Source organism: Scomber japonicus, chromosome 21, assembly GCF_027409825.1.
Source record: "Scomber japonicus isolate fScoJap1 chromosome 21, fScoJap1.pri, whole genome shotgun sequence".
NCBI classification, from domain to species: domain Eukaryota; kingdom Metazoa; phylum Chordata; class Actinopteri; order Scombriformes; family Scombridae; genus Scomber; species Scomber japonicus.
In genome coordinates, this window is record NC_070598.1 from 12,948,266 (window position 1) to 13,392,959 (window position 444,694).

At 40.3% G+C, this 444,694-nt stretch overlaps 17 protein-coding genes, 1 long non-coding RNA gene and 3 other non-coding genes across 30 annotated transcripts; 9 read left to right on the plus strand and 12 right to left on the minus strand.

Annotated features, from left to right (window-relative positions):
• Nucleotides 1–10,491: 10,491 nt before the first annotated feature.
• armc1 (armadillo repeat containing 1) lies at nt 10,492–18,831 on the minus strand. Its single transcript, XM_053342554.1, has 7 exons — nt 18,608–18,831; nt 17,636–17,847; nt 16,835–16,926; nt 15,094–15,286; nt 14,452–14,568; nt 13,550–13,624; nt 10,492–12,955 (listed from the first exon to the last, which is right to left on the minus strand). The coding sequence occupies exons 2-7, from the start codon at nt 17,795–17,797 to the stop codon at nt 12,764–12,766; spliced, it is 831 nt and encodes a 276-aa protein (XP_053198529.1). The 5' UTR covers nt 17,798–17,847; nt 18,608–18,831; the 3' UTR covers nt 10,492–12,763.
• Nucleotides 18,832–19,155: 324 nt separating this feature from the next.
• mtfr1 (mitochondrial fission regulator 1) lies at nt 19,156–24,892 on the plus strand. Of its 2 annotated transcripts, none has more exons than XM_053342313.1 (8): nt 19,156–19,202; nt 20,293–20,401; nt 20,821–20,919; nt 21,664–21,800; nt 22,092–22,327; nt 22,490–22,736; nt 22,966–23,149; nt 23,476–24,892. In XM_053342313.1, exons 2-8 carry the CDS (start codon nt 20,366–20,368, stop codon nt 23,521–23,523), a joined length of 987 nt encoding a protein of 328 aa, XP_053198288.1. In that variant the 5' UTR covers nt 19,156–19,202; nt 20,293–20,365; the 3' UTR covers nt 23,524–24,892. The 2 variants fall into 2 exon arrangements, with proteins under 2 accessions (XP_053198288.1, XP_053198289.1); XM_053342314.1 differs by lacking the exon at nt 19,156–19,202 and adding an exon at nt 19,311–19,520.
• A 211-nt stretch (nt 24,893–25,103) lies between these two features.
• Nucleotides 25,104–43,905, minus strand: pde7a (phosphodiesterase 7A). 7 transcript variants are annotated; one of them, XM_053342505.1, is made up of 12 exons: nt 43,534–43,905; nt 33,125–33,185; nt 30,264–30,350; nt 29,377–29,534; nt 29,206–29,269; nt 28,417–28,613; nt 28,148–28,279; nt 27,939–28,030; nt 27,627–27,771; nt 27,422–27,518; nt 27,164–27,244; nt 25,104–27,059 (listed from the first exon to the last, which is right to left on the minus strand). In XM_053342505.1, exons 2-12 carry the CDS (start codon nt 33,129–33,131, stop codon nt 26,788–26,790), a joined length of 1,332 nt encoding a protein of 443 aa, XP_053198480.1. In that variant the 5' UTR covers nt 33,132–33,185; nt 43,534–43,905; the 3' UTR covers nt 25,104–26,787. The 7 variants fall into 7 exon arrangements, with proteins under 7 accessions (XP_053198480.1, XP_053198478.1, XP_053198476.1 ...); XM_053342503.1 differs by having other exon boundaries at nt 30,264–30,353; XM_053342501.1 differs by having other exon boundaries at nt 42,845–43,905.
• Nucleotides 43,906–52,770: 8,865 nt separating this feature from the next.
• On the minus strand, nt 52,771–52,856 carry trnay-gua (transfer RNA tyrosine (anticodon GUA)). Its single transcript is given in 2 exon segments — nt 52,771–52,806; nt 52,820–52,856. It is a non-coding gene; the product is annotated as a tRNA-Tyr (tRNA).
• Nucleotides 52,857–54,483: 1,627 nt separating this feature from the next.
• Nucleotides 54,484–54,569, minus strand: trnay-gua (transfer RNA tyrosine (anticodon GUA)). The gene is given in 2 exon segments: nt 54,484–54,519; nt 54,533–54,569. It is a non-coding gene; the product is annotated as a tRNA-Tyr (tRNA).
• Nucleotides 54,570–55,673: 1,104 nt separating this feature from the next.
• On the plus strand, nt 55,674–59,627 carry trim55b (tripartite motif containing 55b). The gene is made up of 8 exons (XM_053342873.1): nt 55,674–55,888; nt 56,485–56,654; nt 57,425–57,602; nt 57,824–57,919; nt 58,601–58,834; nt 58,954–58,976; nt 59,273–59,397; nt 59,485–59,627. The coding sequence occupies exons 1-8, from the start codon at nt 55,760–55,762 to the stop codon at nt 59,625–59,627; spliced, it is 1,098 nt and encodes a 365-aa protein (XP_053198848.1). The 5' UTR covers nt 55,674–55,759.
• A 2,235-nt stretch (nt 59,628–61,862) lies between these two features.
• Nucleotides 61,863–62,966, minus strand: crhb (corticotropin releasing hormone b). The gene is made up of 2 exons (XM_053342459.1): nt 62,935–62,966; nt 61,863–62,392 (listed from the first exon to the last, which is right to left on the minus strand). The coding sequence occupies exon 2, from the start codon at nt 62,370–62,372 to the stop codon at nt 61,863–61,865; it is 510 nt and encodes a 169-aa protein (XP_053198434.1). The 5' UTR covers nt 62,373–62,392; nt 62,935–62,966.
• Nucleotides 62,967–81,896: 18,930 nt separating this feature from the next.
• rrs1 (ribosome biogenesis regulator 1 homolog) lies at nt 81,897–83,273 on the plus strand. Its single transcript, XM_053342426.1, has one exon. It carries the CDS (start codon nt 81,912–81,914, stop codon nt 83,052–83,054), a length of 1,143 nt encoding a protein of 380 aa, XP_053198401.1. The 5' UTR covers nt 81,897–81,911; the 3' UTR covers nt 83,055–83,273.
• Nucleotides 83,274–94,523: 11,250 nt separating this feature from the next.
• Nucleotides 94,524–103,450, minus strand: mybl1 (v-myb avian myeloblastosis viral oncogene homolog-like 1). The gene is made up of 16 exons (XM_053342466.1): nt 103,428–103,450; nt 100,662–100,761; nt 100,329–100,400; nt 99,960–100,052; nt 99,007–99,227; nt 98,697–98,898; nt 98,526–98,600; nt 98,120–98,230; nt 97,032–97,271; nt 96,549–96,923; nt 96,280–96,419; nt 96,008–96,122; nt 95,775–95,891; nt 95,508–95,612; nt 95,078–95,269; nt 94,524–94,834 (listed from the first exon to the last, which is right to left on the minus strand). Exons 1-16 carry the CDS (start codon nt 103,448–103,450, stop codon nt 94,709–94,711), a joined length of 2,307 nt encoding a protein of 768 aa, XP_053198441.1. The 3' UTR covers nt 94,524–94,708.
• Nucleotides 103,451–106,787: 3,337 nt separating this feature from the next.
• sgk3 (serum/glucocorticoid regulated kinase family member 3) lies at nt 106,788–118,359 on the plus strand. Of its 2 annotated transcripts, none has more exons than XM_053342636.1 (17): nt 106,788–106,976; nt 111,380–111,559; nt 111,759–111,842; nt 111,949–112,021; nt 112,208–112,283; nt 112,534–112,609; nt 112,928–112,977; nt 113,065–113,122; nt 113,474–113,557; nt 113,643–113,774; nt 114,496–114,608; nt 115,099–115,135; nt 115,745–115,831; nt 116,106–116,201; nt 116,323–116,478; nt 116,696–116,785; nt 117,489–118,359. In XM_053342636.1, the coding sequence occupies exons 2-17, from the start codon at nt 111,464–111,466 to the stop codon at nt 117,657–117,659; spliced, it is 1,479 nt and encodes a 492-aa protein (XP_053198611.1). In that variant the 5' UTR covers nt 106,788–106,976; nt 111,380–111,463; the 3' UTR covers nt 117,660–118,359. The 2 variants fall into 2 exon arrangements, with proteins under 2 accessions (XP_053198611.1, XP_053198612.1); XM_053342637.1 differs by having other exon boundaries at nt 106,788–106,967; nt 111,377–111,559.
• A 1,108-nt stretch (nt 118,360–119,467) lies between these two features.
• Nucleotides 119,468–125,238, plus strand: mcmdc2 (minichromosome maintenance domain containing 2). Its single transcript, XM_053342634.1, has 14 exons — nt 119,468–119,564; nt 119,687–119,817; nt 119,893–119,952; nt 120,114–120,309; nt 120,438–120,560; nt 120,701–120,802; nt 122,141–122,269; nt 122,466–122,703; nt 122,824–123,029; nt 123,146–123,312; nt 123,764–123,943; nt 124,081–124,220; nt 124,633–124,742; nt 125,072–125,238. Exons 1-14 carry the CDS (start codon nt 119,468–119,470, stop codon nt 125,236–125,238), a joined length of 2,046 nt encoding a protein of 681 aa, XP_053198609.1.
• A 347-nt stretch (nt 125,239–125,585) lies between these two features.
• LOC128382645 (uncharacterized) lies at nt 125,586–128,830 on the minus strand. Of its 2 annotated transcripts, XR_008323783.1 has the most exons (7): nt 128,737–128,830; nt 127,400–127,450; nt 126,911–126,973; nt 126,327–126,382; nt 126,036–126,094; nt 125,768–125,819; nt 125,586–125,672 (listed from the first exon to the last, which is right to left on the minus strand). It is a non-coding gene; the product is annotated as an uncharacterized LOC128382645 (long non-coding RNA). The 2 variants fall into 2 exon arrangements; XR_008323782.1 differs by having other exon boundaries at nt 126,036–126,382.
• A 1,545-nt stretch (nt 128,831–130,375) lies between these two features.
• On the minus strand, nt 130,376–131,278 carry LOC128382876 (transcription factor 24-like). The gene is made up of 2 exons (XM_053342874.1): nt 130,782–131,278; nt 130,376–130,495 (listed from the first exon to the last, which is right to left on the minus strand). The coding sequence occupies exons 1-2, from the start codon at nt 131,205–131,207 to the stop codon at nt 130,376–130,378; spliced, it is 546 nt and encodes a 181-aa protein (XP_053198849.1). The 5' UTR covers nt 131,208–131,278.
• A 2,129-nt stretch (nt 131,279–133,407) lies between these two features.
• On the minus strand, nt 133,408–137,961 carry ppp1r42 (protein phosphatase 1, regulatory subunit 42). The gene is made up of 7 exons (XM_053342326.1): nt 137,830–137,961; nt 137,586–137,752; nt 137,349–137,487; nt 136,633–136,749; nt 134,845–134,962; nt 134,479–134,632; nt 133,408–133,492 (listed from the first exon to the last, which is right to left on the minus strand). Exons 1-7 carry the CDS (start codon nt 137,959–137,961, stop codon nt 133,408–133,410), a joined length of 912 nt encoding a protein of 303 aa, XP_053198301.1.
• Nucleotides 137,962–140,994: 3,033 nt separating this feature from the next.
• On the minus strand, nt 140,995–146,346 carry cops5 (COP9 signalosome subunit 5). Its single transcript, XM_053342639.1, has 8 exons — nt 146,072–146,346; nt 145,607–145,841; nt 143,995–144,123; nt 143,529–143,594; nt 143,241–143,326; nt 142,955–143,066; nt 142,046–142,194; nt 140,995–141,328 (listed from the first exon to the last, which is right to left on the minus strand). Exons 1-8 carry the CDS (start codon nt 146,206–146,208, stop codon nt 141,238–141,240), a joined length of 1,005 nt encoding a protein of 334 aa, XP_053198614.1. The 5' UTR covers nt 146,209–146,346; the 3' UTR covers nt 140,995–141,237.
• Nucleotides 146,347–147,423: 1,077 nt separating this feature from the next.
• On the plus strand, nt 147,424–159,110 carry LOC128382326 (centrosome and spindle pole-associated protein 1). Its single transcript, XM_053342327.1, has 26 exons — nt 147,424–147,472; nt 147,555–147,652; nt 147,752–147,829; nt 148,517–148,618; nt 148,702–149,072; nt 149,848–149,939; nt 150,053–150,149; nt 150,256–150,313; nt 150,481–150,797; nt 150,884–151,008; nt 151,746–151,833; nt 152,082–152,193; nt 152,667–152,814; nt 152,922–153,062; nt 153,205–153,275; nt 153,469–153,612; nt 153,740–153,892; nt 153,976–154,074; nt 154,168–154,222; nt 154,326–154,452; nt 155,342–155,481; nt 156,772–157,016; nt 157,131–157,194; nt 157,771–157,880; nt 158,078–158,195; nt 158,917–159,110. The coding sequence occupies exons 1-26, from the start codon at nt 147,424–147,426 to the stop codon at nt 159,108–159,110; spliced, it is 3,396 nt and encodes a 1,131-aa protein (XP_053198302.1).
• trnar-ccg (transfer RNA arginine (anticodon CCG)) lies at nt 148,062–148,134 on the plus strand. The gene has a single exon. It is a non-coding gene; the product is annotated as a tRNA-Arg (tRNA).
• A 531-nt stretch (nt 159,111–159,641) lies between the features above and the next one.
• On the minus strand, nt 159,642–210,069 carry arfgef1 (ADP-ribosylation factor guanine nucleotide-exchange factor 1 (brefeldin A-inhibited)). The gene is made up of 40 exons (XM_053342640.1): nt 209,769–210,069; nt 191,983–192,013; nt 188,891–189,047; nt 188,511–188,657; nt 187,206–187,385; nt 186,692–186,745; nt 184,112–184,475; nt 183,320–183,448; nt 181,873–182,120; nt 181,186–181,319; nt 178,256–178,490; nt 177,355–177,454; nt 176,818–176,957; nt 176,591–176,699; nt 174,134–174,335; nt 173,937–174,048; nt 172,938–173,143; nt 172,711–172,795; nt 172,405–172,570; nt 171,853–172,004; nt 171,633–171,761; nt 171,390–171,548; nt 170,676–170,820; nt 170,467–170,557; nt 170,046–170,086; nt 169,733–169,902; nt 169,021–169,172; nt 167,706–167,878; nt 167,300–167,460; nt 166,778–166,908; nt 166,469–166,598; nt 166,155–166,290; nt 165,513–165,651; nt 165,216–165,288; nt 164,894–165,053; nt 164,659–164,798; nt 163,737–163,908; nt 163,412–163,550; nt 161,185–161,302; nt 159,642–161,058 (listed from the first exon to the last, which is right to left on the minus strand). Exons 1-40 carry the CDS (start codon nt 209,890–209,892, stop codon nt 160,837–160,839), a joined length of 5,856 nt encoding a protein of 1,951 aa, XP_053198615.1. The 5' UTR covers nt 209,893–210,069; the 3' UTR covers nt 159,642–160,836.
• Nucleotides 210,070–212,099: 2,030 nt separating this feature from the next.
• On the minus strand, nt 212,100–228,933 carry cpa6 (carboxypeptidase A6). Its single transcript, XM_053342638.1, has 11 exons — nt 228,600–228,933; nt 226,067–226,142; nt 219,680–219,804; nt 217,502–217,616; nt 216,839–216,940; nt 216,580–216,684; nt 215,139–215,249; nt 214,636–214,726; nt 212,919–213,121; nt 212,664–212,748; nt 212,100–212,384 (listed from the first exon to the last, which is right to left on the minus strand). The coding sequence occupies exons 1-11, from the start codon at nt 228,713–228,715 to the stop codon at nt 212,170–212,172; spliced, it is 1,344 nt and encodes a 447-aa protein (XP_053198613.1). The 5' UTR covers nt 228,716–228,933; the 3' UTR covers nt 212,100–212,169.
• A 7,863-nt stretch (nt 228,934–236,796) lies between these two features.
• prex2 (phosphatidylinositol-3,4,5-trisphosphate-dependent Rac exchange factor 2) lies at nt 236,797–326,804 on the plus strand. The gene is made up of 41 exons (XM_053342633.1): nt 236,797–237,049; nt 253,342–253,413; nt 254,485–254,607; nt 256,097–256,201; nt 258,438–258,539; nt 259,434–259,595; nt 262,598–262,731; nt 263,654–263,757; nt 265,319–265,468; nt 266,028–266,169; nt 270,930–271,030; nt 272,023–272,126; nt 272,218–272,267; nt 275,145–275,220; nt 276,317–276,389; nt 278,098–278,240; nt 278,532–278,624; nt 279,999–280,147; nt 280,259–280,344; nt 282,469–282,605; nt 284,200–284,317; nt 284,945–285,129; nt 287,861–288,022; nt 291,402–291,624; nt 291,707–291,914; nt 295,202–295,381; nt 295,608–295,702; nt 296,303–296,385; nt 297,320–297,410; nt 299,632–299,760; nt 300,712–300,753; nt 301,950–302,047; nt 302,200–302,352; nt 305,398–305,500; nt 305,611–305,754; nt 305,912–306,026; nt 316,205–316,271; nt 316,796–316,986; nt 320,580–320,682; nt 323,912–323,979; nt 326,217–326,804. The coding sequence occupies exons 1-41, from the start codon at nt 236,912–236,914 to the stop codon at nt 326,260–326,262; spliced, it is 4,848 nt and encodes a 1,615-aa protein (XP_053198608.1). The 5' UTR covers nt 236,797–236,911; the 3' UTR covers nt 326,263–326,804.
• A 673-nt stretch (nt 326,805–327,477) lies between these two features.
• c21h8orf34 (chromosome 21 C8orf34 homolog) lies at nt 327,478–379,354 on the plus strand. Its single transcript, XM_053342635.1, has 13 exons — nt 327,478–327,622; nt 338,348–338,492; nt 338,678–338,809; nt 340,831–340,950; nt 341,182–341,210; nt 342,158–342,321; nt 347,154–347,320; nt 361,107–361,242; nt 364,799–364,884; nt 365,013–365,086; nt 372,854–372,980; nt 376,576–377,066; nt 379,207–379,354. The coding sequence occupies exons 1-13, from the start codon at nt 327,554–327,556 to the stop codon at nt 379,309–379,311; spliced, it is 1,845 nt and encodes a 614-aa protein (XP_053198610.1). The 5' UTR covers nt 327,478–327,553; the 3' UTR covers nt 379,312–379,354.
• The last annotated feature ends 65,340 nt before the right edge of the window (nt 379,355–444,694 follow it).

The window sequence follows — 444,694 nt, forward strand, 5'->3', positions numbered from 1 at the left end:
GATGAAGAGTAAAAAAAAGAGAGAATAGGAAGAAATGTAGAAAGAGACAATAAAGACACAGAATAGACTGTAAAGATGAAAAAGACAAAGAAAGAGTGGGTTGTTTGCTAAGGCAGAACTGGAAAAAAACAGAGGGAAAAGAGAGGAAGAAATATGACAGAACTCATCTGGCTCATGAGTTTGTGTATGACAAAAATATGCAAATGTGAGATGACTTTCAGCAAATAGCTCACTTTTTATTCAGAAAACTGTTTTGTTTGTTGTGAATACGGGATGATATTTTAACAGAGCAATCACACTGACTGAAGTCGCACAGGATTGTTTCATCACTGTAAAGATTCACCATTATCAAAAAGGTTTTTTTAAATACAGTTTCTTTTGTATTTGAAGATGTTTTCCTATAATATAACTCTTTTTTTAATGCATAATATACCATGAGTGCATAGTTACATTCAGGTACATCACCATTAGCTAACCTATGGAAACAGACAGGTTTAATGGTCTCCCTAAAGACAAAAGAGTGATATTGAAATCCATTTAAATTTTTTATTAAGATGATTTATTATCAACATGTCCTTCATTTCTGACAAGATCTGTAAGATTTATTTTTTTCTGTGACAGATGTTAGTTGTTGAGCTTTGGACAGAAGATTAAGTTGGTTTATTGTCATTTTATGTCATATGTAATACATTATGTTCATGTTTGTCAACTGTAATGTAACAAAATAAATAATTCCCTCTGTTCACCTGGATCTAACTTCTGTTTTGCACCGTTTCTGTTGGTAAAATCTACAGTGCAAATACACAGGATGTGAAATGACATTAAAGAGGCCTCAGGGTGCATTCAATGCATGAACAAGTGCATATTTCCTTGTCTAATAGGAATCAGTGACACTAGTGTCTCTTCACAGCTACCTGTAGTGTGTTTGTGTCAGGGAGGAGGCATTGCAGCTCCTGCATCCTCATCAAGCCATACAGGATCACCTTGTGACCCAGCGAGTGATTAACCTTTAAGGAGGGAATTCCTCCCCTTTTCCTCCATGTCCTCCATCATGTAAACACTTGTCAGAAGGATATTTTAGCTTCCCAGAGTCCCTCACTTCACCTCTATCATCAGTTGCTATTTGCTATTGTCTAAGCTGCCAGCCCAACCCCACCCCAGGAACCCATGACATGCAAATCGGTCCCCTTGATTTCACTTTGGCAAAATGGTGAGTGGAGTGGTGAAGTGTCCTGCCCTCTGCCATCTATCCCCCCTGCCCGCTCCCCTCCACATCCCCCTCCTCTCTCTGTCCTCCCCACCTCAGTCTCATGCTCTTACCCTCTGGATGAGGCGCTCCTCAGAGTGGATAGACTGGGTTTGAGTTTAATTAATGAAATGTATGATAATGTGATTTCTTTAATAGAATGACATAGTCTAATGGTGTTGTGTGATTATGATTAATATAGTACTTTGGTGGGAGAGAACATCAGCCAAGGGCTAAATGAGGACCTTCTCTCTTCAGTTCCAGTCCTGGACACATCTCAGCTCTGCATTGAACCTCTGTACAGAGCCTGTGTCTGTCTCTTAGCTTAGATAGTAACTGCTGAATTTACTGAACATGTGCATTACTATGCCTTTATGTCTATGCTTATACCTAAGGAAGGTTGTAAATGTGAAGCTACAGCCAGCAGCCAGTTAGCTTAGCTAAGCAAAGACTGGAAACATAGGGGGAAAAATAGCTTGACTCTGTCCAAAGGTAACTAAACAGACAACCAGACGACAGGAACTCACTGCACCCAGCCATGAATTATCCCAGCACCCTCATTCCAGCGAGATTCTACTTCGCTCAGAAAGTTAGCATGGCCGCCAAGACAAAATTTCCTGAGATAGGGAACCAATCACAGAACGGGGAGGTGGACTCAAGACAATGACTACCGTAGAGCGACTCTGTTTACACCCAGCATGGAGGCCATGGAGGTGCATCAACCGTTCGAAGCAGCAGTAGATTATGTGCTAAATAAATTGGAAGGCAAGTTCACTTTGAAAATAGAACATGATTGCGCTACATGATTTTTCCTTCATAAAAAGGATGTGTTCGCTGCTTCCTACAGGCTCTGAATATGTCATCGTGTATCATTAATATCATTGGCTTCAAGTTTGGTTCATCAATCAGTTTCATCATCAGTTTCATCAACAATGAATTAATCCTAATTACAAGTCTTGTTAGTGTATCCAAATCCTGATATATCTTATTTCTCTGCGCTGTAGATCTCCACTGTTATCCAAAAACTTGACACCTTTATTCTGCACAAAGAGTTTGGACTTGTTAGTCTGTTTAGCAGTGGCTCCAAAGACAAATAACAATGATCATGTTTTCAACCTCCAGAGAGTATTCCTATGTAAGGCAGACGCCACTGCACATGTGGATTTATATTTACATTTACAGAGCTACGTATCACAACCTCTTGACTCTGTACTATATTGTACATTGTACAACTAAGAACTTGTCTATCATCAGTTCATTGTTGGTTTGGCTCTGCATGTGAGATTTGGTGATGATAAGGAAAATATAGGAAATTGCTAACCTTGTCTATCAAATTCTAAAAGTTGTATCTCCACCTTGTTAATACATTTTGCCAATATTTACTCTCTTTATGAAATTACAATGACTAGATCCACCTCCAAAAGCGAAATGGTCTTGTTTCATTTATTGCTTTGTGAACTATAATGTGGATCTCATATAAACATGCAGAAGATTGATGTCTTAAAGTAATCACTCATGCATCTATATATCTTCCAGTTGTAATGATCCCATGGGTCAAAGGTTGCTATTTTCTCTTTCAGATGTAGACTGTAGTGAAGTGGCAGTCAAGCATGAATCATATTATCCTTGAAGAGATTAATGTAGCTGACTGAATGAAGAGGGTAATGATGTGAACAAAGGCCACTTATTTTCCCTTTGTAATGGGAGTAACCACTTTGATTTTCTGTGAGGTGTTTTCTTCATTTCCCAAATATTTGGCCTGATTTTTACCATATGGCCGCAAAACTTCTCATCACAGCCAGTTCTGTGTTGAAGCGTGAAATGTCAAAACCCATTAAAAATTAAGGTTTTGCGCTCCAGAAACGACATCTCTGGTAGTCATCTGAAGGTGATGAATCAAGGTAGATTCTTCTCCTTCAGATGCTTTAAAGAAACAAAGCCTTCCATCATATTCAACTGTCTGAAGGTTGCTTGAAGGACACAAGCGAGGCCATCGTCTGGAGAAACAGGAGGTTTGAGGGAAGTGCTTCTCCACAACCGTTTGTCACTCTGATATCTGGTAAATGTGATAATTAATACTGTAATTTAACTAAACCCACTCTGCGAGGTCTGTAATTAAAACTGATGTACCTACTTAGCACACCAAGCATCACAGGTGGGCACAAATTAATCTGCAAATAGAGCTAAATTGCCTGTGCTTAGCGTTTTCGTCAACGTCACTCACTTTGGGGGGAAATATCTGTAATTAATTCTGATATAACAAAGTCATAAATTTGAGGTTAAACTCAGCCTTGACAACAGACGCGATGACAGCAAGAGACCTCATCTAGCTGTCCCAGATGGGATCCAAGACTCTGCTTTTTCCCAAGAACTTGGCTGAGACTTCCTCTGACAACTGTTTGCTGTGAAGACAAGAGGAAATATTCAAAGATAGACTCTTCTTTCTCTTGCATTCCCCCTCTCTCTCATTCCTTTTTCAATTTTGAGTTAATCGAAATGAACTGGAGTGAAATCCGACTTCCAGGCTACAGAACGGAAAATGAAATGATTAGTTCTGGATGGGAGCCAAATGAATTAATGCATTTTGATTTTTGACTTGCAATGAAATGAAGCTGCAGCCGCATAACGGTTTACAAGCTTGACTAGTCTGAGGTTGTTGTTTTTTTTTCTCTCTTCTCTCTATCATTTCTGTGGTACTTCACATTCAAAAATAACTATTTACTATAAGTTTTGTGTATTCAGCTTGCTCTTTCAGTAACTCCAGCTTACAAAGTCTGATGTAGCTCATGCAGTGTGATAAACATCAGCTTTTTCTTCTGTTAGTGGGGAATTGTTTCCAAAATGCATTGAAATCATAAAAAAACTATAGTATATTAAATCATCAACAGAATTTATTTACAACCTTTTTTTGCAACATAACCTGTGACATTAGACTGTTCCCTGTATACAAAATTGACTCAAATCATCAATAATTACAAAATTGCCACAAAACATTAAATAGAGATGTATTGAAAGTAAGCAGTCCAAAAATTAAAGGTGCCTGCTATGAATGTATAATACTGTTCATTGTTATCCCCTGAGTTTTTGTTACACGCATCACAAGCTGGCATGCTTTTGTTGAGTAAAAATAGTAGATTAAACCAAACGACAGTCAAATCACAGAAATAATCACATATTTATGAATATTTAATATGGTCATGGCAAATAAGGCAAGTAATTAGGAGTTTCCATAAATTAGCAAATTGTTATTTTATGTTAATGAGAGATCTTCAGCTTCTTTTCCTCATGAATAATTTATGAATCAACAACAAAAAACAGAAAAAAAAGTTTTAGCAGGGAAGGAATGAGGAAGTTGTGTTGATCAGACATGTGCACAATACACAAACACAACACACAGCTTTTCTCCAGTTCCTGTTGTTTTGCTCAATTTGTTGCGTGATATTTAATGGGCCGAAGACTGCGGTTGAATTTGCAATGCAGCCAGGTGTGCCGTTGTTTTGGAAGGAGTGATGATGTGACACTAACATCACAAGGAGACGCTGCTAATGCCTGTTCATGTCCACTCCTAAAGCTGGACAACAAATAGATCCTGAAAGGTAGACAGATGAAATAATGTGGACTCAGCTGTCAAATGTTAGAAAAATGTCATGAGTTTGGAATTATAGTGGAAGGAAAATATGAGAATGAGCGTACAGTGAGGACCCCGGCTCATTGGAGACCTGGGAGGGGGTCTCACTAAAGGGGTTAATATGAAGGGGAGGAGTGGGTGGTGCAGGAAGGGCAGTGAGTCAGAAAACAAGAGCAAAACAAATCTGTGATCTGGAACTCGGAGAGCAGCCACTCAGGAGGGATTAATGAGAAGTAGGAGGCTGTGAAATTATGTGGCCTTTGAGTGGGGAGAATGGCCCTAGCAGAGCATGGCCCTGAAATGAGGTGAGACAAACTTCACCTGATCCACAATTAACAGCGTCATGCGGATGGGTGACATGGGGTCACAGCAGGGAAGGAGGGGGGTGGGAGAAAAAAAATCACAATTCACTTTGTGGCAAATTATCACCCCCTCCAAAAAGGGCAGCCATCAGAAACTGGAGCTCAATGAAGGGAGGAGAGGATTTTACACACCTGTCTTTTTAAAAAGACAGCGACAGGGATGAGAGCAAAAGCTTGTTAGAAAGATTTACGCTTAATAAGGACAGACAGTAGCTGGAGATGAAGACAATTAACGGTATGGAAAAGCATAAATAAAGAGTGAAAGAGTGAGAGACAGAGGAAGAAAATGGGGTAGAGCTGATTGCACACGGGGGTGAGGAGCAATAACAGGAGCACAAATGATTAAGTGGTGTTAGGGACTAGGAACACTTGTTTGCAAGGACAATCTTTGTGTGCTTTTGTTGTCTGCCGGCCGCCTTTATCTTTGTGTAATTCTCCGTCTGATGAAATGTGTTTAAAGAGATGAATTGGGATCGGAGGAGCCGTCCTGACATGATTATGAGGGATTCATCTGCAGCCATCTGCCACCGTTATGAAAAGGGGGGTGAGGGGGAGATAGAGAGAGAAAGGGAGAGAGATGGAGGGAGGAAGGGAGGGAGGGAAATACAGACCTTCTGTTCAGCAGCCCTGCCACAAACCCACCATTACACAGGCCTCTGGCCTACAGTTTAACATAAAGTCTTGCTTTGCCCCAGTATGTGAAAGTGAGCTTCGGGTCCAGTTAAAGAAGCAGAAGTGGGTCGTAAAACTTTTGCACTTATTATTGTTTAACAGGCTTTAAAGACTAATAAAAAAGAATCTTAACAGCAGAAAAGATTTCTTTAATGCAATATGCTGAGACACAATAGCTCAGATGCAATTCAGCTACTATAAAATCAAAACTTTTTTTTTTTTTTTGGAATAATTACCAGGTATCACTGGTGGTATTATATTCCGGCTTGGAAAAGGCACCTATACAGACTACATCATATTCACACACCAGTTGGAGAAGAGGGCACAGCAGATGGGTCCATTGCTCATCACAACGTCCACTTGTTCTAACGGGGAAAGCGGGGGACTCAGACAGCATGTCTTAAGTTGTGTAATAGGCTTTTAGTGTCACAAATGAAAGTCACACATTCATTTTTCACATTTATTTCTCTCCTTTTTTTTTTTGGAATGAAAGATTATTTTTCACACTACTCAGCATCACTCTGGTTAAAAATGTAAGGAAATTGTATAACATAAACCAACATGGTCTCACCAAGCATAATTCAGAGAGAAACTTTGGCATTAAAATGTTGACACCTGTCATTTTTTTATGATAACTTTGCCCCATGTGTGGAAAAATCAACCAAGTATCTTCTGCGTTTTTTAACAAAGCACCTACTTCATTCTTGCCCACTATAAGACTGAGCCATCACTTCATATCACAGGTCAACGTTACGGTGCTTAATTATGTGTCGGCTGCTTGGGGCTCCTAATAACCTGTCACAGAGGGGAATTTGAATGTCACACCATATTGTTGGGCCCTAATGGCGGCAGGCAGATCCACTGATGAGCCGTTTTGGGACAATTACAGTGGATATTCAAATCACAGGTCCGGATGTGTGCTGAACTGTACCGCACATAACCCGACAGAGGTTGACCAACGTGCACGCACGCACACACGCACACACCTGTTGTCTCCTGACCCTGCAATGCACCTCTCTCTTGACACATAAAGAAGATGCCTCCCCCGCAGCTGCTGAAACAGTTTAACTGTAGCCTGATCGCTTTTATTATCCGCCTAATCCAGATATCAGCGATTTCATCAAGCCGGGAAGATATGCATATCATGAATTATTTTGACACTGGGACCTTTTAATTTTCGCCGGCAATATTTCATCCCACCAATCAGTGCCTGGAGTGGTTGTCGCCGGGCGGACTTGGCGGTGTCAGAGGACAAGACTCCCCCCAGCGGATCCAAATCATCCGGGGGACAATAATGAGCTATGGCCACAATTATGAGCTGACTGTGTGTGCATGCATCTCATCAAGGCCCCCATGCAAGCTGCTGCAGGAGGAGGAGCACGCACAGAGATATGCAAGGACTATATACATCTGAAATATACATTTGTACAAGAAATTAAATCACTTCATAATGGAAACCAAAGTTGTTGTTTTTTTCTCAAGCTAGTGATGCTGATGGATTTAATTCATGAATACCAGTTGTGGAAACTCTGTTACTGCACTTTACTTGAACAGGTGTACTTCCCTTTAATGCAGAACTATTTTCAGAGGCAAATATTCTGTTTTCTTAGTATTTAACAGCTTTATGAGTTACTTTACAAACAACTGGTTCACAAAAGTTATGACTAAAACATATCATCTTATAAAATGCAGGACATTATTATAGATGATTATAGATACACTGCACAGTACTACTCAGTAGCATGGAGAAATAGTTAAAATTAGGGCCAACGTGACCAGATATATTTTTACACTTAATGATAATAATAATAATAATAATAATAATGATAATAATGATAATAATAATGATGCAATAATAATTAAAATATTGTCATATATATTTAAACTGATAAGTGCCTTTCTGCATAATTACATCATTAAGAGGTCATTAAGATACTGCAAGTATTCAGAGCTGTACTTGAAATTGATTATATTTTTGTTATGGGTCTGTGACATTTATTTAAGGATCTATCTGTATCTGTAAAGAGGTTATAATAACTTTATTCATGGTAAGCAGAACTAATTATTGGCTTTTAGGACTTAGCAAAGCATTTAAACCATGTGATCAGTATACAGTAATCTCCTGTTGTATAGCTCCAATTAAGACACACTTTTTAAGTTACCAGGTTGTTATAAATCAATTTGACTGGTTTGATTTTTTTTTGATCTACCAACTTATTGCAGATCTGATTATGGAAACCCTTCATTAATAACATAAGTAATTGCAGACTTGATGGTTTATTTGAAACACTTGCCACCAAATAAAAAAGATTTTAAAAAATAGCCATTGGGATTTTTACATTGTAAATCACAATGGGTTTTATAACTGATCTATAAAGAAGTAGTCGAAGATTCATTAACAGTAAAGCCTTTAGTTTCATATTTATAAAGATGACCTCATTAGAAAGAAAACCACATTGTTTAACAACAAGCTGCATATGAAATCACACTTCTGTATTGTATTTCTGCAGCAGGACTTCATGTCTGCCTGTGATATGTGGACTGTGTAACTTAATACTTTGTGTCTTTCATGGCAGGCCAAGCAGTTCAAAAATACGTGATTTTTAACACGTCTTCGCCCATCCCTGTAGAGCAGGTATTACGTGAGCAAATTGGATGCTCAAACAGTCAGTCTGTGACCTTCCTTCATCCTGGATGTTGACCCCCGTATAAAGAGAGACATTACATCTCGTTACACAACAACACGGCCCCGGCGCTTCGCTCCAGATAAAGAAAAATGTCTCAATTAAATCTTCACCGGGGGCCCCCCGCAGAAGAGTTATCGCTGCCCCGGTAGCGCTGATCGCTACACTCACACATCCTCAAAAGTTATTTGACATAAATTGCCAGAGTCACATCATTTCCTGCCACACTCTGAACGGGATTTACGGCTGATCCCATTGACTGGGAGCTGAACCTCCAATAAAATTCCTCAAGAGCCCATGGGGCGCATGAGACGCACCTATCTCCCCTCCATCACCCCCCCCCCCCCCCTGCACGTAGATTAACCATGCAAATACGCACAGGTAGGAGGATGATATCGACAACACATTTATAAGCACATTTAGGCAACAGGGCTGATATGGCCATGGGGGACCAGACCTGTGCACAAGGCAGTCTGATTGTGTTTTATCTGATGGGGGGGATGAGAAAGGAAGAAAGAGGATGTGGTTTATCCAAAGAACTCAAGGTGGAATGAGTGAAATTATGTGTTTCTCTAATTTGAAAATGAGGGGTGAGTGCCACTTTATGTTCTCTGGAGGATATCCCCTTACATGCAGAAACCTCTGAGAGGAGCAATATCCCTATATAGTAGCATATGAACCCCTGAAGAAAATCATTTAAAACAGAGAATTGCTTTTTACATTAGTGCTCAGGCATTGTGCGCTAAATTCATTTCTAAAAACAACCTTATGGCTGCACGAGTTCCCTTAGGTCTGCATGGCAAATGTCTGCACATACAGATATTAGAGGCTGAGGTGAACAAAGCATGTTAATGGCCGCACTGTGTTAATGGCGATGATGATGATGATTCTTACTCAGGCTCAAACCAACCACAAGGAAATGCAGTTTCAGCAAGGTTCTCCATTGCATTAACAATCTGAGGTCATCTGATTACAAACAAGTGTTTTCATCACATTTTTCTGGAATATACTCTGCACCTCACAGCTTCTCATTTTTCCTCTTTTTTTCAGGCTTGCTGTCTCTCTCTAGTGGTCATATGTGAGAAATCTGATTTGAAACTTAACTTTCAAGCCACCATAGATGAGAACTCCTTAAAATGATAATATCTGTACTACAATTCCATGATGACAAAAACATTCATAACAGCTAATAATAAATGACCCATGAGGTGAGTTATTCCCTCTGAAGAGATTGCTCTTGCATGCTTGTTATTTATGAAATTCTACTGAACAAATGATCTGTTTACTTCTATCTGTGCAAAGAATGTATAGTATACATTATATACTGTGGTATTGAGTACACTTAAAATAGCATATTTGACCTTTTGTTGCAATTTATTTTTAGTCCGATGTATGCACTGTAAAATATTTAAGCTGTCTTTTCTGTTTTCCTTTGCAAAACTTCAGTGTAAAATAGTGGTTTATAACATTGATTTAAAAATGTCCTGAAGAGATTAAAAATTGTGAATAAACATGCTCTCTAGTTGCCTTCTATCCAGATGATGCAACAGCAGAGTGAAGGCCTCCTCTCCAGCTTGGCACAGTGTCTCATTGGAGGCTCAGCAGCAGCATCAGCAGTGGCTCCAGGCCCTCCAGCTGGGGCTGGCTGCCGCCTCTGCCTGCCTACCAGCACCAAGACTGGGGGAGGTGGTGGGCCGACCACAGGATTGCCCTGGGGCTCCTCACTTATGCACCAGTACAGAAAACTGAATTTCCCCATCTCTCTCTGTGTAAGAATGGTTGCTGCCTTGAGCAGTTTGATTTGACAAAGTGATGATCATGAAGATATGACACCATTTTATCATTTTCAGTTAAACCAACCGCAACATATTCTGCTGAAAATAAAAAACACAAGACAAATTTAGATTTTAGGTTTATCATCATCATTTGCATTAACAGTATGGGAATCTACAGTTTTTAGATCTGCATTACATTATTATACATTTGATGATAGATGACGTCTATACACATGAAGTTACATTGTAGAGGACTTGCTTTTTCTCTGTCAGCCTTACAGATGTAGTAAATCTAACAGGAAGGAATTTACACTTTGATCATTACATGACAGTTCTAATAAACATGTTCAAGTATTCTTGCTTTGCAGTATGAACTGAGATATCGCTATTGTTAAAATGAAATTACATGAAGCAACCTGGAGATTAACTGTGTGCAAATTAAGATGCTTAAATTTAATACTGATAATGACTTAACTAATACCTTTTATTCAAAATTATGATATTGAAGGCTGCTGCTGCTGCTGCTGAACTATAATCACTAATGCAAAAAATATTATTGCTTTTCCAAGAGAGTAGCCACCATAAACACAGGTTATTCAGGTCATTCTTTGCCAGTTTGACCTCAACCAACTGTGACATTTCTGCACCATCAAAACAATAAAAGCCGCCTAGTCAGCACTGGATATAATAATTGTTAATGACACACACAATTCAGAGGAGATAATGATTAAACCTGGTGTGAGTCACAGAGTAGTAGGAGCTTTCGAATTTAAAAAAAAAAAAAAAAAGACTCACTAGAAGTGTTAGCATTAGCAGCTACAACCTCTTCTCCCATTTTGTGACATCAAATGCAAATCAGTATTACAAAAAAAACAAGTTTCCTTCACATGTGCGATTGTTGGGATTCAGGCACCATTTACAAAATGTACATAACCATACCATTGTTATAGTATACCGCTACTGCTCATATGACAGCATTAGTGAGTCCTCTGTGTGCATGTGTGAGCGTGCACCAACATGATCTTTACATTAAGGACACTGCCGGCTAAATGGAAATATTGAACTTAACAGGTGGGTCTACAAAACTGCAAGAATGTCAGTGGAATTCCAGGTAACATGTTAAAGTAAATACAAGCAGGGATCTACCAGGTTTGTCTTCACCATGCTGAACTAAACCTACAGAAGACCATACTGTGGATGTGAGATAGAGGGCTGAAAACAGAGGTAGCCTAAAGTCTGTGCAATTAACACAAAAGAGCCATCAGCCGATTCGTCGCCGCTACAGAACTCACTTATGATTTTTTTCCCCCCTGCATTATAGCATCATCATCACAGGAGTCCTGCTTTGTGACAGAAAACACTAAACGCAGTAAGGGGTGGTGTATTAATCAGCCAACTAGCTAATCAGTACACAACAAAAAACAGTCCTATGATCCTGCATGTAAGCCAGTGGCTGAATGTGGCTGCAGCCTCTTGCTGGTGTCTAGTTCACTAATTCTACTGAAGAGACGTCCCTCAGCGAGCTAAAAGCTAGAGAAGGCCGCCTGCTTCTAAGGGCCACCTGGGAAGCACAAATGTTACATCTGACGTGCTCTGAGTTCTCAAATTATTTGAATGAAGTTACAATGATGAATAAATAATAATTACAGTGAAATGTCAAAAAGGCACACACAATAACTGAAGATCTAGGCATCAGGCAAGATTGGCACAAAAGACTCAAAGCATGCTAAAAAAAACAACAAAAACAGTGAAGGGAAGAAAAAAAAAAAAAAAGCTTAATTGGGAAATTGAAGAATGAAAGATATGAAAAACATGCAGTAGTATGTACTGCATGTGTAGTTAAAGGATGGTTGGGAATAGACACCAAGAGAAAAGCAACCAAAAAGCATGCACACAAAAAAACAAGAAAAAAAACCCTCCCAATTTTCAACATGTAAAAATCAGCCTCAACTATTAAATATGCCTGCCACGTGTAAACTCTGTCAACGCAGCCACACACATTACCAGAATGCTATTTGGTTTCATCTGATTTAAAGTCCTCTAGTGATGTTTTGTGAGACACATATGCAGCTAGTATATAGTTGTGCACATACAGCCTGCAGTGGAATTTTTTAATTATATATATACACATATAGATATATATATCTATATATATAGTTAAAGTATATAAAGTTATTGCAGGTTCCACTTGGCAGTCCAGCAGTCCAGCACTTGTCGCACACACTTGCGTGACCGGGCTCTGTGTGCTTTGCAGAGGGGACTCTAGACTAGTGTAGGGCCATGAGACAGGGCTTAGTTCCGGGACTAGGCTGAGAGATGCTGAAACGCTGCAGCTTGGATGGTTACTTTAGGGGGAAAAAAATAAACAGGGGGCAGAAAATGAGCACAGGAAGTGGTCACCAGTAAAAAGAGCGTGTCAGGAAGTTGGCGGCTGTGTTGAGCCAGCCCATGCCATCTGTGATGGAGCCCACGCGCGTGACGGCCTTATCCTGCTCCTCGGACGGACTCTCCTCCTCAGGCAGATAGTCTGGGATGTCTGTGTTCTCCTCCACCAGCATTTCAGAGCCCTCCTGGAATGGCAGAATCAACTGCACAAAAGACAGAAAATAAATATAAGTACAATTTAAACAAAATAGAATATAAATTGTTTTGCATGGCCATGAAGCATAAAAATGTACCCAAAGAAACTAATTTGAAAGATGAACATAAAGCACAGCCCTCAACAGAGCTAAATATATTGAGTATGACCAAGTGTGATCTTAAGCGTGAGTCAGGTCTGCCCCCTGTTGGCCATGTAATATATCACTACTATTTGCAGTGATTAGAAACAAAACATTAGCAGTGTTACATTTTGTTAAAAGGCAAAATGTTACACATTTCAGTCAATTATAGGGTTTAGGTACATGCTTAAAAAAATAAATCTGGGATCAGTCACGTGTTTGTCAAAAAGTAACTTGCCTATAGGCTGAGGCAGAGATGTGACTAGCTAATCATGTCAGTGTGAATAAGTATCAGCCACAGGCAGAGGTGGGGGGGGGGGGGGGGGGGGTACACTCCCAGAGATACACACAACATACAGCAAGCACACTTACTTATCAACTGACTCACTCAAGGTAAAACAAAAAAAAATAGTCTACTGTACAGCAGTTACAGGTAAACAATATCTATTACTACTCCATTACCTCTCCTCCATCCTCTGTCTTCACCACCTGCTGGGCTTTCATTACTTTGGTGGAGTTGATTGCTGTACCCAACGCCTGTAAGAGAGAGAGAGAACCATTTTTGTTCGTATTTGTGATAACATATCTATATCTATATTCATCTACTTTTGGGATATTGCATGTTAAAGTCAAACACAGTTGTTATTGATATAGAGTGTAGCAGCAGCATGACAAAGATGTTCCATATAAAGATTGACAATATATAGGTCAGGTTTTCTGTATCTGACAATTTTGCTATGAAATTATGCACTACGTATTGTGATCAGTATCAAAATTATGCCCTGCATATCAAACTAAGGCTGCAACTAACAATCATATTGTCACTGTTGATTAATCTGTCAGTTATCAATCAAGTAGCTGTTTGGTCTATAAAATGTCTGAAAATTATCTTGACTTCCTGGAATGACTTCCTGAAGTGTCTCTTTTGTCCTCCACAAACCAAAGATATTGAATTTACTATCATAGAAGACTGAAAAATTAGGATATATTTTTTTAAAATGTTCTCAAAAACATCATGAAAATATGTGGCAATTAATTTTCTAATGATTGACTCATCAATTAATCGACTAATTGCAGCTCTACTTCAAACCACATTGATCACTTTACTTGGCAAGTGTACATTGTAATTCATTTTGACAAACAAGGGTATTTCTGTAATCACGACTATTTCTAGCCAGTTTTAATACTACTGGATTCATGACCAGTCAGCAGGTAACAATCAAGCGGCTTTAAAAGATGCAGTCGCTGTGGAACAAGTGCAGGTTCAAAGATGTTTGAAAGTTAAGCTATAATACATTAAGTCTGTTATATTTTTTTCCTCAAGTTCCTGGATGGTTTTCTGTGTTGGGACGCAGAGCACTTACTTCAGCTTTGAGGTCAGAGCGGATCCTGACAACACATCTCTTGACGGCCATCTGGAAGGTGAAGCTGATGACCCCTCGGATCTTTAACAAGGCCTCCTCACAGAGGCTCCTCCGAGTCTTACAAAAGAAAAGATGAAAGGTACAATTACACGGGCTAAACAGCAGCTCAAAGCTACACAATCAACCACAAACAAATTAGGCAGAATATGGACAAAGAAATATATACTATTTTGCATGTAATAGCTACAAACAACATTACGCTGAGAAATACAGTTTACATATCTATGACTCCAGCTGCCAAAGTCTTGTGTTCCTGCTGAAGTGATAGGGATGCAGCCCACCAGAGGCCGTCTGTCTGCTGTAATGTAATCTGGCTAGGTGCAAGCTTCCTGCAGAGCAGCATTCAGGTTCAATCTCAATGTCCTGCTGTTCAATGGCTGACATTTACAACCCGACCCCTCCACCCTCCTATCCTACACCAGATAGACACCGCTAAGATGCACTGACAACACTGTGATGATGACAGCAGCAAACATGATGTGCCAAAAAGAGATTTTTGTAAATCATCAGATGTGAACATGACAGATGTGCTCTAACCACATATACTGTCTTTATTACTGTATGCACGTTGTCAACACTTACAGAGTCGTCTAGTCCATCGATGTGCAGCACAACAGTTTTGGCCCTTTTGTTGTTGGAGCCCAGGAAGAACTGGGCTTTACGTCGGCAGGAGGCAGCATCTGCCTCAGCCTGTGCGGCCTCGTCTTTACCGGCTGCCTGCAAAATTTCGTAGATCTCAGAGGCCAAGAGTTTGGTTTCTCCGGGGGATGTACTCCTTTGGTAAGAGAGTAAAAATCAGTCAGAAAGAGAAAATCGTGAAAGAAAAGAATTGAGATATTACATTATATATTATACACATATATTAATGCTGAAATGAATTGTTGTTTTGATGTGATGTATGTATTAATTCAACTATACAGTTAAAGCACAGTGTAGGTGAATGTACTTAAGTTTAAGAATAACTCAATTTAATTGTGTACAAAACAAAAAGGCTGCCATCTTCCCACATGCATACCAAAAAAATGTTAATTAAACTTTTTCTGTGCATTAGTCTGTTTTTTCTGCTCTCGTAGCTAAAAAAAAAAGCAGAGGCAGAGCAAAATACTTTGGTGGGCAGGAGCAGCTTTCATTGAAGAAGCCACATGAGGTCAGTTGCAGTTGTATTGCCATAACTGATATTTTGTGAGGGATCCTGGGATATCCCTGCAGGCTATACTGCTTTATATGTCACCAAGTCATCACTCCTTCTATAGTAACCACATATGACATCAGCTCTCTGGCACTGCTGCCCTCTGAGAGCCTGGTGTGCCCTCCCTTCAGCACTGTGCAACACATTCCTACCTCAGCTTTAGGGAGGCCTGTCTGTGAACCACACATGATCTTTTCTTTATTGATCAAGTCATATCATCTCGAGCTTCATATTTTAAAATCGGAATAAGAATTGCACCTTTATAGTGCAACTATGCTAGACGCCCCCCCTCAGCCATGTGTTGCCACTCTGTCCAGCTATGATCGACCTCCACCCAAAGTCAGACTGACTGGACTGTGAGCAGGGAGAGCTGCTGCTGTTACTGCAGGGCTCCTCTTGATGCCACCCCTGACTAGCTGAAGTGACTGGCCTACTCCAGGGTGAGCGAGAGCTTGGCCGCAGGTTGATGAGGGAGGGGGGATAAAATCATGCAACCTACAGTCAGCCACTTGAACATAGGTCTATTCCTGTCTGGGTGCTAATGATAAACATCAGTCATTTAGCAAAACTGACACAGACCCTCTGGTGGCTCTAGCTAGCACCTCCTCAAACCAGACCTGCCTCTGACACTAAATGAGTGACCAGATGATCGATGTTCATCCTGTTCTTTTAGGAGGCCGGAAATAAAGTTGAGTCCAATGCTTCCACAAAAGTGTACAAGGACTAATATACTTAAAACCAGCAATAAACAGAGAGCCACAAAGACATGTGCAAAATGAGCAACCTCTGCAAAATAACCCGCTAACTTTGCATCATAACGAGCAAATGCAAGCCTACATCAGTTAAAACGTGCAAGTGGAATCATCAAAAAATTGCAGAGGGGTGGCAGGATGCATTAAAATCTATGATATGCAGAAACAGCAATTTAACTGTTTACGATTCTAATTCAACTTTAATCACATTCATCCTGACAAAAGGACATCATCCTGCCTGGAAAATTTGCAGACTGGCACATATATCCATGCAAAACAAAAGAAATCCTTGCTTAAGGTTTTAGGTAGAGAAGTGCACAGTGAGCAAGTGTGTGCGTGTGTGTGGCTGTATGTGTGTGATGTTGTGGTGACAGTGACTTGCTTCTGCACGACATTCTGCAAACTCAGCATCATGCCCAGCTCGCCCTTCATCTTCTCCCTGTTGGCTCGACATTCTGCCAGGTAGCGCACGGCCTGCAAAGACAAGGGCAACCGTTATCTATACACCAGCTAAAAGGCTGACAGACCCTTGTGATATTATCAGAGAGAGAGCGAGAGTGAGTGAGAGTGAGAGAGAGAGAGAGAGAGAGCTGTTCAAATGGGTGCGTGTGTTCACTGGTAAAATATTACATAACCTTTATAAATACAATGCACTGCCCCTGTGTTTACACTTCACGGGTTACCGTCAAGGAGCCACTATTATGTAAAGGCATTTAGATGTGTACTCACAAATACAAGTCATGCACAGCACAAAAAGGGTGATGGTGGTGGAGGAAGAGGGGAGAGGTTGCTATAACAAGACTTAGTATTGTGTTTACACCACAAAACAGACAGCAGATGTCACCATCGTACAGTGTTTTTAATGTGTTGCTGTTTTATTGCCACCACATGCTTGCTTGTGGCCTTTAGACGGTCACTGAGACCTGCTCTGACACTGCAGGACAGCAGGGGGGGACAAATATACAGCATGAACAGAAAACAACTATTTACAGAACCAGTAGAGATCTCTCCTGATATTAAGCCATGAAAATTAATCTAAGCTGTTGTAGATATTTCCGTTTGAAGGTTCTGTATAATCCAATCAAATCTTGCATTTTAATTCTATAACTGTCTACTTGTAATATTATCTGTGGTGTTTTATGCCAACATATTAGGAAAATATAAATAGATGGATGCTGCTCACCAAAAGTGCAGAGTAGACGACCTGTGGGTTGGGGTGGTCCAGAAAAAGGATGAGACCTGGCAAGCAGCCTTGATCTTCTACTATGGCTCTTCGGTTCAGGGGGTCCGCAGCAAGATCTCGCAGCTGGTTCACCACAGTCAGTGCATCCACCTCTGCACTCATGGTGCCTCTTGTCTTGAAGCCACGCACATCAAACCAACCTCTTCACTCTACTGAAAAATAAATGAGGTATATGAAGGAGTTAACATTGTGCAAGTCAGGGATGCAATGTGTGTTTTTTTTATATCTGTAGTTTTGTTTGTGTAATATTAATATTTGAAAATAGTGAGTACCCAACACAATTTCTCAAAACTCATGGTAAGTCTCTTTTTTTTGTCAATTCTGCAACACAATTAATCAAAAAGCATCAAATCTTCACACTTGAGAGTCTGAAACCAGCAAATATTTGTTTTTTCTTAAATGATCTGACCAATTATTCATTTTCTGTGGATCAGCTAATTGCTTAAATCAACTTATCTTTGCAGCACTACTACAAATACATTTATGTATGTAAAGATTTAAGTTTTAAAAGCTATTTTTACTAACTTGATGCAGCTGGATTTACATTTACAACATAACCCATGTTTAACAGATTTTGACGGCGTGTCTGAAATATTAAATAAAATGTGGAGCTGTGTTATTGATTAGACTGATAAGTGGCTACTGTTAAGTGACTGAGTACACTGGCATGCTCTGATAAGACTAGTTATCACGTGAAAGCAGCTTAGCATGCACCGGTAGGTACATGTTAAGTCATCCGATGTAATATCATGATTTACTGTGAACAAATCCTTAGACTGCTTTCATTACACTCGCTCGTTTTTGCCAAAGACACTTTCTACGACCCCCAACCTCACCTCAAATCACGCCCTGCGCTACATAGGCGAATCAGCAGCTAGGCTAGGCTAATGTTACTCCACAATTACAGCTTACCTTTTCGTCAGTATTCAAGTTAAATCATGAGACAACCTCGGATAACTTCAGCTACAACAGATGCAAAAAACGACGAAGTGACAAACGGCTTCGTCCCGGTGCCACTTATTAAAAACAACCTTTACAAAATAATGTCACTAACGCTAGGCCTGCGCCTCTTTCTTTTACTATGCTCCGTTTAGCTAGCAGCTGTGCACACTGACTGTTTGGGTTTTTGTGGCACATCAACGGGGTGCAGCTGTTTTGTGACTGAGGACGTGCCAGCTTTCCCATTTAATGGATCCTATCGTTTTTTAAACGGGACACAGCCCCGCCGGGAAACACAGGGATATGTAACGAACACTCACATGGCTGCTAGCATATGATTGGATAATGTCATTTGATCGACTGATATACTATCCAATCATGATACAGTACAATTTTGTGTCTTGATTTTGATTGGTATAACTGTCTGCCACTCACTATACTCAGCCTATGGTGATGCACGATAGTCACAACCTATATATCGTAATCCCCATATTCCATGACTCTTCCCACCTCCCACAGCTTGACAAGGTGGAAAAATTTAGGAAGTTGTGAGCCACCGCTAGCCTCGGTAAGTCGGTTTCAAAGTCACTTTCACATCTGAACGGCTGTGTGTAACGTTAATATAAATTGTGAGCATTTCTGTCGCACGGCAGGGGAAACTAACATTGTGCGCGTCTTCGCCAAAGTCCATATAAATGTCTCAGTGTTTGTGAAAAGTTTGCGGGGTTGAGTTTAGCCTGCTGTTAGTTAGCACTGGTTAGCCCAAACAGCCCGCTAAGTTACGAGTCACCCGATTTGTAGCGCTAATTTAATTTTATTTAGAGAAAGGCGACTTTTCTCACGTTTCTTGGCGTCCTAAGTTACTTAAAATCACAAAACACAGTTGGTAAGTTTATGGCAACTTTATTGTTACTGAAAATTATTTCATTTCATTTTTGACTGTCTTCATATTTGTTTTTGTATTTTAGAGCTAACTTTAACCTTACATACTACTCAAAATGAAACTGGACTCTAATGTGTGTTTTTTTCTTGCTGTGTATTCAGTGATACCCCTCACACACAATGCTTTATTTTTGTCAAAATGTAAGATCATAATAATGTTTATTTATCTGTTTGACAGTTGTCTCAGGAAAAATAGATGATGGAAAAAACCTTGACTACTTTAAGCCAGGCAAACAATTAGGTTCAACCATGGGATAGTTGTTTTATTTGTTTTATTTATTTTATTCTATTATTCTTTTATTTCTCTGTAGTAGATTTGCGAGGCCTCATATCAGCACCATGCAAGGTGCCACCATGGTTTTAATGCCTCTCCTTGTTTGTTTTTATTTAAATATCTACAGTCATTTGTGAAATATTATGTAAAAATGTGAATGTGAACCATGTAAGTGGAGAGTTCAGCTTTCATCACAGGGCCAAATATTTTTGCTGGACAGCTGGATTTGGCCCACAGGCCGATATTTACCTTCCATTGCCATAAGCTATTAAATACTGACAGCAGTAATAGCTTTGGATGGCACGCCACTTTACTGAAGGGGCAAAAAGCTCTATGTACTTGTTATAATTATATAATATATTAGCCACCATATGGTTTCATGTTGTTTGTTTAAAGGTGACACAAACGGAATTTCTCAGTCTTGTGTTGTGTTTCCTTTTAGATTGCTGTTTGGTGATGATGCCCTCAGTGTTTGGACGTGTATCCATTAGTCCTCGTGAAGGACCTCAACAGAAATGAGTAAAGACGATGAACGAATTGAAATGGACCTGGTATGTGGCAGTCTGTGCTGATTTCTGATCTGATTAGAGTTTGAATAACTACACATTTCATACACACTGTGCTCTGGACAAAATATAAATATAGGGCTGCAACTAAAAATTATTTTCACTATCGATAAATTGGTCGATCATTTCCTTAATCAGTCGATTAATAGTTTAGATTTAGTAATAGTTTAAAATGTTAAGAAATTCAGTTCTCTGTCATATATGAAAACAGCAAATCTTAACTTTTAAGAAGCTGGACTATCAAATATTTAGCTTTTTTTTTCTTGATAAATGACATAATCTATTATCCCAATAGTTGCTAATCGATAAATCAACTATTTGTTGCAGCTCTATACGGAAATTATTTTTACTAATGTATGATGTGATTTTTATGAATCATACTTGACATGAGTTTTGTTTTGCAGGCTTTTGGATCGGCTAAGCCCTACGGGTCCTCCAGAAGTATTGTGAGGAGAATAGCTACTAGTCTTCCTCTTAAGCCCTGCCCCAGGGTTCATTTTCAGGTGAGAAATGACCTGCAGGATCATCTTTTAATCGTGTTGGTGTCATTTGACAATGTTTTTTAAGATAATCCCATGCTGTGTTTCTTCTAGTGCATATTTCTTTGAATTTGTTATGTATGATTTAACTTGGTATCCTCCTCTCTTTCTGCCTGTTTGCCTTTACTGTTAAAGTCACAGATATGTGACAACAACTCACGTACCCTCTTCAACTTTTGTTTACCTCTGCTTATCTGACTGTTTTCACTTATGAACCATAAACAGAGTAGATGAAGTCATTAGGGCAGTGATAGTTCCTTATTATCAGAGTACTGACATTGTGTTTAGATTCAGAACAAATCAGTGTGAAATATTTCAGCTCTGTACATGTCTTTTCAGAAACTGTATTGCTTTTCTTTACCTTTCTGTCTCTTTCAACACTGCTTTCTCTTTTCTTCTTTTCTTCTGTCTCCAGCCACCCTCCCTCGCTATAAGGAATGCAGTATACCTGCTTTAGGTCAGTCTGTTGAGCAACCTGCGACAACACCGTGCTGATAAAAGACCTACTGAGCTACCTGAACCTTTCATTAACAACCTGCCCCCTCTCCCTACACCCTCCTTCTCAACCACCTTCATTTTTACTTCATTACTTCTCTTTATTAGTCTTTGAAGTGCACTGTTGTAATCTGTGCTTGTGTGTGTCGGTGTGTTTCTTTTTAAGGTGTTTTAATCTTAATATTGTGCATGACTGGTCTCCTTCTCTGACAGCTCTATCCATACTCTGAGGATGCTGGTGTCCTGATTAGTTCCAGGAGGCAGAATGGTTTTGTAGCCTCTCTCGCTGATGTTTCCTGGATCAACCAGGACGACGAGGAGGATGATGAAGACCGCTTTGGTAGATCGAGGTGAGTGTGGCATAGAGATCTTTTGTCTTCTAGAAGAGAATTAAAGTTGCATGTTTAAAATTGGACATCTTGTGTATAACACATTTCCTTTAAATTCAATGAATAGATAGTTTGTAGCTGAAATTCTGAACACTGAGCTGATAGAAAGAAGTCTATCATTTCATATTATGCTGTATCATCAGTAATGTATACATTGTAATATTACACAGCCCTTCACACGTGTGTGCCTGTGATTCTGTCACTTATCCTTAATAATGATGATAAAAAATAATAATTGCCCTTTTTAAACAGGTCAGGGCTCCAAGCAGGACTTGTGTTTCGAGCCCACCAGCCTGACCCTCAGAGAAAACCCTTAACTCGCCAGAGGTCCTTACCAAGCCTGCATCAGGGGACTCCTGATCCCCAGGGACCGACGACTGCCAATGATGAGGCCATTCAGAAGATCAGCGCACTGGAGACTGAACTTGCCAAACTCAGAGCTCAGATAGCACAAATCGTACTGGCACAGGAACAGAGCGCACAGCCAGGTATTTCCTAACAAACACTTCTTAAACAGGCTTCTCTTGCTCAATCTTGTGGGAATGCTTTTTGTTATTATGGTAATAATAATAGAGTACGTCCACTAGATGGCAGCAGAATGTCACATGTTAAACAGTTGTAAGACTCTTATCTCCTTTGTTTCACCTCAGCTGCTACCACAGGGGCACCTCCTCCTCCTGCTGCCCCACCTCCTCCTCCCCCACCCCCTCCACCACCACCACCACTCCCACCACCCCCAGGTCTCCAGCGGACATTTTCAGCCATAGACTTGATAAAGGAGCGAAGAGGGAAGAAGACAGATGGCCAGACTATTTTGGAATCAAAGGCGGCAGAAATCCCCAACATGCTTGATGTTCTGAAAGACATAGGCAAAGTCAAGTTGCGATCTGTCAAAAGGTGGGCCTCTCCTTTTTAGTAGTGATTGGATTAAAGGACATTCATATACATTTTGAAGTGATCAAATGTGACCACTGACATGTTTTTTGTAGTCAAAAGATGTTTTCCTCAGCTAATGGTGGATCTTTTTACCTGTAACTGTTTTACCTCCTTTTGATGTCTCTCCACTGACTGTAAAGCTGCCTCAAATTTAAACATTAGTAAAAGCCTTGTCTGTGTGTTTTCATAGTCGTCCAGTTGATGGTGAGGCCAAACTAAAGGCCAGCGATCCTACAGATGCTGCAATGCTCATCGCTGAGGCCCTGAAACGCAAGTTTGCTCATCGTTATCGACACGACAGTGGACAAGAAGACGCAGAGGATTTCAAACTCCCAGAAGTCCCAGAAGTGAAACCTCGAACCGAAACCCCTTTGGTGAGAGATGTTGCTTTATTCATCATGCTGAATGTGGACGCAGGTTCTGATGTACAGCTAGAAGATTTATTTATAAATCCACAATTGAAAAAAAAACCCCAAATAATTTAGACTTAGTGGACCAACTGTAAAAACTGTATTTAAAAAAAAAAAAAATGTTGATGCGTTAATTTTCATCTTAGGTAGACTGTATTTTTAGATATTTATCTGAAAAATATGATTTTAAAGAAAGAATTTAATCTTTGGAAACATGTGTATGTAATGTTAGTAATCTCAGTGGTCTATAGGGTCTCATGTATTTGATTCTGTCTTTTGTGTCTTCACAGTTTGGGCAGCACATGTTGAAATCAGCTGGAAGGAGGAAGTTACCCTAAACAGCTGACTGCCTCACTGGCGATGCAGAGTTCAGAACTTGAGGTTCCTTGGACACTTTAAAGTGCCTTATCCACTTTTTCCATATGAGCTGTTCATATGTGGGAGAAGGGATTCTGTCTGAACCAGAGAACAGGCCGCTCCCAGCATCAGTCATCTCAGTGTTGCATCCGATGGTCATCCCGACCATCTATTTTTGCACTTTTATAACTAATATTAGCTTTCTGTTTTGCAAACATGATTTATATTTGTTTAACTGTTCCTTCTCATCATGGTCCAGAATGAAAGCATCAGAGGCACACATGTGCATGTTTAAGCAACAATGAGAAATATTAGTTTTATTGTTCAGTCTTTGTTTAGGTTTCTTGCTCAGCTTTTTATTCCCACATCTGAGGGGTCTGTGAAAGCTGAAGTTGTTCTACCATTGAAGAAAGCTAGCACTTTCTTTGTGGAATATTGTGCTGTATTGTTAATATATATGTGGGCTAATTTAAGATGACCATTTATTTATGTTGTGGTTAAGTAATCTTGATTTTAACACTAATTATGTCCTAGATTAATTGGTTATTAATTCAAGGTGTTCCCTTTCTCAAGTCATGTCCTAGTTACCAGTTTTGCCAGGGTTTGTTTTTTATTGGTTCGGATACGTGAATTTAGATTTTATTTGACATTATTTATCGCTTCACTGCGGTCCACGTTTAAAAGCCAAAGACATTCCAGTGGTGTTCTGCGAGATTCAGCCCTTCGCTGCCAATTTTTACCTGTTGTGTCCTTTTTCCTTTTTTTTTTAATTCAAAGTTTGGAAGATGCTCAGATGGTGAGGAAAACAGATCCTGTAGCTGTAATGGAGAGTTCGTATTTCTAGGTCAAAGAGTGTATGGGTACACATGCAATCTATTGTTGTATCAGTACCTCCATATGATAAGATAAGCCTTTTATCACAGAACACTTCAACCTTTTGACGCAGTAAAGCATCATGACGACAAAAGAATGACTGCAGTAATGTTTATAACAACAGATCTTGTGTCCTACAACCCTCACTGTTATCAGTCTCCTTAAGGTGCAATGCTTTCTTGTCAGTAATATCACGTTTTTATACCTCAGTTTAAAAATGTGACACTAACTCCGTCATTTGGAGTTTTAAGTAGTTTTTGGTTCAAAGTGACTGACACATCTGTCAATTGTCTGATCACTGTTCATGCCAGTGTAGTTGCTGCTTCAAGTCAACTCTGTTATTTTATAAGGGACAGTGGACTGTGTGTGTCAGTTATCAAGTGATTTAAATTTACTATTCAAAACTTTGTAGAATAATTCATAAAAATGACTTAACTTGAATTGTCAAATCTCTAAATAAAAGTTTGTGTCCTGACATGCTCTGGTGTATATTTTCAGCAGTTGAGTTTCTAAGTTATAAAAGTCACCTACAGTCATTAAATGGTTATTGAATCACTGGGATGGATCGAAGGTGAAGTAAAAATGACCCCCACAGAGGTTAATTTCACTTGTAGTTCAGAGTGAAGTTAAACTATCATGTATAAATAATTAGACTAATTGCACTGTGTGAAAGTCAAACAAACATTTGTCAACAACAGGTTTTTATTATTCAAATTGTGACTGCAACAGGCATGTATCAAAAAGGTCAATACAGCAAAGCCTTTACAAAATCTGGCTCGACACTTATGTCTTCCCAAAAATGGCTGTCGCAACAAATTGTAAACAGTTTTATCAACAGTCTTACAGCACTTACAGCAAAATACAAATCAGCTAAAGTAAGAAAAGCACCTGTTATTTTTCAAAATGTCTTAAACACAAACACAATTTGTGCCACTATACAGAGTCAAAGTAGACAAACCAAACACAAAGAAATGGAATGTTCAAAGTCATACTTGACCATTTTGTTTCCGTACAAAAGAGGGAAAAAAAAAAAAAAAAAAGACAGCTGGAGTTGTTCCTCACAACAAAAAGGCAAAGGGATTGGACAGTGCATTCAAAGACAAGCACACCATGCACTTGATGGGGACAGGAGTTGGTTTGGTCACTTAGCATAGTTTGTGCATAGTTATAAGGCATCAATCGAGCAGTCCTTTTTAGGTTGCATGTGGCTCTGAGAGACATTCTGCGGAGAGGGAGAGTCTCCTTCAGTAGATCCTCGCCAGGGAAAAAAAAAAAACAACCTTGCATCGCCCGTGGTCACCCTCCCTAATTCCCTCCGTCTCCCTCTTGATAAGAGACTGGCAAATCCCTGAGCGAGTCAAGTTGCGTGGAGTTTCAGGTGAGATGCATGTGCAGTGAGTAACTGCAGGGGGGAAAAGCTCTCCCATGAGTTCAACCAGCACTGGAAACATCATCCAAAAAAAAAAGAGGACTAATTTCTGTAATACCTTTACAAGGTGTCATTTCATGGAGACGTAGCTGCACATCCAACACCATCTTTATTTTGGGAGTGCAAAAACACATCGTAGCACAGGTGGAGTTACTTATGGCATCTGGTGTGTTTGAGTAAGGTTCTGCTCATGGCTTAAACAGTGGGCATGACAATTCAGACAAAAGTGGTTCGTCACATCTGTGCTTCGAAGGCAAACCGTGAAGCTGACATGGTTCACTTCAGTTCGAAGGAAAAGAAACTACAAACGAAAAAAGGTGAGTAAACAGTCTTCGTAGAGGCAGCAAAAGGACTGGGCTTGTCACATTTTTTTTTTTTTTTTTTTTTTTATCATTTTGTTTTTACATGAGGAAGAATCTTCAATACAAATGCAACATGGCATTACTGTAAAGTCTCAGGAGGGTCTCATGTCTGAATACTCCAGTTGTCTCAGACAGTTCAGTTCAGATCATTCTTCAAAATCTTTGTTTTCAAATGGCACTTCAAAATACCAGAAAAATGTCTTCAGTTTTTATACTGCTTTCCCCTTAAGGTTCACCAACACAAAAAAAGTGGTGTGTTCAGTCAGTAATGCCAAAACTACAGTGGACAAATAAATAAAATAAAGCAAATAAAAAGAAAATACAGCAGTAGCCAAATGAGGTATCTATGTATTGCTCTATGTCAAAAAAGAGGAATTAAAAATTAAATAAATTAAATAAAATCAGTGGTTTATCAAGATGGGAGGCAAAAGCAACAAAACATAAACAAAGTGTTAGGATCAGGTGAGGCAGCGGCAGGGCTGCAGGCTGTGGATGCCCCACCCGGTCCCCAGTGTGTGGTGAGGCCCTGAGGCCGGGGGCCAGGGGTGAAGAGGTCGAGGTGAAAGGGCACACGAGGAGTGTCAGGATTCTCTGCTTCCCTGAGGTATTTCTTTGGAGCTGGTCCCTCCTGTGGCGGTAGCTGTGTTGTCATTTCTTCGGGCGGCGCCATCCTCGGCGTCGGTTCCGGCGGTGCTGGGCTCTGCCTCCTCGGAGACAGTGGTTTGTTCCTGCTGCAGGCCGCCCCAGCTGGCTTTGTTCAGCCCCATGTGACCCAGCATGGTCTGAGACAGACGCGTGTCGGAGAAACGGGCCCATTCTGCAAACAGCGGCTCCGCCACGTAAGTCATGAAGCCTGGAGTGGGAGAAAAAAAGCAGTGATGGCAGATTTGAGCTAAATATTAGACACAAGCCACAAATAAAAGAGTAACACAACAAATGATTGTAACAGTTACTTACCTATTTGAATGTTGCCAACTGTGTTGTTCTCTCTATTACAAACTGGGCTGACTTCAAGTTTGTGCTTCTTCTCAATGTCTCCTACAATATACAGTTAATATATTATTATTTGCTATTATGCTGAATATGATCTTTTAGAATTGAGTGGTTAGAAATAAGTTAACAGTGAACATAGAAGAAAAACCTCATGATTGAAGAAAAGGAATTGTGATGGGACAAAAAAAAAAAAGAAAAAACAAAGACAGACAAAAAGATAACCTTGTTTGAAGAATTCCTCGGTCACTTTCTCACTCCACTGTTTGCTCAGCTCCCAGGGTCTGCAGGGGTTACAGATGTCCGCACACTTCAGAGCCATCTGTACAGAGTGGGAACAAAAACACAAGATGAACTCAGAGTTAGGCTGAGATGCAGAAGAGATGTGTCTGTGTGTGTTTGTGTGTGTATCACAGAGGAGGTGACCAACCTGCAGGATGAAGTGGCGGTGGCTGGCGTTGCTCAAGCACAGGTTCTCCTGGTTCAGGTGCAGACGAAACCTGGACAGGTAATCATTCTGTCTGCTGATGTCCGTGGCCAGGATTAAAGAGCCCAACTCCCTCTCCATGCTCAGCCTGAGGTGTGAGAAAATATGTTTATTTAGGGCATTTAGTACAATCTCTGGCGGTTTTCTGTATAAAACTATGGAAAGTAGAAAGTATTTTGAAATATGTTCCAATTCCTGAAGGAATGTGTGCAGCAGAATTTGTTGCTCTCAGCGACATGTTGGTGTCAGACTGACCTGTCCTCAGCTGGCAGGTGGGAGAACAGCCCAGTCTCTCTGAGCAGCCCCACTGCCGACTTCCAGTGGTGGTTTTCCAGAACTGAGGTATTCTGTGTTGAAAAGTGTGCACAGACACATGATTTTAATAAAATCAGATAATGTCTTCTGCTGCAGTTAATTTCTAAGTAAATTCTACCATGCTAAAGACCGGCTGTGTTTGTTCCTACCCTGTAGAGTGTAGCTAGATAGTGGTCAGTCTTGATGAGGAAAGGCTGGTTGACCCCAGGATGGTCCAGGTCATGAGTGGCAGCTGCTAGCAGTCCCAGTAGGATGTCATAGGAGGTCAGAGACCTAGCGAGCTACACTCGCAACAAGACAAAAATACAGCCAGTTAGAAATGATACATCTTCACTATGATGTCTGACGCAAATGACAAAATTAAACCAAAATGAGTTCAATCAGACCCAAAATAAAAACTCCTATGTGAATGTCTCACCATGGGTTCCTGCATGTAGCAGTACATGGCCTGTGTGACATCTGCAGCATGGACTGCATTGTGGTAGGGGTTGTTGCTGTGGTAGTCCTCCTGGACCATGACCAGGAACCTCCAGAGTTTGACCATGTCCAGCTGGAAGAGCTCCACCAGGCCATACTGGTTCAGCAGGTGGAAGGTCAGAGTGATCAGGCTGTTTCCTGAACAGGAAGACAATCAGAGTGAGCATTCTGCTTTCATTCGGTTTGTGTGTCTCTTTTTGCTCATATTAAAAGATAAACTTCACCATCAGACATACTTACACTGTAAAATATCAGTTATGCTGGGGGGGGGTTAGGTAATAATCTGGTCAGAGCCATGCCCCTTATACAAAACACAACATATCTTGTGGTTCGATCACATTGTGATTCATTATATCTCTCATTTTACTCCATATACTGTTGAATGGTGATTTAGAAGAAGCTGTTGCTCTCTGAGGTTTGATGCTGAAACATCATGTTTACCATCATTGTTTTGTGTTCTATAACATGAGCATGACAAAGAACTTACAGCTACAATTGAATTAATTTAAGGTAGGTTAGTCCCTGATTAGGTCAAATGTGATTCAATTTTAGAGTCAATCTTTATAGTAAATCCTTTGTGTCGGCCATCCAATAGATGGCACCATTGTTAACAAATTGTATTGTATTGTACAGATTGTTGTATGTGGATCCTCCAGTCAACACAGCATTACTCCAAGTTATTATAACATTTGAAACTAATTCTGACTAGGATTGAACATATTTCACCTACCATTTGTCAACCTGTCGAAGAGGAAAATGTCAAAATTCCAGTTCCCGACTTTCTCCAGCATGCACTACAAGATAAGAAAAACAAGCACAGAATTATGATTATTTCCCATCATAAAAACAGATCCCTTGTAGTGTGATTATTTTATGATTGCATAAAAGGTTGGTGTCATACTCTGGCCTGTCCAGTGTAGTCTTCATCCAGGATGTGAAGGGGGATCTGCTGGGGGACTCCCCGCAGCAGGCGGGACGAGTGCAGGTACCTCTGGAAGCTGAGCAGTCTGTGGACCCTCCTTTCAGGGTCAGAGCTGGGTGACCCACAGCCCAGCCGTGCTGCACACACAGAGACATGCACGAATAAATAACTGACCAAAAGGTGTCACCAGTGAAAATGAGCAACTATTTTTTTCGGAAATGTTTATTTCAGAAGATCATTAGGCTCGGAGAGTCGTGCGGGTCACACAAACTCTGTGGGGATCTGACACCAACACAGCGATATACAAACACTCGCTGCTGACACAGCCGCCCACTCATAAGCCTTTCGTCTGGGATCACACAGCAGACATGCTTTGTCAGTGCTCTCACACACACACAAAATGGCACTGTGTTTGAATAAACCGTGGCTGCAATCCGGAAACACGTCAGCATGAGGTAGGATTACTTTCGGGTTAAAACACACACACACACACACACACACACACACACACACACACACACACACACACACACACACACACACACACACACACACACACACACACACACACACACACACACACACACAGGTGTTTGAGGATTTATAAAAAGGTTTCAGTGAGAACGAGAGGTGCTATTTTATCACACAACCATTTACAGCTTTGATAAAGAGCCTCGCACAGGGTTTACACTAAGACACACCTTGGTCTTTATCGGCATGTGAAATACTGTACGAAAGCAAGCGCACAAATATCTGTCAATCTCGTGGAGAGGAACAAACTGTGAGCAGAGTCTGATAATGCCTCTCGTTGTCAAAGACACAGTGGAGAGTCAAGGAAAACCGGCCGGGATTCGTACTGTACTCACCGTGAAGAGTTCGGAAGTCGATGCACAGGTATGGGTGGGAGCTTCTTCGTTCCGGTTCAAATCCAACCTGACTTCTCACTCTCACATCTCCTAGAAGAAATCAGCACTTATTTCCTCAAGACTCATGCTGATTGAAAAGAGTCTGGATGTGCTAGGCCAAGTAGTATTTACATATATTTTTTGATTATATACACTGGGATTGATCTAGCTTAAGTGCCACAAGTACGGATGTTACCCCCAGGACAATGAACAGAGCACACAAATGATACGGTCACAAACATACGTGAAATCCAGTTTCATTTGATTAACTCACCCACACAGCCAAAATCCTTACTTTTGATCAGACCTTTGATCAGTCTCTGTGAAAAGCTGATACTGATACTAGTTTTCTGGCAATAGTCTAAGACAGATTGGTATGTGTGTTATGTTTGCTATGTAAACTCTATTGTGTTGCTCATGTGTTGTTACAGTCTTGCCTGATTGATCATTTGTGCTCATTTGTAACTTTTGCTTTGAAAAAAGTGCAAATCCATAAATATATCTACTTGCTATCAAAGCCTCATGGGAGTTGTATCTGTCCAATGCTAACACAATAATCCATTTTTGTTTTTTGTATAGGTATATTTGTCTTCACTGTAGCTTAGAGTATGCACAGAAGAGGCCACCATCATGTTTCAACTTTTCACAAAGAACTACAGAATAAGTAAAAGTGGAGCAGGACTTTGGCTCCATATCAACTTAAAACCCATCAATTTGGTACTCTAAACAAGGGAAAGATGTACCTTTGTAAATACTATTTGACCCAGACCTGATGTATCTTATGTTATCCATGTGCGGGCACAGTCACACTCACAAACACACACTCCCACATCCTCAAACAGAAGATTCAATAGACAAACAATGAGACAAGTCAGTCAAACAGCTGAGCATGCAATGCCATGTCAGGGACAGTCTGCTCTACTATTAGTACTCAGAGCCACTCAGAGTGGTCTATAGTCTGTCAATGACCGTTTTTATTAGTCAGGCAGAGGAACAGGGATAGGCTCCAGACGTGGGCCAGACAGACGGCGGCCGGCCTGCTTGTAGACTGTAGTCAGGAGCAGTGAGAGCGTAGTGAGGTGACAGGATGGTGCTATGACACTGATGCAGTAAATGCTAGTGTGTCGTTCCAGGCAACACTCTATATACAGCAAGACTCAATGTGGCGTTATACTGATCAAGGTGCTAAACAGTGCAATGGTATGTTTCCAGCATGGCACTCCTGATTGTGTCGTATGTGCAGGAGAATTAAAAATCGAAGCAGTCACACAGGTGTGTTTCCCCCAACCAGCATGTTACTTACTTGCAAACAGCTGTTTGAATACTACACAAGTTCCTATCAAAATACCAAAAACTAAGAATTACAATTCAAGGCATAATAATGCTCAACAGTATTTTGAAAAGCTGTTTGTAAAGTTGTTGTTATGAATGTGGAGAGTGAAACCATATCACGTGCAAAACGTAAATTATGACCAGAAGAAAAAACACACTACAATTCATGCACTCCTAAGCAGTGAGCGTGAGTGAGTTTGTGTGTATACTTGTGCCCACAATTACTGTATATACATCTGTCACATCTGCAGATGCTCGGGCTCTGCACGTGTGTGTGCACTAGTGTGATTAGTGTGTTTTGAGAGTCACGGGGTCCATGTTTCCCCTGTGGTGCATTAGTGCTGGTGCTCTGGGGTGGATGTAGGTCATGTCATTATAACTGATGTGGCGAAAGCTCTGAGTCCTGCTATTTGAAAGCACATCAGCATTAACTTGGCAGACTGAACCCCGGCCCAGGCAAACACCAGTCTGCATTAGCGTGCCTCTCCTCACACTCAATTTAATATAAAATCTACAGAGACAGATGCTTTATGCCAATGACGTATGAGACTGCCATCATACTTAGCCAAGTAAAATGATTAAAAAGCTAAAGCTCCTTCAGTCAGCTCAATAAATTGCTGTTAGTGTGACTAGACAGACGTGGCAGCAGTCGACTGAAGCTGGAAAGAAACAAAGTATAGAAATATCACATGAAAGCTGCACTAAACAGGATTTCAGCAAACTCACTGAGTAAGCCCTGAACCAAAAGTACAAAATGGGCTCTAGTTTCTGTCTATCCTGCTGCTCACTATCTGAAAATTAGGGTGGCAAGAGTTGCATGCAAAAGCAAATCTGTCTGTGCTAGACTGATATCAGGGCTTCACCCAGGCTCTTATCTAACCATTATCCCCAATAACCTTATTGATTAGTAAACCAAGGTTGATCTGGCTGCTTCCCAGGGTGCCTTTGACTTGATCTGCCTGCCAGAGCTATGAGCCCTCTGCCCTCTATCCATTTTCTAAACTGCTTATCTGTCCAGGGTCACTTGGGGCAGTGCTGGACAAATGGACACACACATGCAGTATGTGCACACAGACACGTGTACATAAAGACAAAAAAAATCCCTTTAGTCTTCTGTTTGGCGATTTACATGAAATCCTGCACTCTAACAAATCTGATCAAACTTCAAAGAAACTGAATGCTACAGATACACACAACCTAAGCCTATTGTGATTGAGAGATTACAAAAGGCCAGGGATTGAGTGGTCGTGCACTCTAGTGCTTCCCGTTCTCTTCATAATCTCTACAACCCTCTCTCCCATTTCTGTTCCATCCATTTCTCATCTCACTGCTTTTTAAGCCATTGTGTATTAAGAAATGGACATGATCATGGAGCAGATAAACCTACTGATGTCTGAAAAGTGTGTGTATGTAAATGTACGTGTGTGTGTGTGTGAGTGTGCATGTAAGCTGATAATGTGTGTGTGCACGGACAGCAGGAAAACACTTACCTAGCATGCGAATGTACAGTGCTGTCTGGTCTGAGCTGTCGTAGGAGATGGCCCCACGTCTCTGAGAAAAACAGAAGGAAACATCATCAATAAGTGTCTGAAGTGAGCCAACATAATGTTGCAAAGTCACAGGTTGGTGGTTCTTATGCCCGAAATAGTGTACACACACAGCTTGATAACTGTAGGGTGGTGTAATGTCGCTACTGTTGGTTGTAATCTGCTGTGTGTGTGAGAGTGTGCACACTAAGTGTTACAGTGATAAACATGTTCCAGCTCCATATCATCAGCCTGATATGGCACTTACACTGCTATCAGTCAAAGAAACCGACATGTTATATGGACACTCACACCCCACACACACAGACACACACACACATACTTTTGGGTCCCATCCAAGAAGATTTTGGTTGAATTTTTTTTCTTCCCCCTAATAAAAGTGTTGGTTGATTAAACATTCACGTGCAATTGTATATAATAAAACAAACTTCCCTAATCAGACACCAATAAGCAAATGCCATTTGAATAAATTTGGATAAGAATTTGAATGGACTTCAATGGAACTGACAGATATGACTCACCAACCCATAGCAAGTCAACAGTAAAGTACTGATAAGTTATGATAATTATTTATCCATTTTTCAACATTCTGGGTGGCAATGTGAAGTTTAACATTTTATTAATGACCTCCTTTGTTGCAAAATCAATCTGATGATGTAGACAACATTTCAGACAGCTGCGTCACAGGAAGACTTGTTCAAAGAAATAGCAACAGGAAGTGTTGACTCGTCCGACCAAGTTTAGTGACCAGCAGATACCGAGAAAAGTTTCTGTAAATCTAGATTTAGACTTGTGAACATAGTGTGCTGAGAAAACACAAAAAGACAAAGGACTGGTTTCAATGAGTGGCTGCAGCACAGACTGAGCACGCCTTGTTAATATTACACAAGAGTAAAAAGGAACGGTGAGAAACATTGTTACGTGCCTTACAGCTGTTTTATCTGTGTGACCAATATACAAAAAACACAAGTAATTTACTGCATTTATCATCTCTACTAACATTATAAACCAATTAAACAATGCCAACTCAAACAACTGGTCTCCAACAGGCTGCAACCGGTTGTTTCTTATCGGGAAATGTTTTTTCCATGTATCAGGAGAGTATTAAACAGCTGCTATTCTCTACCTATTTTACAAGCCATTATTGAGCTATATACAGCGGCCTCTGCATCTACATCACGGGTTATGGTCACGGTTGATTAAGGCATAGAAAGGAAAAGATGTCGCTGCACAAATTTCTTATGGCTTACCATTTTTACTGCTCATTCCATCTACCAGTACGCATTTAATACAGTGAAAACTAAAGATGGCAACTATTGTAGGCTGAGGCCTTCGTATCTGATAACACTAGAACTGCTTTTTAACAACGGTCTAGATTTACATACAAATACATTGAATCAAATCATATTAAGTGAAATTGGTTCACTGGTTCCTAAAATATTCACTGACCACATCAAACGTGTACAATTGAATAAGTCAAATGATTTTACTGGCTCAAGATGCACTAAATGCTTCCCGGTGGTGCATCAAAGCCCCTTGACGCATGCACTCCAAACCTGGTTTTGGGTTTGAAGCACCAACAATAAACCCAAAAAATATTTTCTTAAGGTTTCTGGAGCCACAGTTTCCACTCATTTCTTTCTTTTCTTTTAACTAGGGAGCTCTCAATGAGGGTACAGAATGCCGAAATATGTACAAGGATTCCAGCAAACAAACCAGCCACTAGCGCAATGGTAGTTGTAGCAGGTATGACTGTGGTAACTGCATATTTGCTCTGTTGACAGACAGCTGCTCGGGGCTACAGTGAGCTATTGGCTCACCTCTCTATGCACTCCTCACATCCTGGCCCCCCTCCAGGCCGACTGCGCACTCTCCCTCCTGGGGCTACCCTCGTGTAGGATTACCCATCCCACAGGGAGCCTGCATGACTGGCCAGTTGGCTCACTGACTCGCTGCTGCACTGATGGACTGGCTGATTGTCTAGTAGGATGAACTGTGTAAGAAATGATGGGCTGACTAAATGATTAACCGAGGGGGTGAACAGATGTTAACCTTGACTGCTCTTCACTCGACCTGCAAAGCTCACCATATACCTCTGTCCTGCAAAGATAACCGAGATGTTTTCAAACTATGCTTCCATGCTTTCTTAAAATACTGGGAAGCTATTTCTGTAAAGCTAAAAATGTAAACAAACTGGTGAAAATGTAGCCTGGGTTTAATCATAGTCTGATACTATGGAGGCTGAGCCAGAGGACAATGATGGAGCTGATCTACATCTATATTTTGGGACCATTTAATGACAACCATCAGTTGGTCACACCACAAACAAAAACACACGCAAACATAAATGTACATGCTTGTATACTCATTACTTCATATCCAAAGGATTAGTGCAAGTCTCCTTCAAACACACACACACACACACACACACATACACATATACACACCTGACACCATAACACCAACCAATACAAAGCTAATATTTTACCGGCTAGCAAACAGCTTGACTCAGGGTGGGTAATCTGCAAAGCTGTATTTTAGTGTCAACAGGCCTCTCTGTTTACACACAGCACCGGTGGTTAGTGTGAGCATTATAGATTGTGTGTATGTATGCATGGGTTGTGTGTGTTTGTGTGTGTATGCTAGTGTGTATAATGGCGTTGGTATCGGTTGTAACATGCGTGGGAACTGTATAATGCTGGCTCTAGGGCTGGGAATGGAAGAGTGACCAGCCCTGCCAACACTTGCCCAAACAAACCTTTTGGCCAGAGCTACACACACACACACTCACACACACACACACACACACACACACATGCTCCCTTGTGAGCTGGTAAGAAGGAGGCTGCAGTGCAAACACTTTGTCAATGTCACATTCCCAATGTGAACGGAGGGGAAAGTCACGTTTTACCCTTGAAATGGCCGACCCCACAACACACACACACACACACACACACCCCTGCCACGCCTTGCAATGCCAACATACACAAAACCATACACCCATGGTCCTGTCACGGTCCAACATTCATGAGCTTGAGCTCCTTTGTAAGCTCTGTGCTTTTGGCATTTATGCTTCACAGCTGAGGGTGATGAGAAATAAGGGAGAGAGAGAGATGCAGGATGTCAAAGGCAGGACTTGAACTCCAAGCCTCAGACGCATGCTTCTTTTATTAACTAATACATTTGATAGATTCGAGTTGCTTTTCCAGCAGTGATCCATCTCCTCCTTGAAACGCATGTTGATTTCAGCTGCCTGCCTGATCTTACGATGTCTGTGTCTCTTAATGCGTCTTTAGAGGAGGGAGCGTCACTACATTTTTATCATGGCTTAACATGAGTCCCTTATCTGCACTGTGCTGATGTCATAGCGAACCGACTAGCTCAACGTGTGTGTTTTATGCGGGATACAAGGGAGAACTCAACAAAACCTTCCATCGGCCAGCTACTGGAAGGGGTTTTATAATGAAGTATCAGCAGTAGGTTTGACTTGGTCACTACTAAACACCTTGTCACGTTCTGAATATGGATCAGGGCATTTTTTCAATCTGTGGATTAAGGGTACATTCTGTGAGATAGAACTGAAAGAAGCAAAGCGGTGAACTTATCAGACAAAGAAGTGCGGGCATTGCACCCAGCTGAGTCAAGTCTCCACCATCCAACTTAAAAACATGGGTGGTTCTGTGCCGATATCACAGGTACTGATCACGGCTGCACCAAGGTGTGGCGCAGCTAAGGTATCTGACTTAATGGAAATCTGCCAGTTGACTGAAGAAAGACACAGATAGTATCGGATCGTCAACGGCTTAATTAGGATTTTGTATGTATTGTATAGATCATTCCCACGTTGTCAGTTTCCAAGAGTCAGAATTTAAAACAATGGCGCAAACTTTAGGATGGCGGTTTGGAGCTGAGCCGGGATGAGCAAGGGTCAATATTGACTATAGCTGATTGTGGCTAAGACACATGTTAATCAAGCAAACACACTCCATCAATCCTTAGAAACTGTTATTTTATTATTATGATTATTCCACTAGATCTATTTTGTCGGTCTCCATGGTGCCATTAGACATTAGAGATATTAGGGCTGACGGGACTTTTGCTTTGGCTTCACTGCTGAGCCATGCTGGTTGCCATTTGACCCCTAGCCGCTGGCATCAAACATAGCGGGATTAAAATTTCTTCCAATCTGTCGGCCCATGACGTTTAATCACTCTCGACTATTTTTAGTGAAAATAAGTCACATGGCACAATCAAGTACCTACACATACCGCCCAATATTTAACTTACTCAAACCAACTCTAAATCAACATACTTCAAACTAAATTATCCTGGGCATATTTTACAGGAAAAATATTGGATTCAACCAAACTTAAAGAAATGCCTTGAACAGCCATTTCAAATCATATTAAACTAGTTAGCAATGTCACAGATTGGTTTTCTTACCAAACATATGGAAACGTGTCATCTACTCTGGTTGCCAACTGTACACCTGGATTTGCAGTCAGTTGGTGTTTGCCTGTAACAGCCTGAGAACAAGCTGAATTCAGTTTTGTTTGGACTTTACTGCTAGCATAACAGTCTGCTCATTGTGCTGCCTGCAATTGCATGTCAGCTCGTTTACATACGGCTCTGTTTCTTATCTCAGCTTAGTTGCTCTGCCTGGGGATACGGCACTCAGGTTTCTGAGGTCAGGGGGGTCACGTGATGTCAAAACCTCTGGCTCTATGAGTAACCCCAGGCTTTCGATGTTAGCATCTATTTAACTGTAGAAGTCAGAAAATGCCTAACAGCATCCGAAAGGTTCAGAAATGTGAACTCAAGAGACTTTTACTGGAATCCAGTCAAATTCTGCCAGTAAAGGTGTGCTGGAGATTTGGCTTTTTGTCCCAATTTACAACTACCTTATTGTTATGGAGATGTTTGCCCAAAGCAAACTGACTATGGTATTTTGTGTGTGTGTGTGTGTGTGTGTGTGTGTGTGTGTGTGTGTGTGTGTGTGTGTGTGTGTGTGTGTGTGTGTGTGTGTGTGCATGTTTAAAATTAAAAAAAAGGTGCTGGCTGAGTTGAAGGAACTCACATTTACAACAGCTCAGTAGCTATTTCAAACATGCTCACTTTTCATCACAGCATTGTTGATTGAGCTGATATCGTAGTATGACGCTCTTTTAAAAAAGGTATTCAACGGTCCAGTGCACAGTGCAGAATACACACACTTCCTTGTTTCAGACACAGATATAAAAACCTGCCCTTATCACGTCAGTTAGTTTTAAAATAGGGTTTTAGCTATGGACGGGCCTATTGCACAGTAAGTCAGTCGGGGCCAAGCAAATGAGGAAGCCAGCGGTATTCCTATAAACTGACATATCAGAAACAAAGCACACACGCACCACACACACACACACACCACACACACACACGTAAATTCCCGAGATAAAAGTGGCTGGACTCCGCACAGTTTCATAAACTGAAAGCTTCCTTCTGAGTTATGACCTCTCGCAGCGCTCTGATGTGTGGGACGACACATTCCAGTTACTGAGTGCTGGGCCGTAAACGCGGGCAGATTTTGAAGTGAGCGAGTGAGTGTGTGCGTGTGTGTTTGTGCTCAGGCCGCATACACAAAAGCCCTAGATGGAGTCTACCTGTTGTGAGGGTGTTTTAGGAGAACGCTGCTCACTCTGACACACTCCAGCTGCAGTGAGTTTCTGAGAGAGGGCTGCTTGGTTTGAGGAGGAGAGGCCCTGGCTGAAGTGATGAGGCCTCTGGCGGTGAATGACAGAGCAGTGTTGTCACCAGAGAACAAAACAGCAGGCATGCTGAGCAGTAACATATATACACACAACTGATGTCTCGCTGTCTTTTTTTTTTTTTTTTTAACTGGCAGGTAGAGTGTCATAAAATGATTTAAGTACTTTAAGGGGCCTTGTATAAACGTGCTTTTTGTAGTGTTTTATGAAACAAGTACAGTAAAGGGGTGGGGGAAGGGGGAGAGTTGGTTCATATTCTCACAGGCTGTCTACCCTGCACAGGAATTTCATTCATTTCAAACATCATCCCCAGGCTCTAATTGCTTCTCTGGGCCAGCTTAATGCCTCACCCCTCCTCCCCTGGAAGTCTTAACCTTCTAAAGAAGGCAAACAAACCCCAGGTCTCCAACCAGAGCACCTATCAACTATTTGGGGATTCAAACTGAGACAAAATGATAAATAAATCCTTCCTCCCCTGTATAGGCTCATCTCGTGAGTCTATAGGGCAACAGTTAATATGATTAATATTCAGTCCAAGCAGCTGGCCCCTGACATAGCGTCCGTTAGCGTGTTGATGTGCAGAACCACATTCTCACGGCCGATTGCACTCGACACTGCAGCACAAAAACAAAATCCGATGGCACAGTGCAGAAAAAAAAAAACCCTTATCGGTTCAGTTAAAATCAACAAAGTTACTCCCTCTGAAAGGAGCACTGTAGTGAAACATCCACAGTGTGGATGAAACAAGCAGTGCTATCTGCTGCTCTTACGCACAGGCCTCAGCCACAGGCATCCTCTCCTGTGCCTAAACACCACAAATGAAAAAGGAGTCAATCCAGAGCCAGCAGCCAACATACTCTTGATGATATCTCTGACCATGATATGATGGACTTAACTCCCAGCAGATCAGCGTTTCCTGTCTAAGGCTGCCTTCTTCGCATTATCACCAAATCCACGTGACCGCCTCATCATCAATACCATGCATCTGTTTATTGATTCTTGTATCTCTACTAGATTTTTTTCCCCCCTGTTTTGAAAAAGCTATCAATTACACACCTCGTCAGAGCCATGTGACTGTGCCTGAGTGTGTTGCTGCTACCAAAATCATGAAAGGCAGCCACATGGCATGAAAACTTTGACTCCGTTCCTGACATGTGCAACATCTCCGTCATTGGTGTAGTAATACAAATCTACCTTTATCTCCAAATTCATGCATGTTTTGTGGTTTAGATGGGAACCACATGACTCTTCTGCTGTGTCCTACTCCCGGTCCTTTCATTCTGCACCAATCTAATCTGTCACCGTCCTGTGTTTACCCTTCACTCCACAGAAGCCCGAGGTGATCGAAATGCATCACAATACATGCAAACTCTAAAATCATCTTCCCCTCACTTTTAGGATTTAATCAACAAGCAGCCAACATGCATTGTCACAAAGACAATAGAAGCATTGTAATAGATAAATGAGCCCATTTATTTCATGTCGGTGCCGTTTTCAACGCCTCTTCAACAGCATATTTACACCCAATCACAAGCATTCCACGACCACAGAGTGACATATTCTTCTAGGACTCGGTAGTCTCTTCGACCCTACTTCGTCCTCTGTTTACAAGAGGAAATGTCTTCATCTGCGAGGGGAGGTGGCGGGGGGTGGGAGGGGGTGGGTAGAAAGAAAGAGGGAGCTTGTGAGTGAGCGGAACAAGATAGCCAGAGAAAGAAAAGAGACTGAGACTCTGGCCATCTGTGAGTCTGGCTGTGAGCCAAACCACTGCCCACAGAGCCCAGGCACATGCCTAACTGCCTCTCTCTGCAATGGTAGTCCAGCCCTGCTTCCACAAACAACAGGCCTGTGGAACCACACACAAAAACACAGCCGCCACCAAGGACAAATGCACCCTTATGGTCATAAATAGGGCCCGAAACACAATATTTGTAGATGTGTAATTGCTCTGCGACAAAGGCTGAGTGACACTGCTGTGTATGCCATACATGCATGTTCGCCCAATTCTGCCAATGTTCAACAAGAAAAGAAAAAAGACAAAAGACTATGTCAGCAGGTCTTTATGTTGAATTGCCGGATCCCCCTTCTGTCACCGTTTTGTTTTTGCACGAAGCATTAAAGTGTTTCTAAACCATAAATGCATGATAAAAAAAAAAAAAAATCACATGTAGATCATTATTGTTTCACTGGAAATGCACTCAACACTAGAAAAGTGCAGTGCTTGTTGCAAATTACCCCTTTTTTTCACAACAGAAGAGGACAATAACAGCACACCTCACACCTGCTGATTGAAAATGAACTCCGGCCCACTTGAAAAATTAACTGGTGGACCTGATCAAGGGACAGAGTAGCTTTACACTTGTGTTCGAATGGTAAGGACAGGCATTCTGGCATTATGCTTAAGTTTGGTTTTTGGGATGTCTACAGAGATCTTTGGGTTTCAGGCCTGAGAAAGACAGATCAGTCACATTGGACTGCTTTAGAACAGAGGACTCAAGGCTTAGGACTACTCCAGGTCCTTGGGTAAGTTTTATAATTCTTCCCAACTAAAGCAAAGCCAGTGGTAGGATAATAGCTACAACTCCGGCATAAGATGGACGTATGGTCAGTAGAGTCTTGTCCAGCCAGCTTATACTGCTACATTTCATGCAACACTAATAACCAAGCAAAGAAAGACTGGCAGATAGGCAACACTGAGGGGCCTTTGATAGCTTAAGCTATGCATTAGTCCAGTCTGTGATGGTGTTGTTAGGTTCAAAGCTGACACACATGGGTGGTTATGTGGAGCAGGGTCCTGCACAAAGCCCTAATGGTCAGCCATTGAAGAGGGCCGCTCACCATGTCAAAGACAGTGACTTAATGCTCATGTAATATGTTGGGAAGTGTCAACGCAATGCTGTGGGAATTTCTGTTCATGAGCAACTAGAGGGACGTGACCCACAGAGAGCAGAATACACCCTGCTGCTTTTGTGCAAAACTACTGAAGCAATATGATTTTTGGGAAGTGAATTTTTTAAAAGTATAACACTGTGGGGAATATGTTTATTGAATCATGCAAGTCATGAGTCAATAAACTAATTCCCCACACTTTTTTCTGAACTTTTTTTCCTGAGGTTGCAGACACACGTGTTACAGTTAGTAAAACAAACGTTCAGAATAAAGGGCCTGGTGGATAGTACACTAGTACACTACACACACATAACACTCAATGCTTTGCTAATGCATTGGAGATGCAATGTACTGACGTGACAGTGTTTTTCTGTTTTACACAAGAGTCAAACTGAACGTGACCCCACAACATGAAGATTGTTGTTGTGGCCTACCTTTCTTCTTTTCTTTTACCGCAGAGCACAAATATTGAGGCAGGCGTTATCAGAGCTGCATTTCCAAGAGTTCAAGACTCTGAGAAGGCAGGAAGTTCAAGTATGACTCAATAATTTATGTTTCTTCTGTCAATGTGTTAAAGGTTTATGTTAACACAAATAACAGTTTGGCACGTTCCTTCTGGCAAATGCAGCAAGTCCCAGGAGTAAACTGCTATACTTTAAACATCACACTGTCAGCGCTGGCTAAACTGTAAGCCAACCAGGCCTTTATCTGTGGGCAACATTCACAAATGCAAAGTGGCTTCAGGGAGATGGCTTGTCTGTGGTGTGTGTGTGTGTGTGTGTGTGTGTGTGTTTTAGGTCTATGGAGATAAGAAAATGTGTGTGCCTGTGTATGTGTGTGTGTGTTGGGGCCTAGATATCCAACAACCACCTGCAAGATTCCTGTGGATTATTTGTTAAAAGGGTGCTGCTTTTAAAGGCCTGTGTGATTCTATAAGCCAAACCCACCACTGTGACTGAATGTGAAGATTATTATTAGTGGAGTATTTATTATCTGTGTTGTTGTTGTTGTTGTTGTAGTAATGATTTACCTGTGACAGCTGTCTCGGATCAGGAGCCCCGAAGAGAGAAGAGCTGGAGCTGAAACTAATGGCTCCCCTCCGGCTGAGGACATGCTTGGGAACCGGCCTGTCTAGAGGCAAAACCGGCAGCTGATAACATACTTCCATTGAATAGTCAGGGCTGGATCCGGATCAAAAATATAAAATGATAATAATAATAATCAATGAAAAAAAAAGACAAATGCAATGCGAAAAAAATATATAACTGGTGAGTTAGGAAATCTCTCAAAGCCGGAAAAAATCTTTCAATATTGTGGAAACGAACTGCAATCGAGCTGTAAAGTATTTCTGTTCATTATGAGCGACTTAAAACTTGTCAAGATCGCCTTCATTGATGCTGCGTCTTCTCTACCTCCACCGTTTTACCTCCTTTGGTGTCATTCTCTGTGTGTGTGTGTGTGTATGTGAGAGAGGGGGGTAAATGTTCATGCTGCTGTTGCATTTGCTCCTTTCCTTCTCATTTTACTCAAATCCGGGCCCACGGACGACGAGATCTCCTTCTTGCCATTTTCTGGGTCTCTATGAAAGCGCTTCCTCATTTTCACGGCAGAGAAAAAGGTCCTCTCGTTTGCGTTTCGTGGCGCTCGCCGATCCGCATATCCCCAAATGAAAACAAAAGGCACGACCACTTCAAAAAAAATGTCATCAACATATCATACCGTATGCAACACCCGGCGGATGAAGAAAGAGAGGGAGAAAAGAGGAGAAGAAGTGAGGCAGCTCCAGGATGTGAGACCGTTTTGTCAGCCGCTTGCAGGGAGGGGGGAGGAAGGTTTTCTCTCATTCAGACTCGCACCGGTGTCGAAATATAATCAACATGTAGGGCTTTTCCGTCTTTTTTCTACGAGCTGCATGATGATGGAGCTGTTGTCTAATTCACCGCTGAAGCACAAAGTGTCTGGCTCAGAGAGGGAAACCCCGACGTTCATCTCAACCCGGACTGGCTTCACAGGCGACACAATGTCATGTCACGTCACACGACCGAAAAAACGACAAAATAACACCTTCAAGCGCGTCTTTTCCCCTGTTACTGCCTACCTATCGCCCTAAACATTAGCCTACTGTAAGGTTTTAAAGCACACACCACCTGCCAGAGATGGTGCTGTTGGAGAGAGCTAAAAAAACGCCCTTGTCTAGGTTTAACCAATAGTAGCGAGGCAGTTATTGCTACCTCTACGCTGATTGGACGGGGTTTCTTCTGTGGTATGAAACGACGGTTGTGATTGGCTACGCGGTCAGGGCGATCCCAAGACCTATATGAGCAGTCGTTTGCAGACGGCGTGGACTTTCTCAAGGGTATTCCTCCACAACGGGGCTTGCCCTGCAGCGGTCCACATCATTGCCTGTGATTACCTTCATCTCATGACTCATACTACTTGGGAACTGAGACTCACCGGGAGTTTGAAATGCAGCCGGGGAAATACAGTTAAATGTTGCAGCTCTTTCAGGCACTGGCAATTTCCTCCATGTGACTACTTGTGGTGACTCAAGACACACACGCAGATTGCATTGTAAAGCAGACTGAGTTACTCATTTCATTGTCAGCAGGCTTTGTTTGGGTTCTATGAGTCTGCATTATATCCATTTAAGATAATGCACCATTGACTTTTTGTTTGATAAGGTGTAGCTGACCTCTTACTATAGCTGAGTGATCAAATAAGAAAGAAAAAAAAAACCCTACAGCATTAATGGACCAGAACATGAGCAATTTAACTGGAGGTTTTCAGTGCCATGCTCATGTGCTGGGGGACAATGAATGTGCCATGGCAACAGTCAGGCTCAGTGCCAATGGAGGCATAATCCCCTCCCTCCCTATTTCCATGGGTCTGAATGTAGTCCCCCCATGGTCATACCCCCCACAAAGACGGCCTGCATCTTTTCCAGGCAGCTACGGCAACACTGCAAAACACAACCATCATAGATACTGGCAGGGGTGGAAAGAGTGGTAAAATAGCCAATTCCAGTTGAGGTATACTGTGTTTCTATTTTTAATGATGTCCAGGCAAAGTGAAATTGCTTGTGTGTTAATGATTAGTGGAAAAGAGAAGTTCAAAATTAGCATTCAGTGACACATTAAAGTTGATACAAATGTTTTAGTAACACGTCTTTGGTCTCCTAAAAGGAAAATGTGGTATTGTGATTGAAACCTGATTTTTAAAATATATTTAGAGGTAAACAAAGGATCATTCAAATATTCACTTGATTTAGTCATAACTGTAGTTGTCTCTGCAACTTTTGTCCTTTCAAAACCAACTAGGAGGCTTAATCGAAAAACTCCTTGCATGTAAATTGAATTATTGATTTTTAAACACAAGTGGAAGAAAAGCTACTCAACTGACTTCACCTCTAATACATTACTTTGTACCCCTGAATGGTGGATGGTCTCATTGCAGAGAATACACTTTAAAACTATACAATTATAATGTTAATTGCTATTTCTGCTTAACATATCTTACTTCTGAGGCATTTGCTGCAAACATGTGCCAGCAGAGCAGAGAAGGTCAGCCACACAACAGTGTACTGTTTTTGCATTTGCACTTAACAAACCTGTTGTTGCCAGACAACTCTGAAACTGCTTGATCTTGCATATGACTACGTCAATGACACGTCATGTGTGTGTGTGCACAAGACAACACACACACACACATACAAACACACACTACACTCACTCCTCTAAGTGTACACTTGGGTAAAGATTTGGGAAATAGTTTTGTTAATTAATTTCTTCCCCTCCTTTTTTTTTTTTTTTTTTTTTTACACATGCACACACAAACCATACACAGAAACACACTTTTGAAGCATGGCAGATGTGTTTAACTATTCCACCATCAGCCTCAGGAGCTTAGGGATGACAAGGAACCAGTGAGCTGCGTACCTGCTGATTCCTCTTGGGGTCACAGGTACAGTATCTGCTTATGAGGCCCCCAGTGTCTCTGGAGCTCTCTGAAGAGAGACTGCAATCTCTGGTGTCCCTAATTGATTTACCTGTTAGCTTCGTACAATGTTTCGAGCATCACAAGAGTCATTACCTATTGCTGCATTGCCCATGCAGCAATTTTACCTCTAAGCAATGCTCTTTGATGTACATTTTCAATATTTGCATCAGTGTGCTTATGTCTGTAAACAAACACACCTATACATAGTGACACCGCAGTATTTATTTCATGTTTGAAAATGTTATGATACATACACTTATGCACTTTATCGAATATTTTTAAGACATTTAAGTATGCATTCCTCCATCTTTGTTAGTTGGATTTGTACAATGCTGAAAGACAAGGGAACTACATTTTCGTCCTGATGTTTAGTACATTTGCACTCTTTAGTCTACTACGTAATAATAAGACATTATTTCTATTATCATCTATTTGAATTTTTAAAAACTGCATTTTCAGGCTGCTGCACCTTTTTGTATTGAATGCCAATGCAAATCCCTGGAAATGTTTTGCTCTATGTATGCAGCACCACCTTGTGGTAGAAAAGGACCCTTACAAGGACACTGCGGTTGTCTGATGAAGAATTAATTAAAGCGATATTGAGGTACACTATAATATATCTACAATATATCCCAAGCATATTTTAATGAGTAGGATACTCTTGGTTTCTAATCAGAAGAAATGTGCAGTTGCATTTATATAGTATAATAGCATATTAAAAGCTGGCAAATCCTCTTTGTGCTTTTACAGTTTGATAAAAGCTTGTATTTCTGTATTCAGATATGAACAATGGGAATAAGAATTTTGTTTTAGTGTAGAATTTTAAGTCCAGAAATGTGAAACTGAATGACTGAATGTGTCCCAGATAACACCAATACTATATGTGACAGACTGACATTATAATTCTATGAGAAGTCTGTTGTTAACATCCATATTATTTTACCCACTGAGGCAACAGCATAACCACAAGTACTATGTCAGCCCAATTTAGTGACGACTGCAGTGATGTCAATATGCAGTAATGCAGTGACTGGACATTGCCTGCCCTCTTTCTACCACTAGATAGCAGCCTTTTACTGTGTTAAAGGCAAGAGCTTCACAAACACAGATGCTACACTAAACTGCTTCACCTGGGTACAGAAAGAGCAGCGTGAGAGCTGACAGCAGACTGATATGATATGATACTGATGCTAATGAGTTGACACTAGTCTTTGTATGCATGGCTCTGGTATGAATGGAATAACAAATGTTGTCACATAACCAGGAATGCCTATCACTTGCCAAGGCATCTGACAGCTCATATAGCAATTAAGAATCTACTTAAATGTCTGTGTGGACTATCTGATTCTTTGTAAATCAGTTCAATATTTTTCTAAAAATAAGTAACAGGTAATAAAAGATATCAAAAATACTATTAATAGAAATTAAAAGAAAGTCCTAAATATGCTACTTTACAGCAGTAGAGGTAGTATATCTGAAAATAGAAAGGACATTTAGGGGCGACAGTCTGAAGCTTATTGCTGACTGGGGTAAAACCAAGGATAAAACCTTTTGAGGGGATTGACAGGCTAGCAACCAAGTTCTTTGTCAGATGTGATGTTCATGACTTTCCCACTGAGCAAGTGAGCATGCTCAGATTCTCTGGGCATTGTCACAAAGGTATCCCAATAACACTGTCCGTCTTTGCACTCTTAAAACGTGCTCACCTGCTATGTGATGTTTTGCACCAAATTTCTTGAAATCCAGATTTCATTACACTCTAACTTTAAGTGTTAAAGCTGAGACCATGTGAACTGCACTTATTTCTTATGGAGCAGAGGGTGTGATGTTCAGACTTGGCTAAAAGAAGCACTTGAATGCTGAACGTATTTCAGTTTCCCATAACCATCAGCTGCAGTGACGACTGTTAAAACACACTGACGTCTCCTTTACGTCATTGTATGGGAGCGGATGTTACATAAAAGTCTGCGTGGAAATCTGGCGTTTGCTTCATTGTCCTTATCATTACTTGACTATATGTCCACTATGATGTAAGACATTTGCAAAACTGTGAGGCTCCACATTACGTTTATCATGCAAATCAACTATGTCACGCTACTTATAATTACACTGGTATTATCCCGGAAGCAGTCGTGAATTATTGTTATGGAAAATGGTTATCAGTAGGGTTTTTTCACTGCAATTCTGTTTTGTTGTTGTGCTATGTTTGTACTATGATTATGTGGATCAATGATTTTAATTATGTGTTTGATTATCTTTTCAAAACCTTTGCATTTCCTATGGTCATATTAATTATAACTACGACATGAGATGTCATGTGCAGCAGATGTTTACTGTCAGTGTGACCTGAATAAAATGACATCAGTCCTTTTTGCTGTCTGGTTAAATATGACTGAACTATGACTTGTATTCAACCCAGAATAGAGTTTGGACTGTTGTACTTTAAGTTACAGAGGATGTTAATGTGCATTCATTTTTTAAAATATCATTATGTGTTCTTCTACTATGTGTAGTTTGTTTTTTATACTTGCTGAACATGACTAAAGGTGAGGTTGGAAGGTTGCATCTATCTTTCTGCATTTTGTTCTAAATGTTAATACTCAACAACAACCAAAAGTCCAACTAAATGCTGGTTCATTTAATCAAATTCGCCCAGATTATGATGTTCATGCACTGATTCAAATGTAATTATATGACCAGTTCCTGCTTATAATCAAAGTGATGTCCCAAAATGACGCTATTAGAATAAAAGATTGACTCATTTTTCTCGTACTGATTTCATCACGGATGTCAGTCATAGTGACACTGTCAGAAGTTTGAAAACTTGTACATTGAAAACCTGTAAGTAGAGAAAAAATCATTGCAACCTTGACAACCACTTGTGTTAGAAGACAGACAAAGAAAAGAAAAAGAAATACTGATTCAGCTTACATATGTGGCCTTTTAGTGTACCTGGACTCAGGAGAAGTTCTGTACACTAGTCTGGATGAATCTGGAGAAGTCTTGCACTCACAAAGCCACAGAGAAGTCCTGCAGCTACACGTGGACTTGGAACCACATGAAGACATGTCCTGATCTTCAAGCAAAAACTAGAAAAGAAAAAGGTAAATTAACTCTTTTAGCTACAATAGAGGAAAAAGTCTGCACATTTCTCTGCTTGCAACAGTAACCAAGTGTTTACACTAGACCATGACTTTTACTGATGTTGTTTGTGCATTAAAAATGAGTGCAATGGAAATGACCAAACTGATTCACTAATTATGTTTACTACAGCTGCTGTAATTGAAAAGCTTGAAGTGCAGTTACATGTTTACTCAAGTGTGTTTTTGTACTGTGCTAAATGAATCACCATTATTGGACACAATTATGAATTGGACAAAATCTGACTATACTGTGTAGTTAATTTTCAAGCTTGAAGTCCGTAGCGGGGATCGTCTCTTTTGCAAAGGTAAATCTAAATTTCTACTCTCATTGAGCTTTAAATAAGTGACTTTACCTTTACTTCTCATGTGTACCATAACTTAATACTACTACTGTCTGCCTGTAGTGAGTCTACAATGAGTTACTGCTGTTATCACCATCACTTGCAGATTTGTCATTTTTCTTCTAAGTTAAATTTGCAGCAGGGTGGTTAAAAAGTGTTGAAGTGAAGTGTTTCCGATACCTATCAGTAACTATTAGTCTTTTAAGGACACACACAGAAATATAGAAATAGACAATTATGCTTACCAAGACCTTTTTAAATGACAGGTGGTGACTGCTCACCATTTGTATGAATACAATATGACTTCCACCTAACTGAAATATTCATACAAGAGAACAGATGGCACCCTATTCTGGTCCCAAATACACTTTTATCTTGTTTATGAGCTCATAGACCTTTATGTGTGTGACTGTGTTTGTGTGTAACCACCTACTGTTGTGTATTTTGTGGCCTTGGCAGAGCCTGCAGACTCTCCTACTATATACTCAAAGCACTATGTATGAGGAGGGTCATAGTGAGTGCATTACACAGGGCACTGCTGCTTTTAACACTCACAGCAGCACTTTCTGACATCCATATTGGTTTTTTGTCATCAAGCAATCTTCATACTGCTCTTCATTTATCTTTATTGCATTTTTACTGACAGGCACGGCATTATAATGAGCCAGACTGTAATGGCTTAAAATTATTTTAAATGCCCTGCAATGACAAAGACATAACCCAGAACATCTTCTTAATTGGTCTCATTTGAATTCACTTTTGGCGCTGCCTAAATGGTTCACATTTGAGTAGTCCTTGCTTGTGGTTAATGAATTTGTAAATATACTGGTTCCAAATTTTTAAAGACTATTGATTAAAGCTAAATTAAGTGGTGTGCCCACAGCATGAAGTGATGAGAAAACATCTTTGTACAGTAGTAAATCACAGGAAAAAGATATAAACAGAAATGAGACATCAGGTGAAACACACATGCTTATACTTAACATTTATCAACAAGAAGCATTAGGCATCTATTTTGATCAATTTGCAAATCACAAGTCAAAGAAACGGTGCAGTTAAGGGTGAGATTGGAAGGTGTTGTCTCATAAAATCTATTTTTATGTCAGTTTCTCTCTAAAATTTCAAGACATGATTCTCACCATTGAGGTGTTAACATGTACATACTTATAGTGTCTTTAAAGCTGTGATTCCCAATCTACAGGATGAAACAGAGAAACAGAGAAAGAGAAACACATTAGACAGTACAGCTGTCATTTTCAGTGATAACATCTGTTTAAATATGACTCACTGACTTTGACTTGTCTTTGTGGAAAAACCCTGTGTGCACAGCCATGTGACCTTATTGCATAAAGGGAATAAAGTTGCCAGGAATGCAGTTGTCATATTGTATGAGAGAAAAAAAAGATTACAAATGCTTAGAGAACTAACAAACCACCAGAACTGAGGATGAGGGTACTTTGCCATCCACATCCAACAACCCTGGGAACCCAAACAAGGATCTTAACTATGCCCAACCATTGCTGTCAGATGTCACCAAGAGGAGACATTTACAACCAGTTCCTTGGGCCTCCGTGTAGCTGAACAGTACAGGCAGCAAAATGTTAAATCCTGTGACGCCAGCTGAGAAATAGTGAACAAAATGTCTATAAATAATTTCTGTTGTACATTTAATTGCAAGCCTTGTTAAAATACACCATGAGACTATACATATCTCTCATTAACGCACTGACAGCCTGCAAATATACACTTGGGGACATTTAGACTTCATACAAAAACACGATGCACACATGTACATAAACATGCATAAAATCAAGCCCTGCATTACAGGAGCACAGACATTTCAGTCCTGAATTTTAATTACATCACTCCTGATGAGAATTACAGAAAGGAGGATGGCATTTGTGCAACAACACAGAAAATTGAGTCATTATACACAAAGACACTTTATTAGTGTTTGATGCTTGCTGCTGTCGTTCACACAACTGATAATTACCATCTCTGAGTCATCCATCTAAATGTGTTTGCAGCACAAGCCATTTCACAGTCAAACCAAATGATCATTTTTGTTGTAATCGCTGGTTGTAACCAAATCAGACACTACAACAATCACCTTTACATAGATTTTGAACATTTGAGTGCTTGCAGGTGTGATCATTTATCATTTATAATGCGGATCAATAAGGCAGAGTGTATATAGTATGCTCACTTAGGAGACCTCCAAGGCCAGTAAATCACTGTTGAACATTTCGTAGTCTTTTCTGTCTGGCAAGGAAAAATGAAATCTTTTCACAAGTCTCCTCTCATCATGTCATCAATTGTTTCAAGTTGAGTTGAGGTGTGTAAGTGATGTTTCCTCCTCTTAACTGCTTCTTCGTCTTACAGATATTAGACTTTTTTAAAAAATCATTCTCAAATTCAAACTTCTCCCAAGAGGTGCAGCAACATGGAATTTCTTCTTTGCTTTAGTGTGTAAATATTTCAATTTGGAGAAAATTTAAACACCTGCATGTCAACCACACTCTCACTATAAAGACACAGAGATTGCTTTTGAAATCTTTTCAGATATAGGTTATTGAGTGACAACCCTTTCAATCAGCACCATTTAAATGTTATACACTGTTTGTTTATTCATGTTCATTTATAAAAGTAAGGTAAGTAAAAGAGTGATTGACCAAAACTGAAACTTGATGCCATTTCCAATTACACTGACTTAGATATATATATCTATATATATATAAGCATAGCACAAAAAGTAAGGACATTTGTGTTTGGTAGAGTATTTCTTTGTTGTAACAATGCTTATTGGCAATAAATCTTGCATTTGTGGGATGAGCAGCAGAGCTGAGCATGTGGGTTGCGCCCATGAAACATTTGGCAACACACACACCATTAAACTGTTAATGTTTATGTGTGAAAATGACACAGGCTGCTCCTCATTATGGTTCTACAGCCACAGTTCACAGTTCTCTTTGATAGAGGGACTGTTGATTAGTGTTAAACTACTTTTCCCTGACTTTTTTTTCTTCAAATCATATTGCACTCTTGCCTTGATGTCGACAAAACATGCAATTTTTTGTCTCTGTATCAGAGGAGGTTCTAGGGAGGGGCCAGCAGGAGCCAGTGCCCCCTTATTCTGAGTCTGGACCCCTGTCAGAAAATGAACAGAAAATCAAACCATTTAAAATTTCTGGTCATGCCTTTTTGACCAGGAAAAAGAAAAACAACTCGTAAATTCAAATTAATATTTTGTATTTTAAATCAATATCAAGGAACCACTCGTTTCGTTCCTGAAGAGACAACTGAATGACTAAAGCATACACGGACCGGTCATTTGGCTTATTAAAGTTGGGTAGCGCCTTTAGGAGAACTGGTTAATGTCACAGATAACTGAACATTGCAAATTTAGCGATTGCATGAAGTGGTGACCTTTACGTAAATGACAGCGAGAAAGTTTTTTAAAAAGACAAAAGAGTCTCTCCTTCGAGCCGGATTCGAACCAGCGACCTAAGGATTCCCATGTAACCACTACAGTCCTCCGCTCTACCAACTGAGCTATCGAAGGGAGTTGTCCACCACCATTCGATTCGATGACTCTTTATCATCGGACACAGATTATGTCAATTACAGGTGTTTGATCTATATTCTGTGAATAACATTGACACATGGACAACAGTTTCGATGTAGCGGAGGAAATGAATACTAGCATTCATATTGGAAATTGCCGGCCCACCTTAAAAGTGGCATAACGCCTGTAGATGGTGTTGTTTAGTCATTTTTCAAGATAATTCATGAACTGAAAAACGTAACGAATAGGCTAGATGAAATGATGGAATTGTCTTTAATTAATTTACAGCCCTACATGTTGATACTGTGGTATATTTTCTTACTCAACTCATTGCAAACAGCCTTTCAGTCCTACTGCTGTTTTTGCAAGTCTGTGGTGGTGGTCCTACCTGCTCAGTATTAACGTATCATCATTATGCTGATTTTTAATCATTGTTACTGGAGCATTTTTTCTTATTGACTCTAAAACATTTATTCTGTTTGTGGAAATGCAGAAATGTCAAAGCTTTTCAAAAACCATTAGGCCTATATTTACTGGTCAAATCTGGACTAGATTGCCCAAAAAGACCTCAGAGATTCATTAAAACACACAAACCATAATTTGAATAACTACATGCAGCACCCACTACACACGCATTTATACAAAAGCTACAAGTGTTACCAGTAATACCAGTGTGTCATACATGTAGAAAACCCACATACACACAGGTATCCTGGGATGTAAAGTACGGCTGTGTATTCTAAACATAATCTATCAGTGCAAATACAGAGGGAAAATTAGCCTATGTATTTTTTCACACAATGTTCTAACGCTTCTCAAACAACAAAAGCACAGTATAGGAAAAAAAAAACCTTAATGTAAAAAAAAGATTAGGCTAAATCTCACCTTCTTTGTGGGTCTAGTCTAGACCGTCTAGACATAAGACTTCATCCATATAACATGTGATGTCTTGAGCAAGGTAGCATGGAAAGTATGGCCTGGCATAACTGTCTGTCTAATACTGACCCCCACTGTTATCAAAACCAAATGTTAACCTTTGACCTATAGTGCTCCAGCCCTGCTTTGTAAGTGAACACATTATCTTAAAGTGTTTTCATGTAGCCTATCAATGAGGAAAGGTAATTGGAAAATTGGTGTAGCAATGTAGGGACCAATGATTATAGATCTGCAAGCTGTGTATTAATAAATTGCAAACTGAGTGTAAAGCAATGAGCTGTTGTGCAAAAAGTGTGTGAATTCAGTTTGGCACACTTAGTAAATGCACTGGCCACACGAAAGGATGTAAATATAGGCCGGAGGGAGGTGACGTGCAGCAAAGGGCCTTCTGAAAACGCAAGATGTATTTTTTTTTAAAGTTTAAGCGCTTAGAGTGATTGGTTAGTTCCAAAATGGTATTCGTGATTAAAATGGCTTCTCCTCAAAGGTGGATATATCGCCATTTGATTGGCGCTAAGAAAGAAAAACAAACTGCAGCGTGATTGTGAAATGATGGACTTCATTTGATTGACCACGCTACAATATTGGTTTTCAAGTAACGCAATTTGTATTGTGATTTGCTGAATCTTTGAGTGACAGAAAGAAAGCACGTGTTGAGTATTATTATGAACAAATAGAAAAAGGTCCCTCCTTCGAGCCGGATTTGAACCAGCGACCTAAGGATTCCCATGTAACCACTACAGTCCTCCGCTCTACCAACTGAGCTATCGAAGGGAGATGTATTACACACAGTAGCTATTACAATTTCACAAGAGAATACACATCATGAGTAACTCAGATGTTTATTGTTAATGTGAGACGTGGATTAATTTTAACCAACAGCAGTTTTGCTGTAATCGACGTGAAGTCATACACACATTAATATTGAAATGTGCCAGTCCACCTTAAAATGACGTCATTCGTGAACTGAAAGACAAATACATGGAATGAAAATGAATCATCAAATAATGTATTTATTTTAACTGTAGCATTTTTGCCTACCAGTTCAGTATGAAAAAGTCTTAAGAAACAAAGGACATAACAGAGTATCATAATCTAACAATGCTACTTCTATTTGTGAATATGCAAAAAAAAAAAAGTAATCTGGTCCAGAAATTATTCATTTTAGTGTTTTGGTCTGGACCTGGTCAAATGCAGTCTAGACTGTGAACTGTGAAATCTCCCATTTTACATTTAAAAATTAGAATAAAGGTCTTGAGTCTATCTTGAATTAAATATTTTTTTAAATGTTCCTGAGAAAATGAATAAAACTCAGGATTACGATACTCTGTGACATCCCCTGTCATATTAGAGTACTGAATTCTTGACACTTTTTTATAATGAGAAGATTGGACCAAAGAAAATAGGGAGAAATAGCAATAACAGCACTATAATTTAACTGCTAACTAATCATTAAGGCTATATTAAAATGATGTTAATGGGCTTAGTGACTGCAGGCAAATATTAATTAAATTATATGGAACTTTCTGTAAGTATGATGACATTAAATTTTATTTTAGTGCAAATTTTCCCAGTAGCTTCTACATCCTTTTATCATCATTATGCAGTGATTGACTACTTACACTTAAGTCTCCCTTCCTCTCCATAAACACACATTGCACAATCACCCTTGCAGTCAGTGTAGAGGAAGATGTAGAGGCTGTGGGCAGCTGTTCACTATTGCCCCACTCAGTTTCAAATATGGGCAAGGTAAAAATGGCACCCTTTGACGTGACAGCAATAGCTTCTAAAAACAGAACTGACACCAGCAAGATAGGAGCCCACACCCGCTGGGACAAGAGCAGCAGGCCTGTTGTACATTGCTCTCAGAAACGGACACTTTACGCCACTTCACCAGCTTTATAAGTCTTGTTTAATGAGATTTTGTTTGTGTTTTTGTATTGCTAAAAGCTTTTCCATACAAAATGAATAGCATGGAGAACTTGGAGAAGCAGCTGACTTGTCCTATATGCCTGGAAATGTTTACTAAGCCTGTGGTTATCCTGCCCTGCCAGCACAACCTCTGTAGAAAATGTGCCAATGATGTTTTCCAGGTAAGAAACCCAACAAAATGCCATAGATTTATTTGTAGTGTGAAGGGAAATTTATTTGTTAACTTGAGGAACACTGTTGTTTAGCATTAGCGCCTTAAGCTAACAGTTTATGTCATGGGAGCCATAGATGTTGTTATGCACTTGTCCTCCATTTTTGATCCATTAAAGGCCTCACCAGTAACTGTCTGGATAGCATACATTACAGGTATATAATATTTTTGTGAGCAATAGAAGCATTGTAGACAGAAAGTCACTTATTTGTGTGCCACAAATGATTGTGAATGAAAATTAAAGGCTGTGTTTACAAACATTATTAATATAATAAACCATTACATTAGTCAGATAACACTTATAACTTAAGAATTTAAGATGAAGTCGTTGTTTAGTGTTTGTTCCTGTGTTAAAACACAAATTTGGAGTCACAGTGGGGCAATTCAGTGTTTTGAATGTTTCTGATGGGGTAACACTTTTATATTATGGACTGTTAATCCACTGGATTAACATTTCATAACTGAATGAAACAGCTTCATTCATTTTGTTTATAAAACAATGTGCCATCACGGTAAATCCAAGGTTTAAATGATGACTGTTTACAGGCTTCGAATCCATACCTCCCAACAAGGGCTGGCTCTTTGACATCTGGTGGCCGATTCAGATGCCCGTCTTGCAGACATGAGGTGGTTCTGGACAGGCACGGGGTTTACGGGCTGCAAAGGAACCTGCTGGTTGAGAATATTATTGACATGTTCAAGCAGGAGTCCAGCAGGTGAGACAGATAAGACACTTAGATGTGCTCCATTTAGTCCCTATTGATTTTTTGACCAAATCTAAATAAATGGTCACCACTTATACATTATATCATGACATTTCAGAGACAGGCTTTGTTAATCAAATCTGCCTTCAACCTCATGTTAGCTGGAAATATACCAGTTGCTGGTATGGCCTGCGTGCCAGTGGCTTCTGAGTCAGAGAGCTAGAGTGGATGACAGGACGTTCCTGATTGTAGTCATGTATCTACACAGATGATTTACTTAGTTGACTGTGAAGCTTAAAGACTTGTATGACATAAGATCCAAAACACTTCAACTCCTACTCTCAGGATGCTAACTTCATATAGGGTCATGGTTCAAAGATAAATTGGCTTTTAAACAATACAGAATACAATATACTCCCCTTCACAATGGAGTGATATTTTGTGGCTTTAAATTAAATATTTTATTATTTATTATGTGAACTAGTAACTGAAGTAACTGGTATGAGTTAATCATGAAGGATAGAATTAATGAATACGAATCAAATCAAAGATAATGCTAATCACCTACACCTGTGTACTGTGTACTGTGTACCGTGTGATAGTGACACATTGATTTCAGTGTTTACAGTCCCTGTGCCTGACAGTATTAGACTGATGGATCACCAATAATCTACTGAGATGTGTACCGGTGACATTATCAAAATGACATCACGTCACATCAGTATGCACTGAAATGTATGGCCTAACATGAAGGTGCCACTGCTCTCTCTATTATTCTACAGCAGCAAGCCAACGCCAGAGAGCATAGAAGAAACGCCCATGTGTGATGTTCATAAGGATGAAAAGATCAACATTTACTGCGTGACCCACAGCGTGCCCACATGCTCCATGTGTAAGGTATTTGGAGCCCACAAAGAGTGTGAGGTGGCACCTATCACCAGCATCTACCAGACAAAGAAGGTGAGATAATGCAGGAAAAAAACAATCATAAATAAATAGATGGGTAGGTGTGTTTACATCTAACGTGTGAAATGCGTCATGCTTTTTTAAGTAAGCATTCAAAATCATGATCTAATAAGAACATTTACATAAAGTACATTTAAAGTACATGCATCAAAATCACAGATTTGAATCATGCTTGATCTTAAGTATTTACTCTGCTATGTCCTTGCCCCCCTCAGACGGAGCTGAGTGACGGGATTGCCATGATGGTTGGTAACAACGACAGGATGCAAGGCATCATTAGTCAGCTAGAGGAAGCCTGTCGTGCCATAGAGGTCAGTGTCCGACTGCTGCAGTGCCTGGTCGCTCACTCACACAGCAAGCCTCGCTCTGTGCACAAATTAATGCACCTGCACTCACCTGCACCGCCGTACAAACAGATGTAACGTGTCCTTGTCATGCCGTTTGCTCTGCTTTTATCTGTCTGTGAGATTTAAACAGAGAGACAGAGAGGAGGAAAATAAATGTTTTCGTGCTTCAGTCTTTTTGTTCTTCTATTTTCTTCTGTGTTGATCTGACATGCACTTAGCAGTGCACTTTATCTGCCTCTGGCCCACTGACATTAAAAACAAGCAGTGTAATTAATGGGTGGAGAACAGACAGCTTTCCTATGGTTCACGTGCCACAGTTGGATGTAGTAGAGAGGAAGCTGGAGTGGTTCCAGTCCCCCATGTGTCGTCACTCAGGATGGACATGCAGAATGAGCTTCACTGTCCTCCCTGCACATATGGCACTACCGCATGAGCGGAAGACAGGCTAACCCACCAGAATATTTGTAGCTGATAGTATTTACATGACTACACAGGAAGTAATGATTACCTCAATATTCTAATCTCTGTTGAACCCTAATGTTGCATATACATGTCTCATCCAAAACACAGTGATGGATGATTAATGTAAATGTATTTTTTATATGTGTGTGTATGTCTCTCCTGTCGCTCATTTATGTATTATAGGAGAATGGTCGGAGGCAGAAGACTCTGGTGTGTGAGAAGTTTGACCACCTGTACTCCATCTTGGAAGAGAAAAAAAGGGAGATGAGTCAGAAGGTCACAGTCGAGCAAGAGGAGAAGGTGAATTATATCCGGGGGCTGACCAAGAAGTACGGAGACCATCTAGAGGAGAGCTGTAAGATTGTGGAGATGGGAATACAAACCATGGAGGAGCAAGAGATGGCTGTATTTCTGCAGGTAAGGATCAGTAGGGTTTAAGATTTTGGCATGAATTTAATGTTAATTGGTTACCCATATCAGTGTTTTATGCATTAGCTGATTGTATTCAATGTCTTTCTTTGTCTCGTCTATTTAAGAGCACAAAGGATATCCTCAAAAAGTGAGTACATATGCTCATATCCTAGATATATATCAATAAAAACCTGAACTGTGGAAAAAGGATAACATATTGTCAATTTAATGCCAAAATTCTTCACACTTTCAAGCAAAGTCACACCTACTCTCTTTGAACTGTCAAATGTAATTCTGTGAAATATGGCAAATTACTATCTTTAGTCATGGCATCCCAAAATAACTCCTGGCATGTGTTAAACATCACAGGTCATTTTAAACAGTGTAGACTACCTGAGGCTTGATTTATTCCTAAAAATGTATAACTGCACCTTTTCGACCCAGGATTTCAGAAGCCTCCAGTACAGCACATTTGGATAAAATTGAGCGTGGGTATGAGAACATGGATCATTACACCGTCAACTTCAAGGAAGAGGGCAAGGCCCTGCGCACCATCGACTTCATCCAAGGTGAAAGGGCAGAGATTGACGAGGGCAGAAATGTACTGTTTACAGATCAGTTAACTGAGTTTATTCCCCTTCTACTTCTTTCTACAGATGATGAAGATGAGGATGATGAGGATGAGGATGGAGAGGCAGGCACTGAGGAAGGAGAGGGGGCTCAGACTACTTCAGGTGGAGATGCTGTTACAGCCGCCTCCTCATCTCCCAGTGCGGCCATAAGTGCTGCTTCAACCTAGCTGCTAGCCAAGACAACACCTAATGATAAGTGTCGCTCCTAAATATTGATTTTAGGTCAGTGTGATACTTTTCCTCTCAGATTGGGGCACCGTGAGACAGAATCAGATCTGTGCCAATAGGGAAAGTCTAAGTTGCTGAGTTAGATCTAAAAGAAGATGCAGAAGTTTCATTTCACTTCTCACTCTTTTATTGTGATTTTGTTAGGACGCATCACTGCACACTAACCCATTACGTGTTGTTTTTTGTTTGTTTTTTTGACTAAATACATGTTTCGCTTCTTCTTTGAATAATTTTTTAGACATACTGAATGAGAGACAGGCTGTGTCTATTGTTCTCTCCTGAATTTTTATACAGCTGACCTTTCACTGTTTAAACTACATCATTAGAGATCAAGACAAGAGGGCCTCAGGTTTTCCTCCATGTCATATACTTTTTATGGCTGATATAACTTTATGAGTAGTAGCAGAGGAAAACACTGTGACATTTAAGTGTTTCATACAACACCCTGTATTATGTGTCATATTCTTTGTTGTGTAACACAGTTATATTTTCCTATAATGAGCAAAACATCACATTTTGCCATATTTTATGTGCCATTAAAACTGAATTGTACAAGCAAAACTACAGCCTTTAGTTTCATCTTACTACCACATGCGTCGCTGTACGTCTGGTTTCTGCCTGGCCTGAATTACCAATGAAACAGATTCTGTGTAAAACCCTTCTCTGTTTGTGTGTGTGTGTGTGTGTGTGTGTGTGTGTGTGTGTGTGTGTGTGTGTGAGTGCATGTGCGTGCGTGCATGAGAAAGGAAAAAATACTTATTTTTCTCTTTTTCCCTTTATCTTCTTCTCACACTCTTTCTCTCATCGTTTTCTGTCAAAGGAAATCCAGCTAGAAAAGGCATTAGTGCCCTTTTTTAAAGCCGGTGCAGACCATTATAAGATCCTCCTGTACTATTCTATTCCTGCCTACAATCTACTGTACGTATCAGACTGCAGTGAACCTCAGGTCGTCAGTCATCTATCTGTTGCCCTGCAATGATCTCACCTTCTTGTGTATTGAAGTAGTCCACCATTGAGTTCCATGTAATTATTACACCATCTTTCAGTGAGTTGAATCCTTTACAAATGGGCTCAATGCAGCGCTAAGCCCCAAGTTGCTAAGTGGGTCAAAGAGAATAGGATGACTCACATCCACAGCCCCTGTTTAGTTTACCCTGACACTGTGGGTCAAGGATCAGCGCAGCATGCAAGTACACACAGGTGCACACACACACGGTGTCTTTCACACTCATTAGCTATTAGTGGTGCATCTTTGAGCTGTCTGTGGTTGTTGCTTGCTAGTATAATGAGAATTGCTTCTTGAAGATTAAAGGTTTAGAGGAAAGGATGCTGTATAAATGTTTCTCACCTGCAGGCGCTCTTAGAGCATCTTTAAAGGGATTTTTGGTCATTTTTGTTGATAAAACTGATTTTTGTTTTTTGGCAGTCATAGAGAGGAGGCATGGAGTTTACACAAGACTTTACTCCAGAGCAAAAAAAACATTTTTGTATTCAGTAAGAACATATTTTCTCTGTAAATCAATATCTGCAAGACTCTGAAGATGCAGTGACCATTTATGCTTTCTTCAGCCAACTGTTTACTTTGTTTTTATCCACTAATCAGTAACCCTATTCAGTTTCTCAAAATACAGATACAATTTATGTTAGTTAAAAGTAGTAATTAAAGTAACTGGGAGGAGTTAGTAACTGGAATTAGTTTTTAGGGGATTTATTATTAACCCACGTGTAAGGATTTCCACAGAGAAATGTAAGCAGTGCTTTTAAGTTTTTATTAAAAAATATAGATATAAGACGTTCTCTTGCACAACAGAAAATGACTGGTTGCACATAAGTTTATTAACAAACATAAATATCATAAATACAGTGATTCATAATCTAAAACAAAATGCCAATTTCTCGATGCAGTATTTCCTGGATCATCCAAAATAATTTAATTTCAAATATGAAGAACAGTGTAATTCTACAGATTTGACACCAACATTAAAATGGCAAGGTACAATCGGATCATTTTAAGTCAAGCCCGTTTACGCTCCATAGTTTGAGGTTAAAGCTATAAATAATAGAGTGATAAAGCAGCACTATATTGTACAGAGCATGTTTTGTGCTGATGGTAAAAATGCAAAAATAAAGAAAAGAGAGGAAAGGGAGATCTTTGGCAGACAGGAAAGAGGTCTTCATTTCCCGAAGAGCTCCATCATTCTTCTGTTATTTTGCGCTTGCTGGGCCAGCTGTTCCGCCCTGGACATCTCCATCATCTCCCGGAGCAGGTGGAAGGTCAGATCCAGGGATATCGGCGGGTCCTCGGACCTCCTTCCCCTCTCCATTGAGTCGTCCCCGCGGTCTCCGAAGCCGCTTATGAGCGCCCTGATGTTCCCAACTTTCCCTTGTAAAAGACGCCGCGTCAGCTGGAGTTGCAGCGCTCTGTTGTAGATGGCAGGTGATACACCGGGATACATTGACGATGATGGGAAAGATTTAGAGTCCCCGTTGCCTAGTCGGATGAAATACTCCTCTCCAACCCGCTCCAGGATGGGACCAGACTGCTGCTGCTGCTGCTGGGAGTTTTGGGTTTGGGGAGCTGGGACGCGCAGGGCACCGCCAGGGCTCTCAATAGCCCGACATTCGTAGCGCGGTAAGAAGGCAACTAGCAGAATCACGGTGGTGCCAAGTAAATTGAGCTTCATGTCAGGATATCAACAGGAATCTGAAGGGGAAAAAACAAATGCCATGTGTTTATTGTATACCCTAACTGTAGTGTAAAATGAGCTGCGTAATGAGGAATTTACGCACATAAATCAGGCATGACATCAATGTAAGAGGCTGGTAACTATGAACAAAACTGCTACAGTTAATCAATTGTGGCAAGAGATGTTGTGATCCACACTTATCAGCAGTAATTATACAAATATGGTTTTGTGTAATTGGTCCGTATTGTTGAATATATGCGCGTAAAGACTGATTTCTGGATTGGTGATGGATAAGCTGGAAGTTTAAGCATACTTCTTTCCTCACAATCAAACGAGATAAAACCTGAAAATAAAAGTGGAATCACTAATAGCAAAAATACATTCATTCCTCTGTAAATAGCAAAATTTGTTAAAACGTTTGTGAAGCCAAGTTGCAAGACCGGTTTCATCTGAATGAAGTCGTGCCGAGAAAATGAGAAAATGCAACATGCCAAAGAAAGCATGTAGACAAAGTCACAATGTGTATAAAATAAATGAAGCTTTGAAAGCGTCTTCATACCTTCAATCTTTAGAGGAGGTCCAGTACAGCCGTGTAGGTTGCCAGGTAGTTGGCGAGATGCCGCCCTCCTTCACTTCTTTGAAGTATATAGTTACTTAAGGAGTAGATGCTGAATGGACTTATATAGCCAAGCTCACTATAAGTGTCGCGCTCTAAAATGAGATTTGAGTCTGCGCGTTCTTGCATGGGTGTAACGTGAATGGACGCCTCTGACAAAGTGCTTTAGTTTAGATGAGATGAGTCATATGTGAGCGTGCGCGCGCGTGCATGAGCCTCTACCTCGGTGCTTTCAGAATAGGCCTATAAGGTGCCACACCTGCTTGCATTTTCCCTTAAATGAGTTTGTTCAAAACGTTTGGAGAGGTTCTTGAATTGTAAAAGGAAAATGCCCAAAAGTGAACTGTTGAAAAATTAAGTAGTGAGTCCAGATAAGATTGAAATTCTGATTTCCCCCCACACACCTCTTAGTCACCACTTATTTTCAGAATTTGTATCGAGAATTGGATTTGAGTGTGCTTGAGTCTGCAGGGCACAAAAATTCCTTATTAAAAAACACACTTCAGTAACTGCACTTTTTCATCTTGGCAGCAGTTACTGTGTCAGAATGCAATAATGATTAATAATAGAGACTACTGCAAATGCATCACATATTTGCAGGTACAACAGGTACATTTTGGTGCAATGTGCAGAACTGACGTTGCACCATATTCATGATTCCACAGCGGTTTCCCAGCTGACCTGTGTAGTATTCAGCAAATGTGCATCTGCAAACAGCTCAGGCTGAGATTGTCTCCCAGTGATTCATTACTGCTGCACATACGTACGTCACTACCTCTGACACTGGGCGCCTCAACTACTTCGCTCCAGAGGGGCCCAACACCAAACCATGCTTTCAAGATGGATAGAATAAATATCAAACCTTTGGAATCTTAAACAGTTTAATGATAGAAAGGAGAACTCTGACATGTCTGTTTCTCTGCTTGTTTCTCACTTACTTCAATTTAAATGCAATACAATTACATCAGCAATTACTAATAGTCTGTGTGGAATCCAACCCTATTAAATATTAATGGTGATACTTTTCTACATGAACACAAACTCCACATATTTGTTAAGTCACCTCTACCTTTCACAGTGTTCTGAAACCCTTTCTATTAATCCCTAACAGCAAATCCATTTTCCCGAGACATACAGCCTGGGGAAAGACTAAGTTTCAGACATACAGTATATGCAGAGGTCAAAGTGACTGAGCACACACTGCACACTCAGGTAAAACATCAGCCAATTTGAGGGAGAAATGAGAGGAGAAAATTTGATTTAGTGTAATGTAGTTATGGAGTACAAATTTGCTTCAGAATACCATCTTCCAAAATTCACATATTATTCGCTTTAAACAATTTAGTGGACCAGAGTGTATTTTGCAGTCCGTGTGAAACTGTTTCTCCTGCAGTCTCTCCACTTTGTGGCTTTCTGCACTCCATGCTGCTCCGGGCGAGGTGTCAGGTCCCATCATAAGAAACACATGTTGGCTGACACAAATAGCAAACACCGCCAGATGAGAGAGTGACTGCTCGTGGTCAACTCATGTCACCTCATTTTCAAATCACTGTCCCTGAACAGATCACTGGGAGAGAAATCCTCTCTTGTGACGCCACACCGGAAAAGGCTCAGCCTTAGATTATTATCCCTTTGTTTCCTCAATTACAGTCTCTCAGACGATTAGATTAGATAAAACTTTAATGATTCCTGCAGGGAAATTGGGATGTTGCCACTTAATATGACCTTTGACTTAGGCCTCTCTCTGCAGGTGGGAAATACAAAAATACTCAAGGTGAAAATCATGTGTTGAAATGGACTGAGTAAAGTTGAATCTAGACAGCAGACTCCTCCTCACCTCCGAAAGGATTTCACAAAACCACTGTCACATGAACAAATTCTCCATGGCAACGCATTCTTTTAATTGATCATTTGCCTTTCTAATAAAGTTCTGCTACAAGGAGGGACAAATGCTTCTCATTAAAATGTCCTCTCTAAATAATTGGACAGCTTTCCCCAGTGTTTAGAGCTGTGTTATTCTGCCATTGATACCCATTTCTTAATACTTATGTTGTTCTGCTTGACTTTGACAATCTCATTTGAATAAACAAGGTCACTCTGGCTGTTTAAAAGTGTATTAGTGGGTATCCTGGTGCAGATTGCCGGGACTCCACAGACTAGGGTTCCCCACTTAAACCACCACCTGAACCCTGTACTGTAGCTCAGGTGTCCTTTTGGTTTATAGCATAGTGATATAACATTTTATAAAAACACCTCTCTAACACAAGTGAGAGCTTGGCCTTTCATCTCAAGGAAAAACAGACATGGAAAAAGTTTATAGAAATGGCATTTCTTGTTTTACTATTGACAACAAAAAATGTTCATGCAACCAGCCCAAATTATATAAATGTACTGTAATTTTATGTCATGGCAGACTGAACGACTAAACAGACTCATTAATTATGCGAGATGAAAGCTGCTGGCCGGTATACCCTCTGGTTTACTTGATGTTTCTTCAGTGCATTGCTGCTACTTTTTTATTTTTAAAGGCGATATTTTTAATGTGTCTAGATGTAAGTTTAAGGATTTCATAAGCAAGGCATTTGAACATGATAGACTACAACAATCTTAAGTATAAAAAGCTCTTTGAATTAAGACCTGTTAAAAATTAAACATGAGACAGCTGGCTTTCCTGGGCTTCTTCTATAGGTTTGCATGCAAATGAAGAGTGTGTATGGAGCCTGCATGAGAACGTGTTAGCAAATCTGTCCATAATGCAGCTGAACCCCCAAGGGTCGTTCTGTCCATATAAATCTAGCATGTGTAGCTCTGAAGGGGGTTAAATCAGAGACTTCCTTAATGCTTGTACACATAGTGGAGGCCAATCTCCTCACAGACAAAGTAACATGACGTATGTGAGAAGCCAATACTTAATCTCCTCTATTTGTCTAAAAACCATTTACGGTTTGTTTACAATCATGGCCTAATTTTCCACCTCAGAATTAACAATTAGGAGATTAAACATAATGTTAAGCTTATCTTTACATTGAATTGTGGAGAATAAACAAAAGTATCTGTCATGTCAGAAAAAAAGAATATGTGACTGCTCTGTGACTTCTCCCATTGGTTTGTGGACTGCTGTTGTGAAGCCTCAAGTTTAGCAATTTAACCATCACCATCTTTGATTTGATCATTTCCATCTTTGATTTTTGGAGCTAGAAAATGACCATATTTGGATGAAAGGGTGGGGTGGACCCTAGCATTAGCTGCTAGCTTGGTTAGCACGGTTCATATACAGTGTATGGTTATATATGATAACGCTAATGCTAATGCTTATTTTTGCTAGCAAAAATCAGGTCTAAAACCATTAAAACAAAATGTACTAACTGGAAAAACACTTTTTTTAGGCACCCAAAATGTTACAATTTTCTTTCATGAACTAATAACACTATGAAATAGCAGCAGCTAAGCCTATACTCTGTGGACCTGGGGTTACACCATTGTTACATTATGTAATCAGCATTGTCATTGTGGCAGTGATTTGTCAATCAAAAGATAGCTGTGCCCTACAGGATAACCTGATATATTGACTATTTCACTCTAAATGGGACCATAATTTACAAAATGATCATCAAACTGTATTGAAGAAAATTTAAAACTTGCAATTGAGACCATAAACTCTTTAGGAAATGTTTTACAGAGGTCATAAATCCAGTGAGAAGTAGGCCTAAGGTCATTTTGCCATAGACTTCTATACAATCAGACTTCTTCTTTTTGCCTCTAGCTACTGGAGTCACCCCCTTCTGGCCATTAGAAAGAACACAGCTTTAAGTCATTTCCATATTGGCTTCACTTTTCAGACAGAACTACCTGCTTGCATATATTGAATAAATTAAAGTAGTAATCTCTACTGCATAACCAAGGGCTTTCATCGGTGGGCCTTAGGCTCGATCACCTTTGTGTTACCTCAATCAGCAATAGACAGTGACTTAACAGGCTTTTATTTAAATGAACATCTTTGCGATAATTACTTTAATGGGTAATACTAGTGTTTTTCTTATTTTTTCTTATTGACAACAAGTGCAATAAAAACACCAGAACGAACAATGTGTTTTTCCGTCTATCACTACTGTCTGACATCTCAACCTTGTCTGTGGCACGCAGCCCCAAGCCCATTGGTTCCTGTGAAGAAGTAAACCTTTTAAAACAGGTCACAACTTTAGTTTAATTTCTATAAAAGACTCAATAATTTCATAGACCAGCTGGGCACTGCAGTTTCTAGCAAAGGTTAGTTAAAAAAATAGTGTTTTTGTTCAGGACTATATACTTTTGGTCCCATAGTTATTGTTTATAGCACCACAATGGTATGAAATAAACTACAGTTACCATGTTCATTGTAAAAAAGGAATATGACACTCATAGCAGAATTGTGGCTCATTTATGTGTTTTTACTTGTCTTTAGACAACAATGGAGCTCTATGACACAGAGGAAAAATACATTTATCAGGTTTTTGCTCCACAGGTAGTACTTGTTAGTGGGATCAATTCATGGTCAATTTTGGTGTCTGCTCGAACAAAAGTATGTAATATTACCAGTATCATCTTTTAACTTGAATACTAGATATTGCTGTATCACTTATTATGCAAATGAAATAAATAAATTGAGGATCTTGGGCCTGTCTGCAACTGTGAAAGCAAGTCAATGTTCAGTATTATATGTTTTAAAAGAGGCATATATAAAGGTTAACTCAGCAACTGTGCCAGATGCTAAATGTTCTGCCTCTGTGCATGATTTGACACTATTAAGTAATATTTCATTTCAGTGATACGTGCCATACATGAATCATGTTTTACTCAAATAATTGAGGCAGCAGACACAAGAGTGGAAACTCTAGTAAAGATGTTTCTGGTTGTGATAATGTGACAAAAATTGCCATTTTAAGAGAAATCTAGGCCAAAGCCATCTCATCGAAATTGTAACCCAGTTTTCTTTGCTCTTTGATAACTCACTTTGGCCATAATTGGCTCTGAGGAGCCCCTTTGTCTGAACATATGAAGCTTCTTTGTGTAGTATCATAGTTAAGTTGTTAAGTTAATCATTTATAACTCAGTATTTTTATTAAATCTTCATGTAGCTGTAAGATTAGCAGCATGAGAAACAAAATAACTTCAGGCCTCAGTGAGAAATGATTGACAAACATCATATACACCATCACTGACAGTATTAGACGGGTCAACGTGACAGAAAACTGCCAGAGAAAAGAAACACTTCAAATGTTTTTTTTCTTCATTTTATATTTGTCTCTGAGCATAACTGACCTAAAAAATATCTCTTTTCAATTGAGCACAGACACCCCCATTCCATGTAACCATCAGAGATGTAAAGGCTGAGATGGTTGTCTCTCTGGATGTCTGTCACTTCGGTCTGTCTTACAGCAGTCAGCGGTTAACTCTTATAACTGTTATAAACGAGGGCTCCTTGTTTGGGTTAAGATCCAAAACAAGTTCATCAGACCAAGCAAGCTGTCAATATGCAGAGAATAAATGAATAAAAAATGTCTTTTCCCGCTATTTATAGCATTCTTTATGTAATAGTTTAACATGAACTCCACATTTTTTCCAGTCGTATGCTTTGTCTTGAAGGACACATTTAGTTTTGCAGAATGTAAGATGTATTTGTTTGTTGGAGGACTAATGAGAGAAAACTGTCAGTGTACTGGAGGCAGTGTGGTCTTTTCTTCAATCAAGCATGTCTGCTATAACTTTTTTTTTTCTTTTTTTAGAGAAAACAAGTCACAGTAAGTTATGTTTTGGCACAAGGATAACCAAGATTGTGTGATAAAAGAAATGCTCATCCATTACCACACAGCAGTGACCGGTTTGGTCATTTGACATCAATTATTTCAAAATTCACTTCTTGACCTTTTTCCATAAGATATTGGAGATGTGATATTCTCATTTCGAGTTGTGATGATTTAATTGAATTGTCTAAAAGTCACCGGTTTCCAAGAAAGCCTTCGTTCTGCATCTATTTGTACACATAGGGAGCTTCCTGCCCCCCTCGTAAAGCAATGTGCACAAAAGCTGAGTCCTCTCAGATGATCGCGCTGGGCATTTGCCCCATAGCAAACATAATGGATGTCCTCAACCACATTAGACAGGATGCAAGTCAGTGAAGATGCAATGAAATCAGCTGTGTTTGTGCAGGATGACATGGACTTTTGTTTTTCAGAAAGTACATTGAGGAAAACAATAAATTTAAGGCAGGGGTATGTTGTCATGCTCTTGTCAAAAATATACCCTTGTGCATAAAAAGTCCTGATTTGGGTGCTTATCACAAGAAGATAATTACTGTCTATCCACTAAAAACATGCTGTGCCTAACTGACCCCCTTACTTTTCATGTTTTACCCTTGACTAAATCAAATGACTCACTTTTTTTCTTTTTTCTGGTTTCTGGTTAACATCAGAGGATGACTGAGGGTTTTTTAAGTAGGAAGATATTTGTCTGCTCTAATTTTTTACGTAGGTGTCGGAGGTCTCTACTTGGTTTCTCTTTGATCATCAGCAAGGCACTAACAGGCATTGATCACACAGCAGCACCAGGCCAAATCAAAAATGAGACAATTACACCAGACAGCAACACTCGGGAAAAAATTTAAGAACAGTGGAGGATGATGAGACACGACCGTCTGCAAAGATATTCATCTTTTCATCAGACAAGGCTGAACAAAGCTCACTGTTCTACAGAAGCGGAACAGAAACATCATTTCTCAGGGATAAATTGAAGTCACTATGTAATGATTTACTGTACTATTTGTTACTGTACAATGAATAATATGTTTTTAATTAATACATTGTGGTGTTGAAAGCATTAACTGTTTAAGAAAGTCATTGCTGTGCTCAACTTTGTTCTTTGTGATTAATTCGATTGAGTGGCTGTAATTTAAAAGCTTCCAGAGCTCGGCATCAATCAACCGAACTAGTCAAATAAAACTAATGTAATGAATCAATCAACAGAGATACACACATTAATCTGGAGCACTCCTCTGTCAGAAGCCTTTCAACATCAGGCTTAACCTCTCAGAGAGAGTGAATATACAGTGGGGGAGCCTATGTTTAGAGATCCAGAAAAAGAAAGACTGAGAGGAGGAAGATGCAGGTACGGTGAGGACGGATGGCAGGAAGTTGAACTCTCGGGCTGATCTTGTCTAGAAAATTCATCAGTGGGAGTGATTGCACATTTCGAGCATGACACCGTGTCTTAGTATGAGCATCATGGCGACACAGCTGTCAAACAGAGAAGAGGTGCCAGGAACTGCACCGTCCTTCTCTGCCTTATCAAGCATTGATGGAAAGGTTGCCCAAACATTTAGCAAAACAGAGTATCCAATGTAACCATCCTTGGTACTTGGATGTTTGAGCAGAAGCGCAGGTGTGTCAATTGGGTTGTCAAGTTACCCCCAGAAATGTGTTTTCCCAGTATAAGTGAGTGGTCTGGCACATCATTCTCCATATTTCGCTCCCCTCAGTTCCTGTCGTCTCTCTAATAAAGGCAAAGCACACCCTAAAAAATACTTACAAAACAGACTGAAATCCTGGAAAAAGATCTCCTACGTCTGAAACAAAATAAAAATATATATACTGTGGGATTCCTGAGACCTCCTCTCTCCTAGATGCCTTAACTTTATCTCAATGAACAACAACTTGTTCCTTCCTTGGTACGCAAAGTTATTTTTATTTATTGGGTGCTCACCGCTAAAGGGTAAAAAATTAGTTTCTGTTTACGTGCTCTCGGTTGCAGCTGCCAGGCTCTTGTTATGCTGCCAGCATATTGACCTTGTGAAAGACTTCGCATCCTGATATGTTTAAGCACCGCTGTGTCTGAGCCCTGAGGATATAAGCATGGTCTTCACACAGCCTCTGCCTGCAGCTTCTGAGGTGATGGCAACACATCAGAGGTTGCACAATATCATCATCTTCTTCCTTAACACGCTCCTCAGTTTATTCATTGTCTCTGCTTAAGCTGCTTTTGGCAGACTTTACTATATCCTGCTGGTGATGCATTGATACCACTACCACTGGCCTGTTTTGTTTGGTTCCATACAGAGTTATCTGTGACAGGACCTCTGCAGCCCTGTTGTGTTTGCTCCTCAGTACCTTTTTGTCCAAGTGCTGCGTCTCACAGCTCAACTGCTTCTCTCAGGGTCAGTTTCCACTACCACGTACTTTACTTTTGGCCTCTCTTCGCCTCAAGTTTTGCACTTTTGAATCCACAATTGAATTACCCCTATCTGCAGATTTGTCGACTTCCTACGAACACTGACCTCTGAATGTAGTCTAAGCTGCTTACCACATCATGCCTCGGGGTCTTAAATCTTGTCTTTGTTGTTAGGTTCCTCATCTTGAGAAAGGCCTCTCCAATATCCACAAAATTGTATCTTTGCCACACATTGCATATGCATATTTTTTTTACCTTACAGTTCATCTAAACAATCATTTCCATAAATCTTTGTAATCATGACAGCTCTTAGTCATTAGCCAGAGCTCAGAGCAGCAAAATCTCATCATAATAATTGATAATGATGTAACCTTTAGATGAGTTTCACTGTGTGCAATGGAGGTTTTGGATTTTTACCTGTGTGTCAAGGTGTTGTGATGCAGCACATATAATGAGATGTGTATCTAGTTTTAAGGCAATCAAATGTGTTGCTCTCACATATCAGTTATTCTTGCTATGTGACAGCCTGCCTTACTTTATACACACTTGCTTTGCAGTAAGGTGAATGCTTTCTTTGCTGACGGTGTTTCTTTCATTATGTGCCTTGAAAATCAAAATAATAAACTCACAAGCAGTAAATGTGAGCTTCGCCTTTGTCGCCCTTGCCTGTCGAGACAGAGCAATTTAGATTAGCTTTCACGATTCCTTGCAATTAAATTACAGGGCCTTTTAAAAACTCACTAAGTGCTCCCTGATGGCTGCAGTTTGTGATTGCTTCAGTGTTTGTTCTGCTGCATGATACTGTAAATAGAAGAAATTAATTTAATCCAGCACCATTATATTGGAGTACCTGCACTTACATAGCTAATTGTTGTTTTCCCTTTTACATACTAATCAAAAATGCTTCTTCAATTACTTTGCTTTACTGGTAAAACAACTTTTTAACATATTAATCCCAGTGAAGAAATATTTTATCGCCACTAAAAGGTGACAAACTTGGATTTATTTTAAAGCAAACATTCATTCTACATAGTCAGAAGGTTGAACTCAACAAGTATTCAAGAACTTTCAATTTGATTACTGAACTGCTCTGTGACCAATGTGTGCAAGTTGTGTTTTGTAATTAGTGTTTTCTCTCTCTCTCTCTCTCTCTCTCTCTCTCTCTCTCTCTCTCTCTCTCTCTCTCTCTCTCTCTCTCTCTCTCTCTCTCTCTCTCTCTCTCTCTCTCCCTTCCTCTCAATCCCTTCTAATGTGTCCAGCTCACTGGGCTGTGCATACAACTCCCACGCATGCAATTGTCAGCTCAGGTGGGCTTCCCCCAAGCTCCTTGACCCCTCTCAACATGGGTGAGCATGAATTACATTAGCCACAGTTATGTAAACATTAATTAGAAGAGGGACTTGGATATTGGCACAACACCAATCTCTCACTCTGCATTGAGCTGGAAGCCATCACTCTCTTCTGTGCACAAGTTTGCTTTATGTCCCAGTGCACATGTATGTAAGCATGTGTCTCCGTCATGCTCACAACAATGCATACTTGACACTAATAAATCTCCAGCAGCATATCCAGCCATCTGCCTGATTGAGTTGTATGATATAACGTTGAGCCTCGGGGGTGAACATAGTTTAGTTTAACTCGGGTTGGCAATGACTTTCAAACAGGGCAGAAGGAACAGGAGCCTAAATAACCACAAGTAGGTTGTATAAAGCCGGAGGTGATTCGCACAATTGCAATCAACGTGCTGCTTTGTTGCACCCCTCCTCCTCTTCCTCCTCCCTGCCTGCATGTAAAGAATCAAAAATGGATCCAACATCCGCTATCTGTTCTAAATCATCTGTGACACTGAATCATTGTGTTTTTATTCAGGAGTACATACGGAGTTGAGGCCCTGCGGCTGTCAATCTGCATTACTCTCCATTGACACCATGCACGTAGGCAACAGGCAAATGAAACACAAGTGTAAATTATCTGTAAATCTCTGCTTGGGAGAAAAGTCTAGATAAACCCTCAAAATAAACCTGAGAATTAGCGCAGGGCTGGTGATGTTTGGTTTCACTTTGAGGTGCTTGTTTGAAGAAAAGAGGGAAACTGAGAGTAGAAAAAAGTGAACGTGTGAGCGTGTGAGTGTGCGTGTATGTGTATGGTTTCCTCATGACAGACCTCATGATGCTTTTAGATATTAGTATAACAGAATACAAATTATATAATTCAAAAACCTCCCATCTAACCTCAGAACCTGAACAATTGTGGACAAAATAACAGAAACACCTCAGAGGGAGCTGCATCACACATAACTTTCAAAATAGATTCAAGCCGTCTTTTAGATGTTGTCACAGTCTAAAACTGTGTTTACCGTATTGAAAAAAAAAATCTTCTTTGAAGGATGAAGGAGGTGGAAATCTGCTTTGCACGCTGAGATCCAAAACTCAGAATAAGAGTTCATTGATGTTCAGATCCTTTCATTTCTCAGGGGTGCAGGTTTTGTGCTCCTTAGACCAGGTTTTTATTCTTTGTGTGGAGGCATTAGATAAAAGTATATCCTGAAAGGCTGCCCAGCTGTTTGTTTTGCTTTCTATACTGAAGGTCATAACCTACAGTTTTCTTGAGAATAACCGACAGCCTCAATCAATTTAGTGGTCATATTTCAAGGCCGTACATCTGAGGCTCTTTCTGTTCTTTCAAATGTCCATTTATGACTGCGTCTCTTCTTTGCTGATGCACTTTGTCACCATAAGGTATCCGCTGTTATGATCTATGGACAAACATACATCACAAAGCGTTGATTTTGAAGGCCGACACTGCTAATTGGAAAGCAACATATGAATGACTCGTCTTTGCATTTGTAATTACGATTTCGTTACTTCGAAAATTCAAATTTCAATGTAGCATTTCAACTTTCGTCCACTTACTAATGGATAAGCTTTTAAATGCAAATCAGTAGCTGGCTCATAGTCAAAGTAGCGATAAAATCATAATAATTACTCACTAAACTGAGCAAACAAGCTGACAACTTTCAGATTGATTGCACCTGATCAGTTAATGCAATTTAGTGCTTTTTCAGACAAAGTATGCTTTATACTTTACAATCAAATCTTATTTTAGAAGCCATGGCTGTTTGAGTATTCCAAACCTTAGATGCTTTCCTCTAAATTGTTTCACTTACTCAAACTGTAAGTCATAGAAAGGGGAAAAAAGCAGGGATTACATTTACATATCAAAGGGCGCAAAGTGATGCTTGAGGGTCCCTGCATAGATGTATGTGATCCATAGTATTTATAGCTCAGGATTGTCCCTTGGGATCCTGATGTTGCTCAGCGCCTGTCATGCTACTCGAGAGAACAGTTAGGTGAGTGTAGCTTGCAATTAGTGACTGTTGCATCATGTCAGGCTAAAGGGTTGCATGATGCGTGACCAACATTTAATCGCAGCATTGATCCGATAGCTGGAGACAACTTTTAGGAGAACAAAGCAAACTGGCTGACAGGAGGCACTTTGAGGGACACAGTCATGAGATCAGGGGAAGGACTGTGTATCACATCACCATCTCTCATTCTATGCTCCAACATGAATCTGATCATACGGGGATGTTTAGCATGCCAGTGACACCCTGACACTCTGTTAGCGATAAGTGACAGTGGCCCTGAGGATGAGTAGAGCAAGGTGACTTCTGCCCTTTTGCTAATGAGCACTCCTGCTCTGACTCATTCAACAACATTGACCGATCCAAGAGGAGTTGCTCCTGCTGAATGGCACAGGAGCAGTCATTATACCCTGGTGTGTGTCTAGGAATCTCAGCCTATTCAGGGTGCAATACTCTGCATTACAGAGGAGCACATGCAAATACCTCAACATCATCTGCAGAAGATGCAGATGTATGTCAAGTGCTGAGCAAGACCATATCTTTGCCAGAAACGGACTAATAGATTGTAAAGGAATTGGAGAAATAGAAACAAGGAAATTTAAGATTTTCATAGCCACTGCTTGCTGTAGTAAACTAAACATGTTTAAATTATTAAAGAAGTCAAATACAAGATCATCTCTAAACTGTGCCACTGACTAGGAATCATCATTTACATCCTGACTGCATCTCCCACTCAACAATTTCGAATTGTGTTCACCGATGAGTTTTTGAAAAGAGTTTCTGAAGTTCAACAGACAGATAAAATGTCTGAATGACTCTACAAATCCCTCTTGAAACATTGGTGCTGCATGACACGCAGCCCAAGAGGGAGATAACAGCACTTCCACCATATCTTCAGCGCATCTCTGAAAAGGCCAATTTGTCACTTGTCAGAACGAATATTTTGTTTGAAACAATTTATTTCAGTGTGATTTTTCTTCTTACATTCTTCATGGTTCATTGCCATCAAATCAGTTTGTGTCAGGTTGAGTAGCACTTAGTGGTTAAAAGCCCTCTTGTCTTTGATAAAGCATGTGAAGAGTACGTCATCAGGGTGGCTGGCTGGCTTTCTTTTTATTAACCACATTCTCACACAGGGGCTCATCAGATACTAAAGATGTCTCTCACTTAATTGCACTAAAAATAGAATTATAATCATTACATGTACAGTATAATAAGTATGCTTTACCCCAAAAATAATGTCTGATTGACCAAACTCTATATCCTCCCTGCAGTGAACAATTCTCCAGAGGAATTTGTGGCTGTCTGCATTCATTACGCTCAGTATCAGTCTAATTATGCGCCAATGTGCACCTACGGACTAATTAACTGGAGATCAATAAGGTCCCTGGATGCCCCTTATGTAGGGGTCCACGCTTAGCCCCCTCATTATTGGAGCTGCACCAAGGCTTCAAAGAGGATTTCTCGGGCTCCACCTGAGGGGCTGGATGACAAATTAGGCTGTGCAGGTTTGGCAAAAGTTGGTGTTTCCGCTGCTCTCCCTCCATGTTGTTGGATCTGATTATAAGTATGAAAAAGACCACAGGCAGTAGAAGAAGATGTTAAGCGATTTAAACACATTTTTATGCAGCCCAGTGGAGGTTTAACATGAGTATGAGGTGAAAGACTCAAAAACTGGTTACTGTGTGCAATGCTGCTCAATTTAAAGGAATACTTTTACATTTTGGGAAAATAAAATATTCCCTTTCTTGCAGAGAGTTAACTGAGAACAGAAATACCACTTTTTATGTTTTTCAGTACATCTGGCTTGGCATCCAGTAAGTGCCTGAAAGCCAAGCAAGCCAAGCCAAGCCAAGTCCCTGTTAAATGTAATTAAACCTAAAGTTAATTGGTATCATGTGATTTTGTATCCTTCGTGGGTTACCAATTAACAAGTCCTTAACATTGGAATCTTTCCCGCCCTTATCGTCCATCTGACATAGAGTGAACACAGCATTGGCTTAGCATAAAGATGGCAAGCAGGGGAAACTGTTAGGCTGGCTCTGTCCAATATCCACCTACCTGTAACTCTGAAACTCATTAATTAACACATTTTGTTCACATCTTGTTTTCTTCATTCCAAACAAAAACCAAAGTGTTCAAATGACATGGGCTTTGCAGGTGTTCATGTGCTTCATTATTTTTTGGCCAGTTGCAGTAACTTCCTGGAGTCTCCACTAATTGACTGGAAGTTAACTTACATGCACCTGGCCCAAAAACAAACCAACTGCTGCATGTAGCTTCAAGAGTGGCATCGATCATCTTAGCTAACACTTGGCAAAAAAAGAAATTTGCATACTGTTTGTCCCAAAATGTGTAAATGTTCCTTTAAGTTCAAACATTTGCTATGATTGCTGTATGCACTTTTGGATTTGAATAAATATAATTTTGATTAATTAGAAATAACTTGCAGGGAAGATGCTGTAGGTACTTCCTAAATCCTGACCAAAAAAATATAGCTACAGAAAAAGAACCAGCTCTTAATAAAGAAGAAAAGATGTGTCAACCAACTACTTATCATTTCATCATGTTTTCTCACAAAGTTGTAAGCCAACTTTGTGGACGCTCTGGTTCAACAGAGTACAGGGTGTATCCGATGATGTCACTGCGATAAGCCCCCACCGTGCTGCTGAATACCAAACTGAGGGATGACCTCTGTAAGTTGCCATGACACCAGGCACTAACCAGCTCTGTCTGCTTCCAACATCCAGCATGGAGCCACTGCAGCACATACACATACGTCATACATTTGCTTGCATGATTTTTTACCACACACACACTCACACATAGACACACACACAAACAGTGGAATGATATCTCAAGGACTCTCCCCTACATGCAGTGCTGATTCTAGGAAGCAGGCCAGGTTTTGGGGAGCAGCTGAACTGTTTCACTCACGTCAGCTGGACGTAGAGGGTGCGTGTACTTCCGGGAGGCTGCATCTGTGTTTCCTGCTCAACTGCAAACAGCACACCCAGTGTGACCTGGCTCCAGAGAGACAGGTAATACCTATTGCAGCAACAGGATTACCTTTTGCTTCCCTTTGTCATGTATTAAGACATTTTAAATGAGCACAGGAGATGCAGCAAAGTGGCTGGTGATTCTGTGTAAGCCCTTGTTGATTTCACTTTCCCCTGTGTGAAAACAGATGATGCAGTTTATCTTCTGGCTTGTCCTACTCAGAGCGTGAGATCCCACGCAGAGCAGGCGGTAGTTTGGAAGCAGCATGCACCTGTGAGGCATTGTGCTGGGCCAAATGGTGTTTCTGTCCCTACCAAAGCAGATCAATAAAGCCTCTGACCTCAACTGTCAGCCAACTAAACTCTGTTCACCAGGGGACGCTCATTTCCCTCTCAAAGTGGAATCAGGAAGTGGTGAATGTAATCTACAGAAGTGCCTAAGCCTATCAGCTAACAGCTCCGTCATGTGGGTTTTTTGTTTTGCATGAGCAGCTCAGAGTTAACTTGGATGGACCATCCCTTTTATTGATTCCTTTCTGAGAAATCAGGTCACGTGAAGCTGTTACCCATGATATTTATCACAGTGATGAATCTGTGGGTTCACTGTATGTTCAGAGAATATTTTGAGGCCTCCTATATGCCTCTGGGAAACGTGGGAAGCCTGAAATTCAGTCTTTTTTTCCTCTGTAGTAAAGTAGACTTTCCCTTACAGTTTGTTGTAAAGCAGAAAAATACAGTGTGATATTATTTGAGGATCTGAATGATGTTCCACCCAAACTTTTAAAAATATCTTCCAGTAGGTACGTCAAAGAATTTTATGTAATAATACAACCTCTATAAATACACAAGTAAAGTGTCAGCAGCTAATCATGTCTGATTTATGCCAGGATGGTGCTGATGAGATTTTTTCACTCTTCTCTTATGTATCTGGCCCTTAGGCGTTCTCACCTCTTCTTTGACGCTAACAGGTCGACTTTTGGATGGAGAAAGAAGTTTAAAGCCTGTGGCAATTTTTTTTTGCATGAATGAATGTGTTTCCTCTCTCCTATGATTCATGAATCGTGGTGGCCACTAGTCAGTAGGTATTTAAAGATGAGACGGAAACAGTGTAGCACGCGCATTCCTCACGTGACCAACCTCTGTGAACAGACGCAGAATACAGATACAGTTGTAGCACATGAAGGAAAAAAAGCAGTGTTCAAATAAATTGGATAAATGCAATATGTTTTGTGTACATGTGCATGCACTCTATAAATAGGGCTACGACATGTGGCATGAATGGTGCTTGTAGTGCTTTAAATTATGCAAAGCGCTGATCCTGTTAGAGTTATGGGCTTTACCTGCTTAGTCAACCATTCACAGATTGCATTCATTCATAAAAATATACAAATGTGAATATGTTTTTCATACATTGTCAGCATCTCTTTACACTGTAGATAGATGAAGATTGGATTAATTTTGTATTTCTGAGGTCTTCATTTCTTGTGTAGAGAAAGAAACATTCATAGAATTGTTTCTTTTGCATGTTCCCATTGTGTTGAGTACATGCAAGTACTGAGAGGGCATTGCCTGTTGCAGATGCAGGTGAATTATCAGCATCATGACAAAGGCAAGTGAGGATAGAAACTGAATAATACATTTTCCAGTCAGTCCAGAATAAAAGAAATAAGACTGGAATCGGAGGTGCAAATTGCAGAGAGATAAAGAGATATGTACATTGGCTTAACTGTACACATCACATAGGAGTCAGTCAGGTTACAACCACCCTGCAAGTCCAAAATATCAATTTTTCAGAAACCCAGGGTTATATTTAGCATTTCTGAGACTATCTGCTATGTTGCACGATAGTTTAATTATCACCAAGAGTTAGAGAATCCATTTAATAAGCCCTTTTGGCTAAAAGTGACACATTCTAAAACTGAGACCTGCAATGGTTTCACATGAAAGCAGCCATATGTTATGGAGAAACCTATTTCTAAAGCTCATCCTTTAAGCACATTTAAGCACTGCAGAGACACTGAAAGTGGGGATGACTTTGCTTCATGGCCAGCAGCTCATAAAGACCTGTGCTGTCTATAAAAGAAGTAATCCTGGAAAAGTAATCCTGTTTGGCTGAATTCACCCCGGATCAGAAGTCAGCAAAAAAAAGAAAGAAGAAGAAGCCTGGTGACGGTGGATGACACAGGCAGGCGATATAGTAGCTAACTACTGGACTATGTTTAAATTGGGTGGCTTTAGATACTATACATCCACACGTCACAGAGGACCTTATAGCCTTCTCTAAATCACAAATGGGACTCTGGATCACTAATTACGCATTTCCTCCTCACATCTCCAAACACAGCATCACTTGTGACCTTATCTCTGCGCAAGCCAGAGTGTTAGTATTCACATGGCAAGTCTGGCGATGAATGTAATTACTGGAGCCCAAAATAATAACACCACCATCTTTGAGGAACCAGCAGCCAGTCAATTGTAATAGGACCCCCTCTCCTCCTCCTCCTCCTCCTTCACCGCCTCATCCTTCTTCTCCTCTAAATTAGTGGAGACATGGACAAAAATAGAGTTATTATGGTGCTGAATCTATGGCGGAAACACATACAGAATAGATGATAGCGACGGGGGGATATTAATACTTCAGTGAATTTAATCTCTCATGAAAACATTTAAAGTAATCCTATTATAAAGTTTATCACAACTCCAGAAGTTTAAAATGATGTGCAGCCAGAGTAAGAGTCACAGCACAGAAACTCAGACTCAAACTGGATCAAAACATGGAAGTTTTTCCAATTTCCATAAATAATGTAAATTTAAATAGAGTAAAATCCAAAATATCTATGATTTAGAACTTTAAAAATGTGCATTTTAATTTTAATTTTGAACTCCTACATCTAACATGACATATTCACCTATTTGTTTCCATTTATCTGAATTGACTAAACTTTTATTTCATTTCCCATTATGTCCTCGTACTTTAATGTTTTGTCACTGATGTAAGTTTTGTATTTTCATAGAATTATCTTTGAGTTTAATATCTTTTAGTTTCTATGTTCAGTTGTCTAAAGAAGGATGATCAACACAAAAACACCAACTACTGAGCATTAAAAACATACAGTCTGTGTTACTTTCACTGATTTTATAGTTTTTTATGTGTAAATTAAAAAAGAAATACATATTGATGCAGTAATACTACATTTGTTTTTCAATTTGAAGAAGGATAAGAATATATTTATAATAATATAGTGACATTAAATCAATTATATTTATATAAATGTATTGTTTTGCCACAAAGCAATGCAATACAAGAAAGGAGGGCTTCTGTTCAGCTTTACTTCTTCTACCCATGTGTGTACATAAGATGATAAACAATACAATATGTTAAAATAAAAAGGTTTCTTTTCTTTAAATCTAATAATAAAAGTAATAATAATAGCAAAGAGTAAAAAATACCATGTGTTTATGTAAACAGTATATTACTTTCCTCCAATATATCCATAGGACTTGTATATTTGCAGTTTATTTCAGAGTGTATTATTATAGGATGTATTTTTTTACAACCAGGCAACCCAAAACTTATTTTGCTCTTTAATGGCCGATTTAAAAATGTGTAAAGCACAAGTGAATTATTTATTAACTTTTTAAAGATGTTTATTATTTTTTAACTTTTTAAAGATTATTTATTATATTACATAAATACTATACTACTAAATTACATTCTTAGTAATAGGGGAACCCAGTACTATTTGGAGACTAAGTTTCTCTACTAACTTTGTACTTTCTGATGAACTGATTAAGAAATGTTTATGTATGACAGCATGCTGAACTAATTAACTGTATACATTATATATAAATAAATATCATTTATATATATTTTTTCTTGTTTGTCTTGTTCTTTGTATGTATTTACTGTATGTGTAATAATATGAAAGCTAAAAAAAATGAATGAAAACTAATATAAGGACAGAGAAGATTGAAGCTTTATTCCTGTATTAATTTATATTGTATTGTGTTACTTTAACTTGGTAATTCATTGTATGATTTTATCTGCAATATCTAGAATTGAAAAAAAACTATTATAAATTAAAAAAGAAAGAAATGAAACAATGTCGCCCTCTTGTGACTTTAAATAGACATTTCCTGCGTTAACAGCGTGATAGGATGGCGACATCACGACCCGCCCCTGTCTTCCTCTGATTGGCTGATCCTGACATTCTAACCCTGACAGGCAGCGAGTACTAGTCAATCACAAGCATCTTAGGATGGGTCGTGCTTCGCCATCCTAGGAAAAAAAATCTTGACCCGGATATGATTACTTGTGTTTTCCCGTGTGAGCACACGTGGGGCAGCAGACTTTTAACATGGCAGCGTACAGCGTTGAGTCGCTGTTGGCCAAAGTTGAGCAAGATGAGGCAGAAAAGCTGAAAAGCATCACCGTCCAGAAGGAGCTGGACCTAGAGTTTGACATCGGGAACCTGCTGGCTTGTGACAAAAATCGCATCGAGTCGAGGGACTTCAAGGAGCAGAAAGAGGACTTCCTCAGCTCGTTAGCACGCGACAACACGCAGCTCCTGGTTAATGAAATATGGAAACTGCCCACAGAGAGGGTCGAGGAGGCGATCGTGGCCAAACTCCCTGATCCGGCGACCCCACTGCCCAGAGAGAAACCTCCACCGAAGGCCAAACCTCCGACAAAATGGGAAGAGTTCGCCAAGCTGAAGGGCATCCAGAAGAAGAAGAAGACCAACCTGGTTTGGGATGAGACTGCGAAGGAGTGGAGGCGCCGCTGGGGCTACAAGAGAGCCAAAGATGACACCAAGGAGTGGATGATCGAGGTGCCGGAGACTGCAGATCCCAATGAGGACCAGTTCGCTAAACGCGTCAAAGCCAAGAAGGAGAGAGTTGCCAAGAATGAGTTCAATCGGTTGAAGAACATCGCCAGGGCGCAGAAGATCCGGTTGCCAGGTGTGGGGCTCACCCCCGTGGCGCAGCAGTCCAAAGAAGACCTGTCCAGAGCCGCGAGTGTGGCCCGGACCTCCACAGCCTCCGTGGGGAAGTTCCAGGACCGCCTGCCCAAAGAGAAACCTCCAAAGAACATGGGCAAGAAAAGAAAGTTTGAGCCGCTCATCGGTAACTTTTCCACCGAGAAGCAGAAGCAGCTGGAGCTTCTGAAAATCCTGGACAGTAAGAAGCCCAAGCTGGACATCACCAAGGCTGTCAACAAGCAGATGAGAGAGGAGGACAGGGAGGAGGCAGCGGCCAAGTACAAGAAGATGGGAGCAGGGAAGAAGGGACGCAAAGGAAACATGTCAGGAAAAGGAAAAGGTGCTAGAGGCAAAGCAGGTGGAGGTGGAGGAGGAAAAGGAGGCAAATCATTTGGAGGTGGAGGTGGGAAAGGAGGCAAAGCATTTGGAGGTGGAGGTGGAGGAGGGAAAGGAGGCAGAGCATTTGGAGGTGGAGGAGGGAGAGGAGGCAAGAAGGGAGGCAGACCTGGGAAGCACTGATGACTGGAGCTTCCTGTATCCTGCTGCCTCTTGTTTGTGCCTTGGCTTCAATGCACTGAACTGCGCATACATGATGCAATATGAAATGACTGTAAAGGCTGAGAAGCTGTGTGTCCTCTCCAAATGCATACTTTTAAGTGTCACAAACTGTGTAAATACTGTTTGATACGTGTTATATTAATGGAAAACACTTGGATATGCCTCAATTAAAGTCGTTTAATTGTTTCCTTTCTGTTTTTATTTGAATGCACTTTTATATAGTCATGGCAACTGTGAGATATCTCTTTCACTGTTGATATTTTGGCTTGTCACCACAGGATAAGCACATATGTAACTAATAGCATCAATTAACACTGAATCCAATCCACTTAGAGTATTTTACTAATGCTCCGCTCTAGTTTTCTAAACCTTTTCAATGCAAACAACTCCCCACAAAATCCTTTACTTCTAGTTTTAATGCATCACACATCTACTGTATGCATTATGTTTATAAGGGTGTCACAGCATTGTGTTCAATACAGGATTTTAACCATTTTTTGCAAATAGCAGTCATGAGATCAAAGGGTTACATGAGTAGAAAAAAGTGCACTTGGATACACAATGAGTATTTAAAATAATCTTTATGGTAAATAGGATTATTATTTATGAGTTTACTGCAATCGTCCAAAAATACAATGGATAAAACATAAGATATGTGACATCTTGACAGTAAAAAGGATGTAGAGATGTGGTGCAGTTGTGGTAAAATGGTCAAAATACAGATATGTGCCTGAAAACTTTCTAGTGATAAATATAAACTGCTAATATTAGTTGACTGTATTGTCAGGATTGAATTTGCAGTTTTATATTTGCTCTGTTTGTCAGCACAGAAGTCAATATTGGCTCTTTGCATTAAGAGTTCTGCATATTGAAACTAAAAATGAACTCAAAGCAAAAATACTGTAAATGTCCCTGTTAACCTTTCTGGAGCTCCTAAATGTTTTTGCAGTATACCTGTTCTGATATGACAAAGTATCTGCTGTAAAAAAAAAAAAGAAACAAGTTCGCTTAAATCAACAACAGTAACTAAGATTGCATGTAATTCCAAATGTTCCTACATCAGTATACATTATATTATTGAAATAGCAGTTCAGCAAATGTTGATGGAAAACATAAACTGAGACTAGCAGTCTGTTACAGACGCCAAAATAACAACAATTACATATTGACTTACTGACTGACTTACTACTTGTCAACTCCACTATCGATGGCGATGGTTAATGTAGCTCTTTTCCAAACTAAACTATCCATGCACAATATATTTTCTCTATAGTTTTTTAATAACTGCCCTAATTTGTCTGAAGAGATAAAAGCTGGAACATGGAGCTTCCCAGTGCTTGCATATTTTCTTCGAACTAGTAAGTAAACATCTCAACAGCTCACTTTTTCTAAGCAGCTTAGCTTTTCTGTTATGTAAAGGCTTTGCTTCGGCCTTGGTGTCTCGACTGGAGGCATCACACTGAACTAGGAGCAGTGAGAGGAGTTGTAGATGGATCAGAAAGCCCATTTTTTTAACCTTTGGTACATTTGTGCACATTGAAAAGCTGCTAATGGCAAAACAAAACAAAAACAGCTTTGACTGATGGTGTTTGGGTCTATCCACAAATGTAATTTTGTGTGCTGCTGGTCTTTTTCCAGATCCAGAGGGGATGCAGCACAGCTCTGTTTTGAAGGACTTCTGAGGCCAAAGATAATGAGGTTAATGAATAGTCTCATCCATTTACAGCAGTTTCCTCTTTCAGACAAACCCATTTCTCGCTCAAGCTAATCCAAAGCCCTCCTGACACGATTTCTAACCTATATCCTGTTGACATTGATTGTAATTAATGGAGAAAATACCATACACTCATTTCCTATGCAGACTTGTCATTGGTAATAGTTAATAAATGCATTCATCAACCAACACTGTATTGTGTAAACATTGGCAGTTAACAACAAACTTCCAATGCTCTGATCTGATTGTGTTATTAATGTTATTGATGGATGCTTTTTAATCACTGACACAAGCTCACAGCCAAGCTCCATCACACCGGAGCGGGAGAGTGGAGGGGAGGTGGGGAAGTGTGAGGAGGAGGGGGGGGGGTTCAATCACCATCTGTTGAGCTGTCCGCCACCCTGTCCCAAGCTCATTCTTCTTTGTCCCTGCTTACCCAGGCCACTGGAAAATGGGACAGTCAATAACCCTAAATCAATCAAGCAGCTCTTGGTGAGGTAAAATTATGAATTCTCATCCATGTCAGGCAAGCAGTGGCCTCTAAACTCCTCTGTCATATGGGACCAGATGGTCAAAGAACAATAGGTGCTGGCATGAAAATTAGTTGGTCAAGCATCATCTCTGAGATGGACGCTGGCTTTTATTTCACAGCTGAGCTGAAAAATATTGATAACAGATCCATGCCTGGTAATATTTAACTTTGAAAATGAAGAAAATCCAAAACGATAAGTCTCAATAACTAAAAATGTATTTGTTGTCAGTCATGACCTGAATTCTTGTGTGTGTGTGTGTGTGTGTGTTGTACCCCGGGATGACTGTGTCGTTGCTTGTGTTCAGCTCAAGTCAGTGCTGCAGTGGATTAGTCAGCTGCATTTATTTAAAGGTAGTGCAGACAGAGAGAGACAGAGAGAGTGCAGGAGCCTCCGTCAGTGTGCAATTGTCAGATCTTCAAGATGCAGCGCATCTACATGCACAGCAATGAGCACTTTGAAGTCTTCACAACTGTCCTTGCCCCACAAGGTGAGTGGAATAATATCTGCAGTGAAGTGTGGCAGAGCATGACATTATTATTGTTAGAGAGAGCGAGATGGCATATGAACGTACAGATGATGAATAAATGATGGGGTAGATCTCTCCCTGTAAGGACTCTTCATTTACTGAAGCATGTTGTTTCAATTTATTTATGTAGACATGTTTTCATGCATGTTTACAGCTGTGAATAAAAATCATGAAACTAACCTTTTTGCTGATTCATCTCCACTCTCAATGGTTAACAGGGAGGTATCGATACAGAGCAGAAGCTGACAAGGCAAGTTAAACATTCTCCATTTAATATAATCAAATATGCAATGATGGAAAAACTGATCTTTGGCTGCAGGTTTAGCTTCATGTATGTTTAAACAGTATAGAAAACAAAACTCCTTTATTTCATATGATCACAGTCTTATGTATACTGGACATTCATTGTTATGACTTTGACATTGGTGTTATATAAAGTCAATCAATTTCCTCTGTCTCCATTATGTGTTTAATTTCTCTAATTCCTCTGACCAACATAGACCATATTTAGGAGGAACAGATAATGAAGAGTGGACCCAGATTTAGGGTTTCTATTTCACTGCGCAGCAGATAATCTCTGAGTCTTGACACATAATCCTCTCCATTCACACTGACTGACCTGTAGACTGAAAAGAGTTCTTTAGTTACAACTTGAATCAATGCAACAAAAGGAAACGTCTCAAAATGCACTTCATTTAGATTTAGCATCACAACGTCCTGTGTACAAATTGCTACCAAGCTCAGGCTGTGACTCTCACTCTATCCATTAGATGGTAGTGGTGCACAACTACAGGCCCCACTGGCCAGATGAGCTGGAGCTGTTTCCAGGCAACGTCATCCTGGTGCTGTCCAAACACGAGGAGGAGAGGTGGTTTGGGCGGCTGCAGGACGGCCAGCAGGGCTACTTCCCCGCCTCCTGTGTGATGGAGCTGAGCCAGGTTGGTTGGCTGGCATTATGCGTGCAGCAATGCAGCATTACAGGATTGTACTGTTGCTGCCGCTGCTTACTGTCTGAGGGCAGATTGTACTTTCTATTCTACTTTGTTTACATTGAAAGGCCCTGAACAAATGTTGATCAATCTGCTCCTTACTATGAGCAACAGGATCCTACATGAAAACTCAATGTTCTGACTACGGTTAACAATTTTGGTTGTTTCTACAGTTTTGGTAGTTTTTTTTGTAAATAATACCAGAGGGTGCTTTTTTTCCACAAACCTCAACTTTGTTTCTTGTTCAATTCATTCAATTCAAGGACTCCAATTTAATCTGTGAAATCAGCTTGTTAGGACAGTTTTATGTCCTCTTTGGCTCTGGAGGAGTTTTCCAAAGTATGAAGGATGGAAAAACAACAAAGAAATGATTATTTCGGTTTGGGCTTGAGATTTAAAATACAGGAGGCCTGCAATACTATAAGTAGTCATGTAGTTTGAAATACATGGGCATGTATTGTAGGATTAATGAAATGAAAGATGTTATTGTTGCATTATGGGAAATGTAGGTTCCAGAGTTTTTGGAGCACAACCCATATGTAATAACTAAAAATCTGGACATCTTGGCCTTTACAGTGGTTTTAAATTATCTGTAATTTTTTTATTTTTTTTTTAATTTGATCCAGCACTTTACCTTTTTACTGTTATCATGTTGTGTCTGACCTTCGGGTACAAATACCTACTTACCTTACCTTACTTTGCAACTCCAATTTGAACCCTTCTTTATATAATTTGCCACATGTGAGTTTCCTATCATTCTTGAAGTGTAATACTAAAGAGAATTCTTCAGAGAATCTACTGCAGGCAGTATAGAGGTTATTTGAGGATACCATTAGGACATTTTTACCTTAAACACACACAGCTCTTTTCATTCTCAGGCAAATCTGCCCCCAAAAGGCCTTCGAAGGAGTGTGTCTCTGAGAATCTCCAACTGGGACAACAATGTTAATCGCAGTAAATGTGGAAGGTAAGTGTAAACCTCATATGGCAACCACAACAACAAAACACCCCCCTCCTCCCCTCAACAAGTGCATGCATACACATCATGCACACACACACCCAGCAGCTGTTCCACCATCACACATCCCCCATTCCCAAATCCCATCCCACTGCTCTCCGCCCAGTGCCCCTAAACAGGTGGCCCCTCTCGTCCCTCATCAGTTGACAAAGCACACTGATTACTCACCCCCCACACAAACACACACACACATGCAGGCTTGCACACACACTAGTCAATCCCCTCTCACTGCACTGCATCTCATTACAGCCAAAGAGGAGCGGGAGGATGCCAGAAAGACTTTGTAGTTTTTCATCTAAAAGGTTATGATGGCACAAGCAACATTTTACTCTTTTTATGAAGAATTATCAGATATAAAATAACTACTTTTTCCAAATCAAAGCATTTAATTCAATTTTGCACCAAATATTGTCTGATATGATACTGTATCTCTCTTGCAGTTTATTTGACAGTAGGAGCCATTTATATTTGACAGCCTGCCACTGAACTTCGCTGACACACACACACACACACACACACACACACACACACACACACCACACAGAGCCCTCTGTACAGCTCCGTGCCTGTCTTGTCTGCTAGCAGTGGAATTTGGGTCATGAGGAATAAACAGGGCCTTTGTGTTTGTTATTTCCTCTTTGTCCCCCAGTGGACACATTCTGCAGGCGCTGAAGAGGGGGAGCAGGGGAGGAGGTGGAGGTGGAGGTGGAGGAGGAGAGGTGGGGCTGGATGGGTGCCAGGGTGATAGCGAGGGCCCCATCCCAGTGCGGAGGCCCCAGAACCCTCTGCCTCAGCCTGTGGCCTCCCAACCCCAGACACACAGATCCCCGAGCCTGCTCCACAGGATCTTGTCCAAGTGCCGGAAAAAGAGTGAATGCCAGGGAGCCAGCAACGGAGCCTTCGAGGGCGACTAAGAGGCCCTCCTTTTTGTCCTGGGTGGCTGAGTTGAGTTCACTTCTGTGGGGGAGCTGTGGGGTGAGAGGAGGACCTTCTGAAATATGCAAAAACAGGTCTTGAATATCCTGATTTGGGTAGGAGCTTGATGCCACATCAGGTATTCTTGACTTGGTTACATTTCCAGAAGGAAGAGGTTAACAGGGGTGAATATACACACCCCAATCAGTGATGTCACAAAAGGTGTATTGCCCATTGCATACCACGGACAATGCTTGCTGTGACATCACAGAAAGGGGCGTGGCCAGAAATGCAACGTGCCCTCAAAGTTTGAATGTCCAGATGCACTTTTTTTCTCTCTGTCGCAGCATGTTAAAACCTAATGCCAGGCCTATGCTTTGTAAAATATATAATTACATTCACTGCAATTATACAGTATGTGTAACTATAAAAGAAGTAACATTGAAATTAGTGGCACTCAAGAAAGCAATAAGAGATGCTTCACTGATCAAATGTAACCTTTTTCTTCAACTTTGATGCAGTAAGAGAAGTGTTATTTCCATTCTCTGTGTGCATTTTGTCTCATGTGTGTCACCGTCAGTCTGTTGATATGTACAGTATGTATATATTTAGCTACATAATGTGCAAGCTATTATTATTTTTATGATTATAAAACCAACAAACTCTCACTGGCTAACGTCTTTTTATTTCAGTGGAAACATGCCTCAGTGTATTACCTCATACTTCAGCTCCTGTTCATTTTCCTTTGAACACACTGGGCCTCCCTCCTATTTAACAGTGCCGGAGGAGGAAAAAAAAACTCTCTCAAGCGAAAGGAAGTGTGATTGAGGCCTGCTGAAAGCCTCGCCAAAAGAACCAGGGATTGTGCCGGTTGCCCCGGAAACGCCAAAGAAGCTCTCAGAAGTTGCATGTCGTCTTCGTCCTCCGCAGTGCCTCCCAGCATGTCCCAGTAGTGGGATCTCTATAGGGTGGGATGTAGATTACCTCTTTCCAGAGGACGCAAACACCAAACCTAATCCTAACCTTGGCCTTGACCTCCGTGGGGAAACGCACCCCTCTCCTCCCCTCCCTCTGGTTTGATTTGGTCTGTGGTATAATCCTTTGTAATAAAGGATGTAGGAGGCAGTCACTCTGGGGCCAGTGTTTGGGAGGCATGTCGCGTGTAGGAAAAAGGGTGTAAATGTTACAAAGAGAGACAGAGCCACTGCTCCTCTGATTCATGAGGAGAATATTTGAGTGGGCCTTTCCGCTGCTACTGTTGCAGCTTATCTCAAGCTCGTGACTCTCACTTTCACATAGAGCGAAGGAATTAATGTGCACAAAAATTTGACCTTTGAACAAGATTACAATGACAGCATATAGCCTAATTAAATATAAAAGATGTGTACTTTCCTTAATGTGATGAACAGCATGTTAATGCATGAATAGGAAATGTTTGAAAGGAGAAATGTCACTGACAGCTATGTAGATGCTTCCTCTTAGCTGCAAGTAGTGATTTGGCACTTGCTTATAAGTTCTTGGCAGTGATACATGTAAATTCAGCTAAGGTCACAGACTGTGGAGATGCTGTTTTCATTCATACTTAACACCAAGTCCTGCACTGGAGGTGTTGTTTCAAAACATTGCAAATCCTCAGTCAAATGACAGCTGGCTTTACCTCACACAGCGCTGACACCCACAAGTGGAAACAGTGACCTATATAGGGTGGAAAGGCCAGGGTCCAAATTTGACACACACACACACACACACAAACACACACGCACGCACATACAGCTCAGGGTTGTGGACTCTCCCGCCTAAAGTGTGCTATCCCTGCTGTGTTGTGCTGGATGTCTTTGGGGGGATGGGGGAGGAGGGGTAACAGGGTGCCTGCCAGATGACTGCTCTGTCAGCCCTATAATGGGCTGCCATCTGCTGTCTAGCATACACAAAGGCAAACAGTGTGTGTGTGAGAGTTTGTGTGCTCGCTCATGGGTGTGTGCTCAAGAGGAAGAAGGCAGGGGAGATCTGGTCGGGCGCCCACAGGCTCTGTTTCATGTCATCGGTGTTCAAGGAAAAACACACACTTATGGGCTCACTCAATGAGCAGAAATAGAGAGGGGACATTACAGGATGGAGAAATTGAAGTGGTGCACATTATGGTGTCAAGGTTTAATAAGTATTCAAATAGAAAGGTGGAAAATACAATAAACATTAAGAGCTGTGTAACAAGTCTAGCCTGTATTAAACAGAGTTGCTTGTATGGGTCAATAAGTCACTTTAATCTAAAGACTGCTTCCCTTAAATACATACAGTAAGCATAAGGTGGAAAGGCTGCTGCCAATAACCAATTAAGAGGGAAAAGGTCTCTGACATCTTTCAACTCTTAGGTTGGGTCACCCAAGAACAAAAGACCCTCTTGTACAAGAATGAGAGCGAAGGGAGACAGATTGATTAAGTGGACATGGCGTGCATGCAGCGCCTGTGTTTATGCGTGCATTGTTTGTATGCATGCGCGCTGCTGCTCCTTAAGCATAAGGCAAGTCGTCACGTCCTTTGCCTCCCTCATTTGGTGGGCAATTGAGTGAATGGGTCTGTAAAACCAACAGCCCCGAGGACAAAGGAGCCCGGGGGCATTAAGTCATGGGTGAGTGGGCCCCTTTAGGGCCAGCAGCTGACCCTGTGGAGAGGCCTCTTGTTCTGGTGAAGGGGACTCGTGTCCCTTGGACCCCAGGCCAAGTTGACGGCATCCCGACATATACATACACACATGACAGGAGACTCCACTTAAAACCTCTCAATCAGTCTCAGTCTCGAACCCCGGGCCTCACCAATTCACCTGTCGCATCCACCTGAGGACATGTGACACAATTACGGGTATACTGTATGAAGAGGATCTGACCTTGTTTCTGCCCCCAAAGAAAAAAAAGCTCTCAAGGAATCACTTGTTGGCAAGAGCTCAAGATGTTGCTATGCCTGCTGTGAGCATGTCAGAAAAACTAAAGGATCACCAGAAATCTTTATTACGTGGGAAACGCCATGTAACATATACTAATTTGTACAGGGGCAGCTGGCAGAGAAAGAAAGCACCCCTCAGTCTCAAAAACACAGAAAAAAACATAGACACAGGAAATTCATGTCATGCAACAAAGGCATTTATTTTTACAAATTAAGTACATGGTTACAAGACAGTCGGCAGGATTTCTATGGTACCTCGGTTATGATTTCAAATGCTACAAAATACTGAGTGAGTGTTACATCTGTGATTTCACCATATAAATTAAAGCAGAGTCCAGCATTATGTGTGTTGCTCATGCATATAACTACAGTAGTATGACAGCTGCTACTATCATGTATATGTACTTAATTCCCTCAAAACCTATGATGTTACATGGCCAAGTGTTGTTAACATACAAATATATTAACTTGGACTCACAAATGGAATGTACAAACACAAATCAAACCCACAAACAGGACATATAACACAAATATATACAGATTTAAGACACATCTCAGCCACCAGATTTTAAATACAAATACCTTATGTTGATGACATCTACTTTCTGTTTTAGAGTTGTGTGCTGTTCTCCTGATCTTTCCACTTGATCTCCCTGACAAGATTCCCTTCTTATTCTCACTCAAATGCTTAATGCTGGATAATCCAGATTATTACTAATACTGGATCCACTAATGCCAATAATACGAAGACCATTTATAGCTGTAGTGTTACCTAACCAGTCCGAGATATAGTAGATTATAGTTTGTATCAGGATGGTTATTAAAAAAGAAGTGTCATGAATCAGCCCGTTAACATGGAAGCACAGTGGGGTACATTTCGTTAGCATCACACCTCAATTTGTGCATATTTACATGATATTTTAAGCATTTTGTTCTTATGTAGGGTGTCATATAATGAGTAAGCAGGTGGTAGATTGTGCTGAAGGGTATTTGAGGATGGTATAAGCTTATTGAGTCACAGCGATCAAATTTAGTCTTGATTGTAAAGGATTAGTTGTGTTTTTGCTCAGAGTTGTCTCTTGTTCTAAAAACGTTAGCTGCAAGACTTTGATGCAGTGTGTTAAATTACACATTTCTGCAGCAAAGCAGGATAAAGAACATATTAAAAATCAAGCAGCATGATCTTAATGTCAGCATTCAAATTTTTTTAAAAGGGGGGGGGGGGACATCCATCTAACACACAAACACACACAAAAAAAGAAAATCAAAACAAAAATAAAAATAAAAATAAGGACAAGAGCTACATCATCAGAATGAACAAACACACATGTAAAATTAAATGAGTAAAAAAGTGCAATTTGTCTATGATTAGAGGTCGGAGATGGCGTCCTGCTACCTAATTAGAGAACATTTGAATAAAAGAAATAAAATGTCCTAAAAAAACTACATGTTACAAGATCACAGATACAACTACACAATGATTTGCTAGATCTTGTCTGGTCAGGAGGAGAAAAAAAAGGAGAGATTAACATGTTAAATTAGTGGCAGTGCATGTTCTTTTAACTTGGAGTAATAAAACTGAATGAATGATAGCCCAATCCTGATTTTGAAAGAGAAAAGACAATAAAATTCTTCAATAATTCCTCTTAAAATGATTTTTTTTAAAGAAATAAATAAATTAGTAGACATTAAATAAATAAAAACCTACAGCCTTCATATAAAAAGTAAATCCTTCTCAACCATATGCTTGTTGTTGAACACTGTTGATATGAAAACTCTGGTCGGTGCCAACCGTGAAACATCAGACCAAAGTAATGGTGACCATTCATTTCTAATACACAGAGAACTGCTTTAGAGGAAGTGAGGGTTTTTAGGCTGTTTTGTCAGCAAAGTTAAACTTCTTTAAGAAAAAAAAACTCATGGTGTCCGATTTATATTAATATCTAGGCTTTAGAGCGGTCAGATAATAAATAAAACAAACAGAAATAAACATTAAAAGGTACCCTTCTATTTTTTTGAGGTTCTTACACATGTACATTGCAATGAAATACATTCAACCGATGTCTCGACAGACACTATGGCCTTGGAAAGGAAACGTGTTGTTAAAAAAAAAAAAGATACCATCGCAAGTGCTATCCAGTTTGCCCTTTAAAAAAACACTGCTCCTTTCTCAGCAGCAAAATCAACTCAGTAGTGCAATACTGACAGCTTCCTACTGTATTTCCATCCTTAAAAACTTCACATCAACATGGATTCTCAGCAATGTAACGCCGCTGTCTCAAAATAAAAAAAACAAAAAAAAATAAAACACGCAGCTGCATTTTTGTCTAATTTGAAAGCAGTGATTAACGCATCGTATACTGTGTGTCTGTTTGTGTGATGTGTTTCATGGACCTTTAGTCCATTAAAATCTGGTTAAAAACCCATTTTAAAAAACCCAAAAATTCTTGTGTGCATGTAAGTGTGTTTTTTCTGTCTGATAACAGCAATGGGGTAGTTTAGCAAAACAAGCTAGAGGAGATAAACAACGTATGTACACAATGCATTACATCATAAAATGTTTTTCATTTAAAACAATATATTAACTCAGAAGCAGCCACTGCTAATAATAAACACTCTATTTCTACAGCCTATACTGTATGTGCAGGTCGTTTCAACGTTACTGACTAGTGCAGGGAAAAAAAATCAAGCCTTTTCATGTCTGTACAAAACTGCACATGTAGCCAGGTTTTGTGTGTGTTTGTAAGAAAATATAGGCCAAAAATAGAACACCTTTAAACAACAAACTACTTGGGCAGTGACCTAGAAACGTGTTGAAAACAATACGAGCAGCCATGCCTTTTCTGTGTACGTCCTTGGCAGTGCATTTCTGCTTTGAAAGAAAAAAACGCTTGTCTTCACTGGATTGTCTCTTACAAGATTCAGTGGAGGTGTTTAGTTGTCGGGCAGGTGTAGTGTTGCCTGTGCAGGTCAGGGGACGGCTTTAAAGCACAAGGGCCCTTGAGGTAGAGCCAGATGATGGGTAAGGGTTCAGGTACTGACGGGCCTGCTCTGTCATGATCAGCTGGTCCTCTGTCTTCCCATAAACCACTGCTTCCCACTCACTCACCTGCAGAGGAGTGACCAACAGTTACCAACAGTTACCAACGGTTACCAATGGTAGTGTAATCTTTCTTCTGCAAAACAACACTGGTCACAACTACACTTATGAACTCTTTCCTTTATCCACTCTACATTTTCTTACCCTTCTTTATTGTATAAAAGGAGAATGCAAACCATGAGTGGACTCCCTAAGGAAACATAAACATCTTATAAAAACGTCTTATGCAGGTTTGTTTTGATTGCAACATACCTGTACAATGGCGTGTTTTGGTGCTTTGTGGTGGGTAGGGGGCTTCTTTACCCTGGGACTAGTGAAGCGCTGGGGGTGTACAGGGACCAAAGAGGGCTCCTCTCTCCCAGAAGTCAAAGGGCGGGTACAGTCCTCTTGCTCAGGGGTTGGGGTGATTAGAGAAGAGCTCGTCAGTAGACTATCATCTGGCACCTGTAGTATAATGTTCAGTGAAAGGAGTAGATTAAGATGATGAAGTAGATTGACAATTTAGGTAATGATGTTGCATGAGCATGCATATTTTTTTGCATTGTCAAGCACCTCACTATTGACAGACCCTGAGCAGCTGTTTTAGTTTTTTATGCCTATACTCAAGTGCATATAAGAGGTAGTTTCTTCTAGTTTAAGATAAGACTAAGTTTTCTTATCCATTGTCTTCAGAGTGACTTACTTGTATGTTGTTGAGTTGCTCTTGGAAGAGTTGGACACTGAGGCAGTCTTTCCCCCAGGGGTCCAGGACAAGGGATTTGCGCACTTTTCTAGCAGGACCATCCATCTGAAATAGAATAACAGTAATTGCTCTAGTTCCACCAGTGTTGTGATTTAACTCCATAAAATTCTAAAATGTGTGTGTGTGCGTGTGTGTGTGTATTAGTATGTATTTGTTTCTTCAGATAACAGAGCAGGTTGGGGTGATGGAAGATTTGCAGACACATACGTTATGTTTCCATGCTCTGTAGTCTGGCTGGAAGTCTGTTCTGTTGAAGATGTCTGATCCAGTCTCCTGCTTCAGAACTTCTCGAATGTCCTCTTCTAGAAATGCCAAAGGCTGCGGCTGAAAAACACAGAGACTAGTATAACCTCGAGAACAGGCTACTGTATGTAAGAGATGTTAAGAGATTATGAATACAGATGGGGAAAAAAGCATATAAGCACAGTGCAAACACGTACCTCCATCTTTAGTGGCCCATGCATTTTCTCCTGGGCAGCCAAAGCATTTTTGAAGGGAGTCGGCGTCCTCGGAGTTGGAATCATGACAGTTTTATGAAATTTAGGAGTCCTAGAGCTGGAAAATTGACAATAAATATATTTTTACAAATTAATCTTGTCCAAAGAATCAGATGGAAAATTTCATCAATGTGCATCATGATTCTGGCTTTTCATCCAGTTCTTTTGAGATCTGAATGCATCCTTATTGCCCTTTTTCCTGTTTATTTATTTACCCATCATTCTCTTTCTGGTGCTTGGGTGTGGTTTCCTTGTGAATCGGTGTATTGACGAGACATCTTTGGCCACATACAGGAGTAGAGGTGAGGGCGGGGTTATCCAAATTCAGATGCTCCGCCCCTGATATGTTGCAGAACTGGGGAAAACAGACAAGTCATGTCAGCCACATAACCAATGCAACTTTAGTATATCTACTCAGTAATAATCCAATCTGATGAGGAGGGGGACTGTGGGGAATGAGGAAAATATAAGAGATTTCATTTACTCGTGATGGGGTGAATGGCAGTGACTTTGTGGGCGTTTTCTTGGGTGAATTTGAGACATTTTCCAAAAAGGAGGAGCAAGTCCTGTCGCACAAAGGAGACGGTTCCCCCCTCTCTCTTCTCCTCCTCCTCCCAGTAGAAGCCTGTGTGGGTTTGGATGAGTTGATGGGAGTCAGGGATGTGACAGGGCCCAGACCAAGAGGAGCACAGTTCTTGTCACAGCCTGAGACGTCAGTCGGAGTGTTGACTATGAAGCCCATCGAATCATCAATGGTCCTGTCTTGCAGCAGAGAGGTGTAGCCGGCCTGGTTGTGTCTGGGTGGTGTCGTTGCCTCTGACAAGTCAAAGCTGGCCACATCGCTCCATGCCACAGGGTCCTGCAGAGCAAAACACATCTGCAGTAGATCTTTAATACATTCAGGACCAATTCAACAAATTCATACTGAGATATTTTAGCTCTCTGTTGTGTTCCTTGTGTTACTTACTGAGTCAATGAGCTCCATGGTCTCTGCGAACTCTGGTATAGTCTGCAGGGTGGAGAGCACAGTGCTCGCCTCTACAGCCAGGAACTTGCTGGGGGAGACAGGAAGTTGGGTTGGAGGTCCCCGGGGGATCTCAGGGCCCCTCCATGGCCTCCTTTCCGCCTGTTCCTCCAGGCTGCTGCTACTTGTGGTCATCGTGTCGTCTGACACACTGTCCGACCAGGCTGAGTACTGCTCCAAGCTCTGAGGGGCAGGAGTAAGAGAATACTGGTATTAGATCTTTGGCTTCATCAGCAGGTCTGTCTCTGATCAGATGGTGTAGGAATATCATTCTAAACTTGTCTGTTTTGAACTGATATGTGATACCGCAACAAATCAGATCAATCTTCACCACTCAGTCATTCAATAGTACGTCACTGACTGTGAAGAATGAGGTATTACATGAATGGAGTGATGGAAATATGAAAACAGTGCAAGGGAGGGACAGACCAGGAACAGGAGGGACAGAGGAGAGTGCTTGTTTCAAAAACAAACTGTTGGCTGAGCATGGGAGTGTGAGGATTGGAGGGGATGAGAGAGCGGGTTCATGTTTGGAGTTATGGTAATGGGAGGGGGGGCAGGGCAGCTACCAAGCACAGCTTCAGGCCAGTTTGAATGAGTAGCAATGGGAAGCTAGTTACTATAGCAACACTACAGCAAATCAGGCTACAGGCACGCATACATGTGCGCCATTCTTGTTTTCACGTGAATACACTGCAAAAAGTTCATTGTGCCTTGTCTTGAAATCATCTTTTCCTTAAAATAAGGAAAAAATAGACCAAGCAGTTGAGATTTGGGAATTTTCTAGAAACAAGTGTCTGAGTTGTTTTTTTGTTTTTTGTTTTAAATGAAGTGGTATTAAAGCCTAAAGAATAACACCCGGTTCAGGAAAATTCATAAGATTCTGACTTTGACTCGATTTCAGGACTCAAAGGCCAGTTAAGTAAGGTGTTTAATATTAGAATGACCCTTTTTACAGTGTATGCAAGCTACAAACACACACAGGCTATGCTGCCTAAAATTGCTAACACACATTCGGAGTGTGTTCTTACACATGGACCTCTGCACTGCACTTGTCGGTGGACTTCATTTTCTGCTGACATAAGCAGCAGCTCAAGCTCCTTAATTCTTTGCTCTCTGTCGGGATCATCCAGGCAGGATGGCTGAAATAAACAAATGTCAGGGAGGAGAGGTTGAGAGGACAGGAGGAAAGGAAGAAGTTAAGAAAAACAGGAGAAAAAGACACAAAAAACAGATTTACACATAAAATACTATGGGAGCTCTTGAGATTTACCCCCATTATATCTGTTATTAATTGTTAGGTGAAAACAACAGGACATTCAAGTATTTGATTTGAAGTCCAGAGTTAGCAATCACAAAGAAAATCACAGAAAGTCTAGAAAATAAGGTGCGGCAAGTGGTTTCAAGTAGCATGCACAGAAACACATGACGACTCACCGGTATGAATCCTGAACTATCAGAGAGATTGTCCATCATGTGTCTACTGTGAGGATCATAATTAAATCTCCCCATCTAAATCACAGAGAAGCACACTTCAGTTAAAAAAAATCAACAAAGACAACAAATACAATACATCAAAACAACATTTAGACTAGAAAGAAAGTAGACCTGGTTGGGTCCCGTCATGGGCAGGGGGCTGTGGCCACAGTGCTGGGGCTCTGTTGGCGTTGGAGGACACTGTCTGGAATGGCGCCTCTTTCCTCCAGTTTGAGAGGAAGAGAAAGTCTTGCAGCCATCTTGTAGGTAGCCCTCGTGCTCCACCTTCCTCCTCATGGTGGAGTTCCAGTGGTTCTTGATGGAGTTGTCTGTCCTGTTGAGAGGAGGATCAGTCACTTTAAGCAAATTGCCTCACACTGGAAGTAATAGAGTATGTGTGTGTGTGTGTGTGTGTGTTTGCATGTGCGTGAGATTATATTACCGTCCAGGTAGGAGCTTGGAGATCTCTGCCCAGCGGTTGCCCAGTCGTTTGTGGGCCTCATAGATGATTCGATCCTCTTCCTGAGTCCATGAAGATTTCTTTACCTCTGGGTTAAGGTGGTTGTGCCACCGTTCACGGCACTGCTTCCCGATTCTCCCCTGGAGGTGCTTTGCGATCACCGACCAACGCTTGGGGCCATACTTGTGAACCAAGTCAATAACCTGCACAAACATCATCAGAAGAAAGATATATCCTCCTTCATCTTCCTATAATGTTCTGTCATCTTTGATTTTATTTGTGATGAGGCCAAAATTGCTTTCAGCATACAAGATAGGATAAAGATACAAACTGCCAAAATGTCTTCCTTCTTTTCTCGTTTATAGCAAACAGCAGCCCTGGTGTTTGGAAAGCTTTCACTGCAGCAGCAGCAGAGCTTGTTTGGCTGTTTCTGTCACAGTTTAAAAATGTTGTGACGTCATTGTTGGCAACCCAGGCTACTATTGATACTGTAGGTTTGTGTTTCTGATTTGATGCCAAGATTTCGGAGGAATGAGAAACCATTCTTGACATACTTGAAAAATCCTGATCCTTGTAAGGGTTGCATTGTTCATCTTAGAGATTAGGCTGATATTACAGCTCTACTGTGTACAAAGAAGGGCTCAGCTGTAAACCAATGACGTATAAAGTCTGTGTTTTATTAGAGATGATGTAGTGGAGCATTTATTTAAAAAAAAGCTAGGGCAAAGAAAGTTGTGGCGGGAACTAAGCTTGCGCATGTGCACAGCTCTGTTAATCTGGTTGGTGAAAGATACATTGCATATTGTGGCATTTGTGTTCCTTCACTTAGACTAAACTACTTTCCACGCTCCTCACAGCCTCCTCCTGTCCCTATCATTTAACTACTTTGTCATCTCTCTTTCTCTCCAGAACAGGACACTCCCGGATCATCTTACCTTTTGATCTTCTTCTTTTGTCCAAGGTCCTTTCACCAGCTCTGGGTTGAGCACCTTCTGCCAGCGGTGCTGACACTGGCCATCTGTCCTCCCCTGTGACAGAGCAACACAAAGCACAACACCTCATTACACCACACCACTACCTCACAGTTACACCTTCTCCTGACAACTGTAAATTAATCTGTATGACTATCACTGTTCAAAACATGCTGATTTGGAACAATGTTAATTATGAGACTACTGAAAGGTGTGTATAGTTATTAACTGTTAAAATGAAAAGAGATGGACAGATATGCCATAAAGAACTAACAAAATTGTTTTTTGCTAGACAGCCTTTCACAATGCAGGCACATCACATTATACACTTACCAGAAAATAGTTTGCTATTAATTTCCAGGAGTCAGTTCCATGCTGCTCCACAAGCTTTTTCAGCTTTTCATCCTTAAAATGGGACAAATAGAAGTTAAAGTTAGTAAAATCGCTATTCCTCCTGAGTAAATTACTCCATCTACATTACCACACTGTCCTCTTTGATTGTGCTATTGAATAAAATAACATCAGTGACTACCCTAAAAGACTTCCTCTTATTTGGAAAGGAAAAAAAATAGCCTCATGCAGCAGAAAGTCCCCATCTCACTCTCCTAAATAACCTACAAAACCCCCCTTCAGTCCAGACCTCCCTTGTACTTCTGATAAACTTACCTCGTCACGGGACCACTTCACTTTGCACAGGGCCTTTTTGTCTTTGCTCTTCTCTTTACTCTCTGGGTCTGTAGAGTGCAGCTCTTCATCTTCATCATTGCTAAAGGTACACAGGACAAATGTGGAGAAGGAAAAAAGAAAAGAAAAGCAGATTTTATCAATGGAGCCAAAATTTCTTTATAAGGTCAATGTCTGTAAGCAGGAATAGTGATACGAGTGTGGTATCACATGGAAGTTACTACTACTGACTCCTGTAATAATATCTTAGTTACTACTAGTACCCAATATATTTCAGATACTCAGTAAAACCTATGCAAATGTGTACATGTAAATATCTCTACTTGTAAAGGATATCCTGTTATTGCACACGCTCTCAAGGGAGAGGAGCAAGAAATTTAGCTATTACATGAGCTCAGTTTTTAGTAGATTTTTTTTAACCAGGTTGGTTTGTTCCTTGCTGTATTGCAGACTCAAAGAAAGGGGGATAAAGATGTGGCCACTGAAGACTAATCACTGTGACCAGTAATCGATGGATTTAATGGAAACACGAGTACATAATAACACTATATAGTTCAACTAGACTGTCACCGGCCTTATTTAGTGCCAGATTTTTGGACAAACCTTGTCGGAATAAAAAAGTAAGAGAGAAACAACTCGCATACATGCCAGCATACAACAACACAAAATTCCTCTGCTCTGACACAAGATGTTGGCAGGTAGCTCTGTACTTCTGTGTTCCCATAATACTTGCTGCTGCTGCCGGGCAACACTGTCTTTGTGGTAGAGGAGCAGACTTTAATAAAAGGAAGAGAAATTAAGTTAGCCCGAGACCCATTACCATACGGAAGACCTTTACAGTCTCTCACTCACACTCACACTCACACACACAGAGAAGGGGAAAACAGTGCTTTCCTCTGGTCGTGTATCAGAATGTGGAGTGAACGTGAAAAGTCTATTTCAGTGTGGAAACTTGAACATGGCACTTGAATTTTGGTGTGGCCTGATTCTCTCACTGGAGCAAAGAGAAGTGTGGATGTGAGTCTGGACCTATGGCTGAACAGGAAGGAGGGGCATAAGGGGGCCGAAGGAAAGGGGCAATACCACATCAACAGGCTCTTTCACCTCCAGAGGTGTATGAGCGTGTGTGTGTGTGTCATTTTTGATGGAGGAGGCGGTGCGCTGGGGTGTGGTCAAGGGAATGGCAGAGCCCTAACGGTCAAAAAGTTTCAAAAAACAGGCAGGCTTATGTAACACCTTCACATGTTGTTCAACACATTATTTACCTTAATATGACAAAAATATGATGTTAAAATGTGTTTCAAAAGTTGCAAAATGCACAACTGGAGTATCAATAGCATCAACCATTCATCGTCAGTTTCCTCGATTATCATAAACAGTTTACAGGATATTGCAAGATACAGGATGTGCGTGCAGATCAAATCCTGAGATGGTCTAATTGCAAAAGAAGAGACACACCCATGTTTCTCCAGATGTTAGCACATGGAGGCGGTTCATGGTGGTGATAATACATAAACACTTTTTTTCACTCAAGTTGAAATGACAGAACAGCCATGTTTATGAGTTTTATATGATCAGAATAATCAACAAAGCTACAACCAAAACTCATTTTAATTGCTGATTGTTTTTTTTCTTCAAAAAAAGTTTACTGAAGTCTATAAAATGTCAGAAAATAGCGAAAATGCCTATTACAATTTCTCAAAGACTAAGGTTGCATCTTCAAAATGCTTGTTTTGTTTGACCAACAGTCTTAAAACCTATAGGTGTTAAATTTATATTGATAAAAATCAGAGAAAAACATAACATCATCATATAGGAGCAGCTTGGGTGGCATTTTTTTCTTGATAAATGACTGAGATGATCAATCAACTGTGAAAATTAGCTATTCAAATTATGTTAATCAACCAATCAATTAATCAGCTTATCATTTCAGCAATAATTGTCTGTTTTTAACATGAATAATTATAACACTTGATTGCAAATACTCAAACTATTATGCAACCAGCTGTTTTTGACTACCAATTCTCCGCCTAATTTGGTCACTCTCATTAAACTAATCACAAAGGCACACAACTGTTTGCTTTCAGTCTCATAGGTACTTTTTGAAGGCGTTAAAAACAAGGAATGACTTTGGGCTATGTAACATACAAATATGAGCAAAACATTTTATTAAAAACACAGTAAACCTTTCATCTATTGTAGCTTTTTATCTTTTACGTTTTATGACCTGATCCAGACAGACAGACTCTAAGTTGTAAAAAGGTTTTATCAGCTGCAATTAAACTGACTGATCTGTCACTTTCCAAGATGCTGCAGCTGCATAACTGCTCTTTGACAATAAGCTGTGCGCCTCCTATGCATATTATTATTATTCCAACAAAACATGGTAAAGCACACCTTCAAAGTGAAACTAGATATCATTCTCATCTTAAAATATACTACTTTTCAGGCTACTGTGAGATATTTATGTATGGGCACTCGCTCCATTAACTACCAGTCACTAACAATGCAGGTGGCGCTCCTTACAGTGTGTCTGTGCAGGTGCAGGTGTAATGCAAGTTACGTTATGCTGTCAAAAATGAAACTTAAAGCAGTGTGGCTTCTTACGTTTCATTTTCAGGACACTAGAGCAACACCTAGCTTACAACAAGGGTGCACAGAGTGAAGGTGACAAACAAACAGATAGCGACCTGCATAAAGAAGCAACACTGTATTACTATTATTACTATTGTTGTTGTTGGCACCCACCTGCGTGATTTCACGTTGTCCATGACAGCCGGTGGGATGAATGAACCTTTTCAACGACGAACCTGTGTTTGGCAGCTCTTTAAAATCCCACATTAATAGAAGTTTATCCATAGAAATCGTTGTCACTCGGCTAACGTTAGCCAGCGAGCTAACTTAATGTACAGTTCATAATATTACGCTCTCTACGGAAAAGCCGCTCTCATAGTCGATAACATCTTTCCAGAGAAAAGCGTCGCTCCGTCCTCCTATGAGACGTTTTTACACGATAAAATTACACCATAAAAGGCCGTTATGACGCTTAACAGAGGAGCATATTACTTTCATTACTCGCAGTCCGGGTGTTACTATCTTACTCGACTTATTTCCATTTGGCGTTATGAATTTTGTCCATCCCGCCGATTCTCGCGCCCAGCCCTCTGCGCAGGCGGCCTAGCTTCTGATTGGTCAGAAACGAGGCTGTTAAAAAAAAAGAGTCGATACTCTAAAGTGATTGGTCAAAACCTTGGAGGAGAGGCTTGTGTGTGATTGGCTATAAGAGGGATGTGGTCTCGTTGATTGGTCGAGGGTCTGAGGAGGCGGGAATTTAGTGAGACGCCTGTACTGTCACCTTGCAGCAGGCAGAAAGGGTCCTTTCATGAAAGCGGTCGGTGGTGGCTCAAAGTGGGGTGCGGGGACTTATAGGGGCCCTTGACGGGGTTTCAGGGGGCTTCCCAGCCACACAATTAATTTAAGCGGTTACAAATATTGCTACTAGGCTTCACTAGCTGCAGTTTTATGGGTGTTATGTGAAACAAATCATTTTCCTAAAGACTGACAGCTCCACGTGAATGAATGTAGCCCATTTTATGCAATGGTGTATGTCTGTATTGGAGTGCAAGACAGAAGTGACTATGCCATCTATTGCCTTTGTTTTGTAATTCAAGGTCACTTATTTGCCAACTCAGAATTGTGGTGTCCTGCAAGCAATTACTCGAGACTCGAGATTCATACCACAGTGATACAGAGTATTAAAAGAACATTGGCATAGACAAACATTGCCTTTTGGTTTGACAGACATAACTTGTATAGCTACAGCAGACTTTACAGCTGAGTTTTGCTGACACCTTGTGGACAAAACTTTTGCATGCCCGCTATGCATATAAAGCCATAGATAAGGTCTTAAACTCTGTTGTGAAAATGAGGTCTCTTATTTTTGCAGATTGCACTATGCATTTTAAGTGGTTATATTACAAAAATTGTGATTTGAAACAAATTTCCTGCAGTTCTATACCACCTAACCCCTTGAGTCAAGACAAGAAAAAGAAACAGTATAATTGGGTGGATCAGGTGGATTATCAGAAGAACGGCAATTTCATATTTGAAATTGTATTTATAAAAATCTAAATGTAGTCTAAATGGTAGCAGGTTGCAGGTTACAAGGCCACCTTCCAAGTCAGACTAGGACAAACAGCATAAGACCATAAGGTCCTGACCCAGTACAGGCTCAGTGACCATGAACTAACAATCAACAAAGAATGAAACAAAGAATCATGGCAACTGAATAAAAACCGAATATGTGGTCAATGCACAATAGGTTTGGCAAGTTTACTTTTAAAAAGACCAAAAACTGGGTAGACAAAATTTTGCTCCACCTAAATGAATAATGGGGATGCATTTGTTTCTCTATTGCTCAGGTGCCTATTAATGTGTCTATATGGATTTGACAGCTATTTGTCAGATGTGTTGTTAACTGTCTCATAATTCTGAGATATTATGATTTACAGTTACAAATTTATGTTGCATGGAGTATCAGAAGTTTTGTGTAGTCATATTTATGATATATTGGGTATTTTTCTATTGCCCCTTGACATTTTTCCATATCTATTTTTCTGGCAATTATGGGCCGAAATACTCCCTTGGATTTGTAGCATTTTATAGATAACAGGCACATCCCACCTGTCACCTGTAGGTGACACTGTTTAACTGTTTGACTTCTAACACTGTTGGCATTTTTGAGTGCAATAAGGAGTACATTGTGTGAAGTGAGCGAGAAAACCACATCATGACAGGAAATTAACTATGAAAATAAATATTAGTATGACACAAATAAATAAATAGTTACATAGGTCATAATCACAATCTTGAGGACTTGTTTTGTTAAATGACCTGTGTATTTTAATGTTTTCAGTAAGTTTGTATGGAGCTCATGTGATGTATCTTTCTATTTAATCAGCTTAAATTATAAATTGTTTTAGTCTTAAAACAAAACCTTCAGAAGAGATGTCATTAACATTCATCTCTGTATCATCTTGAAGGACAGGTGCACAATTCTTTGGACAGGCAGGTGTACCATACGAAAACTGAAAGAGATTTTCCTTGCTGTTATCATTCGTCCTCTTCACACAGGCTATTAACAGATCCACATAGTAATTTTGTGCAAAAATGCTTTTAAAAGTGGATCTGAAACTTATAAGCAGTCTGGGTTAGTCATATCAAGTCTATATTTGCCACATTAACAGACTTTTAAGTATCAGATTCCCTCTTTGTGTTTCCTCAGACAGTGTTTCCCAGCTGCAGTGGATGTAAAGTTACCCAAAGAGGGACTTTGGCATCAAAAAGGCAGTAATGTTGAACAATGTCTAAATAAACCCAATGTTAACTCTTAAAACAGATCAGGGCAAATTTAGTAAATCAATGTAGAGTTTAATAGGGGAACATATGTAGAAAAGTTGTAGGAACTGAAAATAGGCCTATAGCAAACTTTGTACATTTAAAACATGCTTTAAAATGTCAGCTAGGGGTTATTCTTTAAAATTGCTTGCAGAAATTGCCATTTTTTTGGTTGTTTGCTTCTTTATTTCATTAATCCAAATTGTTTGTTATGATTATTTACTGAACAGAATAAATATAAACATGTCAACAGGATCCCAACGTCACTTTTTCTGGCCCAGGGCATTTAAACAGGTTAATCCAGCCATGATAATCTAATTTCTCTACAATATTTTGGCGTTACCCTAGCGGTATTTCGAAATGTGGTACCGGAACCTCAATGTGTACTCTGTGTCAATTGATCATGTTGTAGAAGTGAGTTATATGCCGAATTGTTTCCTAGGACGGTAAAGTTATAACCCGCCCTACTCTGCCACTGATTGGCTACTACTCAGTGCCTTCCTTGGTTCAGTTGGTTAGGTTGAGGCACGATAAACGGGATTGGTTAGAATTAAGATGACCGTATCAGGATAAGCAAATCAGAAGCAGGGTAGGGCGGGACATGACTTTGCCATACTAGGAAAAAAATATCGCGGTCCCGTGACAAATTTCATTGGAACTTTTTACGGCCAGGAAACACTGATGTTTCCTCATTCTCGGACCTGACAGACGCCTTAAGGTAGCCACAAAATACACGTTCAGTTTGAGGGGTATTTCTTAGGGGGGGGGGCTTGTCCTAACTAGAAACAAGATAAAATGTTGGTTTAAGTGACAGTTTTAAGTGGCTTTAGAGTGAAGTATCCCGAACTGGAGCTGAGAAAACAGATGAACACCGCATGAAAGCGTTGTAAGGTACGTGATGTTCATGTCACTTAAACGTTACCTTGTTTTCATTTTGCTAATGTAGCATTGCCTCGCTGATGGGTATTATCCACTCAACATAGCACTAGTGTCATTTCATTAACATTACGTGGTAAGTTGTGTGAGTAATAGTAGAGTGACCGCTATTGCATAACAACAACTTTTTCGACTTTTAAAAAAAAAGACCAAACAGAGGCTCAACTGAGGCTAAATAGCATAAACACCTACTTTGGCTGTTGAGCACACATGGGAAGCTGAGAAATGTGTAATTATGAGCCTTTGCTGTGCTGTTTATAGTTTGTATTACACATGGGAGCCTGTCGAAGCATGTAAAACCTTTCATTTCGTGTGTGTCTGTGTATTATTTGCGTATATTCAGCTCCTCCCTCCTCCTGCTCCTTTTTTGTCTCCCCTCCTCTCCTCTCTTCTCTTTTCTACTGGAGAAGGTTTGCCTTTTCCTGTAATACACGTGATCTATGCTGAGATTTTGAAAAGTCGTACCTGTGTTAGTACACATCGCCTCAGGTGTAAACCATTTAAAAGCTTACCAAATTTCTGAGAGAAATAGGTGAGGCCTTTACAGTGCTGTCTTGTGGAGAAATGTCCATGAACCCCTAACTTGCATGTTAATCCAGCTGTGTGGTGTTGCCAGTGATACACAACTCCTTTCCAAATTGGTGGATGTGTTTTTGTTTATTTTTCCTCCTGTAATGTGTGATTGGATACTAACAAAATTCACAATTACAAGAAGGATCCTTTTTTGATGATCCTCCTCATGATCCTTTCTACTGAGAATAATTCATCTCTGTTATGTGGAAATCTGCTCTACTTTATGTTTGTTTGAGTTGAAGAAGTTCACAGCTGGTTTCCTGATGTAACAGGTGGCTTTGAAGAACATATTTTGTATAACAAGTTTTGAAGTTATGAAAAATGTCAAGATGGATTTAATTGGTTTACAGTACGAGAGCTCAACATCTGTGATAACTGTGGTGTGAGAGGAATTAAAAACACCTCTGAATATTAGTTCAAATCTTGCTTTTAGGCTTTCAGAGCGAGGGCACCTAATGTTCTGTTCTGCAATTTTCTATACATGTCATTTTTTTTTTCAGCACACTTGCTGATTCAGATCTGTTTCTAAAAGGAAGTTGGTGCCACAGTTTGCAGACTATCAGCTGTCTGGACGGTCAGGTTAAGTAAGGAATTTGTCCAGATGCTGAGGTCGGTTGCACGTAGTTGGGGGTGACTGAGTTCAAGCCCCTCACACTTCACCAGCTGCACTTCCTCAATCAGAATGAAATCGCCTCTGGTGCATTTTAATGAGATAATTTATCTAAACTGGATTAAAGTTTCAGTTGTTTCCCACTCTTACAGACATGATTTACTTTTGTCCAATCTTTACACAGGTGTATTGTCAAAGTGTAAACATTTCAAAATAAACCTTTAACAGATTTTTAAATGAATTTGTAAACACACCATAATTAACAAATTGGAATTCTGGAATAGATAGTCTTCTCGTTGGCACACTGAGTAAGCTCAAAACATTTCTTTGCATGTTTTGTTTTTTCCTCTAACCATTTCAGCTTGTGTGTGTGTGTCTGTGTTGTTGTGTTTATCAGTGGATTCATGCCTGATTGAGCTTTCACATCGGATTTACCATTTCTAGGGTGACTTCTGCTTTGTTTTCTCGCAACATGACACAGCCAGACACACGCACACATACATACACACACACATACACACACAGAAAAAAAATATGGACAACATCCTCATAGGATATCCACAGGCAAGGATGTGTGTTTGAGCTAAGCAGGAAGAATTCTATTTTTGATCCTCTGTAGTAGCCCAGCGTATTTGTGCCTGTCAGCACAAGTTAATTCATGTTGTGGCGTGAATGCAGGGCATGTTGAGCTCCAACCGAGACGAGGAGGGGATGTGCTTATTTAACACGAATCTTGTTCCTTTTCGTACTCATTGGGCCTTCCCGAGCCTTTGTTTTCAATCCTTACAATAAACTTGACCAGGTCTATTAGTGGGTGTGGTGAGCTGCAGCATTCCATATGAAGGAGTAGCAGTGTCAGCTGAAAATCCAAGTTGTAACACACGGTTATAGGTTATTTCCCCCCGTGCACAAAAATCTCTCTGGAATGTTAAAAAGCGAGTCCTACCCAGCGCCGTACAGAGTCAGTTAAGCATGAAAACAGGCACAGATGTGAGGCAGCTCAGGGAGGTTGCCTGCCCTTTTTTTTTTGTTTTAGTGGCCACAAACTTCAAAACACAAAAGAATGTCTGAGTGTTTCCCACCAGAGGAGCTGCTAGGTGAGGTTAGGTGGGTTGTTACAGCATAAATATATGACCAACATGTATTTGGTGTGTGATTTCTCCCAGCGATAGTGTCTTTCAAATCTGGTTTTAACTAAAGCTGATATTATAAATAGAAGGAAATCAGTTTGTAACTATTTAGATTGAATCATTTATGTATTTTCATGTTTTCTGTGCTCCAAGCTTCTCAAATCTGATCATTTAAAAGAAAAATCAGTTTTATGTCATTATAAACTGAATATCTTTTGGGTTTTAGACAGTTGATCAGATAAAACTAAACATTTTAAGATGTCACCCAAGTTTTTTACACTTAATATAGATTAATGGGATCATAGAGAACGGAATAATGAAAACATTAAAGATAAAAAGGTCATAATAGTTTAAGCACAGGAATAAGAACAATTGTGTAAGAGGAAAATGACTCATGCCGTCGGTCTCTTTGTAGTTTTAAATAAAAGTGAATGAAAGTGAAATTAAAAAGAAAGTTCAACACAGGAACAAAAGTGAAAGAAGGGTTAGTGATGAAGAGGGCATGAAGGTCCCTCTGACTGCACACATGCATTTTAAAGAGGGCTCGCTCTTTTGCTCTTCCTTCACACACCCCACCTCCCCACCCTCCCACCCCAACGTGAGCAGAATGAGATATCCTGTTAGGATGCGTTCAGGATCAATACGCAGAAGGAGAAAGTTGACCAAAAACAGGTTTTCTGCACGTGGTGAGCAAACGAGGGTGAGAGGAACAACGATTGTGGATAGAAAGACAAAAACCACTGAACAAACTAGGCTGACCTCACCGCCATCAGACAATGGACAAAGTCAGATCAGCAAACAAAGAGCTTTGTTGTAAAAGAAACAGACGTGACATAACTCACAGTGAAGGAAAACATACATGCCTTGCTGTGTGTGATATAGTTACACTATACAGATTTCCATATTAACTCTGCACAAAATCAAGCAATCAAGTCCTCATTTTATTATCAATTGAATACAAGTTGAACTTTTTACAGTTCATTATAATCCACAAATCCCCTTCCCTCAGTGAACTGTGGTCTTGAACTTATGTTACTACAGTTGTCACGGGAAGGAGTCTATTACACCTCAGCAACAAGATTAATTCCCTTGTATAAAATCGTAGGGGGTCTTACTCTTAACCTATTGTGTAACTCCAGCTTCAAAGACCCCTGGAAGGTTATTTAAAAATACTTTTCTACTGACTGGAACAAGCCAGAATGTCACAGACCCAGCAGGGTGTCAGAGAGCTAGTGTGTGTGTGTGTGTGTGTATGCGGGGGCTTGTGTGCACTGAGGGATAAAAATCACATAATTAGTAATAAAACAAAAATAAGATATAGAGAGTTATTAACTTGTATGTGCTGTGGTGAGTAGTCCTTTTTCCTAATCACTATAGTGAGATGAGAGGGAGGATGGGATGTTCACGCTCAGAGGAAGGAGTGAGTTAACTGGTGTCTGAGGGGGAGGGAGCCCGCCTGCTGTCATGTTGCAGCTCACTGGCCCTCCTGTTGTCGCTTGTTCACGCTCTCTTCACAAGAATAAACACAAGATCTAGAGGATTGTAGTCGAGGTTAAAACACAGAAACAGAAAGCTTTTACCAGAGAAACACTTCTCTTATTTTGCTTAAGGGTTGAAAGACTAATATGTGACACTAAAATATGTACTGTACCTTTGAGTATACATTTTTGAAATATATACAAAACTCTCAATAATCCTTATAGTTCAGACAGACCTAATAATAAATGATCCTGGATATTTTGAGAGAAAAATGATGGACGTATGAGTTAATATTGTTTTGGTTATTGTCTCTTTTAAGGCGGCATCGTTTAATCAGAAATCAACAATGCAATGTTACTATACCAGAAAATACCTTTCAGAAGATTATGGAACAATTAAAGGATTAGTCAGTTATAAAATATTATTGTAGCTGTTGGCAGGGGCAAAAATCTTGTTCATCTTGTAAGGTGTAGGCAACAGAGCCACTGTGGACAGATATATTTTGAGAGCATGACAACGGTTTCACTTCCTGGATAACAAAGTGGCCTGTTCTCTTTTCTCCTCGGCAGCAGCAGCAGCCCAGGCTGAGGATGGGCCTGTTGTATACTTGAAGTCACATCCCTGGAGCAGCCATTAATTTATGACCTTGCACCTTTTGAATGCCGACGGCCCCCAAGATGGAGGAGCAATCCAGTCAACCCAATGTCAGCATACCCTGCCACAACGAGCAGAGGGACAAAAAAAAGCGTTACACTGTATGTACAAAAAGACTCTGCTTATTGTTGAATTAGCATTTCTGAGTAGGATTAGTTCTTAAAACTGTCATTTCAGGGTTAAGTTGTCACAAAGTTAGCGCTTAAAATGTTACTGCTGTGAAATGAACTCAAAGGTCTATTATGGCAACACATATACTACTTGTTGTGTTTACATGGGCTCTTCCTGTCTCTTTCTTAGGTTTACAAAGTGATAGTCAATGTTGGACAACAGGAGTGGTTTGTCTTCAGGCGATACGCAGAGTTTGATAAACTTTACAACACAGTGAGTAATGGAATTTTGATTTTATAACATATTACCAGAATTCTTCTCTTTTCATTAGTCTTTGATTACATGCTTTTCTGTGTTGCTTTTATATCTTTTAATGCAGTTAAGGAAACAGTTTCCATCAATGAATTTGAAAATTCCGGCCAAAAGGATATTTGGGGATAATTTTGAACCCGGTAAGTGCTCCCACTTGACTCATCTTTTGTCATGAGATGTAAATATGATTAATTGTTTTTTACACCACAATCCAACTCATGTATTCAGTTAAAAGCCCAGTTCCAGATGTTGAAAGAATGCTTGATACATGTTTTTTACATTTCTTTTATTTGATTAAATCAAGTCCGTGTGCATTCGTCCCCTAGAGTTCATCAAGCAAAGAAGAGCAGGGCTGCATGAGTTCATCAAACGACTGGTGTCTCATCCTCAGCTTTGCAACCAGTAAGTGTTGGGCTTCTCACTGTCATTACATTACATTACATTACATTACATTACATTACTGCCTGCATTAAGACAGATGGCTTTAATTACCTAAATCCAACATTCTAATAAGGTCAAATTTGATTTGCCATGCTTTACAGTTGACATGAATGAGATTAAAAAGACGAAGAGTTTCTTCTTTATTATGTGTTACTGCTGATGCTACTGTACTTTTCTCATGAAACTGCTTGATTCCTCTTAAACCTTACAGTCCAGATGTAAGGGCTTTCCTGCTGATGGACAAAATGCAAAACTTTTCAGATGCATCTGAGGATGAAGATGAAAAAGTAAGTAACTGACCAACCTATTCCAATTTTGATTGGTTTACTTTTTGTTGTTTTATATGTTGCTAACCCCAAAATAAGACTATGTCTTGTCAGTTGATGCATGGGATTGTCAAGAGACAGTGAATGTTAACCACTGAAAGTTTTCGGGTACTGTAAATACATTTCCCTTACGTGGCTCTTTGAGCACAGATAGAGGACTGAATTTTCAGATCCAAGAACTGTCCTTGGCAGTAAATCAGTATTGAGTGTGTCTCCGTTTTAGCCTTTGGTTACATCTTAGCGGCTAATCTAGATAATATTTTTTCTTCTGTTTAACAGAGCAACTCTACCTCGAGAAACATTAACCTGGGACCCTCTGGAAATCCACAGTACGCTCAGCACTTGTAATGTAATGTGATGACATGCAGTGTATTTTTATATAAGTGAAATTAATGTGTTGTAATTTTTTATTTCAGTGCCAAACCCACAGACTTTGACTTTTTGAAAGTCATAGGAAAAGGGAGTTTTGGGAAGGTATGTCTATAATGCAATACTGAAAGATAAATTAGTTTTTTGTTTATTTCATAGTGGGAATTTACACGCTAACAAACCCAATTTATGGATGTATTAATATAAAATATAGTCATTAATGCAGCAGTTTCATCACATGGAAAGCAGTTTCATAAATAAACTTTTTATTTTAACTGACTAACATTACTGCTGCTACTTTTGAAGTCTTTGTGTGTTGTTTTTCTTTTGGGTTAGCACAGAGTTTTAGTTCTGCATATGTTGGTCTTTCCATATAGGAAGTGAGAATCGGATTGGGAATTACACTGGTTTACACTGTTGATGCAATGTTCCACATGTCTCTTCCTTGTGATGCAGGTTTTCCTTGCCAAAAGGAAACATGACGCCAAGTATTACGCAGTCAAAGTTCTACAGAAAAAGGTCATTCTGAACAGAAAAGAGGTAACTTTAAAAAATTTGATCCATATGTCAAGCATGTTTACATGATTTATGGTTCTCCTACTAAATCACTCCTCCTTCAAATCAGCAAAAACACATCATGGCAGAGCGCAACGTGCTGCTGAAGAATGTGAAACACCCTTTTCTGGTCGGGCTTCATTACTCCTTTCAGACCACAGACAAGTTATACTTCGTCTTGGATTTCATCAATGGAGGAGAAGTGAGTTGTTTCAGTTTTGTGAATAATGTGCTCACACAGAAATGAGTCACAAGGTCAAGAAAAGCCGAGGATAGCAATAATACAGGAAAATAGTTTAAAACTACTTTAAAGGAATTCCTCAGTGCTGTACTGTTGCCGGTTAACACACTTCCACGTGTTAAAATTCTTATCAGAGATCACAGCATTACTCAGAGTAAAGAACAGCTCGGAGAGCAACTTCCTCTATGGACCTCCTTCAAGTGTGATCAGCCTTTTTAAAGCTGCCATGTGTGACTGACTGTGTGAGAGTGACTAAGTACAATCTGTGCCCAAGTAATTCTGCCTCTTGGCCTTCTGGACACGATGACTACAAAAACCTGTTGGATATAAATGAAATCAGAGCAGCATTTTAATTTTCCAGTCAATATACTCTCTATAAACATTTTCTGACAAAGGCATGTTGTACTTCATGGCGTCTGTGCTTTTAAAAATGTCTTGAAACTTCGGTTCCTTATTTAACTATTGAAGACATTAAGGTATAATGAAAACATTAACAGCTATGTAAAGGTGTCCAATCATTATGACTCAGTTTTTTTGTTCAGCAATATCTTTGTCATATAATGGCCATGACTATGAATGACTGTACATTTTTTTGCAAAGTGATACAGTGTGCTCCTATAATATCTTTTCCAAAGTAATATTAATACATCCCAATAATCCAGTGGAACCTTTTTCATTTCAGCTTTTCTTCCATCTTCAAAAAGAGCGGACATTCCCAGAACCTAGGGCAAAATTCTACATTGCTGAAATGGCAAGCGCACTGGGCTATCTTCACTCTCTCAATATTGTTTACAGGTACATTGGGTGGGTAGGGGGCTTTAAGGTGTCAGCATGCTTCAGTCAAAGTGCTTGTCAGATGGTCAAACAGTGTTTTAAATCTCCTACACATACAGAGTGCAACGTTATCCATATTTGAACAATTATCATGTCTCGCCCCTCTATGATGACAGAGTGTTTGGAACAGCTATAAAATTTCTTTCAGATGTGGTCAGGCGACACTTTGTACCAAATAGTTTGTTTTGAGCTTACTGACACCCTCAATTTTAACACATGCTGTAAAGTTAAGTGTGTCCTTGTCAGTTAACAAGATCTCTTAAATATAGCTTAAATCTTAAAAACTTAACTGGTTGCTATAAACTTGTATATCTAAACATGAAGATGAATGTTATTTATTTATTTTTTCATCATATTTTGTGACGCTTGCTGGCCTCACTCACATCATGATAACGCATTTCACTAATTGATCAAATAATTTATGAACTGACTTCATGTTCATTTCTTACAGAGACTTAAAGCCAGAAAATATCCTTCTTGACCATGAAGTAAGTATTCTTAAATTTCTTTTTAAAGATTTTTTCTGGCATAGACACCTTTTTATTAGCAGTAGAGACACAGGAAATCATGGGAGAGAGGGGGGGTGTGACATGCAACAAAGGTCCTCGGGCCGGGATTCAACCCGGAGTCCGCTGCATATGTGGTATGAGCTCTTAACCACTCGACCACCTGTGTGCAGTATTCTTAATTTTTGATCAAACACACTGCTGTGTAATTAACATCAGCATACCACTATTTACAGTAAATACTGTATTTGGATGGGACTGGAACCTATTATCTCAGCACAGCTTACAGATTCCCTACAGAGGCCAATGTGGCACAAATGTCATCTTTTTCCAACCATCATTTCTACCACCAGTGAACCACAGTGTCATTCCCAGTCTCAGCTGGACAGAATGCATGTGATTGGATTAGATCTTACTAATGATTTTCCTGCCTAGCCTTATAGAGAAAGTGAGGGAGCGATGAATGGGACTGGCTGAGCTACACTGCAGCCAACATTCCTGGGCAACAATAGAAACCTCAGTCCCCGTGGATAATGAGCTGCTTGTGTGGCACATGTCGTCTAAAAACGTCCCTGTGTCCTTTCTTTAAAGGGCCATATCGTTTTGACTGACTTTGGATTGTGCAAGGAAGGCATTTCACAGACAGATACCACCACCACATTCTGTGGAACACCTGAGGTATGGCAGCATTGAGATGGAAACTTACATCTGCTTATTGCTAATTGTGTGCCAGGGTTTACCAATGAAGTATCACCTTCAGTGTCAAAAATCAACAATTATTAACAGACTTTTTGGAATTTTGTGTAGTTAATAATTTTGCAAAGTGTGAGTCTATCCTTTTTGAGGTCATAGTGCTATATATCTATTTTAGGTTTATGAGTCACAGGCCTTTTTGAGCAAAAATAATAGTTGTTGTTTATTTGGTTGGTTAATGTTTGCTTCTTTCTACTAGTACTTAGCTCCAGAGGTCCTGAGGAAGCAGCCATATGATAACACAGTAGACTGGTGGTGTCTGGGTTCAGTGCTGTATGAAATGCTCTTCGGCTTGGTGAGTTTTTACTTTGAGCCCTATAACTCACTCATACAAATCTGTTTTAGTGGTAAATATAAAGTCCTCATTTTACTGTAACACTCACCATGTCTTTTTTTTTTTTTTTTGCCTGTCCTAGCCGCCGTTCTACAGCAGGGACACACATGAAATGTATGACAACATCCTCCATAAACCGCTGGCAATGCGTCCCGGTGCCTCCAGCACAGCCTGGTCTCTCCTCCAAGGCCTGCTGGAGAAAGACGGCACACACAGACTGGGATCCAGAGATGACTTTGTGAGTGGACTTGAATGATACAGATACTATACAGCAGAATTTTCTATTTGTGGGCTCCCTCTAGTGGACATGGTGTGGTGGTCTTACACAAACTATAAAAATTATAATAAACTGTATTTACAAAGCACCTTTTACACTCAAAATACAGTTCAAAGTAGTTTCTATGAAGCCAGAATTATATTTTGGTAGATATTTATTCTCCATTTTTTATTTTTAGAATGAAATCAAAGCACACAACTTCTTCTCCTCCATTAACTGGGATGACCTCGAACAGAAGAAGATCCTACCCCCATTTACTCCCCATGTGGTAAGTATTTTGTTTTGCCCAGTTATCAGAACTTAAGAGGTGTTTTTGTAGTGACTTTCCTTTTAATGAATGTTTCCAACACTTGCAAGATGTATCACCGCTCACATTACTTTTGAAGACTACAGACTTAGAGAAGGTTATTTAGCATATTTCTCTTTTAATAAAAGCAACTTGCACACAGTTCATCCAGAATGAAGCATACACTATTACGCTAATGTTATTAGTAACACCTGTGCTTCTTCTGCTCTGCTGAGTCAAAATGTATGCTGTGAAAGAGGTCCATTAGTGGCTTCCTAAAGGGGGGATTTATTGCTGGGCTATTGTAATGGATTACACAGATGTTTCTAATTAACAGTAGAGGTTGCCTAATTAGATACCCTTTTTAAAACCACCTCGTAAAATGCATTTTTATAGGCTTCACTTCATGTAATGTTTTGGAGTTTTCTATTTGAAGTCTTGTGTTTGTTGATTTTTGGCTAAGAAGTTTTGTTTTTTAATGTTTCCTCATTTTTATGAGCTTTGTTTTACATGTATTTGTTGTTTAATTGTTGCATCAATTTTTGAAGCAGTTTGTAAAACTGAGTGATATAACTTTTAGGATTGTCATCAAATTAAGTTCTTTGTATGGAAAAACATGCATTTTGTCTAGTATTTGCTAACACATGAATAACAGTAATAACACACATGTTAATGTTTTTTACAGAGCTCTTTCTCTGATATCTCAAACTTCGATCCTGAGTTCACAGATGAGATGGTCCCCAACTCCATCTGTTGGTCTCAAGAACACTCCATAGTCAATGCCAGTGTAATGGAGGCAGACGATGCTTTTGTGGGCTTCTCTTACGCCCCTCCATCTGATGACTCATTCCTATGAAACATTCCCAATGAGGTCTTGAATTGCCTTAACCATCGTAACTTCTTTTGACTAAAGGGAAGAAATGTATACCATGGATGAACTTGTTCTACAAAGCCAAAGCAAGCAGCTGACAAGAGACAGCACTTAAAACAGATTCTGTGCCGGAAAAGTCTTTATTTTTTACCAATTTGTATTTATATAAATATATATACATAACAGATGATATTTTAAGAATTATGGACATCCATTCTCTATTAATGTAATTCCTGGTGGTTTTCTAAAATGAGCCTTCATTTTCTCCCTTAATTGAAATCAAGAAGCAGTTTTCTGACAAACTTGAAAAGTCTACTGGACTTAATAGAACACCATTTATCAGATGGATGCATGTTTGTCCATGTAATTACTGTACTGTAAATACCCCTTATGTTTCATTTTCATGGTAACTAAGCTGGAAATAGGGATTACTTGAGAGACTGCTGGATTAAGGACTTTGGTTTATAGGTCACATTTGTAAAAAAAGAAAAAAAAGAAGACGCTTTCAGTTACTTTCCAGTTTGACTTTGCAGATACTGAGTGAATTGTTTTTTTATTGAATTGTTTGTGGTAATTTTTTCTATTCTTTGCCTTAACAAATGTATTATTAATTTCAGATAATAGAAATCCACAATGCTTTGCTTCGCCTGGCAATTAAGTAGGCTTATACTCCTGCACAATAATAAAAAAGAAAAAGAAAAATAGTTTATGAGTGTCTGTGTGTTTTGTAGCGAGAAAAATCAATTGCATGATATTGCTTAGCTAATAATCAGTAGTGGAGCAAGTATTCACACCTGAAGTCCAGCTCCACTAAAAATTGTGCTTTTCTTCTCATTCCCTCAGTTTGATATTTAAGCTTTATGTGAGTTTGAAAGTGGGAAGTTTCTCTTTCTTTGAAATTTTTGAGTTTAATGGGTATATGAGCTTTATTTGTGACATCAGAGCTAGTTGGGAGCCAGTCATATGCATTTTACACAAGTGCAATGTGAAAACTTGAAGCTGTTTTGTGTTCAATGAAATGAAATGAAAAGATTTGAGGAATTTTAACAAGGTCATTTTTGTGGGAAAAAAGACAATTTATCATTTCTAGCTGACTATTTTTCATACACTATCTTAAACATTTCTGGGGCAATTAAAAGTAGCAATACTACTGTGCAAAAATACTAACAGGTAGAATGGCATATGTCAGTGTTATAGTTAATAGTTATAAACTGGCCAAATTGGGAGAAATTGTAGTTATATCTACTCAAGTTACTGGTAGCTGTCAGATGTCGTAGAGTAAAAGAACAGTATTGTACTGGGGTAGATGTATATAATAACGCAATTGGTAAAACACCAGTACAAGTTTCTGAAAATTGCACTAAAGTACAGCTTGTTTCTCTCTCTCTTTTTTAAAGCATTTTTCAGACTTTCTGTATGCTTTATTGAGCAATACATTAAAAAAATACAAGGCAACTTAACCAAGGTATGAGGTGTCTGAGTGAGCAATAACAAACAAACACAAAAATCATACAATACATAAACCATACAATAAAGCTATTAACAATTAGAAAATAAATGTTTAAAATATTGTAAATAATACGACTCAGGCCTAAATAAAACCAGAAATGATGTTTAAGAAAGACAACATCACCATGCCATCAAGTAACTAGTGACTTGTTCAGACCAGGTTCAGACTAGAGTGGTCTCTATGGCAACAACACGGTTGACTAGCGCCAAATCAGTTTGTAGGTTAGCTAAAAATTGTATCGGTTTGTGCGGTTTGAGCGAACTACATACGCTATTAAATGAAAATGGCTGATATTTTGTCATTAAGAGAATCGGTTTTGGTCTATTTAGACAGAAGCTTTGGCCTTCAGAAACTTGCCGAAGACTGCATACCATTTAACGGTGGGCTTACTGTTAGGAAAATATAAAACTAGCTAACCTCATATGAGCAGTGTAGTTAAACTGGAAAGTCACGTTAAATACATCCTGTGCTTTAACTATTAAATGTGCCCCTTCATTTCCAGATCCACAACAAATGGAGGCAGTGTACAGGTTTTGTGTCAGCGTGAATCCCTCTGATGTGATAGAGGTGGATCCTGTATTGGGTGACTGTGTATTACATGACCCCGTGAGAGCAACAGCTTTGTTTCAGTCTGTAAGTGAGGTGAGCTGCAAGTTTAAATTGAACATCTACTGTAACATACCAACATTTGCCCTATTCCTCTTTCAGGTGTGCTTCCTGGCCATAAAGACTCTTTCACTTGTTGACAAAATACACACAGAGAGTCAGGTATGAATACACTGTCTTAGTCACTGACAATATTATTTTTTACCATAAACCCTTAGGGACAAGTCCCTTTTCATAAATTCTGAATACACCTAAATGGAATTCGGTAACTGAATGCTCAAATCAGTCCAGAAACAATATGTTTATCTGTTTTTATTTTTTAGGTGAATATAATTTTGAAGTTGACACACCTGCCTTCGTTCCCTGAATACACCTTGGACCTTTGTAGTTTTTCACGTGGACATGGTCCTAAGAGGCCTGTGGTCATGGAGGGCCTAGTCATTGCTATAACAAGGGTCACAAAATATACTCAGGGGGCCAGGTTCCTCTGCATCAATGACGACTGCCCTTGTTCTACAGGTACTACAGAGAGGACTGATAATCAGTATATACCATTGTATGTTTCTACTACCATACAAGTAATCTTCATGGACCACAGAAATATTTCACATTCATAGCTGGTTACATCTCTGTAATGCTGGCTCTAGGATTCCACCACATCCGCGTCCATGCACCCGGAGCCACAGAGGCAGCTACTGTGAGAAATGACTTCATCTGCATGATGTGTAGCTCCCCACTGAAAGAGGATGTGAAGTTCAGAGTGCTGGGAGGTGAGAATGAAGCTTTCTGAATGTCAGACACTTTGGACATTATCTAATATGCTTTGGTTACAAGAATTTTACAGAAAATGTGCTTTTTGCATTGTTAAATTCTGTATGTGTACATACTTTATGTGTTTTTGTTTAAACAGACAAACAGCTTGTGGAGCTGATCAGTGTCAAAGCACTGAATGTTCTCCGTACCCATCAGCAAAGTGCACTCAGATACCAATCTGTCACCCTGTTTCTCAGAGGTAGGATATACATACATACAAATTGAGTTTATATTACTCAAACACAGGACTAATCTATTATGTGTCCCATATAACAGTGTCAACAAGCACATTTACTATATATTTGTATTTGATCATTGCATTTGAAACAACATAAATGCAAGAGAAAACAAAGCTAATAGCTTATTTGTATTTGAAAGAGGTGAGGATAATATGGCAACAGGTGAAGAAAAATTTGTTACATCATAACCAAAAATAATAACAGCGTCACCTCTTACCTGCTTTATCAAACTGAACTCAAATCTATTTGTGTTTCATGGCATCTTTGAGTATTTATTCCATCTGCATAACAAAAGAGTGACTTTCCTATTCAACTTGTAAACTATACAAAACAAAATAGTAGATCCCCCTCTGCTGGAGTATAAATTTGTACACCTGTCTGGTTTCAAAAAGAGTCCCTGCAACATTTTTTAACTTTACCGTTGACATTACCACTTTCCAACCTTTATGCATGCTTCACCTATATTTAAGTAAGTATATGACTGGGAGAAGATGCAGCAGATTGGCATGGGAATATAGAGAATGGGACTGAGACCAGGTCTGACCAGCTTTAGTGACTTTGTTGTGTAGCCAATCCCGCCCAATGAAGTGCTTAGCTCTTTTAGTTTGCATAGTGTAAAACAAGTCATTTCTTTGATTTTTTAAGTTAAATGGCTCATTTGCCATTTGTAAGTCAAAATCTTAAAGGTAAAGGTAAAAATGCTGTAAGTTAATACCCTCAACATTTAAAAAGGCATTATTTGTTTGTAAAATCTTATTCTCATCAATTATGTTCACTCCCAGTCCTGAATAATGTGGTTGTAATAGCTTATATTTACACTCAGTCAGATGTGATGAGGTTTGTCATTAATTTTCTCTGGCTTTCTAAATGAGCCTCTCACTTTGCAACACAAACTTAGTGGGGGAGAGTTCAAATAAATAAAATTTTGTGCAGCTAGCCGCGCACTGTGCCTCATGGTGGGATATTAAGTGTTTCTGTCCCCTCTAATAACATTGTTGTACTAGTACCCCTGAGATCTTAGCAAATCTTAGCACCAGGATTAACATATTCTGTTGACCCAGTCATGAGTAGGAATTCAATACACCAAGCTCCCGTTACCAAATATATATGTTAATAAGTGCAAGGAACACTCATTAACTGGCTGTATGATTTGCGCACAGAGAAATCTTTGTTCCAAAGGCCTCATGTGTTTCTTTTGGCAGTGGTTTGTAGGTGGCATGCATGTTTCTTCAATAATCACCAGGCAGCATAGAACAACCCCTTTGAGTGTTATTGCTTTGTTTCCCCTATTCACACAGATGAGCTGTGTAACTCGATGAGAATTGGTCGACTCTACAGGGTGTTGGGCATTCCCGCGCATGTGCACCAGTGGCCAAATATCACCTACAGTGTAGAAGCAAACAGCATTCAACCGTGGGAGCCAGAGCGTAAGGCAGCAATTTGTTGTATCAAACATTGTTTCAAATCCCAACGACAGGCAAACTGATAATACTTGAGGATCTTAATAATTTACCCTTGATATAGCCCACTCTCAATGATCAGAACGGTTTTACTTTTCATATGCAGCATTGTGTATCATCACTGTGGTGAAACACTTAACATTTTCCAAAACTCTTCCTACAGATCCACATAAAATCAACTCCAACTTTCAGGACCTGTTGAAGGCCACAGCTAGTTCTCCTTGGAGGTTCTCTGCTATTGTAGCTCACTGCTTTGGGTTGAACATAGCTCCTCCAGGCCTCTACAGCACTTTAAAGCTGTGCTTGTTGCTCAGCTTGGTGCAAACCAGAGCAGATGCAAAAGACACTTTTCATGGCTTGGATCTCCTCGTTGTTACCACTGACACACTAATATTAGACAGGTAGAGTGATCTGAATCACCCAGCTTTGCATTTCCTAAGTTGACACACTGAATATCAAGGGGGGTTTCATCCTTATTACTCTGAATTAACCAACTTTTAAAAATTGTGTTTGTGTGCCAGACTAATAATGTACAGCTTGAACTTGGCGTGTCGTGGAGTCAGGCATCAGGCCTCAGGGGAGATGTTTGCATCTCTGTCCCGGGACGAGCATGGAGCAGGCACTGCTAACATCCATGCTGGCTCTGCTCTGCTAGCCACCGGTGGCATTTGCATGTTGGGAGATCTCAGCTGCTACAAAAAGGACAGACTGGACGCCATTCAGTCAGGTACACCATAGTTATTAACACAATAAGTTATGGCATTGTGTTGTGTGCTGTCAGCTATAAAAATTATTGTATTAGATAAAATGTTGATGTACTTTCCTCATCTGAATTTTTGTCAGTTCTGGAAAGCCACACGGCATCTGTGTTCATCCCAGGGAAGAAGTATGGTGAGGATGCTGATCAGCAGCTTTCCTTCCCAGTCCAGTGCAGCTTCTGGGCCCTCACAGACTCCACAGATAGCTCTCGACGGTCTGGGAGGGCAGAGTGTGCTGTACTAGGAACAGCAGTGAGTTCAGTCACAACATGGTGTTACATTACCGTTGTTTAGCTCACTTAAAATGTGGTCTGGATGTGCACTAGCAGGTCAGAATTGAGATATTTGTGAGAATGAATTATGTTGGAGGAACTTAAGCCAGTGTGGTACATTACTCTGACTCTAAGAAATGTCATTTCATGTAACTCAAGATGTTGTTTGCAGATAAATCTGGCAAAACAGGAAATTGAGACAATTTACTTTTCTTGAGGGAAGTGCCCTGCCCAGGCAAACATTAATGTGCAGTGGGACCCTTGAGAATAATCAATGCTTTGTTTTTTGCTTTTGGAAGGTGGACAATGAACTGTGTGAGCAGTAACCAGCACTTTAGATCACAGGCTAAAATTAAGATGCACTCGGTTATTTTAGAGTGATGCCAAATGCAGAACAGCAGACAGCTTTTCAGACTCTTCTTTGTGAGCAGGAAATGGGTGCCGTAACAACTCAGCTTGCAGATGCCTTTGGCCTGCTCATTCAGTGTCGGGATAATGTGGGAGAGCAGACCCTGCTTGCCCAGACTGTCCACACCCTCCAGCAAGCAGTACAGCCTGGAAAACCCCTCTACCCATTCTGTGTGGAGTTTTCTACAGAAGACTACCAGGAGGTTAGCAAACATCCTGAGTTTCACTGTATTGCATTGCTTAAAAAAGAAAGAGAATAATTTAAACATACACTGCTTTGATTTTAATATCAAAACATTAACCTAATATTGTACTTGCTGCTCTAAATTCTGTCGTCCAGCTGCTAGCCCACGCACAAAGCTTGCAAGTGGAGCTAAGTCCTGGAGCAGAGAAGATAATCCATGGCTACTACATGGCCAACCGTCGAGTCCGATCACAGAGTCAGGGTGTCAAGATGTCTGTGGCTTCTGTCAAACTACTGTAAGCAAAGTAATACCGCAAAACCTGGATGAATCAAACCAGTTTTAGTGTAACTTCCTATGTCATGACCCTGGACTGTGTATAACATGATCAGGACTGTCTGTGTCCAGTGTTATGTCAAGATCATCCACTAGGTGGAGAACATTCATTCATGTTGAGCTGAACCCTCAAATGACAATTTTTCATCTACTTATGACAAATGTTTACAAATCTTTTTCAGTGTGGTGACATATTTAATGTTGAAGTAAAACTATGAAAATAAATCTGTTTTCATTAACAGTTTAGGGCAAAACTCACATTATGCACTCACTCTCAATTTTACAGATTACTTGTTTTTCAGCAAATTACAAAAAAAGAACCTACTCTGGCAGCCACTTACAAATGATTCTTTTCATGTTTATTTTTGTCATAGGATTTCTTTGGCTGAGGCCCACTGTAAGTTGTGTCTGAGAACACGAGTACTGGAGGAAGACGCTGTGATCGCTGTGCTCCTTTGTGAAAACTCAGTCACTCTAAAGCACGGTACAGATTTTTTATATCACCCACCCCACTGACACCACCACGTACAAAAACAGTACTTCCATTCATAGAAATAGGAAATGATATCCTAGTACAAATGTGCTAATACACATCTTAATGAATCCAATATACGGCTAATCACAGGATTATGACCACATTTATTGGTTGATACAAAACAGCCGAGTCAAATACTGTACATACACATTACAGCTACATGTCTATATTGTTTGTTTGATCCTTACTCTGGGTTTTTAGTTACTTTGAGCACTTTAACGGTTTGATGTAGGCCAACAGCAGTTCCCTTTTTAAGGGTTGCATGCCTCTTTCTACAGGGGCATCTGCTCTTGTTATCCCACCTGACGCAGTCTTTCCCTGTGACATTGGAGATGTGGATGGTTTGCACAGGAGGGACACGACCCTGGATGTTCTCCACCAGAATATCCTACGCTTCATCTACACCTACGCACCAGGAGCAGACACATACATCACAGAGGAGTAGAAACCTGTTTCAAAAACACAGGTAAGCAGCCCAAGATCGTACTACTCGTATACCCTGCTTTGATGAGACAAGCAAAACCCTTTAATTTATTACAAAGCGATACAGATGGTGCTAGCATTCTGTAATTAATATCCAGTTATATTTGAGGAGAAAATAAAATAAAAGACAGGGATTAAAACAAGATGTCAGCCTGAAAAGTTGTCCAGGAGGAAATGTGTACTATGAATTATGCATTATATTAATTTAAAATTGCTATATGCCTGAGAAATGTAAGCACTGTAAAATATATTTAATCAACAGACAAAGGTATGCAAGGAGAAAAATTTATTCAAAAGACAAAGTTGAGGTATTTTCACAGCAAACAAATTGTATTAATAATGAATCAGACTTTGATCACGCAGATCTGGCAAAGAACTCCAAATGTTCCTCCAACACTGTAAAAGAAACACATTGGGATCAGTTACACACTTTTAAATAGACTAACAGGACTAATATAATTCACGTTGACTGGAGTAGGACTAGTACTTACCCTTCCAACGAGGCTTCCCCACAACCAGGCAGATCAATCAACTGGCCAAATCCTTTCCAATAAATAAGCAATAAAGATGATCAGTTTGCATGACAACTCATTGATTAGAGATTTTACAACTGGCTTTTTAGTTCAGTTAGTCACTTTATCAGCAGCCCATTTTTGGTCTGATGGGTAAACGGCGATAATGTGAATTCATCATTACTACTTAGAAAATATGAGATGAACGAGGCCAGAAAGAATGTGAAACTTAACAGTCTGTACTCACCAGAGATAAGAGGAAGCAGACACTCATGTTTCTCCATTACTGCTGCTAGTGCTTCTTATCTGTAAAATATGGAAACTGTCACTTGATGATGACAATTGTGGCCTATGTGTTAAACCTTTATGTGTAGTAGTTGGCAAAACTAAAGCTGTAGCTCGCAATTCAGTAGTCACATTCTCACCACTTTATTGTCTGATGGGTAAACGGCGATAAGGTGAACTCATCATTACTACTTAAAATAGGATACCATGCAGAAAACAGTGAATACAGTAGTTTAGTGCTGGTTTAACTTACCAGAAATGAGATGAAGCCGATACTCATGTTTTCTCTCCATTATTGCCCCCTCTTTTCTGTAAAACATGGAAAATTGATTTCACTTTTCTATAATACAGTTCCTTCTGTACCATTACATGGCAGCATGTCAAGATGACACTTCAACACAAGAACTTTATAATGGTAAATACAAAGTCTAGTAGGTGGCAAAACTAAAGCTGCAGCTTGTAATTCAGTAGTCACATTCTCACCACTCTATTGTCTGATGGGTAAACGGCGATAAGATGAACTCATCATTATTCCAGCTGCAAGTTGCTAGTGCTCAAAATTTAGAAAACCAAAGACTTTGCACTGTAGACAAGTTGTTTGACTTCCCAGCCACAGACATTTGATGAAACTTTGAGAATTATATTTTAAAAGTGTGTCAGGGAATATCAATCAATGCCTTCTAAAGTCATTTGACCAAAAATCACATCAACATTTTTTTTGGGACGCACCGAATTATTTTTGACAGTCTGACCACCCAGTGTACCTGGTGCGTTAACTGATAATAAGACCAGTGTACAGCAGCACAAAGAGTAAAAAAAAAATAATGAGAAACTGACCTTGTTCAGCACAGGAGACATTAGATTACACCTGGTGCATCTCCAGTGACTGCATCAGGAGATCTGAGGGGGGCGAAGAGGAAAGAACAGGAATGAGTAAATATTAAAGAAAATAAAATACAAATGTCTATGTATATCAAATACTCTACTAGCAAACTATTATTGCTTGATGTTATGCTGGTAATTCAGTTAGTAACAGTTTCACCATCTTATTGTCTGATGGGTAAACGGCAAATTGTTAATTCATCACTATTCCAGCAACAGGACTCCCTGTACACTTAAAGCACTGCACGACCAAACTCCAACACTCACCTGAAAGCCTCTGCAGCGAAAAGGCTGACACTTGGCAATGTGTAGTTTACAGTGTAGACCTGACATCTAGGGAAAAAACAAAAACAAAACACTGAGTGACATATTTCAGCATGTTTAGTCCTTCCAAGGCTCATTTATTATCAATGTTTGATTACTGATATAAAACGTTAATCTTACCTTATTAAGTGTACCAGTCATAGTTAGAATTAGCCATATTCATCTGCACTTCTACAAAAGAAAAAAAAGTGGTTAAATGGGTTATTACCTGTTCAATTCTACACTTCAGTTTTAGTTCATAATCAGTAGTTGGGCAATGCTTTGTAAAGTCATTTGACCACAAATCATGTGTCCGCTTTATATCCAGACAACATTGATGTTTAGCTTGATGTTATGCTGGTAATTCAGTTAGTAACAGTTTCACCATCTTATTGTCTGATGGGTAAACGGCAAATTGTTAATTCATCACTATTCCAGCAACTCCCTAGGCTCATTTATTATTAATGTTTGATTACTGATATAAACCTTTAAGCTTACCTTATTAAGTGTACCGGTCAGAATTAGCCATCATCATCTGCGTTTCTAAAAAAGAAAAAGAAAAAATTAGTTAAATGGGTTATTACCTGTACAATTTTACTTCATAATCACCACTTCAGACAGCAATGATTCTTTTTTTCTTTTTTTTTACCCCCACAAGATTGGTTCAAGTCTGTCAGTGCAACTTAATTAGCCTCAAGTGTGATCTATTGATTTGTAGCCTGCATGAATGAGATGTACTGAAGGAATAGCCAATATGGAGGGGACATATGACTGATCACCCAAAGGTCAGAGGGTACCACTGTAACACAGCTTGGGAGCACGACTAACATCGCAGGTCTGAGGACGGGTTCAACAGCATGTCACGACCTTTGCCATGACCTAACGTCCTCAGAGAAGGCCATGAAGCCTTTCCCCAGTGAAATAAGGTGGGGGGTGCAGCTGACCCCTGGACAAAACCAGATATGATCAGTTTTTTTTACACTTTGAGCTGTCTAAAACAATGATTAATCACTTCAGGGATGAGACCTGTCTGCAGAGACACATCAAGGCAGATATGTTTGTTACATTAAGTTGTATTCACGCTTCATTTTTCTATGTTTTGTTGCTTCAGTCATTTGTTGTTTTGGAGGACGTGTTTCAAACTGAGGCACAGATATGAGAACAACTAAATAGACAGTAAAATACTGCACTGAAGTCAGATTCAGATTCAAATTCACAATAAATTACACCCCTTGGCTTCATTCTTTAAAACAAGATTTGAACAAAAATGGAAAACTAAGAAACAAATGCCCATTATTTAAACCGATTACTACTTAAAACAACATACTTTTAAAGAAATCAAGCGGCACGCGGTGCTCATTTCTCCCACGTGGCCGAGATGCTAACGTTAGCTTAGAGCTAACTAGCCATTACTGTGTTTCATGTGCTGACTCCAGCCTACAAAACAAGACGACGACATGCACATAAAATGATCTCACCATTGCCCATAAAGGCTGTGAAGATAAATCTGGAAGAAGTGATCATTCTGTTGAGATGTGATGAGGAGCTCTGAGGCTCACTGTGCTCACGCTGCAGTCTTCAAGAGTAAAGGAAGTATTTCCGGCAGTCACTGCGCCACAGAGCTGCGCAATGCAGCTCATCCTGCACTATGATCCTGCACAGCTGAGCAGTAACTCAGTTGTCAGCATCAACTGCACTGAATTGTTCTTATTTAAGCTACAATGATGGCAAGTGAGTGTATTTACTGAAGTCATGACAGAAAAGCACCACTTTTTGTGTGTGGACGTATTAATGTAGAAATTCAGGTTATCTTTATTTTCTTTAGGGTACTTAAACAGATACGGATGTTTAACTCACGGTTTTTTAAATACAATAATCACCCTAAATCCACCAAAGTGGCTATAAATAAACAAATGCAGTACCTTGTTTGTTCTTAAAAACGATGTTCCTCAATATACAGAAAATACATCATATTACATCAGTTAGACTAACAAAATAAATTAAGACCAAATTAGTGTTGAAAAGACATCACAGAACTTCCACTTAAATGTTACTAAACGTTATTACAGTGTTTAATGTTAAGAGGTTAATTTACCCCTGCAATCGGTACAAGTAGAGGTAAGATTTCTTTCCTTTCTTTTCATAAACATGCTAACACTATCAAAACAACCGAAGCACAATATTATAAATACATATTTATATTTTAAATATCAAATAATAGGTATATAAATCTAATTATTATTTCTATTAATATATATATTTCTGTACTTCTGTAACCCTGCCTAGCCCCGCCGTATTTTACAGTTAGGTGCAGTCATTTTGCTGAAATTAAATGTTAAAATCAAATCGTGTATTTAGCTTGTCGAGCACCACAGCTGTATTTAATTGATTTGATTAAACGCTGCTAATTGTCAAAGAAGAGACGATAGACGATGACTACGAACAGTGTTAAAAGGCCAGTAAATACAATAATACGTCAAGTGTTAAATAAATAAAGTAGCAGTGGCTCCATTTATTTATTATGATACAGTTAATTATATCACAGCACACGTTAAATAATATTTCGTTTGAACTTTTCTTACAAAAGAAAAAAAAGAAATTTGGATTTTTTTTTTTAAACTTTATGAGACGCGTCTTCTTTTCACTGGAGTCATTTTTTATTCACAAACACATTTACAACCATGCATGTAAAAAATAAGAAGGAACATGAGACGGGGAGCCACCATTGTTGACTCTCTGACAGACCACTTCACATGACAGATGTTAAGTTATTCACACATGCATTTAGTGCAAATGTTTCAACTGAAAGTGCACACTTCAAGCATGACGGGCTCATTACCCCACGGAATTTCTACAGATATCATACCCGGGACATGTATGGAGCTGCAGGGCAAACAAGAGAAGCCAAAATAACAACAAGAGAGAAACATCATGTATGCTTTCTCTATATATACTCATACATTAAAATTCACATAATATATTAATTTACAATGTCTACATGGCGCGGCTTTAGTGGAAGTAAAAATGAGTTGAATTTGTTGTACACTCATGCTGCTGCTGCCAGAGTTAAACAGCAACACTCATGCAAATGTGTGAAACAGTTTTCATACAGAGGGTTCAAGCCTTGTCCTTGGATTTGGACGATGATGGGCCTTGATTCTCTGAGTCTGAAGGATGTGTGGTGTTCAGGAACTGGCCCGAAGCTCCGACGTACAGTCTGGACCGCATTGGCCATTTCTGTAAAGACATTTTGGTTTTAGTAAATGAACCTATGGAAAGGCCACCATAGGTCATGTTGCACTATTTCAAATGATGTAAAATATATAAATACCCCAACGATGGATATATGCAGTAAGAAGTTTCATTCAGTCAAAACAATAATACAATAATATAGATGATACAAGATATTAGCAGCTACCAGAACTTTATTATTATTATTATTGTTATTATTATCATTATTATTATTATTATTGTTATTATTTTTATTATTATTATTATTATTATTATTATTATTACCACTGACCTTGACTGGGTGCAGGTAGCCATCACCTTTTAATGAGTGTAACGCATCTGTTTGTTTTGTGCTCTCTCCCTCCTCCGCACCTTCCTCTTGTAGTGTTCGAGTCAAATGGGCAATGTAGGTGGTGGCCAGTATCAACACGTCGAGTTTGGACAGCTTGGTGTCCGGCGGAACGGACGGCAAAGTCCTTTGTAGCTCCAGGAACGCGTTTCTCAGAGTTTGAACTCTACTCCTCTCCCGAGCTGCGTTAGCCGCCGCCGGGCGTCCTCTGCCACCGAGCCCGCCGGCCTGAAGCGCCCTGGCCCGCTGGAGATCCCGACGACGGCCATCCGGACTGGGACTGGAACTTGGGCTGGATGGAGGGCTGTCATCCATCACCGTCCCGGAGCACTGACCGCTGTGCATTGCGAGAGTCTGTCTTCCAACCATCGGGGTGTACTTACAGACCTGAAGAATTACAGATGAATGAGCAAAATCACTATGCCACTTTTTTAGTGGTTTATCTGAGCCGTTATATTGCACATTTGATTTGAACTCAAGTTATTATATTGACTAACTTATTTAACTTAACATAACTTATTAATTATTTATTGTAGCCTATGTAGCTATCCGTTCACTGTTTAACTTAACTCTTAACTTATATCACAATTCATATGTATATTAAAGTTATTGTCATTGCTTTTTATGAATTAAACCATAATGTATGCTCTCTGGTCTATAGTCCATTATTGAAAATGTCTGTTGACAAATTGCACATCCAGTAATAAACTAAACTTGAAAAAGCCAAAATATACACTGCTGTCAAAAATTGCACTAAAGACACATGAATTAGTTCTGATTGTACGCTGACATGTCAAACATATGGCAGTGAAGCCCCTGAGCATGGCATTATCAGTGTACAAACTCGTGAGAGCAGTTTTTTTTTTTTGATTGGTGATCTGATAGGAAATTTACCTCTGGTATTTCTGCAAGGCGCTTTCTTGAAAAACGACATGAAGGCAATCCAAAGAAGGCTTCTGTAAGATAGAGAATTTTGCTCCTCAATGTAGACTAGTCCCACTCCAAGTCCAAGCGTATCTTTATAAAGTGGCGCGTCTGCAGAAAGGGTGCGCAGCGGTCCCAGTACGCGCAGCCAACACTTCACCTGTGTGCCTAAAAGTCTCAGGAGCCCTTAATTTATTGGATACACAAAGCGGTAGACAAGTTTTTCACCCCGAAGTAATTAATCACTCGACCCATAACACTCCCTCGCAGTGGAGAAGACTGCTCCTTCCCCTTTCTAACTTGTTTCTGTCTAAGGGCAGCAGAGGCTCGTTTTCAGCGCCAGAGGCTGGACCCTCTTTTCCTTCAACTCTGATATGTGGTGAGCCATATCCCATTCTAATTGGCTGCGAACCTGACACTGTATTTTCTCAATAAGCCTATCAAAAAGTGGCAACGGGACAGAAATGTAGTCAAAATTACCTCAAAAAATATGCTTTCCATGCAGGGTCAGAAATAAAGGCTAGTCTATCAAAACGCTATTTGCAGTTGACCATGAAAAGAAGCTGACAAGTGTAAGGTGATATGCAAAACATTTGACTAATTGCCAGTGTGTCTTGAATTGCAAGCTCATTGGAACAGCTAATAAATAAACTCCAGCTCTGCAATCAACAGGCAGGCATTGAGGAAATTCTTGTGAGACTCATAAATTAATCACTCTGATTTTCAGGGCTCCAAACGGAGATGTCGGCAAATTAATGAAAGGAATTATTCATAATATGTATATCCTCGGACTGTTCTTAATAAACATTGTTTTTGTAAGGATGGAGTAACAGTATTGCTCCGGGCCACTAATTATATGGCCAAGTAGAAGGAAGGTTAAGTAAGCTTGTTTCCCTAATTACCTCGTATCTTTCAGGGGTTACACACCCACGTGGCTCCTAAAAAACTCATTTAAACATTTAGTAACAATGCTGACAACAAATACATTCATATTGTTACTGTATTTGATATAAATGAGGACAGTTGATTGAATAGAAGCATGTGTTATATGTGATTAATGTTGGATAATATGAAAAACCTTGTAATGGCAGGGTGGAGTGATCATTTAGATTATGCCACTCCTATTTGTTGAAATGCATGCAGAAGAAAAAGTGCACACACCATAGAAAATGTAGTCCTGGCAGAAAAGTAGAGTTTGAGTTAGATAAATTAATTAAATCCTCAGACCCAAAATTGTATTTAGAAAAAAAAACAGCTGTGGAAGTGAAGGAAAGAATGTATGCAAACTCTCCATTCATTGTTTAAGTGTTTAATTTTTTAACAACAGATGACGATTTCCAGCCTTTTTAAACTCATTTTTAGCATTGTAGATGACACAGGAAGATAAAATCAAAATATTTGAACAAAGGTTGAACAGTAAAAATGTTAATCTTATAAACCAGACGAGCTATTTAATCCACTGCGTCAAGGATATTGCAGTGACTCAGAAGGGACTGCAGCTATGGACATCACACAGTTTCTGTCCTGTCAAATATACAAGGATAAGAGATTCACCGCTATTATGATGACCAAAATGCTTCAACAAAGGAGCAGCACCAGTCTTGTGTGTAATTTGTGTGTGTGAAGAGTAGGTGGAGAGTTAGTCTCAAGCATCCACAGGACTGCAGATGGCTGATGACACAGCAGCACGGTTGAGAAGTCTACTCAGAGGAATCTCTAATTTTTGTGCCCTGTAAGAGAAAAAGCAAATGTTATTGGATCATGTGACAACTATCAGAGAAAAAAATCTTCCCCTAAAATTACTTTGAAGCAACAAATTTAGTGAATGTTCTTTTTCTAATTTTAGTACAGCCAGACAGCACTATCATCATCTTTTATTCATCCAAATAAACCCATAATGTTACAGTGCTGCCAAATAAACATCATCACAAATTAACTAGATGTTTGTCACATGGATTTTTAGGAGAGAACAGCGCGATGAACAGGATGTGGGGTCAGTTCACATCTATTAGTGGATGTCATCACACATAATTTGTACATTTCATCAAAGGCTTATAAATTCTGCGTGGCCGCTGGTTGCGTACTTTTAAAGATATGATACTGAGAAATTAATTTGTACAGTTAAAAAAATAAAATAGAGTCAGTGAAAAATGTAAAATGTGTACTCTCTCGCTGAATAAGTTAATTTGCGATACTGGACCTGAGAGACTGATGCGGCTGCCATCTCTGCACGTTAGCGTGGCTGTAGATGTGACCGGGATGTAGACCCTGACCCATGTTAAAGCCATCTGGGAAATGAACAAAGTCAATGCAAAACGCACACAAATACAAATGTGTACAAACCCACCCAGAATAATGAAGTAAAGAACGATAAATGTGTTCATCATAAAAAAATTTACCATTTAATTCAATCAACACACTTTTTTGTGGATTCCACATTTTGCTGAAAAATCACAATATCTTTTAAGTGTCATAGTAATGTGGCTATACAGCTTATTACTTCTTTTTTTTTTTTAAATCCTCACATGTAACAGAAGCAAAGATTTGACCAATGAAACCACGTAAGAACAAAATAAAGTGAATAAATGTTAGTAAGTAAAATAGTGTAAAAACTTTAAGGGCTGGGTTTCTTAAAATATTATTGATTTCATAAATTGTAAATAAGAGTAATTGTTATTATTTGGGCAAAGATGTTATCATAGATTTTTGAAAAAACACAGTATTTAGTGACTTACTTGTTAAATGATGGGGGATCATTGGTCTGGTCAGGAAGTGTTTGTTGTTTTTTTTCTTTTTGGCCTCTTTGGAAGCTTTCCAGTTAATAAGAAACTGTCTGGTCAACTCATTAATTTCCCTTCCATCGAGAACCTCTATAAAAATAAATACAGACAGAATACAAACAAAGAAATGTCACCAAAAAAGCACATTCTTCATTCTTCACTGGTATGTTTGTAGAATGAACATATTTTAGTTTTTAAAGTTTATCATTAAAACAGGGTCTTAAATATCAATTTGGGTAAGTCGAAGCAATAAAGAACACAAAATAGGTTGCCAATCAAGAAGAAGGTGAGCAACACTTCACCGAGTCCCTTGCACACGGTTATCAGGCGGTCTCTGTACTTTGGTTTTTTACACGCAGGATTTCCACTCAAATCCATTTCAAGCAGCAGAGGCCAGTGCTTGAAAACATCCTCCAACTCCTAAAAAAAACAAAAGAAGAGGAACATCCCTTATAATATGTTGTGTTTTTGTTTCAACCACTGGTGATTGAAATGGCAAATTCCGCAGCACCGCAGCTATGTTCAGTAACTAAACAAATATGACGCATAGTTATAATCTGATTAGTGATCAGAGAAACACATCAGGAAAACTTTTAAAGGCACGGTATAAGTGAATGGTAATGTGAAGCACAAGGGCCAATGGAAAGTGCATAAACAACACATCAGTCTATTTTAATAAACAGTGTCGCCGGTGTCATGTAACTACAAGTTTTCTCCTGGGGCAATGCGAGGCTGGCTCCTCCAGCGAGTTGCCTGCAGTTGTATGTTTATCTAAAGGCACATTAATCCAAGCCTGGAAATATGAATACTCTCTGGACACGCTCTGATTGTTCATTGCCTTCCTGTCTTGGCCAAAGCGCTTCCACTTTTCCAGCTCGTGCTGCAATCAGTTCAGAGGGGACCCCTGAGCACCGCGCGCTCCCAAGCTTTGATAAATGATCGTGTCAGGGCCGTCACTCAGAAGGCCCTCACTGAAGAGCAGCCCAGCGCCAAATTGCCCCCCACGCGGGGGCGTGGAGAACAGCAAAGGCTTGCAACTCACTAAGCTTGGCTGACTCTCTCGCCTGGACTAATGATGGGCCAGTTATGAACCTGTATTTGACCAGGGCTTCGATTCCCCTGTCCTCTCTGCCCTGCACACAGCTAACGGCCTCCAAAGATGCTCCCCATTTGTCACCCTGGCTGACTGCCTGTCATAATCTATTTTAAAAATCCATAATGTTTCCTCTAGATTCTGACCAAATGGTGCAGAAGAAGGGATTGATCCTTTGGAGTGCTGTCTTTGCAGAATCAATAGTGGCAGACGGGTTGTATAAATTATAGGAGATATCTGCTAAAAATGACACGTGTACAGCAATTACCTGCGTCAATGTTCTCAAAAGAAAATCACTTGTGTTAAGAAAGTAGCTTTAGCAAAATAGTCAATTGTAAAGTGCTTTCAATGTGTCACACTGATGTTAAATGCCAATAAGAAAGAACGATTAAACTCTTTTCGATTATGCCAATAAGCTTTTCAGTTAATGTCAATTCAAGAAGAAAAATGAATGCTGTCTAGAGAGTGAGTCTCAAAGAAAAGCATAAAGCCAGTGAGCATAAATCATATCTCTGTTTCAGATGAATCTCCTGTAAAGTGAAGTGCCGCTGGTTTAAAGTATCAGACACTGAATTCTAAGGCAGAGAGGAAAAATCAGCCTCCCAAGGAAAGAGAGAAACTTGTGCTTGTTTAAAGCTGTCAGCGAGGAAATTCTCAGGGGAATGGCCTGCTGATTTGTTGAATAATTCCTGACCCTGTGCGAGTCATGGAGACTGGGAACCTATGGCAGGATTTGCAGGATTTGGGTCTTTAGAACCCTGTTCTCCATATCATTTCACACATCACTGCAGAAAACTACAGAACAATGTTAAAGCTAACCCGATCACCTTATATGATGGTATGTTGACTTTAATGTGCTGTGTCATGCCTAGTTGCTGTGATGTGGTACTATTTACCTCGGCTGCATGGTAAAAAGCGTGCAGTCATTTTATACTTCCGTAATTCTGCAGAAAAGTGAAAAGGTCTTGAAAGGTTAGTTTAAAAAGGCTATATTTACCTCAGTATTGTGCAATTTATTGTCAGCAGCAGAAAAATGTTGGATTTCCTTTAGAAGTGACAGGTCCCGGATTTCATCTATGTTGTTGTTGTTGATATTCAAGACACGGAGAGAATCCTGTGCAAAGAATGAAGATTATGGGTTAATTTTATGGTAAAGATAATGACAAAGATGACAGATTCTTCTCGTCTCATGCTGAACTACTAGGATCGTGTCCAAATCGGACTCTCGATGGTGCTGTTGCTAAATATTCATCTTGGTTTGAAGTTCTATAACGGCACATTTATAAAAAGCTGGAACTCTTTAAATTTGCACAGCAATTTCTTTAATTATCCAAACAAACAAGAAGCTGAGACTTTTGGTGTGTTTATCCATGGCCTGGGCAGTAAACGAAGTAAACAGACCAAACTGATTTGTCAGACCAGAGAGAGCAACAGAGGTCTCTTTGACATCATCAAACCCAGCATAATACTGCTTTTACATGGATCACTGGCCTGTGAGAAATTTGAGAAATATCTAACTGTTTATGTGATAACCTACCAGGCAGATACACCGCACATACCCTTGTGTGGTGAGGAGAGAAAACAAGGTGGTCATCTGATGATTTACTACTTAGAATATTTAATCTTAAATGAAGAGCCCAATAAATTACTCAGGATGTGTGGATCATTTTCTCCTACTATCCTTGTACTGAACAGAGTAAAAATAGGTCATACAGCGAGAGTGCGGAGAGTCCTGGGGTCAAGGAGCAACTTTTCCCCTGGTGCCAGCTTCTGATTCTCCAGATGAAGCTCCTTAAGCTCACTGAGCTGCTCTAAGCCCTCCACTACTGCAATCCTGTTTCCACCAAGATACCTACAGAGTGGAAATACCACACACATGTTCATACACACCAAACACTTCAAATGATTATAACAGCGTAGGACATAAATCAGTTAAAATTGTCTACTTACAGTTTGGAGAGTTTATGGAGATTACACAGATTATCTATTTGTGAGATGTTGTTGTTCTGCATGTACAGATGGGTGAGGTTATAAGCAAAGCCGAGGTTGCAGATATTTGTGATCTGATTGTCATACAGGTAGAGAACGGCAAGGTTTCTACACATGGAAAGATCACCCTGAAAACAGAATGAAAATGTAAGGCACATGAATGGAAGTAAAGCACAGAATCACAGCGTTAAAATTGGCTACTCACAATATCCTCGATATTCTTGCTGGAAAAGTGGAGGTGGGTAAGTGTTTTGAGGTACTCCGGGAAAGAGAGGCCCCTTTTCTTTTTGAAGTGGTTTCTAGATTTAGCGATCAGATCTATGGTCAGGCGTACCATGGCGGCTTGTCACATTCGTTGCTTCAGTGAGGATCCTTTTCAGCTTCAGCCAAGCGTTCAGCCCACAGCAGTGACTGGAGCTGTCTGTTTGAGGGAGAAAAATAGGCACATGTGAGCTGAAATAGACCTTAGCAGCCAAACAAATGTTCCTCTGAATTACCTATTTACAAACGCCACATTAGTTCAGTTTTTGTAACCACAAATGACAGGTAAAGATTAACCCAGTGCAGAACTTTAAACGCCTCAAATCCAGTTGTCAATTCACAATTAGGGATAACTGATGACCAAAAAAGGAAGGGAGGGAGGGAGAGAGAGAGAGAGATAAATAAACTACTCTCCAGGAAACCTGCTGAGAGGCCAAAGGTTGGGTGACCACTCAATTTGTGTTGTAATTAAGAGTGGTCAATTCCCTAAAGCAGGCTGAGCAGAGAGTCCAGTACTTCGTGTTATTTACCCATGGGGCTTGTTTGACTGCTTGACCTGACACTGAGATATGAGAATTTGCACTTTTACGTCATTTAAAGGTGCATTATGATACATGACCTCCTCTCCTGCTGATCATACAGCAGCCCGTGTGTGTGTGTGTGTGTGTGTGGAGGTGACGAGAGAAAGACACTCTCTTAAATTAATACAAATAGCCAGTGAAAGCTTCCAGTAGGATATTATGAATTAAAATGGTCCCGGACTGGGTTAGGGTTAGCGTTCAGTTAATGTTAGCTTAAAAGCTATACTACAACACAACAGCGTGTTGTACCACTCTAATTCTGGTAAATTTTGACATATATATATAATATATAAAACACATATAGTAAATTCTCCTACCTTTCGAGGTCTGTAGTGAGTTATATTCGAGGTTACAGAGGAGTTTTGAAGCGAAAGACGAAGTTTTTTTGGCTGCTTTGTTTGCGGCTACCAAGCTGTTGCTATGGAAACCAAGGAAGCGGTGCGTCAGTCAATGATGTGATGCCTTGTTGATAATAATATTTCTGCATATTATGGCCTTCGAATTATTTGGGTTACAGTTAAGCGCTCATAATTTAATGCATAATACACTATTTCATATTTCATTTAACTTGGATTTTAATTGTATAATTGCAAAGAAAAACTCAAAAGAAAAACAAAAAACAAATTGATTAGGTAAGGCAAAACCACAGGTAGCCACAGTAGTTTGCACCATTTGCACTTCTCAAACAAAACCACAACCTTTTTTTTTTTTTTTTTTTTTTTACAACATATAGAGAATTCTTAACTAAATTATTCTGTAATGCAAATGCCGTAAGGTCTTTAATCAGGAATGGTACAGACTGTTATATGCTAGGGTCAAAATAGAGGTATTTCACAAATCATATCCAAGAAACTCTATACACTAAATGTATTTGCTCATACTCTCTGACTTGCTCTTTCTGATGATATTTGTCCACATAAATAGTATCTATCTGTCCTGGCAACATGTCAGAACCACTCCCAATGACCTCTGCATTGTTAATCTATATGATGTCAGGACCAAGGTTTCCTGTGAGGGAGTGACTTGCCTCCACTTATGCAGAAGCACATGGCAGAGAGGAAGCTCTCTGAGCTGAGTTCAACTCCTTCACACACGGCACCACATACGCTTGTAGGGGTGAATTCCTCTGAGAGCCAAACATAACATAACATCTACAGACCTTAGTGGGGTCATTAACTGTATAGGGCCTTAATACTGTAACTACCCATAGCTATTAATCATGAGCCTTATCAATCTGCTGCTCTCCTATCAGCTGGTGTCAAATCACTGAATTGCTCACACCATTAAACCACTTCATTTTGGTGTGAACAGCAAAAGGAGGAGGCATTCTAGTGCAATCTGCAAAAACCTGTTTTTTTAATAGTAATGGGGAACATACTTTGGAATTAGAAAGTTGCTAAATGTTAATAGAGTAAGGTAAAAATACATGTGTAATGGATTTTTGGCTGCCCACAATTTGACTTGATTAGAATTTACATAAATTTTCTTATTCCACCTTTAGTCATGCATACAAATGCCCATCTGGTGATAATCACAATATTTATATGTCCAATGAGTTCAACATGTTTTACTGATTCTTAAATCACCATGAAAGACCAAACATTAGGTGAAAGCGTTTTAGAAGTACATTCTTTAAATACTTTCTCAGCACTGTGACAGTCATCCATGTAATACATTTAAATATCTGGCAAAAACACAAGCTATTCACTAGACCATGTGTGCAAGGGACCTATTCAACAATTTCAAATTCCTAAATTACATTAAAAATAATCTAATAAGTTTCTTCTTCCTAAACCGCTATATTGAACACCCTCCATTTTAAAACATGGCTTAAATAATGGTAAAAGAAAATCATTATAAGACGTGGTGCCAAAGCTCATATACAAGAGAAAAAACAGACACCTTCACTCTCCCACTGGGATTTTCTTCTCAGTGATACATGACATCAAAAATATACATTTAGCCATTACAATACGACAAAAAAAGACATGACACAAACCTAGGCCAAAGGGTCTGTCTTTAAAAAAGGCAGACTTGGTGAGTGCCTGCTTCGATGGAGAGCAGACACTTTGGGTGAATAGACTCCAGTGTGTACGGCTTCTGTTTCTGCGCTGCATCACTGCCACACCACAACTTGACGAGCTGGCCACTCCGCCGGACTGTGTACCACTGAAAGCCAAACTTTGCTGGGAGTGACTCCGCAGAGACATCCCATGCATGCCAGTCGATTCCCTTTGAGCCTGTGCAGAAGCTTGAGTTTGTTGTTCCATTATGTAATGCTGTGACAGGCTGCGCTTGAATGACGGACCGGTGCTAGGTTAGGTTGTGTGTTAAATGCAACTGTGGCATGTGTTTAAATGTTGTGCTGCAAGGAAAGTAAAGGCTCAACAAGCAAAAAGACTTTTAGTAACACTCAGAGCATGAAGGGACACAAAGCCACTTGCCTCATGCCTCAATAATACTGTACTACATCTATATAGACATATTATGAAACGGATCAATTTCCCAGCTACAACTTTAGACTGCAATAAAATGACATTAAACCTGTTCAAAAAGTATAAAATACACAGATACAGTTCTTTGACTTTTTTATGTTTTATTTATTTTTGCATGTTTCCTGACTGTGTTTCTTGACAATTACTAAGACAAAAAAGAAATAAATTTAAAAAAGCATCCCCAAGAAGTTAAACATAAACCAATAAGCCAATAAGTGCTAGACATGCACAAGAAAACATTCCAGAGTGAAATCCAAATCTGCTTGTAGTTCAGGTTTAGTTGCCGGATGTGTTGATTTGATTGAAGAGTTTGTCCTTAATCACTTGAGACATCAGACCATGAATTGCTTCTATGGTTGTCTTGCAGCTAAAATAAACCACAATGAAAAATGGAGATTAGTTAAAAAAAAAAGCCAGAAAAACAGACACAACACATACATCTAAACTGGTTTCAGCAGATGATAAAAGTGATGTTTCTAAATCTTGGCTCTTTTGTTCTTGATCACTGTGGGTTTTTAATCAATGTTGTTTATGCAAAACGCATAAACAAAATAAAACAATGGAAAATATAATAATGCACCATGGTTTACATGTTTTTCCTTTCCTGTTTTTAGCACAGTAATTGTAAATTTAAAATGTACTGATTTAAAAACCTCAAATGCTAAATATCAGTAAAATATTTAACAAACACATATTTTATTTATTTATTTATATTTAAATTGGCATTAAAAAAAGATTTCTATTACTGGCTATCATACATATCAGTACATATTTTCAATTCAATAAAAAATAAAACTGAACTCTGGGATGTGATGATGAAGTTATTTGAGGAAATGTGACAAAAACAATATCTTACATGGGATTATGAGTTATTAATATTAGAATAAGGATTGATTATTAATAAGCCAATTGAGTAATTATAACCTGATTATCACATAGTAACAAATATCTATTGACCTATTTTCTTCTTAAGATATAGAGTTAAAGCAATGGGGGAACACTTAGCAATAGTGCCCCAAATAATTACAGGTTTACATTTAAGCTTTTTTTTTTTTTTTTTTTTTAAATAAGATTTTTGTATTACCTATCTCGTGTTGCTTTGGCCAGTTTGTCCTCAGACTTCCTGTCATGCGTGTCCAAGCCGAGCATGAAGCTTCCTCTACCCAGCTGAGCCTCTGACTGCTCCAGCTTCTCCGACAGGTCAAACACCTGGCCCGTGGTATAGTCCGAGTTCTGACCATCCAACACACATACACACACATACACAAAGACACACACACACACACACAAACACAGGCCCAGAGAAACCAATTCATGCACAATTTCCCAACAAAAGCTACATTACAGATTTTCCACAAAGAACAAGAATTTTGCAGGATGGCAACAAATCCGTCGGACAAGCTGCGGAGACACTTTGTGCGCTGTGGTGAATGAAAAGAAGCCGGTGAAAAGTTTGCTTAAGGTGAGGCCATGTTTTTAGTGGAAAAGGTAATTAAAACACAATGACATAGGGGCCCCTGACTTGGGCGACAGTGTAGCAACTGACAAAGCCTGTCACCCATTGAGCGGCTCGTTCTTGACATCTAGTCAATTCATCTTCATCCAGAATGCAAAGAGCTAACTGTTTGGATAAGCCTGATGCCCATTTACACTGTTTAGTCAAGCTCGGGACAGAGTGACTGCATCCACAATGGGAATTCACATGGGAGGTACCTTTAGAACAACCTGAGGGGGGGATAGGAGATGATCCACAACAGTATCTGTATCACTGGAGTCGGGTGCAACTTAAATACTCATCGCCCTTGTCACAAAATTCACATTAAGCTTATTACTAACATCAATAAACAAAGACTCCTGGCTAATACGTGGCAATAAATCACAACATCACAAGCTGGTGACCACATGTCTCAATGAGTTATAGTGTAATAATTAACCATTAATCAAAATGTCAAATAATTAGTGAACATTTGGATTTTTGAAGCTGCATACATACCGTCAGGAGACTTGAGGAACTTAAAGTATTGACCCAATATTTATTCCAAAGGAGTTCCAGGAGCTTTCTATCAAGGGAGGACTTAAAGTAAGTTACCTCCAAGGCGTAATACCTAAAAAAAGATAGATCAAAGCAAAACTATGAGCCACAATGATTGTGTTATAGAATAAATGATCAAGCACTGCAATTGAGGTAATCATTTAAGATAAGATTTGTATGTTTTAGAGGTATTCTTTTACTATTTCTAATATGACAAAAGAAAAAAGGGATTTATATGAACACTCACTGTTTACAATGTACTCCAAAATCTTCAATCTTGTTCAAGGGGATAGTCTGATATTCTGAAGGTCCTTCATCAGGAGGTTTGTAACCCTGAAAATCCAGAGAGGACATACTAAGAAATAACAGTGACAAAAAAATATTTCTGTATTATAACCCAAAATGTAGTCAGGAGAGAGGTGTCTACAAAATAGTTAATTTTTGAAAAACTACAAACACAAGTAAAAATACACAAACAATTCGATTACTCCTGATCTAATAAACTTCTGCAATAAACTATATGTATTTGCTTTACCTTTGGGTATGTCCTGAAGGCACCAAGGTTGACTTTCCCTGCAGAAATGGTTCGAGTGGGGTCAATCTGTAGGAAGCAAGATACAGTAGAACAGGAAAACAAAGTCAGAGGTCACACAAACCTCCGGGGACCACTCCAATCTGGCCACCAGGAGCCTTCTGCCATAGCTGTCACAGTGTTTAAAATACACACTAAATTATATGACGCCCATGGCATTCAAGCGCTGCTAAACCAAATGAAGTGTAAATAGTGTATATGGTTGCAATAGCAAAATATTCATCTGCACTACATGGAAACCTACAACTCATACATCAGTAATTTCAGCCCTTCAGTTACACCCACATTAACATGCATTAGAAAGAAAGAGATCTTACGTCCCTGTACAATTTTAACAGAGCACATTTAGAAATCACAGTAAACTAAGTGTTCGACTTTAAATAAAGATAGTAACTACTTCCTTTCTTACCACAACAGCCACAAAAGGCTCCTGAAATTGCTGGTTGAGCATCTGAGTGCTGACATCTATGCCCGAGAGCCAGCATCCATAGCCAGGGTGACTGTGGTACCAGCCAATAGCATTCTCCAGCCGACCAACCTGAGAGATGAGGGCCGTTATTAGAGGCACGAAGCCGATACAATTTTATAATACACCAATACACAGAAACCAATAAAATGGAAATATTGACTGAAGGATATATGCAGAACTGGCATTCTTATCTTTTTTAAAAGGAATATGCCACCTAACTTAGCAACAGAATAAAGGTATGATGGGCTTTTCTCATAAACTAAATCCACATCTACCTTAGAGCAGCCGTGCCTGAAGACATATAGTGTTAACACTTGAGACAATAACAGTATTGGACAATACAGGTTGCTGATGCAGATAAAAAGCTGGATATGCATTATTTCATTTTGCAATATTGATATACAGAATAGTGACAGAGTACTGGTAGAGATAGTAGAGTAGTAGAGAAAAGGAAGGGGTTTTAGGGATAAAATAACCAGAAATTGAGTGGGTGGACAAAATCAAATATCACAATATTTTTTACTTAATACTTTGATATTGATATTGCAACAATATGACTATTGGTGCTTTCATAAATATATATAGTGAGCTTTTTGATAAATTATAATCAGTAAAGTGAATATATTGATTTAGAATTTTAAGGCCAATAATAGAAAAGCTTGAACAGCGTAGTACGTTCAGAAAATGACATAACCGTAATGCTGCCTTTTAAACCAGGAAAAGACAACACTTATGCCATATCATATTACCATATCCAAAATCTATACAATATATACTCTCATCTCACATAGTTCCCAGTCCTACCAGACATTAATGTTTTTGATAATGTTCATCTTTCATACAATAAAACTGAAAATACCTTAAACAGCAACAGATTTAGAAAGCCCTTATATATTAAAAAATATCCTTTATAACCATACCATACAGTAGTTACACTGATTGCTATGCAACATCGCCTACAACGACCAAATACAATCAGAGATAATAAAGTAACAGCTACCACACTATAATCAGTATGGTAAAATTTGTAGTGGTTAAAAAATGTGTATGGTTTAATAGAACATAATGTAATATTTCCACATTCTACGTAAAGAATACTCACTGCACCTACAAATAATAAATATGCTACATATCTGAACAGGCCGTATACTGTAAACTACCTACTATATGTATATAAATTAACATTGTCTTTTTTTCACCGCTTAATATTTCTCTCAGCACATCATGTATTCTTTACATCTTTGAGAGGTATACGGTTTCATCTGTATAGTCATCCCTTATGTTTATTATCTGAAGATTGCTCTGTGTAAGTAAATTGGGTGCTTCTACATAAGTGCCAAATTCTTGTTCTTGTGCACATTCATATAATTTGCCAAAAAAGATAAATATGTCACACATCATAAATATGTTGCACATTGATAAACAATTAAACAAGAATGTGATGCACCATACATGTACATAATGAAATTGAATAATGTGTATGCAAAGTTTGGTTCATTCTCTCTCAAACATGAATCCGTGAGATGCCCTTTAATGGAAGTCAGTGACTGACCTGTTTGGCATTTTCAATGTAGGCAGCCATGTATTCATATGCTGCAGCCTGAGCGTTGACTCGAGTTTCTGTGCCCTCAACAGGCAAAGCAAAGCTGTCCATAATGATCATGGTTTCACCGTCCACCTTCCCCAGCATGAGGCCCATCACCTCCAGGTTTCCTCCAGACCGGGCATGCATAACCATCTTCAGCAGTGCCAAAGCTGAGATCTTGCAGTACTTGAAGTAGTGGTGGCTATACATCAAATCAAGAATTGTGTTACTAACTGAAAGCTGCAAACAGACACAAAAACAGTTTCTTCTGCTGCTGTTGACAAACAAACCGATGCTAGCTTTTTTAGCCAAGCTATCCATGGTGTCCTAACAATAAACCAAAGTGACACAACACACGACGCCACAAACTAAGCCCATCGGTCAGTTTAACGCTTCAATTGAAAAATGCCACATTACTGTTTTTGAACTTACTCTTTTGTCCATGGCTTCGCAGCGAGGATTTCTTGTTGTTGCTTTTTGTCGTATTTGTAGATTTCATCGATGCTCTGAACTTCCTGCATGCTGTTAGTTAGCTCCCATGTTTTCTGAGCAGTGCTACTCCCCGCCATGATGAACTATCTAAGCACAAAAACGAGTTGTTAAAACCCCCCGGTTTCCCTGATTAAGTAAGAGAAGAAATGTTGTACTTCTTCAAAGATGTTTGCTACCGTGACAGGGCCACTCGCTCAGGGAGCCATGACAGTGAATCATACCACCACAACAAAATGCAATCGCGGGGGATGAGGGCGTTTGTCTTAATGTCATACAAGTACGATATTAATGTGTTTTTATGATACATTATATTTTTTTAGAAATTGAAACATAATTATATATAATAATACCACTAACCCGGAGCGATTCTGAACGTATTTATCACTCATATAACAGCACAAACACCCCTCTGACAGAGTGCATGGTTTAGTCCTGGGAAGACGTCAACTAACGGACAGGAAGGCGCTGACATCTAGCGACGCTTTTCAGAACAGCAAGTACGCATGTTAAAGCTTTTGCTTCTAAAGTCTTCGGCACTGTAGTGAGGACTAAAGTATTGGACGAAACGACAAAAGTGCAGCTAAAGCTAATTTATGATACTAAATTCAAGACTCATTGGGATACTGGCTAAAGCTAGTGCTAGGCGGTTCTTCATTACTAGCGTTAATCTGTCAGTAAACGCGCTTTCCATTGCTGTTTGTAATGGTAAAACAGCCAAGGTAATAAAAAAGCCGATATTATCCACTCACATAACACATTTTAGAGTACGGATGTAACGGGTCTCCTGTATAGTGTCCTTGACTTTCCACGTTGTGTTAGTTAACTGTTCCTTAGCCTCTCCTAGGAGGACCTTTGTGTCATGGTTGCCCCTAGCAACGCAAAGATGCTTTGCGCCTCGCTGTAAATCTAAACAAGAGCATTTCTCAGGATTTGATCAATGGAAAAAAATAATAGAAACATTGAACATATTGTGAATTGTCTTATGTAGAGTCATAGCTGAGCATTAAAAAAGGCACACTTTTTATATTACCAATTACATACAGGTTAACGTAAGTGCTTAACTTGCACTTGGATACGTGCGTCGAGGAACATGAAGAGGAAACACCCAAAGATATATCATTACTGAAGTGTGATACACCATCCATGCATACAAATCGAGGTATGTGAAATATCAACGCTTTGATGATCATCACGTAGTAAAGCAAAGGAAACAATAGCCTATACTTAATGTGTTAACATGATGAACAAACTATTATCTACAGTCAAGGACATGTAACATAAACACTGTGGGTATGCCTCCAGCATCAGCAGCACAAGGAATAATATGTAATCCAGGCAGAGGTACTATTCATGTTTTTAAAAGTGGACACATTGCATCCTTTGAGTGTAGTGTTATGGCATACAAATGTTCTGTATTTTACAGGTTTGGGATTAGGTTTTCTGCTGGGAGCAGAGTATGACAGGAAGAAGCAGAAGCTTCAGCAGGAACTTCAGCTGGACTACAAACATTATGTTGCCACGGTCTGATTACGTATTGGAAATTGTTAAAACCTAACTAAGTTGTCTTTTGCATATCACTGACTCACCTTGCTGTCCTCCTTTTTCATATTCTTCCTTCAGAAAAAGGATCAGAAAACTGAACTTCATCCACAATCCCAGGGTCTCTCGCTACCTATTGATGAGAGAGTATCGGTTAAGGTGTGCCCCCCTGTGTTTCTATGTGCTTGGATGGGTACATAAGTGAATACTCTTTAGCGACAGGAAGCAGATAACTCCCCATGGTCATCAAAGTGGGAGTTTTTCCCATAAAACATGCTCACAACAACATTATGAATAATTGATTGTACTGTGATTTATGTCTAATTGCAACTGTTTTTGTGTTCAAGTGCAATCAGAATTGTCAGATTTTACTATTAATGCATATCATAGGGGCCCAGTGGCCTAATGGATAAGGCATCAGCCTCCGGAGCTGGGGATTGTGGGTTCAAGTCCCACCTGGGTCAATTGAGTCTCGCCTAGATTGCACAGAATGCTCAACTCTTTCCACTCTACAGACTAGTCTCTATTTATCTGCAGTCACACCTCAGAAGCATTTTTCTGAATGTGTTGATTAGGATGAAAGAAATCCTGTTGGATATAACCAGTTACAGTTAACTGTGATATAGGAGATTAACAGGGTGCCTAATTTTCAAATACTACTGACTGTTGAAGCTTTTAAAGATATGTTTTCATTCATTAATTTGAAGTCAGCAGAGAATTAAAGGAAAGATAGATGAACAATTTTATTTAGTAAGATTCAAAGACTGCAGTGGAATTGTAAGTTGTGCTTTAGCTGAGTAAGATGGCTGCTTCATAGACATAACTCTGAATCTCTTTCTCTTACAGGACAAGCTGAGAGAGGAGAGAAATAAAGAATACAACCTCTTCCTTCAGACGCAACGTCAAACCAGACGGTTAAAGAGGGGAACATCTCCTGTCAATGATAAAGTAATACATATAAATATTCTTATAAACATAATTGCTTTTATCAAGCTGCCATAGCTCACTTTCACTTTCATGTTCACTTTCAGCCTGGACACGGTCAAGCCTCAGATGCTGTGTGCATATCTTCTCCAGTGTCTCCTCTTCCCGTCATCAACAGCTACACAAACATAGACCGTCCTCAGAGGGAGCATGCTGCATCCAGAAGAGATGCTACCACTCTGTCTCAGACAGAGAATGATAGAAAAAAAAGAGAAAGCACAGAGTCTTGGGGTCCGGGACAGCAGGGGCGAAGGCGTTGGCACGTCTATAGGCCGAAGGAGCACTACAGCTCTAATGAGGAGCTGAACATGGACAAAGATAAGGAGTTGGATCTCAGACACAGGAGGTGGGAAGATAAACACACTCCAGAGACTGAGTACAAAGAGGAGAGGAGAACCCGGGAGTGCAGAGCTAAGAGGTGTAGCTTTTTTCTACGATAGTCATATTTCAATCCACTGAGTAAAGATCAGGTATGGTGATGTAATTCGTCTTAACCTGTCTTGTCTGTTTCTATGGCAGAGCCCCTCAGGACATAACGGAGATGGAGGCCCCTGGTGTTCATCATCAGAACAACAATTACAAGATTTTGAAGTCAGAGTAAGCATGACCAGTTTCTATATACCGGTCTGTCTGATTGCTTTTGCAGCGATGGGATTCATAAAGCTGAAACAGAATGATTCTAGATAGCAACAGTATTTACATCCAACCAGTTACATCTTCCTGGAAAATCACATACATTTTCCTAGTCAGTAAAGTACTCTCATTAAATGAGCTAACACAGCACAAGACAGTTATGGAAAATGTTTTGCCATACTCATTTATTACTCTACAGCACTCCTCTTACATGTAATTGCACTCCATTGTTTGTGGTTCATGCCATTTGTTTGCCTTTAAGTTGAGCTACTGTCAGTAAGCTGTTAGCATGCGGGGCAGTGATGGAGGGTGAGTCTCGGCCCGGCTCCAGGCAAGTAATTACTCAACCCTGTTCTATCAGAGGAGTTGAATTGATTAGAGATTGAGGCTTCACTGCCCGTCTGCGACCATAAAACTCTGCGGCCAAACAGCGAGGGAGTGTATGATGTAACATGGTTGTTGGGTGTGGCTCGGAGGGGAACTGTTTGCTGAGCTGGTACCTTCATATGTTGTCAGTGATTGGCCTACTCTGTTTCTGATTCTGTCTGTGAGTTCAGCAGCCTGCAAATGCCAGACAGTATGAAGACGGCTACAAGATCTAGACCTGCGACCAGCAAGGATGAAGCCAAGTTTGCCACTGGACTCATGATTGGTGAATGCTTTTTGTACTGCATAATATATGAGTATTTAGACACATATTACCTTGAGGGATTATCATCACAAGGGACAGGATTTGTATGTTTATGGTGGTCTGTTGTCACACAGGAGCAACAGAAGAGCAGACGGCCTCTCAGATGAGGAAAGAACGTTATAGGCAGGAGCTGCTGAAACAAATGGCTGAAAAGCAGAGAAACAAGAAGACGTGAGTGATTATCAAAATGTTGCACTTTCTAAAATGTTGTGTTATCTGAGCTGGCTACATCACTGTGAATCAACAAGACATGAAGGTTGGGGTTATCTACTTTCAGGGAGAAGGAACTTGAGCTGAAGGTGGTTGCCACTGGAGCTACAGACCCAGAGAAAAAGGTAAAGCAAAATTGCTGATAATGGATAATATTTATATATGGTGGCACAACATCACCCTGAGAAACACCTTATCTTCAGGTTTTCCCAATATTTCCAATTAATTATGGGATCTCTTTTATATATATATATATATACATACATATATATGTGTGTGTTCCCTCTTTCAGCATGACCGAACTGGGGCTGTAAATCGACGTTATGACAGCAGGAAATGGGATGTTCCCTACAAGCCTGAAACAGGTTTGGAGGTCATGGGGAAGGACCCAAATCCAAAACCTAAGGCTCACATACCCATTGAAGACACAGAACAGAGACCCCCCCTAGGAAAGCCCTTATCTTCTCCGACTTTGGGCAACAATACAGTTCTCAATCAAGTGCCTAGGTCTAGGTCAGGAGCAGCACAAGACGGCCCCATACTGGAATATTTTAATGAGGACTACCACAGGGATTTCTCAGACATGCTAGGAGAGGTGGCGATACCAAGGTAGTTCAGTACTGCTTTGTGTTCCTACACATAGATACTAATTTTACTGTTAATTCATTGTTGTTTCTGTGATTTTGTTTTCTCAGAGTGGCTGGTGGTCCTCCTCCTTTACCTCCCACTGTAGCCAATACTTACAAGACTCCACATGATGCAGCCTATAACTACTATGGAACCAGGAATCCATTAGATCCTAATCCTCCCGACTATCAGAGTATAGTATTACAGTGGTAGTTTTTTAGTGTAAATTTACATGCATCTTTTTTTTCTTCCTTTTCCTTTTACTATTTTACTTTTTTCTATTCTTTTCATAAAGGTAAGAAAATCTATAGACTGTCAAAGTTAGACTGTCATTCATTGCTTGAAAATGCAGTTATTCAGTAAGTGCAGTCATGGTGTTCACTGTTCACTATGATAGATCACCTAATGCACCTCAAGCAAGTTTCTCTGTGAGATGATTTTTATATCATAGAGAAATGAGTGCAAATCTAGGTAATGCATCTAAAATATTACATTATGCTTTGGGAAATGGTCAGATATTTTAAATAAACACTGGAATGCTATACAGTCATTGGGATTAATTTGCATTACCTTATATAAACTCCCAGACTTCTCTGTAGAGAACCATTACCATTTATTATGGAACCATTTTATCATCATATCAATGGCCAAGAGGACTTGGCATGGCAATTCGTAAATCTCATTTTACAGTAGAGCTGATTTTATTGCTATGGGGATATACAGTTTATTGGATATGAGTTCAGCAGATCCAGATGGATCTCTCTTCATCCAGCTGGTCCATTTGGTTACATTTATTTTCTTTCCATTTTTACTTTGCTGCCAATTTTCATGTTGTAAAAAAAGATGACGGATTATGGCAGCAGATATCTGATGAAACTGTTAAACCAGTGTGTATTAATTATCTTGTGTCTTTGTTTTGTTCTTCGATAGATGGTTTGCCTGGAGGAGTGCAGCAGTCTGGGAATTTCTACAACCCCTCTCAAAGACCACCTTCTGTCAGACACACTCACCATACAGAGTCAGTGTCCACTAAACCACCTTCATTTCTGCAATAGTCTTTTTTTGTATGATTAATTCAGTGTACAGAGTTTAAACCAGTTTCAAAATGTGTGCAACTACTATTTTATATACTGAAAATCAATTTGTATATTTTACATTTTTTACATTAGTGGACAGGTTTAAGATTGTTTTTCTCTCTCTTCCAGAAGAGGGCCCTCACTGCAAACTAACTGTGTGTCTATACCTCCATTGTCTGTTTGCTTTTAGAGCAACTGATCACCATAGAGCATCACCTCTGTTCATTGGAGAGCTTTTGGTAGACAACTCCAAGCAGAGGAGAGAGATTGCAATAAACTACCAAGAAGCACTCAAACAACAGGTACATGTTCACATCTGTTCAGGTCTCGATGACTTCCTGAATTAGTGATTAAGTAAATTTGTCAAGTCAATCTTATTTGTAGTTTTGGCAGTTGTGGCCAAGAAGTGGGTCACTTGACTTCCACATGTGTTGTGGGCTGTCTATTTTTGCGCCCACCATCATTGTTAGTGGCTAGCTGGAGGATTTAGTAAGTGTGAAAGTTGAGTGAGACAGCAGCCCACCAACATGCTGTGACAGACTTCCTCCTTACTGATTCCAAATGAAACCTTCACCAGTGAGTCATTTTATGGATCGACCTCAATATTTTGACAGTAAAAGTCCAGATCATGATGAGGTCAGCATTTTCCCTTGGCTAAAGACATGTACTGTAGTAAGACCAGCACTCCACCTCTTGCAGCTGTGATTAAGAACATACAGTAAAGGGAAAAAAAAGTAAACATCAACGCTTTACACCTTACCTGTCTTGTGTTTAGATCAAAGAAAGAGAGGAGCGTAAAAAAAAAGAGAAAGAAGAGAAGGAGCGATATGATGCCAAGATAAATGCCGAAATGATGGCCTACAACCCCTGGGGGAGGAGTGGGGGAGGTGCTCCAATTAAAGACCACAGAGGCAACCTTGTTAGTAAGTTGGCCCTCACTTCCTCTTTTAATGAGGTCTGCTAAACCTAAGCTACATTTATGATGGATGGATTATGTTCTCCGTATTTATAAATGTTTCCCTACCCTCAGGTGATCTGAATCACATGCACAGGATCAATGAGGAGTCGTACAGGATGCCAGCAAATGATGGACAGATACAGGACTCTGTGGCGGGGAATGGACACACTCCTGGATTTGAAGCTGGGTCACCGCTCTCCCATCGAATGTCAGGTTGTGCTCTCTCTCTCTCTCTCTCTCTATCCATTGGTCCTTTCATCCAGTGTATTTAATTTGTATTCTGCATTTGCCTGCATTCTGCATACATCCCTTTCCTTCACTGATAGATTCCTCTCTGTCACACTTGTCCCTGCAGGTTTCACTGATCTGCCAACTCCGCAGCAGCTCCACAGGCATGACATTTACAAAGAAGCCCTGAAACAACAGGTAAGTCCTGGACCACAGCTCTCTACCTAAACTATACAGGTAACTAGACTCTGCCTTGATACCACATTGATCTAAGAAGAGATGATTTACTTTAGTGTGTGTGTGTGTGTGTGGCGTCTACAACCAGTGGTGTTCCCCAGCGCTTTAAACCGGTTGTAAATGAGTTCTAAATGTAAGTTAATGTTTCAAACAGATCGAAGAAAACAGACGAAAGCAGTCAGAAGAGAGGGAACGAGTGAGGATTGAGGAGGAGAAAGAAGAGAAGAGGCTGGCGGAGCAGAGGGCTCGCATACAGCAGGAATATGAGGACGAGCAAAGGAAGCAAAAGAAGATTGGGGTGAGGAGTTCATCACTTTGATTCAGAGCACTTCATTTTTACTTGTTCCTTGCAGTTAGGGGGTTCTCCTTACACCAGGCGTCCCTCTGAACCCTAACCCTAACTTGTTTTTTTATTCCCTCTGCAGCATAGGCTGGAGAACCAAGGTTGGATCCAAGAAGGTAAAACAATTCATGGAAAAGAGGAAAAGAGGGTGAGGGAGGAACAGGAGATTGAAAAGAAGGAACCTGAGAGCACCACGGTCAGAGAGGAAGAATGGGCACCAGTGGTGGAGAATGAGGTGCAGTAAGCTCCAAAAGATAGTAGTCCTGTAGATTGCAGTTTTTTCTTTGTAATGAAAAGATCCTTCTCATGAATTTGCAGAGAGATCCATCTCCTCCCATCCCAACCTTGCAAAAGAAACAGACAGACCTCGTGGCCTCCAGATCTTCTTCTCCTTTGAGTCAGCTGTCCTCCAGGACTGTAAGCCACTTAGTAACAGAACCATTTTTTCTCACATCACAGCTGTTATAGTGTAAATCTCAAATTAAAAAATGGCCACAATTTCCACAACAGGAGCGCTCCATGTCAGCGCCACACATCCGATCAGTCCCCAAAGGAACCCACCAAGGTGAGATTGTCTTGTACTTCTGGTGCTAAAAAAACAAATGTGTGGCTGCTGAATTGCCATGTAATGTGTCTCTGTCTCTCCTAACCCCTGCTGCTTGCTCCAGATGGTAAACAGGAAGTGATGAGAGAACTGTCAGCCCTCCGTAGGTACCTGAGAAAGAAGCAGAGACAACTGGAGGATCAGCTGGGACAATTAGATTGGCAGGAGGCACACTACACTCCCCCCAACAGGTATAACATTAAGACGCCCCTGAAGAGCAGTGGTAATGTGTACTAATGTGCATAGCTATAGGCTGCTCAGAATTAGTAAGATTTTATCGTTTGCTTCCTGGCTATTAAAAGAAAATGAGCCATTTAGAGGCGCTATTAGAGGTGTTGTATTTCTTCAGGTCCAGTTTAACCTAAAACACCCCCAGACGTGTTGAGTTGAAGACACAATGCTAATTCTATCTCATTAATGGGAATTTTAATTTGGTCTTCTTATTGAAGCGGGTTTACTTCTGCTCTGAAATAATGAAAGTGATCTCAAAGTCAAATTGGCTATCTTCTAAATTATGTTGTGATTTGTTTCAGAGACTCATCACTGCAGTAATATAACAGTGTGATCCTCAAAGGGAATTCTCTTTATCATCTGTGTTCACCTTATGAGATCAGCAGGGTTAACTGCATTGAAGGGGTTCAATAGGGATTCACTGTCTTGCTGAAGGGCACTTCAGCACCTGTAATTGCCTCTCTTATCACTTCACATATACAAATATATGTTTGGATCGTAATGTATAACAATCTACTTGTAAAGTCTCTGCTTATATGCAATTGAGTTTACTGCAAATCACTGAAGAATTTCCTTTGAACTGGTGCCAGTTTGACAGCTTTCCTTTGGTTACAGAATAAGCTGCTTATACAGAAAACTATTTGCTTTAGTCCTCCTAAAAGAACTGAAGAGTGTACACATAGATCAGGTGTCCGTAGTGCCTGTAGTAAAACAATACACACTGAATTCCTTTAGAAACGTTCCTAATTGATTGTTGTAGTCACTGTATACAATTGAAAATCATTTAAGTTCTGTGTGTTATTAGAGGTAGTTTCTCTGTTTAAAGTAATGATCTCCTCCTTTGTTCAGGCTCAGAGGACAACCCGCAGTGGACACCTTTGAGTCAGCCAACAAACAAGCTGTCCAGCCATCAACCAAGAATCCCTCCTCCAGTGCTGCAAGAGTTAACATGCAAAACATCCGGGAGTTCAACCAGCTTAAATACAGGGGTAATGGAAGGCAATGCTACTGATTAATTGGACACTATAATAAACACTTCTTTTTTCTTTTTTTTTTTTTTTTTTTACATTTTAGCGAGATTGTCTTTAATTACAAATTCAAAATTTAGGTCTCACAAGAAAAGAGCAATCTGTGTGCCCTAAATGTGTGTTGCTGCAGAATCCTGAGCCTGCCAGTATCAGTTAATTTCTTGTAAATGACACAGACCTAGCGAGTAGTCACATGACTGCAATAGAAGTCACATGATACTTCCTACCTGCACAAAGATTGTTTATATACTCATTATTTGACTGTACAATTTCTTCTCCTGTCACTGTTTTTTCTAGACAACAAAGGACAAAGTGTAAGTCCAAGTAGAGGATTTGTTTGTATGATTGATGCATGACTTTACTATATAATACTAAAAGTGAGATATTGCTTTATCTCATTTCTATAACTACTTTGGTGAACATATCAATCATCCAATGATTACAAACTCATTTACCCAGCTGAAATAAAACCGGTTCAGCATTGCTTACTTTGCTTCTGTACTTTGACCCAGCATCCTTTCACAACTTTGAGGAAATCATTGAGGACCCCTCTTCCTCGGTCACAGTGTTGATGTAAGGACAAGGGTGCAGGATCACTGCAGTCTAACACCAGCTGGGTATTGCCAGATGGTTTAGACTTTCCAGAGTCTCATCAGTCCTCTGTCTCCCTCTGGCCACACTGAAACTTTAATCTCATGAGGTCATAGGAGGCGTCCATCACTGACAGTCAGTTTGGCAGTGTAAACAGAGAATGTAATGCAAGCAACCAAGGAAATGGCTTTGGATGGGTTCCCAGACCAAGTTAATGCGGGGGTCTGACAGACATTCAGAGCTGCAGCTTGTAAAACCAGCAAAATAGGAGGAAATGCTAGTTCATGACGAACTGAATGAATCACTTATCAAACCTCCACATATGAATTATGGATTTATGCCAACCTTATGTCTGAAAGCTGCATCAGATCCATTATGCATAGTCAAACCTGATACGATGTAGTGTGTAAGATGCAGCCAGGCTGTGGAGCTTCTGAGTCACTGCCAAGCTGCTGTTTTGGAGAGTAGAAGAGGGAGGCTGCAGATAAAGTGAAGATTAGACATTGGTTGGTGTGTTGGTTTCTTTTTTAATGTCTAGTGTCCGTGTGTCCCGGCCTTACACATCTTATTTGTTAGTAACCACTTGTTTGAATCTGTAACACAGATATGAGATAATACCTCAAATAGGGTCTCAGCTCTCTCTTGTCTTCTACCTATCAGATACAGTATCTCGAGAAGAGGTCCGTCACATGTTCCCTGACCCTCCCACTGATGCAGGAAGTCTGGATATCCAGCAGCAGGCTCTTCTTCGTGAACAACGGCGCAAAATCCGGCTTATGAAGAGAGAGGAAGAGCACGGTCAGGAAGCAGACACACAGATATCTCCTCAAACTGTTGTCCTCTTTAACTCACTGCTCTGTCTTCCTACAGACTATTTGGACCAGCAGCTGAGCCACCATCATCCTGTGAGTGGTCATCACACTACAATTATGTATTTTCCATCTAGATAGATAGATGCTTGGCTAACTCTTCTTCAGAGGAGGTGTTTTATTGCTACGTGTCTGTGTATTTTTTCTCAGAGGAACAAACCTGGGCACCGCGTCCACAGAGACTCTGTTTTGCCATCTGAGACTGCATTTATTGGTAAGCGTGGCTAAATATAGAGTGTTTATAAGGAGTGTCCCTGTTCTTCTTTACTTCTTCTTTCATGTAGAAGACAGGGTGCACTGATATAATGACTTTTCTTCCTCTAAAAGCTCTAGACATTTTCCATAAAGGTGAGATAGCTTGGGAGGTCAGCTACATAAAACGTCACCACACACCACAATACAACAGTCTCTGCCAGGCTCATTTAGCTCTTTTTCTCTGTGCCAGGCTAATTGTGGCACATGCCAACTCAAGTCTCTGTGCTGCAGCTGGAGCCAGAGCTGGATGCAAGGCATCCATGCCAGCTGCAGGGTGGTGATAGCACAGTGCCAGGCATTGGGAATGGGGGGCAGTTGACAAATTGTTTAAAGCTTGATGCAGAAAAGGAGGTTTTTCAAATCCTTTCCTTAATACCCTTTTTTCCATTTTGACTCATTTCACTGAAAAGTTCTGCTGAATGGACAGAGTTTTCTGTTTTCATGTAACATAGTCTGGACTGAATGAACTTCCAGGTCCCTAATTTCTGTCCAAGAGGTTTGTGTGTAATGATGAATGGCTTTTGGACTTTGTCAGATGTTTACAGTGGTGATCCATCTGGAGACATGGTTCATCAGCAGAGATCCCTTCAGCCCTCACCAGAGCACCAGAAGAGGACAGCCCGGCGGAGGAGACATGACTATGATGTATGGTGCTGATCAGTAAATGGATCCTTATGTTTGCCTCAGGTCAAAATGAGCCAAGTCACTAAAGTACAAAAGCTGTATCCCATGCTGATGCTTCCAATACTTTAGAACATGTTTGATTTTGTTTTATTTTACAACATTAACATTACAATCAGAGTCCATACTGAATTGCTGATCTTTTCATTTTTTACATCCAGCCAGGCCAGTCTCTGCAATCAGCAACCAGTCTGAACCTTGTATCTGAAGTCAGGCCCTGCAACCAACAGCACAGGGTGAGGCATGACTGTTGCACTGGTGATCATGGGAGCAGATCAGGTAAGAAAATAAACCAAATAATAAAACTAATAAAACCAGGAAAATATAGGTGCAGAGGAGTGTTTTCCCTCTGTGTTATTCCTCCTTTTCATACTGGCTTTTACAAGATCCCCTTCAAATGTGATGTTAATGTGATGTGATGTTAAGTGGTGGGGGCTAAAATCCACAATGTGTCCACACAGTTGTTTTGTGCAAAAATGCATTTAAAAGTGTATGTGAAGCTCATATGAGGCTTTAGCAGTCCGAGTTATATCAAGTGGATATCTGCTACATTTACAGTGTTTTTAGTATCTGATTTCCTCTTTGTGTTTCCTCAGAGAGTGGATTCCTGTTGAGCTCCGGTGGCAATATAGTAACAAAAAGAGGGACTTAGGTACTAAAAAGACTGTAATGTAAAAATGTATCTACCTGATTTGACTAATTTTTGATTACAGCAAGAAAAACTTGTGTCAGTCTTAATTTACATGCCTGATTATTGTTTTAAGACAGACTTCAAAAATTGTGAGCCCATCTTTTAAACACATCTTTAGTAAATAAACATAAATCAAATGTCGTACAGTACATGCAACTTTATGTTTAAGCCAATGTTTAACCAATGCTTAACTCGCTTTTAAGAGATTTCTCCCACATGTGCTTCAGTCTCTTGTTGCCAAATTTTCAGCATCCTTAATCTCTAATTTCATAATGAAATGTGTGATGGATAAGCCTCTGTGCTCCCCAGAGGGACTGTCTGGTGATGAACAGGATGTCTTGTCTCTGCGTTCTGCCCCGGGGAGGAGTGTCTCTGTGGAGACTGTTGCCACAGAAGCCTGGCTGCGTCCCGGCACGTCGGATGCTGTGAAATACTCTGGCTGTAGAGAGAAGCCAGGCAGCAGGAGGGATGCTCCACCCTGGCTGACACACCGCGTCACCTAGCTTCCACTGGTCTTAGCTGGTCTCCACTGATGAAACACTGCACTGAGTGAGGCCTAAGTTTCTCGCCAATTCCTGTTTCTTTCAATGCAAGTGGTGGTTTCTCTGAGAATTAACCCAAGTGAGAAAGACTACCAATACTTTCCAATGACTAACATGGTAACTGTAGTTTTGATTAGGTTGCATAGCTTCAGAGACCACAGTTTGCCAGTAAAAACATCTATTCATGTCTATCAGCTTGGAAAAGAACCAGTTTACACAAGACTCACTTTGGCCAATTTCTCTCTCCAAGAAAAGAGCAGTTTTAAAGCTGCAAGGCAGAACTGAATGATTAGATTTAGTCCATAAAAGTAACTGTATCTGTAAGGTTCATACTGTACATGATAATATAATTACTTTAGCAATATTATATATATATTTACTATGGAGAGTTTATTTTATATTAAAAATGTTTTAATTCTAATGGTGTCCTGACTTTTTATTCATGTAGCTGCTATATCATTTAAAGTCAGTGATTCAACATTTCAAATCAACCAAGTTCAAAAACTTTATTGACCTAGAACCTGATTAGAATGCCAGATGATGTATCGTACAGAAAGTTGTACATAATCTTTTTTGCAACATAGAAAACTTTACATTGCTGTATCATATACATTTTGTTTTCTACATCCATGAGCAGGAATGCATCCCATTCATACTTAAAGCACAGCTAATGTTTTTCATTTTCTCTATACATATTACTTTCCCCCAAACCAAAGAAAAAAAAAAATTAAATATATTATTAACTTTTGATTTTGTACACAAGAGTGAAAACTAAACTCAAAACATGAAAACAGACTAGTGACTTCAAAAGCAGCTAGCATCAGGTTTCTCTCTCATCTTCCAGTTTCATGAGCACAGTTAGCATCTGTCTCCGTTAAAAACCTTACATATAAAATGGAATAATTTAACCCTTCACTTTCTGCGGTCTTGTTCAATTACAAATCGTACTCATATAGGACAATCTGCAGGAGATGTTACAGTCAAATAAATTATCACAAAAGTAAAATCTCCAGTGCATTCAAAAAAGAGATCAAGTGCAGCAAATCCAGAAGAGGAAAAAAAAAAATCAACAAAAATAAATGAAATCTAGTGTTATAAGATTATATTACATAGCGGTAGATCTGTACAACTAGTTTCATCCAAGAGGCTATCAATACTAATGTTAGCCATCTGCGGTGCAGACAGAGAGATCATTACTATTAATGTGTGACAAATGTCACATTTCATAGTTAGTGAATATGTCTTTTTGCATGTTGTTGAAATCATTCATTCTTTACTTTTTTAAATATACAGTAAGAAGCACACATTTTTTGAAATATATTCCTTCTGAGCAGATCAGAGATATGAGTAACTGTCAGTTTTTTATCAGTAGTTTTATCCAGTGGAGGAATCGCTACACCTTGTACAAGACATGACGGTTTTCATTGTGATATCATGTACTCCATCTGTGTGTGTGTGTGTGTGTGTGTGTGTGTGTGTGTGTGTGTGTGTGTGTGTGTGGTGACAGGGTTAAGGGTGCGGGCGGGTGGTAGCAGACAGCTGATTGATGATCAGCCATTTAAGTCAAGAGTTCAGCATAAACCACATGGAGGGCCCTGAGGCGACATAGAGCCACAGCCACAGTCGCACAGATCTGAGGTGGAGGCCACAGTAGAGCTCTATGTTTCTGGCTGTTTGTGGTGCAGCATCACTGGGCCTCCTCCCCGGCCTCCTCTCCCACCTCCGTGTCTGTTTCCTGCTCGACGTGCGCCGGCTGAGGGTCCGGCTCGGGCCCAGGCAGCTGCGCGATGTGAAACACGAGGCCGATACGCAGGTAAAACTTTCGTAGGACAGCCCGGAGCTCAGGGATCAGGTCGAACTGCATGATCTCGCACAGTAGAGGGTAGTATCTGGACGCATGGGCCTTAAACTGAAGGTGAGAGAGCGAGACGAAGACAGAGAGACAGACAAAACAGTTCAGTGCCACGTCATAAGAGTCAAAATCATTCCTGACTTTTTTAGTTCATATTATGGTTGAAGCTCCTGAAACACTCACCCTTTCATCACTGATCTTTAGCACCTTGGTGAGGAAAAGGAGCAGCAGATTGGTCCAGGCCTCTCTGTGGCTCTCTGAGGTCAAAGCCAAGAAGTACGCTACAGCCTCACTGCACACACTGCAGCAGATAGACAAACAGAAAGAAAAGAGACAGATGTAAACACACTGAGAGAACAATGAATAGAAAGGAACTACCACCTGAATACATTTCACACAGTATGGTCAGGATTTTATCAAAGAAAACAATAAAATAACAACCCTTCAGAGTGCTGTTGTGTTGTAATATACTGTGGCAGGAGAGCGTTTCCTTCTCTGTCTCGCTTCTTACATGAACGACTGCTGAGATGAGGATGATTAAGATTGTTTTTGCTCAGTTGCTGCTAATTAAAACCACTGACTGAGGCTATTATGAAAACAATTAGACATTTCTATTCACAGTTTAAGCTTGAGGAAAACTGACATGACCTCTAACCTTTCTGCTCTGACCCTGCGGCTCTCTTCTAACAGCAACGCTATATATAGACATTCATACCCCTCCCTCCTCCTCCTCTTCTCTTTCTCTTTCTCAGCTCTCTTGCACTCCAATCTCTGCCACCTAATCGCCTCCCAAATCTGCTTTGCACCCTGCACTAATCAAACTTGTGTGTGTGCTGTACATGGCCTCTGGTGTGCAGAGTGTGCAGAGTGTGTGTGTGTGTGTGTGTGTGTGTGTGTGTGTGTGTGTAATTTAGGAATACATGTGTATCTAGAAGGCGTCAGTTGCTACTGGATGACAGGTTGAGGTGTGTGTGGGAAAAAAGAGAAGGGAACACAAAATACAGCCATTATGACACATAGCAGTGTCTTGATGAATTAGGATTTCTGAGACACACTCATGTGCAGGCACCTCCACCTCCTCCTCCTCTTTCTCATCTTCTCTTATAATGAATGCAAGGGGGAGAGACAAGCGATGATTCTTGATACCATCATCAATACGAGGGTGAGGCCGGGAGAGGAAAGTGGTGACGGTTGTTAGTGAGGCGCTGAATGCAGACGAAGCAATGACAGCGGCGCTGACTGAACAATGAAACATCAGCGTGCTGATACCTTTGGATCTATACAGCAGACGGCATCCGTTTCAGAGAATTGCCGAGCTGTGTGCATGCTGTGCCTTTGCCATGAGTAACTGACTGGAGATAAATGACATCAAAACAACCTATCCTCCTCTCAGGGCTCATGTCTTTTGATTTCTCCTCCCTCTGAGGTGGCTATTGACGTATCTGCCCGGCAGACGTGTGATTTCTTCATTGCCACAGTGGAGCTTGCGATGATGAATTTGTGAGAGACATGCAGCTCAGCTATATCTAAGACAACTTTGGCATATACTCACACGCAAACACAAACGGGGTGGAGTGATCGGACTGCTGTCAGTCCATATTAATATTTCAGAGTTATTGGCAAACGCATCCTTAATATGGCGCCAATGGATTCTACATGAGTGATGGTAAAAGGAGCCTTAAAGATCTGAAGCGTTTTCAATAACTAGAGACTTCCCTCAAGACTTTCTGCCTTCATAAAATAACCTTTATTTTTCAGTATGTACAAACGTACAAATAACAAAAAAGGGAAGAATCATCTTTAGTACTTGGCTTATCCCGTGCATGTACTTCATACATTTACTACAGCTGTTTATTTAAGTAGAGTATTTGCAGACAAATGGCTCTGCATTTATAGTTAATGCTCCGTTTCCACTAATTACCAAGGCAATCCACCAACAACAAACGCACCAATTAGTTTCTAAATTCTGTCAAATTGAGGCAAACTGCATGCACACACTGAATCTATCGCTCAAGCCGTGGCAGAACATACAGTATGTTTTGCAGGAGTAGTTTGTAAAAACATGATGAAGGGTTGTGAAGAAAATGTAAACAGCATCATTAGCGGGATGAAAAATGAACGCAGCACCAACAGAAACCAGTAAAAAGATCAGTAGTGCAGTCTGTTTAGGGAGTCTACACTGCTCTGCTTGCCAATGTGATGATCACTGAGAGATGCATCTAGAGTCATTATCTGTGTGCAGCTGGTGTTACAGTCACAGCAGGACTGAAGGTTAACTGCAATAATGAGTGTCAGAACAATATTAGAAGAGTGTTGCAACTACTTAGAAATCTTATAAAACATGTACGAAAGTAGGTGAGTGTCACTCGCAGTAGATGCACAGCTGTTGAATGCATGTTTGGTTCCTTACTTGAGCAGTCGTCTCTGGACTTCCTCCCAGGCGTCCTGGCGGCTTTCGTCTGTGTACATGCGAAACAGGATACGCAGGCCGCACGCCAGGCTGCTGGTCTCCTGCTTCAACAGGTTGGGCTTCGACTTTCCTTTGAAACCTTCAACGCACACAGACATAAAGGCACACAATTACAGTTACAGCTATTTTAAAATCACTATCTTTCCCAAACAGCCCCGAGAGGCAACAAAGAACCTCAACTGAGATAAAGTGCTAATCAGAGTCCACCTCAGTGAACAGAACAAAAGCAAAGTAATAAAATGCAGACGGTAGTTTGTGGCCCTACCTGCTTTCCACAGTAAAGTCCTCTGCTCATTGTTGGAGTTGAAAGCCTTGGCAAAGCAGTGCGACTCCAGTAGGCAGTCTAGTAGTTTGAAGAGCTGCTCAGAGGTCAGGTAGCGATACATGCCCTGGTCCTGAGTCTCCACGGGGACGTCCGCTGCATACAGAGCGTCTCGCTTCAAAAAGACGAAGAAGTGACAGATTATTACTGGTTTAAATCACACATGAGAGAAGACTTCAAGAAGAGGAAACCTTTAAAACCTTGTAAAGGAAAAGTTCAGGATTCTTCAACCTGGATCCTATTTTCTCATAATTTTATGTCTAAGTGAGTAATGGGTGCAACAGTTTTTGAAATTGGTCCAGTATTGAGCGAGAGTGCTTCAGCCGGCAGCCGTGAAATGGGCTGCAATGTAATCCTATGGGGCAATAGAGCCCGTCAGTGAACGTCCACTAAAAGTGCTTGTTTTTGCCACTGAAAGTATCAGATTGTTGTCTAACCAAGTCTGGCTCTGAGTTGTAGCACGAAGACGACAGTGAGATTTAAGATTTAAGAGTGAGACTTTTCCTTGAGTGTGACTTTGTTAGACACAATAACAAACTGACCGAATCAAGCGAAAGAAAAATGTTTTACTTCTCTGTATTATCCTTTCCATAATAATCCCACTTATAATAACAATGTGAGTCTGTCAGTGGTAAAAACAAACTCTTTTAGTGGATGTATATTGACGGTGCACTATTGCCCCAAAGGATTACATTACAGCACGTTTTCCAGCTGCTGGCTGAAGTGTTCTTGTTCAATACTGGACCAATTTCAAAAATTGTTGCCCCCATTAGTCAAACAGTCCAGGTTGAAAAACCTCCAAGTTTCCTTTTATCAGACTGCTAATTAGTGATTGTGATTATCAGTTGACCACAGTTGTTTTTACCTGAGCTGCTGCAAAGTTCTCAGCATCTTCCTTCTTACTGGTAGCAGGAAAAAAGACGATGTTATCAATAGTCTGGATCAGCTCCAGCTGCACCACACACTTTATCAGCAAAGCTGAGAATAAGCGCTGCTCCTGGACCTCTGTGGAACATACAAGTAAACATTCATCAGTACATACACATACACACACGCGGAGACGTTCACATCCTCAGATGATCAGTCAGTGACAGACTCACTTGTTGGGGTCCTGCTCCTGGATCCGTCCTCATACATGCCTGGCGCTGAACTGTACTGACTCTGCCGGCGGCTCTCCATGGAAACCCTATCAGCGCTACTGATGGAATGCTGGTCCTCAGAGCGAGACTGTATGTCCACTGACTTCTGGGAAATGGAGTCCTTGTGTTTTGCAGCAGGATAAAACAGATTGAACAAATAGTCGATGACAAACTATTGACAAAAAAAGTTAACAAGGCTCTTGCATCAATATGTAAGTAAAAAAAACAAACACTGTAGTAATTGATTTAGAAGAAAAGTAGAAAAACAGTGTAGTGTCCTCACCAGCTGTTTGTCTGGTAGACTCTGTGTGGTCATGGGTTCTCCCTCTGCTCCTGCTGGTCTCCATGTTAACAGCCTGAAAGCAGAAATACATAAATTCCATAAATCTCATTAATTCTCATACAGAATGACAAACAACTTCCAGACTAGAAAATTGAAGGAGCAACATGATCCATCAACTAAACATTTAGTAATTTGGTCTCAGTCTCAGTTGATTATTCTTAGAAATACGGCTGAATTTATGAGTCTTATCTAATTTTTAAAAAGCACCAGGAGGAATTTGTACTGAGAACAGCTTACGCGTGGGGGATGGTGGTTTTGAAAATGTCCAGCATGCAGTTACATGTCTTGTCCCAGGTCTCCGGGGAAAACTTCTCTCCGTTCAGGATGACCACGTTCTCCAGACAGTTGGTGCCTGAACGGGCAAGCTGCTCGTTATCTACAGACACACAGATGAAGAGGAGGAGGAGGAGGAGGAGGAGGAGTTGGGCCAAGACAAGGGAGAGACATGGGAAGGGTTAATTTAAAAAAAAAAAAAAAAAAGTAAAAGATGGAATGAAAAGGGTAAGATGTATTGATATATAAAAAGTCTGCTGAGATTTCTGCCTTTTTATCAATTTTCCAGTAAACAAACTCTGAATGCTAAAAACATTTATCGATCATTAGCTTAACCTCCGTTTTTTATAAAGTGATAGGCCATTATTGACGCAGCACATGAAAGCTGAGAGGCAATATCCAAGTTCAATCGCTGCAGTTGAACCTGGTTCAGTTAATGCTAGTTTTAACCTCTAAAAGCAGCATCAATAACCTCCCCATTCCTCTGCCATTACTTACAGACAAGAGGACAAACTGGACCTTCAGACTGGACATTAATTCGACTCAAATCTTTTTAATTAATTGCATACAGACATATTTAAATGAAGAGAGAAAGCATTGCCTCACCTTGCTGCACACACCAGTACAGCTGAGCCAGGATGTCATCCAGCAGGACGTCATTGAGGGACTCAAAGTATTGAGTGAAGACATCACAGATGGCATAAAGTGCATGGTTGCAGGTGGTGGTCATCCACTCTGCTTTCTGAGGAAGCAACAGACATTTTTTGTGATGTCAATGCGAGAACAAAAAACTACAATCTACAGGGAGATTAGGTGCACACAATTGTAACTTTTGGATAAACTTTCACTAAAGAGACAGATGATCAAAACATCTGTGAGGATGCAGCACAGGAGGGGGAAATAGTTGTTGTGTCGTGTACCTCAGTTTGTTGCTCGGGCAGCTTCATGTTATCAAAGATCCTGAAGACAATTCTGAACAGGTCTTGCCACCAGTGCTTCTCAAAGGTGTGCCCGTAGGTCTTCATCACTTCAAACATCACTGTCAGCCCCCTGGGAAATGCACACACACACACACACACACACACATTATCCATACACTATTCTCCTTTCATCTGTGCTGTAGCTGACATTTGCTTTTTGTCTTTACTGACAGTGCACATCTGTTAAAATCTAAAGTAAAAGCACATCTTCTAGTCCCTGAAATAGCAGTCTCAAGGTGAACCGCCTACCTGGTCCTGACATCCAATTTACACCTGTTGATGATGCAGGAGAGCTCGAAGAGAATGGGGAACCACCCCCTCACCCACACCCGGTCCTCGGGCGCTACATTCATGTCATCACTGGTGTAGTCTTTGAAAGCCTGCCAGAGAAATAAGAGCTGTGTTCATTTCTGCCTCGGGAGAAAATTAACCCTCCTACACAAAAGCACATTTCCATACATACTGTACGTGCCCTGTGATATACTCTACACTTAACCTTCTCTTCTGATCGTAGGTGGGTTTATTTGTTTATTTCATACTGTAGAGCTATTACTATTGCAGTTTTGTTTTCAATATTTTGGTTGATAAAGATTTATTTTAATGCTGTTGAGATGTACGTTTATGAAAGACTAAAGAACGAAGTTTGATCTTGTTTTCTGTACTTCTGCTTCAAGAAACAAACGTTTCACTTAGTATGATTTAGGAAAACACAAGTGGCACCTTCACATTCAGAAATAGACTACTCTGTATAATGTGTGGGCTCATATTGACCTGTGGCCTCTCTGAGACGTATTTGGCGCAGTGTCTAATGAGGCGGATGGCTTCCATGCTGGTGTCTGGGAAGGAGGCATTACAGGCGAACTCCGACAGACACTTAACGGCGTCCTGGAAGGAGTCGATGGTGGCCGCAAAGTGCTTTTCAAATACATTCGCTGGGGGAAGGACAGAGGGAGGATAACATGAGGGTGGGCGGTGGGAGATAAAGATAGAGGAGATAGAGAGACAGAGCAAAACTTTAAGATCAGATCAAACATCTGTTGGCTGCAAGATTAATTGTGATTTATTCTTGAGTTACAGAGATCTCTGAACTGACTGACTCCTCCTCTGTATATAAAAGTCTTTCAAGGAAAATGTCAAAATGTAATAAAGGTGTCCCCAGGTAATCAAATGAACTTACTGACGATGTGGCCTGTGGTCTGAAAGGCCAGCTCCACAATGCTCTCATCCTGGTCAGATGCAGCCAGGTGGAAGACAGAGAAGATGTTCTTCCAGCCTGAGCGGATGTTTGCAGCCTGGGAGTTAACCATCTGGGCTATGCAGCGTACCACCATGTCTCTAATGGTGGGAGATCTGGAGAGGAGACGGGGCACAAGGAGGAGGAGGAGAGTGAATTGGAAGAAGACCAGGACAGACAGGTAGAATGGAAGTAAAAATTAAAGGAAGAGCAGAAGATGAAGCAATAAGGAAGAGGTAAACAGGAGAGAGAGAGAGTGTGTGTGTGTGTGTGGTTGGGGGTGGGGTGTTAGGAAGCATACAGTAGAAGTCAATCAATTCAAAAGAGGTAATGAATCTCTTAAATTGATGTCAATTAACTTTAAAAGCTCCTCATAACATCTTAAATCCCATTTTCAGGTAGAGAAATTATTCCAGCAGTGGCTAGTCTTTGCACAATAGATTTTTACAGCAAGAGCATTCCTAATTGCTCAGTAGTTATGAATGAGTGAAAAGACTGCCTCCACTTACCAGCAAACACACACACATGCATACACACACACACACACACACACACACACACACACACACACACACACACAGGAGGGCAGCATGAGAGAGTCTAATGGACACACTACGCTGCAGGGTTTACATGGCTGCCTGCCATCTCCTCTCTGTTGAAGCTCTCTCAGCCTGCTCAATCTGTGGGTGGATTTATACTTACACTGCTACTCCTCTTTCACATCAATGAAAAATGCGCTGCAGTAAAACAGCTTGCCTTTTGACGTGCTGCACACAGCGATTACATAGCCAATATTTACATGAACCCAGCTCATTTATGAGTGATCGCTGTTCAAATTCCATTTAAGGCAGATTCAAACAAAGGAGACAAAAAACGTTTAAATGAGTTCATTGAAAGGGTAATGCAAACAGACTGAAATGGGTCAGTCAAAATGTTGCAGCTCGTCTCGGAGAAAACAACAGTATGTTTAATCACCGCTATAAGAAGAAAGAAAGAAAAGAAAGGGAGAGACAGAGGGGGAAAGAAAGAGAGTGAATAACAGAGGAGGCAGGGAACCGCTACAGAGGTTGACGGGAGGAGGGGAGAATGACTGTGGGACTCTGATTCAGTGTGTGTGTCTGTGGCCATGTGAGAAACAACCCAGAAATAGTAACCACTCATGGTCACAGTGCAGGCCTTGTGTTTGCAGCATACGGCCAGCACTACAGATTTTCAGGGGAGTATTAACGTGAGCACTCAGTCACAAATAAATCTTTACCTGTTCTTTTTCATGATGTGCTCAAACGGCCTCAGAAAGTCTTTCTGGAATCTAAAGTTGGCCAGCTCCCCCTTTTCCAAAAATTTCATGGACAGTTGCCTGAGAGAGTCGACTGCGAAAATGGCCACATCTTCATTGGTGTTACAGCCGACCTGCACGGATAAAAAACATATTTCAGTAACATCACAATCTTACCTAGAATAAACCTTTAATACCTTCAATTCAGTTCCTTAAATAAGATGTGAAACTGAAAAACAAGCATCTGGGTGCACTGAAGAAAACAGTCCAACCCCAGCAAGATTAAAAATATTCCTTAAAATCCAAACTGATAAATGACTGATAAATTATTCTTTTCTAAACAAAGCAAATTCAGTTTGCAGCTACTCAGTGTGAAGCAGAGCCTCACTCAGAGATATGTCCTTGAACACTAAGATGCCAGAAAGCTTTTCTGGCAACAATTTCTGTTTATCAGTGACTGAAATCTCCCATAGAGAAGAAGATGGCAGAGGAAGAAAACAGTTGTTTAAGCTCTTGTAGTCCCTTTCCTATATGTGGAAGATCACCCTGATGATAAAATCATATTCATATCTATTATTGTTCAGTTCCTGTTCCTTGTTTGAATACCAATATTTGATGATTGTTTCATGGTGTTCACACAAAAAAAATAAGCATCATCTGATCACCATCTCTAATGTGATCAATCCTTGCCCACCTTGTTGAAGTGGTCTCCAATAACTTCCCAGATCCTGGACCACTGCAGCCTGATGCGGCCCATGTTGTAGTAGGAGATCTCGACTATTTTCTGCAGGCTGAACATACGTGGGTGTGTGGGCGAGGCCAGCTCATCCATGGACACAGCACACAGCCAGCGCACAAAATCAACTGACAAATAGATACAAGATGTTGGCAATGAGCAAAGAAAAGTGGTGCTTTGTACGGGCAGAGTGAATCATAACAGCCAAAAATAGCTGGAATGTACCTGTCCTTGAAGCAATAAGAAAAAAACAGTATGTAGCTAGACTCACCTATTGCATTGCCATCCAGTCTGGTAGAGCCTGTGAATATCCTAAAGCAGAAAAACACATATATGATCATTTAAAAGCCACGGTTCAGTGATATAACTGAATAAGTGATATGACTGAATAAGAGGATGTGAACTATGTTTGATAAAAAAAAAGGAAGATGTCTGCTCAAAACACCTGACATGCTACACAGCCAGTTAAATAGCCTCTGAATTCATTTTTAAATCAGTGTACGTTTGAGTCAAGTATGTAGTTGACACTTTAATGCTTAGTAGAATTTGTATTTTTAAGGAATCTTTCTCTGAGCCAATAATTATAGTTTAACATATTATATATGGTTCCTTATAGTCCAGTATGTTGTAAAACCAATCTGAACCAAGACAATTCATCTTCATATTTCCTAAAAAAGTTTCAAATCAGGTACCTGTCCACAGCCACCACCACACTCTGAGAGCTGGTCTCTCCGATGGACTCCTGGATGCTGGCAATCTGCTTTCTGTCTACTGTCCCTCCAGCTGCAGAGCAAAGCACAGATGTTTCAAAAATGTCAAGGTCTTCTACAATCTTATGTTACATTTAAGAATTGAACTTAATTTTGGTCTGTGGCTGTGACATTACACAGTCACTGTTTACCTAGACCCAGGTACTCGTCGTTGCTTTGCTCCTTGGTACTTGTTAAAAAGCCTTCTTTGCTCCGCACTGTCCCTGAGATATAGCGTGCCTTCACCCCTGTACCGATTAGCTGAGCCAGCTCCAGCTGACTGATGCACTTCATGATCTGAGAGGAGATATAACAGCAGCAATTTAGAGCAACAGATAACACTGAGGTAGAAATGGACATTGTGCAGACTGGGACCGAGGGGAAGAGTGTGGAACCAGGAGAAATTTGGATTTAAAGAAGGAGCTAAACAATTCCCCAAAAACCTTAAAAAACAATCATCTTTGACTGCTTCACAGTTAAATGAAATATCAATGCTCTAACTGAAAATGATATGGTCACACAATTAATTTTAGTTTGCTGAGAAATTTAATTTAGCTGTAATTTAAACCACTTACTGCTCAGTTGGAGAGTAACAAAAGTTCAATAGAAGATAATGTGATGACTGAACTTTTAAATTTGTTTGTATTAAACACAATGCTGTTTATCAGGCATCTCTTAAAAGTTAAAAAAAGTTTATTTCATTTAATTTTGTGCCTAGCAAAAACTCTCTTTCATATTAAACAATGTGGCCTGTTGTGGTTCATGGTTTGAGTCCAGATTTGAGGTGAGGTGTGATATAATAACAGAGAAAGGAAATACAAGGAGTGAAAGATTGTGCAGTTGTAAGTGAGAAGAGAAAAACAAACCTCGTGCCAGGAGTTTCCCAGGTAGTTGCCGTCAGTGTGAGCCACAGTGATGAGCGTCTTGATGGTGTCGATATTCTTCTGCTTCATCTCTGAGATGCCAGAGCTGGCCGTCAGCAGGGTGAACCTGGCCAGGGCTTGCACATACGCATCTCTCTCCAACTGTTAGACAAAACAGACCAGAGAGTGTGTAAAAATACTGCAAGGTAAAGAGAGTAGATACTATTCCTCCAAATCAGACATTACCTGTATGGAGAAGATGCACGCTATCCTGATAGCACAACGGATCCCTTCAAGACACAGTGAAGCCACCTCAGTGTCGTCACAGTCCTGAAGACCCACGCTAAAAGCAGCCAGGAAGGGTGTCCATGCCAGCTGAGGAACAACAAAGAGAAGAGGTGTCCAATTTGTGTGTGTGTATGAGAACAAAAGTGTGTGCGCGCATCTGTGTGTCTGCTTGTGTTACCTTGAACATGGGCCTGACGTGCTCCAGATGTGTGGCGCTGGTGAATGGCGCCTGAACGTGGCTGACAGCCTCCATCAGCGCTTTGGCTGTCTTTGCCATCTGCTCCATCTCCACGTTGTACAGCAGACGCCTCTGCTTCTCACTGGCCACACCTGTGCAAGAATCAACAGCAGATATGGATACTTACATACAATCACGGCTTTCTACAGCTACCAAACTATCTCAGGAAGGACAAAGGCTGAACTATCTAGAGACAAAATGTGACCACTTTATGGCCACTTGGGCATCTTCTGCACAAACTTTGAACTCATCTCAGGATAACTCACAAACACTGACTTTTATTGATCAACCCGCAGTAATATCTAATCAATTTCTGTTTGAGACATTTCTGATGGCTTTAGGTCTGATATAAAATCGTTACAGCTACATCGATATCAGGTTAATGGCTCTGGATATTATCTTGGTATTTATTCCAAACAGCACAAACTTTTGACACACTTTTAAAATCCAATGAGACACTGCAGCATCACAGGCCAATGCAGTGAGACTCACTCTGCTTGTTGGATTTCATGGTGAGCTCTTTTGTCTCCTTCATGGCAATCTTTTTGCCCGCAATCTCGTCGTAGATGGCCGAGAGATACTCCTCAGGTAAGTCTTTGCTGTCGTTGATGCCGCGGTTCATCTTGATGTATTGCTCTTTTGTCATTTTATTCTTCACCTTTGCAGAGAGAAACAAGGATACGGGTCAAAAGCTGCTCTTGCAATCCCTGTGATTTATGTTGCACTGATATCTGAGGGAATGGCTGCTGTCAAAAGAGATTCCCAAAGGCTGCTGCTGTACTGAGGTGGAGGGCTTACCTGTGGACTGTGAAGGTCCGTTGTCAACATGATGATTGAGTAGGCAAGGACGTATGCCGTGTCAGCGCTGGCAAAGAGAGTTTGCCTAAGAAAATCCAAATTAAACAGGAGGGCGAGAGAAAAAAACGGATGAATAAAAACAACATATTGTGAACAGGCCTAACAGAACCAACTTCAGCTGTTGCTACAGTATATTACACATCACCTGGCAAAAGATTCAAACTCACCCTTGATTGCATTCAAGATATCTTGCTGCAAATTTCTCCATGAGCCGGTCGATCTTCTGGGCCTCTCCAGGGAGCCGGAAGCCTTCCAGGAACATCCTCAGTGCAGAAACAAAGTCTTTGCCCTGGAAGTCCATTTGATCTACGTAGGCGTACATCACCTCTTTATTGAAACGATCATTATCCCCGAGGAATTCTCCCACTTGAGTCTAAAGAGAGCACAAAAGACGACTGGTCAGTGTTATTTTAATACTAGACGTGCTGCAATGTACAGAGTCTGAAATCCTATGCTGCCTCTTTACAGCTCACATAACCAATTTAGTTTGAACCAACAGTAATCCTTTGAGCTCACCGCTCTCATTATCACAGCTTTTAATTGTTCTTTACCCAACATTTCCCTCGTCATAAGGGTGAGAAGCAGAGAGAGAAAATTGATTAAGGCACCGTAAAGAGTAACTTAACTGTCTGTCTGCCTTTCCACCACCTACTCCTTTTCACTTGACCTTAATAAGAACCACTGTTCTAACGGTAGGATCATCCAGTAAGTGAGGATTAAATAAATACATGTCACACTTTCATAGTTATCCACTCTATGTGCTGCTGCTGCATCTAAGAGGCCTTTATTTCAAACCAGATATTGTGAATGCTGTTTACTGCTGATAACCGATGTGCACAGATGCTCCTGAGGTTGTCCAGTAAAGGCAAAGTGCACTCCTCATTAGAGCTAACATTTACGCTGCTTTTAGGACTCTGGGTTAGTGTGAGTGGCTGTTTAATGTTGGTTGGACAGGCATTCGATAATTGTGTGGCTTATGTGTGGTTTGGTTAGATGATAGAGAAGAAGAGAGTGCGTAATCAGACTGGCTATGTGTTTATTTGCCGAGCATTTTGCTGCTAATATGGCGACTAGACACCCAAACAAACCCAGTAATGGTGCTGGAGTTGAATGAGCCTGTCTGTTTATTGCCCGAGTAGCTGAATATAAACAGGGTGACATTTTACCGAATCAAGCCTCTCTTCTTGGTGCAAGAACTGAGCAAGGTCTTCTGGGGTGGTACCCAGCATGCCTTGCTCTTGAAGATACTGGATTCCTCTCTTTGGTTTCTTGTTGAACCTGTTAAATAGAGAAAGGAAATACTGTAGTCAATAAAGTGCGAATAGAACAAATGTGAATCATTTCTGTGTGTAGTGAAACTTACAGGTCAATCCCTTGCTCGATTATCTCTTTTTGCTGTTTGAGAACCTCAAACTGTTCGGGATTATCAGTCCCTGACATCTGAGTGCTATAGCTGCCGATGCCAGAGGAGGCTGTGGAGTCCAGGGAGTTAATGCTCCCATAGCGGTTTATGGTCTCCGGGGCCTTTGTCTCTGTGCTCTCTTGCTCTGACGGTTTCTCCTGACCTGCGGAGCAAAAAAAAAATCACGGAATAAGATCACACAGCAGTAATGATAGAAGAGTGGAAATAAATCTAGTATTTTTATTGTTACTGTAAACATCAACCCACTGAAACCACTACAAAAGGTGAGAGTTTTTAATTGAAACTCTGTTGCTGGCAGAAACACAGCCTGGGGGCTTAAAAAAAACATGAGTCAACTTGGAGTGAGTACTGCAGGAGACTTCAGCAATTGAAAAGGGGAAAACTGCAGCACAGAGAACAAAATGACCCCGAGGCCTTCTTAATGATTGTTGTTGGCAGGGAGGGTATGCACACTGGTGTTGCTTACATGCACACACAATCACAGCCTAACGAACGCCGACAAACACACACTTTTCCTCAACACAGAGCAGGTGCAGGGAACGGGCAGGGGGAGAGGCTATTATAAAAAGGTGGGTTATCTAAAAAGCTCCAGGCAGTTAAACTAGAAGCAGTCGGGACTTAGAGGCTGAGAGAGGTGGTTTCTTAAGCCTGCAGAGACAAGCTGAGAGATCTGCTGCAGCTGTAACCCTGTGCTGCAGCCCGGCGTCTGATTACCCATCGGAAACTCTTTAAAACATTTAGGACAGTGTCACAGTAATGTGAGCTGGCAGTATGCCTTCTATTCTTAAGCTTACAGAGTTGAGAGAAGGTGGAGGAATACAGAGGGAGGAGGGCAAAAAACTAATTTCATAATATTTCTGAATTTCTCAACAAGCACCATTTTTATGCATTTAGTTCACAACAAGTATTTCTACCATTAGTTCATTTCAAACATGTTTTTGGTTACAATCTATGGTGTGTAAGTGGGTAACTGGAAACCCTATAATACCACACAGGTTATCTAATGCACGACTAGTACAAAATCATTTAAAGCTACAGACATCCACGACGCAACAGGCTTAAAACAACGAATCCCACTGTTACCTGCTCTTGCTTTGAAGTCATCCAACAAAGGGGAGAAAATGACACGGCAAGTGACAGTTAAAATGTGGAGGTGATATGTTGTACTGTAATGCATGAAGCCAAGTCAGTGTTTTCAATGTTTTGTAATCACAACTCATAATGTAATTTACATGTTAAGACAGAAAAAACAGTCTTACTCTGAAATCCCCCACTGCCAGCAGCAAATATAAAATTCAAAATTCAAATACCGACCCATGAGCTCCAGCTAGATTACTAAGGAGTTGTCAAAGGTTTTGGCAAGATGGTGTTCCTGCAAGTAAACTGCCTCAGCTGGTTAGCCTTGACAGCTTAGCCAGAGGCAAGCCTTTTCACAAAGTTGCACTTTCTGAGCTCTTCCTTTGGCAAACAACAGAAAGCCACTGGTGTGCAAAAGACCCAGGGGCCAGTCTCACACATAGGAGAAGCTCTGTGTGTCGTAGACGGGTGTTTCATCATGGCTTGGCCTAAGGTATCACTCAGGTTTAGGCTAAACTTCCTGGATGAGCCTTTCTGCACTGGCCTCTGGGCATTATCTCTCTGCCTTCTCCAGATGGAGCTGAGCAGATGAATGCTCAATTCCATCTGGGAGCGGTACCTTCTCTGATGGACACCAACTGCCAATCACACAACTGATTGCAGCCGGATAAATGGATGTAAGCTGTACCAGTAACCCAGTTAACCTTGTTGATGAACTGCTGCCATAACTGGGCAGATGACGGGAAAGACTAGTTATACCTTTGGCAGTCTCATCTATGACACACTTTTTCCACAATGCAGGCTCAATTCTCCACAGACGTCTGAGAGAAAACAATCTGGAATTTTATTGCCAAACCCAACAAAGGATAAAATTGCAAGCAGGCAAAGTAATCTAGCCAGTACCATCTGGATTTAAGCTGTAAACGTTAATTGAGACTGCTTCTGATAAAGACCAGTTACACAGGAGGATAACATCTTCATGTTACTATGGATTACAGTTACATGCATCACTGTTTACAATCCATCAGACCTTCTCCAAGAATGACTAAAGGCTTCCCCTTGGAGTTTAATTTAGTTTGAAGTCATGGGACAAGAAGTTTAATAGAATTAGATTGTTTTCTGTAAATAATCTTTTTTATACCGACCTGAACTAAAAGACAAACATCAATTCTGCCACTTATGAGTCAAAAGACGATGCATTTGTTTAGTGCACAGAATAAGAATGAACAGAAAGGTAATTTCCTTGTCTTTTGTATTCAGTGCAGGTATGACAGCTGCCAGATAATCGAGATGAATTACATTTTATCCTCAGTGTCTTACCGAGGCTGGTCTGGGAGTTGGGGTTGACATATTGATCCTTACTCCACTCTACCATACATTTCAGGATGGACACTAGACATTCAAGGCCTTTCTTTCTCAGGGTCAGCTCCTAGAGAGAGTTATAAAAAACTGTTAATTCCCAACGCCACAGAAAACTTGTATTGTACTGTAACAGTAGTAACATATGAATCCAAACTGCAGAAAATAAAAATAATAAAAATAATCACCTGCAGGGGTGTTGTGCCGAGCTCGTGGCCCCCGCGCCCTTGCGCAATCTTCGAGAGGTCGTTGACCAATCGCTCAAATATGTTAGCAGCATTCAAGTCACAATCGTAGTTCACATAGATGTCCACCACACTCTGGGCATCTGGAAGAGATAGATGGGACACATGCAAAGAGTCTGTCATTGATGAAATGAGTACAGCGTGTCACTGGAATAATTATACAATTTTACAAAGGTTAATTTGGTTAATTTGAAAAGGTTAAATTAATGATTTAACCTTTTCAATTTATGATGTGATAACATACATTTGGCTTTAAAATATGCCATTCAAAAACAAATACAGAAAGAAATTTGATTGGAAGACACATTAAATTGCAAAAGCCTTTTTAAAGATGATTTTAATAAAATATTTGGTGTAGATGCACCAGAAGCTCTTCTCCTGAGCCTCTATTTACTATCCAAGAGTTCACATACCAAGATGATATAATGACACATAAAGAATCCATGTGAAAAGTGGCAAAAAATGAGAACTGATACACACCTGCACATATTCTAGTGAGGGTTTGTATGACCATCCACTTGTGGTCGTAGGAGCTTGTGGAAGTTTCAAGGATGTACAAGAAAATCTCCTTGAAGAACACCTGCAGACAGAGTCCAAATGACAGTGTGAACAACAAATAGAGAGCCAAAGACACCATCAGTTGTTGAAATGATCAACAAAACACAAGTGCCCCAGAGCCCACATGATTTTCATTCAGTAGACACATCAAATAAAGCAGGTGAGGGTCGTGCCTTTAATATAAACTGATCCAGCTCAGATAAAATAAACCGAAGGCAACAGAAAGCAGACGATTGCACCAAGGTGGGAGGATTTTACAGCACTCTGTGAGAATCCACATCTCCCATAGATCACTCAAACTGGTCAATAGCAGAAATACTCTTGAACAGAGAGGCTCTGAAAAGGAGAGACCATCCGTGTGTCTTTTATCTAACTAGGTTAAAGCAGGTGAGGATACATTTTCAACCTGTGAAGTGATGATTATTAAAAAATAAATGTTTGAAGGAAACTTTCACTCAGCCTCTCTTCTGTCATAATATCCTGTTTCCCAGAGAGACTGTCAGCAGCCTGAGAAGGTGTGAAATTGTTGCTTTTCATCAAGAAGCAGTGGGTGGATGTATAAACATAGCTACTGCACTTAGCCAACTAGTTCATCAGGTTTTCCCTGCATATCTGACTCAAAATAGAGTGTGGGGAAAACGAACAAGAAAAAAACTGAACACAAAGCATCACGTGGAGAGCATGCTGCTGAAGCATGGAGCAGCAGGCACAGAAGTGATGAGTTATAGTAGATAAGACTGTTTTTAGCATTGAGCAGGAACACTAAAAGTAGATTTACTGGCCTTTTTCTGATAAGAATGAGATGCCTTAGCACATCTCTTACCTCAATTTGCATCTTGAGGTGCGTCTTGAAGTGGGAGAGCAGCGTGAGGAAAATGGATAGGGACAGTTCGAAGACCTCAGGCACAGATGAGACACCATTCTTAGACAGGGCCACACACAGGTACTGTTTGATGGCGTTGATGAACATCTCATTGGTCTTGAAGATGGGCCCGGCGTTCTGCAGTATGGACAGCAGCAGCTGGAGGGACAAGACCTTCGATCGCAGCTCGTGGGACCTGAAGAAGGGACACAAAGTTGAAAATTAGTTTTTCGGTAGAGTTCTTAATTAATTTGAGTAAGTCCAGGGACAACAGTTCTGCTAGCATGCAAAATATTATATCATGTTGACATCTACGGCCAAAATGCAACTGCTGAGGAATATTATGATACAGTGAGTCTGAATATTTTAATAGTGAATGAGATGATTATATATTGATGAAATGAACATGCGGTACGAGAGGGCAGCCTGACTGTGTGAATGTGTATCAGTGTATTGGTGCGTAAAGTCCATATTTACATATTTAGCTCTTACTACTAAAATTTGTGTCCTGACCCTTTGAGAATGAAGCAGCATAAATTAACAACAGTAAAGGAATTTTTCCAGCCATCTGCTCAAGGCCGATTAGATGAGCATCAAGATTTTAGACACACAATAAAAACAACAAAAAGAAAGAAGATTCACAACAACTAGCTACCAATTATCTTAATAACACCTCAGAGAAACAGCAATGTGATGCATGCTGAGACCACATCTTACTGTATCGCTCCACCAGAGAGTTAAAATCTCCAACAGCCATCAAAGAACTGCCAGAACTAAATCAAAGCTCCTCTGCTTAGAGCCTCAGCTTGTCTGAAATGAGTTTTTTTTTCTGCAGCAGCAGGACAGGAAAAACTGGAGCTCAAAAAACATACTTTCAGCTACTTAATATGCTGAGATTGGCTGCTTCTCTGCTATGTCTTCCATCTCTGGTGAGCAGACAAAGACGGATTTATTTGGCACATCAAAAATGTGTCTCAACTTCTTCTGTAACTGCCCAAAAATATGGACTTTTTTTTTTTTTGGATGTAGGATTTGGAAAATCTGACACTTTATCACTAAAGTTGGAGCAATATGATAAAGATGAGATGAGACGTCTGTCAAAGATGATGTGCCTCTCATAGTAAACTTTGTATAGAGCAAAAACAAATCCAATAAAAAACAAAAAGGGTAACTGTGACCAAAACCTTCCTTAAAAATGAACTAAAACTATTAAACATTTTAAAAGTGAAAAGGACTTGGCAAAATGTATACAGTAGAGTCCAACAGTCTGAGTCCACTTTTCCATTGGGAAAGTGGTCTCAGACTGTTGGACCCTACTGTATATTGTTTGCTAAAAGTAAAACAATGTGTATTAAATTTTCATTTCTAAATAGGAATTGGTCACAGGATGCACAGATATGTATAAATCCTAAGTGTCGCACAAAAAAAACCCCTTAATTAGTCAAACATTGACCAGCAAGGTTGTTGTTAGTTAGTGTTAATTAATCCTTGTTGTGTGATCTCAAAAATAGAAATCCAGAAAGTGATTTAGAAATACAACAACTACAAAGAGATAATTATATTTATCTCTCTTATAGCCACAGTGAGGAGGATGAACCAATATTAACACATATACAATTTTTATACTTGTTTCGATTTGGGTGTGATTACCTCTGACAACAGAAGACCTTCTTGTACATTTTGTACTACAAAGTATATCAGCATGTTCCAAAACAGGCACAAAATGAACCCTCCTGAGATCAGATGTGTACTTTCTGATCCCATATGAAGATACAGAGTAGTCCGATGGTTAAAGCTGATAATAATGCAGCTTTTTGGCCTGTGTGCTGTGTCGTATGTGTGGACAGAGAGTGAAACATCAAGCAGAACAGCCGTGTTAGAATGGTAAAAGGTTTCTGTCTGGCACTGACATGGTACATCAGTGCTGAGGTAATTGACATGGCCTTCATCTGAAAGACACAGACGTACACACACACACACAGACCTCTTTTGCATTTCCACAAGATTCATTTCAAAAGCTTTTCAACTGAGCTTACCTTTTGCCTTCACTGACATAAAAAAAAATGAGATCAATGACAAAGTAAATATCTAAAAGACCAGATGTAAGAAATCCTGTTTCTCACAAGCTGGTGCTATCAGGGCTAGCCAATCAGATGCCTCTATTTCATCAAACCAGAGCATGATTAAAAATAATAGGAATAATGTCAAATCAGATTATCTCTTCCCCTCGCTGGTGTTATGAAAAAAGGGAAACATTTAAAAAGGGGACTCTGTGCTTTAAGAAACAAGGAAGTGATTCAGAAAATGCTGAGCTATGCCTCATTGTCTCCTTTATAACCATTTATCGAAAACGCTGCTGCTATCAGCGGAGCAATCCTCATTTTAAACCATGACTCATATCTATTCTTATACCCAACAACATTCACACAGAATAACCACTAATAGAGGGGCTTTTTCACAGAAGCTTGACCAACTGGAGAGTAAATTATTAACCTGAGAATTCATCAGCCATTTATCAAACAATTAGATTTTCTGAGTGGGATGTTTACTGGTCAAAGAGGCAAGTGCAACTAACAACCCACGGAGGCACAAAATACAGATGCAATGAGGAGCGAAAGCAGAAAAATATCTAAAAGACAAAGAACCAACAACTTATTCTAATACTCTAATATCATGTTTCTCCTAATTTATGTGGTAGCTCCATTTTGTTTTGCTCATCAAGTGTTAAGGTTCACTGCTGGATACGTTTATTCAGAGATAAGGCTTGCTTTATAGGAAGGGATGCACACATACCCTAACTCCAAAGCAATTGTATGTAGCAATGTTAAAAAAAAAGCCATGTTTAAATACAATTTGAATTCCCTCACACAGCACATGGAATTTATTCTTACTTGGGATCAGGTGGTCCGTCTGACAGCGGCTTCATCGACAGCTTGCAGAGTGAGCGAAAGACAAGGAAGGCATCTTTCTGGAGGATGTGGGAGAATTTAGCACCAGGTGGTTGGCCCGGTGCTGCTCCTGATTCCTACAGTGAAACAAAAGCAAAAAATGCCACAGTGATCAACTGAGTATTATATCCTCCAACCTACTAATGTCTTAAACAGTGTGTGGGAAAAAAAACCTTAGATCTGTAAGATTTATTTAACCTTCAACACACAGAGGAGATCAATCAAACATAATTGCAGAGTTCATATACAGCTGGAAATAAGGGTGATTATAAAGGACCTTCCAGGAAATATATTCACCTTAATTAAAAAAAGGAGCTTTGAAAGTCCTCACAGTGCAAGTGTTGACAATCTCTTTCATTATTTTCTTTTGATTAAATCAAGTGGTTCATTTCCCTATGACTGTCAGCCAGTACAGCCACTCAGCACAGCCAAAATGTTACATCATATACAGGAAATTACATATTTTTAAAGTCAGCTCACAATCTTAACACTGAAATATGTAACACGTGAAAATAAAGTTTGACATTCCAAGTTCAAATGATTTGTTGTTTCATTTCTGTTGTTTCTCAGTCTTAATGTTACAACAGAAACGTGGGCTATAAATCTTTTAAAAACAGGTTTGTCCTTCACCTGAGTGTCATTGGACGAGACAGACAGCCTGTCATCAGGCAGCGAAGGGGTGAAGCTGGCGGAAATAGGCGTGCCGGGGATACCGTTGGCATGGACGTGCTCACTGTCGCTGCCCAGGGTGCCCTCATCCTCCATGGAGCACTGGGTGCCCTCTGTCACTGCTTCAGCTGGCTCCGACTCTGCCTGCTCGCTCTCAGCACCAGACTCCTTAGTGTCCGAGCAGAGGTTTGCAGGGTCCAGGCAGTGCCCTGTGGTGCAATGATGGAGCAGTGAGAAAATAGATTGACACACATACATATCTCTAGTTTAAACATGCAGATAATCAAACACCTTTAAACATGCTCGACCAGGACTACAGGTTTTATGACCTGCAAGGCAACATTTAAGATCTTTCAGTTTGACATGATGTTCTGGTCAAATACAAAAAGAGAAAATGATAGTGGCACATTGTGGAGAAGCAGCATGTTCAACAGTGTCCACGTTGAAAAGAGGATACTTGAGTGCATTTCTACTCAGTGCTCCTCCTGACCATTAAAGCACTGTTTGTCAAATTGCTGCTCAAGGCTAAAAGTGTATTTGAAAAAGGAAGCAGAAGCACTATTCTTTTGTGTGTAGAACTTAATAATGCTTTTAGGAGAACAGCTGCTTTTTTTTTTTGGGGGGGGGGGAACAACAACTTCCCACACAAAGAAAGAGTGCTTTGCCTTCTTTTTTTGTCAACATCTGAGGCAACTTGAGGGAGCTTAACCTGACCCAAAATTTAAGTGTAGCTTTGCAGGAACTGAGGCTGTTATTTATTTACTGACAGCCACATTTACCAAGACTTTTTCTTCCTGACAAATTTTGTACCCAGTAAGGTGCTTGTTATTTATCAAAATCGGGCATCAGCCTGCAAGCACACGTTGCCCTTCGTCTGACAAACAGCTTGTATGAAAAGTGCACCTCTCTGTTATCCCCATATCTATTTAAGAATTGTGCAAATAACAGGAGGATCATAAAATCGTTCTGATCAGAAAAATGGCCAGAATTGGTTGCATAAAAAAAAATCTCTAACTCACAAAAGCTTGTTTAATTTCACACAGGGATTTAGGAGGTATACGTGAAAATCCAAATGACCTCTATTCTACAGTGCAAAAGTTTGGGCAATCTAAGGATGAGCAGCACTGAACAAAAAACAGACAAGTAGTTTTGATCCTCCCATTCACTGAGTTTCTACTAACAGAATAATAACACACTAACAAATAGTCTTTTGACAGTTACTTTGCAGTGGGTTGCAAATGCAGTCTTTTCTTTTGTGCTTGTGTATTTATTTACATGGGAAGTAGTTTAATTGCTCCAATAGCATTAGCATTCAAAATTTGTTCCATAAATAAAAGATCATTTTAAACATCCTCCACCTTTCTATTTATGAGCATAATTAGCAGCTGTGTTTGAAAAGATGCCTCACCTCCTGCAACAGTGTTGACCACTTCCTGTAGGATACTCTGGACAATTTCCTGGGCCTTCTCCTCATAGTTTGGGGTTTCTTCCTCTTCCTCCTCATCACCTGCCTCTGGATGCTGTTGGGCAGCTGCATCTAAACAACAACACAGTTTGAGGACATACACTCACAACTAAAAAGGTGCAAAAAAGCAATCACACACACAGATTGTTCTGCTGTAGGCTTGAAGAGCTTTCTGGGACAGAGTGTTCAACATTACAATGTCACTGAAAATATGTTTCATCCTGCTCTTTACGTCCTACAGTTCTCTTGGTGAATAAGCCATTGTAGCGCTGAATGTGGTATCAAATGTTTCGCAACAGTAAACGCTTGCTCTCAATGCTTTCTTTTCTTTAATGAAATTGCCCAAAATGGCAAGTGAGGCTTTTATCTTGCATATTCAGGGATGTAAATCAGGATATTTTAATCATCAAACGTAGCAGCCTCACATATACATAAAGCTCAACAGATATGCAAAACAGCTGAAAATATGTGATTTAAACATTTCTTTGGTTTAATCATAAGCGTGAGTGGAGCCTGATAAATCTGAAGTCACACTTTAACAGCATTTGGCACTGTGAAATGGGATGTTTCTCAATTCTGACGGCACGATAGCACCAGAAGATATGATTTAAATGGCAAACCTAAAAAAAGGGTTCATAATCACAAAGGACTTTTTTATGATGGTGCTGGTACCTTTAAAAAAGCCGCTGGAAAACAAAAGGACACAAAAAAATATATGAGAATAAGCAGTCTTACTCTGAGCTGCTGTGGCTTGGTCTGCCTCAGTCTGTTCATTCTCTGCCACACAAAAGCCAGAACCGTTTTCTGGATCAGGGCTCTCGTAGACCGACCCCTGCTGTCCCTGCTCTCCCTGCTCCTCCTGCTCCCCAGACACAGACCTGCTGCCGCCCTCCGGGGCCGGCGTGGAGGGGGTTGACGGGGTGGATGGGATGTTGGTGCTTGGAGTTGGCGGAGTGACGGGCCCGTTGGCTTCCTGGGTCGTACCCTTGGCTGGTGGGTGGATGTGAGTCTGTAGCTGGGGGGAGTCAGGCTCAGTGTGCTGGGTGACTGGCGAGTGCTGCCGGTGCCGCTCTCTCTCCAGCTGCTTTGCTTCCTGCAACTAATGCGGCACACACACACACACACACACACACATACAAAACAACACATACGCAGACAGTGCACACGAAGAACGGCAAAAGCATTCATAGAACATGCACATGACACACACACGCACACACACACACAGAAAAAGCCAAGTTAAGAGCATATAAACAAACTCGAAAACACCAATTACATGTTTGAACAACCTGTCTACATTCTCTGAGGGCTCACTGAGCCAAAAAGCAGAGCCACAACGCTTTTGGATGTCAAAGCGGCGAGCAAAAGACAGTCACAGTCTCTAGATTGTGTCAGCATACATTCAATGTGTGTTCTTATGGAAATGTATATGAATATGCACTCACTGAGAAGTAGGACATGCTTCTAAAAGAGCAATGAGACAAACTTTGTGGAATCGATTCATGCTGGCTCGGCTGAACTGGGTCTATTTCAGTCCGCTGGTGGCAGAAGGTATTTGTGGTGGAAAATGCTTCACACAGCCATGTCCTGGCTGATGTGTCATGGCCGACATGTGTTGCCACTGCTTCTGATATGAAGCGCTGGAAGGTGTTGCAATGCTTTAGCTTGGTAGGTCATGAGCCAAAAGTGGGTCACAAGACATTTGCACATGGTTGTGGCCTAAAGAATGTGTCATGTTGGTGAATATTGGTATTTCAGGTACTGCGTTGCTTCATGGAGGAGGTAAAAATAAACTGTTTCTACTGCTGATCTGTACCAATCACAGAGGTGAAACGCACTTATATGCACAGTAACACACTTCACTATCTCATAGCAAACACAGATACAACTTCCAAAAGAGAGCAAACAATTACAAGCAGTGGAAATTCTCTCAGCCAAGCTAAATTAACAACAGCCCATGGTGCATTTTCAGTCCAAGTGCATTTGTAGATTTGTTGGAGATAAATGTTTAAAAAAACAAATTATAGACTTGAGTGACTCAAGGAGAAAAGGGTACAGTAACTGAGGAGACATGGGTTTAGGATGACAATATAAACAGTGTGACACATTTACAATGCAATGGTGATATATGGTGATCATTTCCCCTACAGCAGATATGAATTCAAATGCATAACTGTAATTAACAGCATAAATCTGCCATGTGCAGACACTGATGGCCACTGTGAATTTGTTTCAGTTAAGTAGTCTGTCTCATCTCCCTTTCTAGCCACGAGTCATAATTATATAGTATTATATAGCCAGTATATATCTGTTTCATGACATTTCTTCAAAAAAAGCATTTTTTTCCCTCTCACAAGGCAAACCAAAAATTGTACATCACATCTATTTGTTATACAAACTCCCTTTATTAAACCCATTAAGTCTTGTTTTTTAAAACACTGCCGTCAGGTGGTGTTTGCCTCTAATTAAATGAGCCTGATGCTATTGTCACATTCAAATGTAAGCAACTAAATTCAATGACACAGCCTTCTGAATGAAACAATTAGTATTGAATATGAGCAACAGTAACAAGGCCAGACAAACGCACCTCCACTGGAGGGGACAGCCGAGGCAGCGCAAACAGACTAAGCTCATTATTTAAATGCCAGCTCAGTCGGATAGTGAAGGCTGAGTCTGTGTGCGGGTGAACGAGACGAGCCCTGTGTGTGTGCGTGAGTGTGTGTGTGATCACACCATGCTGAGCCGCAGTCAGGAGGATACATCTACACACCAACACAGAGAGTGGATCTCCCTGTGCAGCAGCACAACACTACACAGGCAGTGACAACACAACAATAGGCCTCTGCCTCAAAGTCTGCCTTGTCTGTCTATGTCTACCCCCGACTGCGTCTTTATATTTCTCCGTCTGTGTCTGACTCAATACCAGTCTCATTGTTCTAAAAGAACTATATCAGGTCTTTGGAGAAACACAAAATAACAAAAAAGCCATCGGGAACAAGACAGGCATAGCTGACCTGCAATATAAAACACTTACCACACCCCAGGAGTGAATGTGAATGTCAACTAAATGTAAACTAAAATGTAAATAGGTGCAGGAAAGCGAGATGATTTGTAGGTAAGTCAACAAAAGCCACGGCAAGCATATGGTGGAAGAAGTACACAGCATACCTGCTCCTGTGCAGTGTAGGAGCAAAGGAAGGAAACTGATGAGTGCATGAATGGATGAGGAAAAAGCTTAATGCGCAAACACAGATACACAGAGAAGAGTTTAAGAGCTCTGATCAGGCAAGTCACGGCAAGTCCTGCACGCTTTACCTGGCGGTCACGCTTTCTGGAGGCCAGAGACCAAGATAGCTTGTGATTTGTAAGCTATGTGTCCAAAAGGAAGGGAGGGAGGCAGGTGAGGAGGGGGAAAAGTGTCATTCAAAAAGAAAAAGATGACATTAGAGCAAGCTTTTTTCTTTGAAGGCAACACCTAAAAAGTCCCTCTGGACACAAAGCAAACAGTAGACTTTAATTAAATCAGTGGCTTGAGCAAACCATCAGTTAGAAAGCTTTCCCACAGCAGATAATGTCTTTCATTATATTACAATCTATTTGGACTATATTTCACATATTGCTAATTCGTAGCAGCATTTTAAAACTGCCACCTCACAAACTTTTGAGTCTCAAAATTGCCCAGTTTGTCTGATTCTAGAAACAGTTCTATACTTTATCTTGCTTTTGCCATTTTTCAAATTTAGTCAGCCAGTGGCTCAAGAAAGGAGTTGCCCTCTCTCTCACTTTTGAGTTTGTATATCTAATATCTCCAAGAGGAGGTTGAACATACTGCTTGATTCTCCATGCGTGCAAAGATGACGTTGAGCATCTGTGTTAGGGTGGCCTTCGCTGTGGTTTGGTTGATGAGATTCTTGCTAGCCAGGTAGATGTTGTAGCACGTGCGGACGGCCTGCAGGACAGTGCCCTCATGGATTTCTATGTGCTGGGAGGTCACTGCTGTCAACAGAGCCTGGAAAAGGAAAAGAAAGGGAGTGATGGGGGGGGGGTTTCACCAAGATAAGGCTTGTACTGGGAAATATGTGTTGCTATTATTATATACTGTATGAAAAATAAAAGTAAAACAGGTCTAATTTACACTGAAAAAGTTTACACAATTGAATGATTTTACATTTTAATACACAGTGTTGTTATGACTTGCTTTACATTACTTTACTTTTGTTTTATTACATGGACACTTCACAAAAGCAGTCCAGTTTTTCCAGCAGGACCTTGACGAAAGCTTCTAACATTCTAACATGTCTCTAACTTTCCCATATACTCATCACTCCATGAATGCTTGGGAAATTTTACATGTCAGTGCCAGGCTTTGAAAAAACCTGACTTGAACAACCACGTTTCTCCGGTAACACTCCTGCTCAGAACCTGCTAATATGTTCATAACTATTCAAGTGTGAAACCACATTAACACTATACACATGAATCATTTAATAAGTTATACATGAGATGCAGGCATGTATTTAATAAGTTATACATGAGATGCAGGCATGTATTTAAAATGATGTTTCTTTAAGGATTTTTACTCAAAGTGCAGCAACACAGAAGACGGCAAAAAAAAGAGTCAACTGCTAACAGGATAAAAATCCAGTAAAACACATTTAACTATTATTTTAATGAAACACATTTAACTATTTAGAGTATGTGAGTAACAAAGGAATAAATGGGGAAAAATGATCTTCAACAACAACTTTGTTTTAGTAACTATAGTGGCAGCAATCAAGTTATTGCTATTTAACAGCTGTTAAATGTCAAAACGCATCTTTAAAATCCATCATTTAAGCAGCATGTGTAAAAACTGAAAAGACACTTCTGCTATTATTTCCATATGACTTTCATAAGCTAAAATAACACATTTGAGTTTCAAAACATTTGTGCAGCAGGAACAACTCTTGCCACACAGTGTTGTGTTTTTACTTTGTAAGAAATCAATAAAACTGACTAGACTTTTGATATCAAAGAGACACAAACATACAAGAAACAAGAGTCTAAACGATAAAAGGATTCAGAGCTTGGCGAAGCATTGAACAAACATGTGAAACAAACTGGTATGTTGCAGAAGACGAGGACAGTAGCACACCTTGATAATCTGTAGTTGCACGCCCTCATCAGTCTGTGGGCCCTGGAAGCAAGCGCAGATGGTCTCGATGATCCTGTCGATGAGCTTCTTGCCTGGGGCCGTGCTGTCCGGGGCACTGCCCGTCAAGTGACCATACGCTATCAGCTTCTACAGGTCAGACACACACAATTTGCCTGAGAATATGAGCCACTCCACTTTACTGTTATGAGAATTTCTGCACAATGACTTCACTGAATTTACTTCATGTATACTTTCAGTTGTCTCTTCGAATGACTTGAACAATGTTGGCATAAGCACAAATCACACAGTGGACTGCCATATAGAAACACTCATGCAAACATTTGGGAGGGTCTGCAGTCCCGACTCATCCTGCTGCTGACCTGTAAACAGTCGAGTGAGGTGATGACGATGCGGGGACATTTGGACTGACATGCCAGCTCAAACGGCAAGAAGTACTTGTCAGCTTCAATGAAGTTGGTCTTTGATTTGATTGGCGGTAAAGTGCTGGAACCCGATTTGCCGTCTCCACTGGGTGGACTAGGAAGGAACAATACAGGGGGAAAAAAAAGAAGATAAGAGACTGTGAGATAAACACAGCGATCACATGGTCCAGTCTGTCAACCAGAGTCACTAGAAAAGAAGCAGGGTTCAAAAAATTGGCCTGACACACTCCCACTCCCTTTGACATCTCAGCATGACTAACAGTGCATGGGAAATGTGCGCGCTAAGAATGGCACGTTTTACTGTGCAGAACAACCTCTTCTCATCCACAGTTCCTGCTAAACCTAAAAAAAAAAAGTCTTACCCTGCATCCTGTTCCTCTGAGGGAAATGCAGAGTAACAGAATCTTTATTACACTGAATTTAATAAAGTGCCTCAGTGTTTCAATTTTTTCACTTAAGCTGTGTAAGGAGGGGTTAGGAGTCCCTGAGGTTTGTTATTCAGGCTCAGACCATGTGCTCATGCTGACAAAGCATCTCCAGGCCTCGGACTAGTTACTGAATCCTAAATCAAATGATACACATCTATTTTTTCCGCATTTTTAAAAACCAGGGACACAGACATAAAATACGGACCATTGCTTTCAGTCGCCATGTGTCTAAAGCATCCCCTAGCACAATCACCACACCCAGACTGCACTTGCTGGAAGAATAGAGAAAGGGAGGGAATGAGGGAGGGAAGGAGGGAGGGAGGGAGGGGTTGCATTGTTTATGTCTTGGCAATGAAAAGGGATGACTTCAGCTCTTTCAGAGGGACGACCTCGCAGAGCAGAGCAGAGCTCCACCGTTAAAAGAAATAGAAAAAGAGAGGAGGGATGAAGAGCGCCGTAAAGAGAAGTAAAAAAGGAGCAAAAATCTGAAAACAAAAAAAAAGAAGGAGAAACAAGCACATGAATTTAAGATGAGGTAGAGAGGGAACAAGAGTGCATAAAAGAGAAATAGAAGAGGGGAGGAAGGATGAAGAGTGTAGTAAGGGGAAGGAAAATCTATTACGAGAGCTTTTTGAAATCAGACAACAACAAGCTTTGAGTAACATGATTTAAAGAGGAATTCAAGAGAGGAGAGCTACAAATATACACAAACACAATGATTCAGAGAAAGAATTCTGTTTAACAGCCTTCTTCCCCATCTTCAAAAACCGTTTTGGACAACAACATCAAAGCGAGGCTGTGATTCAGCAAAGAGCATCCACTCTGTTAGCTGATCTGTATGGCCTGACCCAGTCTCTGTCTCTCTAAGCTATTGTGTGTCTGCAGGGAGCTCTTCTCCCCTGGATTATTCCTGGACTCTAACTGCTTAATGTCAGCAGGAGCGTTTACTCCCTTCTGATCACTCCCAGCCTCCTTACAGTTAGTCTGCTTATAAACATAATGTGGACTTTAACTCTGTTTTAGTCAGACAGCAAAGTCTATATCTGCAGCTCCACCTTGCTGATATACAGAAGTTGATAATAATGGTCATCTGCTATTTGGCTGTAGGAATAAAGACTAGACTAGAACTACTATTGTGATAAATTATTAATCATTTTGAGTCATGCTAATATTCTCTTGAGTGGACATTGTGTTGACAGTCCTAAATCTTGTAGAGCTGTAGGAATGTGTAGTAGCTGGTTTACCTGACAATGAGAGTTTTGAATACAAGCTGTGTGAAACCACGCCCATCATCATGTGACATCATCAACTGACACAATCAGCCAGCACACCTGTTGTATTTATTAGCTGTTGTTTCCTGATGCAAATGACTCCTCCTGGTGATTTTAAAGTTAAACTAAAAACTTGAGACTAGAACAAAGACCTAATCCTTCTTTGGTGAAACCTTATATGTCTTAAATGTTGTCTTCTCCATTTCTTTAAAAGGTGGTGTTACAGTTAATAATTAATTAATTTGAGTGTTTTAGTTCTTTACAAAGAAAAGCAAATCGTTCAATTTCCAAAAAATCAATTATATCACAATATGTATAACACTTTTGTGATATTCAATTATATACAGTGTGATAGAAGATTGTATCTATACTGTTATGCTTTCAAAGATGTCCTTGTTTAATCAGGGCTCGTACATCTGAGCCACAGAATGAAAGAGAAGCAATTTAAACCGGGCTGCAGGCTCACAAAAAAAAAAGGTATTCCTGAGTGGAACTGTGAGACTATTGCATCTATATAACATGAAAAATAGCTGAGAGTTGCAAAGTACCTGAGTTGAATCCAAAATAGCAATGTTTGAGTGAGTCGGGTGTGGCTGCCCATATATCTATCCATCTTTAATCTAGAGGCCTGAACCCTCAGGTTAAAGTTTGCACACAGTTGGTCCTGCTAATTTGAAGTGAATGGATGAATGAAATAAGAAGAGATGGGGAGAAATGAGGGTGGGGGTTGGTGGTGGAGGGTGGCAGTGTGTTGTAAGGAATAAAAATGTGAAAGGGAAATAAGAATGAGACAGCGGGAGGAAGAAAGGATTGGGGAAGAGGATAGGAGAGAGGTGGCACACATGCTATGATTCATTCCACGGCCCACGTTACTTGGCAGCCTGTGTACATACACACACACACACACACACACACACACACACACACACACACACACACACACACACACACACACACACACACACACACACACACACACACACACACACACACACACACACACACACACACACACACACACACACACACACACTCAGCATTAGGCAGGGGTTCGTGAAGAAAGCCATTAATGAGAAAGCAAGGGGCTGTTGGGAACAGGCCAGTCCAAGAGACGCAAACAAAAACACACTAGAGGCTACACATACACACACACACACTCACACTGACACAATGTTCTAATCCCCTTCAGTCTGAACACAGGAGAAAGCAACAGAGGCTTGCATTTGAGCCTTGAATCTTACACTGCCCAACATGCAGAAAGTTACACACACAAATCCCATGAAATGACCCTCAATGCTTTACTGTATTATGTGATTAATCAGATGCTTACCTTAATTTTTCTGATTCCTCTTTGATTTCCTCTGCAAGAGAAAAAAAAGAAAAAGGAAAAGATGTAAAATAAGTAAAGCATCAGCCTTGGGGAATGCAAATTCTGCAGTGTTTTACTCAGCTAATGACACCGTGGGGAGTAGAGCACATATCAGGCCTAGCAGGCAGAGAGAAAACCATTTATTAATGAAGGATGCTTTTTAGAAGAAAAAAAGAAAAACTCTCCCACTTCCACAACTTCATTGGTGTTAATGCACTTTTAGTTGACGCTAATGTATAGCTGCATACATCCTACATTAAAAAGTATTCAGCTGAAGAATGTGTGCGTGTGTTTTCTGTGCTTGAATGTCTTTGTGTCGTCATGGTGATGGGTTCTGTTGATGTCTCACCGCCAAGCAGAACAGAGCCTGGTAAATATATTACCTCAGCTGAAGCTCAGCCCCGAAAATGTTACCATTATTCACTCTGTGTGTGCTGTGTGTCTGTGAGCCAGGCCAACATTTGTGTTTATTTCACAGATCTCCAGGCATGAAAGCAGTTGTATGAACTTGCTGAGTACTGGCACAGAGAAGCAGAAAAAAAAAACGAGGTAGACAGACACATAGAGGGGCGGGAGAGGGGGATGAGAGAGAAAGAACGACAGAAATAGAGCTAGAGAGAGCGTATAAGAGGGGCCAATTGGTACACATTAAAGGGAGCCTTCAATGGGGAAGCTTTTTAAAACACAGTGGCAATCGGCAAAGTCCTCACAGACCTGCACCAGCCTGCGATGGTTCAGAGAAACCCGAGTAATGCAATGACAGCTCAATTATTTCACTGCTGTAAGCCTATGAGTCCTTTCAAAGAAATCTACTTGGTGAGAATATTTAGCACTTAACACTCGGTGGAATTAAATTAGGAACTTGTTTCACTTGTGTTTTACAGTACTAACCGTGAGTGAAATAGAAAGAGGGGGGTGGTGTCATGTATAGAGGAAGCAAAGCAAAGTGTCGTTTCTGATTTCAAACTGACAAATGCAGATTTATACATTCATTATTATTATGCATAAAAAAGTCATAGTAGGCCTTTGGGACTGCTCTGAACCCCTGTGGATGCAGATCTGACATGAGATCACCAACCAACCACATATCATGTTGTCATCTTTAAATGCTACAGTATTATTCCCACACAGACTGAATGCGATTGTAGCCCCGTGACCCAAAGTCCATCTATTTTTCACTGTCTTGTGCTAAAATGTGTGTGTGTGTGCTTGCACTGTGCTGAGAGTGTCACACTGTGCAACATACTGTAAGTGGATGGACAACATATGAGAAAGAGCTAATAGATCGGGTTAGAATAAGTGACTCAATTCAATGGTGATAAATTGGTTAGTTGAAAAGTGAAAAAAATAAGAGGTAAACACCCATCACTTCATTGCAGCCAGTGTGAAAAGGCACTACTACCTTACAACATACAATAACGAGCTGTTGCTGTTACCTAATATATTTCCAATGGCTGACACAATAGCAGATATTCCAGCATTCCTAGTACATGCACTCAATTCCAAGCACGTGATGGATAAAGCTAAAGCATGCTTGACCTGAAATACACTTGGGCTGCCACAGTAAGACGGAGGGAGCAGCGTTCATTGTGAAGCGAGCGGGACTTCCGGATGGAGCCGACAGACTGATGCAGTCGGTGTGTACGAGGCATCAGACTTAACAGTAACAAACGAGACCGGAGAGACGAGAGAGACGAGAGACACGAGAGAGACGAGAGACGGAAACACACAGATGGAGAGACGTAGGAGTGGATGTGCAGAGAAGATACCAGCCTCAGCCAATTAACTTGTTAGAATGATGACAAGTTCTCATATTGGGTTTGACATTTAGATTTTGAATGTAAGGGGGCCATTTTTGAATTTTGATGCTTTCATTGCAGTGTTTTTCTTAATCTACCAACTATCTGAGGTAAAATCTGACTATTTTAGTTTAAACTTATAAGTGATGGGTGGTTGTGTCTATTAACTGCTGCTTTCTGTACTGATCATACAAACATTATACTGTATGAACTGTACAGAATATACTGTTGAAGCCACTTGTATCATAATTAAGGCTGAAAAAAAAGATTATATTTCATCATTGATTCATCTGACTTGTTAAATAAATAAATAAATAAACAAAAAATGCCATGTCATAAATTTCTAGACTTCAATGTGACATCTTCCAGTTAACTCTTCTACTTTACTATCAATCCAAAACTTAAACAATATATAATGATCTGATATAAAACAGAGAAAAAAGATCCTTGATCCTCCTCTCCCCCCTGAAGTGCTTTTGCTAACAAATAACCTTAATAATTTATCAATTACAAAAATGCCTGCTGATTAATCTTTGTTGATTAACTAATTGTCCCAGCACTTGTAAGAGTCATGAATACTGTATTATGATACTCATGAATATTCATCAGTATTATTTAAAGATGCCTTCTGCCTTCATCTTATTCTCTTCAAAGTTTGAGATGTGTCAACCAACCAATGGTATCGGAGGTTTTCTTCATCAAAGTGAATAATCAGTGCATTCAGGTCTTTTATTTCACTTTAACTGGAGTGCTGCTGCTTGACAAAGCCTAACTTCATAGAGCTGGACCCGAGAGAGTACCGTACCAGTGCAATCACACTGTATTGACTGCTACATTAGAAGAATAAGCTGCATGACTGACTCTTTCCTGCCCTGCTGCTCCGTAGTCCACAATATAAAATTAACTGCAAGACTCTGGAGGTCTGCCTTTCCTTATAAATATGCACTGACCCAAAGGCTATACCGCTTTTAATACCAGCTTCACGTGAAAGGATTTCTGAAGCACGGGGGTTATCAGATTTATGCAAATACACACGCAAGTCACACAAGATGACGGGCGGGGGCACACACAAGCAGCCGGTTTGATGGGGAGAGATGGGGGATTGTCATATTGACTGTGTAAGTAACTGTCAGATAATTAGCTTGGTGTGTCAGGAGTGTTGATGAGGAATTGGCACCCCAGGATTTGAACGGTGAAACCATAGCAACGGTGTGGTGGTGGTGGTGGTGGTGATGGTGGTGGTGATGAAAAAGAAAAGATACTGTATATAAAAGCTCTGGATACGCCTGGTACTGTGCAGACGTGAGCTGCAAATGAAAGCTGCCGAGTCACAATTGATCTACCAAGCTAATAGTTTCAAAACAAGCAGGCGCACAGACAGACAGCCAAGTGGGACAAAAAAACACATGCATACATAAAAAAAAAAAACATCAAAGTGAATGCCGGTTAGTGGATAATTTAATTAAGTACCAAAAATCAGGAAAAGCAAAGTTAATGTGTGGCAAGTTGTGATGCTGCCTGCAGTTATACACATGTAGTGTTTAAAATGTTCAAAAGGTTCAAGCTGTTGTGTATCTTGCTTCATTTGCTTTAAAAAATATTGGGTACACATGAGCTTTTGTATTCCTTCTCTATAAGCTATCATGAGCCCAATAATAATGGCCGCCTATTGTCACTTATTTACCTAGTCTCCTTCTGCCTCACCTCTGCAGTACTATAGTAAATACTGGTGACCTTGAAAGTGCTGTGTGCTGGGTCCTAGATTGTCCCAGGAAGAAACAACAGCAGCAGACAACACAACTCAGACTCAGTAAGACAACAGTGGTGCGGATAAAACTCTTCAGTCTAATGAGTTAACATGAAAAAGACCAAAAGCCCATGTGGATGCTTTTTGTGAATCACCATCACCATGAACTGTACACTCATATCATACCTTATACATATATTGCCCTAAAAAATGTTTAAATCCAGCTAAGTAGATGCTGACATAGCTTATTAGCATCCAAAATTATACACATTTTTGCTTTGATCACATTGTAACGAGCCAATCCATCAACTGTTGCCATGGATTCACTGAAATTGTCAAAACAAACAGATTTTTATTGGAAAAAAATTTAATAATTTCACTTTATTGATTATTTTAAAGTGCTACAACCTTTCAATCATAATGCTTCCATCATCATCATCATTGGGTTGGGTTGATGCTTCAGCAGGTCAGAAGAAGATTAAAGCTGTATTTGTGGGCTGGGTCCCTCATGAGAGAGACCTCAGGATCTGAAGTCAAAAGACTCTGAAATTGCCTTTAACCAAACCCCAGAGGGCAAACAGCATACATAAGACACCGATTTCACTGACCAGATACATTAGAGGGAGTCATCCTGCTCTCCAGTGAGCTGTAGCCCCAACCATCTCTCAACACAAAGCCTTTGAGAGCTCCATAATGTATGAGAGTAGCCTGCCGAGCCCTGAATCTCAACACATCTCTCCCACAGGCAACCATTTTCCTCCTGTTTAAGGTACTTCTCCTCCTACCCTGACTTTGACCCAGATCCTTACAGTAGATGACAGTGAGGCATTAAACGAACATTAATGTTAGCATATCAATTTCCCCCCCTAGAGATCATATCTATATCTTTTATCGTCAAGAGGCAAGTGGGTCAGATTTATGTAGAATGGTTTAGGGCCACTGCTGCATTGCTCAGATTGAGCAGCAGTGTCCATAAAGGCCAGAGAACCCCTCCAGTCCAGACCAAAGTCAGTCCAGCTACTTAAGTATGAGCCCTTTACTCTTGTTTCAGTTTGTGTGAAATCCTGTATACCCTGAGGTTGTCATCTAGTCAAGGGCCCCCTAAAGCTGCCTCTAAGCTGGGGAGAAGGTCAGTCAAAAGCTGGCTAATCATTTCTCCACTCTGCTCTGGAGTGACTACAGTCTCCAAGTCTGGATAAAGCCAAGAATGTGCAGAGGGAGATTTCTGAGAGCCGGTAAAAGTGCAAAAAACGGACATGCATGAATGCGGCCAAGTACAAACACTCTCCAGTCAGGTACTTCCCTGCTGGCAAATGATATACTGTGGCACCTACAGCATCAACAGCCTTTGTTTTCCTGATGGGGAAGTACAACACTTCCTGAAATTCAGAAAACATTGGTCATATCAGTTACTGTCTGCATAAAATGTCACATGGGCAAGGGTTAATGTTGCAAACCATTACAATATGACCAACTGATGAAACATAACCTCCTTAGAATCGTAGCTATTATTGTAAAGTGAAGACAACACTGTGCAAACATCCCTGTCTATCATGGCCATAGTGGCAAACATGATAGCCAAGGTCCCTCAGTACAACAATGTCTGATATACGACACTTACATGGGAAGGCCGTCTGTGAAAAATACATGAGGAGATGACGACACCGAGGGTCAAGATTTGCACCTCGGCCCGAAGTCAGCTCACGCAAAACAACCAAATGCCAACTGTCAGTATTTATGATGCGCTTACAATGGAAAGAAGCACGAGCACTGATGGTACATATGAATTTAGGAGAGCACCGTATGTAGGCAGAGGGTCAATGAGTCATCTTAAGAGTAGGCTAGCTGTTATTCTGAGAGAGATAAAGACAGAAAAAGAAAGACACAACAACAACCTCACAGTTTCTAGATGGCAGTATCTGACGGTGATGCTGGGATAAACACAAGCCTGATTCAGACTGAAAGACAACGACATCGCACCCAGCCGCTGGAACTTGACAAGGAGCAGAGACAGGTTTCTCCGGCGCTTTATTTAATACCTGTTTCAAAATGGCTTATCAGTGATCCCTTCAATCACACTTACATTGAGCTACAGGCAAAAGCTGATCACGGCTTTAGATATCAACCACACAATGGTGGAGTCAGCCTCTTGAATGCAAATGTGCAGCTGTATAGACGAGGTTGATGAATCAGCAAGGGATGAATTTGGGATGCCTGAGTGAAAAGTTAGAAGCAGATTGTGGCTGGAGGAAATCAGAGCCTATAGTGAATGAAAAACTTGCTCCCCTCCTATCAACCATAGACTGTTTATAAATACAGAAATACTATATTCATATATAGTCAGTGGCATCAACTACTACCAAAATCCCTGGAGCATTGCAGTTTACACTTTATTGCTCTAAATGTGAGTTTGTGTATCTGGACAAAAAGTAAACAGCGTTGCTAAAAGATGTGCATGCATATTCATTAAACGTTTGCAGAATAAATAAATAGTGAAGTGAGGCTTAGACTACACTGTATGTACTAGGGGGGGGGTGAAGCATGATGTTGCATTTAAGAAAATACAAACAAGCAGACTGGCAACCTGCTTTCACAATCTATCACATCAAAGCCCAACTGCTTCTCAAATCAGCATGACAACAACCCGCTCCCCGTCTCTCCCTGCTGAAAAGAGCTGCTTGCAGGCTTATTTGAGTCTTCCTGGGCGCCACCCTGCCTGAGCGGCGTGACCACGTATTCCTCAGCCGGCAGCAGCCTGCTGGGAGTGTCCACCACGGGGGACGACAGCTAGTAGCCAGAAACATTAACACTGGATCAATCCTCTCCCCATGTGTTATTGTAATGTACACCTGTCCAAACTTATGTATTATGTGTGTGTGTGTGTGTGTGCTATAAGTGACTGTTTAATGAGTAGAAAGTGAAGTTCCACATGATGGTTCCGGATTTGGAAATTGGATGTCAAATAAAGCATTGTAAGCAGCACTCACTTCTGTAAAACACACAGTGGCAGCTTAATTAATATTTACAATCTGTACCTACAACATGAAAATGAGATGAGCAGCATAATATAAAATTAAATGCTAATCAAATGTATCACATTCAATAAATAGTGATGGCCTACTGTGCTCTAGTAGCTACTCACTCCAAACACTGAAGCTCCTGATTGAAAAGTATTAAACTGATCAGATTAAAATACTGCACGATCGGCTAAAAATGAAAGGCCTGACATCTGCCACCTAAGTGTTCCATTATCTAAAGTTGCTTCACTACCACCTTTACTTTTTGAATGTGTGAGATCGAAACACTCATCTTGTATCACACTTAAGGTTTCCTCCATTATTTTCATATTTAAGATATTAGAAAACTAATTATACTGCTGCAAATTGAACAAATAAAGCCCTATAATGTAACACTATCAACATTTTGGTAAGATATGCTTGACAGCTTTATAAACTAGAAGAACATTTAGCATCACAGTTCAGTAAAGGGTCCAATAGTATTTTTATAATCCAAGTGAAGAATGTAGTGTATCTGTGTGAATTTGTTAGGGCATAAAGGTTTAGAGAAGATGTATTTTTGTTACCAGCCTAAACAAATTCAGAAGATCAATTGCAGTTTCCAACCAACAGCAGTAGCTACAAAATGTTGTGAGGTGCAGTATGTCTGCAAAATGTTGCTGAGAAAGAGGCGAAGCAGTCATTATTTTAACCCAAGGGGAGCTCTGCTTGATGGCGCATGCTGTCAGTGTGGACACTTCATTTGTAATAATCAGCTGGTGCATATTTGTTCATGTTGTCCTGCCGTTCTCTTGCCTGCAAAGCCGTGTGTTAGAAATGGCTTCCAGATTTTTACTGGAGAACAAAGAGAGCTAGCACACCTAAAATGCAACAGGCAAAGTGAAACTGCAGATACATCTACAGTCATATATCTACAGATTGTTGTGACACTCATGCATTACTTTTCATTAAATAAAAAGAAAACTTGCAGTGTGAAAAGGAACAATCCTTCAAAGTATAAGCGTACCACCTCCTCCTCATCATTTAGAGCAGACTGCAACAGTGTGGGTAGCAGGTAGAGCCTTTCTATGACAAGCCCGGGAGGTTGCACACACCTGAGCAAATATTCTTGCTGACTAAAGCTGCTGGATCAACACTAATTCAATAAATAAGATATTCTGCCAGCAAGATGTTCACACACAGAATCATAATCAAACATGCACACATATATAGCGCAGTGTGCTCACATGCACATTTAACACATGTGCACACACACCAACATTCTCCAGAGAGCTCTAACATTTCATCAATTAAGACACAGTGGAGCCTGCACGCGGCTGCTCCACTGGCGGGAGGGAGAGAGATAAACAGACAACTCTCTGGAGATGCTGTGCACTACGTCACAAGACCAGCAGTGAGAAAACAGCTCACTGGGAGGGGACGGCGGGTTCAGACATAGACGGAGCAATGAAAAAGGGAGAGAGCAAGAGAAAGCAGGGACAAGGACGAGGCTGGCTTCCAAAACAAATCAGCTATATAAACCTGTCTCTTGACAGCTCTAGGGTTCCTGTCCACGTGTTATGTGATTGCATGTGCTCATATTACAAGGATTACAGAGAAGGGTGGTATGCTCTCACTCTAACACTGTAGTGAGATGCAAATATACATGTCCTTTTAGATTAATAAAAAAAGGAAGGGCATAAGGACGGAATAATTGTAAAAAGATAGGATGGATTTCAATGAATCTCAATCACTTATTGCCCTGTGGGGGGTCAGAAAAATCTGCAATATGATAACACAGTTTCCTTCCTTATGCACTTCTGACAATTTTCACACACAGTAGAGAGGTTAGAGGTCATTCTCTGACTCAGTTTCCATCACCTGAGTGTGAAGCTGGAGACTGAAAAAGGGCATCCAGCCTTCTGCAGAACCATTTCCATTTCAAAGAGCTTAAAGCCCATCTGCATCTGGCATGGATCCCGTGGTTGGCGCTAGCCACCCTGTTATCCGCAATCAGCTCTAATTCAATCCACTGCCCGCTTGCCTTCACCTCAATAAAACAAAGGTGGTCCCGGTGACTGTGTCTCCAGATTCAGACCACTGCTGTTGCAGGTTGTACAAGCAGGTAAGGCTTAATGAGCCTCCGGACTTCCATGGACATAAATTGTATAAGGTAAAGTTTTTATCTTTATTCAGAGCCCAAAACTGACCCCATTAAGAAGGCTGTAAAAAATATTATATCTCTGGTGTATTCATTAATCAAGCAACAGCATTTTTAATAAGATCATGCCCACAGACATAATAATAAAGACCACACTGCAGCTTTTCACTGCTAAAATCAGATAATCTGAGTGTGTGTACTGAAGGTGTGTAGGTGTCTACCTCCACCTCCTACCAAACACAGATAAACATGGGGCAGCTGTGACCACTGCGGAGAGCCTGAGAAAAAATCAGACCCCTGACATTTCCATTGTCCAGACTGAAAGGAAAGGTTGCACAGCAGTAATTATATTTGGAGGGGAATAAGGAAACACTGTCTGACGTTGTCTGGGCTACCTAATCGTGTGTGCGCTCATGTGTGTGCGCATGCCTGTGTTTGCACGCTATGTCTGTGCATGTGTGTGTGTGCCCAACCAACCAACCAACCCCCTCACTAGCACTTGCATACGCCTAAGTCTAATCACTAGTCTCACTCACATGGCTGAATCAAGTCCCTTATTTTCTAGCCAAAAAGTCACAAAGCACTATGCCTCCACAAGGCCGTGATTACTCAGCGACAGGCTTTGTTATTGAAATAAATTTATAATAATTCTTTTACGGATACATGATTTGGCATTTTTTCTGCTGTAACACTATGAATTGCATTTTCTGTTTTCTGAAATGAGTTTAGTATCATTGTGCAGGATTGTGCTGCAAAAGCTGGAGATAAATAGAGTCAATAAACTGTGAGCTGCATCCTCAACTCATTCAGTCAGAGTACCCTCCCTCATCATACGTGTCCTCTTTTAAAGCCCAGCATGCTGAGCAGCAAGGCGTGATGAAGGTCTCACCCAGGTTCTTCTTCATACCTACATCAAGTGTTACATGTGATATTTATCCTTAAGTTTGTGTAATGACATGTAATCTACATCAGAGCAAGTTGTTTTCCCCCACAACTGTATGTATGATAAATAATGTACCTTTACCTTTTCAACAAGCCCACTCAACAATGTTGATAATATACAGCTAGAAAATTAAAACCTGTTCTGTTATAATGTTCAAGATTTAGGAAGATTGTATTCCACTCAGAAAGTGAAAGCTAGCAAGCACTCGCTGACATTTCAACAAGATGTTCCTTCAACTTCTACACTTACTACTAATCAACAGCATGCTCATGTCGTAAGGTTACACATAATAGAAGGGAGAGGAGTCCAGCTAATGTAACTTGTCTCCCTTCTATGGGTCCAGCTGTGGAGATGGCAAATGACTAGCTAGTCATGTAACTTCATGTAACTAACATCAATCATGGCTGCTATCCATTTATGTGTCCAGGCGTCAGAGCCAATTAATGTCATTAATTGCACCTGTGATTCTCCTGCTATGACAAGTCAAAATGTCTCCTCCTATTTAAATGATATAATGATATAATTATTATTTCTAGAGCTAACCCCCAGATGTTGCACCAATCAAATAATCAGTGTGTTGACAGTTGTCGGTTGTAAAAGACATTTACATTTCCTTTAATTGGCAATTACAAATTTAACCAAGTGTGATAAACCATTTATTTTTCAAATTTATTACGACCTTTAACTCCTAATTTCTTCAAAATAACATTACCCCATTACTCATAATGCTTCCTCCATCTTAATAATGGTGATTTATTATTTGGTAAGTAGCAACTCTCCTCAGATGAATACAGATGAAAGATCAATACTAGATAGATACCACAGATAAATACAAGCACGAGATGAAACTGAAACAGAAACAGTTAGGGGTATAATTAATTTATTGCCTGTCCCTTGACTGGAGGAGGCATCAGTGGAGAGAAATGTATTATGTATGGAGGTATCAGTAAGAAAATACATTTAAAAAGTGGAGGCTGGAAAAAAAAAGACATACCTTTCCCTCTAAATTCTAAACCATCTCTTCCGTATAGATAAAAGAATTATTTATGCTTTCAGAGCAAACACTGGCATTGCCATGTTGACTAGACTAGTGCTCATTATCTGAATACCAGTCAACCTTTGGGGTTACAAGCAGCTTAAGTGTCTGCACTTAGTCTGGAAGAGAGAAACCAGACAGAAAGCAGGCACACCCTTTCACCCTCTACTTCAGGGCAGCACTGCAGTAGGCTTGACTGTGGAGCAATTTATACTGTACTAAAACAAACACAACACAGGTGAAGCCTCCTGCTACTGTATATCCACCAGCTAATTAGTCCGTCAACAGGTAATTAAGCAATAATCATTTTAATAATAATAATAATCATTTAAATGTCACACATCGTTTTAAATGAGAGAAATCGTTTAGAAGACAACAGCTTGGGCCCTAGAAACTAGTGATGGGCTTTTATCACTACCTACCCAAATTTTAATAACCAGTAGCTTCATAAATGTAAATAATTGTTTAGCTGCAGACCCAGAAATGAAAAGGTCTGTTTGTTTTATACTTTCAAGAATTGAAACTGTACTGCACACAGCAAGACATTCTTAGAATAACTAATGTAGTGAAATGAATATTTACAGCGGCTGACAAATAAAGGTGACATCAAAATGCGGCTGATGGCTTCCCTCATTTGCTTTTTTTTTTTTTTTTTTATGCGCAGCGATGCCTGCCAGTTTCACCAGCAGGTTACCATAGTAATCAGAATGAAACTGCCCGATTTTAATTTCTGGGTTGACACGTTTCTGTCAGCAATATGAAGGGTACTGGTGAAAAAAAGGCTGTCAGGTACACAAATCAGAGCAGCTTTTATTATTCAGTAAGAGTACAAACATCTGTCTGCCTCTTCAACTCCAGTGCTTCATGTTTTTTAGGGAAGGCTGTGAGTGGATCTTTGGGGAGTCATGGTAAAAAAACCATAATTAACAAACAAAACCATTTCTGCCCTTGGTGTTAATCGTGGGTGAGCATGTGGTGGCTCTATGATGGTGCAGTTTATCATGGAGAGGACTGTGTGGTGGCTCTGTAATGCACCATTGGCTCTCCTGCCAGGTCTGCCAAGTCTACAAGAAAGAAAAGGAAACGTGGCCCATGTAGGGAGTGGCTGTGGGTTTGGTGCAAAAAAGAAAACAGCTCTGAGACGTTTGGTAATTTTGTCAGCTCCTATTCAAGCTTCCTTTTTACTCTTTGATGGCTAAATATTTTGCAACTGCTATGCAACACATGTGGTGGAATTTGTTGAAACTAACAAACAATGTGGGTTTTACTTTAAATTCAGTCTCACAGTGTCAAAAAAAGTCCCACATATTGGCAGGAAACATGTCTTAATCGTGAATGCTGAAGTTGAAATTCTTGTAATTTGGATGAGTGATAATAATAATAAATAGCTCTCTGCACATAAAACATGCAGTATGTTAACAGTTGTTTTTCAGAAAATGAATTATAGTCATTTAAAAAGTATTAGACTTAGAATTGTTAACAAATTAAATTTCCCAATGGATTCAACCAAAAACTTTCAAAGCTTGAACGTCTCCCCAAGGCTACAAAAGCTGTAATAACAAAACACACACACACATATTCTGTCTTAAAGAAAAAAAAGGATGCTGTTGATGAAATTAGGGAGGAGATGAAGACCACTGAATAAAAAAAAAAAGAAAAAACAAACATCATCTATCACATTTTGACATGCTAAGAGTCAGTGGAGCGTGTCAATCTACAGTAGCTGGTAGTCAAGTCAAGTCAAGTCCATTTTATTTATACAGCGCCAAATCACAACAGAGGTTATCTCAGGGCACTTTTCACATCGAGCAGGTCTAGACTGTACTCTTTTTAATTTACAGAGCCACAACATTCCCCCCATGAGCAAACACTTGGCGACAGCTGCAAGGAAAAACTCCTTTTTAACAAGAAGCAACCTCGAGCAGGACCAGGCGGCCATCTGCTTCAACCGGTTAGGTTGAGAGAGAATGATGGATGAGGAGAGAGAGAGACACTAGAGAAGCACACAAACACAACAACAATATAACAACCATCATTTTAATAGAAATATGACTTCTAATGATATTAATAGCAGGCATGGGTGTCAAGCTGGCTTTTAGCTCCTGCTTTATTCTCATAACTACACCACATCCAGGTTTAATACACCCCCAGGCCATCCCCAACACGCCAGAGGCACTGTCAATACCTCATAGCAAACAAACAACTGGTCTAAAGACAACTTTCTGACATAGAATTCACACTTTCCTTAAGTTGCATTGGCTCTCAAGAAACCCATTTATAAAATAAATAAGCCCAGACAAGGTAGCATTACCTTACATACCAAGTGTGAACCTGCTCAAGTTTCTGATTAAGAAGATTAAGCATCTGACAAACTACGAGACCCCATATTTCCCTCAAGAGCTGGAGGATGAAACACCACGCTGAAAAATGGACTTTGTCAGGTGGAAATAAAGCTGTATCCAGTGGGATCCCCATGTTGCTCTATGCTGCTAAATGTTTACTGACATGTTAACATACCATTGACCGGATATAAAGATGGACGACGTGTTTTCACTTCCTGCCGCTATGCAAAAGTGAAGCCAAAATGTCTCCTTTCCTGCAGCTGCCATCTTGCTTGTGTGATGTCATTTGTAACCAGAGTTTGTGCAGTAAAGTGGGGTGGTGGGATAACACACACTCCCTCAATTGACTTAGCACCTGACGGAGGTTTGAGAGCCGCTGTCACAGCTGTCAATCATGATGTCAACCCCCTTTTTATAACATCAAATAACTAATTAAAACTTATCAAAACTGGAACTTATCAGTATACATTATAGGACAAGCATCCATGTGATAAGACTGACATAAAATGACATGTCATGTTTGGGAAAAATGTCTACTTTGATTTTTTTTTAGTTTGGCTCATGTCCCATTTGTTAACATGGATTGGGTGGGATTGATGACCTATACTGCAGCCCACCACCAGGAGACAATCAAGATGTTTTGACCTCACTTTTGAGGAGCTCTAATATATCCTTGCTTATATTGTTTTTATCTATTCTGTAAAGTGTCCATGGGTGTCATGAAAGGCGCTCTAAATGAAATGTTTTATTATTATTATAAGAGTTATTACAATAATAATAATTTTGTCCATACTGCCCACTTTAACAATACACAGCTTGTCATGCTAATGTGTCTAGATTTAAATAGCCAACATATGGAAACAACACCAGGCCATACAGAGAGTTGAAACTAAATGAGCTATATCACTTGATGGGTATCAAACCTAAATACTTTTATGAAGCAGACTGAAATGTTTCTGTTAGACTGTCAAGAAATAAAAGCTGGTATGCCACTAACCTTTGGCTACAGCTTGCTTATCTTCAAAGCACAATGAATAAATGATAAGCAAATCATAGAAAACTAAATATTTTCATCAGTATAATTGATGCCAAGAAGAAAAGTTCTCTGTAGCTTTCAGATACAGCAGATCTTCCCTTACAGTCACTGCTTCCAACATGTTAACAGAACATGCATCTGAAGGTAACAAAAGTTGACGGGAGGGGGCTTTGAGAATACGGACGCAAAAGGTTCTCAGGTTGTTGCGGCCTCCTCAGCTGACCCTCAAATCATACACCCTGGGGGTAGAGATAATGAGCAATGTGCTCAGCAGGACTCAACTGCTAGTGACTGCTAGCCTGGAAACAAGTTCTCACTCCTCTTAGCATGGCAGCTTGTAGAGAGTCTTGTGCTTTAGCTTGTTACATTCTCAGCAGGACTGTTTTTCCACCAGCAGCAAACCCGCGTGAACTTTTCAAATCAGAGAGGACAGGTTGGGTTTTAAAAACAATGGCACCGTCCACAAAGCCAGCATTATATGAAGCTAGCAATGTGTGACAACAATGAACCAAAGCCTCCACACCCGCTTTTAAGAGGTGTTGAGCAGCTATAGCCTGAGGGCCTTTGATTTTTTGAGTTAACCTTCAGTCTGTACCCTTTTTTCTCTTCCCTGCTATCAAGACAGCTCCCCTCAAAGAAGCCAACTGTCTGATCGAAAGATAATGGGACCCTGCAACGGCTACAATTGAGACTGTGAGAGAAACTGAGGTGTTATTCCTATTGGGGAATGAGTGCTGAGTGACATTTTGAGAATCTAAAAGAAAATGTCAGATGAGCAGCTAGGAAGGTTGACTGTATCTGGCCGAAGCAGCTGAGTCAAGGCCTTTTGCCTCATTCCTATACTTGATTTTAAAAAACTGCAGTGACTCACTTCTAGCTGGGCTGCAACAACAACAACTAAATGAAACAATATATACCCAAGCCTGAATCTGCATCCCAAACATGATTTCAAACAATACCTTGTTTTGAACAGTGGCAACCTATAATAGGGAGCTTTTCCGTGACAGCAAAGAGGAGACTGTGGCACAGGCACTCACTCAGAGATGTCTCAGAGCTAGCATGTCAAGAGCTAGAGGGGATTATGTAAGTCACTCCGTATTCTGGGTCACCCAGTCGTTTTTGATATGCACTACTACTGTACCGCTGCACGCTCACTGCTAAGATTGTATTTAATAAATTTTCAGTGTATGGCCGAAGCCTTATATGAAGTTAAAATCTGCAAAAAGTAATTGTCATTACATTTTATACCATTTTATTTTTGCGTGCAACTTTGCTACATAAGTTAGGATTTACCTGAGTATGGCAATTTCCTTTCTGACCCGAGTATGCCCTAAAATAGAGTTAATCACTAACTTTGATTTCAATTAGCAGTAGAGAGACAGGCTGTAGGGTTGATATCATCGAGTGGAAAAATATGGAGCTGGTCCATAAACAGTAAATAATGGAACAACTAGTAGGATTATATATGAACAGTGGTGACTTGTAGTCATTTTCTTACTCAAAGTTGGAAGGCCTACATTACAGTAAAGTGGATAGGGTTAGGAACAACAGCAACAGACAAAGAGAAAATGTCACCTGATCTCATCACCAATTGATGTTTTCATGTGCTGACTTCTAACTAAAGGCTCAGTATTAACTTGACTCTCCACATATTACTTACAAATTCTGTTTTAGGGTGTGTTTTCCCCTTTAAATCCAAGCTAGAGAGATTTCTACTCCTGTAATGAAGACTAACCTCTGCTGACAATAAAGTGGGGGGAAGGAAATATATTATTTGTGTGGGTGGTTTTGTTTCAAAAGACATAAGAGCAAGCCTAAACAAATATGATCTGTGTTTTTGCAAAACCATGCAACAGCTGAATGTGCTTTATGAAGGCAGCTACTGTCAGGGCAGGTAGGACGTTTGGCTCCTGAACAAGGTGCACTCATTGTTTCTCTGGTTGTGTCATATTACTCCCATTACAGGACAAAACCCAGCTTGTTCTCAGTCACAGTGCAGTAAAAAAAAAAAGCCTAGCATGTGAAATAACTCTGGATATGACACTGAACTCCTCTGATCCTACCTTGTTGACTAAATTATTTATTTATTATTAACAGTCACTCCTAAGGAAAATTCACCTGCTAACAAATAGTTACAGTTAAACAAAACAGGAAGTTAAGCGATGTTGACTTCACAATAAATGCATAGTCAATATGACAAATGCTCGCACAGGAAAAACATACTAAGGAAAAACATAGGATTAAAACATAATTATTGCATGTCATAGGTGTTTTTTCACGTCGGTAGCTATACTGAATCACAAATGAAAAGTTAACCTGCTATCACATGTATTTTTATTGAAATTTTATTTTGTTTCTGACCGGAAAAGCATCTCCGTGTTATTTCCGGCAGCTTCATTGTTGTAGCATAAAGCTGCTATTGACAGCTGTCACCTTCTGCTTTCACTGTCCTGGATTCACATCTAGGTTTACAACATAATAGTGGAGAGGGACGTCCAGAGTCTCCACTTATTAAATTAGTTAATGTTTCACTAGTTAATGAATAAAAGATGCAGTACAATGCACGAATATGTCCTACTAAACACTCCCTGTGCTGGCCGGTGTTACGGTTTAACGAGTGACCGTGCTAAGTGATGCCTTTCAGCTGAATGGCAGCTGTTGAATGCAACACCTGGGTATCCCCCTAAAAACCCTTAAATTTGACTTTAATACTTTTCTAATGAATGTTCGCCTGTGTTTAATATCTACGCCAAGCATTTATGTAAGCCAAATTGTGCTCACCTCTCCTGACGTTTATTATAATGTGGAAAACAAACAGCACAGCACATACACTGGAAGTCCAGTTACAGCCTAGCTTGTGATTTTACAGTTATTCTCAATAGGAAAGTGATTCATCTTCAGACAATGAACCTATTTAATAATGTCAAATTCCTCATTAGACGCTAGCTGCTCTGGTAATACACATAACCACATTAAGAGAATGCTTCTTTTTGGCAACACCGGTTAATTTACACAATGTAGAACAAAAAGTACCAGACGAATATACACACTGTGTTGAAGATTCAATTAAAGCTTATTTTAAGGCTTTTAAACAACTGCCGTCACCACGACAACCACAGACGCGTTCTGTCGACAGTCATCAGATAACACGGTCACTCGTTTAACCGTAACACCGGGCACGTCTCCCGTGTACCAGGAAGAGACGCAAACATCACACCTATACTGAGGTTAAACACGTATTGTTACACCGTATTGATACACACAGTTAACACGTGATGGGTGTGTAACGTGTAGTTGTCGTTTCTGTTGACATTCAACGAGGTTGCAGCCTTTAACAACTTTATTTTCTGCCTCGGTGCTTGGCCTATTCTCACGTCGCTAGTTTTCGCAGCATCGGTTCGGCGTTGCAAACACCCACCCACCCCTCCTGCACCATTTCCGTGTTTTAATACGGACTTCACTTCCACAGAGCCTGTGCCACGTCAAATAAATACGCAGGCTATTTTGTTGAATATCAACGCAAAGGCAATACACAGCTTTAGCAGCATACAGCGTTTAATACTCTGTTGTCAAACGCTGCGATATTGTTGCAGGATAACCGGTTGATGAGTGGAGGGCTGGCATGACGTGTCTAAATCAATGAGTCCAACACAAGCGATAATGTAGCGTTAAAACAACACAACTTACCTAGTGCCACCTCGCAGGCTTTGCGCAATTGTGAATGGTGAGCCTTTTTCACCTCCTTGTCGGCCAAAATCTTCTCCAAAGCTCGTGTCAGGAACATGTTTTTCGTCTTTTTGCCCTCAAACATGTCGCACCGGAATTTGGGGCGAGGTGTGCCTGGGTCCCAAGCAGGGGGGGCTGAAGCAGCCTCGATTGTAAGATGTATTCCTGTACAAATGTCAACCTCAGAGCCCCCCTAACAGACAAACATAAATAAACACAGAAGGTGGGGTAAATCCCTCAGATTTCCATTAACGACCTGCCTCCTGCGCCATGTTGGAGAGAGGAAACGACGTCACGTAGGTTGGAAAGCGGCCGCAGTGAAAGAGAGAGGGAGAGATGAGAGGAGTGTAGTCGTTTCAGCTGAGCTCCCTCCAGATACACATTTACAAGCTTATGGACTTCAACTCATGAATATGCATGTCAAAAAAAAAAGAAAGAAATATTAAGCAACCAGCTATCTCAGCTTAAGTGTGTGCAGGTGATTCCTCTATTTAAAAAACGTGTCACTTTTAAACATTATGTAGTATTTTTAGGGGAGGGGGCTTTAGTGAATATGTATTTTGGATTTGTGTGTATGTGGTGTAAACAGGAAAACTTATTTGTTTTTGTTTTTTTAGGTACTGATTATCATAATTGAAACCAAAGAACAATCTCACTCAGCATTCACCAAATATTTATAATTATTCATTATTAATACTATTAATGAGTTTTGTCACTCATATTTAGTCTATGAAACTTTTTGTTGAATGCATGAAAATGTACTTTTTTTTAATGCTTTACTTTGGATGATACTTTTTAAAAATGTCATATCCTAGTTCTTTAATTTGCCTTTACTGTTTACATGTAGTTATAAATGGATGAAAGTGTTTCCTTTAAATTTGTTATTAAAATGTAAGGATTGTTCTGATTTTGTAAATTTGCCATCTGTTTGTTATTTACTTCCATTATGTCTGCCATTTGACCTCACATTGTTTTATCTTATGCTTCAGCACATTCATAATTGTTTGTGCTTACATGGTTTGTATAGCTACACTGCACTGCCTTTTATACATTTAAGTAACATTTAGCAAAGTCCAACAGAAAATTCATCCAGGAAATGTGGCAATTTGACAACACAGATTTGGCAGTTGTGGGCGGCATAGTTCACTTTCCTTTTGGACTGTCTTGCGTGCCGGTTTCACCATGTCTGAATCCGTAAACAAGAGGAGCAGAGCTAGATAACTAGAGACTGGCCATGAGGAGAGGGAAGTGATAAGAGGGTGTTTTAAAGAGAGATCTTGTTAAAAGTTCTGCCTTTAAATCTATTATTTGCTAATAAATAAGCTCAGTGACCAATAGATAATGAAAGCCATAAGACTAAAATCATGTCATCACCATGGGTACAAAACATAAATAAGGGACACACATCTGTCATTTTGGATGTAGAGATGAAATACATGTGGCAATATGAACATGTAGCCTACTGTGTTACATAACATTTATTCAAGTACAATATTACACATTTATTAAAACCTCATATAAAGCACATAGGCTGTCAAAAGTAAACATTTCTGACACTGTCATTGATCCATACCTGAGTAATGAAACAGTAAAGCTACTGAACTGACAGGTCACTCTCTCCCAAATTCAGTCTGAACCAAATAAAAGAGAAAAAAGCATATCTAACAAACAATAAAAAATTTCAATTGAATCCAGACCCTAGATTGTCAGGTGATAGCACATTATATACACCTACAATGTTGCAGTAATAAAGGCATTAATACATTAACATTATAATCTAAGAATCTAAACTGGCACTTGGTAAGAGTAATCCAAAATATCCTACAGTAGTGAAAAAAATAATTATTGAAGACTGTTATATTCATTAAAATAGCTTGTTTAGCAAAATATATTTTTTGGAAGACATTAAAATCTTAGATTATTATTATTTCATTCAAAAGTGCTGCTGTATCATGACAAGTGCTTACATGATCACCATTCACTATAAAAAAGCTTATTTGTTTTGTTAGTGGAGAGCAACAAAGAATTCAGGGGGACAACGGGCCGATTTCAAGCTGGTCATTAGAATACATGGGACACATCACATCTCACTGATCCACCAAAATGCTCTCTGACACTGTACATATTTGTTGTTATTAAATGTAAACTGATCTCTTAAAGGATGTTTTTTGGCCCTAGAAACACACCACTGTCAGTTCATATCATTTCAGAAAAGGAGAAAAAAAAAGGCGACCTCTAGAAACAAGAAAAACAAATAAAATGCTTTTCTGGCCTTTTGCAGCTCATCACCTGATAATATCTAGGAGGAATATGAGGTGCCAAGATAAAAAAGCTGTAAGGATTGAGCTACAGTATAGTGCGGTCATATATATGGAAATCTTGTGCTGTCTATCTCACACTTCTTCAGAAGGCCTGATGCAATGGCCTTCACTGCCCTCATGGTCTCAGTGCAGGTCGGGTTGATCAGGGATTCAGGCAGGAGGAAGCCGAAATATCCTGTATCTCTAAGCTCGAATGCAAACGCGTATTGGATGCCGTTCCTGTAGGCCCAGTCAATAGAACTGCCTGAGCTAACATCTGTGGAAAAAAACAACATAACAACATAAGAAAAGCTTAGAATAGTATTTGTTATATAAGCATTTCCAACAGTGAGCCAAAAAGTTGCCCGCATTTAGAAACACACAGCAACATCTGACAATAAGAAGCTTCAATTTGAGGTAAATCTGAAGGCAGTTCATTCTTAGCAGCGTTACATCACAGCACAACACAACAGGTACAGTATGACATGGGAAATCATCAATTCAGTTTCCATTGCTAAAATTGGAAGATACAATAAAGAGAAGGAACTGTACTCACACAGAGTAGTGGAAGCAGGTCCATATCTGTACCTCACTCCATAGGCAGAGTAAAGGGCCGTCACTGCATTATGAGCTGCTGACTCCTAGAGAGTAAAGGTACAAGATCAATAACATTACGTCATGGTAAGATTTAATATCAATCTGCTGTAGTTGACTCCAATGTGTGATCATAGAGTAGGCCAAAGAATCCGTACTGTAAATACTTCTCAATAGGAACTTTATTTAGTGATTTATTAAGAAATGGGTGCCTTACCACACAGCTGAAGTTGGGGATGGTTGCATACTTGTAGGAATATGGGTAGAGCAGCATTTGGGCGTACGCATGGATGGATATGTAGGCTTTGATGCGCTTCTTGTGCTTGCGCAGGAACTTGGCGACGGCCTTAACCTCAGGCTCAGACTCGGGATAGGGGCCGCAGTAAGTGTCATCACAGGGATGAAAGGAGGCACCCTCATCTGGAGAAGGATCAGGGAATATCTTATCATATCCAGGATGCATTTAAGTGACAGATCTGGATGCACACATTTCATTTGAGAGGCTAGGCACTGTGATATGGATTTTTTTTATATTCTTAACTCATCCAACTACCATAACAATTCATTCAGTGTAAAGAGATAGAGAGAAACACTGTGGGGAAAAAAACTAATACAGACACAGATTGAAATCACCACATTTACATTATAATGCCAAGGGTAACAGCAGCCAAAGACGAGTGTAGCGTCTCAAAATGCTTTGCACAGACACACAGACCCCACTGGCATGATGTTTTGGGGGTCTGATGTGCACACCATCCATGGCTCTCCCTCCAACAGACTACATTTGCATTGTTTGTGCTTAGAACAATGAATATCAATGTATGTGTCCTTGAATGATGTAAATGGCTGGTGCAAAAATAAACATAAACCTGTTTACAGGACCTGGCTTGCTCTGAGAGGATTCACTCAAAGCAGCAAAGGACACACTGAAAGACACACATCTTCCCAAGGGATTCACTTTTGATTAACAATATTTTTGAACTTGAAGAATAAAGGCTTCATGTGGGATGAGGTGACTCCTGTTTTTTAGGCATTTCAGGAATTTTGTTGAAACAGTGTCAGGTAAATAAGGATGAATATGGATCACTGGTACAAGAATAAGGCCGTTCGATTCAAGACTATTCACTCAGAAAAATGCAGGTTTAATTGACATCAGACTGCTTTGCTGTGACATTAGGCTACATTGATGATTGTACAGTCCCATATCTATAAACAGCTGAAGCAATGTGGTAGTCAATATCACAAATTAATAAGCATGGATTTTATTCTAGTTGAAAGTTATCTTAGTGCTGGCTATGTCATGCTCTATGCAATTCTGAAATGATCCAGTAAATTTAGGTCTTAGCCCTATAATCATGCCGTAATTCCCTGTGGGCGTTTCTATGAATTTTATCATTAATTTAAATAAATAGTCAAGCCCACAGATACTGTATGGTTTCACAAACACCATTGCCAAATTTATTACTTCCCTTTCTCTGCTTATTTGATTACCAAATACATAGTTCTGCCCTATAATAATAATGTTTTTACAATCATACTGTACATTGCTGTGCACACACTAACAAAGATTTCATGTTGTTGATAAGAGTCTTTTTTATTTGCTGCTGAGATAGTTAGATTTAGTCTTGGCCAAAAATGTTCTCCATTTTTCTTTTCTTACAGCACATCTCCATGTCCATGGATCCATGTCCACAAAAATCTTCAGTGTATTCTCAAAGCCCCTCCCAGAGTGATGATGACTCAGCAAATCCCACCAGAGACTAAATGACATCAAATTCAGATTGTTGTCACCACAAAGATATTTTATCCACAGCTTACATTCATTAATAGACAAAGAAGACAACATCAGCAAGAAGCGCCTTGCAAAGCTGCAATGTGTGTGTGTGTGTGTCTATGTGTGTAAAATAATTGAAGTCCAGTGTCATCAAACTCACCACACCATTTCACTTTCCAGTTTCTATTAGCATCTACTCCTCGGCAGTGGAACTTGTGATTTTTGGACCGTGTTTTCCTCCAGAAACGATCCTACAGTACAAAACACACACTGTCACATTATGTCTACTGATAGTCAGACTCACTGAACAATAATACATCTGCTACTCATACCGCTCTAGTGGCTCTATTTCAAACAATATATGCAGATAGTAGTTGAGGGGCATTTTTCACAGGCGTTATTTTCTCTGAAGTATAATTATATTTAATGGCCAGAAATCACATTGTTGTCTCTCTGCTGTTGAGTTTTTCAATTACAGAACAAATTCTGATACAGATGCTCAAAATATTTCCAGTATGATTTTTAATGATAATGTTCAAAATCAGTTTTTACTCTGAATATACTTACACTTACATAATATTGTTGTCAGAAAAGTTTGAAACTGTTTGAAAATCCTATAATAACATTCAGTCTGTGATGTAGGTGTAGAGAGAGCTTCAGTACCGTGGTCCAGCTGAAATGGTATCCATCCACGTTGAAGACCGGCATGATATAGAAGTTGAGCTGGTTGAGCAGTCGCCTCATCACAGAGTCATACTGGTATGAGTTGATGGCCTGTAATTATTTAAAAAAGAGTGTAAATATACTGCATTTGTATTTTAACTGTGAACTAACTCGATTACTGTATGTTATTGGTGTCATTACTATGCTATGCTTTGATAAGTGTATGTATCGTAACCATTGCAGTGCTTTAAATGCCTAACAACAGTGGGTTAATACTACGGATGAGGATTGTAGAGAGGAGATCTGGGCACTGGGGTAATACTGCTAATAGACTCAGACTTAGGGCAAGGTTAGTGTGTTAAGCCTTAAACTAAGATGGCACCCTGACCTCCAGTGGCCAATGTCAGCAACTACATTATAGTGGATTTTCAAATTTAAAGGCTTGGGCCAGATTTGATTATTTTGAATGAAATGTTCTCCCTAGTTTTTTCTCACTCATTCTTTTTTTTTTTTTTTTTTTAAATGTCAGTCTGGTCCTGGTTTCCTTTTTGCAATTTATCTCCCTTCATCATTCACTCACTTCCTACTCCTTTTATATCCTTCTTTGAAGACTATTGAACTTGGAAATCATGTCATGGCCTATGGTGAATTAGTAATGTATTACAGTCACGGTTCACTTATGAAAACTGCTTGTCTGATAAGGTTTTAGACACACAGGCACTTATTCAAATTGCCACAAATTGACCATTTTAATAAGTGATTGCAAACAGAGTGGCTGTAGAGCACAACAGAACATTGTATAGTATAGCCCATAAACCTGGGCATGTGTTGCTTTTTAGTGGCACATATTGAAACAGTTCATTTCTCCTCAGCATCGGCTCATTTGGTTACTAAAGCTAGATGGTAAATATGGATTTTAGCATTTGTTTAGACTTCTAAAGATAAACATTTCTTTTAAGTCTTTGACACAGCACTCTAAACTGATATATGCTTTCCTTCATTTATCTTAACTTTCTGGCACTCATTGAGTTGCAAAGCCCACTCATCTGGCATTTACATAGTATAAAACAAGTCATTAAAAGTTCTTAATTTTATGGTCTAGTTCTGGTCTGGTACCGTCCTCACTTTAAAGGGTACTGACTAAGACTTTAAGGGTGTGATGGAACTTGAGTTAACGTCTGGGTTATGTTCAACATCTGAGCAATAAAGGGTATGCTTTAGTATTTGCATAATTGTGGATGACAAATGAGCAGATGTTCACATTTCATTGAAGACCCCGGTGACTGCACATCACAGACTGTACTGCTACAGGCTATCACTTAGAGATGTGTTTCTTTTGGGATGCAGTTGAAACATCAGCATTGGTGCAAACAACACATCAAATTCGAGCTACGTTTGGTTTGAATATTTAAACTTGCATCTTAAAATAAAACAAGGCTACCTCTTTGACAAACCACTGGCAGAAGGCAGGTCCTATCCACTCTCTGGCATGAACCCCACAGTCGATCCACACAGCTTTCTTCTGGGGACGACTTCTTTTTCCTAGCTGACAGGAGACAAGCACTGACAGTTTTGGAGTAACACAACAGTATGTTTGTCCATGTACCTGTGTGTGTGTGTGTGTGTGTGTGTGTGTGTGTGTGTGTGTGTGTGTGTATATGTTGGTTTTGTATGTGTTTGTCTCATACCCTCTCTCTTACCTGAAGCACATAAAGCGGCCTTCCTTCGTATGACTTTCCGACGGAGAACATGTCAACCAAGTCAGAGTGGGTTCTGTTCATTTCAAACATCCACCACTGAATCTTAGGGATAGGAAAAAAAAGAAAAAATTAAGAAAAGTAATTTAAGGATGTGATTTCAAGATAAAAAATAATAGATTTCACCTGTTCTGGACAATCAAGAGTAATTTCATTTCAAGGTTTGCCAGAGTGAACTTGTGTGGGTGTGTGACTGTGCTTACATCATCTGTCTGTGTAGTCGAACAGAAATGTATGAGCGTGTAAACAAGTGTGTGTTTTACAGTTAAGGAGAGGATCAAAGCTCAGCGTAATGAAGACTTGTGGGGGCTCTGAGGATCTGTGTCTGGAATGCATGCGAGCCTTGCTGCTTCATAGGACCTGACAGATTCATGAACCAGGAGCCTGATCGACCTGGGAAAATAAACACTCTAAAGCTGTGAAGTGTGTGAAGTAGGGTGCATTTCTCTGTGTGAGAGAGCACGAGGTTGTGGGAGAGAGACCTGTGGAATGGGGTAATTGGAAGTCTGAGAGCACCTTGGAGAGGATGTTTGTTTACTTTGTGTATGCGTTAGAGAGTGTGTATGTGTGGAAGATAGTTGGGTAGATGTTGGGCTTCACATATACCTCTTCCAAGGAGTGGTAAACTTCATAATCATACTGGGACTGTGACCTCCTCTTGCGAGAGGAGCGATATCCCGTCTGCTTTTCAATTTCCTTCTGCAGATTGGAGATAAACACACTGTGGAAGGAAGAAAAGGGAGTTAGACGGGCACCTGATGGATGTGATAGCCAACCACTGTAAAAGTCTTGCCAGTATGAGCACAGTCACCGGCCTGCATGTGTTCCCCAGAGAATATTGCTGTGACACCTTTCAATTTTTCAGTTTTTGCACATAAATAAGAACCGCTTATCAATAAATTACTTTATGAAGAATTTATAAGTTGGAACAAATGTTTTTATTATTGTTTTTTGAATCTATGACTGCTTTATAGTGCAAATATAGCCCATTAAAACTATCTAACCTATATATTTTTTCCCTCCTCTAGCATAGCTCTTTAATAGTTTCTGATAGATTATTACAAAGTACATAAGCCTTAAAACTAACCCTTTATTCACACCTTGCTAAACCTAAGTCAATAATATATTTTACTTCATAATACGCTATCAGGTCTGTAGTTACCATATAAATGCTAATAAATCATCAATAGAGGTATTCTACTATAATAATACATCAAATGGTGTTAATCAATTAATTCATGACTTTCCAAATAGTCCAATAAATGTCAGTGATAGAAAAGCTACCATTAAAAGTAACCTTAGTCTTAACTATAAGAATAAAGTTGCCCATTAAGGGTGGTAGTGATGGTCAAAGTACATGCATCACGAGTTCAACAGCTAGATAAAAGGGCACAGCAAGCTTGTTCATTTGCACTTGTGCACTTTAGTCTACAGTATGACACCTTGATAAATGTTTTTATTACTGTTAACGCCTTTAGCTGAACCTTACAAACTTCTCGTATCAATTATTAGTGACCTTGTACCTAAAACATCTAAACAGCTGGAGACTGCGGATGTGGCCTGTGACATGGTTGTCATTACATTTCTGTATATTTTTAATTTCTGATGAAATGGCTTTCTGAGTGCACAATGTCCTTGTTGATCTATTTGACATTTGTTTGTGTCCCACTTTACCCACAACTTAATATACGGTTAAAAAAAATCCCTTTAGTAATCCCTTTTTAAATTTAGTGAATTTAGCATTTCTGTTAAATATTGAAGACTGGCATGAAGTGGTGGAATCACTGGCCCTGGATTTTATTGTTTATTCCTAACACCAATTATGCAACTGCTCTCACTCATCCCATTCTTTTCCAAGATCGAAACCACTTATGTACATCAGTATTCATCCCATCCAATAGCACAGAGGATACTAGTTAGGCCACTGCTGTTAATCATTAAATTAAATGTCTTGAAAACAAGCCAAAACAATAATTATCGCCATCACTGTCTATCCCCATTGACCACTCAATTCCTATGCCTCTTCACTTTCCACTCCAACCCATAAATAAAATGATGTGATCTGTTTTCACAGCAGTAACGCAGGCAGCCAGACTCTCCTTACATACAGTACACTTCCTCATGAAGGTACTTACTGTATGTATTCATTTCTTTCCATAACTCCCTAAATAAGACTGAAAAAACTGTAATTTCCTTGTGAGTAAAACAAGATCATTGATGCTTCACTGCCTCAAAAACCCAGTCACCTACCAAAGACTGTCCCCTGCTGTGTAAACCATCTTTGAAAACTCCTCAGTCAATCAACAGAGTCTGAAGAAAAAAAAAACTCCTCCTCAGATCTCAAATTCCTCCCTTAGGACAGAGATGACAATGGAATTCTTTCAATCTGTGGCTGTGGCTGCTGTGATAAAAACTCCATCATTTCAACGTTAATTTTGTTGAGGGATGGGGTAAGAGAGATGAAAGGCTTTCTTTTTGGAGCAGATTGGTGAGAGGGGCTCTGATGTACAGTGTGTGTGTGCCCGTGTGTGTGTGTGTGTGTGTGTGTTTGTGTGTGTCCCAGCTTTGACAAAGTATGAGGCCTTTTGCATGCAAGCTATAGCCGCCTCTGCATGTGTAAATCATATTCTGGCTGGGGAAAGCTGGGTAATTGCAGCACCCTTTGGATAACAGATGTGACTCACAATGTAGAAACTCTGCTAACAAGATTACCAAATGTCTGAGAGTATGCAAGCATGCACATGCACTGCAGTATGTTTCTGTGTTTTGGGTTGGTGGCCTTACCGGTAATTGATATGTTCCTGTTTTAAGCGTGCACGTAGACCATGTGTGTCATTACGTTTCACATGCACATCCACAGTGGCATTGTGGGAGATCAGGGAAGCACTGTTGGGCTGCCAAAAGTCCACCTAAAAGGAAAAAAAAGGTAGGAGATAGGAGTGGGCAATATGCATAAAAATATCATGGTGTTTTTATATAGATTTTTTTGATAGATTAAAAAAAAAAAAATCAAAATAAGAAACTGTCTATTTTGGGCTTAATTAATGAATAACACACGACATAAGGAATTTTATCACATAAATCCAAAAAGTATTCATAAAGCAGTCAGTGACAGCAGCATTGCCCACAATGGCTAATTCTAAACAGAAATATGAAAAGGACAGCTAACACAGTATATGGTGTAGTAAAATCAATTATGCTTGACAAATCTATATAAACTGAGGATCTAATATGCTGTTATAGTCATATTCAGACAACTTTATTTATCCCAAAGGGGCAATTCAGTTCCACAGCCTACCCCAGTCACACATAAATAAAAACTCAATCTAGCAACAGCATTCAAACATCAGCATGCCAGTGACAACAGATCAACATATGGGTACAAAAGAAAAACACAAGCAATAGACACACTGTCATTCGATTTCCCCCCCCGGTATGTTTGATGCTACCTTACTCACAAAGAATGTACAGATCCAACTTTTTCTCACTGGAAACAGATTCAGATACCTCAGGTCAGGGCATCTACCAAACCATGTATTGAATTGATACCATTGGTCTCTTTTCCACACATTTCAACCCTGTATCCCTCACTGCAAGGAGCACATTGTAATTATTTTATGTTTATATTGATATTGACAAGAATCTGTATTTTTTGTATGCATATTTTATGTTATGCTATGACCCAACCCACTTGATGAATTTAGGATGTTAAGTAAAAAACTAACTGACACCATTGTATTATCTCCTCTGCTCTGTGTTTAAAACCAACCTCAACATTTGGTGATAATGACCAAATTGTTACGGTAAGTAAGACATGAACAGTTTAACATTCTTCCTGTCTCTTGCCCGAAAACTAAATCAGGTGAATGATGATGACTCTACAGTGTTAATGGGGCGAACACACTGATGGGTCCCATTAACAACCTGCCGTGAATGACTTTCCCCCTGCTTCCACTGCTTCGCTTCCAGTGTTTGACCTCATATTAGCAACAAATATTCTGCCTTTCAGCGTCTGCTATCAGGCCGTGATAGCCGGGAGTGTTAGCTTTAGCTGAACCAACTAGGCCAACCAAATAAACACAGACGCCATGTGGTAACACTGATAAAATATCAGTGAGTGGGAGCGACACTGAGAGAAAGAGAGTATTTTTGAAGCAAAAAGGAATGCACTGCTTTACAGATGATACATATGGTACTCAATGTAAAGGAAATACTGTACGTCCAGTGTTTCTGTGGGCAGACGTTTGTGAATGTCCCTCAGCTGGCATTCATTTGTAGCATGGGGGCAGAGACATGAAGCCTGGCACACATGCTTGTTAATGTGTCAATTGGTTTAATGGTTTACAGAAAGCATACCAGATTCATTTAACTTTGCTCAGAGCTACAGGGTTAGAAAAGCCTCAGCTGGACTGTTTGGTGCCCTTGACTGTAAAGCATTCTCTGCTGCTGTTCATTTATGGCGTTTCCAAATGGTAGAGTAACCCAAACGTTTCAGCACTGCTCCTCCATTAGCTAAACAAATCCAAAACAAATGTGCCTAAAAGGGCACTGTAATTTCTACAATCAGATAACTCAACTCATCACAAAAATGTCTCTTTCAAGTTAAAATTTAATAGCTGTATTTATAAGCCATAAAGATGCATTCTTTGTCCGCATTATAAATCTTTTATCTCCTGATTGTTTATGCGATTTGTCTTTTTTCTGTGTGTCTTTGTCTGTGTATACACAGGGTGGCAATAAATTTAATTTGTGTTGTTTTGGTTGATGTAATATAGGCATGGGCAGGACAAGAAAGGAAGATTTATAGTTCAATAAAAAAAGAGCTGGTTTCCCTGAGAGCAGATGAGGTGAAGCTGTAGTTGAGTGTTAATATGGGAACTAATGGAAGGCAGGTTGACCAAAATAAAAAACAATTCTTATTTAATATACATTGTAAGAAATTAGGTCTTCCATTTTATGTGAAAGAACACTTAATGCTGTTGTAGCAGAGTCAGAGGCAGTTTATAAAGTATCTGTTTGGCTTTTATTGTAAACAGAATCAGCTTAACAGATTTGCAAAGAACTCAGTAATTAATTAACATTAATGGTGCATAAAAGTAAGACGTGTGGAGGAACTGATTAAATTGTAAATCCACCCTATAGAGAATTAAACATTTATTCAGAAAATACTGTGTGGCTTTTAACGAGCCTCTCCTAAAGACAAACAACAGTCTGTCTCCCCTCAACAGCAGACAGACGTCATCTAGAGACAAATGCTGACGCTGCTCCATACACAGTAAATTACAGAAGAACAGGGACGGACACAGACGTGGTGATTTTATTCAGATATGGGCACATCTGATTTGCAGATTTAAGTCATGGAGTATATCAAACCAAATATCTATGAGCCTGGAAAGGGACAAATTCTGTGTCATTAGTCCAGGGCCCACTGGAGTTTTCACATTACTTCAGTTTAATCTCATTTATGAGTAGCACTGAAATGATAAGTCAGTTAATTGATTGAAAAGTTTGATTGATAAACAATAAGTCATTTTTCAAGCAAAAATAACAAAGGTTGTCCAATTTCAGCCTCTCAATTGTTCAGATTTTATGCTTTTCTTCATCTTATGTGATAATAAACTGAATATCATTTTATAGACCAAACTAATAATCAGATGACTTACAAAATATTAATAAAAATAATTGTGAATTGTAGCTAAAGTTTAGATGGAACCACTGTGCTATTTCCAAGATTTGGTAAAGAGGTAGAATGGTACAAGCAATGGCTACAAGGAATGCTAATAGGCTCAGTAGTGTTATAATAATCATCTCATGTCCCATTTCAGTAACAGTCATTAACGTGTGCATCTCATGGAGCTGAAGCAGTAGAGCATAAGAGGAATGATTAACTTTTTGTAAAAATTTTGAAATAGCTTATCTTAAAAATAAATAGCTTTCTGAAAAGGTTTTTGTTGTACTGGGTGCACTTAGGAACTGTTGTGTGTTTTCAGGTGTTTGGAACAGGAAAGGTAAAAGCCATCATGGGTATAGGTTAATATTATGTCAGTCAACAAAATAAAACTATTTCAAATTAATACTTGAAAAATGTGAAATTTTGTTGATGATGGATCTGATTCTTGTTTTGATTTAATTTTGTACAGCGTAAAAAGTTATTATTTATTATGTGACCTCATGCCTTGTCTGAGGATGAAAAGTTTGACTCTGGCACTGGAGGCACTGCAGTGTGGCTAAGCTAATGAAAAAACACAGCTGTCCAAACAGTAGCTGCCACTGCCTCGGTTGGCCTTGGACCACAGTGCCCGCTGACCTTCCATACAAAAAAAATCTCAGGCCAGATCCTGACCAGCAGTCTGGCTCTGTCGTGATATCCCTCACCATAAATCCAAAGCATTTACCTCTTCCTGCTCAGAGCTGTGCTGGTCTTGGACCACTTTAACAAAAGTTTGACCTGAACTCACACAGATGCCTTTAAGATATGCACTTGATGAGGCTACATAAATTCAACCCAAGCAGACCAAACCAAACTGTTGAAACCAATCACATCTCCCAGGGGACAGAGCCAGAGGTTTAGAAAAACCAACGTCAAAGTCTCCTCAGTCACCCCTAAGAACATCTCTTTTTACTTGTTTATTTATTTCATTAGTTGTTTGATTATATTTCCTGCAGGCTTTATTTAGAAGATCTTCCAAGGAAATTATACCACACATAAACAACTGCATTTAAACTCAAACCAACAAACTAAACTATAATTAATAGTATCCCAGAGCTTTGTCTATATTTACTTTAGAATTTATACCAGATTGAATATTACTTTCCGCAGCTTATCTGGGACCAGGTTGTCCAGGAGGCATCCTTACCAGATGCCCAAACCACCTCAGCTGGCTCCTTTCAATGAGAAGGAGCAGCAACTCTACTCTGAGCTCCTCCTGAGCCTAAACTCCCTACAAACCAAACTCATTTCAGCTGCTTGTATTTGCTATCTCATTCTTTCAGAGACTACCCAAAGCTTGTGACCAAAGGTGAGGGCTGGAACATAGACAGACTAATAAATAAGACTCCTTCACCACAATGGTCCTGTGCAATGTTGATGCTGCTGCACCAATCTGCCTATAAAACTCACACTTACCCTCACTTATGAGCAACCCCAAGATAGTTTAATTCCTTCACTTTGGGGAGCAACTCACTCCCAACCAGAAGGGAGAAGTTCATCTTTTTCCAGCAGAGCACCATGGCCTCAGACTTGGAGGTGCTGACTCTCATTCCACCACTTCATATGCAGCTGCAAACTGTTCCAGTCCCTGCTGGAAGTCATGGTATGTTAAAGCCAGCAGAGCCACATTATCTGCTAAACTTGACTATCTCAGAGACCTCTGTTGAGGACATGTTTGAGGCTTCCCCTGAGTCATCCAACACAGAGAGCCTGTTGAATCCTCAAAGTATTAATTCCACCACCCAACAATGTCCCCAGTCAAGGTCAGCAGTTCTCCTCCCCTGAAGAAAACAGCCTGGGCTAAGCCCTGTTCCCCCTTTCTGACTCGCATGACAGTTTGCCAGAACTTGTTTTGGCCAACCGAAAGTCCTTCTCCATGAACTCCTCCCACCAAAGCTGCGGCCTTTTGGCCCTACGGTACGCATCTGTTGCTTCAAGAGACCCATGGGCCAGCCAAACTGAAAAAACCACAAAGGCAAAAACTGCCCAAAATAATAATCATTTTAAAAAAGTGTTTCAAAAAGCATTTCCTGACCAATTCTACTAAAGGACCAAATATTAACAGACTTGTTTTATTGATTTAGACTCACATAAAGGTCGCCCTGTCTAAGTCAATTAGTTTTCTAATCATTTGATACATTACTGTTCTATTCAAAAACCTTTAGTTAATCAGACTTTTTTTATGGTCTTTGAACTATTAGTACACTGGAAATAGATCTCAAGCATCACAATAATCTCCACAAATATGCTTTTATCTTCCACTATGACTCCTGAACCATTCATCTGCAGATGGATAATAATTGGACACTGATTTTTCAGTTTAATCAATGAATCAATTATTTGAATAAATCAGTTGAGTATTTGTCAAATATGTATTACTTTAATTAAGGGTGGTGCTTGATCTGCATAATGCTTTTTACTGTTTAACAAACTAGTGCCATATTTGTAAATATTTAGTCTATGAACTCTTTAGTTATAGCCAAAATCAGTTCATCCTTGAGCCCAAGTAGATGTTTGTGCCAGATTTAATTAAATTCTCTTCTGGAATTCACAAGATTGGGATGGATGTGATGAGGTCACAGTGACCTTGACCATTGACCGCCAAAATATAATCAGTTCCTCCTTGAGTCCAAGTGGACATTTGTGCCAAATTTGAAGAAATTCCTTCAAGGTGTTCCTAAGATATCACATTTACGAGGATAAAACAGGCGGACAACCTGAGAACAAAATGCCTCTTAGCCACAGCTGTCGCCGGCACAGAGGCATGAAAATCTTTGCTGTGTACTCGGAAACTAGAACAATGTGCAAAGTAAGGTCATCCATGTTCCCAAGGCTAATGGATAATTACTCCCAAATGAGTTTGGGAAGAGAGGAGAAGCCTTCAAGCCCTCCAGGGTTGCCCCTAATTTCAGTATCTTTGAAACACATGTTCATGTTTGCAAACTTAGATCCAAGCATTCTGCCCCATAATGAAAAGGTCCTTTGTATTTCCTCCATTCTTCCCTTAGCGTTTTCACTGAAATTAATACAGAGCTCTTAGACAGGGCATATGTCCTGACCGTGACAGATGACCACACTTGGCTGCTCTTTGTCTCTCTGTTTTGCCTATCGCTGTCCCACTACCTCTGTCACACCATGCTCCCCTTTAGTGCCAGCGTCACGCCTCACTCTGTCTGGTGTGACTGGTGTTAAAGAGTCAGGTTAAGATTGGGGGGACTACAGGCTGTTGTGAGCAGAATAATAACAGATAATACATTTTAATACATTTCAGAAAAAACAAAAGAACAACACTAAAAAATACTGTAGGTCAATACAAAATAAGTTTGTATGTCAAATTTAAGCTGATTTGAGATGACCCAACCATAAGTATATCATTGGTCATAATGCACATAGTGTGTGTGCGTGTGTGCGTGTGTGCGTGCGTGTGTGTTAACTGAGAATTAAAAAAAACAAGCGCTAACCTTCAGTTGTCCCAGAACTCTCTTGAGCACATGAACCTCCTCGTCATTACCCGGAGTTATCCTGAAGACTTGATCACTGCAAAAACAACAGAGCTTTTCTAAGTGTCAGGTAACAACCGGGATGAAAGTGCCCTGGAGGGTTTCAACTTCACTAAGATTCACTATTGGATCAATTTTCTCCGGGGTGCATTTCATTTCAAAAACATCTGGGCTACAGAGTCCCAGGTAATGCAACCACGTTTTGTGCTGATTGAAGGTGACACATATAATAGCAGTTCTATAGATGACAGGATCAAACCCCAGTCAAACAATCTGTCTGAGGCATCATTATAGGATTATATTTCATCGTTTCCAGCTCTGCAGGTAGCACCTGGAACAATTCTTTGGCGGATACAGTAGCAAACGGCAGCTGTTTCACATTTACATACTGGAAATACATCAATCATAATGCTGATATGTACTGCAGATAGATTTGAAAAACACCTGTTGATATATCAAACATCTATGGCAAACTCTAAAGGAGTCTAATAGCTTATTTCATGATAATCATGAAGTATAATCAATTACTATAATGTGTTTGGCAGTGCCAAAATAGAAGTTATTTTTTCCATTGTGTGAGTCTGGACTCAAGTCATGCATAAATATAACACTGTAATGTGTAAAGCAAAGACAGTGTAAGGTGTTTTGGTAGCTAAACCGATGGAAGGATGACTCAACACAATTTTGTTTATCAAGAATAAAAATGAAAAGGATTTTAGTCAACTGTGGAACTAGTTGATCATTTAGTTAAATAATAGGTTTGTTAGTTTACTTATAATTCAATTTAAAAATCTTGGCAGCTTGAAGCTCATTGGAGTGTATCAAGTAACTCATATTTATCATTTCAGAACAACAGGCTTTTTTTCCAAGGAGCTCATCTCAGGTCTTTTGAAGAAGACACTCAGCAGTTTTCCTGCTTTAATGAAACATCTAAGAGTTTCAAATGTCCACTTGTTCATTCACATAGAGTTCAGACTCACAAGTGAAGCTGTCATACACGTTAGTGATGGGGCTTCACAGAGTTCTACTGTAGTTCAAATTAAACTATTTCTTCATCCTTTAGTGTTTCCCAAAGATGACAGACTGTTTTTGTTACAGTACTGGCCTGGCAGAGGCCTCATGCTTTGCATCTACCAGCTGCAGGGCTTTCTAGGCTAAAGCTGTCCTTAAGCTGTCAGTCTGTTGATTCTCTCTGGGATATAAACAATTTGTTTTTAAGACAAACTGGCCCTAAAACCATGAAACTGACGGTTGTTGACTGTTCAGAAAATTTCAGGGTTGCATTACATGTGTGAAAGGGGCTTTGGATACTGTAATGCAGTATGTTCCCAACCCTTTTGGCCTGTATCCCCTTAAAATAAAGCAAAGTCTACCTGGGACCCCTCCTCACATGTTATGTTGTTTACTCGGTAAGTAACAGATCATTGTTTTGATTAATGTGTTGATGATTTTGTCCAAAAAATGTTGGGAAACAGTAAAATGAAGTTCCCCAGTCCAAGGCTGCATCTTCAAATGTCTAACATCGTCGAGCAGCCCAAAAACCATAGATATTCAGTTTATCATCATGTTTGACAAAGAAAATCATCGTCCCCTTACTTATTTGTTATGACACTTAGAATGGAGATCCACTATTTAGACTAAAGGCTCATTGTGAGGTCTTACCTTGTGAAATCAGGGTGCTCTGAGGCAGCACTTTTTTGGAATTAATCCAAAATATATATTGTTTGAGACAAGGAGGGGGTTTCCAGTAGAAGTGGCCCCCCTCTGCCTCCATAAAACCAAGTCAAAAGCTCTTTTGAAAGACAGACCATAAATACCTTTACATGCCACACTCATGCATTCTGTATGTTTATCCAAATTGCTATATGTGTCCAGGTCCAGATGGTCACAGTGGAGGTCTCTATTTGTCCAATTGCTTCACAAATTTCATAGCCAAGTTGAGGTGGTTTGTCCCACATTCCGCCTCATAAACAGACCGACTGGTATGCAAGAAACTTTGACAAGAAATTACTGTAATGCCAAATTTGTTCATGTTAGTATTTATAACAGCTCTTTGCCACACAAAGAGAGTTTGGAGTTTTTGTTAACTAAGTGGTTTGACAGGCCACTGTTGCTGCCAGCATCCCGTTTCATGTGCCTATCATTACCAATCTGCCTCTCTGCATCACTACATATGGCTAGGGGCTTATACCATCAGAAAACAAGGCACCCGTGCAGGCATAGAGTAAACAAAATAACATATTATGTCTCAAAAGGGAATTTGCACCAAAACGACTAAGAAGTCGGTGAGTATAGAGCCTTTCTTTGTTCCTTCTCTCTTCTCTCAACAAAAGATAAACGTCTATTGATGTGCAGATAGTCTGCAGACAACTTCTGATAGCAAGAGTGCGCCTTTCCTGCCGCCGCCTCACTCAGCTCTAGCTCAACATGAATGGGAGCCCCAGTTTGTCCAGTCTCTCATGAGCCCCACAAATGAATGGGGGTCTTTACTCACCCTACGTAGCGGTTGTTGTAGAGATAGGCACCGACGGGACATAGCACGTTACTGCAGATTATCACACAAGCCAGTAAAACCGAGGCGCGAAATGCGCTCCAATGCTCCAGTGCCATCCTTGGCCAGCAGATCAAAAAGACGGAAGATACCGAGCAGGCTGCTTTACAGGATGCAAACTTATCAGGAGTCAAAGGACTCGGTCCAGCGCACCATCAGCAGATTGGCAGTCACTTATTTTGTCGTTGCAGTTTCACGGTGTTGTCAGCTCCTCTCTGACACATGAGGTGCAAAAGGTGCAAGAGTCTGTCAACTGGCACAGGGGAAGCATTTGCCACCTCTTTGAAGCTCTGGGGGGAATTGCAGGGTAGCAGCCCTTTTTAAAATGAGGAGGACCTGAGTCACGTGGCCCGGTGTCGGCGAAGTTGGTAACTGGATCCCTCTCCTGTGCGCTCTGTGCGCGCAGGGGATCATTTATGTGAGCTGTGAACACATGTTAATTTGCCAAAACACTGCAGAAAAACAGTCCGTCAAACTATGTATTTTAAATGACGCATAAAGTTCTCTTTGTGGAGACTTGAAGTGTATCAAGTAACTCATATTTATCATTTCAGAACAACAGGCTCATCTCAGGTCTTTTGAAGAAGACACTCGGCAGTTTTCCTGCTTTAATTTAACATCTAAGAGTTTTCAAGCCACCATCAAATGTCCACTTGTTCATTCACATACAGTTCAGACTCACAAGTGAAGCTGTCATACACATTAGTGATGGATACTGTTGTTTTTCCTTTCATTTTTGTCATAAATTGAAGTTAAGAGTGTGCACTGTCTCATGTAACCTCGTATCCTTTCTGTTTTGGAGGAGCCCAAACTTGCAGGTGTGGTACTACAGTATAAATATATGCTCTCATATTAAGAAGGAAAAAAATACATTACTACACCTTCATACCCTGAAGCCAGAGTGATAACCAGCCCTGTCAGTGCCTTGGCATAGCTCCACTAGGAATCCCTCTGTGGAGCTTTAGGTGGCTCTCTCTGTTTTTCTAGGCTTTTCGTGCCTCTGTTTGATCCATTACTTATCACCCAACTCAGTGATTTAATGTCTAAGTCAACTGCCAGCCTTTTCCTTTTGTGATTGCATGGCAGCAGCACATTTTTCACATGCTTTTCTCCAATGTCAACAGCATGCCACCTGTTTTACACCCAATTACTGTACAACCAAACCCAAAAACACCATGCTCCCTCCGCTCTCCCTCCCCGCCAAACAGATGTAGACATTACAGTAGACAGGACAGGAATGCTTTTTTGACCTCACCCACTTCAAAGCACATAAGACATGCGGAGAAGCTGAATGAGGGTTTCTTAATTATACATGTCAGATAATGATATCCACAGAACACAGGTGCTCAGATTCAGCATAGCAGTAAACAGCTTCATGACCTGAGGATGGGATTAAAGTGGGTTTGCCTTCAATTGAATTGAGTTTTAACAACATAAAGAATTCAAGAGTTTAACTGATGGTCTAAATTTGAGACTAGAAGCTATTTTAAGCTATTATAAAATCCTCTTTATGTGCTTTTTGTATGTTCATACTTAATCTGTCAGTCCTCTCATGATGTAAAGTATTAAGTATGAAGATTTGCGGTACAAGCTGGTACTCTCTATGGTATTCACTTTACTTCAGTCACAGAACCTCTAAGGGTTTGGAGTTGGAGAGACCAGATTCTACTTACATATATAACTAGTCTGAGCATGAACACTTATTTTTTTCTTATCTATGGACCATAATGTCCCAGGACTCTCCATAACAGCTAACAAAACATACTTAACACAGTGATTTATTATTGTGATACTAATTTTGCGACAGTCGCTTATAAATGTGATTCTGAACCTGATGACATGTTTCAGAATTCCACTACAGAAAATGCAGCAGTACATCTTTGGCACCATGTAAAACATGGTTACATACAATGTATATTTATATGCTCTATATCTGTGATTAGGCATGGACAGTACTTATTATGCACCATTATTCCTCCCAAATCCTATATAGGTATCTCTGGAGCTTTATAATGGACTTTTTGACAAACAAAAGGAACATTTTGTCCATGCACAGCCCATTTAGCATATACAACACAGGCTATGTCATTTGGTAGGCTTTACACTAAAGTTATTTCAGTATTTTGTCACCTTCATCAAATATGCAAGCCTAGTATGTAGTTATCAGTTTGGTTTCTTTATACACAATGTCTTTTAATTAATTCAGTGGTTCATTGGTGGGATTTGTCATTGGGAAGCCAGACAATGAGGAAATAAAGCCAATGTCAACAAAACACAAGGCTTAAAGACATATTAGTTTCCCTTTTACTCCACAACTATAAGCAGCACTTTATCAGCACATCGAACTTGATTAAGAGAGTGAATACGTCTTTGGTTTAAATGTCATAGAGCTCCACTTCTATTTTGGAGAATTTCGTCAAAACTTAAATTGAATGTACCAAGGTTAGAAGAAGGGGTTTACTGACAGAGCTATTTTTCAAATAACACACACCCAGAAACTGAAGTGTTTTTGAGCACTGTGACAGCTCCACACAGAAGTATATTCATAAAATGCTTGCTTTGCGTTCCATCTATATCATGTTCAGGGATTTGTGGGGAGAGTAAAACGTTTGGATGTAAAGGCCTCTACACTGGCTGGGCATTTAAGCGTGACATGTTGGGCACAGAGACGTAGGTTGAGCTCCCGCTGCTCCGGGAATCAGTGTGGTGGTCATGGTGTTGTTTTTAACACACAGGAACGCAGATCTGGGCGTGTGGCATTGCTTTGGGCTGAAGTCTGTGGGAAGGTAAAGAACCAAACATCTTTCTTAGAGCCAGGTTTAATGCTGTGCAATCTTAGAATGGCACAGAGGTCCAGTAAATCACCATTTTCCTCTCCGTCTCAAACTGTGAGGAGGGGTGTGAATGAGCTCTTTGATAAGTGTGCAGTTTGACAGCAGGGCTTGCACCGGTTGTGGTGGTGATGGGTGGGGGGGGGGGGGGGGGGGTGGGTCTGGTCAAACTGTGGAGCAAACTGCTGCTCTTTGTGATGTTCCAGGGCCTCTGCAGGATCTGAGAGATCCAAGCTGACCCTGAGGAGGACTGTGAGTGCACATCTATGACCTTTCGACCGTGAGGCGAGAAGTGAAAAAAAGAGGTTGGCGGGGGTTAAAGATGGTGCACAGTCTGGGAGGCAGCACAAAGCGGGCCATTTGGCAGCCAAAAAAAGTGTCACTCTCGCTATGAATGGAGAATTTAGGGGAAGATAATCTCAATGACAAGGACTTTTAATTCATGATCTACAGCCTGCACGTCAACCACTCTGCTCTCCCGCAATCATCCATCATGGTGAGACAAATGCGTAGAAGAAACATGCTTTTCTATGACATCTGCATCCCACAGACTTCCATCTGTTTGATTACAAAGCACAAAGACTGGCTTACAGTAATAGAAATCAGTGCGAGTCAAAATGCATAACAGGGGGACTTCACAGCAGAGTATAGTGGTTAGAGAACAAGAGAAGACACAGTGATCAGCTCTGTTAAAATTACTCAGCATGCAATAATACAGCTTGTCGTGAATGTTAGGAATTACCAGGTTTATATTATATACAAATGGTTTCCTACCTCTTTGGCTTGTGACTATTTCTGACTCATGGTTAGCTGTTGCATGTCTCTTTGTGTTATGAATAGATCATCCAAAGATAAAGATTTAATTAAGACTTAAAACAGTTTGTAACTTACGATGACTGCACATTGGAGAGGTCTGCTTAATATTGAACGTGGAGTCTTGAATTAAAATTTGAATTTGAATTTATGGGTTTACTTCAATTCAATTTCCAAACATTAAATAGATTTTCCAGAATACAGAACATTTTATACAAACCTGAGATAAAGAGACTATCTCTGTTCCATTCTGAGGGATGAAGAGGAATGAAGTTTGATATTTTGTGAGACACATTTGCTCACTTGAGGCTTTAATCCTGTCTTCAAATGACTCTCTATGGCAAATATCTTGGATTTCTTCCCAAGTGTTACATGAAGCTGTTGTACAGACATTTAAAATCTGCTAAAAAAAGGTTTTATTTCATATCAAGACATGTGTAATGTACTAGACTTTCCTGCATCAAAATAGAGAGAAAAATCTGAACGAAAAGCCATAACTTTTAACTGACACCACTGCAGATATGTGGTGGAATGTTGGTTTTGGCTGCCATAAACTTAAACCCTGAGAGACAAATGGGTGGAAATACATGCTTAAAAGTCCATATCAGCATGAATTAACACTGTTATCTCCTCTCATGTTTGACTTTAAGTACAAATTATCAGAGAAAGCAGGTCATATCAGTCTGACACCCATTTTCCAAAGTGGGGAACAGAATGCTTCCTGGCAGCTCTCAGCAAGGCACCGGCAGCACAAAACCACAAATAACAGAAGCTAATTCCACAGACTAAAGTCATGACCAATAAAATCAGCAGCTCTGGAAAATTACCTGCATTAAAATGGTTAATATAAAACCATAATTGAACCCTTGATTGTCAAGGGTAGTCTGCATTTTTTCAGACCTGGACGCAGATTTATGACATTTAGTGTAAGTCTGGGACCGAGGCCTATCCAGACAAGGATTTTAGATTCAAGGATTTTGTCATTAAATAAACCAATTATGAGCTCTTATCCACAGCTTTGTTTGATGGAAAATCTTTTTTGAGTCACAGTATTTTATTCAAAAACAACAGTGCTCTCTGGTGGCAGCAAAGAAACAGTACAGCGCATCCCTTCATCATTAGGAGACACCCTAAATACATGCAGTGCCAAACCTGACCAGCAGAGTATAGTACATGTCAAGATTTACTCAAGTTTGAGAGCAATGCATGTCCTCATCTCACCTCACAAAACTGACACTAACCTGTAATTGAGACATAAAACAGCTCCATAAAATAAAGACTCCCTCTGGTGTTGATAAATTAGGCCAGTCATCAGTTAATTTAATTTTCTCTTCTAGCAAATATACTCCACAGACCATGCTCCACAATATGCAGAGAAACATACAAATGTAATGAAACAAAGTGCTGCTGTTGAAGTTAATTCAATCCCTACATGTTGAGATGATTATCCTTAAATTATAATTGTGTGCTGCAAAATGGGTCCCTTAAAATGCTCTCAAAAGACTTTTCAAACTGGTGAAATTACAGCTGGTGTAAGCATTGATTGTGCTTTATTTTTACCCAGGTGCAAAATGACTCTGACTGTGTCGAATTCAACGTACCAAACATTCCTCTCAGGTGCTCTTGTTAGCAGGAAGCACGCAGGGGATGTTGCAAAAAAAACTGTCACATCCCAGAGAAGGGAAATTCTGTCCTAATTCAACACACCCAGATTAAATATTACTGTTTGCAAGTTATTTTAATTTTTCTACAGTTTTTACATGAGAAACTGTGCCCAACAATTCACTGCAGTAGAAGTCGAAGTAGTTAAAGGACTGAAACCAAATCGGGTTCATATATTACCAGCTTGTAAAGACGAGCTGTGGTGCAAGAGCATCTGCTTGCTTAATTTAGAGAAACATCTTCAATCAAACCTAAAAAAGCCACATCGAAGCACTTGGATTACAGACAGGACTCATTTGTAACAAGAGCATTTCTGCAAGAGATTGTATTGTGTCACACATCCTGGAAACTTGAGACTTTGTGAGTTACACACATTTTGCACATATATTTTCTAATGAAGAATAGCATCATTGCCACAGTGTAGAGGAAAACCAGATTGAATCTGCTTCAAATGCAACACTCACTTATGAAACTATGAAGAGAGGAACCTCACATGGGCACAGCGGCCCTTGATATGGTACGCCTCTCCTTAAGAGTTTCAGGCCTACACAGACTGCACCATAACTCAAATATTCATCCTGCAGTCTGTCTCTCACTTTCTCTCATATTTAAAGAGTTTTCAAATCTGTTTGAGAGCTCAACCAGTGAGGAAACTAAAACGAAGGGACATTCTGTGGAGAGGTGTGGTCATAATGAGAGGAGAAGAACTTTATGCCCCATGCAATTCAGACCCATCTGTGACTCACTTTACTTTCTTTTCACTTTTTGCACATGTTTTTAATTGTGTTTTCTTTTGCACTTTTATAGATATTATAATATTGCTTCCACTTTACTATCAGAGTAAATACTGTTTTGTTCTTATTTGCACAAGTGCACTTAAGGATGAAAAATAGGCTTTATTTGCATGAATGGGTTCTAACTGCTCACAAACAGCTCACTATCATTAGACATCTGTTTTCTCTCGAAAATGATGGCAGATAACCTGCTTAACCAAATATTTATGCTGCTGTTGTATTTTCAGCCATAAACCTGCTCCTTAACAGCTCTGTCTTTTTTGTGTCCCACCAAAATTAATAACAATCAAAAGAACTGATGGTGTTGTAACGTATGCAAGTAAGCTACTTATTATCTCACACATATTAGTGATAAGCTCATTTACAACTTAATGATATATGCCAAGGTTTTATGGCTGAAATTCATTACTTCATTAAGCAACTCCTGTGCTTTATTTCAAGGAGAGTGAGAAAGGGGTAAAGTAATTAATGTAATGCAACATAATTCTCCAGCGTGGGTAACTTTTGCAACGAGATGGTTTCACCTTGGTCTTATAGCAGCAAGCCTTGGCAGGGTCTCAGTGGGTCTTGAACGAGAGAAGAACGCTTTCATTTCCCCTCATTATTTCCCTTCATCAGCTTCAGATGAGTGAAATTGTGTGTAAATGTATCACTCTCTCTCTCTTTTTTAAAATCCCCAATTTACAACATACTGTGTGTGCTTCATAGCTAGTAAATAAATTGTTACCTAATTTTAAACCAATTTTTGTGATTAGTGGTATATTATGTATGAAGTTTATTTATAGGATAGCACGTTTTGTGTTAATTTTACAGTCCCAGAAGCAAAATGATTATTCCTTTGAAATGAAAGCGATAAGCTGACATAAATTAGCATTATTTTGCACGTTCAGGGGTATTAATTACTCAGTGTTGAATATAATTCCTGCAACAGTTTTAAGTGGCAATTCTGACGGATCAAAGGTCGTTCAAATCATAAGGACTTTAGGTGAATTATGTGTTTTGGTGGTCTCTTCCAAGCAAGTAATTCAGGGTCTATTTTTTATCTAATTTTATTTTATCTTAAACCAGCATTATTTGTAATAGCCAGCAGGGGGCGTGGACGTCGGCGTTGCTACGTTGAGATTGACTACAACAACGGTGACAACAGGGTTGGTTAGGTAACGTAAACATGACATAACTTCAGATTCACAGAGTATAGGCATAGCTATCATTAAAGTGTGTTTTCTGTCATGAGAGTTGATTGTCACATTGTTGTGGACGGCCTAAAAAGTCTCGCCCAGCCTTTGGTTGCACTAAAAGACCCACAAAGGAGCCAGATGTTAACTTTTTCCGGTGAGTACAAAGTTTATTTTTTACTAGTTTTAAACTTGTTTTTCGCTAGCAAAAAGCAGCATTAACATTTATCATAGTTACCCATATAGTTCGTAAATGCACTCGTCCAAATTTGGTCACTTCTGGCTCTGAAAATCCAAGATGGCCACGGTCAAAATGGCAAACTGGAGGCTTCAAAACAGAAGGGTGGGTGTATTATATTGGCTCCTGTAATATATCCATTAAAAGTTCTTATAGTAGCCTACCCTCTTGCTCTCTCTTTGAAGCCCATAAACCATCGGGTGGCGTCACGGTGGCTACATCCATTATGTTTTTTTTTTGTTTTTGTTTTTTTTTACAGTCTATGGTGGTCTCTTATAACTTGTTGATGCGAGTTTATTTTGGAAACTGCAGGCGGAAGCCACAGCATCAATTGCGCCTGACTTGACTCTGGTCCATCTTTTCATTAAAGGCTGCTGGGAGGCAGGACCAGGATCAGGATGAAGACTTTAGGAATCACATGGACTCAACTTAGTAACTGGTGTCTAGTTGTTGTAGCAGCTCTGTGACGCTCAGTGTGAGGCTGTCTCACGGTGCTGACTAACTTTCATTGTGCTTCTTTTTTTAATTCATTTTTTTCCTCAGCCTGCTTTTCATGCGTTTTTTCATCCAGCATTTCGCTTTTTCCCTCATTCTACTTTTCGTGGACTCCCTTTTCTGCAGGGACCCTTCACTTTTTAAGCATGATGCAAACTTCACACTTTCGTAACTAAACTTCGTAATGTGACCTGAAGCTCCCAACCGCAAAAAAGGAAATACGGTTTTGTATAATACTTTACTCACAATGACTGAGGAGAGCAGAAGTGAGCACAGAGCTGAAAGCGTGAAGGACATGGAGAAACAGCTCCGGTTACGCGTGTGCGTCCTAAATGAACTTCTGAAGACTGAACGGGATTATGTGGGGACACTAGAGTTTCTCTCGGTGAGTTTTGACAACACTTTTACAACAGAGACATCGCATATAAGTGCACATGTTACGCTAGAAGATGAAACCCCAAAGCATACAAACAAACAAAACAAAAACAGGCTGGCTGTTTAGTATGCATGGTGCATCAGGCTCCACAGCAAGAACTCCTCCACTGAGTGGTACATGTTAATAACCTGTACAAACTACTTCTCCTGGTGTGAGCTGGATGTCAGACATGAGAGTCAACTTTTGAGAGTGTTCCCTGTAATATTGTATGAGTGCAACCCTTTAATTGGGATATTAACTTTTCAGATTGAAAGTGTGAAATTGGGAAAGCAGTCACAAAGAGGCACAGCTCTTGCAAAGCCAGTGTCATGTTTAATCCTCTTCTCATTCTGCTTATAGGCTTTCAGGGGATCACAGTGGTTTGTCTGTCAAGAACTGATCACAAACACATCAGCTTCTGAATTTATTAAAATATTCTATCATCATTCCACCAGTTAGGAAGTGATTATTGTGACATACAACTCAAAGTTAAAGTGTAGCAATCCAGGTTGTTGAACATGTCTCTATGATCATTAGAAATTTTTATATTTAAGGAGAGAATGAACTGAAATAGGCTATATCAGTAAAACTTGTTTAAAGGCACCATCCTCTTAACTGACTGTGTCTCTATCACGTAGGCAGGCTTGTAATTTGTATTCTACTGCATTACTATTCCATCCGTATTATTACCCCACTTTTCACACGCGGCATAGAAAATAAGTGCAAGCTGAGTTTGTTCTCATTGCCAACTTCTGATCAAACCCAGAGGGGTGGAGTTCTGCCAAGGACAGCACAGGTGGACTCAAACGAAAACCCCTGGAGCCGGCACACAGCTGGCTGCACATCTCCGACGTGACACTCTGTTGCCGCAATGTAATAACTGTCAGATTAGTGGCATTACATAAAAAAAAAACACCTAACCTCAAAGACGAGAAGAAACAGAAGTAACACTAAGCATGAAAGCTGTGAAAATTTGTCATTGTTTACAGCTGGTAATCAAGTATTAAAAAGGCTTTATTTGAATAAAGGCAGCTGGCGCCGAATGTTAAAAGTGAAATTCCTTGAAATAAACACATCAGTGTGATTATGATGTGATCTTATCTCGTGTTCAACAGCAGAAAACAGTAGATTTGGACAGCTTCCACTGTATTTTCTCAGCAATTTAAGCTCCTGAGTATGATGGGAACTGTGCAGGGAAGTAGGGTCGAGGGGGCACTGTGTTGTGTGTCATTAAGAGCGCTATTTCCTAGACCACATGCATGAATGTGTACACCCGACCCCCTCCCGTTGCCCAGATGTTTCCAATGGAGGACGGAGGGACTGGGGAGAGGATGGAGCCGGGTCTGGCTAGACTGTGCATGGCCTTTCTTAGAAGTGGCATCACTGGAGGAATGGAGGAGGCAAGTACATGAGGGAATGTGTCCTCTGTCCTGGTAGGAGCTTGGGGAATGCAGACCCTCCCCTTTTTATCTCCCCTGTTGTGCTGGAGCAGGAATTCATTTCAGAAGTGACTGATCCTTACAAGGCAACTCAGTTCTGGCCGGGAGCGCCTGGACAGATGCACCAGATTGAGATCTGACAGCTCGTTGTTGGTTTAGCTGTGTGTAAAAGCAGAATGAGCTAGATGGCGATGATGATGAGGAAGCTAGAAAGTGAGAGAGTAAGTTGAAGAGTGACTATTATCTACTGTCTTATCATCTGGGAGGTCCTGGGGAGCTTTGTGGAAGATACTCAAGGATGATCAAAGGCAGCCCTACTGGGGAGAACGGTCATATTGTAGACTTTCATCTGATCACACACAAACACACACTCGCCTCCCCTCCTGCTTCCTCTACTGCCACATGAGTTTCTGTCTGCCTAGAGGTCAGAACAGAGGACATCCCGCCCTCCCTCTGTGAGACTCCCTGGTGGGATAATCCAGGGGACTCCGAGAAACAGCAGGGAGAGGTGCAGGGCGGGATATTGCTAGAGGGGTGAAAGGGAAAAGGGTAGAACGGATCATGCAGTAGATATTGCCAGGAGGGTTAAGGGGTAGGTGCGGTGGAAGGAGGGGAGGGTTTGGAGAGGCTGGGCTTGGTGCCTTCTCTTGTAAACCATACTTCCTGGAGGAGGAATTCCTCTGAGGTTAGGAAATGCTGGGGAACAATGAGGCTCCGGTCAGTAGCCCAAGTTGAACTGTGGAGCAGAGATTGTTGCCGCCGATCCGTGGGACCCAAAAACAATGCACCTCATACATACTGTAATGTTAAGGTAGTGGAAAACAACACGGACAAGCAGGATGATTAGAGCGATTTGTCCCAGGACAATGTGAACCTATTGTTTGGCAACACTTAGCCTCTCGTGAGAAAATAAGGAGATTAAATCTTGAAGGTGTCAGTATTAAGTACTAAGTCTAAATTTGACTTTCTTTGGTCACTTTTCACACTGACTTTAATTTATGGCTTCCACAGTAGTTGGAAAGTGAGAGAGAAGCTCTAGGGAAGCTGTCTGAAATATCTCAAGACTATCTTTTATAATGAACAATTATAGCTGGAGATAGTGGGCGGTGGTGGACAGTGGTGTTTATCTTGGACAGCCAGGAGCCAATAAAATGACAGTCACTCTTAGAAACGTCTCAATGAGAGGAACAAATCCAGACTTAATGTAAACAGTCCCTTTAATGAGCTCTTTGCATTTCTGCAGTTGGGTTTTTTTTGCCACAGTGTCAAATGAAATACTTTTCTAAGACTTTGGCATTGTTCTTCATTAATAGAAGGACATTGAAAGACGGTTGCTTGCTTGAGAAGCACTTAGCAGGGAATGGAAGAAGGGACAATGGAGGAAACCTTTCATGTCTTGATTCTGAGGGGAGATCTCAGCCACAAGTTAACTTAATATATTCCAAAGAGCTTTACAGTGTATTAAGTGGTCCCTCAGCTGCTGCCTTCCTTTCCCCCAGCAAAAGCTTGTTGAGCTATGAAGCAACCACTGAGTATAATGTTTAAAACATTTTTAATCCCTTGAATAAATTGAAATTAAGTACATTTGATTTGAGACAATATAAATGCTTTGGTATCCTTATTCCTCTTCTTTTAAGAAAACAAAAAAACATTGATCCTCAAGGGTGAATTTCATACTCTGCATATGCTTACCCTTGTTTCATTTGCTCCATGCAGAGAAGTTGTTGGTCAACAAACATGTCGATGGTCACTTTAAATCAGTGAAAATTACTGCAGGAAGTTGCAAAATCAAGTCTAATGGAGAAAACAGCCGCTAAGAAGGACCATTTACTGGCTCTTAGAAACCCAGGTGTTCAAGTGAACCGTGTGTGTGTGTGTGTGTTTGTGTGTGTGTGTGTGTACTGTGTAGAAGTTCTCTCTCTGTTTCTTTCAGGGTTTGGGTTTGTTTACATCTTGGCTGGGATTGTCACGTTGACCAGAGCCGCAGAAGTTTTCTTTTTGCATACAACATATGACTTTAGTGGCAGTCCTGTCCTAAAGGAGGTCAGGTTAGGTGGAAGCATGACGAGTGGGAGCTTATGACCCCAAAGTTCATGACCTCTTGTTCCTATCCCTTTCCTGTCTGTTCATCTTTAGATTTCATGCCAACACCCATCTCTCTCCGGTCCACTTATGGAAATAGTAGCAGATGATGCTGATGGTCAGCAGGTCCTGATCTGATGAAGTCATGTCTGTGAATCTGTTTATTGTATCAAACCATATATGGAGGCTTGTTGTATTCATGCTGATGAAATTAAGAGTTTTTTCATCCATTTTTTTAAAGGTCCAAATTAATATGACAATTTTGCTAGTGTTTTCGAGTCGAGATTTGCATGTTAGTCATTCTTTGTGTCTCTATTTGAATAGAATTGTCTGTTGTCTGCATAAATTGTATATTGAACAAGGAGCTGAGTGACTTGCTCGTTGCTTGTTCATATCAGGTATAAAAAGTGTGAAAAACGGTGCAGTATTTTTTTTGCTTTTGATAAATAATAAATTAAGCGAAATATTATAGTAAAAAGCTAAGTCATCAGCCAGAAAGAAGTTTGGATTTGAATGAGTTGATGTGGGGTCAGTAAGGGCAGAAGCAAAAGTTGTTTACATTACTGTAATGAGACTGACAGCATGTGATAAAACCCCTGATTCGTCTAGGATGCGATTTAAATAGGATTTTTTTTTTTTTTTTTTAAGTGGCCGATCAGATAAGATATACAACATGAGCGCTCACATGATGATGATGGTGGTGGTGGTATTGGGTGGTCTTGAGGTTGAGTACTTAATGTTTAGAGCTTGCCAGTGGCCATTTACTGTTGCTTATATTAGTTTGTTTCCATTATGGGCCAGATTGGGTGATAAAAGAGCCCACAGAGAGTTGTGTTTCCAAACTGGCTGCTGTTTCTGCCCTGATTACTCTCTTCTTTATTCCTTAATTACTTTGTTTATTCGGGGTAGATGATTGCCGCTTCATTCTGTTCCCATTCCTACACCTGTGTCTTATCCCCTCGTTCCTTTCATTCATTTTGAATCTCTCTCGCTGCCTATCGTTCTTTCCTCATTTTTCACTGTAGTGGGTCCCAGAGGGAATGGTGGCTGAGGATGAGATTAATTCTGCCTTATTTAAAGTATATATAGACACAACTGTGTTTTTACAGGGTATGTGGTGTTTGTAAGAGAGCAAGGCAGGAGAGAAATGGAAGCCCACAGAGAGGTGAGATGTTTTTCTCCTTGACTCTTAATTGGATTCGGTCAGTCTCTGCTGCCTGAGAATACAGACAGTTTCTCTCTTGTGTCTGTCCCCAGTGTGAGGCCCCTGAACTGATGAAGTGGCCCACTTGCATTTTAATTTCACACTTGCACTACACAAGCAGTTTGCATTTTATGCTATGTCTGCAAGGACTGTAGTGTAACTTCTGCATTACTTGTGATTTTTCTGTATCCGCTTCTTAATACATCTTCTCCACACTGTAGATGGTTTTGCCTTTTTGATTTTGTATTTGCAGGATCAATAGATGCATTGGGCGATAACCTGTTTAGTACCCGTCTTATAGCTATATCTGTATCCAACCTGAGGATGAATAATAGGGAGGATTAGTTATGCAACAGCAGAGCCCTTTTATTGCAGATATTTTTTGTTGCAACCTTGAGTCTCATATCAATTAAAACACTGAGTGGGATAATCTTTTATCTTCCCATTGTGCAATGCTACTTTTGGAGCTGCTGTGTTTTGCATGCTTTTCAATATTTTATTCATTCATCTTTATGACAAAAAAAGATTTAGCAATTTCCTAGATGTAGCAAATGTGATTACCATTGGGAAATGTTCAGTCACATGCGTGCTTACATTATGCCAAGTTGAAGAATTACTAGAAATGATTAAATATTGTGATCCTCAGTGAGAGGCGTGACAGTGAAAGTAATTTGATTTATAAGGGTGTTTTGTTTTGGCTGAATCCCTGTGATGCTGATTTTGTTTCACCATCAAGATGTCTGGCCTCTTTTGTTATCGAAATATTTCCACTCTCATGTCTTGAAGGAAGTTAAGGAGAGTAGCCAGTTAGCATAGCATAAAAATTGCAATCTCTTGGTCGGATGCAGTGACATCCTGGAGTCTTGTCGAGACAGTGAGGCTGCAACAAGCCCCCAGGAACAGCGCCAAGGTTTGAAGCCAATTTGACATAGTGGCCAAATCACGTTCTTGCAACTTCCGGGATGACATGACACTATTGGGCTCAAAAAGACTTTCCCCATAGATTGTGAGAGATACATCTGTAAATCAGCGGATACATTCTGCACAAAGACTAATTTCACTATCAGTATTAGATAAAAGACAAATCTGTCACTGTCCCAGCCAAGAAATATCTTGTACTACCACAACTTGTTGTTTTTTGGATGTATTAAACAAAGATATGATGTTTGTATTTGGGAGCGTTAAAGGTGCTACTGGTGGATTTTGTTACCCTTTAAGTTATGCTAAGCTAAGCTAAGCTTACTGTCTGTATAGCATCATATTTACTGTACAGACATGAGCGTAGTATCTATCTTCTCAACTAATTCTCAGCAAGAAAATAAATAGGCATTTCCAAAATGTGGAAGTTTTGTAGAAAAGCAAGGTATTAAAAACCAGTTCGATATTGGCACCGAAGCGAAGAGACAGCCACAGAAATCAAATAATTTCAACCAGTTTCAGGTCTGCCTGTGTGTGTTGCATCGTTTTCTTCTCCAAACTGTTAAAAAACCCCCACTGCTTTTGCTGTCGTCTTGTCAAAAATCAGAATTGGTCTTTACACCTTCATTTGGCAGTATAAAAAACGTTCTAGGCCCTGTAGCAGGTTCTTGCACCAGAGAGAGTTCCTTAGCTTTTGTCTCAGACCATTTTTCAAGCAGGATTTCCTTCCTTCCTGGCCCTCCCTGTCTTTACATTGTGCTGCACGTTTCCTGCCTACACACACACACACACACACTCATTCACGTCCCCCCGCTGTCTCCACTGGGCCGGGGGAAGCAGAGTTGTGCTACAGATGCCCACTTGGCAACATGTAACTTCATTGCATATAGACAATAGAGCTGCAAGGACTCCTGCACTGAATCCATCGTGTGGATTCAGCTCAGGGGGCAGAGGTGGTGCTGTGTAGCTGCCCAGAGGAGAAGGCGGCCTTTGATTTGGTCACTGCCAGCTGCCTGGTCACATGGTGTCTACGTGTAGAAGAGTGGCAGGGCTCCGGTAGACACTTGTCAGGACGCTCATGCAGTGTGAAGGGGTCATCATCACAAGAGGCCCTGTGTTTAAGCTGGCATGCTCTGCCACAGGGTACACACACACACACACACACACACACACACACACACACACACACGCACACACACACACACACACACAAAATCACATATTTGCTCAGATCAGTAGCTATGCCTGCAGCGTTGCTTTTGCACTCTTAAACTTGCTTCAACATTGAGATAAGTTTAGATGACACGGTTGGAAAAAATGAATAATGTTACAAATTAAATATTTGTATGTTGCTCATAAGGATACTGCCTGTAAAAAAAAAAAAAAAAAAAACAGAAAGAAAGAATTGCCAACCATGTGGCTTGGTATCGTAAAATGGTGCAACTGCTTCTATTTCAAAGCCCATTTGTTTTAATTAATTTGTTTTGGATTTAAGTGTCCTCAGAGTATGTCCAAACGTCTGTATGTTCTCGTTGTGGTTTCAACTCACACTTTCCATGTCATTTTAAGTCAGAATCCATAAACACCCAGAGCTGCCCAGCCAGACATGATGGGAAATTCCACTTCACATTGAATTATTTAATTAAACACTTGAATGGGATTTGCTATAGAAGGTCTGAGGCTTAGACAAGTAGTGTCTCTGTGTGCACAGACATTTTAAAAATGTTTGTGTCTGTGTTTCTTCCTCTGTTTTTTTTTCAGTCTCTGAAACGATTTGTCCCTCACTCTTCAGTACAGATGACTGGATCTTGTTTGAAGAATAGACCATGATTACAGCTACTTTCCACCATTAAATCTACCTTTCCAGACTAAAGTCATGGTATGGTTGCTGTCACTTTGATTTCACTCATAAAGAGATAACTTAATAATAGGAACATGACCATGAACATGAGGTCTAAAGTCTGCCTTTTCTAAATCAGACCTTCTCAGAGAAAGCTTGTGAGCTTTTGAATAAGAGGTCTTTGGAAGGAAACTTTATCTACCATATCATGATAAATATTGAAAAAATATGTGCTGCAGGCAACGTGGCTAAAGACTGAATGTTATAGCTTTGAAAACCTTTAAACTGTTGAAAAGATGACAGGTTTTCTATTGGTGTGGTTATGAAATTTTCCCCTTGTTGGCATGTAGAGAAAATATCATTCACCCACCTGGTTATGGATATATACTGTATTCTTTCCTGTGATGATGAAGTTAGGCAGCATTGGTATAGTTAACCAGCCAGGCGTTTGTGAGTACTTCATGCTTGCAGAATCTTTGGGAATCTCACAATTCGTTTCTGATTCTTGTTGTGTGATTGGATTCAGAAGCAATTCTCAATTCAAAACAGATCCTTGGTTGAATGAATACAAAAGAGAGAGATGTTCTTTACTTGAAATGGAAACTTCTCAAATACGTTCATACATGTTCAAACCTGAATCCAATTTGAAGTGTGTGATTGGGCAACATGAACAATCTGCGGAACAACCTTAGCGACATTGCAATTTGTTGGCATGCACAAACGCTCTGATTTCAACACAAAGAGGAATTAGAGGTAACACTGTGAACACAATGTTTAGAGATGGGGCTTTTAACTTTCAGGGAGTATTTACATATGTTCACCTCAAGTTTTGAAATTTTGACCATGTACAACATAGACATCTACACACTATAACAGCATACAAATTACACAAAAAAAATCAATAAAAGCTTGATATGTCCACTTTAAATTACATTACTACAGTAAAAATGTAATAAGTAAGTAATAAAAAAACTCTAAAAACTGCATATATAAAAAGTTACAATTAAAGGTGTAAATGTACAGTAATCAGTGTTTTTTAGCCTTGCTCATTTGGAAGAGTAAATGGGCTAAACCGTAATGAGGTCTAGACTGTCTGGTGCAGCCATGTTGGCGTGGTGCCTCCTGCTCTGTCCATTTACAGACAAAAAGAAGGCATGATGAGCAGAACCCTGGCAGGAGGGGTTGTTTGGACGAGTGGGCCTGTCGTCAAGAGTTGTGCTTGGGAGAGTTGTGGGGGGAGAAACTGGCAGGGTAGTTGTTCAATTCTCCATTGACAATGTCCGGTTCTGTCATGTGTGAGACAGGCTGACGCTGCAGGTTTCCCTTTTTCTTGCTAGTCCTGCTGAGATGGATGGCGGGAGGTGGGAAGGGGAGGGGGGGGCTCCAGCGGGCGATTTGCAAGCCTGAAATGCTAATCAAGTGAACAATCTGGGTTTGTGACAGTCATGCTTGGGAGGCTGACAATTCTGCTAAGTCATCTTGCAGATCGATACAGTGTGCTGGCGTGTGGCTCCGTTCGCCAGCTATCAGCGGGTGGCGGTGTGCTCGGCTGCACATGGAGATTGGGGAGGCATAGCAAGAGAGTGATCAAGCTCGGTCTCTGAAGACTAACTCTCATCCACTGGAGGCTATAGTTACAGTGTTTAATATCCAGTTACTCAGGTAAAAAGATCTTCCTAATTTGCTGAAGATGCTTGCCATTGATAGCACCGTGATGGGTGAAATTGAACAAACTCACTGCTTGCCTGTCATGACCACAAGCATCATTTTATGCTCATGTGCTCATTTCTCTCCAGGGCCAGCCATGCAAGTGGCTCACCAGGACATTGGACACAGACATATTCATTAGATAAATTGCTTCTTTCCAGCTGTTTATGAATTGCCTGGGGTGTCAGGGTCAGTGAAAGGACACAAATAACATCAAAGAGAAGACATTTACTTTACAGGCATATGGATGATACCCCTCCTGGAGTATAGGCTGCTTTACCCTTGAAAGAATTGTTAGATGCCTGAAAGCAAGCTAAGCTAAGTTAGTGTAAATTTTTCTTTGCCAAGCTTGATTTTCCCCTGCATTTTCCACAAATCAGGCATTTCTTCACTGAACGAGTAATAGCATCCCATGCATTTTTTTCCTTCTGTTATTTCATATCCACTACTGTCACCACTTGTTTGGTGTTCACTTCCTGCAGCAGTTCCTTCACAACTGAAGTTTTTTTAATGTTTGGTGTCAGGTGCTCCACCCTCTTTCGACTTTCATTCTGACATTCTTGACCCTCAACTTATCAATTTCTTTGTGTGATTTGTGTGTGTGTGCACATGGCCCTGCAGCCTCATTCCCTTTTATGGGCATTGGCAGAGTGTTAATGTATGCTAATTAGGATCACCTGGAAGATTTTGACGGTAGGCTTGTTTTCTTGAGAAAGGTCTTCTCTACACCTAAGAATCTCTCTCAAGAACAAATTAGGGAAAGAACTTAGGAAGATATCGGTCAGTGAGGCATTATGTTCTTAGCTGTTAATTAAAACCAGAGACTCTGCATTGAGCTGTGGAGATGAGCCTTAATAACCACTCCCAAGATGGACATATTAACATTCCTCTCTGTATTTATAGTGTCTGTTTCCTGTATACATTCCCTGTGGAAAGAAACAGGGCGGTTAGAGGAAAAGTATCCAGAGGACTAATTAGATAGGAAGCACTGGATGACTTCTGGACGTGTCATCAGGACCTGTTGAAGACAGGAGGGGCATGGCTTGAGGGAGAGAATCACTACAAAGAGGCTTTTCTCTCTTTTTCGGATGTCCCCCAGTGTGCTCAGCATCAGAGACTGACTCTGTTTGTCTCTGGTCAGTGCTTCTTGGGGGGAAGTTCAGTCACTTTTGCCAGCTTGCCAGGAATTCAGTGTGTATGCATAGGTGTGAGTATGTGAGGCCTCTGTGCAGGAGATTTAACCCTGTAATGTTGAAATCCGGTTTAAAATCAGTCCCTCCGCTCAGGAAGTATGGTGAAGGCACCATATCCTCCCTATAGGGTTGTTGTGTTAAGAAGGCTAAACAAGACTCTCTTTTTTTTCTCTCCCTTCCTCTCTTTTCCATCATTCTGTCTGCATTCTCTCTTTCTATCTCCACAGTTCTCTCATCGTCTCTCAGGTGTGCACACACAACGAAGTCGAGAGCTCGCCTGAGGGTGCTGAGCTGCTAACACACCTGTTAATTGCTGTCCTTTAACTCGTATCACAGTCCTTTACAGTACGTTTTACTCTGTTTTCCTTGGGAACAGATGTATTAGAAAGAGACACACTGTCAGAAAGACTGTTGCGTTAATGAGCATACCTTCACAGTCTAGTGATTCACTCCATTGCGGAAGCCGTTGTTTGTGTCTCCATCTCCGGCTTTGAATGGCCTTTGTTTTCGTCTTTTTATTTGCTAACAAGAGAGGGCTCTTTCACAAATTGGGATACAATGGATTACCTTTTATATGTGCTGATACAATTTCATCTTTTTTTCGCAACAACTCTAAATAAATAAAAAAGGAAAAATAGGAAAAGATGTGTGTGTTTGTTTGCCAGCTCTCTAGTTGCGACAACAAAGCGAATCAGTGAATCATCAGTGGATAAAAGAGGCAGTTTGTCCAATAGACTCTGAGAAAGGCCTATTCATTCTTCCAGAGTGACAGTTAATACTGGTGGCCACTGCCAATGAACTCACACTGGACCTTTTTCAATAGTGAGCAATAGATTCCCCATTACAGCAAAAACAGTTGAACTCAGGTAACAGAATAAGTTCATAAAATTTTGCTGACAGATGTATTATTGTATTTAACTTTTGTACTCCTTTTAATCCTGCAGCTCCAGAACTTTTGATTTGGTTTCAGTGAGAGCGCGGTGTTCTACAGTTGAATCAATCGATCCCCCGGGAACTTAAATGGTTGTTTTGCATGTAATACATCAAACAGACCCTATGTTCCTGCCAGTGGTTTTAACTTAAATGCATAAGCAGATGTTTATGGCTAGCTTGATTCAAACTAATTTCTGCAGCATGGCCGCAGCGAGATAGTTTTCTTTTTTCTTTCTTTTTATCAAAGCAATTTGCTTGCATCCCTTTGCTCTTTTGGATCTAGTTGGTGCTCTTTTCCACAGGATGGGATTTGTATTCCCATCGCAGTTTATTCTGCCGGGTTTAAAATGTGATGAACTACATGCTTTTTTTCCTTTCTTGCACTTTCTTCACACTCTTCTACTCATTTCACATTCATTACCTTCTCTTAAAAACAACCACTCACTCTGGTGTTATTTTGAAGAGCAGGAATGTCCATCATTGTCCTCTTGTTATATCATTGTTAGTTTACTTGTTTAAGGAGGCCAGTAGCCTCTGTTTTTGCCAAACTTGTCTGCTGTGATCCATCTGTTTCACTGACATTCACTCACACATAAATATATACAAGAGGAGTGGTTATAGCCTTCCGCTGATTGTATCTTTCCAATCTGGCGGGGACAATATTACATAAGGTCCATTCATAATATGTCCTGAACTCAGCTAGCTCAAGAGACTCTCTGTCGGCATGGAAACAGCCCTCAAGTCACTCCGTTTGTCCTTCTTCCTCTCCTGTATGTACACTTCCTTGAGATCCAGAAGATGCGAGGAGTAATTCCAGCTCCCCGCCTCCAGAGCTGTCACTCATGTTAGATTGAGACATATTAGTTGTACTACCTCTGTGACGTTAAAGTCTATGATTTGTCCGGCAACCGAACCCAATTTCAGTTTTGTGAATTGAATTTTGGTGTGACTGTGAAGGTCAGGTTGTTATCACATTTTTTTCAATTAAAGTATTTTCTGGGCTGGGTTGTAAAACTATGATTTCCATGAACCACGCCTTTGTAGCCCAAAGCATGTGAGCCAGTGTTGATTAATGGCAGGTAGGGCCACATGCAGTGATTGGACCAATCTATTCGTCACATCCATCTGCTCTGTGGAATAATGAAAACTTTAATGGGGTTTTAATGTGTAGCCTCTTCTCAGGTATCAGAGCGACAATCCAGGTGATTATACCTGAGCCTCAGGGAACAAAATAACTGTGCTTTTCTCCCTTGTTGAATGCTGTTGTTATATGATAAAGGATAGATATTACGTGTATGTCCAACAAGCAGAACGTAAAAGAACAACCTCTGCTGAATTTCTTTGCAGGCAAAAATATGTCAGTGGCTACTAACCCTACCTTTTTAAAAACCCTCCCATTTTTTTCTGATATTTTCAGAGCATTTTAGCAGTATGAAAATATGTTCAAACATGATTTATCCAGATGCGATTGACTAAATTGTGCCATTCAAACCTCAAACTCCCACTGCAAAATCAGTATTGTACACTCAGTTCAACTGTCGGTCGATTTCTGGGCACAGAAGGCGTGACGTGGATCACCAACACCTCCTTTTGAGCTTAAAAATGCAATAAAGTCTGCTTGTGATTCAGTAGCGACTAGTGCCCAGACATGGTGGATTCCTGCAAGAAAGTACATCCAGTCCTAGGGAACAAAACGTGTCCCTCTGGAATTCAATCGGTTGTTACTGAGTGCGAGGACAGAGACAGCAACTGTGGTGGATTTAGGAAATGTGTTACTTATGAATGGGCCCTAAGTTATTTATCTGAAGACTGCCTGAGAAAGTCATGACAGAGTATTCATCACTTCCGCATTCTCTCTGCATTTCTCCATGCCTTTACTTTGAAAAAAAACTTTTTTAGTGCAATTTGTTGTTAGACAGATCTGTCAATATTCTATCAAAGCTTTAATCCAGAGAGCAGATGCCTTGCTTGATGATGCAAGTGGAAGACAAACCCTGGATGTGCTCAGTTGATGATGAATTGCAAAACTGACTGATTCAGATACAGTACAATAAGACTTTTGCAAATGAACTGTACATTTATGTACTGCAGGGCTGTCAGGGACTGTACAAACCTGGAAATGGGCTTATATTCACAGTCACCCTGGGTACTGTTATTTTGTCCATAAATTCAGTCAGCTTCCCATTCTGGAGCTGTTCCAGGATCGGCCTCTTAATGACATCAACAAGGCAGTCTTGGCTGTCTCTCTCTTTCGAGGAGACGTATTCATTTCTACAACTCAACTTTGAGCCATCAACAATTTCAAGGAATAGCACAATCAGCGTCTCAGATGAATTGTTCTGACTTTTGTGCGTCTGGAATCAGTTTTCTGTGCTGTGTATACTTATCTTAAAAGCTACATGAAAGGTGTTTTCTATTTTACACCATCACTTCTGTGCGGCAAAAACAAACACTCTTATCTTTTGGCCGATAACACCATTTATTATCTCCATCCAATCAGATTTCGAGTCCCTGCACTCCATTATGCCCTGTGTTTTTTTCTTACGCTGTTTATTTCCGATAAGCATCTGCAGTGTGGCTCCCCATAGCTGTAGACAGTATAATTAGTGCTTTGCAGATATAGTGATTATTTCCTGTTGAATAGTCCCCTCATTATTAAAACCGAAGTGATGGACTCCCTAATGAACACATGTTTGATGTCACACATCAATGATAGGATGCTCGGATTTGATGCAAATTAGCCCTACTCTTGCTCAGCAAAGATCCTATACTGTAAGCACTGTCAGGCCTTTGCGAGGGCCTGTTGCAGTCTGCTTGCTGTTTGTACATATTAGACTTGCTAATCAAATGCTAATGCATGTGAGTGGGGCAGAGTTTGCGAGGCAAGGCAGCTACAGAATGGTAATCAGCGTGGAGTTGGCCCGCAACAAAGAGGCTGATTATTTAAGCCCCTGTCCCCCCCCCCCAAACCACAAGCCCAAATTCAAGCATTCAGTGATACAGTTCATTTTTTGAAGTGTTGTTTGACGTCATTGTGATTGTTATTTTTTTCACGTCAACTTGTTCTTCTTAGAAAGTTGACAGAACAGTGATTTGGTAATCAGCTCCTAATGGGAGATTTAAAAAAAAAAAAAAAAAAGTTTTTAAAGCTACTGATTTAGCCTCAGCACCTTTCCATTCACTCACAATTAATCAAGTGAAACTCTGCAATAAGCACAGCAGTCACAACCGCTCCCTTAGATCTTGGTGTCAAGAAATAATTCTTGGCTCATGTGCTCATTAAAGTAAGCTGTTTACATGCTTTGTGGGTGTATCATGTTAACTATGCAGGTCAGGCTGCCTGCTGTGTGGCTGCATCAGGCAACAGATGGCATTATGGCCCTCAGTAGGGCAGTAAAAGGATGCCTATGGTTAGGGTCAACTGCAAAGACAGATGTAACTTCTTCCTGCACAACAGTGACTGCACACAACACACAGACTCTCAGCCTGAAGCTTGATCACATTGGGCGTGGTTTTCAGGAGCTGTTATTGTTGTTGTTTTTTTTGTGTCATGCTGCAAGATGACATTATGTTTTGTGCCACTGGAGTGCTTTTTTGTGTGTGTGTCAGAATATTCTGTGCTGCACCAGTATGATTATGTTGTCTGTCAAGTTGTTTTGGTTTTTGTGTGACAACTGATGTGATCAATGACTGGCCATTTAAGTCATAATTTGAGTTTTGACAGCCGCGATGCATTCTGGGAACTCCTTCTTCTAAAAGGTTTTATGGCGGTCACAGTCCACTTCAGACTGCTGGCTAAAGTAAAAAATATTTGTCTCACTTTTCTTTCATTTAGTTAATTTATCTTTAGTATCATGAATCAGGTTTGGCATAATAAAAGCCAAGTACATGTTCCAAACCTCTACTGAGAGATCTCTGCTCTGCTTTTATCTTACTTGAGTTACTGTCTTTTTAGCCATTTTGAGGGTAAATTAATTAAGTTGTGTGATATGGGAAATGAAAATAAATGTCGCCAAAACAAGTGTGGCTTTGTGATGTTATGCCAAGGACGTTTTTCCCTCCTGATGTTTAACTCGCTCGCTTTCAAATTTGACAACATGAATATCAGGGACGGTGTTGTTGTTTAACATCACCCAAGCAAGTAACAGATTTGATGAAGCAAAAATTCGGAGCTATTAAATTTCTCATGTGCTTTATATTTTATGAAAGTTTTGATTTTCAAGCCTTGCTTAGGATTTCATCATAGCTTCCCTGAAGTGAAGTGCATCAAAATCATCAATCATAATCAAAGTGTGATGCTGCCAATTTGTTTTCTCCAGTGCTTTCTACTGAAGATAGATTCCTGTCTGCTGAGCTGTATTCCAGGCATTACACATATAAACATAAAGATTCTTGTCTGGTACCTGTTGATGGATGTACCTCTTCTTTAAAAGCTCCCCCTAAGGCAGAGTTCAGAACATGACTAATTCCTCCTTTTACACATTTTTAAGAATACATTCGGAGCACACCTTCTTAATTTACCCTCGGGCATTAAATGGGTTGTCGAGGTCTTGTGTGGTGAAGCAGCCTGGGAACCAGCGTCCGTAGGGACCAAAGAAAGTAAGAGTGTTTCCCATCCATCTCCATTCACACACTCACAGCCCCAGCTCTCACCCCCAGCCACTTAACTTTGCCTTTGAAATACCATGCGCTGCTATAATTATGTTGTTTTTTTTTTGTGTTTTGTTTTTTTTTTTTTTCATCCAGTGCAAAGATTGTGTTTCGTGTGTATCAGGTCTCCATTATGATGGTTACCAATTTGCTCTGGCAGCCAAGTGTTGCAGCTGCACACAAAGCCTTCTGTTTGGCCTGTTAAAGGTACAAACGATCAGACGCCAAAGTGTAATTTAATCCTGGGGCTGGTTCAAAAGTGTTAACTGTTCCTTTTATTTCCTGCCCTCCTTCAGGTGTTCCTACATCGTCTTAACCAGTATGCAGCCACCAAAATGGACAAGAACATCACAGAGGAAACAGTTAAGGTGAGGGTCAATCTGTGAGGTATGTGACCATATAATTATGATTCAAGGAAATGTTACGAGCAATTGACTCTCACTCACACACTCTGCTCACAAACCTTATTTCCATACAGTAACCTGATACATGACAGGGCCGGAAATTACACTGGGAACTACATAAAGTGGGTCCCTTGTTTAGGGTACTCTTTCAACCTAAAATAGTCTAGTAAGTTCTGGAGAAAGAAGTCGTGGGCGATCCAGGAAGCAGCTGTAAATATAATCTATTTATAAATGATTCCGGCTGGAAGATTATAAAGGATGCTCTCTCACAGTGGGAGTGTCTGTGACTGTTTCAGTGAGCTTGCTTACTCTTGAAGGTAAACACACATTCAGTGGATATTTACTGCATCTCCCGTGTTTTGGAATATGTCTACCCATGCTATGTTTTGTTTGGGAACACGCTGTACAGAGAGGGTTTTAGTAATGGGGGTCATTACAGGGTTGGGCCGCAGCGGGCTGTGATGTCACCAAGCAGCTGAATGACATCCAGTCCTCCTAGAATGGAAATGCGTCGATGAAATATTACCAGATTTTTTTAAATCCTGTTTTTAGTAAAACACCCATAAAAGACTTGTGCTTTTCATGTCTCGATTTTATTTTGCTGGCGTTATGAAGCCCTTTTCTCCATCAAGACTCAGCATATTGTTTTGTCCTTTTTAATATCACCACAAAAGTTACATAAAAGGGGGGAAGAAGTCACCACCACATGAAGGCAAAGTTTCCATATGACAGATCTAAGAAATGCGTTCCCTTTTTTAGCTTCTCGGTTAAAATATCTCTAATAATGTTTGAAATTTAAATATCAAAGACTTCTCATCTAAGATGCCCATAACAAAGAAACCTCATTCTTTGCTTTGTGGTATCAGACATTCCCTCGCCTAGCACTGCTGGCCACAAAAAACAGTATATGCCAAAGTATTGATTCAGGCTGGTCTCCGGCAATCGTAGGAAGAATGCTGGAGGAAAATACTGCTTGCAAATATACCAAACATCATGTGACAACCCCACTGTCTTCATGTCCTTTTTCTCTCTCAGGTTTTATTCTCCAACATTGAGGAGATGCTGGCCGTTCACAAAGACTTCCTGTCGATGGTGGAGGAGCTACTCCAGCCTGACCCCCATGCTCACCATGAAATCGGTCGCTGCTTCTTGCACTTTGTAAGTGAAGCATGCTCCAATACATGCTGTCATTACTTACTGCTCCCTCTCTTGCAAGTTGAATGTCATCACCCCACTTTTAATGATCATTGGCTCTTTTAGCAAGTGGATGCATGCCTACTGGAGCCTGAAATCTGACAAATTTCTCTCCTGCTTTACCTCCATACCTCATAGCTACAGTTCTGCCTATGAGTGCTGCTGAAAATGATAAGATACACCACATATTGTCAATATCTCTCTCTGGATTAACCATGATGAGAGAGCGCACATGTGTGTTGTACTTGATAGGGCTCTGATATACTGCTTAATCCCACTATATATCACATGTCTTTGATGCAGAGCCTTGAGGCGCGCTGGCGTATAATAGATTTCAAAGTCTAATAAATCTAACCATCCTTCTGGCTGCTGTTGATACAGGTGAAAGAGAGATGATCTAGTGATACAGATGGTGTGGTTCAGCTTATGATGATATGATCTCACTTAAAGCCTGGGATATAATTCGGAGAATAACTGAAAACTAATGACTTATGATCACAAATCAGTGATGCGTGATCGTGTGAGTCCTCAGAGATAAAACTTGGACCAAAATTTTCTTTTTCTCTCCCGTTTTTCTTTCTCTTATACTCCAGATTTTTCAAGGTTTCACTCTATGCAGTGATTTGTTGAAGCTCTAAAAGTTCCGAGAAAGAATTACACAATCTAACTTTACTACTCAAACACAAATAGGTAAAAACTAAGCCAGTTGGACAACCAGACCGCTCAAATCCTGTGTGATTTAGGCCTGCACATTGTATCACGCTGAGTAAAGACTACACTCCTCTCTTTTTGAATATAGTAAAATCTATCCCCAAAGCCAGAAAATATTTTTAATTTAGTAGTTCATACTCAGTTCTTAGAAAACATGATTCAAGAAGGACAGCATCCAGTACAGTTAATCATAAAGTTGTGTTTTTGTAAGTCCTCCTGCTTGTTGTTATGACAGTTACAACTTTTCAAGTCACCAGCTTTGTCTTCTTAGGCAGAGCAGTGCGGGTGAAGACCACGCACTATCTTTGTTGCTGTGTAGTGACTTTGTAGTGAGTGATTTAGAGGTTGTGTGGTCGGGTCCCTCTGCTGCCTCTCAAAGACAATGGAGTATGAATGTCACGAGAACTGCTTTGATGGAAAGTCGTCAGTCATACTGCTGCACGGCAGATGACAGGATGGGATTGCAGCCCCCCCCCCACACACTATATACATTATGCATACCCGCTGTGAATCCTATAAGTCATATGCTCTGTGGTCTATTTTTGCCTTTTTCTCTCATTATTCTTGATTTCTTTAGTCAGTAAATTTGTCTTCTGTATTACCCCATCCTGTTTTTTGTCCTCTCTTTTGCTCTTTCCTCTTGTTGGCCCTCTTTCTTCTTTCACTCTCTCTCTCTCTCTGAAATTACATTGTGTTACTTTTCTTGCATCCTTCTCACCTTGTCTTTCTCTGGCTATTGTAGAGGAGCCGTTTCCAGATTTATGATGAATACTGTGGAAATCATGAGAAGGCCCAGAGGCTGCTGCTGGAGCTCAATAAGATCCGGAGCGTCCGGACATGTTTACTGGTGAGAAGGGACCATTAACACACATGATGTACAATTTGTAATATGCATTCAATTGCTTACATACTGAAAGCCATTCGGATGGAGGTCCGTATTTAAGTCCAAGTCTGAGGAACCAGTGTCGAATTTTGCCAAAAGGTGAAAAGTTTAGGGTCCAAGTGGGGTCATGACTTATTGAAATTATGACTTGAGAACTGCTCACACATGAAAGCTGTAGCACAAACACACACTCTTAGACATACAAACACACAGTCACCCACACATGGCAGCTGGACAGTGTAAAACCGTGTACTTTATGTTCCAGTTTGTCTGACAGCTGATGTGACTCTGCCCCTTGTGTGGGCGGACTTCTTCTTCCTGTCCCGACACTCTGAGACTTTCACTTCCATGGGGAGCATCATGTTGCTAGAACAAAAGATGACTACATCCCCGCTGCTGGCTTGCTAAACTGTGTCTGTGTGTGTTTGCGAGTGCGTGTGCACACACAGAGGTCAAAACGCTCACCTTCTTTTCCCTCTGTTGCCTTTCACACATCTTCGCTTAATGCTGCTTTACAGTCTTTTGTCCTCTGTTCATATTTTTTACTTTCTGGCTGAACTGCACCAGCCTACAATTATACAACCCTATAACCGTTATTGTGTATGACTGACTGACTGAGTACCTGAGTGATGAAGCTACATCATTGGTCATCATCAAGTATCCCATCCCCAGTTTATCCAACTATTTATCCTGTTTGAGTATCTGTGTGCTGTTGCCAGTGGAATTTCACACATATGAAACACACTATACTGGGGTCATGTACACTTAGCATTAATGATTACATTTTTTGGTAAGTGAAATGAAAAATAGCTACCTAACACCTAAATATGGAGTAAGTATAAGTATTTTAATGTTCTTCTTATGTGTGCAACACCTTGAGTTCCAACTATTGAATGAAAAGTGTTACACAAATAATTTTAAACATACATAAAAACATCTTAAAAATGCTGCAATGTCGATGTCTGATGATAACCATGCAATGAATAAATAAAAAAAGCAGTCTAGCAAGTCATACACAGTCCAGTCATATTCTAGGTTGGGCTTAGTCTTGTTTCTCATACGCTTTGACAGTTTATAATGCTAGTCCTTCTCACTTCTGCTCCATCACCTCAGAGCAGCACACACTTGTACCACTACACACCATCATCCCTCATGTTTTAAGACTCCCATAAAACCAGAGCGCTTTGAAATTGAGATCCAGCAGAGTTACACACCCAGAAGAACTAGAGTATGACCGCACACTCACTTGTATTGATTGGTCGGTTCCTTGGTGAAGCATATGACCTTTGCTTTGCCTGTAATTGATGGAATGAGAAATGAAACACACACATGCTATACACACCATCAGAGAAGAGTGGCTGCGAAAGCTCTTAAGTCTGATTTACTGTTCATGTGTGCCTTTAATCTAGGAAACCAGAAGAGGCAAAGATATTAATTGACTTTGAGATAATGAGGCCTTTATAGCCTTGACCCCTACGTGACCTAGCCTTCCATCAGGCCATATGGATCTCATGTTACCCTCCATCATGCACTTGGCAATGGGCTAATATAGCTAAGGTCACTACAGTGACCATGGTGGGGTTATCCGCTAACCTCCACTAAACCTTTGACCTACTGACTGCTTTTACTGACTGGTTTATTGTTTACACTGTAAAATAGCACCTCATCTAAATTTTAGGTGAGAATGAATATTGGTAGTTAACCTAGAAACTTGAGCCCAACTGATACATTACATTGGTCAATATTAGCCTGTTACAGATATATCAGTATCAGTTATATAGGCAGCATTTTATGTATATTTGATACTTCTCAATTCAAGATTCATAAATATATTTATATGTATTGGTCTATTTGTGTTTTTTTTAAATTATTATTTATTTGTTATTGTTAAATTCCTAGTGAAGTTTACTGTTTCAGTGGATTCATGTAATTTTGGACAGTAAAGTTAAATGTTAAACTGTAAAATATTCTGCCTCCATTACCTATCGTAGTCACAAGTGTTGATATTTGAGAGAACATTGTAAAAAGAATATTTACCGATGTATCTATCAGAATTTTTCCTCCTTAGTATCGGCATCGGCCCCAAAAATCAGTAAGCTTCTACTAGTAACTACTGAACTGAAGGCAAAAGTAATCTCTCATTTTATGGGATATCTGAAATCTCCTCCGCTCTACTTTCTTGTTTTCTCTTCTTCTCCAGAACTGCATGTTGCTAGGAGGCAGAAAAAATACAGAGGTCCCACTGGAGGGTTACCTGGTGGCTCCTATTCAGAGGATCTGCAAGTACCCACTACTGCTCAGAGTGAGTATGGCCTTGTGAATCCTAACCATGCATTATGGAGACACCAAACCCTTGTGCCACCTCTGTCGGGCACCTTCTACCCCTCTTTTCATCCACCACTACCTAGTCATTAGTTGGGGTTGTCCTGTCCTATTCACATCAACCTCTCTCCTGCAGATGAAACACCGATCTTGTATTTTGACACGTCTCTGCTTTAGTACCCCGGCAGAACCACATTGTAGGAATAACACAAGACCTCTCATCACCTCCCCAGCCCAGATGCACATTCAGACTCTGTGACTGGGCTCATTCATACCTGCACTCTCAGATGTTAGTTTTGAAACCTCTATTTCCCAATGTGAAATGTGAGCGAAATTAAATACACTTTCTCAGTCTTGTTTGAGTAGGTGATCTGAGCTGTCCCTTCTCATTCATCTTGTTATGATGTATTAATTCACCCAGACGTTCTCTAAACAGCCAACAGGATGGGACTCAGAGATGTAATAATAATAATAATAATAAGGGGGTAACCTGATGCCTTGCCATTTGAAGTCTTACAGCTGCCAGGGCCTCCTCCTCTCTGTAAGATGCCACAGATAGCCATCAGTGGCTGCAGATATATCCTGAACCGTGTAAATCAGACCTATAGTAGCTGACAAGCTGTGTTTAGACTGTAGATGCAGAGATTGCCATTGCTTTTGCTAGAGCATGTATGTAGTAGCAGGGGGGTTAACCACTAAACACAGGAACCATTAGAAGCTTGGGAGTGGGCATGACATATTTTCTTTTTGTGCCTCATGCATGTTGGGAAAATTAGGCATGCCTCAGAGCCACATTTGACACTTGTGTGCATCTATACTATCATGTAACATGTTTGTGTGTGTACGTATGAACTCGTGGTCTTTACTTATGCAGGAGCTGCTGAAGAGGACCCCGAAGAAGCACAATGACTACACCTTGTTGCAGGAGTCTCTGCAGGTGATGAAGGCGGTGTGCTCAAGCATCAACGAAGCCAAGAGACAAATGGAAAAGTTGGAGATTCTGGAAGAATGGCAGTCCCATATTGAGGGCTGGGAGGTAGGCTTTAACTTAACTCAACACAGTTTGTAATAATTTGATTTTTCATCCAGTGAGTTCAACTTAAATGGCTACAAAGACATGTTTCGTAGTCCTGTGTTGTCAGGGTAGGCCTACAAGTTTTTTTGTCCCCTTTAACTCACAGCTGAGCCCCATCAAATCTCAAAGTCATGACTTATTTAAAGCCACTTAGCCCTATGCCAGCAATTCACCAAGAATTCCAAGTGGCGTGACTTTTGTAGCCTTTTAAGCTTTCTTGTTCTCTCTGGGAACAATGACTTGTATTCACAATGGCCAAATTCTTTCCGCTTGGATGAGCCTGTAGTTACATGCTTTAGGGTGACCGATCCAATCATCATCAGTTAAACCGCACTTCTTCGTCTGCAGGTTGCCTTTAGATTAGTTTTCTTCCTGAGAACAGGGGGATTCCTTAATAAGGGGTCAGTAGGCCTAATAGTGGTTGGAAAAAGGAAACAGTGGCGGTAATTGTTAAGCAAGAGACTGTGATGCTTATGTAATTGACCTGGTTTCATCCAAAGGGGTCCTAAAGGCTTCCTATAAACACACAGACAAAGAGATGCTGTTGATACTGATGCAGGTTCTGACTAAGGTGTAATAAAACACAAGCTTTCAACTCACTCAGATAGATACTGCAGAGCACAGTTATTCCTCTTTGCATGTGAGTGAGATGTTCAAGTTTTTCTAACTGTGTTATATTAGGGTCACTGACAACATTGAAGTGTTGTTAGAGTATTAGAAGGGTCTTAAGTAAGGCTTTTAGTAAGTTTATTTGCTTCATAGTAAAATATACTGCAGGGAAATGAATAGCTGGGCAAACTTTATGTCAAAATAAACATCTTGAATCTATTAATTTAGAAGCGGACCAAAAAAACTAAAGCTTGTGATGGATTTAGACATATTGTTGGGAATTTATATAAAAAAGCTGTTTTGCAGTTAAATGGGAGAGGAAAATAAACACTATAGATATTAGGTGTCTACAATCACACACATACACACACAGACAGCTAAAACTCTAATAGTAATGTGATCAGAATGAGGTTCAGTGTTGGGTGGAGTGACATATCTTGTACTCGACAGTCCTGGCTGTAGCTACTCTGTGGTTTCCCCTCAGCACATTTATTAATTGTAAACATTAGCTCATTCTGGAGCAGTATCGTCTGAGTGCTGCACGCCAGGCTCTGAAGCTCTAAATGAGATGAAACTAAGATGGAGAAAAACAGGGGGGAAAAAAAGAGAGAGAGAGAGAACTGACTGATGGTTGCATCTTGCATTTCTGTGTGGGTGTTTGAGGAATGATGGAGGGATGAGGAGTGATTGTGAGAGCTGCTGTTTTTCCGTTCCTGCTCCTCCGCCCGGCTGATTGCTTGTTAGCGCTGACCTGCTCCACAGCTGGCTGCCCTCAGGGCATCCTGGCAGGTTCACCTCGCGTGGGAGAGACGGGGCGATGGCCCGCCGTGGTCACCATGGTGACGACTGCCAGCATTTGTCAGGGCAGTGATTGTCAGTCGGTTGCAAGTGCCTGTGTTTTGTCACTGCGTGCCATAGGAATAAAATATGTTAATTTTAGAGCAGAGGGTAGTAGTTTCCACTTGTGTTTGACTTCACATTCTGTTCTGTTGTTTAGTTTAATTAGTGTTCTTAAAAACTACTTGAGTGGTGGAGTTTGCTTGATTTGGCTTTTTTAGTTAAAGCATTCCCTCCTCTCATCTCTCCAGAGAAGTGACAAAATATGTCTTCAGAGTTTAATACAAACCTTTCTACCATACTTTCCCCTTAATTAATGGCATATCCTGCTTTGTCATTTCTCATTTTTTATCCTCTTTTCTGCAGTTATTATGCCTGGCAGTTGTCTGACTACAAAAATAGAGGGTTGAAATTTAGATGAAACAGATGACTGAGGGTTTAAAGTGTTGCTTAAGTTTTAGACTGAATACACCCACTGCTGTTGGGCTTTGGCTTGGAACAAGATTGATGTGAAGAGTGATAGAAAAGTGCTCTAGAGAAAAAGAAAAACCAAAGAAGTCTCCACCAAAAAGAGGTAAATTGGCTGGTTGCTCTATTAAAAGCACATGAAACACAAAGGGGAAGTGTTGGTTCTTCCATTAAGGAAATGCAGATCTAAAGCCTGGTGTTGCTATTGGCCCCTTCAAGTGACCAAGACAAGCTGGCCTTTCCATGTCTGGCGTGCACACATTCACTGGCTGCAAATTAGTTTAACATCTGGTCATAGGCTGGGGAGTTAAAAGGCCCCGAAAGAGCGGGAGAATAAAAAAACAGTGTGGGGGAAGGAATGAAAGAGATAGAGGAATAGACCGGGGAATCAAGAGGAGGGGGAAAAAAGTGAGAGATGATGGGCAGAAGGAAGGGGAGAATAAAAAAGGCGAGGCGAAAAAAGAAGGAAAAAACGGGATAGGCTTTGGCCTGCTGATGTCTCCAGCAGGAGGAAATGCTTAGCACATTTTCCGGCTCTGTGCGCATGGGAGTTATTTTTAGCTCTGAAGGGCCGATCAAACGTGGTACATAAATTCCCAGAGCAGGCAAGGTAAGGGAAAAGACAGCACATTTTATCACTTGCAGCAGGACCCCTAACCAGTATGGTGACCAGGCACGACAATGCAACACATAGTTTGACTGGACGGGATGTTATTCTATAGAAGCTATTAACGGCTGCGTATTTTAAAGTCCCAGACCAATCTGCTATGAGGAAGCAGGGGGTGTTTTTACAGACCCCTGAGAAAAGGAACAGGAAAGGTTGGGCTTTGTAATCCCTCCTCCTGTTCAAACACCATGTGTGAGCATTCAAACTTTTCTGAAGAATAGAAACCTTTTCTTTAAAATGAAACTTTCAAATTAACATTATTTGCCTGTTTAAATAACTTACTGATTAACTGTGTCCATCTATATGTCTAAGCATCTCTTATACTGTTATACTATATTTTCTTCTGTCTGTTTAACTTTGTCATCCATATGTCTGTTTCCAGGGCTCCAATATCACAGATACGTGCACTGAGATGCTCATGCAGGGTGTCCTGCTGAAGATTTCTGCTGGAAACATACAAGAGAGGATTTTCTTTCTGTTTGACAAGCTTCTGGTATATTGCAAGAAGAAAAACAGGTGTCTTGACTTTTTATTTAATACTCCACAGACACAAATCACAAAGTAGAAGATAAATTTAAATACTAATTAGACTGTGTGTATTTTTGTAGGAGACAGAATAAAGATATCGGTCATGCAAATGTGTAATTTTCCCTCTGTCTCTACGCTCTGACGGAACATTTAAAGAATGAGCTTCATAAATAATTCACAGCACCAGTTTCTTTACTTTTTTAAAGAAAAGGGAGCAGTGCACTGAGGGAAGTGTCTTAGTTTTTCACATGGGAGTACAAAGAAAGTTCATGCTGCAGAGGAGACATGTTAGAAATTGATTTCTCACTTTGGGATATGTGATTATTTGAATATATAATATATAATCATCATCTCTGGACACATGTTCCTTTTATTTTAGTGCTGACTTATCTTTAGTGTACATTTCTGGTGTAAATTATGATAAGCGCTAGCTGAGTCAGGAAACTCTTGCTGATTGCAGACTGTTGTTGTGCGTCTGCAGGCAAGGCACTTGATGAATAGTCTTCTCTGTATAAATTAGTTTCTATTTTGTCGGGTCTGTGCTACTCACGTTGAGTCACTGATGCAGCTGCAAACAATGTTGCTACGTCCATTGTATGTGTTTTTGGCAGCTTTTGTTCACTCACTATCAGCCAGGCTGACACCAGCTCTGATTTGCTTTTACCAGCTGTGTACAGTGTACTGTCTGATGGTGGTGCATAAAATCAAATTAATTCACTGACTAAATAAAGAAAAAGGAAGAAAGAAAATAACATTTGTTGAATTTAAATCCTCTAAATTGGATACTTTTTCATGTCCCAATTTGGTTAGCACATGTGGACAAACATCAGATGGGTGTAATTCTGAATGAACTTCAGTAAGCAATAAGATATTTAACACCTTATCTGGTTGTTCTTATTCTTTATTCAAGGCGTTTAAAAAACAGCAAGGCGGCCACTGAGGGTCCTCGCTACCTGTTCAGAGGCAGAATCAACACAGAGGTGATGGAAGTGGAAAATGTGGATGATGGCACGGGTGAGTGGTCCTGTAAAAAGATCCAACATTTATTATGGACTAATGTACTTTTACACAGTTAGATTTTCTTTCTCTTTATTTGCTCACTCGCTTTCAGATCTTCATTTTTTTATTTCAACACTTTCTGGCAGCTGGAGTTTAAAACTATACCATAATGATCCACACAGGAAGGTTGACAACATAGTCCTGGGCCTAAACTGTTGGACAACTATGTGATTTTACACTTGGACCGTTGATAGAAAAATAACATTTACCTATAAACATTTTTTTTAGACGTCTTAAGTTACATATTCTTGAGTCTGTGCTGCCGCTGGTGAACTTGAGCGCTTGTGTCTCTTGGCCTCACATAGCCACTGATTATCATTTGTATTTGTAGAAGCCATCATTTCCTCTCCAACAGACCTAGATGGGCAGTAATATTGGGTTTTTTTGGTGCGAGATGGATGGGTTTGGGTCTGGAGAGGGAGGATAAACATACGAGGCAGGCGGCGGTGCAGTAACTCGTGGGTGTTCTGCACCACAGGCGGGAGATCTCAATCTGAAATCCAGGGCGACAGGAGTATTTTAGTTCAGATTCCTACGTAATGAAAGCTCCGCGACTCTTTCCCAGGCACACACTTGCTGCCCAAGGTTTGAAAAAACAAAAAAAAAAACAACAAAAAAAAAACACCCTTGAGGCTTACCATATAAAGGACACCACACTGTAGATGCTTTTAGACATGATTGTAATTGATGATTGTAATGGTTTGCATTTTGTTACACCCTCAGAGGGGAAACATCAAGAGGTCAGCTGTGGAGGTATTTGAAATGTTGCTAAGAGATGGAAATAATGACAGAGATTCAACCAACGGTCAGGGGTTCATTTCCATTTGCTGGAGGTTTTGACAGTCTCAACATCGATATGTGAGTGTAGGTGGTGAATTTACAAGTAGCCATCACCTCTGAGAGAGTTTTCTGAGTAAATTTCTGAGTCTCCGTTAGTAAATAATGCTGATGGATGGGTCTTCCTCTGCATGTGTGTCCACTCGTTTATCTCATTAAAGGAGAGGAGCGATAATCAATGCAGCACTCAGTAGAGCGGTTATGAGGGCTGGTGCTAGAGCTGGGAAAAATTAGTCTAGACTGAGCATTTGTGCTATGATAGAGTATATTATTCTCAATAGTTTTAGAATCAAAGCAAAGGATGCACTACTCTAAAAAAAGCCTTAAATCACAAAAAAAAACATGTTTATTTCTTGGTCTTTCCTGTATGATACTCGGTGTTGCCATCACAACCCATGTTTTCTCTTGCTTGGGGTTGTGTCTCATGTTAAAACTGTGTTTTTACGCGGTAACCCCCATTTACTATGAATCTTACTTCTTAACAACTCTGTTTACAGTGTCATGATCAGCGCCACCACTGATTCATGGCGCTCCCTTTTCAAACATGAAAAAGTACTCCGAGCTGAAATGAGTCAAAAAAGCGGACTGGTGTTGTTCCACCCCTCAGCTAGCAGAGGACTTTATAAAACAAGTAGAGTCAAGATATTTCCTTTCTGTGCTCTCCTCCTCTGCCTCGCAGCTGACTACCACAGCAGCGGGAACATAGTGAACAACGGCTGGAAGATCCACAACACGGCAAAGAACAAGTGGTTTGTCTGCATGGCAAAGACCCCGGAGGAGAAGCAGGAGTGGCTGGAGGCCATCATGAAGGAGAGGGAGCGGAGGAAAAGTAAGAGGGCGCTTCTGTGTATCAGTATCAGGGCGGGGGTCGATTCATTTTAATACATTTGGATAGGGGAAACTCATTTCGCTTTTTTTTTTCTTCCCTCCTTTTCAACATCTGTCTTGAATTATATAACTCAGAATATATGCTGTGTTTTTGATGATTAATGATGAATAAAAAAGAGAGTACATCCCACCCTTATTAGTATGTGGGATCTGCATGACAGAAAAGAGAGAGAGAGCAATGCACTTTGGTTAACAGATTTTCAAGCTGTCATTCTTGTCAAGTAAAATACATAGTGACAACAGCATATTTTCAGTTGTTTCTTTACTAATTTTCAGATCGTGTACATGATAAACTCTTCATAATGTCAGTCATTAACCCTGCCTAAGACTATTAGTGCCAACGCTGAAAGGCACCGCTAATTATCTTGTGAAATTAGTAGACATTAACCTTCTCCAGTTAGTAATTGATGTCACATCTAGTCTCTGAGCTGACTGCGAAGATCACGAATGCCATGTTACTGACAGGCTTTTTGCACCCACCTCCCTCCTCTGCTGTGTAGGTCTGAGGCTCGGCATGGAACAGGATACGTGGGTGATGGTGTCAGAGAAGGGGGAGAAGCTCTACCACCTCATGACCAAGGGTAACCTCATTAAGGACCGGAAACGAAAGCTCACCACCTTTCCCAAGTGCTTCCTTGGAAGGTAAGGCTCACACCTCTGATCCGGACACTCGGTTTGTCCGGAGAGGAAGCTGCTGAGTATTTAACGCTTGTGGTTTCGTCAGTGTGAGCATTGTCACTGTGACAGAGTGTGTGAATGTCGAACTGAATGACTGTGCCATGAGCTTTTTAGATAAACCAGAATGAATATCTAATTCTGTGTATTTCTACCTTTGAGATTCGTAGGTATTTTTATTTGATACAATTAGGTAGGAAGGCTTTGTGCAGGGTTAAGTGAATTATAATAGCACCCACAGTGTATGATAATATCCTCAGAGCAGATTACGCGGAACACATTTGCCGTGCAGATCCGTTTCTCTATTCCTGCTTTGCATTCTTAAATTGGCAAGGATTTCTAAAGACAGCTGGGAAAAAGAAAGTGTCGGCGCTTTTTGTTCAGGGAGACTGTGTGTTATGTATATCTGCAGTCTCAGTCATGGGAAAATCAAATCCAGCCAGATTTGCCCATGAATCTTATTTAAGGATTATTGGTGTTGTGTCTGGGGAGGGATCGGCCATTGAATGCCAGTCATAAATCACAGGGAGATATCCCTGTGTGGCTCAGCTGACTGCCTGCTTTCTCCCTCGCCATGTTAGATTACAATAAGCTCTCTGCTGAGGAATCCATGAGGTAACTACTGTAGAGGGCCCAATAAGCCAGAGCAGCTTCTTGTGTGTGTGTGTGTGTGTGTGTGTGTGTGTGTGTGTGTGTGTTAAGGGTGGGGGGTAGTTTTGCCAGTACACTTTCCACTTTTGATAAGTCTAAACACACATATCTGTCCTTTATTTTTGATAGGTAAGAATATTTAAGGGGTGCTTTGCTAAAAATCCCTCCTTGGGCTACACTATTTTTAAGTATGCATGAGTTTATGCCCCCATTTCAGCATTTTTACTTTCATCATATAAGCTGTAGATGTCTTTCTGTCATATCAGTTTTTCAGATTTTCACAAATAATTAAAAAAAAAAAGTTGTGCTGACGTTAGTTTGCTCAGGCTTTAATCCTGTACAGGGAGACACTTCTTAGATGCAGCTCGGCAGCTCCTGCAATCAAGTTCAAAATCAGATAATCAGAGGGCACAGGCTGTAACTCCAATCACTGATGTGTGAGTTCCTGTCTCTCTGCTGTATTAACTACCAGAACCCGCTGATCCTCAAATCTTATACTGTGATAAAATGTTCTTTTCTTTAAGTCTGAAAATCTTGATGGGACACAGCATCTCTTGCTTCGCTAAGCTGGGAAAGAACAGAATGCTATGACCTCAATTCTTATGTCCATTCCTCACATTCAACACGACTTCCTCTTTTGCAAATAAATGTGCTTCCTGTATTGTAAATTCATAGCTGGTCGTAAGTATGAAAAGGTGGTAAAGCTGGATTAGGATAGTAAAAATCTTCAAACATCTTGCTGTAGCCGAGGAGTTTTCTATGTTTGAAAATGAAAATTGTATGTGACGGCCAGAAGTCTTTTTATAGAGTGACGACACTATGCAATTTGAGGAGGGTTAGAAAAAACATGAAGTATTTTCACAAGAGAGTCTTGGTTGGATGTTATTTAAACTGTACTCCTATCTGGACAGTTGAAATCCCATAACAAATTTGCCTTATAAACACCCCAGTACGATCCAGAATGAAAGATGTTTTGACTGGTAATAGTCGCGCTGAAAATCACCCGAGCTCAAACATTCATTTCAAAATCCCTGTTATTTTTAAAAGCATGGAGAGAGAGAGAGAAAAAAAAGGAACAGCCAAAAAGTCCAATTGGACATAGTTGCGGCCAAGTTACATCGTATGGTGGTTTGGAATGAGGAGTTACTTTCTCCTTTGGTCCATGCAGACAACACCAGATCCCTTGCGGTCTGGAAGAGGAATGGATCTGTCAGCTAAAAAGATTAAAAGGATCAAACGTTGGTCACATGTGGGCACCTTGTTGAGTCTGAAGAGATCATATGGTGAGAAAGTAGCTCAAGTGAAGCTCCCTTTGGAAACATATACAGCTTGGCTAACACCTGGATGACCATTTGCGGATGAAAGGACATCTCTAGCCCCCCTGTACTTCCCCTGTCTGAGATGATTTTGGAGATGATTACATGTAGGCGTAATTTGCGAATTGGAACCAGCATGGTATGTCTCTGATGAAAGCCACATTGCCTATGGCTTCAGTTTAGCCCACTCCCTCCATTGTGAAATGAGTTTTCTTTATTCTCTTTCCACGCCTCCTCTTTCTTTTTGATTGTTTTTTAAGGCTGAGGGCTATTTCTGGGTCTCAAACTCCTCCCCTTTAAATGGTACAATCGTATTTGTGGCTTGGTTCCTGCGACAGTGTAATTCATCAAAGGAACTGTGTGTGACAGCCACCTAGCTTGCAGTTATCAGCCCATTTTAAACCGAGAATAAACAAACAAGAGATTCAAATATTTTTTGTCTTTTCTACACGGGACAGACAAAAGTGTCTGTTTGTTGTGATAGATGTTGATGAAAAGGCCTTTAAGAGTTCCATGGAAAGGTTAGACGTCCTGTATGAAATGCCCTTTATCTTTGTCAGCCTCTGCTCTTTTTCATGACATTACTTGGAATACACCCTTTGCTCTATCAGCATACAAAAATTAAACCTTTATCTATATCCTGAATGAAAAGGTCCTCATCTGGGATTTGATTATAATGCAGAAACTTAAAGCAATAGATTGACATTATGGGAAATGAGAATGGGATAGGGTTAATGGGACAAGTTGGCGACAAGCTAACAGTGTTAATGCTATGATGAGCTAACCAGCTGCTGACTGTAGCTTCATATTTAGCAGACAGACATGAGAGTGGTATTGATCTTAATGAGAAACAATCAAAGTTGAATTTCAGTAGAAGAACAGCTGCAGGTTTTTATTAATCTGCTAATCTGCTTTATCAAGAATTTGAGAGTGTGGTTTAATCAAATTTGATTGACAGCAACATGAAAACATATACTACCAATGCCCAATAAATTATTATTAAATAAAATAATAATTAATTAAAATAAATTCTGATTGGTATTGTATTCACATAGGATCCCTGAGCTCACAGTAAGTGGCAAATTGACAAAACAGTTTCTTAAGGCCTTTAAAGGCAGAAATAAAGTTAAATTAGCTTAAATATTGTGTTTTTTTCACAACTACACATGTAGATCTCAATTGCACCAGACAGTTACAGCAGACAGCCAGCTCCATTTTAAGTGATGACTCCCTTCCCCTTTCATATGAGTTCCAGCCTTTGCCGTCTGGACGAAGATTCAAAGTCCCAAGGTCTAAGACCACACGTCATAGGAATAGATTTGTTCCTGCTGCTGTCTCTGTGCACTTTTCTACTTTTAAGATCTACCTTATTTATTTTTCTATTTATTGGAAATTAGACCTGACTTTTTTTTCTTTTTTATCTTGTTTTACTTTTCAAATCCTGTTCAGTAAGCCTTGTGAGCACCTGCCCATGTCTGCTTTCGTGGTGTTTCAAACTGTCTGCGGTCACTGAAGTTTGTATGTATGTATCTGTTTGAATGTTGAGATGCCCTCTCCTGAAACTGCAACCAAATCTACCTTCGGGTATTAATAAAGTTGCCTTGACCTTGACCTTGCTGGAAACTGTTTATTGCATATATGACCCTTATATACCTGATGCCATGAAAACTATGTAGCTCAAACTTCCACAGTGTTTTTCCATCTATATCTATATCATCCAGCAAAGATGGACAAATTGACATTTGTGGAGCGAAAAAGACTTTAAGCACGAGTGGTTAAAGAGTATATAATGTTCAGCAAGGGGTGGGAGGAAGAGGAGATGGGGTGTCTGGTCAGTTGTATCTATGGAAACTTTTCTAATTGCTTCCGGCCCTCCTGTTGACAAGCGACCGAGTCCATCATGCCCTGGAAGTGAATTCCTTAGAATTCCAATGGTGCTGCTGGCCATGTTTGTTTGGCTTTTATCTGGAGACAGGACATCAGGGATGTAATCAGATAGGCTGCTCCTGCTCTGCCTGTTCTGCCCATTCAGTCGCCACTCTCTTTCTTTCTTTTGTCTCTCTCTCTCTCTCTCTCTCTCTCTCTCTCTCTCTCTCTCTCTCTCTCTCTCTCTCTCTCTCTCTCTCTCTCTCTCTCTCTCTCTCTCTCTCTCTCTCTCTGTGTGTCTGTCTGTCTCTTAGTTGCTAAATTATGTAGAATTATCCCATTTAACTCATTTGGGCCATCAGAAGATTGGATGCTGTGATTGTTGTTCTGGCAGTTGGTATGTTTCCTCTTCCCTGCTGTAAATGATGCAGAGCAAAAATTATCTTGCGTTTTTCCATCAAGAACTTCCCAAGACACAATTATGTACTCTCACATTTGATAGTGTTACATTGTATGTCCAAAAATAAATAAAGTTTGAAGCTGACAAAACACATAAACCAAAGCCTGCTAGTTGTTTTAACAAGCTGATGTGGCCCCTAACAGTAAATAAATAATGTATTTTTGCCAAGACAGCGTTTGTTACCATAGTCACATCTATTTAAAGTAAATGTTGTTCGTCAAAAGCCTCTCAGGAATGATGGCAAAGGCTTCTAGTGAGGCATTTCCCATTTTTCAGATTACAAAGCAGAAATGTTCTCCCCCCTCCACTCATCATACACATTCTCTTCTATGGGGTGATGGGATATCTCTCGGGATTTTTTTGTATGTTTGTTATGTTACTCCTGAGTGAATATATGTGTCATTATGCCAGTGTTGTGTTTTGTGTGTCCCCAGTGAATTTGTGTCTTGGCTGATGGAAATCAATGAGACAGGCAACCCAGAGGAAGGGGTTCACCTGGGTCAGGCTCTGCTGGAGAATGGCATCATCCACCACGGTGGGTTTCTCACAGTTTTCTCCTTCCTGCTCTCCAGCTTGGACCTGCTTTATCATCCTTTCCTGTCTTGTATCTAAAACCAAATTTACCACAGACTAATTTACACTGTGCTGCACGATGTTGAGCATGCAAATGCCTGCCATTGCCTAACCTAATCTCTAGCCATGTCTAATGAATGTCCCTCATCCTGAAACTAGAGTTTCACAATACTTTCATTCCCTGGCTGAAGCCTACTGTGTAGATGCAGCTGTCTTATTTATGTCTTAGCAGGTGTCCCATTTAAACACTCCCTTGACACAATGTTTAGGTAAGGGATTATAAATATTAATCTCCTCTAGCTGTAATGTTTGTGTAATATTTGCTCAGTGGCTGTTTTGTGGTTTTGTGGTTTTGTGTAACAAGTGTGTTTAGTACATGAGGCTTAAGCTGGCTAATGCTTTGCGTTCACACTAAATGGCGCGTACCACTCTGCATGTATATTTTCCTCAAAAGAGTAGGGCCCCTGGCCAAGTTGTATCTTAAATCACTCAGGGGTGCTTTATTGCTTCCTCACAGAGAAATGAGATTGGGCTTTAGAGCTGTTCCTAACAGAGAGGAAAAACTCTGAACCCCTCTGAGCTCTCACAGTGCAGTTAGAAGTCACCATGTAAAAAACGATAGAATATCTTTTCATAAAAACCTTCAATGGAACCTGCTGGTCCACATTCAACTGTTATTACTGTTAGGAGGGTCCCCAACAAAGTCGCCTAAAGCAAGAGGGGCAGGGAGCTCAGCACTGCAATGTTATCTGTGACTACTTTGTATGAGGTTTGAGGCTTTGAGTCTGGGAAGCTTGTTTCACTATGTAACCCTGCTTGGCTTGAATATGCCTTTAAACCTCTTTTACTTTGCAATTTTAAACAAAGATGAATAAAGCTCCCTCAGGGTTTGAGACTTTCATTTTGGCACATTTCATTTAAAAAACCTCCTTGTGTTCTGAATTGCATTTTTAGTCACAGACAAACACCAGTTCAAACCTGAGCCTGTGCTGTACCGCTTTCGCTACGACGATGGCACCTACCACCCAAGAAGTGACATGTATGATGTCATTTCAAAGGTAACTGTGATACAGAAGAGTGTAATTTAATTAGAATCACATTTTATCACTGAATTTCACTAAATTTGTTTGCTTGTCTTGTTTATCTCAGGGTGTTCGCCTCTTCTGTCGCCTTCACAGCCTTTTCACTCCTGTCATCAGGTAGGCGGCCATTTTCTTTTCCAGTCCATTGCAAACCATCCAGGTGGGGCTCCAGTAGCTCAGTGTCTGGCTCTTGCTTCTAAAAATAACTCTGCCGCAAAGTGACCACAGCGGAGGAGAGAAACATCACGGTGAGCTATGAGCTCATTGTTCTTAAAGAGGAACTGACTTAAAAGGAGTTGGCACAGATGTTGATGGAGTACAACAGGGCCTGTGGGTGATTGAGCTTGGCAGGTTTTATCTGTCCGGTCTCAAAACACAGATGTGGCAAGGAAGATTGAGTCTGTCCGATGTTACAAGTAGTTTGGATACCTGTGGTTAACACTGACGAATTTCTTTGTTCGCTTTTAAAAAGTTCATGTTAGTTTCTCAATCTGAAAAAAAGTTGAAATTCACAGCTGCAACTAGCATCATGTCTGTTATAAAGCATTCAGTGGAGGCCATTCAGTCACAGTACACAGGTCTTACACATTTGGCTGACTGAGACTGACAGCATATTGATCCTGTGCTCTGAAAGGTCTGACACAGAGCTGGCAAAACATCGATTGCAATTCTTCAACAGAAAACATGATTCAAAATAGCTATGTTAATATCTGAAGATCAACACTGTGTTTCAAGGCTTTCTGTGCCATTATTCTGGAATAATAATAAGTGAGTTCCCAGTTTGTCAATTGTAAACATGGAAGCTGATACATCTAGCATGCTCATGACATTCTCACCTAATCCCAGATGCATAACAGGTGATTTTTGCACATGTAAGAAAACATTCAGTTGTCTAACAGTTAGAAGTGGAGCAATCTCATTTTATTGGAGTAATTTGCTGGCATGCTCTGGTTTTTGTTGTTGTTCTGTTAAATTCCATTTGAACAGTGCTTGAGGTTCAGGCTGCTGATGCGTTTTACCGCAAAGCACCGCATCTAGGTTAGCTGTTTATGTTGGATTTCAAATGGCCTGAAGAAAAGCTTTAATTTCACACCAATAAAACGCTGCTATAGCTGGAGGGGGAACTCTGATGCTTGGTGTATTCCAGCACTGAAGCTTTTCTGTGTTTGTTTGATCCAACTACTAAAAAGCCTAAAGGGTGATTTTGTGTATGTGTGTGTCAGCATTCAGCTGGTGTTTGTGTTGGGGCCAAACCTCTTAACCTAAAAACTTTTCTCACTGCGTGTCTTCGTACTACAGCAGTGTGTGTCCTTAACCGGCATATCTGTTCAGTGCATTCATATTGAGAGGCTAGTACAATACATCACAGGACCTGGGAATGCCAGAGTTTAATTGGAGCAACCAGCCCCTGCTTAATTAGGTGGAATTTCCTGGCAGAGCGAGATAGATGAGGCGAAATGGGGAACGAGCACGAAGCTGCTTCTGTGCCCTCCTTATGGCCTTGTTTTCCTCACAAGAAATCTGTGAATCCAGGCCGTCCCAAGGGATCTGATTACTCAGCTTGAAATGTCCACTATACGCAAATACTGTGCACACATAGTTAGACGTTGAAGTATGAATAAAAAAGATCTTTCAACATGTGAATAGTGAGATTGCAAACCCCTCACAGTGCAGCGAAGGTCACTCATAAATTACCCTCATGCATTTCAACACCTGATAAATATTGTCAGGTTGTCTTTGTTATACTGGTAAATCCCCCAGAAGCTCAATATTTATGCTTGCATGTGTAGGATTTTCAAAAATAATAACTAACAATGTGGTGCACAGTACTTGAGTAATTCATCACGACTGAAGCAGTTGATTAAAGCTGGAACTTTCAGCAACATCTGTATAATATATCCCAAAGAATGCTCTGAAAATGCATTTGCCTACATCATCCATTTACCCCCTCGCAAAATGTCAAGGCAAACCTTCCTCTATGGGCAGCAAGTTAAGCACCTCCCTGACCTTTCCCTCTGTTAGTCCTCAAACTGCTGTTTCCTCATGCCGGACATATGGCTGCCCACTGGACCGCTGTTTACCCCCCATTTTTCACTCTGACAGCCTCACTGTGCACCAGCCGCTGTAGCCCCATTCTTCCTGGCTTTAGTATCCCATTCAGGGGAAAAACAGGGTGCCTCTGGTCCAAGTGGTTTATGCATGGCACGGCAGGACAACGTGCCTCACCGGCTAGTACCAACTCTACTGTCCTCATCACAGACCAAAGCAGGCTGTCAAATACAGTTACGCAACAGAATGTTCCATTGTAGAGGAAACAGGGCAGCGTTTGGCCTCTCACACTTCATTCTGAAGAGCTCCAGACAGCTGAGATTGGACTTGGCTCACATGTCATGTTTGACTTGTCTGAACTGTGTGTGTGTGTGCGAGACAGGCATGTGCATGTGCGGTTTGCGTGTGGGTCTGAGTGAGTGTTTGCATGTGGTGGAAGCAGTGGAGTGGTGTAAGTCACGGTGGTTCTGGACTTTCCCGGGGCCTGCAGCTCAGCCCTTGCGTGTCCCCTGGGAGGCCCCTGCGTTCATGGGAAAGTCACGGCTCCATTTCAGACGGCATTCTAGGGGTCTGGCAAAGTGCGGCCGCGTGGGTAACGCTGAGAACAGCAACACCAGACTGACATGGGGCACCCCAGGGCCAAATGCTCCTGGGGTCGTTACCAGCCATCAGCAGTGGAATGCTGTTTTGCTGTCACCAACAGTCAGAAACCCACTTAGATTTATGAGGCCATTGCCAGCGCTTGAAAAGTGTCCACGCCTTGCTGACAGTAGAAATTATTAGTCCTCTTTTAGACATTGTGTTAAAATAGACCAAACAATTACTACTATACATGTTGACCATGTGAGTTTGTTACAGTAACCATGTATCACAGAGTTGGAAAATGGTACAACGGAAGTTGTGGGTTTCCTTCTAATGAAGTTTTCTTCTTTTGCTTCCATTCAGGGATAAAGATTACCATTTGAGGACCTACAAATCAGTGGTGATGGCCAACAAGTTGATAGACTGGCTTATAGCACAGGTAAACCCTAAAACGTCTTCATCTACAGCAAAGGAAGATATAATATTAATGTGTATTACCTTTCAGGGGAATCCTATCTTATCACAGTGTTTGCTAGTACTATCATCATGGTATTGTAAATACAGAAGCAGTAAATTATTATAAGTTGAGAGTTTTGTTTAATATAATACATAACTTTGAACATAGTTCACTGCACTGAAAATCAGTTTGATTTTTCTGTATGGAGTTTTTCATCCACGGTTATATTTATCGACAATGGAAAAAGTTCATTCTGATATTAATTTCCTCCATGTCAGCCAGGCTTAATCCACAGCATGTTGTTCTAAATCACCTGCTGTTTTTCCACCATATTTAAAACACATTGTTCTCCTCCTCCGGAAATTCTGAGATGTTGAAAGAGGGCGCGAGGAAGAGAGAAAGACAGAAAGATCGAAGTGACTGTTGTCATAACAAGCGGGTCACTTCAAAAGTGCAAGAGAGGAAAGAAACTAAGACAACAAAGCGTTTCTTGCCATCAAACTCGAGCCTCTCAGCGGAGCCAAAAGGAAATGAAGAAAGAAAAGCAGAATTGATTCGACAGCTAAGCTTTATTGACTTTGACAGGAAGCTTTGAGGTTGACAGATTGATAGTCCTGTCCAGGATGACAACAAAGAAATTAAATGTATAAGGCGACCACTGCAGAATCAATGAAAGACATCACATGTTTGTGTGTGCATATAAGTGCATATGTGTGTGTGTGTGGTAGAATGTGTTTGGCCCAGACCAGCGGAAAAGCTCTCGATCCTTCAGCAGGACTTCAAGAGCTGTCACACTATGCTGTCTAGACATGATTTTGGCTGTGTTTAAGATTGAGCGTTGTGTGGCTCTGCTGGATTTTTAGCTTTTTGATGCAAGAACAAAGGAGGGGGGTGTCACTGTGACATTTTGACTGCTCTCTAAACCCACAATGTCCTTTGTTATGTGTCTCTTTTTACCCTATTTCTCTCATTCCCTTTTCCTTTTTCTTTCTCCCTTGCCATTGACTTACTCTCTCCATGTTTAATGCTGTGTCTTTTTTCTCCTCTGTGTCCACTCTTTCTTTTTCTTCTGGTGCAGGGGGACTGCAGAACGAGAGAGGAAGCGCTGATCTTGGGGGTGGAGCTGTGCGACAATGGCTTCATGCATCACGGTACATCGCTTTTCACTTTTGAGGATTTTAGCAGAGCGAAAAAACAAACAAACTAGTGATCGTGCCTCTCACAGACCGTGGATTCCTCTCCATCACTGACTAAATGAGAGTTGACTGCTTTGGAGAAACCACACAGAGGACGCCTGGCATTTAGCATCCTGTTTTAGAACACAACCACTCTTGTTCTCTTTCCATTTCTACTTATAATCCCTTTGACATGCTACATGAACAGAACATTTCAATTTCCAATGCAGAATGCAGTGAATCGGTGTGTGTGTGTGTGTGTGTGTGTATGTGTGTACGTGTGGTTTGGGTTATTTGTTCATGCATACTATCATTAACTTTATGCATAAGTGTGTGCATATGACCAAGTGACTAAGTATACATGCATGGCTTCCTTTAGCTGTGAGAACTTGGCAGATAACACATGGATGTTTGTCAGTTTAAGTGCAAATGGTCAGTAGCCATGGTTACAGTTTGTTTACGAGGCTGTCAGGCTTGTTTTTTAACTCTGTGCTCCACTCATGCCAAAGTCCACATCATACACACTACAGTATGAGTCACAGTGTGTCTCTTTCGTACCCCCATGATGTAACCGCTCCAAACTACCCACAGTTCAAGCCTCACACTACAAATTACCAGCACATATATGGAACATAACAGCCCCAACCATCAAACCTTCTTTCACTTCCACAGCCTACAGGGTAATTTCACCATTCGTGCCAGTAAGTTATTTGGCCTGAATATGTAGCTATTAAAATTATTGGCGCTATATTTGATCTTGAGGGGAATGAAGTGAGGGAATGTTAGAAGGAAACTCTGTTTTTCCCCTCAGGGTTATTTATTATTTGAAAACCGAAGTCTTGGTGAAGGCGTTATGTTGCCTTGGAGACTGGGTTCATTCAAAAGTGATATTTTGCCGTGAAAGTGCCCTCTCCCTCGCTTTCTTACAATGTGCATTTGTGCAGTTGGTGTACATGTGTTTTAGTGCACAGGCATGAACCATACACTGATGTTCTAAGCGGAAGTTTTCAATTAGCCATTAAAGGACAGTCGGAGTCTTTGAATTAGAACATGGTCGCATTTTTTAATACAATTGCCTTAAAGGACATTACTCCTAGTTTCCCATGCTCTAGCATATGTATTACACATTGTGCAAACTGCCTTTTTCTCTAACTTTCCTGGCAGCTTTCTATTTTATTAATTGTTTTTTTTATTCATATTTTTTTTTCACCAGACTTTTGAAACTTTGTTTGAGTTATGTAATTGCTTGCAGTGAAATACAGATTATATTATACTTAGGAGGTAATGCAGTGCAGACTTTTAAAAATAAACAACTGTTCTTGCAGAACCGTACAAAAATAATGTAACTGACGAAAATAAATGTAGAATTGATGTGTGTTTTGGATTACGCAGCTTTAAATTTAATAAGATTGAAGTGTCCCTAAACCGATTTCCAGTGGTGGGAAATGGTAGGAAAACATACAAAAAATCCCAAACTTAATAACATGCATTTGAAAATGGTCGGCAGAAATTTGACTTAGCTGTAATTAGGGAGCTAAAATGTTCAGTCGCTCCAGTATGAAGCTTTAATTCTATATACAGTCTATTTGCCAGAAATATCATTATTCAGCAAGTTTCATTTCAGTTGTTTGTATGTCTGATGTATTCATTCATTCATTCATTACTTTGTTGTTTCCTCCTTCAGTGTTGGAAAAGAGTGAATTTAAGGATGAGCCCTTGCTGTTTCGTTTCTTTGCTGATGAGGAGATGGAGGGCTCTAACACCAAACACAAACCTGTAAAGCATGACCTGAAAATAGTTGAGAACGTCATCTCCAAGTCTCTCCTGGTGAGTACATCCTTATTGATTGATTAGCTCTCAGTCTGTCTAATGTGCTATGACTTTGCTATAATGTACCCACAACTCTGATCAAACTGTTGGCAGACTTAATCAGTAGGAAGCATATAGCTGTGGGATGAAGTCATAACACTGCAAAAGTCCATTTTATACCTCAATAAGCATTCTTTTCAGAGGAGTGAGAAAATACTACCATGTCTGCTATCTGTCTGTGCCAGTTTGTGAGAATGTCTTGGTCTACTGGTTTGGGATTTTGCTGATGGTAGACATGTCGTTTTCCAGATAAGACCCAGTGATGGAGGCTATGGCTTTACCCTGGAAGAGAGGAACAGAGTCCCCATCATCAAATCTGTGGAGAAGGGCTCCCCAGCTGAGGTGAGAACACACACACATACACACACACACACACACACACACACACACACACACACACACATGCATTATTAAAGTATATATACTGTATATGCAAGTCCCCAAATCTAACAACGTGGCCCTCTTAGCTGTTAATGTTATTAATCTTTCATTATTTTGAAATAGTATCAGTATCCTGGTACACCAGAAAGTTGCTCAGAAATTGATTTGTGTGCCTCCATGAAATAAGTGGTGCAAGGAGCTCGATGATGTAGTGACTATAGACGAGTCTAGTCTACTTTTCTTATCCAGCATCTGTAGATCAAAAAGCAGACACACTCTCTGTTCACACTCTAGACTCAGTTCGTTTTGTTTGTGGCAGAAATGGACTCCACGCGTTCTTGGTATCTTGTGTTGTTTCTCATTTGGCAGATCAGGGTTATATAAAATTGAGTGCAGCACTGCATATGTGATAGCTTCCTTCATTTAGGACTTTCCAGCACTCTCTGTTACTTTAATGTCGGCACTGTCAAAACCATAGACTTAACTGCAGATGTTTTGCAATTCTATGCCAGCGGCACAAATTCAGACTTCAAAGTTCACCAAAGTTGAACTCTAGGTAAAACCATTTTGTTGATTTCCTTTACTTCTGCAAGCAAATCCAGCAACAATTTTGTTGTTGTAGTTATTAAGCGTGCTGTAACTGCATCCATACTGAGTGGATTGACCTTTTGTAACTATTTATTTACCATCATTCTGCTGAGTCTGGTTTTGTTTTCCAGAAGCTAGCGATGCCTTTACAGCGGATCAGTGGCAGTCAGCAGAAGCTTTTTGTTGTTACATTATGGTTTGATCATCAGTCATAAAGAATACAAGCCTTTAACTGTTTGCTCCTAAACTAAATCCGGTTTATGGTTACGGACATTGATGCTAACATTAGAAGCATTTTCGTGCAGAAATAGAGCACATTAAAGGGCGCCATAGTTTTGAGGTCTCCTTTGGTGTTTAGCTTTGATCTGCTGGATGAAAATGGCACAAAAAAGTTTCAAGGCAAATGTGATCAATCTGAGCGCACGACCCATAATTCCCTCCAGCCCTGAAGTAGCACTGTATGTGCCTGGAAGGTCTGGATTGCATAGAGACTGGCGTTGTGTGTGTCTCTGTGTGTTTGCTTTCAAATATTCAATCTGGGTCAATGAAATCCCCAACAGGATCCAGCTGTATACTCACAGATAAAAGCTGTCCCGTGCTGTCTCTGACTCTGACTGTATATGCATTGCTTTGTGATATATAGATATTCTATGGTAATATTCCTCTTTTTACACCAAAAAAGTTAATTTGAAACTCAAATCATAATTATGTGCTTTTCTTTTCCATTTGATTTTATTCAATTGTAAGATGGCTGGTCTGGAGGTGGGGAAGAAATTGTTTGCCATAAATGGAGACCTAGTGTTCCTCAGGCCTTTCTCTGAGGTGGAAAGCCTCCTCAGACAATGTTTCAACAGCAAGGGACCCCTCAGGGTGCTGGTCAGCACCAAGCCAAGAGAGTAAGTTCGATCTATATACCCATGTGCATATGTATGTAAAGTTACTATCATGGAGCTACTGTCAAATTCATGTAGTATCGTATTGATGCAATGCCTCATTCCTGTGTCTAGGACAGTAAAGATCCCAGACTCAGCTGATGGGTTGGGGTTCCAGATTCGTGGTTTCGGTCCTTCTGTGGTCCACGCCGTCGGAAGAGGTAAGAGGGCACCGCTGCCACCACTGGACCTTTCTGTTATTGTGGCACAGCTGGCAAGCAGCTGGCATGTCAGTCTTTGGTTGTGTGCGTGACTTGGCCACAATAGGTCCATTTATACCCCTCATGCTCTCTCCATGTGGCTCAGCTGGTTGGTTAATGGTGCTGCCAAAACTGTGAATTAGCTGTTCTTCAGCCACTTTCCACATTACAATGATGTCCATGTACCTATTCACATTTTTCGTGCCCATTTAACTCCTTTGTGTGACGGAGAAGCATTCAGCATATTTTTCTGGTCCACATTTACCCATTTACAGTCCCTCCTTTTCTCCTCTTACCTAACACAGCATGTTTTGTAGCACTGCTACTGCTACTGCTCAGGGCTGGCACAAGATAGGGTCCAATCAAAAAACAATCCATGGCCTTGTCTGGCTGTTCTCAGGGGAATTGAATCTTGTTTTTTTTCCTTTAGCAATCTAAGTGGGATAGCAGGGTCGAAATGTGCTGTGTATGTGCATGCACGTGTGTAAGTCTGTGCTGGCTTGTTAGTGTGGTTGCCTGGGAACCTGCTGTGTGTTTAAATAGATGCTCTGATCCCCCCCGAGACAAAGCTTATGATGTAGGAGGTGTCTAATCCCTTAGATTGTCATAACAGCTGCTGTCCCCTGGTGTCTGAGGTCAGCTGGAGCAGGTAATACCAATTAGAGTCAGAGAAATTGAGACAGGACGAGTTGAGACAGAGACAAAGAGAAAGCTTCATAATTAAATGTATTTTAGATGTGATTCACTATATTCTCATTATTTGACATTGTCACTGTCCTTTGTGATAAGCCGTCATTCCTGTGGTGCTTTAATGCTGCTCTTCTTTGAGATTTTTTCATCATTTTTCTTGATGAATTTTGTAGTACTAACTTCAGCTGTGCTCGCCAGTCATTTGATCCACCGCTTGGGTTGAAACTTAAATATCCCAACATCTACATGATGGATTGCCTTGACATTTTATACAGGCATTCATGGTTCCCAGAGGTCTCCTATATGGTGATCCTCTTACTTTCCCAATAGCGTCACCATGAGTTTAGGGCAATTTGTGGTTTTGAGTACAATAGCTTCATTGGAATTGAATGCCCCCCTTAGGATGAATTGTACTTGGGTGATCCCTTGTATTTTCATCTAGCACCATCATTATATATATATCATATAGTAAAACATTTGATTTGTCTAGTACTTTGGTGAATGACCAAATACCTGCAAACTAATTGCATTAGTCATAGCTGTACTTTTTGTTCAGTGCTAATTAGCAATTCTAACACTAAACTCTAAACTAATATGCCAAACATGATAAACATTACAAGTGCTAAATATCACAATATTAGTATTGTCATTGTCAGCCCATTAGCCTGCTGACGTTAGCATTTGGCTCAAAGAACTGCCGTGACTATTCAGCATCATAGAGCTGCTAGCGTACCCGTAGGCGCTTAGTCTTGTTCCCTGAGGCAGCTTTTACCACTGATGCTTGAACTGTCTCATTTTATTGGAAATAAATAACCTAAAAAAGCAAACATTGACATGCATACAGACACAATATGAAGAGTTTCCCAAAAATACAATATCAGGGGCGTGTGTCTTCTACAGTACTAATTCATGTCTTTTTGTATTATTGTTTAATGCAGTACATTTTTTCCTGTAGATATACCCATTTAAAAGACAATAAAAGCAGTAGTAATTTCATTCTTGCAACACTAATGTAGAGAAATACAGATTGTGTTTATTGCAATGTGAGGTATGCATGGTTTAAAGAGCTATGAAAACAGGAGGAATATTTAGTCTGCCACGCACTTCCTTCTGATAGCTGTAAACCTTGAAGCTCTCTTACGCTCTGAATCACATCCCTCAGAGACGCACTCATTTACCCCAGATAAACAATTTCCCTCCTCTCCACGCTCTCTCTCACACTCCTCCTGAGCTGCAAAAACAGGAAACAAAGTTGTAAATACAACAACAATGTTGTTCAACCCAATTTTGTGTACAGGATATGGAAGATGTGACTTGCGCCTCGCACCTGGATGTGTGCATGTGCAGTAGTTTTTGCCCTTGACATCTCTTCTTTCTCTCTCTGTCTCACGCCAGGCACGGTGGCAGCCATTGCCGGTCTCCACCCAGGTCAGTGCATCATCAAGGTGAACGGCATCAATGTAAGCAAGGAGAGCCATGCCAGCGTCATTGCTCATGTCACTGCATGCAGGAAGTACAGGCGACCCACACAGGTAAGATGTGAAAGTCAAAATGGGACAATGCAGCTCTCAAAACATGCTTTTACAATAATAACTGAATAAACTGAGCAGTGGCATGAAACTGAAAAATGAATAAGTCCTTAGAAACAGTCCTTAAAGAAAATACAAATTCTTATGTGCAATTATGTTTGCCTTGGCCTTATAATGATTCCTTACCGGAGGTCACACTTTCATCTCCCATGACTTCACTTTAAGAGAGTTCAAATAATCTTGAGTTTTACTGTCTGACGATTGATCTGTTAGTTATGTAATGCTATTTGAAGTAGTAAAACTCTGTGAGATTGTTGAAGAACAAAACAACAGATAAGAGGGGGAAACAAGGATTGGTTGACCGTGAGAAGCAACTTACCAGAGAGGCGTCATAGCTCCCATTTACCTTCATATCTCTCTTTCTGTTTCTCTCGCCGACTCCCTCTTTCCTTGTCTTGGGTCATTACACAGAAATAATAGTAGTTTTGGCTCCTCCAGTGCTGACCCCTGGCTCACAGTGGTGGGCCTGCTGTGGGAGACTGGCAGACTGCAAAGAGAGGTGGGAAAGGATCTGGGGGTGGCTGGGGCTTGGGATGGGAGCGAGCACTGGAGGGAAGTTTGTTGGAGGCAAAGGGGATAGCCCTGCCAGTTTTTCTTTTTTTCTGGGAGAGTGGTTGACAGCAGACAATTATATGAGGAGAACTCAGTCCACCTGTTGAAGGTGGGAAAGTTGTGTGAAAATAGAAACCCAAGGGTGTGTGAATGGTCTGAGTTAGTCTAGTGTGTCACTATAATTGAGCCTCATTGGGACTTAAGGCTTAATTAAGCACCACAGGTTTCCAACACTACTGGAGATCTGGTTCACATCAAGTATGGCCATGGGTGAACCGCCTCCTCTTTCTCTGTCTTTTTTTGTGTGTGTGTGTGTGTGTGTGTCTTTGTCTGTGTGTCTGTGTGTGTGTGTTGTAGTTGTACAGTAGAAGACCACAGACCAGTAGGCAGGCACAGCATGTAACATTGGCAGGAAACCCACTGTGGGCATGGGTGTGGAGAGGAGAGAGCAGACACAGATAGACAAACACACTGACACACACACACACAAAGGGCTGTGTTGCATGCTAGAGTGGGTTGATGAGATTGGCATGGGTTTGCTTTCGCAGTCTCACCAAGTACCATGTTTCCATATGTTTGTGAAGGCTTTTCACTGTATGGTCTGCCAACCCAATGGTGACACTGTACACCATATCTGGGCGGAATCATGCAGCATCATACCCAAACCTCAGCTTGTGTACACGCATACCAGGGTTCTGTGTGTTCATAGTTATATATTTTCTAATTTCCTCATCTACTGTATCTAGCAGAAATGCCACCTGTTAACAAGGACACTAGAGGAGAGTGATTTGTTTTGACAGTTGATGTGTGACTGTAATAGTTCCAGTGGATTTAATGCTATGAAAATACACTGACATTTTACAGTTCAGTATAAATTAAAAGTATACATTAAAAAAAAAACATTTATAGATAAAACTTCTTTTTTTTTAATTGTTGCTTTTTCAACACATTTCTGAATCATATCCATTATTATATTCCAATGCAGCAAGATACTATTAAGTGGGTGTACAACAACAGTGAAAGCGCGCAGGAGGACAACCAGAAAACAAACCAGAAACCCACCCCTGAGGAGAACGGAGACGGCTTTGAGTGCAAAGTAGAAGGTGACCACACATGCACACATATACAGATGGAACTACATGGGAATTACCCATTTGGGAAAAAGAAATTCAGCTTGAGGTGTCTGTGGATGTAACACAGGCTTGTTCACAGAAACACAAACCTTGTTGCCTTCTCCAGTTAACAAGTCAGACTCCGCTCCAAATAGCTTCATCTGGAGTGTGTTAGCCTGAGAACAGCCGTTTTCTGTGGCTCCTCAAGTGTTAATTCCCCCCTACAATTTATGGATCCCAATGAGAAAGTTAAACAGGAAAGCAATTCCCTTCATAGCAAACAGCTCTGGAGGAGGATTTACTGCTGTGTTAAGTCATTGCGTTAGCATAGGCCCGGTTAACTTAATGCTCTTGGAATTGCTCATCATTTTCGGAGCCATGAGTAAAGGGTCTTCCTCCAAAATGAACTGCAGATTTGGTGGTCTGAGGCCTCCTACAGTGCCGGGTGTGTGATGATGAAAACACTTCTATTGAAACCATTTTGTGATAATGATAGGGATTGTTTAGTATGTAATTAGCACATACTTTTATGAATGTGTACTGCCATATTTTTATTCAAGTTAACAAAAATCATTTTAATTGCTATCTCTTTGTTCCTCTGTATGTCTACAATCTCAGAGGTAATGGACAAATTCAACACGATAGCCATCATTGACGGCAAGAAAGACCATGTCAGCCTGACAGTAGACAACGTCCACCTGGAGTACGGAGTAGTCTACGAGTACGACAGCACAGCTGGCATCAAGTGCCATGTGATGGAGAAGATGGTCGAGCCCAAGGGATTTTTCAGCCTCACTGCCAAGGTATTATGTCCATTCATTTAGATCTGAATTTGGTTGGGAGGAATGTAGGATTGAACAATATCATCTCGAATCTATATCACAATATATTGTCACAGTTATGGCACAATTTATTGTATAAGTATTTTTAAATATACCACTACATGATTGTTTCTAATTCTGGTTTGCTTATTATGTTTGGTAGGATTAATTACAGTTTCACCAGTAAAATATTCTGGACTGCTTGATTGGATTTTAGGCTAAGTGGTCAGGCAGATTTCAGCTTAATTATGTGAGATTTAGACTACGTATGTATTGAAAAGAGCAATGTCAGTAATACAGTAAATTCAGTTTATTGTTCAGGCTGAAGCTGGTTTACAAACTGTGTGATGCAGGCCGCAGTTTAACTGTGTAGCAATTACTGTATTTTGTGGTCATTTGATTTTGAATTTCTTGGGAATCATTAAAGCACAAAATGTGTTTTCTCTCCTCCATTTGAGATTATACTTACATGAAACATATTCTTAAATTAACTTAAATAAAATAAACTATACAACACAGGAGTATCGGTCAGCTCTGGGCAAAACCTAATAAACCCCAGGAGCCCGTAAGGGGAAAATCCTGCATTGTTCTGCCTCAAAGGAATGTCCTGATCAAGTAATGATAATCATTTTTATCAGACTTTATTAGGCAAAAATGTTGTTTGCCTTGACTTTATGCAACTTTTATTTTAGGCAAATGTGGCTGTGGTTGGAAAATGAAGAGAGAGGACCCAAAAACAAAAGCAGAATTGAGAACTGAGTGTTCAGCACCTCAGTCCTTCTGTGGCTCACGAGGCTACAGAGGAGCTGTACAAACTGAAAGTTGTTGTATTTCTTTATATATTTTTGTTTGGACATTTGGTGGTCTCAATCTCAGTAGGGGTGGTTATCAAACAGATTCAGACTGATAATTAAGAGGGACTTTGTTTTAATTGATCACACAAACCCCTCATCATTTTTTGTCTTCATTAGAGACAGAACTCATACCGCAAGCAGCTTTCTTGCTGTGACACTGAGGCCCTTAATACTAGTTTAAACTGACAGCTTTATTTTAGTCATGTTAGTTCCCAGCTGTGTTAAGTGCATGCTTTTTACATCCCAGCGGTGATGTTCACAGAATGATCATTATTGATTTAAGATGGCATAGAGGAAAAAGAAGATTCACTCAGAGATAGATGCACACATGCTGGTGTGGAAAAGGAAAAACATGAATTGTGGCATCTTGCTGTCAAATTCTGTGATGAACATCTCTCTTGATCGTGGTAAATTATCAGAGATCACAAGTTGTGCTCATGTCTTAAACTGATCTAGATTTACACCCCTTGTGTTCTTAAGTCTTTAAAAGCATCATCATAAATGAAACCCTATGACATTCACAAAAATAGAACTTGTCATATCTCCTCCGACTGCAAGCTGTTTCCAGATTCTTCCAAAGTGAAAGTAAATTTAGTATTATTATAAACATCTGCCCCAGCCGTCCACATTATCCTCTGAGATCCGTGTAATGATGGATTTTAATATTGTCTGTGCTGTCGGAGCACATGGGGTTTTCTTATGCTTCAGTCTCTTCCTGCTGTTAAATTTCATCTTATTCTTTTCCCTCTCCTCCTCCTCCACTGGGCATCTCCTTAAGACAGCTCAGAGATCTGTGTCTGTCTTCCTCTTGATACCTAATCTCTGATCTTGCAATGGTTCTATCCCAGTCTGGCTCCCTCCACCAGTCCACCTGATGCCTTTCCCCTGTTTTTTTAACTGGACTGAGTGACAGTGTGTCCTTGAAGTTAAAACTGAAGTTTAGTTTCACAATAGATATTTTCTTAAGGAGATGTGATTGAGGAGTATTACTTGCTACACAATGACCTTGGTAGAAACTATGTGCAAAAATAAACAGAAACTCAGAGCAACAGTTGTCTGTCAGTCCTATTTTTGTTTTTAAATGCAGGTCATTCCACTTGAAGTTTATTTGCTGTGTTTGCTCAGTGTGACTTGTGCACTTACTTAAGACAGTTTAATAAATGACTGTTTATATATGAAGAGGACGTGGTTATTGTGGACTTTTATTTGGCTCATGGATGGAAGTTCTGCTTTTGATTTATCCTCAGCCCAGAGCAGCTATTGCCTTTTGTGATTTTTCTTGTTTTCTCCAGCCTGTTCTTCCCTCCACACCTGCCCTGCATTCAGTCTCATTCCTGCTCTGCTCCCTGTGTCAGCTCACAGCCTGCCTTTGTGCCTTGCCACCTGTTCCTTATTGTTTCATTGGTTCAGTTTGTATATAAATTTTGTTTTTGAGTTCAGTCTTGTTGGGTCTTTTGTTCAGTTTGTGCTGTTTGTTTTGTGTTGATCAGTTCTGTTCAGTTTTTCTTTGCCAGCACTCCAGCTATAATAAAATATTCTGTTCCTGCTGCTCCTGCATCTGGGTTCATCTTCTGCTCTGTCTCTTCTTGACAGTTATGGAAAGTTGGAGCCTACATACGTACAGCATATGTATCAAAATCTGGATTTAATCTCCATGGATTCACGAATAGCATATGGAAATTTGCTAGATATTAGAGTTTAGCTGCTTATGAAATGCTGTAGAGAAATCAGCCCTCCAGCCAAATCTTCAAAGCTTGGTCATCTGTTTACATCCCATTAGTTGCTGCAAAAAGGGGATTTTAGAAGCATTTGCATATCAGTTAATCATGCCTGTCTTTGTTTGCCCTCTCTCTGACCAGATCCTGGAGGCGTTGGCGCGTAATGATGACACGCTGGTGCAGATGTGCAGCAAGTTGAGTTCAAGCTGTGATGTGATCCCAGAGGAGCTGCAGGTACGCTTCAGTGCCATGTGTGGTGAAAGGGTGGAGCACATCAACCGACGAATTACCAACTACAGGAAGGTAAATACACTGTGTTGCATGCTCTGATGACAAAATTAGACTAATTTTAATAGAAGCCCATTATCAGTGATCTGTATGGTATTTCTCTCCACTACATATGTATAGTTTTACAAAGCAATCAACTCTGTCTTCTGCAATTATCTGTAGACTGACAATAGTAGAAACAGGATGCAGCTGGTGAAGAAATACCTCTTTTACACATTTTTTGCTGTGGTTTTGCTCTTAGAAGAAAAGAATGGAAATCAAATTTAACCAATTCAGAATACATGCACGGTGATAGGACTTTATAGCGATCCCCATTGCACACTAGCTGCGATTAAATAGAATCTCCTTCATAAAACACATGGGCAAGTAAAGAGTATGTACTGAGAAGGAATTAATGTCTTTGGTGGATGCTTTATTTTCCACTGCACTGGCATCATCGTCACACCAACAGTTAATCTAGAACAGCAATGTCTGAATGCTGTTTCTTGTGCAAAAATAAAATCAGCTCCAATTGGTCTGCAAGTGGAAGAAATACTTGGCCAAGAAGTCTGGCATTGACTTGTGAACTTGTCAATGACTTTGTGAATATGTGTGCAATATGTAGTATTATCATACCCTTTGCTTGTAATTAAGTTACAGCTGTTTGTTGACAAAACCATGCCTTCTCATCAGTTTTCATTCACATCTGTAAGCATGTGTCTATAGGCAAAACATCCGTGTGCGTGCAAGTGTGTGTGAGAGAGAAATCGGAAAAGATCTGACTCGACATTAGAGTGGGTCTTGGATTAATTACCAGTCATTTATAAATAGCACTGCACAGCCACAACGAGGACTTTTGTTTTGTAAGATCCATCCTGCATTGGAGCATTCCTCCTCAGACCCCTAGAGAGAAAGGAGGGGGTGGGTGGGTGGGGGGCAAGAGGAAGAATGACAGAGAGAACAAACAATGTAGATAGTGGAAGAATAAAAAAAGGAGAATTGACATAAATAGAGGGACAGAAAGACTGAACAGAGAGATGGTAACCTCAGGCCTGGAAATAAGAACTCCCAAACCTCTAGAGACAGACAGGATATGTGGTGAGACATTTTGCTCTTCAGAGGAGGTCAACTCATTGTCCATCTGGACCATATCAGCTCGCTTGGAGCAGGAGCTCCATCCTTCAGCTATCTGAGATAACTGAGGAGAAATGTTTGGCTTAAGTTCTTTAGTTAGCATATACATTATGTTATGCTTATGTTGCTTGACAGCCCAAGTTGCTAAAAACTGAGCCTGCTCATAACGTCTGCTGTGTAAAAGCCAAGACAGGATGCAGGCCCTGTGACTGGGGGTTCAAAGAGAGTGCAACCAAATGTTGCCGAGAAAAAATGTGTTTGTGATATTCTGTAGCAACTCTACTGAATCCAAGCAATCCTTGAGGCTCTCTGTATATTGTGTTTTACATGGAGATGCTATCACATAGCACCTAGAGGAATTTTGTCAGCATAGTGGGGTTAGGTAGAGCAGAGTATTCATATTTTCATATATAGCATTAACCCACACCCGGAGGATATTTGCACTCATTTAACAGTATATATAAGATGCGTTTTCTGTTAACTTATCTGAGAATAGTTTAGCATAGTTTTATTGAAGCCTGCACTGTGAAACTTTTACATATAAATGTATGTCTTTTACATTCAAGCCTTTGCCAAACAAGTTCACACAATGCTGATTAAGCATATCACCACCAGGTAAACTTCTCTGATCCAGACAAAGATTAAGACTAGTCCTAGGCTAAAGACAAGATGAGAACATATCCATTGAGAAACAAGTCTAGTCTTGGAATAGACTAAATGTCTCTCTGGGAAGTCTTCTGTGTTTCACAATATACAGTTTTAAATCTGGTGTCGGTGGCAACATTCCCCCACAAGCCACATGAATGTATACTGCACATGCTCTATGGAGAGAGCATGCACATTAGAGACTTCAGTGGCCATGCAACTAATTTCTGGTCATCTCTCTGCTAACTCTTCTCTGGATAAAATAATTTAGTAATGAATGGATAAAATTCTGATAGTGAAATCATTTTTGGCTTTACAGACACAACAGTAGCAACAGAAGAGGCTACGGTGGAGTCTTTGATGTAAGCACGTCAATAGCATTTTTCTAATCACTCTCATTGCCAGAAGGGAGAGAAAAAACACCTGCACTCCATGATGAAACATTTGAAACATGACCATACATACTTGGAGATGTTAAATTTACAAATCAAATCACATGTAGTAAAATAATGCAGGCTTTCATCATGATGATGTGATTCAAATAAAAAAAAACTTCTTCCAAGGCTTTGACTGACAAATGATGTTGGAGGTCTGGAATTCTTCACATATGTGAGTAATGAGGATGTTGTGTGTCTGTCCTGGATCTTTGATTTGGGTTAAATATTTGAGCTGTCACATATAAAAGGAGGAATGTTAGAAACTGTGCAGTAATGGATGTTTAGGCTTCTTTTCCAGTGCCAGATGTCATATATGTAAAACAAAACAGTATATTTAGTTGACAGATTCTGTTGTGTGTTTTACGTAGGGCCTTTTATTTCTGTGTGTCATGGCAAAATGGGATCATATTTCAGAGCTTTATTCTGGAATCAGAGTGCCTGTGTTAGACAAACCAGTCAAACAGTCATTCTTATAGTGGTAGCCACGTCCGTCACAGAAAGTTAGAGCACTCCGTCCCCCTTAGAAGATTTGACTCTGGCTAATTGGTGTAACAGTTGCCACTTTGTTTATTACTTATCAGTGTGTCTTTCCTGGAGGAATTCTGCCTCTATATCCATCTGCTGGGAACAGGGAGTTGAAAGTCGAATCACAGCTTCACTTCTGATAGATTTCTACACTTTCTCACACCAGGGTTATTGTCAGAACTGCATCTTCCAGTAAACATCCTTATCTTGTTTTCTTCCCTTTTTAAGGTACTGTGGCAAACTTGCTACCCTCTGATGCATCACTTTAACCTTGGCTTTTACAAACAGTTAACATTTGGCAAGTCATCTGCTCACACCCTCGAACTAAAGGCATTTTCGGACCAAACTGTTCTGGGGACTCCCTCAGGGGAACTACTCACTGGGGACCTACTCTGAGAACTACATACTTTCAAGGACTTTTTTCTTCTCTTTGCATTCACACTGCCAATAGGAATGCTGGAGTGAATTATGAAAAAGTTCCTCCAAAATGCAGGAAGTTAGTTTTACATTATATAGTGTTATACCAAGACACTTACCTGCAGTAAGTGCTATTGTAGTGCAAATATTCCTTACTACATATGCAAAATCTCTACCTATATTTCACTTTACCAATCACATTAAACGGAAACATTTTTATCTCTAAATCATCTGTATCTTTGTTGTTCTTGTCTCAGTTTGCTCGGGTATTGAAGAACAGGGCATGGCCGACCTTCAAGCAGGCGAAGGGCAAAGTTTCCCCCCTCCACAGCAGCGACTTCTGCCCCACAAACTGTCATATCAATGTGATGGAGGTGTCTTACCCCAAGACCACCTCGTCTCTGGGTAGTGCCTTCGGTGTGCAGCTGGACAACAGGAAGAACACACTGGAGAAGGGAGGGCGTAGCAGTGCTGAGCAGGGTGAGTTAGCAACATCTGGTTTGAAATTTCAGATGCTGACTTGGTGCTTTTATGCCTGATATTTATTTATGTGTTCCATCAGGTAAATTGAGCCCCATGGTTAATGTCCAGCACACCATCACCTCAATGGCTGCTCCATCAGGTCATAGCCTGGGCAGGACGGAGGGCCACGGCCTTCGCTTTCTGCTCAGAGAAGAAGACCTACTCACCCTGGATGCTTATCAGAAGCTTCTCCACAAACTCACCACTGTTGTGAAGGAGATGGAGACACACGGTGCCCATATTCATGAGTAAGTAGCTATACACGCACACACATATGATATACAATACACCTGTATCTGCGCAGTCATGCTTTTAGAGGTTCAAGTGGTCAAATTTGCAAACATAAACACATGCTTTCTTGTTTCTCGCAGTCATTCCCATACGACAGTTTGTTTCATCCAATTCTCTGAATTTTAGAATGATCTGTTCTAACATATTCCTCACAAACAAAGGGTGAAACAGATTTTTTTTTTACACTTCAAATCACTTTTTGTTTATGAAGGGAAGAGAAGGGCTCTCAGTGATTCCATTTGATCAGATTTCTTTTGAAACCAGATTGCTTCGCATAACAAGCTGTAACTTTAGCAGCCTGCTTGGTCAAAGTGCTGCATCTGGCACTTGGCGGGCATGCATTTTGGTCATTACTCTAGCACCTGTGTGTGCGCGTGTGTGTGAGAGAAAGACAGAGAGAGAGAGAGAGAGAAAGAGAGAGCGAGGAGGGGGTGAAAAACATTTTTGGTGCTTTTTTTAACCATATTTTGAAGGTATGCACACGCTTCATTTATGCTCAGGACCCTGATATGGTGCGTGTGTGTGTGTGTGTTAGACCAGTGTTTCCTGGCATGCTTGGCGGGTTCATTGTTTGGAAGCACAGGAGGCTACAAAAAGGAAATGGGAAACACTGCTCAAGTTCTGACCCCCTCCCCCAAAAAGGAAATCCAATCCTAATGAAGTACCGGGTGTGCGATTAGACCAGGTGCCCTCTGGGAATGTCGTTCACTAACAATGGACGGCTGATATATGCATGCATAGTATAGACATACACACATATACAGTGAAGTATCTCATTCTTAAGAAGATATATTAAGACAGGAAGTTTTCTACATTTTCCCTGCAGCAGTTGGTAATTATTGGTGGACAGCTGACAGATTACAATAGATGTGTGTGTTATGATTTTTTTAGATGATGATTTGATTGATTTGATCTGGACGTAGGCGGCAGCATTCAGGGAATGACATTAAAAGTCTCTAGATGGAGCAGAGCTGTCACCTCACTGTGGTCATAATGAGTCGAGTCCACAGCAGGACTCTTAATGACTGAGTCTGGACAAATGTTGTCATGCTCCTGTCAGTGCCAATTAGTGCAGTCACATCTGCGTGAATTCAGATGGTCCGAGACATGGCTAGTGAGAGGATAATGACCGAACATGTGCACACATACACACTTCTTCAGGAGCCTGTTAAGAGTGAGCTGTGAGTGTAGCTGTGAGTGTTTCAAAGAAGCTGAACTGATATGGGTTGTGTTGCTCGTAGCTGCAGTCTGGAAGCATTGCGCTGACCTCTGTGGGTGTGTTTGCATATTAACCCTTTAGCTGACCGGCCTGGGGTCATCACTGCTTTTATTTTTCACCCACACCTGCTCTCCCTTGCCCAGCTCTCCTGGTTTTGTGTCTTTGTCCTTTGTCATTTCCTTTATGTCTTGCTGTCTGCACACAGACATCCTTCACTCTCAGGCTCTCTTCCTCTCTCTGCATTGGGTGTGACTATAATGATGTAATAATGAACTGAAGTTGCCATATAGTAGCCATATTTATAAGGGATCTGTTGTGTGCAACCGCCTCCCCTCAACTCCTCTAACTTCCACTCCCAAACCTAAGTTAAAAGAGGAAGTCAATGGTACCGGTACATTCATCTGAGATTAGAAATATCCTCTTTCTAAGTAATTTAGAAAAACAAAACGACCCGACATATGATGATGTTGCATAAGTTTTTGGCCGACCTTCGAGGAATCCATTTCGAGGCAATGACCTGTGAACTTTTGTCTCGGAGGCCACATACAAGGGGTCACAGCTGTGTGAGGACGTGCCGGTGATGTGCTTCATATCAGGACCTCCTCCCTTCCTGGACTTCCAGGACTTGATCCCCCACTCGCTCCCCCACCAGCTACTTTTCTCCTCCATTTTCATATAATTTTGTTATTCCGTGCACATAATTAAGCGTTGTAGAGTCCTGCAATTTTTTTTATCTTGTTATGGATTAAAGCATTATGCAAATATCCTGACATGAAACAGCTTGATGTGGAGCTTTGGAGCTAATGCAGATGCACCAAAGTTATAGATGCATTGCAAGCGAGTGATGTCTAATGGTTTAATGTGTCAAAGTGGGTTAAAGGGCTTCCTGTGAGAAATTAAGAGATCTCTTGGACTGTGCTGTCATAAGCACTGATGTACTTTGGCCTACTCTTGTTCTCTTGCTTTCTATTTTTCCTCTCTGTCTCTCTCTGCTGAAACCTCTTCTCTGATCCAGTCATTGTTATTCTCCCTTGCTCCCTCTAATAGTTTGTGCCCCAAAGGCCCCAAACTGCGCCCACTTCTTTATTAGCCAATAGCCAATCACAGAGCCTAGAGGGCTTCTCCATGGCGATGGAATGCCACTCTGTTTTGGAGGGCCATTGTGGTGGCTCCTGGAGTGGACCATAATGAGGGCATCTCTGTGGCCTAGTCAGCTTGTGAATGGATAGAAAAAGGGGGTCAATGGAGAGAGAGGAATGGGAAGGGAAGGAGAGGTGTTTAAAATCATAAAGAGGTTTAAAAATCTGAGTTACATGTGGGTAGTATGAGGAAGACAGGTTGTTTATTTCACAAAGTTGCAAGTGGCCTCTAGCAGCCGCCCCTCTCCACTGCCTCCACTTTGAAACGTGCTTAAGGCTGATGTTATGACACAATGGAAAATGTAAGCGGACACAAATTAAAATAAGGCTGAAATGTAAACAGACATTGCGTGTCAGAAAGTGCGTGGGGAGAGATCAAAAAAGTCCAAGCCTAGCATTTATTGCAATATGGCTTTAAATGCCACCATGTGTTGCTGCAACTGTGAAAATATCCCGGCCGGCCTCTTCCTGCTCTTCTGATAGATGTGATAGAATACAGCAGTAACAGTGAGAAGGGGAGCTGGTCTTCGCCGCAGAGTTGCAGCGTGTTGACACAGCTGCAGCCTGCTACATGTTTGAACCTATTAATATGATGCAGATCCCTAAACCATCTGAAGCTGTTGTGCGGAAGCCAAACGCAAACCCGGTTGGGGTTTTGTTTGACCCACTCAGTCAGCTGTTGGAGTCCGGACACATGTAGGGACATACTGTACATACAGTTTAAAGCATTACAGTGCCGGGACACACGTAAGAGTTTCCTGTGTGGCATTAGTCTGAACAAAAAAGCTGTTTTGATCAAGCTGTGTTTACTGTTGCTTTTGAAAGAATGCATCTCTTTCTTCAGTAATTCCACGTGTATTTCTTTCTACCTTTTTTACCCTTTCAGCCTTTTATCCTCCATCACCCACCCTCCAGCGTCAGAGACGAGGACCCCAGAGAGCTACATATCTGCAGAGAGTGAGGGGGAAAAGGGGGAGCGGAACGGGAAGAAAGTGTGTTTTAACGTGGCAGGGGACGAGCAGGAGGACTCCGGACACGATACAATCAGCAACAGAGACTCATACAGGTATAACCAGTAGCAGAGAATGGTACATAAAAGGTACAGATTTTTTAGATAGGAAAAATGAGTGAGTGAGTTTTAATGAAGAAAAAAAAAGGAATGTTTCATGGCATAGAATAGAATTTCATACAATAAAAAAATAGTGTTTTAAAAATGAGACAAATAAGCAAATAAAAATGAATGAAAATATATCTCCCCCTAAACAGTTTTTTCCCTACCTCTTTCTTCTCAGTGACTGTAATAGCAACAGGAACTCCATTGCCTCCTTCACCAGTATCTGCAGCAGCCACTGCAGCTCCTATGTTCACAGTGATGAGTTGGACTCAGGTACACAAATACAACACAGTGGACACAACCATTACTCTCTCACATAGTCAACTTGTTTTGCAGATGGATAATAATGTAACTTATGGTATTACACAGTGATGACTTGGATTTATTGTAAGTCTCTGTGGCCATTATCCATAATCCTGAACAACAACAACGACTGCAAAATAGTCTCGTAAGACAAGTCATGATTCCGATCTAATGGCGCATGGTTGTGCCTTTCTGGAAGGCAAGGACAAAAAAGAGTGAAATTGAATCTGATTTGAAGTGACAGGCATTTGGCCATACATCTCAGCTGTGTTTGTCATTAATGTCTTACACAGCTGGGTATCCTGTCAAATATCCTTTCCCTATGTCTCTGAGGATGTGACACAATCATATACACACAGCCACACACACACAGCCACACACACACTTCACTGCTATTTGTGATCTCAGGTAATCCATTTTTTTCTTTGTCCCTTTTAAGCTAGTCACACATACAGTAGGATCAACAGCCAATAAAGAGTGTGTTGTGTTGATGCACTATGGCCCCACATAGTCAATAATGTGTATAACAGAGCACATTTTTGGACTAATACTTAGTTGTAACCTCTGCAGGAGATGAGATGCCCTCCAGTGTGTGGCTGTCCCACGATAAGCAGAAGAAACTTCACAGCTTCCTGGAGCATCTATTCAGCCAGGTGGGTCAGTGAAACATCTGCACAGATGTGATAGATGCAACTTATTAACAGAAAACCTGAGAAATGAGGTGTTGAACTTTCTCAGATTTACAAAGCTATATTATGTTCTCATCTGTGAACATTTTTGAAACCCAATTTCTTTTGCAGATAAACATTCATTTAAATCTCAGATACTTGATTGATCCCCTCAGGAACACATTACATTTTTTGTTATCGCTTAGGATGAAGAGGCAATTATTGTGTTGTCTTTTTAGATTTGTTTGATAGATTGCAAATGGTTGCAGTAGGAATTCCTGATGCATCTTTTACACACATACAAGCTGTGTCCGCCCAATGAAAAAGTGTGATTTTCACACACAAAACAGAAAACATTCATTTGCAATTTAAAGGTCAGATGTTGATTTATACTTTTGTGTATAAACAATAGGAATTGTGTATTTTTCTCACTTTGGTTGTCACGACTCATGCCCAGGAAGGGAAAATCATGAGAGTTTTAAGCTGACCCTTGTCCTTTTTGAAACCTTCGGTGCAAAGGTTGACCATATCTGATTCCACATATAGTACTCTGACATACACACACACACACACACACACACACATGCATACACCATGCAGGAGAAGTTTTATGAGGATGTCTCCATCGGCAGTGGAAAAGCAGAAAAAATGCTTTGCTGTCTCTGCACTTTTGGCCTGCTTCCTGTCATTTGTTTTATTGTAGAACAGTTTCCCCAGCTTTGTTTACATACTGCATAGCAAATTGTGTTCAATGGGGCTCTGTGGGATTTTGTGTATAAGTGTGTCTGTGTGTTAGAGAGTGAGCGAAGCAGGTGTTGGGTTTTTTTCTTTTTGCTTCCCTCTGCACATTTTTGATCTTGACTTGGTGGGGAACTGTATCACATAAAGGGCCACTACTTGACCTATGTGCTTCCATCAGGTGGACTCAATCACCAGCATACTGAGAGGAGCAGTGGTGGCTCGGGCATTTGAGCAGACAAAGTGCTTTACACCTGGAAGAGGATTACAAGGTAAAACACCAGTACTGTGCCATGCTCCCGGCTGTAAAGCACATATTTCTCATTGTCTTTCATGACGTCTCAATACACACATGTCCATCTTGCAGTCAGTTATAAATGTAAAAGTTGCAAACGTATTGATTTCTTAAATCTCCCTTCCTGCTAAAGCTGTGGATGTCTTTCCTGTGGGGAGTGTTTATGCTAGTGTTGTAGCTCTGCTTCATGGGCCTCGCTGGGCTGCACAGTGCGGCTGGGAGAAGAAAGATAATATTGGGAAGACTCCAGAGCCCAGCCAGCACCAATACAGAACACAGAGAAAAAACAGAGCACATGCCGAAAATGTCGCAGCCGCCTGCACACAAGGGCTGTAACTTCCTGTTGTGTAATGTGTGTGTGTGTGCACAGATGTAATTGCAGAGATGTTAGGGAAGTATTGTAAGTGGATTCCAGCCTCTAAAAAAATGTTCTCCTCTGCTTATCCCTCCCTCCTGTCCTTCCACTTCTTTTCACCTTCAGCGTTCCCTGTGCCCTTCTCTCTCAAGTGCTTTATAGTGTTGAAACAGCACCACTTAGTTGCATACTCATCTCCACTTTACGGTTATTGTAGCGCTACTTACCAGTCAATGGAAAATACGACCCTGTAGCAGCTCTTGTGCTTCTTAAATTATCTGATCATTTCGTTTTCAGCCTGTGTTTATGCACTGACTAACCTCGTCTTGGCCTTGGTGTTTAACCATACAGTCATTGTTACACTTTATCTCTCACAGGAAAATGTAGGAAATGTTGCTGGAAGGGGCTAAATTTATCCTTATCATTTCCCAGTACAAATATAAAGTAGCTGACGGTGCCCTGTGACAATTTGTGGCACTCTGTACAAATGAGTCAGTGCATGTTAAAGATAAGATAAAAGAAAAATTACGCTAAAAAGGCCAATTTTGTCTGTTCTTTTTGCAAGTGGTGCAAGCATGGATACTAGACTTTGCAAGAATAAAAACTGCATGCTTTGTACCGCTGTGGTCTGCATTGTACTGTGTAAGGTTTCAGTAAGCACTGATGTGGCGGGAAAAAATGATAACCTTTATGTGACTTTAATGGTGTGTGATGAGCACTAAAAGCAAAAGAGCATTTTACCAAATTATTTATGTTTTGACAAGTAAAGCCTTCAACCCCCTCCAGACCATTTGGCACAGAGACTCCCTCTCTCATCCCGGGCTGTCCTCAAGTGAATGCAGATGCTTAAACTGAAAATAGGTCTGCTTGTGTTTTGTGTGTGTATGTGTGTGTGTTTGTATGCATAAATGCCCTCAGGAGGGATGTGAAGGCCTTCATCAGAGCTGATCCATCTCAACTCCAGTAATGTGTGTGGTTGATAACAGAATAAATAGGATTATCTAACAAGTGGAGCATTCCTGCATCTGATCTCTTACTCTCTCTGTCGTCCTCACACACACACATACGCACGCACACACTCACAACCCCCTCGAAGCCACTGTTTAACAGTCACCCCTCTATCACAGATCTCTTCTTCGTCTCCAAAGTAAACTTTATTACAAGCCTTTCTGCCTAGTTGTAAGAGGGATCAAATCAGATTGACACTCATATTTCACCACTGCAAGATGATAGATTAGAATGTAGGCTTTCTATAACTGGTGGTCTGTGGTCTAAACTAATAGAATGGGAAGAATATTGCTTGATTGATGGACAGTCTTATCATTTTTATCATTTATTTGGAGAGATAGGTACATGGAAAGACAAATGGAATGAGAGGAATCAGATGTAGACCAAGTGAGATGTGGGGAGAAATAGAGGATGGAAAGAAAAAGATGGATAAAGTAGGTTTGAGAGAGAAAAAAATAATAGTTCCAGTTTCAGATGCAGAGTATAATCATTTTCTGCCATTTGTCGATTTAACTCTATTACGTTTGTTGTAATCTATTAGTCTGATCAATCTCCTGAATAATTCACAGCTTTTTGTAAGACTCTTAAAGTTTATGATGCTATCAAAAAAAGATCATATTCAAAAGAGGAACTGATTTTCGGAGATGAAAATAATGGAGCAAAAATATTTAAGGGGAGGAGTGAAAATAAAATCAGTTTATTTAAGGAAAATGTCTCTCACTTTCCTCATTATTTAATAATGCAAGAAGTAGATAAAAGCAGTCAATACATATAGTCATATACCACCACCAGGTTCTTGCTAATTCTTTGTGTGTTTTGTGTTTTTATCTGTCAGAGTTTCAGCAGGAGATGGAGCCCAAGGTGAACTGCACCAAGAAGTTGCGTCTCCACGTCAAGCAGGATCCCTGGAACCTACCGAGCAGCGTTCAGGCCCTCACACAAACCATCGCTAAATATGTTGAAGGTCAGTGTGTACCTTAGCTACTCCTAACATAGATAAAACACACACATACACACACACACATACATATTACAGCTTTCGCAATGGTTGGCCCCTAAAGTTTGCTTTCCCATCCAGTATTTTTCTTGGAGGACCATTCCTGGCTGGGGAGGTTATGTACATTAAATTGACCAATTCTTCAGTACACCTCATCATATTTATTAGACATAATAATGACCTCTGTTACAGTTTTGTAGGCACAGGCGCTCCCAGGCCACTAACCGCGCTATTCTCTTTAAACTTTAAACCTAAAACCACCCTGGGATGCACACTTTTGAAACGCAGAGTTAAAACTGAAGAATCTGCACTTTATGAGATTCCCTTGATTCCCAATTTGTATCTAGATATCTTGTGTATTCCCAATGGGAGTGCATTTGTTTTGTTTTCATTGGCATACAGATTGGATATAGACGTACTATAGAGACATGCATAAAAGCAGCCCAGAAACATGGCCAGTCACATGACACTCCTGGGAAAGGTGAGCTGGCGGTCACGACTGGGAAAGTACAAATAAGCAGAGTTAATATTAATGTGCAGCTTGGCCTGTGTACACCACTTCTTTTTTTTTTTCATTTACCTCTTACCACAATGGCTTTTTCATGCAGCGCAACGTCCTGCCAAGCTACCCGGGGCTCTGATATGTCTATAAACAAATGTGGATTTATGTTATTATCTTTGCCTGTGGCTGGTTTTTATGATGCTGTGTTTTCTTTGCTTATATGTGAAGTTAAGCAGCTGTGGACCTAAGATGGAGCAGAAGAGTTATACAGCATCTTACTATTTATGTCTTTATGGGGTTGACTTTATAGTATAGGTCATACTGTTGTGGACAATGAGAAAAAGGCTCTTGGGGGAGTTGATGTAAGGTTGTTCGCTGTCTCATTGTATTGCTTTTTATTTCTTTTGTTTTTTCAGAGGTGAAGACGCGGCTGCTCTTGGTCTTACTGCAGTATACAGGTTTGCTGTCTTACAATAATTTACAGACCAACATTATAGTTAAGTGTGTTATTTTTGGACAAAAGAAACAATTCACTTTAAAGACATAGTATGTACTGGTGATCCAAAGTGTCAAGTCACTGAAAATCAATGTGGAACAAAAATTGTAAAGTTAACTGAAAGAGAAAAAAAGAAAAGGTCAAACGAGGAATGGAAAACAGAAATATATACTGATCCTGATATACTGTAATGCAGGTTTCAGGAACAATAAGACAGTGAAAAGAGTGTAGTTGTTTGTTTAATTGTAAAATCTAAATTGTGCAATAATTTATAGAACAAAGTTGTTAAAATACTGAAACTCAAATGTGGAGTTTGAGTTCAGTAACCATCCTAAAAGGGCATTAACATTGCCATATATCAATTTCTTAAATGCACTTATGAGTACATTTTATGGTGCATAAAGGTAGCATCAGTCTACAAGATACGCTTCAAGATTTCCTCGCTAGCAATGATGTATTAAAATTCACATTACTCCTTTTACTGTCAGTAGACTGCAGCTATAAAACTCCTTAAGATAAGCTGCACTGATTAAATCAGATGTTGTCTTTTTATTTGCCTCAGGTAACAACAAATTGCAAAAAGTAATACTTAATGGATTTTTTTTTGTGAGGCTGTGGTTTGATTGGTTAATAGTGTCAAAGAGTTTGCGGTCATTCATCATGACACATTATTAATTTCTGAGGGGTTCATGAACTCATTTTTAACTAAATGGAATGCTTAACTTTTTCAGGGGGCCTATTTCTCAGGAAATTATGGCAGCCAATTACTTTCCACTCGGGCGCACCTGTCATTTGCTCTCATTTTTTTTCTTGATACAATATTTAATACCCAGCAGATTATAAAAAAAAGCAGTCAAGACGTTTTGTCACCTTACTGAATGCTTAAAATTGCCACAGCGCAGAATCTGACCCCCCCCCCCCCAAAAAAAAAAAATCTGTTTTAATTACCATAAGAAACTTGTGCCACCTATTTCTATAACTCCTTTTGACCTTCTGCCTTAACACTTTTTCCACAACTTTAATCTTTAGTTACTCAATTTTATTCTTTCATTTCTTTTTGACTGCTCCCCTCACTTCTTTTCACTGTTTGCACTTCGCCTCTCTTCCTGTGTATCAAGGCTTTCTCTCAGCCTCATGTCTTCTTTGTTCTCCCTCTAGACTCAGAGATCCAGTTGCGTCGAGATATGGTGTTCTGTCAGTCTCTAGTTGCAGCTGTATGTGCCTTTTCAGAGCACCTACTGGCTGTTCTCAACCAGGTAAAGTATAAAAATGTATTGTGTGGGGGTCTTTTAAACTATAGAGCTACAACAAATAAGCAGCATAGTCTTTATGTCTTTACAAAATAGCAAGCATCTTTATTTGATTATTTTCCTCTGCTCCCTAGTTAGCTTATTGTGTCCACTTTCAGTTCCACAATGTAGGCAGGGAGCCTGAACAGGACCAGGACCCCCAAGACCCCCAGGACCTTCAGGAGGCCCAGGAAGCCAGCCGTCGTTGGCTGGAGCAGATCGCCAGCGCTGGGCTGCTCTTTCACTTCCAGTCCCTCCTCTCTCCCAATCTGGTGAGCACCAGGCCAGACCTCAGCTCTTATTTAGTCTGCAGTAACATGTAAACAGACAAACGAAATGTATGCTCAGACAACCATATGGGTTTGTTGTAAACTGAGCAATGAGTTGTGCACAATCAGAAATGCACAGTTTCATGTAACTATACATACAGTACATAGAGCCACATTTCACATGCAGAGATTTTAATTTTAACATACACACAGTGCAATATTACATATTTTCATTTGCACTATGCAATAATTGAGTTCTCATGTTATGAAAAACCAGAACACATACAGCATATCAAACAACAACAATCTAGCAATATTAATCACTGTTATTTGAACTTTTATTATAAAATGCCAGATATGAATTATTCAACATTTTGTTCTGCTCTGTAAATAAGTCTAATGGTATAGCTTGCATATATGATGGGATCTACCATTTATATGCGTGGATTTTAAATAGATCATCATTCACTTCCAGGCCACACAGCAAACACACAAAAAAATATTCACAAAAATGTGCTGAGTTTAATGCAGTCTGCCCACAGTGACTGTGTAGGGATGTGGTCTGAATCATTGAGGTGTGCCGCTGATTTCCACAGCCAAAACTCCCTCTTATGTTACTGAAGAAACAGACAGTTTCACCATCCTCTGTATAGTTGCTGTATATGTGGAGATGTTATGGAAATATCCCAAACAAGCAACAACCTAAACCACATGTAAAAGTTTCTCAGACAAAAAGTACTGAATGGCCTAAATGATTTGATATTTTCATCCTCATTTCACATCTAAAAGGTATCAGAACTATCAATCTCAGTTCATATGAGCCCAGTGTAACTTGACATTGTTTTTAATTGTTGTAATTAACCGTCAGTGAAAGCTTAAAAGCTGTTCTGGTTTAATGTTGCTAAGACTCTATAATAAACTAAATATCTAAAAATACTCACCTGTACTCACTCAACCCTACACCCAAACTTAAAAAAATATGTGCATAAAAGTGTGTTGATTCACAATTTATCTATATCAATATAATCTATAATGTTTAGTACTGTATTGTGTAGTCATATGAATAATTCATATTCCATATTAACTGGCTATTATAGGCTTATTTTGTGTCAATCTGGTCTATTATGCTACATCAGTTTAAATCAGTCCAATAAAAAGGATCAGTTTAGAGCTGAGTTTATCATGAACAACCACTATGGATTGGTAAAATTGAGCCAAGCACACACTGTGACCTCATTCAGAGCCAGTATTAACCTTTCTCTCCAAAAGACTTTGATATGATAAAGGAGAAATTGTACTCTGGGGTGAGCAGCTGAGTGTCTTTGGTAAAATCAGATTTTTCATTTTTATTCCACAGTGATTCCTTTCAATAGTGTGTATCGTCAACCAAAAGGAAGAAATAGTTTTTATTAAGACTACATATTTAGACATAGTTTAATTTAGACTAGAGGGGTGTGTGGGCTTAGGTCAGGTCCCCAAAATCATTGACACTTCTCTCTTCTTCTCGTCATGCTGTTTCTCTTTTCCTTTCTTCTCAAGACATTTCCCTTTCAAGTGTCCCAGTGGAACAAAACAGGGTTTCAGTACCTGCAGGAGATTCCAGTCAAATCGCAGCACGCTGCTTTTTAGGGCACCACATGAAAGGCAGCATGAGACGGGCTGGGGATGCTGTTGGTGTGTGTGCGTCTGCTTGTTTGTGTTTTTGTGTATACTGAAACTGTGTGTGTGTGTGTGGGGTGGTGTTTGTGTGACGGCCTTTTGAGATAAACTTGTCCACACACAGCAGGCGTCACTTGGCAGGGCAGCGGGTACCCCTCTGTCACATGTCGGGCCATCACAAATGTGTCTATAGAAAAAGACCCCTAATCCTCTTCCACCACAGCTCTGTTTATCCCTCTGCATGTGGTGGATGGAGACAGAGAAAAAGAGAGAGAGAGAGACAGGAAGCTTGGATGATAGAGGAGTACAGAGCATCACAATCCAAAACGTTCAAGCCACTGTTGCTGTGGCCACCAGCAGATGTGCCTGTTCGTGTGTGTGTGAGTGGGTGGTAGGTGGATGTTTGAAAAGGAAACAAGGACACGTACGCACACAGAGAGACATAAACAAACACACACAAGCTAAAGCAAACACAGAAACAGACAAAGATGTACGCATACACACTCTGTCACGTATGTAAACACAAGCGGACTCCTCAGAAGGGTACACGTGCTTCTTGTCACATTGTTTGCTGAATGGCAAAGTTGTATTTACAGCACGCTCAACTGAGCTATTTTCCAGCTCTAGAAGAGTGTGTGTGTGAGTGTGTGTGTGAGTGTGTATGTGAGCTTGTGGAAGAGAAATGGAAAAGTACAGTCGCTCAAATACTGTACTTCAGTACAGTTTTGAGTTAGTTGCACTTTTATACTCCACTGCATTAATGTGTTTGTATTATTGCTACTAGCTAATTTCCAGATTTAGATTTTAAATACCAACAATGATATCCACATAGTCTTATGTACTTAATAGATTAAACTACCAGTATAAATAGCAACAGTAGAAGTAAGCTTAGTCCTACTTTGATCTGCTTCAATATTAAAATGCTGAATACATACAAATACATCAGCAATACTACACACTACAGACTTGCAGGTGTAATGATTACTAAAATGGAGTTTTGGGTTATAATGTAATGGTAAAACCAACACAAAGAGTCTTAAGGCCTCCAGAACATCAGCAGCATAGACTCTCAAAGTCTATGGATAAATCCTGCACCATTTTTTCTTAAAGATATTCCCACATTTGCAGTTTTGATGGTGGTGGTGGAGAGCGCCACATAACATCACAAAAAATCCCATTGGGTTTCAATTATGTTCAAATCTTGTGTCTGTGAAATCCATTAGCATATGATTCACATCATGTGAATACTCATCAAATCAATCAGTGACCCCGCTGTTCTGAATTCATTCAATTCATTTCCTTTAATTTGTCATTCATTTCAATGTTTCTTCTTCTGAGTACTTTCTCCACCGCTACACTCTCACTGATGTGCTACATCTCTCTCTGCAGACTGATGAGCAGGCCACGTTGGAGGACACTCAGGTGGCCCTAATTGACCTGGAGAAGGTCACTTTCTACTTCCAGCAATTCCAAGGGGAGCCGCTGGTGGCCAGTACGTACACTGCAGAGATAGATTTATTGTTTTTTTTTTTAATTTTAAGGAGCATTACGTTGAGCTTCAAATTGTTAAATATTCTTCTCCTCTCTGATCTCCTCTGGTAGACATGCCCATTTCATACCAGGTGGAGGGCACTCGCCAAACCTTGAAGGTCTGCTTCTACCTTGAGAGTTTCTACTTCTCACAGCTGCCTCACAGGCTCAAAAATGGAGGAGGCATCAAAATATACCCCGTGCTCTTCACACAAGGTATTCTGAGGCTGGTTCGGGAACTTTTAAGTCAGCATTTGCATAGTGCAGAGATGAAAACTGCTTCATGCTGTAGATGACTATGAACACTGGCCAATAGATGTATATAGTGTATTTATCACTGTATAACTCACTCTCTTGTTTCATCCCTGTCTAGCACTAGAGAGTATGGAGGGGTACTACTACAGGGACAATGTCTCAGTTGAAGAATACCAGGCCCAAATCAATGCTGCCTCTATGGATAAGGTCAAACAGTACTACAAGAGACTGAGGTATGTTATATGAGGCATGTATACAGATATGAGTCTGAAACTACATGTCCTGTGGGATTTTGGCAGGATATAAATCAAAACTACATCCCATTCAGTCATGCTTGGTCTCAACGCCCAGCAGGGCCTTGAGGATATTGGCTGAGAGAAGCACAGCAAGAGTGTTTTCTGATTGGTTGCGAACACACACAGCGGGGCAGCTGTGATTGGATGAGAGTGTCTAGTGTGGCACCAGTGCTGATGTAGTGACTCTGTACAGCTGCTGCACTCAGTCACCTCACACCCTATTGGTTTGCTGCACACCTGAGACCCTCACCCTCTGTGATTGGCCAGATGTGGATAATTTAAAGATGCATAAACAGATATGAAGAAATGGCCACTTCTGGTAGTTGAAAATAAGGGATTGGATTTTGTGTCAGACCTATACAGTGCACAGTCAGATTATAAATGTCGCTTCAGTTTAGATGCTTTTTTGTGATTTCAGACACCACATTTAAATCGGTCATCTAAAAACGGATGCGAGTGACTGTGAATGCACAAGACACATTAAAAATTCATGTTAAGAAAGTCTTAAGAGGCTGAATAATTAGGAAGTTAAATATGCTTTTTGCAAAATGTTCTATGTTTGGTTTTAGTGCAGATTTGTGGAAACAAAGCTGAGCGCATAATAGATTTATAGGCACACACATCCGCCTGATCCTCTTGAAGTCTGCTAATTGGACACTCTGTTATCAGGGATCGAAGCAGCTTCCTTCTGTCTCTATGTTCAAGTTTGAAGCAAGCTCAGTTGCCAATGAAATACAGACACTGCAATGTCAAGACGTAACGATATAGACGGATGCCATCTTGTTTAATCGAAAGAATCAGTCCTACTTTAGGAAAGCTGTTTGAAGCCAAGCCAGCATGTTCCCTCATTGAGTATCTAGGAGGGTGACTGGTCGACACGTCTGCTTTGCCTAAACATCTGCTGCTGATTGTGTAGATAATTAAACGCAGAGCAGAGCTCACAGCAAAACTTCATCTTGTTATTGAGAGACAATCTGCTCAGGGAGGGTGGTTGAATGATTTACAACTCGGGCAGTCATGTGCCACATCAGTGCCGATCCTCCAAACAAAACATTAATTTACTGGGATTACTTTCCATAGGCAGCTTTTAATTTGTTTGTACTGTTTAGCTTGATGAGAGAAAAGAACTTCAAGCATGTTTGTGAGCGTCAAAATTCCCAATACGCCCCTGTGGATACCAAATTGTGCCAGCAAACTCAGTCTTTCTGTGCGGCAGGTCTTTCCAAGTGTCCCTCTATCTCTTTGTGTCATGATAATATTGTTTGCCAGATCTTCTGGGACTCAACAACCTTTTAATAGTAGAATATTGGCATTTTGTGGCATCTTCATTTTATTGAGTCCTTGTTTGCAGACTCCAGTGTAGATAACAGGCTTCATGTTCCATCTCTCAAAATGTCACTGCCATTCTAATTAAGATACCACAGGGAGGGATATATTGTATTGTGTCCACAAATGTGTTAGGCTGCCTACAGCACACCATATAGTGTGTGTGTGTGTGTGTGTGGGTATTAGATGGCTGAATATATATATATATATATTCAGCCATGTAATTCAGAATAGCCTATGTTTTTGCATGTGTGCACGTGTACTGTACACATCTGCACAGTATGACCCGTATAGAAAGAGCATAATTGAATTGACAGCAGAGGCTCCAGCAGTAACACAGAGCAGATGTTCACTGACAGGCAAGCGAGCAAGGCTGGTGATTTGGGGAGCACTAGGGGTGCTGGGTAGGGATGTGGATAGACTGTGTGCTTCAGAAACCCAGCTAAAGTGAAACAGGATTTTGCCCTTCTCAGGTAGACTCAACCCCCATTTCATAAAAACCTGTTGTAGCCCAGAACTGTAGATTATTTCAGTCTAAATCTAATCAGCCCTCTCCCACTGTGTGTATAGTGAAGTCCATTGGGTTTAATCAGTTGGTATTGAGTTTATAAATCCAAGGAAATATTGCTCGAAGGAGTAAAAGTTTTTTGCCATCTGAAGAAAATGTTGCTGAACAGAAACAGTGAGAAATGAAGTTCTCATACAAGACAAAGACGATGCAAAGCTTATGGTTATGGTGAGTCATTTAGAGCTGTAATTAACCATAATTTCCATCACAATCAGCAAAATGTTTTCTCGATTAATTGTTTTGTCATAAGATGGCAACATGTCCAAATTGCTTGTTTTTATCCAAACTACAGTTCAAAATCCAAATATCTTCACTTCACTAACATATTTGATGTAGAAACACTGCACATTTGAGAAGCTGGAACCAGCAATATTTATGATTTTTGCCTGACAAATAACTGAAACAATGCAAAAATTATCAAAAATGTGCTGATTAATTATTTTATATCATCTCAACTATAGAGTTCTCTACATCCCTCTTTAAATACTGTAGCACTTTAATTCAACGTTGCTGGTGAGTCATTCATGTGCACATGGAATAATATGATGAACACTAACAAAACTTTAGCAGGCTACTTGCACCAGAAACACATTTCTTTGCTCCCACCCAGAATATTTCCTTGTATCAATTGTAGTAAAGTAAATATTCCCAGCTGCTTTTCAGCAGTCAGTGAATACAGTGTCTGTCTCTCTTTGTAATAGCACCAGTAGTTTTCTTTCGCCGGGTGCCATGTGTCTTAGGGCTGACCACAGAAACAGGCTGTGATGTCACTCCTCCCTCCATTGCAGTGCTCCAACCTCAGGCACCTCGTTATCCTTGGAGCTCAGCCACAGCAGTGTTGGGTTAAACCCACACTGTGGGCCGGAGCCAGAGGCTGACTGACAGATAGAAACAACCCAGCACACGCAATATTGAACTGAATGAACTGCGTGGCCGAGATCCTCAAACGTTTTCATGTTGACAACCCACCAAACAGACTTTTATCCACCTAAGATCCCCATACGCATGTTTAGACCCTAAGATATTGTTTGTTAGGTGTTGTAATTGAATTATCTATCAATCAACATTGCATGTGGAGAAGTAATATTGATGAGAATGAATGCCTTCATTTTCTCCTACTGTACACATGCTGTGATTTGGGGGATTTAAATCAATTCAATTAAGGGAAAACATGGTTGCTCACCATGTTATGGACCATGCTGTTAAGAATAATTTGTGTGTGCATGTGTTTTTGCATGCATATGTTTTTGCGCATATCAAATTAAATTCAAAAGCGAGAAGAAAGCTTGCTTTCCTTGTTTTTGTCTTATTCTCCTCCACTGACGCCTTTGCCAGCGGGCACTGCGGCATTATCCAATTTCAGAAGAGTCACGAGCAGTCAATGATACTCATGTAAGATTTCCCAGCAGCCTCTCTGTCCCTGGCTTACTCTTTCCATACCCACAACAACATACAGTATGATCTGAGTAAACCCAAAGTGCCTGATGAAGTCACTGAAGTCCTCCGCAAAACATAAACATACGGGCCAAATCGCAAGCACATGCCTGGTCCCGCAGGAGTCAGTGGCATAGAGAGCCAGAACACGTGCTCACGTTTTTAAAACTTTTTAGGAATCATCTCAGCTGACGTGCATTTTTGGTAGAGTTTTTAAAACCCAGACATGCAAAGTGACAGTTTCTTTAGTAATAGCCTTGTTATTTGCTTAAAATATCCCGCAGATTTCTCATGTTGCAAAAGTAGGAACACATTGTTGAGCTTAACACTGGGGGTAAAGTGAATGTCTCATTTATTTTTCTGTCACAAATTGTGAGATAAATGTGTAATGTAGATACAATTTTCTCCCCAATCCTCCCTTTCTATAAGTAAATGGAAGCAAGAAAAGACAAAAGGAGGAAAGAAGATGCTCTAAACAGGAATAGAACATCTTTTAGGACACAGTAATAATGGACAAGGGGGAAATTGAAAAGGGAATATAGATAACCAGAGCAGGTTGGAAAGATGGAAGGGATTTCAGAGGAAGGATAAAGATAATGGGTTAAGGGGGGGAGAGTGTGCAAGAGAGGGTTGGTTAGGAGAGGGGCAGAGTGAACCAGAACACTCTGCAAATGCATTATTCAATGGTAGAGATTATTTCAGGCTTGTGGTTTCATCTCATTTTGCTCTTATTGACAGGAATATTCAGCAGGGAATTGGCTTTTCCTTTTGCATGCTTACTTGCAATTGATTGGAGGCACATGCTACTGTACATACACGAACAGCAGTGTGGAAGAGTAAAAGAGAAAAACCAGCATGTATCAATTTATGTGGATATTAAGATCCTACATAGCCTGAGAAATAATGATGTGGAGGCTGAAAGATAAGCTGGGATGTATAGCATTGTCCAACAAATTCTACATATTATTGTTACAGACTCTAGTATCTCATGCTTTGTTAGATAAACAGTCATCTGTCATCACCACACAGTGCAAGTAATTTGTGCTCATTCTCTTTACTCTTCCAGCAGCAGCAGCAAATGTGTAATCTTGCGTCTGCAGTGCAGTTTGTCTTGATTAAGCGAAAATGCCTAATGCTTATTGTAGGCCAAAGAGTCATTTTCAACACAGGAGTAAGTTCTCTCAGTCCTTCTTTATCTCTGTTCCCCCTGTAGCTGCAGCACAGATCAATCCCCTCGCTCTTGTTCGGACATGGCCTGGTGTTTTGGAGTGCAATTATGCTGGTGGAAGTCCCACATGTACAACAAAAGGCGATTAGTGCGACCTGATGAAGTAATGACAGATGACTGAGGTTAGGCTTTGTTAGTCTAATAGACTTGAATTGGAATGTTGAATAAATCTATTTCTGCTTGCATTCCCTCACACAGAAACACGAACATCTACAAAATCTCTCCGACAGCCAGCTTTGGATTGTTTGTGGTGTTTGTACTCCAAGGATACGTCTACAATATATGCACAAAGAACAAGACTGATAGATGGTGTGACATCAGTTCAAGTAGTTCAGTTCCAAACATGAATCCCATCACTTTGTTCAACATCAAAATAGCACTACAAATCTGTAGCTCTTGCAACATGTAATTGATGATATTTCTCTTCCTCCCTGGGGCAAGGTTATGCCGCAATGATTAATAGAGCGATAGCTACTGCACCAAGTTCCCACATCTTCCATTTGACTTGCATTAGCGTTGTAAGCTCCTCAAACAGTTGTTTGTCAGGATGGAGGAACAATAATACAGCAGTAAAGCTAATCTGGGAAAAATGTAACCTGAGAAGTTTTGCTCACAGGTCTAAACGGATGCAAGTATAATTGATTATGAATATTCTCCTAGCAGCAGGAGGGAGGAAATGCCAACTTTGGTCATATTTTTCCTAAACAGAAGTGAACTCTCTTTTTTCTGTGATCCTGCCGTTGAAGTGGGGAAAACGCTGGCGTCTTTGCACCGGCAAAGGGAGTCCCAATCCACTAGAGCACTGAGGAAGGTGGAGGGGCTTCGTTCTGCTCCAGCTAGTGTGCACTGAACCCCTGTTTATAAAGCCGAATAAGGTTGAGCATCAGAGACCTGCTTCCATTTATCATTTCTCTTTGAATCTATCGTTGAATGGCTGTAACGGTGACAGCTCTGCTTTATGTTGTAAGAAAGACCTTGACTCATCACGGTAGCAGTTGATGAGAGTTTAAAAATATCACCATAACAAGAACGAGGCATACTTTGCATCAAGCAGCATGAGTCATAAATTTGTTCAACATTATAATGCATAAGTGCATTTTTGCCCTCAGTGACAATGATTTAGTGATAATATGTCTTCACAGCTGGCTATGATACAAAGACTCCATTAATACTAACCTGCATTTTTGTGTTGAGGATCAAATATTTGTTTCCTGGGCTTGACTGATGCTAATGATGAAATAATGATTGAAAGATGGTATGTAATTTCAGTTAGTTTCAAATTATTAAACCAAAAAAACATGCCACATAAAATCAATAAATCAACTTTTCTTTGGTGGGCTTTGAGGCTTTTCCCTACTGGCACGTGGTTCCATATCAAGCTATGGCTGACATATAGCTGGTCATAAATATTTAGCAGGAAGTGCGACTAGGAAGGAGGAGCAGGGTAAGGAAATGACCTCCAGCACACTCACACACACCATCTTACTTGTGTCAATGCAGAGGCATCACTGTGTGGCATGTGAGGGCTCTTGGAAGACCTCATTAGCCCCAAGGTAGCTCTGCCAAACACTGCAGGGGTTTGTGGGGGATTTAATAATGGTGAGTGTCATTCATCATGGCAACGTGAGTGATTTACATGGACCAGCATGCACCTCAGCTAGTTCACACACGTTGAATGTCATAAATCCCAGACACTTTACTTCTGTCCTCATGGGTGAACGGGATTGAAGCAAAAATCCACCAAAGACCACTCCGCAGTTATATTTGAAATACTTCTCTCTCAAGGTATTTCAGGGATGATTTTTGTTTCTTTTGTACTTTATAAAATGGAGGATGTCATACTAATGTGCCCATTCCCACGCTGGTGAAAACATCTGTGCCTTAGATCCTTTTTCTTTGATGCTACAGCTGACTACTAATGCTCCTGAGCTGCAAAGGGCCTCGAGTGTCCTATTGTCATGAAGGAAGCTGAAACAAAGAGAATTAAGTATTCTCATAGGTCTAATAAAATACAGCCAGCTACACACAGAGCCGGTCATCCCTGGCCTGCAGCCAAATCCTCCATTAGAGTCTCATGTAAAACATATTGGCTGGATGTGTGTGTGGTCAGACAAGGTTTAGTTATTGCAGAAAAGCTGGAAGAAAATATGAATAAGGGAAATTTTTTCAACAGAGGCAACTGTGATGGGCCAAATACACACAGTCACTCTAACATTTTTCTGTTCTACACACTGTGCTGTCAGTAGGATGGTCGGTTGGAGTTTTGATTGGCGTAAAATTCCTTGAGAATAAACTAGAGAGACTGTTATTTTTTAACTTGCTAGTGGGTAAAGAAAAATTGTAACAAGGTTGTACAAAACCTGCAGGGGACTTCAATGTCCTCCCATAAAAATAGAGCAGCTACAGTTCAGGCACTACAAGACTAGAGGGGTTTAAATCTGAGAGCAAGTGTAGATGGGAATCGAAAGACACCCTGTGGATTTTGACTTATACATAATGTGTATGTAATATGTTCTCAGGCGCACAGTCGTGTGTTTGCACGCTGTGTGTGGGCTGAAAATTTCATTTTTCATTCTTTATAAATGTTTTGAAGGTACTCGGTTTCCAAACGTCTGACATAAAAACATCATCAGCTCAGAAGATGTAATGCAGGTTATCATTAAACCACACATCACTCGCAGTCTGACTCCTATTATTTTGTCATTATAGACCTCCAGGAGAGTCAGCCGTGTTCCTCAAGCTGTGGTTGATGGTATTTTTAGACCAACTCTTATAGCCAGTGGATGAGATAATCAGTGGGTATTATGACCTTGCTTCTCTTACAGAGGTGTGCAAGAGCAAGACAATGTGCTTTTATGTCCATAACAAATGTGTACATATGCAGATGAATTAGAATTGGGCTCTTACACAGGAGATGGACAAAAGTCTGAGCAGACTGATGAGCAAGAGAAGGGTTTAGGTCTCACAGGACACAATTTAAGGTAGACAGACAGGCTGTACCTGCTGTAAGAGTCTGAATAAGAACAATTTCAGAGTACGGTTACGATTTCCAATAAGCTTTTCTTTTGTGTTGTTGCGTTTCACAGCATTTTGATGCTTCACTGAACCCCAGCTCTCTCTGTTTGTTTGACCTGAGAGAATGATGTTTTGTTTGGAGACTGTTGGGTGTAACTTTCATTTACTGCAGCGGTTTGTTTTTCCAGAGCACCCGTGCCTTAAACGCTACACACACCCACACACAGACAAGTATACGTACACTCACATACACACGTAATGCGGATGCCAGATTTTAACTGTAGGGACTTTAATGAGGAAATCAAATATTTAGTGGCTTAAACAGTCAATGAAACAAAACATTAGCCTGTTATACCTCATACAGCCTATTCAGCAGTTGTAGCTACTGTGTTAGTTTATGTGCTCTTTACAAAATTAACTGAGGAGATGTGTTTTCTTTGCAGAAGAGCCGTATCACTTCCAGGGTATCATGGACATCTTTTGAATGATAAGGCCATCTTGAACCAATTACATGGGCTATTAGCTCCATGTGAACCCTCGGCAGACTCTGCTCATAGTCATTTAGTAGTGCACGCCACAAGGTTAATTTGCCGGATAGGGATTAAATACTTGAAAACCTTCAACAAGTAAAGGTATAAAATGGGAAGGTTACTCATCTGTATCTCAAAATGCTGTGGATTTGTGGCATTTGAATGAGTTGCTACACTTATATTTAGGAGTAAATTGGAAATGCCCCCTTTTCTGTTGGAGGTGTAAAACATTTGTTCACATATCAGCCTCGTTAGCCTGAATAAGTGGTAAGTGTATTATGGTGGAATTTAAGGCCTCGTGGTATATGAATGCCTACATGTGCCCTGAGTGGGTGCCAGTGTATTTACTACAGTGTAACTTTGGTGCGTGTGCTCTTCTTGATTATTTAGTTTCGACTTGGTTGGTTTAAAATCACTATAAAATCTTGACTGGCACATTTTGTAGCTGACAAAAATAATGACCCACTAAAGGTGCATGGTGGTGTATTCACCTGCAGAGACCCTGCATTGTGCCTGTATTTTCTTATTTTTGCTGAGTTCAGGATGCTTCTTGCCATCACCCAGTGGGTGTTGTAGTCCTCCAGCCAATTACAGCACTCAGTGTGTGAGGCCAGGACTTGTAAGGTAGCAACCAGGTTAGATTGTTGTCTTCGTCTATCTCCTCTGCTCAGCTCTGCTCTCTGTCTCTGTGTCATGGATGTATAAAGAGCTGCAGGTCTGTGTGCCTGCTTGACTGAGGGCTACACAAATGCAGAGCAGAGAGGCCACAGTGGAGCGGATGAAAGCTCTGCATTCACACAAAATCCAGCTATGCAGCATCATACCACACATTATTACAGAGGTGTGTTTATTTGTGCCTTAGAAACTAACTGCTGTGATTATCTGATTCATGGTCTCACCAGCTTCGTACCTCTCTTGATTCATTCTCTAGCTTGCTCAACCACCACTGCTCTCTCTCTCTCTCTCTCTCTCTCTCTCTCTCTCTCTCTCTCTCTCTCTCTCTCTCTCTCTCTCTCTCTCTCTCTCTCTCTCTCTCTCTCTCTCTCTCTCTCTCTCTCTCTCTCTCTCTCTCTCTCTCTCTCTCTCTCTCTCTTTTGATTGAGCAGGGTAGGGGGGGCCAATTGTGAATGCTGTTTACAAACACCAACCTGCATAGCATACCTACCTAATTTCATTAATGTTATGTCAAGCAGAAAAGCCACTGTCATAATGAATGCCTCCATGACCTGATTTTCATCACTTATTAGCAAACTGAATGCAGATGAATGAGCTGTGCTTCCTGTGAACAGTCTCCCTGTCTCAAAATCTCTTCTTACTGCATCTCTTAGAGCTGCTTGGTACTGTACGTGTGGTTTTCAGCATTGTGTACTATACGGGTGACAGGACAGTGTTGTGGATTATTATTGCTCCCAGCAAGAAGTAATGGAGTATGTGATTTTATTACAAGGGGTTTAATGTGGTGTAGTGTACCTATTTTTAGCACCCTGCTGGATTACTGAGATTTGATGGAGTCACAGACTGCTGAGTTTGCATAAGTAGCACTCCACCTCAGATGGACTCATTGCGGCATTCATCCTCATGGTCTCCGTAAGGACACCAAGCCAGTGCTGCCTCCAGTGGAGGAACAGGAAATTGCACAAAATCAGCTGTACTCTATGAATGAATGAGGCAATTGCAGTTGGAGTGATGCCCAGGACAAGAGATGCTTAGTCTGTGCTTTTGCTGAGCTGTGCCCAAGTTACTCTCATGATTGATAGTCAGATGGTTGAGCTCCATAATGAGCAGGTGGCCTACTTTTCCCAGAAAGGCAGCCAGTGCTCCTGATGACCTAATGGTGCAGGGAGGAGAATGTCAGTGTGGTTTTTACTCAACTGAACCATTAAATAAAAAACGGCTCTTGTATGATTGTTAAATGATTATCTGCTGCAGTATCTCACTGCTTAATAGGAACAGTTTTGTCTCACACTACTCCTGGTTAGACTCCATATAATAAACTGTTGTTTTTCTCCCCCAGGGCTTTCTACCTGGATCAGTCCAACATGCCACCCAGCTCTGCACCCAAAGCTGCCCTCATAGATAAGGTAAGAGCAGCCTCACACAGCTTCATGCCGCATTCATGACATCATGGAAAAAATGAAGAATGGGATTAGATCTCATTGTTGCATTGTTGGAAGTGCTTGCGCCTGTAAAACAAGGCTTCATACCTAAAATCAACTGATATTATCTAAGATCAAGCATAAACTAGCTGCAGCAGATACCTGTTTACTTTCAGAAAGTGGCATTGACTGTATTAAGGTGAATATATGTTGTTTGGTCAATCAGAGTTTCCCACAGCCGAGAGATATAACAAATGTCTTATGCTTATGCATTCATATATATCTTATCTGTTAGATACAAGGAAGTTTAACTTGTTTTCTTAGTAGGCTTCCTACTATGCATTATTAGCACATTCTGAAGCTACTTTACAGAGGACTACAGCCATGTCATAATCTGTAGAGCTACTCTTTTTATGTATGACATCGCTCATAAACAGTGGGGTTTTTTTATAGTTTTTTTTACATTGTTGGATCCTGTACTGACCTATCTTTCTCTGTTTTCGGTCCAGTTGATGCGTCCTCTTAATGCTCTGGAGGAGCTCTACCGACTGATGGAGAGTTTTATCAGTTGTCGCCGCACTGCTGCCTGCCAGTACACCGCCTGTGGAGCATCTGGAGTGGGGCTGCTCACCGTGGCCTCTGAGCTCTGTTCGCGTCTGGGAGCCACACACATTGTCATGTGCAACAGTGGTGTTCATCGGTGAGTGTGCTTTCCAGTTCTACAGTATATGAATCACCTCCAGTTAACTTGCACATCCCTGCTTCTTATTTTCTTTCTTGTAGCAGCTTTTTTCTCTTTCATTTCTCTCTAGCATGAACACTACCCTCACCTTTACCGTTTGTGCCACAGTTTCTCCCTTATTGTCAGGTCCTTCGTTTATTCTTTGTCTACCTCTAAATTTCACGAGGTCTCCATAGACCTGCAGTCTTTACCATGAGGATTTTCTATTAATACACATTTCTCTGTATTAATTACCAGCAGGATATTCTAGATAATAGGGCCCATTGTTTCTCAGACCAGATTAGGGACCTTTAAAGTAGGCATAGCACTTTACACAGGAAGGAGACAGGTCAATTATTCCCATTCTCATTTATGCTGCCTAATTCACCTGCTGTTGAGGGCACCATTCATCAAATGCATGAGGACAGAAATATCCTGATCGTTTGTCACCGCTGATTCCTCGTTCCAGCTTTCATCTTTCATCTCTTACTCTGCTCTTTCCCTCCACCCACCCACCCATCTCTGATACCTTCTTTCTTTTACCCCCATGACAGTTTCCATACCGTTTTGTCTCAGTCTCATGCACAGGCTCACACACACGGGCGTGCTCATGCGTTCACTGGATGTGACTGATGGCTTGATAAAGTGCCGCGGATGGAGCCGCCTGGTTGCCTGAGCTCTAATAGAAAGTTCCTGTCTGTGCAATGACTGCTCCTACTTTATTAACCCACAAGCTATGTGTGTATATCTGTGTGCACCTTTATACACACTAGCTACAACTCACCCACACAGGCAGGCTAAGTGTACTGTGACACAGCAGGTGACAGGGCCTGCCATATTTAGGATTATTTGTGAACTGGCTTTCTCCTTAAACACTATTTTACCCTATAACAGCTGCAGAGTGAAAGGCATATTAGACTCATATTAAAGTGAGTTTGAAATGCTTTGTTGCCTGCTGCTATTATCCACAAAATCAATGTCATTAACTTTGGCAGTCAAGCTTTTATCTATCACTCTCCTTGCTATTGACAGAATACAAATTATAGATGAATAAACTAATTACAGTGGTTTCTCTGTATAATTTCAAATGTTAAAGTATTTAAAAAGAATCCCTGTATTACTTGGCTCACCGGTGAGCACACAAACTAAATCTGGAATAATTGAAAATCCTATGAAAGCAAGCCAGTAGATTAGTTATGTGGAAATTGCATTATCAGTGTGGCAGCCTTCTCAGGCACTATTGATTGGATTAGTTGGCTTGATGGATGAGTTTTAATAACAGTGAAAGCGTGATATTTTGGGGGCATCAGCAGTTTGCAATATGCTGCGCTCCTCTCCTCTTAAGATTTTTTTTTTGTGGTTTTTTTTGTCCATCACCTCCACCACAAAAATCATTAGAGTAGCAAAAGGAGAGTTCGCTGTCTGACAGCAAAACAAAAAGTAAGTGAGGCAGGGAGAATGTATCAACATTCCATCGTGCTAACTTGCTCAACAACTTGACATTTTTTCCTTGGTTTCATTCATTACAGTCAAATTTCAAAGATTGCTCGAGCAGTTGTTTCTCTGATATAAATGTTTGGCCCGTATATGTCCGTTCCCCCCTTTTGTTCTACTCGTCTCTCGCAGCAATCCTATATTCTCTGTCACTCTTTGGCTTTCTTTGTGCTTCTCTCTCTCTGTCTCTCTCTTCTCTCTCTCTCTCTCTCTCTCTCTCTCTCTCTCTCTCTCTCTCTCTCTCTCTCCCTCTCTCCCTCTCTCTCTCTCTCTCTCTCTGTCTCTCTCTCTCTCTCTCTCTCTCTCTCTGTCTCTCTCTCTCTCTCTCTCTCTCTCTCTGTCTCTCTCTCTCTCTTGTTTCTTCTCATTTATCAGTATGGACTCAGCTCTGGAGGAGTGTAAATGGGATATGGGCTGGAACGACATAAAACAGATGGGTATAAATCACCTCATACTATCTCACCAGCCTTAATGAAAAGGGAAACCATACAGCCTCTCTCTCTCTCTCTCTCTCTCTCTCTCTCTCTCTCTCTCTCTCTCTCTCTCTCTCTCTCTCTCTCCCTCTCTCCCTCTCTCCCTCTCTCTCTCACTCACACACACAGACACACACACACACACATATTTTGTGCAGTTCCTTCATCTTGCTCCAGCTGAAGAGATATTTAAAGATTCTCTGTGGGTGACTTTTTTTCTGCCCTCCTTTATCGGTGTGGGAAGCTCAAAATGGGTGCTGAAAATATTGCGGGGTGGCCTGTGAAAGACATCTTTTGCAATTATAATCTCTACAGGAATATTTTCCACGCATACTGGAGATGATTGTTGAGTTCATTACTTTTATCACATCCTATCATAAAGTTATGAAAATGGAACTCGAGGAGTTGTTTAAATCTGATTGATTTGAAGTAATTGCTTTTGGCAATGACACGACATTTTTTATTTTTTAAAGTTTTGGTCTGAGTCAGCGTGAATCCCTGCCATGAGAGAAGGAGATATTAAACAAACAGCTCAGATTTCTTGCTCGCCCTGTGGCAGTGTTGCTCAGTGAAAACCGAGCTTGGCAGCGTTGGAACTTTTAGACAGTTAAATTTGCAGTGAAAAGGCCCTGGATCGATATACTAGTACAGCTTGTTATCATAGAAAGGTCACTGTGCAGCCTTGACACCTGTCACTGGCTCTCCAAGGATTTATCCATATGCTGCCATGCGCGTGTGTGTGTGTGAAAGCGAGAGAGAAGAAGAGACTCTCTGTGTCTATGTATGCGCCTGGGACCAAAGTTTGCTGTAACTAATGAATCACAGGCTCGCGTCAACACTCATTTTACACACATCACACTCTTATGGCGGTGAGAGTATATCGCCTCTGCCACAAGAGACACACTGACTTGTCCTTGGACCCTTTTCTCTCAGCTGCAACGAGAAGTATCAATCCTGATGATGAGAAAACCAGGAAGCCTCCCTCTAGTGCAGAAAAGTCCACAACAAGGTTTAATCCTCTCCTTCTTCTGCTTGTTGGAAAGCAAAGATCAGGGGGGGGTGTTATTCTCCTGAGGCCACGCGTTTACTTACCGTGAGTGACATTTCGGCGGCAAGTGAAATGATTCGTTAGTGAGGAGGTGAGCGGAGTAACGATGGTAACGACAAGGTTTCAAGTAGAGCAAAACGTGCACTGGGAGATTTGATGTAGTTGTACTGAATCCTGCCAGAAATTCATCATATCTGGATGAAGCCCAGAGTTTGAGTTTGGCATGCTTTTGTGTTTTTGTTGATGTTTGTTTCAGTCACAAATTAGACTCGGCTGTATTGCCATGAAAACATGTTGAGAACATTGAGTGTTTAGTTAGATAAGGCGTTTATTGCCACTCAATAGTATTTTTTTTGTTGCAATTACAGACTGCATGCTGTGATAATGCAGCATCAGTAAAATATGAAGATAAATAGCTACAATTTCTACCAATGTTCATGATGTTTGCTCATAAGACACTTAAGTATCATCGACCCCCCCTAGCAACAATCTGATAAATATGCACACTGGGAGCGTATGTTGGAGCTTGACCTTATGTTTTCCCCTCTAACCAACAGCTGCACCCTGAGTGTGACACTGGAGCAAGCCATCTTGTTGGCCCGAAACCATGGCCTGCCCCCTCGCTGCATCATGCAGGCCACTGATGTCATGAGGAAACAGGTATGTTGGGTTTTTTTTCTTCTTATAAATGAATATAACTTGACTGTGTATACTTCAGCACACGCATCCTGTCTGTCTCTCCTCAGCGTTTTGCTACAGTCCCCACTCAGAATGCATGTGTGCTTCAAACCACAGCGCAATTTCTGCATCCAAAATCATTAGATAAACTCTACGCTTCATTGAGTCAAACTAGACTGCCAAAACAGTATTAGCAATGGATTTAACAGTGCCAATAGAAGAGCTGTTATGCCATTTTAGCTTCCTTGGTCAATTTTAGATTGCTCCCAGACGCTATTCCTTCATTAAGAATACAATTATTAAAGGCAGCCATCAGTAAGTATGACGCTATTCAATAATTGCAGGGAGGGTGAATTAACTTTTTACATATGCGTGCTCCCGTCTACATTATAATTTCTCTTGGCTCTTCTTCATCCCCCCCCTACCCCCCAATCTGATTTCATTCTTTTCAGAAATGCATTCACTGCTACCAGAATATGGATCTGACCTAATGAAGTGATAAAAAAAAGTAATAACTGAGCCGACTGGTTGAGAGCTCGTTTGTTTGCCTGCAGGTCTATTTGGGGGTAAAGGGAAAAAAAGTGACATTTCTCTCTCACTGCATACAATACTACTGCTCCAGCCATGACCAGTCTCTGCCCCTATCTCAGACTCTCATTGTGGTTATATTGCTGTTTGCAGTGAGAGGAGAGGTTAGTCGAGAGACTGAGATCCTGCGGGAGGAAAGACATTTAATTTCTATACTCTGAGAACCGGGCCGCCAGCCAGGAGGATGCAAGTCTATGCATTGTGTGACCTTCAGTGCTACTGTATGTGGCTGGAGTGGAGAAAATCATCTTGTGGAGGGTGTGGTTTGAGATTTTTTGGTGTTGACTCTAAGGGATATATTTGTGGTTAATTGATCTTGTTTTCCTCCTGTTAGAATAGATCTCATATTTGTCATTAGACATTTGAGTTTCTTTTTCCTTGCATCATCATTGACCTAGACACCACTGAGAAGAGATTGTACAGTCTAGATAGAGAGCAGAGGGGAGCCTGCTCTGCTCTGCTGTGTTTGTGTGTCCTTGCTCTCAGACATCAGCTGATGAATCTGATGAATATGAATATCACACAGGGTTTAGATTACGCCTCTTCTTCTTTGCTGAATAGTCATACTTTACTCACAAAAAGGTTATTGGCTCAGCATGCGGTGCCAGCAGGGCCCATCAATCAAGCCCAGACAACATCATCCAGATTGAGAATACATGAGTGATTTAGGCAAAATGAGTCCAATCACAGCTTATTTTGTAAACATTTTCTTAGAAATATTTGGATTGCCTAGGAAGGTACTGTATATATAAATAATGTAAACTGCGTTAAGCAAATAAGTCAGTGTTGCCTCTCTCCCAGTTTCAGTTGATGGCTGGGACAAAGTGTTAAGTAATGTAAATGTTAAGAAACATATATCAACTTGACCTTCCAGGGAAAAGTTGGTGAGGCTGCTAAAGATGGATCAAATGGAATAAACTAGTTTTCTCCCTGGATATGTTTATTTCACTTTCTCACTGAGGCCTCGGCAGAATATTAAAGTTTCAGTTTAAGGTGCAGCAACATCATCTATAAAACAATCTGCTCTCAGGTTTGAGCTATTAAGTAGTAGAAATGAGAAAATGTGAAAAAATGAAAACCATTGTACATAATACATGAGGCATTCTTAATGCATGAGCTGATCGATGTGCATTGTGCCCAAGCAGTGAAGGACTGCATGTTAATACTCACACTGTCTTTCTTACTTGTGAGCCAAATGAAAGTTTTTGTGTAAACAAGTTTAATTTGCTGAAGAAACTGTAAGTGTTTAATTTCTGTTGTTGGCTCTGGCTCACTTGCTTTTCTCTGGATGCTGTGTCCTTTAGGGACATTAGGGGGCATCTATGTCTGGAAGCATCAGAATGGATGTCTGTGATAGGCATCGAATAATTGCTGATGCTATCCTGCTATCAGGACCTAACTCGGGGCAGACCGTAAGATGGCAGACTGCAGAGTTGTAACCGAGAGGTCAGCTGATGCACTTTTGGGCTGTCACTCCCTCTCTGCTCAAAGAGGAGACGCTCGTGACCTCTCAGGATAATAATTTGATTGTGTATTTTTGCTTGCATGCGCTAGCTAGTGCAGGTGTTTGTGTCTTGTTGCTTCCTGCCCCCTACAGTCGCATATCTGCCGACTCTGCGCACAGCCAGCAGATTACAGGAACATTAGCAAAGAGTAAAACATACTCCTGACTGGGCATAACCAAACTCTATAACACACACACACACACACACACACACACACACACACACACACACACACACACACACACACACACACACACACACACACACCATTCATCTTCCAGATTCCTTACTACTTCCAGTACTTTTATTCCCTGACGAAGACTATTCTGCATTTACTCTTTTGCATGCATAGCTGGAAAGAAGACAGGTGCTAAAGATAAACAGCACTCAGCAGCTATGATTTCAATTTTAAAGTCTCAACATGCATCACATGACTTCTGCTTTATGACCTCCAATATTTATAGGAGCTCTTTAGGTTAGAATTTATATTGCTTCCCTCACAGGTGACTGCCAGTCATTCATGGCCTGACAGGAAGCAATCTCACATGGGAGAAACTTGTGTCATCAAACAAAAACATCACCCAGAGATCTAGTCCTGCCAAGATGGTGTCCGATCGTAGCTCATTTGAGGGCCCTGCGGACTTTTAAAAAATGTGGATCTTGTGTTTCTGAATTTATGACTGTAAACAAATCTGCTCAACAAGCAAGGCCGAGGGCATACCATCGATCCACAAAGAGTTACACCACTACAATCAGCAAGGTCTCAAAAGTTGCCGAAGCTTACTGATAGAGAAAAAAGTTCAATAAACTAATGTTGGCAATGCACTATGTAGAACTCCACATAGTAGAAAGTTTCAATAATATTACTCAGCATTATATTTGTATTATTTCCAAGCAAAAGCTGAATCACCAGACTCTTCAGCGTCATCTTTTTTACAGGCAGAGCTTTGGGTGAAAGTATTTTCAATACTCAGAGGGCAAAAATGTTCTTTGGCTTACTGTCTAAGCTTTGTTTAAGCTCTTCTCTCTATGGTGTTATTCTTAGCTCCTGTTTGTGTCTGTTGTGTTTCAACCTGATTCATGATGTCATTCATTGTTGATGCATGTTTGTCTTTTAGGGGGCCAGAGTTCAAAATTCTGCCAAGAATCTGGGAGTGAGGGATCGTACACCGTCATCAGTCCCCAGGTACTTCTAAACTGCACTCAGCTCTTGCCAATGTGGGGGAATATCAGCAATTCGAATTAAGGGACCATGCAGTGTTAGTCATTAGTGACGAACCATGCATATTTTATGTTAATGCCAACCATTTTTTAAAGTGTAACAGATTTGTATATTGATTTGCTTTGCTCCTTGCAGCCATTGGTTTCCATTTATTTCATTTTTGTATCCACTTGCAGAGTTTAAAACATGTTTTTATTTATTAGAACTACAGTATGTTACAGTTCCATGCTAATGCTGCTGCAAACAGGGTCTGTTCTTCACTGTTGTTGCTTTCAAGGTTTATCTGATTTGAAAGTTTGAGAGTCTGCATTCAAATTACAGCATTTTTTTTTAAAAGCCCAAACTTATGCACACACAGTATACTGTACACTCTATTTTTGTTAATGCACCTTGAGATCGGGCTATAAAACAAATTAACAATACAATAGTCACAGTAGGAATGAAGCACGGAAACACACCGACTGTGGCCTTTTGTGTGTCTTTGAAGAGGTTTGAAATCCTGTAAATTGTGTGGAACCTTGGATGTCAGAGCTTACCTAAACGCACCATCAAAAGACCTTTTAAAAACAAAGCTCTGTGGAAATTTGACCTTAATAAATTAATAAAGTGGTCTAAGTAGTCACTAAAGGGTATGAAATAAGTCTCCAATGTTTTGGTACACTTTTGCAAGTGTTTGTACACATTTTAGTTAATGGGATAAAACATGAAAAGCCACCAATAGTTTAGTATTTTAGTATAGTATTTTACTACAGTATGAATACAGACTCCCATAATGCCTTTCTGTGAAGCTAATCTAAGTCACCTTTTTCAAAAGTGCATATATTTGTACAGTAGGTATACTGTATGATATGTGCTTTTTTGTGTTGGACTGGGGCCAAATGGTTCCATTAGAGGGGAGTTCCCTGCATTCAGTACTGTAGCTCTGAGATGAAGACGAGGATCGCTGCAGCAGTTTGGCTGTGACATATAGGCTTTTGTGTGACAGGCAGCCCTTTTGAACCTTTTAGTGAAATTGACAAACACAATTACGTAGCAGGATGATTAGTGTTGAGAAACTGTGGTCATGGAACAAAATTGCTGCACTCTCAGTAGGTTTTATGTCATAATTGTTGCAGTGTGTGTGAGAGCTCCAGAATGTGTAAGTGTGCTTTCTTACATATGATTGTGAACCATGGTTACTTCTCAGCCCTCCTGATCTGTCCATGGACTGTACATTTTTTAGTGTGAGTTTAACATGCAGTCATGATATATGAAGTCAGTGTCCTTAAGACCAAAAGAGTAATACAACAGAAGAAGGCGGTGCTGTAGTACAATGCAAGAAATGCAGCTTATATTGGATATGAATAATACAACTGAATAAGATGGTAGATTATGGTAGTTTATTAAAGTGATGTTTCTATTTATTAAGGCAGTAGAACAGACCATACAATACTTGATTGTAAAATTAAAAAATAAACTGGACATGTGCAAACAGCTGCAACTATTGTATAATTAACCTGGCTTTAAAAAAACCTTTAACTTATGGCTACTATCAATTTTAGGGTTAGCTTTCATACTTATAAAAACTGTCCTAACCAAGCTGCCATATATACAGTTAACTTTGTACCAACAACACTGAAAAAGGTAGAAAATGCAAAGTCATTTTTCACACTGTGAACATAGTCAGTGCTGTTGGACTTTGAGGCACAGAACTGCTTGTATGCTGCAAAGAATAATTCTCTTTTTTTTCAGTGCTGACAGCTGAAGTCCTGACTAAACCTCCTTTTGCACCAAGCAAAGTCAAACCTAGTCAATTTTATTTATATGGTGCCAAATCATAACAGAGGTTAGCTCAGGGCACTTTTCACACAGAGCAGGTCTAGACAGTACTCATTACAATATTCTTTACAGAGACACAACATTCCCTCATGAGCAAGCACTTGGTGACAGCGGCAAGGAAAAACTCAATTTTTAAACGTGAAGAGACCTCGAGTAGAACCGGGCTCTAGGTGGGCGGCCATCTGCCTCGCCTGGTTTGGTTGAGGGAGAGAAAGAGAGCAGCAGAGAGAGAGAGAGGAAAGACTTTGTAGCCTTGAAGTGAAATGTCTCAACACATCATCTGCAAATCATTGCTTTGAGTGTCTGCATGTTTCTTAGTGATTACAGGAGAACATGTATACTGTAATTTTAATGCCTTCTTGCCTGTGTTCTTCTCTGATCAGGTTGTACAAGCTGTGCCAGCCCCCTCCCCCAGATGGTGACCCATAATACATTGCATCCAAGAGTATGCTGAAGAAATCCTTTGGGTCTCCTTTCTGAAGTCTTCCCTCCATCCATGAAGGAGAAACCTAATTAAAGACATTTATTGGGTCCATAGTAGCTGCCTTAAGTGTAAATAGAATTTTAAAACCGTAAATAGTATTTTTAATACTTTACATTTTTCACTGTTGTACTTTATACATATATATTTTCCATTTTTTTTATCCTATAATGCATCTTAGAAGATATTTCAGTGTGAAGAAACAATATGAGTAATGAGAGAATGCAGATTAAACAGCTCAATGAAATGAATGAATCCCATCAGTTTACTGTCTAACCCTCATTATTGGATGTTATGTTGTAAAGTGGATGTCTAGCTCACTACTATGCAAACAAACAAGTGGTAATAAACTGCATCAATAAGCTCAAATAGTGTTTCCTATATACTGTACTGTGTGCCTGCATTTCAATGTAAAAATGAAGGTTGCTGCAGATGTACTTCAAAACACTAAAATGCTGTCATGTATACAGTATGTAAAATATATATTAAAATTGATAATAGTGATGTAGTTTTTCTGTAGTTTTTTCCTCATTAAAATGACTTTTTAATCATACCATTGTTAAAATACATGTTGATACTAGTGCTATGACCTTTGCAACAGTAAACTTAGTCTGCTGATGTGAATAAACAGTTTTAATTCTTAATTGGGGGAAAAATAATTACAATTTTAAAAGAGACTTGTTGAACTTTCAGCATCTCTCACAGTAGACTAATTAGCAGCCTGCATTGCACCTGCAGTCATTACGCGCCTAATTATGCGTGCGTGTGTTATTGCGCCATTCATTAGCGTGGAATTTTTCCCCCTGCATGGTCAGATAGATGCGTTACAAGACACATAATCGCGTTGAACACAGTGGGCAAGGTTGGGAGCAGTGGATAAATGGGAGTGGCGGTGGCATCGTTAACACAGGCAGCCAGTGAGCGGAAGATTTGTAATATCTGTCATAGAGCTGCTGTGCCATTGGCTTCTACAGGAAAGCTGCTGCCACAGAGTCAGTGAGGCGACAAGCTGGGGATGGTCCCGGGCTGAGTCTCCACAATGAGCCGGACTCAGAGCCGCCTGTTCCGCACTTGACGCAACCCATCTAAAACTTAACGTGGCTCCACCGCGACCGACAGTGACTTGGTGACATTTTTGCACATTTTAGTCGCCGAGACGCCGCCAGAAGGACGAATGACACCGGCTCACCTCATGATTTCATCCTGCTAAAAGCTCTTGCGAGACACTACAGTTTCTTCATGGCGTCTCCACAACAGTCAAGAATCCAGTCGTATCTTGAGAAGAATAAAATCGGACCCTTGTTTGAGGTGAGAGCACAAATGCACCAAAGAAGTCTGAAGTTCTTGGCTGTCAATTTAAAGGATCATTGCTTTGAGTCAGACTGCATGAATCCGCTTTTATTTATAGTTTGTGCTGAATGGTAAGCGCACATCTGCAGTATGAGCACTCACTCTGTTGTAAATTAGCATGTTGATCTGTATTATTACACACAGACATGTCATAGCTGTTAAAGAAATCAGCTGTAATTTTTTTTTGGAGGAAACAAACCCAACCATTTATTTTTACGCACTTCTGTGATCGGGCTGCCTCCCTTAAACGTCCCACTGCGCTCCGTTTAAACCGAAGCACACGAAGGAATATTGGCAGATGTTTTATGCGCCCGATTTTCCAGGTTTAGCCTCTCCTTCAATGATTTGCATTTCAAAAGATGTTGTACCCTGTCGCTGCCTGACTCAACACTGTTACAGTTTGTTGAAGTTGGGGCCACTCAGGGAAGCCAGTTGTAATTCATGTTGCACAGCTGGGCTGGCTTTACTGTGCGTTCTGCTACAGAGGACACAGCCTAACAAACTACCTGCCTCTCTGTCAGGGGATCTATGTGATCATCCCGGTGTAATCTTAGTGTGGCATCTCTGCGTCCCAAAGGAGAACATGACTTCATCCTTTGTTTGCTATTGGATTTCTTACAGAAAGCACAGGTGTGAGGCGAAATCAGAGCAAAGACAGGCAGAACATCCAGCTGTAGATGAGATGCAGCAGATCTATGAATATGGCATTATGAATTAAGACACAGCTGACATCTGTATTATGAGAAGCTCAGTGGGGAAACAGCAGCGTGATATACACAGTGTGTGTATGTGTGTGTGTTTTAAAGCAGAGCCATTATCACATGAACATAATGCATATTCACAAAGTGCTGACGCTTCAGTTCTGTGCTTCAGTGCTTGGATGTGTAGCAGCACACACAAACATGGGCTGCATGTTAAACAGATGTGGGAGCTGTAGTGAGGATGGTTTCAGCACCGTGGACAGAGACTCATGCCCCGCACGCATTAAAGCAATGAAGAGGACAGGAAATCTTATTGTGAGGCCACAAGCAGTCAGTGAGGCTCAACTGCACAATGATAGTCCCCTGTGTGTTCCCAATGTTTGTTTTTCCTCCCTCCATCTTCTTCTTCCACCTGTCTCCCCCCAGCCCTTCCACTTGCTCCCTCTGTTTTCTGCCTCAGTTCGTGTTTCCTCTTTATTTGTGGCTCCGTGCACGATTAAATTGCATCAGCTGTTATGTGACTATTGAAGACGATTAAAGCCAGTGATGCTTTTGATGCTGATCAAACACCCCTTTGCTCCAAAGATCAATGAGTTTATCTAGTAAAGCTTGCATCCTGAGGTGTGTCCTTAAGAGCACAGACTTTTTATTCTGACCAACAAGGATGTGGATTATTGCTGAGTCGTTCACAGCATTTAGACAGAATTGTGCATTGTGTGCCTGCATTGTACAGTGCAGATTTTTTTGTAGAACAGTTTTTAAAGGCAGTGACAAAGAGTAAGTATAGTAAGAGTAGAATATATGTTAACTGTCCTGGGTCCGCCCCCTCATGAGAAAATGATGTAGCTCTGCCTCGATGCTGCACTTGAACAACCTTTCCATTTCATTGCCATCCCAAAGAAAATCAAACTCTTGTGCTATCAGTTGTAAAAATAAACCCCCAAAACAAAACAACATTCTTTTTATGAGATGAATGAGCCCCAAGAGAGAGGCATGGATCTTCCTTGTAATTTTCCTCTTTTTGATCAGATGTAGAGAACCAGAGTAGCAGAAGTAATAATGCAGCTGTTCTGATGTGCTGTTTTTAATCAAAGAGGGAAGTTTGACTGGCATTGAAACATGGGTGCAACAGTTTCAGGTTAATTATGTCTGTTAGATGAGAAGAAAATGTAGATATAAGGGGTAGAAATACAAGTTATTCTCTATTACCCATGTTGCAAAGTGTATCACAAAATGAAAAATAGTGATATGGTGTTATTGAATGTACATCTCATCAAACCCATTGAGGTAAATTTGTGATTTTTGGGCTGTATGTTTGACCAGACTTGTAACTCAGATTGCCAATATCTGACAACCAATAAGTGATTACAGAGAAAAACTCCACCAAAACCAATAATTCCAAAAGTTAGGAAGTAATGGTAATTGCACTACATATATTACAGTAAAACCACATAGAGAGCTTTTACAGTAAATGACATAATAGCCACAAAAAGAATAAATAGATTGACTCCCACTGATCAGATTTCCATGTGAGTACAAAGACCAAGAACTGCCTGAATTCAATACTATATATATGTTGTAGAGCATTTATGTATATGTGTAATGTCAAAGTATGTAATTTTAAGTTATGAGTCATCTCCAATCTTCACATCCAAGGTTTGCTACATTGCTTCATGTTATTTCCATCAAATCAGTTTTTTCACCCCAAACCCCCCCCCCCCCCCCCTCCTCCATTTCTCCCTTGCACTCATCTGCAAAGTCCCATCACTTGTTTCTACCTCATTCCCTCCCAACAAACAGCTGCAGTATCAAAACCGTAATGTGTAACAGCGAAGGCGAGTGGGGGTTCATTTACTCACTCTGATGAGACACTGCTTATGATTTGCCAGAGAATTGATTTTTTTTTTTTCACTCGCTAATGAAATGGTGGCTTTGCAGAGATAGCAAGCTGAGTCAACAACGACAGAATATTTTCCAAAACGTGAAGCAGCCTTTTATAATAAATGAAGTAATTGCATTCCAGATTAATGCCAGCCACTAGCACATTTTTGGTAAATGAATATTCTTTTTTAAACACAGAGTCTTTTTTAATCACTTAACATTTTCAGTGCAGTGTCAACTACAAAGCTACATCTTGACAATACTGTTTAACTGTATTCTGCATGATGTGTGTTACTTACTGCAACATACACAAAGGATAACAGTCTCCTTAATGAGCTGATGATTTGGATAGACTCAGTTGCATAAGATAATCCGCACACTTGTTTCATCTTTGCTTTATCAAGGAGGATCTGCATCCATCTGCAGGCTCCTGACATGTCGGTAAAAACCTATCATTCTTTGCTATTATCAGCAGACAGTAAAACTCGCTTTCATTTTACTCCCTGCTATGATCTGTCAAGTCATATCTCAGGCAATAGAGCTGTTCTATTAGAACAACGGACTTATGGATCAAGTAAGTGTAGCTCGGAGCAAAAAATGTCACTGGATTGATTTGATGTTACAGTCGAACTTTGAATTGTAAAATTACTCATAATGAAGTCTGAATGTTTATTTAGCAACTTTAATAACTTGAATATACAGCTGGTCTGCTAATAATTATTAACTAAGTCTCAGTTTAGGAGTTGTAATAATCACCTGCTGATTTTAGTGAACCCTTGATGGCACAATTTACAGTGCTGGATGGGTTTTGGATTCTTAAACTAACCAAATTAAATAGATCAAGTCCACATGAAATACAGTTCGTTGGGCACTGTTGCACAATCAATTTTTATTGCGTGAATGTAAGACATACTATTTCACTTTTTATAGTTAAGTTACATGCTCATGATTCATTTCAAATAGAAGAATGATCACAATTAGTGTTGCATTGTGAGAATTTCATATATTAAGTTGAGAAAGAGAAAAATAACACCGGTATTCAGCGTCAGACAATACCATGAGGTATATCAGTTTAAATAAGTAAGCTGCACTGTCTCTAGTATCGATGGTTCTACTTAGTAAAGTTAAATGCCTTTGAGTCTCCCTATAGATTACTTTGGGGAATAGTATATCCACCCACTTGGAAAAGGTCCACTGGAGCCCACTCAGCTGTATAGGTTCTCTAATCTGCTGTGTTCAGGGTCTCAGTGGTGCAGCCCTGCAATCCTGTAAAGAGGAACCAGTTAGACTTGGACACAGACACATAGTCATTGCCTAACCTATTGATCCACTACCTCTTAAGAGGTAATTTATTTCACTTGGTGTGACTAGGTTTGGGCTATTTTCACTCACTGTAGTTACATTATGCACTGTCTTTCTATATTCATGTAATGTGATGGACGTTTTGGGGGGAAATTGCAGTGATTTCTCATGTAATTCACATTTCACATTTGATTTGCCATAGTGATTGAACATAAGCCTTTCTGTATGAACCAATTTTTTCTGCTGCTGACCTACATTCATGATAATTCATGTAGCGTCACAGAGAAACTGAAGAAATTGAATGGAATGTGTCATAAATAAGAAAGTCTGGCTTTGAAATATTTGTTATTCTTAACTTTTGAGACACATTCACTGAAACACATACAGACAATTTAGCACAAGTAGAGAGGTTCAAATATACATCTTGAAGTATCCATCAGACATCTAATTACATCTGTAACACACATCTGGAAACCTTTCTCTCTGACAGGCTTCGTTAGTCATTGGCATGCCTCCTACACTCTGGGTAATAATAACCGGTAATATTACCTCAGTTGTGGGTTGCTTTGTTATTTCATTTATGTTTATTATTCTTCCCCACTCTACTGTTCAAAGCAAAATCTTTGCAAAAATGAGGTCAGTTATTACAGCATAAAAAGTGATCATTAGGATACTGTTACTGTATGAGTTCAGTGTGAGAGGTGAGGTCCTCTTATCATACTATATAGAGCTCAGTCTATGATAAGGGCAGGCTTATTACCTTACAGCAGTGTCATTAACTGTCCAGAGTTTGTCCGGTGAGCCGAAATATGATTTTTCTTCAGTGTTTTTGTCCTGGTTGTATGTGAGTGTGTTATTATGGCAAATATTTTCATTTGAACATGCTTACTTTCATTTTAATTTTACATTCATATTAAAATAACTAGCTAGAAGTCAATGCAATCAATTACAGTAAAATGATTAGCAGATTCCCGTGGCTGTTTATCGTGACTCTGTGTGAATACTGAAATGAGGCATTTCAGTTTTGCTGTCTCAGGGGGTTGAAGGAAGAAAATCTTGTTTATTGTGCTGGAGGAAACACAGCCACAGTCTTAATCAACTCAAATATACCGTGTTCTGGTTTGTAGATACCACTTTTTGTTGTTATGAAAAACATTTAGTGAGCCATGGGTTACTAAGGCTCTCCAGCTGGCACGGTTAGAGTAATCACTACAAGAGAGGCAGCTGAACACACAACTTAAGCTCAGGTTAGTCCTGGGGGAGCACCGGAAGGGGCAGCGAGGGAAAACAAAGGATATCTGGGGGATCAGGCAGTGAGAAGATGACTAAAGTCCAATATGAGGAAGATTTAGAGTGTGCAAGCGTAAGGTGGGGCCAGGAAGTATGTGTATGTATTTGTGTGGAGTAAGGGAAACAGAAAGAGAGAAAGACAGAGAGGACAGAGGCTGAGGCGCATGCTAATGAAGTTATCAGGTCCTGTTATAGCCTGAGGATCCTGATGGCTGACTGCTGTATGTAATTGATAGTTGTGCTGGGGGTGTGGAAGAACTGATCATCTGATACACCGAAGCTTGACAGTTACACTGTATTTGTTCAGCTGGTGACTAAGCAAAGAGGGATTATGCCCATGTGTATATACTGTATGCATGCATATTAGGGGTTCAGGTAGGGGGTTATGCTTTAAAGCTCCAGTTATAAAGGCCCTGAAACATTTCAATTAGCTTCTTACTATGAGTGAAAGGGTCCTGCAGTGTTCAAGTTAGACTCATTTTTAGTTATTTCACATTAGAGATATATGTATTTATATTTTTCTCTGTGCTCCTCTCACTATTTTGAAGTAGGTAAGGTTCTGATGTCACATACCCCTCTGCACCAATCAGGATCAAATCATAAATCCGATAAGAGGTGTGGGGTAGTTACCTTTTTTATGTTGTCAATCAAATGTGATCAAACACCTAGACAAAGAAGATGAATTTTCAATGTTGAGTGATGAGTTGCAGGTGTACAGTAGTATACTCAAAGTGAAATGCTCAAGATTTTTAAAAACGAATTTCAAGGACTATAAATATTGCAGTGCCAAATCAATTATTTAATTCTTAAGAATATATTTACTGTTTTAATAAAGACATATTTAATCCAATCCCCCCCAAAAAAGAAATCCCCTCACAATTTCCCAGAGCCGAAGATCTTCAACTTACATGCTTTACCAGAAAAATATACAAAAATGTACAGAAAGAAATAAAGAAATAAATGTGGAAATTCTCTTACTTTAGAAACTCGAATGGCATCTTTGCTAATAAATAATTGGCAGAGCATTCAAATTGTGATTTTATTCATTTTCTTTAAACCAAGTGAGTGATTAACAAACAAATCAGTTTGACTGGTGGAGTCAGTATTCTCATACTCATAACTTAAAATGCCAGCAGCAACAACAAGAACAGAAAATGATCTTCACGTTATGCTGCAGGATTCAGTGAGTGAGGGCATCTATTTCTCGTGCGGGGGCAGATAAAAGCTCGTCCTCTGATTAGTATCATCTAGTAGTGCCAGCCTGATCAGGTGACATTGCCTCTCCCACGGTCTTCTCTTCCGCACGATCTCTTCTGCTCTTGTCTGCCTGCTTATTCAAGGTCTGGATCTCTTCCAGTGGTGTATCTCTCTCTCTCTCTCTCTCTCTCTCGCTCGCTCTCTCTCTCTCTCTCCTTCTCTACTCACCTTCACCTAAATTGTCTCTACATTGTTCTCTTTGTTCCAATAATGACCTTCTCCTTTATATCAAGCACATTGGACAGACACACAGACTTCACCCTAAAAAACCTGTGATATGACTTTGCATTCCCATATTGCTTTGATAAGCAGCAGGTACTGTAAATCAATGGCAGCTGGTGGCCTCTAGTACAGGCGACAGGGAAAGAGAGAGCCCTCTTGGCAGTCCTGGAAGAGCTGTTGCTGCTTTTCTTTTCTTTTTTTTAATACAAGGACAAGTCATGAAGAGAAGATGTCAGGTTTTATAGCTGATCAGAGGCACAGTTTTAGATTGTTTTAATTTCAGAATATGCTTCAGGTTACAAGAAAATATATTGTGAGTGTGCACATTTCTTCAGTATTCCTTACCTATTCTCCGCTCTGCACACACAGAAACTATAAAGTATATCTCCCCTGGCCTCGTCTCCGTTGATATATGAATGGATACACTGGCCTCTAGGAACGCAGACATCACAGAGAGCCGGCTCGTGCAGAGTAAGTGTTGTGTGCCGGTGGCTCTTGCGTGTCTCCTCACATCCAGACACCCATAGCTCAAACTGTCCACCTGGAGTCTGTAACAGCTCAGGTGGAAATTCAGCTAGCAGTTTGACAAGAAAGAAATGAGCAAAGCTTAGGCAAAGTCCACCTAAATCACAGAGGTTACATGGCAGCATCAATTCAGTATCTGTGTTTTTAAATTCACCTTTTTTTTAGCTACACTTATTCCCTTTTCCATGTGATACCTCCTTTAGTTCCCACAAGAGAAATGTCTTCTCAGATAGCTAGGTGTTCAGGGTCAGGGATAGAGAAGCATCCCTTGAAGTATTTCTAAGGAGACTTGAGCAGGGCCGGTGCTCCCTGTGACCAGAGATTGATCTCAGGATTTATCTTTATTCACCACTTTGCTAGTGTGCTCTTCCTTTCCGTCATTTCCATGCTCTGTGGATTTCTCTCTCTGACCTTCAATACCTTTAGAACTTCCCTTGTTTGCCCTCCTCTCCTCCTTTTGTCTTTTTCATCCCCTTTCCACTTTTAATTTGGGGAGTTTGTTTAAGTTGCAAGAATGCAGGGAGCATAAGTGATTGTCATTGTCCCTTCTAGGGAGTCCTTGAGACCTTCCAAGGACACAGGTGTCTCTTGGCTGGCTGACAGTTTGTCAATTACTGCCCACCAAACCGAAACTTCCTGAGCACAGAGATATCTCATCCAGCAACAGATCTGCACAGATATGGACTGCAACTCTCTCCGCTGCTAACGCCACCTGTTGGCCTGCTTTTAGTGCACTGATGCAGAGGCTGAAACTCCCACCCTCCTTATCTCTCTCTCTCTCACACACACACACACACACACACACACACACACACACACACACACACAAACATATGCTAGGGATACTATTCTGCTGATGCAAGTCACTCCAAGCCAAATAGCATTAAAGTCTACTTGTATGTAGAAATGTTGACCCAAATTTGAGTCTACATCTTACTACGGTTCCTGTCAAAGAAAATATTATTATATGTCAAACTGCATGGCCTTATCAAACAAGACTCATGTTATTTAAAGCACCCCATTACCATAGAAAGTGAAAGTGTCCGCTATGGTTACCTTGCTCTGCTGTACTGTATATATGACTTATGTAATGTATGCATATCCTCCGTGCAGATACGGTGGTATCTTTTTATGATGTTATTGTAGATGGTGAAGGACACAAGAATATATACGGGTGTACTCGTTCAGCAGCTCGTGTCATACTGGATGCAAAACACACGACAAGACGTGCAATCAATATATGCTGGCACACAAGTGTTTTACTGTTGAGACGTGGGCAGAATGCAGATGTGGTATGTGCTGCCATTTCCCTAAAACTTGCCAGGATATTTTTATGGTATCTGTCTTTAGCAATTCGCCACCGTTCGCTTCACGCATCCACCTCATGCCTGTGTTACTCACTCTACACATCTGCGTGTGCAGTTACCGCTGGGAAACACAATCATAAAAAGCCATAAAACCATAAAAACACATCCTTCACATCCAGCACATCTTTCCCTTTACCCCATCCCGGCAAAAACTATTAAGACTTAGAAACCCCGGGGTACTTAACAGAGTTCTGCTAGTTTGACTTCCCGTATAATCTACCAAATTACTACCTTCATTTATAGACCTCCTGTTGTTAGGTTAGTTAAATTACCCACAGGAGCTACTAAGCAGTAATTACAACTTTTACATCTTAGCATTGTTAGTGGTTTATAATTCTTAGACACAGGCCACAGAAACCCATTGCAGTTGTGAGGAGTGCTACTTTACTAAACTTGCAGTGCGGCCTGTATTCTTTCATAGATTTCTCTCATATGTCTTAATATTAGAAATAACAGCATTTTGATTCTCTGAAGAGCTTTGTAGAGCCCTTTGACTTTCTCTCTCGCAGGCAGAGAAGTGTGGTTCTCCACTCATAAACCTGCAGACTTCAGAATAACATTTTAGCACTCTCCTTGTTTGTTCATTCACCTACTGTTTGCTGCCAGAGCTGCTGTAGACACCGAGGCCGGGCAGGAATGTCCCTCCGACCAATTACTTGATTAGCTTTCCAAGCACACACAGCACAGCAAGGCTAGCCAGCTATAATACACACACAAGCTGTCTCCCTGTAGCCCTCCCCAAAACCTGAAACACACACACACACAAACACACACATGCAAGATACATGAGCATGTCCATAAAGGCAAACACACAGAAGCCGCCAATGTTCAAGGGGCTACATTATTTAGTTTTGCTGCAAAGACGCTTATGTACTGTATGTGCTGGTCATGCAAAAACCTAATACACACACTCACACACACACACACACACACACACACACACACACACACACACACACACACATTTTATCCATACATTACTGCCAATTCAATGCAGTCAATTTTCTTTGCTTTGGCTGAATCTCTCTGCAGTGGTCGTCCTGAAGTGAGCCTGAGCTGTTCTGACTGGCTCAAACTGGTCAAACAGAGTTCATTCTCAGACCACACCATGCGGACACACACACACACACACACACACACACACACGCTCATGCACAACACAGAATAACCAGGCATATGCACATTTGTCTTTATACATCACATTCAGAAGGACAGTTATTCCCTACAGCTGTAATAAGTTTAGCTTGAAAACTATTATAGTTGCCAAAAGTAGTTTTTAGTATCCTTACTTTCACATTGCATTTGTATGTATTGTAAGTATTTGGGTTAGCGTAGCAGATACAGACAATGATTAGCTATGACGTGATTGGCGCATTTGATGCTGAATTCCCATCCCGCATTTGACGGATTTGAAATTAGCATGCAGAGCAAGTTGTGGCCTCTACCCTCAGCACCTGTTACAGCGACTCCCTGTGTGCTTCCCCTCTTTCCTTCCTTCTGCCATACTTTTAGTCTTTTTAGCTGCTTTTCCCCCCATCAGTCCCATGTGTTAGTCTGTCTGAACATTTCCAAAACCTCTCTGTCCTTTAGTGTCTCATCAATTAATTTTTTCTCTTAACTTTTCACATTCTCCATGCACACCCTGTCTCCTTCATTACTGTACTGTATTAACCAGATTGTCATGATATTAATGTCAACCCATTATGATGATCAAAATCTTTATTTGGTAATGAAATAATGTCCTTTAAGAGTGTGGGTGTTTGTCTCCCATGCAATATTTTGTCTTTTAAACAGATTTTTTAAAACATTAGGGAATGGGAAAGGGAAAGGGAACTCTGTCCTTTTTACTTCACAGCACCAAGTACATGCCCAAAGTAGGCAGCTACAGTGTTTTTGACTTGTATATTTATGTGTCTTACATGATGTCAGACTAAACTGATTTAACTTTAATGAAGCTTGTTGACATGTTTCTTGCTTACTGGGGAAGTGGGGCACAGCTTCCATCTTCGGGGAGTTACTGTTGTCTTGTTTGCCTTGACTTTTCATTTTTTATTAAAACTCCACAGGCCCTACTCTTCCAGTCCTTTTTGTAGTACCTCTTTCATCTAACAGCTCTCTGCTTTACTCTGCTCCTGTAGGAGTTGATGACCAAATTGATAACTGAGACTCCAGACCATCCAATCCCTTTTCTCATTGATCACCTGCAGACCAAGCAAGACAGCCCTGGCAAACTGCACAGAGCTCTCTCAGGCTCGGCAGCTCTGTGGGCGCAAAGCTCCCCAGGTTGGTGCACACACATGCAAGCACATATAATGTAACAACACGTGCAAAATAGGCATATGTCTTATTCCTTATGAGGGCTAATAGAGCAATAGATCCTCCAGAGTAAACTTGGCCTGCATTTTTACCCTATAGAAATTGCATATTATGGAATTCTGAACCTGAATCGTGACTTTCTCTCCTAACAGAGAGCAAAAACACTCGAAGGGAGCACAGCAACTATGAGAAGCCATGGCAAATTCATCCAAAGAAACCGAAGAAATCCAAAAGCGACCTGGCTGTTTCGAGCATCTCTCCACCATCGCCAGAATCCAAGTCCTGTGAGTTTCAGTTTTGAGCTTTTCAGCAAAGTTTTGGGGCCCCTGAATTATTTTGTGATCATGTTGAGGCACACACAGACAGACTCAACCCACTTTAGAATTTCAAGCTGCACAATTTTGATACCTGTTGTATCGCTTGTATCCCAATTACACGCTCCATTGGGTTTAATCTCCATTTTTAATTTGGTATAATTATATCTAATTAAAGTTAGTCACAGTGTATAGTCCAGCGTCCTCCTTTCAGCTTCCCAGAGCCCTGCAGATGAGTTCATTAGAAAGCGCTATTTTTTATACACTTGCTGTGCTGCTGCTGCAAAGCCACACATTCAGAAGATGAATTGTTCACAAAGTTCCTGCATTAATACAGATGAAAAGATTATTCTGGTGGTAACTTTTAAAAAAAGTTCTGTAATATATTACTTCATCTATGATATTAGAGTGAATGATAACACTTGAGACAATGAGGCTAGGTCAAATTGGGAGTAGCAGATAGTCGCACAGCCGAAGACCATTTCAATAATTTAGCATTGTGCTCTGTCACTGCCAGACCAAGTCTATTTTAGGCTGAGGTCGAAGCATGATGAGTGTGTGAATTGAGTAAAATGAAAAGAAGTAAGAAGGGAGATCTCAGAATGAAGAAAGTGATGCTCAGCACATCAAGGTGTTCTTAAGTGAGGCGCGTTAGCAGCATTTCTGCTGTCCCATCAGAGGAAGAAGTCTTCAAAGCTACATTTAATATCAAATCACATTAAAAATGCATGCATAGGTGTTTCAGTGTGCAGAGCTCATGAAAAATTGAAATAGAAAGATCTGCCTCTTGTCGTTATTGCACACTGTAGCAAGAACATCACATCTGTCATAAATATACAGAGCTTTCACTAATACACATTGTTACATGAAGGCTCTTCCTTTGTCATGTTCTTTGTACAGTTTGGTAAAGGGTTAATCCGCTTTGGCCTCACATGCTTCTTGACTGATGCTTTAATGGGCAGCCTCAGTGGGAATTGAATCCTTAACCCTTAATCTAGACCATTAAGATACAACACAGCCCTTTGCTGCAGCAGCAGCAGCAGCACAACATACAGAGCAAAGCACACGGAGGACAGAAAGGCACTCTTTGCCGGAAGTAATGAATGTTTTTTGTTTTTTTTCTCTCTAGTCTGTTTCTGGCAGATACATTTGCTCTGTGGTTATGATTGTTACAATGCCAAGCAGCTTAGTTAGGGTAAACAAGGGTAGAGGATGGCAGATTGTAGCAGCAGTGGTGTCAAATATTCACTATGGAGTTTATTTATTCATGTGTGAGCGCATGTGCGTGGGAAAGGCAAGGTGTGATGCTGTTATCACATGTTTCATTTAAACATCCATGACATTTATTTTCAAATTCTCTTCATTAGATTCTGGTTGTGTCTGTTGGGCAATCAGCAGTGGCCAGTAGTTGAAATGGCAACCTGTACATTTGTTTGGTATCTCTTCATAACCCACTGGTTTTTACTGTTAATTCAAATTCAGCTGTGTTAGAGTGTAAGAATGTTAGATATGGATGAACTACAAGTAATCCTTTTCCTGGAAAAGGAAGTCGCTTATAAATAATGTCTGAATGCAATCGTTTATAAATTAACCATCATATAGAAGGCGAAGGATGCTGCTGGAGGACGAAGGCTGGATGTCATTACAGTATGTGGGTCATTTCCTGCTCCTGTTTGAGTTATTTTGAATCTTAATCAAAGAGACTGACAGACATTGTCCTCTGGCCTCCAGCCAGTCTGTGCTCCTGGAAGAGACACGTTGACTTTTCTGCCAGTGTTTTCCATTCCACTCTGTTCTGCAGTAATTCACAAGTCCTGTTTGGACAAATAGTGCATCAAGCTAAGCCGTTTACAGATCAAATCACAGTATTGTTGTTTTTTCAGCTTTTTGGATTTATTCTTGTTTGCAGAAGATTCACCAAAGTTTATCTGTGCTGCTTTCTGCAGATCTGGCATAAATTGTATGTTTGCATTCATGTCTGTGATGTCCAGTGCCACGGTCCGTCGAGTACCCCGCCTGGGACTGGAGGGAGAGCCGGGACTTTGATGAGCTCAATCACATTTTGCAGGAGAGCAAGAAGCTGGGCAAGGCCCTGGAGAGCCTGTCCCGCAGTGAGTGACTGCAACACAGCATCATGCATGCTTACGCCACACTTAATACATCCTAACATACAGAACTAACACGTAGGCCTTTCTGTGAATGTCACTGTAAATCCGGGGAGGAAACTGGATCAAGCAGCTAATCTTACAAGCTCACCACTAAGCTGTGAAGAAGTCTAAACTGGGATTTTGAATTGTATTAGATGCTTCTCTGCGCTTTAATCCATTTTCTTCTCTCTGCAGGCATCGCCATTTCTGATGAGCTTGACCAGGTAGATATTAACCAGACTGGAATCTTTATTAAAGTCATATATACACTGACATTACAGTTATGTGGAAATAGAGTTCTGGCATTCATCACTTTGCAGTCTTGCTCGTGCTACATCAAGTTAAAGCCAAGTTTCATACATTCACTCAGTTGACAGAGCTGCACAGCTCTTTGTCTGATGATGAACCGCTATCTCATGGGAGTGATATGTGAAAGTGAAATACTTCAGTAAGCATGTCCCCCATCTCACTCTCCCTTGCCGCTTCAGTGTGCATCTTACACACACAGCTTTGTCTGAGCTCTGCCTTTGTCCTCGCCTGGCCCCAATTCTCTCTCATCACAATAGTGCACTAGCTGCCCAGGCTGGAGATGCACATCGTGATTTGGAAATGATGGGTCTGGATGAGATACACAGCATACTGTATGTTTTGACAAGGACTTCACTTTTTGCTCAGAGCAGCAGTACATGTCCAACATCCTTGGGTTCAAGCCCAGAGATGTTCCTTCTTTTCTGCAGGATTGGACAGGGATTGAATACAACTTACTCTGATCATGCAGACACAATAGAATTTGATAGTACCCTGGATTTAGTCAAAGACAAGCAAGAAAACATGTCTTTGCCTTTTGTATTGAACAGGGGTGGTAATGTGTTCTGTCTAGCTTTGGGAGCAGGAGGGGAAGGAGACATCAGGCAGTGCTGTGCTGCTTTTCAGATCTTGATCTATACTCTACAGACATAGTTGTTTCTGTGAAGAACATGGTCTTAGTTATAACTTCAGCAGGAGTGCTTTCTTATATATGAAACTACATAGTGTTAAGATAAAGTTTATTGCCGTGCTTTCACCTGCTTTCTCCTGCCTCCTTTTTCATTTAAATCTGAATCTTTGTCTTTCTTTCTATCCTTTTCTGTTTGTTCTTTTGCCTCTTATTCTTTCTGTTTTGTATTTTTAGAACTTAGGAGGCTATAACTCAGTGTTGCGTCCTCGGGTGGTGGGGGAGTGGGTTGGTCGTGAGGAGGAGGATGCGGACCCTCTGGCTGCTGAGATGCTGCACCCTCCTGTCCCCCGGGCCAAAACTGAAGTTTGTTGGAGTGGAGACAGCAGTCCTGCAGGGAGGTTAGTGATTCACATCATATATGTGTGCGGTCATGTATGTTAGCGCATGTGTAAATTTGTATGTGTGAATCATTTAAAAAGCCAAAAAATAATTAAAAAAGTTAAAAACAGTTTTAAGAAACTTCACAAAGTTATTGTTAGCTCTTTAAAAATGAGGAGACTGCTCAGCTGTGGCTCCTGCTGCCTGAGGAATGCCCATCTGAATGGGTTTGATAATCCCATTTCAAAGGCGTGATCAAACATGCTTGTCATGATTCTGCTTCAACCCAATTTTGAATTAAAGCTAACCTCATTTCTGTGCGCTCAAGGCCAAAGGAATTTTGTGCTTGTTATTTTAAGAATGGCCTGTCTTTGACAATATAACGTCTTTATTATATATATATTTATATATGTATGCGTCTTACCTTCAACCATTAAACAATTTCACTTTAATTTCTTTTTCTAATTTGCAAAACTATTGAGGGTCTAAATAGGGTGGTATCTCTTTGACTTACCAGCCAGATGTTACTTGTGGTGTGTGTGTGCGTGTGCGCGTGTGTGTGTGCGTGTGTATGTATGAGACTTGTGAGACTTTGTGAGTGTCAAATTCACGGCAGCTCCTGATGTGACTAATTTGAGCAGGATCGGATATAAAACTATAAATCATGCACAGGCTTGAGATGACATACACACACTGTTAATCTCATTAGGTTACTGTATGGGCGGATTATGTGGAGAAATCACTTAGTTAGGAGCCTGAGCTGGGAGATAGCGATATGTGTGGGCTCACTGATGAGCTCCGCTTGGCGTGTCTGTGTGTTTGTGTGTTTGTGTGTTTGTGTGCGTCCGTGTAAGAATGTTTTGTGTCTACCTACGAGGAGTGTAAGACACTTGTGCAGCTGTGTGTTCGGAATGATACAGCAACCCAAAAATAATCACAGCTTCTTCTCTCATTAACTGGGGGAGTACTTGGCTCATCTGATAGGTCATTTATATCAACTCTTAATTACATTTACCGAGAACTTGCTCCCACTTCAGACTGTGTGGGGATTGAGATCAATTTTAATATCCTCATAGCTGTTTTCTGGCCAAGCCACAAAGTCAAACATAGCGAGATCAGAAAAACATTTGTCACTTTGAAGGTGTGAATAATCAGGTATCATAGTGATCTTCAGATATAGTCAGAAGTAGTATTTGGTTAGCTTTATAATTTGTGTGAGATCAAAATGACTCTTGAGTTTGCTCCTGAGCAAACTGGCAAAGACCAGCAATTCTCTCTCTTCAAATCCCATCTGACTCTTAATAGGCCAACCACTCTGGCATGCATACACATTCAGACCAGTGTCTTTACATTTTTTCTCACATATGTGACCTTATTTGTCACACCAGTCCATCTCTCTCCTTTAACTTTGGTAAGTTAACTTGTTTACATTGTCAATCTTGTACTCCTGTCCCTCGTTCCACCCCAGCTGTCACAGAGGACCATAAGGAGAACTGACAAGTGGAGCAGGCTCTCTGTATGATTGGCTGCAGAGTCTAGAAGGATGAGTGCAAGGGGCACATAGGAAATCAGATCCAACTGTAGTAGATTCCAAGAAATGGCTTATTTTGACAGTGTCTGTCCAGTGGAAGCAGACCTACTCATCCAGTAGCTGTCAGTGCCATAAACTGTACTTCTCTCTCTTGTCACCTTCATGTTTTATCTTCACATTCTTTCTCTTAACACCAACAGATACAGAACACTTACTGCACGTACAAACAAGAACATTTCATAATAAACAAGGTAGGGATAAACCAGATGTGTTGCCCTGCACCTGTTTTTATGTTGTGGTCAAATTTATCTTTAATGAAGGTTTGTGCCACCTGAGGTTGGTCCCAATGAAAAAAAACTGCTGACACTGCTATAAAAAAATATCCATTGGAGATATGAGCCTATAAGCTATAATATGGTGCAACACATAAAAGTAATAAAACTTACTAACACAAAATACCCAAGCGCCTTCTTTTTTCACAGTTACTTCTCTGTATTTAATGTAAGATTTGTCGCACTCACTTTTCATCACTGTGTGAAACTTTACTTTCCAGTTCCTTCTGTGGAACCTCATGGACATGTTTAACTTTTTCCAAAACTAGTGGTCAAATAAAGAACAGGGAAGATTTGTGGAAACCGCCACATGTGCAGAAACACATCAACCACTCTGCCTTGCCCATATTAGCAAATCTAATTAATACAAAATGAGCATACAGAGGGTATGAAGAAATATCTATCATCTTATGACCCTTTCCCATTCTCTGTAAATAGAAGTCATTAAACTGAGATTACCATCAAATTAATACTCTTCTGCCCCTCTAATCCACACCCTCAGCCAGAGGGATATGGAAATACATTTATCTAATATAGAGGTAATGCAGAAGTCAGTCTTCATAATTGTATCTGTATCTTTAACTGTACAGGAGATTGGAGACATTATTTGGTAATTTTTCAGTGGATAGCAATGTTCCAGGCTTATACGAAGATGATGCAATTTCATCTGAATAAAATGAATAATTTGGGGGCATCTTTTTTTCCCCCCAATTTGTGCATTGTTCTTAATTAAAACAGCCTGGGAGACAACCTGTTAAGCTATATGGTGCTTTGAGTGCTGCAGTAAGCAGTGACGCAAATGCTAACATAGATATAGATGGATTTTGCAGAATAATGGTGTATTTGCGTAGCTTCATCCTGTAAACAGTAAACAGCGGCTTATGTTTAAAAATGGCCACATGTTGTAAATGTTAGCATAAGCATTCACGATAAAATAAATATGAAGACAAAGCTACCCATTTTTTGTAAAATAGCAATATTGTCATTCATTATTACACTATGTATTTTAGCAATATGAAGTGATTTAGATTTGTCTAAATATTATGATTTGGACTAAAAAATGCATCATCTTCCCTGTTTGCTTCATTTAAATGATAGAAAGATTAAAACACTAACTAATCTCTCATTCTCTTTGCCATCCATCCCAGCCGTGTTTACTTTGGATTTGAGTTTTTTTTCCCTTGCTGACTAAACTACAGAGGTTACCTCATATCCCATAGCATACTTTTAAAATGTGCATGGCGCAGACCCTTTTTTGAATCCCACGTCCTCTAAATACTGCAGCTAATGGTTTTGTGGTTAGTGGTACAACTATTACTCTGTTGCTCGTTTTGGAGCAATTATCCCTTCTTATCTTCTCTCTGATAACCATTTACAGCAAGGTGTACTGCACCTGCATGGCACTTGAAATAATTGTATGGTATTTTGTCCAACATAACCATGGAATGGCTTCCAAATGCAGCCAGTGGTTAAATACACTTTAAATGTAATCACGAATCTGCACACTAATGGTAAATTTTGGAAAGCCTAAGCCTACTTAGATGTAAGCCTGACAGATAAGGATGAGAGGATGTAATTACAATAGGAACACATTTATTGTAAAGTGTGCTGTTTTTTAAGCTTACTGCAAGACAATGCAGTAATTTTCTATTTTAGTCATTGAATTTCACCAGTGGCATCAGTTTTCAATTAAAAGCATGCTGTAATGTCCAAAAACTGCATTTGAGTTCTAATCATCACGAGCCCCCGCCCCTTTGTCAACTTCCCTCGTCAAAGCCACCACAGTTTACAGATGCAAACTGTGCGCCCTGCAGGGCAGCGTGATCAACGTCTCCCTGACCTGCCTTCACCAATGACAGCCAGGTAATGATAGTGTTTGCCGTAAGCATCGGCATTGTCACTGTTGCAAAAGTAAACTATTATTAAAACATCGCAGTAAAGTAGGTGATAGCCCACCATTAAGCTCAATAACAAGCAAGCTTGTCTGATGTAAAATAAAGTTGTCAACTCTGGAGGGCTAGTTGGTTCCTTTGTCAGGCAACTGAAACAAATAATTATGCATTATGCTGTTAATATTTGAATATCTCTCCTCTCCTCTCCTCTCCTCTCCTCTCTTCTCTTCTCTTCTCTTCTCTTCTCTTCTCTTCTCGTCTTGTCTCGTCTCCTCTCCTCTCCTCTCCTCTCCGCTCTTTTCCAACTGTGTCAGCAGCTCTTCTATTAGCAGCACTATTCAGTGTTTTTTTTTTGGGGGGGGGGGGCTTTAGGATATCACTGGAACAATTAGCTACAGGCTCTGTTATGGTGTGTGTGGGTGTGTGTGTGTGCGCGTGTGTGTGTGCGTCTGCATGTGTGTGTGGGTTCATATTGCAGCAGCAGTATTCAGTTATCAGTGCTCTTTATTTTTTTGTTTAAACACCTGCCCTCCAAAATGTGTGTGCACAGTCCTGGCTTGGAGCATACTTATTATTATTATTATTATTATTACGATTGTTATTATTATTATTTTTATCATAATCAATTCCAGCAATGGACCTTTGCTGCAGGTCATTCCCCGCCCTCTCTCTCTCCCTGTTTCCTGTCGGCCTCTATGCCATATACTGTCTAATAAAGGCAAAAAAAGCCCAAAATAAATCATTTTCAAGCATTTAATTTATGGGAACCTTACAAAGCACTCAAGGACACCTTACAAAACAAAGTTAAAAACAAGCACTATATCAAGACATCATAAAATCAATCAAAGCAGTGATCTACAATAATAAGTTAGTACACTAGATAGTTATAAAATCATAATCAGTGCAAAACTCAATGTGGGTGTCACCATTAGAATGTGCCAGTTTGAAAAGGTACTTTTTGAGAGGGGAATAACTTACTATTAATACTTGAATACTTTATGGAAGTGATGTCGGTGATCCAAGTTTTGGTATGAGACTTGAAATATCTTTGAGGTTCACAATTCATATATAACTCTTCTTCTGCATTTGTTCCTCAGCCTGAAGATGGAAACAAAGAGCAAAGGGCTAAAGGAGCAGCAGCAGCATCACAAAAAGCTCCTGGCTGCCATGTTGTCCCAGGACTCCTTTGATTCAGTCCACAGCCCTGCCCCCTCTGTCGCAGAGGAAGAGATGGAGGACGAGGACGATGCCATGGAGCTTCTGGGTAATGTCACAAGCCTCTACACACATCACCGACCTACATGTATATACATAATGCAGTCGCACAGCAAACCTTTTCATGTTGATTCACTGCAGCACACAGTGCAACACACAGTTCACACGCATTTTTCATTTGACTTCTGTTAAACATGAGATGTCATTGATCATTATACTGAGCCAGTCTGAAAAGCAGGTGTACGATGCCTTACTGTTAGTATCACCAGATGCCTGGTTGCTGTGTGAGACAGACACCTGTTTACTAAGCAGCTCACACCCACCTGGAACAGCTTGGTGTCATTACCTTACCTTAGCCATGAAAGCTGACTAATGTCTCACTCACATGATGACTAGAGAAAAATCAGAGCTTTAACATTTCATGTTTAATAATGAGTCATTCTCTGTGGAGAGCTCATTAGTGTTTTCAGCATCTTCCCCAAGTTTCCGTGACAAAATCTGTTTTGAGCAGAATTTACCTTCTTTTTAATGGTCATGAACTACAATGACATTAAAGTGACAAAGTATACAACCTGTATGTCTGATGTACTAAACATGTTATTATTTCCATTGTGTTGCACCAAATGGATAACTGATCAACTATAGTAATATTTACAGCTGAATTTGACATTTTTTGGGATTCTTTTTAATCTACAGCATTAAATGCCAATGGGCAATATTTATTAGCACCTAGCAGTGATGTTACATATTGCAACCAAATGAATTGCCCTCCTCGTTCCCCTCCACTTCCAAGCAAGTAGGAGAAGCTCAGTGCCATAAAAATTGAAAAAAAAAAAAAAAAAATGAAACGCAGTCTCTAGAGTCACTGTTTGGTTTGTCCGTTCTGGGCTACTGTAGAAACATGGCGATGCAATATGGCAGCCTCAGTGGAAGAGGCTTATTCTAAGATAACAATAACACAATGATACGCCATATACGCAGCCAACCCCGGTTCGAATCCCGATCGGAGGTCCTTTGCTGCATGTCACACCCCCCTTTCTCTCCCATGTTTCCTGTCGGTCTACAACAAAAAAAAGAATATACTTATGAATATTATATTCCATTTCTGTGCAGTCCATTCCACTAGATGCCACTAAATATTACACACTGGTCCTTTTAAAGATAGGTTCACAGTTGTTCAAGTCTATTTTAAAACAATATGTGTGTCCATATGAACATTGGGGGATAGATTTTAAAGTCTGCCTTACTGTATGTGCAAAACACGGATGATATCTACCACTGTTACTGTCTTTTGGTATAAAACCCCTGTGTTTTCCAGTTGAGCTGCAGTGGAAAGATCATAACAAAAGGAGGGAATTTGGCACTAAAATGACTATAACTTTGAAAGATATACACTTGATTTGACTCATTTGGACATCTGAAGCTTCATATTAGCTCCAATAAGCTTTTAAATACATTTTTGCGCTGAAGTACCGCACATTGAAAGTACGTTATGAAGAGATCTCTTAATGACCAGTATGAACAGGATAAATGATTACAGCAAGAAACAGTGTTATTGTGAGCCCATCACACATCAGTATAGCACCATTTGAAATGGCAGAAGTTCCTTATAGAAGAGGTATTCTTAGCTAGAGGCTTCTTAGCTGGAAAAACAAATGGAGCTCTTACAGTACCATTATGATTGAAAGTACTTTCTTTGGCGGAATGCACTCAACTGCTCTGTGTTAAGATACCTTCTTGTGGAAAAGCATGCTGGTAAAAGTGGGAAAGGACTTTTTCCCTTACATAGAGTGAGTACATAGTTTTTTTTTTAAAAAGACATTGTAGTTTATATACTGTCATACCTAAATTCAACCTGTAGCGGCTAGATCAGCAATGTGAGTTTATGTGTCTACTGAGGAGTACTTTAGTAGTAACTGTTAAAGGAAACTATGCTTCCTGTTTACATATTCTGGCCAGATGTTCTCAGCCAGTAAGCCAAGGTATTCACTCTGACAACTGAAAAATCACAAAGTAGCTCCTTTGATTTACTCTTTGTGTGTCTGAGTGCAAAGTTTGTGTGCTTTCACATTCCTTCATGTCCGCCATGCCATCATTTGCTCACTTGAGACGGATGAGCAGGCGACACAGGGTAAACAAATCTGATGTGAAGTGTTGTTTTGGCTTTATTCAGCGCAGTGTCTGCAGTGTCGGCCACACTGCAGACTGAATTTGTTACCTGAACTGTTTTGTGTGGTAAAGCACCCCCCTTCTTTTCACTTGTTTTTCTGTCTTTCTCTCTGCTGAATAGTTATCTTTACCTGCAGAAGTGATTCTCTTGAGTAAAGTAGCTTATCCATATACTGGACCTTCCATAGAGGTTTACAAAGCATCACTTATGAACTTCATTGTAAAACATTGTAAGCCAACAGAATCTCCCTCCTTAAAAGCTCTAGTGAATAAAGTGAAAAGTCATCTTTTGTATTGTCCATAGTTCAGGGTTTCTTTCACTTTCTTCTTGGTTAGCTAACAAGTGTCAGACATACAGTATTTCTTTGAGGAACAATAACCCACAACCTGCTCTTTTTGCTTCTCTGTGTCTATAACGTGGACCATCAATTATATTGCTTCAGTATCTCCAGTCCCCTCACAGGTGCTGCTTTGCAGTGACACACAATATATCTACGTCTGTGCTCTCTGCTCTATTGTCACAGCACTGAGACACTTCTGCTTGTTAGCAGGATCTTTTTGTCAAGGTTCTCCTAAGAGTCACATTTCCTTATTGACATGTGGCAGGGTCTCCTATAGGTTACACAGACAGGACATGCAAGAAATGCCTGTTCTTCTCAAAGCAACCCATATCACTTAATCATTACATGTTTAGACTATAAAATATCAGAATGTTAGATAATGACAAGTTTCCAAAACCAAATGCAATGTATTTTAACATTATTCTGTCAAAAACTGTGATTATTTTCATAGTTGACCAACAAATCATTTAATTTGCTAGTTGTTTAAGAACAAATACCCTTTTTAAATTAATTTATGTCCTGCATTCACACTCTGGTTCCAAATCTAAAAATCATCTTATTTGATTTTATCCCTACTGTACATGTAGACCTTAATTACATTTAACTGTTCTACATTATGATATAGGCAAGTTGAATTTGACATTTTTCTTCTTTGTTCTAACTGGAAGAAATAAGGTGTGAACACATAGTTTACCTTTTTATCAGCCCAACACAGCTGTGACCTGGGACAGCAGTATGTAGTGGTGATAGATACCACCGTAAAGTAGGGTGGTGATGGTCTGCCTTGATTATAGCTCTTAAACTCAGACATATTCCTCCAGTGACTTTTACAATAGGGTTCAAGGCAGTAATTCAAAGGAATTAATGTAGTGAGGTCATTGCTGACTCTTTGTCAAGGCCTAGTCATGGTGTTCTCCACAGGGACCACCGCTACCGTGTTGACTGTCACTACCATTGGCCTGCCCCACTGCTGAAGACTTGATTAAAGTGATGCTAACATGCAGCATGTGGCAGCTTGGTGGTCCCGGAGAAATGAACGACCCTCAGGAGGATCTCTGAGCCTTATTTAGAAATAGGGTCTTGGCACACATTTTGTAACTATGACCAAATGTGTGCCAAAGATAACTGATGATCCGTGGCAGAGATGGTGATCTTGTGATAGTCTATTGATCCCTGAAGGGGATATTTATATTTTTTCTTGCGGCTATCCACATAAAGGTTAAAACATACGGTCAACTGCTGGTAGGGATTCAAGGTCTCGCTCAAGGACTCAACGATGGGATGGGTGCTTTCTGTCAAATGGGTTGTGTATGTGTGTTGTGTACAGTAGCTAGTTACTACGGGTAAGATTATTAAAATTTTCACAAAAATATAACAGTGTCAATTCACTACTTCCAAGCATTCAAATCTGTTAATTCTGGTTTACAAAACTATATGTGCATCAACAAGATGATCAACTGCTTTAAAGTGCATTGCTACATGTAAGAAGCTCTTACAGCCTCACATGCAGTGATGCAGCTGCTACAGTAAAAGAGATTGTTAGAGGCATATTTAAGCATTTGCTTAGGATGACCTCTAGTGGTGTAAAAGTGGCATTACAGTTGCTGTGGTTGGAGTTTCTTCACAAGCATTCAGCTTGGTCAAAAAGTACTTGAAAAAAGTGCTCAATATGTTTTTACTTCAGACAAGTTGGCAGAAAAGTATGCCTAGCCTTTAATACCTTACAGTGATTGCACAGTTTATCTATTTGACAAGTATGATCAGTCAGACCATTAAAATTGTGCTTTTGGTCCAAATGCAAGTTTGCACCCACATAAATTACCATCAAACACCCTTTGAGCCCAGCTATTCTAAACATATGTTCATTCACTTTCATATACTTACACATCTATCAAATTTTGAACGTCTCTCTTCACAAACATACATGCATATTAAAATCATGTACTATGAAATGCTGATCTAAGACATTCATCCCAGCGGAACCCATGTTGAGTGCATCTTCGTTCAACACACCTCGTTGCTGTATATCCACACCGCTCAAATAAGAGCAATTGTATCTGTGAGCAATGAACACTTCCCACAGTGGGGATGTGATCAGTCGTGTTTGCATGTCAAGTCTTCTGGAAGACAAGAAAGGGAGAGCAGATGAGAGTTCAGGGCTACAGTGAACACTAAACATGCTGCAAAATATCCACTGGGAGGCAGGAAAGGAGCAGTAGATTGCCCCTCTGGCTCACAACAACAACTTCTGTGAGAGAATAAGATGCGTAATAAAAGCATTCTTAGCAGATCGAAAGAAAGTTAGCAGCTAATTCCCATTTCCATATTGAGCAGAGGGTTTTCCAAAGTGGGTCTCTTTTTCCAGCACCTGGATAAGGAGCTTATGAGAAAATAATAAGAAACTTTTGGAACTGTTTACAGCACTGCTAGCCAAACCAAAGACATGGCTAAAGGTGGGCTTGTTTTGTTCAAACTTTCCCAAAAAGAGAAAATAAAATCAGCTTAGAGGTTAAGTCTTATTGATTCTGTAGCTGCTCTTGGGGATGGCACTGTGTTTTCCCAGTTGTTTTCATTAGTTCTGAGCTTAATATTTACCACAATCAAAACCATACTGAAAATGAATATGACTCACATGTTCTTGTAAAACCATGGAAAATGGTGAGATTCTAGCTTTCGCCGGGTGGTGAGACCACAATTTTATACTAATCTGGAATGAGAAACAAGCAGAGTTCAGTGTGTGAGGAGAGACACCCTGTTTTTGGCCTTGCAGTGTTGTTTTATGGTAAGTAAATGAAACAAGTTGGCACGTTCCACACTGTAAAATCACAGTTCTCGTCATCCTTGGTGGAAGTATTCCATTTCACGGACGCTGAGTTCTCGAAATCAACTTTTGTGAAAATGTGTTTACAATAAATGTGATTGACATACACTGAAAAACATATTTTCTAAAGTTTAATATGGTGTGATGGCAGTCAAATTGTAATATGAGTGCTAAGCTTTCATAGTAGAGGTGCATCCCTAGATTTGGAAAGTACTATCAACTAAAAGTAATCTATACGGGGTCTGTATCACATCCCATTTCACATTTACATACACGCCCATTTTTATTGTAGTAGAGGATAACAGCACTCCCCTCCGTGCACCCTTTTAGTATGTCTAGTCACTCTCCCATGATTTCTGAAACTGGAGAGGAGGCCATTAGAGCAGCTTTACTCCATTCTAGCTGATTCACAGTGACAGTGAAGATTTGATGGTTACAGGATGAGGGCATGATAAAGCTGTGTCTGATCTTTGATACATGCAGGATAAAGCAGTGCTTGATGGATGAATTACATTGCCTGTGTGTGGCTCTTTTGTTTGAGGACGGCATATCTTCCTTGATCAAGCGATCCAAGCAGTATGATACCATAGTTTTTTTGTTTCCTTTTTAGTAAAACAGAGTGGGCGAGGGAAAGCAAGCCAAACTTTTTTTTTTTTATACATTCTTTCCTTTTTTTTATCATGCTAACATTTAAGTAAAATAACTGCTGTGTTAAGAAGTCATCTGCTACATGCAATATACTGTAGACCCCCTCACCTCCGAGGGTGATCAAGGTTTTAGCCTTTCAACTGGTGGAAGCCTAAGCATTTACTTAGTCCCGCTAAATGACTTGCTGTGGTGAATGAGTGATGCTGCTGGTATCATTACTTTCATGGCAGCTAGAAATGACAAGTAATTGTGAATATTAAGAATTCCTGCCATATATTTACTTAAGTAAAGGTAGAAATACTTGATAGAAACGAGAGAGTACACACTGTACTATTAGTACTGATGTGTTAATGTAAGCAACTTTATGTTGGTTATAGTGGAGTTAATTGCTGTGTATTGATTAATTTAGCTAAGTTTAAAGTATTGTCAAAAAATGTACTTAAAGGATTTAAGTACATATCTTCATTGATACATTATGGGTACAGTATGTGTGAGCAGCATTTTAATATTGTAGTTGATAAAGCTGGAGATCATTTTAGCTTTAATAAAATACTGGGTAATTCAATCTATAATGCAACATGCTGTATGAGCTCATCATTGTTCTTTTATATTTTTAAAGTAGCTCTAGCTGTCAAATGATTTTAATGTAGTAGAAAGTGAAATATTTGACTCTAAAATGTATTGAAGTAGATGAATAGTAGTATAAAATGGAAGTACTCAAGTAAAGTACTTCAAAATTCTACTCAAGTTTTGTGCTTGAGTAAATTAACTCATGTCAATACTTTTGATATGATGTAATCTGTCGTATGCATGTGTCTCAATGGACTGATTGCAGTGCCAACATGGCTAAGAGCTGTCTCTTTGTCCTCTACCGTAGGCCAACATTCAGATCACTCATGTTAGCAGACAAGGCACGCACTCCCTGACGCCAGCAGCAGCAGCAACAACACACCACAGGGTACACACACTCCCATCACCACCATTGCCCCCTTCTTCCCTTGTCCAAACATCCAAAGACACAACAGTTGCCCTGGAAACAATGTAAACCAACAGTAACACAGCAGTGTCATCGTGGTGCACTGACAGAAGAGGAGGAGGTATATGAGAACATACATGTCAGTGGTGTTGGCTGCTTTGGCACTAAATCTTTCACTTGAAGTGCAAGCTTAAAAGGGTTGGGTTCACCTCTGAAGGTTTCGCCGGGCTGATGGTGAAAAGAATGTCCCCAGTAAAAGTCTAACTGCGCCCAATTTGACGCCTGTAAAAGTCTCCATGGTGCAGATGGATACGTTAATCGAGAAGCAAATTGCTGTGGTATTACTGGAAGCAATTACCAATAGGCAAGTAGACTGCTGTGATCATACCATAAATCAAGCAGTAGTTATTACACAGAGCATGGCCTAATACCAGCTAGATTATGTATCTCCAGTGTGCGTAATCGTCTTAGATGAACTGATCTGAATGGAAGGGGGCTGAATGGACACAATGATGCGGTATTGTGGCTACTGTAGCCAGATAGCAGCATGGAAGATGCAAGATGGTAGATAGACACACAAGCATGACACATCTGTGGATAGCGTTACCTGGATACAGATAAAGGACTTGGATGAATAGATGCATTGTGTCATCATTGGTTAGGTCGCTAAATCAAAAACCAAGTAGATCTTGTGACCCCCCAAACAGTGCTCATAAAAAAGTTTTTTGAAAACAAGGTAGGTCACTGTTCTCTGCTGTCTGCTCCAAGATTAAGTTTAAAGGACATGTAGACAAATTAGTTATAGAGTTGATAGTATCATGATGTAATTGGTGGGTAATCAGTGGTTGGTGCGTGTGAGAGCTGCACTTATACTCAAAAGTAATGTGTGTGCTTTTGTATCTATGTTATTCTCACAAATAATGAAGAAAACAGTAATTCCCGACAGAGAATTAAGACATTTGAACTCAAGGAGTGAAGACATTATCATAACTTTGTTTTTTTTAATACCTGTTCATCAACAACCTCTCTCTAGACTCGTCTTTTATGGGCACATTTCAGCTTGATGGATTACTACATTCTTTTATCTGTGATTAACATTGTGTTTTGAACTGTAGATGGCAGCCTTGATCCTGGCAGACAGCTGTTATACATTTACTGCGCAGTGCATCACAAAAAATACTTTCCTGAAGATGAAAGTATTATTCAAATACAAGTTAAGCAGCAATTTGAAATTCATTTTAAAATTTCCAAAAATACAAGACCACTCAACTCACTTTATCCAAGCACAACAGCTGGCATCGTAATGCATCAATACGTCAAGCCCTGCGGTGTCTACACGACCTGATCTCTGTAAAATTTGCGGTTAGAAAGCAAGTTAAAAAGAGGTTTGCATCAAGGACTACGATAAGACTTTCCACAGGCCTCGGAGCTGTGATGTTACCCTGCTCATGTGCGTCCCCATCTGATTCCGATCAGGGTTTTTACTGCTGCACTCAGAGATGTGGAGGCTTGGAGCCTAACAGGCATATTTTTAGGCCAGGAGGGTGGGAAGGGGTGCTATTGAAAGCCGAGACATAATTATGAAATGTAAGTTGGAATATTGTTTTTATTACAAAGCCAAACAAATGCGTCTCTACCGCAAGTCACATCAAAGACGTCTGTGTGACGACTAACCGCTGAGTGGAGGCTTTGTGCTTGAGGGTTAATGAAACACAAATGCTGGTTGTATGTGTGAGGGCAACAAAAGTGTGAGGTCTGCAAGTGTCACTGTAAGTGTTGGGTTGAATATGTGCCGAACGCCTTTTTATCTATACGTCTGAGTATGCTGCTCACACATGTGGGTCTCCGTGTGTGAGTGAGTGCAGCTTTTGACTACATTGCAAGGAGCAGGGGTGTCTGAAACTTACAGGCCATTAATTAGAGCCTAGTGTTATGTGGTGAGACGTCATCACTGCTCATGAAAGAATGGAAATTCGATTATTTCACTAAGATGAGACACAGCAACTCACGGCACTCGATGAAATGCCTTGTATTTGATGCGGGAGATGATGAAGTGTGTGTGTATACGTGTCTCCCTTCTCCATGTGTGGGGTAGTGCGTTAAATGATTCCACCTCATACGTCTGTCAATGCATCATTCAAGAAGGTGCATATTAAGTTATTTGTGAAGCGACTGTGCTAATTATGACTTGAGCTCTGTTTTTAGTCCTGTGAAGAGCAGCACAGAGCCAGTCAGTCGGTCGCTATCTAAACAACATTAAATTACATGGAAACTTGGAGAGATCGGCACACAAACACTTTATCTGCGTGCTCTGTTCTGCTCCTTTCTGGCTTTGCTGTGAGTGAGTGATTGCGGCACGGAATTCCTCATCGCTCAGGCCTTTTGTTGGGATTGCATCGCTCGAATAGTTTCCGTTTCCCCACCCCCAGTGCAGACCCATTTTTATTTATCTGCCATGTCTCATCGTTAGACAGTGGGAGCACGCATGGCTGCCCTGGTGCCCAGGGAGTGGAAATGTGACGGGCTGACAAACGGGCGAGTGTGGACAGACGTTTGTTGTGTCTAGACAGAGGACTGGGAGGCTGTCATGGTCTCAGGGTAAACTGGTCTCAGGGGAGACACACTGTAAACTTATCATGGTGGTATTGTGTGGGAGGCATGCTGGGCTCCATTGTGAACACGGAGAGTATGCACTCATTCATACATGTTTGACTAAGTAGACACAGAAAAGAAAAGAAACTAAGAGTCTGTTTATACTTGGTTTTAAAGGACCAGTGTATAGGATTTAGTGGCATCTAGTGGTTGAGGTGGAAAATTGCAACCAACTGAATACCCCTTCCCTCTCTCATTTCAAGCGTGTATGAGAACTTAGAGTACATGTGTATTATTTCTTGAAACATTTTTGTTTTCTTAGCTAGCCTGTGCAAAACAAATCTGGTGTTTGTCTGACGATGGACAAATAATTGTGCATAGCCATTTGATCTTGTCTCAGAAGTGACGTCAGCAGTAAACAAAAAACAATTAGTCATCTGGACAACTTGAAGACACATGACAGACATAGGTGTGAACAGAGATGTGTCTTGGCTGTTCACTTGTTTGCGGATCACCAAAAGACATTTTAAAACCAAATGTAAACAGCCTCTTATACTCACCACCTGTATATTCGCTTAATTTTCTATGTGGGTACAAATTTGGGAAATTTACTTAGTGTGGGCTAAATTTGTTTTGCAAAGTCAAAGCAAAAGAAAAACTGGGAATGTTGCAGTTTACAAATGGCGTCTAAGCCACAGGCAAACTCAAAATGTCAAAGGTATTTTTAGATGTCGAGGTTACATTGCATTACATTACACTGATGTGTGAAACAACCATTGTATGAACAGTAACTTAACCATCTAAAAATGTTGGTTGGTTGCTGGTTTTACCTGCAAACCAATGAATCCATACTCAGTAATGCCAACCATAGTGAAGATAAGCTGTTCATACACACATGTTCACTTCACAATTGTTTCCATTTGTTTGAGACCAGAAAACGTTTTCTTGACAAATAAACTATTTCTATGGTCATATTCAGACATCTAGTCATCAGGCCACAGTGTAAGCTTATGTGTTAGAATGCTAGTGTGCATGTACAAGCAGTCATTTACAATACTAACACCCAAACCCCAACCCCTACCCCAACCCCTGACACACAGATTCATCACTTTAGCACTTCATAGTATACACAGGCCTTCGTCAGAGAAAGACTGGTGTCAACACTGAAATATGTTACCTCCATATGACTAAGATTCAGACTGCTGTTTTATATATGATGGGCTATGCAAACGCTTAGAACCCATGTCTGCCAAGTCAAGAGGGGTTTGAGCTTTTAAAAAAAAGCCATTTCAGCCCTTTGACATTTATCTAAGCAAAATTCTTCCCAGCTGTCTTGTTTCAGAGTCCTACAATTTTATACTTTCACACCTGGGAGCTACCCAGCGCCAAAATGTAAATCCACTGAGCAGCCACAAGAAAGTTGGGGACTTAAAGATAGTGTTTAGATGCACTTTTATAGCAGTTGGAACATTTCTTTTTCACTCAGCAACAGCTCAGCTCTCAGCTCCTCTCTCATCTAGCCAAAATGAGCCTCAGCAGGAATCCACTAGAGTGTTGCAAGTGCGGAAAAACGTGCTTTTGTAAGAAATGCTCTGACTGCTGTTACAACTTCTGTTGCATTTCATTGAGGCACAGCGTAATCTGTTTCCTGTATAGGATGTTCACTCTGGACAAAAGCCTTTGTTTACCTCAGCAACCTTTGAGCTTCTGAGTTGAGCTTTCTTTTCCTTCGGACACTGAGGTCTTTTTCTCTGTCTTTGTGTCATTTTATCTTGACCAGAAGGAAACAAATCTAAAAGACAAAGCAGGAGTTGAGGTGACAAGCAGCTGTGTACACTAAGGCCATGTTCTTTTTCAGGGTCAGAGCCGGTTGCTGTTTTTCTTTGGTATTTCATGAAAGCTGCAGCCTCACTAGTGAATGTTTCCAAGTGTCATGTAATGATTTGTATCTCAGGCTATGACCCAAAGCAAATCTGGCATGTCACTTTAGTCAATCGCCAAAAAAGGGGGGAAATTGTTAGAAAGGGAAGAAGTGGGAATGGACGAAGAGAAAAGGGGGAAAGGTGAAGATCTAAACTCGAGCAGTTCCCAAGACCAGTTAATAGTAGCGCTCCCTCTGTTCCCACCCCCTCCAACACATACAGTGATGAATAGGATATTTAATATTGCCTTGCTTAAGGGTATTACTGGAATGTATCTGTCCCTCTCAAAAACATTAACTCGTTCTTAGACAGCGTGGACGCAGTGTGAGTGACAATGTTAGTGATTAAATTATAGAAAACTTTCAGCGTGTTGTAACTTTCAGATTTTATTATAGGTAATGAGTGTATTGGTTGAAAACCTTTTTATAGGTACTTATTATTATTGAAAATAAAGTTTTCACTTAAAAGGGAGGAAGATTTTTTTTAAATGTTTTTTATTTTTTATAAAAGTGTTTTTAAAAGAATTAAAGGAAAAACACTGAATTCAGTGCATCTGTTTTGTGCTATTTTTGCATGTGTTTTGGTTTGGTTTTGGTTTTATTAAAGAATTGTGAAAAGGAATCAAGACTCAATCATCCAAACCAAATAGGAATAGAGTCATTTGTTAGATTCATATGTTAGTGGATTAGATTGAACCACTGCGTTTGGGTGTCTCATCAGAATGATTTCCCGACACCCAAAGGAGACACGAGGCAGGTGAGATTTTCTGGCTGTGCGCCACGCTGATGGATGATGGGAGCGCGTTCTCATGAGCAAGTGTCATCCAATCTAATCCAGGTGATTAGTCATGCATTCTCCTTTTCAAGGTGTGAGGCCCATTTTTTCCCTCCCCAAACCAGGGGCCAGGTAATCTGATCTCAAAGTGAAAAGTATCAATGTTGGTTTCAGATGTCTAGACACACACATGCAGACAGGCATGTATAGTACTGTATGTACAAGAGCTAGAGAGAATATACCGTATGACCCCCACCACCACCACCCTCCTCCTAAATTCTTTTGGTGTGATGGGAATAGTGGGACAAATATTGTTATGGTGACCGGTCAAAATGTTTTGTGTGATTCAACATGTGTTTAAAAATCTTGACCAGCACACTTAAAAAAAGTTAGAGTCCAGACACCCACTCACTATTCATTCTCATAACACGGAAAGTACTGCAATATGTTTTATCTCTTGAGGATGCATTCAAAACCAACATGGTCTGGCTGATTCAGACTCTCCCCTTTGATCCTTGGTTATATTTAACAAACCGTTTCAACTTTCTGCTTCACAGCAGAAAACATTGAGTGCATATTATTCTACTTCAGTGCTGTTCTTTCATAAATCTTGTTATTGCAGTGATTTATGCTTTATTTCTCCCCCATCGCACAAGTAATGCATCTATTAAAGAGACATACATCGAGCGCTGTGTCTCGCTGCTGATAATTCAGTACCGTGATATGATAGCTGATGATCCTGTTTAGTCTTGAATGACAGCCAAACTTCAAACTTTCCCATATGGAGTGTATTTTTCTCTCAAAGCAGAGAACAGCTGCATTTTGAGATAACACAGATATTTTCAGGGGAAGACAGATAAAAATTGAGTTTATTTAACATGAACAGAAGAAAAAGAAAATGAAAAAGACATGGATAAAAAATCTCTTGATATCATTACCTCTGCACCTGTTTGTTTAAGCATTATGTTGACATGTGGCTGGTAGTGTGGCAGAGAAAAACAGACAGAGCAAGAGGTTAGGATGAACAATACTGGCGTGTCTCATACATATGGACTTCCTTAGAGAGTCAGAGAGAAGAGGGTCTCTGTGTGTGTGTGCTCAGAGATTTTTTTGCTCTTGAGGACACAGGGAGAGATCAGACAAAACCCAACTTTCCAACTCTCCATCTCCCTCTTACCACTCATTTTTCCTCGCCGACTTCATTGTTCTTTGTCCCCTTCGCCCTCAGCTTGTACCCTTGCTGTTTGTGTGCTACCATGATGCAGTGCTGTCATCAGGTCTTCGACATTGTTTACAATAAAGAGTTGTATGTATGTTTAAATCTTCTGCATCTGTATGTTTTTGTTGTTTGTAGTGCGTGTGAGTGAGCCCAGCAGTAGGACGGGGCTGAGAATGTTTATTTACTGTGATGTGCTTGCTCGCTCCTTTGGCTTTAAGGAGACTGTCATCAGCGCGCATCATATTGACAAGGGAGAGACCAAAGTAAGATTAATGACTGTCCTTTCTCTCTCTTGTTTTCTCTCCCCCATTCTTCGGTTTCCTTCCCCACCCTCTGCCTCTCCTTGTGTCTCTTTTGCTTCCTCCCCCCTCAGAGGACCTGGATGACCTGCGGATGGAGGGTGTGATGGGTTTGGCTCCATCCGGCAGTAAGTTCAGCCAGGGACGCAGCTCCTATCAGCCTGAACCTCAGGCCAAAGTCACGCTCAACATCTGCTCTAGGTGTGCCAGGTAAATGTTACCACCTGCACAGTCTTTAATCACCTTCTTTGTGTGCTTTTCCCCTATCTAACTCGTGCTAACCCTAATGTATGACCCCTTCTTGTTTTCTAACATCCACACCCCCTACCCACTCTCTCTCTGTGTCTGTATCAGAGGTAGCTCATCTCAAAATTCAGCACAGAGAATAATATCATATCTAAAGTGCATTCCGGTGTTGCTTGTTTTCCTAAATCAGACACGGTACTGATAATCGTCTCCATTATCACCCTTTCTCTGGTTATCACTGTTTTTTTTCTTCTGACACATTTCCTGTTCCCCCTGATCCGCAGAATCTGTACAGCGCTCAGATTTCTGAGTTGGGTGTGATACCGCAGGCAGGTGTAGGCAGGACTCTTACTTGATGCCAGTCAAAGATAAGCGGGTATCTGTTCGATGAGACGCCAGGCATACATCTGCCTGTATGGCCTCCTCTGTTTGGGGTTTGGAATTTGTTTGTTTCCTACTCGTCTTTCATTCATGCTGCTTATCAGTTTGGATGCATGCACACGTTGCTGGATGTTCTCAGAGGTCCTGCAGGAGAAAGAATTGAATCAGTGTATTTTTTTTTGTTGGCAGTTTATCCACTGCATGTCTTTAAGCAAAAAGTTTATACCTTTAGCTTATCGCTAAGTCTCCCACTTGGATCAGTTGCTGAGTAAAGCTGCATCTGTATCTGGAGTCATTTTTGGCGAGGTCCTGAGTTTTTTTTCATGACTTTAAATATCAGACATCTGTTCTCCTTCTCTGTCTCACTCTCTCTTCTTCTGGTTCAGGCCAAATTCTTGCTCCGTCCTCTTTAATCTGACCACCAAATCCTTCCCAAGTTTTATTGGCGAAGGAGTCGTGGTCGTTCATAGTCATTTTTGGTGAGTGCAAGGGCCATAAACAGATTAGTAAGCTGGAAAAGTGTTGCACGCACGGTATGCCTTTTGTGCTATTCTAGAGACACGGAATTCTGAAATCAGAGGTTGCAGAAGTTTGTGCATGCACACACAGAGATATTCATGAATCCACACATAAAACATGTGCATGCATGCCCTCGCACGCATGCACACAGAGGACTCCTGTGAACAGAAGACAGCAGAGGCAGAGGTCACACAGCAGTTTGGAGAGAGGGAACCCTGACACAGACTTTATGCTGTGTGCATTAACACTCTGCCTTGACGACATTCCCAGAAACACCTTTCAAACCTGGCCCAACATGGGGCCAACCTTTAAACTTACTACTCAGAAGACTAACAGATGTGACGCAGTTAATGTGCTTGTGTTTCACACCTGCAGACAGCACTACTGTACAGATGTGTGACCTTGTACTCAGGTTTTCTCTGTCTGTCTTTGTAACATGGCGTTTTGAACTTGGATATTAGCTAGTTTAGTGTAACACTGGATATTTTTTAATATCATATAACTCTCGCAATAGGGTTGCTTGGCCCTCCATAAATCTGTGAACATTGCCCCAAGTTGGACAAGCATTCCTCGCATACCCGTCACCCCTCAGGCAAACACATCTGAATTTTTCCTGCATGTGAGCTCTTATGGATCAGTGAGGTCCAGCATTCTGTATATTACACTTTTGATCAAGCAAGTACGCTGTAGTCACTCCCTCTAGTTGTCTAAGTGTTCAAATGAGACTAAGCCATTTGGCTGTGCCGTATACCACCCAGAGCCAAGGAGTGACGCTTACTGTCATACTCATAGTGTGAAGGTGTTAAATCTGTTCCTCCCCAGCAAGCATTTATTAATTTTCAGTAGCAACTGTGATGTTCACGGGGTTCCAAGGGAGGCAAGATGTTAATTAATTTGACTACAATAACACAGTAACAGTAGACTGACAAATATAGTTCAACAGAAAGGATTATATAAAAGAAAATACTGTTTGTGCTATTTTGGGCAGCATAATCATAAATGTATTATGATTAAACACTGAATGGCAGTATCACTTTTCTTTTTGAACTGGCTGACCCCAAACAGATTTTCTTCCCAGCCTTGTTAGACACCTTCCTCAATCACTTTTCCTTCCTTTCTGTCCAGACATTGTCCACACCACCACACAGTCCAGTCAGCCTGTGTGGCTCCTAACCAACAGTGGCAGGTCAGGAAACACACTGCTTCCTTTGGCTCTCTACTGGTTGGTTGAAGTGTAAAGTGCCATGCGGCCTGTATGTTGTGGCCATGTCTCTGTCTCTTGGGCTATAGCTGTGGTCTCCCTAGCCTTCATCCACCTCCTTGGTGCACCCGATCAGTCCTTTTAATGGCTATGTTCTCCTGCCACAAAACCTCCTGTGTGCAAACGCATCCCAGATCTCGGGCACAGTCCGGAGGAGTAGGCGATGTGGCCCAAAGAAATGGATAGATCTCCACAAACCTCATTCAGGCTTGTAGTTCTCATTAAATTAATTGCTTTCATATCAGGAATGCACTGAGGGAATGTTAGTGACGACTTGCGGCTACGAGCAGCTTTTGTTCGGAGTATGGGAAGGCCCCGTGATAGTCATCTTGGGTAGTTTTTAATGGTCTTATAAAGACCATTAAAGAGGATAAGAGACAAGTAGAGGGGTGTATAAAGAGGGAAAAGAAATAGAATATACTTTTAAAAAGCTGTTCTGCTTTTAACCTCGTCGTAGAGGTAGAAACCAAGAGGCCCTGTGGCTGTGACGGAATGCAGCTGCGCCAGAAAAGCGTATGGATTGCTTTCCTTTGTCTTCGGTTAATGGTTGCACTGATGACACGGAAATAGCACAGAGCGAAAGAATTTGGAGCTTAAGTAGTTTGTAATTATATGTAATATGTGGTGTGATTTACAGTCGCTACAAATGTGCTTTAGACAAATAAATGATGTGTTTTTATTAATTAGTTTTCAATTAGTTTGTAGAAGCGTTTAAATGCAATGCATAAGACACGTGTAACAGAAAACGCTGTTTGTCTTTCACCCACAGTATACTTTCATATTTCAAACTTAAATCTTTCACTACCTCAAGGAGATAGCCAAATCTCTCAGACCCACATCCATTTCAGTCCAAACAGATATCTTTGGAGGAAAAAAAAAGCTATAAGGGCTTGTAAGGTATTATGACAAAGAACAGCAACTTAATGATTTATTCACTAAGCAGAGTGTAGCTGGTTTGGAAAACAAGTGAGCTGTGCACATTTTTTTCTGCGCACCTTACATTTGTAACACCATTAGTTTGGTTTCATGTTGTGAACATACTGAAGACTTTCAGATTTCATTTCAGTGGGATGAGAAGTTTAGAGGATGTGTGCCCCACAGCTGACCCCCATGTTCCTCCCTTTTTGGTACTGTCCCAGATTTTAGCTGAAGAAGAGATTATAAACTCGCTAAACACTTCCTCTTTGTCTCATCACCTCAGACTGATACAGACTGGCTTGTCTTTTCGCTGTCTTGCATTCAGTTCTCCAAACATGCCTTTCAGTGTTGTGGCTGAAAAAATGCTGATTCTAGAGATTATTTAAATGCTTTTCTACCATCAGTGTGTACAGTAGTGTATGTCTTACGTGTTGTCTCTAGGTTGCAGGGGGACACTCTATCAGACAACAGATCTGAAGAAGAGCACAGGCCGCACATATCTGAACAAGCTGTACCTGACATCTCGTGTAAGTTGCAAAAACAGTGCTATTTCACTTTCTTCCTTGTTTCTCTTTTTACTAAATGTTTGTGGTCTAATGCTCCGCCGTGTCTTTCTTTCCTTGTTTATGTGTGTTTCGTGTGTTGTCTGGAGTAGCTCCATTGCCCGGGGTGGACACAACGGCGGGACGGTTGCAGGAATGCCAGCCCGTGTCTCAAATGTCAGGCTCTGTAAGTGTCCTCCCGAACATCCATCACCAAACAATTAAGATCGCTTTACAGCCATCAATTACTATGTTGCTCTCTCTTCTCTTGTCTCTATTGTCTGCAAGTGGGCGAAAACCACCTCAAGCTTCATGTTAATAGGATAAGACCCAAGCAAAACTGATACATGTTAACTGTATGAGGGCATTTCTGCTTACACAACAGTTATATAGTGCTGAACAAATGATACCCTAATTAGAAATCTCCCTATATCACTTTGCTTTCCTCTCAGGGAATTTGCGTGCAGGCTGAAAGGGATACATGAAAAGAATATCTAGTGACACAATGACAACTGAGGCTGATTTAGAAGTTTTATACAATGGAGGAAAATATTTGTGGGTTACAGGAGTACATGCAGTTTCAGTCAAAAGGAGGCTTGCGTGATAACCTCACACGCTTTGGTCAAGAAATCTATGGAGGCTCAATGTGGCATATGCCAGACTCAGACATAGGCAGACACTCACATGCTGTTAATAAAGCAGTCAGCTAAGACGCCGGTACCTTTGTATAATTATCCCAAGAAAAGCCAATACCTTTTTTATAATTGCCCAATCTAAGTGTTAGACAAGGCTTTTTACAGCATTTTTAAAGAAAGAAAAAGGGTTTGGAGCCAAGGCGTTACTCCGTGTGCGAAGCAGATGCAGAGAGGCTCCAGACTAACTGGGAGCAGACTTTAAGAGACTGAAGGCCCCGTTGAATCAAAGCTTGTAGTCGGAAGTCTGACGGAGTAGGCCAAATAGACTAGCCACCATCCAGAAATTAGAGTAACTGTGTAGGATCAAAAAAAACAAACCTCCCTTGCACTTAATTTTTCAAGTTTTACAAAATCTTCCACATACTCATTCTGTATAATTTAAAAAGCTTGACTAGCCAATGTTGACATCAGACAGTCTTAAATTACTGACTGACTTATTTCTCATAGATTTGAGCTCATTAATACAGCTTTATTTACCCTATAACTTTCACATTCTCTGAGCCTTTCGTTTGTAGCTGCTTACACCAAAGGAATAAACACTCCATCTCTCCCCTATACCACGTCTCTATAGGTTAAACCTTGTCTGGCACAGTTAACAACAAGGTACTAATGTGTCCCATATGGAAACCGCAAGTGCAAACGTCTCCTGTCACCTACTGTAGCTAATGTGGTTGTTTTGTGTTTAATTGCTTATGTTTGGCTCTGTTTGAAAGGCGAATGCAATTTGTAATAGCCTGTTAGTTTAACTAGTCCTTCAGGGGCCTTGTGAGCCACAAACACTAAACAGTATGGAAAAATGTAATGCTTTATGAGACTATTTGAAAAAAAGAAGCACAATAGTTGAAGTCATACAGTATGTAAAATAACTACTTCAAGATCACAAATTATTTCATTATCTTGAGAAAACGAGTTTAGCTATGCCAAGAAAATGAGATAATCAACCAGTTATCATGAGAATACAAAATGTTGTTTCCCCATATTACTTATGATGTTTATCAGGACTATAGCAAGGTGTTTATTATTATTAACAGCACCTTTTTATTTATGATATCTGGGTAATGGCCAATTGGCAGCTGGATTAACTGTTCATAATATGATGGGATGTATCAAATAGGAGATGTACCAAACATTATCTTTCAAGCATTTTCATGTAATTAGATTTAAACTACAGTGTGGAACTTTAACATATAAATAATTGTCCGTTGCTTTGAAGCCCTTGCCAAACAAATTCACAAAATGCTGATTAAGCCTATCACTGCCAAATAAAATTCTCTCTATCTCACAGTATACAGAGTTTTCAATCTGGTGCTGGGTTTGGCATTCCAGCACTGCCAGGATGAATGCATATTGCACATACTCTGTGGCAGAGCAAGTGTACGAGAGACTTCCATCAGCGGAGCCTGCTGACTTCCAGTTAGCTCTCTGCTAACCTGAATAGGGATAAAATAATTCAATTGTGCGGCTCTTCTAGAATTTCCAAAGTTATCGAACCAAATTAATCACATCCTGATAGTGAATCAAGTCATTTTGCAGGGTTTGTGTGATGCTCAAATCAATTTATCCACGGGTTTACAGCCACGATTATAGCGACGAAGTAGGCTGAGGCGGAGCTTATGACATAAGTACATGTTGACAGTGTTTTTGTTATTGCTTTCACTCACAGAAGAGGGAGATTTGAACTGATGTCCTAAAGAGCTGCCTGAGGGCTTCTTTTCTTTGAAAGGATTTATTTTGGGCTTTTATTCATGCAGTAGATGGCATAGAGTCTGACAGGAAACAGGCAGAGAGAGATGGGAATGACCTGCAGCATAAGTCCCTGGCCGGATTCGAACCAGGGACAGTGCAATTACACGGCATGCGCTCTAACCACTCGACCTCCAGGGCGCTACAAGCTTGAGGGCTTCTTGTGCTTGATCTGAATAGTTGACCTATCCATGTGAGGGAGACATGGAGCGATTAAGACAGGGAATGAACAATGAACAATGGAGAATGGAGAATGAGCTCTACCCATGATAAATCTTCTCATAAATGATCTCTAAAAGTCAGCCTTTTGTTTTCTCAAGATAAATTAACTTGTGATCTCAAAATAACAGCACTAAAAAAAAAGCAAGCACAGCCATTCTCAGCTTCCGTATCTTTTTTTGAAATGTACTTACTATTACAAATATCTGCATCAGTACTGTAGTGGTATAAAAATGTTAAATATGGTTTCTTCATAAGTTGTGTGCTAAAGAAATGACACCTTTTCGGGGTTTTAAAGATTTAAGTTCTTTTTTTATTATTAGTACATTTCTCAGACATGATTGTTCATGAATTAAGTATGCCTTGTCTTGCAGATTGTCCTGCTTTGGGGCCTACTTCTTTTTGCTGCCTCTGCCAGGTCCTTTAGGTGATAAATTCCCCATAAAGACAAATACTTTCCAAAAGCAAAAGCCAGAGTAAATTCCCCTAGAAATTATTTTGCAGTTTCCTTTGTAAGTGTTAAGTGATATGTATTAACCAAGTTGTATGGGTGTTACCATCATAAAATCAGCCAGGGGAAACTGTTCATTTGTGTGGCAAAAAATAGAGTGATGCAATGCCATGTGTATGATACAATGCAGAGCTGTTGTGATGGTGTATTTTTGTTTCCAGGGGAAATTGGCAGAGTTTCAGCTGATACACTATATGGCTTTTATATTTGGCACCAGTCTGCCCCCCCACACCTCCATAGTTATACATGCATGGCTATCCTCTGAGGAAAGCTTTGTGATTTACAGCATAGGTAGCTGTAGTGCAGTTTTTTCCCCCTTAAAAGGTTTGTTTAGGATTTTCAGATTTTCCATTTGAGGGTTTTTTGCTGATTTGTCATGTGTGTGCTCTGAGTTTTGTTATAATACAATGAGTTAGACAGAGAAGAAGGGATGGTCAGAGTGATTATATGTTTTTATGTTTTTATTTTGTCAGCACACTTTAAGACATGTTACTACTTTATTTTAACTTGAAGAAAGTTGTACCTCATGCACATAATCCTAAACAATAATCTCCCCAATCCTGAGAGTGCTTCAGAGATGCACTGATCAAAAACTGGCTCTGTTTGGCTGCTCTATTAGTTAACCATTATTGCAGTGGAGGTTGAAATTGATATTGAAATTGGCCCATATAAACATTATATAGCATTTACAATAATGAAGATGAGTCATTATAAAATGTTTTCTTATTTTTGGGTTTAATAATCAGCACAGGAAGCTATTTAAATTTTATTTTGATTTCACAAACAGTGTGAATACACTCTTTTTCACTAATTCTGTGCATACATTGTCATGCATCCTCAGTCTCCATTTGCTCTGATAAATACTCAGAAGTTCTCTGCACTGAGAAGTCAGTGTGAAGTAAATGTGTGTCAAAACTCAGCTGTGTTCTCCCTTGGGTCAGTAAACTGCTACATCTATTTACGTTTTTTTATTAAGCCAAATTAACAGCAAAATTATACAAAATAAAAGCAAATCACCTTTTATAAACCCAAGAAACTACTGTAACCATTTGTGAAATGGCAACTCTTTCACTCTTTGCTAAACATAGGCTCTAGTTGGAAGAGGAAAGACTATTGATTGTTGATGCACAGCTACACAGCATATGTTTATCATCATGATAATAATTCCAATCTAGCTATTCAACATTCATTTTTTGCATGCTTTAAAATCCAGTCACACATTAAACTTTCCTGCAGAACATACTGTAGGGTTTGATTACTCTAATTGAACTTTATGATTCCCTGAAAACATTCCTGTCATTTTCCCTTTACACTCCCATTGGCGCAGCACTAAATTCCTGTCAGTCAGTCGTTTGTGACTGAGGAATAGACATCAGTCATATAAGCTGTCTTTGTGATGTTTAAATAAGAGTCTAACTGTGTTATTGTCAGTATCCTGTATGCTTTTGGCTGTGCAAACTCAGTGTTTGGGCTGTTGAGCCCCGTAAAATCTATTAGGTGATTCTGCTGTGAGCCAAAACTCATTAAAAGTTGAGTGTTACCCTTCATATACCATGCCCTCCTGTGACTGTGCAAGCTAGAAGTGGCTACAACAGCAAAACCAGTAATTTGGAAAACATACAGTTTCCTTAAGTTAAGTAGATTGATTGACCCACTTGAGAATTTGACAGGAAATACAAACATCTAGAAACACTCACATAAATTTGTTTTAGTTTAAGTTTTCTTTGCATTTCTGTCAGTAAATCAAGTGTTTTGATCCACATATAATGCTTGTTTGTAGCAAGTAAAACAAATCCTTCCATCTGTGAGCTCTCATCTGCCGTACAGTATGTTCTCTTCCTGACTTTTTCATCAACTTTTTTCACACCTTATTAGACAAATACTTGCTGGGCTGTAATTGGTCTTTGCTTCAGATTTCCACATTTCACATATTTGAGATTAAAATCATGGCAGCATAAACTAAACTCATGAGATTTAGCCTGGTTTTGCAAAATGTAAGTGTCAATCATCCAGAATTCTTAAAAGTGCAGTTACATTAACAATTTATGTAATAGAAGCTATTGGTAAGATGGTTGCTGGACCCATAACACTGACCATGAAAGCAGAAAAAGGTGTATAGTGAACATTCATGTGATATTTGTGTTGAAAAACTACCTTTAATGTAAACCATGATGCAAAAACATACTTGAAAAAAGCATCTATCAACCCCTGGAACAAATAAATTAAAGGCCTAGATAATGGCCTAAAATAGTCATTTTGAAATGAGACACACTGTTTACCTGTATGTGTGTGTGTGTCTGTGTGTGTCTGTGTATTGTTCCATATGCTACCCTGACCTGACCACAACAAGAAAGTCCATCAATTGTGAATTGCAAAGCCAGCGGTAGGCTCAAACCTCTAACCCAGCCAAGCCATGTTTGAGGTCTATGACTGCATGCACACAGCCCAAACAGCTCTTGTTGTGTGCAGGGCAATGTTTGGACCAAACCCCAGATTGTGGTGATTATTACTGCTGACCACACACGTATAGCTGCACACATGCAGACTATAAAATATTTAACTCTACACTTCCATCCTCTCTCTTTCTGTCTTGTTTGCTCTCAACGTGGAATCAATTTAGCAAGAAACGAGATCCATGTTTGTTAGTCGGGCAGAAGCATCACCAGAGGGTTTTTCCCTTTTCTCTTTTAGGTCTCTAACTTTTTGTCATACTGGGAGGGAGATTATACAATGTGGGTTTTGCGCCACTGACATTAATATACTCATAAGTAATTGCAAAATCATAGCAAGCCTTTATTTTGCAGATGAAAAGGCATTCCTTCTCATCTCTTTGTCTCTGTAGATTAAAGCATCCAATCTAAGCATTTAAAGGGAAAAAAAGTTTTTGGGCTCAGCATTTAGGCTCATGTCATACATTGTTTCTGATAAGGACAATGGCTGCCTTAAACCACAGTGACAGAGGAAAGCTTTTCATCATTTTCATTGTGTTTCACTGTGCTATGGAGTCCATTTTTGTTTTTCCCAATGTCCTCTGTGGAACCCTGCTGCTTTGTACATGAGTTTTTTTGAACACAGCACTATTATGACATTGTACATTCAGTCTTCCAGCTGACTTTGTAAATATGTATGACTTCACAGAGATGTGATGAAACAACTGTCATATTTTGATTGTAATGCCTGTTTGTTTATTGATGTTATCTGGGGAGGTGGATTGCTTGCAGACTCAGTATATCCTGTTTGTTTGCCCAGCTATGGAGCTGTGCAGTACCACCACCAACCATGGCCTCTACTCTGCAGTCTCCAGGTTATGGTCTTGATTATACTATAGTCTGTCCTGTGGTGGACAGAGGAGCCTTACTGATTGAGCAATGCAGATGGTGTAATGAGGGTGATGCTGATAAGACTACATCTGTGTCAGCGGGTCTGTAGCAATAATTCTTTACTATATGACATAAAGTATAAATGGAGATTATGAAAATGCATTTGGGAAACTTAATCTAGAAATCTGTTGGTGGCCTTGTTTATGAGAACTAAGAAGACTCAAAGCAAGCAGAGGACAAAATGATGTCATGCTGTTGGATTTGGGGGGATACCACCAAAGAGAAAGAAATAAAGTTGGGGAGGGGATTCAGTTGTAATGTTTAACCCGCCTTGCTGCTTTATGAAGGCTATAATTAAGGATTGGCTTGTGGATTTGTGGTACTGCTGCCACAGAACGCCTCATGTATATGACAGGCACAAAGATCAATGCCATAGACCCAGGACTCATGTTCAGTCATTTATCAGAGGATAGCAACTTCACTTGTTTTTAACTATACCTCTGCTTTGAATGAAGACTTTTCAATCCACTCAATCTTCAAAAGAGTGGTCTGTTATATCCCAGGTTTGTCTTTAAATGCTGTTGGAAGACCGCACTGTACGTATATCACCAGATCTCCCAGAGCCTTAAACTGTCTTCAGTCTGTGTCAGCACTTTGTCAAGTCAACTCTGTCTCTCATTAAAGGCTTAGCACATCAAATGATGTAAGTGTTGGCATCAGAAGTATCGTAACTTATCTAGAGTAAACCAAACTTACAGGAGGTGGAATTATGGCTGACAGATTTTATTTCTCACCTGTGCTCAGAGCTCATGTGCACTTGGTCCATTGGCTTAACAGATCATCTGGCCACTTGTGTCCCATCAAAGGAATAAATAGGAGGATTAGGCATGCTGCCATTACAGGACTTGGCAAAGCTCAGTCTGTCTAACAGGTCTCTTTCCAAATCATACACTTGGCCAGGTAGTGATAAGATCAACATAGGGCCAAGCAGCAACATAAGTGATCAAATCTGCCTTTTTAGAACCCCTTCTTGGGATTATGATTGTCATTATTTTTGTTTAATACTATATATTGGCTTATATTACAGTCGTTTATGAAACTATACAAAATGGCTGATTTATTGTTCATTAACTGCCTGTGCAAGGTTTGCTGCTGCCAGGTTCTTTGCCAAGAAGACTAGCTCCTATAGATTTACTGATAGTTGTACAAAAATGTCCTGAACCACTGCTGACAGCCTCGAGTCCCGCATTCACCAAACAGAGTGCAGTGCTTGCTTTACACTTTCATCTATACATGCTGTGGTTTCTTGTGTTTTTCTAAAGCCTGTAAAATGATAATTGCCTCTTTTCTTCCAGCAGATATGGCTCAGATATTTCCAGCAATAGCTGACAATTATATAAAGAGTTAATTGAAGGGTCTTTCTTCTAATGTGACTTTCTCTCATTTCTGTTCCCCTCACTAACTAGCGTCAGGCTGTCTGGGAGACTGATCTGAAGGCTGTGAGAGGTGGGAGCTCTGTCGGGCAGACGGGCCTGCTACTGGGCGACTCCCTCTTTTCTAAAGAGCTGGAGAACATGGGCAAACAGCTTGCTGGTATGTGTATGGGCTGGTGGTTGGAGTCTGTATGGTGTGCATATACATCTGCTGTGCCTTTGTACATATATGAGCTTGTCTGCATATGACTTTAGTGATTAATTGTCTGGGTAAATCATACCAAGCGTTTTCTTTGAAATACAAAACATAGTCTACACTATGCAAACATGCAGACAGTCAGACACATACACGTTGAACTATATAGACTTATAAAATAGAAAAGGGTTACTTATAAGTGGTGGGAGGGGGGAGTCAACCCAAAGAATGCACTGCTGGCCAATTTTCTTAGTTAATTAAAAACTGATCCCACTGCTAAAATGCGTCAGGAATAAATAGAAAACGAATTAAAATAATTTCTACATGCCAAGAATTAATCTCAACTCCAGCTTTGACAGATTCAATCAATAAATATCTACTGAATCATTTGGACGTGATTGAAGTTTGAATCAGCACTTGAGTCTGGAGATGTTTGTCTGACAAAATGGAATTTGTGTGGTATTTTAAAAATCATTCCTAATGTAGTTCAAGGCACATCTTTGATATAAGTGACGTCTGGGTGACTCAGTCTGCTTTTGTTGTCATGATGATCAAGTATGTATTCAATTATGAATCAGATGAAAGCTTGGAGTGGATGCCAGAGGGAATATTGCCATTTACCATCATGTGTCACCCACTTATTTGTTTATGCATGTCTTCCCACTTAGACAGCATCACTGTATGCAAAGACCTTCTATGTGCATTAGCATACTGGAGTTATTTAAAGCATATTTGTCCCACTTAATGAATCTATTACTGTCACCCAACAGTGGTCACAGCTGCTATGGTCTTCTCTGCTCATCTGCGCATTGGCACCGAAAACACTGGTTGCTTCACTGCCTAGAGAACAAACCGGCATGCTATTGTGTTAACAGCACATTAACTTTTGCCCCAGAGGTCCTCAGATGGCATTGATTTTTAGTTGTTTTACACTGAGTTACTGAATATCCAAGCTGAGGGCTCCCACCAGGCGGTTTAGTGAAGCTGTTCAACAAGCTAATTCAACTCTTTCAAGCCTTTATTAGCTGCTAATACTTTCCATGTTCGGAGCCAGAACCTCACTTTTCATTTTATATTGTTGCCCTAATTATGTGGTTGTGAAATTGGCCCCTTTGTCTGCCTTTTGTAATAAAATGAATCCACATTTATTAATTACTGCTTACAGATTTACTTGCTTTTTGCAGTACTGTTTACTTTGAAAGCAGGTATGTCTAAAATAAAGTTTTAGCTAAAGCTATCATTCAAACATTTCAGGAATTAATCAGTATGATACCAAACCAATATTTATTTCGTTTTGGTTAGTATTTCTATTCATTTAACAAAAAAACAACTTTGCCTAAATAAAATCTGGTCCAAAGTGACAACAGTTTTCAGATTTCCATCAAGAAATATCTGATCAAAGTGGGACTGTGCACGTCTGCACATAGCGTTACTTAATTTGTCCATCCAAGGACAATTAGTGCCTATATTTACATTTTTGTTGTAGTAGGGCTGTAGATGTAATTCAGACATGTCGTTAGGAGTTTTATTTATTTTCACAGGAAGGATCCAATAAAGTTTGCATGAGTTTTGAATGGTTGTATTGCGTGCTGTGGCCCTCTACTCTCCCACCATATGAAACTTCTGCTTGATCAAAGACTGTAATAGATTAGATCTGTTTCTATTTCTACTTTCCTCCTTCGCTCTGTCTTTCTCTGTCTCATCCCCCCACCTCTTTCTTTTCCCTTTTCTTATTACTCAAAGATTGGATCAAAACTTATCAAAGGTTTAAACCATATGGATTTTAATGCCACCTCTTTGATCTTAAGGAGCTGTCATTTTATATCAGTGTCTCTAAAATGGCGTATGGCATTTTTGTGCTAAACACTGTCAACTGTGTAGATTCTTTTTTCTTGTCATACACCACTCATTAATGGCAGGAAGTCAGGGGAAGCGACTGGTTTACAATAAAATCATGAGTGGAGCAAGCATTTACAGAAGGGAGAAGGTTTTTCACAACAAAAACATGTGGTGTTTATCATTATAGTGGTAAATAACTCAAGATGAAAATATCAACTTTATGGGAACAGATTGCTAATGAACATATCCTGTTTACGATATAGCAATAACATCATGTCGTGATGGACTTTGTGTGGGTGTTTAAAGGCTTTAACCAGGAAATAATCATATATGGAACATAGTTTACACCAGCGTTTCTTTTTGTATATAGTATTTATTTCACTGTAACAGAACATCTTTCCCTTTCCACAAGGGAGACTTTGTTGTCTGCTTTTCATGCAGACCATCAACGTAATAACAAAGCTTCTTTATTGTTACACACTGTAGTCCTGTCGTCACTGCTACAAGCTGATGTCATGATATGCCCTGAACATCCTACAGAGTTAATTATCTTCTAGCTTGTAGTCAGTCAGGCCGAAAAAAAGGCCAAGATGTAACCTTTACCTTTAGTTTCCCCTCTTGTTATTTAGAGAAGTAACATGTGTACAGTGTATTAAGGTTAAAGCAACCCAGACCCAATGTCAGACAGTACGCATGTGGGTTATTGAGCACATGGGCAAGGTACTAAACCGTATGTGCTCTGCATTGTATCTCACTATAAAGCTCAATCAGAGCTGATTAAGCACAGAAACAACAATCTAATTATGCATGTCAGAGAATTAAATATATTAGATCCCTGTCATGGGGTACAAAACAGTCTGCAATAGATTTCAAACCAGTAAGGTAATGTTCCAAAGCTGCATTCAGAGTACTATTGCAGACGTTTTTGGTTTTTCATACTACATTAATATTTGTCAGTGAATAGTTTCATGTGTTTTGCATTTTTTCCATGGAAAAATGTTGTTTGTATAGTAGAAGGCATCATTTGCCCAAAAACAAGGAAGTCAAGGTTTGTGAAATACTTTTCATGCTTCCTTTTGTTATTTATTTAACGTCACACATATACAGTTTTCCAGAAATACTTGCTTCTGATGAGTCACTTCTGAAATTATCCCTCTCAAATGATAACTTCCAGACTGGTTTGTTGAATCCTGATTGCCAAAATCTTGAACAAAAGCTAAAAAATGTGGGAAAAATTATCCAGATGTTGATCACAGAAGTTGGCAGCATCTCCTCTTTCACAAACAAAAATGTTTTTGAGACTACCAGTGAGGCAAATAAATATGTTTTTTTCAGGAACAGGAGAAAAGTGACCAGGCTGTGCTTACTGTATATCAACTTGGAACCTTTTGTGACAGAGGAAGCTGGATTCACCACAATTTACAGGGTCTATAAATATTGTCATCATTGCCCAGAAGAAGGATTAAACTGAACAGTCTCGCCCACTTTAATGCTCAGTAAAGTTTGTGATTCATCAGTCTTGTAGGACACTAAACTCATAGCAACACCCTGGGAATGCGTAATGAAAAAAATAAGACTGTTACTGTGTGATGAAATCATATAATGTTCAAATGAGGAGATCATAAGAATTCACTCCCTCAAGCACTGTATCTACTGATTCTTAGGTTTCAAGTTTACAATCTGGATGTTGATCTGAATTGTATCCCTTTTTTTCTTCCAGAGGTTGAGAAGGATCTGGCAAAGCTGGCAGAAGTAGGAAAGATGACCACTCGGAGCACCAATAATCCGCACAGTAGTCTGCTCCACACCCCCCTGCGTCACAGAACACTACCTGACACACTTCCTCTGCCCAGCCTTGTGTCCAGGCCTCAGTCTCCAGCTGGCAGCCTCTCGGGCAAGCCTTGTGGTGTGGGCCTCCCCCTGCTCAGCCCAAAGTCCACCTCCCTAGTCATGGGTCGGACTCAATCTCCCAGCAACCCTGGTAGCAGGACTCAAACCCCCAGAACCCCCAGTAGGCCCCTAACCCCAAATAGTTTACTGACACGCTCCACCTTTAATCCTGGAGCTCATAAAGAGGTGACCTTCAGGAGGTCGCGGAGCCGCCCTGTGACGCCCACAAGTCAGCCCACACATCCCCGGCCACTGCTCACCCCTCCTGGACTTAGCACTACAGACAGCCTCGGAGCTAGTCTACGAGCCTACCTGTCTGAGGTAAGACCCCAAACAAAAAAAATATGCCTTTGTATTTAAATTCAATGAGAAGGAGGCAAAGTTGCACTGTGGCAGGTGACATTATGATCCTTATAATACAGAAGTAAAAAAGGGAAATTGAATTGTATCAGTACTGTTAAAGTAAGAGTTAAATGAGTCATATTTGTCATATCTGTCTATCAAAATATGAAGCTTTAGTCAGGAAAGTGTTTATTTTAGATAGAGACTGGAATTAAGGGGAAATTACTCTCCTTCATACATCCATGGGAAACAATTTGTGTGGATCTGTCTAAACATGTAAAAAAATCCACATACTAGCACTTCTAAAGATTATATATTGTTTGTTTAATCAGTACAAAGACTAAAGTGTAACATTTACAATGTGTGGTTTTACAAGTGGTTTACTGTAAGCCAAATATTTTTTCCCGGGATGGTGAAGTCATGATCCGCCCTACTCTCCCTCTGATTGGCTAGTACTCGTTGCCTTCATTTGTTGGATTGGTTAGGTTTAGGCATGAGAGCTGAGATTGGTTAGGGTTAGGGTAAAAATATAAGGGTAAGCCAATCAGAGGCAGAGTAGGGGGGGCCATGACTTCACCATCATTCACGTCTACCAAAATGTTGCTTACTGTATGTGCTGGATGATGTCTTGGCTCGGCACAGTGACTTCCTGGCATGTGCACTGGTTGCCTGGTAACCTGTTAAACCACAAACTGTGGGGTTTATATTTTGTTTTTTGCACATGTTTGCCTCTGACTGAGCCAAGCTAGCTTTTCCCCCTGACTGTGTATTCAATGGACACATATAAGAGTTTTATAATGTAGTCTAAATCTCAGCAAGAAAGCAAAAAAGCAATTCCTTTAAGGAACACCGTATCTTCTGTGGTCATGGTGTAAAATCTAATTCTACATATTATATTTAAACTATTTACATGTAATAAATATCTAACAATGAAAAAGATCAAGCACACCCACACTTTATAAAACATGAGTTAAAATGGTCATAAACCTTGGGTCATGGACTTGATAATCACTCCAACTTTATTGTAATGTTTTATAATGGTTAGAGTGAACTTGTGTGTGGAGTGTCAAACAGGCTCAATGCCGAAGAAAAAAATTGGCTGTAGAGCGCAAGTCTTTACAGAAAAGGATTATAAGTGAGAGTACAAGAACACACAATATCACACATGTGCATACCGTCACAAACACACATGCTTCGTGTGGGGTTTGGTGAAGTCGTGGAGGTCTGTACAGTAGGATATCATTTCATTGTGGAAAAATGAGTCTGGCATGAAAGGGGACCTTTCAATGGGATTTCTCTCTTATATTCCTTTCATGATCTACTTAACAGCAGTGTTGTTAAATATGAGACCTTTTTGAAGGCTTTATTAATTGTGGGCAGGAATTTTGCAGTCCCTCTGTATATTCTCTGACAGTTACGCTAGTTGACACCTAGTGAGATTATACAAAACACCAGTGCACCCAGTCAGCTTTTATTGAGTCCATCTACTGTAGTCCCTGAAAGAACCCTGCTGAGAAAGTGAGCGAGTCCTGAACTTTTCTATACTGGATTTAAATGAAATAAAGGATGTAAACGGTGACATTCTTTTCTCTCTGTATTTGTGTCGCCATTTAAAGAACTGGGAGGCATAATTTCAGCACTAAAAATAATAAGATGTAAAAGTATTTTGTAGAGATCACAGAGCAATTTTGCCTAATCTTTGGCCTGAGGACTTTCTTAGTTGCACATAAGAAAATAAAAACAGCTTTAGTGCCACTACGTCTAATGTGTGTGGGTTGATTAAGGTATTTTATCCAACATCATTTTTTCGACTTATTGCTCCTATTCATGGGGTCAGTCTAACTTTCCATGCATTGCGATTAACTCCTTAAATAAGAACACATGTCTTTGTATGTCAAGGCATTTTACAGTAAAAACAGTACATCTTCATTCTAAAATTTCCAAAGGAGATCTCACAGCTAGTTCTTTTGTTCATTCTCTACGATTCCTTGAATAAGACGTGCTATATGCAGAGTGATAAACAGATGGATAACTAACAGTCTGATTAAAATTAATTTCTTCTGTACTTGTTTTCCATCTCTATTTCTACTCCAGTCTTTTCTTGTCTTTGCTATTCCAGGATGAGTTTTACCAGCAGTTACAGGCTATCAGACAGCCTTGGCATATTCCCAGTGACACAGACAGTGACATCCTGGAGCCTCCTGAGCAGGACAAGAGTAAGTGACCTACCTTCTTCTTCCTTCCTTCTCTCTTTTGTTTCTTTTTGAACTCTACATACATTGTTTATCTTCTTATTTAGATTGATTTTTTACTCAACAGAAGAAGCTGAACCAACAGTTTCCCAATCTGACAAATTGCTAATGTTTTTACCTTCCCACTGCTTTTTTCTTTATAAGATGTGAGGGTTCATTTCATTACTGCAATGCCACTTTACCACAGTGAGTGACTAATGTATTAAAGTGGCAATAGATCTATTAAAAAGTGAAGATTAATGTGCAAAAATTCCTTGTTAAATTCTGAGATGGAGGATAAGGGCTGACACATGAAAATTTCCACAGTTGGGTGAAATCCTAGAGTGGTTCACAGGGGGGGAAAGGTTGCCATGTAAAATTTCCTTTCCTGGCATTATGCAAGAGATATAGCTCTATCAAGATCCAGTCGATGGACATGAACGGTTCTTAGTTGAGTGTCATAAATCCAGTCATAGTAGTGGTCTGGCTAGGAGACAGTGCAGCATATTACTCAGGCTTTGAACATGACAGAATTAGATCAGACCTCCTTGAATGGTCTGGTCCATAAATCACATGAATGTATGTGGCAGTATGATCTGATAGTCTGAGGCTTGCCAGAAAGAAACTAAGAGTAGTTTTCAATTCACAGAGGTCCACTAACAACTTGTAAAATTTATGCTCTCTTAATACCGGTCAGCATATGGTGAAACATCTCTTATCCTCTGAGATGTTTGTAAGAATTTATACTGTAGCTGGACTAAATGAAAACGAACTTTTGTAAACATTACATATTTATGTAGGACAGGTAGTTTTAAGGCCTGCTGTGTGAATGGAAAATGACTTATAGTGTTCCAAGCCAATCTCACTAAACCTTTTTTTTTTCTATCCTTTGATCCTTACCAGTAGTGGTGCTTAAATAAAGGGGTAGAGGGTCATTAAAATAAAAAAAGTTGTAGGAGTATGGATACGCTCAAAAAATCTCATGGTGAGATGATAATAAATATAGTAGGCCATACGGTATTATGTGTCATGTTGGTATTTTAGCTTGAAGGTTGTGCATGTCCTACTCATGGAGGTCCAGCTTGTAATGGCAATTTTCTCATACATACATCTAATTCTACATAGATCTAGCCATTCATTTTTGTCATACCTAAAGAATCAAAGTGTTGGCTAAGAGGAAGATTCTGATCTGATCAAATTTCCAAACCATAATTAATAGGAATATAGCTCACAGTTGTCAAGATATCTTGCTGTGGACCAGCGCGTTGGATGCACAAACTTACTAACTGTGCAACTGGCAGACTAACAGACTGACCAAAATTGCCAAAGTGCGGCAAAAATGCAAACTTTGCAGTTGATTTATGAAGAAAGTCCAAAAGTGATTTATACCATGATGTCAGAAATGTTCTCAAATTAGTATAGCTGTGTTTTCTCAGTAAACAATGCATCAGCATCAGCTACTCAAACTGAAAATCAAGTGCATGTGGGAATTAAAAAGAGAGCGTTCAGTGACGTTACGAAACAAAAATTCCAGTCAAACAAAAGATCAAGCAGGCAAATGGTTGTCACATGGAAATATAACCCTTCTTGACAAGTTCCTCTAGAGGGTCGTTGTTTTGCCAAATGTGTATCTTGCAAAATGAATGGATACATTTTCCTAATAGCCCCAAGGGGCTTGCTCTAAGGCTTGGCAATGGTAATGGCATGTTGAGAAAGGATATGAGCCACACATTGAATTAGAGGCGGCTCAGACACGGGGAGAGAGAGACTGACAGAGAAAAAGAGACCCAACAGCCACAAAACGTGACAAAGGACTTTCTGGCGTGAGAGAAGGCCCACAGGACTGTTTGCTGAAATCTGGTTTGTATGTGTGTGTATGTGTCTGTGCGAAGTGTGTGTATGAAATGTATGAGTGATTGCATTAGTCAGGGTAAGACATTCAAATTGTTTTCAAAGAGCATTTTCCCTCCCTAATCTGATGTGCAGTCAGGGGCAATTTTGATTTTTTAAAATTATAATCTGCAAACAGAGGAACAGAGTAACAATCATAGAAATTTCATAATGCTTAAACATGCTTACTCAGATGTTGTTGTTTTTTCAGATTTAAGGCCAGATTTAAATTCTTTAGGCACAGAAAGCTCTTGACAAAAAAGTCTTTCTACAGTAGCCCAAGGGGAACAATGTTCCAAATTCATGCATGAATAAATTTAAATCCTCTTGATACTTTTGTGAAGAAAGTAGGAAAAACAAAAAAATGAACTTTTAATAATATATAAACTCTCCATATGGTGGTTTACTTGTGTATTTGAGTGTGTTCATGAATGCGGGGGTCATGTCATTAGCTCAGTGACACACTCTTCCCAGTTTCACAGCAGATGTCTCAGAACTGACATCAAAAGTATGGTGAGAGCTAAATAATGGGTGGGTGAGTGGGTGGGAGAGTGGCGGATCTATAGCTATTTCCTGTTATTCTATAAACTTCCACAATCAGACAACCGCACATAGCACAGTGGAGATCAAAGATCTGGCATTTTTCTCACTCCTAACCCCTTTGTCATATATGGATGTGGCCACCGCTCTTAATACATTGTTGTATTCGACTTAGAAATGTACAGTGGAAGTAAATCAGTATGCTATATTATACACCTGTCACCTGGTTTATAGGATTAAAGATTTACAGCGTCCAGGGTCACTTTATATTATTAAACTGAACATAAGTAATGTTGGCATACATGTCGGCTGTCCTGAAAAATGTTATATTTTAGAATAGCTTCAGTTTCCTTAGTGTGAGCTTTCTGTATTTAAAAGTCATCACACAGCCCTACGTGACACATTTTCTGTCTTTTTTCACAGGTGGTGCACGAGATGCCAATAAGAGATCTGTGTTTTCAGGTGAGAATCTTCAGTTAGTAGCTTCATAGTCTGAAAAAAGAGTGACAAAGTCACTTCATAGTGTGCTGTATTATCTGCGTCACCAGAAACTAACCATTTTGCTATTGTAGGCACTTGACTCAAGTTAAGAGAGCCACAATGTCTGTCAGTGACCTCATTTGTAGAGCCACAACATGTTACCCAAATAACTACCAATGGGTGACTTACTGTAGGGGCCTCCACCTTCATTTATGGTCCATTCAATTACCCTCACAGGCTAAATGGAGGGCACAGTGGCTGTGAAATGTGATTGGTGGAGGCTGGCCATGTGTGGAGACAGGATCACTGTTGCCCAGTTCCATTAAGTCACTTGGGCTTTGAGTTTACATGCAGCAGACAGCGTCAACTCTCAGCGTCAACATTTGGGAGAAAGAGAAAGTCTGTCTGGTCTGAGGTTGTCTGCGGTTCTCCTTCTTGTGGCTCTGGAGGTGCCCACAGTTCCCAGTGTCAGTGTGCCAGTCTGGAGGGAGATCTGACAGCAGGCTGCTTCTGCTTGGCTATCAGAGAGGCCAGAGCATTGCCACGGCAACCAAACTCAAAGCTTTCTGCTTAAGTCACCCAAATCATTTCTGTCCCAGAGCTTATTATGAAATATGGTCGTTGGAACCTTCACTGGGCAGCAACAGGCCTCATTTTCCACCTCATGTTTGTCTATGACATGTTCAAATATTAAATAGCTGTTTTATAGTAATTGCCCCAGTTATTATTCTTATTAGCGGTTAAATGTGTGTGATTTTTGGTTTCTAGGAGACTGATGTTTTTGTCTTTTATTTTTCCCAGGCCTATAGTGACAAAGACCAGAGACATTGATCCAATCAAACTATTATGCAAACCACTGGACATTTTAAATCTGTGTACAGAGACAATTATTTTTATAATTCATATGAATGAAAAAAAAAAGATTGTATAATTTTTTCACAGATATTTCATAGACATTGTACTGTAACCGTATGATAAAATATGAAAGCATTACTTTAGAGTATGGAACATAACATTTATTTTTGTTTGCTCTTAAGCATGCTATTGAACTTCCATCTGGACTCCTGAAAGAGATGCATTTTGTTGCTGACAAAATCTTTTTGTAGGAGTCATGCATATTCACATTGTGAGGGCAGCACACATATGTTAAGAAGGTGTTTATTAATATGCACTGTTAAAAGATGTAGTGATTTTCTAGCAAGTAAGGACGTTGTGGAGGGAATACAAGGAATGCTGTTATATGAATTAAAATGATTTGGTGCACATGTGGTCCTTCAGTTTTTGACTCATATATATCTCACCCATTTATGTTTGGAACCTTCTGTATTTCAATATGCAAACCCTAAAAGATAAGTTGCATTCAAAGTTGTATCCTGAGTCATTAAAAACACATTGAAGTCATTATTGAAATTACTGAAAATTGTCATAACAGTCTCTGTTTAATCCCGTCTTCTCCCAGATACATGATCCATCTAACTTTGTGTCTCTCACCCGTACCGTGCTGCTGACTTAGACATAGAAATCTGTTCTGACCATGACTACATTGCTCCTGTGTGTTTGCCTGGGCACGTGTTGGTTAAACTGTGGTTGTCTGAGTGTTACACAGGCGACGTCAGCTCCAGACACACGCATACTCACACACACACACACACACACACCACCATGTTACACCCTTCAGTTTGATCCATCTATCCGAACCCTACTGAGTTTTGTGGTATGGCATACTCTGCCGTACCAGCTTTTGAGTCTGTCTCCTGGGATGTGGTCAACAAATGCAGTCAGATCTCCAGTCTCATTTCACTCAGGGTGATTCCTGTAAAAGGATGTGTGAGAAGGCTAATCACTTAAAACCCCATCCTGTAAAACGTGGTATGTGGATTAATGTCCCGTGTATTCAACACGTAATGTGCTCATTTGAGAGGGATGTGGTTTTGAAAGATCTGTGGAAGAATTTGAGGACATGGCATAATAGAGTCCCAGTGGTGCCTTGAGATAATCTCTATATCACTATAAACATTGTTTTCCTGTCAGAAAAGGGAAATGTCTTGTATTGCATATTACGATTTTCATATTTCATACTCCATTGTAGCAGTCAGGAGTGTGATTGCCTCTGTTCTTGTTCCACAGATCACGGGCACGCTAACTCCGTTTATACTATCAATATTTTCTCTGAGTTCATATGTCTTCTGTAGTCTCTCATTTGTTATGTCAGCGAAATATCAAGGCATGAGGAGTTCTGGAGTGAGGCACGACGGTTTGGAAGATGAAGACTTAAGTTACTGCAACAGATGTCACACAAAGACAGCTCTCTGATGCTTTTCCTCCCTCTGTGTATCTGTGAATGTCTCAGTATGTCACAACTTATCAAGATGAAATGCTGGGACCATAACTGATGCCTTTTTTTCACCACAACTGGTATAATATCATGTTTCAGATTACAGCCATATGACTATATGAACACGCCAAAAACATAAATGTTCCAATTTTTAATTGTTTGCTGTACTTAAATAATTATTTAGTTAAAACCACCAAATATATTTATATGCCATGTTATTGAGAATCAAGTAGATAAAGTTTCATATCATTATCACGTGTATGAAACCTACAACGCTTTCTTAAAGTGGGTTTATTGTGTGTCTTTACACGCCAGGCCCATTCAAAGCAATTGTAAGGGCCACCCAGGAATACAACAGACATCACTGTACTTACTGGGAGATCTGGACCACCATCAATGGTCAGCAGACTGACCCAGGTCTTAATTTACAACTGAACAGACTGGGATTTAGCCTGACATGCATGTACAGCACAAATAAATCTATGGTGAAAGAGGTTTATGCTTTCAAGGCATATAAAGTTGGTATCATTTACTGCAAGAAATTTTCCGATATGGTGAGCATGTGCTATATGTGGAAAACTAACTGTGTGTGTGTGGAAGTGGGCTGAGTATGTCCATAGAATGTGTGTGCAGGTTTGTAAAACTGGTAAGCATTTTGGAGAAGTTATACCTGTGATATGAGATAAGAAATAGGCCATAATGTTTTAATCTTGAGTTGGAAAATTCTCTCTCTCACCCAAACCATTCTGTCATGCTTTTTAAATAATGAGAGGGAACACTAACTACAGTCAACTTTTCCAAAAACAATGTGTGTCTATAAATGTGTCTGACTATTAAAAAAAGGGGAAAGGAATCTGAAGAAATAGCTACTACTGTACTTAAAACCTACCTACATCAGGACTATGTATAATTATGGGAGAAGTGCCATATTAAACTCTTTTCTTCAGGACTCCTTTGCAGAACCACCGGGGGAGGTTTGTGTGGCTGCTTTTTATGGTAAGTGTAATTTAAAACATGATCAACAATCTGGATTTTGTTTTCTGTATTCACTGAAGTGAACTGCCTGTTCTCTCAAGGCTAATCAAATCAGCCTCCACTGTTTCTCAGTTGTAGATTTTCTCAAGTATGTCACCATTATGAAAGTTAAAGGGGTTGCTCTGTATGGTCATTTGAAGCCTAGGTAGAAGTTTTGGCCCATGACATGCTCACTAAAATGTGTAGTAAAAAATATTAATAGGTTGTTGCATTAAGACTGGTAAACAGTATAAGTCTGTCCTGTGTCTTTGTTTGTGGAGCTGATCCAGGGTTCACTTCTTGTTGACAGCATAGACTTGCTAATGTTCACAGCCAGTATTAAGCTGTTCTGCAACACTGAAACATTGGGTGTACTGTTACCCAATCTTCAGTGTGTATTTTCATAACCCCATAGCATATGGAAAGTTGATGATTAATAAGAAACATCAAAGAGAAAAAAAACTTTCCCAGGAATTTTCTTATATGGTGCCTCAAACACCCTGTTTTTGGTGATGTTAGTGATGAGTTTCAACCCTTTTTAACTAGCATGCTGAAGGTGAAGTAGGGTGAGAGTGAGCATTATACATCAGAGGATCCCCAGTCTTTCGCCACACTGTCAATGACTCATGGGATTGGTTGTTGTTGAATACTAACAAAGTATTTAAATCTTGGCATGATACTCTGAGAACAAATGGTTCAAATTGTGAGTATTTAAATAGAATTTCTGACTATGAGAACATGGTTAGTTTTATAGCTGTTCTTTTTTACAATGTGGTACAATAAGTCTCTTTTTATATTCCAGATCCAGGTGTCACATGACATGCCATTTTGAATGTGGCCTCTACATTGAAATGATTTAACCAGGACAAGCGCTGTCAGTCATGTTGTATTAAAAACATGTATGGAACCTAGATGTGTGATATAAGTCCTCCTCAGCCTGCTCGGTTCAGTGTAGACCCACTTTATACACTTCACACACAATCATCATTTTTACACTGGACTTCTGCATCAACAAATAAACTATAGCCTACCACCAAATCACAGGAAAAAACCCAGAGGGCACAGATTGTCTGAGAAAAGCTGCTGCTTTTTTGAGGAAAGGTCCAAATTTCTCAGAGACTTTTAAGAATCTTAAATCAATCAATCAATCAACCTTTATTTGTATAGCGCCAAATCACAACAAAGTCATCTCAAGGCACTTTACACATAGTGCAGGTTCTAAACCGAACTCTTCAGGTTTTAATTTTAAAGAGACCCACTATTCTCACATGAACAAGCACTTGGCGACAGTGGCAAGAAAAAACTCCCTTTTAACAGAAAGAAACCTCAAACAGAACCAGGCTCAAAGTGGGCGGCCATCTGCCTCCACCGGTTAGGAATAGAGAGGAGAGAATAGGAGAGAGAAGCACATTGAAGCAAATAGGTCTGGGACTGGAATCTGTCATCCGGACGTCTACAGGCCCAGATTACCTGTGAGACGAGAAAGCACAGACACCTCCGGGGAAGAAGGAGGAGCATGTCGTGCATAATTGCGCCAATGTTTCTAACTAAACCAGACATGGCAGCCAGGATTAATATCACTTTGCTCATTTTAAACCACAGGTCTACGAACCCCTATTAACTAATATATGAACATTATAGTGAACACATAGTCTACTATAGGCTTTCAGTTTTGTTGATGCCTCATGCGAAATGCGTCAAAATCATTTTATAAAGTCATCATAGTAATCATCAATCCTCATTGCTGCCCTCCAAAGGTGAGTTAATTAGCCTTCAAGTAGCCTTCACCACTTCCGGTTACCATCAGCGTTTGTTTTGCTAATTTGGGAAGCGGATTACATTTCTTGAAAAACGATTAATTTTTGCTCCAGCTGAACATAAGAGTCTTTCAGGAGTTTGGAAATGTCTTCAACACAGCGGTAGGTGTTGTGAAACGACCTGTGGAGTATTTTTCAAAGTTTCAAGTTCAAGAGAGAGGACATTTAAGCTAAGCGAAGCCAAGCTAAATTAAGCTAAACTAAACTGAGCTAAACTATGTTGTGTGGTTGGTTTGGCGTCAGAATTGAACTCATTTGACCTCTCCTTTTGCCTCCAACATGATACGTTTGGGCTTGGCACTTTGTATTTGAGCAGCCAAACATCACTTCAGGAACTTTGTTATGTATTAAAGTTATAAAGTAATGAAAAGTAGTTTCAGTTGCTGTGATAACATGTCATGAAGCTAGCCTATGCCCCTCAAAAATGTATTGTAAATGTAAGGTTACTGTGACTTTTTCTCTTTTTAATTTGTGTGGCATGTGGTATTAGGTTTTAAGTCTTTAGCATACATTTCTAATCTTTTTTGCAGAATCTAAGTTGGAACTGTTTTAAACCCTCAAGTAGCAGGATGTTTATACTATCATCTTTACTTTCAACATTATAAACCAGAAGATATCCATCAATGTTATGTGGATAGTTGAGGCTCTTGGGTTTGTGAAGTGTTGATGGACATACTGTCTGTATTAAACAAGTGTTATGATGTCTCTAGCTGAATAGGCTTTCTAGCATTTTCTGCTGTGGCAGTTTATTGGCCTTTGCTTGCACACAATAGAATAGCACAGGCATCCTTTCAGTTAATGCTTTTTCCATAAATATATTGGTGTCAATTCTAATTTTAATAAAAAATGACATGGATATGGCTCATCCCCTTTGGTGTGTCATGTTTGAAAGAAAGCGATCACTACCGGGATTAGCAAATGGTTGTGTGATCCTTTGGAACATCATGTATTTAATGCCGTTCCAAAGAGTTGTTCAGCAAATCCAGGAGGATTACATAGTGGATGGATAAACAGAAATCCTGTTGTGATCTCTGGCTGATTGTAAAGCTTTTCTGTCAAATCTCTGTAAGAGTCGCAGCGGGAGTCTCTGGAGTACTCTGCACTTCAAGGTTCAATTGTGAGACCTCGGCATGTGAGAACGGTAGTCTGAGCTGTCTTGTCTATATCTCCGTTTTCTTTCTCACAGACTAATTTATGGTTCGTCTTTCTGACCATGATGTGGTCAGTGCGCCAGACGTTTGGAGATATTTTCACAGGCTGGGCTGTATGTGTGCTATACACATTGGCAGGCCATGTGGTGGGTGAGGCTTAGACCTGGGTCAGATGACTCATCTAAACTCAGTGCCTGTCTCATGGTCCAGGGAATCTTTGTGCTCATATTAGTCTTATTATTCTTTCAAATGCAAGGGTCTAAGCTTGGGCTCGTGGTGCTCTGTGTTTTGCAAATGTTTGTTTGAGTGGATTGAAACTAAATATTGTGGTAAGAACACAAAAGCACTGCTAACTTGATGATATGTGTACCTATTGTCAAAAAAACCCTTGTCTCCAATACCAAGCTAAAGCCCCCTCAGGATAACATGCAATATTTCCATTGCTGTAGTTACACTTGGTTTTTATTTCGTCCTCAGAGCTGATGGTTTCACTATCGTGTTTTTCAAAAGCGGCAACAATTCCTGTGGATCCCTGCTCTTTTATGTTTTCATTTATGTGTATAGTTTTGAATTTATTGAGTCCACGCATGGCTTTTTACTCAAGCTGTGATTTATTACAAATTCTCATGCTGCTTTATTCTAATTGACTGCCAGAATGGTTTTTTTTGTGCTTTCACCCATTCATCTAAGCCCTCTGCCAAAAGCTGCTGGTTTATGGCTGGGTAAGATGGACATGTAGATTCCTTTGACTCATCTGTAGACTCACTTTAATTTTCTCTGGGCAACAAATATATTTAAGGTTTTGTCATTATGCCAAATACCAATGATAAAACATTACTCACACAGCTGATTCTGCTGCTCCTGAATATCCAAATTTAAGACAAAAAGCTTTTGTGATAGTGATCGCAATCCAGATGCTACGAAGTCTGTGTGTTTGCTCAGCCTTGGGATTCACCATGACCAATCAAATGAGATCAGAGAACACTAAACCAACACTGAGTTGTCCTAACAGATGCTAATTGGATTCATATTCCAGTAAAAGCATTGTCAAGTTATCTCCCTCTGTTGAGGACAAGAGACAAACAATTGTTGGCCGACGGATGAAGAGATTTTACGAATGAAGTGATAATAAATTGTCATGTGCAGCCTGCCAGATTACATCAAATGATAGGCGTGTACCATGGCCTTGACATAAATGGAGACTGATTTTCTTTGCTGAAACCGATTGAACTTTAAAACATTTGCTAATCACTTTGGACACATTTGCGGCTTGATTATGTCTGGCTTTAGCAAAACCATATTACCACCATAAACCACCCACTGTATAAATGTTCCACTCTTGCACTACATCCAATAGCTCATTGCCTGTGCAGAAACACTCAAACTTAACACTGTCTGTCTGTGCTCTTTTTCTTCCCTTCTTACTGTAAATTAAATTCTCCAGCGCTTAAGCAATAGCAGTCACACGTCCCAGATAACCTCTTAACACAAAAAGTGGGTGAGCTCTAGAAATAATATTGAATCATTTGACTTGGCGACAGAGGCTCTTTTCGTGGTGTCCGTGTTATTCCATCAGGGCTCCGAGGGACAGCGTGCAGTTGAAGGGTGGAGTATTACCAAGTGATTATGCTGTTACTGGCCAGTCGGGAGGGGAGGGGCTGCGTGATCAGCTCTGTTCAATAACCTCAAGTGAATCTCTGACCACAGGAGAGCAGAGAATGTCTGAACTAACGCCAGCAACAAAGTTTGATGGCTTTCAGCTGCTTCACACCTGCTGCTCCGTCTCCCTCTTCTCTGCTCTCTCCTCTAGTGTATCATGTCCCTTTAGTTGGCAAGTGCTGTATGTAGTAGTGTATCAGTTGCCTTTTGGTGCTTTTCTTCTTGTGCATACCTGTCATCAGCATTAGCTTCAGTCAGTTGATGATGGTTAAGGGCCACTGGCTTGTAGGCCATCGCAGTGAAAATGGCACAGGACAGTTTAATTGTCGCTGTGTGAGTAACATTGAAAGTGTTTGGTTCTCTTCCTCCCCCAATCAAAATGATGACGCTGTTTCCCCTCATCAAAGGCAAATGCTGCCAAAAGTCTGATCTCAATTTCCCAGCATTGCAATGCGAAGTGGAATTATTCAGGGGTCATGATACATTAGTTTCAGCTCGGTTGAACCGAGGCGTGATGGACAGACCAGAACATTAACAAGTCACATTTGTTGTTGCGACGGAGTTTGTCATGATTTGCTTAGGATATTGAGAGTATCAACATACAGAGGATGAATTCCCTGCACTTTTTTACGGCAGAGCAAGGATGAAATTATGCCTGTGAGTCATAAGTGTTTTTGTTCTGGCTGTACAAAATGCTTTCCATTTTCCGGGTTTCAGTTTTATGATTTTGAACAAAGAATTACTGGATGTCTATACCAGCTGTCTTAGATTGTTTTTTCAATATATCTACCCTGAGGACAGCATGAAACCTCTTTTTTTATTTAGGGACATTTTCATCTAAAGGTTGTAAACGCCATGTTTATCCAAATGTGCGTACCTCTGAAACCCTCAGCAGGTCGTTTGAACCTCGGCGTGGAGTTGACTCAAAAGAAAATGTTGTGTCAGAAGGTTACACAGCAGGTAGGCTACCTCACCCACCGGCTTTGGAACAATTCTGCAGCCACACTGTTTCGTCTCTTATTAGGACGGGACCACAACGATCTGGAGCAGTGGGTGAAAGAAAAAATGGTACAGTCTTGTAAAATTGTGTAACCCACAAGTGTGATCTGTACAATATGTATGGTAGGCGTGCAGGCGGACTCGATGGTGAATGATCTCACTGGTGTCAGCACAAGAGCGAACAAGGAAATAAAAGTGGATTTATTGCATAAGGGGGGCTTTTTGGCTTTTGACTTTTTGGCTTCCAAAGCAACGATGTGCTTAATGGATAGCAATGTCATCACTTGGTATATAAAATGTATACGGCATGGTTTGCGGCTTTTATAGAGAGCATATACGCTAGTATTAAGGCCATCTCACTAGTTGTCGTAACAATAACTGATGGGGTTAGCTTACTTTTACAGCCTTTGTTATCTCTTACTTAAGTAAAGCTCCATGCTAGTCCACTCATTTGAGACCTCCTAAGTTTATATTAACAACCTTAAATAGGCAGTTATCAAATTATCCACTGCTGGAAGTAAATATGAGCCATAAACTGTTTTATTACAAGAAGATTGTTTCAAGATTACAGCCGCCGACTTCTGTGTACTGACTGTTCTGATCTCCTTTCTAATAGGAACCATTGCAGGACAAGCAGTATGCTCATCATCTTTTGTCTCTTGCATCAGCTCAGGGACAAGGCCTGTTAAATCCCCTTTTAAATTGCTTTTGATACTTATGTCACACTCTGGCTCATCTCAAAGAGGAGGCCAGTGAATGAATGAAGAGAAATCATTGATAACCGAGCAATTTTAGTGTTCCTCCATGATGTCAGTGACAGGTTAGCTCATAGTTGGACTCGAGTTTATGAATATAGCACACAAGTTTTAAGAGCCTTTTTCAAATCTTGGCCAAACAATGAGGGGTTTGGGGCTGATACTGGTTCCTCTGATAGATTTCCATGAAGCTGAGAGGTACTCGGGTCTCGCCAGTGTTTTTTTTGGTGAGAAAAGAAAGAAGAGCAACTTGAGAAAAGAGAAGATTAGAATGACTTTTGAAAAAAAAAAAAAAAGAGTAGGCTATCTTGCCAGCAGCTGTGGTCTTTGCCTCTGATCTAACAGGGAGATGCGGGGAGTGAAGAGGAAGTTGAACTGTGCCAGCACTCCACAAGAGGGCACAGATGATGTTGCTTAAGGAGACTAACTCGTCATCCAGGAATGTTTCTCATGACATGCCTAGTTGGTAGAAGCCTTCATGTTGAGCTGTGGCCCAGCTCTAGTCATTAATCTCCTGTTGTTGTTGTTATAAATCACATGTCTGGTGTCTGCTGAAAGACTGAAAAATCCCCACTTACACAATGTACAGTAAGGGTCGCTCAATGTCTACTTAAATACATAAGTTTGGCAGTTGACGAGATTGAATATATACAGGTTGTCTTTCTCAATTTGCTTCGATTGGGAAGATTTTTAGTCTATACAATCCCGTAAGAACTTTACAGAGTGATGTTGCAATTCATCAAGGAGAGATTTGAAGCTGCCGAGGCTGTGTAGCATTCACATGCCTGAATCTTTATGTGCCATACAGTGCAGACCAAGAAGTCTCCTCTTGATTTATTATTAAAGCTGCTTTAGCTTCGTTTAATGATGAAACACACTCCATCAGATATCCCTGTCACTCGCAAGAATATTTTGAATAATCTAATAGTTTTAATGGCTTACAAATTTGAAAAGCTTAATACCTTTATGAATACAGTAAGTCACTTTGTAAAGAAATACCTGCTGGTACTTGGTAGGAATGACTAATTATCTAAATTAAAACCTGGGGTGTTTGTCCTAATATAGTGGTAACTCTTAGTGATCGTGTCTGTGCAGGTCAAATTAGTCACTATAAGTGGGTAATTACTATAGCAGATTCTTCTTCATTTTGTCATGCAGATTACCATCTAATATGACAAATACTTGAATATAAAGTAAAGAATTGGACAGCTTTGATATGTCCTGAATTTTATTGACTATGTATGACAATACAGTACAGCTGTTTCAAATGCTTGTTGTTTTGCTGTTGCATCACATTGGCTCATGTTTGGTAGTTTGTTGTAAGCTTAAAGAGAAAATGACGAAAAGACCTAAAATGAACACTGTAAGCAGACTACATGATTACTACAAACACATTATTTAAACAGCATTTGTATAGGAAAGATTCTTCTTTAAGCTTCTGATCCCTATAAGTGGTTGATCATTGTAACCATGATCACTATAAGCACTTTCACAACTTACTACTTTTCAGTTTGGCTTTGTAGGTTGACGAAAAAAAAAATAACTTGAGGTCAAGTTGCATGCCTCGGTTAAATTTGAGGTTTTTTTTTTTTTTTTTATGGTGGTTAAAGACATTTCTGGTGGAACATGTGTATTAAGTCAAATGTTCCCTAAAAGTAAATATAGTATCATCATGAATGACCACACACAGTTTTTTAAAATGTTTTAATTTTGTGTAACACAGGCTACCAAAGAACCTCTCGAAATCGCATTTCTCCTCTCTGGTCAGGTTTTCCACTTGTGCCTGGGAAGCATGACTATGAAGCGATCATAATGGTATCACCTGGTCTTTTAGTGCTAGATGTCAGACGCTGACACACAAGAGCAGTCAGGGTTTGATTTACAGGAACATGTGGTCTGGGCTGCTGTTTGTCCTTGCAGTTGGTGTGCTATTACAGAGCTTTCTACTCCGTAGATGGCCCCATATGGTGAAGTTGTCTCAAAGTGTTTGGAGTTTTGTTTGGAATGAGAAGTGGCTAGTGTAGGAAATCTTAGCCAAATAGTCGTTTTAACCCAAGTGTCTTCCTAAGTGATGTCAAAAACAATAGTTGTTTAGACTATGAAGGAGACCTAACAGACCTTTCCTCTAAATTAGCAAAGATACGTTTGTGCACCACAAAGACAGAGATCACCAACATTGGATGGTTAAATAGCTTAATAAAGAATTTTTAAATGCTAACAGCAAAGTTAAAAAATGTTTGTACTTTTCTCATCACCTTTCATTCTTTTCTACAGTTTATCACGACATGCACTTCTTCTCATGAGTTGGCAAGACGGCAAAAATATAATTTCATGTTTGTTTGTTTTTTTTTCAGGCAGGATCATTATCCACCATATTATCTTATGCTTTTTAAGGCTTCAGCAAATTACTGAACTTTACTCAAGATTAAAAACAAATAAATAAATCTTATCACCTAATGATAGAAAGTAATCCTACATTAGGAGCTCACAAACAACATTAAAAACATACACTGATGTAAAATTACATTAAAATTGTTTAAAGTGTATGTTGTAGTAGTTGAAAACTAATCTAACAGTACAACCAAACTAATTTCGCAGCTGAAGAGCAAACAGTTGATGTTGTGTAAGTGTTTGTGTGTCATTTCAGTTAGCTAGCATGATGTGCATCATTACAAAAAGGCAACAACACAGCAACACTTGAGCTGACATCACACTAACTGCTAAGCTGTGGACATGACAATGCAGGCTAACAGCGTGGCCTGAAACAAGTGCCGCTGCTAGCTGTTTTCATAGCATTTACTATGAAAAATAAAAATAGTTTCAGCTCCTGATGTGAACCAAGCAGATAGTTCCCTCTGTTGTGACCTTGTTTTTACTTGAGACCCTTGTCGCAGGAGGTTATTTTCTCAAGGGGCTCACCATGTCCCATTAGCCTCCTGCTAGCAGATTCCGTGACACAGCTGAACAGATTTACAATGTGCACTGCTTCACAAAACCAACGATCTCTCTGGCAAGGCATATCTTGGAGACCTTTTAATCGTTCATGATCTATATCGTCATATCTCATACCCTTGGTGAAAACCTTTCTTTACTTTAAAGATGCAGTATAGCTACAGAAGAAATCTAAATGAGCCCCCTTTCCCCCATAAACCTAATTGATACCTAAGGCATACTGGGGAAGTGTAAACAGACAGGCAGCTGGAAAGACAGCCATGTGTCTTGGATAGAGTGGCCACCCAGCCCATAATGTAGCGCAGTTTGGATTGTTCACTCCCTCTTCTGTGGCTGTCAGGGCCGAACAGAGGCGAGGAGACAACCACACAAAAGAAATATTTGTCCAATCTGTCCAAGCAAACTCCCCAATTGAGGACTGAACTTTCCCATCGCATCGCTCTGTGTTATGTGACATGTAATTGAGAGAGGAATGACGCTTTGAACTGAGCAGGAGGCAGCCTTTGCATTTAGAAACAGTCATGAAGTGTAATGACCACTGACAAATTATGCACCTGTTACATTCAATTTTGACTAGGCCAGAATTCAACATACGAAAATATGTTTAGGTTTTATAATAATGGAGTCAACTATAGACTAAACAATAGCTTGGCAGTGTTTTCAAAGCTCCTTCTGCTTCTTAACAAAGCATTTAGGCTAAAGTTACGAGGGCAATATAGAAGATAAAAAGATATTGATTTTAGACCAAGGCTACTTAAATTAATGTTTATCTTTAAATCTTGAATATATATTATTTTAATACCCCACATTAAAGAGTCGTAGCCTGTCTGAAATAAGCCAAGCCTTTATTTCAGCAGAATTATTACCATATGCAAACATCAAATATATCCTCATTGTGCCGTAGTTGAAGGCTTGCCATTTAAACACAATGTTTTTCAAAGTAGCTCGGTCCATAGATCTCGCCAGTGCTCAGAAATGGGGTTTCCTCGAGCTTCTCAGACAGCTTTGCTACCAGCGTCACAAAGAGCCAGGAAGTCTTGTTCATTGTGTGACTACTAAAACGTTTATCTCTCTGAATTTGTGATGTTTGTATCGTCAGAACCCTGCTTCTGTGTGTGTGTGGGTCTCTCACTCTGTGTGTGTAGACTCACATGGTTTGCCAGTGTGAAGTGAAAAGGGTTGCCACGGTGGTGAAAGCAAGCTGTTTGCTCATGTCCAGACCCGCAGAATGGATGAGGACGCAGATGGGATTTCTCTCTGGTGGACCTTTTCTTCTGACCTAGCCTCTCAGTGTTTGGAGAGACATGGAAACCTCAGCTGGAATGGACAGGCATCTTATTGAATGAGGGAAGACTTAGAGCTTTCACCCATCAAGGTTTGAATAGGATGTAGGAGACATGCAGCAAAAGTTGTGTGTGTTTTGGGGTTGGAGGGGCAGTTGAGATGAGGTCAGTATAATGTGAATGGCCCATGCTGCCACCAATTGTTCTCTCCCTTTCGACGTTAGCCCTGAAAACACATTTCGGCTACATATTAACTTAACAACCAGTTGCATATCCGGTGCATGTGATAGATTGAGATGAAATGGTGGTCTGTACCATAGTTGTCTCATGCAACTCCTAGACTCCATAGTGCTGCGGTACCATCAAACTTCAAAGCCCGGGCTTAAGAAATCATCTGGGTTTGTTTCCGTCCACGCAGAGTACTTCTGCTTTTCTCTGGAGAACGATGGGGGGATTCACAAAAAACAGCAGCACATTTTCAGAGAGAAACGAAGTGCATCTCCAAGAATCACATCCAAGGAACACAGTTCTTGGCTTTAATACAGAGGGCAACCTCAGTATATCTGAAGTCAGTACCAATATACTTTAATAGGAAAGATAGTGGTGAGACAGATTTTCCATGGCTGGTCTGCTGATCTATCCACCACAGGATCCACAACACCTTTTTAGTTTACTGATTTACTGAAGTAACTTGTTCACTTTGTCTTACTGTAGGTGCTGGTCATCTGTTTGTTGTCTGGCTTCATGCCTGGAACCAATTTGCCATCTGAGACCCTGCCAGAAGCTAAATGATCCGGACAGCATTGCACCTAGGGTCACAGGAGCGCAAAGTTCTCTCTACCGTGATAAGGTGGCATGTCCAGGAGGGGAAATGTGGATATTATGACACGTTTTTATTGGCTTTTAAATTATGATGACAATTACTGACTAGTCATAAAAAGAATGGAATGAGAAAGAGAGAAAGGACACAAATACACACGAGGCACAGAGTTGGGTGTTGATGGGATTTCTCGTTCCACTGCAAAAGTAAATCCTCACAAAATACTTTGACCTATTATGGCCACTAATGTTACTTTAAAACATTCAGTCTTTTGGTGTTGGCCACCATAACACTTGCACTTAAATGAGTTAGAAAGATTTTTCATCAGTTGAGTTGTTGCACCAAGTGAAGGAAGTTAACACGTCTTATTCAGGACTGACGGTATAATGGAAGGGTGTGGGGGGGCAGGGATCCCACCGTGCAGTTGTGACTTGCTGACAGGTGTAGCACGACCAAGGGTTAAAGTTCAAGACAGTTACCATGGTAATACAGGTCTAGAACTGCTTGTGATAGAGAAAGCAACCAACAGTGCTTGGCGTATCACTCCTACAGTATATTGACTTTGTAAGGAGTCTCATTTGCAAGACTGTTTCTGTTTCTAATATTTTTGTCCTAATTATTTATTTATATATTGTAGATGGACACTGAATTAAATGTATAGTCACTGTTGGAGCCCTTAAACAAGTCTGAGTGAAATGATTAACTGCCACTGGTCTCTGTATGGGGGAAAAACTGAGCCCAGTTTAAAAGTATTGACATTTCACAAACACACTAATGTTGCCAGAATATCAGCGACATTGCCCAACATATGTTTTAAGTCATAACATACATGATTACAGACATACAAATGTTTCTTTCTTGTCTTAAGATGCTACTTAAAAATCCCGTTTGACAGCAGAGGGAAGGTGACAGAGGCTCGATGCACTTTAGACCTTGTGGAACAGAGCTTTGTTTCAGATGTGCGGAATGGGCCCATCAACATTAGGTTAAACCAACATTGGGAATGGGAGCGAGCCAAGATCATTAGAGAGGGAGAGCGGGCGCTGCTCAGGGTCAGGTTACATGCTGCTGACCCCGGACCTGCTCTGAACCTGTTTGTCAGAGGATAGGTGGAGGCAGAGAGAGTGAGGATGAGGAAGGAAGAGGAAGAAAAGACTGATGAGTGACACATTTTGACACAGGCCCAATGGCATCCATTCAGCTGGGCCCTGCTGCTTACTTTGGCGTCTTAAAAGAGCCTAATAGGAACTGATGCCGTTATTAGAGCCTTTTCAAGTCACAGTCATTAGCCAAGTCGTGTGTGTGTGTGTGTGTGTGTGTGTGTGTGTGTGTGTGTGTGTGTGTGTGTGTGTGTGTGTGTGTGTGTGTGTGTGTGTGTGTGTGTGTGTGTGTGTGTGTGTGTGTGTGTGTGTGTGTGTGTGTGTGTGTGTGTGTGTGTGTGTGTGTGTGTGTGTGTGTGTTTCTTTTTGGACAGCCCGATGAGATTGAACTATCCTGTGATGTGTTCTTGTCATGGTCACCCTCACAGTAGTAGTCATTATATTCCTGTGACACATAAGTAATACAGCAATATGGATCAACATTATGTCAGTGATTTGTTCCAGTGCTCTGTATTCAACACTGGGATGTCTGTGGCCTGGATGTGACATCATTCAGGGAGGTGAACCCAACGCTGGGTCAGGCCCTAATGAGACCCACAGAAGAGTCATTACAGTCACTGGGAGAAAGTTAGACTGTTGAGAGTAGCAAACCGCCGGGTGGAGCAGGCCCACCTCCCTCTCCCCTCCCCTTCCCTCCATTCATCTCTCCACCCACCCCATCCTCCTCTTCCACCAGCTGGCTAACAGATGGAAGGACCTGTTGGCCAAGAAAGTTAGGGAGAAAAAGGGAGCGAGGGAGAAGAAGGGGTGAAAAAAAAAAAAAAAAAAAAAACCTCTGACAGGAATATAGAATGATAAGATATATTTTTTTAGACTCATTTCTTCCACTTCAAGCTTCCTGATTTCTCATACTGGAGAGTATTTATGGCTGTGAAAAATGACATGCTCCACTGCTTCCTCTATTTGACAGTGTTCACATAATACTGAGCGATGTTTGTTTCCCGCATCATACTAATAACCCACTCAACTCTTGATTGGCCAACGGCGCGTGCCAATATTCTTCGATGCATGCAAGGGGAGGGGGATACGCTGTGTGCCAGTGAACAAGAACATCATTTATAATATGACGATGATAACTTTATAACATTTTTTTTACCACTTGTCTGACTGTTGAACCATGTGAATAATAGAATCAGAGCTTGGGGAGTACTTGCATATTTGTTTCCCTTATTGTGTGTGTGTGTGTGTGTGCGTGTGCGCATTTGTGCGTGTTGGGGTGACATTTGGCAGGGGTCAACTCTTGGGTCATGCAGTGTTAGCGTTTGGCGTGTGTGTTTACAAGGCTTGCGAAATGGAGGAAGTCAGATTGTGCTGGGGAAGGTGATGAGAATGTCATGGGATGAGTACAGGCTATTCAACATGCTGGTTTGATGCACGTGTTTGTGTGTGTGTGTTTGCGTTTGTGGTCAAGGAGCTCTGCAGTGAGTCAGAATGATCTCTGTCCTGCTGTTATTTACCTTCCAGGCCCTTCAGAGAGGAAACCAGTGGGTGTGGTGGGATCAACAGGGACTTGTCCTCCTAGATTTATACAAACACCACCTCTTCACATTGGCTCAGAGTTTTCTCTGTCCGTGTGTGTGTGTGTGTTAATGAGTCCTACAACATTTTTAAGCTGTGTGCACAGGTGGTAGCAATGGAACAGGAAGTCAGCTCCTAGTTTAACTGCTGTCTTTGTTGGTTTTCGTTTGAAGGGATGTATTGTAAAGTTAAAGAAATTTGATAAGTAAAGTAAAATGTATAATGTGTGTATACAACACGTTTCTGTTTACTGTGCACACATCTTTGAATACAATAAGTTGCTTTACATTTGACTTTTGTCATTGAATAGTATAGAAAATATTATTATGATTATTATTTTTATTACTGTGGTGGCCACAAACACACTTTTCTCACTAAATGATGAGTGTGAAACACCTGAAGAAACACTTTCTCACTAGTGTTGACAAAGCTGTGTATTTAATCACTGTCTCTTTATTTATCTTCAACATTTCAGTAGGGATAATATAAGAGAGACTTCATGCTGATAGAGAGAACACTAGCAGATTGTTGGCATGTGTCTTTTGGTTTCCTGTGAAACTGTTGTCTCGTTTTCTATCTGTCCCACAACTATAAATTACAGTTGTCATCTCTCCTCTTGTAGATACTTTTTCATGTTCATGAAGACAAGCTTTTACCATTTTATATGCAGTTTTTTTTTTTTTTTGCAGCACATAAGATGTCACAAAATGTTGAATATTTCTCTTTTGTGGGTCTTTCTTTCAGGGATCATTTCATGTACAGTTTCACTGCACTTCACGCCACCAGAGGTCAAGAGTTCTGCTATTGTCCCCTGCTCACTCTTCAAGAGGTAATAATACAGGACAGGTCCAGTTTTATCAGGGTGACAATGCCCCTATAAAACCATTTAACATTGATATGTTTAATGGTGGCATCTGACCTGATGACTTAACACTCAGGTGATGTTATTTCTGTTATTTCCTGTCTTGAGAGTAATCCTTTACATTTGTTTTAGTGTTCCATCTAGCATGGGCTCACTTTAAAATGTCATTTTACTTGTTTTGAAGGAAAAGTAAGTAAAATGTCTCAAATATGCTGACTGAAGACTGAAGTGCGGATTGCTTATGGTGACAAGAAGAAAAATTGCCAAATAGACAAATGACCTGTTAAACCAAACCAGCTCATAAAATAGACAACTTATGCCTATACCAACAGTGTTGTGAATTTTGCATTTTGCCTCGGTTTTATTCGAGCTCATACATAAACATGAATTTATTTATTTTTACCAAAAAAAACCTTGCAAAAATAGCCATTTCTGGGTTATATAGCTGTGTTTCTTTCCTCAGTTAGGATGAAAACACTCTAAATGTACTGTTTTGGGTGCCAGTGCCTTGCAGCATCTTCTTCATATCAGCATTCTTCCTTCATCTTTGTTGGATTTTACATGGAAATCCGGACATGGAAATGCCTTTCCTTAGTTCAACTCGGTTTTCTTTCCCACAGCTCTCAAGATATTTTGGCGGTTGCTCAGTCTCAGCAGGGGAACGTTGTATACACTATAGTATGGCTGAGGTGGTTTGCTTAGGTTTGGCTGGGGCTACAGGTTGATGGTTTCACTCCAGCTCTGGTACCATTCCAGGGTGCTGTCTGTTTTTAGATTCAGATTGTAACAAAGTTAGTCATTAAGTATTTCTCTGTTTCACTTCACCTGTTTTCACTCTGTTTTGTGAGTTTCTTTGATCCATTACTCTGCTGAGTGTTTTGTTTACCACATGGCTGCCATGTCTTTTAATGGACTCTTCACTCCTGTTGAAATGTGTCTTTAATACTAGTGACCTCACTCAGCAGGTGCTGGGAAAAGGTTGACATTTCCAATTTCTCAGGAATTGTTTCTTTGGCAGTCTGTTAATCAGCTTCAGTCACTCCACCTGCAGCCAACTTTGAGCTGTTTTTATATATTTTGATCAGTTTCCTTAACCAATATTTACTTTGACCCTTGAATGATCAGTTACAATTTCCTTTGTAAATAATGTGTCCTTTAGTAGCCATTTACATTCATTACACTCAGCTACGCCTTTACAACTAAATGAATGACAATGACTGTCATTGCTCTATCTCAAGTCAAAGGCCTTCACTTCCTCTCGCCCCCTTCTTTGCCACCTCCTAACATGTTCTCTGTTGTACCTTCCTTACAACCCATGACTATAAAATGCTAATTTGCTGGTCAGTTGTCTCAGGGTTTTGTTTTTAGCAGCTGAAAGCAGACCTGACCTGGCTGGGACAGTTAATGGTAAGTGAGGGACAGCTGCTCTGTAGCTCACTGACTGTGTGAGAAAATGGTCATCACAGGACTCTCCTCAGGGCTTTACTGTTCTTTTCCCCTGTGTTTTGTCCCGTTGGGAATGGAGCACTGGGCCCTTCAGTCTCAACACAAACACAGCTTCTGCTGTTGTCTGCTTTGACTGAATTTGTCCCAAAAGCTAGACGTCACCTGGCCATTCTGAAATACTCTGAATATAGGTCTGTGTTTTAAGGGTCAGACTTTTCTGCATCTCTCTTTATTGCTGACTGCTCTAAAGGGCATTCCTGGAAAAAAAGACTTAATTTAATAATGTGAGAAACATGGTTGACTTGAAGTTTTGAATACCTTGTTGAACGGCCAGGAATGTTTAAGTGAGTGTGCTTTTATTCTCTGTATAGTATGGCCATAAAGATGGATGGCATCCTGTCAGACTGATTGACTCACTGATGTGTGGCACCTATGTACCTTGTGCTAAATGTGTTGTTTGTTTTTTGATAGGTTAGTATGCACTCAAATTGGATTTATGTCCGTCTAAGCAGTGGGTTAGAAGTTATACCCCAGAGAATGTGCTAAAATAAACTGTTAAGCCCCTATGGATCCTTTGGGATTGCTCATAAACCCAAATTCTTCTCACAACTAAAATCCCCTTGTCTCTTGAAGTGCAAATGTGAATGGAAAATTGCAGGACATTCATTGAGCATTCATGGTTTGTTTTTGTTAGACGTCTTTTACACATTGAATGTCTGCTCAGGTTTAGGAGGTTTAGGTTGTAGTTGTGGATATAAATTATCGGTTTGAGATCATTACAAAGGTTTCTTGTGTGTGTGTGTGTGTGTGTGTGTGTGTGTGTGTAATACTTTCAACACGTTAGTTCATTCACAATTACAGACTCCAATGCAGTCGGTATGTCTTAAGCCCCATGAAACTTTTTAATTAGTTAAAGCTGTACAGGGCTGTAGGTGTGAGTGTGGAAAATACCTTGTGTTCTTAATAAGCCACTAAGCAACCACAAGTTCACACATTCACATTAAGACATAATAACTGGACTGGCATCAATTGTAAAAGCTTAAGTCGAAGCATGGTTTAAGAGAGGAAGAGCAGACAGCCAGGTGTAAATGAATGTGTGTGTGTTAACGGCTGTCGGCTGTGTGACTGCAGATACTCACCATGCAGAGCGGCTGAGACTTGCTGATAAGATCTGGAGATGCCTCGAGTTATTGGAGTCCCTCTTCGAAGGCTGTCATTTCCTCTTTTAAGTGTCTCCGTTTAAAGACGTAATTGAATAACCTTTATTAGCCTGTTAGTTCTCAGCCTAGACGTCCTGTGCTTCCCTCTACTCTCTATTACTGTCTGTCTGAAGTCGTGCTGTTGAAATCGATACGCGGCTTGTGAGGTTTGCTGTCAGAATGGGAACAATGGCCTCCAACGTACCTTTTTAAAAAACTAAAAAAACTATAATGTGTTTACTTTGTGTGGAAATTTTAGTTTAGATTACATGAATGTGAACTTATTTATGCTACAATTTTGTAAAAAAGAGACAATACTTTTTAAAATGTGCCCCCATGTTTACAGAGTTTACGAACAGAAGAATTCTGGAAATGTAGCCAGTCTTTGATGCACAGTGTCTGCTCCCCAGAATATGATGTTATCATCACTCAATAAACTATGCTGAGGGCGAACATTTGGATGAGCACCAGCATATCATCCTGGTTTTCCTCAATGGACAGCCTTTTTTAACATTGAAATAGGTCCAGGATTTGAGTGCTAGTATAACTCATCAGTAGATTTTGTTTTCACAACTACATATAAAGATTTCTGGTAGTCATCTCCTGCACACAGATTCTTCCCAAAAGGCATGTTTAACAGTGTTTGATGAAAACAAGGAGCTAAACTGTGCTTGAAATAGTTGTTGTCAGTATACATCTGAGGGGAGTTAAAGGAATAGTGACTCTTACTTATATTAGCAGAAAATTGTCTTTTATAGCCACAATAGTTCCCCAGAGCACACAGAAAAGCACATGGCAATAATATGAGCCAGAGAGCCATATATTTTCAAATATATGTTCCTATTGTCTCTATTAGGAGCAGTTTTTATTCTCATAGCATCTTCCATGGCCAAAAGAGTTACATCAAAGCTTTTCAGTAATGTCAGTAATGAAGACCAGTACTCATAAAATGATTATTATATTAAAATGTTGAATTGATGTTTTGCTGTCTCTCAGCAACAGTCAAAATGTCAAAGTTTTTCAATTCACACGCAGATTCTCACATCTGAGAAACTGTAAATTGGAAAAGTTTTTTACTTTTACTTGACACTGTCTTCCATTGACTTTCTCATAATAAATTCATTGGTAAATTAAACTAAAAGTTTCATCATCACTATTTGCAATACTTCCCCTGTGGCCTCAGTGTTGAGTGACCTCATGAAATTTCACACTGCTGACTTTATGAAGCCTGGTATGATTGGGATTTCATGTGAAATAATAACCTGATTAAAATTTAGAGCCCGACCATTGTATCATTCAATCAGTATGATTGGCCTATAACCAATATATCTGTGTCAGCTTATATGTTGCTTCATATGTGCTGATATATTTTTTATGTTATGTTTGACCCTTTCCTTAATTCTAGTTTAATATGTGTTTTTAATGTTATATGTGACTTTATAATTATTAATTCCCTGTAAAGTTTACTGCACTGATGTCACTTATGTTTTTTATGTTTATTGGTAAATTGTAAAATATCATACCTGCATTACATATCTAACACATTTGAGGGATTTTTGCAATAATGTGCGTTTATGTATATATTCGGTATATGTAAGATTATTGGCCGATATATCGATATGGAATTTTTTAACTCCCTGATATTGATATAGGCATCAGCCCCAGAAATCCAGTATCGGTCGGGCCCAAATACAAATTGTCCTCATGTTTTCATCCAAAAGTTGTCTGAAAAAAGAAAACATCTAAAGTGGTGCTTAGCAGCTTTACCCATTCAAGTGGTAACTCTGGCATCCCAGCTCCTCAGCTATTATGAATGACCCAGCCAGTGCCATGTGATCAATGTGTTTTCTTTTCCTCTTTCAAGTCTGTGATGGTCCTAAATCGGTCCTGCAGCCTTGGCCTGTCTGGCCCTTCTCCCAGCCACACTAATCAGGGACCCTTGTGTATGCTTGTCTGGCTCTTTCACAGCCAGCCTGGGAGCTCCTCTAATTTATGAGTCATTTCCTAAAGAAAACATGCCGTCTCAGCAAGTCCTGATATAAGGATACCTATGGGTGGGACAGCTTAAGTGATGTTTGATGACTGAGAGGGTGGAGAGGTTTGTAGAAGAGATGGAGGAAAGAAGATGGAGTGATGTCTGATAGGAGAAAAGAAGGATTTATGAAGCACCTATGACACCAGTGAACATCTGGAATGATGGTACAGTAAAACGGATTAGAGGAAGACAGGGAGAGAGAAAGCTTGGGTGGAAGGAGATACACCAAACAACAGAGGACATAGCGGAATGTATGCAACTTTTAGAAAACTTAACAAATATGACCAAAATGAAATCCTTCAGTGTCTACATCTCAGCTAGGGCATTCTTTGCCTTAGACTGTCTCCCATTTTGGTTCAAATGCTGCTAGATATTTACTTGTTCAACTGGTACATATAACAACAAAACTAAGAGCCTAGAGCCCAGCTGGTGGTTCTGTGAAGCTGCACTGAGTAACAGGGATGTGCATAAATGCTAACATCAACAGCTCTGATTCAACATGCTAATTAGCAGTAAACACAAGTACAGCAGAGACTGATGGGAATGTCATTTTGTGGGTATTTGTTCATAAACCACAGTATTGGACAGAATAAAACATTGACCTGACGAAAGTGCTAGATACAAATGTTAAAATATTACCCAATTTATTATATTTCATCATAAGGGGAATTGTGAATGTCTGAATCCAGTTTTACTGCAATACGTCCAATAGTCATGGAGACATTTTATTTAAAATAACACAGGTCAGTCTTATGGTGGTGCTAGAGGAAAAGTAAGGCATCACCAAAGTCATTGGGATTCATCATCTGGGAACCATAAATCTTGAATGTTTATATAAAATGTACCAATCCATGATGTAGAACTTTAACCTGCTGTACTGCTCGATGTGAAGTCAGGGGATCACCAGATTTATTTGGATTCACCCTTTAATGGCCATGAATCTCTGTACCAAATTGCGGTGCCACAGTGGTGGTCCAGACACCCTCAGGTGGCTAAAAATAATTACTATATTGAGGTTATATCCTTGCAGTACAAATAAATAATAACCCCCCATGGAATAGTAAACAATATTTTGTGGTCACCTTCTACCTATTTGAGCAAAAATAGGGTTCCTGTGAGATGAAGCTTATGGACTGTTATTACAGCACCTGTGTTTTTAAAACGGCATTAAATGGTCTTAGGGGCTCTCTGTTCAGCAACACTGTTAACATTGCAGTGGGATAAGGTAATCCTTTCTTTACATTACTGTAATGTAAAGGCTAATATTCTTTTTACAGTGGTTATATAGCTGTTAAAATACACATGGTCCATAGCTCGCATAGCTCGAGCTCCATATTTCTAGCATGAAGGAAATAATAACCCCTATTAGTAATCTTTCAATCCTGCAAAACTAGCAAATGTTGCCGTCTAACAGATTGACACAGGGGAACCCTGGACAAGTTAGAAACCTCCAACTTTGATGTCAGTATGAAGGCTATTAACTTTACCTCAAAGAGAGCAATGAAAGCTCTTTCTTTCCTCCCTTTCTGGCAGGGTGACTCCTGCTCCTCAAGTCTGTCCCTCTTTCCTATTGTCTGTCCAAATCCAGCTCACACGTGTAAATCTGTGCCTCTTTAGCCAGGCGGCCTGTTACTCACAGCCTTCTTGAATCCCAACGCTACAAAAATAAATATTTCAAGTGCAAATGCCAGTAACTGTTCTCTCTTACACAGAAATTATGCATGGGATGTTTGAGGCTGAGCCATATTAGCTGTCAGATGGGAAGGGGGATGGGGGGGACTATGTTAACAGGTGTGTTCAATTTCCATCTCTCTTTTTTTTGTCAGATTTTATTCTTTTCTTTTGGTGCAGTTGGGTTCAAATAAATACAGGAACTGCTTGCAGTGCTCCACCAGGTATGTCTGAATTCAGTTGATTTATTAGTGGACTCCAGAAAAAGTTTGCTGTGTTTGTTAGATTTTTGGTTGGTTGGTTTGGTCTTGATATGAAAAGCCTGAAGGTTAAGCCATCAGGTTTTGATGAGCTCCAGTTGCAATAAATTATGGCCAGTTTCACAGAGTCACCTCCTGTTATAATCACTTTGTAGTTCAGTTCTGTGAGCCAGTACCATAGAGATGGTTACCGTTCATATCTTCTTTCTCTTGTCATTCTGATTTGACTCTCCTAGTTATAATGTATCAGCACAACCTTTTTTTCCCTAAATAATGGAGAATATGAGTCACATAATTATGAATAATTTAGTGCATGATGATACATTCACTCTCCTTATGGCTGGCAGCTACTTGATTAAGCCAAGTGGTTCTCATTTCACTGTGAACTTATTGGCATATCAGCTCACAGTGTAAATAATGCAGAGATCAGAGCAGCACATTGTACCATATGAATATTGTATCTTGAGTTTAATGTAGCCCTTAATTTGCCTAGCTAGGGTTCCCTCAGCTTTGTGTCCACAAAACGCTGTTTTAGATTTGCCTTTGTTTAATATTTGTGTAGCTCGACTGACCACTACTTAACCACTTAAGGGACTCATTTACTAAATGAGTCTTGGCATGCAGTTGTTTCAGATGTTTTGGGAGGCCTGTCAGAAGACTATTTGTCAAGAGACTACTGCAAAAATTCATCTCCATCTTCATAGAGGCTAACAGAGCTAAGTCATCACATCTTCAGTGGTTTATGGACAGACTGTGCTTCTGTTGGTGAGTCCAGATGTTTCTGCACTGCTCATTAAACAGTGAACACATTGTCATACTGTAGAGGCAGTAAATTCTTAGAGCGGAAAGTAGGCAAAAAATGATCTTTTCAGATGGCAGAGTGGAGACGTTTTTAGTTTACACCACATTTATAAGGAGTACTCCCATCACACCACTTTGTTCTTCTGCTGCGGTCTTTTTATAAACCTGGAATAACAGGTGTTTTTCATTGATGTTGTTCGTAACGCAGTCTTTTAGTTTACCGCCTGTCTCTTACTGTCCTCCTGCTGGGAATCCTGTCTGGGATTTGTGGTTTCCAAACTTCACCTTTTCACACTGAGCTACTGTAACTGCTGTTTTCTTTGTGGGAAAAACAGATATATCTTTCGGAATAGAGGAAATGAAAATGTGTCCACAAGTGTTTTTAGGTGTATATGTATTATACAAGATGTGCTTTTTTTTTGATTAACCAGATTTCCTTTAGTGTAGACATTTTGTATTAAAAAATGCATGTCAGCATTTATTTTGAGATGAACAAATTGCACAAAGAAGCATTGATCACTCATCACAGCTGGCAGCAACTGTTAAAAATGCAAAAAGAACAGATTGGACCCCACCCCATTTCCCTGGACCTTTCAGTGATAATGTACTTTCACTCCCAGGATTATTGTTAAGACTGGCTCCCATTTTCAAAGGCTTTGTTGGAGAACCACAGCAAAAGTGGTGTTACGAGTTTGGAAGGCTGCATAAAGACAACAGCGTGTGATCTCTCATAAAGTAGCGTGAAGGAGGACAGCCACAAAGTCCTTCAAGGGCATTGCTCCAGCAGTCTCAAAAGTCCATTCAGACTTCTACAGAGTGAGCTAGTCTGGCTTGTTTTTAACAAAATCTGCTGATAGCAGATGATGGCTAATGTACAAGTAACAGTTTTCCCAAAATGACAATACGAGAATGACTTGTATGACAATATGTTTTTATAAAAGTTTTTGTTTTTTTGCTTTGAGTTGTCACTGGCACAGAGGATAGGATGTAGCAACTTCCTTGTGCAGGCAAGTAGGTCATTGAGTTTATCAGATGGGCACCTCCCATTACAGATGTTTTATTGAATGGCACATGACAGCTTCTGAACCTCCCAGTTAACCCAAGAATGACGTACAGTCATATAAAAAGATAGGACAACTCATGAAAAGCTTTATCTTTTTCAACATATTTAAACTTAAGGACAGTTGATCTTCATTTTAACAATATTAAAAGATGGAGGTTTTATAACTAAACAAATAAGACTGAATAAATGTCTTTTACAAATGATTTATTAAAATGTGATCATTAGGAAAGCAATTTCCTTGTGAGGAAAAGTTAGGCCACAGTTATTACCACTTAAATGTCTAAAATTAGAATCAACTGCACCACATCAGACGCAAATGATTAGAACATTGTTAAAGAGGATTTTGGAGGAGCCTGTCTTATTTAAACCTCAGACATTTAGTTTGGTTTGCTCTTGATTGTTGAAGTGAGTGGTATCACCATGACAAGATCAAAAGAGCTCTCTGAGGCCTTCAGAAAGAAGGTTGTAGATACATATGAGTGTGGGAAAGGATTTAAAAAGACCTCCCAATGATTAGAAATCAGTCATTCTACTCTCTGGAAAATAATGTACAAGTGGAGAACATTTTAAACAACTGCCAACATGTCCAAGTTTGGATGTGCTATCAAGTTCAGCCCAAGAGCAGACTGAAAGATGCTTAAAGAAGTCTCTAACAATCCTAAAATGTCAGTACAGGACCTACAGGTAGCTCTTGTCACAGCTGATGTCAAGGTACATGCTTCAACCATCAGAAAGGGACAGCACAAGTTTTATTTTGCTGTACAAAGACGAAACCTTTGTGATCACAAAAACCCAACTAGGGCACAGCCTAAGTTTGCCAGGACTTCTGGAACAATGTGCTTTAGACAGATGAATCCAAAGTTGAATCATTTGGGCAAAATAACAGAAGGCATGTTTAGCGTAAACCAAACACAGCATTTGAGCACAAGAACCTCATACCATCAGTGAAGCATGGGAGTGGTAATGTCATGGTTTGGGGCTGCTTTACTGCAACAGGGCCTGGCCAGCTCTACCACTGTAGAGTCCACTATGAGTTCTTTATTGTATCGCAGGGTGCTTGAGGAACATGTGAGACCATCCATCCAAGAATTGAAGCCTAAACGGATGTGGACCATGCAACATGACAGTGACCCAAAACATTTCAGTAAATCCACCAAGGAATGGCTCAAAAGAAAGAAATGGAGACTTTTTAAAAATTGTCAAGTCAAAGCACAGATCTTAATCCTGTTGAGATGCTGTGGGGTGATTTGAAATGGGCTGTGCATGCAAGAAACCCCTCAAACATCACACAGTTGAAAGAATTCTGCATGGAGAGGTGGGATAAACTTTCGATGTCAGAGACCGGTCAACAGGTATAGGAAGCGTCCAATTGAAGTTATTTCAGCCAGAGGGGGCAATACCTTCCTCACTAGGAATTGCCGCCTGTGGTCATTTTTTGATAGTCAAATTTCCAATGTTTTTAGTTCAGTGACATCATTTTAATCTATAGATATTGTTTGAAACACTATCAAATATTTGTCATGTTTTCACTGCATGGTACCAGGTACTTTCCTGGATTTTGTTTTCCACTACAGATAGTACCCCCTCAATGTGGTGGGGTTTGCAGGGGTGAGCACCGCTGTTGGATTAACACACATCGCGGCTGTTGTTTCATAAAACAAGGAAGTACTCCAGTACCGGTTAAGGACACGGGGAGGACATTTCTCTTCGTTGGATAATGTTAAAAGTAAAGTTAGACTTTGCTGTCTGCTTTCAGACTCATCCTTAAAAAAGACAAGAGACAAAGAGAGAGAGAGAGAGACAAAGAGAAGGAGAGAGTGCGAGCTGAGAGCCTCAGTGAGAGAGTAAACAAAGCAGTGAATGAGCCAATTGGTGGTTTGCAGTGTTTCACCAGGTACCAGGTACTGATGACAATTTTTGTCTGATCGAGAGCCAAAAAAAGCAAAGTAGAGTTGAGTCAGGAAGTACCATGTGGTGGAAAAGCTACTATTGATGACTATATTTCTTAAGAAAAGAAATAAATATTTAATTGACTTGTCCTACTTTTTACACGACTGTACACACACAATTACATACTCTCTTTCTTTCTTTTTACAAAAACACGAATAATTAACTGTAATTGTACAGAACAACCTTTGCTGACTTGCCATTTTGCTGTTTCATGCTTTTGTGCAAGTTTCAGCAAATTAAACTGTAATTTCTGATATGTAACAGTAGTAAAAGATAAATTCACTATAAGTCACTCATAGTAATCACAATTTATTACCAGCTACTTCTTCAAATTAGTAAAACAGATTTAGTACTTGCTACTGGATGCAGCTGAAAAGGTTCCCTGAGAGGCTTCTAAGAAAAAAATGTTGACTATATTTTTGGAAAACCTTCTAAAGGATGATAGATAATGTGTGTTCAAACTTGTAATAGATGAATTCATGATCCCTTAATTTTTCTTGCAGCACAGTTAAGACTGAAAAGGCAGGGAGCCATGAAACAAGTCATTGAGCAAGTCAGCTAAACGTTCTACTCATATGATGTACATTTTGTCTAAGACATGACAAAGAAATCCATACTGCTGGTTTGCAGCTGGTATGCTTCCTATTTAGCTAGAGTCCACAGGCTGTCTAATGTGAGTCATTAGTAAAGAGGACCATCTATTCAACAGCTGGTCAACACAGATATTTATCAGAGGAAATACTTTACATTTTTTTTATACATTTCCAGTTATGCGCAATTAATGCCCAACAGCCAGATAGTAATTCACGCAGAGGAATCCCTGACAAGTAGGAAAGAAGCAAGTTTTGTTTTTCTTAACAATACTGGCTTTCTTCATTTCCCTCCATCACTTTCACATAGACACTTGCAGACTTATAGGGGATGGTTTTCTCATGGGTGGGAGGGAGATAGAGTTGGTTTTTTGACATTTAGCTCTTCAGCTGAGGCCCATAGGCCCCTTCTTTTCAGCTGCTGGCAGAACAAGGTTGCTTCTTGTCCTAGAATCTCAGCGCCATAAATCAATAGACAACCTGGACCTGGAATTGGACTATAAACCAGCAGCAGTTTTGATAGGTATCCAGAATAGAGATGTCCAGGGTAAACAAGCATTGCCAGCTCTGCTATGTCAAACATTTGCCTGCCATGAACCAAGAGAACACCCAAAAAAACAAAAAACAAACAGTTACTTAAAAATGAAAACATTGGGCCATCCTGATGGCCTGCTGGTTAAGATGCATACCACATGGGCGCAATGTCCGTGGTTTGATTCTATCTGCAGACCTTTGTTGCATGTCATACCCCTCTCTCCCTACACGTGTTTCCTGTCTCTCTTTGCTTTCAACTATTAAAGTTAAACACAAAAATGCCAAAAAAATCTTTAAACAGAATTTTAAATGTTATTTGTTACTGTGTTCACTTTTTGCTCCACTGTATGTAGTTACTGGGTGGTCATGCATCATTTGCTTTAGATGACATGTTCAAAGAAGCAGATGGGCGCCAAGTTGTTGTTGATTTATTACTTTTGACATCTAGTGGTCCTTTGTGAGATAAATTATGCCCTGTATTTATATTTTGTTGTTGTATATTGGTGGTCCATATCAAACCCACTGCTCAAAGCTTCAACCATGCATCTCTCTTAATTAAAATGGTATGGAGGCGATTTCCCTTGTATTTAAACGTTGGGGCATAAGATAAAATGCCCAAATCTATTCTTTGAATTTTGTTCTGTCTCTTCATTTGATTGGCAGATTTCACATTGGAATGTAAAACCATGAACATTTTAGCACCTGAGTTCACTATGCCAAACCATGCTTTCATGTTTAATTGTGTCAAAACAATTCTGCAGAAGAAATTCCTCTGTTATTAAATTCTACCCACAACCTCACTTTTGAGGTCTGTGGTTAGTGGTGACGCTCTGACATGGCACAGCGTGGGTGCAGGAGTGACATTCATTGCTTGGGATATTAGTGTGTTGGTGTTCTGTCATGGCACTATGAAGATGGTTTGTCTGGGACCAGCCACATCGTTTACAGCGTGTACCACCAAACCTCAAATAGGAGGGAATTTCTCATATTTTCTTGCTTCGTTGGAAATGAGGGATGTTATTATTCGCACTCCTTGCACTGTCTTTTTGTTGTTGTGTTATAACTGTCCTGTCCTTTATTTACACCCATTGAATAGCATTTGAATCAAAGCTTCTCAAGTTAAATGACTGTTAACTGGCTACTTTTTAAGTCCTACAAATGATTTATTTATTAACTCAAGACAACCAAAAATATCACACACATTAAAAATCCAACTGCTTTTACACAATGATGTCAAACATAAGACAAGCGTGGGCCTCTGAGCTCCTAATGATGTGGTGGGAGCAATATCTTCTTCGGCATCAATGTGGCGATGGGGAGTTTGATTAATGATCCGGAGGAGACACGGCTAGCAGATGGTATGCTGATATCATGCCTGTTCTTCAACGTGTAGAGCTTGGGGTTGTCATTAGAACAAGCACTTTATAGAGGGGGTAGAGTCCAATCCCTTCTGACTGTCTGGAGTCAGTCCGTGGCTGTTGTTGGTGGGTTGTCCGCCCTATGTGGGCTGCAGATGGGTGGGCAGATACTTGACAAGAACACCACTGCCGAGGAACAAGAGAGTCAGACAGCGGTGGCGTAAGGAGAAAGTATAATAGTGAGTTTTGTGAAGGAAATATTTTAATGCTTTCAGTGTGGTTGTGGCCCATTGTTTCTATTCTGTGTCATTGTTCCTATGCTTTCATATCAGAGGTATTCCCTACCATGCAGACTGTATATTCTCTGTATATGGTCTTTTAAACAAGTAGTTATTGGCTGTGACATTTTCATTGGAGACATGAAAGCCTTGTTTAAAAAGGGGAGTCATTTCTATACATTGATCTATCAATGTGTATCGTCTGATGGGATAGGAGTCCTGAGGATGGTATGGGGAGCCATTGCTGTTTTGTCAGATGGAAACCAGAAATTGCTCTGGCCCTCTGACTGGGTGCTCTGTGCAGTACACTGATTAAAACTGCCACCACAGGGACCTGAGGGAGCCTTTCGAGAATCACATGGAAATTTTAGAAGGGAGTCTCTGCAGCGGAAGTGAACCACACGACTTCTAAAGAACATCAGCGAGGGCAAAGTCAAACTGAGATTTTGTAATGGTTGTCAAATTGGAGGTGAAAGAACTGCATGCAGTGGATAAGTCCTGATGTGGTTCATTAAAGATAAAACAGCCACTGCCTAAATCTTCTACGTTACACAAATACAGTTAGACAATGTTTGGTTTTTGTTCCCTATGGCGGTGCAGGGGATAATATCTTGGCAACATTTCCAGCAGATGCACTCTATTTTTTGGATCAAAGAGCCCGAAAACAAGCGTAGCGATGTCATGCCTACTGTATTTCACATCTGTGCTTGGGGATGTCAATCATGTGTGGCAACTTGTCATAATGTGGATGGATCAGCCATCACTCTTCATTATAGGCTTACTGTTGTGAATTGCTGTTAATGTTGTTAAGGTCAGATTATTTTTCATAACCAGGATTGTTTTACAAATCTAAGGATTTTGCTCCTGCACTTGTGCTGACCTCTGAATTGTAACATAGATGGATGAGGTACTATATTCATTGTACTGTTGGGAAATCTATTTCACTGAAAAAATTCCAGTGGTGTAGGTCAGTATGCTGGTGGTATGATATATGAAATGGGCCTCTTTGTAGAGGAAAAGAGTTAGTTCGAGCCAAATCCTCTTTTGGATGAAATCCTACCATCAATTTAAAAGTACAACTACTCATTTTTCCTAATCATCTAATATTTATGCTTAGAGTGGAATATCTTTGCTTAAATATAGCTCTGTTTGTTTTCATGTAGACAGCTGTGCTCTCTAAATAGAGATTATGAGAGTAAGGGCCTCAAAATGACCACATAGATGTCTGGTGAGAATGAATTGAGGGAAAGAATATCAGAATAATCAGGAGATTTTCTAATCTAGATCCAGTATCAATATCAACCTTCTTTGGTTTTACCAAGTCAAATAAACTGTGAGCCAATTAATTAATTTGTCCTTGTCACTGGAGCTAGACTGATGTCTACAGTCACAGTCACAGATATGTGGTTTATTATTGGTTTGTGTGGTTGCGATCCAAAGAAATGGCAGATGTGAGTGATCTTTTTGAGTGACGTTCCCCTCTGAAATGTAGTTTAAGATAATGTATATATGTGTGTGTGTGTGTGTGTGTGTGTGTGTGTGTGTGTGTACATCATTGTAAATAAGTAAAAGTGCTGTCCTGTCCAGGCCCTGCTGTTCCTTCTCTCCTGGGCTCAGGTTGCAGCTCCCAGATGGTTCCTTAATCTGTAGGTCCCACTCAGGTCAGCTCCAGCAGAGCCAGGTAACACGAGCCAAACTCATAACCTCACCATCCTCCTAAATGCATCCATAGAGACCTAGACAGACGACTTTAATGTCTTCACTTCTTCTGAAAACCGAGCCACATGGAGCCCAGTGAGCTATGATCGAGTGGAAGCTTAACTGAAACCTATTATCTACAAGAGCCGCTGCTGTGAGCTAAAATCCATCTCACTGTGTGCTTTTGATGAGCAAGCATCTAACCTGGACCTTTTTGGAAGAGCGCTTGAACATGATAGCCGTCAGATTACCTAAGACGTCACCTCATGTGGTGTTAAAGCACCTCATCACTTCCCACTCACTACACACACAAACCTTATATCTCTCCTTTATAGTGTGTAGGCGTTTTACAAAGCGTAGGAGTTGAACCACTTTCCAGAACTGGACTAAACCGCACCAAAATGCTGTTTGTCAAAACCATGGTAAGAAATTACAGCACACTCCTGAGGGTTTGATCCCTGGCCAGATAAGGAACTGCTTGATGAGATTGGGTTACCCCCCCTTCCTAGCTTTGGAAAGGAACAACCACAGCAGGTCTTGAACCTCGACTGTGATAAAATGCCTCCCTGTTGGAGTTCTCCCATCTCCTCCTATGTGTAATGTCTAATCATTTCCATGCTCCGATATCAGTTGACTTGACAGGGTTTGGGTGTGTTTTTGCAGCCAAGTTACAGCTGGAAAGCTTTTCCAGGCCAACCTGAAGGGTGTGAATGAGCAGCTGACCCATAATTTCACATTCCAGCTTTAAGTGTTTTGAAATTAGCCCTTGAAATTGAGGGGTTTTGAATCTGTCTTTGCACCTTTTTGATCTCTTCTATCCTATTGCTTAAATGCTTGACTATGCTATCCTCTCTCTTTGACTTTTGTCTTTGTCAGAATTTCTTATAGTGGTATTAGTTTTATCTCATGAGTTTGGTTGTGACATAGTTTTCTAGTTCTGCAAGTTAAATAGAGTATTATGATTGATTCTAGTTACAGGATAGTTAGCATATTTTTGCTGCCATGCATATAACTTAAAATCAGGCAAAAATAAACTGATCGTTTTCCTGTCTGCCTCCCTCTAGACACCGTAAAACACCTTTCGAGATAAAATTTTAGTGCATAGGGTAGGCTTTCACCAACACAGAAACTACTCATGCTGGCCACTGGTGTAAGAACAGGGTCCTGTTGTTCAGCAGGTTACTTCAACACCCCAACATTTTTAAAGACTTGTACAGTCACTTTTTGAGTACCTGCATTCAGTCCTTTGTGTGCTGTCTCACAAAATAGAAAAAAAGCCCCTCATAAACGCATTGTGAAAAGTATTGAGGTTGATGTTTATAAGAAGGTGCAGACGTTTGTGCTTGTCAACATGTGTTTTCTTTTTTCCACTGACCCTCAAAGGATTCCAGTGATCTTAATGAAACCAATTTTCATATAAAGACGCCTTTTAGCTTTGGCTCCTTGCATGAAGGCAGTAGCATTTTTGACTCAGCCGCTGTGAGGAGACCTGCCCTTTGAAGTAGCCTCTGGTTATTTTTCTGCTTGACAGATCAGAGCAACTGTGCAGAAATCAAAAGGGAAGTGCCCTGCCGCCCCAGGTAAATGGTAACTCAGGACTGAGCCGGGACATTTTGAAAGCTAATATGGCTGCTGCTGAGTTAGGGCCATCTGGACAATTTGCCCTCCATCCAAATTCTTGAAAACGTGATGCTTAATAGAGTGAGATTGCGTGCTTCACTTGCGAGTCTTGTGCCAGACATACATCATATGACTCATCAGAAAATACTGCTGCACACCTCGGAGAGTGTGAGACATGGTTTGTTGCTTCTGAGGTGATGACCAACACTATCAAGGCATGTCTGACCAATCTCCACTCCTATAACAGGAATGCAGTGTGAGGAGAAAAAAGTTATCTTGAGGCTCGAAGGATCCCACATAGCACCTGGTGGAGTTTCCCCCATAAGAACAGTAGGTATTGAGGGATGAGACACGGTCAATTTAGCTAAGTGAGATGTGCTTCTTCACCCAGGAACACCTACCTCCCTTCTCCCCCAGTTCAATTGTCCCCTATCCAGGGCAATGAGGGGGAGGAAGACAAGGTTTCCACATCGCTTGCATTTCATTTTCCAATGCCCCCTGGAGGTTTCAAAACAAGCTCCAGGGTTAAGAACAAAATCGCTAAAAGCCGTTACACCACAACTGATGCCTAGTCAGGTCTGCTTCTCATTGGAAGGGCTCTTGGGTGAGGAAGAGGGCTTACCAGGAAGGCTCAGAGTTGCAAACAATCAATGCCACATTGGGGCTCAACCCCACTGAAATTATAGAAGCCATACATACACACACAAACTGAAATGGGACGTAAATAGAATAACTAGATTGCCTAAAAGTGAATCTAAAACTGTAGAAAAGTATTATCAATGATGCTGATCATTTTTTGAGTTGTGTAATCGGCCCCCATTGTGTGGCCCACATTACTTCAGGATATTCTGGTAACCAGTTGACCACAAACTGCATTATCTTTTAATCTATTTCAGCAGCATGGGCCTGCAACAGTTTTGGCATGCAACCTCAAATCAAGCAAAACATATTTGTTGAAATATTCAATATGAAAAATATGCAAAGTAGAAATAAAGAATTTATTATTATTCCAGAAAACAATCTTTTATTCTTTTGGAGATTATCTGTATCTGTATCTGTATCTAACTAATGGCAGGTTATTTTCGTTACCGCAAATTGTACTTGTACGCACATACAAACTAACATCACCATTAAACTGCAAATAATTCATTAGTTAAGGCAGAGTCTGGGTACATATGTTGGTTGGAAAGGGGGCCAAAAAGCCGTTTATCCTTATTAGTGACTGTGGTGTGATAGGAAGAAGCATGAATCAGCTATTGTAAAAAATGTTTTTATAATTATTAGAAAAAAATGTGGGTTTCTTTTTCCTCTTTTCGCATTAAATCTTCCTTTTATGCACTTTGCAGATATGGAAATACATTTAGTTAATACAATGGTCCTTTTTAATAATCAATTCCAGCTTTACAAAAAAAACCAAACTTGTTTGACACAATGAAAAATGACTAACTGTGAGTAAAATTTTGATGGTAATTTAATAACAGCAGGGTTGACAATGCTCTGCACATTTCTCTGTGTGTTATATAGATTGGCATACAGTAGTGTTGTTCTTCTGCAAGGTTGTTTATCTAAACCAGTGGTGGAGATGATTTAGTGTCGTCTTAATACAGCTGCCTGTGGCCCTGCTGGGCCCAGGAAAGCTGGGAGGTCTGTGAGTTAAGGAAAGGAGTAAGAAGAGGATATGGGCAGAGGAGAAGATTTATCTGCAGTCTAAGCTTAACCTGAGCTTCCCTTTAGCTCCAGACCTCTTAACTCCCAAGGATACAGACACACAACACACCAACCAGCCAGTCGGATTGATGTGGGAAAGTAACTTTAGAGCGTTTCTTTACAGTTTCTCATTAACTGTTATATCTGATATTTTATGTCTAGTGTAAGTGAAAATGACACACATGAACGCACAGTCTGATTTATATACTCATACCATATGATCCCTTAAATGATGACCATTAAATTATTCATCTGAATTGTACTACAATCCAACAAAATGTATCAAAATACTAGTTTGCTTGTTTTTCACGTAATTATTTTCTTGTCGGCCATTGTGTTGACAAAGACAAACATATCTGGCTTTTGCTGTCAATATGACAAAATATCAAGATTGCATCCCGCAACAGCTGGAGTAGGCCATGTGTCTTAACCATTAAAATGAAATCTGTTTGTCTAATCAGAAAACAGTGTTTACAGACCTGTTAAAAGCAATAGATAAAGTCTCTTTGCTATAGTAGGAACTTTTTCTTTTAAGCGAAACACTGCCTGAAGGTTTGCTTCACACAGCACTGAGGGGCTGATATCTGATAACCTCCTCCTATCCAATGGATGGCCAGAACAAACTTGCCAATAATGATTGGTATGTGTTTTAGACTGAGCCCAGAGCTGATGCTGATGTTGGACAAAAAAAAAAAAAAAAATTCCTCCAGATATTCCGTGAACCACGTTTTCAAAGATTACGCTAGCACTGTTTCATAACATCTCCTTATTAAAAAAAGAACTCCTTGATCTTTTTTCCATTGATGAGGCCCATTTTAAAGGGGATTATGGGAACATCATGAGGGTTGCTGCTGTATTGTTCTGTTGCTAACATTAGGAGGATGTAGGGGTTTAATACTTCAATATGTTTTGCATTAAGTCTGAGCATGTTTGCCTCCCTCGGGGAGTTGGACATGTTAGCAGATAGCAAATCTTTCTTTAAGCTCAAGTTTTTGCATACCTGTTGGGCCTCATAAGCAGGGCTTTTGGATGTGTAGGAGGAGGGGAACAAATTGAGTCTCAGGGTGATGTGTTGTTTTTTATTAAGAGATCCTTTTAAAAATGTCTCCAACAGTGTTAGAATGCCCAGATGTGGAAGAGAAGGGCAGGAGAGGAAAACTCAGGCTTCCCACGGTCATGGAAAACCTGGAAAAGTCATGAAAATTAGTGAAATCATTGAATGTTTTGGAAAAGTCATGGATTAAAAAAAACTAAATTTACTAAATGTTGTGAAAAGTTATGGAAAAGTTTTGAAATTTTGCGTGGGAATTTGTGGTAGCCCTGAAAAAGGTAAGAAAGCATGAAGCACTACTAAAGACATTATTGACTGTTATCTTACATACATGTTCTCCAGTTTTGGCGTAATCGTCTTTGTGGATTTGAGGCTTGGTTTCTTTCCTCCTGCTAATAATGTAGTGGCCACTTATTGGCTGCCTGTACACTACACTATTTCATCTCAGACACACTGCCAGCATGGATAATTGGCCCTCCTACTAATAAACAATGACAGAAGTTGACTCTCCTTTGTGTTTGTGTGTGTGTGTGTGTGTGTGTGTGTGTGTGTGTGTGTGTGTGTGTGAGAGAGAGAGTGAGAGAGCGTGCACGTGCACCGTTCCCTGTGTTTTGTATTGTGGTCTGGGCAAGCCCAACTTGGCTCTGTTTGAATGTGGTAGAATAAAGGCTCATACATTTTAATATATTGCCCCCATGTCAAGCAAGAAGGAGCAAACACAATGCCACGGGGGGAAAAGCTATTTGATAATGAGAATCAGCTTCAGAAGCAGCAGTCTGAAAAAAAAGAGGGATTGCTGTCAGTTATTAGACACTTGGGTCACCAGGTTAGACTTTCAGCCTCTTTTTCTGTCTTCTGTCTTTCTGTCATCTTAAAAGATAGAGACTAGTGGATTCATTTTCACTCTTTGTCCTCCACATTTTCACTTATATATTATAACAGTTATAAATATGGATATTGAAAACCACCTGTTAAATTGAAATATTCAATCCTGTATCCAGATTAAGAGAAATTATTTTTTATTATTATTTTATTTTATTTTTTGCCCCTACATCAGTCTTTAAACATTTAAACAGATTGTAGTTTACCTGATTGCAGCTTTTCCCTCCTCTCCACTCACTACTGAAGAGGACTCTTTGAGACAAGGGGGTTTAGTGAGAGTCCATGACCAAAGTGTCATACTCTACTAATCCCAGACTGCTCTGATTCCTCAAACCCAGGTCAAGGGTCATCTGCCATCCCCACCACTCCAGTCGCATACAATGTGGTCAGGATCAGTTTATCTGACAGGAGAAACGTGACGCTTAGGTGGACCTGGACATTTCCTCCAAGTCTTGTCGTGGAACATTAAGTAATGCTGCAAAGCCGCCACATTGTTGAGGGATTATCACTCTGATTGTGGGCCTTATTTGTTCTATTTATAGCTGTAAATAATGGCATTTCTGCTCCTTTCCAGATGGCTTTCATGGCTAAGGCTTGCATGCCCTTGACAATTGACTCCAAAAGTTTGGCTTGTCCACAGCACACTGGCACCCCCCCTCACCCCCTCCACACACACACACATCTCAACCAAACACTCTGTTTTCCTGCTGTGTGCCTGTGAGTAATTTGGAGTGTAGTGGCCTTGTCAATCAAATTCAGAGCAAAAGGGCTCAATTTTAAGTGTTTTGTATTCTGGGATTTATTTATATAGTTTTAATTGTGGTAGAAAAGGGTTACATTGAAGTGAAAGCCCCTTGACTTCCTGTTGATATAGATTTCTGTTTTTGTGGTGCCAGCATCCTAGTTTTCTTTGACTTTGTTTAAAAACTTGAGGTTGCGATTTGTATTTGGCCGATGATACGAGAGGACCGACTCGCTGTTTGACACGGAACAACATTGTGTAATGCAATCACAGGAGATGCCAAGAGCATGGGGTTCATATGGCAAACGTGATTTTTATGTGGAAAGTGCACAGAGGACATTTTATAGGCAATTTCTGTCACACTTTTTGACTCCACATATTTGTGGCTAAAATGAATTACTGTTTCTCCAAAACAGGATTTAGACAGCTTCCCAAAACGGAACGATTTAACCTGATTTATCAATAAGGCCGCAGCACGTGGCGGCGTTTAACACTTCTGTTTGCGAAAGAGTTAGACTACCTTGATCTCTTCGACTTTACATATTGCAAAACACCTCGGCTGTGTAAAGCTGTTGTCCTTCTAATCTACATTTTCCTTGTCATTCCTATAGACTGAAAATTTCCCAGCTATATAAGTCTCCACCTGGATGACAGAGAGCTCAACCTCCATAACACAGTTTCAACATAATGCTGTATCCTAATGCAAAATCCATCTAGAATGATAGAAAGGGCTAAATAGGCTCATATAGTTATCACTGTAATATAACATAATATGAGAAGTTTTCCTTACTTTGTTACTGTCTTTCTGCTGTGTGGTCCTGTATCAGATTAGAGGAATACTTCTCTTTATAGCCTATTGTAAACTTGTCAGTTTACGCCCCTCATTCTGTTAACGTACGTGGAAAGTAGACAAGTGCAGAAAACTCTTCCACAGCTGAGATATTTTGCATTCCTAAAGCATGTTTATGTAAGCCTTAGCCTATTATATTTATGACTGTTTTTAATTCAGTCAGCGTACAGTTTTGATTTCACGATCAGGCCAAGTAGTGTACAATAAGTGGCAAGGGGTCCATAAAGCCTTTAACATGTTTTATTCCTCTCTTTCTTACATGTATGATTTCAGCTTGTCTGACACCAAGCTAAACACACTCATGACTGTATAAAATGAGACACTATTATTTCAGTTTTTTTTTCGGGAATTCAAGCTGAACCCTCGTGTTGAGTTCAGCTGCAGGATGGTCGAGTTCATCAGTTGTATTAGAAATGCTAGATTTCTTAACATAGTTGGTTTTGCTTGTATTAATTTAATTTCAACATGTTCGTGGCTTCAGTGAACAATGCCAGTAAATTTCCTATCCATTGAAACTAATATATTTGGAAGAGTTCAGCCCACAATGCTGTATATCTTCTTTTTTTTTCTTTCTTTTTTTTTTTATTTATAAAAACACACACACACGTTGATTTATGGGAATAAGAAGCCGGACATGTACAGTACTGTTGTGATACAAATCCCCCCTACCTCCCACCCACTTTATCCTGCTCGGCACCAGCTCGGTCATGAAAGTCTTCAGTCATTCCGTTACGGATGTTCTTTGGATCCTTTGGCCATCTGGACCTGGACGGGAACAGGAAATGAAGAATGAGGAATTAAGAGGGGTCCTTTTTAGGATATTAAAGCTTGGAAAAGAAAGGTTGAGCTCCCCTTTTCACAGTATAAGCCTAGCCTACACAAATCGAAGCACATTTCCTTTTTCTTTGAATACCTTTCTTACCACTTTTTCTTCATCCTTCCCAACTTTCTTCTCGTTTAAAGATCTTCTGTGTAGATATGTAATTAGTTCAATTTTACCAAAATTCGCCAGAGCATGCGAGCTGAAATTCTTGAATACGTACATGTTGATGAAAAAAGTTTTTTTTGTTCTTCGTTCTTTCCATCCTTCCTTGCTGCAAGGCTTGTCACAATTAAATTTCACTTGCACCCTAATTTTTACCGTCCAGTGTATCTGCCAAACACATTGCCAGTTGGAGCCTTAGCTTGTACCAGTTTTGCCCCTAGTGTTCCAATGAGCACAGGCAGTGTTATCAGATGGTCTCACTACATTTCAAGAGCTCAACAGGCTCGCCAATAAGGGAACAGGGAGAAGAGGAAAAACACAGGTTAGGTTTTAATAACCTTATTCTCTATTGATACCTCCTTGTCTGAAATAGTGATTTAAGAGTTCAGGCCTTTGTAAACACTGCATCTTTTTTGTGTATCTTCAAAATGCTAAGGGGACTTTATAAATGTCCACGTAAGATACCAGTAGCTCCAGGATCTTCACATAGTTTTTTTTAAATTTTTTGACAGAAATGTTCAAAAGACGTATCCATTTTTTGGCCCCATCATTGTGGCTAATGTCTATCTATTTTCTGGAGTGTCACTGAAACACCTTCATATCCATGTCATCTTGGACAGTATATTCACCATAATATTAAAGATGGCATTCATATGTGCTTTGCAGTATTGTGGTCCTCATCTACCTACCTGTGACACCCTGCTATGCCACATACTGTAGGTTATATACTCCCAAGTACATATTTTTCTTTTATTTCTCTCCCTCTCTTCATTGTAATTTTTCTTTGTCATTATGCAGCCCGTTATAGTACAGGACACAGAACAGTGGAGCAGCCCCATCTCCTCTCATGCATATTCAAGCACGCGTGCACACACACAAACTTGCCCACTGTGAAAGGCAGCTTGGCTCTTGGTCAAGGGATCTTTACTAAAGACTGGCCCTGGACAAGAGAGCTGATCGCCAGCCAAGCAGGACAGTTACAAAGTGGAGCACAGGAGGCCCCACCATGTTTGCAGAGATCTAAAGCTTTTTTCTCTAATGCATTGTTTGCATTTTATTCACTGCAGCAGCTGAACAGTACACAGAAAAGCCTTACCCTTTCTCTGTCCGTGCTCTTTCTGCTTTTCACTTTCTCTGACTCGGCTGCCTTCTGACAGTTGATTCAATTCCTGTGTACTAAAGGAAATTATGTGCTTAATTGGATTATTGGGAGTTTTCTTCAAATGAGTGCTCACCCACCCACACAGCCCCAGACTGAGAATTCTCTTCTGGGATCGGCTGTCTGATACAAGTGTCCAGACACCAGAGTCTGAAAGAGCAGTGTGTATGGGAACCTGGGAGTTTGCGTCAGTTACCATTCAGTCATAGTAATTATAACAAATGTAATGTTATAATCACTGTCTTAAAAAGTTATATTTACCCTGTACTCACTTAATTACTGGATAGTTTTCAAAGCAAGGCAGCATTACCTCTTCAACATTCACGCTATTGGGTGAAAAAATATGATTTGGCTCTTTAGTACTCCCATTTTTCTCTCCCTTACTTGCACAGAGATATAATAAAACAATGTGAAAACTGAAGCTGATATGAGGCATGAAAGCAGGTTTAGCTGTCAGACATCTCTGCTGGCCATCACCTTCAGCGTGCTACTTGGCCCAGGTTTATAGAGACACAATAATGTCCAAACGCACACAGGCATCACTGGAATTTGCACCTGGTGGAGACCTGGCTACTGTAGTCCTCCTCCACTCCTGAGAGCTGACCCTCTGGCTCTTTCTGTGCATTTTGCATTTTTTTAATAACCGAGGGAATGACCAGAGAGTGGTGGTATGGAAATGATGAAACAAATCTTTAATGAAGCAAAGTCTGCAGGAGAGAGTTGAAATGGGTAAAGGGCAGAGTGGATGATGAGGGGCCTTAGAGAGATGGAAGGGTGAACAGTGTATAAAAGAGGCTGGATGAGGGAGCTTAGAGAAGGGGAGGGTCCTGCTGCTCTTGTACCTATTCTCATACAAATGATCTCTTACGCTGTGTGGCCCTTCCATGGGTCATAAACATCCCAGTGATTGTGCAGTTGTGTAGTGGCGAGCCGTTCATGTTACTGATTTTCTCCTAGAGTGAGGAGGAAAGTCCAGGGCACAGATTAAAAGGCCTCTCTTCCCACCCGCGTGCGAATCACAAATCACATAGAGCCACAGTGCTTCCCCTTTGCCCATGAACCCAACAAACACCCTGTAAAAAACCACAGCCACATCCCCATGTTTTCATCTCACTGGGCACAGAAAACGTAGTTTTAATTAAACTAGCGTGCGTACCACAGTTTCCATGTGGAAGCCAGTGCTTGCAGTGGATGCCTATTAGCTTGCCAATTTGGTTCTTGTTGTTTTTCTGCCTCATTATTGGGAATTTTGCTTGCTGATTGCGCATAGTTTGGTTGTGGCAGTAATGTGATCGACTATGCAGCAGATCATTCACCAGAGCTGTTATGTTGTGATGTATCATCTACTATATGTCAACATGTAGTGTATGCTTTAACCTGATCTCCCTTGTCCATGCCACACTGTGCTGACAAATGAAAAGTCTGTCCTTATCGTGTCCTGGGGCCAGTTAAGGCCTCTGATGGGATAATTGAACGGCCTATCTACCCTACGCAAATCCTAATTCTCCCTCTCAACAGGCCACTGGCGGCATGCTTTATGGGATTATTTTCGACCAGGCATTTTGAATGTCATAGCGTACATAGGCCTTCCTTCCCACGTATGGCTCCCCCCCCCCCTTCTCTCCTTGTTCCTGCCTTTCACCTTCTCGCCTGAGAGGATTAGTAAGTCAGGCTTCCGGAAACAGAGCACCACTCGGCGAGGATGAGACTCCCAAAATCTCCTCAGAGACAGGAAGGAGCTGGACACTGGCTTTCTGACAATTACTACTTTCTCTCACTGTGTTTCTGGGGGGGTGGGGGGTCAACATTTTTTTTTTTTTTAGAAATTAAAGAGTTGGCCTGTTTATCACAGAGAATTTAAAATGTAAACAAACACTTTTGCAGTTGATAGTTTGGCTGTCCAAGAGACTTAGTGGAGTCTGTGGAGTCAGAGGGTATGAAGGGAAATGATTATTTGTTGAATGCATTATTGTTTAGTGGTATGAAGACTGTTGATTTGTGGCTACAGAGGAACTCTGCTTGAGGGGTCAATGATACGCTTTACCATTGTCTTTTTTCTTTTATCTCAAATAAATCTTTTTGGAGGCAAACGCACATTCTTTGTTGGGATTAAAATATATCCTTTTCTTATTGACAGTTCCAGCAAAAGGGTTCATATTTAGGTGGGGCTTAATCATATTTTCTGCTGAACTAGATTACCTCCTGTTCTAAGACCAGATATAGAAAGTCAAAATTGGTGGGAAATTGTGTGGAATTCAAAGGCCCGTACTGCAGGTCCTATTTTGGTCCTAGGGGAAAAGAACAGCTGTTAACTGCTACTGAACTTAGTATTCTAGGATAAGTGTTACTTCTGTTGTTCCTGTACCAGAGATGTTAAGGTTTCTGTCGTGTCTTTTTACAAAGCATGATGAAACCATTTCTGATTTAATAACCTTATTACTGCAGCTTATCTTCCTAATCTTCCCAAGCCACCCCCCCTCTTCCCACTGACATTATCCTTATTAATGTTTTGGTCACTTGTACTGCTCTTGTCTGACAAAGGCAACAACACGTTTTGTAAATTCAAGACAAAACCACAAGTGGAATTTAGTTGTTTAACTGTCTTATAGGTCCCTGAGGCTTTGCCTGAAGAACCTGGTCACTACATGACCACCATTGTCTTAGTTGTCAGAATGTCTTTCATCTTCTTACTTTAGACCCAGCGAGAGCGATCTGTATCTCACTGCTGTATCTGTCTCATATCTTCATGGCTTACAGCACTGGTTCCCAGTCATCTACTGAACCTTAAGGCTATCCCAAATCATTTCCGTCATCCTGTGATTCACCAGATCAGTGGTTTGATAGGATTGGTTTCTTTCACTATCTGTTCCCAAACTTTTGTGAAAGTTCTTGGAAGGTCCTAATCCTGCTTAAAGATGGCTCCCTGGGTGGTCTGGTTGATTTCTACCAGAGTTGTCCTCCTTACTTTTGTCGGATTTTATCAATACTATGAACATGAAAATGAATGGGTGCTCTGTTATTTCTTGATTCAAGGCAATGCTATATTGAAATATTCGTAAGGTTGACTTCTGTGGATTTAGAAGACGTTCAAAGGGTTAATCATTAAATGTGTACGTGTGCTAAGTGTTTCTGGCAGCTAGTAAGACTCAGGAATCATTGTCTGTCCAGACAGTTGTTGTTATTTAGAAATCTGGATGCATTTACCTTTTTTCATGCCAAGAATTATCCAGTATAAGCTACATTCCTCTTGAACTAGATATGTGGAAGTGAACACCTGTTTATCATTACCAATGGTACATGCTGTCGTTTGATATTTTGTATGGAAACAAAAGTTATAATTTATTCGGATCAAAAATGATCAGCAGACGATTTTAGTCAACTCTAGTTTAGAGAAGCTGGGAGAGCAACATGTGTGACAAAGGCAGGGGAGCTTATGGAAGCAATTGCCTTTAATAAAGGGTACCCACTCGTGCTTTACTTTAAAGGAAAGAGATGGACTAACTGCTCTGAACTCCAGATATTTTAGCTGATTGTTGGTTAAAGGCCCTAAAATTGGATTAGTTTCTGACAACCCAATTATATCTTCAACTGCTAAACTAGCTTTCAACCTCTTTACACTGATGGCCGGCGACCAGTTTGACCATCGTATAAACATCTGTTAGATAACACATCTGGCATCTGACTAAAGTGTGTTGGTGGATGTCATTATGAACAGACCTCTAAATCCTATCATCATTACCTAACACTTGATCTCAGGTTGCTGTTAATGAGTTCATTATGTGTTAGTGTATTCTCTTTGTCTGCAGCACTACCTGTTGGGTGCTTCACAGTCAGACTTTCATGAATAGCTGTCGTCTTGATGTTTATTGTAGCAATGACTGGCGAACTTTTAAGTTGTAAAGGAGTGTAGGGATACATTTTATTATTCAGTGTTTGGTGTCTTACCTGTAAATTGAATACTTCACACATAGGTGGCTAAAGAATTATGCTTACTCACAGGACATGATGAATCAGATTATTGGTTCATTGTTTTGTATTTAATGTGATTATGTGGGGATTTGTCAAGTGGCTCTATTCATTATTTTTTTGACAGATGCTGCCATCCATGTATGGTTTCATGCGTGTTAAGTCACATATGTGTAGTACAAGGGCACATGCATTGCACAGCAGGAGGATGGCGTGAGGAGTGCTCCCTCCACATACGTGTGCTGCATGTTCAGCTGTCACTGAAACATATAGCCCCCCCCTTCTCCCCTCTCCCCTTTCTCCTTCTGTGTTTCCTTTACCCTTGCCTTCCCTTCCCTCTGTCCCTACTGTATTCTTGCTCCCCCCTCCCCTCTGTCTTCCCCTCTCCTGCCTGCCTTTCATTTCTCCTCCTAGCCCTGTACATTCATGACCAACTGTGCGTGTCTTCTCCTGCTCTCCTGCTGTATTGCAGTCATCCTCAGATCTCAGTTGTTCCTCTCTGGCATGAACTTGAGATGACACTGATTCAACCCCTTGGAGCGTCCTGGTAACCAGCAGGACCAAAGCAAATGTAGTAACTGTGGTAACTAAATGTAAAACAACTAATGAATAACAAACTTGATCACACATACCCTGGGCTGTAATAGAATTTCTGTCTTCTCTAATGTGGCCATAAGCTCTTCTCCCACAGTTAGCGGTTGATTAGCTGGTTTTTGATGTATGTAGTGTCTCTGCTGTCTTACATCCTGCCTCAAAGGGATCTTGAGCAGCTGACACATTCAATATGTTGATACCGACCAGTCATCTGACATAGCAGGAGCCATGTGCTTGGCATTTAAAATGCTGTGTAGCGCAACACAATGTCACCTCAAGGTTTGCCTTCCTCCACATCGTAGCTGTAGCCGCCAGCCTCAGTTTTCGTGGTCTATACTGGCACAGAGGCAAGATCGCAGCTATGACACCCCTATGTATCTCATTCAGCCGTAGAGAATGGGGCTAGTGAACCGAGAAGCCCCCCAACACTGGCCTCTGCCTGCACCTGCAAGCCCAACTGATGTCCGGAAAACTAGAAGGAAAAGGGGGCAGGTGAGTTTTGAGTGAGATTTGAGGAGGCTAGGATCCAGTTTAAGAGAGACAAGTGACAAGGGTGTGACATGAGAGTGTATGGCCCAATCTGAAAGATCAAAAGTACGAGAAAACTGATCATTTCTGTGTTAGATATCCACCATGATGGGCTGAGTGAGTTCTTTGTGATGTTAGGATAGGGAGAAAGGGAGCAAATGGGGGGTACCAGAGGCCCCCTGCAGGTCATTCAGTCATTCATAAGATGAGGCCATTTTATAGACCTCCCTCTACTCTTGCTTTTGTTGCTGTTGTGTCCATCAGCGGAAGTGAAAATGGAGACTAAAGGTGGTCATGCAAAATGGATGATATGTGTTGGCATAAGGTGGATGTCTAATTTCTACGTCTATCCTCACTGGATAAGACTGGAGATGTTTTCCCTCAGAGAAACCGATAGCCTGATAACCTTTCTGTCTTCATAGATTTATGATGTTTACAGATGTGCTCAGCCCCTGAAAAAACAGCCCCTCTCCCCAGTGGGGCAGCCATCTTTAATCCAGTAAAGAGCACAGGGATTTGGTCGCCCCTGGCCTGCCTGAAGGCCCTTTGGAAACCTCTCGGCCGTGAGAATGGGGGCTGGGGTTGGAGGTGTAGGTTGGGATGTGTGTAGCCATGCAGGAGGGGCTGGGGACAGTCTTTGTGAATTTAGTTAATCTAATTTGAGCTCTTTCCCCCTGAGGCTCTTTCTCTCCCTCACCGCTGCTGCCCCTGTTTCAAACATCAGTCCAAGCTGGGGGAAAGTTTCACGTGTCCCTGGTGAAAATAGGCTTTGTTTAGTTTAATCCAATATCCTCACGCGCAAACCTGAGGGGGAATATAAGTGGGAGCACACACTGAAAAAGTGACAGAATCTCACTGCAGTGTGTGTGTGTGTGTGTGTGTGTGTGTGTGTGTGTGTGTGTGTGTGTGTGTGATGCAATTAAATGAATATAGAAAGCTGATAAACTGCATAAACATGTTTTATTTTTCTGTCAAGTCTTGCTAAATATACAGAACACTACAAAGATGGCTCTAGATGAACATATGATTTAATTTTTTTTTATGTTTAAAATTTACATAAATTGGTGTATACAGTAGAAAGTTAAAATCAACCATTGATTAGCGGTCAATTGTAAAGGAACAATGAATGCCTTCTTTAATAATTGTCTGTAAAGCTGTTTGAACTTAATGGTATCAAGGCCAACTTGAAACACAGGCCAGGGTGTTGACGTTGCTCACAGAATGCAAATGAGGCACTTAAAAACTTTTCTTTGGTGTTTCACACCTCTGATTAACTCATTGTGGTGCTGTCGGATATCAAATGGGTATTAACTCATTAGGGTTGGCCTTTGAAGTTGCTCTTGAATATCATCAAGGTCTCGTAATCCTTTTTTAATGGATCAGTGAGTAGGACAGTGGTTAAACAAAAATGATTAATGTGACAGGCTTTCTCATCTAATGTTCCCTGTGTTTTGCATGAATGGGTCGAAAATTGGTTGATTCATTTAGGAAACGTGCCAGTAATGGTGTTAAATGTTGAAAGGTTGATATTGAATGGCGAATGTTTTGTCTTTATTAATCTGCTTCCATCCTGCCCCAAACACTCATATATCTTATCTTACTGTTTCCTCTTCTTTCTCTTTCTATCACACTCTTTCCTTAGCTTTGTAATTTTAGTGTCTTCCCCTTTGCCCTCCTTTTTAACTTAAGGCAATAGGTGGTGAAGGGCAGGAATGTAGCCGTGGGACTGTAAGGATTTATCACACTAAGGTGTGAGAGCTGCTGCCTGTGCTTCTGTGCCTGCAGATGTAACAGTTTAGTGCCAACAGCATTCCCACCATGGAGCCAATACAGAATTTTATTGCTTTTTTAGTTTGATTCTTCAGACCACATACTCTGTGGTTGCAGGGAGAGGAGAGGAGGTCAAGGACAGGGGTAAAGTTTGTGTGAGAGTTAGTTTGTGCGTGAGTGTGTGTTAGAATGAACTAACATTGCCAGCAAGGGGATATGATATGAATCATAAGAATAATTTATCTCCATCTTCATCTCCACCTCTTTTGCTTCTTACACGTACATGCTCGCTCTCTCTCTCTCTCTCTCTCTCTCTCTCTCTCTCTCTCTCTCTCTCTCTCTCTCTCTCTCTCTCTCTCTTTCTCTCTCTCTCTTTCTCTCTCTCTCTCTCTCTCTCTCTCTCTCTCTCTCTCTCTCTCTCTCTCTCTCTCTCTCTCTCTCTCTCTCTCTCTCTCTTTTAGTCTCCCCTCCCATTCCTTCTCTTTCCACTCCTCTCACTCTCCCTTCCTCCTGCTCTGCCTCTCAGGTTACGATGACTGGGGGTTTTCTTGCTTCCATCTCGTAGAATGTATGTGTGTGTGTGTGTGTGTGTGTGTGAATGAGACTGCGTGTGTGTGTGTGTCTCCCTGCGCTGAGCTGTGTCCTTGTCCCTGCCTCCTGGCAGCAAGGAGCCACCCAGCAGCCGGTCTGTGATTGGGCAGGGGAGTGGGGTTCTTGACACAGCGCAGTGCTGACTGCTCCGGGACGTGTTTCAACAGATGGTCGAGGTTAGAGAGTGTCATCACATCGGAGAGAGGATTAGAGGAGAGAGGTTGTCTTCCAGGAGCTGTGTGGTCCCCCTTACTCTTGAACCCAGCACCAGGACACAAACTCCTCTATGAGCGAAGGGAGACCCGGTGAAGAAACACAAGGAGAAAACTCAAAGAGGAATCCTAGCCTTGCCTCTCACTCGTCCAGCACTCTGCTCTCCTGCCTTCCAGGTACTTAACAACTTTCTCTCTTTTTTTGTCAATTTTCTGCTATTTTCCACCTTTTTTACCACTGTTTGTGCAACATGTGGGTGTGCCTGATAGTTTATTCAGTTAGCAGTACATTTCTCATGCAGCTTAGAGTCAGGAGTGGGAGTCTGGAAGTAAGGATTTGTAGAGGTGGTGTGCTGTGCTGTTTCTTCTGTGAATCTGTGTTGCCTGTACAGCAGCTCTGTGTGTGCAGGACTTCATAGTTTTCCCCCTGAATGACAGGAATTCCCTCTGTCGCAAATTCCTCCGTCTCAAGGGATTAGAAGGCAGCACATTCCATTAATGTCATTTTTTCCTCAATCCATAAGCGGCCATCTGTTAATTTCTACTTTTCTGAATGCAGGATATTTGTAACTACAGAAGGTCAGAAAAGCTTTCTGTGAATTAAAAAAAAAGTGTGCTCCATGATGAACTATTACAGTGGAGGTATCCTTTGAGTTTATCATATGTATCAGGATGTCATTCCCTCATTTTTATCTTAAAACATTTTTAGTGAAGATGAATGTTTTTTTAATGAACTTTGTGAGTTCCCATAAGAGGAAATTAAAACACAATTTTCAGCATTCCCTAAACTCAGTGTGGCATTTAACATTCCCTCACTTCAGCCCAGATAAGCTTTTCCATAAATCTAATTCAGAGTGCACTTCTGTCAGATCGTGTCAGTATACGCTAAATGGATGAGCTGCTGAAGAGCGCTTTCCGGACAAACTGTCAGTGCTAAGCAGAGAGGCAGCGACTCAGGCAATGCACACCTCAATTCAGCTATTTAACTCAACTCAAGTGAGAAGGGAAACTTGCCAGTGGAGTGGGAATATGATGTATAGTATTTATACCTAGCTCCAGGCACTGTGTGTGTGTGTGTGTGCGTGAAAGGTGTTTGCAAATGGAGATTGTGCAGCTGTGAAAGGCTTTGTGGACAGCAGCCGGGCTGAGTGGAGAGGACGTTGTATGGGTGAAAGCTGCTGTTGTGTGAATATGTGTTTACCCTGGTAAATCAGCCATAGCTACACTTCCTGCTTGTTACTTAAAGTATTTAACACAATCACCAATCGGTTGTGATCACTGCTGCTCTCAGGTTGGAGGTGACATTGGTGCAAAATTTGGTTCTACGAGCAGATCACTTAGGGAAACAATTGCAAAGCTTTTAAGAACTAGGAGGGGAGATTAATAGATCTTTTAATTTTAGAGACACTCTGAAACCCTTTGAACCATTATAAGAAGTATTTAGTTTTGACTCATGGATTTCTTTTTGGCACTCAGCAGAACAAATCTACATATTGTAGTTGAAAACATTTCATTTCTCATAAAAATCACATTTTTTGTAGCTGCTTAGATGTAGCTGTGTTTTACAGACCTAGTGAGTAACTCTTCTCTGTTCTTTGGTGTGTACTTGTACCAATGTGTTAATCTACCAGCCCACAAAAACAAGAGAATCTATCTTTCTGACCTAGTTTTCTTACTATGCAAAATTATTATGTGGTCACAGTCAAAGCTGATTGCATGTACCAGGCATAAGTTGTGTAAAAATACAACATACTGGTTTACATTTCAGTTCCTTGGCAGTGCCGACATCCGTTACTGAATGAGAAAGATGGAGACCCTTAACTTCAAACTTCCAGTATTGACTAGACTGATCCACAAATCCACCCTTCACTTGAGTATCACCTGGCAGTGTTTAGATTCAATTTCTGATTATCCTACCCAGAGCAGAGCAAAGCAGCTTTGGGGCGTTTGAAACGCAGTGCTGACTGCCAGCTCAGAGGAGAAGGGAGATCCTTTAAACTGTTTTAGCTTCACTGTGCTACAAACAAGAGCATGAGCAGCTGCTGCAAATAATTAGGTTCTGGGGGGTAGACGCTTGCCAAGACAAACGTTGTTCCAGTAGCAGCTTTGCCATCATTTGAATCTGTGTGTGTGTGTGTGTGTGTGTGTGTGTGTGTGTGTGTGTGTGTGTGTGTGTGTGTGTGTGTGTGTGTGTGTGTGTGTGTGTGTGTGTGTGTCCTTTAAATGCCAGCTACAGTGAATCAGAGAGTTCTCAGACATTTTGCATGACTTCATGAATGCCGACTGATGCAAAGAGGACACAGTCAAAGGCGTTTATGGCAGACTAATAAATGTAAAAGTAAATAAAACACTAAATCTACATGTCATAGATCATGCATTTGTTCCCATATGTGTTATAATGGTCAAAAGTACTGAATTCCATTATTAATCATATATGTGTGAGCTGTGAAATTTTTAAGACTGTCCTCCCCTCTCTTCTAGTCTCTAAATCAGCTGTATAATTGTACAACAGTGGAGTCAGACTGTCATCATGCTGCATTTCACTTTCTGAGCTTTACCCTGAAAAGACAGAAGTCATATTAATCATTTGTGTCATTATATGATTCTCCTTAGGTTGAAATTGTAAGTCTTGCAGATAACTTTTCATTCTCTCCCAAAAATGGAATTGGGACGATGCTAAGGGAGAAAACCTGGATGTGGAAATGGAAAATCATGTATTATCCAAACTGCTCTGAGCACCTTCTTGATCAAATTCATCTAATCAGTTAAAATGTCTGATGACTTCATAAATAATCCTGCCTTTCTCCTTTGGAAGACTAGAGGAATGCAGGTTCTCTGAAAGATACAGTCAAATATGCTTTATAACTGTAGTTTGTGTGTGTTCTCATGTGTGCGAGCATGTTAAGAAAAGATTTCCTAAACCACCCTCCTCTCCGGCACTTGTTTATCTCTTCAGCTTAATGATAGTGTTCCTCATACTTGCCTGATTGCATAGTAGCGTTGGAGTAGATTGCACAGTTCTATCACTGCAAATGACCAGTATTTGAACAGTGAGTGTTTGGCATGCTTTTATTTATATGAGATCTAGAAAGTCTATCTTTAGGTGAGTCAGCCACTTTCTCAGTTCCTTTGTTGTCCTTACTGATCAAAAATGGAGTCTCAATCCACGTACGTACAGCTCTTAAATGAGGGGTGTCTCCAGGGAAATGTGCCATGCATATCTAGATGTGTACTGACACACACCGCATAGATCTATTTAGGGGTATTCGGGAGTTCACAATAGCACCCCCAAGTGTTTGTTCATCCCTCATTTGAACAGTAAAGGTTGCAGCACACAAACATCACATCCAACTCATCTTTGGAGGGAATGCCTGATCCTCTAGCCTTTAATTACACACAAGTTTGGTGCTTTACTTTTTCTGTGCATTTTTCCCCTTTGTCTCCATACTATGCCCTGACCACTCATTGGAAAGAAAAGAAAAGAAAAATAAAAATCAAGAAAATATGTGGATTTGTGGAGTTGTGACTAGATGGTTCAGCTATGTAACAGCCAGGAATGACCCCTGACCAGGTCTTTAGTTTAAGGAATGAATAGAGTGGAAGAAAACATGGGTTAGCTGGTGGTGAAAGAACTAAAGTGCACATTAATGAGTAAGGCTTGAATGAGAGAGGATTTTAATACTTTTTCTGTGATGTCCGGAGCAGCTTTTGTTCAAATGTCACTGCACATAGATGCAGCGTGGGCTTAAGAGGGAGGAAGAGAAAGCCAGGTCAAGAGAGACACAGAGGGGGAAGTGGAAGTGGCTGAGATAAGAGGAATACAAGAAAAAAGGGGGGATGAGTAAAAGGGAGGTGTGAACATGTGATAAAGGGCATAAGAAAGTAGGAATTTGAAGTGGTCAGAACCAACCAGTGAGCACTTTGTGATCAGAGGCTGCATCTTTGCTGTCATCCCACACGTGCGCGCTTGTTTGCAACATATGAACACAAACATAATCTTCTCGTGACACAGGCGCGCATAAAAGAGAAACAGAAAAAACGTGTCCATACACACATACTATCCACAAGCTTACCCCTTCCGTCCTCCACCCCCCAGAGGGCCGCACTGTCCCTGCTTTGTCATCTCTCTTGTCCAATAATCCCCTCCCCAGGGAGAAGCAATCTGTTTTAGATTTGAAAGAGAAAGGGCCCTGCCTGTATCACGTACAATTAAGCAGCCGTCAGAATGCGTTGGCGTAAGTTTGGAGGGAGAAGTGCTGCCACTGGGGGGTTGTCCCTTTCATCCACCGCCTTTCCAGAATGGAGATAATGGGGTGGGAGGGTTGGAGGAACGGGAATGGATTGGGGGTGGGGGGGCAGAGGGGCAGAATGAATGAATACGTTTCCTCACCCCTCCATCCCGCTCCACAGCTCGACTAATAGAAGCCAGCATGCGTTTGTTTCAGCTCTTCTGCTCCCTTTCTTCCCTTCTCCCCTGGAGCGGGCAAACACATTCAGCCTCTGCCAGCACTCTCCTCATCTGCCCATGTGCGTCGATGTGTGTGTGTGTGCGCGTGCATGCACAAACACTTATATGTGTGGACTTGGCCATGTGCTGCTCGTAGCCTTTGGTCCTGTTTGCCCTTACTTGAACAGCCATGTGGATGCAGGATGGCTGGATCTTTGAACAGTTGTAGTATTAAAGGTTGAGCAACTTTGTTTACACTGACAACGTCCAGCATTGCATGACACACATTAGCTTCGCTTCGCTTCTTCTCTTGAATTGCCCGTGGCAAGTTCAGCTGAGTTTGTCTGCGTCTCCTGGTGTCTCTTGAACATGTCGGGATGATGCACTGACTGCATTCCTTCAACTTTGACTCAAATGTAAAAGCATGGAGGTATTTGAAAGGGCAAGCTTCCAGATTTCTGCTCTATAAGTGAATTAGCTGTTCAGTAGATATCGTATTTTAGACAACAATGCACTAAGATCTGAAGTTTCTTACCAGTCAGCCAGTATAAAGTTAATTAAATTACAAATGATGTTATTGCATGCTTTGGAAAGCCACACACTGAGCCAGAGGCAAAGGAAAGGAGAGCTCCCCTGTGTACAAATTACAGGTTATGTGTCTGTCTGTGTTCAAGTCTGACTGATTCTTACTCTGTTTAAGAATGACCTGTAGTACACACACAGAGTTTATATGACACCCATACTCACACACACACACACGCACGCACACACACGCACACACACACACACACACACACACACACACACATACATACATACATACATGCCCACAGGCGTGGACTGAAGGGAGTGCTGAACAGGCACAGGTGCAATCGGACGAATGCGTTTTTATGAGTGGTATCATGTTGGTGTTTCACAGCCATGGAGAAGTTTGTTTATGGCGTCCCAGGTCACGCAGGCTGGTTCTCATGGTCTATGTTTGTCTACGGTTCCCAGAGAATATGCCTACACATGCTCTACATTTTCGGGGTGTTTAGTTTCATGCGCCAGCAGCACTACTACACTTAACTGGGGTTTGCTGACTGAGCTGCTGCCACCACCTCACCCTGAGGAATCTTTTTTTTCTCTCTCTCTTTTTAGTGATTGCCAATCGGAAAGGAGTTGGTTTGAACTCAGAACATTAATTAAACGTTGAATGCTGATTCATATTCTCTGTTATCAGCCCTCTGCCTCTCGGGGTTAGTAGATAACACTGTTCCTGTAATATTGAGTATAAGGAAAAATCAGTGGCTACTCAGTCTGGCCTTTGCAGCAAGTATATCATCCTGACAGAATGAATACTCTAAATCATCCTTTTTGGCTAGCTCTAACTTAATTTCAACAACTCAACCTACACAATTTTAGCATAATGTGTTTATTAGTTGAATTTGATACAATGTAAGCTGTAATGATGCTTCTCCAATGATACATGTAAATGCGCCTTGTGTTTATTTCAGTTGCATACAGTTGTCTGATTGTTGTCTGTGTGGAATAATTCCATAAATTTGATGCTTCAAGACTTTCTTTCCAAGAAACACAGTAAAATCCAGAATGTTTTATATCCCTATTTGTTTTCCTTATTATGCTGCTGAACACATCTCTGTCTGGATTGACAATGACATAATTCTCCTCACACTGTATGAGTTAAGAGTGTTCTGCTTCTATTCTGAGAAAAGGCACAGACATAGAGAGAATGGGACAAAGTCGAGCTCACTTTTGCTATTAGTAAATATTTTTCTACCCTTTTAATAAATCCATGTTATCTGGGACAATGGTACGTGAGTCACTCAGGAGTACATTTAAAAACTGGTGCTGGACCACAGTCTTCTTTACACTCACTGTCAATCAGTAACCAGTGCACATAGACAGAGAAGCCATTTTTTCCTAATGACCTGTTACTAGTCGTGCTTAAACTCAGCAACTCATGTTTTTTCCTTCCATGTTATACAAGGAGGAGGATTCAAGTCACACTCCTCAAATCAGTAGTCAGTGAACGTTACAAGGCTATTGAACTTGGTAAACTGCCGAGTTTTAACAGTAAAAGAAATTCTTCAGCCTCTGCGCATTTGCTCTCCCTCGCTCTCCCTCTCTGTGCCACCATGCTGCTGATTTCATGGAAAAGAAGTCAAATCTCTTTATTCTTGACAATTACCTCAGTGGAAACCCATTGAAGCAATTTGCCATAGCTCTCTTTTGTGGTGAAAGGAATAATTTATCTGGGGTATATTATTTGACACGTCAAAGAGACAAGAAAGCCACCCGTGAGTGAGCAATAGGTTCTCCTCCCTCTCTCGCTCTGACTTTCTCTGGAGCTCTCACAGCCTGATAGAGTGTTTCTGATGGGAGTGTGGGCTTTGACAAGAAAGTGACTGGAGGAATATAAATGTGCTGTACTTTATTCATCTGAGGTCGCCTATCGCTAATGGTTTCCAGTCATGGCTTAGAATAGTTTTAACAAGAAAGTACTTGCTTTAGGCTCATACCATATAACTGTGGCCACTGATTCCCTGATTATGATTCCATGTTTTCATATCACACAATAAATCAGAGGAGTGGCTTCCCTTTCGTTCACCTCATCCCTCCCCCCCTCGCTCTCTCTTTCACCCTTTTCCACACCCTCTTGAATGGTAACTCTGCTTTTCCACTTGTAAAATTGAGCCTCACTTGGAGAGCAACTCTCCTGGAGGATCAGGGCAAGTCGGTAATAACACTGGAAATCATTTTGATTTGTAGCCATATCATGTATAGTAAAAGCAAGTTTATGCAATTTAACATTTTAGAAATGCCCACAGATAGGACAGTTTGAGTAACCTTTTCAGTATTTTCTTAATTTTTGAGATCAATAGCATTTGTGAAAATGGGTGATACCAGTCTGATTGACTTACACAAAGCCCCATTTGTCCCCACTTTTGCTTAAACATTCAGTCCATGGTTCAGGATATGAACACTTGGATACACATTGCCTCTTAGGTCAGCCCCACATGTATGGACACATACACAAATAAATACAGGCAGCTTTCCCCATTTCTGAAATGACCTTGGGTGTTTTTTAATCATTTCCCTCTCAGGGTGCTCAAAACCCCCTCATGATTTCTAACAGACCACCTGATGGCCCAGCAGCCATTCCCACTTTGAAGTCCTTTGGACCAGGATTCATTTAATTATACATTAAGATGCATCCATAATATTGATGGGGTGGCCTGGCAGCCTTGGCACTACAAAGGTTCTCTTAGCAGGTCCGAGAGGAACATGAAGGGTTTAACTAATAGCCGTGAATGCGCCCACTCCAGGTTCACATTTCACTGAATTGAGGCCATTCTTCTTCATTAAAGTGGCCTGCGTGTACTCCAAAAACACTGTGTACCAGTGAATGAATCATTTTTAGCTAAAACATCTGAAGTTTTATAGATGTAACATGGACGAAAAGAAGACTCTGAATGTTACTGTCAAGGTAGAAAGTGGTGAGGCCATAAATATATTGAAACAAAGAGCCAGTGATCTCTCCTCACTGCCTTGAGCTTGGTTTTCTCACTGGAATTTTGTCATAGATCCTACATCAATTTGGGCATTTTGGTCAAACAAATCAGCAGAGTTAAGAGTCTGAAAACACCAAGGTTTGAGTCTTTTCCCAGTGCGTACCCACAGCCAAGTTAGTGCATTGGGACAGAGCTCTCCTTCAGAGTGCTCAGTGTGGCTGACGGGCGGGTCTTCATGGGTACAATGTGCTGCCCTTGGTCTGCCGGGCACAGCACCCTGACACAGGCCCTCCTCAGTGTAAAAGGCCCTCGTCAGCCCTCATGGCAGCTGACCAGCTGAATTCCCTTGGATTACAGAAATATTTGGACAAACCTCAATATTAATCTAAGGCCTCGCCATAATCATTTTTCCCCTCTGAAATGGACCAGGAGAAATCAGACTGCAGTGAAAAATGTCCCTCATCTGCAGCAAAAATAATAATAATGTTGTTCTCTGTCATTATCTCTTTAGCAATGTGTCTTAGCTTTTTTATTTATAAAGAATCATCTACAATATCATATCTTCACTATCTCTATTTCCTGGCTTCCACAAATCTATCATGATGGATGTTTGGGTCCTCCACAGGGTTGTGACCGCATGCCTTTGTTGGTTGCTAGTCATTCAGCTTATAGTACAGAGCAGCCTGCAGAATTCAAACTATGCCATCAGACTTTAATTCCCCTCTCTTTGCTATTGTTCCTCTGTGACTTGGCTGCCTTAGAGATGGACTGGGCAAATAGAGAGGGAGCGAGAGAGAGAATGGACAGGAATAAGAGGGGATTTTAGGTTCTTTGAAATGGCCATTGTCCTTAATAGTAAGGTCCTTTTATGAATGACTGATTTACTTTAGTGGGGCATGGCATCTGGCTTGGGTTTGACTTGCATCTTGTTTTGGGAATGTAAACCCCTTCACCTCCAGCCTCTCCATGTTAACTTGAAGTCTATGGCCAGACGCGCATTAGTGGGTGGACAAATACTGTGCTTTCAGGGATGCGTGGACCCATGGCCGTCAATCTGTTTTTTTAACAGAAGAATTCCCTTATGCATCTTCTCAGTGTGTCTGCTGTTTTTCAATGACAGCTGATAAATGTACAGACTGCCACTGCTGACTGAACAGAACCTAAGCCAGATGCAGCCTGTTTGCCATTGTTGAAATGAATATGCAGGCCAACCACAACCAGGGTTTTACAAGACTTTTGTTACCTTCATTCCTATATACTGATCCCCCTACACTCCATTTTTTTTCTTCCCTCAGTTTCCCCTCTTAACCCCTGTGTGTGGGTAGCCTCAGGTTGCTGAGGTTAGGTTAAACAAGCTACCATCAAAGCCATATTACCACTCGGGTCAGAGGAGGGTCAGGGTGCAGCAGGGTGTGTGGTTTGAGGCCCTAACTGGAGGGCACAACTGCCAACCAGCCAAACAGTACTGCCCTGGATGGTTAAACAAGCAGCAACTCTATTATGTTCAGCTTTACTCTGTGCACAAAGCACAGCTGTCTGTGTAGCCATACCAAATAACTGAGCAAAGCTGTATGTGCCAAAGAGGGCCAAGTGAAAGAGCTGTTTTCTGCAAGTAAAAAGGGGGAAAAAAACTTGACTATCATGAAAGTAAAGATTAGTAGGGTGTTGAGGTGTGCTAAAAGTCCCTTGTGTTGATGGCCATTAATCTGAAAATTGCACATCTTTTATGTATCTGGCAGCTGTGTGTCTGAAAACCTCATAGTGGCCTTTTTGTTTCAGTCCTTTGAACCCCTTGGCATTTTACGTTCCTCCCATCCATCCGTCCCCAATATTTCTCCCCCAGCTTAACCATGATGAGTACAGTAAAAGGCTCATTTAAAGGGTCATTAGTGCTAATCCTCCAAAACAACAGGAAGGAGAAAAAATGTGCTCTGTAGTCCTCTGACTCTGTCCAGGAATAAAACCACAGATGTATAGAAAAAAACCTGTTCCACTTATATCACACAGGATAGCATGAATAAATAACTGATTGAAAATGAAGGGTTTATGAAAATGACATGAAACATTATTCTTGCAGAGGGTTCTCAGGGGCTTTGTGAAATTGACAACATGCATTTTAGAGAGAAGCAAGAAGCAGTGGCAACAACAGCGGAGAGACTTAGAAGCCAACTTTGTAATAACTTTCAGATTTTAGCATATTGACTCATAATGTTTATTGTACTTACTGTGCCAGAGTTCCTTCTTATGAATGCTTTCAGAAATGTTTAGAGTTGTGTATAATGCGTATATTTCTTGCTGTAAGTTTGCCTAAACGTCTGGATAACAAATGTGTGTATGAAACAAAAGCGCTCAAAAGTGACACAATATTCTAATTCAATTCACTTATATGGTTAATCCTAATAAAAGATAACTAAAACTGTATTTAAACTGTTTAATCTGACCCATCAAAGTATTGTTAAGCATTTAAATTGGAGCAAATCTTGTTTTTAATTCATATGCATAGATTTTTAAGTAGTTAGCCTCTAGTTTGTAGTGCAGTCAATTGTCTGACAGAAGCAGAGTCCCATTCATGTCAGACTGGTTTTTAACATTTAACAGTCAGACTCAAAGTGCGTGAGGAAGGAGGGAATGTCTTACGGGAATTGTTATATTTGTCATTCTTTTTCTTTTTTTCTTTTTTTAAAAATTTTCCACCATATGAACAGGAAACCTGGAACATGTGGCACAGGTTTGATTGCAACCAGCCAACTGCTATCAGTCTACCTCTGTGCTACAAACTAATCTCCACTGATCTACACCCAGCTGGTAATTTTCCTCCAACTATGTGTCATATTAACATGAGAGAGTCAGGGGTAGCGAGAATGCTACATCAATAAATAATCGAGGTGTTCTCTTTGATGTGGGGTGACTTTGAGATGGACAGCTGTCAAATGAACCGGGGCGCACCTTCGGCAGATGGAGAGCTGTTAAAAATCCTAAAGCTCATAAGTGAACTTCAGATGACCCGGCAAGGAAAGTGGATCAGGTGAAATTAAGTTAGGATGAGAGGTAAGCTAAAGGACAGGGGGGAGGTCTGCTCTCGTTCGTGGCAGCAGCTGTGTCGTTTTGCCTTAGTAATTTTTGTCCCACATCACATTGGTCCTTATGCGTGGCACTTTATTAGCCCTGCCATCTTGCTTGTTTCAGACAGTGTGGTTATTGATACCGTTTTAGCTAACCACATCAGCACCACAAGGTTTGTATCAGATTCAACAATGAGGCTTCTTGTCTAGGAACCATTGGCATGTAAAATTAAATTTGCGCTGGGTGCTAACATTGCATGAGTGAGCTGACAGTTGATTTCAGGTCTTCCACAGCTTGACCGGAATAGACTTGGAGTTTTTTTGAGATTTGGACTGCATGTAGTATTGTTTCTGGGAAGCTCTCCCGTTTATGTAGGAGGACTTGGACCCTCAGAGCAAGGAGTATGTGTTTTTGTGGGAGAGAGACTTGTGTGTGAGTGTCTTATGAGTTTCTGCGTGTCACCATATGTTTGTACAGTAGTTTGTGTTGTGTGGGTAATTCACTGTGAGGTTCTGTGCACTCTTCCACCCTGCTCTGGAGGGGTGTTTGTCCAAACGGCGCCAATGTTTGCACAGGGCTGTCACGATGACTGGGCTGGCTGGCTCCGACACTGCTCGTCTGGAACACAGGACAGACCAAAGTGCTCTTAACGCTCTATCTGAAGGTCTGCTTTATCACAGATGTCATCTGACTGGAGAACAAGCAGATAAGCAATGAAGAACAACACCAAGAGCATGAATTTTTCTCACCTATTTAGCCAAATCTTGGATTGGGTGATGTGTTGCTGGGGGATGTTGAAGATGATTTGTCTTATCTTATGCAAGGCCATGATCTGTTTGACACTTCAGTGGGAGTAGGCGTTTTTGTTTGCTGATGCTTTTCCTGTGTGGGCATTTGCGTGTATTTTTGTGTGCATATGCGTGCTGCGGTTGCACAAATAAACGATGATAGAGTTTGTCTGGACTGTCTGTGGGAAAGGCCTTGCTTGATAGAATATGTTTGGTAGATCCTCATGTTTGTTAACAGATTCCTACCATCCACACTGTGTGGAAATTTCAGATAAGTGAGAAAGTTATTTTTCATGACGTGACTAAAGCCATTTTCTAAACCAACATGATGCTTTAAAAAAAAAAAAAAAGTGTATTTCACCCTTTAAAATGTTGGTTCACTGTTTCACAATGGCTTCCATTATGCAGCAGACACCATAATGACAAATTATTTTAGGTGGTGGTGGTTTTTATTCTTTGCCAATTGGGACTAGTCCTTTTGTAGAAAATGAGGGTGTGGGCGGAGCCACCCAGTGGGGTTTGACCAGGCTCAGGTGTCACAGACCTGCCATTTGTTTTCAGGTCATTAACTCAGAAAAGGGAGCAGTATGGTGCCACTCAGTGGGATTTCTGTCCATAAGGCACGTTTTACAGGCAATGATGGAGTACTCATTATTACAGCGTCATGGTTCATCACACACCCACAAGCCTTTCCTTCACATATATTATTGTGAATTATATTACTGTTCCCAATTTGAATAATTTTGACATTTATGCATCGTTTTCTTGTCTTCTTGGATATCACCTGT

Excerpts from the sequence above, each read along its gene's own strand:
- c21h8orf34 (XM_053342635.1), top strand. The coding sequence starts at position 327,554 with ATGGCGTCTCCACAACAGTCAAGAATCCAGTCGTATCTTGAGAAGAAT. Across the intron at positions 338,493-338,677 it reads GTGGGCGCAAAGCTCCCCAG|AGAGCAAAAACACTCGAAGG; the intron begins GTTGGTGCACAC and ends CTCTCCTAACAG. Across the intron at positions 364,885-365,012 it reads AGCTGTACCTGACATCTCGT|CTCCATTGCCCGGGGTGGAC; the intron begins GTAAGTTGCAAA and ends TGTCTGGAGTAG.
- LOC128382326 (XM_053342327.1), top strand. The coding sequence starts at position 147,424 with ATGCCTCCAGCATCAGCAGCACAAGGAATAATATGTAATCCAGGCAGA. Across the intron at positions 149,940-150,052 it reads TGCCACTGGACTCATGATTG|GAGCAACAGAAGAGCAGACG; the intron begins GTGAATGCTTTT and ends GTTGTCACACAG. Across the intron at positions 150,314-150,480 it reads CTACAGACCCAGAGAAAAAG|CATGACCGAACTGGGGCTGT; the intron begins GTAAAGCAAAAT and ends TCCCTCTTTCAG.
- mtfr1 (XM_053342313.1), top strand. The coding sequence starts at position 20,366 with ATGAGTAAAGACGATGAACGAATTGAAATGGACCTG. Across the intron at positions 20,402-20,820 it reads AACGAATTGAAATGGACCTG|GCTTTTGGATCGGCTAAGCC; the intron begins GTATGTGGCAGT and ends TTTGTTTTGCAG. Across the intron at positions 20,920-21,663 it reads GCCCCAGGGTTCATTTTCAG|CTCTATCCATACTCTGAGGA; the intron begins GTGAGAAATGAC and ends CTTCTCTGACAG.
- crhb (XM_053342459.1), bottom strand. The coding sequence starts at position 62,372 with ATGAAGCTCAATTTACTTGGCACCACCGTGATTCTGCTAGTTGCCTTC.
- cops5 (XM_053342639.1), bottom strand. The coding sequence starts at position 146,208 with ATGGCGGGGAGTAGCACTGCTCAGAAAACATGGGAGCTAACTAACAGC. Across the intron at positions 144,124-145,606 it reads ACATTGAAAATGCCAAACAG|GTTGGTCGGCTGGAGAATGC; the intron begins GTCAGTCACTGA and ends CTCATCTCTCAG. Across the intron at positions 143,327-143,528 it reads CCTTCAGGACATACCCAAAG|GGTTACAAACCTCCTGATGA; the intron begins GTAAAGCAAATA and ends CTGGATTTTCAG.
- LOC128382876 (XM_053342874.1), bottom strand. The coding sequence starts at position 131,207 with ATGGTTGGAAGACAGACTCTCGCAATGCACAGCGGTCAGTGCTCCGGG. Across the intron at positions 130,496-130,781 it reads GCTACCTGCACCCAGTCAAG|AAATGGCCAATGCGGTCCAG; the intron begins GTCAGTGGTAAT and ends ATGTCTTTACAG.
- mcmdc2 (XM_053342634.1), top strand. The coding sequence starts at position 119,468 with ATGGCTGATATTTTGTCATTAAGAGAATCGGTTTTGGTCTATTTAGAC. Across the intron at positions 120,561-120,700 it reads GAAGTTCAGAGTGCTGGGAG|ACAAACAGCTTGTGGAGCTG; the intron begins GTGAGAATGAAG and ends TTGTTTAAACAG. Across the intron at positions 123,313-123,763 it reads GTGCTGTACTAGGAACAGCA|GAAATGGGTGCCGTAACAAC; the intron begins GTGAGTTCAGTC and ends CTTTGTGAGCAG.
- arfgef1 (XM_053342640.1), bottom strand. The coding sequence starts at position 209,892 with ATGTTTGAGGGCAAAAAGACGAAAAACATGTTCCTGACACGAGCTTTG. Across the intron at positions 165,289-165,512 it reads AAAACCACCATCCCCCACGC|GCTGTTAACATGGAGACCAG; the intron begins GTAAGCTGTTCT and ends TTCTGCTTTCAG. Across the intron at positions 161,059-161,184 it reads TAAAGATCAGTGATGAAAGG|TTTAAGGCCCATGCGTCCAG; the intron begins GTGAGTGTTTCA and ends TCTCACCTTCAG.
- prex2 (XM_053342633.1), top strand. The coding sequence starts at position 236,912 with ATGACTGAGGAGAGCAGAAGTGAGCACAGAGCTGAAAGCGTGAAGGAC. Across the intron at positions 280,345-282,468 it reads GGTCCACGCCGTCGGAAGAG|GCACGGTGGCAGCCATTGCC; the intron begins GTAAGAGGGCAC and ends GTCTCACGCCAG. Across the intron at positions 285,130-287,860 it reads TTTTCAGCCTCACTGCCAAG|ATCCTGGAGGCGTTGGCGCG; the intron begins GTATTATGTCCA and ends CTCTCTGACCAG.
- rrs1 (XM_053342426.1), top strand. The coding sequence starts at position 81,912 with ATGGCAGCGTACAGCGTTGAGTCGCTGTTGGCCAAAGTTGAGCAAGAT.
- pde7a (XM_053342500.1), bottom strand. The coding sequence starts at position 42,982 with ATGGAAGTATGTTATCAGCTGCCGGTTTTGCCTCTAGACAGGCCGGTT. Across the intron at positions 28,031-28,147 it reads ATCTAGCTACACTCTACAGG|AATACCTCAGTTCTGGAAAA; the intron begins GTAGGAACAAAC and ends TTTTCAACACAG. Across the intron at positions 27,060-27,163 it reads AGTTGGCAACATTCAAATAG|GCTTCATGACTTACGTGGCG; the intron begins GTAAGTAACTGT and ends CTCCCACTCCAG.
- cpa6 (XM_053342638.1), bottom strand. The coding sequence starts at position 228,715 with ATGGCACTGGAGCATTGGAGCGCATTTCGCGCCTCGGTTTTACTGGCT. Across the intron at positions 216,685-216,838 it reads GGCCGCTTTATGTGCTTCAG|CTAGGAAAAAGAAGTCGTCC; the intron begins GTAAGAGAGAGG and ends GTCTCCTGTCAG. Across the intron at positions 212,749-212,918 it reads TCCCCAACTTCAGCTGTGTG|GAGTCAGCAGCTCATAATGC; the intron begins GTAAGGCACCCA and ends TTTACTCTCTAG.
- sgk3 (XM_053342636.1), top strand. The coding sequence starts at position 111,464 with ATGCCGACGGCCCCCAAGATGGAGGAGCAATCCAGTCAACCCAATGTC. Across the intron at positions 112,978-113,064 it reads GGACCCTCTGGAAATCCACA|TGCCAAACCCACAGACTTTG; the intron begins GTACGCTCAGCA and ends TTTTTATTTCAG. Across the intron at positions 114,609-115,098 it reads TCTCTCAATATTGTTTACAG|AGACTTAAAGCCAGAAAATA; the intron begins GTACATTGGGTG and ends CATTTCTTACAG.
- mybl1 (XM_053342466.1), bottom strand. The coding sequence starts at position 103,450 with ATGGACAACGTGAAATCACGCAG. Across the intron at positions 96,924-97,031 it reads CCATGGAGCTCATTGACTCA|GACCCTGTGGCATGGAGCGA; the intron begins GTAAGTAACACA and ends TTTGCTCTGCAG. Across the intron at positions 95,892-96,007 it reads ATGGGCCACTAAAGATGGAG|CCGCAGCCTTTGGCATTTCT; the intron begins GTACGTGTTTGC and ends TGTGTTTTTCAG.
- trim55b (XM_053342873.1), top strand. The coding sequence starts at position 55,760 with ATGAATAGCATGGAGAACTTGGAGAAGCAGCTGACTTGTCCTATATGC. Across the intron at positions 57,603-57,823 it reads GCATCTACCAGACAAAGAAG|ACGGAGCTGAGTGACGGGAT; the intron begins GTGAGATAATGC and ends TGCCCCCCTCAG. Across the intron at positions 59,398-59,484 it reads CACCATCGACTTCATCCAAG|ATGATGAAGATGAGGATGAT; the intron begins GTGAAAGGGCAG and ends TTCTTTCTACAG.
- armc1 (XM_053342554.1), bottom strand. The coding sequence starts at position 17,797 with ATGAGTGCAGAGGTGGATGCACTGACTGTGGTGAACCAGCTGCGAGAT. Across the intron at positions 13,625-14,451 it reads GCTCTGACCTCAAAGCTGAA|GCGTTGGGTACAGCAATCAA; the intron begins GTAAGTGCTCTG and ends TCTCTCTTACAG. Across the intron at positions 12,956-13,549 it reads AGACAGAGGATGGAGGAGAG|TTGATTCTGCCATTCCAGGA; the intron begins GTAATGGAGTAG and ends TCTTTTGTGCAG.
- ppp1r42 (XM_053342326.1), bottom strand. The coding sequence starts at position 137,961 with ATGGTACGCCTGACCATAGATCTGATCGCTAAATCTAGAAACCACTTC. Across the intron at positions 134,963-136,632 it reads ATAAATTGCACAATACTGAG|GAGTTGGAGGATGTTTTCAA; the intron begins GTAAATATAGCC and ends TGTTTTTTTTAG. Across the intron at positions 134,633-134,844 it reads AACCGTGTGCAAGGGACTCG|AGGTTCTCGATGGAAGGGAA; the intron begins GTGAAGTGTTGC and ends TTATTTTTATAG.